The 535,187-nt window shown below is 39.8% G+C and overlaps 6 protein-coding genes across 18 annotated transcripts; 4 read left to right on the forward strand and 2 right to left on the reverse strand.

Moving 5' to 3' along the window:
- Positions 1 to 16,110: 16,110 nt before the first annotated feature.
- On the forward strand, positions 16,111 to 18,806 carry LOC128896235 (CCR4-NOT transcription complex subunit 7). 2 transcript variants are annotated; one of them, XM_054159460.1, is made up of 7 exons: positions 16,111 to 16,248; positions 16,738 to 16,832; positions 17,011 to 17,196; positions 17,268 to 17,427; positions 17,509 to 17,785; positions 17,868 to 18,008; positions 18,089 to 18,806. In XM_054159460.1, exons 2-7 carry the CDS (start codon positions 16,817 to 16,819, stop codon positions 18,215 to 18,217), a joined length of 909 nt encoding a protein of 302 aa, XP_054015435.1. In that variant the 5' UTR covers positions 16,111 to 16,248; positions 16,738 to 16,816; the 3' UTR covers positions 18,218 to 18,806. The 2 variants fall into 2 exon arrangements, with proteins under 2 accessions (XP_054015435.1, XP_054015434.1); XM_054159459.1 differs by having other exon boundaries at positions 16,166 to 16,327.
- A 544-nt stretch (positions 18,807 to 19,350) lies between these two features.
- Positions 19,351 to 22,869, forward strand: LOC128896213 (protein mesh-like). The gene is made up of 7 exons (XM_054159424.1): positions 19,351 to 19,644; positions 19,992 to 20,242; positions 21,177 to 21,364; positions 21,448 to 21,763; positions 21,976 to 22,141; positions 22,211 to 22,471; positions 22,579 to 22,869. The coding sequence occupies exons 1-7, from the start codon at positions 19,467 to 19,469 to the stop codon at positions 22,704 to 22,706; spliced, it is 1,488 nt and encodes a 495-aa protein (XP_054015399.1). The 5' UTR covers positions 19,351 to 19,466; the 3' UTR covers positions 22,707 to 22,869.
- A 647-nt stretch (positions 22,870 to 23,516) lies between these two features.
- LOC128895846 (protein mesh) lies at positions 23,517 to 33,668 on the forward strand. Of its 2 annotated transcripts, XM_054158800.1 has the most exons (16): positions 23,517 to 23,947; positions 25,228 to 25,469; positions 25,710 to 25,897; positions 25,981 to 26,296; positions 26,894 to 27,062; positions 27,132 to 27,392; positions 27,777 to 27,967; positions 28,042 to 28,187; positions 28,259 to 28,540; positions 28,936 to 29,405; positions 29,558 to 29,832; positions 30,462 to 30,736; positions 30,814 to 30,968; positions 31,048 to 31,230; positions 32,948 to 33,098; positions 33,191 to 33,668. In XM_054158800.1, the coding sequence occupies exons 1-16, from the start codon at positions 23,563 to 23,565 to the stop codon at positions 33,279 to 33,281; spliced, it is 3,780 nt and encodes a 1,259-aa protein (XP_054014775.1). In that variant the 5' UTR covers positions 23,517 to 23,562; the 3' UTR covers positions 33,282 to 33,668. The 2 variants fall into 2 exon arrangements, with proteins under 2 accessions (XP_054014775.1, XP_054014766.1); XM_054158791.1 differs by lacking the exons at positions 32,948 to 33,098; positions 33,191 to 33,668 and adding an exon at positions 31,705 to 32,489.
- A 1,901-nt stretch (positions 33,669 to 35,569) lies between these two features.
- LOC128896048 (xylosyl- and glucuronyltransferase LARGE2-like) lies at positions 35,570 to 45,088 on the forward strand. Of its 4 annotated transcripts, XM_054159190.1 has the most exons (12): positions 35,570 to 35,862; positions 36,588 to 36,739; positions 37,067 to 37,200; positions 37,339 to 37,522; positions 39,422 to 39,966; positions 40,178 to 40,327; positions 41,832 to 42,134; positions 43,313 to 43,509; positions 43,707 to 43,848; positions 44,072 to 44,202; positions 44,293 to 44,385; positions 44,854 to 45,087. In XM_054159190.1, exons 2-12 carry the CDS (start codon positions 36,661 to 36,663, stop codon positions 44,978 to 44,980), a joined length of 2,085 nt encoding a protein of 694 aa, XP_054015165.1. In that variant the 5' UTR covers positions 35,570 to 35,862; positions 36,588 to 36,660; the 3' UTR covers positions 44,981 to 45,087. The 4 variants fall into 4 exon arrangements, with proteins under 4 accessions (XP_054015165.1, XP_054015181.1, XP_054015173.1 ...); XM_054159206.1 differs by lacking the exon at positions 41,832 to 42,134 and having other exon boundaries at positions 44,854 to 45,088; XM_054159198.1 differs by lacking the exon at positions 44,854 to 45,087 and having other exon boundaries at positions 44,283 to 44,385.
- A 9,350-nt stretch (positions 45,089 to 54,438) lies between these two features.
- On the reverse strand, positions 54,439 to 365,686 carry LOC128895994 (leucine-rich repeat-containing protein 24-like). 8 transcript variants are annotated; one of them, XM_054159088.1, is made up of 14 exons: positions 331,671 to 333,212; positions 329,687 to 331,342; positions 329,193 to 329,583; positions 328,742 to 329,079; positions 303,331 to 303,370; positions 281,673 to 281,746; positions 253,777 to 253,851; positions 228,669 to 228,708; positions 147,927 to 147,976; positions 131,358 to 131,510; positions 87,153 to 87,217; positions 64,427 to 65,328; positions 62,067 to 62,589; positions 54,439 to 56,922 (listed from the first exon to the last, which is right to left on the reverse strand). In XM_054159088.1, exons 12-14 carry the CDS (start codon positions 65,315 to 65,317, stop codon positions 56,084 to 56,086), a joined length of 2,253 nt encoding a protein of 750 aa, XP_054015063.1. In that variant the 5' UTR covers positions 65,318 to 65,328; positions 87,153 to 87,217; positions 131,358 to 131,510; positions 147,927 to 147,976; positions 228,669 to 228,708; positions 253,777 to 253,851; positions 281,673 to 281,746; positions 303,331 to 303,370; positions 328,742 to 329,079; positions 329,193 to 329,583; positions 329,687 to 331,342; positions 331,671 to 333,212; the 3' UTR covers positions 54,439 to 56,083. The 8 variants fall into 8 exon arrangements, 5 of the variants coding, with proteins under 5 accessions (XP_054015063.1, XP_054015088.1, XP_054015080.1 ...); XM_054159113.1 differs by lacking the exons at positions 147,927 to 147,976; positions 281,673 to 281,746; positions 303,331 to 303,370; ... (2 more) ...; positions 329,687 to 331,342; positions 331,671 to 333,212 and adding exons at positions 253,993 to 254,298; positions 259,075 to 259,382; positions 259,656 to 260,329; XM_054159105.1 differs by lacking the exons at positions 147,927 to 147,976; positions 253,777 to 253,851; positions 281,673 to 281,746; ... (2 more) ...; positions 329,687 to 331,342; positions 331,671 to 333,212 and adding exons at positions 348,196 to 348,228; positions 365,298 to 365,686.
- A 111,710-nt stretch (positions 365,687 to 477,396) lies between these two features.
- On the reverse strand, positions 477,397 to 527,294 carry LOC128896022 (head-specific guanylate cyclase). Its single transcript, XM_054159147.1, has 11 exons — positions 526,126 to 527,294; positions 497,026 to 497,099; positions 495,891 to 495,973; positions 482,164 to 482,509; positions 480,368 to 480,749; positions 479,827 to 480,006; positions 479,033 to 479,171; positions 478,730 to 478,896; positions 478,260 to 478,403; positions 477,974 to 478,128; positions 477,397 to 477,846 (listed from the first exon to the last, which is right to left on the reverse strand). Exons 1-11 carry the CDS (start codon positions 526,363 to 526,365, stop codon positions 477,648 to 477,650), a joined length of 2,109 nt encoding a protein of 702 aa, XP_054015122.1. The 5' UTR covers positions 526,366 to 527,294; the 3' UTR covers positions 477,397 to 477,647.
- Positions 527,295 to 535,187: the final 7,893 nt, after the last annotated feature.

Here is a 535,187-nt window from a genome sequence, read left to right on the forward strand (position 1 = left end):
AGTAAAAATATCAAACAGGAACTAAGAATCCAAACATCTTGAATTTATGGAAATATTAACCCTTTGAGGGCCAGGAGAATTTTTTATACATATCTGATACATATCATTTCGATCAATTTTATTTTATGGTTCATGACATTTGTACAGAATATTAAAAACATGTTAGACATTCTTTATTACTAAAAAAATAAAAATAAAACGTTATAGCTTTAATGAAAAATAAAGTTGTGTAATGAAAATATTTTTACAAAAACTTGAACTTGAATTTTGTTTTTAAATAAACATCATTTATTGTCAGTTAAAATAAATGTTGCCAATTATTTTTTCTTTATTCATAATTGTTACACGTAAACATATGGTATTGAATGAGTTGTAGCATTTACAGCTTCGAGCAAGGATATATCGCTATTGGCCCTTTTTGTAAGTGTACGGAGGAACGATATATCACTCCTTGGGATTTGAAGGGTTAATGTTTGATTTCGAGACTACCATTGATGGCTTCTATACAACTATTTAGGTTTTTATCGCCTCGTAAACGATTCTACTATAGGTTCTATTATATTTATAAATGTAAAAATTCCGAGTGGAAGCCCAGAGAGACGTTCGCTATAAATGTAGAAATTCCGAGTGGAAGCTCAGAGAGACGTTCGTTCAGCGAAGCGGCAGCAGGAAGAACGTGCGCACTGGCGGAGTCCTCGATCTCGTTAGGAGTGAGCCTTCGAACCACCGTTCATTTGCTACGGCAGATCGTCCCTGATAAGTGTGGCGGGCCAGCCAACGTCATATCTCGCGAAAGTTCGATAACGATCTTTTCCTGCAGCATGCACTTCGATACAATGCAAACTTAATTAAATAGAACGCCGTCGCCGCTCTCCCAGCCTCTTCTCTCGATCTCTTCCTCGTCGGCGGCGGCCTCTCCTTCCACAGCCGCTACAGGACACTCTAACAGAGAGCAAATGGGTTTTGCTAAAGGGACACAATGCTGAGTGGCACGCGAAGATAGCCGAGTATCGGGGCGAACACTTCTTCACGGCGACATCGCAGCTAGAATCGCGTTTGAGGTGGTTCCGCGAAGATGCAAGCGCTGTATAGAGGCTCTCTTTGAAACTGGAATTGCCGTGCGCCTCGAGTGGCCACGACAATTCATAAACTGCTGCTGTAAACAGGCTTGGTGACATCTGAACAGCCATTGGGTCTGGTAAATAGCACTCGTGGGAGATCTTGGTTCAGGATTTTTATACGAAAATGCTTCTGACGCCACGTGGCGGGTGACAGTTTCATTCCACGTGGAAACGTGATAGGATTTATAATACAGCTCCTTCACGTACAAATAAAAGAAAAGAAAAGTACATTACAAATAGGATAATTTTATATAATGCAAGAAAACAAAGTTTCGGAAAATACATATTTTGTGCACAAACGAACATGGGAAAGGCACGCAAGAAGATACGCGAAGCAACTACGTATCTACGAATCCGCCTAACTGGAGACCGCGTAACTCGAGGACTGTGCTCGAAATTAGACACTCTCAGCCTCGGTTCGGCACTCGTGTTCGATCCGAATTCTCATCGACGCCCCTATCGCAGCTAACCGCACCGTCTCGAGTTCCTCCCTCGGTTGGAAATCGAGAACTCGCTGAGATTCGCGTCACGGCGCGGTTTCGGATCCCAAAACTTGCCGCCAAAGGCTACAAATTACACCGTGGGGACGGTGTACACGGAACGTCGGGGGGTAGTTCCGTTGAAACAACAGCGTTTCCGTGACAATTAATTGTCGGTTGTGCCTTAGGAGCAGGAGGGCGCAAGAAAAGCCGACGGAGTCCCGGTTCGGGAAGCATCTTGACGCGGTCTCTGGAGCATGTCGCGCGTTGCCACTCGATTCATACGGTGCTTTACGGAGCCTGTTAATTACCGGTGACCAACCAGCAGACACGAAACGGCGTCGAGTGGCTTAACTGGCCCGTTATGCTCCTCCCGTTGGGCTGCGGGGCTCGATGCAAATCACTCGTACGTCGCCTTGCCAGCACGAACTCAGCACAATTCCGTGCACCGAGGCTGGACGCCTGGTGCCGTAGTTACTACACCTGCCATCGTTGGTGCCCGCCACTGCTACCGCTCGACGTTGCTGCAGCAGCAGGATCAATGCGAGAAGAAGCTGTAAATCAACCAGCGCGTCTCTAAAGACTAGACGCTTATGCACGTCGCGGTCCTCGGTCGATCCTGTGACCATCTTCGCACGAAATCTGTTGCGACAGAAACCAGAAGGCCAAAATATTGGCAAAAGCTAGGAAGAATCCTTGGATTTGAGTGTGTTGAATATTTAGCTAAATGAATCATACAATGTTTTAAGTCTTCCTTGGTGTAATATATTTAAAAAATAAAATGAAATTTGGATACAGGCGTTTTACATAAAAAAAAGGTGCGAGAGACGCAGTCCACTCGAATCATTCGATCCCAATGCTGTCGAATTTCTACGACGGCTGAAGATTGCACAGAGTCATACCGTTGTTTCACTGCAGTCTCCCTCTTTGGGAATTCCCCGACATCCATCCTCTGCGCGACGATAGACGAAGTTTTCTGCGTTCACGTATGACCCAGTCATAAAACTTTGGTCCAAATTCAGCTATTTCGGTCACTGTAGGACTCGAACCAGAGAAAATGAAACATTCAAATTATAATCTAACGGTTTCTTCGCAAAAATCTAACAGTGTGGAACTCGACGTGCAAATCACGTTTTGAGACCCTCGGTGTATAAATTTAAGCTGATATTAAGCGCATAGAAGGAAGTATGTCAAAACCTTGTCCGTTTCTGCAAATTAAGCGGTATAAGTAGACAATTAACAACGCAGTTAATGGGCTCCGGTAAGTGGACACTGAAATTGAAAAGCCTGCGAATAAGCCCCCTATAGATGAAGTGTTAATAATTGCATACTGTTGTTCGATCGGTGGTTGAAATGGAACAAGAAGCTCGAAACAAATTTTTCAAAAATATATTAAAACACGTGCATTATATTAAAGACAAATTTTCAAATTCTCAAATTTTCCAACGTAGAATACCTTTGCAGGGGATATCTACTTCTAAACTGCGTTTATTTAACAAATCGTTTGGAAAGGGGTGGTCGATTTCGAGTAAAATATTTATCCCGTCATAAATTTTGATCGGATGACGTTGTTTAAACAAAGCTTATACAAAAACGACACGAAGAACTGTATACAGTTTCATTTGATCTATAGTATCACTGACCGCAATTTTTCAATCGCTTTTATCCAGCGTGTGGATTTTACCGAACAATGCTTTTGTGATTTTCATAAAAAAGTTGTTCTCCCATTTAATCCTCGTAGTAATACGGTAAATCCTGTGTGAATAGTTTGACGAGAGGTACATGTATAAAACATTTAATATAAATGTGATTAAATACACATCCAATATAGAATTTACCAACAATAGTTGTATAGTAATAATTTACGATGTATACTAATTATTCATTGAAGGTAGTAAGTGCCCATATATTTATGAACGAGGATATTCATTGCTTGCAACAATTCATTTTCGATATTTACTCGATCGATAATTAACAATAAGACGACAATTGGTTAAATTAGAATGTAGCCCATATCGAGCATTACCTTTCCGTTCTCAGTGTTCCACTTTCGGTTCGTTGATCCCCGGCGGTAATAGATATCATATTTTGCAAGCTATATAGGTAAACAAACGTAAATTCGAAAGGGTTCTCCGATGTCTGGGGTACGGCCCCTCCATACGACACCGAAACATCTCAGGTTACCAGTTTGATGAGGGATTAAGGAGGATCAGGATCTAACCTTCTGGTATAAACCGAAGATACCCCAACTCCCGTGCAATTAAATCCGCGGATCGATACCAGTTGGTCCGAGGAGGAAAATAATTTCTCACCGGTAAACCGATCTCGCTTGGTGACTGAATCGACAATCTGACGAAGTTAACATTAATACAAAATTCAGTTTGGAATGTCATACAAGTATCCCTAATGCACGTTCCTTCTAGGACCAAATATTAGAGCAATTAGAGCTATAACTGAGTTCCTGAAAGCCAGCAAGCTTAGAATATAACACTGTAGAAGTTATAAATCATAAATTAATCATAAAATAAATAAGTATAAATTAGTCATAAAATACAATTAACATGTAAGACGACATAAGGCTGGAAAGCAATACGATACATTCGATTCAATTCTGGTCCGCATGAGGGCCACAGATTACCGAGTCAAAATCATAATGGAACAGGTGGCCGCCGGTTCACCTTGAACGCAGATATCCCTCTTCAGTCGCTGTGAACTTTCGTTTCCATCCAAGTCACGGGAACAACGAATCCTACTCTGAGGGCAATCTTCGAAATTGCCTGGCGGTATGATTTTCGATGTTATGGTTTCCACGCACCTGCAATCTTCCGCTCGTTCCGTGAGCCCAGACAGTCGAAGCGTGGAATAACACGACTACGTTAATACCCTGAGCGCTGAGGAGTTTTGAGATTCGATCGCACCATTGCTTCGTGCCGGCAACGCAATATCACATTGGGTAATTAGAGAAATCAAGGGTATGCTCAAGAGGCATTTTGAGAAGAAGAGGAAACCAATAAATATTAAACGAAATTTTTCAGTTGACGAACGATAGGGTAGCAAAAATAACCGTGGCGTACTTCACGTTCACGCTACGCTAGGCCTCCTCCTTCCATTCCCCTTGCACCAGGTTCCGAAGATAATCGTCTTACTCAGCGAGAGAACGTGTCCTCAAGATAAGAGGATCTTCTTGCATGCAACTGGATTAGGTGGCTCCGGGAGCGGCAAATCTTGGCATTATGGAAACCCAAGATGCCAGAATTTCCTAGGGCGTTCCTCGCGTAAATCATATTTCGTAAACGCGGTTAACTAGTCGAGCGTCGAATAAGACTCGCGATTAAAATTCCTGCGTGCCATTTCTAATCATAATTAGTATTGAATGGTGAATCGCTAACTGCGAAGCCAAAGATTATTAAGTTCTTAGCTATTTAGTATTTATACTTACTGCGCTTTAACCGTTTGCACTCGGATGTCTCTTTTGAGGGGACATCGCAAGTCTAGGCAAACTTTATTAGTGATTACACACGATAAACTTATGAGAGCGTAGAACTTGTAAAAGTGTTTGATTCCTTGAAGGTATCTATTCAAATATCACGAAGAATCAAATAAAAATATGGTACGTATATTACGATATATACAGAGTGGGGAAAAAGTATGGAAACCCCTAGAAATCTATGCATATCTCTGACTGGTCACACATTATCACGTATCAGAATACTATAAAATGTTGATTTTTGACATAAATGTGTTTCTCAATGTCTACAGACTCATATAAGCTCAAGTGCCATTACAGTAAATTACATGCTTTATAAGTTACATTATGTAATACGACGTGATTCTTGTTTGCACTTTTTGTAGCGAAGTGGCTCCAAGTGCAAAGAGTTAAAATGTCTTGTATAGTTTCTAGTATAGGACAAGCAAAGTGTCGATTTCGCATATAAAACACATACAATGATAACAATAATGATAGCATCTGTTGATCACGATGATAGGAGAGTCTAGGAGAAAATAAAACTGCTCGTTTCAAAGTGGTCCATCGTATTTAAATGACCTATTATTCAGAAACATGTTGTATAATTTAAATGAGAAATATGGAAATATAGCGCATTCAAAATTGCGTTTGAGAGGCAGAGACCGTAAACCTGCAGGCCATATTCCGTGTGTCCTTCAAAGATAAAAGCAGGAAGACTAACGTTGCGACACGAAGAAAGCGATCATCTTTGAAAATATTTTACAAACGAAATGTTCAAGTAAACCGTGAGTAATTTTAATTTCGTCATACTTCCTTCTTAATATTTAAGGAGTATCAGGAAATTAAATAATTTATTACCTTAACGTTTCGGTCCACAATGAAGATCCCATTCAGGATTGAATTAAATTATTTACCTTGCTAATGTTCTCGAAAACTATGAAATATTTATAAGTTATCTAGGTTTTCAAGATTAAATTAACAACGGCACATAGCTTTAATTCACCTTTGTACTATAATGCATATCTAATATATTTATTACTTCGATACATTATTCTCTTGTTTACTCAATGCTTGAGATCTTATACACGACCATGGACATGCACACCTGATTATTATTATCTTTTACTTCTGTATTTGTAAACAATTGCACGTTCTATCGTGTTTGCGATAAAATGTTAGATATATCTTTTCAATCAATCTGATTGATCTCTCTATCGGTAGCATCCGTATTTTAAAGCTTCAATCATTTCTTAATTGATTATAAACATCATTGAACAGGGATTAACTCGGTTTATCTTAATCCTTATTACTCTAATTACAGTTTACATCCAAGTAGCGAACCAAAGCACCGAGTTAAATCCTTGATCACTTTTTAATATATTGTGTTTCAGGATTCATTCAATAAAGAAGTGGTTTATTTAAAATTATTACAGAATGACATGAGGAAATCGTAACATTGTTCATTTATTTGTTATCTCTCTTTGTTTAAGAGTATTGTGTCTAAATCTTCAATTTACTTATGAGAAATTTGATATCACAGTGATATCATTCATTGTTCTACGTGTTTTCAGCGATTAATAACCAAGGCACAAAGCCCCGAACACAATTTCATCACTCTCAACTTTCCTTTCATATCGACCTCTAGAATCCCTCTTTAAAATATTTACCACCAGTAGGCAAATATTCTGTTTGCTTCCTTTACGTCACGGTACCCTTCGGAACAGTTTGTCTCAGCTACCAGCAGTGCACGTGCAGTCAGCGCATTTCCAATGTCGTTTTCTCTATAAAAAAAAAAAAAAACGAAGCTTCCCATGAAAGAAATTAATTTCTCAACTTCGACTCATTCGGTCACGTAGAATGAATCTTTTCGATTCGCGCTCCGTACTTCGAGACACTCTGCACAGTTTCATTATTTCGATTAAAAACCTTTTCCTGCATTGGCTTATTGTTGTCGCAGATGCTTCGGTTGGCGAATACGAACAGAAGAGTACATTAATGTGACCACGAGAATATCCAATCCAATCCAATTTCTTTCCGGTTCCATTAGTTGCCTCCATTAGTTACGAGCATCTTTTCGCGAAGAACTTCTCTTCGAGCGCGTTTCCCGCGCTTCAACCAAAAGAGAATACCATGATAAAGTATTAAGAAAAATAGAATGGTTTTTGTTGGTATTTCGAGCGTCCCATTAGTTGCCACTTATTGTTTCACCTTAAAGTGTTATGAAAAATGTAATCGCCCTCTCTTTCCACAACACCTTCCCGCCTTCTAGAATTTTGAAACTTTTATCCCAAAGTAAAAATGGGTTCTATCGGGAGGAGATTGTCTTGACAATCGTATTCATAAAACATATATCGTAGAAAGCATAAATGCAGTCCACGTCACCAAGTTGCGAGATGACCTGATAACAAGGAAAATAGAACGAGTCCTGTTGATACTTCCGGGCCAGCGTTTCGATGCAAATCAGTTAGTAACTCGCCAACTCTTTAATAGTTGTACTATCGCCACCCACTAATTATGGAAATTCCGACAGGATAGGTATGCCATTTCCCTCTTTCGACGGTACCCGAAACTCGGTTTACAGGCTACCCACTTTAACGCGTTACGGGAACTTTAACCGCCTTCTTTTTCCCTCGCCGACTCCCCAGCGGCGTGTTTCAGGAACTTTTCTACGTGCATTGCTAGCTCGTGCGCGCACGATACCGCGAACGAAACATTTAATAAGGAAAGCTGGCAATAGTTACGGGTGCCTTTTCAACTCCGCGTTAACTCTACACCCGTGGACTCGACGAAACTCGTTAACCGCTATCACGCGATATCTCGTGGAAGATTGGCCGATGATAAACGAAATTTCGCGTAATATTCGTTGCACGTGGCGTAGACTCGAAAACTAGCGGAATTCGATTTTTTTTTAGAGGATGTTGAATTTTAACGCGGTTGGTAATGTTCCTTGGGTAGATTGTGATTTGATAACTTCGTGGTTTCACTGTTTTTAATTCTACTACTGTGAAATTTACTTTCACCAGGATTCAAATCACATCCTCTGGGATTGCCCTAAGTACAAAAACAATAGGACAGTATAACCTCCAAGCTACGGAGGCTAGATTGAACGCCTCCAACGTAAGTTTAGAGTTATAACTGTTCCTGAAAGCCAGCAAGCTAACAAGCAAATACAAACTTGACATCGATTTTTTATGGAGCTTACTACAGAATAAATATCTTTCTTATTTTGTTGCATTTCAGCAATGGAGATATTAATCCGTTGCTTTAATTGTTCAGACGAAGTAACTTCTGCACTGTAGACTCTATCTTTTAAAGTTCCCCATAAATGAAACTGGATCAATCGCAAATATCAGCGTATTCCTCATTTAATGACACTCCAGGCATTTTCACCATGTATTCTTGATCTAACTGGTTGTTAACACTAACAGCAAATCGTATCAAAATAGTAATCATGGCGTGAATAGAAAAATAAGATAAACATGTTCGACCTTTCAATGTTCAGTAAAGTAAAATCCGCCGTCATCAATGCTATCTTTATTTGCTTATAACTTTGTAACAAAGCGTTTCTGAGCAAACTTCAAATAACATTTTTTTCTTATTTCTACTTGTAGGATATGCTTCCCAGGTGTGTCAATTAAAACCCGGGGCACCCTGTATATATTGAACATGGTACAAGGGCTTACGGACCAACAATGGATCAAAACCATTTTTCTGTTACTAATAAAAAAAACAGTTACTTTTACAGACCCTTTAAAATACTAAGGTACGACATTTAACCTCCAGAGTCCTTTTTCCATAGCTTAGAAAAATATTCCATGGGTCCCTCAAATTATTGTGTGTTCGATAAAAACGCTTAATTACAAAAGTACAAAAAGTACCGTGTCACGCGAGGGTTATTCGGTTTGAAGATGGCTGTTTCGCGAAGAAACGTCACGGTCCCCGAAGGGGGCAGATGGAGGAGGCCTATTTTCATCGATTCGAACACAATGCCGTGGCACGGGACCGGTGGAGCAAACTCCGTATAATATTATCGTAAAATACCCGTTACCCGTGCACCACCGGCCCCACGACGTCCATTAAATCATGGAGGTATCGAGCAGTCGATACACAGCCATGTCACTGCATTATCGCTGTACTATTTGTATCCGTTTAGACGACAAAATTGCTTCCATTACACGATTCCCTCACGATTCTCTGGGACTCGAGGGCCCGCGTGCGCGCACGCGGCCACGTGACGCGCGTTTTATCGGTAATAACGCTTCCAGTTTTATAGTGACACGGTGTTTTATACTTTTCGTGACTCGTAAATTTCACGGGGGCAGCTTTATCGTTAATATCGCTTCGTGAATCTTGGAAGAGGACGCGGAACCTTTTCCCGTCCCCTCGACACTCGCGGCGATTTATCAACCGGAGAAGACAACTGCTCGAAACTAAGTTCGATGATTCGTACCATTCGAATCCCTGCGAACGTAAACAGACGAACGTTACAGTTTCTTGTTTGGTAACAGCCTTTCGCTTAGAGACAAGTGTTGATAAATTATATCATTGTCACGGCTATAGGTAGAGGAATTTATTTATTTATTTGTTGCTTTAAACCATACGAGACTTATATAGCATATACATTACAAATTATGCAGTACATACATGGTTATTTGGGAATATGGTTTATATATGGGAAGGAGTTAATACAAAGAGGGAAAGAGTACTTGCTTTTAAGAAGCTTTGTTTCTAGTGCATTACGTTCGTTTTCATAGTCTGGGCACTGCCATATAATATGATTCAGGACTTGGATTAGAGGAATTTATTGAACAATCAATCCATTAACCCTTTTAGACCTGAATTATTGGTTTGTCTGGAAAGTACATGCCGATTTTTGGTAAGTGGTACAGGTCTGAATATATTCGAATGGATGAAAACAAATAAAATGTGTACATCTCTTAAAAGGGGGAAAGGTTGTGGAACAAAATGGTACCTATGTAATTCAATTTATATATATCAGAATTCACATGAGCCTTTTTTCTTAAAAATTGTCACGAACTTTCTGGACAGCTCAATATTTTTTTTCTCTCACTAATGTAATTTGACTTGTACGGTTAACGTGGACTAAAATTAGTATGGAAAAAATATAAAAAAATCCTAGTAGTATAGTTTTCGATGAAAATTGGCCTTTCTTCGTGTGCACAAATAAGAATATTCGTCCTAACCAATAGTGTCGGTAATTTTAAAATTTTGTGTCCTCAATTGCGAACACCAGGTCTGAAAGGTTTAACCCTTTGGACTGCAAAGGGTTAAACATGATAGTATTCACAGAGTTGAAATTCTAGAGGTCGTGTCTACCGTGCCCAAACATTGATCGTTAACGTAGAAATACCCCAAGAAGTTCGCAAGTTGTAACGTGCATCCCGCCTAATGAATAATACAAGTCCAGTAACCGGCCAAATCGCAGTCGTTTTGGCGATCAACGATCCCTCGCGGCGATAACAACGGATCGAAGAGTGAATGAGTGGCAAGGAGATTCTAGGACCGGTCGAATTCGCCCTGGAGCTGGTACCGATAAGTAGTACGAGGCGCTATGCCTGGTGAACGTCGTTCAACAACGAGTCTCTTATGGTCGACGACTATGGAAGCACGAGGCTCGCAAGGGAAAAGGAACGGGTATAGAGGCATGGTCTCTATATGTGGGTGGAAAAATGCGGAGCCCATGCAATTACAGCGTGTTTGCTCGGGGAAGATCGTACGGGTTATCAGCCACGTGTGTGGCAATAGCCGAGGGCTCTATCGTCGTGTCCTACGCTATATTTCTTTTGTGTCAGCGATCTATGGAAACGAGCAGAGATCACAATGGGTACTTGAAAGTAATTCTAATAGGGACCAGCGATAGCCTGGGCCGGTTCGTAACTTAATCTACGGTCGCGGAAAGTTAGTCACGTATGCTAGTCGCGTTGCAACAACGTTCAAACACGGAGTATTATTTTTGTTGTTGTTGCTAGGTGTGGTAATCATGCTGCAAATCCTACCCTTAGGAAGTTTTAATTTATTTTATTTTATTTAATACCTCGATTATGTGAATTCTATCGTGTAATCTTGAAGATCAGCAAATCAAGATATTACATTCCCGTTATAAAATCAACATCCCCGTGTGTCCATACATGTCCAAGATAACTTAACACAAGTCAAGGTTTGTTTTCATCTAAGCTATCAGCTGATGGTTGGTAAGGAAATTGCGCATCCGCAATTCAGACCTAGAGATATTGCGTAGCATGTCAAGAGGTTTTCTGTAATTAAAAAGTTGAGGGCAACGAATACATACATCACCTGCTCACGTGAGTCATGGATTCAAGCTTATTTGCCCAGTAATACATTTCGTTCAAAAAACGTAATTGTTCAAATAAAGTGGCGAGATGTAATCTTTCGCGACGGTCACTTGCAAGAATCCATTAAGACGGTATCTTTCACGTGGCTATGTTTGATGGTCACAAATGGACGTTTGGAACACATGGATTCGCTGATATCACTTGTATACGTGTACCAATGTCTGATATGGGTCTTTCCCGATGTGTGCGCAGTGATAGTCAGCCTTACTCGTAGTATCACTGCATATATATCTTAAAAGTCCGTTATCAGTCAGTGCTGAATCTATATAAATTCACTCAGTAGAGTAACGTAGTCATTTCTGAACGAAGCTTACGTACGTAAAAATGGAGACTAAACTAATCGTGGCCCTCTTGGTCATCGTGAGCTGTACGATTTGCACAGTATCCGCTGGGATAGGTCCACGTATGTAGTTTTAATTATTGTTATAATTATTTTTAGTGTTATTAGTAGTTACTCGACTAGCATGTTTTAATTCTCATGAGATTTAATAATTTCAATATCAGTGCCCTCCTATTTTTTATTTATTCTTCACGTGATAACACTTTTCTAATAGCTACTAATGCTTAACTTGTGGTTGTAATTGTTGCGATAACTTGAATTTGTAATATTGTTTCTTGATCATCTACAGAATGCATTATGCCAATGGACCGTGGACCATGCAGAGCAATGGTGATCAAGTACGCATTTAACCCAGAAACAAACCGATGCGAAGAGTTCCTTTATGGGGGCTGCGAAGGGAACGCAAACAGGTTCAACTCTTTGAGTTCGTGCAAGGAAGTCTGTGCCTGATCTACGTGTTTTGTGTTAGTGCATTCTTGGCAATAATCTTGGCAATAATCTTGGATTTCGGTTAACTGATAACTTAAAATTGCTTGTTATCGGTTATCATGTTTAAATTCGAAAAAGCCACCGATATCGAACAAGATTAAAATGTACAATCGTGTCCATTTGTGTGCATTTTTAACAATTTTCAAATTTAACCAAATAATATCGTCCTTGCCGTTTTTGCAGTTTTGATGTATTCTGAAATTATATTTGCCAATTACTGCACTTCATTTTCCTACCATCCACTCCGGAATATTTAATCAATATGCCATCGAGATTGCGATAGGAAATCGAGATTATAATGAATCAAAAACGTTTGATTTGCCAACATTTTATTTTTGATATATTTTAAACTTTATTCTTTCGATTTCGATTCGCAGCAAACATCGTCGAAGCATGATATCACATTCTTATCACATTCATATTTGTTTAATAAACATTTGCTGAAAAACAGTGTGTCTACTCAATTCAGGATTTATTTAACCTTTGAATTTGTGAATTTTTCTTTTTAATGAATAAAATTTGAAATCAACTGGGAAATAGGTGTAGTTAATGGGAAAAATACAAAAAAAAAAAATAAATATAAATAACTTTAGGATTAGTGAACTTACGTAGAACCAATTTTGCATATTGATGTATTTTTACATCACAAAAAATGCTACATTTTTCTTGTATAAATTTATCAGTATATGCAAAAATATAAATACTATTCGTTACTCTTACCTTGTTTCTATCCGAAAACATTTTTTCCTGAATGTTTTTGTTACTGTTTATATAAATAGTCGTAATTCGTAACACCCGCCGAAATGAAATTGTACTCAGATAACGTGCCAACAATGAAACTTGTCAGAGATAGACAAATAAACTGTCAAAGATTCTAATTGCGTTCAGAAATAATAAAATAGATTTGTAAAATTAAAATTAAAAAAAAAAACACTATGCAAAGGTTGGTATATAAAGAGATATGAAGTTTCAAACATACGATGCAGATCTACATCGCTGGGAAGGGTTAAGAGAAGTCTTTATCAACAGAACGTTCTACATTGTCTAGTTTACTTCACCAACGCCCCTTTCCTTCTTCTCAAGAATATACCTTACACTGAATCCCCTGATCGCTCCAAGGTAATCCATCGATTCCAGATCCAGAAGATACTTACATCTCCAGCCGCACATCGACGTCATTCTTCATTTCCAATAATTGCAGCATCCGCTCGACTTTCAGGAGTGGAATTAAACGACTGGTAACCGTTAGCGTATGTTGTTGTCAACACGGATAGGAACGTCTCGAGATTGCAAAAAAGTTGATACAGTTCCGTTAGCCTGTAGGATAGCGAGACAACGCGACTCTGTGCGTACCCATCGCGCGCAAAAAAGCGACAAACGACGACGCAACGATCACTATTATTCAGTTCTAAGTGGACAGCGACGGTCTAACCGACGCGATCGTTAAAATATTTCCTCCGTGCAAGGTGTGGCCAGTAATAAGCGATCCCGTGCACGCACGTACATACGTAGTGTACCAAACGATAATAGAGAAATTGGATAATTTTAAGCATGAGTGGAACGCGAGATCGCTGGGCGACACGTACGGTTCCAGTTCAACAAACAGAACACGCATAATAGCCAGGGAACGTTACATGCCGTGCACTCGCGACGGTTCTTCGAGCCACGGGTCGAAAACTTTCCAGTCGTTCGATTGCAGGCCGTGGAGGCATGTTGGGAACTGTCAGTCAAAAGTGATTACTAAAAACACCGAGCTCGCGGCCCGTACGTGCGCTCTGACAAGTAGTACACCTTATCCATCGAACGATTCTGGAGATGCATACTTGCAATTCCTGCTTTTCAATTGGGAACTCATTTTCCTCGAGTTTGCACGAGAGAAACTTCCACGGGGTCATAGTAGTACAGGCTTGACTCTTAACCCTTTCAGACCTGAATTATTTTTTCTTTCTTGTACTAATGTAATTTAATTTTTAGGGTTAACTTGGACTAAAACTACTATGGGAAAATATTTAAAAACAATCCTAATAGAATGGTTTTCGAGGAAAACTGATCCTTCTTCATATGCAAAAATAAGGACATTCACCCTAAACGATAGTGTCGGTAATTTTTAAATTTTGTGTCCTTACTTGTAGACGCCAGGTCCGAAATGGTTCACTTTCTTAGTATATTTTAATTTATAAACCGTAACGTTATGAAGCGAAGGGCACTGGTCAATATATCCTTGACATACCCAGAAATCCTTACGCCTATTAAGCACTCCTTCAAAAACAACCCTTCGAAACAGACACACGTATGATACATATGCGCGTTCATACTCATACCCAGCAGATCATTGTACATTGCATTTGGCGACAATTTCCCGTCGTTTCGTTCCCAGTTGCATTTTCCCTATTCGATTAAAGAAACAACTTTTCGATTCTCTATGCAGCGTCGGCGATGCTCAGGCTCCGAGGCATTAGGAATGCCTAGTGAAACCGATGCAGAGGATTCCTCGAATTAGTAACTCAGCGTAGTACCGTCTAACGATTTCGGATCTCGCCAACCCGCGTCCCACATCCTTCAAAGTTACTTGTTCGTGCTCGCGACCGTACACAGAGAAGTCCCACTAACGATTAGATCAAATTAGGTTGAAAGTGAGATCCATTACCGCGCGCGTTGCCTTTTGCTACGATATTCAGGCTCTTTATACAAAGGGAAAATCGATTGTACGTGGGTATTTAGATGGCGGACGACTCACTTGCACATCCTCAAAGCGCACCAACGTGTTCATAAGGGAGCATTAATTCGATCCGTTTGAGGGGAACAAAGTATAACAAGTGCATTTATCTCACTCTTTGCGCGAACCTCTATAGAAATTAACTATATAAAAGAGAAATTTTTTGTTCAACTAATTCTCCCTGTAAAATTTCAATTGCAAGAAATGGTCTCTATTGTAATTGCATAATTTACGCTTATTCTGTAACACTTCCATTTACTCCAAGTTGATGCACCATGTTCTTTCACGTGAAGTTGACTTGGTAAACATCTCGGTCCTCAAAACGTTTTTCCTTCGTCTAGGATACTATTTGTTCCCGTCTGGATTCGGTTAGAACCGTATTTTACTTTCAAATTAATCGTTTCCTTAACGCGCACCCTTAAAACAGACATGCCGCGGCAAATTCGGTCGAACGAAATCTATTTTGAAAGGACGAAGATGGAGGGAACCGTCTCGGACAATCTATCTCCGCCAGGAGCAGTGATTTACATACAACAAGGCACCGCAATGATTACCTTCGGAATACATTAACCAGCATGCTCTAAATACAAGGGAACCAGCAAACAAAGTACAACCAGGACTTCTCTGTACCTCCATCAAAGACATATCGTTGTGATTTGAAATATCCCATAATGTAGTATAAAGACTGCTCGAAAAGGAATGTTTCGCTTAGATTCTATTCACAAATGCAAAAAGTCCAATGAATTTTGGATATCAATGAACACCTGCATTCTAGTAATAACAATTCAAATTCTCTGAAATCGTTTTTTTTTTAATTTAAAAGGATACCTCTTAGATATATTGAAAATTGAGGATGCAGAAATGTTGCTGCAAGGTTTTATAAATCTTTCTTGGAGTATTCCAATTTTGCAACAAACAGTGCGACATTACAAAGTGTTGTAGCAGTATAAAGAATAGAATGATCCTTTTTAAAAGTGCGCCTATATGAATTATGCGATGGCAACGCCACGACAAAATCGTGAACCTTTATGTCGTATCACATCGTCCGACCTCGAATGGTAATCGCATAGGACTTCATCAGCTGCTCCCTCTACGATTCGTTGTAGTTGATTTGCGAACGAACATCTTGGCAACGCCACTGACCACGAAGAAATCCACTCTAGCGATTTTGGCGCCCTAACTTCAGGTACTATGTAGAGGGAATTGCTGCTTTGAGTTTGGAAACTCGTTTAACCTGTTCGTACTGTGACAGAAGATTTAAAGGTGCGATAAGTAGTTTATAAATCTTCGTTTTCTATAGTTAACAATAAATCATCGTGCGGAGAAACGAGCACACAAAGAGGTACATCACGATACTCGCTCCTTTCATATTATCTCAAACAAACTGTTTTTGTTTATCTGAAATACATAACCTATTTGTTAGCTGAACGTTTCTTTAAGAAATTAACGGTCAGCGGGACAACTTTTCATTGTTCGATTTCTTTTTCCTGTTGTGTTTCATGTTAACATTGTATTTTCGATTTTTCGTTCGTCGTATATCCGTCATGTCAAACGATACTTGTTTGCTCGGACACCTAACCTTTAAATTGTAATGTTTATTTGGAAACACTTTAAATTTAAGTTAATCTGTCGTTGTTCTTTGGCTTGGCGTGCGCGTAATTTGTATACACATTGTGTTACCAAACTTTTATGTGCATTATTGCGTAACAAAAATTATTGGATCGGTGATAACATTTATGTATATGCCTACAGTGATATGAAGAAGGTAAAGCTGTGACGGTGGGATTCAAACATAAAAATAGCCCCGGTGACGACAAGAATATCTAACCTTATGCCCTCGGCTACCGGTACGTATTGGAAGTCCTATGAATTTAAAAATTAATTCTCATTTGTAGAGGATACTCTTGCATATAAATGTAGTGTTACATTAAGTTTATCAATTATGTCACTAGGGGTCAGAAAGGTTGTAATAACTTTAATAAACAGTTATATTCTGTTAAATTATAGTTTTCCAAAATTTTTCAGGAGGAAACAACCCTATAGGGCAACAGAAGGGTGGGGCGACTATGCCCAGTAATGAAGAATGCGGAATCAGAGACGTATGGGGTCACAATCTGGAAGAAGAATTTCGGACAATTCGCCAAGTTGTACAACAATATCAGTACATCGCTATGGATACCGAGTTCCCCGGTGTTGTAGCTAGGCCTATTGGTAAGATGCAGTGGTATTAGCTTAATTCTACGGTAATCGTTCGCGATGTGAAATACCCTTCTTTGTCACAGGTGAATTCAGGACTAGTGCAGATTTCCAGTACCAGTTATTACGATGTAATGTAGATCTTTTGCGAATAATTCAACTTGGTCTTACGTTTCTCGATGAATCAGGAAACACGCCTGGTGGTAGTTACACGACGTGGCAATTTAATTTCAAATTTAATTTACAGTAAGTTTTAAGCAATACCTCATTAAGATTATAAAACAGTATGAAATATGATGGTAACGTATCATATACTTTCTTATCTAGAACAGACATGTATGCACAGGATAGTATAGATATGCTGCAAAACAGTGGTATACAATTCAAAAAACATGAAGAAGAGGGTATCGATCCATTAGATTTCGCTGAACTTTTGATGACATCTGGAATTGTTCTTGTTGACGATATAAAATGGTTATCGTTTCATTCCGGCTATGACTTTGGTTATCTACTGAAACTTCTTACAGACCAAAAGTTACCACAAGAAGAAAGTGAATTCTTTGAGCTTCTTAGGATATATTTTCCGACAATATATGATGTAAAAGTAAGTTCGCACAAGCAGTTACTTCGGATCGATATTCATTGCGATGGGAATCGTATTCTAATATATAATTCTTTGTACACAGTACTTAATGAAATCTTGCAAAAATTTGAAAGGAGGCCTACAAGAGGTAGCGGAACAATTGGAAATTCAAAGAGTTGGACCTCAACATCAAGCTGGATCTGATTCGTTACTTACGGGAATGGTTTTCTTTAAAATGCGAGAGGTAAATAAATATTTAATCAGTAATACTCCAGATTAAAAATGTTCACTTTCAAGCTTAACAATGAAAACATATTATTTCAGATGTTTTTCGAGGACAACATTGACGACGCGAAATATTGTGGACATTTGTACGGTTTGGGAACATCATTTGTCGTGAACGGCTCAGGAGGATATCTAGACAGTAATGGAGATAACTCTTCGTCTTCGTAATGTTAAAACTATCGCATCTCAGTCGGAACAGATTATTTCATTACAAATAAAATGTTATAAATAATGTTTCACTTAATGATCAAGCGTATAGTTCATATCCACGATGTCACATTCAATTCACTGCTGTAGATCACAAACATCACTTGATTGAAGAAAATGAAACTAGGAACATTCTTTCATATTCGTGCATTTTTTGTATCCTCGAATTTGAGTCTTTCGTAGGTTTCTTCTGTGATATGTGCAATCGATCGAAAATATTTACAATACCGTGCAACTTAAAGTATGTAATATAGTTTCTTTACAAACGTTTATGACAATATTGGTATATACAAGCTACAATTTCAGTACAAAATGAAAAAAAAAGAGAAGAAAATAAATCTACTTTTAAGATTTTTCAAAAACCTCTAAATATTGGGATGGAAGATCGGTAAAACATTTAAAGTGAAGCAAATGCATGACTGCATTGCTCTGGTACATCTATCAGTGTTCATATGTACATTTATCATACGATGCATTTATAGATCAGTACATTTTAAGCCTGATAAATTTCTTATATTTAGTGTTTTAATAAATATTCGATAAAATCATGCTTTGTGCAATTTTAGACCAAGCGAATGAGACACTATCGCGTAGCATCAAAGAAAAAATCCTATCATTTCTCTATGATTAATCCCTCCCGAATGATTTCGTTATCTCTGTAAAAACTATAGTCGGCGGCAAATCATTCCTTAAAGTTACTTTCCACGTTGTGGTACCTATACATACTACGTATGTTTTATTGTAACCCGCATTATTTGCCAGACTAAAAGCTAAAACTGTCTTCTGCCACGCTCTGAAGGTAATCACGTAAAACACGTTTCTTTTGTAAATATCACGTCGTTCCAGAGGTACAATAAACATCTTACGTAAACAATAATTTTGTCGATTTTTAATATTAATTACAACAACGACACGAACAACATCTCGATGAACAATCCAAGCCGATTAATTTCAAAAAATCAATCATGCCTCATACCGCGGCATTTATTAAATATGGAGATTAAAAAATATGAAACTACTTTAATTAAATAAAAAATGTTTGTCAAGAAAATCAAACATTTAACTTTCTACTAATCATTACGTCATCGTCAGTCGTCCGATATCATAATAGTATAAAACGATAACATTATCAGCGTTCGTTACCTCAAGCCAAGTTCAGTTTTCTGATTCCCGTCAGATAAATCAGTTCATCTACTTTAACTGATTAAAAATGCGGAGCCGAGTAGGTCTCGATCGCGTTTGCGAATTTTCAAAATCAATTCTTCTATGTTGTGTTTTGCTCTTACTGGCGAGTCATGCATCTGCCCTAACCGAGAACGAGACCACGGAAAATCATGAGTCGAAGAAATCATTGGAAGGCATCTCAGAGGTGGAAGACCACATCGACGGTAAAACTCATCGACATAAAATGACTACAGAACAAAAAATGAGAAACAAATATCTCAATTGACACCTTATTCACGTTTCAAAGTTGAAAGATAAATATTGTGGAACTTTACGCTGATTATCGTATATGTAAATACTAAATGAATATCTGTGGAATATATTGATTTCTACTTTCTATTACATTAGTATTATTTAAATGTACACACCCGTCGTATGTCAGTATTACTTGTTACATAGTACAACTATCAAATCGATCTATATCCGTTTTATCAATTATTGATAATCTAACGTGAATGAAAAAAATGAACCAATGAAAAAAATCGTTCTACGTGTAAGTATGTATTTGTAGATTCAGATGCACCTGACGCGACTCGTACGGCTAGATACGCAGCTCGTCCGTCAGATTTAGGTCCAAACTACGTCTTAACGGAAGCGAGGCTGAAAGAAATACGATCCAAGTTAATGTATTGGTTCTTCGACAAGGGCGGTAATAGCGACTTGGGCGATTATCAAAAAGACATTCAAACGTCGATGCCACAGATGCACAAGAATTTAGACTTTCAGTTGCCCTTCTTTGGATCCAGATTCAATTACACCAGAGTATGTTCTTATTACACGCCATGTTACTACATATTATCTAGAGATTACCTAGGCATCGCCTGCAATTTTTATTAAGGGGTTAGTCGCAGTCAGGAAGAGGAGAAACGACATTTCTTTGTTTTTTTTTTTTTTAGTTATTAAATAATAATTTGAATAAGTAACAATTAAGTATATTATAAAGCATGTTTTAAAGAACTAAAAAACATTTTTTGTTTTAAGAAACACTAATTTATATCGTCATAACAGCCGATGATGTAGACGATGATTTAAAAATATAGGTTTGCGGTGAGCAAGATTTCTCAACACTGGTTTACCTGAAAATAAAAACAAAGGTAGATTTCGAAAATAGATTAGTCTAGCGGGTCCCTGATCGAAGGATTTTGTAAAAAATTAATTTAAAACAAAATGGGGTGCATTTGAAGTAGATTTTGAATTTTTTCACTAAAATTAAGCGATTCAATACAGGATAAAAAAAAAGTATACAAGAAAAGTTAGTCTAATATATTTTCTAAATCTACCTTTAGTTTTGTTTTCAAGTGCACCAGTTTGAAGAAATCATGCTCACCGCAAACCAAATGGCTACCCACGCCATCGCCTGTTGTGACGAAATGAATTAACCTTTTTTTAAAACAAAAATTCTTTTATAGTTCTTTAAGACATACTTTGTAATATATTTACATTTCATTAATAAAAATTATTATTTAATACCTCAAAAAACACACACACACAAGAAACTGTCCGTTTTCTTGACTGCGACTAACCCCTTAAGTACTTCGATTAAAGTATGCAATGATAAGCCGTATTAACTGCATAACGAATAAGATAACATGCGAAGTAGTATTTTAAAAATAGCTATGTCTGATCATAACAAATTGCTAAGAAACAAATAAACTCCAACTGAGTAACACTGCAAGACCAATACAACATCTTTTAGGTATCCATGAATGGTTACTTAGAATTCAGCGACCCACCAGAGTACTATACTTACCCCCTCGTCTTCCCTGTGAAAGACTGGCCAAAGAAGAACGATCCCAGCTTCATAGGAATATTCTTCAGCAAGTGTCGCATAGGGGAGGTCAGAAAAGACGACATAGATCAAAGAGCGCCTGGCGTCTACTTCAGGTCTGTAAGCTCTCATCGAATGTATTGTTGAACAACAAACATTACACACGAGCTTAACCACTGCCTGCAAAAATGAACTTCAGACTCGAAGAAGGCTTGCAGAGGAGAACTGATCAATTCGGTGTGGAATTTCGAGAGCGTCTTAAATGGGATATTCGCGAGGCCATCGTTGGTTCCGACTCTTTTGAACCCAAGCACGCTATTGTAACTACGTGGAAGAACGTGTCCTTCGCCGGTGGTATCGATAATTCCCTCTTCAAGACGAACACCTTCCAAATGGTTCTGGCCACGGACGAGGTGTCCACTTATGCCATTTTCAACTACTTAGACATTCAGTGGACCAGTCACACGGAAGCTGGTGGCGATACCGTAAGCGGAGAAGGTGGTGTTCCAGCTTTTGTAAGTTTGAAATCTAGCAGGCGCAGTTTTCATCTTACTAATAACATTTGAATAGTAAATTATTTGAACTTGCCTAGCTCTAATTCAAATATGAACGGCGTAATCCATCAAGAAAAACGAGTGTCATTCGTATATAAATTAAGATATTCAACACAATATGCCCTGCTCTTCGGTTCACTCGACACAATTTTTTCATTATAATTTGCATTTAGATCGGTTTTAATGCTGGAAATGGTACAGAATCTTACGAGTACATACCCTACTCGCAAATGCGCAAGATCCGTGATTTAACGAGAACAGGAGGAGCTAACGGGTTTCCAGGTCGCCATGTGTTTAAGATAGACAGAGATATTACCCTCGGAACTTGCAACAATCTCGGTAGGTCCGAGTAAGAAATAATCTAAAGAATAAAAAGGCTCAGATTTTACGCGATCCTTTACGTTACAGTTGCAGCAAAACTGGCTATGAAGCTCACGCCAGCAGGCGGGAACAAGTTAGGAGGCACGATTGTAAACATCACCGGTCCGTGTTTCAACAGAACTAAGAAAATTCGTTGTAAGTTCGACAACGTGTGGGTGGATGGTACAGTGATCGACAGGAGTCGTGCGATTTGCGTTCAGCCATTCGTAGAAGCGTATGGAAAAATCGATTTCGCGATCAAGATCGGAGAGGAAAAACCCTACACCTTGGAGGGGAAATACTCCATTTGTAAGACGGAACTTTATGATCTTTTGATATGTTTAATGATCAAGGAGACCTTTTTTTGAATAAATATCGTTAACTACGTTCATATTTCGCAAATTATCCAATTACAGGGGAACCAGTTACAACAACTCCAAACACTTGGCCTTCAACTACAAAGAGACCAACACCTCCAAGCGTAGGACCTATTCGGGAGCATGTTGAAATAAAAATCACGTGGGATCGCTACAAGTATACATAAGCTAAATGGAGTCTGATATCTTAGCATATATGTCAAGTAAACTCTGTAATATGTTCAAGTACTATTTAAATAATATAAAAATTTTGTGACTAACTATGGAAGCTGTACTATATATTATTCAAGATTATTCATACGACACATGATACTAAAAAACATTTTTTAAATATTGTAATGTTATATTTTTTAATTTGTAAATTTCATTCTATTGTCTATCTCTCACACAAAAAATACCAATTCCTAAAATATCCTAATTCCTAACTCCAACCTAAGACGCCTGCTCTATCGATTGTTATCTTCTATGATTGATTATCGGAAACAACTTGCGGGAAACGGTTTGCCCTCTATTGGTAAGAACAAGAGGTTCCAAAACAACGTCATTCTTCAATCTAAAATATGTATTTCAATATAAATTGAGAATACTCGTGTTTAATTTTTACGCCAAATACCAAACGTTTTTAACACACTTTCGACTCAATATTGCGCAAACAATGCGTTGCAATATTGCCGGGTCGTTTTCCAAATTCTTTTCAACGCAATATTGGCCATAGATATCACGGTAATATTTCAAACGTAACCGCAATATTGCAACAATGCAGCAATATCCCCGCAAATCGTCTTTGTCCTACGTGCAGTTTAAAGGGCATCCACGCCCTTTCGAAAGTGGGACACCAGCCCTTTGCTTGTTTCATTCGTTTCAGTACGTGCGTTACCTTATCCACCTGTAGTAAGAAGATAAACGCACGTTATCGTCATATAACTGATATCAGTACCGTTATCAGAGTTCGTTACCTGAAACCAAGCTCAGTTTCCTTGCTCACACTAGACAAATCGGTTCATCTACCTTGATTAATTAAAAATGCGGATCGCGGTTCGTCATGACCGCGCTTTCCATTTCGCAAGACCGATCGTGCTCGGTTGCATTCTGATCTCGTTGGTGAGTCGAATATCGGCACAAATCGAGAACCAGGCGTTCGAGAATGCGTATGGTCTGAACGACGAAAATGTGTCTACGAATATCGACGATGCTTTTGAGACGGAAATTAACGAAAGCTCAGCGGTCCCATCGTCAGCGGAAGTCTTCTCAGAAGCGGAGGACCTCGCCAACGTCGAAGATGATCAGGACGAAGAAAAGTCGGACCCACCCTCGCCACTGAAAAACGAGCCGAAGGAAGAAATTGCAGTTTCTAAAGGTATATCTGGGAGAATCGCTGGAGAAAAAAGCGGAAAGTATGTGAGATACGGTGAGTGTTTCGATATCAATGGGCGTGACCATTAATTTTCTAATTTGTCTATAAAGTTAGTCGTTTCGACGTCGGACGTTCCTAAATTGATGTCTGCCGAATATTCCGTTACTCGTCAAAACTTTGATTTTTCGTTTGTGTTAGCATTACTTCAATGTACATGCTCGCGGAATGCTAGCATTATTTGTTATAGAGTCCAACCAACGAATCAGATCTTATCTGCTTTATCAGTTACTCACTCTAACGTGAATCGGAGATGAATCACTAGATTTGTGTCGCCACGACTTTCGTAATGAGTACTATCTTCCTTTTCGTGCCATATATCATCACTGGAAATGTTCCTAAATCAATTCTGTCCACAATGCTTTTAACTGCTAAGCATACGTTTTCGACATTGATATTATGGAGAAGTAAAAGAATTCAATAAAAAATGTGACAATAATGACGCATCGATTTATTATCTAGTAGATAATAAATAGTAGAGTGTACAGTATAGTAAATAGTACACGACATACCTTAGAACATAGGATGAAATGTATAAAGAGTAGCAAGTTTTTTATTTTTGGAACTATAACTTAGAAATACAAAGTCAAATTTGATTTGAAATATAGAGGTTGAAGAATTAAGTATAAAAAAATTGGCAAGTACCATGTATGGTACACCACGCGAAAAGAAGTGAAATGTTCATAAGGGAAGTATGAATACCTCATTTAGAGTCACTAGAACAAGTTTACAATTTTAATGAAATTATCGACCTTCTTTCCTCTAGGTCCTCTTCGCGAGTATTAATAAGAACAAGTTTACAATTTTAATAAAATTATCGATCTTCTTTCTTATAGATCCTCTTCGCGAGTGTTAATTGACTAAGCGATAACTAAAAAAACATAGAACTCTAGGCGTGATCCTACGATCATGTGTCATCATTCTAAAAGTGATTGCGCTTCTGTGCACCCCCATTCCACTAATTGTTTGTTATCGTGCGTAAATCATCTCTCGTTTATAAAATCCATCATTACTCGGAAAAGGTGATACAAGGTCTGGGCTATAGGTTGAATAGTAAATTTCATTATATAATTATACTTTTATTTTTAATAATGACACAAAAGCAGTAAAGCTATTTTTTTCGCACACTAAAAACGAAAGAATCGAACAGTACGAAGCAAACAAATGCAAGACACATTTCCATACACATCACATAAAGTACGTTTCAATCGTATAGGCAAATATGTATCCCATTTTCTTATAAGAACTAAAGTATTGGAATTGATGCGTTCTTGCAGATTCAGATGCACCTGACGCGGACAGGTACGCGCCTCGTTCGTCCGATTCAGTTCCAAACTACGTCATAACAGAAGCGAGGCTGAGAGAAATACGATCCAAGTTTATGTATTGGTTCTTCGACAAGGGCGGTGATAACGACTTGGGCGATTATCAAAAAGACATCCAAACGTCGATGCCACAGATACACAAGAATTTCAACTTTCAATTGCCCTTCTTTGGTTTCAGATTCAATTACACCAGAGTATGTTCCTATTACATGTATGTTACTATTACCTAGAGATTATCTAGGCATCGCCTGCAATTTTTTATTAAGTACTTCGATTAAAGTATGCAATGATAAGTCGTATTACCTGCATAACGAATAAGATAACGTGTGAAGTAGTATTTCAAAAGTGGCCATGTCTGATAATAACAAATTGTTCAGAAACAAATAAACTTCAACTGAGTGTTGACATTAAAAGACCAATATACCATCTTTTAGGTATCCATGAATGGTTACTTAGAATTCAGTGACCCTCCGGTATACTACACTTACCCTGTCGTCTTCCCTGTGAAAGACTGGCCAAAGAAGAACGATCCCAGCTTTATAGGAATATTCTTCAGCAAGTGTCGCATAGGGGAGGTCAGAAAAGACGACATAGATCAAAGAGCGCCTGGCGTCTACTTCAGGTCTGTAAGCTCTCATCGAATGTATTGTTGAACAACAACTATTAGACTCCAGCTTAACGAGTGCCTGTGAAAATAAATTTCAGGCTCGAGAGAGACTTGCAAAGGAGGAATGATCAATTCGGCGTCGAAATGCGGGAGCGTGTTAAGTGGGACGTCCGCGAGGGCATCATCGGTTCCGACTCCTTCGACCCCAAGCACGCTGCTATAATCACGTGGAAGAACATGTCTTTCGCCGGTGGTATCGATAATTCCCTCTACAAGACGAACACCTTCCAAATGGTTCTGGTCACGGACGAGGTGTCCACCTATGTCATATTCAACTACTTAGACATTCAATGGTCCAGTCACACGGAAGCTGGTGGCGATACTACGGGCGGAGAAGGCGGTGTTCCAGCTTTTGTAAGTCGGATATTCGTTGTAGTTAATGCCAGAATTTACCTGAGACACTGTGATCTCGGATAGAATACCCTGGTGTTTGGAATAACTACACCAGTAAGAAAAGTAGCGCTGGTTTTCGAAGAGGATAGAGCAAATGTAAAGCCAAGATGGCTTTCACTATAAGGGACAATATGACTCACAGACAAATAACTTGCAGGAATAGTATAATATATATTACACGAATAAATATGAAGAGTCATGGTATAATATAAGAAAAAGGTAGTTTTCCATGCAGGCTTACGATGCGACCGACGCTTGCAGAACCGTTTGTAAGTCAGTGATAAAGATAAAACTATGGTCACTTTATCTTATCGGTTAAATCAAAAAATAATCGTAGCAGATGGAATGTAATATACGAACGTATTTATACATTTACTCTACAGGGTGGAGATATTCGCTTTCAACGAATTAGTTCGATATCGCTTCTTCGACGTACTTGAAAAGACTATTTAAATGCTCCTCCTTAAGAATTGCTGATTTGTTAACAGCTTATTCGAACAAGGTGCACTATTTATCGCGAGCTTCGTCACGTTTCTTTCATTATGATTTGCAATTCAGGTCGGTTTCAACGCTGGAAACGGTACGCAGTCCTATGAATACAAACCCTACTCTCAAATGTCTACGATTCGCGACTTGACAGGAAGAGGATGGGCGAACCGTTTCCCAGGACGACACATTTTCAGGATAGACGAGAAGATCATGCTCGGGACTTGCAACAAGGATATCGGTAGGTTCGAACGAGAGAGAAGTTGAGGAGCAAGAACGATCCGATTACACGCGATTCTTTTCGTTACAGCTGGGGCAAACTTGCCTCTGGTGTTCGCGCCAGAAAGCGGAAACATGTTAGGCGGGACCATTGTCAACATCACTGGTCCGTGTTTCAACGAGACTCAAAAGATTCGATGCATGTTCGAGACCGTGTGGGTGATCGGTACAGTGATCGATAGGAATCGCGCCATCTGTGTCCAGCCTTTTGTGAAGGCCCAGGGATACATCAGATTCGCCATCAGCATCGGGGATAGCAAATCTTACGACTGGAAGGGAAAATATTTCATTGGTAACATTATTGACGATTATTGTTGACTTTATAATATTTATAAAGGGAATTATTATAAGGGAATATTTATAAAGGGAATTTTAAAAAAATAATGTACATTATTTCATCGCATTTCTCAACTTTTTATTTTTATGGAGTTAATCGATTTGTCCAATGAACGGCTCATATGCCTCTTATAATTTTAGTTTAAGAAGAATTGGTTACACGCCATTCTCCTATGTTAAAGCATTTACCTTTTCAGTAATGAAACAACTAGTTTGAATAAAAATCTATTAAATTATAGTACCTTATCGATTGCAAGTTATTCACTCGTTGAATTTGCTTAGCAATAACAGAGATATATCTTCGTATAAAAATTATTAACCGTGTCCACGGGTTTCGCAGAGACCCCAGCCACAGCTACCGAGAAGATCTACGTTGCTCAATCGGTTCACGAGCGACAACCGGCTGAAATAAAAATCACATGGGATCGATACAACTTGACCAGCAACTTGAACGCTGGCGTGCAGATATCCTTGTGGGGATACCGCGAAACCAAAACTTTACCAGACTTTCAGTACATCACTACTTTGGAGGTGAGTTAAAGAACAATTCAGAAAATGTTCCACAAATAATTCTCTAAGTACATATGACACCGACAAAATTACAGCCTTCGTACACGAATCTCGGCTACTACATCATCCAGCCAGCTAAATACCGCGACGAGTACAATCCCTATCAGCAGGACATGGCCTTTGGATTTATCATGCTGAATTTAACGGATCCGCAGCAAAACACAGGCCACAACATCACGCCGTACGTAACTCGTGAGCAAGATAATACTTTTCCAATTTACATGTGAGCAATAACGCAAGAGATCTTTGCAGGAGCCTGTGGAGCAGGCCAATCCCATTGGGGTGGTACTTTGGTCCGCAATGGGAACGAGTGTACGGGTCGAAGTGGGCCCAACGACTCTGCGATAAGTGGATCATGAACGATAGGTATCTGAAAAACTTCGCTGCGGAAATATCCCTGTGTCCGTGCTCCTTGAAGCACGCGTTGTACGATAAAGGACGTTTCCTTCCGGACTACGACTGCGACAAGGACGCGAATCTGGATTGTATTTACAATCAGCATGCGCATCACTGCGTGAGAACAGGTGCACCTAAGTAAGTATACATAAATATTCAATAGATAATGCTATCATTCTTTCTGTTCCTTAACAGAAAAATAGCGATGTTTATATTGTGCTAGACTGAAGTGTAGAAATATCAAGGAAACATAGATGATGTACGACTAACTTTTGGTATAACTTTGAGACTCTTTCGTTAAATGATAAATATAGTTGACACTAATCTTATCAGTAATCAGCGGTAAAGCTTACACTTATCACAACGAAGGCTACGTTACTTTAATAACACCGACACTCGAGTAACACGGTTATAAATCAAGAATAATAATTATATGCTTCATTTGCTTACGAGATTCTCTAGTATCTATACAGGACTATACAGTTTTTAAGTCATGCAGACAATACATATATTACATTCCATTGTAATTGTAGTATGGACGGTTCCGAGCAACAATGCTGCTACGACAAATACGGTTACCTGATGCTGACGTACGACCAGCAGTGGGGTTCAAGGCCGCATCGATCACACAACCTTGGGTACTACCCCTGGGACGAGGCGAACAAAGTACCCACCCTTTCGCACTGGTACCACGACATATTACCGTTCTACATGTGTTGCATGTGGCAAGAGGAGCACGCGGTCGGTTGCGAGACATTCAGATTCGAGAGACGACCTACCCAAGACTGCGTGGCTTATCAATCTCCTGCGGTGGCGACGGTGTTCGGCGATCCCCACATCATCACGTTCGACAATCTAGAGTACACGTTCAACGGGAAAGGCGAATTCGTTCTAGTACGAGTGAACAACGAGAAGGACAAGTTGGATGTTCAAGCTAGGTTCGAGCAAATGCCGAACAACTTGTACGGCGAAGTCAGAGCTACGCAATTGACGTCCATTGCAGGTACCTCACACGTACTTTTTCACTCAAAAGAAGACATTATTCCTTACTTCAGAGCCAATCATTTTAAGTTACGAAAGCTATTAAAAAATTGACATAAAGTGTTCAAAACACTCTTAGGATCGATAACCTGGAATCCTGAATTCATTTCACAGCTAGGGGAAACAACTCTATCCCCATCGAGGTTCGTCTGAGGCCAAAACACGCCCAGTGGAGATACCGTCTGGATGTTTTCGCGGATAATCGGCGAGTGTACTTCGACAGACCATCAATTAAGTTCCAACACTTCCCTGGAGTGGTCGTTTACACGCCAACGTACATTTTAAACCAGAGCGAAGTGATCATTATGTTCGACACTGGTGCCGGCGTGGAAGTGGTAGAAAACGAGGGATTCATGACGGCCAGGGTCTACTTACCTTGGACCTACTTGGTAAGGCACAGGTCTCAAAAGGGACAAAATAACCTCACAGTACAAGCAAACCTGATTTTTTGCGGTAGATAGGGACCGCGTAAAAAATGCATAAAAGAAATATTTAGAAACTCCATAAATAGCTGTAATAAATAATTTTTCATACCGTATTAAAGTAAACTTTTTTTTATGCGGTGGAAGAAAGGGACCGAATAAAAAATTTTTCGTTTAGAAATATTCATTTTAAGGGAGCACTTATGTCTAAAAATAAAACTCATAAAAAACTATATCTAAATAGAAATAATAGTCAATTTACCTTTAATCTCACTTAAGAATTAATTCTATCTTAAGTAAGTAGCTAATGTCAAGCCATTCACTATCCGCAATGCAATAGACAATAGACGATGCATTCCAACAATACGCGATCGTCGCTTCGCTTTTCTTCCTTTATTAATAATCGATCCCAGTTATATGCTCACGTTAAATTCAAATCAACCGTATCATAATATTTTCATATACCGCATAAAAAAAATCACACAAATCCAATTGCACAAAAAAAAATTGCATAAAACAAAACCGCACAAAAACAGATTCGACTGTAAAGCGTTTAAGAATGAAAGAGAATTGGTAACGCGTTTGGTTTATTTCAGAACAAGACCACAGGACTTTTTGGCAAATGGAACGTCGACATCGCGGACGACCTGTTGACCCCAGATGGTCAACCGGTGACGACAACCAATCTGAACCACTTCGAAGCTGTGCACAGAGACTTCGCGATAAAGTGGATGCTGGAGGACAAGGAGGACGACTTAAAAGGAGGGGCTCTGTTCACCAGAGAATTTGGCAGGACCGCCAGTTACTATGCCAACAGAACGTTTGAACCTGAATATCGGAAGTTCGCTCAGGAAATAATACCGTCTAACAGGTAATTAACGTTTTGCTTAAAATTGATGGACACCGAATTATTTTGAGAAAAATGTGACTTATGTCGATCTGTCGTAGGACGGATGATGTAAAACAAGCTTTAGACCTCTGTGGAGACTCGTATCAATGCCAATACGACTACTCGATGACCCTCAATAGGGATGCAGCCCATTTCACAAGAAATTACTACGACACGTATACTAAGATAAGATATACCAATTTGGAAGATCCAGGTGAGTTACGCGAAGACTTGTGGAAATTGTTTCATTTGAAAACCATGCTTCATCTATGGGTTTATTCGATTGTTTTCAGTAATATCTTGCGGTGTATTGGAGACGCCGCGATTCGGCCGCAAGAGTAACTTCTTCTTTACACCTGGCACGAAAGTGACCTTCGAGTGTAATCAGGATTTCATACTGATTGGCGATCAACGGCGTGTCTGCACGCCACAAGGTCGCTGGGACGTTCCAGAGTATGGATACACGGAGTGTCTACGTAAGTATTTGAACAATGACTTTCTAAAAGCACCACGATGATATACTACTCGAGATATTCAGGGGATCTTTGTGAATAGTTTAGCAAAATTAGTTAGATGCGTGTGCTTGGATCTCATTTTCAAGTGAAAAAGTAATAGCAACAAAATGTATCACAATTCTTCGGTTGAGTTAATTGTTTAAGCAAGCGATCCTCTAATTATTTCGAGCGGTGACTTCGCTTCTGCACGGTATTAACCCACCATACGCTACAACATTATTACATTCACAACGAAGAACACATCGTAATCCTGTACAAATTTTCTCACCCAACTCCCTCAATTTTACGATTTTCTTTTCTCATTTTCCACTTCACTCCCGTTAAAGTCATTTCGAATTCAATAATCGCATTCATGCATAAAAAATGCCAATTCATTTAGGTTTCATGAGCTCACAGATAGAAAAATAAAAAGTGTTTGGTGTTGCATAAATATAGGTAACGTCGAGTATGCGCAGCGTACAGCATGGACGACAATGGGTATTATTTGCGCCGTTTTGATTCCAATAGTAGCAATTATCGGGGGCGCATTTCTTTATATAAGAAAGCAACAATCGAATGGAAGCTCCGTAAAGTCTTGGCGTTACTCTTTGCGCGAATCTAATGCCGACAATGAGTCTACATTGAGACAGACCACACCATTAAAACCATACGTTAGAGCGATTTCACCCACTAGCGACACTAGTACTACACCGAGTACCAGCAAAAAGCGTCATAGCTATGATAAAGTCTATCGTACCAATGAGCCTTTGCCAAATATGCCCGATGTCGATTTCGAGGACAAAGACTGGGACCTCAAAGAACCTAATTCTCCGACAGAATCGGAAAAGAGTATGATAGAGTCCGTTAGAAAAGCTGGAAGTCCCAGCAAAGAAAGCGACGTATAATATTGTTCAGAGGACGTTAAACGTTGAGAATTTAACAAACAATTTCGAATAATTCACATAGCGTACTTGACATTCCAAAACTTCACCATTTACACATGTAATCATTGGAAGCGTTTCTTCTATGACAAATATTTATAAACATGTTACTCTCTCTCTCTTTCATTGATCGTAATAACTCGTGTCTACATTTTCGGAATAATTCCGTGTTACATCGTACAAAACAAGCATACATTAAATATCATTATTATTCTTTTTCACGTGTAAATTACATCTTCTGTTTTTGCTGTGGAATAGAAATGTCCTTCATTTTATAGAATTCTGTTCATCGTGTAGTGTATACAAGTAGTTTTATAAAGTGTAATAAATTTCAAGCGCAGTAAAATGCGGTAACAAAGTTTGTAAATTCAATGATGCAATGTAATGTAGCGCAACTGCTTACAATGCTTGCTAATTAATGTAAAAATACAGTTCAATAAACTTTTTTGTATCCTTCAATATTCTGGAAATTTCTATTCCACATGCATTTACTAAAACTTTTGCAAAACGTTTCAAGCATTGGTCAGAATCATTACAGTGGAATGGAAATTTCCACAAGTAGTACTATTGTCATCGTTTTCTGTTATTTCTTATCCTTTCACCTTTATCCTTTCTTCTATAGGTGTACATGCATGTACGGTACATAGCTATCTTATATCTATTCTGAGATTATTTATCAATACAGCGATTGTTAAACTTTTCATCGGGTTGTTACCCTGAATTAATATTAATAATATAAATTTCATTAAAAATCACAGGTCAACAGGAATACAGTTCTCGCCAAGCAGGAATTACAGCTGGTATAGTACTTGGTTGCCTAATTCCAATTATACTCCTAATAGTTTTTGCGGCGATCAGACTTTTAAAACAACGAAAGAAAGCGCGAGAAGAGGAAGAAGCAGAAACTAGGTATCATAATTTAAACAAATCATAAATGTCGGTGTAACGAACAACCGTAGTTGTTTCTCGATGTGATACTAATACTTGAAATCTTTATACAGCGCAAGAAGCACAGAACTGCAGAATTTAAAGAAAATCGCAGAGGATGAACCACCTGCACCATATTCAAGTAGAGCGACAGAAATTAATTGAATAGTATTAGTTTTTTAATAGTAAAATTTTTTATAATCTGTCTCACGTCATCACTATGATAATATCATTTTTTCATTTCAAGGCACTCTTACGAATAAGGAATGTATTCATAGTATGCTTAGATTAGTTTTAATGTTCACGCTAACGTAAGTAATCGCAATATAGAACGAAACATTTATTTAACAAAACAAACGAAAGACCCTTTCGTTGGGACTTCTTCCTAGGATATAAATTGTATGTATAAAGCAACGAATTAGTTTATTTATTATGTAAGTAATATATACACTGAACTCTTTATTGCAATTTTGTACTATCGTAGAATAGAAAAATAGACTGTGACATATATATTTTATAGAATGATAATAAAAATCGAACTTTGTAGCGAAAGGGTTAAGTAACTGTATCTTAAGTTATCCAAACTTTTATTAATTTAAAAAAGAAACGCAATTTCGTTTCTGTAGCTTCTATTCGTACACAGGTCGATTACAATTCATAGGGAGACTATTTCCTGACATACGACCGCAAAGGGTAATAGTTTTAGTATTAGTGGCGCCATCGGTGAGGAAAGATGCAAGTTTGTCGTGAAAATTGTTATAAACATGATAAGTTGTACATATTAACGCATGCTTTTATCATTTTATCATGTTATATCCTTATTACTTTAGATGAAATGAAGCTACTTTTACTATCAAATATAAAGTCGTATTAATTATGAAAAATTGAATTGAATTGAATTTATTGATAGTGGCCATAGGCTCTACCGAGCCTATAGGCCCGGATATAATATTACAACTCTCGAGTGTGTATGTGTAGTTCATTTACAGTACTTGTGATACAGGAGGATTTTCTATTCATGAAATATTTACATATGGTTGAAAATGTAAAAATGTATCGGTGGCGTCACATTGTAAAAACGATGGGAACTATTTTCCCTGCAAACTTGGGCGTTTTTCCACTGATAGCGCCACTAGTACTAGACCCGCGAAAGTGTACTAATATCGATACATTTTTGAAATGACACAAAATCTTAATTTAGTATTAAAACCTAATCAATTTAAACTATGTTTAGTTGCATTTCCAAGTATATACTAAATTAAATTGGAATAGGCTAGACTACCGTATTAGCTGTAAGTTTATCATAGTATCACAGCAACTCCTATTATCAGACTCTGTGCAGTACATGAACATGAATCACCTGTAATCCCGTACATTATATAAATATAATACTATATACACGCAATTATATGTAATTGTCTAAGGGACACATAGATCTACGAGAGTTTTAGCTGTCGTTAATAAAGAAAAAACTAAATACTAATAGTAATAAGACCATATTATTAAATTAGTAGAATTCAGTGGTCATGCAGGACGTGGCTGCCGAATATACAGCATTTGGTGGGCACTTGATGCGCAACCCATTCTTCTCTAAACGTAAACTGCATGTACTTCAGATCCATATACCATCATTTAAATTACTTCATTTTCAGGAGAGTACAACAAGAAACGACTGCCCACCAATTTGCCCTCTTTCTCGGCAGGCGCGTTTCAGCATTAGTATACAGTGGGTGTAGAAAGTATTCGTACACCGATCAATTTCCAAAAAGACTGTGTAAAATTGTAATTTATTAACTCATTTGTTACAAACAATGACATTCTATATATTCTCGGAAATCTCTAGAATAGATAGATTACAAAAAAAAAATAGCAATTTATGTAAGCTGCGAAATGAACAAGAAAAAAACAATTAATCGATGGAAATGTTGAAGCAATAAGTACTGTTTAGAAGTACTTTACCGGAAATTTGATGTTTTCTAATTCGTACGGAGCAATAAACTGATGTGTTTACGTTACAAACTCTACTGCAAATGATTCGTCATAAGAATCGTACAAATGCTTATTGCTTCTATACTTTTACCCACTTTTCGCATTTTTTCTGTTAATTTCACAAATTATATTAACTAGTAAATGTTGTTTGGACTATATCTATCTTAGAGATTTCCGAGAATATGTAAAATATCATTGATTATAAAAAAGGAAGTTAAGAAACTACAATTTCACACAAAAGTTTTTAGGAAAATTGATCGGTGTACGAATACATTCTACACCCACTAGTTCGCTGGAGTACTTTATGGTTGATGTGCAACACGTGCGGCTACATTCAGACAATAGTGTGTCATGCCCTCTGGTAACGATAGCGAGCAACTAACTACGCGACTGATAACCGACCGTTCGACGTCTCGCGTCGCGACGCTCAGAACCGAGTGGTAATTCTACCACTGCGTTACCCAGTGATTAAACTATTTACGGTTAGACTTCCCGCTACGGGTGTTTAGGATGCATGTCGTTCCGACGTTGTGTTCCTCGGTAACTGTAATTACGCGAATTCGCTTGGTTTACGACGAACGCTGCGAGACACATCACCGATCCATTGAGACGTGAACGTGTACCGGCGCTCGAGCTGAATTATTGTGTAGAAATTGACGCGGAGGATTCTGGATCGCCCTCGAAACCGCACACAAAGTAGTTTCGAGTAATGGATTTAATTGGATGACAGTCGAGGGAAAAAGTCACGTTACCAGAGGTATGTGTTGGCAGAGATTCGGTTACCATACTGTAATTTCAATCGAGCTTCTCGACGCTGTTGCTTCTTCGAAAAAGACCATCATTCGAGCAACAAATAACCTCTTCCCTTTGTAATTTGAGAAGATGCGCAAAAAACTAAAATTTCATTACATTTTCTTTTCATTGTAACCGATAGAAGATAAGATCGAAGTACTTTTTTTTTTGTAGAATTGAATTGTCTCTAATATGTACTTTCAATTATTTTTGCACAATTTTTCTAAAATCTCGATTGTACAATAGAAAAAGAAACATAAATATCAGTTTACCTCATTTACGATGTGAAGGAAAAAATTGATGCATACGCCTATGAAAACCTCGAATATCCTGGTAGTTACGCCAATGAATGTTGCCGAGTTCTTCCAGGAAAAAAAAATGCCAGACGGCTACGTCTAGGGCTACCGTTATTTCTCGGAATCGCGTACGCATTTTCAGGAATTTTTGTGGGGTTCTATATTTATATAGGTCACCTCCTTCCATTCATCTTAGTCAATCGATACGGGAACTTTAAATTGTCGTATCTCGGCGTAGAATCGTCGGATTCGATCCTAACAAAACTAAAATCGAAGGGCAAACTTTCTCTCGTCTGATAAATATTTATTAGTAATAAAGTACTACGTATATTTTGATGTGTATTAACATTGTAGATGTTAAATAATGTGTACAATACCGAATTTTTACTTATAGATCTCGGAATTCGTACGACCAAGTCCACTCGCTAATCATTCTGCGAGTTGGGAAATATGTCCGTCATATTCCAATGGCTCGACCATGGCTAGGGTGTTTATTCGGCATTTTAATACCATCGACGATCTTTTACCTGTATTTGTTATTGAACGGTAACACTCCCCGTTAATTTTACATTGGTTCTTCATCGAAATAAGTTCTCTTGTTTTTCATGGAAATTCTCACAATTTAAAAAGATCAGATATAAATAATTACACTTTTTTAATCATTGAATAAAAAATTTGAGTAAAACGAATAGAGGATTTACAGAAATCAAAAGCACACAGATTTTGAATTTGATATTATTAAATATAGAAGTAGAGTGGCAACATCGAAATAAAGAATTATGCACTCGAAATCTCCACTCATAGAGAGAGAGTAATTATTTACCTCTGACTTTTCTCGAATGTTTCTCGTTACCTGTTGATTTCTTATTGTAGTTCCTTCCGCTGGAATCGGTTCCTTCAAACTCGATGGAAAATCAGGCCCGTTCTCTGTGGATATAGAAAAATCGAGTTTTCACGTGGATGGGCCTATTCTCCACAAGTTGCGCTTAGAGAGTAATCGTGCCGAGGTAAAAACATAGTGGCGAACATTAGTGTCACCTCTAATTTCTCCAATTTTGGTCTTCGATATTGCGAAACTCCGAATGTAACGAACATTCGAACCGTCGAAGATCAGTGATCGATAGTTGTTCTGGATCTCTTTCAAGGTAAAATGCGAGACCATCCACATCGCGATGGTGTGCGCCGGATACAACTCCACGTTCTCTCTGGTGACAGTAGTAAAATCCATTTTATTCTACCGCACTAAACCTTTGCACTTTCACTTGCTCGTCGACGAAATCGCGAAGAGAACTCTGACGACCCTGTTTCGCACATGGGATTTACCGCATGGTTAGTAAAGAGCCGTGATTACTATTCTCGCCCGTTCCTCGGGACGGGATGGATTAGCAGACTAATGCATTAGATCTAGACGCGAGGATGTCTCGTTTTAATCTACGACCAGGTGGGTCTGCGAATTTGAGGTGACATGGAAGGCACGTGGCTATTAAGTATTCGAATTTTACAATTGAAGTGGGTGGGATTTTGTTTGAGAATATTATATTTAAAAATGTAAAGTTTCTAACGTAAAAAGGTTGTACATGCAAAATGTGTATATACCATCAGTCCCATAAGTATTCGTACCCTCTATGCTTTTTGAAGAAATTTGTCTAAACTAAACGATAGATTCGATGTTTCCAACTAAATATTTCATTATAGATACATACACGTAAACATTTATTTGGAAACACCAAAGCTATAATTTAATTTAGACTTTCTTTGATAGGCGTAAGCAGACTGCAGACGTTTAAATGCAAATTGATATTTCTATAGATATAGATAATAGAAATGAAGTTTAAACGAAAGTATCTCTTCTGTTCTAAACAGTGTAACATGTATTTTATTCTTGATATTTTATATATTTTTGTATTTGTGCATATTCTCATAGATTTCTCAGTATCTCCACTTGCCATAAATACAATCGTTAGCCATATGGGTACGAATACTTACGCGACTGATTGTATGTGTCGAAGAAACGTACATTTATCTACAACCTTTTGCAATTAAGTTTATTCTGTATTAGAGAGTAATATGAAGTAGTTTATTATTTTTGTTAACACTTTAATTCATACAACACTTAAAATGTCATCATTCAATTATACCAGTCTTGTTATGCATGTCCTCTGGATGTACAACGAGACACAAAAATGATTAAACACGCGATGACCTAATTGTAACAATTATCGTGCCAAGCACCGGCTGAGCTAAATTTGAGCGACGAATTAACCTTCCGATGGCCGTGTGAATTTTTCTGGCCCGTATAGCATGTGTTCGAGGACATAATCTTCCACTCCACAAGTCCACTAGACTATAACGAGCTTCCAAAGTAGCCCCATATTACTTTATGCAAATACATTCCCACGAAAGATTAATACGAGACTTGAAAAACCAGGAATTGTCACTGGCTTGGACAAAATAGACTCGACAGGAACCAATTGGCCAGTTTACTCCACACGGCCATCGAAGTGTTAACCCTTTGCACTCTGCACCATCTCGTTGTAGAATGTGCGAACAGGAATCGCATTACATTAAATAGTCTAACTTTGAAAATGTGTCTTTTTTGGTATTATTAGACTTGATTATAAATTCTTCTAGCTTTCTTGAAGTATTGACACCACTGCAAATATAAAGGATTTTTCAAATGAAACTTCGGAATTTTGTTTTTTAATATATTCAATATATTCTATGATGTATTATATATATTGTAATATATATTGAATATGTTCAATTGGTATATTTTAAATAAAGTACACATGATTGTAATTAAACATAATTGAAAGTGTCCACTACGCCAAGTTGACAGGTATATTTTATTATTAAAAACAAAACCCTGAAGCCTCTTTTAGGATACCCTTTACTTCACACTCTTTCCACGTAATGCCTGCTCATATATTTTTCTTTAAATCTCCTTATATGTACATATACACCATATTTTGGTTTGATTTCTCGTGCAATTCCAATAAGGAAACTTCAAGAAAACATGAATTTTTAACAAATTTACTCTAGCATAAATTTGTTCTACATAATCATTAACCAAATTTGTTAGACTTACGATGTCTCCTCGTAGAGGGCATCCAGGATCCGCAAAGGGATAATCTCAAATCTCGCGTTGCTCGAGGAACGGATGAGAGTCGATAATGTCGCGAGTATCCGGTGCCGGCGGTTCTTGCTAGTTACGTTCCTTCGTTTTAGTGAACCTGACGTATTACAAGGCCGAACTATGGGTGCCAAAGGTGTCGTGGATCCCAAACAAGCATTACTCGGGTGTTTACGGTTTGCTGAAGTTAATTCTGCCGGATGCGATGCGGGTGGACAAGGTCCTCGTATTCGACACCGACGTGACCGTTTTGAACGACGTCGGTTTGCTTTGGCGATCCTTCGAGAATTTTGAGGACGATCAAGCCCTTGGATTGACGGAGAATCAAAGCCATTGGTACATAAAGGCGCTATCGTACGGTCAGCGACCATGGCCAGCTTTGAGCAGAGGCTTCAACACAGGCGTGATGCTAATGGACTTGCAGCAACTCCGTAACAGAAAATTTACAACCCTCTGGGAAACGGTCACGAAACGGGTGCTGGCACAAATACCGGAAACTAGTTTGGCCGATCAGGATGTGATAAATGCTGTTATCAAAGAGCATCCCTCCATCGTGTACAGAATAGAGTGCACGTGGAATATTCAGCTAAGCGAGCACACGATCAGCGATCTTTGCTACCGCGACTCTGGACGGATAAGCGTACGTAAAGCTCTGGCTTTGGGGATAGGTGGCACCTATTAGGTGCACGATAGAACCTCCGTTATGCGAACATTACGAATAATAAATGATGCAAACGGAATATTCTCTTAATCCAAATGTTTTGTCATCGATTAGTTCACATAACGAAAGTTCTGCTGAATTTACGTTCGAAGACAATTGTTTCAAAAGCTTTCCTCGCGGTTCCTTTTAGATCGTGCATTGGAATTCCCCTCGAAAGCAGGATGTATATAATAAGCACATCAACGAGTTCCGTAAATGGCATAAAGTCTTCCTCGAGATGGACGGGAATCTTTTGCGCAGACGCCTATTCGATTGCGATAAACACGAAGCAGTGTCCCAAGTAAGTCGTGATTTCAAAACCGATTGGCAAACCACAATTGCTCTGTTCAAAGTACTTTATGAGGCAAGCAAAGTAACTGGAGTTTGACTGTAATTCGATTGTACGCTATCGATCTTAATCTTTTGCATTTGAGGAGCGACTTAGAAGTGACAGTCTATGTTTATCTTACATTTCATTCGTTCATAAACGGGTTTCTGAGCTATAAACTGATACACATAGAAGTAGTAGTAAGATATTTTATATCCACGACTCTCCATTCATGATAGAAGAAGAAGAAGGTTTAGTCGTCTAAATTTTTAGCTCTCTGTAATGAAACTGTTGTCGAGTGCAAAGGGTTAAGTTTGAAATTAACTCCCTCTTTTTATTAGGCAACTAAATCCCTTACGAGGTTATTAGCAACATACTCATTACTGAGCATATTAGCAATTAAATTATAATTAAATCAAACAGTACACATTACACTATTACATAGAAGTGAAACTGAGAAACAATTACTAAATAATTACAGTATTACCTGATAGTAGATTAGGAACAATGTATGACTTACGACGATAGACCATGAGATTTTAGAAACTTGAATATAATTAGTAATGGTTGATTCATTGGTTCGCTGAGGAATAGATCTATTGTATGAGGCGGATAAAGTTCGATTTTACAAATGCTACGAGTCATGTTATTCCTATTGCAATTAAGGATTGAGCATTGCTACGTTACATGGTTGAGATTCTGCTCTGAACAACCACACTGGCAGCTCGAGTTGCCGGCAAGTTTAACTTTGAAAAGAGAGGCGAAATCCTTGGAGATTTGAATTCTATTGCGTCAGTAAAATTGAATAATTCGGGGGTAAGATTTCTGATAAAACTCGAGGAATCTTTGGAGAAGATTATTTTATTTTAATATATTCAAGTCATCACCCCACCATACTGGAGGTATTCTTAAACTAATTGTTCAAATATATTATTTGTAGACATTCTTCCTGCATCAGAAACCGTATTCAAGATGTTTGCTCGTATTGTTAAGCAATCCTGAGCAGTTTGTCTACTGTTTCATTACTAATCCATTCACTGCCAGGCAAATTAAAAGCATTTTGCCTTATGCGCCAAGATTTAATACAGATGTGTAATGTAGGTTATTATTTTGATAATAAAAAGTGATATTAAATTTGTTGTTTTAAGAAGAAAATTTACAATCTTCTTTTGCAATAATTCGTGACTCAAAAGGCTATAAACTTATTCTTTGAGTGATTGCAATCAATTTGAAACATCTCGTAGTTGGCAGTGAATGGGCTAATCAGTATAATTACTTACCTTGTAAGTAAAAATCCTCTAAAAAATCTTCCACCTAAAAACATGTAAAGTAAAGCTTCGCCACATGAAAATCACCATATGATTTGATTCAAATAAATAGTTCAAAAAATTCCTACCGCATCCTAATTCCACCCCAGGCGAATGCTTCCAGCTCCCCAGGGTCTACTAGTTCCACACCACAGTTTTCTACCTTTCAGTACAACGAATCAAGTCCCTGTCGGGATTTCATGAGAGGCGCGACCATGTTGTATCGCACGCATCCTTTCCTCCTGGAGTACGAATACAACGTGTACGCTCCGGCGGACGTTGCTCTGGTAACTCAGTGTAGCGTGGAAAGAATACCGTTGCTGGAGGACCTGTCGAAACACTGGCCCGGCACCATAAGCGTCGCGCTATACCTCACCGACGCGGAGGTGCAGAACTTCCTCGAGTTCGTCCGCGGCTCCATCGAGCTGCGCAAGAGAAAGAACATCGCCTATCACGTCGTCTACAAAGACGGGGTGCGTCCTTCTCTCATTCTTGATGTCTGGTTCTGAGGATTTCGGACAACATTCCAATAATAAGATATCGAGGCTGGAAGATACACTCACCTCTCTTAACCCTTTGCACTCGAGGGACGACTTACAGTCTTTGTTTATCTTAGATTTCATTAAATCTTGAACTGTTCTTAGCGACCATAAATAGCTTCCTACGCTGTAAACTGGTACACTCTGAAGTAGTAGTAGGACACTTTGCTTCCATGACTCTTCAATAATGATAGAAGAAAGTTTAGTCGTTTAAAAGGTTAGCTTTCTGTAACAAAACTGTCGTCGAGTGCAAAGGGTTGATAGGTCCTCTCTCAATAGAGTCGTTCTTCTCAATCAGCGCTCGAACGCTTTCTCTACTTTATATCTTGGCCATGCTCATGAGTAGTGAAACTAGCATTTCTCTCAATAAGCCCGCGAACCAAAAGTTACATTTAAACCTTATTTTTTATGTTCCCAAATCATTGAATGTTATTTAAATGTCTTTATAATATATATACATAGAAAAAGTATTGAAATCAAAACATACATCTGGCCTATTCTACTAGAAATTCGTTAACAGTCCTGTTTAATCTAAATTGTAAAGAAGTACATAGAAAAGCTTAGAAGTACATTAAAATATTAAAAATGTGTAATGAAAATGGCAAAGATTATAATTACTATTATTCAATGGCGTCTTTTTTTTAAATAATAGTGAAAATGCAAATATCTAGATTAAATTATTGGTAATAGAAATTTTACAAACTAGATCACAATGATATACAAGTTTTCACCACAATAAACTAGAAATGTGACCACGATTATGTACACACGACTGAGAGCGAATACTAACTTTTAACTGTTAGAATCGCATGATAAATGCCTGAAATGTAACAATTTAACAAACCGAATGTCTTTTAATGACCAGCGCCTTAATTTAAATACTTCATAATGGACCGGCGCTATTGACAGAGTACGCACAGTATCTGCTCGGAGTCGAACATAGGGTATTAGTGAGAAAACCTGACTCCAGGAAAATTATTCTCCTTATGACCCGTGACCAGTCCTATTGAGGGAGGTGACTGTATTTTGATAAACGAGTAGAGGAACGTTAGCGTGGAATATCCAATTACTCCGACACGATTTATGATAATTGTGGTAGTCTCTTTCCCTAGGAACTGTATCCGATCAATTATCTGAGAAACACTGCCATGTCGTATGTGTCGACTCCGTTCATTTTTCAATTGGACGTGGACTTTCTTCCGCAATATGGCCTGCACGAGAGCCTCATGGGCTACATCACCAAGTTGAACGTCAGCGAGTCGGACAGGGTAGCTTTGATCGTCCCTGCGTTTGAGACTGAACGTTATAGGTACTTAACGCCGACGTGTAATAGAAGCAGAGATGGGCTCGACGATGTAGATATCATTCAACATACTGATTTGCATATAACCTACTGTCACTGTCAACTTATTCACCATAACGAATTGATCAATATTTTAACAAAGTATCGGTAAGCCCATCTCTGATTCAAATGAACGAATAGCCTGTTGCACTAACGTTTTACAGGTTCACTTTCCCCGCAAATAAGGACGAGGTGTTAAAGTTCCTGAAGCGTGGCGTTCTGTACACCTTCCGGTACCACGTTTGGACGCAGGGTCACGCAGCCACGAATTACAGTTATTGGCGAAACACAATGGAACCGTATGAAGTACGTGTATACATCGGTCGCCACATATGAGCCGTTCACTGCACAAATCGATTAACTCCACTTTTTGAAAAATCTCAAATTTAAGTGTCAAAGCACTTCGTATAGTCATAAATTTTTATATTTCATCGCATTTCTCAACTTTTTGTTTTATGGAGTTAATCGATTTGTGCCATGAACGGGTCATATGTAAATCGTAAAACAATGAAGTTTAATGTCACCGTAGGTCTCTTGGGAACCAGATTTTGAGCCGTACATAGTGGTCTCGAAATTGGCCCCTCGTTACGACACGAGGTTCATCGGTTTCGGATGGAACAAAGTTTCCTATTTAACCCATCTGACGGTATTAGATTACAAGTAAGAGGCGTTTTATAAATGCACTATCTAATAAAATTACAGAATACGACCACCCTGTAGCGCAATGCCATAAATTGAAGATTTATATAGGTACATTGTCTTGCCGGATACGTTCATTATCCATCGGCCTCACGCCCCTAGTCTCGACATCGGCAAGTTCAGAACCGACTCTATTTATAGGAGGTAATGTATGATTAAATATATTGATCGAGGCAATTAGGCTATTATAGGCTATATAGGCGGTTTAGAGAAGCGAATTAAGCAGCGGGTGGTGAAAGAAGTATATCGTGAGTTCAATATACAGGAAGCCTGTATCGTTCCTGATTTGGAATGGGTGCATTTAAATTTGATAATTGAATTGGCGTAATACTAAGTACAGTTTGAACACCACAGTCTTGACATTATATACAAAACAAAGGATTTTAAAATTGCACAAATTGTGATCTTAAAACAGGGACTCATTCTTTTCTGAAACTTTTCTTTTGTCCCACCATTGAAAACATACCACCCTGTATAATCTGCCACAGCTTTCGAAGTATTGAATACCGTTCCGAGTGAAACAGCAATTTCTGTATTTGATACTCTAATGGCTTTCAATGGCGTATTGAATAAATGAAACGAACGATGCAATTAAACTAATTTGCTTTTCAGATGTCTGAAAAAGTTGAAGGACGACTTCGTCGAAGAACTGGTGACAAAGTATGGCGAGAGTGCCCTGTCAAAGTTGAAGAAAGTAACCAAAGAAGAAAAGATACTAAAACTTGTCGGAACCAAATAATACTATATACACGGACTATATTTATGATATTTTAAGAGACTGTAAAGACGCTGATGTTATGATTATTTTCTCAATAAAAATGCTCTCTGAAAATTCATGGAAACGTTCATTTTCGCAGCAGCGACGCTAGGGAAACGGTTTTTTTTTTATAGAATCCGCCCGAAGACGCACAATTTACGAGCGAACGAATGCGTTACAACAGTTGGGCCTCACCTTAACAGTATCACATGTGGGTGTATCAAGGTACAGCGATGGGGTTGGGAAATATTTATTAAAATTTAACCATCGTAGTGGAGTGTACAGAGTGGTGCTTTCAGTACATTCTCGTAATGTTACAGTCACGCTAAATATTTCATTTATAAAATATGTATAATATTTACAGTGATAGTACATTGACATGGCATGTATAAATTATAGTCGGCCGAAACGTCACGCCGAACGGAACTGAATTCTGTTACAAGGCAAGTTGCAATATTTCATGGTAAAACTTTCGTACAAAAATAATCGTGATTACAACGATCGCAATGATAATAACAGCACAACGCAACGGTATAATTCCAATAATCGATAGGAATATTAAATATAAATAGCCATAATAATAATAGTAATGATAATAATGATGATAATAGTATGATAACACGAATAATAAGATATAGAATAGAAGAAATACAAATAAAAAGACATGATCAACGATCGCAAAGTTTTACGTCGATTATCCATCCTTAACGTTCCTATATCATCTAGAGTCTATGAAAGAAAAAAATCTGAACGCTACGTTCCCTAAGGAGGTTCCTTACGGCTAGATCGTGACACGCAAACATAGTTCCTTTACATTTATAATAATCCCTATTACGATAAAAACACTTCGAAGCGTTCTTATCCTGTACAACGGAACGCTGTACGAGATACGAAAATATGTTAATGAAACGTCGTTTATTCATGACTCGGCCCCATAACGTCTACACACACATTCATCAAGTACGAGAAACTTGGACGCGGCCTGATCCACAGAAACACACGTCCTACACCGTTCGCCTAACACAACACGTCGTCAGGAACACGATTCGCGTTTCTGCACGGTACTATTATATTATATGCGGTTAGTACACACGCGGAAAATGGTGAGAAAGTTTTTCTTTTCTTTTTTTTTAATTTTTTTTTTTACAAATGGAATGAATTAGGCAGTTTCAACGACGATTAGGACACGATTCGAGCCGTCGTTCAAGAAAGCACATTTTTACAGATCTATCCGAGCTACCGTTTTACATCAAATCAACTATCGTATCACCGACAAACGCTTCGCGACAAATTTCCCGTCGCTGAGATACGTACGCATTAACCCTTTGCGGTCGCATGTCGCAGTTGGAAGCGATACAGCTCTGGAAATGGAAGATTGCTTTAGACCATACGCTCCTATACGTGTGTCCAAGGTGTTCCTAAACCAGTGTCATCCAACGTACGTAAGCTCCACAGCTTATGCAGAGCTTCTCCCACTCTGCGTATCGCGTGACAGGTGATAACAAAGAATATGGCGCTCAGAGGGTGTCAACGATTAAAAATTTTCGTATGTCGTTAGTTTTTAAATTTCAAACATACGTTAGTTATATTAGGCTGACGTTCTTTCTTTTAAAAGAAATGGTCATTTTATAAAATTTACTGAAACACTGTTTTGTCATTTAAACATACTCTGAAACATTAGAAAAGAAATTCAGCCTTATCCGAAGTATTCTATACAGTTCTACTCCACTTCTACATCATTTTTTTGTTGCAAGAGGCAAATAGAGAGTATCTGAGAGACAAAGAACGTGTGGTACAGATATTCATAAATAACAGTAGGATGGCAAGGTGAGGATAACTCCTCGATTACCTTCACTGGCCAATAGATTTCGCGACGAGCACTTTCTCAGTTCGAGCAGCCACGAGGCCAGAGATGGACCGTAAAAGGTTAACGCAGTCGTCAGAATCATGTATGGGGCACGGTTATATGCGAAATGATCGCTCGTCTTTGTCACTTGACGCTCAATCGCAATTCGCAGAGATCAATTAGGAAATTCTTCTCTCGCACTAGCATCGGGCGTGGTCTCTCGAAGGTTACTCGCTTAATTCGTCATTGTTTTATTACCAACGCAATTCCTTTGAATCAATAACTCCTCAACCGAAAATTACGTCGTCTCGGTCTCGAAAAAATGTCAGTCTTCGAAGAAGCGGCTACGGTTCGGCGCTATTAACCCCTTGACGCATGAACAATTCGACGAGCCATGTCGGATATTAATTAATAGAATTAGCGTTCATCTATTGGTCGAATAAGTCATTACAAACGCACTTGTAAATACTAAACGGTATATTAAAAATATTACTAAAATTAATCTTGGAGAAGAAAGACAACGAAATATAAAAATATACATTTAAAGTAAATCTTACCATTACTTAAACTAGACAATAGTTTGTTCACCCACTGTTGAATGTCAGTATTATGAACAATTGCGTGGTTCATTCGCAATGATTTACTCTTTCTATTGGTCTCAAAACCCAAAAGAGGAGACGTCAATTGTAACATAAATTATTATACTTCTATAAATAAACAATTCTTATCAAATTCAAGAGGAAAAGTCAATGTTGGTACAATATTTTGATTTGACGTATATCTGCACGAATTTAGTAATCAGATGCTTCAAAGGGTTAAACAACCGTCGAGATTGTACATTAAAGTTTCGCGTGGTACGCAAAGGAACAACGTTCAAACCGATACACGCGTTACGCTTAATTCTATGTAAATAATAAGGTCGTTAGTAGCACAGGTTTAATGTTCGGAAATCAGATTCTTAAATATTCATGGCCTCGGATCGCGAAGCTCAATTATTAGAGACGTTAAATATAAATCGACTTTCCGCTCGCCGCGTTGCGAATTTCGTCTCCTTGCTTCTCATTTCCGAGGATTAATCGGTTAATTATGGATTCCTGTTATTAGGATGTACGACATATGAAAGAACCGGTGAGAATATGATTACGCAAATGCGCTTGCAACGGAAACAACGCGAAGATTGCCATCGTCTTTAGTGGAATGCGATCGACGCGATACGTGTTTATTTTTTGCTCGTCTCTTCACTTCGAGATAGTTTCGATGGACAAAGTGCATAGTGTCCAAGACGGAGGAAATGACTCCTTAATTGTCGTACCGTTGATTATCGCGGAATTCATGCGCTACGATGCGCGATCCCTAGCGTATAAATGCACCGTTGAGAGATCGTGTAGATGATTGGAATCCTCAGGGAACACGTCGTGTTCCGGTTCTTCGTTAAATTCGATTAATTATGCATGCGTAACGTCCAGATGGTTGTGGCCGGATCGGTGTGTTGGACGGTACTTTCATCTGCACGCTGGCAGATGCAGTCGAGAACTTTACGCCAATATCTCGGTGTCAGAGTAAGGAATGTTATCTACGACTGTCATGTCGCTCGTAAACGTAGCTCGAGGTTGAAAGCTCGACGAGAACAGTAATCATCGTGTTACTATGGTGTTCTGAAATTGGAATGGACGAAAGGATAATTCAGCTTTTACGCTTTTAAGCACATCGTTAGTTGACCATTGGCAATGAATTTCATCTGGCAACGGAGTTGTTGGTCATCTTCTGGTCCAATTTTCTAGTTTGAATCTACGTGGTGGTTACTGGAGTGCTTTGGATACATCCATAAATATTTGGATTTTATTAATATTTACTCAACGCTTTTATTGCACTGGGGAACGTAAAAAAATGGATAAAATATGTAACACGTTGGTTATGTCACAGCGATAAGGTAAGGTTAGCCAGTAGCTGTTTGAAATTCGAGTCACCATATAGAACATACATTTATATAAGGCGACCTATATATTTTGCAATCATGCGTCAACGAATTGCCAATGTCTATGTAAATGTAGGTGATGAATATTCAAACGGTTTATACAGTATATCGACTGTATAAACGTGCCATAATTAATAGTTTTTCAATCGGAGTCTTGTACGAATTAATGCATTGTAAACTGCCCCTATTATACACTTTGTAGTTATCAATAATTATCTTCATCCGAGTGCAACAGAGTAGAATACAAGTTAAGCAAGAAATAAATAAAATTGTAAAAACGATTGTTACGTGAATTCGATACAGAATAAATGAAATACAGATCGATCGAATGTCAATTTATGACTTCTGTTACAGATAAAAATGGTTTCCTGTTTAATAACACAAGGGGAACCTTGAGTTCGTTACATGAATACGTAATACTTCCTACGAGCCGTACAATATTCGTCGAAATCAATTTTTGTTAAAATCAATATTTACGGAGTTATCGAAGCGCCTCCAGTTACGTGGCCCACTTTGCATATCTATCGACGTGTTTCGCGTGATCGACGATTTTACAATTGTGCCCGTAGAGAAATCACGTACGAATTTGCCATTTTATTAAAAAAATATGCGCGCGCGTTTTCCGTGCACGGAAAACTGCTTTACCAATTCTGCTCCTATCAGTATTCGCAGTTATTGCGTCAGCGCTTCTACCGAAGACAATTGCTCGAATTTCCAATATCTGTACCACGATCAATTTATTTTTCAATTAAATAACCTCGTTGATTGCGGACCTTCCAGGTAAGCCATACTAACGTGTTCAGATACAGAACAGAAATGTAATACTGGTCTTTGTACCAAAACCATCACTTGTTACTCATAAAAAAGTTTCTTTCAAAACTGTACCGAAGGTTTCTAAAAGGGTGTGCAACCCTTTAACAGACTACTAGCTTGGTCCTTACTCAATCTCTGAAAGAGTGTGATAGTACCTTAAGACTGCCGTAATTGCCGCTAACAGTGCGACACGAGTATTCCGTTCCGTTTCATCGATACCTAATAATTCCACACTTCAATCGTTAACAAGTTCTGTCACAACAACACCATCCTGTCAACAATGTCAGTTGTTAACGTCCTCGTCGACGCCCGTGGTCCTTCCACCACGAATCGCAACCTTTTTCCATTCGATCTACCGTTGCGTTCGAGCGAGAAATCTCGACACAGGAGGTCACGTGTGCCTCATTAAAAATACTAAGCGAGACGTGTCCAATGTGGACGCACCGACACTTGCAATTACACAAGCTTTGCCCGTCCCCAACCCCAAGTGTCCCTTCCAACAGACTGTGATCCCCGTTTGACTTCCGTCGTAACGACTTCAAGCGGATGTACGCCCGACAGGTAGATACGCAGAGTCGTTAAAGAAGAGATGGCTTGATGTTTATTGAACCCAGGTTGTGGCAGAGTGACGAAATATTATTTTTTTTTCTTAGTCACAAAAACAATGGACACTGTGGTACACTAACTCCTGCCCTTTAGAAAAAGTCCTCGACCAAGTCGTCAACCAAGATCCATCTCCCTCGAGCAGGTGTCTCGATTACGCCACTAGTTGACGACCTTCTCTTGCGAGACATGGATTAGCGTCGCCCAGTGTATATCCATGTTATAATTTCGGGCGTAAATGCAGTCATTTGCAAAATACGATGCTGTATCTCGTCAGCTTGCCTAAGCCTAGCCTAAACGGAGAACCTAAGCGCATCGTAGGCTGCGTGTATCGATTACGAACCATCGTCTGATGTCGCAGACGCGTCTTCTGAGCGTGGATGAGCGTAAACTATGTTATTGCTGGCGTTCGGGGATGTCAAAGGGAGAGTCTCATTAAAACGACGAACAGCATATTCGTGCGCACATAAAGTATCTCGCGATAATAATTGCACGCTGACTGGTGGCACGTCGTGCGCATACCTTGATAAATACCGTTCGCCTAATAGTACACGCAACTAGTCCTCCATCCAGTAATAATTGCTGATGTATATTCGTCTATTTAAACAATGTTTATGGCATCGATTTTCTCTACTTTTTATTTCTGAGGTTGATCAGTTGGCTTGTTCGAGGCTCACGTATCGCGATGAATTTTGTTCTATCTCAACCATGTGCTATCTGTCTCAATTTTTCTATACGATGGCGAAATTTATGTTCATCTTTCACATAATCGCGTGCACCTAAACTTCAAGGGAAACAACTTTCATCATCCCTCTTTCTTTTCAAACTTCATCTTTCATTTTAGGCAAGGTCTGAATGGTAACTAAAAGGTGCTTTAAAATCTTTTACACATACTTGTATTGTGCAACCATAATTTCACACGAACATAAGGATATCATTCTAGAAATCTGCCATTCATTGCACAATTCGATTAACGCCATAACAAAAAGTTGAGAAATGCGATGAAATAATGTATATTGTTTTTTTAAAATTTTTTTTATAATATAAATTCAAATAAATATTGTAGAATGCATAAATACACATGTAGCTTTCTAACGGTATATAAAATTAATAAGAATGAATAGCCAAAAAATAATCCTCAGTAATGTTACAATTTTTATGTAACTGGTGGAGTTAATCGATTTGTGCAGTGAACGGCTCAAATAACGCTAATCTAAATAGAATTGCACTTGTACTGTAATGAATTCCATGCTATCTGTGTTTCAGTATTCCTTCACGACAGCAAAATTTACGAACTCTTGCCCATCATAGCCTGTACTAAAACTTTAAGAGGAGAAACGTCCAACATCCACATTTATTTTAAAATTCATCTTCCTCAAAACAAGGTCAGAAAGCCACCGCCCCAAAGCCTTCTGCAAGCACTTGTATTACAACCATAAAGTCACACGAGCACAAGGGTGCCTTTCTACAAATCGTGGTAATCCAGAGCAAAGAACAGTAATGAAACCAATAAACTGCGACGAATCCCGTGCTACCCGTGTCTCAATTTTCCTCCACGACAGCAAAATTTAGTAAGGTCCCTCTCATCATAGTCTGCACCTTAACTTCCAGAGAAGCAACGTACATCATCCATAATTTCCCTCAATTTTGAGCGCACCATAATTCCACGAAGCGTACATCCACGAGTTGTAATGAGAATCGGGGAATCATCGTCGAGGACGTAGCTCGACGAGGCATCCAGTTATGGGGTGATCGCAACAACGACGCGTCGCGTAGTCTTAACGACCGTTCAATTATGTTTACTGCTCGTATCGCGCGGAAACCGTGTGGATTTAGTTAATTCCCCTCCGATGGGGTCGGTGTCGTTGATACCGTGGTACCAGAGATGGGGCAAAATTTTATTCGAATAACGCGTCAAGCAAAAACGGTTTGAACCCCTTGCGGTCCTGTAAAAATGGACCGAAATCAGGAAACTGAACTGCAAAGGGTTAACGTCTACAGTATACAACAACAAGTTTGGTACAAGACTGATTTCTTTGCTGTTGAAATATGTCATTGCGTAAGTCAAATTTTACTTTTCAACAAACAGTAACGGATGCGCAGCTGTTGGTCTATAATTTCGTTTGTAATTTGAAATTGTAACGTAGATAATAATCTTGCCCATCTTTGAGTGGTACGAGGACGAGTCATCTTCCCCTCGCGGCTAGTGGGGCTGGAAGTTGCCGGAGAACCCGTCAAAATACAAAATTACAAAAATATACTCGTGGCGCCGTACCAATCGGTCGTGCCGCGCTGCTCTTTAAACGTGGCCGCAATTTACATATAAACAACGTCGTGAATCAGCGTGCAATTAGGTCCGTGTATTTACAGGGCGCGGCACAACGATTAGATCGGACGAGCCGCGACTCTACTAGGCCGCTTAAAATAAGTCACGACGACAATCAGTCGTGCAGCCTCGATTCCAAACTCTTTTCGATAGGAGCAGCGTTCTTCCTCCCTAGGAGTCCTCTGTCCATTTCAGGAACGAGTGGAAGAAGAAGAAGGCTACCCATTGGCACCTGTTTTTCGTAGACTCAACCGTCCTCCACAAACTGTTTGTTGTACGTCTCCTTTTTCACTCTTTTTATGATTAACACTAGATAATCGAGTGCAAGCTGGGAAACGAAGTTGCACGACTGCGTCGCGATTTCTCCGCATCCCCTCACCAGCACCGCATCATCGTCCTCGAGTTTCATGCGTAATACTGTTAGGTGTGTTACGATGGTCGGGGAAGACAACTCGTCGTTAACGAATCGACCTGTTTCGATGAACTGTTGCTGCTACCGATTGGTATCGCCGTTGCTCGCGAGTTGTTTGGAAAAATGGTATGTTTTCTCTCGAACTGTTTCTCTATTCAGAGTGAGCAACATAGTGGAAGGATTTGTGTCTCCTGTTTAGTCAGTTGCAGGAGAAAGTGTCGTTGCACTAAGAAAAAAAAGTAAGATAAATCTCGACACGTCAGATTTTCATCAACGAAAAAGAAAGCGCAGAAGACCAAACTCAGTGCATCGATTGAATTTTAACCAATGAAGGATGTACATGTAATTTAATAACGCCTGCCTTACCTAAATCTTAAAATGACAGTATTCATTAGACAGTACAATTGGAATAAAATTGTTGATACGCGCAATCCTCCAATAATTTTGCTCAAAATAAAACGAAAGACAGATGTGTATTTGTAATATACGACTGGTCTGATATCGTGTTACGGTACGAGGGTCCCGCTCGCAACAAGTTGTAGACGATCGATCTCAAAATCCCAGCTAAAGGCGGGAATGCAACGTTAAGCTCGGGATAAAACGCAACGAAAGTATAACAAGTTCGTGGCTTACGGACGATAAATTCCGCGGGTGAAGAATGATCCTTCCGTCGTTGCTATCTACTCGGTGAAATTGCGTCGCTCGAACATGTTTGCTTTCCGATCGAAAAATTTCAGCGAGATCGATCACCGAACGACGTTACAAAAATCCCTGCCTGAAAAACCAATAACCGCGCAAAGAATATATAATCGAAACTTCAGAAATTCGTTTGGGGGTACTATGCCACCTGTCGATCGAAGTTTAAACTAAAATAAAAAAAAAAAAAAATGATTCGATTTAAAATTAATCGCTTTAACCAGTGACGCCTCTTGGAACGCGCGGCGTTGATCCGTCGATGGTACGAGTCCGCTCGAACTCGATTCGTCAATTACACATGGATCGCATTACCCGTTAAAATCGCGATGAAATTGTACCTATATGTTACGTATACAATGGCCGTCCTCGATGCTATGAACCAGCCAGCTGTTGGTTCGCATCGTTAGCTACAATCGTCTCTAGCCTTGCTTCGTTGCCATGCTTTCGTGTATCTTTCTCAATATAAAACCACTGACGTGTGGTTACGCGAAAGACCACTCCGATCGAGTTATCAGAAGTCGAACTATACCTTAGATATAATACACAGTATGTACAAGCTGCACGACGTAGGTTTCTTTTTACAATAAACTCGGCAATTCGCACAAACGTTGAGATCCCTTTTCGTCGAAACGAATACGTTGCCCTTGTGTTCCAAGGGACGAGATATTATTCGGTAAAATACATTTGAATGCGGAGTGTAACGTTAATTGTGTGCTAGGCGCGACAAAATGAAACGCCATCGCGATCATCGAAAGCCTCGGAATTCCATGAGCTTTCTCACAAAACTCGTTACCATTAAGAACGAATACAATCGGGAGATATCCTTTACATGCGTACTCTTTAAACTTACTAGAAATAATTACACTAACGTCTCCATCACGGTGAAAGCGGATGGCCAGTGAATGTAAACTAGACCTAGTGAATGTTTACATTCGCATTATATCAAACTCGATTCACTAGCGAATGTAGGCCAATCTTTCGATTCATTCAGCTTGCTCACTACGTGCCTCTGTTCCTCAGCTAATTGATATTTCTATGACCCTTAACCCTCTTTCGCCATTGTACATTCGCTAGCAATAGTTTGTAATCACCGTTCAATTCGCTTTCACCGCGACAAACCATGCATTTTCCACGGTTCATCGATTATTTTCAAATTACAATGTCGTTACAACGATTGTTACAACTTGTTCGACGCGGCGATGTACCAGCGCGATACGCGATTACGTTAAACAAAAAAGACGACCTAACGGTAAAACTATCGGTAAAAAAGGAAAATAAAACGTCGTTGTTCAGAAGGACGCGAGGATAAAAGACCGATAAACTTCAAGCGTCGCGATAAAAATTATTCCCATTTGATAAAGTAGAACCTAAATTGTTGCGGAAAAATGGGACTCAGAATCCTTGCAATGATCTAGATTCAACCAATAATCAGAGTCAAGGTATGTTTCCGCTGTCGTTGACCTCTGAGAAGGATGCTTCTAAACAGCCTGCACAGATGAACTGTGATAATACAGAAGACACTCATCTCAGAGGACGATGACTCCACTTATGGTGATCACGGTTGTTACCAATTTTCCTCTGACCTCTCTCAAATTTTCATTCCCCAAAGCATTGCAACGAACGGAGCTTCCGCGCAATAATCGAGGTTCCGCTGTACGCGCGGGTCGAGTGTAAAAGTTCAAATAAAAACTAAAAGTAGGAAATAAGCTTAGGAGGTACCCGATCACGCCATCGCTTCTTTCCACAGTGTCCAGTTGGCTTCGACGTGATCTTCGTTAGGCATGCGCAAGCACGTCAATAAATAAGACGTCCTTGTCGGGACGCTATCCTTAATACTAGTTCGCGTACTTCGTGCGATCTCTACATCCGTTGTCAAATTTCAAGTTATCAACTATAAAAAAAAAAACAACAACAACAGCACAAGTATACTCGCAACGTTTCACCTGGTCGTCGAGTTTCTCGCGGAAGATCCCCTCGAGTTCGATACCTTCGCGCATGGAGAAGTCACTCGAATAGTTTGATGTCGCGAGCAAGTCACGGCACAGCGCGCAAAGAAATAAATTATAAAAAAATGGGGGAAAGAACGAAAAGAGGGAGAAGAAACGGGAACGAAAGGAACGAACGACCGGCGAAGGCGTCCGAAAAGTTTTCCTCCCGGCGAGTCAGCGGGTTCGAGCCAACTTGCACCGCCGGATGCGGACTCCGTGTCCGCATTGTGGAAGCTTCTTCTCACCCCTCGTTCGTCAGCACTTTCGACAGGGCGAACAAACGCGCTCGAATCATACATCGACCCGCGGTTGGGTTGTCTCTTCTTGAAAGGCACTACCGGTTTATTGTGACTGCGGTCATGCGTCTCTTCTCTTCGACACAGCTACGATCTGGCGGCCTCAAGTGCGTCGAGCGACGCGCGCTGATCATACCTCCGTGCCGTCCTCGCCCTCGTCCTCGTACAATGGCCCGTTCGTGGACTTCTTCTTGGGCTTGGGGGGCGGCCTGGGCGGCACTTTTCTGCCGAGAGTGTTGCTGCCCGATTGCTGCTGCTGGCCGAGGACGTGATTGCTGTCCGTGGACTCGTCGGCGAGCTTGGTGGGCCACTCGGCGGCGCCCTCGGGTGCAGCTCTATCCAAAGGGCTGCTGGTCAAAATGTTGGGGGTACTTCGTTGTATCGTGCCGTAGTGAGAACTAGGCGTTCCCGGCAGGGGTCGACTCCTGATGGAGGACAACGGTTCGGGACTCTTGTTCAGCGAAAGGACCGAACTGCCATCCGCGGTGGTACGCAGACCCAGATTGTCGTAGACTGGCTCCAATCCGTCCGTAGGCGAGGTGGGCGGTCCGCTGCTCCAGCTGGGTGCTCTTGGTCTTCGTGGTATCGTGACGTATCCATGACGAGGCATCACTGGCGCGATCGTGGAGCTCGAGACACTGTACGGCGTGATGCTACGGTTGTGGGGCAGGGTCTTGAATGCGGCTGGAAATTGGTTAGAGGGTGAGCCGTACGCTGCCGTGGTTGGCGTTGCGTGCTGACTCGGAAGACGCGTGTTGTCCGGTGCTGTGGACGCCTGACTAGTCGGCGATGCACCACGACCGCCGGAGAAGGCCAGTAGATCAGGAGGATACTGACGGTAGCTGCCGCCTCCTCCGCGGCACAAGGTGCCGGTACCGCTCTCGAGTTCTGGGGTAGCTCGTTCCTCCCTCTCGTCGTCGCCGACGCCGCCGATCACTCCGCCGCCAACACCGCCACCGATACCGTCAGCTGTCAGAACATAAACAAAAAAAAAAGGACGAACGTTAAAACAGAAAAATGAATGACGCGTGATAGAAAAGAAAGAAAAACTTAAAGCGCGAGTTCAAGAGCGCGGTGAGCTACTCTGTCTGGTATGACATTTTCCTAGCTAAGCGAGGCGATCGAAAAAAATTGTTTCTATGTACTGTGCGTCGATGAGAAGAGACCTGGAACATACGCGAGTTCTTTGGTCGATTTGCTCCTCGCGCCATCTTCTAGGATGTAACTCCGTTAGCAGAGGGCTACGATGGATTACGGCTGACTATCTATTTATGTAATAATAACAGTAGTAAGTTATCTTTTTGTATAAAGACTTATATTGTTATCGTTTATCCCGTATCTACTGTTGTTTAACCTGCCTTGGCCATGATAAAGAGTACATCAACTTATTTTCTTGTTTTGCAGAACTGAATCCAATTTTCAAGTGTTTCCCACGTAATAAATTACACTCTGTATCTCTGGATCTACTTAGGAAGCTTTAGTAATGAGCTCAACTGTTTCTGCAAGAGTATGAAACGCAAGTTCCCTTTCTGTTCCTTTCGTGCACTCCAATATTAATTTCAGACACTTGAAGATCGCTACAGAGGCTTCGAGGTGTCCTTTGGGACTCGGGCTCTATGTTTCCACCAAAAGGCTACGGAACATAGGATATTACTCGATAAAGCCAAAGCGATAGCCAGGACAAAGGGATACTTTCCTAAGAAGTGCGAGGATGGACTGAAGCACTTTAATAAGATCGTACACGAGGTTCTGGTTACCGATTGAACGCCATTCGAAACACACTCCACCTTATTCGACTAACCGGTCAATTAATATTCTGTGGTCCTTGGACAAGCATTTGTGACATGAATATAGTTTTGAGGTCGCAGGAATTATCACAAAAGGATTAGACTTTTGCTAGTGTTTCACAAATTTTGAAAATACCCTATTAAAATAATAATGTCCTTCGATTTTGTTCTCGCGAGCTTCGAGCTTTATATTACGTTGCGATAAACTCTAAGCACTGCTCTAGAAGAGCATTGTGTAATTCTGGAACCTCAAGCTGTATCGCTGGGTCTGCCAATACTATAAATACTTTGAACAATCGAACCGAACTGAATCAGTATCGAATTCCTTCTTCCTAAGCCTGACGTTCGAAGATGACAATGTCCTACATCTCGAAATTCTTTCTTACTGTTAAGTGACATACCAAGCATGATTCCACGTTAGATATCACGCAGTGGTATCAGAAAACGTTACATAATGTACAACACCCGTCGAGGGGGTTTATATCGCGAAGACACGTAAATCGATTGTGTCTGTCGAGATAAAGTCTCATTGGATGAAAAGTAGGTCGACTTTTACGTAGTTTTGCGAGATGCACGCTCGAGTTTATAATTTAAACGACGTTGGCGTGGAGTCATCGTAACGAATCTGTCAAGGAAAGGAAATACAGGCCGAACGTCGATACCCTTGCTCGTTTTTATCGTATCTCGGTCGCCAAGTCTATGAATTCCATGCTGCGAATCCTTCGCGAATACGACCTACCACTTGGAGGATGATGTTATCAGAAGATAAACGAAAAAAAAAGGACGAACGTTAAAACAGAAAAATGAATGACGTGTGATAGGAAAGTAAGACAAACTTAAAGTGCGAGTTCAAGTTCAAGAGCGCGATGAGCTACTTTGTCTAGTACGACATCTTTCTAGCTATGCGAGGCAATCGAACAAAATTGTTTCTATGTACTGTACGTCGATGAAAAGAGGTCTGGAACATACGCGAGTTCTTTGGTCGATTTGCTCCTCGCGCCATCTTTTTAGGTGATTATTCTACATATGATGATTAACATCAGACGACGTAGCAACCATCGACTACGTTAACGTCGAAGAAAGTACTAAGTGGATGTTAATAACATAGAAATGAAAAGACACGAACTGGAAGGCGAGTGGAAAATACAAAAGCCTCTCACGACGAAAACAACGACATTATTTTTTGCATCTGGCATCCAGAGTGAACGTTGCTGCAGAGTAGCAATAAAATAAAAACCAATTTTGACGGAGTGCTGATTCCAGGTTCGCTTTCTACCAGTTCTCAGGTCCTTTACCTTTTTATTTTTCTCTATCGTCCGCGCTTCCGTCTACTATGTGCAAAAAATCTTTAGGAGCGCCGGTGGCAGACGGTACGAGAGCTCGATAATCGTGGAACTTTTATCGTGGCACACGTTCTTTTTTTCCAGTATTCGACTCCTGTTCAACCAGCAGTCAAAAGAGAAAGTAGGACAATGGGGAAAAGGTTGCACGAGTCCAGCCTTCCGCGACAGACACAAAGGGGTACCATAGCGCACAGAGGTAGTCGAGACGCGGAAGGTAGCTGTTCAGATGCGAGATCCTCGACAATTTCAATTATCATCTTCGGAAAGTGCACAGACGAAGACTCGCTGGAGGAAGTTTGCGTGTGCACGTGTACACGGAAGACGCACGAAAGAATTGTCCGTGCTCGATAAAACTCCAACTTGCTAATTCTGAGGGGAGCACGATAATGATTATTACTCTTACCCCCTTTGTTAGTGACTCGGACTCGAACGTCGCGTAACGCGCGCTTCTTCCTCCCTCCTTTGGCTTATCGCTTTAATCGCTATTTTATGCGTACAATCTACAAGTAATTCGAGCTGTTTTTCTTTAATTCATTTTCGTTATTTACACTCGAAAGCAGCTAACGTCCCAATTAACACACTAACTCGCTTTGGAGTCGATCGCCACTCCGAAATCGTTTGATACCTTACCAGGCTGGCGAAGAACATTGCACGCACTCAAAAAATTCCGCAAAGTTTTTGAAACGTTGCGTGCAACGCAGAGTGGATCATTCGTAATGCGAAACCGTTTCTCGTTGATGCCATTATAAGGTTCGAGGGGGGCTAAATAACCCCCTGGAAATAGCACGAACTTTTCTCGTGGAATACCTCCCGAACGGAGGGAGGCCTCGGGAACAAAGTTTAAACAAGAGTTTCGGCTGCTTTTTGTGTGTACAAAATGCATGCTTTTCGATCTGTAAATCTGCATTTGTTTTCAAGGGTTGATTTCATCTCCTCAAATTGCAAAATAGCGGAAATGGGAAATGGTTTCGTATCGAGAATAAACTCTGCTTGCACAGAGCTATAAAAGTTTTGATTTTTTGGATTTGTGTATGTTCCCCACTTGTATTTACGTATCTAACAAAACGATCTTTTACTGAAGCGATGTGGAGCGAGACAATCGAATAGAGATAGCCAACATTTTATTTAAATAATGTATAAAACCAATGTACGATTACGTTTCTATTTGTGCGTTGTGAAATATTTTTATTTAAGTGTTAACACTTTGGGAGCATGTAGGGCACTGATAAACTAAGAAAAAAAGTCCTTTAGAGATTTGCTCGTTTTTGCTCCATTTTTGAGAAAATCATGAATAGAAACACGGATACTTCAAACTCTAACTATAGACTTACTTGTAACTATCAATGTTATTTGTATTGATACAATACAAGAAATCAATTAATAGATGAGTTCTACTTTTGTGCCTCTCTTTATTATATATGTATATATCTTTTAATTAGCCGATGGCCAACGTTTCTCATTACAGAAAACGAGATTGCCCGAAAGAGAAAAAACGCTGTTCGCTGTCAACTAGACACAGACGACAAATGCCTTTCTCCTCTCTATATCATTACGCGTTGCACGCTCTCGTTAATCTTGCAACAGTCTTGGTCGATATTTGTTAACCCCAGGATCGATGGCGCCTCGTTTGTCTGCCTGCGGGATTACCGAGCCGCGCTCGCGATAATACGACTGTCTTAAACTTAAATACATTTGCCGTTTACAATTCAATTAATCTATTCTATCCGTTAGACGACGACGATACCGATCCAACGATCGTCGCGATGAGTCGTTTCTCGTAAGAGATCGGAAGATTGATGGCCGTGGCAAGAACAGTATCCAAAGCGGATCTCGTTTAAGGAGTCGCGTCTAGCGAGAACGATCTTTTTTTAGCGTTCCATTGATTGATCTCTGCGTATCAGGCCGACAACTTTGTCGCGCGAAATGTACATGTACACCGTGCTTAGTGTAGTCTTCAAGTTTGTATTATGCAACCCGTTAGTGTAGCGTTATGAGAGGTCCTTTATTTCTAACACGAATATGTTCTTATTGTTAATCCTACAGCCGTAAAAGTCTAGCTTTGTTCGGAGGTATATTGCGATTCAACATTCAACTGGTAGAACGTGATCGAAACGATAGCCATAGATAGGTGATCGGTGTGATTATACGTTCAATTGCAGGTTTCAAGAGACTGTTACTGAAACGGTGTTCTTTTGAACGCAATTGTTTGCTTGATTTTTAAAAAATGATGTAAATTGATAGATCTTCTTAAGAGATTATCAACTGAGCTCAGATACACTTTTCCTGTTTCATGTTCTTTACCTGCCCTGTATTATTATCATTTCCCGCAACTAAGACATAAAATAAAAACTAGAATTAATAAATAAATGAATCTTACATCGAAGGGTTAAATGAGCCGTTCATTGCACAAATCGATTTACTCCATAAAACAAAAAGTTGAGAAATGCGATTAAAATGGCCTCTGAAATAAATTATTTATTATTCAAGAAAGTTATCATAAATGTAACAAGTTATGACTATATCAATTGCTTTGACACTTAAATTTCAGATTCTTCAAAAAGTGGAGTTAATCGATTTGTGCAGTGAACGGCTCAAATAAAGAATATCGTCTATCCATGCCATCGATCGACATCTGTAGACCGTCGCCCGATCGACTACCTACGCGCCAACAACCCCGTTCCACCAGTTAAAGGTTAAAGCGTCATTTTCAATCACACAGTGATCAGAAGTAACGTCAATATGAAATCATATCGAGCCTCGATTGCTCCCACGAAAAGATAACCCTGGATAACACCGATCGACGATACTTGTTTCCACGAAACGTTTGCGCGCGTATCTCACACGTCACACCATCGAAGCCCTATCAGAGGCGATTGTCCCGCTAGCGTTCCACGTTTCGCAGTAATCGCGCGGCGGAAGTAACAAATAGTTAGTAGCTAGCACCTGGCCACGCACTGTTTAGTAATGTAGGCTGTGTACTGACCAAAGACCGAGTCGTTGTCGAGCAACGTACGATTCAGCTCCGTCATCTCGGTGCCGTGCGACGTCACGGACGGCGCCTCGTAGCGTCTAGGGGGCTTCACCACGGGATTTATGGTAGTGATCAGAGACTTCTCCTGCTCCCCCAGCCCGTGGTGCTCCATCGACGCCGCCTCCAGGCTCTTCTCGTCGTGCCTGACCCGTCGACGTTTGCAGTAACACACGCATAGGGACAAAGTGACTATCAGCAACACCAGTGCAGTCACGCCCAAACCCAGGGCGAGGGGCAGACTGATTATATTGTCCCTGCCGCCTATTGCGTCGCCTGCGATAGCCAGGCTCACGTTTTTCTCGGTATTTCCGCCAGGACTTTTCGCCAGACAGACGTAATCACCCTTGTCAGAGGGCGCGACGTCCGGGATCGTGAGGTTCAGCCAGTCGTGGCTCGACTTCAGGATGTAACCTTTTTCGCCGTTGTGTCGTCGTGTCTGGTTCTCCAGGACCCTCGAACGGTAGATCCAGAACAGCTGAAACCGAGAAACACCGATTCTAACAGCTGTTTCGATTTTTCGGTCTTCGCGACGAGAGAAAACCGAAAGAACTTCGTTATCGCGCGTAAAAGCTGACGCGACTACACCTTCCTTTTGTAGGACGAGTTTGAAAAGACGGGTCTCACGCTCCCGTACACCCAGGTGCCCGTTATTATCCGTGGAATCAAAGAATTTCATTAAATCAAAGGAATCCCGTGCCACGGTTTTAACGAAACTCGTTGCTTTCAAAGATACATACATTATTGGATGTACAGAATGAGTTGAAATGCACGCGAGAAATTTTTTTCGAAGAAAACTGTCAAATGCGATCATTCCTAATTGTTTTCAAGATTATTTTAACTAATAACGCTTCTACTAGCTACCTGCATTCGCAACTAATTTTTTTGACTCACTGTTTACTGTAAATCTACATTTGAAAAGAAGAAAAGCAATTCGTAATTCCTCCCACCACGGGATCTATTCAACAGTTTTCTCCTTAAAGATGTAAAAACGTAGTCAAATATTTCCTCTAAGCAACGCGGAGAAACGAGAACGAGATTTCTTAATGCGACCGCAAAGAGTTTTGCGAAACCGTTACAATGAGAAGAGGAGGGGGAAAAATGGATCCGCAGCCAGCAAAGTTTAAAGAATCTGTTCCATTCCGCGGTTGGAGAACAACGCGTACCCCGACTAAGAACGTTTAGAAGTTTTCAAGCTAAGTTGCCCCAACGTGGATTTAACCGACGCAATCTTTTCAACGGACCTGACCTCCCGACGTTCATCCAGATTGTACACAAAATTGCTCGCAAGTTACTGTGGATTACCGCAGTCAACGTTACCCAGCTTTACAACGCCACCCTTTACAATATGTACTTCACCGTCGCGCGCTCCCTTTTCCACTCTACTTCCCTTCGCTTTTTAACCGTGCTTCTTCCCTCCCGTAAAGTTATACAGCGCTCACCCCCTTGTATGTACCCGAACTCGCATGCTCGCGGATCTACATTCGCGGAAGGTAGCTCTGCTTTTACGGCAGAGTTCTCTGTTTTACAGGAAAACTTACTCTCAAAAGTCATAAGAAAGGAATATTGATTTTTTGATCAGAAATGAAAATACAAAGACGCAGATATTATCGAGTGTATGAACTTTAAGAAAGTGCGGGGCGAGACATTCATTTTTGATTCTAAACTTAGCGCAAGCGGTTAAATGACCGTTTTCAAACTTTTGTATTCAGTTTTTATATGAAACATATGAATTATACACAATTGTTTCATGTATTATCCAATTTAGTTCCACGTAAAATATTGTTGTAGTTAATTGTAAGAAGTGTCTTCAAAACGTGTAGTCGTGTGTCCCATTACAGTAGAAATAGTTATAAATGAACGTCGGTAGGTTTAGTGTTAACCCTCCTCTCCTACGCTGGGTCGGATCTGACCTTGTCACCTAAAAACGCGTTTATCATGTACAAGTAGGAGTATTACGCACTAAAAAAAAACTTCTCTTTTAAAACCAAATTAATTTTTATTTATAATCTTTGGCTGATTTCAGTCTTACTGAATTCAGTCTTCACAGTTACAAAAACCTAATGATGAAACTAATATGTCGGTCTCTTTTGACCCGGCCGTAGGAGAGGAGGGTTGAAATTTGGAATTATGAGAGTATTGAAATGAACTGTCGATTTCTTCGAAGTATCCTGGCAGTTAAAGTGTTAAAATAATATTACAAAAAGTGTACATGGATTAGTACGACTACGCCAATCATTTAATTAAACTATACATACAAACCATGACCTGGTGGAACTCCACACTTGAATATAACGTGGCATTGCGATAGTTACCTGCGGCCGCGGTATACCAGACGCTCTGCACCAGAGAGTGACATTTCCCCTGCCGACCTCGATCTTCACAGACGGCCCGATCGTGAATATCTCGGGTCTACAGGCGAACTCGTCGCTGTTGATCTCGTCCCACATCTTGCCAGCGAGGTGGATCGGCTGCTGGCACGTGGTGGGCTTCGTATACAATTTGCGCGTCATGGTCCAATCGCGAAATCTCTTGAGACGGCAGTTGCAGTTCCAAGGATTATTGTGCAGCTCGAGGCTGCCCAGATTTGGCAGCTTGTCGAAGGTAAGCATCTTCAACGTGCTCAGATTGTTCCCGTCTAAGGTCACCTGCTGTAACTTTGACAGATTTCGAAACGCCTTCTCCTCGATCCTTTCTAGCTCATTCTTGGACAGCGACACCTTCTGCAAGAAGACGAGATCGTGGAACAGCCCGTTCTCTAGCACCTTCAGCTTGTTCTCGTTCAGCAACAGCACCCTCAATCGTGTCGTATCATCGAACGTGCCCGGATAGAGCGTTCTGATGTTGTTCGCCGAAAGATCGAGCTCGATCATGAGCTTCAGCCCGAGGAACGCGTCCGTGTGGATCGACTCGATCTCGCATTTCTGCAGCACCAGTTTATGGAGGTTCACCAGGTGTACCCGGTCGAACGCTTTGTGCATCAGGTGCGTGATGCGATTCCCCTTCAAATCTAAGTTTTGGATCTGCGAGGAAAGTCCGCCCGGTACCTGCGTGAGATTCTGGTTGACACATTCGGCGCTTCTCTTGCCTGAAACCCATCTGCACTTGCACGACGGCGAGCACTGGGCCGTCCAATCCTCCTGGCTCCAGCACACCACCACCACCAGCGTCGAGTACAGCAACAGTTTCGCTGTTATTAGCTCCATCCCGATGATTTCTGTTGACAGAATATGATGGAAGAGATTAGAAGAATGATGGAACGTATCGTGGCTGTGGGTATGAAAAATTAGTTAGTGTTTCTTTGAAAAGAAATCCTCGCACAGCTGAGCCCGGAACCAGATCTCCAAGTAGACTCCGCCGATAGCTATAAGATCGGCAACTGGTATTGTACCTTTAATTTTATTCTTGTTCTAATATATTTATCTATATGTGCATGTAATCCAAAACTCTGTAGTAATTATATATGTTTGTGTGTTAAATCTGAATCAGAGTCATTATAATCTCGACATTCCAATTCAAAATTGCTCCTGATCATATAATAAATACAGACAAGGTGCGTTTTAGCGCCTTAAAGGAAGAGAAAATTTCGAAAAAGTCTCAGATGAGCTGGGACGTACAATCATCAACGAACGATAACGCGTAGTCTGAAACAACAGATCCGTAATAACCAACGTCAATCGAAGTCAGCGAAGGGAGCATAACCCAGAAACCAATAACAACACGTATCGTTAACCCCACAAGAATAGACTCGCATAACAAACCCCCGTGTCCATACGCAAGGTACAAGCTCTATATTACGTTTAGCAGGCATAACTTCGACGCACGGTTTCTCTGTTCTCGGACAGCTATGCAACTAACGTCCATTAGTATTTCTGCGTGATGGCTCGTTACCGAACAAGACTCCCTGTAATCAGTCGGCGGATCGGCGGATTTAATTAAAAAACGTTTTTAACTAGCGAGGCGAGCCCAAAGCCCGCTACTTCCGGGACGCTGGGATAAGGTCGAGCAATACGATCAACAAGAGGAAACTCAACTTTCCGCGTTATCGGGCCAAGTCTGAGCTTCCACGATACTTCCAAGCCGTCGCCATCTTCGTTTCGCGCGATCCACCTCTTCTCGGTTTCCTCCTTTTTCGTGTTTTTACGTCCGCTCCGCCCAGCCCGTTTTCTTTATATTTCTTGGCCTGTTTCGTTAATCTCGAAGCAGGAGACCACCTTAAGCGCGGGACTGTTGGCAATTTAACTTAATATCGTTTCGGTGTCCCAAACCCCAATCCTCTCGACCCACTTGCACTTGCCTAGGCGGTCGTCGGTCGACGGTAGCGTTGCTCAAGTTAAATTAATACAACACGACGCCGTGAGCGCACTTTACCCCTTTTATTATCGTCGGGTTCGCGGAGTCCGAGGTTGTGCATCAAATTACTCTTGCCTGGCTGGAGGGCGGCTGGTACAATTCATTTCGTACCCTCCCGCTGGGATGGAATACGCGGAAGACGATGAGCTCAAGGAAACGTTGGAGCACCGCCGGCGACGACGACGTTTCTTACTATTTGAATTTATTCCAAAACTCTCTGGGAAAGGATAGGACGAAGAGGTAGACAACGCTGGGTCGTACTTCCGGCCGTGACGAATATCGACTTAAAAATGCTGGATGTGGAAGAAGATAGACGAGTAAATCGATTCTTCTGGGAATATCCTTCGACGATATTATAACACTGTTGACGCTGGTAGTTTTGTATTTCGCTTGGCTTAATTTTATTTGGTATAAAGCGAGTAGCAAGGTGGGGTAGATTTACGAACTCTCGTTAAATCAACGTTACCAAAGAAAAGCGGTTGTGTCTCTGTTGACAATTAGATCAGCAATTGCACATTGTGTTTTTAACAGTGACGTGGAACTTAATAAACAAGTGTTGACACTCCATGAGTCTGTTATAGAATTTAATCAACTATGGTGGATCTTTGTAACTTTGCTTTGCAAGATTGCTAATTTCGTTTGTCTTAACATACTTGACTATTTAACCCTCTATGGACCCACATAACTTTTAGGTTATATGCTAATATATCGACATTTTACTAAATAATTTTAGTTTTCTCACAAGATGACGTATATGTCTTAATCGTGAAATATAATCTCTGATGACCATTAACAATATTGATTACGGTTGGTAACACCATCAATTTTAAATATCAAAGTAAATACCTTGCAAGTTGTCTGCAGAAAAAAAAGTTGGCCCATAGACGGTGAAATAAATTTCCTACCGATTAAATAATTGCCACAATTTTTTTCGTCTGACTAAATGCTCCTGGTGGCTGGTCTTGATATTCGAATACATCTCAAAGAAAATATTTCTTGCTATTTAAATTTATTCCAAAACTTCAAGAGGAAGAATGAGAACGCGGAGGAAGCGCCAGTTGTGACTCCATCGAGAGTGAACGATATGAAGAATGGGTAGAGCAGGCAAGATAGGAAAGATGTAGACGGGTAAATCGATTCCACCAGGAGGGCCCTTCAACATTCTAATAATGTCAATTCTCGTGGGATCAATATAACCGACACGTTACACAAATTTGACCGTTGACGCTTGTACACCATCGATAAACTGCGTTTATCAAACTCGATGCGCGTCACTCTGTGTGTAAATCAGTATTGCTACACCGTTATCAAATATTTATAACGAGGATACGTTGATTTGTCGCGCTACGTAGTTTATTTTTGAATTTGAAGGAAAGCGCGACAAGCGCGGTAATATTGCTTATTGTCGATGTACCCCCTCGTCGCGAGCAATCTATTTTATTCTACTGATCCCTACCAGACGAAACGATTCTTCTCAGCGTAACTTCTCTCTTCGATAACGCGACACTTTCAATTTCATTGGCGAACCGATTATTGACTAACACAAATCGCTGTCGATTAAGGGTGTATTTTACAAGTTTTCTCATTCGCAATCGGCCACGTGGATTACGCGGACGCAATAAACAACGCGATTCGAAGATAATGCAAATCTCGTTGCGCAGAGCCGCGACGACGCGCAATTGTCTCCCGTGCAACGATCGCATTCCCTTTGCAATAAAAAACGTGCAAATAAATGCAGTAACGATAATTATAGGAGGATCACATGAAAGATTGCGGTCTTTACAGACATCATTCAATAAATGGAGTACTCTACCTTGGTAAGGGGCATGTCTGGCAACCTTACTCATAGCGAAAATCCAATCAACTGCGAGAACCCAGGCCATGGAACCCTCGAATATCTTAAGCAAACGTCGCCAGTAAATTCAGCCGAAAACGAAAGCGAAAATCCGCCGGAAAATGGAACTGCTCGCGGACACCCCTAAAGGAATAACAGTGAGTCAGCCTGAAAAAGTCAAAGCTCGCACCGTATCTTCGAACCCTCTCCCCACCCTCGTCGGATCGATTAATTTCGTCCCCGTAGAAAAGCAAGCGTCGTCGAAGAAGAAATAAATGGGTTGGGTCGTGGGAATTTATTTCACCAGGAAATCGAGATTCGCCTCCTCTCGGAGCTCGCTCTCTCGCGAACAACTTTTCCCCGCGTGCAAGCGTTCTCCGCGAATCATGGAACTTTTTGAAGTCTCCGCCCGCAACGAGAAACCATGGTCCGCGTCCATAGGCTCTATGGTAGGAAAATTGGAGGAACGATTCTTCTGGCGGATGCTTTGAGCGAAATCAAGACATAATGAGATTTTTTTTTATTAGAGAGATATAAAGTTCTGAAACTCTTTTGGAACACCCCCTTTTTTAAAAAAAAAAAAAGTTGTTTGTTGAAGCCATTTAGTTTATATGAAATTATCCCTAATAAACAAGGGCTTAAAGATTAACAATTCAAACATTAAACCTAATGGTCCAAAATTAAACATTTCCAGGCTAGACAACATCAATCTATTATACATTGTACATAAATGGAACGAATCATGACATTTCCACAGCGACGAGAGGTAAAGAATTGATCTGTCAGGAAAAATAAATAATGTATAAGGTACTATAAAAAGCCTAACTACTTTGGAACACCTCGTTCATACATATAAGGTGAGGCACTTAAAAGAGGCCACTTAAATTGTTTACTTTTAGCAATAGAAGAAAAAAGTGTCGAACAAGAGTTGTATGATTTCGAGGGGCACGCAACGTGGTGCCAATAACTTTTTCTTCTATTGCTAAATGTAAGCGAATTATTCGGGTGGCCGGTATTAAGTGCCTCACCCTGTATACATCTCATCCCTTCTCACTTCTATATTTTTAATTATTTGTATCGAAGAGGGCCTTTAAAAACCGAAACATTCCTAAAGTAAATAAACTGCTCGTTCGAACCACGTATGTTACAATATACGTTCAGATAAAATATCTTAAGGACGGTTTTGGCAACTCTCCCCTACGGTCCTGGGACTTCATTGTACGTTCCATTTTTCCCATCGCATCGCGTTCTCTTACCCATTTCTTCCGCGTTACATTCCAGCCCCTCCCCGCGGCTTTCGTCTCCATTTTCTCCTGCACCTCCACGAGATTCCCGCAGCGAGCTTTTTCCCCCCGTTTTCAAGCCCCGAGCGTCGCGTCGGTTTCACCCGATCGCTCTAACGCGCATCGATCGCTCGCATTTGACTTGTAAATATCCGGCCAACGAGGACATTAGATATGCATAAGGCGAAAGTAAAGAGTTTATATACCTTCTCGCTATATACAGGGTATTTCAGAAGTAGGATGTCAAACTTTAGAACTGTACTTCACTACCTACTAAAATGGAAGTCGTACGAATATAGACACTGAGACGTCTGCTTCCTCAGTTAAAGACTCTCCCTTTGATTTTTAATTTTTTCATATTGAAATTTTTCTAAACCACTGTATAGTAAACTATAACTATTGTGAAAACTGTTATGAACAACTAATATTGTTGTAAACTACTGTACATTATTTTGTATAATTGTATGTACCTAACGTAACGTCCAAACATAATTTTGAAAAGCCATCACTTTTATTTGTCTTATATTTTGAATTCTATATTCTGCGATGTTTTTATTTTGTTACAACACGAATGAACATAATGTGGTTAACGTAAGTGCTGCTCAGCATGGAAATATGAGAAGTAAATTGGTGAAATAAGAGTGTTAAGTAAGCCACTTATATCAAGTGGATACAATTACCCACTCTCTTCAATGGACATTTTCTACGTGGCCATTTAGGTTAACTATCACGCAACAGAGACGCGAGTTAGCGTCTGTAGGGAATTCAAAATGTGATAGCTCGTATCCATAGGTTTACTGATCAGGTAAGAGATCTTCACAATTTATATCGAACACTTTCAAGCAGCTTCGAATGAATCGCAAAAGGTCCCAATAAGCAAATGGGATGCAGAAGAACTAATGAGGCACATAGAGTTCCGAAGGTCTAAGGGCGTTTAAAGTCGTCGGAGTGCCAGCTAATAAGACCCAAGGCTTTAGTGGTAGTAGTTTTTTATAAGCTGGAAATGTCTTTCGAAGGTGAGTGCTGTGGTAACTCGTAAGTCACGTAGGTACCTACTTCCTCTCCCGCATCCAGCCTCGGTGTCGTTACCGAAGTGGGGAAATTTATGGTAATTATTTACCATGTTAACGACCTCGCCGATTTCAATGACCATGAAGTGTGTCGGAGGAGGAAGATCGCTGAGCATCGTGATTAAGGACCCTCGTATCTAATTTTGAAATTACACGTACTAGAAGGCAAGAGGAAAATAATAGATAATTGCAAGTGACATTGGAATTAGTACTTCACTACCTTCGCGATGTAGTCATTCCTGTATCAAATGAAACGGTTCCTCAGATTGGCACTTTTGCGTTTGCTAGTGATTCTAATCAAATTTAAATGTGAGTATACAGTCAAACTTGTTTTTCTGCAGTAGATAGGGACCGCATAAAAAAAGTCACAGTAAAGAATATTCATTATAAGGGAGCACTTATGTCTAAAAATAAAATAGAAGTCATAAGACTATATCTAAATAGGAGAAATAATTAATTTATTTATCATCTCACTTAAAAATTAATTCTATCGTAATGGTCAAAACATCTCCGTGTATGCACGCACTTCGAAGGTCGGTAAGTATGTAACTAATATCGGTTTGCTCTCTTTCCTTCATTGATAATCAATCGCAGTTATATGCTCGCTTTCGTTAAATTCAAATCTACAATATCATATTATTTTCATATACCGCATAAAAAAAGACTTGCACAAAACAAATCACACACAAAAAAATCCCATAAAACAAGACACCACAAAAGGAGGTATGCCTGTATACTGTACTCTGAGTACTAGAATACTTTGTTAACCTTGAAGTACATTCACTTAAAAAGCAGTCCTTATGGTATCTAAGGCAGGATTTGCAATTGTACCCTTGCTTATAAGTTCAACTGGTAGAATCAAGACGGAAATCATCGTTTTTCGTATCAGAAATATTGCTTATCACACAAAGCAGAAGTTTTTTCCCTTCCAGGGCTTCCTAAAGGTTAAGTGAATGGTCTCGAGCACGGGTAGCCGTCTTCACGGCACAGTGGCTTAAAATCAGTGGTATACGCAGCCACAGAGAGGGCGAAGTTTGGAGCAGTGTGGTAAATGGAGAAACGAGAAGAGGCGAACTGGAAACGATGTCCTTTGGAAACACGGTCCGGAAGGGACTTTCTACGTGCCTTGTTCTAGGACGTGCACAGTCGGAAGGAGTTTGACGTGGACATACGTCCTTACGTGCGAGTGTGCGTGCCGTTCCTCGCAGCTGGTCGCTTGCGGTTTGCATAGCTCAGAAAAAGATCAGATAACGGGCCTCGTTTTTCCCATTTGGGCGGAATTTCAAATTCGTGCGTCCTCTATCAATCAAAATCATCCTGCAACGTGTTGCCCGTCGACGTGGTGTTTTCATAAAAACTTCATCGATCATGCCGCGACCCAAGATTGTTATCTCTCGGACTTCCCTACTTTTCTCTTTACTTCGCGGATTTCGCACTAACCGGCCAGCGATTTTAAATAAATCTTTCTGCCAGCCTGGACGTGAATTGGGAAAAGTGGGAACCTCGAATTTTATTTGCGAGGAAGCCCTTCCAATCAAATTTTTGTTCTCTCAAATTCGCTAGAGAAAAGAGGACTACCCGGCGCTTGGCGATTAATACGAATTCGAAAATCGTTATTCTGTTCGCTAAACCGATCTCCCTGTACCGAGATTGACGTTTTTTGCGGTTCCTCTCGTTCGCTCCGTGCCATTTTTTAGCCCCAAAATATTGCCATTTTTCTTGAATTTTAACACGCCTGTCACGGGACATATTGGGTCGCAGCATACGTTTGCGCTGTTTCACTTTGACCAGTCCTTTGTCCCGAGTAGAAGAATTTTTTGTCCGTGTGCTACGTATCTCAGTTCTCTTCAACCCCTCGGATATTGCTTTTTGTTTAATTTGCGAGGTATTTCAGATTCGAGATTATAGAATGTATAAGTTGAAAAATTTAATTAATTCTATCACTCGAAGAATAAGAGTACTTAATTCGTTATTGGCAATCTTTAGTGAACTCTTGCGCTAACAAATTACAAATTCTTCGTCCATGTGCTTCGTATCTCAGTTCTTTTCAACCCTTCGGATATTCCTTTTTGTTTCATTTGCGAGGTATTTCAGATTCAAGATTATAGAATGTCTAGTCTGAAAAATTTAATTCATTCTATAACTCGAAGAATAAGAGTATGTACTTAATTCATTATTAGTAGTCTCTAAAATATTTCTTTGCATAAAACACACTCCAGCGAAAATGTTTCTTTCCTTTTATATCCTTAATTTCCCTTCACTCCGGTAACAGAAAGTTAATTTGTTCGGATTTGCATTCGTGATTGTGATTTAAGTGTCCCTGGCAGGTTCCGGGTTCTATTTCCCCATTCATTCGTGTATCAAACGACGTATCTTTTCATATGGAAAAAGGCACTCCGCCGTTCCCTCGATTAATACCAGCTATTCCACGACCGATCATCGAAAAGCGGGTCAATGAATTATAGGGTGATCGCTGCTTTGATCGGCTATTATAAATCCTATCAGTTACCTCTAATTGCCATGGATACGCTCCAATGATGAACGGCTCCGTTCGTATACGGAATCATTCAACGATCGAAACTGTTTCGATGATATAATTATACCTACGACATGTTAATTAAATCGAAATCTGCTGTTCGTTATGCGCTTATGTGCAGAGATCTACAAGCGACGGAATGGTAAGCCATTGAAATTATAACAACGACTTTATTTTATTCGTGTATAATAGTGGATCCACGAGAATCAGCATTAATTATTTACGGTGATTCCAAACCAACATTGTTTCCCCATTGGCCATTTTTGGATGAAATCATACTGAAACTTTATTTGTTCGCTAACTTTGAAATGTTTTATGATTTTTGCAGCTTTAACAAGAATTTCTAACTGCGTGAGTCGAACTGATCTTCGTAGCGATTCTATCGATTTTAAAAAAGTACACAATACAGCCACAAATGCACAGAGTAACGTCTATAATTAAAAAAGAAGATAATAAACATTTCTGAAATGTATTTTTCCGATGTCTTTTGCGGTTCAGGCTTCGGAAACTTTCCAAAGTTTAATACCCTGTTACAGTAAAGGATCGTATTACGCGCTCACCTAATGCGCCCTCATTTTTTTTCTCTTTGCACATACGTTCCCTGTCACGGGTTATCTAAGGGCTGCTCACGTTTAATCATCCGTGGAAAGCTGTCGTTGCATATGCACCCACACGGTCCACAGAGTTTCGAATGACATGGCAGCGAGTCATGCTCGGTCGATTCCATCGAATCGACCGCATCGGTTGACCGTTGCTACAAACACGCGATTCCAAGATTCTGCAAAGCTTTTCTAATATCCGCGACAATCGGCCGATTTTCGCGGAGGAGGAATCCACTTTTCTCGATGCGCTGGAGAACCATCGAGACGTGTTTCTTTCTTTTCTACTTCGAATTTAAATTTAAATCGCTTCGGAAATTCATGGTTCCTCGAGACTCTCCGCTCCATCTTTTTTAATACACCCTTTCGCGTAGAATGAAACGAAATTGGCCGAGTATAGCTGAATTTAAAGTAATCTGTCGATTTCTGATACGGAGCAAAAAGTTTTCATGAAATGCAAAATTCATTTGCCTTAAAAGATTATTTAGCCGAGAAAGATTTTCTCCAAGGAAGGATGAGTACCTTTTCATTACGTAAAATAACCATTATCTCAAACACCGAAGTTATTTTGGTTACTTTGGCCAACTTCGGCGGAGAACGCAAGATTGAAATAATTCTTTCGGATAAAATTAAACCGGGTTTAATGCACACGGGGGTCCGACGAGGTTAAAGCGTTTTAATTTACGTTTCGCGAAAAGCAATGGAAAAAAAGAATCCAAGTGCTACCCGCTGGAGGGTTTTTGTTCCTTATTAGGTGAAAGTTCCGACGAGGGATATTTTTCCACAGGCCGCCATCAAAGTGACCCGGAGGGATACGCGAGAAGGGAAGTTGGAATAATTATTCGCAGTCCGAGTGTCTTCGAAGTGGAATCGATTTGCTGCCACTGCAGAAGCGAAAGCAGAGATCAGGCATTAGGAATCCGTCCAGAGGCGGTGTTGTCTATATACGGTACATTATATTCCAGTTACCACGGAAACTTCCTCAAGATTCAGTTTCAAAGTAGAACGGTTCGGGCGTAATAACGAAACGGCAGTGGGCGAGGGAGGTGGCAAAAGTTTTCGCTAAATTGGTTGGTCGAAATACAAATCGGCGAGTGGTCGAAGCAAACCGCATAGACATGGAGTTTCTGTTCCCGACATAATTGTATTATCCCTCTGAATTTTGCTGCGCATTCGTTTCTGCCATGTTTCGTTTTTCGACCACGAAACACCGCAAGACGCGAAAGCTAATTGGGATGGAAATACTGGTTATTCAACTATTTATTCCTCGTGGCGAATTATCAATACCCTAAATGGCCATCAAACTGAATTTTAATTATCGAAAATTAATATGCACTCGCGCTATCTTCTGTGACGCTCATGTCTGGAATGCTATTAACGGTTATCGATAATACCGTCGCGTTAAAACGAGGAGTAGATGCAATTTTTATGTGGCATATAATAAACTTTTCATGACAGCCAATTAATAATAGGATGGGATTGATACGCGAGGAGATCAATTTTAGACGAAATGTATTAGTTAACGCTTTGACTACCAGTCTGGTTAAAAATAGTCTTTTCATTGATTTCTGTATGCTGCTGCAAGATATATTAAAAGCTTCGTCTTTTTTATAATTAATGCAAAATTGCAGATACAGGTAACGTAGTAAATGACACGGTGATTAAAATCTCGTAACATATGCGAAGGTTCTATAGCCTGTTGAAATTTTTATTAATTACTTTTTCCTGTAAATACCTACACGAGGTTGAAAGCATCGCAGGGATGTCAGATATTGCATGCTACATTGTCGCGAAGTCACTTGAATATGTATCACAATTTTGCCTTGAGCTAAAAATTATTGATGCCTTGCAGTGCATTTTAAAGGAGTAATAAATGCCCCGTCCATTTTAAATTCAAACCTCGTAAATGAAATAATTCCGCCTTAACGCTGAATTTTGAATATTTATTATATTTGGATATTATATATTGGAAGGATTGGATCATATTTAAAATCGGAAATACTGCTATATAAAATGGCGAAGCTGATTCTTAATCTGAGGTCTGAAGTAAAATAGGTGAGAATCGTTATTTTCATTCAAATGCTAGAAGTGTTTCTACAAGTAGCCATTTCATAATCCACAACCACTCCAGTTCATAGAAAAATATTGGCCAACCTTTGTTTAAATAAAGCAAAATGGGGTTTCGTGACTTTTATAGAAGTCCGAGGGCATCCACGCTGATAAATAGCGCTCATCGGAAGAGGGGTGAGTAGAAAATTTTGTAAAGGTTCCCGCTACATTCTCGCTAACGAAAATTTTCAATTTTCATCGTTTTAATGTTTTCCATTGACCGTTGAATGCGCGTAGCGAACACATACATCATAAATTCGCTTTAAAGGCGTTAAAAATCGAAAAGCTTTCCACGGCAGGCAATTGTATATTTCCAGCAGAAATTAATGGACCGCTGTGAATTAAAGGCAGAGAATGCATTATTTATCCAATAATGGATATTCTGTACGTGGACAGAAAAAAGACTGAAAATGGTTAATGCTCGAGGCTTTGGATTGAGGACAACCGAGAAGATACAGTACATGAAAAAAATTCGTTAACATAAAATATGCAATATTTAAACACAGTCTTCTGAAACGTACATTTAGCAATTCGAGCAATGAGATTAATTGTTGTATAAGATTTCTTTGGAAACTACTTTCATGTGAAATTTCTTGAATAGTTCTACAGATACGTGATGAAAATTATTTAAAAATGCCATGTTATTGCGCACAGTACATGAAACATGTGCGATTAGCAAAGCGTTAATACAAATCGATCATTCAGTTCCTACACATTGTGTTCCACGTGTCTGACGTTTCACGCTCGGGCGTTCAACTCGCTCCTGATTTCTGAGCGCAATGTCGGTCGGTCGCGACTAGCAAAATAAAATAAAATCCGGTTAATCGGCTCCGTCGTGGCGTTCCACGAGGAGCAGTCGGAGTTTTTCGAAGTTATCGATTGCGGATCGTTTTTATTGCGTCTGCACGAGACGCAGCGCGCCAAAGGCGCCGTGGTAATCGACTTTCTAATTATAAATGAGAACCGGAGCTGGAGGGAAGCCTGAACCCTCGACAAAGGTCGCTTCCCCCGCCGATAATCTGTTAATACTTAATTACCAATGAATATCGACACCGTCGCCGGTCTGTACGAATAATAGCATCGCTGATAACACAATTCCGCGCGGATCGTGAACTCTCGCGTCGCTTCCGCGATCGTTTCTGCATCTTCCAATCGCGAACCGCGACAAATTTACATGAAATCAATTACTACACCTCTCCATCCCTCATAAGAAAACAAAATTCTGAGTTCAAACTGGTAAATTTAATTACCAACGAATATCGAGCTCTGGCCCACCTGGATAGTATCTCTGATAACATAACTCCCATCGCATTTTCCAGTCACACGGGCAAATTCTCTCGAAACCAATAACTGACCCCCATGGAAAGTAGAGGCAATCGATTGCGTGATAGGGTTCCCCGTTCTGTTATCTCTAACGCGATTGCGACACGTTCACTTCGATGGAAAAGTACGCTCGGTATAGTTGTTTTGACGACGTAGACAGATGGATTGTGATTTACGGTCGCAGCTCTTCGCGACCGATTTCAACGGGAGATGAAAATCACTGGGAATGAAAGGTTGGCCATTTTTAGATTGATGAACTCAAAGACCTTTTTATCCTGGTAATTACATATTCAATAAAAGATTTACTTCTACCAACTATTTTAGCTATTTTTGCATAACCACTGCCCTCTTTATGCAAATTAAACATTATTTTTCGCTCTTCTAATGTAATTTCTGATTTTCTTCGACTCATTTTTATTTAGCTCTGATATTTGAACAAGATTTCAAACTATACTAATATTGTTGAATCCACTGTGCTGTAGACATCATTTCTAATGTGACACGACAATGTAAACAAAACAAAATCGATTCTATCAAGTGTGGTACGAATACTTTTGTAGGTCGTTATGTGTACTATGTAGATGAAAATGAATATATTTTCGTTATTAATTATTTAATTTAACTGAAACTTTTTCTAAAGACACTTTATACATGTATATTCTTATAATAACAAATTCATTTGGGAACATCGAACCTATCATTTAATTTAGGTAAATTTCTTCAATAGACATAGAGGGTACGAATACTTATAGGACTGAGACCATCAGATTCGTTTTTCCCCTAACCAGGACTTAACAGACTTGATACTGATCAAAGTGGAATTATTTTTCTCATTACAAATCATTTTCGAAAGTGACGAAAGTTCATATTTTCACCCAACTCTCTAGCTCTTTGGACATCCAAAACACTCGTAGACCTTTGAGACTCCTGATACTCCATGGACCTTCTGATACCTTTGAGGATCATCCGTATCTAGTTTCCCGATTTCATAATGGAGAGGTGTGGATTCTATAATCTCCAAGTCATCGATACATTGTGCTCGTATCTCGAACACCATTGCAAACAAAATCTACTCTCCTCTCACGACTACTCTGAACTCGTCGTTACGGTGGAATCTCGATTATAAGAGGAAATCGAGGATGAAAACTTTTGCAATAATCAGGAATCTGCATTAAAGTCCTAATTAACGTAACCAATTTGGTAAACAGTTGCTCTACACGGTCCATCTCCACCACTAACATCATCCTAGCTTATCAGTTCTACCGTATCTAGACTATGGGTTAGACACGACCGTGTTGCATGACTCCTAGGTGAGCCATAACGAACCTAGTGAGTCTCAAGCGAGCAAGAACATGCTGTATGATTTCTGGTTTGTCAACAAGTAGTCTACCCAGTCCTGGGAGGATAACATCGTGCCACATCACTCCTTAGTGGGTGATAACAGGCTTATTGAATCCTAAGAAGACGATCTCCAATTGGATAACCTCGGTGTCGATGGTACTAATCAGTTACATTATTGACATGTTCAGTTCATTTCGACAGGCAGAATATCACTTTCCACACAGTTGCATCAATTCGTGAGCTCCAATCAGTGTACATGAGTTACACATCCCCTAACACTGATCGTGCAAACAAAAACGAGATTCGATCCTCTGTTACATGAATTACATTTTACCTTTCAAGCATGAAATTACATCTTGTTTATATACCTCTCGAAAGTAATTAATACACAAACTAAACAATAAGTGTCTGAACCTGTAAGGCTATTAAACATCTTTATAAGACGCTACGCGCAAATCCCGCGAAATTACCTCTGCAAACTTCCAGGGATTATTTTAATTGGATTTCTCCTGATCGGACACATTATGCAGTAGAGAGTTAAGAGTACGGTTCCTTATAGCACGTATAAATTAACAAAAGTCTTCTAACACGTGAGTCTTCGCACGAACCCTTACGACCCCCGGGTTTAGGTTTCCTCGTGACAAACAATCGTAATAATTATTTATTTAGAATTTGACCAAGATCACGTCAAACATTCAACGAATTTTTTTGTCACATAATTTCAAAATGATTAATCAGACATGATAATGGCGGACAGACCCTTTTAAGCGAAACTGATTTCGAGAACCACAAGTCCATCGAATTGTGTTGGACTTCTGGGAAAAAAAAAACGTTAAATTATAATTTGAAAGTTTGATTTTGTCTAGTTCGAGACCTTCAGATCAATAGTGACCGAAATAGCTAAGTTTGGACCCAAGTTTTATGATTGGGTCATTCCTAAACGCCGAAAACTTTGTCGTCGCGCAAAGGACGAATGTCGGGGAATTCCTAAAAAAGGGGACTGTAGTAAATGGATGACTCTGCGCATTTTTAATCTTCGTAGAAATCTGACAGCGTACGGATCGAACGACTCGCGTAGACCGTATTACTCGCACCTTTATTTCGTAAAACGCTTGCATTTCAATCTCGTTTTAATATAATATACTTAAATATATTACACCAAGGAAGACTTAAAATCTGCGTGTTTTATTTAGCTAAATATTCAATAGAATGGAAACGCAATATTTTTCACATAGAGCATCACAGGCAAATGGCAGAGCGAGCAGAGCCAAGAAATTCGATCGATCGGAACCGAGAAACGCTAATAACGTGCTTGCTAGGTGTACTCGCTTACAGTTACACACCCCGTGTCACAGTAACGTGACAAGGATACGAGGAAACCAAGGCGATGCCCTAGAAGGCTGGAAGCGAGGTATTAATATGGGCGCGTATTCGATATATGTACCTGCTGCCTTCCTCTCGGGACGCCACCCTTTATGTAACTAAACCTCCGCGTCCTGTATCCACCCTGCACGTACGGCCACGCAAGACGCGTCCCTGTGTGCAGGGGTTTCGCGCACGAGCGCCAGGAAACAGGAGAATACTGCTGGTGATTACGAGATACAACTGTCTTCTGGGAGGTCCATAAGGAAGAACGATGTAGCACCAAGGGAAGGACACACGTACGCGGTTACAGAAGGACCATGTGTCCCCTACCGGCGGTCGAGATTCGTATCCCTTTCGTGAGCTGCCCAAATGGCGTTTGCTTGTGTCGTGAAAACCGAGAAAGAGTGTCAAATTTGCTAACAATGGTTGGTTTTTGAGAGAGAACTTGGCAACGGCCTGGAATAACATAAATAGACGATTCTTTGTATGCATTAGAAATTATAACACTTGAGATATCTTGTGTTTCGAGTGTACTCACTGGGATGCTTAGATTATGACTAGAAGCTCTATGATTATGATTTGGTTTCTTTTCATGGAAGAGGTGAAAAATATTTAGAAAATACAATGACAAGTTAGAAATTTGTCCTCAACAGGAAAGGAGGATTAAAAGAGCCAGCAGAAGAATTGTTACTCGAGATTGTAGAGCCATAATTATGCTCCCCAATTAAATTTATTAATTTGTTCCATGGTTCTGAATACCAAATGAAATGGGATAGAAATGCTAATGAATTGCTGGCGGGTTTGCCAGTAAGACTCAGAAAATCTTGCTTTAGAATACTTCTTCGTGTCCTGGACCATGGAGGAAATAAATGAACTATTTTGGAATCATTGTTTGGTTTCCCCTGAGATTATGTTTGATTAAAAAACAAATTTCCAAAGCCTCTTTATCATGGGCTACTGATCCGACATATTATGCAATGATAATTTTCTGAAGTATTATTAGACAAGATGTAGATATACAATGTAAAATATATTCAGAAAGATCGTTGCATAGATTCATAAATATGCATGACACATATTTCACCGTCAAGTCAGAAGGTGTTCATTTCATTCCTCTTCCGTTCTGATCCTCTGTGCATTGACAAGAGAAACCACTTCGCACCAAATTTAGTATTACTTGAGAATGCATTAATAGTTCAAATATACAATTTAAAATTGATACTGGAAAACAAAGTCCCTTGCAAATTGACCTACTGACTTACAATAACCATTGTCTATAAATTTCAAAGTGGGGTGAAAAGGGCATAATAAATAGATAGAACAGTTTTTATTAGGGCAAGCGTTTATTATTTATTCGATGAGGTCGAGCATTAGAATACGCAACCAATAGAACGCAACAACATCTAGGTGAATCTATATACTTAATAAAACTACTTTCTTTCTAAATTGGATCTATCCCCTACAAATATAAAATGTCTCTTTCTCTTTTAATACTAATTTCAACCCCGTTACATGCTACTCATCAACGCTGATAATATCTCTTTCTGAACACGTTCCGTATATCCGTGTGAACTCGCTATACCACATATTGTGCATCGTGCCCCAGTTATCTAATTAACGTCGTACGTAGTACAATAATCACCTCCCCAAGACTCAGGCATTAAAATGAGCTGGCTGAGCATATAAATTCCCCAAATAGACTAGCAAGCGAATATGTCAAGTCTACTAAACGTTTCGTTAACGAAAACTCCTGGCGCAATCATCGGTTCGTTATACATAAAACAACGTGTTAAAATTAATAACAGTTCATATGTCAAGAAAACATTTCACCATTAATTCTTTGCGCTCGAAAGGTGACTCTCGATCATCACTTCGTAACCTCGATAATCAGCATTAATTTGTGTTTAGCTTTAATATTTTTTGAACTCAAAGTGTTAATAAAATGACTGTCGATAAGGTTAAGGTGACCCGATTTTCAAATATCAAATTATAGATCTCATCTTCGAAGTTAATCTAAACTAAGCATTCGTGATAATAGAATACTGAGGAAGATCTCGAGTTGCTGTTAGATAGCAGAAAAAAAGTTGTCGAGTGCAAAGGGTTAATTAATGTTTAACGAAGAAAAGAACAGGCAGAGAGTGAAATTCAGACGCGAGGCGAACTATGTCATATTTACGTTGCACGTTGAGGGCACATCGATACACGTACGAAAGATTTATCCATTTTCAGGATACACTTACACAAGGGAAATTATCCAGTCCTTCTGTGCGATCTCATTTTCAAACACGTCCGTAGAGGAGATATGTGATCGACACGACGGTGCATTTCTCGGCGCTGTAATTGCGTATCACAGGCAACGTCATAACGAAGTTCGAAGCTGCGAAAAATGCAACCGCCACTTTCAAAGAGAATAAATTATTACGCAAGTTTAGCACACTGTATTTTTCTTCCTTCAATTTTGATTCCCTTTTATTTAAATGCACGTTGTCATTGGCCGTTCTGGCCGTTTACCGATACGATTAAAACTGAATAATTTTAGCAACGTTATTTCAACTCCATTAATTCCCGTCGCGAACTAATTCGCGTTAAAGATTCAACTCGCGCCATTTCCTATCGCGGGAAGACTGTTATTATTTCACCGCTCCTCGCCGTAGACGGAAAGCTAAGAATAGTGTCCACGCTTTGTTACTGCCGCGACGTGATTGAACCGCAGAGGCCATAATTTCTGTTTCCCTCTATCTGTAAACACAGCGAGGAGATACAATATAAAGTGCACGGATGTCAAAGTAAACGCAGCTGCGCTCGGTAGAAACCTGGTATTTATCATTGGATTGCTAAGATTACGAGAGCGTTGGGATATTCTTACGAGATCGCCTTGCTCGGTTCGATTGAAACCAGTATGGGTTGAAAATGAGACCATAACTGGGAAAAAAAACATTGCCTGAATAGTAGAATGAGAAATTATATAGACGCGGTTCGATTTATCGCGAAATACTGTGCTGGAAATAATCGGAGTCTTCAATAATTTGTATCGATTTGTACAGTCAGTCCCATAAGTACTCGTACCCTATGTCTATTGAAGAAATTTGTCTAAATTAAATGATAATAGGTTTGATGTTTCCAAATCAATGTTTCATAATATATATATATGAATACACTTTACACGTGTATAATATATTTTCAGTGTACCACTGAAGGATTTTTAGTACCAAAACACTGTTTCCAGAACTTTCCTGGTTGACATTCGAGTCTTGGCCTTGATCAATACACTATCTTTAATTTTCAACCACCCCATACTCATTCTGTTGTTTTCTCGGGTATAGTGATGAATCCACATTTCGTCACAAGTCGTGATATAGTCTAAAGCGATTCACAAGTTTAATTGTACGTGCGCAATCGACTACTGGGGCAGCTAAATTCTATTTTCTATGATGGGATCAGAAAGCTTCCTATCTGATGGAGAAAATGTATTCCTGCTGAAGGAATCTACGTAGAAAAATAAAGCAATCCATTTGGACTTTTATCTATCTTAATAATAAAGCTGTATAAAAAAAAGCCCGGTTTATATTTGAGTAATACTCATATACAATACTTGCTGGTGAGCGATAATGATTGTCGCATCATGTTTTATGTATGACGTATGACGATGTATGATGATGTTGTGCTCACACGGTTGTCATCACATTGTCCTGCATACCAACGTAAGCAAAACAAAGGGTGCATGTCTCCTTTAATACCTTGTACGCGCTGATGACGCGAATGAAAATTGTACGAATTCGATCAAGCCCTCGTCAAACCGAGGCAGAAGGAACTCGCGGACCGCAGTGGGTTCATTTAACTCGACGCTATTAACGGTGAAAAAAAGAAGAAAATTTCGTAGCCGGAGAAAAAATTGTGACCACCAGCGAAAATTACGATGAAACGATAACGAGCGTGTTATGGCAGCCGGACCAGATAATGAGAGAACTGAAATCTTCGGTTGCGAGGTCATTTAACCAAGAGTATACGTGATTTAAATCCCTCCCGCACGGAAGATGGCATGTCCACGCTGATTTTCTTTCAGTAAAACGGCGAAACGTTCGTTCTCGTACTCGAGAGGAATGACGCGGGAGCACGTAGTCGGAAGAGACAAAAAGCACTTCTTCCAGCGTGCAATTATCAGCAATATATCTCTCCAGCGAGTCAGGAAGTTAAACGATAATCGCGGGAACGACAAAATAAAGACAACAAACTGGAATTCATTTTAATCTCGCCGCGAAATCGTCTTCCTTTAATGTCTGATTCCCAGGGCTGGGACGAGTTTCACGGATGATTAACGTACTTTGTGTGTTTCTCCCACGACTTTTGAATGCGAACGGCGAAGAAATCAAGCGTCGAATAACGTCGCGAGTAACAATGTTCTTTGTCGCGAAATTTAATTCCCCCCTACGGATCGTGTAAAGACGGCAGCTCCAAAGATTCGTCTCTGGTGGGCGATCCCTTTCCGCCGAGGTTTGTTCACTGGAATATTTTACGTCCTCTAGCGTTCACGATTAACCCAGTTACAGACGACGTCTGCCCAGAAGGATTTAGAAACTGCCCGGAACAAAGGTCTTTCATATTTGATCGAGTTGCTTGAAGTATCAATCGATTTAATTTATTTTGTTTCTTTATTTATTTATTTAAATTGCCTTATTTTGTTGTTGAAGTAAATTTCAAATACATCTCTTAAAAGCGATGGGAGCTGCTGGTAACGAAATTGAAATATAATTAAGAGTGGAAAGGGTTAAATTATTCGTTATTCAAGTATATTTATCGGGATTTATGATGAAAGTTCGGTAGTATACAAAATAACACATCGTCCTGTGTTCTTTCCGATATCGAAATACATCTAATATAGCACGAGTTCGCCACGATTTCCAGTAAACCGGCAGCCACCTTATCCCAACAAAGTTTCGAGCTCTCTGAATATTTACAGACCGCGTGTCGCGGCTGGGAAATTGCGTAAACTTTTCAAATAAGTCGCACGATCGCGTAAATCATCCGCGAGCACAGACTATAAAGGAGAAACTCGCGTCTCGGGGACGTCGATCGAAAGCTCGTTAAAGATATCGCAGTGCTAGGCTGGGCGAGATTAATTCTCCAAACTGCCGTCTCGACTGCGCCGCCAGGATTTTCTTCCGTGAATTTTTCATTCGCGACAGGGTTATCCTCTGTCGATATTACGGATTGAATTCCCGATGAAATTAACGGGAGGAAATTTGTCGATGACCGAAGTATTGATGCGAATTTAACTTCGTGAGAAATCTTCGAACTTTCGCTGTCGCTGTTGCGGCGATGGACAGAGTTCAAGGGTTGATTTGATTGGTGCTGACGATGATTGAAGTAATCGCTGGTTGTGTATTTATATTTGTAAATGACGAATCGTTATATATTTCTGCTTCGTATATTTTAAAAGATCTTTCTCTAAGTTATTCTTTCAATGTCTGTAAAACCGAAAATAGAAAGCAAACATGAATTTATTAATAAATGTGGCTAGTCCAACACTATTGCCCAGGACTCTGCAGGCAGAGTTTAAATTTATTTCGCGTGTACTTTAATTATTTTTCTCCCCGTAACCGTGCACACGGGTAGGAAACTTTCCGCCGCGACTTAAAGGAACGTTTCTTTCTTTTTTTCATACCGAGCTGCTAGGAGCAAAATTTATTTTTCAAAGCCCCGCGGCACAGGGGTTGGGCGGGGGGTAGGCGCTTTTCTCATCGACACGATCCTTTGATGTTTCCACGTCACGGTTAGAACGTGCCAGTCAATCGAGCACCGAGCGCAAATGAGAAACTTCTGATTTCTTGAAATATTCAGAAATCACCCCTTGTGTGTATCGAGATGTCCATCTTTTCCCAAATCGAAATTTCGGTGGGGAAGAGATTACTTACGGAATTACCTTTCGAAAGACTATAGAGTTATTACAAAGAATTTTAATATAAATAAAACCTTTTTCCATACCAGTTCATTTTATATCAAACGATTATTTATGGAATTACCTTTCGAAAGACTATAGAGTTATTACAAAGAATTTTAATATAAATAAAACATTTTTCCACGCTAGTTTATTTTACACCAAACGAGCCTGGCGGTCGTTTCTTCGACGAGGGTAAATCGAAAGGTGGACCACCTTTTTTACTGCACACGCAGTATTTTCCAAGAAAGTTAAGGCACGACTGGGGCTCGCAATGTTTCCCTAACCATTCACGTTGCAAAATTCACGAGCAACGTCGCCGTCGTTGGATGTTTCACTGGATCCACGGAGCTTCGTCTTTTGATACCCTGTCGCGTGGGCGTGTCCAAGTTTCCACTGATGTTGACGCGCGAATCATTCGTAGCGACTATTAATTTTGTTTCTATTTACCAAAATGTGGTATTTAGGTATAAATAGCGACACGATGCAACGAGGTGCAATAGTTTTCAAATCGTTAGCTTCCGTTACTTTAGAAAGCGGTACTTGAGCCGAATTCTAGGTACCGTGGAATTTATATACAGCACGTCCCACGACGACTACTGCATTTACATACAACTAGAATCTAAATTACTTTGAAATTTCGCGTTCGTTGATCACATTGTTAGGATACATGACAGAGATGTGATTTATCGTTCGCGTTGCAGTGTTTCCGGATATAAAGTTAATGAAATATGATACATCTGATTTGAATTACACAAAAAATATCTATCAAAGTTTGAAGAAACTGTTCGTAACTCGTAACTCGAATACATTTCCGTCTACAGCTTTTTCGTTTGCCCGTAATGGCGTTGTTACCCAACAGTTTCGATTTGCTTGGAGAAGTTCGTCGTGTTTCTTATCCAACGGTTTCCTTAATCCGAAACGATAAAGTCGATAAATTTCGAAGTTTCCTCCTCCACTCCACTCAGTTGTGGTATTAGCATTTTGTTCTACTTCGTCGCGTTTTGCTTGACATTTCTACTGTTCCTTCGACGAAGTTAGTTGTTTCTTCAAACATAAAAGTGGACCCCTGACGTTTCCAATGAAAAACTTGAAATACTGCACTTTTAGAGCGCCATTTGTAAAAGGTGAGGCGAAAACCGCGGTGGGAACGAGAATGGGATAATTTCGCGTTCAAAAATAAACTCAAACCTTAAAGCGACGTTTCTGTATGCGAGGCTTTCCTTGTCGAATAAACAATATTAAAAACTTCTACTGTTTTACTTAATCTGAACGATCTAGGTGGAGACTTACCCTTAACTTAGACAGGAGCGAGAAATCCGTGACCGCCTTGAGCGTCACTTTGCCAAGGGAATGTTCTGAAACACAAAAGAAAAATATAACTTTTTTTACCACTAGGTATTGAGAAGAACCAAAGAAATTTCTATCGGCGTCACTGGCGCAAAATCGTGTTGATAGAGCGTGGAAGATCGACAACCACGATCCAACCGCAACGTTTAGACTAGCTACGTGTAAATAATTCAATGCAACGACTGCATATCACCGATCCCATTTCGTTGGACAAACTGCGACGTAAAAATGCACTGGTGGACAAAGAGGAGCTTTTTCGCTGTCCGGTTATGAGACCGAAGGGACCGGGAAACTGGCGATATGCAGTTTTTTCTATGTGCCACGGTTCGGCAAACAGCGAAACAAAAAACTTTCTATTAAGGGGGAACAAAGGGGTTCCGCTCCCGGAGTCTATTCGCGAGTTACGCATCGCGTAAGCCGCTTTGCGCGCTGGACGGTTTCAATTTACGTCAAATATTTGCAGGAAAACGCGAGACTGGGTGCCTAGGGCCCACCTCCAGAAAACGCCATCGATGGCTGAAGCGATTGTATCGAAATCGCTCAATTTCCAGGAAACACAGTCGAATTCGATCCGTACTTTGATCGTGGTCAAGTGTTCGAATTCGCCACCGTGTGAAGTAGGGATCTCTAAACCTTTTGAAAGTAACACCCTAAAAAATAGCAAGAGAAAAATAGCGCAATAAAACCTTGATTCCACGGATTTTCGATTCAAAGGGCAGACTTCGATGACGTTGAATATCCTATCTATTCTACGATTTATCTTAAGATTAGATAATGATGTAGGCAAGGTAAAACAAGACACTGTATCGATAAGGAAGTGGGTAGTGGTGGCAAGGTAGTGCACTTTGATGGTAAGACAGTGTACTAAGTTGGTAAGGCTCGGTAACGCAGTGCATTCCGTCTGTAAGGCTCCAACGTGTCTACTGTACCAAAAGGTATGATAGTATTTGTAAAAAAGAGAATGATATTTTAGTTTCAAGGGGGAAACAGTTCCATATAGAAAGCGTTTCTTGAGGGTTATCGATAAACGCACTTAACTTTTCCGCGCGCGTGGCTCATGAAATAGAATTAGTGAAACTCTGAGAAGAGTAGAGGGAGTCGTTTGTCTCTCAGGAATTGGAACGCAACCACGACACCGCGAAACTTTGAGCAAACGGAACTTCGAATGTTACTGTCGTGGAATGGGACAGGTGATAAGTAAGTCAAGCGCCGTTGGTCGACAACGGATTCTTTCCGTTCGCGAGAAGAACCAGGGAATGGATTCTTCAGAGTCATCCAATGGACCAATGGAAATCCTCTTTATTCGCTACTGTGGAAGATTAATTACTCGCCCTAATGGCATGTCAGCATTAAGTAATCTTTACAATTGGCAGGTTTATTTTTTTTTATATAACTGTAGATTTTCAAAAATTCTAATTAAATAATTTTCAAAGTTGAATGTTTAAAGCTTTGTTTAATAATGATCAAAATCCGAGCGAAGAGATCTAAGGATTGCTACCATAGGATTTACATCAAATATTCTGTGTATACAGCGGAAACAACTCGCAACCTGGGAAACCCTCAAATTATTTCAACTGGAGTATCTAATCAAATAATCGTAGATACTGCGCCAAGTCGTAAAGCAGCGAGGAGTTTCGCGACTATATTAATCGAATACGGTATCACGAATACGTTCCAAGAATTATTGATCCAGCCTGATTGAACGCGAGGTCGCAAAGGCTCCCCATGCCATTCGAGGATCCTATCCGCGCTAAATTTGCCTGCTCCATCCCCCTTCGTACCTCTCTCTAGATCAGCGAATGATGGACTGTTTTCAGCGAATGCCGAGCATTCATTTATTAAGCAAGCCTACACGCCATAGGAGACAGATTTTACGAGGGCAATCTAGCCGCGTTCCAACGTGGAGACACGCGCGCCCACCGTAGTGTTTAATTATTCCGAAGAGGTACGGTTGCACATGGTTTACGCTACCGTCTCGGACACTGGAATTACTTCTGTCCTATTGCGGCATTCTATCCTGTTTCATTCGCCCCTGAACAGAAACAAGGGAATTTTTTTCGCGTAGGAAACTACAGTGCAAATAAGGTCGATTACTCCTCTTAATTCCTCCTTTGTATTTATTAGGTAGGTATGGTCGAAATTGCAGGGACACCTGAATCGTTTCACGAACTAGTGACACCATTAGCTTTGTATCTTCGACCACTCACGAAAGTCACGAATCCTATCTAGATTTATCTTCTTTAAAATCTCATCTTGAAAATTACTTTATGTAACAATTTAATGAAAAGACCCGTCACTTACGTATGAGTGACGTAACATATTTTTAAATTGTGAAATTATGAATTATATTAGTGTCAAAAGTTATCACATAGCTGCCAAATATAGTATTCTACTTAACAAATGAATGTATTAAAAGGTCTCGATAATTCTCGAGCACAATCGGAGATGGTAACTCTTTAATCTGTGTCTCGAAATGGGACAAGAAACAAAAGCAGGAACGCTAACTTCTTCAACGAGAAAACAGTCAACGCAAAGCACTGCGACCTGCATCTTTCATGGGCAATTCTTCACGCGATAAAAGTTTGTCCGTCGTATAGGTGTGCCGTGGAACGTTGACGTAAATATGGTTTGGCCCGTTTTCTCGGTTATAATCGAATCTGCTGGGGAATTTGCTCGTCATTTTCGATAAATCTTGCACACACCTCTCGTAATTCGATTGCCCCCGTATGTGTGGAAAAGTTGCGCTTGTTCACAGGGGGTCAGTGAATCCAGAGCGGCGAGGAATTGCTTTCGTCGAAATAAGGGCGAACCGTTTCTCTCCAGAGCTCCCGGCGAGTCTCGAGGAAATGTTTCCCCGTTGTTTCGTAAACAGCCAGGATACACGAGTGGATCCAGCAATTTGTGTCTTGGTAATTAAACGAAAGAATATCTTCGTTCAGTAAAACACAGAATCGATAAGAAGCTTTCGTGATATTTCTCTAATCAATTTATGAATATTCTCTAAGAAGAAACGAATATTAATGAACAAACCAGTTTTTTAAACTCTTACTTGTGGTCTCTTTTTAATAAAATAACGTTGGTAAAGATACTTATTGATTTTGTTGAAATTATTAGCACTTTCGACGAGCAAACCAATCCATAATTAATATAGTAGAAATATTACTAAAAGTAGTATGTAGCGAAGTTTCTATGAATTTACCTTCTGCCTTCAAATGTCAAGAAACCTTCTTACAGTATGACTAGTAAATCCATAAATATTTTCTATCCAGGAATAGATCGACTAAACGACTCGATAAAGAAGCCGTTAGAATCTCTGATCGCATGCACGCGTCCATGATTAAACCGGAAAGTAGTATGTAATCTCGGCAGTGTCTACGCTAAGCACACCCGGTTCGTTATAAATGCACCGTTTATAATACAGTACATAAGTACTATCGACTGTACTATATCGTACGCTAGCGAGTGAAGTTTGCACGGATTCATTAATTATTTAAAAGCTTCATCAACTACCGCGGAAGTTCGTTTAATTTTTTACACATTCCCGTTTAACCAGAGATTACTCAGTCAACGAGTACCTACGGGAATATCGTTTTCAGAAATTACTCTACTCAAAATTCCGCAGACGATTGCCTGAGGGATGGGAAGCCAATTTCAAACTAAACTATAACAATTGAGAAAATCGACCGAAGTTAAGGAGGCAAGAAAAAGGAAAAATTGTTTTTAAGTAGTGATATGCGTCTAATAGCATTTCAAACTTTCAAGTGGATATCAATTGAATGGAAATTTTATACTATTATTTTAAGGCTGCGTAAATAATGGTTGCAAGTTTGTATTTCATTTTCACTGATTATTGATTGAATAGAGAAATCCGATATGAACGCGTTATCTCTTTGTGCCATGCGTGTGTTTAATAGGAGCCTGATAATTAATGATCGTGAGTTATTAACGACGAACTCGCAGTGGCTGTCATCGAAGAGAAATGAGACGCTCGGCCAGGATTAGTAACGCAGTTTCGGTAATTTCGTCGATCGTCGTTTAAATTGAGTCAATTTGATGAGAATTCATTACTCACGTCGAGGCGCGACTCTAACCGCTGAGCCCCCATGGAACCTACTCAGATTATATCGCAGAAACGCAGCTTATCGAAAAACAATTTCCTCGTTGATTAATCGACTTCCCTCCCTTTCGTATCCACAATTTTTTTTAATTTCGTGGAAGATAAAAGTGGAATGTAAATTCAATTTGAAAGCAGAACGTTACTCGTTGTCGTGCTGAATTAATTTTACACAATTGTTTTTGTACAACTGTTGCTCATCGAGTTTTTTCTATATTTATGTAATATTTTTCCACTTATTTTCCCACGTGAATCGCCGCCATCTCGCTTGTAGCGTAATGCGGATCGCTCTCTGTAAGAAACGGCGAGTCTTCTATTTTTTTTTCCCCCCGAGCCGCTTCTTTTTCAGCTGCGTGAAAAGAGCCGCCGGGCGAATTCCTCTTTCTTCTCTCGATTTCAAATGCGAAACATCTACACGCCGTGGCGAGGCGAGGGAACGCGGTCCTTCTTGCCTTCGTAACCGGCATAATACGAATTAAATTATTTCTCAGACGAAACGGAGAAAGAGGTCAGGAGGAGCACTCCGGGGAACAAAGAGAAATACCACGGGAAAAGAGTCGAAACGCGGCGGAAGCGAGAGGGAAAACCGCCGGTAGCGGTTTCAGGTGGTGCGGAATACCGCGAACGACCCCCTGGAAGACGGAAAAGAAGAAATGAAAGAAAGATAAAGCGCCGCGTTAAATCGGATACTTTATACGTGTAATAAGCTGCAGCAGCGCATACTTATGCGCCGGCCGGGTGTTTCATGAGGGCCATAACCATCAAGGAGCGAGAAGAAAAGGAGCTTCTTCGCCGTTTGGTTATCCACTGGAAGAAACCGCGCAACCACTGTATTCGAGTGATCACTGGATGCGCTGTGTCGTAACCCTTATAACAATTTTTTTGCAATTTGCGTTTTACGGGGTTGGCCAGGATTTTATTTGAGTAGCGAATAAACGAACTCTCTATGGCGGTTTATTTCTAACGTTTAACTCTTTTCCCGTCTCTAGTCCAGGCTGTAATCCCGTCACTTCATGGAACGACTCGATTTTTTATAATTTTTAACTATGTTAACTCTTTGCACTCGAAGCAATGTAGCTATATGCAGGTAGTCTACTCCAAGACCATTTTTCTTAGATTTCTGAGTTATGGAATGGTCACGAACAACTCTTTGTAGTTTGTTAAATTATACGATTTTTTTTTTAGAATTTTACAGTTTCCACTGTTAAACTTTGCACCTCTTATATTCTTATTAGAGTTTAAACAAATTTATATACTTTTAGTATTTTTTAGTATCTGATGCCATTAGTGAACGATCGCTTATTAAAACTTAATGATAAATTGTGGACAGTGACACTGGCCGTAGGAGTAGAACGCCTTCAGGTTCCTGGACAGTATAGGTGGCCTTAAAAGTGCAAAGGATTAAAAGAAACGGAAGGTATCATTCCATTCCCGTCACCATCCTACGATCGCTTCACGAACCAAATACTTTTACCTCGCGTTCGTTAATTTGATCACGAAAAATGCAAAAGGGGAAAGACAAACGAAACTCAAAAACCGAAAAGAGAGCACCGATACGGGTCGCGTATCGCTCGACGTCTAGGAGAGACCAGAGGACAGCGCCATTAAAACGCGTTGTGTTTCGACTCGGGTAAATATTTGCCTTCACGAAACAGGAAGAGACTGACAGGACGTACACACTGGTGCAGCGCTCGCTGGCACACAATGGAAAAACCACTGACCCCGGCGATACAGGATCGATAGAGTGTCAGTTATTTATACCTAGCTCGTTAATCCATAGCCGGCGGTCACGGGACCTCGATAATGCGTATAATTCGGCTAACGGTGAATCGTTGCCAAGGATCGTCGTACAACCGCGCAAGATGAACGATGTCCACCATTGTGCAGCGGCGAAGCGACGACACCTACATCTGTACCGTGCTTGTATCCGAAACGCTTGTATCAAAAAACCACAACATTCATGTTTGGAAGAGACTAAGAGATAATTAAATATTGACCTCAGTAATATTAAAATCCCAAAGGAAAAAAAATTTATTTAGCAAAATAAAATCTTAGAAACATGGAACCAAAAGTGGTTAATGCCTAAACATACAGATCTTCACGAGTCAAGAGAAAATATTTTGTCTACTAATTCTGGTTTTTCGCTACCAATGCATAATATTATACGAAAATTATAAAACCTACCAACTACACTGAAAATCAGCTTAAATGAGAAGAAATACACATAAAAAATTATATCTTATTTACAAAGGACAAAAATTTCCAAAGAAATATAAACAAGAATTAACGAGACACTACAACCTTTTAAAATTCTTTAATGGTAAATAGTATTTATAATTATTGTTAGATGTAAGAATTAGTTATTCTATATTTATTTTAATTACATTATGGCTCACATATGTATATAAATGTTGAACATGTAACTCACAGTGGTCGCTAATGGCTTACAAACTGACGTGACAATAAATAAATAAATAATCATAATAAACTTTCAGTCGATTAGTTTATTCTTGAATGAAATACTCTTAAAATTTCATTGAATACCGTGTTACGAGAATATCGTCGGATAGAAAGAGGAATAAGGTTGACGAACGAGTGGGGATACAAACAACGAAGAGATGCGTCCGTGAGACCGAAGAATCGTGTTCTATCAGATTTTCAGTAAACACACGAAATTTTTATTGCAAGCATTCGACCGCTTACGGGATTGCAGCAGTCGGAAAATGCGCAACTGGAAGACTCGCTTTCGCATAAAAGCCTCTGATCTTTATTCCTTTTGACTCCATTGGAACACGCGGATGCCCGCTATGACGCGAGATGCGCTGATCACGGGTGCTCCTTTGATTCGGAGCTCTTTTCACTGGCCGTTTATTATCATAAATGCTGGTTTCAACGTTTTCGGGGCAATAATTTTCACGGCACTTTAACCTTTTCAGACCAGAATTTTTTTTCTCGTACTAATGTAATTTAATTCTCAGGGTTAACTTGGAAAAAATAAAAAAAAACCCTAATGGAAAACTGATTCTTCTCCATGTGCACAAATAAGGATATTCGCCCTAGACGATAGTTTGTCATAATAGAAAATTTTGTGCCCTAATTGTAGATGCCAGCTCTGGAAGGGTTAATTTCGCTTTTCCGATTACGGAAATCGTGCCGTTCTTATGAGGAACGTAACTATCGTGTACTCCAAACTGTTAGAGATGCTTTTACCAAACATGTACTGGTTTGGAAAAATATTAAGAAAAAAGTTAAAAAATGACTTGTAAATTATGCCTTCCGAAATGATTGTCTTTATATACATATGTACGTATGATTATAACTACAGATTATGAGAGGAGGATCCATAACGAAAAATTTCATGTACAAAACAGCTACTAAATTTTGTTGAGATGTCTCATAGTTCAAATTGATTGCAATCACTCAAGAAATAAGTTTATATCTTTTTGAGTCACGAATTATTGCAAAAGAAGATCGTAAATTTTCCTTTTAATTCAACAAATGTAATATCACTTTTTATTATCAAGATAATAACCTTGATTACATATCTGTTTGGTCACCTCTGTATGCGTACAAGTACAATGTGTGAGAGAGAGAGGGGGCAGTAGAAGTAATCAGCTACGTGAGCCGATAATCGCGCAGAGAGAGAGAGAGAGTCCTAGCTCTTAATGATTGACACGTGTCACTCTTAAGTGAGATATTTTCATAAATCTGTTTTATTACTTAATAAAAGCTACAGTATCTGTATTAAATCTTGGGGACCAAGCAAAACGCTTTGAATTTGGCTGGCAGTGAATGGGTTAAAAGAAGAGCATAATTTCTTTCAAGTGAAAGGATCAACCGATTACCGTGCATGCACCGTATGTACGACGATTACTATGCGAGTTTACCGAGAACACACAAACCATAGCAGACCAGTAAGAATTCATAGGCAACTCGGTGTTCCAGGGAAGCATTATCGACAGCATACGTGACAAGATTTCTCAGGGTTTCTCTGCGAAACTAGAATTCTATTCTAGGCGGCAACGGCGACGGAAATGGTAAGTTTTCATCTCGTTTGCCCACCCTCGCCACTCCCTGTCAGTCGTAGCTTTTTATTCAGACGGATAGAGGAAAGTCAAGTACCGTCGACACTTTTCGCGTGGTCCAACAGAGTTCTTCTGTTCAAATTTTTGCCCCCCCCCCCCCCCCACACACATACCCAACCGCGTGCCCATATCTTCTTCTAGCAGTGTCTCTCCCTAGAGTTCGCCTCTATCGCCTCGAGCCACCTTAACACCTCACTTGTTCCGTAGAATTGATTTCAGGTGCACAGACGCGGGAAAGTCAGTGTTTATTCAGGAGCACTCGAGGAGTCCCGAGATGGGTGAGATTGAAACCGAACTATTTTCAATCGAGCCACTCTCCACCCGGTTTCTATACTTTGCAAATCGAATTCGATTGCCACGATATCCTCGATTCAACGTCATCTGCTTATCCACCCCTCTCGCGACGCTTCCTTGCTCCATTCAACGAGATTTGACTCGATACGAGTCGTAACTTAGTTTTTTGGCGGTGAATCGGCACATTATCGACGTGCAATCGAAACCCTAACGCAATTTTGTGTTTCAAGGGTTAAATACCGTTGGATACTCTAAAAATCTAAGGGTATGAAGAAATTGATTCATTATTTTTTCAAGCACCCTGTATATTGTATTCACGAGAGTCTTGGCAAAGCTTTCTTGTACACTCGAAAAGGGGAATGTCTGAACCGCATGGGGTTCGATGCTCCAGGATAAATCCCCACTTTTCTTTAGACTAGCAGGCCCTACTCAGGAAGGCCTCTGTCGCTCTATCTTTAATTTATGGCACCCCGGCCTATTCCCATACCCCAAGGCTTCGACTTTCAACGTGTACAATTTCCCACCGATGGTGTACCACTGCCCTGTGCGCTCCTCGAGGAATTCCCACTTTCTTACAACTTTGTCGCTTTATATGTACGATCTGAACACTCCAACATTTTTTTCTAATCCATTAATGTATGAAGAATTATTTTTAAAAGGATGGGAATATTTACAAGCAAATGATAATATTCATTTTTCATACAGAACATTAACGTTTTCGACCATGTACTAGTTACTTTTAGATATGAAAAAAAATGATTTGAATAATCCACGATTAGGTAGCTACGCGTATGTAAATTTTGACTTAAACAAAAAAACGTGTAACGTACATCTTATATTGCCATATATTACTTATACAAATATTTAATATAGCATTATTTTTCTACTACTCTGTTTTTGAAGTATCAAGCATTAATGGACTAAATTTAATCACTTACCCTTCACACGCGTTGCATCACTTTCGCCAAGGCTATACATCCAGAGATACCGCGCAGATAAATTCCGTCAAAGTAGCTGCAATTCACCCTTTACGAACTTCGAACAATATGGCTGACACTTTTATGCGCGCAACACACTTTCAAATAAGACACTTACAAGCCAGATTCTGTGACGTGCACACCATTGAAGCATTCCACCGTGGTACCAGGAGTCACAAAAATGCAATTCACAGTTCCATTTTCGCGACAGATATTCACAAGGATCACGAAGCACGAGGTATGACTGGAAATCTTGACGACACTCGAGCACGAACGCAACACGTGTTCCCGATTCGACCGCTAAAATCAGACTGACAATTTCCCAAGGATACCCGAAGAGTGGGAATTTCCTTCCAGAGAGTCCTTCGACGAGGGTGAGGCACAGGGATGGTTAATTGATTGGTTATTGTTCTTACTTATACCTGCCTGGAGTGGGATTACAGGTAAAAACCTCTAGGTAGGGGGTCGTTTCCCAAAATTTAACTTGTTACCCTCCATTCCAATCGTCTCCGCGAAGTCTTCACGCACGACTGCTTTAGCGAATTAATTTATCAGTCTTGTCGCAATTATCGTGTAGATACGGTGCGTTGACAGTTGTGCGATTACTCATAACTACACGATTCACTCGTGGACTCTTACGTATCAGCAACAGGAATGTATCGAGGTATTTGAAAACCAGAGGCAGAGGTGAGCATTTAATAATATCTATTTAATTTTAAAGCTCGTTTGAAATTTTTATAATTAGAATTCTAATTTTTAAGGAATTTGAAAGAATGATTAAGAATAAGAAATATTAGAGTTTTTGTGATTTTATTGGAAGCTTCGATCATTTATAGGATTAAATATTGTCTACTCGTTTCACGTTTAATCGAGATCTGAATAATTTAATTAATTGCGGGATTATCGATAGCAGTAAACATTGAATTTAATACATTTAATATGGAACTCCACCCACTGATGTACATGATTTAATTTTCTTTATACATTTCACACATAAATGTAGTCTGAATGAATTAATTAAACGCGAGATTATTAGGAGTAGTCAGTATTGGATTCATACATTTAATTTCAAGAATTTATATAGTTTAATTTTCCTTTACTCGATTTTATTGCTAAGATTAGTATGATTTTATAGGTGCACATAATAACAAAAATTGAATTAAATATTTTACCTGGAACTTCAATGGTTTACATAGTACCCACTCTAATTTAAAATACAAGAATCGAATAAACTCAGGATCGCGACAATAACTCATGAAAATACTACCTCGAAAGCATATCGTTTCGCGGTTACACTTTATTCCACCGCATCCTAGGAGCAAGAAAATGCGCATTCCATAATGTCGAGATAATTAGTTCGTTAATTAGAGCAGCGTTTCTATGACAAACGCTCTGCGAATGCAGTAAGAACGAGAAAAGCACTGGGTTTCGTTCTTTTTCGTCCCACCCTTTCGTCTAATGCTTCTTCGCATGCATATTTGTAGACCCGCGCAATGCAGTTGTGGAGTTCCAGGCTTATTTCGTTGGCAGTATTTTTTTTGTCAGAGCAACGTGACTCTGATTATTGTTCAAATACACACACGAAGTGCCTTTTCAAAGTTAAAATATCTCTAGAGGGTCGTCGTCGACGTTACTCTTTATCCACTATAGCAAGGGTGCTTTTATTCCTCGAATTCTGACTTCCGGCCACATTATTCCCATGGTTTATTTGTTTTTCTCCGATCGAAATGGTATTTGGGTCGGTGGAAATAATTGCAGCTAAGAGAATTAAAAGTAAAACCTGAACCGTGCAAGAGAAAAATGTTAGAATTTTATTTCTATGAAGCACATTCTAGGAGTGATTTAAAATTCTTTTAATTGTTCATTTTGTAGTGCTATTTATGTCTTTTGGTGCTTGGAGTAAGTTTTGCTCATTATTTCAATCAATTATGTGGCTTCGTTTTATTCATTTTTATTCATGAGGTTTAGTCAATAATGGGGTTTTAAGAGTGTTCCGATGAATATTGAATTTAACATGATTTTATTTCGGAACTTCAACATTTACATAATTTAATTTGATTTATGCGCTCCCCATTTTAATTGCAATTCGAGTGATTTAATTAAATGTGAAATTATTGAGAGCATATATATTGAATTTAATACAATTGATTGGGCTTTTAAGAATTTTTGTAGTAAATTTAAGTAACATTTACGTTGACAATAACAGCAGAGAATAAACTATGCGTACCCTTGGTTAAAGTTTGTTGTTGTCGTCGTCGCGATTAAATAATCCTGCTCCATTTACGTTTTTCTTTCCGTCATGCCGGCTCCTGTATCCGAGAGACTCGTTGCTACTGAATCCCTCCATGAAAAAAGTTTGCTACGAATAAACATGCAAGAATAAGCCGGCCTGGTGAAATCCTTCCTATCGATCCACGTCGCAAAGTGGAAAACTTCTCGAAGACATTTCTAATAACAAACAAACTACCCCATCAACTCCTACCGCGGGTTTTGAAGCAATAATGTTCCGCGTTGCACGAATCTTTTTGACTCTAGTTCCGGTTTCTATAGTTAGCTTTCGTTTACCCCGACCACACGAACACTAAACAGTTCTGACAGTTGTATACTGATTACGATCAACCATGTTTTTTTCCAAAACTAAAATCAATTGTTTTTATCTCTATCTGGTTCTGAGCGTTGCGTTTACAGCTTGCAACAACAATACGTCGTCGGAATGAGTCATTTGATAATAAAAATGAAAATGAATTGATAAGAAGTCAATTCGATAAAAAGCGAATCATACTTTCTAATCTACTTCTCGATTAACTTTTACGATAATACTATTTATTAACAGATTAAGACAAAATAAAGAAGTATGAATTGAAAAGTTATCAGTGAGTTTAAATATAGACAGTTCAATAAGGCTTGCCCGTAGCATTTTTTAAGACTCTTCCTGTTTTTGCGAATAACTTTTTGCCCGACTCGGGTTAAACGGATTTTGTGTGTAGTTTATGTTCCTGGCGTATAGCGCGAGTTGGTGCCCTGTTTCGAGGACAATCCGCTTTAAAAAGATGGCCTACTTCACCACGCTAATGACATAATTCTTCCAGATAACCGTGTCAGACCTGCTGGAATGGAACAATAGACATTGTAAAAATTGTATTCCCGCGCGCTTTTAATGTCCACAAAATCAATTCATTCAGGATTATTCAAGGAGCACGGTATTAAAGTATTATCATGATCCTCTCAGTAGATTTTTTAAATTTAGTGCATGCAATATATTTTAGTACGCGCTAAAATTTTTTCAATTATTTTATCGCAGTGGATTTAGTTATTGTTTCCATTATTTTATAATTCTTTTTAGACGTGGAATATTCAAATTACTCTCTTTCAATTTTAGATAAAATTTTACATATATAATCAAAGTTTAATAAACGTTACAACCACCGACTAATAAATTTTCATTGTTTTACCTCGAAGAATTATTCCATTATTTCAGTAATATAAGCGTTTCAGTAAATTGTAGATAATAATTCCCATAAGTTTTCGTTTAAACTATTAAGCTGGGGACCCACTAGTGTAATCGCACAGAATGTTTCGCGTTCGTTATTTTACAACTCTAGCTAATATTCCTTTCATTTAAACGATCGATAAACTAACACGTGCGTGCCCCCTCCAACTATTTTACAAAATATTCATATTCGTACATAATTTAGAATTACAACATGTGTGAATTCATAGCGGACTATGGTGTTGAAATTTTCAACAATTAACAAAGTACCTACTGAATTTTTTACACATTTACAAATTAAAAATGCATAAAATATGCTAGATCCGCTTCAAAAATCGTCAGAAACGTCGAGTTACAAATTTCATAGAACAACAACGGTGCCGTTATTACGTTATTACGAAAGCTTATAAATCGTGAAATTTGAATATAAAAATGTTACGTGTTAAATAATTAATGTTTCGGTTTTTCTTGGACTCCTCAAACTGTGCGTATACTTAGTACCTAACGAATTTAAAACGTTGGAAATGTGCCAATATATTATTTAAATAAAACTGAAATGCGGGTGTCGTCAGAAGACACTTCTTAAAATTTATTAGAGCCTCGTAACTCGAATAAATACTTTAGATAAGTAAGATAAACACCTATACTCGTGCAATTGTCAAGGTTAATCCGTAAAATCTTAATTTATTTCGTATTATACGCAATACATGATCATTTTCACGTGCGAACATCATCACTGAAACTTTAATTCGATCAGACGTGCTACTCGTAGCGAAATGTTCTTGTTCGCCAGTCACGAAGCGCCTGCGAGCTTATATTCCTTTCATTTGGGCGAGAGCGCAGCCGTGGCCCCTCGATGCATTCAATTTGACTTCTAATGACGGCCGACATAAAGACCAGGGAAAAGTAATAACCCAACAGCCGTAAAATTGTTCTTTTGTATCGTGTAACGAGCGAGTTGTGTACTCTTGAATTACGATCGATACTATTTCTTGCCCAAGCGGGCGTGTGCTATTTCTTTTTTTCGCGTCGCATTAAAACGAGCAGCGATGTAATTACGGACGCAATCGTTCCATCCGAGACATGACTGGGTAACTGAAAGCGCTAGCCAGTGGCGGACCTATACCCATCGGATCCCGAAGATAATTAATCTGGAACCACTTCCTTTCTGAAATGTTTCACGAATGCCAGAGACTCTGACTCTGAGGCTCTGAGACTCTGAGAAATGATATTTATAGAAAAATATATTTATAGAAATATTTTGTTTTGTATGTATTTTCGCTTTATATAGCCTTGCTTTATCATTTCTTGGTCACGTTACAATAATATTCAGGAAAAATTTCACAAAAATGGAAAGATTTCTAAATTTTTCTTAATAAATATGATACGAGTTTTCAAGCACCTTTGAAAACTACTCCACTTAGTTAAAAAAAGAACTGATAAAAATCGTATATTGACTCCACTGTATCCCATCCATCAGGTTCACGTTGGATTCGCTCCTGGCGTTAGCGAATTGACGGTCGGTTTGTCGATCGTCTTCGGCAAATTCGCCCCGTGGTTTTAAAGCCGTGACGCGTGTCCTGAAGTCGATGCAAATGGAATATCGATTAATACTTTAACGCGAGCATCCTTCCCTGGGCGGCTTCGTCGTTCGTTTGATGTAATTTATGGATGCAACGACGGGGAACACGATGTAAAATACGATATATGGGAAGGTAGTTTGTACAAGAAAAAACGACGAATAAAAAAAAACTGGGACAGTTTGCGCGTTCGGAGGCAAAGGATTAACGTGTCGCAGCATGTGGTATTACGCTGCGATAATTGAAACACGTGGATCGCGTTTGTTATTCCATTATTCTCTTTCGTCAGGCTTGCTACCGCGGGGAACAGCCACGGGGTGTGAATGTGTATAATTCGTCGGCGACGAGGGCAAATACGGGTGGAAAAAGTAGCAATTTGAGATTTCTTTTTGGTTTTTAATTCGAATAATGTGGGTGCATCGATTCTTTGGTAGATTCAAATCGAAGCAAACGATCACAGTGAATGAACAGGACTATTTTTGACTAAATTACTTTTCAATTATCCAATCAGATTTTTCATGTAATTTCGTTAATTATTGTCCACATTATGTAATGCGTGGTTTCATTTTCATCGCAAAAACATCAGAAAACGATTGAAGTTGTTTCCGCAAAGTTTTGATAAAAATTCCGGAGGTTGGTATTTTCATTTCTTAGTGGCTGGTTGTGGCCGTACGATCTGTCGTACGACACGTCGTATCGTGTATGGGACATTTAAAGTATCTGTATCTTTTAACCCTTTCGCTATGACGGTTCGGTCCTCCAGAGCGCTACTCATGAATGGGATCTTCCGCCAAAAGTGTACAAGTGTCAGATATATCGGCGTTCGGAGTGAAAGGGTAAAACGGGTGAATTCTCGAAGTTACAATTTTATAATTGGTGTCCCTCCATACTCTTTATAACATCCTCCAAATTTCATATCAATTGGGTGGCCTTTCGGAACAATATTCGATTATATTATAATTGAGTTGTGCTTATATGTATACCAAAGAATTCACATTGCGATGTAAGAAAGATTAAAAAAAATTAGAAAGTAGAAAACCAAGCTTCGAGCGATGAAGGTAAATGAAACATATGTGTGAATTATACGTAGATTGAACATAAAGTTGAACGTAGAGGGTTGTAAAAACACGTAGAGAATGCGTTAAAGAAAATTAGAAATCAGCTGGGTTTCAGTAACGTGCACGTGTATGTAGTTGTTAATGGAGAACACATTGAACGTTGTAAAGTACTTCTCAAACTAAAATCGGCTGTATCGTAAAAATAAATGGTCTGCAGACCTCGTGTTAATTAAGACTTTGTTTTTCTCAATTTTTAAGGGTGGAATTTGCCTGTAAATTTAACGACACCCCTTTAGACACGCCCCGTATATTTCAAACTATGAGAGGCGGACCCTCGATCGCTATTACGTTTTATTCGGTAAAAAGGTGGTGTCCTATGTTCCGTATGCAAATTGGGATGCATACGAATGAGTATGGGAATGAGAAAGATCACTCCCCGCGACTTAATTAGGGGCAAGTAAAATGGAACGCATAATTTGAAATTTCGTATCAAATTGGGTCAATTTCGTCTATGTAATTTTTCGGATTTCTACCGAATGGCTCGAAATGCCTCGAGAGTGGATGTTAAAATACGATTCTTTTGGGAAATACTTCCCTAACTCTATTTCACTAATTTATACTCAAGAGTGTACAGGGTAAACCACATAACTTCTCCAGCAGTATTGTTTTTAACGCTTTTTTCAGTTACACTTCTTCGTTTTTTAATGGTAACATGACTGCAGTATATCTAAAAATAAATGGTTATGAACATAAATATATTTTAATAAGAGTTAGTCTGATACTTAAAAGGTGAAGTTTGAAAAGTGTTGCTGTAAAAGAACCTTCTGAATCGTGTCATTTATGATACACAATTTGTGTCGATTCACTAACAACAAAAATGATAGGGGTTGGTAAGTTACGCGCCTCGCCCTGTATATGTATAGAATCTTATTCCAGCCCACGTCACGTTTACCCAAGAATTTTATATGGCAAGAAACTTTCTGGGCTCAATCTCGATAAAATAGGACGTGATACTGTCCAACTCGAAATTTTTGGTTACCAGCACCATTCTTGGTTGTTTTGATATGGAATAACCCTCGATTAGAAACCAATGTCGATCAAAGTATCTGAACTGATTCGACGATTATAATCAACTCTTAGACGAGACGGACCTAATTACAATTCCACTGGATAAAATATAACGGTCTTCATCAGGAAGCACTAAAGTAATTTTTTCATTAAAATAAAGGTTCAACAATGCTTTGTAATATGTGGTATTTCAGGAACTTTATGAGAATTGGGCACAATAAAACCAAGAACACCCACTCGAACGATTAGAATCGCTCTCATCCCTGGCTACACCATCGTTCATCCTATCCATGAAAAAAACAACACCATCCGATAAAAATTTACACTGCGAGCGAAGGATCGATTGCGGAAAGAGGAGCGAAAGCTGTTCACCGCGGAACAGCCGGATTAACGGGACCGTGTCGGCGTACTCTGTACGTAAACGTCGCTTTTTAACGACGTTAACATGTAAACGGTGCGACGCGTCAAGGGATTACACCAGGTTCGAGATTGAACAAAAATCAAAAAGAATTTATTTCCATAAATCGATAAACTAAAGACTTTAAAAATAACGTACAGTAGATTACATTTAAACGAATAATATTTCTCTCGAATTCTAAGCATGTTGAATACTAACTAAGCAGGAAAAGAGGATTTTCGTAACAGTGGGATTCAGTTTCCCTAATTAGGTATTATAAGTGAAATATTGTTGACCTAGAAGAGTGAAATCATTACAGGGCTTCGGTTGTATGCTGCCATTCTGGTAATGGTTTTGTAGAGAAATCGTCGGTTCAATCCCGAATAATACAGGGTGTCCCGTAACTAGCGGTAGAAACGTGTAGAGGGTGACTCTACATGAAAAATTGAATCGAAAATGTAAAATAAAATTTCGTCATATGACTCTTTATTTTTGAAAAAAATATGTTTGAAAATTTGTCGAGTATTTGTCGAGATTTCACTCAATTTTTCGCGTAGAATCACCCCCACTCTCTTGTACCACCAGTTAAGGAACACCCTGTATATTCGTGGATAAGAATTTTTTACTCAATTTTAAAATCAGACCTATAGAGGAGTAAGCATTACTCTAGATAATACTTGGAGATAAGTATAAGAGGTTCCATAACACAGTTCTTCTGATTTTTGTAAATGAAATCGTTTTCTTGAATCCGTTACACATGTATCCCACCTTGAAACATCCAATGGCGATTATCGAAGAGGAAGGGACACCTTGTTGTGTTTCGACTGTTGATTGCATCGCGATCCCTGCATCATATATGTAATACGAGTCAATAGGTGTCGAACACGTCGCGCGTCTAGGTAGATACAGTATTGCGCTGGCGTTGCGCACCTAAGCGCACACGCGCGAGTACAAGCCCAGCAGTATCGGTCGAATGGACGGCGTTTGGGCGGAGTGCAAGTCACTCACAGCTGTCCTCCGCATGTGAGCACGCATGCTAAGCATTAATCATATCGGGAACACCCTTGCTTCCCACCCAGCCCGCATCCTCGTCTCCTCTGGCCAGAGCCAACCCTCTCCTTTCCACCGTTTAAGCTCGTTCAGCCCTCGCAGCGTCCACCGATCATGCACATGCACGGACCTGGAGATGCACTGCTCCCACGTACATGTACACAGAGCTCGCCTATGGGCTTCAATGCTATAGCAAGTGCACACTATGCGCTTGAAGTTGAGCTTAATGACGGTGTCAATCACCGTCCGCGGTCGCGCCAGTCTTTCCTGTCTTCGACCGGTTCAGGAATTATCTATTCGATTTTTGGAGAAGGACGCAGCGATATCTTAAAGTATTTGTATTGTAGCAGTTTTACAAATTTTGATCTTTTTGATTCTTTTATGAGGAGGTTCTAAGTAGCCTTTTGATGGTAGAAAGCTTGGAACCTTGGAAGATTGAAAGCTTTAAAGCTTTAAAGCTTGGGAGCTTGGGAGCTTGGGAGCTTTAAAGCTTGGGAGCTTGGGAGCTTTAAAGCTTGAACGCTTGGAAGCTTGAGTGCTTTAAAGCTTTAGAGCTTGGAAGCTTAGAAGCTTAGAAGCTTGGAAGCTTGACTTGTTACCATGGATAAAATGTTGCTTCAAATAGTGAGTAGTGTATTTTAGGGTTTCTCAAATTGTTATTGTACGTCACGTTTCACTCAATTGGCGATGAGTATGATCGTTAAATTGAAACCAGGAATAGTCAGCGCGAAAGTGATTTAGTTCAATAGCTAAAACTTTCCATTCCCGATACTATTGGATATTTTGGGTGCTCTTGAAATCGAGTTTAATGGCGATGTCAATCATCATTTGCGGTCGCTTTTCCCATTTTTGAGTATTCCCGGACCAGTCAACTCGATTTCTGTCCTGCGAGAAACGCGAGGTCCCTTTTAACGTATCCGTATCACGACAGCGTCTCGGTTTCGTGACAGTCATGGCGGATGTGATGATGCACCGCAGATAGTGACGCAGGTCCCCGTCGTGTGCGCGTCTATGATGGATTAAATGATAATAATAATAATAAATAACAACAACATTGAAGGATAACATGAATGCTAGATGAATAATGTAGAATATTATTGTATGACTATATATTTAAATACCTGTTCCGAAAGATTTCTTTGGATTCGTTTATATTAAGTTTGCATGACTTACCTGAAACAAAAAGAAAAAGTCGAGTTAGCGACAAAGAACAACAATTTTGAGATATAGCGACGAATGCAAAGCGCCGAAATTTTAATGAGTTTCAATGCATAAATGATATCGACACAATGGCACCGTGGTAACGCTACGTCGCGAATTAAATAAATGATCGGTCGCTAGCCAAATCGCGACGGATAATCAGTATTAGCTGTGGCGTTTAACGTCTAAATATATCATAATAGCGTAAATCGTTACCAATCAATGTAAATAGTATATTTGTCATACGAATATATTGATGTAACAGCGCGACGTATTTGACGCGCGAACAAAGTGAAGCGGAGTTGAAACGGAAAGCCAATAAATTACTTACCGAGGGTGTATGACGAATTGAAAATTTGATTTCATTGTCTGCAATCCGAACTATTAGAAACGGTTCCGATTGTGGCTAAACAATTTCGACACATGTTTCCCCCTCGCCATTGTGTAACGATATCGTGAAATGCTAGTTGCGGTTGTCCAAGGCATAATGTTAACCGTGGTATCCAATAGAAATTAGTTTAATGCATGTTTAGAGGCCTCTGATCAATTTTAGATTTGATGGATCGCAGTAATTGAATTCCGTGGTTACTGACAATTGTTTACTTTGATTTTAAATGTGCGATTTGACAATGAGTTAATTTCGAATTGATGTATATTCGGTTATGCGTTCGATTAAATAATGTGAATAGTTTATATGTGTGTTTGGAGTCATCAGCTCGTACATTAATTAACTGGAACGAAAACATGATTTTAATTATCTGTTTCATTGTTGTTATGATAACTGGACATGGTATCGATTTGAAATTAGTATATCTTTTATTATGCAAGATAGTAGCTTGCAAAATAGCAACGAGAAATAGAAAAGGAATTGATTAAACATAAATTCAGATAGATAAAAAGACGAAAATAAGATATTTAATAGTTCACCCTAAAACGAATTTCAAATAGCAGCTAGTTCTAGGCTCTCAAGATCGAATAGACCGCTTAAGACTGAAATTTATGTTCCATAAAGAATGGAGATCTCGAGCTAAGGAATTGTTGGATAAACAACGGAGAACGATTACGAAGAAGAGGTCCTTCCGGTCTGAGGAAAGCATCTACGTTGTAAACGGCCGCGTTTCCATCGTTTCTGGCCATTACGCGACACGGACTCGTAACGATGATACACGACGCGCGATAGCTTACGGCCCTATCGTCCGCGTAAAGTGCCTTTATTATGCCTGGCGCGAGATCCAGGCGAAATTGCTACACGAACGTCCATAAGCTCCGTTTCTGGCTGCTTTTCGAAATTGTCACCGCATCGACAAGAGTGCCATTCGATCGAGTCGAATGGCTGAATGCGAATCGCTCGATTCCCATGCTCGCATTAACTGCGTTCGTGGTAATGGCAGAAATTGGCACTGTTACGGAGGGAGGTCGGTGAATTGCGCTAGAGGGGAAAGCATATTCCTTTGTGTCCTTTCACGCGACTCGTCATGGTTGCGGAAATGAATACACGCGTGCTGCGGAAGGATACACTTTGAATCCATTATACTTGAAAAAGAATAATCCAACACTTATTAATAAACCTTTCCAACATTTATTTAACCCTTTGCACTCGAGAAGTGACTCTCGGCCACCACTAGGTTTGACGCAGCAAATCAACTAGCAATAATGCTTGTTTAAGTTTAATTTCTTTGGACCCCGAAGTGTCAATAAAATGATTCTCTGTGAGACAAAGGTGACCTGATTCTCAATTCTCAAATTAGAGATCTCATCTTTGAAGTCAATCTAAGCTTAGCATTCGTGGCAATAGAATGCTAAGAAAGCATCTCGAGTTGCTGGTAAATACCAGAAAAAAATACCTCGAGTGCAAAGAGTTAAAGCAGCAAAGATCTTAGAGTGCCCTATTTCTAGAAGACTACAATGCCATTAATTTCATAATTTGAATGCGTGAGTCCTAGGACTGTATATTGCCATTACAGGTACTTTTTCAACGGCCTTTAAAGGTCAATTTATAATTCAAGTACAGAGGAGTACTTCAGCGCTCAATTATATGTAGATGGTTTATGTTTTAAGCCGGTTAGAAGTTTCTTATCGCGTTTGTTTAGTGTTAATGCACCCCGCGCGCCAGTCGTGGCTTCATTAATTTGCGATAAAAGCTTTCTTAACAGTTAATCTCCACTCGGTGAAGGGTGATCATAAGTTAAACTTTGCTGTTGAGAATATTCTGATCTTTCCTCTATTATTGTTCGCGATTGCGGCAGAAACAATCTGGAGATTCTTACAAGGATAATACCACATGTAGCGAGGAGGAAAGTAATAGCGACTTCAACGCGGAGGACTGCGCAAAATAAATCTCGACGGCACAGGAACAAGTTGATATATTACTTCCTGTTTTCGTACATACACAGATCTTGAAAACACATCTTTTGGAGTGGAAATGCTCTAGATAACAATATTACTGTTTATTAATATTTGCGAATTTGTTTAATCGACAATAATTGCTTCTTATGTTCGAGAATATTACTTTTCCAAAAAAATCTAACATCGTCCCGTAGTTAAAGGGTTAAAATCGACCACGTGGGTTGCGCGGCACGCGAAGGCACGTGCGATGCACGCGACTTTCCTCTCCAAGAGCCTGCGTGGGCGTGAGTCGTGTGCGCGCGCGCGTAAACGTGCTCGGCGATTAAATAAACCGACTCGGAAACGCGCCACTGGCTAGACCAGCCTTTCTCAAAGTAGAATCTTCGACTCACTGGCGATGAGTCATAGTTTCTTTATCATACAAGGTGGCCCATTCAAAATAAGACATTGTAAGGTCTTTGCTATTTAAAAGCTTAATATCTTTGCTGAATTTTCAGTTAGAAAACTGATCATTTGATTGAAACAAAAATCGTTCATCTTCACAATACGTCACCTTTGCAACTCATCTTTGGAAAAATAATTCCTCCTTTCGATACAAAATTAAATAAATTCTATGCACCCCCTTTATTATTCAAAAATAATTTTCATGTTCGTTCGTACTTATATCTTTGCGATGCACAGAATTACATTATATCATTCCTTATTATGCTTTCACAGGGTGTATCATGATCTATGATGCTGAAATATTTTGTATTTTGCAGTATTGTGCTCTATTTTGGTGAAGTATTCAGTATTTTGGAGTATTACGATCTACTTTGCTGGAATAGTCTGTATTGTAATACATGTTGTCTACCATTTTAATTTCTGAAACGCCCAGGAAAGTTTGAGAAACACTGAGGCTGGACGGTGCGACGACCGCGAGAAATATATTGGCACGTTTTAGCCGGACTCTGGAGGGAACGACAGAGTAATCAAATAACGACTCGATTGCGACGAGAGCTCTATTTACGGTTAGTGTATAAATGAAAGATATAGGACGATACAGTCACCGAAGGAAACTTGTTCTCATTTTCGCGCGATGCATGCTGGTTATCTTAATGCGTTCGTTCGTGATCCGTATTCCAACGAGGATCGCACGAGTAACGAGTATTGTTACAACGCGCTCATTTATGCTGTAAGTCCTCGTTTTCATTTGTATAAGCGCCGGGTAGAAACGAGAATTGCGTTGTCGACGAAGGTGCAGATTTTATAGCGGGCGTTTGATTATTCGATACGTTGATCGATCAAATTATCGGAACAGGGGTAATTATTGATTGTATCGCAGGTTACATGCCGTCGAAGCTATTTGTCGAAGATACAATGCGACGTGTTGAACTTGTAATTAATTCAAAGTTCAATTGTAGTATACTAGCAATGTAATTCTATCCTACTGGGTAAAAACATGTACCTACACCTACCTACCTACTCATATTGCATGTAGTAGTATACACTCGGTCCAACAAGTATTTGTACTCTCTATGTTTATTGACGAACTCTGTCTAAATTAAATGATAGGTTATATATTTAAAATAAATGCTTCGTTATGCATATGTACACTGTACACAAATAAACTTGACACGTTTATACACTCACAGTATAAAATTTATTTGGAAACATTAAAACTATAATTTAATTTAGTCACGTTTCGTTAATAAACCTAGATGGTACGAATGTTTATGGGACTCACTGTATTATGTCATAAATAAAACTACTCTAATTGTAGTTGAGACTGTTCGAGTTTTGATTGATAAAAATACTAGTAAAGATATTAACCAGCAGTGCTGACAGAATATTATGTCTATTTAAAGAGAAACATTTACTGACTGAGAGTTTACATTTCTCCGAATGCAATTTTCCTATCTAATGAAACGCTGTAGCAATTGAGCTGGTAAATGCTTGTATACGAGAAGTCCTTAAAATAGAGATCAAAGGATGTTTTGAAGAACTCCTGAGCAAACATACGTACCGTTCAAAGTTTGTAATTAAAGATAGTCTCGTCTGAAGCAGCGTGTACACAGAATTTTTGCAACAATCTTTGAATGATATACTCTTGCATGATGACATAATAATATAAACACGGTATTTGTATTTCTATGGATAATCCGAGTTAACCAACTACTCGTGTAAACTTACTTGAAAGAAAAATGTCACTATGCTGGGGAATAAAAAGACTGGGAATGGAGGTCTGCATTTCATCCAGAGTCTGCTAATGGATTCATTAGTAAGGTTACTTAACAGGTCCGTGGTTTAAGTACGGGGACAAGTATGAAGTTTGCGGGAAACTGGGACTTCGCGACGATGATGAAAACCCTTTAGAGGCCACTGCGGGCAATGCCGTAATATATTTCTAATTATTTTGCTGTAACGTGCATCACGAGGTAGTAGATTAATGTAGACATCCAGTGAGGCTATGGCTTTGAAACGTACAATGAAATCATGAGCAGGAATCGTACAACAAAATGTAATATACAATTGCATATTATACATCATGTTTCGGTAAAGTGCAACGATGCACTAGCAGAGTGCATTAAAAAGAAATGAAGCTATATGTTATTTGTAGATAAATAAATTGTTCTGATCACTCAGTACATAAAATTAAAGAAAGATGTTTCAAGTTTCTTCCAACATCGAATAAAATTTTATGTAGAGTACACTGTATTTACCATTTGAAATATCTCGTAAAATATTCATTTTCCTAGCACTTTTCTCTGCAATTTTTACAACCAGAGTATCGAGAAGAATCGATCAGGTTGAAAGAAAATATATGGTTCAATTTATAGGAAAGTGCAGTTGCACTTTGCAGGTGCATCGTTGCAAACCTGCAAAACTTTGTATCTTCTTTGTTTTTATTTCCTATGGAAAGTATGACTTATCCTAATTGACAAGCCCGCCCTGTACGACGTTAGAAAAGAAAATATTTAATAAAAAGTATTGACAAATTGAACTCCCATGGAATTTTCACGTAAAAATCAATTTAAAAATTAATTTCCATCAGTCAGTTTAAAACAAAATTTAGAAAAAAAGTAATTGGATCGAACACCATACGCTCGTATGTTCAGCATCTGTCAATGTGTAAAACAATTTCAACCCAAAGGCTTCATTTTCGTTGAAGTTATATAAAAAGAAATTTTTTTTCACAAAATACGTTCGTTTAATAAAAAACTATTTGTTGTTTTTGTGACAAGCAATTTTTATACTGTATTTTACCCATGTTTTCGTCGTATTTTCAATTGGTATTATTTAGTCTTTGAAAGAATTCATTATCGTTTTGAAAAATACTCAGGAAAGATTTGCAAGATGCGCATTAATGAATTTCCTCTAGAATAATGTATTTGCATAAACATCTACAGTCTACTAATAACATCATAAACCATCCAAAACTCGTCTGTATCAAAACAGTACGACACGTAACGGATGGGTTAAATTCGCCGTCAAAGCCCCGTCCAAAAGTAACATTTTCCAAACTTCATCTAGAAAGCTACTGGTAGCCAACTTTCACGCGAATGGCCTCCCTCGAACTAGCCAGCCAAAGCTGCCATAAGCTCGCAACCCTCCGAAATAAGACAGGTCCGCATTCGTTCATCGCGTTTCGTCATTTCCATAATGCCGTTGTATCTCAGCAAGGAATTCCATGCGTTGTAGATCGTCCGAATGCAAATTTCATATTTAAACCCATTAATCTTCTTCACCCGTATACACCGTGCTCCTGAAATGCAAGATATCACGCTATTCCTCCGCGAACCGTGTCAAAGCGTGCGATCTCGTTTTCCGTGGAAACTTTGACGAAAAGCATCGCAATCCCGTCGTTCTCGCAAACAAGTGCTTCTTGTTCAACAGAGAATACCGGGGAGGAAAGGAAGCCGAGGAATTGAAACTATTACCTGCTTCGTTATTACGATAGCCGGGAGTGCTCGTAGAAACGAGTACTTCATAAACGCCGGCGTTTCTTTGCGTCTGGCGGATCCACTCCGTTAGCATCTTTACGACCAACGCGGTATGGAAAGCACTAAGCGATTTAACACCGCGACTGACGCGATAAAATCAAGCGTAAGTCCCGCCGGACTATCATTTTCTAGATGGGGGCACTTTTAATTTAATGAAACGATTGATTGCATTCATTCGTACTAACCCCACGAAGGAGATTTTGCAGGGATCAGGAAAATCCAAGATCACTTTGGAGGGACTCCCATTTTGAAGAGGCTCAGTATATTGAAAAAGTCTCATTCACGTGTAAAAAAATTTACTTTATCCAGCTGCAAACTAGACATACCTCTTAGAATATATTACACGAGGCTAGAGTGTTTATACGGTTGAGTCTCCCGAGTCCTTTGAGCGTAATGTTTCAAGAACCTTTAAACGAGTTTATAAAAAGATGTCAATTCTTTTTATGTCCAAACTACAGGGACCCTTAAAAGGATATTTTCACACGAACGTATGATCTGCTTACCTGTTAGTTGAGAGAAAGGTACGCGTGAGTCGAGGTCAACAACAAAGGAACGTAACACTTCCGGGCGCAGGACGTTTTCATACGTTTTTCTCTACCGTAACGTGTCGGAGATAAAATCTCGTCTGCGAAACTCTAAAGGATCTGGGGAATGGAAAGTGTATATAGCGACAGCAACAAAAAAGAAGTTAGGAGTCTCAGGGTTAATATTGGAGAAAATAAGGCACCATTTGACCCGGAGTCGAGTGTAAGGAAGTTCCGTAAAATGCTAAGAACTTTGGGGAAACTTCGATATGGTTCCAGCACAAGCACTGGCGAGCTTATTGAGTAGGAAATAGGGCTTTATAATATCGAAATTCTATTAAGCGTGTTTGGGTTCACGGTGGAACTGGAGCTTATAAAAAACTGAGTGAGACTGTGAAAGAATTGGCAGCTATTAGGATTTCATAGATTAGGAACTGGAACTAAACACGTTTATTATATTTCCTCGCCTTTAAAGTTCGTTGTGTAAGTTGTTGGGCAATCTTAATGAATTCAAGTGGTACAGAACTTGGCAAGGTCTCTGATATTTTCAAAAATCCAAGTTCATTATAAGCATTGCTTCAGTATTGCTGTAGGAAACTCTGAGATCCTAATAAACTCGTCAATAATAGGACTTCGTCACGCTTGGGTCTCAGATCATTAGTTTCTATGAGAATTGTTGAGAAATGTGAGGAGCGATAACAATTTATATTTACACTATTTTTCTCTCTAGTAACATTCATCAGGAAAATATGTATTTTAGATTTTTCCCAGATGGAAAAGGTCGTTGCCCTATCTCGTATAGAAAGCTGAGACTTATTGTGCGCCTCGAACGTCTCGATATTCCCTCGTGCACACGGCCAAAGACAATGAGCAAACAACGATGGAGAAAAAACGTTGTCTTTTGTCTAACAGCCGCGTATCGCGTGAATGCGATCTACAACCGCCATGGATCTCCGCCGCTACTTCGAATTTCCTTTTGTGACGGAAAATCCTTTTCCATTTTTTTTTAAGGGAATATACACCACGCGTATGATCATTCAGAAAAATTCACCTGCGAGCAAGCAGATACGTTTGAAGACACTTCCCCACCGCACTGTGAATGCGTACCAGTGTTTTCTATCTCCCTTGCAATGACGTATTGCGAGGATTCTCGATGTAAGCCATTTCAAAAGCCAAACTGAACAAATTTATTAAATAGTAGTGAAAATTCATGTTACAAATGTTGTCTCAATACCTTTTCAGTGTTGCATCTTAAATCCATTCACTGGCAGGCAAATTTAAAGCGTTTTGCCTTGGGCGCAAAAATGTAAGGGGGAGTCTGATGCAGCTAAGATATTTTTCCAGTGCATTTAATTTTGTTATTGAAACATTTTTTTAAATATGCCAACTTCTGAACGACTTTAATTCATTAATACATTCGCGACTGGCAGATGCTTTACGTTTCTAATACCGAGTACTGACGAACATAATAATATTCTGAAGCTGGACATCGTTAATTTGTGTCGTTAGGGCGACGATAAAAATTACAAAACACGTTCTGAAATATCAATGTTGTAAATATGTAGTATATAAAATAAAAAGGTTTTCAGAATTTTTACATAACCTGGAATAGAATTTGTACTGACGTAAATTTACGTCAACGTCGCGAATGTGTTAAGATTGTCCAACAACTTACATAACGGATCGTGGAGAGTGAACAATGAACAATTGATTAAATATTCACCAGGATCGCAAATATCGTTTAGCAATAAATAACGCGGGCGTTTCTGTAACCGAACCAACCTGGATAAAATCGTAATTTCGAAATTGGCTGGGTACACGTCCGATAATGTACAGTAACGAAGAGTCATGATCGTCATAACGATACGATACAGGTACGATAATTAATAACGCGCTATCGGAATTTTAAAATGTAAGTGGCGAATTCAACAGCTGAAACGGCAGAGTTTCTCGCCCGCGACCGTAGGGGAAGGGTGGGAATTATTGTTATTACGTTTTTGAAGCGCAATAACTCACCATGATTAATTCGTTCGTGCGCATCGGGAAAACGTTGCAGGATTTTATTAGTACCTAGAGCTGACTTGGCTGACCTGGAGTTAACCGTAATGCCGTGTTTAATTCGTCGGTTGACCATTCATTCGAGAGTTAATATCTCACTCGCCCTTCGCAGGGGATCGTTAAACCGGAATAAATAATTAAAGAAATAGAAGCTTCTACTAAAGTGTCGCTGGATAACGGGGATGGGAATATTACTATTTAACTCCGGGCAGACTCTACGCCAATATTGGAACAGCTTGCACCGTGAATCGTCAGTTTTGTTGCACATTTTACGGCGACGAGAGATTTGGTGCATATTCTTTCCAACGGAAGACGTATATTTCCCGTTGTAACGGCCTCTCGCGGGATTAAAAAGCGAGCGAGGAGCGACATGAAAATAAGCTCCGCTTCTTCTACCTACGGAGTAACCGAGCCTGGATCGGGTAGAGCTACAGCGAGGAGCGAATAAATCATAACGGTGATCGAGCATACGATTTTCTTACTCTTTGGAAATGGGGAAATATTTTCAACGCAAGGATGAAACATTTTTTGCATTTGTCAAGTGCAGTTAAAATACCTATGCGCGATTTTAAAAAGCGAGCATTTCGTTATAAAACGTGGTAACGCTAATACCGTGTGCGTGGTAATGATTTTAATACTGAAAAAAAGTTAACTGGCCAGAGGGTACAAGTGCGGTGTATCGTAGGCTTTATTATAAAAGTTTTTTCCAACGCCCATGAATGGAAACGAACGGTACAGTTACACATGTACTTTTTTCGCGTGGAAATAATTTTCATTTCTCCTTCTGTAATTAAATTCGACCGTGGGAATTATATAGACAATTAAACACGAGTCGTTATTAACATTCTTTTGTGAATAAATGAAGGCGCATTGTTGGATCGTGTTGGAAATAAAATTGAAAGAAAAAGGAAGCTTATGATATACTTTGAACCTATATCGCGATACGTCCAGCGAGAGACGAGCAAATAACCGTGATCAACGTGTCCCCATCGGATCGCCTTAACGTATGCGAAGCGATGCCCAAGCCTGAAACGATGTATCGAACGATAAGCCAGCGGATTGCTGAAACGCGCTGACCGCATGGATAGAGGTCAGGAAGTGAAGCAACGCGTGGTGTTGCATGCGAGGCTAGGAATTTAGCTCCGAAGCCTCTTTGCACACCATTCTTCCAATGTCACGAATAAATTCCTACAAGTCCATTTTATTTATTATTAATAAAGAATTGTTAACCCTTTCAGACCTGAATTATTTTTTAAGATTGAAAATCTTTTTATCGTCGAAAAGCCGAAATTCATATCCCGTTATATGGTGAAAAATGCTGTGAGGCGATGAAATGGATGGGTAGAAACAGAATAAATATGTCGTGTTACATATCTACTAAACGATCGTGTCTGTAATTTTTAAATTTTGTGCCCCCAATTGTGGATACCAGGTCTGAAACGGTTAAGAATAACTAGTAAAAGTATGTAAAGATAAAGTAAAAGAACTAAATAGGAGAAAAACCAATCAATATAGCAATCGAAATTCGTCATTACAGATAACTCAAATACAAAACTGAAACATCTGAATAATGTTGCTTTGGTGAGATCAAGAGAATATTGCTTTGAATTTTATTTTTGATATGTAATGTAACACAGAAAAACTGGATAGATTTTTGTAATTACTACCAGAGAGCATTCACCGAGCAAGCATTCACGTCGCACTACGGTTGATTACGAAAAGTATTCTTTAAACCCGAAATTCCTGTGCTCTTAACACGGAGAAAAAATCGATAAATGGGAAACGAGAGAACGCGCCGAGGTATATCTCTGGCGAACTAAGTAATTGTGGTCGTTTAATACCAGGATGGGTATAATACTGTCGCGTGGTAAATCGTTAGCTGTATGTTTTCTACGGATCGATTTATCAGCGTTTTTGCCTTCGCGTTTTACGCCAGGGCCGCGGTCCAACTAATCACCATTGAGGTAATTATGATAGTGTCAGGATAAGGACCTGCTAGCCGGATTGAGAAACGAGGCTGTGAGAAAAAGAGCATCTCTCGGCGATCTTGTTGGTTGGATAGTTTTGATACCTGTTGATAACGCGATAAATACCAACACCTGCTTCATTGAACCTATGCGAGCCCATAATAGGAAAAATAACGATTTTCTTTTGAATGACGGCATAACTTATAGTCCTTTCATTTATAAAAACATATGTTTTAATTTGTAGATAGTTATTTAAAAATTTCGTTTCAATTTGATATCACAGGTTTTTAACCTATATACACTAGTAGTATTACACAGGTTGAGTTCCACTATATTTCATCCATCTAAACTCTAAACGTCGCTACGTTTAATTTTAGTTAACCGATTGAACTTTCTAGACATAGTTTTGTTTCATTTCTGTACCCCACATCGCGTGACTGCGCTTAATTGGTCGATACCGAACCCGTTAGAGCAAAGTGGTACCACATCTAACGGTATTCTCATATACAGAACAGCTCCTTTCGGCTGACATACGCAGAAATTTCCTCTCTACAGCTGATCTTGCAATCTGCGAGCTCATAAAGCCCATACATCTGAGCAACATCCGACTAAAACGTATAAATGTCTGCGTAATTAGCAGTCTCCGTGGCGCTGGCTGTAAACGAAAATTCGAATTTGTAAAGCATGTGTTGTTACATCCGTCAACTTTATGGATCTACAAATCTTTTCGTTCCGAAGAGAATGAAAATCTAGGCTCTTCTGTTTAAGAGATTCAGATGTAGGCTATGCAGCTTAAAGGAGATAGGTAAAATTTAATTACCATTCAATATCCGACGAGTATTCATAATTTTTGGAGATGTAGGAACGCAGGAACGCGAGTTAATTAGACGATAGTGATAACATTTTTCGACGGATCGTAATTCCTCATCCGCGGTATCATTCGACGCTGGCGCGCGTTAATAGTGATCAAGCAGATAGTATAATTCATATTCACGCACGTGCGAGGACCAGTCCTGATAGTAAACGATGCCAATGATTTATCGTCGTGTCGGTATATGGCGAACTACGGACGATTTGTTTGAACGTTACAGTTTCCCGTAGCAATAAACAAAACCGAGTGCGTGAAACGAGTGCGTGGCTACGAGCTCAGTGAAATTATTGCTCTGATTAATTAACGAACGCCTCGGAAATTCCGCGCCGTTTTTCCGCGGTATCTGGGCTTGTTTTATTGGCTCGTGACCCATATTTGTCGAAATTTCGAAAAATGCCGATATAGAGACCCATGAGCTAAAATTGCCGAGATATGATAGTTTATTGACATTTCCTAATACTTAACCTTCTATGGGCCGAATGTTTTTTTTCTGCAAACAACTTGCAAGGGATTAGTTCATGATACTTCGGATTGATGATGCTGTTAACTGTCATCAGTATTGTTATTGGTTATTAGATGCATTATATAATTAAGACGTATACGTCATCTTGCGAAAAACCTAAAAGTATTTAGTAAAATAATATTTTGACCTCGATATTAGCATGTGATCTGAAATTTACACGGGCTCATAGAGAGTTGAATTGTTCGTGTAATTTACTTTGTTCTGTTCATTGATGAAATGCCTCACGAGATCGTCACTTGTCATGTTACACTAAAACTTTGGGGAGCAATTAGCATTTTGCATGCGATATAAAAATAGGTATGTATTAATGTATTTATTGGATTCATATTACAGGATCGTATCGATAAAAATGTACCCTGGATCAATTTCATTGATATCGACACTATCGAAAAATAACAATTCGATGTAATAAAAATAGGAACTTACGAAATTACGAAAAAATTCGTAGTGATATAATTCATGCTATGACATTTCTTGAAAAATGGTAATATTATTATTATCGTAACATCTCTATTATTATCTCTAGTTTCGCGTAATAAAGAGTTACAGGAGAACAAAGGCTGTCTCTAAATCTAATCACAAACTGTTCGTCCATTTTTCCGTAAATGCCTGATACAGCGGGAATTAGGTAGAGAGTGGGAGATTTCGTTTCTGAAACTTCTATCAGCCGAGTCGATCCTATCGTTAACTCCAATAGCTTCAACCTTGATACAATCTAACTTCTCTGTCTCAAACGCCCTTAGGAATCAGATTTAGCGGAAATCTTTTTGGAGTCGAAGTACTCCACGTTCCGTTCTCACCTTTAGTAAGTTGAATTAACAAACCCACGATGCATAAATATTACTGTTTGATAATCTCCAGTCCACGGAAAGAAGCGAAACGTTTCATGGGACTCCAGCAAAGAAAATCTCAAGCTAAGATAAGCAAACTATCGCGACAGTTTCAAACATCGAGCAACCAATTACATCCGTTAATTAACAGTACTCGATAGAAGCGAGGAAGTTTCAAACGAACACTTTCAACTCGTTATTACTTATTACACTTACACCAAAACTCTAGCAAGTATTAATTAACGCCGCATCTCGAACATCAAAGTCTAAAGCACCGCATAACTTTCATACGTTCGTCGACCTCTGTCTCATGTGAAACAAGAGGGTTTGTTCAATTGGCGGTGATCAATTTTCAATACTTGAATACGTATCGAATAACTCGTATCATTCTCCCCAAATTTCCGGCACGAGTTAATAAGGGCTGATGAGTTATTTAAATTCTACGCGAGCGAGCCAAACGCGGGAAAGCAGCGAGGAAGTTAAATTACTTGCAATGGAGTTTCGATTATCCGATTTCCGATTATCAGGAGCTCCGCTTTTATTTGAGGTAGCACGGGGACTCGAGCGATCGGGAACTCCATTACGGATAATCGACGTTCCTCTGTATTGAGAATTTAAGTTTTTTCTTCGGTCCTTTCTGAAGTATTCGTCCTCGACGAGGATGGAAAACGAGATGATTGGCAACGTTAAATTAGGTAAATGATCGCGACTGTTTACCTGCGATTTACTTCTTCCCCGGAAACTCTTACTCTCTAGCTTGCGAGAGTAAATAGAGTTCCCATTCAGGGAGCTGTTTGATATGTATTAAGTGTTTGTAAACTGTTGATGATATGTTATGTCCTCTTGAGAGAGATAAGAATTAGCGCAAGATTAGTGTAAGCGGTAATTTCTAACCGCGGCGGATACATCGATGAATCCCGTATTGAATTTTAGTGTAGTATTGGTAAATTCCACATACGTAATTTTTAATTTAAAACTTTAGATATTTCGTAAGAAACTAATAAAAATCGACTTTGGTTACAACTTTAGGTACTTAAATAATTTTTATGCAATGCTAATACGTATGTATTTCGCAAGTGTCCGGATACTTTTGAGCGGTAGTGTAGATGCAACATTGTAATTCATTTTCACAGCCAAGGACGCGAAAGTGGAACGGTAGCATAATCAGATGTCGCGGTGGCGAGATCTTCAGGGCGTCGTTATGTTTTTGCTCCTTTTAGCCGTGTAGGGGGGTTCAGTGATATCGGCGCCCCAGAGTGCACGCAGGAAGCCACGTTCAGAGTCGCATTACACGGACAGTGGTCGGCGAACTGACGCACCGTAATTACCATGGCAATTACTGCCGACACATTTCACGTGTAGGAACGTTGTGTAGCCGCACATTGTGCCGTTTCGTTTCGTGGCTCAAATTTTCGTGCTCGTCGGCGCTGGATAAACGGATAAAAGCAGCCGAATGCGAGTAGAACGTGCGTTATAGTTTAATAACTGGGAATATTTGAGTAATTCAATATTGCCGATATTATGTGTATCAAATTCGATGATCAAAATTATTGGAAACGTTCGTGTTACCTTTTGATCAAGATCTTGGTATATTTAAGTTAATAATTAACGGCGTTGGAAATGTATTACGTTCAAAATTCCATTTTGAAAGTCGAGGATTATGTAAATACACTTTATTCGGTACTGTAGAGGGTTTAAATAGCCTGCGGTATTTTTATTCGATGGTAATAGGGAAATATATTTAGATGAAATATATTTCTTTCATATGAGGAAGCTTAAAATTTGCGTAAAACCACATTTATTTAAGGAAACGTCGAAAATTGCCACGAACGAAAGCAAGATGAGTGCTCGTCTGATTGGCTGGGTGAGAACTCGAAACGACGAAACACATATCGACCGCGCTTCAACAATAGGGACCGTTTATAATTCTCCATCATTGTCAGCTTTCAATTTGCGCGTTTCGAATTTAATTCCGACTACTTTCACAGGCCGCGCAAACTGGCAGAGGTGCAGCCACGCCAGCCATTATGGAACGAAATAATAATGATGTATTATCTGCAGTTACAATGGATACTGGAGGGTTGAAAATTGCACTGAAACACGCTTTTGTGTTCATAATTAATAAACTCCCTCGAGCTGCACGGTTCATACAAACTTCCATCTTCCGAATGATGGCCGGCCGCGTTACTTAGGTAACTCGCGCGCGTACACCCACGAGCGCACACTTAAAAGGGAATTATTATCGCCTGGCCAGGAATGTGGGCCATGGTTTGAGCTCTGCCAGCTCATTCGACAACCCTGAAATTTCACTGTTATCCCGTCGGTTGTGTGCAGGGCTACGCATCACCGACCAACCTCACCCGTCGACCATATCCATAGAACCCGATTCGGCTTCTGTCAGTCATTTTCGATTTCTCGCGGCCAAATTAACGCGATCGCGGTTGAAAAATCACACCCTTTATATCATAAACGCGACAATAATTTTATTAATAATGGATTGTCTGGAAAATCCATGTCTATTTTTGGAGGTGGTAAATACAGGTTGAAAACAAATAACATGAATACATCCCTTAAAAGGTTTAAAAGTTGTGGAACAAAATGGTAGCTATGTAAGCCAATAAGTACACTGAGGAGAAAATCTGAACCAATTACAACAATTTTTACAAGAAAATATTTATTATTATTGAAATAAATCACAACAACAACTATTTTATAAGATTTAAAATTTGTTCTCCTTTGACTGAAATAATAAAAATTCATCGAATCAGTTTTGCACCCTAATCTTTCATACTAAGATTAACAAATTTTATCGTACCTCAATATTTTGTCCATAATCTTTAGACTTTTATAATAGCTATAATACGTCTTGGCATCCTTTCGTACTTACTTTGTATATATCAAAATTCAAACGTACCTTTGAATTTTTCTTGAAAATTGGCACAAACTTTCTGGACAACCCAATATATTTCATTATTTTCGTGTAGTTTTGCTTTTGTTGACATGCTATTTTGTCAAAATGTATCCTATCACGAAGTCTTGAATCAAACTATTCCTGAACCAAAAACCCATAATTTCAATTGATCTTTGCGGGAGAAACAAGTCCACTGGCGCCACGATTTTTCTGATACCAGAATATGGAGACAGGTTCGAGCAACCCGATACCCCGTCCAAGTAAGTGACACTCGTCGCGTGCGTTCGATGCGCTGTAGTTTACAAAACACGCGAGATAGTTCCATTCCGCGGGAATGAGGGCGAGGAAATAAAGCCGCGTGACGGATTTATACGCATTTGCCAAACGTGCTTTACGACCGTCACGCTTTTCAGTTCGGTCGTCCAGCGAACGGTTTGACAGCGGCGCGTTTAAATCGCTCGTTGTGTGTACACACCAGCGGTGCGCAAAGTTCGGCCCGCGGGCCGATGCAGCTCTCTTTCTACAAGTTTATCTGGCTTGATGAATAAACTTCAAATTGTATTTAACAATTCGTGCGGAATATACAAGGGCAAGTAATTTATAAATCGTAGTGAAAATGGTTTGGTTTATTTTTACACAGAATGTTTTGCTCATTCGGTCTATTCAAATAAAATTAATATCATACTATGTTCTAACAGAGAAATGGAAATAGAGACAATTTTAGACAAAAAAGGTACCGGAGTTAAGTGGATGAAAATAATTCAAGAGGCAATGAAAAAGACCAAAGAGAATAGAAGAAATAAATACAAGAATATATACAGTATACATAATTTGAAGCTATGACCTCACATTAGAAATTTACGATTTGTTGACAAAGACTGTGTGATAGGAATAAGAATACCAATTGTTAAGTAATTAATAAGCGAGGAGAATTTAGGATACAAATTTCCAACTAATAATAGGAGGCGCTGAACTTTTCTATATCGAGATGATAACGAAATAAGAGATTTCTACTACCACCATGTCCTAAAAATGAAACATTTATTTTAAAGCAAGTCAGAGTATAAAATAACCATTCATATTACACATAGATTGGAATTTAATATTATATTTCTATTGTAGGTACTAAAATTTAAAAAAAAATGATGAAATGTTATGAACAAAAATCATAATAACGTAATGTTTTTTGATGTTCCAGTTGTGCTCCACTGGTGCAAACGGTTTCGACAACGCGAAAGAAGCATACGTCTCGAGCGATTAAAATCTGGCGGCGACTCAACGTGCCCACTCGGGCCTTAATAGGCGTTTAAGTGTAACGTCGAGGGAGAAATTTTATTGCGCTAATTGTACCAGAATATCGTCGTGTTTCCACGACTCGGACGCGGACTTCTTGAAACTCAGAAACTCGAATTAAACTTAACGACGCCTACCGCGGAAGGGGACGCGCGGACCTGGACAACAAAGTGGAAAGTTCCATCTTATCGAGTGCTGTGTTTTTCAGGTAACCGTGATTAATGGGAATGCACAAGATATGAACGCGATACACTTTATTATGATGTAAAAAGGAAAGAAAAAATAGAATACACGCATACCATGCTACATAGCATGTCCAGAAACATACATTATCCTTGAGATAAAAGTCGCCGTTTTGCAACTTGCTCGCGGTACGGAAGTACGCGACTTTAATCCAGAGTTACCCATTCATCACTTTTATAAGTTCGTAAGAAACGCTGGGCTAAGTTGTGCAATTGAGAAATTGCACGCCTATAAGAAATTCAGGAAAATATTGTACAAAATGCATGCATTCATAAATTTTACATATCTGAATCCAATGTCGAGCAGAATGCCGTATAACCAACTACAATTACAATTGCAGTGAGTCTGGAATAACGATTACACACAGAAGCTTGCAAAATCTAACTAAGCATCTGTCAATCGTTAATTGAATGTGCACTTACCCCGAAACTGCTTTTCGCTAACGCGTGTTCCATTTGTTGCCACCATAGATTGTAAAATAAACCGTGTCTCTTCCTCCCATTTTTCCCCAAGCGCGTAATCGCGGCGATCGAATACGTATTTCAAGGAGAACTTTTTCCCAAGGATAGGGAAGGAGTTACGAGTTGTTTGCCGAAGCGGCGAGCAAAGAAGTTCACTCGAGTGGACGTGATTACGCGGAGAAAACGAATCAGGAAGGGCTGGGAAATGGGCTGAGGCTGATTGCTAAAAATTACGGCCCGCACGCTTGCCCGCTGTACAGTATGGATAAGCTCGTCGATTTAGCGTGAGATTGCGTCTCCTTGTTAGAATTTGTAACAGCTGCCGTCCTGGGGCATCTGCCACGGCTGCCTGGACCAGTCGAAACCCTCGATGCCGTCGCGTCCCCACCCCGAACAGACTCGAGACACGATCAAACTTCGAGCGACACGCGAGTCAATTCGCCATTAAAAAGTATTCATGCACCAGTGTATCTCAACTTTCACCTCCCTGCGATATTTTTATACACCACTCAATTAAAATTTTCTAAGCATTATTTGTTAAAGCGACACACGAAATCAATGTGAACAAAATTTGCTTAATGAAACGTATCATCATGATACTTGACAAGCTGCATACTTCATACCTGCATGAGAAAATGTACATTCTACTTAAAAGATCTGCGACGACCTTGAAAAGTTCTTGAGCTCTCCACCTAGAAACTCTTCTCTGTAAAATACTACTAACCTACTTTAACTCCTTCAACCACTCATTCAAATTCAACTTGTTCGTTTCGAAGCACTTTTCAAGCTCAATCCATTTGCAGATTAAAATGGGTTACTCCATGTACAGAGTGACTCATTCGTCGCGATTACTCGAATATCACCGTTGAATTTTACATTCGGTACACGAAAATATCTCGAGTAGATTTTCTTTGTTTTAAGGAAAAAAGCTGTTACTTTCTCAGGTTGGGCACTGTTCATCGTCAGGGCTTGTTGATCCTAATACGCGTTTACTCCCTGCGTCACCCTCTTCAATGGATTTCTGTATTGGACGTTTCGCCAGTCATCGAAAGTAACGAAAATATTCAAACTGGCCATAATAAATGGGACACATCCTCCCAGAGTTGTGTAACAGGAAGGGAAAAAATGAAAATGGAAACGGGAAGTAAAGTTAAATTTATTTCAGTGGCAACTAACGTGCGCGTCATAAATGATATACGGTCCGAGTGAGGGGTTCTATTTATTTAACTGAGATTCCCCGGATGTTAAATTCCGCGGATTTCGCGCTGTCTGATTTCGCGTTGTTAAACGGAGTGACGTGATCTCGCTTCACTGACAACTGTTCGACCGACAGTTCGATATCTGAAATAGTCTGCGCGGAGCACGTTAATCGCGCGGTTTATCACGACCATATTTTTAGTTACGATAATGGCGAAATTATCAGTCTGATCGACTTGTTGATTATCTGTCACGTCTTGTCACGTTACGATGCGAACTGTTATACGTACACTCGTTTATGTCGCTGCTAAAGAGTAGACTGATGGGATGTTAATGACATCGACACCGAAGAAGGAGTCGATGAATGTCAACGTCAAAACATTTACACACAAGGTGTTGATTTCAAATCGCGTGTCATCAGCGTCAACAAGTGTACCCACAATATCCATCGTACAGTACGAATATAACAAAATGCGATTTTAACAGCGCAAGTGTATACTACTCTTGGTATATTTTCTACAGTTGCTCACCCTTGTATCTCTGCCTTATTTATCACACAGTCGTATCCCATTCGATGAAGATTCATGCGCAAGATACGTGTACACCTTCGGGAACCGTCGAAGACCGAGATTCATACTTGGAGAGATGGTTGGATCGTCATAAACAAAAGTATCGATGACGTTTCATATTGTCGACTTCCCTGTGGAACCCGTCGACCCAAGACGCGAAGATAAACCATGGAAACGAAGATTTGTCTCGACGCCCTGCTTTATCGTGGATTTCGCCAAAAAATGGCTCCATCCGTTATCGTACCACGGACTTGAGACGTCCTCGGGTAATGCGAACGTTCAATTTTATGTTCACGTGAAATAACTAAGAAAAGGAACGAGACGGAGACGCATCATTGTCGCGTATAAATATTTTATTGTTACACGGGACTCGTACGGCGCCTGTATTGAATTTCGCTTTTACGAGTTTATGTCGGACCGGTTGGCTGTAAAATTGGTCAGAGTTTAGGAGCCTCTTCAGTTCGATGTAGGACGGGACGAGTATCCGCGCGAGAGTAGCCAAAAAGGCGAGTGTATCGGTGGATGTTCGGGGGACAAATTCTGTCTGGCCGTTAAGCGTGGAAAATGTAATTTCGAACAGGGGGACAGTGGAGTGAAAGACAGACGAGATAAGTAGTACCGGTTGCGCTAAGGGTTCGTAAAGAATTTAACGTCTCTTTCGTTGGGGAAAAAAAGTGGAGGGACTTTTCGAAGAGCTTCGCAGGCTGACGTAAAAATAACGTAAATTTTTTAATAACGTTTATGATCCTTCTTTATGAAAAGGTTGGATGATGCGACTGTCCGATGTTCGTCTGAATCGTGACGTCAGCTAGCTGATAACCACCCTCTGCCAGTCATTTTCCAGAAATATTACTTATCGGCGCGAGCTCCTCTTGTTTCGTGATCTAATTTTATATAAAATCTGTTTTCCAGATATTCAATTCATGTAAAGTTTGTCCACTACATATTAACACATTCGCGACCGCTGACGTGAATTCTCGTCACCTCAAATTCTATTCCTGATATATATTCCTAATAATGAAACATTTATTTAGAAACGTCAAACATTCATTTAATTTAGATAAGTTTTTTCAATAGACACTAACGGAACGAATACTTATGCGACTGACTATATTTACAGCATTGATATTTTAAAACATATTTTTAACCGACTTCGAAAAGAAGGAGGTTACTAAGAATATTTTCTCTGCAAATATTTTAAACGTATCCACCTTTCAAATTTGCAGTTTCGTCCTGCAGACTCCAGAACCTCGCGATGTCCTTTTCCACGAAGCTTCATTTCAGCTGTTGGTTGAGGAGAATTGAAATAAATTACGATCGGCAGGGAGCTGTAATCACTTTCAGCTACGGCCGTCAATCAACCATGCTGATGATGGTTGGCCGGTAAAAGCTAATCGAAATTAGCTTAGACCATCAGCCAACTGCAGCATTGCGAAGTAATCGCGATTAGCAGACTCTATCCATCCTATTTCGCAATAGCGATACGTTTTTTCTGTGGACCTATTTACCCACTGACGTATTTCCGCGCGAGGGTATCCCAGTTTCGTTTCAGTTACGTTAGTGCGTATGAAAAGGGAGCGAAACAGGGTCACCGGATGTTCCCTTTCAACCTCTGATACGTTCTCTGCATCGTGATCAACGCGTCTGGCCATTTCTATTCCTATTTTCTTGACTTCAGACCGTCTTTCTCTGCCCCAGACGAATTGGCGCTCGAAAGAAGCGCGGAGCGTGCGATCCGCGAAGGTTTGCGAATAACGTCTGATTGCTGAGAACGTATCCCCCGCTCGACGCGTTCAATTTCCATTGAGGAGTAATTTTATTTCGCATCGATGCACTTGCTATGCATAGACCACGTGTCATTTGCGTATGGAATGGTATCAAAGGAGTACTTGACGTACGATGATGCGCCAAACAATATTGACACTGGCGCGTTCCAACCGGAATTCGCGGAATTCGGGTCGAATAACTTTGCAAATGTCTTGTGCGACTCCATCGAATTCTTTCCAGGATTAAGGACATCCTGGAAAACCACGGAGAAGCACACCATTCTCCATTCTTGTTTGTTTCAGCTGCTTCCAGGACGTGCTTGCGTTGAGACAGGATGCTCTTCAAGCATTTCCTTTAATCTCCTTTGAGTTAGAAATTATGATATACAGGATTATGTAATAATTTTTATTAATTTTAGATATTAGGCATGATACTATAAAGAGTGCTGAGTATTTATCAATTATCCGACTGCCTTCTAGCCATCAGTTGTATATGACACTTGACATGTAACATACTGCAACCTGGGTAACGACGTATACAACTTTGTCGTTCTGAATGTCAGCTGCTTTCGTGTCAACGAGCCGACATAAGATCATCATTAGCCTGATGTAAGGGAGAACACAGAGAATAGCTAATGTATGTGTAAATGTTATAGGACTGTTTTGAACTATGCCAGAAGTGCCATATCAAAGACAGTATATTCAACTAATTATCAACTAATTAATTATTCAACTAATTAATAATAGATTTATCTAAGATCAGCTCTGGACCTATTCGAAGTGGTTGCGTTGTTATTGTGCTTTTCAACCACTTGAGCTATTGTTGCCTAGTTTCGTGGTCGACGAGTACAGTTCCCCAGAGTAGTGTTAAGGAGATTATATGTGGGAAGCAGTATTGCAGAGTTAAACATGATTTCCAAGAAGCCATTTTCTTGCACTAGTTGTTCTTCTTTTTCTATATTACTTGACGATTGTTTATTCTTCTTTTCTCTGTCTTAATGTATTAATGAATAAGTGGCTCACGTACACGTGTGACTTTGCGGACCAGCAGATGCGTATCAGTCATAGATACAGCGATCCATGTTGCTGCGAATCTGAATCAACATAACGACGAAATAAACGCGCACGTGGGCGTTTGGAATTTCGCAAACTGTGAGTGACACGCACGCGTTTGACTCATCTCGCGAATGCGTTGTCACAATGTGCGCGAGATGACGCAGACGTGTACGTGTCATCGTATTCATGATCTTTTGAGTCATAGGTGTGTGGTTAGCCCATACACGAAGCCATCTAATACCATTGCTGTGGTCTCGCCACTGATCAGGATAGGATTGCTAGACTTCGTAATGTGTCAGCGATAAGCTTCTGTTTGGAACATTCGAGTGTCTTCGTGTAGATGATTCGAAAGATTTGTTAAAGAACTCCATAAAAGGAGTTGGAGGACAAATGCGATCGCAATGGCCTCTGATATAAATTATTTATTATTCAATGGCCATCGAAATTTAGTCGTTTAATTGTGTTAATCTTTATTATTCAGGGAAGTTATTATAAATATACAAAGTTATGGCTATACCAAGTGCTTTGACACTTAAATTTAAGATTTTTCAAAAAGTGGAGTTAATCAATTTTTGCAATGAACGGCTCAACTAAGACGTAAGCATACATCATTTTATAAAAAGACTAAAATTATTTGACGAAATATCGATATATTAGCATGTGATCTTAAAGTTTCACGGACCCATAGAGAGCTGTTTACTCTTCTTTTTTCAATAATTAACAGACAGACTACGTCTCGAATTTGAAGATTATCTCAAGCCAAATATACAGTGGTTGTCTGTAAAATTGTTGTGTTTGTTTGTATATGTTTCAAAATGCAAGGTCCCTTTTGGGTTATCCAACTTCGATGATGGTCTAGCCGTTTAGTCAGTACGAATTCTTGAAAAAATCCATTAGGATCCATCGAATCAGACAGTACAAATACAGTTCTTCGAACAAGTTTGATCTTCTTCTCTTCCGTTTGATGAGTCCTGTGTAACAGTTTTCGTTGAAATCGCCGAAGCTGGATACTTGACTCGCGATTCGATTTGGTTAGATAAATATAATGAAATATTGACGATTCGATAAAATCCGTGTAGAATCAGCGAGTTCGCGTAACAAAAGCGTAAGATATAATGGCTCAAAAAAGCTATCGACGACAAAGGTCGCTGATTTATTCAACTATCGCAAAAACCCAGCACGAAGAACGAACGTGAAAGCAACGCAAAAGACAAATGGAACAGGATGTACAAGCAACGTTCGTTATTCATGAACGAATATTTCTATGGTTGTAGAACAAGTTCGATAGTCATCAAAACGCACACTGATCTTGGTAGCAGAGAACAGTACTTGGTAATTCGAGCAGCGAATCAAAGTGGAATAAAATTTTTTACTGCTCGTGATCAATATTCATTCGCAACGCGGGAAGCGCCGAACAGAGCATCTTCCGTTTCTCCTTCGAGTGCAAATAATCTGTGCAACTCCGTTCCTTCCTTGCAAATTTAAATTCACCCTTCCTACCGCGGGGTTACGTATCGATTTGCACTAAAAATACAGGTATCGTTCTCCGTGGACGCCAGGGGATCTCGATAGCACCGGTATAATTTTACTTTCCGATAATTCCGACATTTGATAAGCGCCTCCATTTCGCTGAAACTGGCGGTCGTAGCAGTTATGAATCCGAATGCAAGCGCGAACGAGAATGCACCGCGGTGCACCGCGTCTTGCCCCAGTAATTTGGATCTGTTCGTAGTGGAGCGTGCGCGAGTGTACGTGTATCGTAGGTAATATCATCAGCCCTTAACAGTCCCTTTCCCCACGTGTCCATCGCACCAACAATGGCGATGCAGTCGTACTACTGGAGCGATGTCTCGATACACACGGATCCAAGTTTTCTATTTGTAGTATGAATTTGTATATGAACATTTATATTCTCCAAAACTTCCCATCCAACCGATATTCCTTATCAGTATTTACGAATAGACCCGCGTAGAATTTTTTCCATGAAGAATAATTTTGTATAAGCAGAGGTTGAGGAGAGAATTATCGCGACACTTAGAGAAAATCCACTGTACGGATTCCACGCGAGTCTCGTGGCTCGACCGAGCGATTATTACTCGACGGAGAGATTGGTTTCGACAGGGGGGTTTTTCCGACCTGAGAGTATGTAGATCCATCGTGGCTGAGAATTTCCGCGCACTCGGTGAACAATGAACCGGGAATTCGATTTTGCAGGAGGATGGAGTGGATTTACTCACGTCTAGCGAGATTTCCGTGGCGGCGCGTCGTCGGTGCCTCGTCACTTCCTCCGCGGATCGATCGCCGGTGGTGCATCAATGTGTCGCTCTTGATTGCTGACTCGAAGATTCCACGTTGTAAGTAGCAACGGCAATCCCCAGGTAACGGTGACACTGAAACAGCCAAGATGGATGGTTTGCCATTAAATCACGAGGTGGGACAGGTTTATGGGTGTGATCGATATCGGGGACTCGCGGCTCGTGGCGCGGGTCTGCCTTTTTGCCACGTCCCTGCGGGAGCATTATTAAATTCCTGATACAGGGATAACAGGAGAGCGGAGGGGGAAGGGTGGAGAGGAGAACGCCTATGCCGCCACCGAATGGTAATTAACGCGGGGTATACATTTTTTATGGCTGTTTTAATTGCGTGTCCGCGTGGCGTGTAATGCGCACACTTTAATCAGGTCGAACTAATTTTTGAACTACTGGGGATGGGAAGTGGCACCTTCAGTGGAAACTTGCCACGGACTTTCGAAGTCAGTGCGTTGTCACGATTAAAGTTTTTTCACCTGGTTAGGCGCGGTGATGCACCCTATTTTTATATTGTTAGAGAAATGAGAATTGACAAGGGAAGTTTGAGAACTTGAATATTTGTATAAGACGGATTTATACAAATAAGTCGGACTTACAATATTCACGGACTTCGGTCTGAAAACATTTCATTCATAAAGGCCCGCAATATCAATATCTGTCATTAGTTCAGTCATTAAAAACAAGTATATTTTACTAAAAGGTTGAAGAATTGAATTTGTTACAAATGGGTCCCTCGATACAAGGAAATTAATGAAAGGCTGTCAAAATAACAAGTTCTTTAATACACCTATTCACCATTAGCACGACAGTTTGGCTAATGGGGGTGGTTATAAGGAAAATAAGTACAGGCAACGGTGGAGCTCGTTCCAAGGATTATTTTCCAGTTTACCTCATTAAAATATCCTTATTCGAACCCAAGCTATGAAGGCGAAGGAATTAGTTTTCATTCAACCTCCGTAATTAGTACGTCGAGTAAGTAGAGGGGCATTGTGGGACTTATCTATGCATTGGTTTTTTAAAAACCCTCAATTAACCTCGCTCGCTTTCAGTACGGTTGATTTAGCGTATTAGAAATATTCTTAGAGTTTGCCACGAACTTTGTGTATTGTAAAACTGTTGATTAAAGCCACGAATATATCCAAACGTTAAACTAAAATTGAGCAATAGTTCGTAAAGCGCTGGACGATTACCTAAAGCGTTGCTTTGTCATACTCGAAGTTCGTTATTGGAAGAACAACTAACTACGCGTTATTGGCCATCGCGCGAGCGTGTACAATATCGTCGAACATCGCTGGGACGTAAAAAGAAGGGAAGATAGGAGTAACAAAGCAGAATATGAGGTCAATCGGACGGGGACAGAAGTAAATCAATGCGTAGCAAAATGAACGAAAGTCGATGATAAAGGAAGACAGATTTACGACGGTTTATCGTCCCACCGGAATGAATGGAAAGGCAGTCCGTCGAGTCTATCGCGGGAAAAGTCTGCAAGATTATTCCGTTGCGTGTCGAAGTAACTTTACGAGCATAATTTGCGTGGCCGTGATAAAAATGTCTGATCGGGTCGCGACATGCCGTCCAGTCCTACGAATGGGAATAACAGATTTGCGAGAGAGAGGTTGCACCTCAATTCATAGAGAAGGATTTATGTACTAATGTATTACGTTGTCCCAAAAAAATTTTTTCCTGAGCTACACTCAATGATTTTGTGTGGCAGTGTTTATATAAATAGACAATCTAATTTCTTAGACATTCATATCGTAACAGTAATGGAGCAAAATAAATCGTACACAATTCAGTAATGTAATATAAAACATAAAATATTGTGTATGTATTAGTTATTAATAAAACGAAAGAAACTGTTGAGATAACCTAATATCTCCACTAAGGCTGGGACTATCGAAATAATTTAATTTTCAAATGTTTTAGGGGAATTCGAGTGGCCTTTAAAAAATTTTGTTTACACCCCTATAACATTTTGCAATGTTTTTTTGTTTTAAAGATTTTATTTAAGGTCACATCACATCTAGGTTATTAGCGACAACATTTATGTAAATGTTTATGTAAATGGGATCCTTATACTTAGACCAGTAAATTGTGTCTGTTCAATGTACTATATCTAAAGGTCTTTGAAATACGCAGATTCCTTCCGTCTTCTTTCAGTTCCTCGCATTCCCCAATTAAGTGTTGCACGGTGAATTTTGCAATGTTTGCATCGACGTTTTCTTCATTTTATCTGAAATATAAAATGACGAACGCCAGCAAACTGCCATATTACCCGGAAATGTCTCCATTCAGTCGTGTCCCTCTGATAGTTTGGACGATGAAGGTTCAACCGTACCCCAGAGTCCAGTTGGACATTTAGAGTCCAATCATAAATTACGAGGCGCCACCCGATCACCATAAAACAATGTCCTTCCCTCCAAGCTTCTGTCCGTCCTATTTCTTCATTGTTTCTCACTGTATTTTTCTTTCCTTATATTTTATAACTCGCATCTCTATTATTTCCATGGCCCTTCGCGCGTCTTATACAAATTCTAAAGATCTAAGTCCGATACTAACTGCACCCAATTTTTTCTTTAGCGATACACATATACGAGCCGTTAATTGCACAAATCGATTAACCCCATAAAACAGAAAGTTGAAAAATGCGATGAAATAATGTACATTATTTTTTAAAATTGCCTTTATAGTATAAATTTAAATAAATATTGTAGAATGCATAAATACAGATGTAACTTTTATCTAATGGTATATAAAATCAATTAGAAATAATAGCCAAAAAACAATCGTCAGTAATGTTACAATTTTTACGTGACTGGTAGAATTAATCGATTTGTTCAGTCAATAGCTCATATGCAAAATGATCTAACAGAGTTGAGAATATTTTTACATAATTTTCCTTAAATAAAGGTCAAGTGACACAAAGGTTTTTGTTCGAATAGTATTAATATCACGAAAACGCACTTTAGAAGCGGAAAGCGCAATAGCTCCTAGTTTTAAGTCCAGAGGGAGAGGGAAATAAAGGTGACAATAAGCACGTCGAGCGTTTAGGTAAAGGATAACGACAAAAACGTTTGGTAGCGTCGCCACCTGATAAGCCAGAACCGAGTCTACCCGCAGCCCCTCAAATGGAGTGTGCACAGACATTCAAATACTCGTTTCACGTCCGTCGAAACGTACGCGAAATTGTCTGGCCATACGTGGTGCCCCTCGAGTTTCACAGTCGCCTTCAATTTGCTCGGGATTCCAGCTGCTTAGGGCGAAGGAGCACTACTAGACAGCGTGGAATGGGTCGAGGAACAGGGATGGGCAAAATTCTCATCTACATACAAATTTTGAACGACGAATAAAAGATAAACAGCTCTCGAGTCGTTCGCTGGTGGATGAAAATTACAATTTTAAATGTACAATCCTATTACACCATTCATTGTACAAGCAGGATGTGGTAATTATGAGTAAAGGTAAAACAGGTAACAAAGGGATTCTACATTTATTATTTCTATATATTCTTATTCTATTTTCTTGGTATTACTGATTGAAAAAAATTCTATCCATCTCTGACTGAAGGAGAAGCAGAAAATAGGAAAGGGAATAAAGAGACGATCGTTTGGCTGGTCGAAATTCAAAGTCCTCGATGGCAACGGATTGAGGGTAAAGTTAGATCAGACTGTACTTACGTGTACACCGTACTTACGGCCATCGTGTGCACGCGGTGCGCGGTTGTCGTCTAAACGCATGCCAGGGAAAGAAGGGCGGGCTTAAAAGGGTAGTTCATCGGCGTCGTGAAGGTGACGCTACGTGTACAGCCTTTATATCGGGTGTTCCAAAATAAAGTAATCCCCAAATCATAGATTCGATCACTTGAAACCTTTTATCCAGAAAAATATGAGTTATATATAAATGATCATATTTAAGTAAAGGTATAATATAATGTATCATGGATGTGAATGAACTTTTCGCAGAATGGATGTGAACGACAAGTACTCAGGGATGTGCAGAACAGATCGAGTGGCTGTTGGGGTTGAGGTTCGGTGTCGATTGAAATGTTTTTGAATGGAATCTAGGAATCCAAGCAGAGTTCTGACGGCAGGGAGATGTATGTCACGAACGTGTGTGTGTGTGTGTGTGTGTTTATATAATAGTTTGACGATATAATGCGATCGCAGAGCAAGGCAGTTGCTAAGTCCAAAAATGAGCAAGATACAAGTCGACTGAAAACATCGAAAACTGAGTTCATGTCATATTATATTATAATATTAGTAATTCCCATTAATATTAATAATATTAATATCCAGACGAGATTAATTATAATTCATTAATCAAAATATTCCCATCGATTGCTTATAATCAATTTCATTTTATATGTATATTTGCTTTACATTGCTGTTGTTCGTTCACGTAATACTTCAATAAAATTGCGTCGTACTTGTTTAAGGTTACGGGCGGCAATAATGAAACACGCTGTATAAACGACACGTTAGTCTTCGGGGCACACATCTCCGGTGTGTTTGCAAGTTATGCATCGCGTTCTTTTGAGTACACCCCTATTTCTCCGCGGCGCCACTCTCATCCTACGACACTTTTTACGCGACCCTCACTTCGCCTTCTGGCTCAAGTCATCTTGCTCTTTCCCTGATTGTGTGCGGATGTGTCGCGTGCTTCCAGACTCTTAAATAACCGCGTCGCCCAGATACCATGGAACATTATGGAACAATCGACGATGCATGGCGGGAGACCGTCGAATGAAAGTGTCCTCGTTCCCCGGTAAATTAGTCTGGATTGTGGCAACGCCAATTATCTTTATGGCGCAACGAAGATTCCTTCTCTTGTTCCGTATTATTATTTATTTTATATTCAATCTTAATTTTCTTTCTGCACCAGCTGTTTCACAAACATAACCCCGTATTCCAGCATACCCCATCACCGAAGCCGTTACTGTGCTTACCACTTTTTATTTAAAAATTGTTTAATTGTGCAGTGATACCGAAGACCACCAAGGTTGACCAACTTTTCCTCACGTATGCTTAGCACTACGTAAACGATCCAGCAATAATTTGCAATTTTCCGCCCTGAAAAGTTTAATGCAAACGGTATTAGGGACATTGGAGAACCGAAAAGTTCCAGTCCCAGAGCGGTCGCGTTGTGCGAACCATTATAATCACCGGCTACACCTAGTTAATTTCAAATGAACTTGTTTAAACTTCTCGGAACTTTTCGCTCCAGGCTTTCCCTCATTATTTTTTCCCGCAGTTTTTTCGCCGCTGAAATTCTCCCGATCTTACCTAATAGTTCATTTTATGTTCAGTCTAGGATGAATTTAAAAACAACGCAATTTTGTTTCAAATATTGATCTTGTATACACAAATATCTGAATTCAAAAGAAAATTGAACAAAATTGAATACGCGTATAAAAGGGAAGTACAAAGTTGCTTCATCAGAGTATATTTCATTAAACTAAGGAAAACAAAGTATCGCTCCTAAACTGGTGGATACTTTGAAGTTTCAAGGCAAATCCGCAACTTACAGCATCTCTTATCTCGTTATCATTCCCATATCCGAGGTGCAAACACGGGGCGCCGAAACCAGCGTTCCATTCGAACAATTCAGACAGGAACGATAACTTTTCGGAGAGTAGTACAGCGGCGATAAACGAAGTTCGTTTTGTCTTCGAGCTGGCGTGGCATAAGATACAGCGTGGCGCAACAAGGTTCACGGACATCCGTTATCTGGAGCACCGCTATCGAGCGCCGCGGAACACCGCCATTGAACCGCAGTGTACGACCGCAAGAAGCTTGACGTAGCATTGCAGGACGTAGATTTCCAGAAACGTGGTCAAAATTCAAACTATTAATTCATATCAACATTCACGAATAATGTAGACGAAGCAAGAGCATCGCTTGAATTTAACCTTTTGAGTGGCAAGCAGCGATATATCGCTGCTCAAAGCTGTAAGTGCTATAAGTCATTAAAAAATCAATTTTCAATCAAAGATTCATTGTAACAGACAATAAATTATGTTTACTTATAAACAAAATTCAACAAAGTTCAAGATTTTGGGAAAATATTTTCTTTATACAAATTTATTTGTATTTTTTTAGTAATAAAAGAAGTCTAACATGCTTTCAGTATCGTGTACAAATTTCATGAACCTTAAAATAAAATTGACCGAAATATACATTTTTCATGATTTACAATCATGTATATTTGCTTAAAATTGTCTGACATTTCTCAGATATGTATACAAATTTTCTCTGACACTCAAAGGGTTAATAATTATTGATAGAAGTAGTTTCATTGTTCGCTGATGCTTTCATCCAAGGTGATGGAATTTGTGGTATCTTTACGGTTGAATTTTAGAACAATCGTTGATGCTGATAGAGTACCAACGTTCCTGGTGCATGGAATTTTTTAAAGCGGTATCTGTGACGCATCCCACGCATACAATTCTTTATACTTACATTGATTTTTATCGTAACAACTCCATAATTATACCTTTTCGCCACGTTCCAAGGATTATCGTTCCACCGTGCAGCGATGCAGATTCGGTGTTCGTGCCTAATGCTTATCGGACTACCGAATAGGGGGGAGATCGTGTCTCGAGCGCGTTCAACTTGTCCGCTACGGTTTTAGCAAACTCCGTTAGCTTTAAACCGCAAACTGGAGACTTGTCTGTGCTTTTTACGCGTCTGTCTGCCAGAGCTTAACGAAGGCGAGAGCTTGGCAGCCGTGGAAGCAAAAATTAACGCGACCCATTTGCAAACGGGATTTTGGCGGTCCCGTCGTCGCTGTGAAGAGCATCGGGAAAAACTCTGCCTGAGTTGTTACCTGTTAAACGGTATAGAGACGGGCGTAAAAAATATTTGTAAACTTTACCGTATGTAATTTATTTCCAAAATTTAGACGCGAGTTTTTCTCTAAGGTGCAGAGATGCACGAATCTATTAACGACGAAATCGCGAACTTCGTTTCCTACCGATGTCTTTATAATCGCAAGAGATTCACGGCCGATGGCGGACAAATGAGATTTTTTGCTGAAAATTGAAAGTTGCGGGAAGAGACTGGAAAGATAAAAGCGACGGATATATGTACGTAGACGAGGTGCAAGAAAGTTTCGAATCCCCGATGCAAAAAAGGAGAGGTTCGCGGGCGCGCGGGCAAGAACAATCAACAAAAGAAATCGGCCGAGTGACTGAGTATTAATTCAGCTTCACTGAGTCAGAAAAGTGGTCTTCCTGCGATGCAGACGTCGAAAGTTTTCGACCAATCAGTGATCCACCGACGTCCCACCACGAATCTGCAAACCGTCGATTCCCGTTGACCCGAATAAACTTTCATTTTTCATTTGTTGATTTCGTTTCGAGGGAGATCGTTTAATCGGGGAGTAATTAAGACTTATTCCTTCTCGAATCTCTTTTAAAACCAAAGTCCTTTTGTCCACGACAAGACGTCCCGAGGATTCGCAATTTTCTATTAAAATTTCAAGTGTCTTCTGCCACAATACGTTCGTATCGGAAGAATTTAACAATTTCGCTTGATACGAACTTTTGATTGAAATTAAGAGGATATTTCCTCGATTCCACTTTAATTAGATGATGAATTTTTGGTCGATGATAGAGGAGAATATCGCATAGTTTCTTTAGTTATGAAAGAAATCAGAAATTTCCAATGGCGTAATTTGAGTTCTCTCTGAAGCAGCATGATTCGATCTTCGATTAACGTGGCACGTTTCGCACGTTTCGATCTCGTGTGCTGAGCGTTTCTGCGTTATCGATACGACATAGTCAAACGCGATTTGTCGTGTTTCGAGGTCTCCGCATACTGTGCTGTGGACTGTACCTGCATCACACGAAAAGTGCAACTGCAATCTCATGCACTTGGAAATTTCGCGCGGTCGTGACAACAGGGAGGTCTCCCTCGAGCGCACCTCGAATATCTATGAAAGCACGAGCGAACTGTCAGATCGTTTTCGTTTCGACGTAGCAAACGAGTTTGTTTATAGACGGTATTTCGTGACACTTGAGCATAACTTCGGCGATGATTCAGCACACAGGAATACGAGGAGCGTGTAAACAGTTGATTTTCCTGCTTCGTCAAGATTTATAAGAAACGATAAAGGAAGCCATGATTTTGTTTCTCAAGTAAATTATAGAGCTTGGTTTATGACATGCGAGCACAATTTCAGGGATTATTATTCGATACAAATTACACGTATCAAATTTTGCCCACCGCTGCTCCACGGAATAAACTTGTTCAAAACTCGAGATTACAGGAGCAATAATTCAAAAGCATTTATTTCTCAATAGAGCGGCAATAATCGTCGTAGGTACAATGGTTTCCCATCGAGCCTGGTGGAAAACGGTAACACCTTCGCGCGATTTATCGTCGAACAACGTGCTCGATGGTAATTCATTCTTTCGCCGAATCGATGGACCAGATTTTTCCGGTCAGTCCATGGCTCGTAATTCAAACTCGAACAAACGCACTGGGTAACGTCCATTGGCCGTGGAATCGTCGCCCAACGAGCTTCGTTCAGACCGATATGCACGAAAATCGCGCGCGGAACTCGAATAAATTCCATCCGCGTGCTTAAAAGTGGCAAAGAAACGGAATTTACTGGGGCAAGAAGGGGAGGTGTCGTTATCTGGTCTACCGGCACAGCTAAAACTGCTGCTATGCAAGAAAGAATCCCAAGTGTTTGTATCTAGTTGAACGCGCGAGACGTTCGACCATTCTTACGCTTATCAGTAATTCTTTTCTTTAAACCGTTTCTTTCTTATCCGAACATAACAGTCCAGATATTTCTTGTCGGCTGATAGCAACAACATTGTCCCCGTTCTGGCTTTGCCATCCCCCACCTCTCGACCGTCCCAGATACACGCCCACGCCCATAGATCGGTGGGAAACCCAATTCCTCTTTTTTATCCCTAATAAACGTCCTTGGCAGAGCTTCCATACGCGCCGCGACAGCGAGCAAACCCGCGGAAGCGAGACCCCAAGTAGCCTTATCGCGACCATAACGCCGTGCACGGGGTGTAGACGCTTAGGTCTTTTCCAAATGAGGCGACTTTTCGTTGCTGTGCGTCTAGACGAGGCGGCTTACCCGCGACTCGAGACAGGTAGCATTCAGTCAGTATTTACAATGGAGTTGGACGATATCACGTGATCAAATATTACCCTTCCTCATTGCGGGCGCACGCTATATGAATACTTTGCAATGGAATGATTGAAAAACTCTCGTTTTGGAATAAATATTTAGTAGTAAAAAAAGTTAAAAAACTTGAAAAAATCAGAAATATAGTCTTATGAAAGATTAGAACGCCCGAACAACATCAATGGAGATAGAAGATACCAAATAAACCAAGAATACCACACAGTTCTCCCGGTTTTTTAATCGATCACGAAAGGAAGAAATAGAATTACATTCTCAATTCTTCTCAAATTTTTAAATTTTGATCTACTACTAAATATTTATTCCAAAAGAAGAGTTTACCAATCATTCGATTGCAAAGTGTACATATAACATGCGGCCGCAATGAGAGGGGCTAATATTTGGTCATACGACATCTTCGTCCAACTCCATTTTGAATATTGACTGAATGCTACTTGTCTCGCGTCGCGTTATTGGAGTATCGCATAAGTTGAGTCACCTGGTCGCGGTCTCAGCGTTGCTGCCTGGAACGACTTTTTCATTATTCGTTTTCTAAAAATGCTTGCTGAAACTTGTTGCGCGGAATAAAGTTTCTTTATTTCTACGTTTGGTCAGTTAACGAGGCCGTAAAAGCTCGCGGTTGAAACATAAAAATTTTACGTGGATAGCTACGCGGAATTTTATGAATACGGTAGAACCTCCCTTATGCGAACCCCTGTTAATTGAATGGTCAGCCATTTCGGTGGCTTTGCTATCGAACGTTGCAGTATTTCTCAAACTGGAGCTCTCGGATCTGAAAGAGAGTAAAAAAAACTCAAATTAAATAGAAATTTTATTTTACTGTAATTACAAGCTCGAGTGACTAGATACCTCTATCACACATTCAGTATACACAAACACGAACCATAAATACGACCATGTCCAAAGTAAGCAAGCACTTTTGGACCCCAAAGGCCATCACCTATAGTGCCCAACGAATAATTCGAATTTCGTACGAGTTGCGTAACATTAAATGGCTCGCCCCATGCATCACCAAATTCCGAAACTTCCCCACTTACACTTGGAGTTTCGCCTAAATTGTTCCACAGGCGTACATCCGATGCGTGTGTGTGTGTGGAAGTAAAAGGCACTCGCGCGCAAACGCTATTGGACTCACCGTGGCAAGTTTCCACGGTGTGTCGCGAAGCTCGCGTGCAGGGCTTCCACTTTCTATTGTTAGTCGAGGTCGTTCGAGTATCGAACCGCGATACTGGCCTCTTTCCCAACCGGCCAGGAGGATCGGTATTAAGGTCAGCAGGAAAGGACGAAGGGCAACGCGCGGAGATGTGCCGCAACGATCGCGTTGACCTGCGCCACTGCGGTTGGATATAACTGGAGCCAGCGGAACGAAGGTAGATCGTGTCTGGATAAAGATATCGGATTAAACGCGACTCCTGGAGAGTATAAGGTGAAACAAAAGGGCGAGATTTTATGGGTGGGTACTTGTTGCGCGATGTCGGGGAGCGTCGTAAGTTGCGTGGGCGATAAGTGGTTCCAGGAGTTACTTAGGTGTTACTCACGATCCCGTACAAAGAAATAGGTACGACGAGATAGGGAGTGTCAACTCCTATCGTAATTAGGAAGTCGACTTTCACCGAAGAAACTTGTTATTGAAGGAAACTCTTATGGAAGAGACCTGTTCGATCGTCTTTTAAGGGGCTGTAGATGTTACGTTACTCAGTTTCATTTTTCTAGCTTTTTCTTGCTTCTTTATGTGCTTTTTCAGAGATTCAAAGTCTCTTTCGTTAATTTTCTGTTAAAGATTGTATACGATGGTATTTCTCGCCAGAAAATGTTTAATACCATGCAATGAACATTAACATTCTTTATCTCTTTACATCTGTAACTCAAGCGAGGGAATTGTGGTACATCAAAGCAATCTGTAAATTAAATTAAAAGTAGAATTTTCACATATTCTGCGTTGAACGAATCACCGTACACACGGTGCACGGCGCAGACTATCTAAAGTTTTGCCGTTTGAGGAAAGAAGGGCGATATATCAAAGGGCAAAGATTGACTACGTAACCGCCTCCGCAAAATCTGGCGTCGTTCGAGGAACAAGACGTTATGCAAAAGCGGCCCAGGAAGACAAATAGCATTGCTCGACTGGAACATTAATCTTGATTGACGCGAGGAAAGTTCACTAGACGCTGTTCACGCGGAAACCGGATACGTTTCCGTATAAAACGCTCGAAGACGTGAGATTCCCGGTAGCGGTGATATATGTTTATCATGTCGCGGCTCGTCCCACGCGTTTTCTCGCGTGTCGCATTTAAATCATTCTTTATGATCGCCGTACCGAGACAGAAAATTTGTCAGGATGACGGACTTCGTCTTAAATTTTCACGAAAAGTCGAGTAGAACGAGATACCTATCGAACTCCTCGACTCCCAGAGGACAGAGCGTGCGATTCCTTCAAATGAAATTCTGACTGGTGCCTCGAGTCAGCCGTAAATCGACCAACCGAACGGACAGAACAGGCTATGTCGAAGTAAAGTGATAAGCCGGCAACACGCCACGAATGGTGATTCCTGATCAAATTGTAGTTGGCTCGGGGAGCAACATTCGAGCCATGAACTCGATGCATCGAAAGTTATATAACCAGAATCTGTAAGTAAAGTCGATGCCCATCGCGCGATAGGTTACATTTTATCGACCGTGCTATTCCATGCCAACTCAGAGGTTAATACTATCCAGGTCCTAGGATCTTAGGTGAAGCATGATACTTTCGGATAAGCACGACAATATGAAAGATGAACTTCCTTCTGGAAGAAAGCAGCAAACGGAATCATAGCTTCCAACGAATAGGAATCGATAAACACAGAGGAAAAGTATCGTATTTCTGTCTATTCTAGAGTTTGAATATGCTAGACCACGATTTATTAAAAGTTCAAACGAAAATCACATCGCTGGGCTGGAAGAACTAACGAAAAGGTGTCAAAAACGAGGGCTCTCAAGTGATATGATCGATGTTTGACAGTGAGAATGATTAGTGAAGAAAGCACCAGAAAAAGTGTCACTCGAGATTGTTCGCTCCTAGATGCTGCAACGTGGCATTGCTTCTTATCACGTTGCACTCTCTGTGATCGAGTTTTTGGTCGATCAGGCTCAGTTACTGTGGTTTCATAGTTGTTTTATTTTCTTGACCCGAGCCCATGTGATCTCCTCATCTCAAAAATCAAGCCAAGCGGTTACTATTCGGAAGGTTGTATAGATAAACTAAATCGGTTTTTGATTAGATTTAATTTATATTCGATATTATCAAGCTTGGATTACGTATTCATTAATACGATCGGTGACTTGTAAGTTTATGTACGTATCCAGCTACACGTATATTCTTACAGGTATAGGTGCTGCTTAGACTTGATGCTACGGCTAGAAATGAATACGTACATTGTCAGTTTCATGCTCAACTATAGACACCGATTAAACCTAATTAATTTAAGTCATAGACTCAACTGATCAAAAGGCCCCAAGCGTTCCGTCCTATTCAGCACATGCATAATCGATGCCCACGAAACGCGGTGCATTTTATTATCTGCAATAATAAATGCCACATAAGCTTACGCACGTAGCACTAATAGCGATTTCGATAATTATTGCGCTGAGAGATAGCGGCACCATTTTAGTGGAATTAATCGTAAACCGAGAGGAGCGATTACTGTTATTAAATTACGATCGTCCGCCATTCTAACTACCATTGGTACAACTGATAGCCAGTCAACGGAATTAAACACATGAAAGCAAGGTTTATATTTTACTCTCTATCTATACCCGCGATGTACAGGGTGGATCATGGGAGCTGTTCCAAGCACCGGAGATATTCCTCCAGAAGCAAATTTGATGAGATTTTAAGCTCGTCGATATTTTTTGCGGGGTTACGTATGATACGTAGATTTGAGATGAGCTTGGAAAACAGAAAGTGCTTCGTTTCAGAAGATTGGCAATAAAATGATTGTTGGCGATTTTAAAATCTGAAATTAGAGATCTCATCTTCGAAGTAAATCTAAACTTAGCATTCGTGACAATAGAATGCTAAGGAAGTATCTCGAGTTTCTGGTAGATACCAGAAAAAAGTCCTCGAGTGCAAAAGGTTAACTTAAATACATTCAATCTAATCATAATTCAATCTATTATTTTTCTACAAAAATAAATGTACTGAGAATCTACATATGTACAATATATTGGTCACTGCAGAATAGCGAAAGAAAAAGTTTAGAATATAGCCTGTCCTCTCAAATACCATGGGGGACCCTTCCTATACTCTTCCTATACCTACGTCCTTCCTGCTAGAAATTCTTTTACCTTTTTATTATAACGTTCGTCGGTTAGTCTTAAGAAGCTCCTCGCAAAGAAAAGATCTCAGCTTATTCGTGACATTTTAGTAATAAAATCAAAACTTTTAATTAATAAATTTAGTATTTTATTATTTCGTTATATACCATTTCAAGTGGAAGAGATACTGTTTGCTCACATGTACGCAAAGCTTCCTAGTTTGGAGAAACAAGGAATTTTCAGGGATCCCTATCGTGTTGTCACGGAGTGTAGATTCAGCGTTAATCGTCAAATGCTTTTTACAGGCTCTGTACATGGCACAGCGAACGCGTCGCTCTAACTGCTTCCGAATCCTGGCAAAGCCCGTCCGAATAATAGACTCCCGTTGCATGGAGACTCGTGTCGATGAATATTAAAGCTCGCGGTGGGGGATTTATTTATAATGCCTTAATCTCGTCTCGGCCGCGGGATTAGCGGGTTTGATTCGGGAACGTTCGCATGCTATGCCGCCATATAAAAGCACGGCAGTGCGGGTGAGCACGGGGACGTGTGCACGCTTCGGTAACACAACTACGGGCCAACCCCGTCGATTGTGAAGGAACAACGCTGTCGATTGCCTCGAAACGCGCCCCACGATTGGCTCCGAGTATGGAATGCACGATAATTCGGCCAGAGGCTTAATTGTATACGTCGCGTGTGTTTGCGAACGTGCGCCGCCGCTAGACCTCGGGTCACGAGAAATCGACTCAATCAGAGAGTACACAGCCACGTATAAACCTATTCATTCTACCAGCTCCCCTTGTGTACCTCGCTGCCCGTGAATACCATGCAAGGTTAACCGCGGAACACACTGGCCCGGTGTCAAGGAATCGAATTCTGGTCAGTGAGTTAATCTCGCGTTACCCACACGAAAAACATGACCGCAACTCGCCAGTCTTATTCGAGGAGCCAGATAGACGATCAACAAGTTGTCCACTGTCAGAGTTTATGTTATTTGCCTTTGGCTGGATTCATAGTTCTGGTAATTTGCAGGTTTGGAGGGCAAGTAGGTCTGGTGATCAGGAATATTCCTCATATTTGAAACTGAGATGATAGATAGTTTACGAAGCACTCCCTTCGTGTTTGCTTTTCAGGTTTTGTTTATCTGGTTAATACCAAGCCATGTTTCAATTAGACTACCTTATCAGGTTAGCTTCAAACTAACCCCAGGTTACCTTCAACTACAAAAGACAGTATCGAAGTCGTAATAAATCTTGATTCAACTCGAATCGACGATCAACAAGTAGTCCCCGCCAAAGTTCCCCGTTATTTCTGAATTGCGCTCCCTCTGTTTCCCTCCCTATTGAAAGATTTACGCGCATACGAACATTTATAGCTCGAAGTTCACCCCGCGGTTTGCGGTTTTTCTAACTTTCAGCTTCCGTAAGTTTCGCGAGCTCGCTAACGCTGGTCCATATTTTAAAACTTCTCGTGGGCGAACGGGTGTATAAAAGCACCGTTAAAGGAGTTCCAAGGAAGGGCAAGAACGAGTGGACAGTACTTCCCAACAGGCTTATTCTCCTCTTCCTTGTTAGAATGATGGATGCGAACGTCCGGCAAAATGATGTACTCGGTTCATTTCGTGGCTCGATACGGCCCGGAAAAATAAACGAACGAGGAAGACACTCGAACATCTTCTAAACTATGACAGAGCCTCGACGAGTTCTAAAGTTCGAGGGTGACTCGAGGCTCTTGCGTGGAACTTTGTTGGAGTTGGATACATCGATCACGCTGGATCTTACTTTCCGCAAACGCTGATGCGAAATGACGAAACTTTCGTCGTCCCTGGTTGGGGCTCGGTGCAGGGAGTTGCGGTGACATTATAATGATATCTTCTTGGTGATAGTAAACAAATAAATAAATTCTGGTCGCGTGAAAAGAATAAATATCCAAGTGTTAACATCGGATTTATCACTTTTGCAAATTTCGATGTTACAGTGCTTACTATACGCCGTGTCCTCGGCAAAAACTGATATACTAAATAATTTCACTTTGAAGCTCTCGAATCGACGTTATATTTCCATCCCCTGTTCGTAACCCACTTTGCAGCGATCGTGTTAATTACCTGTAAACGTGCGGCGCGACATCATTATCGATGCTCGCATAGAAACAGGGCTGCATTCTGCGCTGTGTATTTCCCTTTCAATAAAGTTCACTACAATGCGGCCGACAATTGTTCGTGGCACGTTTCAGCGGTGAACGGTGAAAAAAGACGGTCATTAATAAAAGTCGTGTCGCGGACGCGTGATTAGCGGCTCACGTGTTTGCGTAATTAAACGCACGATTTCGAGCGATATCGACGATAAAGATACGTGCTCACGTACATTGTTCGTAAATGCGTAATTCGCGATGGCGTTTGCACAGTACACATGCGAATTTACGTAATGACGGGATGAACAATGATAAATTTTAGCAATCTGGGTGGACGAAAATGTAAAAGGGATGTTTGCGAAAAAGGTAGAAATTCATTTAATTACACCTTTTAATTGGAATGTTTTTTGTTAAATCAAGAAAATGTTCTTCGTCGTAATTAAGTCATTCGAGGTTTAATCGATATTGCTAAATTAATAAATAAACGTTAGTAATCATACCGCAAATTTTCTTTGTTTCTCGAAACTTCTGGACTATTAGACCAAGCTACGCGTATCGAATGATCTCGGAATCATTGGAAAGCGTTGGCCCGAGCTTGCCTTTGTGCCACCCACGCGATGGTTCTATTCAATTAACAAATCCACCCGGCGCAATTATTGCTTGGCTAAATTCGCGTACGCGTGGCACGGGCTTTGTTTGAAATTCTGGTAAACTGCTTGAATTATTCAAATTCCACAGTCGATTTGTTAACTATGCATTCGTGTAAACGCCGCCCCCCAACAATTTATTAGACCGTTCCAGGAGCTTCGTCAAACGACTAGATTTGGGACAGTGGAATATTATGTGGCTCGAATATTTTACTGTCGTGCGTAGTTTTTTATATTGCTTAATAATTAGAACACTCACCCCATGATATTCGGCAAGAATGAACTCTGTGCGCATTGGTGTAAACGTACCTGTAACAGACGTAAGTGGGATGTGATTAAAATCAAATAATATTGTATAAGTCTCTACGAAAAATAAGGCACAGGCGGCCTTCTTGTTTTTAAATATACATATTTGTTAACAATTTTGTACAAAGTATATTTACTTCTATAAATATAAACATATCTTTGTGCTTTTTATTCGTTGTACGTAGTACTTGTCAGTATACATTTCTAGCTTAACCTACTTATATCTAACTTGGAACAATTTATATATACAGGTTGTTCCAAGAATGTTGGAGGTCCTTGAAAGTGGTGGTTGGGGGGAGGAGGAGTTGATTTGAAATAATTTTTTCCTTAGCGAAAATGTTGTCCGAGACTTCGTTAAGGAGATATTAACAGAAAACTCTGACCAATCGGAGCGCGAGTATGTCGCTGGAGCGCCCACAATAGTATAGGCTACACGGGCGTTCCACCGGCATACTCGCGGTACCGTACGAGCGCGGCCGCCTAAGGAGTGGCCTATACTATTGCGAGCGCTCCACCGCCATACTCGCATTCTGATTGGCCGGAGTTTTCTGTTAATCTCTCTTTAACGAAGCCTCGGACAACATTTTCGCTAAGGAAAAAGTTGTTTCAAATCATCCCCCGAACCACCCCTTCCAGGGAATTCAAACATTTCGGGACACTTTGTATGTAAGCTTTGGGTTGGCGAGTCGTGTATGCTCCAGAGGACTGGACCGTCTTTTACATTCAAACTTTATTTATTCCCTAAAACGCCATTGTAAAATTTTTTTGACAATACCATTCAAAAGCTGAGACTTCGAGGAAGTTTTTCCCGAGGAGTATCCGCCAAACAACTATGTATTTGAAACCGAACAACGCATAGAGAAAAAATCAAATTTTAAGAAATTCGTGCTCTTGTTTGACGGTTTATTCTTGGATATGGGAGGCCCGATACTACAATATTACTATTACTTTTAAAGCAGAAAACGTAAGGTAGACTGTAGACAAGCTTTGGTGATGTAGAATACTCGATCGTTAAAGTGACTCCATTGCTTACTTATCCAAGTTTCAAACAAACCCATACACTAGCAGTTGAATAATTGTTTTAGCGAACAAACCCCGTACACTACACAACATCTCAAGTAATAGGAAGTATCTCGCTCGTTAAGCTCTTCCGTTCAAGGTTATTACAAGGTAAATACTTCGTTATCGATGTTGACTGTCATCGTGTCATCCCGTCGGGATGTTTTAATGGTATTTGAGGAAATCTCGATAAGCTACGTTTCCCGTATATTAGATCCGGAATTTCGCTCTGTTTTCTGGCTCAGTCTCATCGTGCGAAAATTGGAAAAGTTCAAAGCGGTCGCCGTCGGTGACTGGAGGTCGCAGAGAAGGAGCCGAAGCGGGGTCAGGAGGACGCGATCGGGCAGACTGAGCTAGGTGAGAACGAGCCAGGATCGAGAGGAAAAAACCTAGGGAGTTAAAGAGGACAGAGCAAAACGAACGCAGAAAAATGAGAGAAAGCTGAAGAGAGCCAGTGGAAAAAGGGAAAGATTCCCTATTGTTCTTGCAGCCGAGGGCACTGTTCGATTTCACGGTGCATAGAGACGCCCCGTGGAAATGAATCAATTGTGCGAAAGTACGCGAACCGCTGCGCCGACGCTTGATATGGCGGTTTTACAATGAATGCTGATACCTCTGATGAGTCTTGTAAAAGCCGTCCCGAGGCGAGGACCTTTGGCGGGTCGGGTAAACAATTTCGAGCAAGTAGTACCTGGGAATCGAATCTTCCGCTTGGTCTATGCGAGCCAGAAGTTGTCACTCCGTGGACATGGTGTAATTAAGCCCCACAGTCCAATGGATGCTTAGACGTCACTGGCCGTGCACCACATTTCGCAGCGTTCCACGAACGCTTTTACATGGCCGATGAATGCTGGCATTGGAGATCGAGAAGCTTAGAAGCTGTTTCATCGACTCAGTGGCTTTATAGCCTTCTTGGTCATTTGTTTTTGACAGAGCCCTCATAGTAAATGGGAAATTCCTCGAAGCTTTGAGTAGGCAGTTTGGGGTCCATGTTAAGGGTTTCTCGATAGGATGTGTGCTGAGAACATTCAAAACAATGGTGGCTTTGAAATATTTTCTTTTGACTGTCTGGGTACGAGACACTTGAGTTTCGAGTTCGAACTATTCTCAATGAATTATAGACTATATAACTTAATTTGTATGTTCTATAAGTGGAATTTACATGCTGGTTCAAGTAGAAGTTCTGAAGCTAGGTAACTGTTCTATCAACCTAGCTGCCTGGTAATTTCTACTTCTCAGGCATGTGTTCTTGGCAAGTAATACGGTGGTAAACAGAACGCACATCAAGCTTTGAGTATGTACTCAATAATGTAAATTAGAAGTCTCTTGATGCTTTGAACGTTATTAATGGTCGAACACTAAAACGATGCTACCTTGCGAGATATTCTCTACATAGTCTAGGTGCACAATTCTCTCGAGTGTTTCTATTAAAAGAATTTGCTGAAGAAGTAATTTTCCACACGACGAGATCAATTCTTACATTTTTTCAACCAAATTCTCCCATCCTAACTGCAAATATTGACATCACCAGCATCAATACCATTTCGGCACCTCCTTGCGTGCCAGTTCCAGCGGCTTTGACATCTCCCGTCTTTCAGCACCCTCGACGCTTCCTTGGAGAACATTTTACAGACTTTAATGGCATTAACATCCCCGAAGAGAGCTGCGGGAGCTGGTACCTTCGCACAGAGCAGAGAATAATCGTGAACCGTATTTCCAGATGGAGGAGAGAGGCAGCTCGATTCTTCACGGAGACGTCGCGAACCACGTTGGCGAAGATTGCGTCGAAGTGTCCCAAGATTCCGAGAAAATAAAAGATACGTGGCGAGGACCGCTTTTCTTCTGTGGCCCGCACGAAAAGCCTCGCCGAGAGAGAAATTACCAGTATTTTGCAGCCGTTTCTCGACGCCCGGAGCACTGGTCTAATGTAACAGCGTTTGAATGATCACGAGCGGAGAATGAAGGGAAAAATTATTCGCAGCGCGGAAAGAACCGCGATTCACGAGACGAGCGTTAACGAGCCGAGGAACCACTGATTCTAATACGAAGGAATCTTTTCAGATCGCAACGATGATACCAATTTCGTTGAACGAGACCTCCCTCCCCCTTCGTCGAAAACGGACTCGAGGGCTGATACTTGCAGTGAAACCTCTCGCGTAATTAGAACACCTCGATGCCAAGGTGTCTTTCACGAATTTTACCTTCCTCGGGATCTGAGATTTGTAAGCATCGTTCGGGAAAGATTGAAGCCAATTTTGTGAAGTTGGCGATGCTGTAGGATTTTCATCTGAATTCTGTGTGGCATAGTGCAGGGATGTGTCGTATGCCAACATAATCTGTATTAATTTTAGTTTAAGATAACACTTTCTTCTCATCCTTCGTCAAACTCCAGCAGCAAACATTCCAAAATCCTTCCTTCGATAGCTGATGATTTCATCTTTGCTAGTCATTCGCGGACCTCGACCTCGTTACCTCACCCCTACTGACCATTGAACCTAAGATAATCCCTACCTTTCCATCTTCCATTTTTCGAATCTATGAAACTCACTATTTTTCCCTTTGAAGACAGAGAATTGTCCGAACCATCTTAGCACGAGGAATTATACACTGTATCGCGCGAATATCTACAACCTTTAATTTCGCTCGACGTTGTAACTTAATAAATACAATAAAATAACGACTCCGGCGGAATACAACAGGTGTAAGTAAAACATTAGTCTATCAGTTTGAATGCCTACAGTGACTGTAAGATTTTTTGTTTGACTAATTTTTATTTGTAAAATGACACTGCATATGATTATCAATCTCGTCACGATCAAGGAATACATATTTGTCACGATGCTCGTGGAAACACGCATAACCATCAAGACATACGAACAAACTGCATTGAGGGATATTTGTCGAGTTCGAGCGCAAAGTCGTGAGTTTAGCGGCGCATTCGAGTTCAACGAGGCGCGTATGCATTCGAAGTAATTAATCGTGGGCAATTAAGCTTAACTGATAGCTTGCGGTCGTTTGGCTTCGGAAATATTAGCTTTCGGCGGGGTCTCCGAATGAAGCCCCACAGGCTAATCTTCTTTCAATGAACGCAGCACGGAGCGGCCGGTTTCACTCCGTGCTGACAACGACTTATCGAGCCTGTCAACGACTCGTTACACACGACACGGCAATTAGTTCCGTGCCGGTGTGCACTTATTAATTAACCACAGCCATTGACGGAACTCGTGTGGCTCGCGTCGACGTTCAGACAACGAAAAATCGATACCTAACGTCACGTGCACGACTCTCCTTAAAGGGGGTCGAAATTGCTCCGAAACAAAGTCCCCTGTGGGAATTAATTCAACGAAATGAATGCAATTACAGGTTTTTCCCTTTACGTAGTAAACTGTTGAAAAACACAGCTCGCTGCAAGTTTATTATGTATGAGATGAATTTACATCTTTATTAACATATGCTCGTTAATAAAAATGTAGAGACTGTTCTAAATTTATAAATCAAAATAAAAATCAACCAAGTGATCAATGGTATCAATGCTTTACACTAATTTAGTTTATAACAAACACTACTAACCAACTAGAAACACTAGATATTGTATAGGAATCCAGGCAAATTATTTTTTATTATTCGTACTTAGCAAATTCAGCTCTGAATAGAGAATTTGACGTAGACGATCTCTTCATACATTCTAACGTTGTGAATATTCCAGAACAGAGTACAAACAAATTTGTTGACCGATGTAGAGTTTATTTGGCTGTTTTTCGAGCAGGGCCGACAGTTTCTTTGAAAAGGGAATAACAAATTCTTCGCAGGACACCGACCTATCGACAAATCGATATTTTTCTGCGCCCTGTGTTTTCCCCACTGTGCTTTCAATTCCATTTCACTGTTACATACTTGGGGGATTTCCAGATTATCCCGAATTCTGGCGACTCCTTTGGCGCTCAAAGGTAAGGATTTCTGTTGAAGTCCTACTGGCGAATAAGGAACCTTCAAACGTAGCAACGAGATTCGTGCAATCTTTCCCAGGTCGGCTTGGTCTATTGTTCGATTCTCGACGGGGCCGAAATAAAGTTCCACGTACCAGGTGACCGGAAAATCAGCGAACGGACAACCTGATCGCGATATCAGGGATATCTTGCCGCAACCAGAGCGCGAAAAATTCATCGCAAATGTCGCTCGCCATTGTTTTGATCATTTATCTGGAATCTATAAAGGGAAACCAAGGATTTACACCAATAGTTTTCAAATGTATTTGAAGGTACACTCAAAAAATAAGAAAAAACAATTGCAGTTGAATAATAACAACGTATGCTTCGGTAACAGATCGAGGAACCTGAGAAACCAATTTCTCTCGACTCGAGGAACACGGGCGTCTCTCTGAGGTTTAAAATTGCTCGCAACCTGAGGAACAAACTTCGTGAGAACTATAGGACAAAGTTCGTAACTCCTTAAGGAACATAATTAGCAACAGTTTGAGAAGCAAACCGAGGATCAAAATCTACAATAATCTGAGAAACAAATCTTGTAGCATCACAAGGGATATCGCCCTGGAGCAGTGACGCCAGGTGTCCTGGAGTCGTTCCATTTCTGCTAATGTGACCAAGAAAGGAAGAAGGAAGCCGGGTACATAATTGATTTCTCCTTCTATGTTTGATGTCCCTTGCCCATAATCGAACGGACAATTATAGAACAAAGGATCCTAGAGCTCGCGGATGCAAGACAATTTTATTCGGGAGTTAAAGAAGAGACGTTTCATCTTTCCGCGTCTAGAAAAATGGAGTTCGCCATTGTTTGCTGTAAAAGTTGCTTGGAACGCGTGGAAAAAGTGAACCGCGTAGCAGAAACAGAAACAGCAAACGGAAGCATATCGTAATGAAACTCCGCGATGGAACATCGGGATTTACTTTGAGCTCATCTTTGTGCGCTCGATTGTCTTTGAAGAAGTAGAAACGGGTTACGTTCCTAGGGAGAGCAGTCTGCGGAAGAATGTTGCAACCATCCTCGGGAAAACGTAACATACTTAACCCTAATAAGAGTAGTTGGTATACTCCCTTTATGAAAAAAGGTAAGATTGATATATTAGGTCACCCCAAGTTCGTGCTACAGACTGTGTCAATATTCGATAAAAAAAGGCTACAGAAATTTGATAGAGATTAATTTTTTTTTATGACACTTAGGGGTATGTTTCGCATATTAATTTGAGTAGCAGAAGTATAAGTGGCATGAATTTTTAGGACGACCTAATAGAAAGTAATGTGACAGTCCAAGCGTGGAGCGCAAAAAAGGAGTCCCTATCCAAAAGCGGACCGCGACCTCACACTTCTCCATACACCCGCGGACTACCTCTGCATAGGTGTCGGGCGAGAAGAGAGCGAGGTGGGGCAAAAAGTTTGCCCCGTTGCAGTAAATAAAAGTAGAAGATAAAGGAAAAGTCCAAATTTTCAACGGTAGGAAGATGTAATCAATTCTTGTTTAGTTTACCAAAGTTCATTTTGATGCGTTAGAGTTCACCACGGCGGTAATAATTCTAAGACAGGGAATACTTTGATAAAGTCATTAATGTACCTATTCACAGAGAAACACGAAACTTGCAACAGCTCGTCTCAACTATGCCACAACATTTGCCTGAACATTAAACGCTCCAAGTGGCATTCCAGTAATTTCTGGCCGGTTCAATCTTCGCTGGGCAGACCTCGTAAAGTGGGGACGTCTTCATCGCAATAAAGCGGAAGTAGTAGTATTAGTAACTCACGAAATGTTCATTGAACTTGGGTAGCAGGTGTTCTGATGCACGCCGAAACGAGTGATTGCGTGTAAGTGCGACACAAGATCGTTAACGTGAACGATAACACCTCCCACTTGTAAATCTTGATCGATGATGCAGTTGTTAGTTGTTCGTACAACTAATTTGTTGTAATGTACAATAGTGGAAATCATTCCTTTAAGAACACTTGATCATTATAGCAAATAGAAAAGATGATAAGTATGTTTGGACAACTGAATTTTATAAAATTTCATTTCGAATTTAATTTTGAAGCTACAACTTAAAATTTAATTGTACTATTCCAACTCGTTATTTTAAATGTGTTAGCTAGATGGGAATTCTTTTCCATCCCTACTATCGATCTTCTTGGCATGGATTCCCGCAGTCAGACTTGTATTCGCTCTACGATTTAATCGGCTTTTGACCCCGACTCTAATCATCAGCCACGTAATGAATAATAATGAGTGTTATCGCGCGATCCCCATCGCATCGACGTCTGATACGCTTTCGATGCGTATCGGTGCTAATTTAAAACATTTTTAATTACTCACGTCCTTTGTCAAAATCGCCTCTACCATAAATTAGTCGAATAAATGTTGGAGAACATAGGGAATGTAATCTACGCGATCGATTAAATATCACGCTGCCACTTTTACACAACTGCCAGGCAATTTACATTTTCATTGCTTAACAGACGCGAAATGGGACTGCATGAAAAACACGCGAGCAACAACATGGTAAAGTGTTACATAAAATTACAGCACATAATTTATGGGACACAAATGAATATTTATCAGCCAATGAGAGGAATAATGAAATTCTATACGAAGAGTAGAATTATACAATAAAATTGTACTAATTGTACAAAATTATACAAATAATTTCAACGTCTGTTTGCGTTCGTCTTTCTCTGTCTCTCTACGGAAAGTGTTTAGGCTTCTCAGTTTATTATGAGACGCAACAGAGGTGACGCATTCGTGACGTTCACCGAGTTTAATTCAATCGCGACAACTAACTACGACGACTTGTGAACCGGTTATCGGAAATTGGTTTCGCGCACTCGTCTTGATTACCGGCGCGTGTCTAAGCGCGAGAACCAGGTAATTAACGTGTGATTACTTCGTCGGAATTGTCGTTGCGAAGACGAAGACATTCACTCGAGTGAATGGATCGGAAGACGCGAACCAGTTGCAGTTCTGAATGATGATTCAAGGCTCGTGGCACTCTCTTAAGTAAGTAAACGCAGCATAGTATTTGTGTTTAGATAGTATGAGACTGGAATTTTCGATTTTAGGTAGACTTGGGCAACATTCATTCGTTTGGGTTGAGCATTATTTGAGCCGTTCACTGCACAAATCGATCAACTCTACCAGTCATATAAAAATTGTAACATTACTGACGATTATTTGTTGGTTATTCTTTCTTATTAATTTTATATACCGTTAGATGCAAGCTGCATATGTATTTATGCATTCTACAATATTTATTTGAATTTACATTATAGAGAGAATTTTAAAAAAGAACCTCCATTATATCGTCGTGCAATGAATGGTTCATTTCATGAATGTATGAATAATCAAGGAATAAATTTTTATTTGTGACGTTCGCTGCTTGGGTTCCTTATTAGGGTTTCCTAATTCGTGGTTTTTTACTCCTCTGCCAAAATATCACAGCACGTGCTGCAGACATATAAGGGTGAGAGGACGAGGGTTGCGTGGGGGTCGTTAGGGCGGAGAGTGCCGTTTGCATGGCCGTTAGGGATGGCCATGAGACTCTTTCTTCCGGCTTTTCCGGTTTCCTCCCCCTTTTTGCCGAATGAACCGACGTGGAGGATCCCGTCCCATGGAACGCGTTCGCGAAAATACGCTGGATAGCCGGATCCGTTCTCCTGGAAGCGAATGCTGGTGACGTGATTGCTTTCATAATACCGCGATCGAACGTAATGGGAACGAGGAGCTGAAAGCAGGACTAGAACGAATTCTATCGAAAGGGCAACAGGAAATCGATTTAAAACGTATAGCGTGCAATAAAATCTGTATCCTTGTGTACTTTCCGCGCTGCGCTGAGACTAGTCCAATAATATAATACTTATTTTTAAGTAAAGAAAATTTGATTTGCCCCGATGGAATTGACAGGGTGAATTGTATATAGATTTGTAATATTGCTCCTTTTAGAGCATAGAATTGTGGACAATGAGAAGAATAAAGGAAGTCTAACGTGTTTTTAGTATTGTGTAAAAATTTCATGAACCTTAAAATAAAATTCACCGAAATATACATTTTTGTTTACAATCACGTATCTTTGCTTAAAATTCTCTGGCATATCTCAGATATGTATGAAAAATTGCTCTGGGACTTAAAGGGTTAAAATAAATTTCTTTTATAGTTAATTTTATCAGTAATTCTAGTAATAAAAAGTCCTAACACTTCCCTCGTTCTTTGTTACACAGATTTCCTTCCATGAAAGTAGTGGCGTGCAATTAAGAATCACCCTGTACATACCGTGAAATTGTCCAGGATTTCTGTGCCACGTTAAGGGAGGTAGAGTGGGAGAAGCTGTTTTGACTGCATTAGATGCATGTCCATCATTTAAACATAGTTAGACCCAACCGTTTTAGCATTTGATCCCTTCGAACGAAGTGGTTGGTAATCCGATGCGAAACGTATTCTACCTTAACGATTATGTACATTAGTAATAAAATATAAAAGATAATACAAATTTCGAACGCGGGTAAACAAATTTACCGATTATAACGCAGAATAGAAAAAGTACAGAATTAAAAAATGTAAAACGCAACAAAAGGGATTCAGTCGTATTGAGGACAATTTAGGATGCAGGAACTCGAGCAAGTGTGACAGAAAAATGGTAACCGAGGGTTCGTAGTCGGTTGGACTGTCAGGAAGAGCTGCCTGCGGTTATTTAAAGCTATATTACGCGCAGCAAAGGGAAGAACTTTCGCGCAAAGACAATATTATCCTCGTGTAATTAAACGCAACTTTGCTTTGCCTTAGAGCGGGGATGGGGTCGAGGGGAGGGTGGCGTTGGTAACGTTGGAGGGATGACTTGCAGCCTCCACTCTGTTGTGTTGAAGTATAACTACTTTGCCCCCGGCGTTAGCCTTTATTGATTCATGCTGGCTAGTTGGGGCAGGGCGGATGCATGGATATTGTCCGAGAAAAGAAAATAGTCAGCATGCTGTCGCATGCAACAACCACGGATATGAAATCCAACTCGCGCTGCCTGTTCCCGATAAAATCAACCGAACACGCCCGAGTATGTGTAAACATTCTGGAACAAAGGGATGAATCACGACTCTCTCATTCGTGCTTATTATGACAATATCAGATGAAGTGCAAACAAATATTTGCACGAAAAACTGTGATTATCATTCTTATTATTCAAGCGAAGTCTCGAAGGTTGAACTTCGCAACTGCTCTACCAGTCGATACCCTGACGCATGACGCGAGCACACGTCGACGAAATTTAATATAACAACCTACACAAGGAAGTGAACGAGAGAATGACACGGTATCGGCGAAATTGAAACGTTTCCCTCGGCTCTGTCGAGGTAACGGGTTAGAGCGTATCGCGCTGTGGAACGCCTCGACGAGTCGTTCATTCGTCTGGCCGCGTGTACAGATGACTGACATCGTTCAGAAAAGATTTCTCGTGCTCCCCAGCAACGGCTGACAGACGGAAGAAATTTGGCCGGAGCCGATTCTCTGTACGCTTTCTTTTACGAAAGTACTCGAAGCAGGAACTCCGGGGGCGAAGAAGTAATAAAGAACCTGTCGGGAATTTGGCGGCCATTCTTCTTCATTGGCGTACTCCATTTCCCGCGGTGCACCACAATCTACCCGCGGTGATATCGTTCTCCACTACCCCCTCGTTCTGCACCCTTCTGGTCCCTCTTTCCGTCGTTTCCACCGTCGTTTTCCTCTCGTCGACCCTATCTCTATCTACTTTCCTCTCGCTTCCTGCCTCTGCCTCGCTATCTCTCGAGCATCACCCCGACTCCTGCTCTTCGGCCGAATAGATCAGGCTCCTTTGAATTCTGAAGCGTCCTTCATATCTGTCCTCGCTCCTACCGTGTTCTCTGTAACGAAAACACGTACACTGGGTTCGATGCGGCGCCCACAGAATTCGTGGTAGGAGAGATTGATCGACCTGTAACGACATCTCGTTAATTTGTTATCTATGGGGGACAGGATCGAGACTTTTACGGAAGGGTAGGGAAGGATACCGAAGGGATTCACCATTTTATAAATGATGAAATATGGGTTGAGTTCAAGAAAATGAGGTACCCTCCGATCCAGCTGAGTTTTTTTATCATAGATAACCCTTGACTTGGCGATTACATTGGTGGTCATCGTGACCCATAACTCCTCACCTTCCCCTAGGGGTCAAAAACTGAAATGGTTCAAAAAGTGGTTTTCTTTTTTGCACCGAGCTCAGTGAGTACGTCATTTCCAATTTTTTTTTTTACCTAGAGGAACATCATAGCACCAGGCCCGAAATCTGCTGTTTGAGTAGGTTTGGAGTAATTTCTGGTGGAGGGGGTAATATTGAATAACGTTAATATACATACTGCGTGAGTAGGTTTAGGGTAATTTTTTGTGGGGGCGGCAATATTGATTATAAATAACCAATGATATTTAGAACTGGTGCAGTTTTAATATTTTTTCGAAGTCGGTTATACTTTTTTTCAAAAATTATTTTATATCGCAAAGTGTCGCAATAATTAACAAAAGGTAGATTCTTTATGCTATTTTAAGGAATTTATTGTCACTTGAAAAATTACTAATGAGAACGTGATCGAAGGATAATTTGAAAGAGTAAGGTCACTCTTAATTAAAAGAACGAGAGTCTATTCGATTTCAAGAAGCTTGAGAGCTAATTTAATATAAGTTCTTCTGGATCATCAAAGTAATTTATTATTACTTGGAAAATTGATATACAAAAAAGAATGATTTAGTCATGAATGAACAGAAGGTTAATCACAAAATGAAGTTTTGAAATCTAGTTAATTGTTATTGCTAAATATCTTCCTGATGTACATGGGTATAGTGTTCATGTATTGTGATACAAGAATAATTTGCATAACGTTAAGGTACAGCGTGGGGCTGTATTTCAACCTAACTTTCATATGCATTAAATATGCATAATATATTTTTCCTATTAATCCGAGGTTAATTAATATTCTTCGTCCCAACGTGAAATATTATGAAGGGAAGAGCTCTGGAAAATATCGATTCCTTCAGAGACAAGAAAATTTGCTGCAGCGCGAAAATAAACTAGAAGTAAATATTTTACAGAGACATGATTCCAATCGAGTTACAAGATTAGTTTTGAATAACCCAATGAACAGAAATCGTTTCGTCAATGAAAATACAGCAACTGCTTTACATTTAGCGTATTAATTATTAAGCGGGATCTCTTTATTTTTTTTATTACCTCTCAGTCAATCATTAATGTCTAGAGTAACAGGAAATCATTTGTATCGCCGCGAAGAATCTTTCTTTCTATTAAATTGCTTTCATATTTAAAGCAAAAATTTTCCTTCGTTAAATTATATTTGACAAGCATTTGACATAAATTCATTTTTCAAATACGAATAAATTGCTCGAATAACCAAAAACAATCTCCCCTTTTCAGATTATTGAAACATGTAGGTTAATTGCTACTGTATTCAATTCTTTACGTGACGTTAATTATGAAAACTAATAGCATCGACGAGGAATGGATAAATTAAATGCGTTCATTTTCGCTTGAAATGGGCTTTTATCGAGGTATATAGCTTACGTCCATACAACGTTCTTTGGAAGTATTTATATCGTTACATGGAAGTGCTTCGTGAACATACAATTAACGTTGTAAAATTTACAACGAATGGTGATATGAAAGCCTTGCTGGAAGAATGATTTATTCGTACACTTTTTCGAATGAAATATTTCTATTAAAGAAAAATTTTATGTTTAAAACAGAGTAATATTTATATAAAATATATAATTCCCAACAACTGTAGCAAGTTTTATTTTTTATTTCGTTGAATTGTCTAATTTTATTTAAATTCTCCAATTGTGAGATCATGCACGGAGTTTAAAAAATTCCCTACTCAACTTTTAATTACTGAAAACTGAAGCTCAAAATCAACACTTTAATTCTGTCTATTTTTAACGAGGCCACGATTTTTTGTCACACAGTTTTCGTGATTTAAAGAGGACGTTGCGCTTTGACTTTTCTAAAACGAATCCTGATTTATGAATTGATAGAAATCCACCATTTTGCAACCGATTATAACCAGCTCGTTTTATTCCATCGCAGAGTGCATTACACTTAGATTACAGCCAGAGTTTACCACTAAGACGGATACATACGTATGTACGTAATCACACGACTCAACGTTCCTCTCTGAACTAAACCAGATTAATACCGCATTAGCAGAATTAAATACACGGGCGGGCAGCCATTAAACGCAAACGATCCCCTATCCATAGCATTTCCTTGCGAGAATTCATCCCCATTACAGCATCCACTTAAACGAAACGAGGGCAAACGTTCAGGACGTAGCTAACTTGCATGGACATTTATTATTTGATCCCCTCCGCAGGGTAACCTGACCACGGCTAGGCCAACTAGTTGCACGCAGCGTCGTGGTGGCCTCTTAACTGCAAAAACAGATTATGCAAATTTTTTTCGGTCGGTCATTCGATTACTTCCAGCGAGACATGCACGGCTGGTCGGCGGTGGCCAACGCAGACCACCGTTTAATAGGTTACGTGCATACTATGCGAGAGTTCAGCTTCGCGGCCGTGCGTTTCGAGAGTGAATTAATCCCCAGTTTATCCGGCAATGGCGGCTAGCTGCACGAATAACATTTCGTGGCTCGTACCGATAGCCGAGGCTGAAATAAAATCGGAGTTGGGACGTCGGGATCGTGGAACGGTGTGCCATCCTGACCGAAGAGTAATGAATGTTAAGCTCTTGAACCATGAATACAAATTAATGCTAATTATGAATACTAACGAACTGCCGGGTGGGGACGGGGCGAGGTGAATGGTCGTCTGAAAGATTTCGCTGAATTCAGCAACGCTAGCCAGCGTTGTGTTTCCAAACGACAGATTGAATTATCTACTTGGGAACCGAGCGGTGGCAATGCTGTATACCGGAGGATTGCTCTCTTGGCTGCTTATAGTGGACTTGGAGGAATTAAATACGAGACAAGCAGGAATTACTAGATGTAAAATGTTAAATTTTCAGGGTGATTCGCGTAGAATCACGCGTAGAATTTTTGGGAAATTATAGTGTTATCTTAATTTTGACGAGAAGTGTATATTTTGAAACTCTATTTCACCTCGAGACCTAAAGTTGATCGAACTCGCAGAAGGTTGACGCAATGACGTATTTAACATAAGGTAATATAATTACTACGATTCTAAATTTTGAACTGGAATATTATTTAAATTATGTGTCGAAGATATTGGCACCTGTCTATAAGCGTGATTGTATCGAAGACTGTAATATTCCGAATATTGAGCTTGCAGATTAAGTAATTACAGTAAGAAGCCAAAAATAGATTGATATGTGATAAAGATCTGGATATTATAACCTGACTGGGAGAATAACTTAAATGTAAGATTCTATCGAAGACCAATAACGATTAATTCTAAGAAACAGATAAACAGTAACAGAGCAGGTGTGCCACTGTTTATTCTCTAGGGAAGAATGGAAGCTTTCTTCCCTATAGCCTATCAGCCTCAGGGATCAATTCTTAATCGCTGTCTGACTTATTCTTAGAGTATTTGTTCATCCACGCTAAAGAAAAGTTTTCGCAATACAGTTGAATCGTTTTCGTATTACGTCCTGTGCCACTCTGTTGTCCCCAAGTCGTCTTCAAAGAGAAAAATTAATTATTGAAAGTGGTATCGATCCGGATGTCAGGAACGAGGTACCCAAGTTCGTTATCCAAATGCTCTTACAGCAAACTGTATACCCGGCTTAATTAATAATGGTATCGATCCACGTATCAGCGACGAAATGCCAACGCACGACAGCCAAATTGAAACCCATATTCTGGAAAGCCCTATGCAGACCAAATCGATTGATAGTCATTGAAAAGCTGGATACTGTTGAATAGTCCCAGGTATATTACGCTGCAACTGAAATCCGTCGCCGTCTATAAACACAATCTTTCACATCAGGACTCACTTCATCTTCTTCATCTTAAAGTTTTGTAAGTCACTTTGAAATAGAAGTAAAAATGAAAAAAACATAAAATGTTCCTCTAATTGTAAATTAAACCATTAACGCTCTGACAATGAATGTCAAGTTTTACGCTCTATCAATTCTCGGGATGAAAAGCAAAATACTCTCTTTGAGACACATGAAATGATTTTCAAATGACCAAGTGCATTAGTATGAACTATACAACTCTTGATCTAGTACGTTTTTCAGAAACTGTACCCTTTAAGAAATAATTAGCCACAAACCTTTTCATCTCCACAGGTTGAGGGGTGTTTTCTATCCCTAAAAAGCGTATTTAGTTGAAACAAAAAAACACGTATTTAGTATTTTTCGATGTTTAATAAGTACGTCAGATTTCATTCAAATCAGTGAGTTACAGTTGGGTAGTGTTACTTGTTAGTGGCATGATTGTCATGAAAAACATTGATTGAAACAAAGATGTGTTCAGGCCAGGATAAGTAATGGTAATATTGTATCAGGTACCACCATCAAAGCATCAAAGGTCAACTACGCAAATGCTATAGCTACTGAGCTATATACACACCAGATTTGCTAATGATGATATCGATCTATATACCAACAAGGAAGTACCAATCATCAACATTCAAGCAACATTCACTGCAAAGCTGCATAGAGCTGCACATACCAACCATCGAAATCCAAACACTGTCTCTATATACGCAAACCAGGTTCCCCAACAGCGATATCGATTCACATACCACCAACGAAGTAGCATAAATCGACATCCAAACTCAGTCACTTCATAGCCCTGCGCAGTCCTGGTCAATTCCACGTAACAATCGGATCGCAAATATCACAGTGCTTCGCAAACAGAACAGAAAACAATCCCAAACGGAACGCTGTTCACGTGATCGGTGACCAAGTTTAGTTTACCGTAATCCCATGGTCGAGCCACTTGAAATCGATCGAGGGTACCCGAAACTAGCGAACGTATTATAGCAACAAATCAAGTTTTATACCGCGGTCGAAGGGCGAGGGACATGTATTATAATATTCCCCATACGAATCGAATATTCACCGCATGTTTTAAAAGAAGACACCGTTCCAATTATAATGTTTGGGTGCTTTTCCTGGTGGAAGCTATGGCAAGCAACACTAGAAAATCTATCGTATTCTAAGGGTGAAACAGCTTGTGTGGATCGTTAGAACTCCAACCTTCATCCCTCTGACGAGTTCAACATTGAATCCACCCGAGAAGTTCCAGATTCGCCCTTACGATCTCGGGACACGCGGTCACGATTGAACTATTCTTCCATGGCCTGGTGGAGGACGTTCCAACGCTGAAACGTGGTAATTGAACGCGCACGCCGTTGCGTTCCGATCTATCCCCCATTGTGCTGCCACCCGGAGAACGAATCCGTTTCCGGATGCTCCCCAGGGTTAATACGCATTCGGACCCGCGGAAGCGTGAGCCTGGGCGGACGCATCACGAAAAACTTATCGTTCTCTCTCTTCCGTTTCGCAGGGCTTCCCGTTGTTTCCGGGAGCAGTTGGGTCTTTTCAATAAAACGCCCTTTATGCCGTTTATCTGCGCTCGCCGTGCTGCCCGCTGTATCTCCAACAACAAAGCTAGGAAGCCTTGGTCCTCGATGTTCAGTGTCGCACGGTGAATATTCCAGCGAGCTGAGAAATCCGCGCTTACGATGCTTTATCGTCGATTAGGAGTATGGGTTCGTTCTTAGACGAAACTAGAGTATTTGTCTATTACTCTACGAGGTGAGTGTGGAAGACATACTGGCATACTGCGGTAAGCTAGGAGTCACAGTCACTTCAGAGGATTAACTGGGAGGAAAGGGGTAATGGCGAAGACTCGGTGTCCCTGAGCTAGGGAGCCAAGTACAATCTGAAGACAAAGACAAGACATTTGTCTGTTAAGTTGACAAGCTTATCAATGTTGTACTCTAGCATCTAAGTTCTCAGCTTTGCAATTTGGAACACAAGTCCACATAATCGTAATCTTCAACGTGAACGTAGGACCCATTGGTTATCCTCTAGCATATAACTTCTCAGCTTTGCAATTTGCAACACAAGTCCACATAATCGTAATCTTCAACGTAAAGGTGTAGGACCCATTGATGCTATCGTAAGCCAACAAACACCTCAAGATAGCTCAAGCTATCGATCTGATGTCCATGTGTTAGTATTGTCGAAACAGTTTTCAAAGAGACCATCAGGAGCCAATGATGGACAGCGTGCAAATACCTCGAAGCAAATCCCATTGAAGGATGTTTCAGTGGACAGTTGTCTGACGGATAGCGCAAATCCGCCTTTAAGCGTGGACTGCATACGAGAGTTGCGAACAGGTGTGTACGTTTTGTCGGGTACCTGTTGATGCAGAGGAAACCGAGTCGGGTCATGGTCGAAGGAATTATTGCTTGACCGATTGAGAAGCATTGCGTTGCTGTATCGTTCTGTGGTCTTTTTTTCCTGAAACGAAGGATGGCTTCCTGCTGTTCGTTATTGGTTCGGCTTCGGGTGGCTTTCTACTTAGGTGGTTAGATCGTAGATTTACGACAAATTATTGGGCACTGACTATCCTCACAAATTCCTGGATTATTCAATTTATTTTACACTGATTTACTCAGGGAGTTAGTGCCCATTAAAGACAAAGAGAAGAAAGATAAATTGATTCTAAGGTTTCACTTAATGATATACTCTTTCCAAGATTCAACAAACTCTTAAAATACAACTTTTAAAACCAATTTCGTTCTACCTTCTGCACGCCATAATCTTGGGCTGAACCATCTGGTAGACGACTAATGAATTTACAGGCTTCAGAAATAAAATGGTTCGCGGGATGACATAAAGTCGCGATTACTTGAATACTTAAATATTATATCTCCGCATCCCGTTTATGAATCGTAAATATAACTTTCCGAATCTGTTACTCAAAGAGTATTGTAAACGTTAAACACTTCCTGTGTCCGAATTACATTTCCAGCAGGAGGTATTAATATTTTACAGTCTTCGTCCGTTTTGTTATACGTAATGATGATGCTATTTCCTTATTCAGGCCACAGGTACATCCCTCTACCGACTATCAGAAACGCCGAAGTGTAAGACGAATGTTACACCGCGCTCATTAGAACGCATCAGTTTAACGACATGACATAATAGCTGGGGTTCGATAGACTATGCCGGGTATGTTTTAATCGCTTCCGGAGTGGGGTTTTTCTTACCGAGCATCTCGTGCTTAGTAAGCTCGTTTAAAACTCGGCTTTAATCTCGTTACTCATTTTCTTTTAGTAAAAAAGCAGACCACCGCGCTTGATAATAATTGCAATAAACGACGACATCCTTAATATCACTGAAATCAGCTCTCAATGCAATTCTTCCAGCGATTAAAATAGTAGGCAAAAACGTTCTTCATTTTGGAAGTTTTGGAATAGATTAATTTGGAATTAAGTACTGGAAAGGACTTGTTAATTTATCAAAATTCAGATCGATACGTATCTAGGTAACGTGGACTAATTATTTTTGTGCAACTTCGTCGACATTGAGGAGTCCATAGTATGAAAACAATCCTTTTAGTGAACTTTCCATTGTTCAATGTTACACAGAAAAAGTTGTTGGGGATCGTATAAAATTCAACCGCTCGTAGAAGTTTCCTGTGTAATGTCTGCTAACGGGCACGAGTGACCACCAGATGTTCAACTAACTTCCGTGTACTGTTATTAAAAAAATTTTCCTACCCGTTCGCTCTTCCCGCGACTCTACAATACCTTTAAACGCTTTTACCAGAAACGAGGAAGCTGAAAGACGGGTACGAAATTAATTTTGAAGGTTGCAGTTCTCACGTATGAAATCATGTTTAATAATCGACTGAAAATATTCGTTGATATGTAGCGCAACTAATGAAAACAAAAATTTTATCTTTCATTTTTAATGCTTCTGTAAACCGATAGTGATACAAATATAAAAATATGGTTTCCGATTTTATCGCACAAATAACTTTTATGCACAGGCTTTTATTGTGTAAAATGACATATTTCTAGCACTATACATTTTTCGTTGGACAGCAGATTTGCTGTTCACGACCTGTACTTTCACCTAAATAAATAATCATGATATTAGTGAATAAACTTGGGAAATTTGTTTACTCGCTCCATAATTGTTTATTGTTACCCAGAGCAACAACATCTCAATTTCCTGTAAAGAAGGTGATCCCTCCTAAGATAGATAATTATCTTCATTCGATCGCATTAAATCTCACGATCCTTCGAGTTCCCAGCGTCGCCATTTTGCAATACCTCGCCGTATCGCTGATAAATCACGAGTAAATCGCCAGTTCATCCTGTAAAGTGACAGACGGATGCGGATCAGGCCGGCGATGCTCTCCGTGTCTCGGTTGGCCACGTTTCCCTCGGCATCCTCCCAGAGACTGGCAAGGGGTGAAACTTAACGCCCCTCGCCCCGCCGCCTAATGGATTCTCGTGAAATTATCTTCGCGGAATACTAAATGAGCGGTAAGGACTGTCGTATAATTCAGCCTCGTCGTGGATATTAGGTGTACCCATTTAACGTCACGTCCCTTCCGTCTAAACGCGGCGTTGTAGCTTCCGGGGGACCCTTGAGGAACGACAACGGAGGCTACGGTCGCCGTGTCGGGAGCGGATAAAACGAGGGTTAGGGTGACGGGGGCGGAGGGGTTAAAGACACGGGCAATCGGCCAAAGCCAGGCCACGGTCTTTTGAGCGTGCTCTATGCCCTTAACTGCGGCTTTTGTCGACCCAACCGACTCTTACTTCCTGAATTAACGTGTAACTCGGCCGGGGGCTGTGATCCCTTCTCCAGTGGTGCACCCTGTCGCACTCTCGATGCCGTTCTGAACAAGAGGGAACATGTTTGATCGCCAACTGTCCTATTAAAGGATGGTGGCAAGTAGATATAACCTTTTCTGGTGCTGACCTTTGGATGACGAAGTTACAGTCTTTTGCTCAGGAGTTGGCAAGACAGGTTAATTGGCTGTCGCGTAACGGCGACACCTTTACTCGCATTCATTTTCGGTATTGGCTGAGACAGTCACATCCACAAAGCTACCGCGTGACGATGGTCGTAAACAAGATAGAGCGAGAGAACAATAGTAACCATGGGCGTAACGATAAGAATAACTAAACAGTTCGAGGCGATCAAAATTTTTCATCAAATTTTTGTTATAGCGTATATTAAAGGATATGCATCGTGAACAATCCAGAAAATAAAAAAGAACCGATTTATTATTCATCATCATTTTTTTTCTCTCATTGTATTAATGCAAAATCTTATTGCAATGAAACAGAGTAAATGCATTCAAAATTAATAAAAATACAGAATTATGTGAAAATTATTTTAATTAAATGTACAATGTTTTATTACAAACATTTTATATAGTTAGAGTTTCATTTGTATAACATTTCATAAGTACGAACCTAATACAGAAAAATTGTTTCTTATGCAGTGAGTAGTAGTTTTGTTACAAAGAGTAGTGATACGGTGAGAATCACCAACCAGATCCTACTTACACAGATCCAGCTGATTAATTTCTTGAATTGTCGCGAAACCCGGTCACGAGAGCAATCCGTTCACCCGCGATGCACCCTGACGCTTTCTATGCATTCCAGACGACAGGGGCGTGCGTCTAATTACAAACTGTTTGATTGCGTGTTCACGGAGAGTATATCCTTCTTCTGCTTCGCGGTGGTTGTTATCTCGGACGAATCTGATTTGAGGACGAACGAAGGGCTCTCCTGGAGGAGAGCTCGCGAATTAATCGGGTCGCTTGTTCGGGAAACAACTTTCCTGCGACACGAAGAAGTCGTTGCTCGGAAAGAAATTTGTGGCGCTTTGTGCAATGGTCACGGGAGAAATAACTGAACCAGGAGTTCGATACGAAAGTTTCTCAAACTTAGAAATTTAGAGCTTTGGTGCATTTGATACAATATTTCTGAATTGGCGTGATTGAGGTAGACGTAAATCATGTTACAATGAAGTGGCACTCTGTTGGAAATGAATTTGATGGGTCGAAGACCCATCAGGACGTTGGAATACTTTAACCATTTTAGCGCCGGACGGCGATATATCGTTGCGTATGCGATGGCGCTTTACTCTTCGTATTGCGAGAAAGCTCTGTCTCAAAATAAATTTATAAAACGTTATAAACAATCTAATTTCACTGCAAAAGAATCTAAAAAATTGTTTCTGGGTTTAACTTTTTGTTATTCAGTCATTTCATTATTTCATTCTTTCAGTCTTTCTTTGGTCTTTCTAAAAAATTGTGTACACTGACGTTATACCAGCTACACGATTCACTTGATCTATAATATAGTAGATCTATCTCACACTTGCCGTGCATCACGGAGTTATCCTTTCGTTCTCAGGACCGATATTGGTTATTTTATTAAAAATTATTGAAAATGTAATATTTATAGCTCATATTACGTGACCTACATAATAAACACGTTTTTATGTTTTTCATCATGTTTTATATTTATGTTATTCGTATGATTTTCAATATATCTTGAAATATAATTGGCATTACACTATTCTCTCTTTCTTCTGTGATACGCTGCATTTTGAATTTTTTAAACATCATTCTTAGTTTGATTTTCATAAGCTTTTTTCTAAACCTTAGTAAATTCGTCAAATTCGTCCAGTTATCTTCCCATAAACACCCGTTTTTCGCTCGGCACTAAAAGAGTTAATACTCAAGTCCACACCCGCGTTTGAAGACACACACGCGGCGCGTCGGTAGGGACGTTAAGCACGCTTTCATCGAAGCGCGATTCCTCGCCCCAGCGACTCCTGGCTTCATCCCTCCGCGGAAAGCGGTCGTCTTTGTAATTAATAATTAAATCGCCGAAACTTCCTGGCCAAAACTCCCCCGACTGTGCGATCGCGACGATCCTCCGGCACAGAGGGTTCTTTCAAGGCGAAGAAGCACGGGGAAGATGACTGACGGCGAACAAAGGCTCCCTGGATGCGAAAGAAAAGCGATAGACGGGAAACGGGACAGGGAAGGCAGGAGGTTGGAGAGGGAGATCGGAGAAGCAGCGTAGGAGACGAAAAGGGAATTGCTCGGGGGAGGTTGAAATAGCTGGAAGACAGAAACATGCCTGGAGAGAGGGCCAGGCAGTCAACGACGATGAGATAAGGGATGGAGAAAGAGACGCGGGGAGAGAAAGAAACGTGGACAAAGAGAAAGGATCCAAGACTCGGAGATAAGACTGTGGAAGTCGGCGGGGAACTTTAGAACCGACAAACGCTCCGGAAAAACATTGAATCGCACAAAGGTTGATGATTTTCGGGCGAGAGTCGGTCCTCGTAGAGGTGGGTAGGCTGTTACCTTCTCCTCTCGAGATGGAGCAGACATATCGGCACGCTCGAATACGTGTTTCATTATAACTTCCTTTTAAGTCCACTTTCCCCGCTACGAAAATTACTTTGTCGCGTTAGGAAATGAGACTCGACCCAGCCTGGGATCACGTGGACCTCTCCGAAACTTTGCTCCGTAGTTTCTGGACCGTTTGGTAGTTACTGTCTTCCGGAGGGGACGGTAGATAAGCGCGCAGACGGTCAGCGGCAAGGATGTTCTCATGCAAATACCTTAGTTGGTATTTGCGAGGAGGTTCTGTGCTTTAATGGCATGTTAGAATCTTTATTTCCCGGCGGATGTTTCGGTTTGAAGACTTTTGAGGCAAGTGACACGAGGATTTTTATATTTTTATCATCACTTTTCCACTCTGTCACAAGATCATATAGAAACATAATTTCATTTTTTACCAGAGATTGCGAACTATAAGCTTTATCTCCACCTAGCACACCACAACGAGGGTTAAATTTGTTTCAAACATTTTAACGTACTAATTTACAGACCGCCAGGAGCAGTGCAACTTTCATTTGAAACAGTTTTGTATCTTTAATAGGTCGTGAAAGAACATTCGTTACGACTCGTTCCACTTTAAAAGGATCATTAATCACTCGGAGCCTGCGTATAACCTTCTTCTGAAAGACAATTAATCCTTTCCGGTACAGTAGTCACGCGATGAGGTCCTTTCAAGATTGCCTCTCGACTTCGAGCAAACAGACGTCGCTAGTTAGTCATCTGTGTGAAACCATTCTTGGCAGTGTTCAACGGAATGAAACTGAAAGTGTAAGGTTGAAGGTTCACCTATATTTTTATAAAATCTTACTATATTTATTAAAATAGATACTTAAGCTTATATATAAAATTGATTCATCGCCTCATTCATTTTCTGCGGCGCGTTTATCATGATTAGGGCGAGGGGTCGCTCACGCATCTCCTCGATGACATTGCTGAAATCCCAGACGTTAGATCGGCGGGGAATTTGGAGAATATCACGAACGACTAGGTCGATTAGTTAATTTACGTTCCATCAGGACGTTACGTCAAGCAGGCTCGCTGATGGTGACGTTAAATCTAATTAATGACTGAGTCTGCAAACGCGGACGACCCTTAGGTGATTTCATCCGTGGCTACTGTTGAAATTGGAAGTTCAAGATACGCATTTATCGTCGCAGTAAACTGTGATCGTCTCGATGGACTTGCAATTATGAAATTTCCGGACTCGTCCTAGTCCTCGTCGCCAATGCAAAATTTCCGAAACATTTATAAATCAACTTTATTTGCTAACTTTGGATGATGTTACCGAACATTGAAATAAATTTCAGTTATAAATATTAAGAAAACGTGATTGATATATGGTTCTTTAGAATTTTACGAATGTGGTGTATTAATTGGCACAATTTTGATAAGTAAATAAGGGTAATGGAAATAAATGTGTATTGTTGTCGACTCGACGCAATTAATTACAATTTTCTCTCTTGCTACCAAATACGTTAAATGCTCGCAAATATTTATACAGTTGCCCATCTAGCCGTCAATTAATTAACCGCGAAAACTGTTGCGTTCAGATTCGAGGTCTCTGCTTACCAGGATTTTATGAGCTGGCTATACGGCAACCGCAGCCGTTCTCGCGGTAATATATCAATGTTTTTCAGAGGACCGTTGCTGGCAGCATTACGAACTAGGAAGAATCTCATCCGTAAAGATAACAAATGCCCGGTGACTTCCGTTCGTTCGCGCACAAACACACGTTGCATTTGCAATCGCGCCCACGGTTAAAAAAACATATTTTTCGACGCAATATTCTACCAAATGGATGGTTATTGCATCAGAACAATTGGAACCGCTGCGTCAGTCGGCTGATACATAATCTAACAATTTTGTTCACCGAATATTCGAAATCTCGCCCACGCGTATTTTTATCCCGTTCGACGACGAAACATGCTTATGGGTTTCAATGGGCTGAAATTCTGGTTTGGATAATCCCGATTCAGTAAATTGAATCCCTGGATTAAGTCCAGCTAAATTACGTCTCTGTTAAAATACTGTGCCCTAAAAGGTTTTTCGAAAATTCTTTATATAATTGACAATATTTTTTTCGAGGTAACCGTTGCTGCATAGTTAGAATTATTAAACACCATCGTATTATGATGTATCGATAAGATTTGTGATAGTATGACAAAGTTTTGGAATATTCAAGAATATTTGAAATTAAGTTGATTGATACTTCCATATAGTCACAATTATGAGTCGACGAAATGTTTAAAAAAAATATCGAGGAATGTACGTGTTTATTTGAGAATATGTAGATTATAAAATAGATCGACCGGTGTCTCCATACGATTACAATTATGATTCCCCATGGGATATTTACCCTTCAACACATATTATGTAAAGAGAATCATCTTTAATCTCAATTTTCTGTTCAACGTAATCGATGAGCGTATTGCATGCTCTCCAGTGCTCGTCAATATTTGCTGAAGCGCTCCGTCAAGAATAGTCGGAAGATGCTTTTCAATTTGAAGACAGCCACCATTTTCAGACATTCAACGCAGGCGGAGAGAACATATCGACGTATAGGTCAATTGGTGCTCAACCAGCAAACAAAGAATCCCAATTCGACTCCCGACCTGGCAATCCGATAGGCACACAATCTTCGGAAATAGAATTTGAAATCGTGCCTTCGCGTTTCGTGTTACGTTGAGTTTTGAGTGTCCTGCATTGTCCAGATTATTACCGTTCGACAAACTGGTCCAACTGTAGACTAAAGCTACACGTAATGTCAGAGTTCAGAAGAAAAATTCTGTGGACGTTTGGTAGATGAAACTTTTAAGATTGAATCTTGGACCAGTAATCAAATCTACGAACTCTTTTCTTCCCTCGAGTTGAAAGCAGATTAGATCTGTAGAATGATATTCTCAAAGTTTCTAGTTCAAGTGAGAGTCAAGACACTAAATTAACCAAGTTAGGAGTCTACCTTTTTAGGAAGAGATGGTTTAACACTCTATAGGCCAAACTTTCTTTCTGCGGACAACTTGCAAAGCATTTAGAGCATAAGTAAGAACATTTGGGTTGTCTGACTTTCGATATGAGGAGCATCTACGATCCATTAAGCAACAGAAAAATTTCAATGGGTGATCAAGGATGTATAGCGCGTAGTTTGACAAAAGACACAAGTCACGAGTCACCAAGTGCTTTCGGAGTGCCAAAATTATGCCGGGAATTAGCGATGCCGTTTGGATTGGAGGTCATTGAACCGTAGGATTTAACTGGTGGTCATTGAACTAAACAGTCGGTATAATATGCGAGGATGTCTGTGCTCTCGTAGCCTAACGCTGAGGTGAATTTATATGGAATGCCATGATTGGAATCAAAGCGGGGCTCGATGTTGACGTAGATTGAGTAGAGGAAGTGGTTATTCTAGATGGTATAGAACCAGACACTATTTCAGTAATAGTCTGGTATTTATGAGACTAGACCTTGGTGCTTAATAAACGATACACGAGCGAAATTTACACTGGCCTCACAGATCTATGACACGAGCACGTAAAACTTGAAAGATCTGCAACGCTGTTAAGGATAAGGGTAAAGGGTAGGGTTGGAATCGATTACCAAGAGAACACGGCTTGTGAAGTAGTTAACCTAGATCTTAAGGTCTGGGTCAGGGAGATCAAGTCTTGATTAACTCCAGATAAAATCTAGTTTAACTTGTCCGCGTACCTATATCACGTCGCCACGTTTACAAATTCGGATTATCCTCCAAAAAGTCGTTCAATCTTCTCGCAATTGGAATCAATTATGAGTGACACGAATGTCATGTGTGTTGCGTTAAATGGGTGATAAAACAAACAGTAAACAAATATAATACCACTTTTGGCTTGGCTGTAGGTCCGCCAACCATCAAATGGTCGTTTATTGATTTTATTGCGCAATGCTGCGACAACGCGATTGCGGTTCCAACGGGATACTCAAATAACGACCATCAGGCCAGGGCATCGATAGCGCTGGCCAAGATCATAATCACGCGTCTAGCTTCACACTTGCGATACCTAGCGATAACGATATACTTCGATCAGTCTGGTATGGAATTCTGCCCTCTAGGAGAACTGCAAGCTCAAAAAGGACAATCGAGACGTTTGCCCGTCAATTCCATGGCATAATTAGCGAGAACGTGGGTGTTAATTGTTTTAATTGGGATCTACCAATTATTTCATGATTATTTATATCCTAATGCAGTAGTCTATGCTCCAGCATTTTGCTCAATGTTCATAAAAGTTTCTCGGGAAATTTCATAGAGATCTCAAGTTGTGATTCTTTGATTAGTAAGCAACTATTCGCTCACCGATACGTGGTACACGAATGCATCCATGGTCAAGATGATGACTACCAACAAGCTTTGTACTCACCTGGAACACGGAAAGACAGTAATGAAGAAAAATAGTTAGCAACATCTATCATAGTTGAACATCGTAAAATAGTTGGTCATCCGACAGCTGTTGTAGTTAAATAAACGATAAGGCTACTGACAAATCCACGAGCGATCGTTCCGCACACACGCCAATCCAAAATCGCTCAGCGAAACGCTAACGACCTTCTTCCGCTAAAAAATTTCCCGCCCCGTGGGAATCGGGTGGGAGGATCGACGATCTAGTTCTTCCCCACGGACGCGTATGAAATAACCATAATGTTGCCGCATAATACCGGCGAACACACCGGCTACAAATGTAACGTCGTCTACATATTGATCAGAGGGTCCCTGGTGCACCCAATATATTCCAAGTCTGGATGGTTTTCCGACGGGCCGTGTAGCGATTTGTTAGCCACCCCGTACGCGGTCTGACTCGACCCGCTAAAAGCGTATTTATCTGTATTCGGCAATCAACTAGAGTACTCCAATTTTTCCCTCTGACTCGCTGACATTCTAATTGATATTAATGAGCCGTTAGCGCCGCACACGTTAGCTTCGGTTTGCAGCCAGGATATTGTGCTTCAATGGTAAGGCGATGGTTCACCGTGTATCAATATATGGAACTTTTAGCGAAACAGGATCGACACGATGGTCCCAGAGGTTATTTATAGTTTGAAAGTTGAAGAGTGAAAGAGTTTTATGGGAATTTAACCCTCTATGGGCCTGTGTAACTTTCACATCACTGTGAACCTAATTATCATAATCTAGGCTCATCTAGGATCTTCTCATCCTACGAAGAGAAAATATGCCGTAAGTGCTTTATTTGTTTCAACGAATTGAGGTCTTGTAGAATTTAAAGGGCACGATTGATATCAGCTTTACTATACAAATGTTACGAGCATTAAAGATGATATTTCCCTTAAAATAAATCTCTATAAACACCCATTTAAACATTATACTTTTCCTGTGAACCTAATTCTCATAATCTAGGCTAATCTGAGGTCTTCTCACCCTAAGAGAAAAAATGCCTTAAGTGAAGGATGATTACGACACTCTGAAGACGAATTCCAGTAGATAGAGAACGCGGAGTTGTACAAAGGAGATGCGGCTCTGTCAAGATCATTCGGTCTCTGGCATGGGCGGAGTAGGAATTTAATCGGTTTGAGGGATCGATTCGGCTTTCGAGACAATTAAGCTGCACCGCTTTTCACTTAAACGTCTAATTTCCGACCGGTCCTTGCAACGATGTTACGGTCGAGCGGTAATTAAAGCGACATGTCGGGATTGTTCGCCCTCCGTACACGTTTCGACATCGACTTCGTGGAACCAGAAAAACGGTCGCCTCGAGGTCCCTGGGTCAAACGGTTTGACCTTATTTTAGGATCAGAGACGCGTTTGATGGAGGAACGATAACGTGGGGCGACGAAATAACGGGGTCACAGAATTTTCGAGCACTCGCTACGCCTCGGAGGATTCAGAACAAAATTATAATATACGTGGATTTACTCTTTTCAGAGTTTTCGTTAATTTCATTAAGAGACTACGCTTCTGAGTGCCTCTTCATCGTTCTGAACCAACCTGTAAAGTACGAAGGTCCAGATTGGAGAAAGATGGTAATTTTTGATAAAGTTGGAGAGAGAAAAGAATATGTAAAGTATTACAATAAAATTGATGATGAAAGTATCGATTTCAAGTTGAATAAAAATAGTGGAGAGCGAACACAGACAAGAACTTCAATAATAAAGCCTAGTGCGTGATAAGGAGCCAGGGAATTTGTCGGAATGAAAGCGAAGGATGCAGAGAAGGGATTCTATTTATGTGCTGAAAGGGTTGATGGCATGAAATTCAGAGTTAAAGTGTATTGCGTTGCGTAGATAGAGGAGTCCGTTGGAGTGGAGGATTTTATTCGCGAGGTAACAGAGGTGGAAGATCCACCTTTGTGTCACGTTGAGCCAGCCGGATTCAACGAGAAGTGGAACGATGTCGCGGGAAAAGAGAACCGAAACATGAATTCTGCACGCGTCGCATGCGAGACGAGATACTTTTGGTCAAGATGAGGCCGTAGATGGTATTCGAGAGGTTGAACGGAGAGGATACGCGTAATTGGGGGAGGATATAGTTTCCTAACCGAGGAAAGGATACTTCTGAGACGATGCAGAAGTCTTAGACGGATTTGATTGCAACTTGGAGTTTGATAATTGTCTGGAACGAGAAGTTCCACGCGGAATCGAAGGTAACGCCAAGTATTTTCAGAGACGATCGAGTTGAAATGTCGATGTGATTTATCTTAACGAAGAGGGGGAGTGACAAATCGTGAAAGTGCAGTGGAATAGACGAAGAGGATAGGATATTCGATAGAATTGAAGGTGTATCTTGTGAGAAACCGACCATTCGTGAATCTTCGACAGATCCGATTCAGCTTCGCATACTCCAGAGGCGATGTGTGCAGGATTAGACGCTCTAAGCAGTTGTGTGACACTAGCATATGTATACGCAACAAAATCTCTAGCGACACGGGGCAGTTTTGCGACATGTGTACAGGTTGAATAACGCCGGACTTGAAAGGTAACTCTGTGAAACTCACGGCATGGTTTTGAGAATTAAAGCGATGTAGGTTTTATGTTCAAATATATATTTTTTTAAGTAGCGTGATGAGAAGGATAAAGAAAGGGTTCACAGATTATACTGTCCAGATTTTCAGGAAGCTATATTTCTTTCCTAGAAGTTAAACAATATAAATTTATGAACTTCATTATTTCTGGTGTTATGTAGTATACGATACAAACTTTCGTGTCTTAGATGGCTTGATCCTCGAGCTGTTTATGGTACATTCTTCAGAAGTTGCTCCATCCCTAAGTTTTTAAAATTACCTTCAGGGTTTTAATCGATACTTTATAACTTCTTTCAGTTATCTCTTAGAAAGTAGAGAGGTGAGCTGGCATCGTGAAATATTCTTTTCATAGTGAGGAATAGAGATACTTTGAAAAATGAATATTATGATGCTGCAGTCTTCTCAGTATTGTTGCCGTAATGGAAGGACTTCGCGTGGACAAATATACTAATACTAATTTAAGAAGTGGTCAATGTATATTCAGGTGCTGCAAAAATCAGTTATAGCTCCGCGTGCTTGAAAGCAAAATGAAGTACAGTTGCTTCGATTGCATGAGAACTTCATTCGCCGCATTGGGCAGGCGAGTGGAAAGGATGGTTACTTAGCAATAAGTGCAGTTGGGGGTAGAAATAACAGTTAGCAGTAGCCAATGATAGCAGAGATATATTGCATAGATGGTACTTCTTCTTACCGAATTGGTTACTTCCACCATTCCACGAATCCCGATGCTCGCACGAATTTCCAGCCCCAATTTCCTATACCTTCCGAGGTTGTAATATATTTTCCTAAGAGGACTCGGCCATTACCATAAATAGAAACTTTACAATTTGGCAACGAAAGCATCGCCTTATCGAGAAGTATAGAGCTCTCCAACTATTCGGTTGTTGCATATGAAATGTCCATTTTTGTAGAGAAGATTCAAACATCTGTATTTGTGTTACAAATTAATTTTATTCGTCAAAATAGGCGTCAACAAATTCAGGGAATTTTGTCAACGATACACGAGTGCATTTATTCCATTTTTTTTTTGTAAAAATGTTCATTTCTAGTCACGAAGGTGTTTTTGATGAATGCTTCATCCTTAATGTCCTTAAACAATTCGCCCCTTAAAAAATTAACTAACTATTTTACGAAACCGTAGTTGGTTGGTGAAGTATCATAAATATTATCTGCCACCACAATGACGTATTACAATGCAGATACCCAAGATCGAATAATCGGACATTTCACATGCAACAACCTAATATTTTTCTGCGAGAAACAGCCATTACTGCTTTGTTGAAATTCAACGCGTAAGTTAGACCTAATCAATTTTCGTCACGTCGTCATAATACAAATATCTCATAAATGTTGAAGTACTTTAATTCGAGGAACATGTGTCGGATAGAAATCGATTCTCTCAATTGAAAATTTCAGCCGTTGATTACACGCGGGAAATTACTTCGATTGAATTGTTGCCGTTTAAAACAAAAATCGTGTCGGATGCGTTACGCTCGATACAGAATGACAGCCGCACACGTTTCACGTTCGCTATTTCTGTCGATCCTTTTTCCAAACGGTTCGAAATTGGATTCGCAGGCTGCGCGATGCCTGTGTCGCTTTTGTGTGCGCCTTTCATGCATCCACCTTCATCTTTCTTTGTTACTGGCGCGGGCGTTACGGCAAACGCTTTTCGACAGCGATTTATAGGAAAACAAAGGAACACTTCCTACGCCTTTTAGAGTGAAACTGAATTCTGAACGGCCCGCGTGAAGCACACATACTCTGTGCTTGGGCTGCCTTTCATCACTGTGAACGACGACGAAGTTGCGAAACTATTTGTTGATATAAAGGCAATCAGAAGTACTCGATAACGATAAAGTAAAACGGATGGATGATTCAGATGACGATCAGATGAAACAACCTTTAACTTGTCAAACATTAATAAATGTTTCGTCTTGGGCGCTAAAATTTAATAAGTGATATTATATTTGTTGTTTTAAGAAGAAAATTTACGATCTTTTTTGTGCAATAATTCGTGACTCAAAATGATATAAACTTGTCCCTTGAGTAATTGCAATCAATTTGAACTACGAGACATCTCGTAGTTGCCAATGAATGGGTTAATGACATGCATCAAACGATTAGACTACACACGTATAAATTAATGGTAATATTGCTTGTTATCTTGATAAATGGTTTTCTTTGCTCAAATGAGTTAACAGATATTGTAGCTTAAAACAGTCTTCTCAGTCCACATTAGTGCAGTTGTATACCAAATTTAAAATACGTTTCAGAAACTTGGTGCACAACAAAAGATACAATCTAGTCCCAAGTGAAAAAAGTCTGTCGTTCAATAAAATTCCAAGAAATCTTGTTTCACGTTCACGTAGCTTAAGACCTACAAGTCGTCTTAACGCGTTCCCAGTACCCAGGCTGTCGACCTCCTCGTCCCTAATCCTAATACTCCAAATGGCTCCCTCCTGCAATCCTTCAGTCTGTCGCGGCCGTTCCTTTCCCAGCCGAAAAAACCTTGGAGGGTCTACGTGGCGCGCGAATCCTCAATTAATACACGTAAACTGAACCCAACCCTTAGCTTCCCGTCACGTTTGTTACGTGCGCTGGGATTAATGCGATTTTTAGTCACAGGCACGTAGCTCGACCGCGGGACAACGCGAAGCGCAGTCGTATCGGAGACCGTACAACAATGGCAGTCAGCAAGAGCTCTTGGTTATTACCTCAGAGTCCGTCGTTCCCATTAATTCTGCTCATTCAACGTCGCATTCCTGCGAGGCCCGTCCCTCGCGTGTACGAAGTTCGCGCGTCATCCTCGGCGCAGACGGCTTTTGGGACCGCGTCGCGAGTATCCATTCCTCACGAAAGATAACAAAGGTTCCCTACAAATAGCCGTCGCGGTTCGAACTGTCACGGGACCACCGACTCAAATCCCGCGGATACGAGGGATTGGCGGTGTCTGGATCGTTTGCCGCCAGAGAGGGATCGGGTTCCTTCGACGCTGATCGTCCAAATTGCGTCGATACCGTCGGAATTGCGGATACTATACGTCGCGACGGGACCCACAGTCTTCGAGCAGCTGATAATTTGACGATAATGTGGAGCACGATGATTCGATCGTTATGTAGAGTATGGTTGGTCAGCCTTGATGCGTTGGCGAGTTAATTCGGTGCCTTGGGGATAGAGATAGCTGGAGGACTCGTCTTCCAGTAGGGATTTATGGATGTTTTGCGTGATAGGCGATCCCACGTGGACTCGGGAACATTTGTCGAAAGATTTGGCCCTGATTTTCGATCGTACATACCCAGTTTCTACAATCAGCAGATTTTAGAAAAATCGTGGGAGCTTCTGAGGCGCACACCCGGTATAGAAATGTTCAGTGATGGTGCATTAAGTTTTCATGGGCCCGACAGAGAACAATGGGAAGCGCGGAAGTGGGGGATTCCGTAAATTTCGGCACATTTGAAAGTTTCCTTTTTGGCGTGTGGACAAATTTATTCCTCGCCTGAAGCATTAATATTAATGCACCTGCATGCGGCTGGCGCGGAATCGTTGAAGATGTAAGCGTCCTAAGTTGGGAAGCGTTGAAGCATTTTCTGAGGTCCTTTACGCGTGATTACGCGTGATTACGCATGGAAGTGGAAACTGAGCAAACACCGGGCAATATTATAGCGCCGGATCGCAGGAATCGAATTTATTATTCAGCGAGAGATTAATTTGAAAGTTGCCTTTCCATTACGGTATCAGACATCATCGAATCTTTTCCTCGTCAAAAGTGTAAACATCTTCTCGGTAAGAGTATATTACTCGAGAAACAAATTACGTTAAGATAAAATTTTGGAAACTTAAAGCAAATATTATGATATGACACTTAAATAGTACTGAAGTTTCCAAATTTGTACTTAACATATGTTGTTGAACATATGAATGTTACTTGTTACGCTCGAAATAAGGATTATAATAAATATAAGCTGAACAAAATTGATTGTTCTTTTCAGGAAAAGAAGTCAGAATCAGTTTCGGTATTTGTTTTAAGTGTTTCAACTATACAGCCGTAGTTATTACACTGATGCTTTCTTCTTAATTATCATTTACCACAGTATTATGTATCGCATTCAGTCTTCTTCTTTTCGTTGCTTCATAGTTTTAATACTGTTTACATATATCTGTTGGGGCCCACTGCCCCCCCCCGCCTTCACCCTATGCCACGGATACCTCGGAATCGCTAAACTCTTACTGTAGCTGCGTATGCGCTTGCTACAGCCCCTTAGGATAAGAAAAAAGTCTAAGAATTCGTCTTTTTTTACAAATGTTAATGTAAACCACATACGAGAATTAATACGATACATTAAATACCTTTAGAAGACCAATGCCACTGTTCGAAATGAAAGAAATTCTCACACTTAACAGTAAAAATATACAGTTTGAACAGAACAGAAAATTTCATGTATATACGCTCCGTTGCATGGGATGTGTTAAGAGCCACTGGCCCAGCCACTATTGTGGAGAGACTGACCACTTTTCGGATTCAAATCGATTCGTCGAGGCAACAGTTTCAATTGCTCCGCTGCAATATCGCAGCGTGTGCTGCTCGCCTGGGAAAACAGTACGCAAAGCAGACGTACGCAACGTTAACGAACGGCGAACGTACGATCAATCTTACTTTTAATTTAACGTTTTCACCTCGGCCTGTGCTTTTCACGTGCCGTGCACATGATATCGATGCCTGGTATCTATCTACATCATTGGTTGGGTATCTTGTGCCATTGCCTGTATGCAACTTCACGAATTCCATCACGTACCAGAGATAAAAGCAGATTGATACGTTTTTTTCTTTGTAATTTTTGAAACGGTCATATGTACTCCGATTCCGAGTCCTTTCATATTGCATGTGAAAATTTGAAAAAAATATAGTACAGCGCAGACAAAAAAACTGTAACAATTTAGCTGCCTCACCTTGTATAATAATAGTTATCATTCGCATAAATATTAATAACAATCACGGTTCAGAATAAGTATTCATTGAACAGATTGATCGTGAGAAATGTTTCTTTATTTTGATATCTATTGGTTGTAATAATTAAAAATTAAGTTCTATTAATAGTTAAATTGATTAATAACAATACTCGTTGAAACAATTGTGGGGAATTTGACTTTGCTGTAATATTAATTCGTGAATTATTTTTTCGTTGGATCCAACGAGTCCTCGAATCAACCACAACGCGGTTATTGTTCACTCCTCCTCTCTATTTAATAGTAATGAGATCTTTAGTTATAAGATTAGTTATAAGATTACAAGAAAGATTATATGAAAAAGATATTGTTCTTTGTATACTATCAGGTCTTAAGTCTTTACTTAAGCTGTTTTACTCTGTATATGTGTATTAAATCCGAACCACGTAATAAATACAGATAAGGTGCGCTTTAGCGCTTTAAACGAAGACAAGATCCCGAAAAAAAGTCCTAGACGAGCTAGGACGTAACAGTCACAGCTTTGGCAGTATGATCTATAATGATGACAGCAATTTCCGTACGATTCTTATAGATTATATTTTTGTATACCGAAGAAGAGCTGAAACAGAAGTCGAAATATTTATTCGACGATGAAATTCGAACCGTTTTTTTTTCAACGAACAAATAACAGGTCGGAAAGCGTTTATCTTCTATTCGTTAATCGAATTTTTTATTTACATAAGAATTTCTCCCATCTCTGGGTTCTCTATTCCCGGTCTACGGGAAATCGATTCACGCCTATGTAGATATACTGTGTAACCGAAATGAAATGAAACAAAAGCGGTGGACCAGAGAATGAATACTCGAATGCTATCGACATTTTCATCGTTAATCTATGAAAAACATTAATTTCATGGTGTTTTGTTTTTCGTTTCACGGATGGTGTGGAGAACCCTTCCCTCTCTGTGGTGTCGTTAAATTTTCCCATCCTCGTAAAGTAATTCGAGCCAGCAGTAATTTCGCTGGAAATAGATGGACGCTGACTGGACACGTCCTATCCATCGGGTATTATCGTGGCGTTGACAATGTCGATTGCAATGCGACCGAATATCTGAAATGCCTGTGCGTCGACTCGCGGACGTCGCTCGTTAGCCTCGAATCATGGGAAGCAGAACGTCCGCGCGGACGAAAATGCTGGCTTCGTTTATTGTTTTACAACCAATCCGCTGCTATGGAGCGCGTACGATCGCTCGACGATTTTAGAACGTAATCCATTGGCATCGTTTTGTCATCGATTAGTAAAATCTTGACTCCGTCCGATAATCCGCGAAATATCATCGATTGCATCTCTATTCGATGGTCTGTGACCTCTTTAATCCAGTAAGAATAGTTAAAATAGTAATAAGAAATGGCGACAAGATCTTTAGATACAAGAATAAACGTAAAACTACTAGAACATTAGACAGATATTATGAGATTATAAAATATTTCTATGTGTGTCCAGACGGTTGCCTGGCGAATTCGCGCCAAAATAATCTCCCATTTCAAAATTGCACGGGCAGAGAAGGGGTTTAGTTGCCTGGTCAACCTATTTCCGTCCCCAGTTCAAATTTCTTTCATCTTTCACGATTGACTAATTCATGAAAACGTGACTATGAAATTAAATTCTGAAATTATATAACTATTTTCGCGGTATGATCGTGATTTATTCATAGTGGAATCGCAATCGAATCTCTTTGAAATTTTGAACGTTATGGAATCAAATGTAATTTTACTCAAACTGCGATTATGCATAATTTCTAAACGCCATTTGTGATCCCTACCAGTAACAATTCCGTTGAAATTTCAAAATCAATTCCCAAAAGAGACAGGAGTTCGACAATCCTCGAAGGCTATTAATTAAAAAAACGTTGCCTTTTTTGATGTTAGCTACGTTCCTGTGCACGCAAAGCAACGCATTCATGTGAAGGGGAGAGTTGGGGGTGGACCTCTGTCATCTATCTTGCAAACGGGAATATGAGTATCAACAGGGCGGTGTTGTTTTCAGACGCGCGCGCGTTTAAATAATTAATTGGCCGACAAAATGGGACCTGTGGATATGAATTCGGGGCCATTCGTTAATTTCATGGTTCATTTCGCACGCTCTTTTCCAACTCGACGGTTTCCCACTGAACCTACGGTTCTCCATTTTTGTTCTTTTTTTTTTCATTACACGACACACGCCGTTTATGAATGTGACGTGCCATTGGGGGTTCGCGTAACTCTCCCGCGTACACAGCCAGCCATTATGGTTTAGCAATTGTCGACGATCATCGGTCGACCTGTAATTTTTCTCCCAATATTTATTGCATTCGCCCTACTGACTCTCGCACTGTCTCCTCTATCGGTGTGCTGCTAACTCTGGGGAAAAATTTGCCTGGACCAGATGACGATTACAACGGGTGAGCAATATATTGTTTATCAATGGAACAACTATTGTATTTTTAACCCATTCACTGCCAGGAATGTTTAAGGCAGTTTGCCTTGAGTACAAAGATTTAATGCAGATGTGTAATCTAAGTTATTATTTTGATAATAAAAAGTGATATTAAATTTGTTGTATTAAAAAGAAAATTTGCGATCTTCTTTTGTAATAATTCGTGACTCAAAATGCTATAAACTTATCCCTCGAGTAATTGTAATCGATTTCAACTATGAGACATCTCGTAGTTGTGTGTGAATGGGTTAAAGTGGTAGTATGCATAATCTCGATTTGAATATAGAATCAAATAACAAATCAACATACAATCAAGCATTTAAAATCTAAATGTTATTCAATAGCATAAACATTTGCTATAAAGTTCAGGGTATTCGGCAAGCAATGAACGACCAGAGGTCCCCATAGGCAATTTCACATGTTTCGAGGATTTGTTCGTTCGTGTCCCGTCACGTGGGGTGGCAATAACGTGTTTCTGCTTTTATTCGCACCTAAACGAGCTCGAAATACGTTCGCCTTTGTCGCGGGCCACCGCGACGGAACTTTCGAACCAAGCTGCCACCTTTTCGTGAAATTCGTCCTTTCTTCTTCTTCTTCTTTTTTTTTTTGTGGCTCGTTGACGTATTTTCCTTTCTGGCCCGTCGCTTTTTGCCGCGCGTTTTCGAGCGAACGTCCCCTGGGGCATCAGCTGCACAGACAGCCGCAGAGGCTAATTTCCATGGCTTAGGAACGTTCGTCGGGTACCAACCATTCAAAGTCTTCCGCCAACTATGTCGGGAAAGCGGAATTAATTAGATTACCTATACCGAATTTGTGTCCAATAAATTGTTGCTGGCACGCCTGCACCTTGTCGATCGGTTTTCGACCTTTTTACTACAAAGCTCGGCAATTTATATTACAGCCTCGAGTGGATCATGCGAAATCGCCGCAGGCACTCTGTTTGCAGCTAATTTTAAAACCGAACGTAGACATTCGATTTTGTGCAATATTTTATTAGCAGTGTTATTTTGGTTTCACTTAATATCTTCAGGCTCCGTATATATTAAGAGCTACCCACGGTCGATCTTTTTTTAAGCTTTTAAACAAATTTCGTGCAGCATGACGAATTGTCAGAGAGGTGCAATAGCATATTGCTGAAAGTGTACACGTAAAAGTATACTGCCAATCTGCTATGTAAATTCATTTTATGGTCGAATCTGGCAGCACGGCGTTTTGAAATACTTAAGAACAAATATGTACCTTCATCTTTTTTATAAGCTGTGTAATGGTTTCTTTATAAAAATGTTCGGATTTAGTGTCAAGATGATCTCGTAAAAGCAGACTCTTAGAAGGCTTTCATTTTCTATAATGTCGGATGCTTCTACGATCTTTCTTGAAAGTTTGATGAAAGACTTAGGAGAACATCTTCAGCTCGCGTTCTACCGGGGCTTTTTTCGTAAAATCTTTGCTAATAGCTTGAAAAGTAAATAAGTGCTTCACGAAGATAATGGAACAAGGTAGTACAAACATTTATCCAGTTTAACTTTCTTACGAAGTTAATACCGACATGACTCATAATTCTTCTAATGTTTAATCAATTACAAATTTTTCTATTGTATTATGGGAGTATTTGTAAACAACAAAATTATGAATTAAATACAAAACTTTTCCTATAAATAACCAACGGAAGTCCATCACGTGACTACGGATTGAAACGAGCGTTGCGGGAACTTTAGAAACAGTCGTAACTTTCGAATTTTTATTGCTCATGTTACTTTTTATTACTTTGACGGTCATAACTAGACAGCAAGGTCAGATAGGGCAAGCGTTCGTAAGTACTTTTTTAATTACTTTTGTGCGCTGAACTCTTTGTTCAGATTATGCTTACGTTTTATGAATCACCTTGTACCCAAAGAGTATCTGAACAGATATTCATCAGGTTCAACAAGATGTCTATTTTTTCTAAAGGTGACTAAAATATCCTATTCAATAAAAATGGTAACGTGTAGGTCACTCTTAGATCTATATAATCGAGGGATTATTATAAGAGGGTGTGCTTGTACTCGTGACGCACAAAGATCGCGGATACAGAGTTGTAAAGTATAAGCTGACTGCTGACTTGAAAACTTGAATACCTCATTTGCCAGTATTCTTCAGGGTTACAAGAGTTCTGGAGTAAAAACGAGGGTGATACGAGAGAGCAAAGTTCAGAGAGTTGCACAAGGGGCTCTAACCTGTTTCTTTACGTTTCAGCAACGTACACTGCCAGCTGTACGTATATAAAAACATAATTATATGTTTTCGATGATTCCAAGAATTAATTTTATTACAAGGTTCTACACCGCCATATAATAATTAGTGATACTAAATCAAATAAAACTAGACAGCAATTATTAAACGTTCTTGGATATTGCAATGTTTATGCTTTAATGCTCAACAAAAACGTTCATTTCATTGGCCATCATTCTACGCTACATCATAGCCGTTATCCCTCTATGGACCCATGTAACTTTCAGGTCATATATTAATCCTTTGAGTGCCAAGGAGCAATATATCGCTTCTTCATGCACTTGCAAAAAGGGTCAAGAGCGATATATCGCTGCCCGAAGCTGTAAGTGCACGAATCGTGTCTGAAAGAGCACAATTGTACGTGAACGCTTATGTCGAAGCCATATGTTTACGAATAACATCTTTTCAGTATTGTGTAAAAATCCCATAACCTTAAAATAAAATTGACCGAAATATACATTTTTGTTCAGAATCATGCGTCTTTGCTTAAAATTATCTGGCATTTTTCGAATATGTATGAAAATTTTCTCTGACCCTCAAACGGTTAATATATCGACATTTTACCAAAAAATTTTAGTTTTTTTATAAGATAACGTATACGTCTTATTTATAGTTAGTCTTATTGTTAGTTATATGATGTCTCTGATACCCAATAACAATATTGATCGTAGAGTAAAGTTAGTCATTATTAATTCATATTCCTGGTGCTCCTAATCCTATTCGAATAATTCGTATAGATGATGCAATTATTCCAGCTCATATAGCAAAAATAAAATAAAGTATACGAATATTTTTATAATTTTAATAGAATAAAATCACTTCGTTAATAAAATTAATTATTTAATATTTAAAATTTATATTGATGATACCGAAAATAATATCTGTTCGTTGCACCATCAACCGAAAATATCAAAATAAATGGCAAGTTGTCTACAGGAAAAAAAATTCGGCTTACAGAGAGTTAATAAATATAAAAAAGCGAGCACATAGCTATGTCGATCGCTATATTCCCCTGTTAGCCTACATCTCGTCAGGTATAGGAATACCATCAAGTTAAGCAATATGGAGTTTTCCATGCTTCTATTTGGAGAACCAGTATGACATTTGGAGAACCAGTGTGACTGCAAGAGAATTCACAGCTCGTGCGTAGCCAATGTTCGTGAACAATACGGAACAAACGAGAACGGGACATTTCTCAGCAACATATTTCACTTCTTTTTCCCCACGCTGCGACAACCGATCGCTTTTATTCCCGCCTGTTGCGCGTTTTTGTTGTTTTTCCTGCTGTTGGCATTTAATTAACTCGAGTGGATCTACACGTATGCAACATTTTCATTTTCACGGCGGAATGGCGGTGGATTAGATAACGACGAGTCGGCTGTATTTAGCCGCCTAAAAAAAAAAGTAACGTTTATAACATTGCTGCCGGCTACTCGTTATTGGGGTATCGGACGGAAAGATCGCTGGAGCAATTCCATTAATTCGGATGGTCGCCGCATATTTTGTCGCATTGGATTCAGAGATACGCGAAACTCTTGCCTAAATAGGAATTTTATGGCGAATAAACGATAACTAACTGTTAACGTTGCTAGTTAAATACGAATTGATATTTTAACGATAGAAATTAAAAAATGTCTGGTTTGATGAGACTGCAGTGCGTTGGCCGTGCTCGTTACCTATTATTCGGAAAATAACGTTGCCCACCCCTGGCTATATGCACTTATTCGCAAAATCTGAAACGTTTCTCGCAAACTGCAAACTCCTTTGTAGTTGATCGAGTTCTAATTGAGTAGCGAAGTCCGAGGAAACCCTGGCGGGTATCTTTGAATGTTCAGGGAAAGGAAGGTGATGAAACGAGAATATTAATCTTTCGCGTCGTGATTTCAGAAAGTATTCAACACCGGACTCCCGCTTCCGGGAACTTTTCAAACGAGACTGAAATAGCAATGCGATCTTATCTCGCGTAGGAAAATGTGAAAGTTGGGGAAATATATTTATTAAGAAATGGAGCGATCTCGATAAAATGTTATATTAGCCATTTCTAATCGCGTTCATCTTCGTCTTACCGTAACTGTAACCTCATTTACTTTGGAAGAAATTTCTGTGTTGAGATAAATGGTTGCGATTTCTTATCACGTTCGCTTTGAAATTTTATTTTAAGAAAGTAGTATTAACTTTACAGAAAAAATCAGGTTTACTTGCTGGGTAAAATGTTTTAAGGAACGTTCTTTCATTTGTTGCCAAGACCTAACAAATTATTTTCATGCTATATCAAGCAATTTCCATGAAATTTTTAATGAATGCCTGAAAGTCGTTACTGTGCGAATTAACACCGGAACGATAATTGAATTCCAGCATTCTATTATTAAAACAAACGGCTCACGCGCTCATTTAAGAAAACGGAAGGAAACACGTTTGCTACAAGATCTGCCCTCAACGCTTTTGCGGTCGATGGTTTCAGCGTGATCCTGAAGCTGCAAACCGCGATGTTGTGTAATTGAAACACGGATAAAACTTAAAACGCACGGAATAAAAATGGAATCGAATGAAATTAAAAATTGTAAAATAGTAATAGATTTATATGGCACTAAAATTTACTGTTTTCATTAAAAAAATACGAATGAAATGTAATTTTTATTCTATTTTCAAACTAGTCGGATCCTTTAAGATTTGTTAACCGATTGTGAGCGATATCAACGCTTTTCAAAGAGCAAGAGGCGGTGCCTTCGAATTGAAATCGGCCGTGAGAGCACCAATGTTTGCAAAAGCATTCCATAGCGCTACATGGGAAAGAGCAGATTAAAATAATCGTGCATACGAGCGACCGCTCTCGTTAGCCTCGGTTTTCCTTTTTACTTTTTTTTCCGACCGTTGTAATTGTTTTACAGCGTATTGTCGATGCAGGCGACCGATACCGCGTACTGGGTCGCGTTTTGCGATTTGACGACGCGAATCCGCCTATTTCCAGCCGATTCCTTCCCTTTCGTGTTTTTACGACTGGTCAACTTAAAAAAAAAAAAAAAAAAAAAAAAAGAGAGAAATGGAAGATGCATATTTGGTTTAAACACGGTTAGGCGCGTCGGCCGCATCAAACGCAGGATATGCCCAGGAATACACACTGCGAAGTAATGGTCGGTTGTCGGCATTAAATTGCTCTTAATTACCATATACGACTAGTAACGATTATCTCGCTGGCCGTTGTCGCGTTTAAAAAAAAAGGACTAATCTGCCGGCGGCGCGACCTCGACCGCAATTTAATAAGGGACGATGATGACGGTAATAACGATTAAAGGGACGAGAAGGTTGTTATTTTGGTGCACGTTGCGCGCTGAAGTGCCGTTATGTTTCAATTTTTAATGCGTCGAGTGTGGTTTTTGTGCAGTTTCAGGTTTTAGTTAAAAGTATTTTCATTTTGAATTTTACTGTGTTGGAATGTTTTTGGTCGAAGAATCGATTTGAACTTTGCTACCGTATCGCAGGCTGCAAATAATTGATTTGGAAATAAATAAAATATAGTACAGAGAACGGTTTTCCGTAACAATGTAAATTGGAAAAAAAAACAACCGACTTCGAAAAACATTAAAAATGCACTGAAAAGTATGAAATTTCCATTTAAACTGCATTATTATTTACCAGCTCTCGATGAATTTGTTTAAATTATTAAATACAATTGAGTAATCTCTTCCTTTTCGAAATCAGTTAAAAATACAGTTTTTCCATCCAGGGATTCGTTTTCGAGAACATAAATTTTAAAAACTCGTGGGCCATACGTGTCATCGAGTACGACTTGGCTGACGCGTCTGACCATTACTCACTATTTCTACTTACGCTGCTGTCTCTTAATACGAACCAGTTAAAAAAGAAATTCCAGACGACCAACACGAGCAAAAATGAGGACTGTATAGACACATTAGTCAAGCTGTAATCAATTCTACCCTACAAATGTTCAAAAGTTGTCTGTTTTTAAACAAGTCCTTCTATTATTACTCAATCTCGCAATAAATTCATTTATTTCTATGTTTTTATGGTACTTTGATTGTTCACTATTCTATAATATTAAACGTGACTTCACAAATTTAAAGACAGAAGAAAGATGTCGCGATCTATTGTAGAAAGACCAGGGATTCTCCAGGAAATGACCGTAATATTAGTAAAACAAGAAGAGCCAAGCAACTGACGCTTCACCTAATTTCAAGAAATTTTGTGTAATATCTAGAATATTGAACGGTCATGCAAGACCATGTTCAAGAATTCGAATTTGACATATCTGGTAGCGACAGCGCAACTTCCGAAAGGAAAATCAATGTGCGAGTAACGAGACAAATAAAAACTTTCTATTCATGCTATTTTAATTGTCATCAGAATCGTTTCGTAACAGGTTTCGATAGAGGAAACATTTTTACATGGAAATGGCAATTCAATTTCAGGCAACGATTACGTGCTTGCAACGAGACTGCATCCAGTCGATTGAACAAACAGTAATTTTGTTCGCGTACGATGCTTTACACTTTGCAAAAAAAAAATCCAATCCCTCTTTCACTGTCCTAACATTTGATTAGATGTATGAGTATTAACACACTGGCGGAAGGCAAACCGGATTATAAATGTTTTTGCCGCGCCAATCAGGAAAAACAATCGAAAATTAAAAAGCTGTTCAAGTTACGAAACAAAACAGGATGCCGATCAAATTTATTGTCGATGAAACACGAGAAATATTTAACATGCTCGTACTCGATTTCTCGTTCATGTACAGTTTTGTCAGTGAATTTCGAAAACATTAATCGTACAGATTGCAAACGAAACGCTATGGTTTACTAACAGTTGGACAACACGAGTGGTTTCAAATGAAAAATCCAAATGGGGAAGTTGAAACTCTCGTTGGACAATTATTTGCCAAAGCACACGCGACTGAATTCTGAAATCAGGACGAGTACCGTTAATTGACGAAAAAACGAGTGGACTAATTTGGCAAAAATGTAAAATGCGTTTGTGCGTGAAACGTAAATGTTTAATAGTCGTTTACAAGCTGATTGATGTTTATGTTTTCCATCCTTTTTTTGTGGGATCTCTCCGAATGAAACTGATGGGCACAGAATTAGGTAGACCAGTAATCGCTATACAGTTGAAAGTGTTTCTATCTCAAACATAAATATAGCTGTGGAAGCTTCTTTAAAAAATGAATAATTTTATGTTGACAAAATTTACAGGTTATAAAATTCTCTTTGTTTCCATAAACATATCAATTTATCAGTGAATAATTCTTTGATTTTAAAATCGTTTGAACAAATTACGCTGGTGCAATAGTGTTTAAAAAATAATTCAATTCATTCAACAAACAGCATTTTTTATCGCAATTATTCCTGGAGTACGAATGCTTCTTCTAAGGGGAAAGTGTGTTACGTTTTAGAATAAAAATTCTCATTATTCCTGCGCTATGGAAGTAATCCTAGCCAACTCAGGAGGCTTAAGCCGTGTTCCGGAAACATATTCTTTACAATGCACACACGCGGAATACGTGTCTGGAGAAGTTTGCTTGCGCGGATGTTTTCTCCTTGCGTTGGTGTTTCCCTTAAGCGCGTCGCAAGAGAAAAATGATGGTCACGATGAAACGACATGTAATTTTTTTCTGGATTTCTCAAACTGTCCAGAGACACGTCGACCATCCATAAACTGGCAAAGCACCGTATTTTGTGTCCCGTTTCTTCTCGGAGTTCAAGTGTAAAATAAACTTGGGTTGAATAGCCATTAAACAATTATTGAAATACGCGGATTACTTTCCATAAAATTCAAACAAATACGATTTCAAAGTGAACTCGTAACACAGAAACATCTGTATGATTCGTGTTCTTTGATCGCGTTTCATTGTATTGCAACTGTGTACATCCGTTTCATTTTATTATGTACATAATTCAGCAATGCACCAAATCTCACCAATTAAGTTTCCCTGTGTATCATGTTTTCGTGTACCCGTATATTTTGTCTTGTCTGCCATCTCGCGACGAGTAAAGTCTTTAAATAAAAAGTGTCATTGAAAAAAAGCTTTTATTCGTGGCTGTTAATTCGATACAAATTAACACGTATTCTTCGCTGAAATAACGGGCGCGTGTTTAATTTTAGTTAATTTCCCCGTTTAAAAATGTTACACCGTTCTCGTCCACGTTTAATCTGTCGTAACGTCCTGCTCTTCCTTCGGCCTTAAAACCGAGGTTTTAATTAAAGTTTATTCTATCCATCATCTGTCTTTTTAAACCATCCAGGACTTAGTTTTATTTCCGCTCAGTGTTCGTCGCTTAATTTCACTCCCCTTTCCTCGTCCTCTGTACCAGCACGATCCTTTCTAGTTTACGTAGCCAGTTCTATCTCTCGTGAAACGGTCTTTCGTCCGGAAGGGAATTTTTTACGACCGTCAGACCGGTGTATCTCGATCGATGAACCGCAGACATTTTATGAATCGCGTACTCTTTTTATCCTCGCGAATCCAATTAACCAGACTCCCGGAGGAACTTGACATCGGGGTCGATTAACCACCGACATTTATAGTAACCGTTCTCTCGTATGTTCGTATCATTTATGAGATTTCATGAACGCTAATTGCACTTGGCGAACTTTCAAGTTCGCTCAATGGAATAATAGACTTTACTGAATTTAGAGGCTGTTGAAATGCTCAGAAACCGAAGGTGTACCGTAATTAAGGAAGAATTTCGGGGATTATGAACTCCATTTGTAAGAATTTTAGTGGTTTCGGAGATGTTGTATGTTGCTAACCTGTAGACGTTGAAAATTCGTGGCTTTGCAAACTGACGCACCGCGCGATCGTTCCTGGAAACTTCATGAAAAGTCAGCACCGTTTGCCCGTTTGCTGCCGACGTATCTGTATGTCTTAGAATGTCGCAATTAGTTGACGTAGAGCAGAAGTACACAGAAGTTCCACAGCAACATGCATTCCCCTTTGTCGTAATTAGTTCACGCGGATACCGTAACGAGTGCGAGAAAGCGTTGTTTTCCAGTTTCGTACCGAGATTTGCGCTGGCCTTTCGCGACAGTATCTCTCGGATAATCGCACGCAGAACTGGATCATGATTTTGTGGATCTATGTGGTCAATTCTGTAATGTTAAACTTAATTTAGCCACCATCGAAATATGCCTTATCGTACATATTGACGAAAGGTGTAGTATATAAATACGTTAATAACTATATAATATAATAGTTTATTGTAATACTATTTTGAATAGTTACTTGGACGGACGCGCTCGTTACGCTGCACAAAATCGTTGCTGACAAACTGATGGCGCGACGAGTAGAAAAAATTCAAAATAAAAATAACATGATTATAATATTTATCATTATATTCAACAGTACATAATATATCCTACATAATTTATCTTAGATCGGACCATAGTAAATTTCCACATTTCTACAATCACGTAAATTAAACAACTAGTTAAACTACTGTAGTTCGTTACAAGCAAACATCCGTGCAGATTCCCAACAGTTTGCATCGAATTGTTTCTTTCTAAACTTGAAACAATCACTTGAAACGTAATCGTATACAATACACCCACGTTCCCATTGTTCGTAGGCGATCATGCGTTGCCAAAGCAAACGGAATTTAAAGACAAAGGTTTCCAGGTGCTGGACGTCGAACGATAGTGAGTGGTTTCCGCGGTAAATCGGTGGTCTGCGTGTCACCTAAAACTACACGTTCCAGGCTAATGAGCAACATTGGGTCGGCGTCGGTTAAACTTGAAACAGAAACATTAATTTAGCAGCCGATAATTCGTGATGGACGTTTCGCAATGGTTAACCACCGGTCCTTTCTACTTCTAACCGAAAGAACCGAAAGAAGAAATTGGCGTTGCCATTAATTGGTGGCTGCTCGCGCTAACGATTCTTCGATGTTTGGTCGACATTGGACGAAAATAGTACACTGTGGTGGATACACTGCGTTGATACTTCAAGCACCGCTACTTTAACCATAGGTAGTTTAAGTACAGACACTTTCAACAGATGAAGAGTTCATTCCTTGACTTTTGCTAATATTTAGCTAAATAAAACACGCCGGTTTTAAGACTTCCTTGGTGTGATATATTTAAGAAACAAAACGAGATTGAAACACAAGCGTTTTACAATAAAAAAAAGGTGCGAGTGACGTGGTCTACCCGAGTTCTTCAATCCGTACGCTGTCGGATTTTTATGAAGACTGAAAATGCACAGAGCAATACCGTTGTTTCACTGCAGTCCCTTTTATTTGGAATTTCCGTGGGTGTATTGTACACGACATTTGTTCTCTGCGCGACGATAGACGAAGTCTTCTGCGTTCAGTTATGATCCAATCATAAAACTTGGGTCTAAACGTAGCTATTTTGGTCACTATTGATCTAAAGGTCTCTAAACAGACAAAATCAAACTTTCAAATTATAATTGAACGTTTTTTTTTTTCGCAGAAATCCAACGAGACTATCCTTTGTTTTTTTCTTCCATTACCAGTGCTTTGTTCCATCATTGAGACACAAAGGAATTGAGTGACTTCGACTACTTTAATGACCACAAAAGATAATGAAACCCTGCGATAGAGATAGGTCGCTCTCAATTCCACAGCACTACTCGCACCACGTCTTCCATCGATGCGATCGGCAGGTATGAAGGGTGTGGGAGGCACGAAGGCGTCAATGCCGCGCAAAACGCGGGATACGTGACATGAATAATTCCAGAAGGGTGCGTTTAAGCGTCGGAATCGTGCCGGGCTCGCGGGCACACGTTCAATCCGAGGAGGTGGCGTGTTCTTGCGCTCTCGACGATCAATTAAATCGCGTAACGGGGCAGATTCGTCGGCGTTGCCGCGAATAAAGGGAAACATTCGCCCGGGTATCGATTAATCCGCGTTAGCTGGAGAAGCGAAAGGAGTGTTCGGGGATGATGGGGGGTGGTAGAAAGGAGGCGCGGCTATTATTCATCCGCGACAGCTTTTCCGTCGCGCGCAGTAGTAAAACGACGCTGCGAACGATCCATTAATATGTTCGCTTGTTGCGCGTACTCCGTCTTCGCGGAGCGAGACGACCGTTTTTCTTTATCCCAGGCGGGCTGGCTGCGAGGGCTGCTTTTCTCGAAAGAAAGGATCTCCGATACGGACACGTCGACGCGCAACGCGAATCGATATTTCAAAAGTAACGAGCCACGCCGAACATTGTGGAAACCGCTGGCCACGATAAGTCCCGCTAGGATTAATATTCAATAACGAAATTCGTCAATGTCGGGAACAACGCTCACCTCCGCGAGAGCCGATTAATAGATACCCCTTTCGTGACGAACTTCGATACCACCTGGGGAGAAACCGTTTTCTGCAGGAGCGTTCATCCTGCTCCGATGGCTCGTTGACGTGTAGTAAATAGCGAGCCTTTAAAACTATTCTGAATTAAGACACCTCTTCGTATAATAATGATCATTTTTCTAGCAAATATACAGGGTGTTTGGTAACTGGTGGTCCAAGCAAAAAGGGACCATAAACGGGATATGAATTTCGACTGTTCGGAAATAAAAATATTTTCAAGCTTAAAAATCTCTCACATGACGACTGAAATGTAACGGTTCATCATTTTGCTGAAAAATTAAATTTTCGCTAGTTCTCAGCGGTACATCTTCTGGGATACCGGTGTATGTACTAATTAGTAGCGGCTGTTGCGTTTCCACCGCACGCACCTAACGAAAGTATCATGTCCATATATTCTCCAGATAGATACTGATAGTGTTTAGCGATAAAAGTCGGATAGTAGGAAATATTTCCGTGCCATTGGAAGTATTCATCGACATAACTTCAGTCGAAACAATGATCTACTATACAGTCAGATCCGTTATAACGGGGCACGATCAAGTGCGCCCGTACCCGGCAAAAATTCAAAGTCGATTTTTTCGAAAACAAATCCTCACATGAGAAATTTTTATTCAATATGTTCGACTTATTTTTTCATGTAGAATCACCCCCTTTTCGCCTGTATCGTCAGTTACCGAACACCCTGTATACAACGATAAGGGTGGAGGACCAAATCTGCTCCAAAGTACGAAGATTCGAAGAGTTTCGAAGATGTTGGGCTCATCAAGGTAGCCAACGAAACGCAATTAATTTGATTCTGGTTTCAATTAATGCATGGACGGAAAATGAGGACGGGAAGCACCGTAATTTGTGGAATTTTAACTCGTTCACCGTGGAGACTTTTTCGATGGATTTTAATATGGGTCAATTGCATTTTGTGCTAAATTTTCATATTTGATTGCAAATATGACGGTCGGCTTTTCAGTAACGCTCCGTACATTTCAATATCGATGGAAATAATATTAACATTATCGAGGTATCGCATCACACGTATTCGTATCGTGACTATTATTGAAAAGAACAAACGAAGCCTACTCTGTCATCGAAGATCCCTCGAACTGGATTCAATACGGTGCTTTAGGTCCCGAATGAAAATGTTTTATCCGCTTGGAAAGGCGACGCGCGTTACGTCGGCAATAAAAATGCAACCAACGCTTGCGGCTTGACCGAGTTAATTTCAAGCTTGTTACGGACAACGGTAAAAATGATTTACGTCGAGAATATCAAACTCCCTGTGGCAAGATTTATCTATTCGCTTTAAACGAATATTCGGGGTAAATTGCGTTTCCGATAGTCACGTCGAGAATAAGCTTGCGTGTAACGCTTCGCAATCCGATGAATTGCATTAAAAGCGAAAAATTAAATAACGTGAAGTCGTGATTTCAATAAAAAGCAATGCAACGATTCATTGTCTAGTTTCATTTACTACAAATTTACTGCGAAGGAAAACAAACGGCGTCACTTCTAAAATCACCGAAAATTTGCTCGAATAGCCCGCAAAATTTCGAGTCCCTCTTTGGAATCCTTTTGTTTCTCGGTATGCTCGAGTCAGCGACTTTCCCCTGTAACTTCCCGTCGTCGCTCGATTGTGCATGCAGCTCGCAAAGTCGCAGACCGCGGGAACACACGCGTGTGCACGCCACCGTGCACCGCTCTTCGCCTAATTCCGCGAATACTGTAATCTTCCAGGACCACGGATACGCGTGCGTGTGCGTTACTGTATCGAAGCATGCATACTCGCGAATGCCTCTAGATCAAAGCGAAACGCGGGGCGTGCGACCCCGCGAGGAGTTACTACGTGAATTTTCCCTTGGGATCCTCGAATGGCATTGGCTTGGCAAAGTTGCCTCTCCAAATCTGCACTTTTTGTATTCTTTGGTGCATACGTGGCTGGATTCGATTTTGGTACGGTTCTGTGTGTTAAAGGAATACGAAACACTTGGAAAAGGGCGGTTTGATTAACCCTTTCAGACCTTGTGCCCACAATTGAGGACACAAAATTACCACACACAAAACCGACACTATCGTTTAGGGTGAATGTCCTTATTTGTGTACACGAAGAAAGACCAGTTTTCCTAGAAAACTACACTATTGGCATTTTTAAAACATTTTATTCATACTAATTTTAGTCCAAGTTAACCCTAAAAATTAAATTACATTAGTAGAGAAAAAAAATATTCTGATTTGAAAGGGTTAATTTATCGCGTATTTGACGATGTGTTGTGAGATGAGTGTGCGTTGAAGATACAGTATGATCAGAATGTAACCGGAATTTTAAAATAAAACACATTGTTGTTCATTTTCAAGTGAATTTATTTTGTCTCCTTCAAAATAACATCCATCTGAAAGGACACACATGTGTGCCAATGCTTAACCCAATACACTTTTCATAAGCCAATGAAGAGATCGTATTCAGTTCCTCCGTCGCATTTTGTTTAATTTGTTTTACAGTCTCAAATCTCTAGAATTAAACATTGTAAAAGTGACAAAGCACAGAAACCTAATTGTTGAAAACAAATGTCAATAAAATACTAGTGATCAGATTCCTCTAACACTTGGGACAGAAGATGTAAGATATTTCTTACACGCATATCAGCAACAGAACAAACAATATGTTAACAGCGATTCCTTTGTATTACAAGTTTCGGGTACTGTCTGAGCATAGTGTAAATGTGATAAATTGTACTCGAGAAATTTGATACGTTTCTCGAAGATGTGGTACTTTACTCACTGGTGCTTCCATTGAAATCACATTGGCAACCCAGTGGCTGCCTTCGCAGCATTCCAAATTCAGGAAGATCTTTCGTTTCACGGCAAACATCGGTGGATCGGACAACGTGCGAGGTATTCCAACGCTGGCGAATAAGGAACGTTTACACCGTTGCGGCTGTAGAATGTGGATTTTCAATTCCTGTCGCTGATAACTCGCTCTAGCCGATATCGTCTTTAGTTTATACTATTTCAATCGCATAGTTTAGCAATATCAATTTTTATATGGCATGAAAACGTTCAATAATACATATTTGCAGCATAAGTAGATATGCTTCTTAACCTTCTATGGGTCGAATTTTGTTTTCTGAAAACAACTTGCAAGGGATTAGTTTGATGTTTCAGGTAAATGGTACTGCCAACCCATCAATATTGTTATTGGTTGTCAGAGACATTATATAATTACGACGTATGTCATCTTGTGAGAAACCTAAAATTATTTGGTAAAATAATACCATTGGAACCTCGATGTCTTAGCATGCGATCTGAAAGTTACACGGTCCCATAGAGGTTAATCATCTTTCGCAAAATGGCATATTTTTTTAATGGATTCTGCAATGACAACTGCACGAAACGTGAAAGGGAGGAGTTGTTTTGCATCCAAAGAACCAATACCATATTGGAGAGGAGCACATTTGCTTTCAAAGCATTGTTTTCCAATCGAACTGCATCGAATGGGAATACTAACATTTGCATAGACAATATTCGTAAGACAAACTAACGAGAACAACGTCTGTATGAAATCGACTATAATCAAAATTTTATTGGATTCCCTTCAATACACTAACGTGAACTAACGATAACTAGACAAGATACTTGGAAAAAGAAACTAAAAATGATCAAAATGGGTCTTGTAATTTTTCCTCCTAGTGCGAACTGAACCATAAATACTCCGTTTTCAAACATCGCAGACACCGAATCGACGAAAAGCAAAGCGCGTTCCTCGTTACTTCTGCTGCTTTAATGCGCCTACGTGCTCGGAGTCGCTCGTTCCGGCCCGCAGACTCAACAAACAGATAAAACGGTTTAACGGGAACCGACAAATAAAATTATAACTTCTGTCGGTGTCGATTTAAATTTACCGCTGAGAATTGAAAATCGATAACAGGTTGCGCGAAAATTTGCCCCCGCAGCAGAGATGCGAGGATAAAAATAATTTGTGCAATTTAAAGCAATTTGTTTTTCGTGTATAATTACCCTTCCTATTTTTATATAGATCATTTTTATGCAGAATAAATCAAACGCTTAGAGTAACGTTTTCAACCCCCCTTTGATCTAGGCATTAAATTATCTAAAATCACCTAGTTATAACTTATATATACAGAGCAAAGATGAATTTTATTTTATTTATTTTAATTAGTTTTATTTTTAAATGAATACCATGAGAAAAAACATTGTTAGGGAACATTTGGGTGTTTTCTTTCACAATGGGGGGTCGAACACTCTCGCGCGTCCCTCCACGTGTTCGAAACCGTTTCTCTTGCGCGTTATGTATGTTCGGTAGTGTTCGCAGTTGTATGGCCGCGAATACGTGTGTTTTTTGTGCAACAAAAATCAGCACCGCTCAGACATTCAGCACTCCGAAAGCTTAAATATTTAATTCAAGTGGGTGCGGAGCATCGCCGCGAGCATGTTCCCGCAGAGTGCTTATAATTTACAAACGTTACCCTCGCGGAAGTTGCAGTACACAGGTATCGCGCGCTTATTACGTCACCGCCGGAACTTCGCGCTGTTGTGGTTTCATGTAAAATTCTTACGGTGGTTGCGCGTTACCTTCGTCATTAACTCTTTCTAATGCATGAAGTTAAGCAGTTTTGTAACCTCTCATGAACCTCCTTTTGTTTTAGAAAGATGAAAGTGGCGAACCACATTCGTTTAGGTTCCTAGGAACAAAGATACGTTCCTTGGGGGTTTCCTTTTATACAATCTTAAAAAAAAAAAGCTCAGAAAAGGTTTGACCATTATGACCAGTTTTGGGTCTTTTCATTTCATAATGATTAACACATTCCTAACCGGCAGATATTTTACGTTTCTAATATTGACTGAGAACTGACGAAAATAATAGCTGGACATATATCGTTAGGGCGAAAATAAAAATTACAAAATATGTTTTCAAATATCAATGTTGTAAATAAAATTTTCATAATTTTTTCATAACCAGAAATAGAATTTGAAGTGACGTGAATTCACGTCAGCGGTTACGAATGTGATAAGAGAAAGCATGAACTACTTGCGACATAAAAGTACACAAATCTACAATTTCAATAAATATCAAATATAAATTAAGGGAGGTTATGCAATGAGACTTCTTCAGTTCGTCCTTACCGAAGAGACTACATTTGACTCCCCTATGAGAAAACGTATTCTGTTTCACCATCTCACAAAAAGTACACTGTTAAAAAACTACGGTTGGCAAACTTTACCTTCTGCATCCTGAAACCTACCCTTCGAGAATCTTCAGTTTTGCTGTCCCCGCAATACGAAACGCACGAACCCCCGACTTGGTCCCTTTCTGCCAAGTTGACTCTCAAACACGGAGCCGTGAAAAAGAGCAACAAGCAACCGGATGGTCGGCAGTCGAGCGTTTCACGACGCCGTCAAGGGATCTTACCAGGGATCAAGGAAGGTCCCTTCGAAAATACGGTAACTTCTACCCGCTTGGTAACGGAGCTCCCATTATCATTCCGGCGACGTCCCGCACTTACAAGTGGCACTTCGCGGGCGTCGTCCGAGTTAATATCGCAATATCGGCGTCGTTCGACGTCCCGGAGATCCCCAGGATTTCACGGGACCGTTACCTGGAACGTCGTCGCGAAGAACGTGGCGGGACTCGGTGGATCTTATTCAAACGTCACGATTTTTCCCTGTCATAATGTCGCAGACTTATTATTGTGGAAGAGTAGAAAGTACGATAAGTTGTAAACCATTGATTTGGACTGTCTTGTCTATGAGCGACGCAGTGTTTGCGTGCACGTACAGACCTGTTAGTTTAAAAATATTTGCAATGATGAGAAATCACAGACACGGATGGTGGGTGTATAACTCTATTAAATGGCAAAAATCCTGTTTGATGTTACTCGCCCTAAGTTACTATGTTCAGCCATCAAAGAGTCGAAATCGCCACAGCTTCAAAATATGCTATTCAATGCCTGTCTCTCAATATTTGCAGCTAGACATTTACCGCATTTCTGAAGTATCAGCGAAATAGACGAAAAAATAGAATGACGATACCCTTGTACTTTCATTGACAACTGTACGACGCCGGTAGGCGCATGTAGCCGTGTCGACGCGGTTTGCGTGACACGTAAACGCGCGGCGTCGTCGTGTCGCTGCAACACGCTGTCGGCGGATGCAACCGACTCGGCTGCGCGCACCCGACACATAACGCGGTCGGTGAATACGCCTTTGTACGGACAGGCCACGTGCATATAATCGCGCACGCCGGCCCGGCAGAATGCAATTTGCAGCCACGGATACGTGCTGAAATCGCCGCCGTCAAATAGACGTGCTCGTAGGTCGTGCCAGATTGCGCGTTAGACACCCCCGTACCCTGCCAGAGGCTGCCACCATTTGAGATGAAGCTTGATTCTCCTCCCAAGCCTCCGAAGAGCTACACCTTTACGAGCGTTGATCGTTATCTTGTATTAGGTTGGTAAGAAATTAATGTCGGTTTTCGAACGTTTGAACTTTAACGCTTGGTTTTGGGATAACAGTTCACTTTATTCTACTTACGTTATAATGTAATCTTAGGCCGAACGCACACGGGCGCAACCGATTTGAAATTAGTGTTGGAAACCGTTTGCGCTCTTTGTTTTACCTACTCCACTATCTGTTTTACCTAGATCCGCGGTCACATGCAACTATGTAGTTTCAGAGTGTTTTGAAACTGATCGGTTGCGCTCGGATGCGATCGGCCTTACAGCGTAGATGTCGCGCTGCATGCTGATAGGTATGCTTTTACTGTTAATTTGTCCTCACTTCGAGTTATTTACTTCGCAATTGATATTAAGTAGTGATGCGCACGAGACGAGATCAATCTCGATCTCGATTTCCTCTCGATCGAAAACAAATTTTGATAAAATATATTTACTTTTGTACTGTTACTTACTATATGACCTTTGTCTAGAATTTTAATATAAAATTGCTAATTGAAAACTTACTGTTCAGATTATTTTAGGAGTTAAATTTATAAAATCGAATTATAAAATGCAAATATGCAAACATATACAGGTTATTACATGTAACATAGGAGAGCTACAAGACATCCAGTAGAATTATCATTAACTTCAGAAGATGCGCGAATAATTGACAATAACCTTTACAACTAATTTTTTGTCGACAGTAGAGACGTCAAATATACTGTTCACCGCACAACTTGAAAACTCCAAAGTTTTTTCTAAACGGAGCGTCGCAGAGAATGGTAGCACTCGTTGCGGAGGACACGTGTTGCGACGTCGCGTCGTGCAGTCGACGATCCATAAATCGCCTGGATTACTCGTGTACTGTAAAAGTAAATCCGGACAAGTGTCTAACGCGACTTGTTTGATTAATAGTAACTGCACGACGGCGACATACAGTGGCGCAGCTAGTTTCATTTTTGTGGTTGGCCTGGAAGTTATTTTAGCGTTACACGATAATGATACGACAAAGATTTTCACGTACTAGTGGTGTGATATGGATCATTGCCTGGCAGGGAAATGAGTTAATAATCAGCAGTTCACGTTACAAAGAATTGTACTTATTAAAACTCGGGTATATATAATGATTTTTTAATTCAATTACGTTTATCGAATACACGATAACCCGGTACATTTAAGGAAAACTTTTTTAATATCGAAAGAAAGGGATTCAATACAGAGGAGGTTAATCCATCATATTTTATTCTCTTTATTACAAATCTTGCAATGTTTGAGGCTGAAAAACGGCGAAACCTCGTATAAAAGAATACATTACCGTCGATTAAATACGAACTGATTACAAGTCAAATAACATTTAGCGCGAGAGTTTCACCTCGTTTAACTTTCTTCTTGGCACATTTTTCCCACAATTGACCACCTTTGTTCACACATTGTATTTCACACTATATAATTTAAAGTTCACGGTTGAAGCAATTTCTTCTCAGAGTTTGCCACGACATAGAGTTCAACGAAGGTTCAAACGACGAGCAGTGTACCCGTCTCTTTCTGCTGGGTATATCTAACACGTATGATAAAGTAGAATTAAAACTGACGCTTCCTCTCGTAGCTCTGACTATTGATCATTCTAGATTTAGTCTTTACGTTTCATTGCAAACATCAGATTAGAGCTTCCTACTACCAACATAAATATTTTCGTCATATTCCAGATATAGTTAAGTAACTATAATAGTGGTTTCGAAAATAGACGTAATTTAGCCCAGTTGTGTTAGAAAAATTCCAATAATACTAATGCTACTTGAAATATAGACAGTCAATCCTATAAATATTCGTACTCTATGTGTATTCAAGAAGTTTGCCTAAATTAAATAATAGTTTGGATATTGCCAAATGAATTTTTCATTATGAATATGTATATGGATACCCTTATACATTTATATATTTATACAAACATACACTTGGAAACATCAAACATCAAAATTCAAATAAATTTCTTCAATAGACATAGAGGGTACAAATATTTATGAGACTGACTGTATTACATTGTACTACGGACCAACAGTGTTCTAAATAGATGCCAATAAAAATGACAAAAATTGTAATTGGGAAGGTTTACTGTGTTATCGAAACGTAGAAGAATAAATTGCAAAATATAAAATAGCAGAACAAAACGAACAGAAACACAGTGTTTCCAAAGATATTTACGTTTTTCCGACGCATAGACAACATGGTGATACCGCAACAGAGCCCATTGTCTTCGAACAGTTTAGAATTGATTACTCTTTGAAACGTTACACTCGGGGGAACGAGCTTGAATCGCGACGGCGACTTCCGGCCCGAGGGAAATCGAACGACACGAACGATACATCCGGCCGAAGATGGCGAAGGGATTATGAGACTTTTAATGCGGACTGGCCATTGTTACGAGCAAGATCGTTAACTTCATAATGACACAATTGATAAGGAGTCTACTTCGCGTCCAGCAAGCGCAGGTCACTGCCCTGGAGAGAAGCACACTCCATTATGGTTCAGTGGTGCTCACATGCTGCTTTCTTTCTTGAGTGCAACAATGGATAACATTTTTATCTAGACAAAAGTTTCAAATAGCAAGATATTTCCATTAGTATTGGGTTGTCTGGAAAGTCCATGTCGATTTTTGGCAAGTGGTACAGGTCTGAATATAACGAAATGGTTGAAAACAGATAACATGTATACATCCCTTAAGAGTTGGAAAGGTAGTGGAACAAAATGGCGCCTATGTAATTCAATAAATATACAGGGTGTCCAGTAAATGGTGGTACAAGCGAGTAAGGGTGATTCTACGTAAAAAATTGAATTGGAAATGTGGAATAAAATTCAACTGAACTGAAGCTAACTCAAGTACACGCGTACTCTACAAATTTTCAAAGTTAATTTTTTCGAATATAAAGCGTCGTATGAAAAAATTTTATTCTATATCCACGTTTGAATTTTTCTTAAAAATTAGCAGGAACTTTCTGGACAATCTAATACTAGTTGTTCTAATAGAAATCTTTATTACTTTGTTCTAATCTACATGCCTTCCTTCGATCTCATTCTCAACTCCACTCAACATCTACCAAGCATTGAGCTCAGGAATTAGTAGTTTCCATACCCTAACAACACCTTGTCCTAACCGTACAGGATATCTAACGAAGGATCAAAGGGCGTCCACCCTAAGAGCAGACAGAATAATCTTCCACAGCAGTTTCGATCGTCGGATACACGAGTCCTTCGACTTCCAAAGGTCGAAAGGAGCCCGAGCAGGTCGATAATTTAATTGCTCGATCCTTCTGAAACGTGGCAAGCCTAGGCTCCTCTAAATTATTGCCAAACGCTCAGCGTGGGCGACAAGGGGTTGCTGTTTGCTCTTACAGGCTGCGCACATGGCGCGAACAAGCACGGAGAGTCACGAGCGACAGTACGGATTCCGTTATCGATGGTACAAATCGAGTTGAAATCGATACGTGGCAGTATCGACTCGGTTCGATGCACACCGCTGCGTTTCACGATTCATGGACCCGAATAGGTCTCTAGTCCGTCCTTCTACTTTCTCTAGATCCAACCCCGCCCTTGCCCCCCAACCGGAGTTCTGGGCGCACACGACGTGTCGCTGTCGATTCCTTTATGGCTCAGGTTGATCTTTCTTCCTTTTTCCATGCCATTCTGAGACCCGGTAGATTTACGCACCCGCGACAATACTTCGTGTAGTGAACTAAACAACTTAAGAGGGGAGTCTGGACTAGCAGGTTTAAAAAAATCGACTTTTTTTGCTTAAAAATCTTCCTATCCATTTTGAGAATGCTTTCACAAAGGTCTACTGTACGCCCCTGAAATCCCAGATTAGCTTTACATAGCCGTACGAATAGAAAAATTTTGGCTTCTTACCACCGAAAACTTTTGACGGCCTGTCTTCCCTCCGCTCGTTCTTCTCTCGTGTGCTCGCTGCCCGTGCGGATGGCCCATGGCGGATGGCCCGACGATTCCGAACCGAGGAAAATGTCAGGACGAAGCCTTGAAAAAAAGTAGCGTCCCTGTTCTACACTTGGGACCATGGTTGAGTTTCGAAGAAGTTACGATGACCATGTTTCTGGCATACCCTTTCCAAAACACGATACTCTTTCGGCCTTTATGCCTAAATGTTTACCACATTCGTAATAAGGTTACCTGTGAAGGACTCCCCGATTAGTTCTTCCATTAGTTTCCTTGGAAGCTGAATCTTTCTTCTTTCGACTACGCCTCTGCAGCGTAGGAGCACTCAAACTTGGGTGAAGGGTCTTACAGGAGACATAAGTCAATCACCAGACAGTCACCAGAAAATCAGACATTCGAAGCTATCGAGAAACAGATCAGTTTCCAACTAATGGGTCCTAATACACTTTAGTCAATTGGAATTCCTTGAGACTTCGGAGAAGTCAGGGCTAATCAGCGAAGAGCAGCGGACTCTGTCGACTGAAGTGCAACGGATGGCACACAAGGAATTATTCAGGAGCGAAGAGTCTCTTAGCTGGAATAGCATGGGGCTTTACCGTATTAATGTGCATCAGCTTTAATTGCTGTCAAACAAAATTATCGTTCGACCAAAGTGTTTAGAGTTCCCAAAATTACCAACAAACTTATCAGAGTCTTGTAAGCATCCTGGAAAGACAGCCATTTTAGATGACACCATTAAGGTTCACCATTCGTCTACCCAGAATTAAAGACAGCGAAGCTACAATTCGACGCCCCCTTTAATTAACCCTTTCAGACCTAGCGATCACAATTGAGGGCACAAAATTTAAAACTTACCGACACTCGTTTAGGCCTTATTTGTGAACATGAAAAAAGACAAGTTTTCCTCGAAAACTACGCTATTAGGATTTTTTAAAAATTTGTTCTATACTAATTTTAGTCAAAATTTACCCTACAAATTAAATTATATTCTAACGAGAAAAAAATTCAGGTCTGAAAGGGTTAACACCTTTCAGTTCTGTTTGGTTCTAATGATAAATAATTAGGTACAGTTTCAGCATTAAAAAATCACGAGGCCAGATTTGAATGTCACGTGATAATTTGTATCCGACATAAGGGCTCGCGAAATGACTCATTTCATCATACAGCAAACAGGAAGTCAGCTTTAAACACAGTTTTACGAATGAGGCGCGAACGGCGAAGATAATACGGTCCGTTCCCCGCGTCGAGTACTCTGTGTTTCAGATCTCTGTACGGATATGAGTCTCGCCAGGAGATAAGTGGCGCTAAGCACCCTGTCCCGCCTCTAGGAGATACGAGATCGCAGTACGGATAAGTTCGACTAACAATTTCTACTTCCTATTTGCAATCATTCAGACCGTGTCGGCGGACGAGGGCGTCGTTATGGAAACTACTACATATGAACCATACTGTGAATATAAAAAGATGACACTCAGGTGTATCGGCTCAATTTTGTCTAAATTGTATTTATACCAGTCAAATAAAAAAATGACTCGTATAGGGAAAAATATTGCCAGTAATGGTGGTAGCTTGCAAGCACGACGATTATGGCACACGTGCTGCGAAATTGTAGATGTCGCGGGTATCATCGGAAGGTGTAAACATTGTGTCAAGAATTATAGCGTGTCATAAATCCATGGGGATGAAGGAGGTGCTATGTCAATGGTCGTCTTCTGACAACAGCAGGATGTCAGGCTTTGTCTGCAGACGGTATATACAGGGATCCAAGTAAGCCCCTGTAATTAATTTTGTGCATATTGGATATAATGATAAATATTATAATCATGATACTTTTTATTTTGAATTTTTCGTACTCGTCGCGCCATCACTTTGTCAGCGACGATTTCGTGCAGCGAGGCGAGTGCAAGTAAGAGTGAGTTCACTGTGCATGTTCATCCGTTTTTGTTTTTTTTTTATAATGTATTATGTTTAAACAGTGTTAGAAAAAGACGTCCTTCCAAGTAGCTATTGCAAACAGTATTATAATAAATTATTATATTATAGAGTTAATAACGTTTTTATATCCACCTTTCTTCAACAATGCAACCTGTGCCAATTTTAAATCCACGTTTAATGGATAGCGTTTTATTAAATAAAAAAATAAATTAATTGAAAGCGCAGCAAAGTCGTTGCATCGATCTATGCGTACGTAAACACCGCGTCGGTTTCGCGTCCGAAGTTGTCTTGAAAAATTTAAATAAAAGCAGTTGCGAGCCTAGTTCAGGAGGATTTCATGCGAAGCTGACAGTGAGTGACATTTATTCGACCTGTCTCTGGAAGTAATGTGTCTGCTGGCTGTTACGGTCGGCTAAAGGCGCACGAAGTAACTTTTGGAGTATCCATAAACGATTTGCTTCCTTTTCGCAGCCACTGAATGCTTTACGGTTATGCGTGCTGGTGAGACCGGTTGCAGCTTTCAACAGAAGCATTACTTTGGAATATTGTGTTAGGACGTTTCAGCGTCTGGATTTATGACACGAAAGGTTCGAAAGTGTTATTTTCAGGAAACATCTGCTGCAGGGAAAGTCACGCTTCGATTAAAAGTAGTATTTCGTCGTCGGAAAGCCTCGTCCAGAAACATCACGCGTTAAGAATAATCGACCGAGTGAGATTCCTGTGTTGTATTCCGAGATGAGGAAGGTGAAGTCTGATTGTAAATTGAGACGTTCATTCGATTAACTCCATAAAACAAAATGTTGAGAAATGCGATGAAATAATGAATGCGATAAATTTTAACTATCCTCAACTTCATCGTTGCATTCGAGCATCGAAATGCCAAAAAACGCCAAAAGAAACCAGTCTCTCTATTCGTTTTTACTTTCGAAGCCATCGTTTTGGTTCAATCATCCTCTGGGCTTCTCCTCGTCAAAGATGAAACGAGGAGACGAGAGGGGAACGATTCAAGCTGAGAAACCGACGTAAAGTGGAGGTAGACGGGGACGATAAATCGAAAAGAAACATGGAACACGGTGAATTTTCTTCCTGTTCGTTTCGTTTAGACCCTGTTGGCTCTATAACTAGCGATGGGATGAAGCAGCAACGCGTGGGTTCAAATTCTGTAAGTATTTCGAGATGCAGATGCTTTTAAATAGAGTTAGATTGACAGAAATTATAAGAAAACTAGATACTTAATCCTTTTAGAACTGAATTTTTTTTCTCGTACTAATGTAATTTAATTCTTAGTGTTAACTTTGACTAAAATTAGTATAGACAAAATAAAAAAAAGATCCTAATATAGTTTAGTTTTCGAGGAAAATTGGTTATTCTTCATGCGCACAAATACTTTCGCCCTACACGATAGTGTCGATTTTGTGTGCTCAATTGTGGACGCCAGGTCTGAAAGGCTTAAAACTTCCATTCCACGCTGGATGTATTCGAATCTGGTATGCAATGTACCCATGTGTAGTCACAGGTGATTGTCAGTTCTAGAAATGAACAGACTGAATTTTTTTGGTGTAGAGGACCCTTCGAGCTTGCACTCCATGCTTAATCTCTTTGAGTCTAATGTATGACGATGTACGTTTCAGTGCAGACTGTTCGTTTCAGAATGAACAGACTTCTTATGAGTAGACTTTGAACCTGAGTGAATGTGGGTGGACCTGGGAATTTTAGTTTGATCCTATTACTACATATGACTGTCTTCTTTTTCCTCGCGACGCACTTCTGTTTCGGATGCACCAGCCTCGCTTCTCTCCGTTTCGTTCCGGTGAATCCTTTGCGCAAACGTAAGCACAATTTTTCGAACACGAGAAGTCGCCTTTGTGCAGTCTCCTCTTTGCTGAAAGCGCGAATCGACGGTGTGTGTGCTTTTTTTCAGCTATGCAACGCGAACAATTGAAGAGTGAAAATAATGATCGACGAAGGTTCGCTACTTCGGAGATCCTCAACGAGGGCGTCGAATGAAGGATGTAAAAAAACGTCAGAAATATTACGAAAACGCTGTACAGAATGAGACACGGGAAACTGAACATTTATTGAACAATGATTTTAATAAATATTTAAAAAATGCTGAAGAAGGCTTTCGTCTGCATCCATCACGAGCGTACAGAAGATTTGTATTAAGAAGAACTTTTAAAAGTACAGCCGCACGTCCGCGAACACATAAGTCACGAAGAATTGCGAGACAGAATGGGAACAATTTGTTGTTAAGCGTGAAAATCTGGCACCTGAACGCCGATAAAACACTCTTTATAGTCTTGTTTAAGTCTTTTTCCCAAAGTCGAACCGTTCCCGATCGTAAAGGGGAGCATTCCATTCTTGGTCAGTTGCCCGCATTTTACAGGAAGACCAAAGAATCCACGAAGCTCAAAGTGGCACTCTTAGAGAAATGGGTTGGCATGCAGCCACCCATAAATAGTTTATGACTCAAAGAGGATATACCTTATAACAAGCCAATTCTCTTTTGGGGCAATTTTTTTCACAACGAATTACGTCATCGAATATTAGTTTGGGACATGTTAACTTTTAGGGGGCAAATCACCCGATCAGCCGCTTACCGCAAATATAGTCAACTGTATCTATTAGATTGGTAAAAAAATAATGTCGGTTTTCAAACTATATATTTAAATCCACAAATTAAAAGTAAAATCAAAAACATATCTATCAATATGCAGCACGACATCTGCACTGTAATTTTACAGATATTGGAACGTAATAGAATAAAGTGAATTGTTATTTCAAAACCAAGCGACAAACTCCGAAAATTCGAAAGCCGACATTAAGTTCTTAACGACCTAACACTAAACGAAGCGTTAATTTTGATCAGTGAAATTTCTTCATCCAGAGATTAACCCTTTGCAGACGAGGCATTTTTCTGATATCTACTAGCAACTTGAGGTATTTTCTTAGCATTCTATTGCCTCGAATGCTAAGCTTAGATTAACTTCGACGATATTTTATTGACACATCTAGTTCCGAAGAAATTAAACCCAAGCAAACATGTGGTGACCGAGAGCAACTCTCGAGTTACTTACTCGAGTCACGTTAAGATGTGACTGAAAGTCATCTCTCGAGCGCAAAAGGTTAAAGGAAGACATATTGGAGTATATCTTTAGTGACACGTGTTGACTCATTTCGACGTTGATGTTTGTTTAAATCCATATAAAACGTTAGATCACACTTTCTTGCGCCTTTATTCTCTAGTCGCACTGTTTTCCTTGCACGTGTGGACGCCAACCAATTTATGGAACTTCGTTCCGGGTAGTATCTATCTTTCATCGACGCGTTACGTTCGAAACTGCAGGGAGTCCATTGAAAAATTCTCCTGTCCATTATTATAACATTACTCACAATTCATTCACTATACTACAGCCGAGCAATTTTGAAGCAGCAAAGAGAACTATGAATACAAATGGTCGAAACGACTTTACAATAAAATGCTTACAGAATTCGACTGTAAAGACAGTCAAATTACATTTCAGAGTTTCCATTCGTGCTCTATTATTCAAATAAAATTTTCCCCGTCTCGGTGAAGCCTGCTCAAGATAATGAGGAGACAATTAGCATCCGTTATGTAGGTACACTTCATTCCAGAAATTTGCTCTCGATCCCGAGTTTATCGATTTACTCGAGCACCAGTAGACGTTCGCAAAGCCTTAAAGGTGCTGCTTAAGAGTTTCAAGACGGTTTCACCGGAAGCGAGCGTTCTCGATAAGTCCTCTTTGAGTATATCCCTCCTAATGACGATACGAAGACGTCGACTGTCGAACGTATCGTTTGTGAGTCTTCGTTGTTAGAATTTATGGAACAGGAACTTTAAGAGAGCATCTTTTATTTGTCTTTAGGTAGTTATGCACGAAGTGCACAACTACAGCTCAACTATTCAGTAGTTTAATATGAGGCCTGAGGGGTGGCTTAATGAGTGGATAAATGGGTGGCGAAGATTAAACTTGGCGATGGCTGTAGCATGAGCCTCTAATCCAGCTGGAAGATGACATTTGATACTGTTTAAAACGAGGAAGGCGGTGGAAGAATGACGAAGACCTCCAACCGAGCCAGGGTTCATGTTTAACTTGCCGGAACAGCTAAAACGTATCTAGGAAACAAGTCTTCGTGAGTAAAAATAAAAAAAGATTCAGTTTCGTCTAAATTTAGGATAAATCTTTCTGTTCTTCGAGAAGTAATCGATTCGACCTATCCATTTCGTTAAATTAGGTGAATGTCTTTATAAAAATATCAATATATATCTTAATAACTTTAATAAGATCCCTAAGGTAATGGTTTCATAAGCGAACGAGTGAGTGGCAGGGATAAAACCATGTAAATGCATTATTACGTAACCCTATAGCTTAGCCAGGCCTCTGACACTGTTTGTAATAAATAAGATTGTGAAAATGTGGTAAGAAAGGACGTCTATCCGAGGCGAAAGATCTTAATTAGCTTGTCCTGTATAGGATGTTATACATTAGTCCCGATTTCCCCGATTATCCGCCATTCAGCATAACCTATGTCATCCTGAATTATCGTCATTGATCCCTATTGAGAAATGGATGTCTAATGTACTCATGCGATAATGTACTACCTTGTCAACAATGAGTAATTATGATAAGTACCTGTGATGAGAAATTTCCTGGATAAGTAGGTGTGTAAGATTTGTGTTCGTGGCTTACCTGAAACAGAAAGAAAAAATTCAGTTAGCGACAAAGATTAAGTTTGGATCCGCTTCTATCAGAGGTGGAGGATAATTTGTTTCAAAGATCTTTATTCGTCTTCCAACGTTTCTACTGTTAAATTAAGTTTAACGGCGACACAATTTGCGCAACTTTGTTTGCCCGTATTAATTAATTACTCAATTAGTAGCAAGCTTTTCGGAGTTTAATCTGAAACGAATTTACTCGATAACGATCAAACGGGGCCGGCTATTCGTCTCGTCCGACGTTCGCGACTGTAACGGAAGGTTTCTCCATTAATTCCCAAGAAAGCGGAAGAGATAAACGAACGCACGGACCGAAACGAAGAGAACCGAGCACGGTGGAAAGGGAGAGGCTGAAAAGTTTATATTCTTTAAAAACGAGATTCATCTCCGAGTTTCGCCCAAGCGATACTTTATCACGCTCAACGGCAATCTCCGAAGAAACTCGAGTTGGGGCTGGACTAAACTCGATTAGACCTGGACTAGTCTTGATTATAGTCAATAATCGCCGAATGCTCGCGTAAATGGAGCTGGTAACAGCTTGGACGATTTATGCGTTCCACTTTCTTTGTAAATAAGAATGCGACATTCTTTCACTAGTTAAAGTAAAGAATTCTTCGATTCGAAAATATGATAAGAAATAAGCTGATGAAGATTGTTGAAATATTTACTATAATTCAACCTTTTATTTTACTACAAAAATAAATGCACAAAATATATGTACAATGTATATATCTGTCACTGCAGAATATGAAAAGAGAAAGTTTAGGATATGACCTGCCCTCTGGTACCACTGAGGACCTTTCCTATAGTTTCTTAGAGCCTGATTAGATGTGTGAAAACTGCAGTGTATACAGCTAGAAATTCTTCCTACCTATAAGGTTTATCAGTTAGTCTTTATCAGCTCTTCATAGAGAAAAGATCTCAGCTTATTCGTGAGATTTAGTAATGAAATTAAAACTTTTAATTAATGAAATTAGTATTTTATTATTTCATTATACCCCATTTCCAATAAAGAATAGCATTTACTCTTTGACATTTTCACTTTAAGCTTGACACTCTCTAAATTCCTTTCTATTTCAATTCTCTATGAACGTCAGTTCAGACGAGCACATGATAAAATATGCTTACACGCCATCTCTCATTTTACACCCTAGTAACTGTCAAAAGACAATCGACACTTGGCGCCAACTGTCTCCCGCGCCGAGCCTTGAAAGAAACCCTATCTCGTCCCAATAACTTCTTCCTAGGCATTCAATCTCGAGCTGGTCCCCGCAAAGACAGAGCGACCGCGATTCTCCTCCCGCTGGCGCTCGTCGAGGGTACAATTTCGGTTTCCCCCGAAAAACCGCAACTCTCCGCCTTGAACAACCCGCAATCGCGGTCTCATCGACGCGCGGAACGCTTCGTAACGCGTGCATGTGATCATTCCAGAAAGCCAATATCCGTCCTCGGATGCGACGTCTCGATTTCGAGCGGGACGCCAGGATAAATGATCCGGATTGAAGGGTCACGGAGCGTCTAAACTTCGCCAGGGTGCGCTCGATCGATGTGAATTAATGGCTCCATCGTTCCTTGGTTTGCACGTGTGGTCTGTGTTCGGCGATAAAGAAGAATTCGTAGATGGAAGGAGACACCCGCGGGAACATTTTTAAATTTATTCCTGGGTACATAAAAAAATATTCAAACAAATGGAAGTCACTTAGTGTATATTGTATACTTTGTACTATATTATTCAATTTTTCAATTCATTTTTAAGTTGATCTTTTTCGTGTGATAAGTAATTACATTTTTTGAAATTATTGAACAATCTTTACATTAAAAGGTAAATAACGGAACGCGGGCACTTGAATAAAGAACACCTGTTACCTTTGAAAGTCCGTCAGTTTTAATGTTTTTGTACAACAGTCTGTTCCTTTACTGTTTACGTACATCGATAACACACACATCACCCATATATGTATTTTCAACAACATTACCTCGTGTCATTTTATAACCGAATGCTTTTAATACAGCAACACTTCTTAATTAAAAATAAAGTTGCCCAACTACTCCCTAACTTCATTAAGTATCCTCTCCCTAACTCGATAATAAAATAGGGTAAATAACGAAACCCTTGCAACGACCATTTCCAAAATCCATCGTTTTCGAAGCTCGCGGCAGAGGACGAAGTCCTTCGAGGACCTGCTACACCTAACTCCCAACACGACATAGTCTGTCCTAGATTTGGCGCCCGGATCAATCGGTTTTCACTGTAAACGAACTATATCGCGATTTCGGATACTCCCGCAGAAACAGGATTCACAGCAAAGCGAAGTACGACAGTATACTTTTACAGCCTCGAGGGCCGGGACGAAGCAGTGGCGGGAAATGCGACAAACTGCTATATATATCTTCGGATTTATGTCTGTCGGACTTGGACCGGATAAAGATCGGCGAAAAATTTGTCGGAGGGAGTGAGAATGCGACGGATATAAGAAAATATAGAACGGCGAGCTGGAAGACGTTTTATCGACGCGTATAAAAGGCGAACGGAAAAGTGTATCACCGGGCCAAGTATAGACGGAAACAAAGGGAATCCGTCGATCTCTTGGGTTGCGAGGAATTTTCCAGGGAATTTCCAGTTAGTTTTCGCGAACGCTGCTAGGGTAGCGTTTTGGGCAGCGTTATTTTTTATTATTGGAGTAGGGATAAGAATAATAAGTACAGTAGTTAACACTTTAAGGACCGATAGCCTATTAATCGTCAAGTACATAATACTTTCTTATTTATTACGAAGATACTACGGTCCCATTGCATGCTTCCATTATTATATGAATTATGAAATATTACATAAACATAATTCATAAAACGATTTATAATGGATAAAATAGATTTTTAATAATATTAATGTTATAAAAATAAGCAATATTATTAAATTTAAGTACATATACAGGGTGTTCTAATTTTTTCCTGTCAAACTGTGCTAACGTGTTCTACACACAAAAGTAAGAAAAAAATGTTATATGAACAAATGCTTTCAAATGTTTTATTAAGGAGTTATAACTAATAATACAAAATGATAATGAACTGGCATTTCGTCGAAACAGCGTAAGAACGTATTATGAATATTAAGAGAGACAGTACAGGCATCTTTCAATAGAATGCAGAATAAATGAACTTGCAAAATTTTGGTTTGGCTTACAATGAATACAAGGGAAGCACAGATACGTACACAAATTTTGATCAGGAACCCAGGTATTTTTTTTTCATTTAGAGGAGCTGTTGTTGGGTATTTTTCAGTGCGTCCAAATAGATTCCACTTGTCAGTCCCGTCACTACTGGCAGGCTATTCTGCGCGTTCATGGGATACGCCGGAGGACGCTGTCGTTCGAACGGGAACAGACATCAGAGAGATGCTCGAAAACGGTGCACGATCTGTGAAATCGTGGCGGCTGCGTTCGAATGCCGCCACGGAAAGCAACGAACGAGTCGGGGTTAGCCGATGCGTGAAATAAGTAACCGCCCCCCGCGAACGGCGGCATTTGGGTGCGCGAAATCGCGAGTCAGAGGAAGGTTTCAGTGGTTATTGGAATCCCCCTAGGACCCCTTTTATCTTCCTCCAACTACCTAACGGCCGCGGGCAACGTTGCGCCGAAACCTGGATACAGTTCCTTGGTAAATAAAAGTGCGATTGTTTTCCGGGGTTGTATGCTGGTGTTGCGCGAAACGTGGCTCTGTTTGTGACTGACAGCTTCAGAAACTTCTCATAACCCATTCTAATGGTGTCCGTGAATAGAAGACGATATAAGTCGAAGGAGTACGTTCATACTGTACGAGTATCGAGGTGGCTAAACAATTTGGTACCTCCTAAGAATGATATCCTTAACTCTTTGAGTGCAAGAGGAAATTTTCATACGTATCCGTGAGATGCCAGACAATTTTAAACAAAGTTAAAACGAATCTTTTCAATTATTTTTTCTTCATTCATAATTGTTATACATAACCAAAATTGATTTTTTAATAAGTTATAGCACTTACAGCTTCAAGCAGCGATATATCGCTCTTAGGTCCTTTTTGCAAGTATATGGAGGAGCAATGTATTTACTCTAAGGGATTCAAAGGGTTGATTAACAAAACAATGTCATCTTCCAGGAGAACAGAGAAGAAACGCAATCTCGATCTTTCTCGAAGTCGCATCGCCTAAGCTTGCCAATAAAACGTTAACGAAACGTTACAAGAACGAAAGGCTTAATTGCTGCTAGTATAAGATTAATGCTGCTCCCCCTCCCGCGAAAAGACGCACGGTTCGCGGCGTAGCCCTCTCTCTTCGTGACCCTTAACGAATCCGACAGCAATCCGCAAACTTCTTCGGTCTCCAATACTCTTATCGCTCGTACCCGGGGGTAGATAACAATTCTTGCAAAAGCGAACCCGTTAGTTCACGCACCGAGACCCAAGATATTCCCTAGCGTAGGAATAAATTAGCGATTCTAAGTGGTCGAGGTTCACCTCCCGTTGCAATATTGATTGCGACACGCACGCAACGCACCGCACGCAATGGAAAATGCAATAAAGAGCGAGAACTTCGATTGTTATGCACAGCCGTTGGATCGAACTAGTAAAGACACACGGGATAAACAGGTTTCCCGAGACCCATTAAACAACGAAATATATCCAAGTAGCACGTGACGACGAATAACTATTCAGTGTATAATTCTACCAGCTATAACATTTGTCTGATACTGATATCGTGGAATGATCTACTCTTACATAAAAACTCTATAAACCCTCCAGACCGAAACCCGTGTGAATCTTTTCTAATTTGTCGAACAATACATTAGTATGTAGTGACAAACTAACACTGGCTACTTTGCCTCACCACTGCCCCCATTTCTCTGTTGCAGAGTGTTCCGCGCCACACCGTTCCACCCACGGATTTACACACGGCGGAGGAATGACTAATGCCTAATTTGCATTTCGCGTGTGACTTTGTCTTCGACGTTACACGGAGTTTATTAATAATGCAGCGGACGCGCGGCGCGAATGCAAGCGGCGTGCAACAGCGACGGCTTTTTTGCGACGTCGGCCGCAAACGAATCGCGGGACACCCGTTGCGACGCTTTTTCCTACGGTCATTTTCACCGAAACGCGGCAATAGGTGGAACGCGCGCTGCAAAGAGTCTTTCTGCATTCCCATTACACGACATTCTTGAAGAATAGCGAGCTATGACATCCAGGAACTGAACAATTGCCCCTAATTCTTTCAATTTTTTAGGGACAACTTATTTTAAGAAAGAATAAAAATTGTAATCGATGTTCATCCTGAATATCTTTTTTTTTTAATGATTTTGTTTTATTAGCGACGATGCGACGATGATTTGTTTTAGTGCGTCCGATCCTTAATCTTGATAATGTGGTTTGAAGATTTCTTGTTGGAGGTAATGAAATGTAGTTTCTAATAACTTTCCAAGTTGAGAATCAATGCCCCAGCAAAGCAATCGTCCAACAGGAAGATCTCCAAAATGTGTCCCTAGATTCTTCTCAGTTTCACTGACGTTTTTACGGAACGCATACAAAGTCGTGTGCAATTATTTTCCCATAAGAGAACTTTCAGCAATAATAAATCCACGCGTACCTCTAGCGAGCAGTATGGTCGGCATAATTTCATGACCCGCGACCCTCGTGAATTTGAAGAGGTCCGAAGGTGCATCTCGTTATTTCGTACCTGATAATTCCTCGAGCAAATTGCTGCAGGAGCACCACGCGGTTATCGAACAAGAATTTTACTTTAGGTAGAAGATTAATGTCTAACAGGCTAAGAAGAATCCAAGGAGTGACCAAGAGTCAGACAGGGTGCGTTGCATGAATAGTAATTTCATAGAAGGGAGGACACACTGTAGCAGTTCTTCAATGGCGATCCAACAATAAAGAAGAAGGATTGAACGATGAGCCCTGCAAAGAAGACTAATTTGAACGTGAAAGTTAAAAGACTCTTTTCAATCTTGCAACAAAACCTGCGGGAACTTCCTCGTGGACCTGAATTAGATCGTTATCGCGCTCACAAATTCCATTTCCGTTTCAAAACACGTAAACACGACCATGCTCTCGAAAACGAAAGGCTCTAGTTAATTAGATTATCAGTCTATCCCATCAAAGCGTAGCAGCGTGCATGACGATCCCGTTTCGCAAACTAGAAAAAGATTGTTGGCGTTCCACGTGGATGTCGTCGATAATAGTGAATGTTTAATTCGCAAAACAGTCGGCCTTTGTCTCGAGAATTTTCTGTTTAGCAAACGACGGGTGACGGACCCGTTTGCGAAAGAAAGAGAAAATGAAATCCTCGCGTCCCAGTTTACATTTCATCTTCCTCTCCAAATTTGGCGCCATTCTATTCCCGCTGACATTTCATTCGCTATTTTATCTTTGTTTCCAGGCTCCAGTGTTTCTCAACCTCGAGCAGCGGAGGTGTTTCAATTCCCAGCTGCGATCCATTAAAATTATGTAAATAGAGCAATGGCGACGCGTATAATGAAATTCGTCAGCGAAACGAAGCGGGGGTGGAGTCCGAGCACTCGAATCTGTCGCTTTTATACGTAGATTAAAAATATTTCCGAGGAAAACGGCGGAGCGTAAGCAGAATTGTGTCGTTAGCGTTCAGAAATTAATTAACGCGTTCTGTGCGAATAATTCGAACAAATGCAGTGCAGGAATCGTACTATGTATTACAAAAAACTTTTGCTATATTATTTTGCATTGAATGAGATGGTTTCATTAATCAAATACATCAATAATTTATATGTATACAATAACCATTTGAAATTTTTTTGAAATAGATGAATTCACTATAACTATAAACACAAAATTTAATTTATAAACAAAATAAGATAAGTGCTTGTGTATAAAGAAACTTCATCCCTGACAGAAGTGCTTCGAAAGTTCCGCGTGTATGTAACGGGCTTTAGGGAACATATTGATTTAAATTTTTATTTATTTCAAGCGGACTCCGCCATTGAATGGAATTAGAGTGAAGTCTTGAAGAATACTGGATTGCACTCCTAACGAACCTGTTGATATTATGACACTCGAAACGATGAAAAAGTTAGTTATAAGTTCGATGCATTTGCGAGTTCAAGTAGTTCGACGAGTTGAATTTAGGGATTCGAAAGGCTCGCGTGTTGGAAAAATTCAGAAAGTCTGAACCGCCGGGAGGATAGCTCGAGAGCTCCCCAGCGCGACCAGCTCCAAGTACAAACGAATCCAACATTCGGCCTCGTAGCTTTTCATCTAATTAAATGATTAATATTCAAACGTCGTCGCTCTTAAAACTGGTGCGCCGCTGTACCCAAGTTGTAATTTCCCCCTTCAAGGTGCTCAAGGAAGTCTGCTGGCGAACAAGGAAGCGCAAGAATGTCGATAAAGATTTTCTAGCTGGGTTCTTGAATTTTGCATGCGACGTGGGAATGTATGCACACGTTCTTAATTTAAGGTACCTAGCACCAAAATCCATAGTTCATAGTTTTAATATACATCGATCGCTATTGGGAACCAAGAGCCCCCAAGTCCTCCAAATTCTTCGAGCACTCAAAGTTCTCTGACTCCTAATTAAAGTTTAGAATTCCATTGAGTAACTTAAGTTGATTGCTTTTATTTATACATGCAGAACGAACCTTTTTAGATAAAAAGAAATTCTGTTGAACTGGGAAAAGAGAGGTAAATTATACAAATATGCAAGAACATTTAAATAACGGAAGTCCAAATGAATAGCGTGATGATATTTTACGAAGAAGGTAGTGCAGTTTTTGATTAACGTCGAATCGAATAATGTGTTCGACCCCTAAAGAACAACTCAGCCACGAGTACCAGTCTCGAGTACCAGCAGAAAGATTGTCCTACTTCGATCAAGGTCGGGACTGCAAACGACGGTACGCCAGCTCCAACGATTCATTTAAAACTTTGCGAGGAGTTTCCGCGAGTTTCCTCGTTATCTAATTTAATCGGTTTTCATTCTTTCTCGCATCGTCGGACGCGACATACGCGCTCCGCCATCGAGTCCGCCTGGAGGATCGCTGACGTTACTATTTAAAGCGCGATCGCTGCTGAGTTAATTCCAAGTTGAGGGATGGAGCATTTTAGAAGGGTGGAAGTTCCTCTAATCGAATGTCTGAGGAACGCTGTTCTGCTTTACTTCGTTTCTGGTTGACCTGAATTCAGCCTAATCTCGGTGCTTTTCGATAGTTTATTCCCGCAGCTGTCCAAAACATTAATCAAAGGGATCGTGGGAGGAACTGTGTTATCAATTAAAATCAGAACTTTGAGATGGTGTAAAAAATGGAAGGTATGAAGCAGGTATTTGAATGCCCCTAGTATTATTTAGTAACAGGGGAGATGGATCAAGTAAAGTGAATAAATAATTGACCAGCAGCAACCAGGTGGATAGATAAATGATACTTAGCAGTGGGCCACGAGCCGAGGAACGTAGAGCAGCTCTGCTCCAGGGTTAATTTACGGTAAAGCGAAATCCCTGGAGGAAAATCAAATCGGAATGGTGTTCCATCACGGAATGTGGCGCAGTCAACGGAGCACGCTGCACAGAGTGACGAATGAACGCTCGCATGTTCAATCCCAAAACTTTTACTTATTCTTTCCTGTTTATATACCAGCCTCCCCCAGTCTCGCGCAAAAATGGAACGCGAAAGTGAAGAGAGGCCCCCCTGCCTCGCACTTTAACGTTGGGAGTCAGAGGCGTCGAAAGCACCCAATAACACACAATCGAGAAGTCGACTGCTCCTGCTCCCGCCACTCGATATTCAGGCAAAATGGAACGCGGACGCGGGTGTGTGTTATCGTTCCAGCCGCGTTACCTATTTTATATCCATCTCTGGAATACTGCGCCACTGGCAGGCTATACTCCGTTCTGTCGCGCTGACAAAATGAACGATAAAAAAGGAACCGAGTTTTGCGATGTGCACCGCTACGGTAACGTGTACCCAGCCTGCGAAATACCGATTTGAAAACCATGATCGCGATCTGCCTCGAACTGTCCTGGCCCCCGTAAAGCTCTTTTTGTCACGGCGCAGCTTCGATCACTCGACACTGTACAACTGAATCGGACAGCACAGTTTCCTGTCTTTCGCGATGGAATTTCCCCAACCGTACGCGAGATCAATATTTCGATACAACGTTCATTAATTATGATCGCGTAACAAACCAGCCAGTGGGTAAAGAGCGTGTTGCACGATAATTGGAGTCATTGGTGTAACATGTAATTATTTGCACGATAGGCGTTGCAAATCGTGAATGCATCAGGCTCGTGGAGAACCATTAGATCCAAAAGTGGATCGAGCCTCTAAAGTTTAGAGTCTAAACCTTAAAAAAATCGTTTCATTAAACCATTACATTTTCCTTCTATCGATTCATTATGTATAGTATTTCAATATATTGACTAACGTATATGTTAGTCAATACAAGCAAGCATACTATTTCATACATTCAGAGACTACATAGACAATATGTAGTAACGCACAAGAAATCTTTATAAAACTTGCACATATACTGTATAATTTTTTTAACAGAAACTATAACTAGTATCTATTGTGTAATTCAACATGATTGAATATTAATTGTAAGAGTTTTTGCTACAGTGGACCATTCTCGTTTCTTCGAAGGGACGAAGTGGCTGGTCAAAAACGTTTCCATCGTGTCGCGTGTCGACGGTCCGTTTGCGGTCAAGATTAATCTTGGTTTCGCAGGAAAAATACGATTCTCACGCGAAACCGCACGCACGAACGAACAGATCCGGTCACCGTACCGTTGCACGGGCCGCTACTCCGCGGCGTAACGCGATGAACTTTCGAACTCGATTCGAACCACCCGTCGACCCTCCAAGTTGGGTGTATCACCGCCTGAACTCGTTTGTCAACGAACGGGATATACGTAAATTCGTTGAGAGACAGGGACCGCGTCTTAGTTCTCTCCGATACGAAAACTTCGACTGTAGCGGCGGTTACGGTGTTCCTTACTTCCATCTTTGCCTCTAATTCAATTTGCTGGTTGGAGTCTGGTTCATCTTTCGAGTGTCTGCGATTAATTAATAAGTATATTCGTCAAACTTGCTTACAAGCAGCTATATTTCAGCGTCGAAGTGCTTTTAAGTCATGAGTTCTGTAGAAACCATAAAATATATATTAGGACAAGACACACTATATTCGTGCGCTATCGTATCCTAACTTCGCGCAATGCAAACACGCCGTTCAGTGCTGCGCAGAGATAAGAAATCGATCCCTCTAAGGAATTGCGAAGTAAGCAAAACTACTACGAAATTGGATATCTACATTCCTCTCACACATAGTACTACAATCCCTTTAACCATAAGATTATCTTTCCAGCTTCTAACTACAGACATTTTCCTAACTCGCATCCGAATTCATGTTTAAACTATTTCTTAAAAAAATTTGTTTTACTCCTGACCACCTAAGTATCGTTCAGGAGCACCAAAAGGACTCCGGGAGTTTCGTTCTGAAAAACCCAGACGATATTCCACAATGAGGAAACTTTAGCTCCAAGCCAAAGACCCGTTAAAACACGAGTCTCCCGCGGAGATAGACATTTTAACCTACTTTTATCTTTCTTGGTCTTGTACAACACACCCCGAGCAAACATAAAGCTACAATCGTACATGTTTCACGTCTGTGTGGAATATCTGGTAATTGGGCAAATGAAGTGAAAAGTTCATACTTCGGAACGCAAGGTAATTGAAAGCACGGAATACAAAACGTGAACCGTATTCACGAAACTGATGTTAATCCGTGGAGTAGCCAACTCTTTCGACATATCCCGAGAGCTCACTCTGTCCCTCGAAACTTTTTAAGCTTTTAACACTACACTGGATTTTCCCTTAATTACCCAGATTCCCTACGAAGAATCGTAACGCTGTGTTCCGTCTGTTTTCAGCCGCCGAAACCTCGCCTTCGAAATTACTCGAATTTCACGAGATATATAATTTACGTACTAAAATAGCAAAGTTCCGATATCCGAGCTTCGAATCAAAGTGCATCACGTTCGAAATCTCGAGTAGTTAACTAATGGAAGAAGTTCTCAATAATTAACCAAGTTTATCTCAATCATGGATCAACGTTCATCGTGAAAATAACATACTCGAAAATCTTCGAAATTAGTCACATAGCAACACTAAAATTTCGAAAATATATCATGGACTCTTTTTATCGAGGGACAAGATGGAATGAAAAAATTCGAATTCTCAACGTAAATGCGCACAACAGTCGTCGATTGAAACGCTACGTTCACGGAGAAATGAAAGCGGAACAAGAGAAAATAAGATGGAATTCGTAGTTTGGCAACGTTTAGGACAACGCGCGATGAAGGGAACGAGGATTGACGGCGATCCAACACGGGCACTTTTATTCTCAATTTGCTGCGGGAGGAAACGACGGCGCGAGGCTCTCCTGGCACGGTAGACACGTCGAAAGGCTTGAGGCTCGGACAACAAGTGGTGCCGTAACGAGCTTTTTATGATGAATGTGTCGGCCCCACGTGCGAAAACGTGACTTACTCGAGCCTAGCCGGTTCGCGGCTCCTTGACCTGTGAAAACGGCTTCGGGCATTGTTTACCGTAGCGCAGCTGTCGAGTTTGGGAGGATAAGAAACGCGGGGGATGTACGAACTTGGAGCTAGTATCGAAAGCCAACGTGACTGAGGATAAGTCCTGTGGATAAGTTTAATTTAAGATTATAATAACTGGGTTATCGCTGGTCGCGACAGTAACTAGGTATAATAATTCAAAAGAAGATTCTGCTGAATACCAGGAAGAAAGAAAACTTTCATAAGTCGATCCAACAATGTCAGAATCGCCGGGACCGTTTCGTCAACTCCCAGAGGGACCACTTTGATGGTGGCTAATAAAATCTCAGGTAAGTCTGTCACTTTTTATAGAGACAGTTCAGAAACTTTTTGATACCTCTACTAGTTCTCACTTCCGACAGAATACTCCCTGCTGCATAGTAGCTGTTAACAATTCAGTATCCAAGCACCTGGTGTGAAGAAAAGACGCGTATTGTTTCCTGTTGATGCTATGATTTGGCATCGAATTGTGTGATTAGCTAAAACAGGTAGCAAATGTCTTCGTGTAAGCAGAGAGCTTGGGAAAGTAGGTGCACTACTTGAAACAGTTACGGAATCAAGTTTCGCGACAGTGATCAAACGTGTCGACGTCTTTCCGTCTGGAAGCAGATGCGAGTGGAATTGAAAGGGAGGAACACTTAACGAACGGGATGGTAATGGACTGTCTTTGACAATACTACTCTAAATCACGGATACACTACCCGGCAAATGCTCCGTTCGAAATAATTACAGGGCCAAGTTTCTGGTGAGTGATTGAACGCGGTACTTAGTAGCCTTCCTTCTGCAAACGGGTGTGATTGAAGACGGGACGCGAGGGTAGTTAATGGAAACGATGGAATGGTTTTTCCTTGACCAAAAGAGGAGGAAGTAGTACAAAATAAATGTTACATAAAACCTAAAAGAAAAGAAAGTATAAAATGTATACAAAAGCGTAAAAGAGAAATATTTTCGTAAACAATGTAGGACAATGTAGACACTAGCTTCGTGAAATAAATTTCATGTATTTGGTTGGTAAGAAATTAATGTCGGTTTTCGAACTTTCGAACTTTGACGCTTGGTTTTGGGATAACACTTCACTTTATTGTATTCACGTTACGATATCATCTTACAGTGAAGATGTCGCGCTGCATGCTTATAGGTATGCTTTTGTTTTTACTGTTAATTTGTCCTCACTTCAAGTTATTTACTTCGCAATGGGTACTAAGCAAGTTCGTGTTAATATTCTTATATGAATATAAACTGGGTCATAAAGTTGCAACTGCGACTGGTAATATCAACGATGCGTTTAGAGAGGATACCGTAAATGAACGCACGGTGCAGCATTGGTTCAAAAAATTTCGAAGTGGCGATGAGAGCCTCGAAAATGAAGAACATTGGTTAAAGCTGATCCACGAACAACGGTTCGACAACTTGCACACGAGTTAGGTATAAGCCATCCAACAGTTATTGATCACCTGAGACAGCTAGGAAAGTCAAAGAAGCTCGAAAAATGGGTGCCGCATGAGTTAAGCGTAGACCGAAAACCGACATTATTTTCACAGAAGGGCTTCGAAATCCTCGTCGACTTAACACCAAAACTCGTTAAAATTATGTCCGTCGCAGCACACATCGATACTCCATCAAAGGACCTACTTTTTCCATCCAACTGCGAAAGCTTGGTCGATTAGAGAGACAAGCTTCCGTATAAAGCTCGGTGACAAAGGGTAGCACAGCGCGAGCGAGCAATCCATCTCGCTTCAGATTCAATTATCTTCTCTGTGCATTTCACTGAACGTTTGCAGAGCGTTTAATTAAATCGAGCAGAAATATACCGATGTAAAAATATACGATCCTTCCATTTCGTGGACGATTTGCGTACCCGACTCCAGGCGTACCCGACCCCTGGAGATAGAACCAGCGACGATGGCTGGCATCGTTAGCCCAACGATACAGACAATTCTTTTCTATTTTGATACGAAAGTTCAATAGGATACGACGCCGGTGGCCTCGTTCTATCTGGCTTCGTCATCGAGCTATCGAGTCAACCCACAAATAATTTTCTTTCTCTATTTCTTTCCCTTCCCCCCGGTCCCTCCATCCACGTTTAATGGATACCGGAGTTGGACACTCCACTAGATATCCGTCGTAGCGGTGATGACGTAGTTGTTGGAAATCCCAAAGAGTCGGGCAAAAATGTTTCTAAAAATTCAACTTCTGGGTTAGTCAAGAGAAATATGAATTAATTTCCTGCTGATCAAGTGTTAGGTATTTTTAGGTATTGTATTCTACTTTCGAGAATATTCGGGTTGCACAGCCGGAAAAATAATATGAAAATAAATAAATATTGCAGTACTACCATTTTGATCAGCTTTATGGAACTTATGATCACTGAGTAGCGAAGTGAAAAGCATTGTTCATCGAGTGATATTTGAACAACCCACGTTGAATGGGATTTTCCAGAAAAACGACACTTTGGCCACAAGTAAATCGCATTTTGGAAAATACCGGAAATATTCCACGGACCAATGAGATTTCACTTGACGTATGGCGCTCCTACCCCTCCATTGATGCGCGATGCCGAAGGGATCGTTGGAAATATCCAATTTTCGCAGCGTCAATTCAATTGTTAACCCACCACCCAGCGGCTCCGATTATTTCTGCATTACGTGTTACCACCCCTTCGATTTATACAGTGTGGTTCATTGGAAATACAGGGTAGTTCAATACCTGTCTCGTTTTAAATTGGTTAATTAAATTCATTGCTAATGTCAAATTTAAAAAATAATATTTCCATTGTATTTTGTCTTCTAGATTTATGAATATTATTTTATTACTTGTAGGTTTAATTATTTGCTGATTAAAGACCACCCTTTATACAGATTCGTACAAAAGAGTTTTAATTCGTTGCAGCAATGCATGGAATAATATATGACATCCCATCCTATGTTATCGAAACGCGGAATAAATCGGTCGGATTCGTACGTTATTCATAACGACTTTCGCTTTGTAAATTATACATTTCACCGTTTTCTATTTCGCGAACTGTGAACGTTCGATTCGTTCTTTTTACGCTGGCGCGATGCCTTTGTCGTGTTCGTGGTTACGCCAAGCTTGCGATGGCAAAAAAATGGACGAGAATATTGGACAAATTTGTTTGTTGCACGAGGGACGTTCGCTGTTTAACCGATCTCGTTAAATGGAAAGCAATTACAAACGGGAACGGTTGAAGCTGTTGAATATTAATTCCTTCTCATCGGTGTAGACTTTCGTACGTTTTTGTCGCGGAATATATTCTGTAAAAATGTAAGTATACATTCTGTATTATGTTTGTATGTATCTGTATTAGTCTGTATTATATAATTATACATTCTGTAGAATGTATAACAATACTCTAATGATATTCGAGACTTGCATGTAGTATTCGAATATCTGTAAAATATTTGAATAGTTTCCACTTTAATTTGTATCTCATTGAACCTCATTACCCGATATCTCCGTTGATAAGGGTCTTCTGAAGTAAAACTTAACGCAAGCGACTTGTAAATGAAAAGTAGATGTACCTACCTGCATGTAGTCGCTGTACGGGTGGATCCTAAGCAGTCACCTGGAACACAGAAAACAAAATGAGACGGTAAATACGCGACCAGAAAAAATAAACGACGCGACGGTGCCCTATTAGATCCACAGACAAAAAACGAGGGAATTGTCTTTTTCAGCTCTCTAACGCACACTCCCATGATTTACATATACAGACACGTCTAACGAACGATAAATATATTAATATATTTATATACGTGAAATCAATTAAAGTGGAGTTGCGTGATGTTGCTGTGATATAATGAACACAGATACTTACGGATAAAACAAAGTTTAATAAGAAAGATAAAAATAATATGATACAACGGAATACTATAGTACGTCTTTATGGTTCAGTTGCTTTGAGCGGTAGTGTATATTATAATTATGAAGGTAAATATCTTTCGATACGTTATTCGTTCGATTAAAAGTCCGATCTCAATTATAAATCTAAATTAAATTTCAGGGGAAATGCGTAAAAGCTTTTCTGAACAGCTAACCAATCGAGTAAACGTAGCAGATAAATCGCAACGGGGTGTTTATATTCGTTAGATTATCGCAATAAAATTTTACCCATTCGTACTGGCAGATTTGAAAATGGCCGTGCCAGGTGCAGTTAGATTAGATTAAACGTTGATTTATACGTTTCGTGATATTTTATAGAAGAGGAAAAAAGTGTACCATATTTGTTAGTTGAAGTGTAAAAACGAAAAATAGGCTATTAAGGGGTTAATTTTCGCGGGTCGCTCGAAAACGCTTAGCAATACAAACGACGGTGGCCGTGGGGGCTATTTAACGAGGAAAACGAGGGGAAGCACAATGTTCCCGTGGTTCTGATACAGCCCCGCGAGGAAGTCGTTAAGTAACGCCACGGAGCTTTAAGGTTTGTCATGTAAATCGTAATCCCGCCATCGCTGGCTGAAAGACGGGGTGACGGAACCGCTTCGCGACGCTCTCTCCCTTCCTTCTGCGCCCTCCCCGCGCGGCCATTATCATCGAAAGCGGATTCGAGTACTTCGGCAACTTTCAGGGAAGAATTTATTATAATCGCATTCAAGAGCGTCTTATGGCAACGACTGCAAAGTAGCTATTCGAGGACGACGGCCAAGAAAAAGAGTGAGGCCGGGGGGGAAAACTGATTGAAACTCTGAAACATTTGCTCTGTTAGGTAACTTAGCAGCGAATCGTCGCAGATAAGTCGGCTTCCCCCCAGTTAACGGTTTCCTTAATTAACCGTCTACCGTCTCGCGGTGCACGTCCGTGTTACGAGACGATGACGACGGATATCGAGAACTTTTCCTGGTTCGAACTCCCTATGCCTCCTCGTCGGCTCTATTAATTCTCCATTATCGCGAAAGTATAGCAACAATCCGAGCCCGTGGCCCGTTTGACCGAGTTAATAGCTTCTCGCCGTTCTTCGCCACAGCTTAATTGCCTGGCTCGGGGTACCACGTGGATTCTGCGCGATTCGCTCACACCTCCCCTCACCCCTCGCCTGCCACCTCCCAAAGATAAATACGAGGTTATGTAATTAAGATCGAAACGGCGAGCGTGTTATTTCAACTCTGCGCCGCAACCATTCACTTTGTGCACCAGAGTTTATTCGCGTTGTCCACGTACGAGAGAAATTTTATTTAAATATTATATGGAGTATTTTAGTAGTTGGAGGTCCGAGCGACAACGTGGTCATTCTGCGTGAAAAAAATGAATGGAAAAGATAGTGTTCAGTTTTGTCATAAGGGGCTTCGTTTTCGAGAGATTGGGCTTTGAACATACATACTTGAGGCACGATTGTGCTTGGGGACGATTTGGCGGGAGTGTCTGACCATAACTCGCTATTTCCACTTGCGTTGGTGTTTCAAGATTTTGTAAGTTCATGTAAAGAAATAAAAAGTTCTAAATACCCATTATTTACAGTTTCAGTCTAGTTTCATCCAAGTTTTCGTCTATGTTGTGGCATTGAGAGACCCACTAATTTTGATCCTAAGTAGTATGTATGTTCCGTGGTAAATTATCGTGATATAAACACTAGTGACTCTATGTGTATGTATAACACGAATAGCGACATTGGCACACTGTCTATCAGACAATCTACCCACTTATCTGACCGCGTATCTAGTCATACTTGTTCTGCTCGAGATACGCGATCATCGAACACGATATTCCTTTCGACATCAATGTCTACACAATATTCAACAAACGATAAAGAAACGTACACATTGATAGGCTTCGTAGAAGGAAAACAATCCTATCGAATTTTATCTACATCGTCATAAAAAGGTACAAGCTAAGTAAGCTGGTGCATCCACGCTGATAGCGACTACAATAATCCTCGATTATTTTCAGCAGTTATAAATATTATCTTTCGCAGTGTCGCTTTCACATAATCATGTCAGAAGGCCCCTTTAACGCCAGTACTCGCGAAAAAGGACTTTCCGGTTGCGTTGCTGATCTTGTTTAAGATGAAACGTTCGCAAAGTATACGTTTCGTGATTGCAATTTAGTATTATGGCTGTACAGTAATATTTCTTTTTATTAATCATTCAATTCGTGCAACGATCTGGACGATTTCCAGGATCTAGGCAATTTCGTGTAACACGCGGCCGAGATCCGTGTAACTTTTATCGACCCGAGTACACAATACAGTGGTTTATGAAACTCTTCGTGCCGACACCTAGTTTCAGTGATTGTATCTTTTTTAATGCACGCCTCCTTGTCTCAAATATAATCAAATTGCACAGGAATATTTTCTGCAAATGTAATTAAATATTCTTAATCACGATTGTTGCACCAGAGAATCATACACACCTCAGATGTAGTATTAAATTAATCAATTCGAGTTCTATACTTCATAGTGAGATTAAAAAAGTTAAGAACTACCGCACAGTGTGATGTTTCAGCGATCTAGCGGGACAAAACTTACGTGAACATTTCGAAAATTACTGTTTGTCCCGCTAGATCGCTGAAATATCACACTGTACACCAGTGTGAAATTCCTACCGATAAGGATGCTGGTCATTTCGTATATGAGATCGCACAGCTGGGGAAAAGCCGCATTTTACACGCGGTATATCAATCCACCGCTACGATTATTAGCGGTGCTATTATGCGGTGAATCAGGTTACGCGATACAGGGAACGCTACGTTTCGCGTTATGTTTGGCCTGTATAATGGGAACGTTAAACGAACAAACAAATAGGGACAGACAATAAAAGCGAGTTTAGTCAGCGTCGCGGCATCAGGAGTTCTTGCTTAATTAATGATTCGTACATTTTACTGTATAATCGTCCAACTCGGGAAGAATAAAATTGAAGCAAAACTTGTATGTCGAGAAAATCGTTGAAGGTTTGCATTCTTAACTTGCAAGCATCAATTGTAATCCTAGAAATAACTTACAGGAAAATCTCCGGACAGAGCTCCTTAACCCTTTGAGTGAAATATCGCTCCTCCATACATTTGCAAAGAAAGGAACAAGAGCGATATCACGCTGCTCGAAGCTGTAAGTCCAATAACTCATTAAACAAAATTGTATTGTACGCTCCAATAAGGATGGAGGCCCAATAAAAAAGGTCCTGTATTATTTGTTCAATATGCAAATAAGGCATCCATCGATTGTGTCTAAAAGAGCACAATTGTATGTGAACGCTTATTTCAAAACCATATGTTTACGTATAAAAATTATGAATAAAGAAAAGATATATGAAAAAATTCATTTTAAAAGACAAAAAATTATGTTTCTTTACAAACAAAATTCAAATTCAAGTTTTTATGAAAATATTTTCTTTATACAAATTTATTCTATGTTAAACCTATACCGTTTAATTTTAATTTTTTTAGTAATAAAGGAAATCTAACATATTATATATTGTGTACAAATTTTATGAATCTTAAAATAAAGTTGACCGAAATATACATTTTTGGTTACAATCATGTATCTTTGCTTAAAATTGTCTGGCATTTTTCGGATATGTATGAAAATTACCTCTCGCACTCAAAGAGTTAAATATCTGAAGAACCTCGTATCCATTAATCCAGTACATCGGAACGATCCATTAACATTTTATTTGTAGAGAAAGGAAAAGGATTCGCGAGGAACTTTGATCCACCGTGTCTCCCGTGCGTGGAGAAAGTCATTAACTGATGAAACGAATATACTTTACTTTTCTTCATAACACGGTATCAGCTGAATATTCAAAGCGCCCGACGTCACCCCGTTTCGCGAATTTGATTAATTGCTCCGACCTACAACGGGCGATTTCTTTCTTCCAGTATCAAGGAATAGCTACGGACGCGCCATGATCAACCAGAAGAACGATATTTGCCAATACACGCTCAGCTAACGAGACCAAGACGCCAACATCCTTGGAAAACGTCTGAAAGAAGCTGAGTGTTTGACAAGAAACGCAGAGTAAAGCAATGCAAATGCCAACAAGGTTAATTAGCACAGTGCAAAAACTTATAAAGAGGAGAACGCTTAAGAATACAATGTTCTGAGCTCGTTTATGCTTAATTAACCGAGGAGAAGAAACTTTTTCATCCAACGATACGGAGTAGACTCAAAAGTAAATTAATGAGAATATTTTCTCTTCGATACGCGTTCATAATTCTCCTATTGCCTAGTTTCATATTCTAGGAATGCATTCCGGTTAAAACAGTTAGGAGGCTTTACGATGAAGGTTACGAGTAGTATGCAGAAATCACTTGGAACGGAACCATAAATTCTCAACCTGTTGGGCTGTTATCAACAGAACGAACTGAAATGATTCATAGAATGCTGTGAGATAGTGTTCAAAGGATACTCGACAAGGCTGTACATGAAATATCGGACGGTGTTCGCGAATGCTCGAATGGAATTAGAATTCTTGGAAACGTTGGTGCGCTATACATCTTTCTATAACTCGTAGACAAGACAGAACCAAACGTACATATGAACTGAGATTCGGACAAAGGCACAAGGGTATATCACCAACCCTTGTTTCATTGTTTCGGTGATAATTCATTTATTTAATTAAATGAATACTTGACAGCTCAGGTAATTCTCCCTTGCAATTTCTTTAATCCTACTCTGTCACCACACGTGAATTATATTATATATATATAATGACGAAATAATGATAGGTTCACTAATGAATGATTATGGCAATAAGATTGATGAGTAAGACTTTAATCAAAAATTTGTAATTGACACAAATTATATTATGTTATTCATTTGAATTATGTATTTTATTAATTGTATTAGAAAGAATAAAAATTAATAAATAAATTTAGAAATACTATATAAAACACATATTTATGTTAACAAATTAAAGCGAATCTATCATTATTTCGTATACTATTGTAGACATTTTTGTTACTTTCTAACCACATTCTAGGAAGAAGCTAGGTCATCAAACTTTACCCACGCGACGACACTGATTTCATTCTACCTTACTTTCGTCCAACCTAACTTCAAGCGAACAACAAACCTTTCTTGACACCGTGTGACGTTAATAAAACAACTCCCGTTCGCAATAAAACTCGCCAGAGTCGAGTTAAAGGAAATATTGTGTCATCTGTAAAGTTTGTGGCGCGTTTTAATGGAAGACAGCCGGAACGTAAGTTGAAACTTATTGTAAGATACTTATTTTACTTATCGTAAGACGAAAACTATGCGTTGGATGAAAAAGTATGAAGTAATTGACTGTTTATCAAGACAGGCGCAGAGCCTCCCTTATCAAAGGATTCAAGCCAAGATGGTTGGTCAAGATGTCTCAACGGATAAACATGAAGGGCCACGGTAGAAACAGCGACTACGTAAACGACTACGTAAGAACAGGGCCAAATGGGGAACGATGGTGCATAATTTAAAGCCACTCGTTACAACGAATCAGCAAGCTTGCATGGCAACCGTGAAGAAATCGCGCGAGCACGAAGCGTTCCTTCAAAGACGCAGGATTATAGCGGCGGAAACTTGGAACGAGCGATAACAATCGACGATTCGGATCCATAATCCGCGTGCCTCGTGCCCGTCCAAACAGTTTAACTTCAGGGGAACTTCGGCCTGGAAACGCGCGTGATAAACGATCGAAGTTTCTCCTTTCATCGGCTGCCATCGGTGGCCCTTCGACGAATACTCGGGATTCCTGCACGTCGTTGACGCTTCACCTTCCTAGGCGCCATTGTCGCCCGTCGCACCTATCTTCCCAACTCTTTGGTAAATTATTACGTCGCGCCTTGAACCGTCTATCCACCCGCATCGATCTGCCGTCAGACGTTTCCTCTCTTCGCGAAGATTCATTTCGCCGCTGTTTTCGTCCCTTGTGGAATGTTTCTTCCATTTCTTTCTCTCTGGTGAGGTATTCTTGGTTCCTCCTAAGTATAACATTGGTTGGATTTTCGTAAGAACGAAGACATAAATTTTTGTCTTCGAGCTTTGCATTAGCGAAAATTCGAAGGTGAGATTCCTATTTGCTGCGGCGTTCTTAAAAATCCTTTTGTGCTCGTTGTTTAAGGGCGCGCATCTAAGCCTCGCAGTCGAAAAGTTAATCGATACTTGAAGAAAGATTCGAGGGGTTCGAAAAGCGGACTTAACTTTCGCTCGGCTGGTAATAAAGCGGCTTACTCACGTCTTGCCGAGCACATCCCTGTGCTCAATCGCACCGCGAAATTGGCAAACTTGCTGGTCCCGATTCTAATGTATTTTTCCTATTCGACGTCCTCGTTGCTCCTCCACAAAGCATGACAATTCATGACGATGCGACGTTTAAAAGCGCTTAGACTCTCGATCGAATACTATTAAGGACTCGTGAATATATAACGCTAAACGATATTGTCATCAAACACGCTTGAAAACTATTAGAAAGAAAAACTACAAAACAATAGTTAACAAAAATTAAACCATCACACCACTCTCTTGATATTAATTGCTTCATTCGCTGATTTGTATGTGGATCCCGAGCCCGTCAGACGTCAAGACTATAACATTGCGTGACTGGTAAGATTTAATCGGCGACGACACGTTAAATTGAGAACGATAAGGCGAAGTTGCAAGTAACTCAATTGTTATCTTTCGAGTTTGTTAAACGTTTCCTCGAAATACTTTCCGTGCAGTTCTTTTATACAGACCGAAAGTAGACGTTTGATGGGGAGTCGTTTCATCTGGCTGAGTTTATATTGAAATACTTTCCTGGGGGAAGTGGTTTCGTCTGGAAGCATAACTAGAAAATGATTATAGTAATATGCGAAGTCTGTAGAAACCTCGAAGGAGGGTGACTCGTTACGCACCCCTCGTAAATCTAACGTAAACCATCGCCATACGCTGATACCTTAGACTTTATGGCCTGGGTCATCGAACTTCCATATTTGTTTATACAAATTTTAGTTATCCATCAATTTTATGAAGCATGTTCTGGTACAAGTACAGCACTAAATTTTAACCAAAAATCTATTTTAAATTAATCCATATTTATCACTTTACTATTTTAAGTACTCGTTAGCTACGTTAATTATAAAATAAGAATAGTATAGATTAGGCAATATTATTGTACATGAGATTGGAAGTGGAAGTGGAGGCTATGCAACCTTTAGGAGAGCAATAGAATAAATACAAACATTTACCACATTCTTAAAATATAATATTCCTAATAAAACAAATTAAATATATTCTAATTAATCATCGTTTTGTATACCCTGCCAGGCAACCCTCTCCTACGTAGTTTAATCAAAACTTTCAATAATAACCAAACTCTACCACAAGAAATACGCACGGAGAACACCTTTTCCATTTTCCAGCGGCAAAGCCGTCTAAAGCAGTGTAGTACGCGGTTCGCCGTCTTACTGGCTGGTAGAAAAAGGTCGACGGGATAAATGTATAGATATCTGCATGAAGCATCCGGTCGGTAGGTTCCTCCCAGTCTGAAAGTTTTATACGTACACGCCTAGGAAGTGGTTATATAGCGAGAGCCTCTGGTCGGGGAAGAACTTCGCTAAAATATCCGTCCACGCAAAGTGCAGAGACGTAAATTGCATCGAGCACTGCATCGGCGAAGATACGAAGAACGAGCCTCGCCGTTGGCTCAGCGAGACCCTGAGCAACAGATCGATTGCTCTATAGCGCGCTGCGTGTAAAAGAAACTTAAACCACCCTCGACCAAGAACAAGTACAGGGTATATCGCTGCTGGGGGTACCGAACTTCGCGGTTACCGAAACTTCGTACCACCAATCGGTGCGAGGAACCACTTTTCATGTCGAGAGCGAAGGGACATTGGGTAATCTTGAAAAGCTCTCAATGTATAGCGCTTGCATCGGTGTTGAGGAATTGAAATGCCATGGGAGGTCCAAGAAATTGATTCGAGCTAATGCAGATTTTGTTTTTATTAAATTTTTAGCCTCTCGATGTATAGCTATCTTCGATAATAATTACACGTGGTTTGTCAGATTAATTTCTGGTAATTATAAAAATGATCGGAAATACGTTGAATCAAAACAAGCTTCCACTGCTTGAAAACATTAAAAATAAAATATTCCACAATCCTGAGGTAACTTCGGTACTTTCCACGAACGGGGAAATTTTTATTTCAATAATATATAGGGTATTTCGGTAGTTGATGGTGCAAGCGGCTAAACGTGGTCATTCTGCGTTAAAAAAATGGATCAAAAATATAGTGTAATGTTTTTTCGTACGAGGCTTTGTTTTCAAGATTGTGCCTGGGAACGACTTGGCAGGAGTGTCTGACCATAACTCGCTATTTCCACTTACGTCGGTGTTTCGAGGTTTTGTTCATCTAAAGAAATAAAAAGTTTTAAATACCCATTATTTCCAGTTTCAGTCTAGTTTCGTCCAAGTTTTTGTCTATGTTGTGGTCCTTTCAATGTAAAACTATCTTTGATATTAATTACACGTGATTTGGTAATATTAATTTCTGATAAATATAAATATTGTCGAAGATATGTTGAAGCAGAATGAGCTTCCACTGCTTGAAAATGTTAAAAAGAAAATATTCCGGAACCCAGACATAACTTCGGAACTTTCCTCGAAGCATAACGTACAAAGTGAGAACGATGACGTAACAAATCCCTTTCTCAGAATTCGAATCCGGATATTTTACAATCCTTCACGCTGACACCTCAGTCATCGCAGGGCTTGGAAACCGTGTAAATTCCAATACAGTTGAGGAAATATAAAATGGCAAGGAACTTTTTACAACAAGTTTACAACCATCGTCGAATATTTTCTATCGTGATCTCGAAGTCCTTTACCCAGAGCTGAAGCGCTCGTGTTAAATCTAGCAAGAGGGATAGGATTGATTTACAATCCTAGAACCATACATTTTGAACAAAGTACAACTGAAAAATATGTTTCTTCAAGCACTTACCTATTCAAGTTATTAGTTTAAAATATATAAATTTCTTTAAGAGGAAGCTGTATCAATTTCAATAAAGAAAAATAATTTCAATAATTTCAACAAACAAAAAAATTAACCATTTTTAAAATTCGTATAATTCCGTCACATTCTTCCATAAAACGCTCCTGGACGAGTGGCGAGAAAATAAACAATCCATCGCTAGTAAGCGCGATGCAGCAATATTCTGTTTAAGAGGGATTTTAAACGCGCCTAACACGATTACGGAAGGAAATTAATGCGTACGCGCTTGGCGAGAGTACTCTGCTTGTCTGTTCCAACTCGGTCAGGGGTAATTTTCGTTATTCAGACAAATGGGTTCTATAAATGGATTATAATATTAAATTGAACGAAACAGTGTTTACCCAAGCTCACTTGATCGCTTCGGTCTTTCGCGTTTCCTCTTATATCTTTATTAACCATTTCAATGTTTTCCGTGCATTTTGTAAAATGCAATTACAATAACAATTAATCACATTACCTAACCCTTAATTAACAATATTTACTCAGAAGTATTCGTTGAAATATAAATCAGAAACGAAGTAAAATCTGCATTACCATTTCCAATTATAAATTCATACATCCTTGTTCGAAGTCGATTTCATGCGACTCCAGATATCGATTCGATACCAACTATCGACAAACAAACGTCGATCACGCGTAGTATCGCGTATATACTCACAACACGCGTATGATTGTGTAACTAATGCAGGAGGCAATATCGATGAACCAGGCTCACGCGAGCATCTCCGGATAGGACGTTGCATTCCATTCTTGTAATTAACTGACATTTTGTCGATGTCGACGTACCGTGACCTTGCGAGAAAAGTGATTAATAACACGAAGAAACGTCAACTTTGAGGAAGTACTAAAAATAAAATTCAGATTACAACCACGGTAATTTGAAATATTGATCCATTCACTGCCAGGAAAAAGAAGCGTTTTGTCTTGGGCGCAAAGATTTAATAATTGAAGAGAAAAAAAATTGTGATTCAAACGAATTCTAGATTCTAGCTGCACATCATGACGTCTCCAACCCAGTTTGAAGTTTTGTTTACTCTACAGAAAATAATTTGTCCCCGAAAGAGGTCGACGGCGCCAAAACTCCCTTTTCACGGGGTTAAAATATGCACGTTTCGCCCCAGTATCTGTCAAAGATTTCGGGAACCGCGATCCAGAAGGTAGGAAGTTCCAGAGTTTCCAGGTGTAACGGCACGGAATGAGGGCTGACTGAAATATCCTCATGCGCCTGTCATAGGCTTGCTTTGGCGCGCTCTTGTTATTTCTAATTCAGGAGTTTGCTCAGGAGCTCGCAGTTCGAGCACGTTGCACGAGGTGCCGGCGTTACACTCCCGACCAGAAATAGAATTTCCTCGGTTTCGTTGGTCGCGAAAACATATCACGCGAGCTCAGAATTTCCCCGTGTACTTTTATGGCAACGTAAACGCCCCGAGAAATTAACGACGCTGTTATTCGGACGTTGAACAAGAACATCGAAAAGTCGGAAGTTAAGCAACGCGAGCGTCGGCGTCGCTTACCTACGACGACGGCGTTCTCCAAAACGATGGGAAAAAATTGAGGCCAAGTTTGATTAACACATTGTATACAAGACGTGTTTGACGTATTTTACAAATTGTGACTCGAGGGTGAAATTACTATCATCCGAGTCAAAAAGTTGATCCTTTTTGTTGATAAAATTTTATAGTGCAACTCTTTTGTAAAATCATTTATATACTACGCGATGTTTGTACCTCTTCCGTAGTTTTAGTCATCGTGTTGTTATTTCAAACTATTTCTCAGCTCTTACACATACGAATAACCGACCATCCTTAGTTGCAATCACAGAATGCTTCTTGTACGAGTGAGTCGAAGTTTCTCTCCAAGTCAATTAGTCTCTTGTCAGATCTAGACAAATCTCTGTGCAAACCCAGATCCTGAGTTAATATCCGGTACTCTGAAATGCGCATACATTTACTATTACAGTTTCACTCGATCACCGTGGACCCTATTAGTGGACCATTCATTCGAATGTCCAACAATAATTCTAAAGCAAAACTTAATACTTAGTTAATCCATTAGCTGCCACGATTCCCATTTGAGGATTTTAGGTTTAGTTCAATTCTATACAGTCAATTCCATAAACATTCCTACTCTCTATGTCTATTAAAGAAGTTTGACTAAATTAAATTGTAGTTTCGATATTATCAAATGAATTCTTCATTATAAATATGTATACGAACAAGCTTGTACATGTATATATTTATATATACATCAACACATTTATACAAACATACACTTAGAAACATCAAACCTACCATTTAATTTCAACAAATTTCTTCAATAGACATGGAGGGTACGAATATTTATAGAACATACTGTATACATCAGTCAATATTGTGTGTAGTAGAAACTGTGTATGTATTCAGTGCTTCGTTTCTTTACAAGTGAACACATTTAAAATTCGTCCATAAGTTGCACGGAACCGGAACGGAAATTTGGCAGTTAATGGATTAATCAATCCCCACTTTCTGTACATTTTGTAACTTCGTTTCAATAATGAAATAGTTAGAGAAGAGTCTCTAAATTTTCTTCCGTGTCTCTTATTCCGAAGGAAATATTCTGGACGGCTTCAGATATTCTCACTGGGGGGTGGAACATCAAGGACGATTTTTCTTGAAGGAGGGCGAGTAGCGGTCGTGAATCTTTGAAATTTATCAAGCTCGGCGCAGCGTATAAGTTACTTATCCGAAAGGGCGACGCTTGGTTCTGAAACTGTGCACATAAACACCGGCGGAGGGCGGGGAAAACAGGAAGGAACGAGCAAGAGTGGAAAAGAGGGTAGGGAACGAGAGACGAGTAAGTACCGCGAAACGCAAAATAACTCCTGTGAAAGCCTGACACATATTTCGCGAGGTAAATGTTTAATGCACGCCGTGAGACGCGAAGAGTCGCCTGGGGAATACGCCCGGACAACGTTATTTCATAAGGGTCTGACGTATATTCGGTTGTAACTTTGACCGCGCGATACGTACGTATTAGCGCGGCCCCCCCCCCCCCCCGGCCCACCATTTAGTACGCGAGGTACGGCAAAAACGACCCTCCGCTTGAACAAACGTTCGATTAACTCACCGGAACACGCTCCGAGCCGGGCATTATTTGAATTAAATGCAAACTGAATTCTATTTGTTTGCGGCGTATCGATGAACCATTCCATTTTCTAATGGAAAATTACTACCGTTTGGAGAACAAAGGGATACTTTTTGTTAGGCTGCTGCCATGGCAACAACGTCTTCGTTGATCGGTGAACGCTTAAGTGGGAAATTTAGTCTAGCCAAGGTCTTTTTTCAATGCATATCATTTTAAGATATAATTAATTTTTTTCTCGAAACTTTTTTACATATAAGGGCAGGTTCAAAGAAGAAAATTTGATATTGAAGATTTAATTTGAATATATTCATACATATATCGATATAAATAGTAGTGGCAAGCGAATCATTCGGTCAAAACTGCGAGATACCTGGAGTCCTTGGAAAACTTCCGAAACATAAAATAATAAAAAAATTGTTCTATAGTATGTATATAAGCGCAGATAAATCTCAGTTTGCAAAAAAAAAATTGTTAATTGGAAAAGTGACTTCAAATGAACCAAAAAAAAAAAATAGAGTTTGTATGTATAATAATTAAGAAGAACAAAAATTCATTGTGAAGTGAAAACGCTCTTTATAAAAATCGTGACAGATTCCAAAATTTAAAGAGGATTTCGCTTCTCCTTGATGTTCGTCTGTGTGATTTTATTTCCAAAGCAAAATTTTTAAACAATTGTTGAACTTGTTTTGCGGGTCTGTCACCTGCAGGTAATCCTCCTATATAAAGAGCATCTTGCGTGGAGCATTGACGAAAACAAAAGTGAACAGAGCCTTTAATTACTTGCGCTTCGAAATAACGTAGCGCGAGGAATTAAAAGTGCTTTGACAAAATACTCGTTTAACGAGAATTGTTTTCACCGACTCAAGAAAAATTTATGGTTCAAGTTCCTCTGTTCCTATTGCATATCTCGGCGATTTAATGCGCTAATTGCATTTTATTTAAATTATGCGCGTTCCCCGTCCCGTTGGTGGCTTCTTTCGCCAGATAGCGTCCGATTCTTTGACAGTGCACGCCCTGGAAGTCCTGTGGCACGAAATAAGGACAGAACCAGGGCGTCCCCCTAGGCGGGAACGGGAACAATTTTTCATTTCAAAGGAAAAAGATTCCATGTACGATATAGAGGTAAATCAATATTTTATCTAGATAAAAGGTTGACCGGAAATTTGGAGAAAATGAAATAGAATAAAATAATCCTATATATTCATAAGTGAAAATGGAAATTTCAAAAATCTCAGCTTTCTTGCTGCGTGAAAAATGATATGATTTAAACGCTTGAGAATTTCAATCATTTTAATTGCATTTTATTATTACAGACTTTCCTTTGAGCATGGTTTTAAAATGTGCGTTGAAATTTTAAATAATATCTCGAGAAAGGAACATGTCAAGAGACTGTATATATCCATACAACCTGTCTTTGATGATAAATTGAGATAAATTAATTTAAATTCGATTGAGTACAAGATTAATTAAGAAAGTGGATTGATTCTGCGCGGAATTGATCAAATACTTTCAAAGTAGTCTGTTTAATTAACACCAAGTACAATAGATTGAAAGGCTTGAATAGTACAATAATAAGCAAATATAATATTCTCAATAATAGTCCTCTAGATCGACATTTTTATTGGGCTGCGACGACGTTTGTTCAAATTTCATTGTTAATAACCTATATAAGAATTTATTTTATTCTGCGGATATTATAACATGAACTTTACTCTCAATTTTTTTTATATTCGTGCATATTGTTTGGATTTTGTGGGTTCTTGCACATTCAAATTTCCTATAAATGCATAAAGATTCGTAGTCTACTAATAGTGAACGAACTCGTTTTCTTCCTTTATTTCGCGTGATCTTGAATTATAAACGCTTCAGCTTAAATCCTATTAAACTTCAAAGCTTTGTTTGATTATTCCTCTTTCACTATTTAATTTGCAATATAACGTGGTGTAAATTAAAAATCAATTCTTTTTTCTAGGAAAACCAAGACAATCGTTCATTCGATATGAAATTCATGGAACTTGATTTGGATTCTTGTTCGGATTAAACAAGACGTATTTAGATAAACGTTTTTCGATTCCAAAGTAACAGGAACTTCCATGATAAACAAAAAGTTAACTACAAACGATAGCGGAGCCGTGTGTTTGCGTAAAAATTGATTACGTTCGTTTCGCTGTTAGTGCGTGTAATCGTTTATCGTATTTTCGTTGGAAAATAAACTAACGCAGCTTTTACGTAAAAAGCTTACGTAAAACGCATTCGACGTTTCATCATATGGTATAATCAATGCGTAAATACGTTGTAAACAAACGTAAAAGAAGTAGCTCTCGATCTACAGTACTGCCTGCAATAGTCTACAAATATATCGTTTAGCGTTATTTTTAATTTACCAGTCTGCGAAGTACCATCATCGGTGAAAAATTCAATCGATTCGCGGTAGGCCGCCCACTTTTATTTGCTCTTGAAACCGAATGCTCGAGAGTACTTGTCGAGATTGGTACTTTGGGACTCAAATAGCTATGAAGAATAATTCAATCACCGATGAAAAATTTAAAGATCTTCCTCGATGTAATTAAGTCACTTTTAGATCGTTGTAGTAGAATGTCGCACAATTCCTTCTATTTATTTATAGAAAAATGTTTATAGAAAAACGATGAAATTGAAATTCAAATGTCAAAGATCATGCAAATGAGCGCGAGTATTGTTTTAAAAATCAGCAGAATAAAATAAAATTGTGGCGTGCACGAGCACTTTTTCAGAAAACTGTTGCGTCAACAGGCTTAATTAAACGTTTCCAACGGCAAAGTAAAATTATTCCGGCGAGCATTAACCGAGAAATTAAATTTACCTTTGTTCCGAGTGCCATGATCGCGAACGTGATTTCTGTACACAAAAATCAATGTCGCACTTAATGAAGATGCAGTAAAGCTCCGCCTGTAGATCGCGCGAAGCCTTTGGAACAGTTTCGTAAACAAACGTATTAACCGTGAACATAATCATCCTTCTGGCGCTTTTCATTAAAAGCTTCCTTTACTAATTATGTAGACGAGGCTCTTGATTGGTAACAGGATTGAAAGATTAGAGAACGAAGATAACAATCGAATCTAGGCAACGATTAACAGTTTAAAGTAACATAAATGGACTTAAATAACATACTCTAACTTGTCTTAAAAGAAGAACGTGGATTCCAAATCTCTTCAAAATTATTTGAACTTCGATACTCTGTAAAACATTACATTTATTACTAACTAAAGCTTATTCCTCAAATATTATTATTTCTATTCAACTAATCAATTTAATTACGGTAATAAATTTAATATAATTACTCCCACATAGATTTACACAAACTAGATTATGAATCTAACCATTCAGTAATCAATTTAATTTGAATAATTAAATTATGGTTAAGCTCAACGTAATATGCATCACATTGTAAATAATTCCAAATAAATAAGATAATGTTACTTATCCCAAGCATCATACAATTTTCAACCCTTAATTCGATCATCTTCTCACCTTTCACCTTCATTTTCTTTGTCAGTCTTCTTTCAATCGACGCCAGGCAAATTTTCCTCGCCCTTTGTAAAGAATTTCATCACACTTCGAGGCGATTCGCACACACAATGAAAGACGAAGTCGTTCCACCTTCGTTCGGATCGACAAGAGGAATGCCAGGTGTTCCAGCGCGCCGCAAACGAATTGATTTCCTATTTGCTTTCCCCGCATTTCACCTTCGCCGTCTCTTTACGAAAATTGTCCTCCAGATGACAAACTCCGGTTAGGGCCTCGATGAAGTTTCTCGCATTCCTCGGTGTCGGGGTACCGTCGATCCATGATCGGATAGTCTTTGTTCTTCCGCGTTCACGGAAGCCAGTAAGTAGACACATTAAGCGGTACAGTGCTCAGCTGTCGACTCAACTAACACCCTCAGACCCATTACCTTCCACTCTGCTAATTGTACGTCGAATGAACGTCGTTGTTCGTTTGGAAACTACCAATGGATTGCATAAGAAAGGATTTACCTTTTATCTATTCGTGCCCCATACACGAATACTATCGAATTCTCCCACGAAAATTTGGCAATTAAAAGGAACAGACAAGGTGAACTTTGTGTAGACCTTCATTTACAGATACTAGTTATATTAGATTACCCTGTAGTTGGCACCAAGAAAGATTTGTGTCAATCATTTCTGGATTGAAAGAGACTTTACATAGTACGGAGCATATTTTGCTTTGTAACGTGGAAGTGTCTAAAGCTTGACGGACTTCTTTCTAAAAAAAATGTAGATATTCTTAACGTTTGTAGCAAAGGTCCGAGCCAACCTTAAGCTTCCAGAGGAAAACGTCTACAGTGATTGCAGGCCTCTGGAAACGCTTAGGTACGTACAGAGGCTGAACTATCTCTCGTTGTCGGCGACCTGCAGCGTGTAACCGCACGGAGCAACACCCGGAAACCGTTCCAATTAACCTAAACGCGGCAGCTGGTATTAAATGCAATAAATATCGATGCCACCTTGGCCGCGGGGTTAGCACTTCCGGCGGTGTTATCTCCTGCTGACCACCGATCCCCCCATCGAATACCTGGCCCTTCTAGCAAAGAATCGACAAGTGGATACAATCTGCTCGATAACGACCGATTCGGAAAGCTAATTGAGAATCGGACGCTGCGGTTTAATTAGTACCGGCGGAAATTGTATCGGACGTATCGAAAATTATTACTCTTGAAGGGTTGCGGAGCACGGGGGTCGATATTGAGGTTGGGTTTTAATAACAGCGATTTAGCTCCACCTCACCTCTTAGATGCTCCCATCCTCTGAAAATGGCAGGCTTTTAAGGAATAATACTATTTTATATTGTAATACAGTAGAGAGTGGTGAAACTTATTAGCTTTAACTGTAATAAAAATTCTTCTCGTACTAGTTTCCTCTGGAATTTAAAAATGATTCGAATTACGACTTGTCTTATTCATTGAGAGAATAAGAAAATAATTTACAATATTTACTGGAACTTGTTTTACTCTAATGTAAGGTATCAACACGAAAGGAATACATCATTACTGTCTAACATTACACTAATTTAATTTACTTATTATTCCGTATGTATGCTTATCAATTTATAAAGATGTTTCTTGAAACGTATAAAAAGACTTCACGCAGTAGAGAGTGGAGGAATCACGAAGATCTCGTTTGGGAGATCAATACCTCTGGTAGAAGCGTTCCACGAGCCGCGTAAGATAAATGTTTCTTTTCATCGACCTCTAAAAGCAGCGTAATTAGGTTGTCGAATAATAGATTCGTTCACGTGCTGGGGGGAACGTTGTTCAGTTTATCGGCGGGCGATCATCGCCTTCGGGGTCGAACGGGCGTATAGTTTCCCTTCTTCAACTTTGCTCTCATCCCCATTCAACTCCTCGCCTCTTTTGCTTTGATTAAGTATTTTAGGAAAGAGTGGAGGATAGATAGAAAGAGTGAGTGAGAGAGGGAGAGAGAGAAGATAGCGGAGTCAAGAATTGGTTTGCGAGCTCGTCGAGAAAGTGAATTCAGAATCAGCATCGGATAGGGTATTCCAGCGAGCGAGTCAGGTAACTATGTGAGTTCAGCTTGCTGGCTTCAATCTGCTTTGTGCTGAGCGAGCGAGCTAGCGTACACAGGAAGATTGGCTACCCTGGTTTTCTTTCTCTAGGCGCATACACCCACTAAATCGGGAATCTTCGTGTCCGTAATTTTGAGTTTCAGGACCTCGGGACTCCTGGGGCTCTTCGTGCGAGATGCGAGCAAAATGAGCGAGAAATACAAAAACTTACAAGAAGATAACAGAATGCTTCGCGTTACGTTTACTTCCATCTTACAGTTGGCTCGATTAAAATTGTGGTTGGTGCATTCCAACTTTCTTTGTCGGTTTTTTCAGGTGTAGACTATTCACACATTCTTTTTCCATGTAACACAAGCTCATATTTGTTATAAACGTATATCTTAATACATGTACCATATTTTATTTGATTTTATGTGATATTTGAATAGAAACTTTCAAGGAATAATACATTTTTACAAATTTTACGCCCTCATAAGTTTATTCTGTGTAATCGCTAATAAAGTTTGCTTAGTCTTACGATGTCCCCTCAGAAGAGACATTCAAGTGCAAAGGGGTAAACATCCGTTCTGTGTCTTCCTCAGTAGAATGGTCGGAAAACATGTCTTGCGGGACAAATGTAGATGCTTGGAGATGCATCTACATTGTCACAGGAAATTCCTATTCATACAGATATATTGCGCTTGTACCGGCTAGATGGCTAAGTGTTTCTAAAAAAAAAGAACGAGGACTCGACGAAAATATAGTGGATCCCGTGCACTCCCAGCCAGACACTTATTACGCCCAGAGAGAAACTACATGCCATACAGGCTCGATAAACGGTTTTAATATTCGTCGAGACACGAACGATAAAACACGCGGCACGGTTTTTTTCTCCTGTTGCCTGCGTGGATCTCCAGGAATCATTCGTGACGCAACCCACTCCACCAGCATCTCCCAGAGAATTTCAATCTATACTAGCTACGCCAGCAGTTATTTGATCTACGCAGCTTTCCACGTTTGAATTTCGGGCAAATAAACAGTCGGCGAAATTGAACCGAAATTCGTTTATTCGTTCAAGTATTTCTAGGCAACCTACCCAAGCACGGGTTTCTCATTTCAGCCAATCGAAAAATCGACTACTACCCGCGTTTTCAAAGCATTCATAGTCCCCGGAATGCCTCGGCGTGGCAGGGAGGGCTCGCAGAATCGTGATAGTATAAGGATAGTGGCAAAGAATAGCGATCGAAGTATAAGGCAAAGATGTTCATTTCAGAAGAAATAAGTAATACAACGATAAAGCAATTAAGAACACGATATAAGTTTCTTCGAACGAGAAACTATTTTCCTTTCACTCCACCGCTACTTTCCATTTAAACGGTCGGTCTAAACACTGCGTCGATGCTCGCTCTACTCGCTATTCTCACTACACCGTGAGCTCACAATGCATTCCCCACCCTTAAGAATGCATTCGCGTCCAACACATCCACGCAACTGTACTCTGCTACTGTCATTCAGTTACCTTGAAACGAGCATATTCCTAGAATTCTTATTGTTCCATCTCAAGTGTTTAGTTTAACAGCTAGACTTTTTCCCTTGGCATCTGAGACACAGGAAAACTTTCTTCCTCGGCAACTCAGACACACCAAGTGCTCGGTAAATGGTTTCGTACACGTGTAAGGAGGCGATTACGGGAAAGTGCTAATGACTTCGAAGCATGTAGGACCGGAAAATTTGGCTAGTAAACACGATACAGCATTCCTGGGTACAAAAATGAATTGATAAGGATTTAGAATCGAATTTATCGATACGATACGATTAAATTTGCTTATCACGTCTGAACATATCTCGTTAATTCTACACGTGTTAAGGCTTGTAAACATTGACGGTGATATTGTGCTACTTATGTTTCGTCTATATCACTGGATTTCACTTAGTTATTGCAAAACCAGTTGCAGCATATCATACAATCATCGTCGTTTACAAACATCGACACAAGTAGGCAATAATCAGGCATGTTAATCAAATAACATTCACTACCACACAAACAGAGATGTCGAAACTCGAACTTCTCCAAAACGAAACATCGTATCGAACAATTCTATTTTAAATTTCATACAAAAATCACTCAAATCTCAGTCACTTTGAACCAACCCTGTAAATGACAAAGAATTATTTCATTTAATTATCTTTAAATTGAATATGTAAACACGCTGTGATTCTCGTATGAGCCGTTCACTGCACAAATCGATTAACTCTACCTTTTGAAAAATCTGAAAATTAAGTGTCAAAGCACTTGGTACAGTCATAACTTTTTATATTTATAATAACTTTCCTGAAAAGAAAACAACTTTTTTTCAATATTAAAGAAAATTTTAAAAAACGATATATATTATTTGATCGCATTGCTCAACTTTTTGTTTTATGAAGTTAACCAATCTGTGCAATTAACGGCTCGTATATACACGTAAAAAGAAATCCATGCTTCCTCCCCTGAATTTTGTTCCACTCTCCTTTGGAAGAGTTTATCACGATTCACCCCCGCGAGAAGGAACCTGCCAAGTCTACTTCGCATTGATTTCCTCTGTTCGTATCGAAAGGTTCCGAACGAATCGATAGCGGAATTAGTTGAACAATCCAGTGGAAGGTAAATGCCACGTAACGAGGCACAGATGAATTCCATTAGCCACTCGACCTACCCTCGCCTCGTCGGTGTGCCCACGTCCGTACGCGGCTATAGCTCAATTATTACACCAAGACCTCTCAGCCAACGGAGCGTTAAACGTATTCAGACGTATAGACAGCGCGGGGCCACGACGATAAGGTGCTACTGTACGATTCCACGGCCGTTATACGACTTTACGAGCTAATCATACTCGAACCAATTGATTGCCTAACGTAGCATGAAACGTGCGAACGCGGCTGCCAGATTCGCGATGGAAACTCACTGACGCCTGATAAATTTGGATTTAACGACGCCAAGATTGGATGAATATTAGAAAAGACGACTTTATCGTTTGGTTTCTTTCTTTTGTCTAGTTTGCAGTACAGTTTAACCATCTATGGGCAGAATTTTGTTTTTACAGACAACTTGCAAGACATTTGCTTTGATATTTTAGGTTGACAGTACTGCCAACAGTTATCAATATTTTTGTTGGTAATCAGAGATATTATATAATTAACCCTTTGCACTCGGATGTCTCTTCTGAGGAGATAGCGCAAGTCCAGACAAACTTTATTAGTGATTACACAGGATAAACTTATTGGAGCGTAAAATTTGTAAAAGTGTATAACCCCGGATATAAAATTTTAGCTTCGGTAATTTATGCATTTAGAAGATACATGTTTAGAATATACAGATTCTCGATTATAAATCCATCATAATAGGTTTTCGAATCGAATCGGACGATTTTACGCCGAGTTACATGGTACAATCAGGGTAATATTTAATAATTATGTATTTAAAAAAAACAATTGCTTAAGAGTATCTAGCAATGATAGTAACTACCTATTACATAGTAGATATTGTGCCCTTCAATTTTGGTAGAATCGAATCGAACAATTCCACGCTGAGCTATGACACCTCAAAGTTTCCTATTTTATAGACAATTATAAATGACTGACAGACGTAGTGACCTACATATATATATAGGCAATGGCGTCGTTGCAAGGCCGTTCCAATTACGAGAAATACTATTAAACATTGTAGTATCTCCTGGAAGGAACATTCCTCGACATTCCTCGACATAATAGTAAACATTGTAGTATTTCTTGATTGGGATACTCCTCAAAGTTGTTTAAAAAAGAAACATTTATATCCACTTTTCCTGACGATCAATTTTGATGAAATTTGGTATACAGGAGTTTTTGAGGTCACTAATTCCAAATCTGAACTCAAAATTTAGATATTCAAAATGGTGGATCCAATATGGCGGACCAAAATAAGAAAATTGATTCGATTTCGATGAAACTTGGTATATGGAGTCCTATGGGTCGAAATTGACCCAGTTATGAATGAAGCCCAGACCTGAATCCAATAGAACGTGGGCTGACCACGTACGGACCTCGATCCGCTTCTGAACGCCGGCTTCGTCCGGCCTTCCTCACGAAGTTTCACCGAAATCGGTTGGAAACTCTCATAATTATGAACATTTAAAAAAGTGTTCCGCTAATTTTGTCCAGTAGTTTATTTGGTGTCCTTTCACGCTCTGCATAACATCCTCCAAATTTTATATCAATTGGCCACGGGCCTTTTGGAATAATATCCAAAATGAATTATAGTTGACAATTCCATCTAAGAAATTCTTCGAATGTATCGTACAATATTTTTGTAAGTAAATGTACGCGTTTCGTGCTGTCGTCAGTTAAATGTCAACGCGGAGCGGCTGAAAAAGATCACGTATTACACGTCGCGACGCTAGGAAGTAGTCTAGCCACGAATTCACCGCCCTAACCTCACCATTCACCCTCCCCTGTCGTTGTCGAAGACAATCAAAGCATGAATTATTAAACGAGCAACTCTGGAGCGCGCACGAAGCGTCGCAAACACGGTCAAAGTGTAACAAGCCCGATTCCCTTTCGAAATTTCGAAAGTTAACCATCGTCAGCTTAATTGGGCACTCGATACATCGCGAACATCCCCCGACTGTTTAACATTTCCTCTCGCAAGCATGGAAACCAGCCCTCGCGCCTCCCCTATGACCCAGTTCCGTCGAAGCGCGACCGACTTTGTCGCGATTCAATTCAATCGCGCGTGCATGAGTAACGCCCAACACGGCGTCGACGCCGACGATGATGACGACGATGACGATGATGACGCGTCGAGGGAACAAGAATTACGCGCCCCCGAGGCTATCGAACAGTGTAACCCAGCGTTTCTCAACCACTTTTCCTCCTTGGCAGATTTCTAGATATTATTCAAGTCTGTAGCTTTGCGGCAATGCTGCCAGGTGAAAATAATAGTGCACCGGTTGTTTGTCTGTAATATGAGGTGGCATGGAGTGAAATATCGTAGTTAGATTTGTTTGCAAGTATACAATTATTGATAAACGCGTAAACTGTTAACATTTTCTTCTTTGGCTGTTCTTGGTCCCAGTATATGGTCACAATATTTATTTTTTTTTTGTTAGCAAGAAATTTACTCGACCTTCCCAAATCTCGAGTCGCGACATGGGAGCCACTGGTGTACTCGATAAAGCGCAGGGAAGACCGAGACAGCCAGAAGCGATAAGAGGGCTCGAGAGTCAAAAATGTTCCATCGCTGGGGGTAGCTTCTCGACGTAGTCGCTGAGAATAACAGACGTCGATCCCAACCGAAGGCTGACGCGAGAGCGCGCACGTATCTCCTGTAATTTCGGTCGAGTGCCGCGATAAAAGTGACTACGATAAATATCGCTTTCCGATCCCGAGACCCAAACGCCACGGCCGCCATTTCCACGTCGACTCTCATTTGTGAGTGACTGGGATCTGTTTACATCCGGTAAGCGGAATCAAACATCGTCGCCAGAAACGTCGAAACTCGGCGGACGCGTTTTGCTCTTCACTTCCTTCGCGCGACATATCGACTTTACAATAATAAGAAAGTGGAGGAATGAAAAGAAACAGATGTGTTGGCGAACTAGTCGGAAGTGAAAAGCGCAAGCTGAAAATATATAGAAAGCTAGCGTGAAACTCATCTGAACTAATGGAATACTATTTCAAAAAGTAGCACCATCATTTTGGAAGTGAATATTTAAAGATAATGTTTCGTTTGAGACGCTGAAAATTGTCAGACTATCTTTTGATATATCTCGTTTGTCTATTTCTCTGTGTGTATACAAATATTATCATTTTATCTGAACTTTCCTCCTTTGCTCGTAGCAAATCCATTATATTGAGACTCAGAATAGGACCTCCATGTTCGAATCGTTAATCGTAGTTTATCGTACGATTCGTTTGCATCTAATACCGTTAAGCCTCTTACACTGATAAATCGTCCACGATTTTTAAAGAGAAAATAAATTCTCTTGAAAGCATACGTTATTCGATTTACCCAGCGCCGTTTACCTATTTCTCTTTCTCCTTCCAGGGTTCGAGTCCGACTGGCACGGCGTTCCCCAAGCAAAAACTGGTAAGTACGCTGCGAGATCTTTTACGTGCGGTCGGATCTAATGATACGTCATTAACATATTATATAGGTACAGCGGTGTGTCAGCGTAATATACATGAGGTTTACGAGCCACAGCGTCGGGCTCGGTACATATTCTAAAACAGTTACTCAAAATTTGCATGACCGTGCACGCTTCTCTAGTGTGAACCGGATGTAAGAGAACTATTATTCAAATCCAACCTATTTTCCCCTGCACGAAACACTCGGGGCAAATTAGACGAGAGACCGTCAATCGTTCCCGAGAAAGACCACCATTTTGGGAATAATTATTCGGTGTTTCGTCCAGACGAGTGAGCGTTTATTCGCAATAGGGGTTGATGGTGCCGCGAAAGTGCACGTAGTAGCGTCAATATGTAATACTTCGTTGGAAATACAAAAGACACACTGGGTAGCAAAACTGTCGGCCGAAAAAAAGTACCGTATATTTAGCCTTAGAGCTTTATTCAAATTTTTTATATCATATTATTACAAAGAGTTTTCTAAAAGAGACTTTCGTATTTTGTTTCTTAATCAAGTTATTCTAGACCACCAAGTGTTTAGAGCGAAAGCTATTAATAAACATTCATGTTCGCGTGAAATGATAAATGAACAAATTGAAAGTTCTTTTCGAATAAAATATTTAAATGGAAGCTAAAAGGTGAAAATTGCTAAAAGGCTAAAAGTTAAAAGTAAAAAATTGCTAAAAGTTTTTCTTTTTAAAAAACTTCAATATTTTAGAATTTTGTACACCGCATTCTTATACAAATAGAAAAGAATATATGAAAACAGCATTCAGTGCAATTGCTTTTACTTATCCATTGATCCAAATTATTACTCTAAAACCACGGGTGGGAAAATAAAAGTCTCCAAGCTACTTACTCTTGAAAGGAAGCTCGACTCTTTGCAACGTTTACCGAGGAAGAAGGTAAAATATTAATTCGGAGAGCTTCTTACCTGAAACAAATAGAATTAAATATTAGAACGCTGTAGATAAAAATTATACTTTGATTACATTTAAGTCCCTTATACTTTAATTTAAACAACCGCGTGTGATGACCTCATAGCATAGATCCTGTTATACACATTTCAACTCACTTGATTCTTCAACGTTGGTGAAAAAATGAACCGTAATTCGAGAGTAATCAAGAGCAGTTGGCTACTCAGCATCGAGTATGCCTTTATGTACGTCAAAGCTGAACTTGGACAGTCGCTTGCGACTCTTAATTTGCCTGAACCCAGTTTGCCCTCAGGCTTATGTAGTTTTTCTTTAATTTAGCGTCCTCCCAGCGATATGCAAATTTCTCTCTTTCCCAGTTCATTAACTTGGGCATACGCTTGTGTCTTTATGTCGTGTTTCGTCCAGGTTGCTGAGCCAAAATTCCAGTTACGTACATCCGACATCTTTGAATACGAGGATCATATTCAAATATATTTCAAATCTTTAAATAAGTGTCATATTCTTGACGAAAAATAAAAATACAAATAGATTGCCTTAATTTTCTACATATGTTCTTTCAACAGAAATACATTTTCTCCATCAGATAGGAAGCTTCCTGATCCCATCGTAAAAAATAGAATTTACCTGGCCCACTAGTCACTCCATTTGTATTTGTATCTATCACAAAAACTGTTGCGTACAAAAATTCCGATTTATATTTGAATGACACTCTTATTCCGAACCCAAATAAAATGTCTCTCGTAAATTTCTTTAGGTACCGAACTGCAGTTTTTGATATCGATACACTCCACAGTTTCCCAAGTTACCGTCTAAGTTTCCGACCATCGACGCTGAACTCATTCTCGATGAATCATCGTGGTTCGAAGTAACACTTCGCAGTGCCAGGGCAAGCAATTGTTCTTTCCCAGCCACGAAGTTCACGATATCGAGCTCGTTACACGAAAGGTCAGGGCGCAGAGAGGTGGCGGTGAGAGGGGGAGGGGGGGGGCGTGCAGGAGGGTAAGAATCAAAGCAAATTAACTGTAGCGTTAGTATCCGCCCCACGATTGACACTTAAGCCGTAAATTGCTAGTCCCCTTCCAATAATGACTACCAGGACTATCGTTTTACTTCGGCTCGTGGAACGACACACGAAACTATTGGTTGATGGCTTCAAAGGAAAGTCTAGCAACTAAATCCCTCGTTTGTTCGTGTTTCGCGTTCGGCTGGAGCTGACACATACATATGTAAACGCGATCAAAACTCGTTTTCGCGAATTCCTAATTACAATCCGCGACGCACAGTGGCACGAATCGCCAAACACGCGACGATAAATCCACACGCTAACGTTTTCAGCGTTTTTTGTTGGGAAAATGAAGGGAGTAGGGATCTTTGGATACCTGGTCGATGATTTTGCTGTACACGTCGATAAAAGCACGCGAACGGCGACTCGCGATACCAGGTTTGCTTCCGTAGGAAACGATAGCTTCGACGCGAACGCGAACATCGTGGACAGGAAGGAAGGGTAACCACTGATACGTGAAAACGCAGATGGATGAACCGCTACAGGGATGTGAGCAATGGAATCCGTATGTAAACCAGGATCCATTAACGCGGCTATTAGCACCGTGTTCGGAGAATTTCGCTCGTTGCTTGCGAAATTAAAGGTTCATTCGATATATCACGCGATCCGTATATTCGATTCCAATTTGAAATGTTGCGCAGGCTTCCCTTCAAATTTTGATATTTCGAAATCATTGGATCGACTTCGTTCTTTTCTCAGATTCGGAGATTTTTAGGGAAGAATGAAAAAGTTTTGCGCGTAGGTCGACTCGATTTAAAGCTACTGAACTGTGTGTATTCGTTTTTAATGTGGATGTTCCGAGTGTCCCTTTCCGTCGACATTGTGAACTGCAGATTAGGTGTGATCGCACGAAACGAAGCGCAAGCTACGAAACGGTATGGAACGGTTTCCTTCCGTGGAATTTTCCTGGAGACAGCCTCGAGAATATACGTTTCCCGCGGATTCTCCATGGCAAGATCTTAAACGCAGCATTTCGCGAATTTAAAGTGACACGCGCAATATGTAACATACCTGCGTAGATACACATTCCACTTGGAATTCTCTCAGTTATTGTTACGCAAACGGAAGTTGTGCAGTATCTGCTGTTATTATAACCGTTAAGGGTGCATAGTTGGGTGTACGCTATGATTGCAAGGAGTACGTCTTTTGAAATTGCCACTCATGCATTTTTAAGAACTAAAGTATGGGTAAATTTAATTCAATGATCACGTACAGAAAAATTGTATTCTATTACTTGAAACGGAGTGTATTTTCTGATAATCCAATTGTGTCCAATTTTAACATGTTTACAGGAGAATCATTATGCTCCTTCATCAGAGCGTTGCAGTAATAGGACCATCGATATGGAAATATCGTTCCTGATTTTCGAACAATGAAACACACTTAGAAAACCAGGCCAAACGTATACACCGGCGAGAGGTAATCACGAATAATAACAGTTAATTACATTTAATGGTGAACTACTTCTTTCGTTCGCATTGCAGATTCAAGATTACTTTTCCGATCACATCGTACGCGAAACTGTGTTCATAAAGAATAGTATTTCGAGGTGTGAATGTGTTATTTGGGTACAAAAACTAGAGTAAAACCGAATTAGAAAAGACGTTAAAAGAAGACGATGAATAAGCAATTGGATTGAGCATCGAAAATAGCAGGATATCTGAAGCTTCCATAAAAAAAAAATCAATAAAGGATGAAAGGATGGTAAATATCGAAATGATTGCGTTCGTGAGAGAATATAATGAACCATTTATATCGTTCCCTATAAATCTCATTCAAATTTACATATACTCTCCCACCGCGATTATTCTGTGTACGATTTATGACATTTTTCAACAAAACAATTTTATATTTCAACCAGCTGGACATCTCCAACCATTCAAGGGGCTGAAAACGTTTCCGCACATTAATTACCGTGTAGTATTTGCTAGACGAGTAAATAAATTTAAAAGTGAATGTATGACATTTAAAGGAACAAAAAACGAATTCTTCTTTGTTGAATAAAAGATCTGACGGTGCATTTGAAACTTTCTGAGCGATCATAAATTTTGGAGTTAAGGGAGTTATAGTAATGAGAAAATAAGTAGGGAAATGAGGCGTGGGATTTAGAAGCATTGCGAAGTGGAGTAATAATAGATAACTATGAACGAATGAGAGAATTAACGAAGTGGTATGAAAGATTGATACGGATGGAATTGGTAAGATAAGATAAAGGCCTTGTAGACGAGGCAGCAAGGATGGAAGATCCGCTTTTACTTCGAGTAGAACTAACCAGACTTTCTAACGTAGAAGTAGATTCAACCTGTTCAGTTACAAAGGGCATTGTTTTAGAGAAATGCATTAAAATGCATTCTTTTGGCTCACAAACAGTACATACTAACATTTTTCTTTCTGTAGTTACAAAGCGATCAGAACATATCTCCCTTAAACAACTTTTCTTAGTCACAATGATTTCCTACCACACTGGTCGAAAAATAAAAGAGATGAAAGAATAAAGCGTCCACGCGTGAAACGACGCGTACGCCCCGAAGCGGCACCGTGACGAATATGTTACAGTAACGAAATTAATGAGACGATTATTGGGAACGACAAATTTAAACCACACGCCCCGAAATAGCAGTGACGCGTCGCGACCAACTATTTTATCGCGGGTAAAGCCGACGGGCCGCGGCGAAACGCCATAATAGTTTCATTAAAACGGTCAGCGTCGATGGGTTTGCGGCCCATTATCGGTTTTTACGACCGGAGGAAAATAGTTGGAAACCTGTGGACAGTCGGTTGGCCCGCTAACTCGGTCGAACTTCCTTGTTTCAAGGTTAAAACGTTTCCGCCGCCTCAATAAAAGCGCGCCCTCAACCCGGAAGCTGCGGGTAGCAGACTTTTAATTCGATTGCTTCCTGCGCGCTCGACATAAATTCCGGAACATCTGGGATCCATGCATGAAACGGACGCGGCCAGTAGACGCAGACGGGCGATTGCACGTTTCACTGGACTTTTGGTTTTCCACGTTTGGAAATGTCTGGATTCCTCTTTTTCCACGTTCGACTGAATTTTTGCTGGAAGTGTTACTATTTACACAGGCATCGATTTGAAAAATGTAGATTCTTGGCATTTTTAGCAACACAGTTGTAGCATATTGTATTGTTTCATCCTTTGGTCTTCTTTATGGAATAATGATCAATGTATCTAGGGTATTCATAAAACTGAAAGAAAAACTGTCTCATTGTAATTAGTATTTAATTTCATAAATGTTTACTATTCTTTCTTAAAGAGATCTTCTAATGTGTATAATAAAAAATAGTGTCAGGTCACATGTCAACAATCCTGTGTTTTAAAGTAGAGATTAAGAATGAAGAAACGAATTAAAAAGTCCACTGGATTGAAAACTCTGTCCGCAACACTATCTGGAAATTGGTATTCACAATCGACGAAAAACAATGCAGTCCGCTGAACGAGTGATCCGTAAAATGATTGCTGAAGCACAGCGACCTGATTTTCTAATGAAATAAACGCGTTTCCATTGTGCTTTAAAAAAAGCGCATCAACGTTGCTCGGTCGTTTAATTAAGCAGTTAAATTCTCAACGAGCCGCAGCGAAATCGGTAACGGGTTTGACCTTTGAATTCCACCTACGTGATTCATGGATATTTATTATACCGGGTCGACGATGTGTGTTTTTATCAACGCTAATGCATAGCCTTCGGAGAAAACATCGTTTCGAGTGATTTGATAGCAATTATTTTGTAACGAGGACATCCCGAAATGGGAAAAATAAATCCAAGTGAAACTAACATATATTTTTCGTTATCTTTTGTGCAGCAGATCTCTGCTGTGGTGTGAAATTTCTATTTATTTTGGTGCGAGAATTAAAATTTTCAAACGTTTCAGTGTTTGAACAACACATGTTTGCCACAAATTTGACTAATACTTGGCCAATTACAACAAACAACCCTCACGTCACTTCAGGCTAAGTTATGACATTGCAATTTAGATGCCCCTTGTTATATTTAAATCCCACAGTTTTGAAGCAATACTTAGTGTTCAGTACTTATAGTTCTGATCAACAACAATGTCTACAACACAAAGATTAGCCTGTCTCATGTATTGAAAGCACGGTGACGCCACAGTGACGGCGATCAAAATTGATTAAATTCTACCTGGAACAGTTCTCATTATCCAGCCATAAAACTTCAAACTCAATTTAGGAGCTAACTTGTTCCACCGACAGTCGAAGGACAAGTCAACACTGTAGGAGCAAGCTTGGTCCGCGCAGAAAGCTCCAGTCCTCGTACGATCGTCAAATTAAACCACTTTAGGTGCATCGGTGGGAAGGGTGAACATCCAACATGATGTAAGAACTTCCGTGTGCTATTGGCAAATTTTCGGTGGTTAGAGGACCCCTAAAATTGCAGTTGGCCATTAGCCAAGAGTAAGCCAGCGTCGATTAACGCCACGGACAACGTCACTGTTAACACACGGTAGTTTAAATATTATGGTGCAGCTATACATACAGAGATACAGGGTGAGGCAGCTAAACTGTTACAGAGTGATAATACCTAAACTATCGTGGATACAAAAAATCTTATAGGAAAAAATTAGAAGATTTGAGAAGCAAAAACGAGAAAATCTCTAAAGGACTATTTTTCTTAGTTTATCGGTGCCCTACATGCTACCAAAGTTTTGACACTTAAATTAGGGACACCCTGTATACCAATTTTAAGACGTAAGAGTAGCTTACAGAAAATTCGATACAACTCCTGCACTCTTCATGGTTGGCGAACACCGCATCAGGGGCGATGCCTCGTAGCCCAGCGTTCCTGTTCGGTCTGCTCGATTCAGCCTCCCTTCGCTCGACCGTGTGCACTCACTATTGCAGGCGGTTGCATGTCGGGATGTGCACTCGAACGAATGAATGATGGATCGAGCCGAGCCGCACCGCGTACGGTAACCAGCAGAAGCTACCGTAGCAATGGCCATTCCATCGTTATCGTTGGAAAGATAACGATACAAGCTCAAACTTCCCTTGGCCTACGTCAGCTGAGATAGAGCATGCCCGCGATCTGACCCTCCCTTCACCCTCCGTGTTCCCTTCGCCATCGAAGTCCACCTCTTTACCGATACTCGCATTCTTCGTCACCTTCGCGACGGGTTCCTCGACGCTGTTGAACGCCATTGTCATGGGGTTGCGACGGGAATGCTCTTCTTTCGTCTCGAGTGAAAATCCATATCGCGGTCGACGTATGCGAAGCTTCGCGGTTTCGTTCCACGACTTATCACCGCATCGCTCGCGTGGTTCGCATGTCTGGTGAAGAGACGGGCGTCCGTTTCCCATCTTATCGCCGCTCCCGGGCGAGTCCTCTTCCGCCGCTCTTCAGGGGTCTGCCTATTTTCGCGACCCCTCCTTAACTCCGATCGAATCGACACCCTTGGCAGACGACGCGTCCTCGGCATCTGCTCTTTGGTTTTAATCCCGTGAAATAGTGGTCGACCGTCTCGCGCTGGAATCTTCATGGGAGGGGACGAAAATGGGATCTTTTTCCTAAGCCTCTTTTCCCTTAAGCCTCTTTAATCTGGAAAATTCATTTCGAATGAAATGTACACTCAGCGGGAAAATTAAGAGATCGGTGCGTGATCGACTTGAAAATACCGAAATTCACAGTTTTGTGGAAGATAGATGGTAACTTCGCTTCATTTTTTGTCTTCGCATTCGAAGATGACAATAGATACAAGCAAGTCAAACAAAGTTGTCATGTATGTAATGTGACATGAATTAGTTATGTAGGAATAAAATAATTACGGGCGATCGTCGCGGTCGATCGGTAATTGAACCCGGTCAGCTTACACGTTTCTGGCTACTCGCGCGTTTTAGTCCGGAACGCATGTTTCCGAATTGTCGGTCACCGGCCAATTCGGAAACGTCAACAAATGTGACAGCTGAACGGCCGCAGGAATGAGTGTGACAGAGACAGAATGATAGCGAGTGAGTGCGATCAAGTGAAAGCGCAACGAATAATAGTATATAAGACGCCAAACTATTTAAATAAAGTATATTTTAACACCGCATACATGCTTTCAACAATAAATCCCACAGTTATTTCTAAAAACAAGGGATCCGACCACAACACCTCTCGAGGTAGCTACGCCAAGCAACCTAACTTTGTAAAGGGTTCCTCCACGTTGCTGTATATATAATTTTCAATATCCGAGGTCCTGAAAGGATATCAAATAAATTGGGAAGTAACTTCAATCTTTCCTCCGTGTTGAGGCTTCATCCACCGCCGCGAGGGAAAAGGTGGGCGATCGCTGGTGCATCGCTCTTGCGCCGGGCTTTACTGACCATCGCGATCCAGCACGATGCCGGGAGCTCTCTCTAGCCGATGGGTGGATAGGTTGGATGGAAGAGCGGTTGGATTTCGCCTAACCCATCCTAGAAGGGCCGCCTCGTTTATCAAGCGCGTGATGAAGCTGTTGGGTTAGGCGAGGGCCTCGACGAGAGCCGCGGCATAAGCAAACCGCCCGTCTTATCTCGAATCGCAACGTCTTGTTAGAACCACCCCCTTCGTTGCCGTTTTCCGAGACCTCGCCTCGTCTTTCAACCCCTTCGTTTGGCTCTACCCTCTGCGTAGTCCTTTCGCCTCCATCGTTTCTCGAATTTCTCGCGGAACGCTCAAAGGCGACCCAGAGAATATTTTTCGGGCCGAAGGTCTCCGCGCCGTGGCATCCTCTTCTGCCTAGCTCCTCTCGTCTGCGCCACCGACAGTGGAAAAAGAAAATAGAACGTGAGTATTCGATAACGAGGCGGCCACCGGCCCAGTTTCCACTCCTTCCAGAGGAAAATTCTCCCGTGTCTACGTAGGCAGAGACGAATTTTTCCGCTGCATTTTCTTGACCCGGTTTCGCCGTATAAAGCGGAAGGGATCAGAAGCGACAAGTTTCGCCGGTTCCGCCCTCGCCGCCCCCTCCTCGGAGTTTTCATATTTCTCTCGCTCGTTTCACGTTTTCTTTCAACCACCCTCTTTTTTTTTTCTCTGATACATGTCAGCCATTACCGTTCGCTAGTAGCCTTATTATTGCGGCGCAGAAAATGAGGGGTGTATTGTACAATGGAACTCGTTTAAATGCTTTGAATAGCGCGATAGATCTTGCACTCTGCTTTCCTGTCTGTGATAAATGCTGGCGAGGCTGTGATTTTGACGAACGATACCAGTTACAATAAAAGATTCTTCGATAATCCATGATCACTTGAGTTGTCCTCTTAACTCTTTGGGACACACGATTATAAAAGACAAATAAAATTCAAGCTGTACAGAAGAACAGTGTCAACTACTTGCTAACACGTTTTGACTAACACGTATACATTTCTAATTCCACTTATTGTACTTTTAGCGTTAGTTCATAGTATTGCTACATGAATGAAACACTTTAAATAAAATGGTAAAGCTAAGCAAAGATGGGATAGATGTAAGCCATCTAACTTCAAAGAATTAAACAGCATTCCAAGATAGACTAACAACCCAATCTCATTTCTGCTCCTCACTCATCCACTTACGAAGTCACTACCTCTGGGATCTTGCTAAACTAGTCCCGCACTTTATGGGATACAAACGAAGAATCGAATGTCCAAAATGTAAATACCCGCGCGCACCGTGCCATGAATTTCCCATCTGTAACCCGCCCCATCGAAAATTCCGTTCGACGTTGAAATTGTACAATTAGATTTCGCTAGGACGTTTCGGTTTCCTCTTCGAGTCCACGGTAGTCGGCAATAACCATTTGCGAGTCGACGACCGTCCGCGACAACGCGTTCAAGTAATTTCGAAGAAGTTTCAGGGAACACCGGTTACCACCACGAGGACGCTCGAGTTTTCGAAAAAATTACGATAAAAACCGTCTCGAGAACACTTTGCGGCGCGCTGTTATGCCACCGTTTCTCCCCCTGTTCCTTTTTCTATTTCAAGCTTTCTCTCTCCCTTTATTCTCGCCGCGGGCTTTGGTATTCGCACGTGCTCCTTACTTTCCTCGAGTTACGGAACCGCGTTCACGCCCACGCTTGTCCACAAACGGTTCAGCGGAATGAATTAAAGCCCAAGGTGGAAGGAAACATCGCAGCCAAGTCGGGCTTTTCTGCCTGCACAAAGGAAAATGGTATTTCGTGGTAGCGAGCTCCGATCCGTTTCGAAAGAATGGAGGCGAAAGGATCGTGGAAACACTGAATTTTGAAACTACCAGGAGAGATCGACCGAGAAGGGGTTCTTTTGCGAAAGAGAGAATTCCAGCCCTTTTAGAAGTTACGAAATCGCTTGCACCTCAACGCTCCGGGCCGGGCGAGACGGGAAACTGCACCCCCAGGATATCTTACGGGGCAGTAATTGTAAGAGGAGTAAATGAAATGCGATGTTTTAAACGAAAACAAACGGAATTTCCATAAACCTTCTGCGGTTATCCGAAACTGCTAAACAGGAGATTGAAGAAGACCTTCGTGTGCTTACGGGTTGCTGCACTGTACATGGGATGCAGCTAAACCCTTTCAAATCTTGTTGGTTGTCGGCTCTCGTTGTCTTCTACGTACCTCATCCTCGTTTGACGATCCGTTTAATTCACCCAAGTTTACCATGCAACCTTTCCACACGACTTTTGGTGTAAGTTTGAGTCTACTCAATGATTTCAACATTGGGCATACAGTGGACTCTCGACTTTCGCAAACAATTGGTTCATGAAAGTGTGTGAGGATGTTGAATGTTAGAAAGTAGATGGATGTACAAAAATATGCACCAAAAACTGTGTTTTAAGGTATTTATTTATCTATACGTATACATAATGAAGTTAAAGAGGCGTGTTTAAATCAATCCTTTGTCGCGAGTAATATCGAGCTAATGGCTACGAAGTTGTAAAATGTAAAGTGAAATTAGATTTAGATTAGCAGAGATAACAACAAGGAGCCGTTTGTCCAACTAGATCGCTGAAATATCACACTGTGGAACGAAGCGAAGACACGAGGGTATCTCGGTGAGTTTTATCGTTTCATTAGCATTGTCTCACCGATCCTCCGAACTCCTCGACCCCTCAAGGAGTATATCCTCCAATGACGTGGATGGTTTCTGTGCATTTATTGTATAGAAATTTGTGCATTTAAGGAGATTTTACTGTAGTAACAAAAAAATGTTCCGATGCAATTGGCTTTTGGTGCGCAACAAACCAATGAAGTCAAACAACGATCAATAGAAGCCTTCTGACAACTTGAAGTTTTCATTATTCGTGGTTCGCGTACAACGCCGCATCAAGAACGAAAACTGCCGCTAGGTTGCGCGCTGAGTAGCAGCAAAACAACCACGTGAAATATTACACGGCAATGCGGCTCCGCTCCGCGATAATAATTAACCCAGAACTTAAACGCAACGCCAAATTTTCAGCGTGAGCTGCAGCCTCGAAGCTGTTCCTCCCCGCTGGGCGTTTTTTGTTGTTGTTGTTGTTATGTATACTTCATAACCAAGAACTTTTCCATCGAAAGGGGTGCGCGCAACGACTGAGTCGAAGCCTTCTAATCTCAAACACCTGCACCCTTCATAACTTTCTCATCCGATCAATTCTCGATAATCCAGGAAAATGAAAACACCGAACGCTGCCGAGCGTCGGCGAAGCAACGATGGGAAAATATTCTCCCGCGCTCCATCCGAGCATGCACGGAATTTATAGACTGCTGCGCCGCCCCCGTAAATCCGGGAAGCCCCGAACGTCCGCGACACGTCGCGCAAACACGCGTTACTTCGACAAAATCAATTATTCACACTCGAACGAATTCTTATGGTTCGACGAGACGGGAACAAATGTACTCGCAAACTTGGAAATTGGTGTGACCGACAGACTTTTCAGAGTCTTGAAATTTATGGGGGTCCAGACAAGGCAAATACTTCAGAGTTTAACATGCGATGTTTGAAAGTTTCAGGATGTTGATAATTTTTTGAGATTTATTGTAAAACTTACTGTAATTCAACTTTTTATTTTGCTGCAAAAGTAAATATAGTATTGAGAATATACAGTCAGTCTCATAAATATTCATAACCTGTACGTGTATTAAAGAAATTTGTCTAAATTAAATAATAGGTTCGATGTTTTCAAATAAATGTTTGATTATAAATATGAATATGGATAAACTTTACACTTAGTTTGTTAATCTTGACGAGCTCCTCGTAGAGTTTTCTCGTGACACTTAGAAATAAAATCCAAATCCTATTTCATCATAGCCCATTTCCAATGGTTTTCTTTTACACCATAAGGAGGTGTAAAAGAAAAGATTTGATTTTTTGTCACATTACATTTCACCCAATATTAAGTTCCTCTGAGATCCAGAGATCTCAGAAATGACAACGTCCCTTACGAACGTAGCGTAAGCCCAGCCATGTGTTTCCCAACGCAAACCTTATCCGCACGTCTTCGACGGGACGGAAACTTTGTTAATAATGAAACAAACTTCTAGAGTAGCCATGTCGAACTCGATGTCCGTGCTGGATGTCTCCAGCTTCTCGGAACGGATACCTCTCCACGGGCTGTTAAAACACACGTGCAAAAGTGAAGCCATCGTGGTAGAGTACTGTATGAGTACGAGGGTTGGCGTAGAAGTTTATTCCCACTCATCATGCATCCCATGACGTCACATTCTCATGATGTTTGCTCTTGGATAAGCCCACGAACAACAACGCCTGTATCTTCACAGACCATCTCGACAAGCCTGTTTCAAAGCCCTACATGCATTCTTGATCTTACTTAACACTTTGTGCGCCGATGCCCTTTAAATTTACCAGCCCATGGGCCGGCCATTTTCTGTGCCACCGCATAAATGGTATAAGCATTCAATAAAATATATGCAAATCCTGAACTATTAGATATGGTAACAATAAATATCACAGGTTAACAAAACTATAATATCGCTTATAAAACACCTTATCCTTTCATCAAAACAATATGTCAAGCTTCTGGACTGAGTGAGTAGGATAAAAAAATAGCTCCCAATTGTTCCAAATAAATCCACCGTGGCGTGAAAAATCGGAGATTATGAACACGTATTAATATGTGAGCGGACCACAAAGTGTTAAAATAACTAAACAATAGGAATGCAAATAATTGCACCGAAAATCGTTGCGTTTGTAACTCTAAGCATATCTAAACTTCTTGTTCTTTTCTTCTATTCGACACTTTCAAAGGGGAAAGAATTTCGAATGCTGGAGGTATGAATAGATCTTTCGAAAAGTTGGCGAGGAGAACCACCGTGTAGATAAGTCGCTGGCCGAGAAGGATGTGCAGAGGATGTAGAAAGGGGGCATTTAACGCTCGCGGAAGGAGAAACGCGCAGAGCTTGCCCGATAATCCTCTCGTTTATATTACTTTACCGGCGTACAGTTCCTCTACGGTTCCCGTAGCGTTGCTTCCTCAGCCCCGTCTTTCCACAGTTCTCTCTTCCAGCATCGTCGTGGAACGACAATAGTCTCCGCGGTCCTTTCATATTCCTCTAGACCCACCCTCTGGCGAAACCCAACGACGAATTCTGCGATGGTGCTAATGAAATTTCTGCCACGGAACGTCGCGCTGTTGGTCGGGCCGTTTCCTCTGCCAGACTGGGGAGTGAGCAAAAAAAAGGAACAGCTAGGAACGTGGCGCGCCATTCTGGAAAAATAGTCGCGCCGACACATGCGGTCTTCGGGGTTGCTGGCGGCCATCTATTTCCGGGTTTCCCCATGTTAACCTGCCCGCTGAGCGGAATACTTAGACCAGAGAGAACTTTGGACTAGGAATGGCTGGTGACAGAGGAACAGGATTCGCTGAGAATCGGAAATGGCGGAGAAAGATTCCCTGAGAATAATGTATGAATGAGAAGATGGAACCTAAGAGAACAGCTAGAGTACGTGTGCCTTGGGTACGCGATGAGATCTCTTGTATATTATCAGATTGTTCATTTATTATAATTACCAATTTCTTTTTACTATGTACAACGTGTACAAGGTTCCCTCTCTCTCTACTCTCTGGAAAATGGCTCAACTCTCTACTCACTTTCCACGTCGAGGTAAATAGTGAAAATTGTTAATTTTCCGAATGCAAATTGCAAATATTCCTTTATAAGGTTTAGCAATTAAATAATCGAAACGCCAATTAATTAAATGACTGTTCGATGAGTGACCAATACTTTATCATTTTCAGTAATATCGAGTAACACCCGCTTTACCGGCAATTGACCAATTTAATAATTACTCAATTATTGAATAATTATTACTACGACACTGCTATAGCTCGGCATTACCAAAAATGGTGACATTTCATTTCCAACATCAAAATAATCTCTCAATAATTGGTCACAATAATTTCAGACTTGTTCCCTCGTTGGCTCGTTGGCTTAGATAAGTAAGATTTTCTAATCCACTCTATATCACATAATCCCGGCAACAAACGCGAAGCATTGTTTCGATATCTTTGAACCACTCTGCCCTCCAACGGACCGCCTTCAATTTCCATTCGCTTTTCATTATCATGCTCAATCTTCGATGAAGTTCCGCCCCGAGCAATAATCGAATTATCGCTCTCTTTTGCTGGCCATTTGCGAGCTCGAATGTTAATCGAATCTCAGCCGAGTTCACTTCAATCGTAGCACCGACCAAAAAAAGAAAATTGACACTAGGTGCACGGAGTTCGACGAGTGGAGCAGATGGACGAAAACGAGAAAAAAGCACGAGAAATGACGCGACTTTTAGGCCGAGGAGTTGGCAAACAACAGTTCGAGAGCCAGAATTCCGAGTCCTTTATGTTCTAATTAAAATCGAACTTTGAGATTCGATTATAACTTTTTAGTTATAAGTATACGTGATCTGTAGCCAAAACTGCTTTCATTTCGCTAAAAAAATGTACAGTATAACGAAGTCTTCAATTAAAATTGAAAACCTTTTATTTTTTCATACATGACTTGAAACTGAATCTAGGTAAAACTAAATGAACTGTCATCTTTCTAAAAAAAAAGTAGGTACAAATAATTGCGTATGCTCCATAAAATACTCTACTCAATCGTATTATGATGTGAGCAGTGAATATTACCCAGAATATTTTGTTATCATTCAAAGAGACGATTGATAACAAATTACTTCTACATACTGTTATTTCTTCCCCTCCGAGTCAACAATTTCTATTATTCGAACCTTGCCGGAAAAAGTTTGCCGACCCATGCTTCAGGCTGAAAGCGCACTTGCCAGAGTTCCACTGTTCGTACAAAATAGGAGCTAGACGAGTTCCGAGATGCGCAGCGACAGTTGATTTCCGGCAATTGGTAGCGCGAATCGGTCCTTTGGCTTCCTGTATTTGTCGAGCTTTCAGTGTCCATTTTCCAGCGCTCGAAAACGCTACTGAACAAAGATTGGATTTACATTCCGACGCGGATGCATCGCAGCGTGGTGCGCGTTAGTTGATTTTGTGGTCCGATATCGCAGATCCATTCGTTAAAGGATGGTCCGATCGAACTTTGTACGTTAAATGAACGCTTATACAAAAGATTCTTATCCACATCAAATTTACGGAGGAAGAATGAAAGTTAAACATCTATTTATCCGTTTCTCGTGGAATACAAATTTGAATTCGAATTGTAGAATGCAATATCGTAATTGTAAATACGACATCGTAGCCTTTCTTTGATCTTAAAATATATATATATGTATATATCAATTCGTACATCCAACATAATCATTTACAACCCATTTACTGCCAGAAAAATTTAAAGCGATTTGCCTTGGGCGCCAAGATTTAATACAGATGTGTAATCTAGGTTATTATTTTGATAATATAAACTGATATTAAATTTGTTGTTTTAAAAAGGAAATTTACGCACTTCTTTTCTAATAATTCGTGACTCAAAGGGCTATAAACTTATCCCTTGAGTAATTGCAATCAATTTGAACTACGAGACATTTCGTAGTGAATGTGTTAAACACGATACTTACTGTACCATCGTCTTTAGTCCATAGATAAATTCACATAGAAGAGCTTAATTTTCAAATTTCCCAAGCTCCTCCACATTCGATACGCTTGTACTGTTCTCATGTGTCGAAATTCGATACCAAATTCCAGTAAAAAAAAAAGGGGGGAGACAGGAAGGTCAATGACTCGGAAATTGCCTAGATATCCCACCCGTTGGGTTTTTTCCTGTGAAACTCTAACTCGATATCCCCTTTCAGCTATTTCAATTACCACGTGTTTAATATCGTCGATTCGATCGCGATACCTCGAATAAATCCATCGATTGGTCTCGAATTGGTCAACGCGAACGTACAGAAAGAGTTGCGTGTGAAATTCTCTGGCAAACCGAAGGACTCAGAAACGTCGAATTCCGCCGTGGCATTCAGAATCGCTCAATTCGCGCGAATTACCCGGTCGCCGGCGAGCGAGCGAGCTGCGTTAACGCGCTACAGTAGTTTTAAACGCGGTAAATTGAGGTGGCGATTGTGGAAGAAAATTCTCACGGTCCTTCTCTCTATTTACGAGCCTGAGTGTACACATTGTTCGGCCCGTTTCGCAGAGAAAGCGACACTTGCCGCTGTTGGACTAAATCTTGAGAAAATGGTGCTTGATCCTCGCCTCTCTGCGCTCCACATGCGTTTATCCGCTTGATCGATACGGGTTTCCCGTTTATTCTGAAATACAGGGTGATTTGAGAAACTGAGACGAGGTGTAAGCTCTTCGCGAAACGAGGTTACCAAAAATTTGTACGGAAAATGATTCTTCGATGGAGGAGGATTTTTTAGGGACAGAAGTCTTTCTTTTTTTAACTTAATGCAACGGTGTGAGTATACTTTGCACTCGTTTTTGTAATGGAACCATGCATTGTTTTTGCACAAATGGCTTCTTTTAATTATTGAGCTTGTACGTGAATTAAATAATCAGCACTAACAATGTAATAATTAGGGAAATATTAATGGATGGTAATTTATAATTCCATCATTATACGCAGACTTTTAATCAGTATTTTATACTGTGCAATTATTCCATTATTCCATACTATATCAACCACTATAAATCCAAAGCGATTACATCGCAACGAGCTAATTGTCAGTATGCAAATCGCCGGTACTGCACAGTAGTAGTAAACAAACATAACGTGCGCTGTTTACTAAAGGAAAAAATCAATGTAAAATACTCCCCTGTGAGCGTTTATCCGCTCAAGTTTTATAAACGACGAGCTCGTAGTCTTGAATGAAATTCTATCTTTTGATCGTAAGCTTCGATTCGACAGTGACCAATGGGTATTTACTAGTAACAGCGATTTTAGTCGCTCGCACTAGATTTCAATGATAAATAGAGAAATTTATTTTACTTTGCAATTTACTATTTCGTTCCCTTTCATGGATTTTTATGTTGGAAATGCATCTAGGATATATTTACTTTAAATGAAATAAATCGTGCAGAAATTATCGTAGAGTCATTTCCTATCGAAATAAGAACTTGCAATCGCAAACAAAAGGTACACAATTCTAAATCTTTCACATGCAACAATTATAATAGTTAAACAAGCAGCCTGAGCGAAAATTATGAAATTTATACGACGTATCCATCCAATAATCCAGAGTTTAGCGACTACCGTCGTAACCCGATCCATAGAAATCCGATGCACGAATTTAATTATGGCTGGACTACGCGAAACTGTGTGCATTAGCCAGAGGGCAAAATCGCATCGCAACACACGTGTGTAATGCATACGGTGCCTGTTCCTATTTTCAAAGCTTCGATAGTGCATCGACATTTTATTCGCTGTAATATATGCCTCGCGAATAGATAAGATTCCAATCTGTCCTCCTCGTTATTGAAACCGTAGGCTATCGAGTTTTCCAGTCGACTTCCGCGCCGCGATGGATTCGTTTCTTTTTTTTTTTTTTAGGTGAGTCCTGCGGGATATGTATCTGAAATTCGTGGCTCGTGGCCGTATGTTTTCGGGAATCTATATTTTTCGGACCATTAGCAGATTGCGGTGATTCGACCATTTTGGCGGACTCCATTGGCTGTATTTCAATTTCCGCGGCGACTGGAATTCCCATTACAGTTTGGGAGATGTGTGACTACTATGCAGACCAAACGGGAAACGCGAGGTGATTAACGCTGGAACTACAACAACGAAAGTGGAGTAAACATATTTATTTGTAAAAAATTAATAGTCAACAGAACAAACAAAAATTGAATCAATTAATATAAGCAAATTTAAATTAGTATATACTTAACACATTCGCGACCGGCAGATATTTTACATTTCTAATGCCGAGTACTGAGGAAAATAATAAAATTCTGAAGCTGGACGTCGAAAATTTGTATCGTTAGGAAAAAGATAAAAGTTACAAAATATGTTTTGAAATATCAATGTTGTAAATATGTTGTGTATAAAATAAAAAGATTTTCATAATTTTTTCATAACCAGGAATAGAATTCGAAGTGACGTGAATTCTCGTCAGCGGGCGTGAATGTGCTAAACTAGGAACAAAAACTAAGAGAAATTCAAAACAATTTCACGACAAATAGTAAATTCAAGGAGAGTTCTCGCAAAAACCCACAGGTAAAATTCTACCCAGTAGGTTCAGTGTTATTGTTCTCAGAAAGACCCGGATCTATCCGTCTACGTATGCACCCTTCCCCGAACAAAATCGTTAAGTGAATGGGAGTAGATCCGATTTGTGTTCAGTCTTGCAGGTGACGCTGATATATAGTTCTCTCACACTCCGCTAATTAAATTCCTCGCTCATCAGTTCTTTCACGGTTAAACTTCACACCTCGTCGCGAGGTTTACCGGTTCTGTAAACATCTTAACGGGATAAAATCCATTCAAAGTTCACCAGCGCACGGTGAGGCTTCTGTTTCTTTCATCTGGATGGCGTTGGCGCGCTTCGTACACCGTTTACGCCTGGCAAGCGCTACGTAGACACTTGAAAATCTGCCAAAACACCGGGAGCGCAGTTTAATCACGCTGGAGGTCTGGCGAACGTTTCGTAACGGATACGTAAGCATGCTCTGAAGAAAGAGAGAGAGAGATTGCAGAGCCAGTAGTGTTTATTCCTTACATAATTTAAGGCAGCCTCGAGGAAAGTCCCCGGAAGTGGGCGTGGGAAGGAAGCATGTAGGGTTGGACTGGGACGAAGGTAACAGGGGTAGGTTTTAACTCTCCTTGGACTTTGAAAATTTTTAACCAGGGGACACTCGGAACGAAGATTTAAAAAGTTTGCGTTTTCCGGGATAATAATTTCTGTCGTTAGCTAGAGTAGAATTGAAAGGGAAGTGAAAAGTATGAATATTTCCTACATACAAGGGTCATTCGAGTATAAACCGGAATTTTTATAAACAACTTTATTAGTGGTAGATATAAATGCAAATGGAATGCCTTATTTTTCTATGTACCTTTCTTTAACAGAAATACATTTTCTTCCACAACTGACTGATTCTCAATGAAATCTACTGTCACCACTTTAATAAGAACATTCAGAACCCAGTGTATAAACACTAAAATAAACATCGCATGCGATGGAAGCAAATAAGTCAATCATGATACTAGCAAACAAAAATGTTTATATCTTAGAAACGGTTGACTTTTCGACCTATGTTTACTAAAGCTTTTTAACTCAGTACTGTGTGTCTTATATACCATATAAACATTTAATGGTTTTTTTTTAACACTCTGTATAAAGAAACATCAGTGTAACGATTAATATAGAAAAAGCGACTAAATACTCGAATTTATTGTTCGAGAGTGGCACTATATAATAATGAAATACAAAAGACGAATTCGTTTCAGCCACTTTTCGCATGTGCGATGGCCGCGGCTGGAAAAGTGTCCGTGGGGCCAACAAGCACCTCGGCCTTTCGCTTGGCCAGTAATTACGAAGCGACAGGGCAAAATTTGTATGCACGCACGCGCGCAACTAGGGCTGCTTCTATTTGGCATTCTGTGCCATCGCGTATTTACGCGAGCCTCGAGCGTTAAAGTGAATTGAAAATTTCACCGGGTCGCGCCACCCTACCTGCACCCCGCCCTGATTCGGAGAGCGCTTTCAGGTTTCCGTCGTTGCGAATTCCGTGCTTCTTTCCTCCGTTGCGGTCTTCTTCTGCACCCGTTGCGTCTTTAACCCTTTGACGATCGTCCCCGCATCTCGCGCGAATCCCAAGTGTCTCGAGCGTGGCTGACGTTAGATTAGGTCAGGCAACGTGCCATTTATTCGTGCGACGAATATTTTTTACTCGAGGAAAGTCATCTTAAACTCAACTCGCTTTTCCTCGCGCTGTATGTTGTACAATGATTCCGCAAACTACGCAAGCACAGTTAACACATTCCCTGCCAAATACGAGATGTCTCGTAATTCAAATTGATTGCAATTATTCAAGGGATGAGTTTATAGGCTTTTGAGTCACGAATTATTGCAAAAGAAGATCGTGAATTTTCTTTTTTAAACAACAAATGTAATATCAGTCTTTACTATCAAAATAAGGCCGAACTGCAGTTTAACCCCTCCAAGCTTTTGACACCTATCATACCTCACTCTACTCGTTTCTTTATTGTAACGTTACTTTATTGTAACGGACGTAACGACATGTCATGTAACTACTACACTTGTCCGTAAGGGTGTATCGAGTTCGGTGATTTAAGGGTTGCGTGGATGCAGGGTTCTGATGGCGTAAGGTTTGGATCACACAGGGACAGGTTCAAATTAGATGAAGCAAACTTATCCTGAAAGAAGAAGTATGTAGGCGAAAGGGTATGGTACATTGCAGTTGCACAGACTCGCGGAAGATGGGAATGCAGTTCCTCGACTCTTACAATTAGCTGCCGACAATTAGACGATTGCGTCATTCGTCCAGCACGCTGGAATCCTAGCTTACGATCAAATTAAACAGGAGTTAACGCGACATTCTTGCGCTACTTTCCCTGATGTTTGATTTAGACATTGTGGAGTTAATGGTCTTGATATCAAGGAAGTATTTCTATCTATTAAAACCAGTTAATTTCTCTTACGTATAAATTCAAGAACGCGAACACGTTCGCTAGAAGAGACTTGGCACCGTAGAAATCAAAGAATACAAAATTTCCACGGTGTTTCACCCTTTGAGCATTGCAAAAGATACAAAAAGCAGAACTGTTGCCGTTTTCCGTGGTCGTAGTTCGAATTTAATGAGTCATCAGCAATAATTCACCCCTCTCGCGCGCTGTAATGTTTGCTTAATCAGCACGTAATTATACGATTACGGAGGGCGGATTAAGAAAGAAGAGGCAAGGGAAGAAAAATGAAAGAAGAAGAAGAGGAAATGAGAACGAAGCAATACGAACACGTTGACGAAATTCGCCTCTCCGTTTTCTGCCCGAGTCCAGGGAGCGGAGTGTGTTGTAGGAATGGGAAACACAAAACAAGAAACGTCAAAACACGATGTAGCCGCGTGGATTCGGGGGGTTGGCAAATCCTTCCTGGGAATACAAAGTGAGACAATCTCGGGGAACAATGAATAGCAAATGGAAATTGAATCGCGATTACTAAGCTAAACGCGTATCGGATTATCTTGTTGAGACTTATGCATTATTAATGCGAGCGGTGTCGTAACGCTATCCCGTGGGGTGTATGAAGAAAATTATTTTATCGACTTCTCACCATTCTGGGGAACGTATCGCGCTATAATTTAATAACGGGACGACGACGAGACACGGGGGATCCTCGCACAACCGGGGGTAGGTGTTATTTATCATGCAATGGCAACGCGCGACGCCGACGCATCTATGGAATCCACTTTAATCTTCATGTATTCGCTTATTTATTTATTTATCTTGCACGAATTAGGAAACGAAATATTCGAAAGAGGTTATTATATGAAGCCTTCACTGCACAAATAGATTAACTCCACTTTTTGAAAAATCTTTAATTAAAGTGTCGAAACACTTGGTATAGTCATAACTGTTTATATTTATAATAACTTTCCTGAAAACGAAAGAACTGTTTTCAATATTTATTTAAATTTATATTATACAAGGAATTTTAAAAAACAATGTACATTATTTCATCGCATTTCTCAACTTTTTGTCTTATGAAGTTAATCGACTTGTGCAATGAACGGCTCATATTTACTTTTTAGAATTGTTAGTGAAAACAATGAAATTGTAATAAGATCTTCAAACAAATTTTGGGCGACATTCAGTAATTAAAAATAACGTTTGCTCGGCAGAAATACCTAAACCTAATTATCACTCATGCATTCAAAGGGTTGGAACTTGGGATTCCGTAGAAAGAAGGTCAAGCATTCGCGATTTGACGGTACTTTCATCTCGTTCGCGAATTAAAAGAATTAAAATGCTCAACTTTCGGTTGGATTTTTACGAAACGCATTGATCTCTTTGCTTCTACGTTCTGTAATAAGAGACTCGAGTGGTTTTTGAGGTCGAAAGTAACTGTAGGCCGAGTGCGCGCGTGCCTTACGAACTTTCAACATTGATTTCTTCGATAACGAACGCCCGTACGAGAAAACTTTATTTTACACTTTCGATTTATTTCCTCATGCGGAATGACTTCTTTCTAAACTTCTACGTAAAATTTGAAATAACGAGGTGGTCAACTTCTCCCGCTCAGGGCATTAGTTATATTCCATTTGTATCCCATTTCGTTCATGTTATATTCCATTTAACATTTCAGTGAACTGTATATTTACTGCAACGGATCTTGGGAATTATTAGGTAATGAATTTTATGCATCTATGGCGTAGGTAATATGAAAAACATATGCAAAACGTATGCATAATATACTTCGTAAAATAACACGATAATATTATTCATAAAATTTCCTGTTTTCCACGCATTAAATATAATACACATTCTCGAAAAATACTTGCACCAGAGCAAAGCAACCTAAGAAATAATCAAGAAACTCTAACAGGTCAGTTTAGAACCCTTCAAAAGGAACAAAATTCGCGTAGGCTCGCAAAGAATCACTTCCGCTCTGTTGCGACGATCGTGGAATCACCGAAAGTGGTAATTATGTTAGTGGAAGAGTACAATCGAGTTACTACTTTCGCTATCGCGTAAAGTTTTCGTTGTTGCCACGTCGATCGACTGGTGAAGCACGTAGCCGGTGCGATCTCATCCCACTAATACACGTTAATAGACACGAGAACTTGAACGAGTTCCAGTTAACAATGTATTCGAATTCTCAGTTGCGATTACTTCGCTGTAAGGTGACGTAAAAGGAAACGTAAAATACGAGCCGGAGGACGACGACCGATCTTGAAACTTTCACGATCCTGGCAGGAAGAAAGGCTGGGTTGGGTAACGTTAATGCGACGTCGTCATTCGTCCCTGTGCGGTGAAAACTTAACGTGTCCCTCCTCGACATCTTGAATAACGCAACGGAGGTAACGCGTTCCTTTGAAAGAGCTCCCATCGATTTTTTTCTCCTCGTCGAAGGAGAAGACCAGAGATACCGTCGACCCGACGAAAAACAATTCGAGGAAAGAAAATCAACTTGACGGAAATGTATAGTCGAGAATAGCGGCGAAAGTGCAGGGGAGCAGTTTCATTCTTTTGCTAAAATATCTATTTTAAGTATCTATTTTTGAACAATTGATATTCTTTTGTATGTTAGCAGTATTAGCATCTCCATCAATTACATTAATAAATGCTTGTTTCTTTCTTTGTGAGTGACGATAATATATTGATTATCTATGCTAATATTATAAAGAGGAAAAGTTTGTAGGAAGTAATCTCCGGAACTATTGAACCGATTTTAAAAATATTCAGTAATAGAAAGCTACACTATCCCTTAGTTACATAGGCTATGTTTTATTTTTATGAAACTACGTTTACAATGTGAAATCTCAAAATTTGTAAAACAAGTCGGAAGAAAAATGTTGCTTGACTACTTTATCGGCGTACGCTGACCAAATGGTTGGATATACGTGAAAAATAATGTAATACCGAATTCGTCAATAATATTTACATTTAAAAATCTATCTCTACCCTACACCGAATTAAATGCGTTCAGCTGTTACGATGTACCTAACTACGTGCTTCCATGAACACTACAATAATCATTGTACCTACGTGAGTAAATAATATAATCACGAATGTGATATAGAATAAGAATAGTAGTGAAATCGCGGGACGCAGCTAGTCTTCAATATTATTACATGGTCCGTAACCAAGGTAGGAGATCCCAGACTTTCGTCCACTAGTAGTAACGATCCGCGATTGTATGCAATTAAAATAACGCGATCACAAGTGTACCTTAATTAATTACTCAGAAGTCCAACTCCGGAAATGATGAAGACCGAAGTAGAAACGCGTGTAACGCTCCGATTGGCTCATAAGTGATGCTCAACATCACCGTTCCACGGAACAACATCGTTCCTGGAAACAAAGGCCTGGAGGAGATGCATCGCGGTATGAAGCATTGTTACACGGATGCAACGTTACGCGAATCATCGGGGTATTTTCTGATATTTCATACCTTCCGTTAACGTATCCGAGGGTTCTTCGTGGAACGTCGGTAATCGTCGATGCGTGGCTCCTTTAACGCAAACACACTGTGCGTGCATCAAAGCTGGTGCTTTTTCCTCGCGTCGATTGCTTTCGAGTTGCGCCACTGGCGTTTATGGAGGATCCTCGCGGCCTTAACTGAGTCGTGCATCGTTCTGAATCGCAATTTTTCAATTAAAAGTTCGTTTGATCGACGCATTTACAAAATATTCGACGCAATATAAAATAAAGACTGGTAAGAGTACAGATGTTCGGGTAGACAGAAAGAGCTGAGTTAAATTCGAACAAAATGTTTAAGTTGACGTCTATGTCTGGAATTTTGAACGTCGAGGTAGACAATGTTAGAAGAAAGGAAATGGGAGAAAAGGAGAATTAGGACGGGTATAAGGAGCGAGGCAAGGAATGCCAGTAGACGAAAGACTAGTTAAGGAATGTTTTAAAGGAAAGGGGAAGGAAGTTATAGAGACAAGAAACTGCGAAGAGAGAAAAGAATACCTTATGAGGCATGGATTCAGTCGAACAGGGTTAGGTAAAATAAGAACAGACACGGTGAGTTAAAGTCTAGGGAGAATACTATCTATAACATACCGAAATTAAATAAAACTACTTATAATGACATATACAGTTGGACAACAGTGATTTTGATATTTTAAAAGGCTAAGCTAAAAGACGCTACATGCATGAAATAGTAATAGTACGAGCACTCGGTGGGACGTGACGTTCAGAAACTTAGGAAATCGTTTGTAAGGTTTCAAAGGTAATCTTCTCTCGTTTAAAAAGGTAATCTACGCATGTTCTGTCGCGTATCGAATTTCGAGATGTCCCAGGCACTACCGCGTGAGCAAAATTCCGGCTTAACTCTCGCTGGTATTCGTACTCCGCGGTTATTCGACCCTGTCGTAGCAAACTGGCTACGGAAATTCCTAACGATAGTCCTCAGGATAATCAAAATCGTGTGCAGTATATCATCAGAGGGATCTCGCTTCCGCGTTCGAAAGCATTGTTGATTGATGAAAGGACTGTGTTCGACGCATGACGATATCGCGCCATACGACGCGCATCGTCATAGTCACGTAATTAGGTTGGTAGGAAAACAATGTCAGTTTTCAAACTATATATTTAAAACTAACTGTTTCAGGTTCAAAATCCCAGGAATATTCAGTGTAATATTAGAGTAAAATATAATATTCAGCATCGTCAAACAGGAGACGTTAGTGACTCTATTAAAAGTAGGACACGTACGCGAGTGAAGAAGTAGTCAGGTGTGGAGAGCTTCTTGATGCGACGTGTTAAACAATCCTCTGGAAAGAGCACAGCGGAATTTTAACTTGGTCCGATAGCCACGGACACCCTCGAGTAAAGTTAAGATTGCTGGAGCGCGGCAGGAGCTCGCGCGTTTTAACGCGGCCGGAGTCTGTGACACAATAAAAACTTCGACACGCCCCGTGCAGCACAGAATTTTCGTCCCCCACCCCTGGCCACGTCTCCGACGACTTACTTTGAATCGAAAAACTCGATGGGAAAGTCCGGATTCTGTCGGAAACTCGAGACGCCCTCAAGCGACCGACTGGCATTCCTTCTCTTGTGGAATGAGCGGAGTCCATCGCAGTGTGAAATATAAATCACGATTAAAATGGATGATTAAGAAGGAAATTTCGATCAAACTATGCGTAGATTTTTTGTGCAATTTAGTACAACTTTCTGTATTTTTATATACAGAATTTTTCAATAGGACCGATATGTATTTAAAACGAAGTGGCAACTCTGTTTAAGGTCATATACATGATGATACTAGCTGCCATTTGTATTCAGCACTCTCTGACAATTCATTATGGTAAGATACATGCTTCAACAACGTTTGGTAATTATCCAAAATGGCTATGAAAGTCAACGTTGTTTTGTAAAATACTCAACGTGTTCTTCGTGAAATTGATGATCCACTATAATACTATGCTTGCTATTCGTCGAATCGTTGCAAAATTCAAGAAGTGGAGAGAATGTTGGTGCTGTAGGAGGTAGTGTTGCGGGTGATGGTAATTTATTGATTCTTCGCAGTTCTCAACAATTAGGCATTTCAACAACGACAACTTGGCATATTTTGAGAAAAGGTTCACACCCTTATAAGATCTTGTTGGACCAAGAGCTAAAGCCATTAGATGAGTTTATGAATATCGAGCACTGTATTCGCGAAGTCACAGACGATATAGTACTAATTATCGGGATAGTTATCCAAGTAACACAAGAAGCTTATCAGTAGCTACTAAGACTTATTTCGAATTACTTTATATGCTCGATATACTGGGTTCAATAATATTTAACAACGTTAACGTTCCGAATATTGACAAATTGATTATGTGAATTCTGACCACGTTTCGGGAAATCTGTCCCTCTATTCCTAGTAGCGAAAATACCGCGCGATACACGTACAGCGAAATCCGCTGCGCGATACAAGTGGCCAGCGGCTTCGAATTAAGGAATTCGACGAGGAAATCCAATTTTCTTCGGATACGCCAGTCGCCGCGAAAACGAAGTTAGAATTCCGTCGAATTGGCGAATAATCCTTCGAGGCATGGGAGGCAAGGGGGTTGACGGCCCAAAATGGCAGAGGGTAAAATCGATATCGTCGAAATTCTAACTGCGTGCATTGTTTCCTGACCACGTCACGAAACTAGCTATGCTCCCTTTGGGTGATATGACAACATACAACACCTATTCTAAGCTTAGAAGTGCTGTATTGCGTAGCATTTATTTATTTAAAGTGAACAGTATTTTTTTGGCATATTAATAACTTACAATAGTATTACTTGTGTAGGGGCCCGCTTGAGAATATATGTATAGTTAATCCCATAAGTATTCGTACCCTCTGTGTCTGCTGAAGAAATTTGGCTAAATTAAATGATAGGTTTGATGTTTCCAAATATTCATTATAAATAAACATGTACATGTGTGAAGTTTACTCATGTTCGTATTTATAATGAAGCATTTATTTGGAAACATTTAACCTATAATTTAATTGAAACAAATTACTTTAATGGACATAGAGGATACAAATACTTATGAGATTGACTGTAAACCCCTACACACAAACAAATAGATAAAGTTTGCTTTATAGGGAGATCAAGAAAGATTAAATGGATGAATTAAAATTTTCTTCCTCTTGATTGTTATAAAACTTAATCCTGAGAGGATTCTTTTCGCTGTGTATTACGCCGTCCGATACCGTCGTAAAGTCTATTCGCGGGAGGAAACTTTCGTTGCAAGAAGAATCCCTGGGTATGGGAAAATTTGTAGCCTAGAAACGGATCACGTTGTTTCTCTCGTTAATTTTACAGAACGCCGTTTGCCATACTGCTTCGATAAATAAACGACGGACGAGGGTCGTTCTCTTGCATCGATCGCGAGAATGAATTTATTCATTTACCAGTTCGCTTATAAACGGGGATTAATCCCCTACGTTGGTAATAAATTGTAGTAGCGTATATCGAAAACTTCGAAACGATATAAAACGCGATACGTAAAAGAAGGAAGCATTGAAAAAGTGTGTAAGCGTGATTGGACTCGTTTTAAAAGGCTCTTTGTTCCAAAGAAAAGATTTTCAGTGTCCAATTTCAGTATCATTGACGTCATACAATGTTCCAATAGCAGAAAAGAATATTTGAAATTCTGTTTTCCACATCGTGGATCCATAAATTCCAACGCGAGCAGAAGGGAAAAAACGATTCATCCAAGTCCACGAATCGGGCTAACGTCCGCTATAAAATTATAGGCCGATTAGGTCGACGGAATTTCGGTCTTAACCACCAAAGTCTCGATTAGTTCGGCTTGATACCGTGTGCCGAGGTGTGGTTACAACTGGGATATCGCGTCTGGCTTACCGCCAGATTAGCGCGGCGATTATCCGCGCCGAAACCCAGTTCTATCGAGCCTCAAAAAAGCGCAGATCGGGTCACGAGCACTGAGGCAAAGCTCTGTGTTTGTTTCGACGAAAAATCGACTTTTTTATCAACTGCATTCTCTAAATTCAAAATAGTCAGGAGTAAATAATTACTCCTTCTTAATAATTAACGCTAATTCCACCAAAATATAAATGTCCTATTTCGATATTCCACATTAATAGAAATCGGGAATTATATGTATATAATTGTTGGAATAGTATCCAAAGTAATTGTTTAATTTGCCAAGTATTTTGAAATTATTGCTTGGAAATCACGATGGAATAAAAAATGTGTCTCCGTGCTTACTTACTCGATGGAGAAAACGTTGACTCTCGGATATTTCCCAAGGAAGAATGTAAAATGGTAATTAGAAGAGCTTCTTACCTGAAACAATCAGAAATAAATATTAGAATGCTGTATTACAATGAACATGTTTAAAATCTTAATTCCTAATGTTTAATTCTTCGAATTTTCAAATAACGACATTTATTCATAAAACTACGAATGGTAAATTCATAAATTCTAATTTCATACAATTCATATATCATTTTTATCAAACAAACGATGGATCGAAGTATTCCATCTTTTATTCTTCATTAAACATTTCCTGTCCAAGTGAGAATGCTGCCTGTTTCTCGTCCAAGCATTAATGAAACGTGACGTCAGATACGACTTTCGTGTTGTAATTTGTTTTGAAGAGACATGTGTCCAAAAATTACACATATCGTTAGCAAACGAAAACCCTGGCTTGACCGACCGACCCCCATAACGTTTGCCTGTCCATCTTCCCATTAATTTCGCGTTTTTCACTCGCCAGGCTTCCCAAGGGGTGTGAGGGATCTCGCTTAATCCAACTAACGAGATTTCGTCGGAGTGCGCAACGCTGTGCAGCGAGAACTCCGGGCGTATCTAATAAATGTTATCTGTTTCGTGGCGGAGTACGGACAGAGTCACGCGACTGGTACCGCGTCGCATTTCTTTTTTCGCTGGACGAAAAAGTTGTGCACCTTGGTCTAATTCTGTACGACCTAGGTGCGATGACGAGGATGTGTAATTCCATTGCTGTTTGTTTGCGGACAGGGGTGCTGAATTTTCTATCTACGAACCGATTCTTATATTTTATTCATCGAACGACATTCTATAAATTGATTTGACCCCTATTTAGAATAGCACCCCTAATTATAGCGTGTATGTTTTCATTGTTAAAAAGTTATTAGTGGTATTTATTCAAGGAATGTTAAATATATTCTTACTTCCTGACAATTATATTTATTACTAATAATTCTGGAGGAAAAAATACTTTGGTAAAGCACTAGGTAAGATGGAAGTGTGAAATTGTTAAATTTATACCGAAACGATTGAATAACGAACAGAAAGAGCTAACAGAGAACGACTTCCTCCGCGTTCGAGACAAGAATGCACGTGCTTCTCTCCCCCGAAGCTGCGAGAGTTCGTCACATGAGATCCACAATTCCATTTTCGTGCCTGCAGTACGTGTACCGGAAACTTTTCGAAACTTCCTTCCAAATACGTGGCTTCTGAGCGCAAAATAAATCCAGCTGACGGCAGGGGCTTCTGTATTAACTGTCAGAAGTTAATTCCAACAATTTGAACTTATCAACAGAATGGAACATACTAGAAATTAAATTCAGTTCATTATTCGATGAAAATAACATCAAAAACAGTTGCCGTTTTAGGCGAAGAATTAAAAGAAATGATTCTGAAGAACAGTTTTAGGTCAACGATAATAGAGAGCCAATTCATTTTTGTACTCCATTAATAATATACTTGTTAAATATCGCAAGTCACCGATTCAAACAAGAACACTAGATTTCTGAAACAGAATCGCAACCCTCTCCTCGATATAACAACACCAACACCAACAGACCCGATTGCCGCCGTTTCATCGAGGTGTTATCGTAGTATCTCCCGTGTTCGAGTTTCAGATACATAGGCACCAATATAGAAGTCTGGTGAACAATTTCTTTCGATCCCTGAAACGACAAAAGCGACGTATAAAACATTCATGAAACCCTGGACGATTCGAAAAAGTCACGCATCAACTGTCACCGTGCAAACAAGTCCCGGTCTATTTACGAATCAGAAGCCGCGAAGTGTCGAAAACCGTGACACCAGCGATAATCGAGCATCGAACTTTCCGGGCCTACTCAAACATGCATCGCTTGCATTTTACCCTCGCGACACGGTGGGGTGTTCTTCGTTAACAGACCATGTTATCCCGATCGATGGCATCGTTAAACACTGCACGCGGGTTAAACATGCAACAGTATGAAATCGGGATTACGCTGCTTTCGCAGAGGATGCGCATACTCGAGAATCGCGTAGTAATACTCTGGCCCGAACGATTAGAGCTTACGAGCTTGCGCCGCTGTCGTTACCCTCTATCTCTCTTCTTCTCCGCGTGACCGGAGCTCTCTTTTACCCGCCCTTTCGTGCTCTCTTGTCGGAATATATCTCGCGAATTCATAAGCACCGAATTTACGACGCGTGTGACAGCGTAACGCGACATTCGTTCGTGACTGCCTTTAGAGCATCGTGCCGGATAATAACTTACGATAATACACCCGTTCTCTTTTCGCGTTTCGCTGATACGCGAAACCAGATCCGCGCATCGTGACAATCCTGGATAAATATTTCCGTTCCAATTCGATCTTTCCTTTTATCATACCATCGCTAGACTTTGCAGTTCTCTGTGTGTGGTTATTTCGTCAAACAGAGCCTAGACTGGTACGTTGGGACGCTCTTTGAATCGACTGAATAATGGGTTATATTCCTTTCTGTGACTATAGTCTTCACTACTTATTTTCAGCGTGGTTTTGATAAATGTGTCATTTACTGCACAAATCAATTAACTCCCCTTCTTGAAAAACCTTGTATTTCATTGTCAAACCACTTGGAATAGTTGTAACTTTTTACATTTATAATAACTGTCCTGAATAATAAAGATTAACACCTTTAAACGGCAAAATGTTATTGACCATTGAATAATAAATAATTTATTTCAGAGGCCATTTAATCACATTTCTCAACTTTTTGTTTTATGAAGTTAATCGATTTGTGCAATGTACGACTCAAATATCAGAATCTATACGTAGTAAATAAAATTATCTCTTTTATTACAATTTGTATCATTAGAGATTCCCCCCTGTCAATCGAATAAGCAGCTTTAAACAAAAATTTATTCTACATGGTACACCCTCGTGTCGCTGCCAATCCTTCGTGCTCCAAACAGAACTTATTATTCAACGATTCGAATAACCAGCTCTCGTCGTTTCGCCGGTGATCTCGTCGATCCTGTGTATCGTTTCGACTCGATAAAAGATACGCTCGTGGAAGGCAACTCTTAACTAAGCTCGTTCGAGACGCGGGAGGTGTGCACGCGCGTCGATTTCACGAATCGCGGCGATATGTTAGGGAAAACGATATCCAGCCACGAGATTATTGGAAAGAAATAGAGCGAAGGCGAATCGTTGCCGCCGCACGACTGGCTATGCCACGAAGAGACGTCGATTGGCCCTGGTAAATCACCTCGCAGACAGTGAATTCAACCCTTTCAAGACTACTGCCGACTATAGTCTTGTATCTTTTATTTTGTTAAAGTGACTAACTATATTGGTATAGATATTGCACTGACAAATCTTCGGACATTTTTTACAAAGAACCATAATACTATGTCTTTAATAATATCCGTATATCTATAACATATTATAAAATATCTTCGATGTGAGGAACATGTATGTTTGTATGTAATGCAATATATCTTACAACTAGGTTTAAATATAGTATGTAAATATAATATTTATCTCAATAGAAAGTAAACTTTACATGTGACTATAGTCGTTTGTCGTAGATTCTGTGACGTTGGTATTTATTAATTTACCTTTGTGTGAACATTTTTAAAAATTGTATTATAAAAAAGTAAAGAAAGACCCTGTATGACATTGTATTCGCGTTTCAAGTATTCTTGCAGCGGAACCATGCCGATATAGTAGAATCGAAAGGGATGTAGAATAAAAATGGGGCAGGTCGTAAAGGTAGCGACGGCTGGATGGAAGCTGTCGTCAGCAGAAGAGAATAAAGAATAAAAGTGGAATAATGTACGTGAAATGATCGTTATTCGTCGACAGACGTTTCCTCGTCGGCCGCAATCCGATGGTTTATTACCGTGTTGATTGTCAAACCAATACTCGTGATTTCTATGAGACCAAAATTTTGATTCCGGAAAATTGAAAGATAAGTAACTTGACGTTTGTAGACACGATACTTATTTCTGTCACGTCGTTGCCTACATGCATTTATTTTAGTAATTTAAAAGAATGACTGAATTTCTTTAGTTTTTCAGTGAAAAGTCCTGTCAATCACGTGTATGTGAGCGACGCGGAGGTCAACGTGTTGCCGTCGAAATGGATTTTTCGTGGCTAGATGACGGAGAGGAGCGATGGCAACCTGCATCTGGAATTACTGCTTTCACATGGCGGAAAATATTGTCTACCGTCGAAAGCGAAGAGATGTGTTTCAGCTTTCCTCTTTAATTCTTCAAATTTCGCGTGCTTTTTTGCTATTGTGACACGTCGATACATATTGCGATTCACCGCGGTGAATTATTACACGGCATGCAGTCACTCGTTGAAGTTTTCGTGCACCCTTTCATTCAGAAACGAGTCAAAAGTTGCGGGGAAAAAATATCTGCCTGTATCTTCTGCAAGATGAATAGTCGATTTATCAATTAATTTATCCTTATGTATTCTTTTTGAATTTTCGACTCATAAATAATATGACCTCGAACAAAATCATTTGAATTACTTCCTGAAACTGTTAAATCCAAATTGTTCGACCTTCCAAATTAAAGTTTTCTTTATTTAAACTTGTGCAACCCATGCTTAGTCGGTTTGATACGTCCTCGACTATCGAGACATGGGATCGAATGGTAGAAAACCGCTCGAGGGTGAGGCAGGCGTGAAAGAAATAGGTATAATAGAGACGCCACAGAGAAACGAAGTGTCAGAAGGAAGGATGATTTGGTACCACTATCGCCTTCGATATTCAGCCAGAGTTTCCCGTGGAGGAGGTGAAATCCACACGTTACGGCTAGGGGCGGAAGGAACACCCACGAATAGCAATAAATAGGGATATCCGACGAATATCGAGATCTGTCCGTTCCAACCAGTCCAGTTCTTTTCCCTCGAGGTGGGCGTTAGAATCGTAATTGCCGCAATGCAACTTCCAACTTAGAAAATCGTTCATAACTATGGTTACAAATTGAAAATGAAGACGAGTTGCACTCGTGTTTCTAGTTAACGATTGTTTATGCAATATCAGTTTTCAATCTCGCTACAGATCCTGATTGACACACTTGTCATTTAAAAATGTCATAAAAATTATCTGAATACAAATCGTTGTACAAATTGTGAATACAAAAAATGAGGTAACGCAATGTGTACGATAATGGAAATAGTAGTATCTGGTTTAATCGATTAAGGAACAGAAGAATTTTGTGACTTACTCGAGCACAAAAATGAGAATGAAAAAATTTGAGACATAAACATGAATTACCAGAGTACGAGAATCTAAAAGGAAGTTCAAAAGTAAGAACAATATAACCAGGGATACATTACCCGAGACCTGCAGGGAAACCAAGAACTCATGAAGATAAATTGTGCAGACAATATGATACTCTAATAAACCCGTCTGTTTGTCTTGTGCTGTCTTCCGCCCAGCAACATTTTTTTACACTACTTTAGAATCTCTGTTCATCCGTAGAATTTATTAAAATATAATACCCATTATCCGCACAATTTATTCTCATGGCTTGGTTTCCTTGCGAGACTCGAGTTGTTCAACCACAATTATTATCTTTCTTCGAGTGTATTTTGTTGTTGTAAAACAATACACATCCCTTTAAAACAACATCATTTGAATAGATAAAGATTACAGTGCGATGACACGGAATATTTATCGTCGTATCTCGTTTCATTTGGCGCAACGTAGCCGCTATTATTCTTTGGTGTTTCCGTTGTTTTTGTCAGGGCTCGAAGAGGAATGTTCTACAGAGACATTTTTCCCCTGCATCCTTTGAAACTAATTCTCGCGCGTTATGAAGCAATTGCCGTAAATTCCTCGAAACGAAGGTTGTTTTAACGAAATAAATTCTCTACCGTGTTCCCAAGCGTGAAGTTCGTTCGCCAGAGAAACGAAAAGTCCTTCCAAATTGTGTTGAACAAAGTTATACTAGGGATGGTCCGAGCCCTCGAGTTCGTTCCTAAGAAATTCAGCCCTGTCTTTGATTATTCACGGAGACGCTGTCTGATCGCGCAATCACGTGACATTGTTCCCAGAAGCGAGAAGGGACAAGATGACGAGTCCCTTAAGAATGTCTGGAGCAGTTGACGACGAAAAGTACGACGTGAAGAATAGAATTCTATTCAAGACGAAGCAGGGACGTCATTACGAAGCAAAATTCTCGATAGGAATCCTTCGGCAATAAAAAGTAGTTTTCTGAATCCATTTTGTTTACCATAGTCGGTACCACTTTTTTTCTCAACTTGAATTCCCTTCTGAACAATACCTTTGACTTCTCAATATGGATGATGCACCGGGTAAAGAAAGATGCTTTAAAATTCATCGGAGAATAGGCGTTATGGGGTTGCGTCTGTGTTCTATAACGCCTCGGTACAGAAGGAGGAGCTTTTGTTTTCCCTTCTGAGATTTATTCTGCTTTATGAGGTACCGTATTTACAGCCACCTAATTCGTCTTCTGAAAAAACAAGTCTGGAACAACGCAAGGATAATTAATTTCTGCGAATCCGAAGTGAAACCATAGAATTCATTTGTCAACAAGATGCCTTTTGCTTGATATACAGTTAATTTTCAAGTAATATCTTGCAGAGGAAAAAGATCTCTAAAAGTAATGTTTCGTTAACAAAAGCAATCAGAGATGAAATCTTTGTACTGTTTTATGAAAATCATAAATGAATTACTTTGTACTAAATATGATTGTGAAAAAGTTCTATTTAAAAAAGCTGAGTGTGGTCAAAAGAAAGACTGAATAGTAAAACGCTTGGTCATTAAAGCAGAACATAGTCGTTTGAATCAAGCCAAGAAGTTGCGCAGTTTTGATAATGGAGAGGAATTAATTGCGACATAAGGATTGAATATTCCTTCTTGGGAATTTGTTTCAACTCTTGAGTATCAAAAGAGGTGTCGAAACAAGCCAAAGTCTGGGAATTTAAAGTTTCGTTCAGAAATCAGTTTCAATAATGCAGGGATCTAAATTGAATTGTTCTGAGTTTCAAATTAACTTCCCCGAATCGACTCCTGCAAGTGTGACTTCAAATTTTCATATTTGTTCAGGTTAATCTCCATCTTACGCGTTAAGACAACCTCAAAAGCAGCAACGCGAGATATCTCAGACGTTCGAACATCCATGCATTATAATATCAATGCATCGAGAGATAGCTTTACGCTCGTAATTCAGCAGCATGCGAGGCGGTGTGAGTTATCCGGATAATGTGGTGGATCTGTTATCCAAGCGCTGGGGACATTTCAGGTATCCGCGTTATTGTTACAGTGCAGAAGTCGAGGTAATGCTAACTGTTACTCCTTACTCCATTCCTCCACTAGAAAATACCTTCGTGACATGGAAATGGTAGATTTATTATACTTACAGTGCAAATGAATACATATACTCATTAGTCAGTGCATATACTTATACCGTGCATACTTAGGGGAAGTGTGCGTCGAAACGTGAAATCGCTATTAGATGTATAAAATCACTAATGAAACTATATTGTACTTTGAAATTAACCGTTTGTACTCGAGGCCTTTTTTACTGCCCTTTCTTTTTTTTGAAAATTAACAAAATGGCGGCCTCTGATTGTTTACTTACGCAGTGTCAAGAAAAGAAAGTTTATTGTTTATAAAAATTGAAGTTTTTATCAAAACAAAAAATCCTTGATTAAAAACAAGTCTTTTACATCTAGAATGAAATGTATGAATTTCATTCAAATCCGTCAAGCGTGTTTTCCACTTGCTTCAGCGCGTTGGTACGAGCACCAAAGATCATTGCTTTTAGTAATTTTAAGATATCTCGAAAGCTATTAATCGGATTAACTTGAAATTTTTCGAGAATATTTTCAAAATATCATATTTTAAGAAGATGCAAACAAAAATCGATCTTTTGAGATCCTGATTAGACCTAACTCCTCAATATGTGAATGAGAGTCACCTTTCGAGCGCAAAGGGTAAAAAGTAATCACCCCGATATGTAGCAACTCAGCCGTATACAATTACTAGCTTCGTGAGTAGATTCTTGCAAAGCAATGAACAATCCATGTAAACTATTTGTCGACGAATTCTCTCGATTTTCTCCTCGAATAATCACACGAAATCGTGGATCAACAGACAAACAAATACAGTTATGGCGCCGACTAACACACAGGTTACATCCCCTGAATACTCGAACGAAGGATTCCGTCGGAAGATGGCACATTAGTTTGACTCCAACTTTGGGATTTCACTCGCTCATGAATTATTCGCGTAATACGCCTACGCTAATACTCCTGCTGCATCAGACACCAAATATAATTTCGTACGTAGAGAAATGAACACGGTTCGCGCGCCGGTTCGCTACAGATTGTTCCGTGGGAGATTGAAGCGTGCCCGGCAACGGGGATTCATCAAGCTTGTCCTGTCGCGAGTCATTTAACGCGTCTACCAGGCCCCGCCGTGCGATCCCTTCAAATTGGATGACCTTTAATCACGTCTCGCTTAAATTGACCGCGCTAGGGTGGCGAGAGTAAAGGATATCAAAGAAGCGGCGCGAGTCGGTCGATCACCCTCAAAGATGGTCGAGAAACGAGAGGAAATCGAGTTGACAAAGAAAATTTGTTGCTTGGAAAACTCAAACCTCCTTGATTGAACGATTCAACCCTTGTCAGTGTTAACCCTTGGCACTCTTAAGCCCACGTGTACTGCTCAGACACTTGAAGGCGTTCTATTCCTACGGCCACTGTCACTGCCAACAATTTATCAGTCAGCTTTAATAAGCGATCGTTTACCAATGGCAACAGATGTTTGTACCGTTATGCGTTTTTTGTACTCTTACCCCAATAGTGAGAATATGTACTTCTGATCGGCAGTGTTTTCCGCAAGGTATCATACGGAAGATGCACGTAAAAAATCACGTTAAATAATATAAACAAATTAACATGCTATAATAATAACTTTTATTTTGGGTATCTAATTTCAATTAGTTATAAGATCGATATCCTTGAGCAATAGCGTTAAAAAATACGTTAGTTTTTCTTTATTTGTTTCAAACAATCTCATATAAATGATCAAATGACGGACAATATTTCCATTAAACTATTATTCTTTGTATATAAGTATGTATGATTAATAAAAATGTAAAATTCTAAGGGAAATCCTATAATTTAACAAACTGCAAAAAGTGTCTCGTGGCCTCATAATTCTGAAATCTAAGAAAAATGGTCTTGGAGTTGACTATCTGCAAATAGCCAAATTGCTTGGAGTGCAAAGGGTTAAGATTCGAGGTCTTGATTTGTACTCTGTGAAAAAATCTGTTGTCACGTATATTAAGTGTATTGATTTGACGCCTCAAGCTTTGTTTCTTCATTCGAGATATCTTAATATGATTTATATTTTCATAACTAGTACCTGCTTCGTTCTGAAAGACAGAGAAAGGGGATCTGAAGCAATTCAATCAACAGTTGTAGCTTCTTTGTCGCGGCAGGTAGTGCCCTGAGTCCTTGAACGCAAACAAGAATCACTGGAAGCACCACGCATGCCAACGACGAGCGTAAACTGACGAGAATTAGGTTGACGAACTTAATGGTGCATCGAGTGCAATAGTGACGACAGTGTTCAAGCACTCGACGTCGATGCTAACGAGGTTTGATTATGTTGCTGCGCTGCCAACCGAAGCCCTGCCTTTCCAATGGCAGACCTGAATATTGGCGTTTGCCTGCGCGACACATCATTATAATAAATTAATGGCGACGGTTATGTTTACAAAACTATTTCTAAATCTTGACAACAAATCTCTTTAAATTTCCGTATTTTCTTATAGTGTGAATAGTGAACTCTAAACAATTATATCACAAGTCTGATTAATAGCCTTTTAAACAAATGTAACTTCACAGAGAAGTGCAGAATTTTGCATTGCAAACATTCTTCGCATCACAGATGTTGAGAATATACGTTATTAAAAGTCTGCGGCGAAAAGTTCTCATTCTAACCGAACTTCTCCGACAGAAATTGTAGCAGTCGACATATGGACAGAATCGCTTCTACGGTTTATTAACTTTACCCAGTTTCTTCACATATTATTATAGTTGAGTTTCGCGTAGGTTACTTCTTCGGCGTACAATATTCCTAGGAAATAACTTCGATGTCAATAATTACTTTTAGTACGAGCATTTCCTTCGGATATTTGATATTTAACCGGTTATAGTTTCTATCGATTTGTCCACAACATTAGTCAGGGCCTTTAGAAGCCAGGAATTCTACCGTTCACGCAAACTCCATCCTGATTCGCATTCAACTGCATCCACCTGGAACCTTTTCTAATCCTACACAGGGCACACAGCACCAATACACATCAATCTTCTTTGACAAGATCGAGTAACCCTTGATACCTGATACCATCTACCTGGACCACTTCCTGGGTCTGGTACGAACCGTACTGTTTACTTAACTCCCCTAACTTAAGCAACTCTGGACATCCAATATCCATCTGATCGTATTCTTTGATCTACTTCAACCAATTAAGAGCGTCATGTAAAATAAAAAAATACCATTGACTAAAAAATCTCGAAATTTCTATAAAATATAATAAGAATATTATTTAGTGGTATGTTTCCTTTATATTGCCAATGTAACTTCTATGTATTTTACATAGAGGGAGCTCGCGGCCCAAAACCAATTACATTCGTAATCCGCGCTTTGGACGGTGAGCGTTGATTTGCGGAAAAACTGGGGGAAAAAAATGGAAAACGTAAGGAGTCAAGATATTGGTGTACGCCTGCGAAGTGGTACTTTGTGTAAAAATATCACACCTAAATAAATTGAAATTTTTTAAATTATTTTCTTTCTTCAATTTTTCTTGTTTATGTATTTTATTATTTTTTTACAAATTTCAAGCTTTCAGCAATAATAACATATTCAAAACGAATTATTAATTTTTTTGTTAAATAAATATGTAATCCTTTCTCTTTTTCCTAAAATTTATAATGGGACCATTTGCCCTGCATTCAACGTGTATACTCGTCATTGCTTGATTTCAACTCGGCACTCTGTGTAGATCTTTTAAAACTGAACTCCGCAGTTAACAGATTAAACAATCCTGTCTTGATACTAAATTTTAAACTCCTTAATTGAGACAGTTGATTACGTCTTCTTCTTTCCTTACGAGACTGGTCACTTCATAGAAGAAATCAAAGACCATCAGCAGAGATCTTCGCCCCTTAATATCCCCGAAAATTCTCGAAGACCATTAAGTATCGCATACCTCAGCGACACGGTGGCCAAACTCCAGCCAGCGAATCAGCGAGCCACCCCAACTTAATTACAGCGTTCCAGAGCGTAGTTCACAAAGCTCGCAGAAATAAGCTCGTCGCGCGTTTAATGAAGATCTATCCTAGGCGAAGAGCGAAGCGCTGTTCGGCGAATTACGAAGTATCTATCCACGGACGAATTATAAAAGGTTTATTATCCGTGGAGCATTAACGCACAGACACAGAGAGGGTTCTCGAACCAAGAGGTTTGTGATAGGTTGGCGAGGTTGGAACGACGGGAGACGAGAGGAAACTCGCTTTGACGTTTGACCGTGGCAGCTGGTAGGTATTTCGAGAATTTCCCAGACATTCGGCGGTGCGGTTCCGTAATACAGCTTCGTGTGTAACTACAAGCGAGAAAGCCAGCAGGCAATCCAACCGGGTGAGCCAACTTCTGAAGTATTTCGTCCACGGGGTCGGTTAGCTCGTGGATAGCGCAGCCGCGTAACGATCGGACCGCACAGCACGTGGTAATTGCCACCTCGTGGTGGCCACCTTGCAAATATCATCGACGCTGAAATCGAGGCTGGGCCCAGCCTTTCACACTGCGCGAGATTAGAGGTTATCCTTAATGAAGGTCACTCGATATCCACCGGAACACGCTCGGTTCCCCTCTTCAACGCTAATACTCGACGGAGTCTGGCTTAAGTTGCGTTTTCAGCGACCAGGAACGTCGAAACCACAGCCAACTCACACCCCCACCGAGACGCTCCCCTGTAAGAATTAATTATTCTCCACCATCATGGCGTGGGAGTAGGGGCGGGCAAAGCGCGAATAATACGTTACTTTTAAACGTAAATTGCGCGCAGCTGCGACTGACGCGTCGATTTCCGGGAAAGAGTTAGGTGGAATTAAATTAGCGTCGCTCGGGGGAAATATTTTAACGCCCACTAACTACGGTGATCCGCGTTCAGGAGGTTTTCCCCTGCCTTGGTGTGGAAAAATCGATTTCTTAACTCTATTTTTGTAACGTTTTCATTTTAACCCCTTGCACTCAGAGAGTGTGCAAATAGGAATCACGTCGTATTACATAATGTAACCTATAAAGCCTGTAATTTACTGTAATGATACTTGAGCTTATATGAATCTTTAGACATTGAGAAACATATTTATGTCAAAAATCAAAATTTTATACTATTCTAATGTGTGATAATGTATGAAACAGTCATAAATATGCATTGATAGTTTGTATCTTTTAAGTTGCAATGTTAGACTTCCTTGTTTATCTTCATAAATTGCACCATGTCATACAAAATATATTCCCACATTTTACTTTCTTCTACAAATGCTCTTTGCCGCTTTTGTAAGGTGTAGATTATTCACTCATTCTTTTTCCAAGTAACACAAACTCATATTTGTTATATATATATATATATATTAATACATATTTAATACCATATTTCCATTTGATTCAAGGTACCATATACTTTTATAAATTTTACGCTTCCATAAGTTTATCCTGTGTATTCACTAATAAAGTTTGGCTGGACTTACGATGTCTCCTCAGAAGAGACATCCGAATGCAAAGGTTTAAAGCACGCTACTAAATAATGCACGTGTTCCTTTCGTACGTATCTGAAATATTTTAACGCCCTCTCACTACACTGATCCGCATTTAGGACGTTTTACCCCTGTCTTGGGCTGGATAAATCAATTTCTTAATTCTATTTTTGTAACCTTTTCGTTTTAAGGCACGCTACAAAGTTCTTTTTGAACGTATCCGTAAAATAACCGTACCCCGCTAAACGATTTCGAAGAATTTTATTCAAAGTTATCCAATTCTTCGTACTATCGATGTTTACAAATATTCTGAACCGAAGCATTCTACACTGATTTTCGCATGGGATTTCATTGCCCGAAATTTCGAAGGCTTCGCGTACACAATGGATATTCAACGCCTCGCTGCAATCTCGACAATTACGAGCGATAGTATTCAAGCGAAATTCACGGTTCGAAACGATATTCATAGACGATATTCATCTCTTACCGCGAGAGCAACATTCGTGCCGGTAACGCTTGGATAAAAAGAAAAACACGTTCAGAAAATTAACAGTCTGCCCGATAGGTAGTTTCTACGTTGGCAAATTACGTTCCACTTGCGGATAACATTATTCAGCGACCAAGCGTTTTCGCTTCGGAGGGGAAACCGTTCCCAAGCATAATGCAGTACATCATTTGCTCGAGTTCGGAGCGCATTTAGCGGCACGCGCGCACATACATCGCGCTCCCGGCTTCCACCCGCGCTCGTCCAACCCCCCGGCGGCGTTTAACGTTAAAAACCATTTGTTTATCCCCAAACGCAATGCATCCATGCTGTTCGAAACACTTTATTTCGATATTCTGCATCCATCACGTGTATTGATGTGTGTTCCTCATCGGTTTCGTAATCGCAGTGTTATGTGGTCTAATCAGCAGTGTATTTATTCTTACATGTACAGTAAGTGTAAGATGTATTCGTACAGGAACCAATTTAAAATAAAATTAATAAGAAAAGAAATAATAAATTAACATTAAATATAATAAACTTTAATTTATACAAATTCTACTCTAAAAATATGTAGAAATGTTGGTTAATTATTTCTTCCCATAAAATTTATTAATAAAATAAATATATGAAGTTTTATTTTGAATTTGTTCCTGTATGAATACTTATTACACTGACTGTGTGTATTATCTTTCACGTTTAATTGCAGGCATGTATATCTTCATTTCTTCACGCATAGTTAAAAAATCGAGTATATTCAAAAACAAATTCCTAAAGCCTTTAAAATAAATACACTGCTGGTTAAACCACATTACACTATTACACTACACGTTACTGTATGAATTTGGGACGAGCAAGCAATTTTTATCTTCTGGAGCAGAAATGTTTACACGAAGATTAGCGAAACGGCTTTTGGCCGCAATTACACAAAGGAATAAGTAGGTGTTTGCCGCATAAACGAAGCAATACGGTGCGGCAAAGATCGGGGAAACGTACGCGTGCGAAAATAGTCTGCCGTAACGATAATTGTATGCAAATGATAGGAAGCCGCAAGGTATAAGACATTTACGGCGCGCACGAAATTGAAACCGCGCGAAGAGTCAACGCGCGCTCTTGTTTGGACAAGGAGCGGAAATTACTGTGTGACTGTTTTCCTAATTTCGGACACGAATGAGATTCTACGACGGCGGACCGATCCACAGACAGTTGTCAACGCCATAAATAATATGTAAGCCCGGCGCGAACACACGACCGAGTCAATTTAACTGGAGTTAATACAGGTCGCGGGCAACCTCGAAAGTTCTACAACAATTCCCGCGAAGCGAATTATTCCGACGGTCTCGCGGCGTTATTAATTTATGAAATTATTACACTCAACCCCCAGAAAGTCCTTGAGTGTTTTTGATGGCGGTAATAATGTGATATGGACGTTCGGATGCTGCGATGATGCTTGAATTTAAATTGCAATGCGGATCGTTTCACTTCGATGCGATCCCTGCTGAAGTGGGTGTTAGAGATTTTGTTCGAATTTAAATTTCTATAGTTTTCGTGAAAATAAGGAGAGTTTAAGTCGTCGTTTTCTTGTTGGAGAAATTATTTCAGAAATATAGATTCTAGAAGGTGGCAGGTCCCAACTGTCTTAAGAGAAAATTTTTTATTTTTGTTAATTGGAATAGGAGACTTTAACATTCTAATAAATAAATTTCCTAGATACTTAATTTGACAAAATTATAAGCTTCTTTAGCAGCGCAACAACACGATTAAACGTACCTATCATGAAAAGTGTTAATTAATTACGTGAACGGAGACATAATTATTATAACAATGCAAATGATGCATCAATGCTAGCCCGTCTATTTTGCTCATATATTGTAACGCGTGTCGGTTATTAACAGATTAATTGTACGGTCGGGAAGTTCAAGCGGAGCGAGGACAATATTTGATTAATTAAAACAGGATTTAATTGCGATTCAAAGCTGTGCTGGAACGGAAGGAAGTTTTTCGAAATATCAATGACATCAGTACATGTAATTGGAATATTTTGGAAAGAGACAGTATAATTACCTGAATGTATGAGACTTCGCAGTTTCAATTATTACTTTACAATATCCCACAAAGACTATTCGCTATACTAGGTTGTTCCATAAGTTTCCGGACACTTAATGATTGAATTTTTGACATTAAAATTCTTTATGACATTTGATCCAAATCGGAATTGAACAACTGCTAGAAAGATGGATGAAAACTATCAGTCGCGATGGCATTTATTTGGAAGAATAATTATAGTTTGATTATAATGTTATTACAAAATGATTTGTTGGTATCAAGTGCCCGGGAACTTATGGGACAACTTAGTATATTCCAGAAATCAAATGTGTTTTACGTACTTCAACAAATCAGTGTGTCACCGTGTACCCAGTAATTGTTGGTACACGTGGTATGAGGCGAACAACGAGAACTTCCGTTCGTCGAACGTCACCTAAAAACCCCGTAAAGAACAGAACTAACGTCGACGTGTAGTCGTCGGGACGTTAACGAGGATAAATCTCTCGCGAGGCGCCTTTCGCTACGTTCGCAGCTCAGAACGGAACGGTGGACTGCGCGGACCCTTGTTTCCGGCCAGCAAAAAAGCCAAGCATTTCAGGGCCGGTTTCCTACATTCCAGCACGCTTGCATTTCACCTTGTCCATGTAAATCTCCGTGAGGCGGAACGTTCTTATCTTCGTGCGGATATAAAGCCGCTCTTCGCCCCCCCACGGTGCTAAGGTGACAAAGGGCAAAAAGGGATGTCGCCTCGCGATACGTGGCAGAATTGCCAGAATTGCGCCATTTAAAATATTTCATTTTATATTTTATATTTGATGGCCCCAGTCTGATGATTTAACACTTTGACGAGTACGAGCGCACCGACGCGTCCTGACTGATGTGTGCCAGGTAGCGTAACGACGCGACGCACCGGTGCGTCCAAAGTTATTCTAGCCAAACAGAGTAAAAATCTCCAGCAGCAAACATTTGTTACGCCATCGGTTATCTTTGTTATTGTAATTAAGATATTATATCTTGATTACTTTTCATCTGTCCACTACGGAAAGCAAATAACATTAATTAGAAGTGTCTGGCAATCTACGCGTACCGTTGTTCCATTGCGCGTATACCCGTGCTTTGACGAATACCACACAACAAATGAATTTTAATACTTTGGTAGGAAATATGTACTCATCTGATACAGTACCTTGTATTTTGCCGCATTAAATATTTCATCAAATAATAACATAACAAATTTTCATATTCCACTTTCACTTAAAAATGAATATGGTATGGAATATATATAATATAATTATTAAATAAATGACATACAATTTCTTACTAGTTTATGTATTAAAGTATGCAGTCAAATAGATGTACAGTCAGTCTCATAAATCTTCGTACCCTCTATGTTTATTGAAGATATTTGTCTAAATTAAATGACAGGTCTGAGGTTCCCAAATAAATTTAAATACTCATTATAAACATATATATGTGAAAAGTGTGTTCGTGGAAATATCTATCATGAAACATTGATTTGGAAACATCAAATTCATCAATTAATTTAGACAAATTTCTGCGATAGACGAATACTTATAAGACTGACTGTATATAAAATATTGTTTATATTATGGAACAAAACACTCATAAACCGTGTGCATTTCGCAAAAATGCTTACTCGTCAAAGGGTTCATATAAAAATGTAAAGCAAATAAAAGAAAAGAAGAAGAAAGAAAGGGACGATCGAATTCATTCTCTCATTCCTTCCACGAGTAACGAGGCAAGTTGTTCTTTTTCGTTCCTAAGAACAATGAATTTTTTAATTCGAAAATTGCCCATCTGAAAGTAGCGAACACGGCAGTCGAGCAACTAAGAATTATTGGTTGCAGCGAGGTAACAGTTGTTCTGACGCGGGAACTTGCACTTGTTGCCGTCAACGCAGCTTTATGAAACTCGCGGAAACTGTTTCATTTAAAATTACATCCGGATTAGTCGGAGGTAAGTGGCAGGCAGAGGGCATTCGGATCGGAGTACACGGGCCAGCCAAACTCCTCTCTCGGAGCAAGTTCATGTCCGTAGATCGGGTACATGTACGCGTCGACGAACTTGAGCGCTCCTATTCGGTTACACGCTCAATTATCCACGGCGAGTTTGCAGCCACTCGCGACTCTATGTTTCTTGAAGAGGATCGTTTCCCAGCTGTGTCACGACGCTGCACTCCCGTTTGACATTTGTGTAGTCACTTTCCAATCGCCTAACCCTTTCCGTAGGTATCTCGTTAACCGAGTTTTGGATTGCAAAATGGAAAAGAACTTTACGACTCGTATCGCCACGAGGAATTGATCTCGAAGAAAGTTCCACGTTTTTATCAATACCCTGCACGAATAGATAAGAAGTTTATCCTCGCGCGTGACAGTGCTCGAATGAGTAGACTTAGGAACTCTCCAATGGAGAAATTCCATCTATCCAAGGAAACCATACCAATACACGTTCTAACTCTCTAGCGCTGAACGTCATGCGTCGTTCTATCAATCGTGCTTCGTCAGTTCGATTATCCTCCGTGTCAATCGATGCGATCTGGGAGCGTTTATGCGTCTGTCGGCCAGGGGATAGGTTTCTCCCTCTGATTGGCTGTAAATAATCGCTCTCCCGTCACACCAAGACTTCGGTCGTACATCATTCCACGGACGTTGAAGATATTACATTGATTCGCGGAGTGTCCACCATTTGGTGCTCTCAACTTTTCAAATAAATTACTTGCTTTGTCTCCCACTGGAAAATAGTGGGTGACAATGATTCGAGAATGTTCGTGTCACTTGTCTCGTTATACTGATTAGTCGTGGACAAATATTTATCCAAGCTTCTCATTTATCACGACCAAAAGTGACGATTAAAATTAAAATTTCACCACAGATATCGAGGCAGAATTAATTAACACGAAGATGATCCATACGTTGCAGAGATTGAGGCATTGGCACAGCGATAGATCGCAGGTATAACTGCGTTGTCGGGTGCAGCCCTGGTTGGACTATTTACGATGCACAGTTTACGTTTCCATACAAGCAACCGTTATGCAAATGTATTGCTTCATCCTGCTGCGTATCGAGGATGCGACAAGTTCAAAGAGAAAAATTTAATATCCGGCATTCGATCGCAAACAATGCAAAATTACTGCCACGGGGTTAATAAACATGTCTTGGAAAAGTGGGAAATACGCGGTCAAGGACAAATTATTCGACGTTGGTAACTCCACCGTAATCCGTATAACTCTCTTATAATACGATTAATTTGTGCAATGTGATACTGAAACCGTGTTACACGATACTCGTTATATGCGTGGTAGAGAGGTAGAGATTTTGTTTCATTAGAGAGAGAATATTATTTTTGGTTCAGGATTATTACTGATATTAAAAGCTTGTGAAATTAAAATTGAATAACACTCTGAGATTAAATATAAATTGTAAGTTTCAAATTCTAGTAAACGATTTTCACTCACGTAATTAAGATCAAATGGTAAATGATAAATTTACATCAGAGGGTTCCTGGTAACAGTGTAAACATGTTGAGCATATATTTACAGAGAATTACAGGAAATTTGTCGCAGTTTTCCCTGTCTTGCTCGCAAAACAGTTACGGAAGAGTGAGGTACGTATTAATTGTACGTGTTCGGCAAGGTTTGCCAACAATTTGTCGAAAGTGCGCGTCTCACCCGAGTTTGTCAAACAAAGTTATACAGAATCCTGATTAGCGAAGATGAACGAGGCTATTTCGTTATGAGATTATAATCACCTCGAATGCCTACATTGTTTCCGCGATACGTCGTGTCGATAAAGCCATTAGGTTCGCGTGACGATCCTCTGCGACACCTATTATTCATGTTGTTAGAGCGACTCCGCTCGTTACCCGTGCGTTAGAAACTACCAATCGACACCGCGAGCTCGTCGAATGAGCCATAAGCTGAATTACTTTCGACCGATTCGACGATATTCTGCATATCGGTCGCGTATGCGAGTTATTATCACAAATTGACCTAACGTGTTATGCAAAACGTGGGAAAAGAGCTCGCCACGTGTTACGGTCTGCGTGACGCTCTCTCCGATACGATCCAAGGTTAATTTCTGAAATTTTATATCATGCAATCAAACTGTTCGGTTCAATGACCCCTTTTCACGAGAAATACCAACGACATAGTATTTTGTAGTGCCCCAGTTGGGTTATTGAATTGCTCATTCTGTAGTGAAGGTATAAATTTTTTATTTTATTTATTTCGTGATGTTATGAATGCAACCATTTTAAACATACAAAATTTCTTCCAAGTCTCATGAATATTTATTTTCTTAATTAGCGATCAATAATTATTTTCATCTGTCTTTCCATTTATTATTAATTATTTCACATTACCGTATAATATGCAGTATAATCTGAAACTCTCGACACTGAAAACAATTTTGTTCGAAAATCGGGAATCAAGAAATATTTTAATATTATTATCTTCCAAGGTGAGAAATTTGTTAGAAATCTCGAGAATTTTCGAGATGAGATTCTCGAATATAATCACTGTTTCGCACTGAAATTGCACTATCACTTTTGGAGTGTTCCGGACGAATCCTGGCCCATTGTGCGACTCTCGGGAATAAAACGGAAAAACCAGCGTTATCAGCACGAAAAACACAGTCTCTAACGTTACACTGCGTGCATTATGGCCGCGAGTACACCTGACTGCGTTAATATCGCTAATTAAAACCGCCGTACGTGTCGTTATTTGCGTGTCAGCGGTGATAACGGAGAAACAACGGAAAATGCGTTGAAATTAGAACCGCGATAGCGGACGAATTTTTAAATAATTCTAATCGCCGTGCAAATCTTGCTTACAATGTTGCCTGAACCAGAGATGAGCAAAATCCTCATCTACAGTCCTTGGCTATCGAGTTAGGACTAGGTACGAAAATTTCACTTTTATGCCTATTTAGGTGGCCTAACAGTATATCACTTTTAATATCATGGACTGATACTGATAGATACAAATTTCGAATAAAGAATCAAAATTATAGTACATATTACGTTTAATGAATGAAAGCACGTTTACTTTGTAATTTTCTAATGCTATAAACGCACATTAATAATTTTTGAAAATACTTGAATAATTACGTGGAAGTTACAGGTACGTAACGTTTTCTGATCGATTATTCACTTTACTATTTACTTCTCAGTGAAATTATTAATATAGGTTCACCCTTATACGTCTTCAACATTGTTTAACTCTTTGCGAACTGACGATAGAGAAGCCAATGTCGCAAAAAAACCAAAAAACTTGAGAAAAAACTAATTAATTAGTTACCAAAGCAGTCCACGATATTTAAGGAGTCAGTGTTGAAGAAGTAGCGTCAGCAAGGGCTGCGAACGAGCTGTGTAGGTTTAGCTAGAGGTAGAGATAGGCGAATAGGGTGAAAGGAAAAATAGAGGCAAAGGTACAGGAAACCAATATCATGCCATCGAAATCGATACCGGTTAAATAAATATTGTTCGAGAGGCTACCAAATTGACAGTGAGTCCCGACGAATGGAATATTTATTCCGTGGAACTGGAAAATGAAAGCTGCACCGAGGGATCTGCTCCTGATGTTACATCTTATAAAGATAAATCGTATGCGTCGTTACTCAAACAGAAATCTTAGATAGAGGTGCGTTTAACGATAACCTTATCCAAAGGTATATGTCATACTCGATCAAATATGTTTGATATATCACACCTCATTTTCAATCTCAGTCCTTAAATAAATTTCATATAACACGCCACTTTTATCTTATATAAACTATTTGATACTTGTAAACCTTTAGATTACAAAAACGAATCGAATCATCACGAAGATTACCCTATATTAAATTTCTCGCAAGCATCTTGAACACTTTTAATTATCAATTTTAGTTTCTCAAATGAAAATCAACTTTTCCTATAATAAAAGTTGCAGTCAAGGTATATTAATACCGAGTTCAAAGAAAAATAATTAGAGCGTTAGATGCATTAAAAGTTCACTAAGTATGGCGTTGAATTCAACTTAACAGCGTTATCGATAAATTGGGACTTGAAAAGTATCATTTGCGATAAATTTATCACCCATGACTACCCAATTGTTCAAGACTACCCAATACGTATTGTGCGGAGGTATGCAATGATGAATCGATTACTCGAGCTTGTTTCAAGAAGTATCGCAAGGTTAATTGCTTCGCCTAAACAGCTTGCTCTAGAAATCGATATTCCCGCCGATATTATCGATGAAACGATATTTCACGCGAAAGCCGTGCATAATCTTAAGGAGCACGTTCAGGAAGTCGACAAGTTTAAGCGCCAAGTTTCACCGTACTCACCTTACGACACGTCTCTCCGAAACGAACACGTTCGAGGAATCTGCAACAGAAAATCAGAGATACGTTAATTTATGCTAATTTATATGTGTTTCTTTGGTGAAATTAAAGCTAGAATACCTTTGATGTGTCTTTATTAATTATTACATAGATGGACGAAGTGGATACGAGAGTATTACGAGTGAGGCAAACTAAAAGAGTGTTGTCAACACGTATGAAGGAATATAGTTACTTCAAGTCAATCGTTATAAGAAAATCAATAAAATAATTCTCCATGTAAACAATTATAAAACTTCCTTTGTATTTAAACACAAGAGAATTAATTCCAGGTTTTCTATTCTAAAAGTCAAACAGCCCCATCATAATGCAAGCGTTCCACAAATATATTTTAAAACAACAAATTTTCCTACTTATCCCAAATAATTTTCATGAAACTTCTCTTCAGATTGAAGACGAAAATTAGGTAATAAGTTTACAGCATACGTTTTACTACAGATCATCCCCCAATACGGAGACAATCTCCCCCAGAAAGACTTGGCGCAAGATGCATTACTAAAATACTTTTTATTTTACCGTACATCGCTTCTGGCGAACAGTTTGAAAGGAAGAGAAAACGGCGAAAACTGCATTGCAACGTAAACTGCTTCCCCATTGGGCGACCTATCGTTTCGCGGTTGCGTCGGATCGCGAGGAACGCCTCGCATACACCGAAAATGTTCTCCAAAGAACTAGCTTGGGAGTATCTCCGTAGACCAGAACAATATTTCTCTCCGCTATAAAACACAACAAAAGCCGTGTCTCATCTTGTCTAGATTATTACGATGTGCGAGCGTGCACTCGCACCACTAAACGTGCCACGAGCAGGATATAGGTGAAACATCTCAAACGACGAACGCTTTCGTAAATTTCAAACACCTCGGTAATTAAATCTAAATCTACGAAACAACATTTTCCATATGAAAGTTTCTGTGGGATTTCCGCAAAAAAGCCGTAAGATTATAATTTGAAAGTTTGACTTTATCTGGTTCGAGACCTTCAGGTTAATCGAAATTAGCCCACGTAACCCCTTTACCACGTGTGAGATATGATCGGATATTCAGGTCAAAACTGATTTTTCACGAGCCCGTCCTGTGGTGTATTGTTCGGACCAAATATAAACATGACATTTTGGCCCCAGGCTGTTGGAGCTTAAATCGTAGCTGAAGGGGTCAACTAATCATCGTCAAGAGTTTTTGGTTTTTCCAGCTTGGAAAAACCCGAGATACTCGCAACAAAATATATTTAGTCTTGGGGCCGCAGGATGCAACGTGGGCATGTATACCTTCGAGCCGCGACATCCCTGTCGTCCTAGGGATCAGTTACTTGTGCCAATAAAGCAATAACTGCTGTTTCGGTTCACGACCTTACAAGATCCCAACCAGCGACTATACATATGCGCTCTTCGCGGTCAAAAGGTTACATGCGTATGTAATACTAGTCGATTCTATGCAGCATATCTGAGAGTTGCTGCGTAGTTCACGCAGATAAATAGGTATGTCGGAAATTTCATAAACTAGAATTGTTAGCATAGCGATAATACATGAATTGTAATATCGAAGCCACAAAATTTATACGTACGAATAGTGAACAGGAGCAACTATTTAGATCAAATGCGCCTTGTGTCTATACAGCATAACTAAGAGTGGAGTCGGTCACGAATGAAAATACATTAGTATTTATATGAATTAGAAGTAACAATGTAACTATAATACATAAATTCGAGTTACACAGTTAACCGCCCGCATTCCGTAATTATACTGCGACACAATGGATCGTTGGATGGGAGAATCTTTCAAATTAGAAATCGTAGGCGGTATACATTAGTTCGGGTTACATAGGGAGTTCATAGCTCACTGGCTGTATTCCGCAATTATATTGTAACACAATGCACTTTGACAGCATCTCCATGTTTCATTAATTCCGAGCAGAGAGAAATGAACATGACGACGTAGAATTGGATTAACCCCTGTCCTTCGGGATCGCCGAATGCGTCACATGTGAGAAATGGTTTCAATGAGGAGTGGTGGCGAAATTATAAATAAGGTTGCCCCATTTTCGCGTTCCAGAGAGCGGAGTTTATAACAAAAGTGGAAAGTTCGCGGAGCACACCTGAGAATGACAACCAGTGATGTGCAAATCCTCTACTGAATGCTATAAATTCTTCGAATGTATTTCTGTTGAATATATTTTTGACTTTCACACTATAGTTCTCACCAGTAAATGTAAAATATATTCTTCCAAACATTAGATTGTTTAAAAACGAACATTTATCTAGTCAACACATCTCAAAGTGTCGTAAATATACAGTCAGTCTCATAAGTATTCGTACCTTCAATATCTAATGAATAACTTTGTCTAAATTAAATTATAGGTTTAATGTTTCCGAATAAATTTTTCATTAGAAGTATATATATGTGTAAAGTTTATTCATATACATATTTATAACGAAAGATTTATTTGGAAAGATCAAACCTATCATTTTATTTAGGCAAATTTCTTCAATAGATATACAGGGTACGAATAGTTATGCGACTGATTGTAAATTTCGCGACCACTTCTGCTATTCTGCAGTGCATTACCATAACTCGTGTATCCATTCGATCGCTATCCTCTTATTTGATCTGAAAAAATGCTCGAACATGCCCCCATCTAAATGTACGCTTGGTTAATCGCAGTGTCGGATCGTCATCGGAAGCATCGCGCATTCAGACGACGAACAATTTATATTCCAATTCAGAGGGAGCTGAAAAATTTCGGAACGAGTTATATTCACAATCACGACGCCCAAAGTCATACATCTTGAACTGGTAGGGGAGGATCCGGAGTTTCCTCCTCGCGCGAGACTTATAGGAGCGCCATGAAGATGGGCAGCTTGCCAAAGGGCTGTAACGTTGATGCGAAACCGAAAGAGAACTATGTATCATCGGTGACTCGATTGTAATACGTAAGTGGCGCTCTTCGACCGAACGATCCCCGACGGGGAATTCCCGTGTATCGATCGAACGTAGAATTCAGAGGTCAACGTTAAAAATGGCCTCGAGATTCGAAACGTTTCGTCGTGTACCAACAAGGGAAGAAAGCATCGTAAATATGAACTACCACTTTAACAGCTTTGGAAGGGTAAAATTTTATTCGAAAGTTGACAAAACCGTTCATTAAAATGGATACGTGTACAAATGAATTTTGATTCACTCGACAGTCACGTTATTTAATTTTACAATATACATTTTATTTTTCTAATGGATGAAAAGTGTGATGTATTTTAATCGTTTTCATCCAGATTAATGTGCTGCCCATCTGTAGATTAAAACTGATGTATATTTCTGCTGTAGCATTGGGTAATTAAATTTTGAATATTTATTCACAACTTTAATAGTTACTTTCGCGTTATAATATTTTAATTAACTCAGAAGCTGAATGCGCACGTACGCGATGACGAGGATTCTATTTATTCGGTAAATTCGCAGAGAGAGTTACGTCTGTTTGATAGAGTTTTGAGAGAGTTTAACGAGTGTAGAGGATATGCGTTGTAAACTAATAATAAATAGTAGAAATAGTATCTCCCGCTTACTGCAAATTTTAATATATTTAATGTAGGTGTCTGATAACTTTTGGTAGTGCCTCAAAAATTGCGGTAAAGCCTTGCGTTAACATTTCAACCCTTTTTAACATTCGACTAAGATTTAAGTATCACAAAAATCTATGTCTCTACCTTTGGAAGGAGCTCTGTGTTCTTCGACATTAGCCCTGCTGCAGAACAGACGTCATGAAAATTATGTTAGCCCAACCACGCCCAGGAACACGAACGATCGTTAAAAAAGACAATAAAAAAACTCACGTTTCTGTTATCGATCGCCGTAAATAGAACTCGAGCAAACATAGAAGCGAAACACATCGAAGAGTTTCTGTAGTTAGGATGGTACAAATTGCACGGTTTAAATCTAGGCGAAGGAACGCCTAACGTGCTGTTCAACTTGTTTTTACTGTTGCGTCTGTCCATTAACCGCTGTTTCTACTTGTATTGATATTTGTAAATGTTAAAGACAGTATAGGATCACATATTTTCTATTGACCTTGCCATCTAATACTTAAAATCAATTAAACCAGATAGTATCGTACCACGGCCAACGTTTAAAGGCAGTGGACCAAGTAGAACTGGCGAGTAATGGTCAGACACAATAGCCAAGTTTCACACGTACCTCAAGAATGTTCAACATCGATTTCCTCGACAACGAAGCCTCGTAGGGAAAAACATTATTAGACATTTCTTATTCAGTTTTATCCAGAGGATAACGCTATTATATCTCCCTCCTCGAAACATGTTCTACTAGCTAAAATATATCAGACTTTCCTTTAAAATTCCTCGTAATAATTAATCCAACGCGGAAGGAGTTGAGCAGCCCTTTATAATTTCTAGTTTTCTATATTTTCTCGAGAAAACTCGTCTCTACTGTGACGGGGGTCATTGGGTGAGTCAGGTGCACGCAATATTGCTACGCAAATCGGGGTCGAAAAGAAAAAGATCGACGAGCAGAATCCTAGAAGCGAAATAAGAGAAGTCGGAAGGTAGGGCGGGGTCGAGATAAAATAAAAGATGAACGGATGTGCAAATTCGAAGGCGATCGGCCGGCGTCAGGTGCTCCATGGAAATATACAATTCTCATGAACGAGGGCGGTAAGCTACGGCAGCGGTTGCAGCCACGACGGCCCAGAGAAGAGATACCGAGCTGCGTCGTTGCAGCTGCGGCTGCTCGAACTGTCGAGTGGATCAACCGTTCTGCCCTAGTGTCATAACGAGCAGAGAGAGAGATGCGAACGGAGAGAAAGATAGAACGAGAGAGAAAACGGGAAACAGGGTCACGATCACCTCGGAAATTAAACGCAACGACCGCTGCGAAGCCAGAAGATACGAATCGTTACTTGCTCGATTTCATCTCTGTTGAGGTCATCTACGTTCTGGTTTATCGCAGAAGTTCTCTTAGACTTCACGTTATTTACAATTACATTTTTTTTATCATGGTAAAACAGTGATTATACGAACGGCGTATACCAATTTAACCCTTTCAGATTAATGTACTAATGTAATTTAATTTTTGAGTTAATTTGGGCTAAAATTAGTATAGGAAAAATAGAAAAAAATCCTAATTCTAATAAAAAAAACCCTACCACGACCAGTCAAATGACCGTTCTTATATACAATATACATATAAATTATATACAATTGTTTCATGCATTATTCGATTTAGTATCACGTGAAATATTTTTGCATACAATTAAAAAAGTGTCTTTAAAACTAGTCATTTGTCTGATTACGATAAAAATAGGTACAAATGGGATAGGTTTAGTGTTAAACATTTAGCCCTTTGCACTCGAAGTCATTTCGTTACAGAGTGTTTAGTTACCACTAGAAAAAGTACCCAAATATTTACCAGTCGAAAAAGAGTTTTTAAGCCCTCCTGTATTCTGAATAGTATCGCTAACCTCCTAAGCAAACGGGCGGTTGAAATTTTCCCACTCGAAACTGGAAATTAGTCCACAGCCGAAAGGGCTTGAATGCTCGAAGTCGCAGATCCTATCAGTAGCAGGTAGCGCGGTTTTAATAGCAGATTGTCCGGGTTCCGCGCGACGAAGCAGGTTTAAAGCGGAACGCAGCGTACAGAGGGTGGCAAAGTTCGTCAGCGGGTCGGCGAAAGGTTGGGAACGCTCTTTCGAGGTGGTAACTTTTAGCCACGCTCGTTGGCCAGCTGCTGTTGTGTCCCCCGTGTCGCCTGTAAAAGCGTTAGACGCTGAGACAAACACGCGAACCCGACTTCAACTCGTGAATCGCGCGCGTTTTGTAACGATAATGCGAAAACTTGGCCGCGAAGAGAATAATTCCCGCGCGAAACCCGTAGTGGGATCCTGTAGTACGTGTTACCCTCGCCTTTGGCTCCCTCTCTCGCCCTCTGCCTCGCTTTGGCCGTAGTTTGCATTTGTTGCTGAATTTATGAGTCTCTGTCGGTGGTTTACGACTCTCCGCCAAGATGGAGGATTGGATATTTCGTTTCGTCGATCGACCGTTGTTACACGAGGATTACGAGTCGTATCGTCCCACCTTGTATCTCCACCCACCCACGGTATCCTTTGTCCTAGCAGTCAGGCGAATGGTCGTACGATGCTCGTTTAATTACTTTCATCTTGCGCCCCACCGCTCTTCCTAATTTCCTTTTCAGTCGTCGGGTCGCCCACCAATGCGAGCACTGGCGCGTTATAACTCCGTGGGTCTCGAGAGGGGATAGAATTTTGCGAACAGCATGCAGAGAAAACTAATGAAAAAGATTTTGACCTTTGAGAGATTCTGACAGGTATTACGGTGATGGCTAATTGCAGTTCACGAGTCGCGAGCAAGTCTAGACTCTAACTATTGGAAATGCGTTAAAATGGAATAATAAAATACTAATTTTATTAATTAAAAGTTTTGATTTTATTTTTAAAATGTCATTAATAATGATTTAGAAAGAAAGAATTTCTAACTGTATACACTGCAGTATTGACACATCTGTTTAGGCTCTAGGAAACTATAGGAAGGGTCCTCAATGGCACTTGAGAGGGCAGGCCATATCCTAAAGTTTCTCTTTTCTTATTCTGCAATGACAGTTATATACATTATACATATATTCTCAGTATATTTATATTTGTAGTAAAATAAAAGGTTGAATTCTAGCAAATGTTCTAACACTAACCGATTTCTTTTTAAAAACAATGGTTAAAGAGAGATTGATCCTATTTTAAAAAATCCGCTAAATACATTTTTCTTTATTCTACGGTAAGGTGAAGTTTGAGGAACATTAACCTGCAAGATAATATGCGCCACTGGGCAAGAGCTTTGCCCCGTCGATACTCGTTCCGCCCCGTAAATTCCGTTGTGCGATGAGGGCGGAGTTTCGTTGTTTCAGAAATCGAGCGTTTTTATGGCCCATTTTCGTCGTGCTTCAGCTCGCAATCCGTTTCGCACGAGCAACGATTGTGATTGTCAGGTGAAAGGAATTCAGGGATTCGTGACTACGAACACTGCAATTAATATACTTTTTCGCGATTTCCTTGTAATTGTAACTTCGGTAATTAATGGGCAATTCAATTTCATGACACGATGAGATCTTAATATGCAAATGCCCTAAAATGTCTGACCCAACACAATTCATTCTACTTTGAATGTCTGACCAGGCGCGATCTCGTACAGTATTATTCTACTTAATGTGTTGTGTACGCCCAAACACGTGAAATACGAAATGAAAGTTTTAGGGCTTGTTCAGAGACTGCGGAATCTGCGCGGATATGCAGGAAAGGGGAAAAGTTCTACCTCGGTGCTAAGATGGAAATCGAAGAAGCAATAAGGTTTGTGGTTGCTCTATCAAAAAAGTAAGAAACACAGAAAAAGGCAGTATGGGTGCATCCAATATTAACTCTCATGTGATATAATGTCAATAGAACCGCGCGGAAATCGTGTCTGAAGTAGGGCTTAGCTATTACATCTACCAACTAGCAATGAAAAATTCGCTCGGTTCGATTTTCATATTTTACGCAAAAAAATCAATTCAACCGTAAAGTGTACCATTTCGCGTGGCGTCACGTTGCATTTATATTCCATCAGTTTCCATTTCACGTCCCGTTTTCCTCTGGATCCGATTTTTAACGTAATACAAATTTCACTGGCGCCGTATACTCGTGAAAATGTTATTACACGGCGAGTCCATTCTCGCAAACTAATGCCTCGGGACGCCAAACAAACTTGACGACGCATCATTGTTACCTAATTCGCATCCAGCAGTCTGTTAAGTCCTCTGTAGTAAACCCGATGCTCTGGAAAATCGCGTTACACTTACAAGACCGTTATACCGTGATGGAGGATCAAGGCGTAATAATAAATGCGCCCGACACCTGTAAACCGTAACGATCAGGGTAAATTAACGAGAGAACGCCGCGGTACGCTGGTCCTAGCTAACACGCAGCAACTATGATGCAGAGAATCTGTCTAGTATTCAAACTGTGAGTCACGAAAGGAGAAATATAAGAGTGGAAAAGTTGCATCATTTTCCTGAATGGAAATTCAAATTTCTTAGTGTACGATTCAATCAATTATGTGATGATTTTGGGGTAGTAAAAAATCTTCTTGCGTCTTAACTAAGCCATCGTATGGATAGAAAGAAAAATTCCCAGAATATTTCACATTTCTCGATTAATTAGTTTTTCAATTAGTGACGTAGCACTGTGATAGAATTAATCGACTATAGTCGTGATATTAATTTTTAAAGTTTTTTTATTTTCAATACCGGAAAGCAGTTAAAATTTCAATCAAAGTCGAAGAACTCGTTATTGGCCCACTGTCGAATTTTTATTTTCGGAATAAACTTCGGAATTTTTCATTTCGAAATTCGTCATTTTACAACTAGGCTATTTGTAGATAGATGCATTGCAAAGGAATAATATAATTTACAAATATTTTTATTCATCAGAAAAACGAATCGAGTGATGTCAGTCATTTATTCATTTATTCATTTATTTATTCTTCCATTTTTTCCATGGTTATCCAGTTAAATATGCATAACTTTTAACAGTCAAATGGTCGACTGTATCTCAATTAATGCCCTTCTTAACAAAATATCATTGTTCTAACACATTTTATAGCTTTAACACAGACTCGGTCTGTAGCAGACTCTATTTAGTCATGCTACGTAGCACTTGTTGTAAAAACTGTAGAAAATGGTGTGAGGGCAAAGACACAGAGGAGCTTCTTAAGGCGGCTCGTAACGTCTCCCCATTAACGTTTACCTCGAAACGATGGTAGAATCCTGAGAAAGGAGACGAAGACCATCGACGTAGAGCGACCCTCGCAGAAGTTGTCGCGGACGAGACCTCGAATGGCGTGCTAAAGCTCTTCTAGCCACACGGTTATTTGTATGGTAAAGTTACTGCGTCGTAGGACGCTTCAATGCGCCTGAATTACATTACTGATCGTCGAGTTACCAATGGTAATAAGGACTGCTTTGCTTTTTGTCTGTCTACGTTCTGCGGTTAAATGTGTCTTCCGCTCCAGGGGCTCGACAAAAATCTATTGCTTTCTCTTTGCATTCTCTGAGAGCATGGGCGTCAACGTCTTCCATAAACTGCTGAACTGAAATTTGAAATCTTGCGGGAACTATCGATTTCCTTCTCTTTCCATTACAACAATGGGCTTAGAAAATATATGATTCTAGACAAATTTGCTATGACTTTTGATGGATAATACATTGCACACACGACTAAAAAAGAAAACGAATGAAGAAGAAAAACTTTACTTCATTGGTAAATAGATGATTAAAAGATGAATGGATAAATAACGGTTAACACACTACTCCATTATTCGAGAAAATTCTCCTTTTTTTCAATCTTTAATGCGTTCGATGAGAATTTCATCGTATCGATTTCATCACCGAGCTCTTTCTCATTACAGAGCACTCGTAATTAGGTTACCTCAATGTTATCACAGAGCAATCCCAGTTCGTCGATTCTGCTCTCGTAATGGCTTCCCTGTGCATTCATCTTTCCTGTTTAATTCGTCCAGAGGAAGTCACGTTACGCCGTCCCTTACAGCGTAAGTTCCGAATACTCCGGTGCATTTATACTCTGCTATTTTCATAAGGAAATTCAGATTCATTGAATAATTGCGAGTATTCGAGAAAATTAAGTTTACGTTCACTTGTACACGTTGGTAAAACTTACGCTGTGATTCGAATGCGAATAACACGGAGCAAATAATTAATTATTTTAAAATAACGAATTTCCATTAGGAACATCTGTGAAGCAATATCACAAATAATTTGACACTAATGGAACACGCTGGAGGATGAATATTTAATGTGAAACGTTTTATGCAAAATGTTTACCTAATTTCAACATATATTACACATGGAATTTATCTTGCTTAGTTAATTGAATAGCTTGCTAAATAATTTAACGGCTTCGTTTACGGGAAAAAAGGAGAACTCTTGAAGTCAAGAAATTTCCTTGAACTACGATGGGATGCGTTTCGGGGATTAGTCCTACTTTGTTTCCCGTTACGACGAAAACTTGGTCGAAACAAAAATTGGACTACTTTCGAGGCTCCCTGGAAATTGGAGGCAAAAGAATTAAAACTGCGGAGAGGAAACCTACGCGAAACATGGAAGCAACAAAATTGTTTTCTTCTTCTTCTCCTATTTATAAAACTTCGAAGCCCGCGAGTAAATTCATTTCAGCGAATAAATTGGTATTGAAATTTCCACAATTACGAAACGATATCGCAAACCTATCGCGGAACACCTTGTTCTTGCCGCGTGAAATAATTTATTTCGCGAGAGTATACCCGTTAAACGTATCTTAATTACCTATCTCGCGAATGTATCTGAATTCCTAAAATTTGAACGACCACGTTAGCATGAGCTGCCTCTGTATTAAGTAAATGAATAAGTAACTTTCACGAGCGGTAACAAGAAACGAATTTTATCAATTCTTTTGTGCTAGTAATTAGCACACCTTTGTGCGGCCGTTTAATTACGAGTGGGTTTCGGAACGACAGTTTCTTGTTTAAAGAAAAATTCCGAATAATTAAGAAGAGTAAGGTTTGTTTATCTGATAGATAAAAAATTTGCTCAACTCTGATCGAACCGTCCTGTTGCCTCAGTGCTCCGTTTCACATGCAATTAACTTTCCATCTCGTCGCCTGCGCGTCGACGCTTTTGTCGCGTTCGGAAACGCGTTTCGAACGAACGGAAGGACACACCGCCGTCGCAATATTGTGCGCAGGCCGCAAATTTTTCATTTCGCCCGATTCTATCACGCGTCAACTAGAACGAGAAATATTCCCGCGACTTTGCGTTATTGCACAAGCAGAATCCAATAGAGGTCGTACATCGCCGCTCGTAAGCGCAGCTTGACAGGCCTGCTCCCGTTCTACGGATGCTAAACGCGCTTTTTCAAGAAGCGTCCCCTCTTCGTGTCCCCGCCAGGAATTTTATTCCAACTAATAAATCACTCGACGACTAGTAGAAATAAAAAATAAAACCATTCTACCAGGGATAAGGAAGACGTAAGACTACTTTGAATTCCCCCTTTTTTCTGACTAGTGACGCATTTTATCAAGGGGTAAAGACAAGTTGGAGATTAGGAGAAAGTGGATTTTTTTTTTAAATAACTTAATGAATGTACGTAGAAAGAAATCGGCTCAATAAAAACACTTTCGCAACTGCCTGCGAATGTATTTTAGCATATTATGGCTAACAGGATAATGCCATAATGCTTGTGTTTCCAGCGCTATAACAAACGTACGCCGCCCCTCGTACGTGTGAAGGGTTGATGGCGCAATTTCAATAAAGCTTAAGAGGGAGAACGGTTTAAATCCCCAGGAAAAGTACTAACGATCGGGAACGATTTCGTCGGAATCGCATTTCCGAGCTGAATCGATGCGATTCTTGACAGTTCCACTTACTTCCGGTTGCGACCGTAGAGACGTGGTAAATGTGATCCACCAGGTGTAACGTCGAACGTAAAATTCACCTAGCGCGTGTCGCTTTTCAAGATAAGGGACCTTAGAAATCGAATCGCTTACCAGGAATATATCTCGCAACTAATAGCCGCTGGAAATGTTCTTACCTTCTTCGACGATTATGTTCCTTCTATTTTCTCTCGAGATATAGGAGATAGTTACCAAAGTCGTACCATTTAACCCATTCACTGCCAACTAAGAGGTGTCTCGTAGTTCAAGCTGATTGCAAATACTCAAAGGCAAGGTTTCGTGCCTCTTGAGTCACGAGTTATTGAAAAAGTAGATCGTAAATTTTCTTTTTAAAACAACAGATTTAATATCACTTCTTATTATCAAAATAATAACCTAAGTTACACATCTGTGTTAAATCTTGGCGCCTAAGGCAAAACGCTTTAAATTTGCCTGGCAGTGAATGGGTTAATCCTTCTCGGACCCAATTCATTTTAGAGCCATTGATATGGAACGCCGAATGACAAAAATAATAATACTTCAATCCCATGAAATCGTTCAGTAATCCCATGAAATAGAGCACAACATACAGAAAACGTACATATACAAAACTAATCTCAAAATGATGTATAAGTTTATACGAACCTTCTTTATTATGTTTCGATTCTTGTTAAAAAGCCCAATCCTGGATATTATTTCCAGACATCAAAACCTGAGACGGTTACCCGACAGTAATAAAGAATAACGATTGGTTTAGACCTCTTCGTATATTTCCCACATTTTCGAGGAAAATATAAAGATTGGTTGGTGCGTTCCAATCGTAAAATCCCAAGCGGAAGGAGAGGAACCATTTATTATTGTGACACTCGCGATAAGAGACCTGCTCCTCGTCCAGGCAATCATTTCAAAAAATATCAAACCGTAATCGACTTTAATACGTGAACTGTAGTCCATTTTTGAACGAAATAAGTGTATCGTGGTGATCGATGTATGAAAATGTCTATAAAATACTTAAAAATGAGAATATAAAATACTTTTCTAGAACTTCGAGTGATTTGGACCATTATCAATCAATACTGTTTCCGCAGAGTGTATTTTTACATCATGTGAAGAAGGGTTGAAAAATACAGAGCAGGATTTTACATAATGTAATTCCAAATGGGAGGATTTGTCAAAAAACCCAATTCTTTCAGGGGGTAGGTTATAATCATCATTTATGACTCCCTGCGTTATAAATTACGATCCCAAACGTTGAATTATGTGTCACTTCCGAAGTCCGGAAACGCTTCGCTTCCACAGGAATTCTTTTCCCAGGACGTCCGCGCAGGCACAGGCGAGTTCAAACTTGAATCAATGGGCTCGATTAAAGAAGGAAATGTAAGAACTTTTTACGCGCCACGGCAATAACTCTTGGAAATAATGGAGTCTGAAACCGGACGAGATATCGCATACGTTTCCGCTCTTTGAACCTAATGGCATTGTTCCACCATGTTTTGTTCCAATATTATCGCTGAATACCTCGCCCCCGAGGGAGAGTTGCCAAAAGCTTAAGGTATTTCGTTCTGTTCTTCCTATTTAGGATTGGCTTTTACGCAAATTAATAGTGGAAATAGACACTAAATTTGAATCGATTCAACAAGAACAAATTAATTCTTTAAATATATTAGCGACTAGCTGCGTCCCGCATATAATATTAATATATTATACCTAATAAGTTCCCTTAAAATTCGCCTTATAATTTTCAATTCATTTTTAACATAAAAAACGTTATTATGGTTTAAACATAAAAGCTGGATATATCGCGTAGCTAACTTAAGGATAGTGTAGCTTTCTATATATGTGGGATTCTATTTTTAGCGAGGATGAGGGGAGGTGAATAAAGTCAGTATTGAACAGAACGAACAAATATTTAATTAAAACAAGGGATAAAAATAACGGTGCTTCCCGGTTGCTCGCGATCGACTGACTGTCGTCTTCCGATTGTTCTTTGACGACCTGTCCGCGCCTCTTATGTTTTATAATCTAAAACATTAGGACATTTCCACATTCTTACATGCTGCAGTCTTTCCATTCACGTCGCATGCCCTACTGAATGAACATGTATTACTGAAAAATTGTTTAAATCAGTTCAGTAGTTTCGGAGATTATCCCCTACATACAAACAAATAAACTTTACCCCTTTATAATATTAGTATAGGTATAGATCTCTTTAGATGTGAGAACGACAATTTAATTTATTAAACAACGTTTACCATTAAAAATCAATTTCTCTGCAATGTTCATTATTCGTACAATTAATTTTCATTGTTGTACCAATTATTTCTGTCGTCAATTATTTGATTTGGAAAGATTTAGCAACGAACACGATTTCACCACTGGATGTTGATTGCATTCGGTAATAGGAATGAAAATGAAGAGATACTATTTAAGTGATCGATACGGTTTGGGCAACTTTATCTTAACTCCACACTATTCGTCTAAGTCTAAAAGCTAGCGCTGACTTGGATCGACGAAGAAAATCCAGGGAATAGGAAGTGGAAGTAATCCTTTTCCGGTATACGCGTTCCCTCGGAGATGCATTACTTATAGTACATTTAACTCGAGGAATAGCTGCGCCTCCATCCTCATTGGACTTTCATGTCGGATAATCGGTGCCCCAGAGAGACCCGTTCTTCCGGGGCGAACTTTGTGTTCGATTTCATTATGCTACCGCGTTGTTACTTCGATAATGCATATTTATGCACCGCAAGGGAACTCATGCATGCGATTATCGTTTCATTTGATTTGAAAAATAAAGAAAGAACATGATATAATACACTCGAGGCATAATTACAAATCAAAGGTAAGCCAATCCACACCAAATCGATCATTTTTTACGATCTACATAGGAGGAATTTTAGTGAAATTGAAATGAAATGTAGTTCACGTGAAAATAGGAGGGTTTTAAGTAATCATTTTGTTGGATTTGAGTTTTCTTTAAAATACTGCGGTAAGAATAATAAACAGTGTATGTAGAATACTGTTGTGTAATAGTCGTCCAGGAATAACCAATACAACAGATTATGAAGTCCTTATGGCTTCGTCATCATCCATATTGTTCATACATGAATCGAAATCCGATGCCATTAAAATTATCAACGATTGCGGACTTCAAGTGCGTGATTCCGTTACTAGCGTTGCCTTCGAAACGTATTCCAACGGCTTTAAAAATCATTACACTTTGCTTCTCCAATTTGCGAACATCGGTTTTCAACAATCCCACTCTGTTATCAATTGGTGCCCTCCAAGAAATATCCAATTGCGATACAAAATCGGAAATACGATAGTATCCGATATCTGTAGAGTGCTGGAGAGGTCGTCGAAGGAACCTTCCACGTTGGAAAGTCCTTACTATTGGAAGTGTTTCTTGTTACTCATCAATAGACTGCGGAAGTTTATGCACAATAAATATTTAACATGCATACGACATTTATGCACGAAAAATATGCAGAATATGTAAAGTATATATGTAGATATATACATATAGAATGTAGTATAATAAGCATGTATTATTATGTTACAGAATATTCACTATATACAGGGTGTCCCAAAACTGTTGGAGGTCCTTTGAAGGGGTGGTTCGGGGGATGATTTGAAACAACCCCAGAATATTGGGATTCTTCTTATTTTCCTTCGTTGGGCCTAGAATCTCAAACGACACCCTCCGTATCGATTTCAAGAACCACATGGTGCTTACTGCATCAATGGGACCGAACCGAGTTTTCTCCTTGAAAATTATCAAACTTTGAAGCGTTATAGCTTGAAATCTAATAAAAATCGGGTAAATATATTAAAGCTTAATGAATTCGCCTTGAAAAGTACTATCGCATGGAATAAAAAATATATATATAGTTCCATTTGAAAAACGAAACTTGACCATCATATCTCGTTAAATAACAAAGTTAACAAAAATTCCTTCTCGCTGAAACATGAGCCCCATTTTACCATGCAATTTCCATATTTGAAATTTTGCATTCGGCCGATAGTTTTGGAGTTAGAGCTCCGTATCACTTAGGCGGGGATACCTTGTATGTCTCTCAGATACCCACACCTCCGATACCAGCCCATTCATATTTCTTTTGCCCGTAGTTTTGTCCGAGTAGCCCCGACCACCGGTGTAATATGATTCTCACCGATTGATACGCTTCTGTCGAGTGTTTTCTTTTTCTCGGACCTCTTTTTCCTTTCACTATCTGTCGTTTTCTTTGCGAAATACGTAATTTGTTGCGAATTACGTCGTGTTTGGTCTCATTTGAATCAAAAAAATGTCAGGAATATGATGATAACAGTTTTACAACAAAAACGGTAATAATAAAAAAAAGTTTGATCGTTGCATTAGCATTGTGTCATCGAGATATCCGATCTCGGATCATGTTACTGTCCACTTATCGTAGAGAAACTTGTGCATTTAAGGAGACTGTTGAATTATATATGTATATCCGCTTCTATCATCGTTATCATGACGAGTCATCAAATATCAATTTAAGTTTGAATTATGTTAGAATAATGTAAAAATGGAATATGTCACTGTTTGAATACAAAATATTATGAACCTTGCAAAGTTCCACAAAAAATTAACGTGTTAAAATTAGATTATGTTCCTTGTTTGAGTCTTTCTCGCCTAGGTGTTTATAATTCCTTGCAACTTCTGCATAGAGTACCTACGTATTGATATCTATGCACGCACACTCGGGTATTCAATACAGCAATTGCACACAGCTGCGCCTTAATGAGCAATTTGCTTCTTAATCGTTACTATCATCGGTTTAGTCGATAATCCATGGCTCCCGGACTATTGTTACTGCAGCGTGGACCATTAAACGTATATCAAGCGGAACGACGCGAACGATTAATATAAATTCCAAACAGATGGGAAATTAAGGTCCTATATGTATAGATTTTCGACTGTAATTATCATAATATAAGGTCGAATTGAGGCGCGTTAACGGTATGATTGGTGGATATTTCGAAATGTCACACTGTACATGAAAACATTTTGAATTTACGAAATTGTATTTTGCATTTGAAATTTCAGTCTTTTAATAGCATGTACTTTTTCCTCCACTTTGTAGGTCCAATAGTTTTATTACTTTCTGGAAACCGTTCCTAAATAAAACGTGTATTTTATCTGAATACATGAACATCGTTCATACGAATGTATAAACTCATATTCTTGTTATTAATGACATCAAAGCGTAAATACTTTAATTCCCCTGCGAGTGATTCTAAAAACTGTCGAATCGATCAAAGCGCGAACAAAAACAAGATGAATTTTCATAATCCAGGCGGAAAGAGCTCTTCCACCAAGATATTAACACACATATTTCGTTTCAGTGGACGGTTTAAAGATAAACAGGATTGAAAATGATTAAAATTCATAATATTTTCTGGCACACGGTATCAACAGACTCGCGAATTCCGGTGCAGTCGAACACTGTGATTTCACAGCTTCAATCATTGATACGGCCCCACAGAATGGCTCTTAAAACAACAATATCGTTATTTTCGAAAAAAATCTAGATTGACCCGACCTCGCGGTCACTGTTTTCCAAAGATAAATCTTCCTTTGTTTTATTAAGAGGCGAACGTTATTCGAGATTTTATCTTCGCGAGCTCGTTGAAATTTTTTTTGCCGTTCCCTTGGTTGTCGCTTTTCTGCGAGATCGTTTTTACTTCATTCATTTCCGACTCCGGGGGATAGAATAAGTTATGGAACGACGAGAGCTTTATTATGCTGGTCAATATCTGTTAATGATTGATCGCGAAGGACTCGGAGTAAAAAGCTTTGTCTTAAAATCGCTGCTGAAAAGCGACACGTGAGAAAAGTAGCTGAAATCGCACTCGAAGAGAAATGTAAACCACGTGAAGCATGTTTGCAAAACTTATATTAAAATAAAGGTGACTTTGATGCAAGTTTGGAAGATTGAATTTGTCTCGCAAACATATAAAAAAACTTGAAAAATGCGAAAAATACAAAAGAATATGGTAAAAAAAGAATCACAAAGAAATATGGACTGATTTTCACTGAAATTAACTGTTTCGGATTTGGAATATTTGAATAGATTATAAAAGTACATTTAAAAATCTTTTCTGGATTGAAGTAATCAGTGATAGAAAAAAGCTTTCTACCTTGAATTAATTTCACATTCCACATTTTCATGATCGCACATATAAATATAATTAGAAAAAAACAGAATTGAGCTACTCTGACGTCCATTGTAGCAGTTTTGCGCTCGGTCTTTAGCAATGTATATACGTGCTTCGTTAATGTCTGGAGCAACGTCAGCAGTATTCAGACCAATAATTATACCCGTCAGGTCCATAATCTGCAGTAGATTGCAGAAGCCTTCATTAAAAGTGCGGGCAGCAATATATGCGGCGTTATGGACGGTTTTTGCCCCATCGAATAAAAACTTAGAAGCTGTCTTTCAAACGACTCTCGATATTATTTTGGCGATATCCTAGGCACTGTCCGAGGAGATCATCCTTACTTCATATACGAGATGAATAGCTTTGGTTCTTGTTCCCTCTTTAAGTGTGCAAACATGTTCGAATATTGCCAGTTATAGTATAACCTCCAGCTTTCATCCTTCTCGTTTATACGACGCCATTTGTGGTCGTACTTAACCAGTCAGCTGTGTTTGACGAGTATACTCGTTGTACATAAAAAGTAGTGACCATTGTCTATTTAAATTGCAATTTTAGTGAAAACTGAAACATATTCTCAAATTTCAAGATGTTTGGAATATTTTGCCAAATATATTTTCCGTGCGCCAGTACCTCGACATGATAACCATACCTGACCCCACTCGAAGATGGTGGGTTTGTAAAACGACAAACGGGCGCCTAATATCTGATCATTAGTATCAGTACCACTGTTAGGGGTTCTTTTTCTGACGAACCCTCTATTAGCCGATCAGGAAAAAGAATGGAAAGACAAGCCCTCTCCATTGTTATATTCATCAAGGCAAGTATACTTAGAGTCCTCGATCTAACTTTAGTTTCAAGCAGTTGTAAGGAGTTTTGCTTTTGGGTCCTTTTCTTTTGATGAAGTCTATTGTCATCAACAACACCAGGAGACGGACCCTCTAATATTTTAACAGCGACATTTACTCTGTGATTGACGAGTGCGCGCTCTCAAAAGAGGGCGCTACAGCTAACTGATTAATTATAAATAAGAAAGTCACGAGAGGGTCTATTAACCAACGGGGGCATTACCATTCTTCCTTCCATTGTTCCACACGTTTCAGCATCAAAAATGTTCGCAACAGGCTACCAGTTCTCGAAGCGCTTATTTAATAACCCCGAGCTCGGTATCGGCACTCGATGAGGCAATATCGGCTTGTTGCTTCGGCGAGCGTAAACACGAAGAGACGTGAAAAAGAGTCGCGGAGGCGGAGATAGTCGTGTTTCCACGCGAAATTCATTTCGCTGAGGGCATTTCGCAACTCGTTCCTTTTTTTTCCACCCTCACTTCCTACGGTGCTCATATCTCGTTAATTCGCTACGAATGATACGCACACGGACGGGAACGCGGACACAGTCGCGCGTACCTCCGTAAAATCCGCAGTTGCCCGAGCGCCACGAAACTATCGAATGGGAGTTCGAAGAGAGAAACGAATCGTTCGTCGCCTCGCGTCGTTCGATCCCCTCGTTTTAGCGGGCTCGATGAAAATTTGGCATGCTCGAATGATCGCGCGAAGCCCTCGATACTTCGTTGCCCGCATCTCCTACGTATTTCCATGGGAGCGAATTTATGGTGCTCGGGGAAAGATTGGAGCAAGTCGAAGCATCGCCTCGATCGTAGGGGATTTTCAGGGCGATTGCTTCGATCTATCGCTAGACTGACCGGAAACGTCGTCACGGTGAATCGTCGAGGGGTATTCAACCTCTCTGACGCCCACGTCGATGGACCGATGTGACTTTTGCGGAGGAGATAGGGAACATTCTTATGTAGATACAAATTTCGAATCTGGAGAGGAGTGATGTATTGTATAAACAGGAGGTAAAAATGTAGAGTAGAATATTGCATCTGTGATAGCATTGCTATCTATGATAAATAGTGTAACATAAATACAATTTTTATGTAAATATATTTATATACAGGAACAATTGGCGGTACAAGCGAGTAGAGGGTGATTTTATATAAAAAGTTGAATCGAAAATGTAGTTCGATATTAAAGTTAAGTGTTCGATTAAACATTAATAATAATTAAGGTTTGGAATAAGTATTCATTCGAGACATTAATCGTGAGAAATTTGTCAATATTATAATATCTACCAAGCAATCTTCTAGTAGCTAACAAGCAATGATTAATAAATTGATTTATTTGCACCCATGATTCATCAAGCTAGAAAACAATTAGCCAGTTCCTTTAGTCGACTACAGCAAAGATAATCCTGTTCGAAACTAAAACGGACATTACTTCTCGCAATGCATGCACTATTCTTCCATCGATCGAGACAAAATCATTAAAATCAATAGCGATGCGGTACGAGGAGCGTTGAAGAGCTGGGTTATTCGTTTAATTTCACACAGGACATGATAAAAATAATCTCTCGAATGACGCGGAGGAACCTGTGGCCAGCCATCGGTCGCGTTTCAGATGGAATCCGAATCCTGACATTTGCATCCGGCGCTTTACGTCTTGTTTTGCATAAAACAGGCGGCAGTATCAGGCTCTCCTCAGTCCGGATAATGGATTCTCCGGCTCTCCACCTTTCTTCCAGCGAATTTAACGCGAGCCTCCATTGTCCCCCCGATGGCGGCGGCTCGTAAAATGCTAATTTGCGGCCGGGGCGCTGCTGGAATGGATCAGATCGGTTAGCACGAGTGGATAAAAATCGTTGGAATACCAATCGAGGAAATCCTTGAAAACGAGCCCGCACGACGATCGATCCTCCTGGCTTCTGTACAAATCACGTTCCCGTGTGGTACACAGGTGCTCTTGTAAAATGCGATCTCTCGTTCATGCATGCGCTATACAGTCGCGTCGATAAGTATGTCGGCCTGGGACACCTTTTCAAGAATTTTCTATGTATCCGCTGTATTTTTCTCATGAAAAATACGTATGCATTTATACATAAAATATGTATTATTATTATGAGATATATTAAATCATGAGTAGAAAGGAAAATTCGAAGGATGAAATGATAACATGTATCATTCGAGCACAGAATATTTTTTACCCGAAGTAATTATTTACAATAATTCATACACAAAATAAAAGTAAATGTAAAAATATTCAATAACGAATAAAGTATTTTAACGACACGTTAACTAACTTACCAGCGCGACTGTACACACGGACACTGCATGTTCCCGGCGCACTCATTGTCTGCCTCGTGTGCTGCACACTCGTGCCAACGACGAGCGTGTCTGCACGATATTCTAAACAACACTCCGGATTGACATTAGATATCAGTGAGGCTAGTCACGCAGGTAAACGTGCCCGCGGTACCGCGACTTGCCGGAAAGTAAATTTTAATTGAGGCACGAACCTCTCGTTCCGCCTTGAAGTTCGTCGCGTTTCGGTTACAAGGGATTCCCCTAGTTGCTTATTCTCCCCGCGGCCTTATTCGGTCACGATATTTCTCGGTTGGCATTAAACGAGGGGACAAGTTTGATGGTACGGAAGCGTTCGGATTTGTTTCGTGGTTTCCACGAACGAGAAGGGAGGATTTTCTTGGGAAAGATTCGTGTAATACTTTCTTAGGGCAAGAATGTAGAAGCTTTTTTCTTATGTTCTAGTGTGTTGATTTCCGAATGTATTCTTTTAAGCAGAGACCGAATGCCGTTATATGTAGAGGTTTCGGTATCATAACGATATCTCTTTTGATGTTATTGTGACATATCCTTTGTAATACCGATTCAAACTCTGCTTTTAAGAACAAGCTTGTCCCACTTTACACTAGTTAATATGTGCTCACCAGACTTATGGTTATTAAAGGATGAAGTCTGAAACTTTGCGTGCTACAATGCTCGGTTAAAAACTAACATTCCACACGGAATAGGGATAGTGGCAGTTTCGAGGCGAGACAATTACTGGATGGTTTTACGGATGTGCGTCGTGGTTGAGGGGGTGGCATCGGAAGCCATTATTTCAGGATTAAAAGAAGCTTTCACGGGTCTATCTAATTATCGAGTTGCTATCTGACTGTATTCCTCAGGGAATAACGAGAAAAGAAGGCAAAGACGAAGGGATATACTATCCCCGCGCACGGTATTACAACGAACCTATTTCTTGTCTCTCCTGGGTCTCGGTTGGCCAATAAAAGAGTTTATCGAGGCATCATTTAGAAGATAAAATTGAAAATCCCCCCTACTCGTCTCCTCTGTCGTCAAAACGTTTCGCCAATATCGTCTGTTTACCTGTCCTCTACTTTGTGAGAGATATGTCAAGCGCAGAGGAACAGCCTGGAAGCTGAAGAGCTGGTGCAACATATTTTATGGCAATCAAAAGTTCTTCGGCAAAATCTTCCCCCTTCTGGTCGTAAATGGTGTAATGGCGGGGCTTCGAAAATTTATTGCAGATTAGTTTGGTACATGCGCGAAACTATACGGTCGTGCGAGGGGTACGACGGCTAAAATCCATTACAGCGGTCACTATGTATAACGCGCGCGACTAACATGCGTCATCCATGCAACAAAACGATCCAAAGCGTTTGATGAAGTATATACGTTACATTAGGATTACTCACAAAATAATATACACCTTTTGAAAAACCTTTAACCTGCTAACTGCGGAATTTAATTTGAAAAGATCACCACAGAGTGAGGAATTAAAATCAAGCAATGTCGAGTATACACGTCGAACGCACTTAACTGGTTATTTTGCCAATAAGGATATAATCTCCTCGTCGGTAAGGAACGATCGATATCAATGGATAGAGAAAGAACGCTTTCGATTCGCAGCGTACAGAATCGAGCGATCAAATGTAGTTAAAGCTGCCTCTAAAGCTGCTACCCAGGAGTAGCAACTCACAGGACATCGTTGTATTCCATTTCTGGCAATTTCTAACCAGGAGGGACTGTCGTGGGCATAAGAAACGCGGGTCTCCGTTCGAGGACGATGCGTAATAACAGGCGTTGCTCGGGAAGTACGAGCTGCTGTTTGCAAGGCAGATTACACGCACGCAGTCGGCTCTGGCTGGCGCTCGCTACGAGGACCTCGTAAATATTCATTTAATCTGATCTAATCTATACGAACATATTCTGCGCCTCGTGTAATTGTCGGCGAAATTGCAAATCGATATCTAAACCGTCCTGCCGTTCCCCTCCTAGATATTGTACTTTGCTGGACAGCCATTGGACGAGCGTGATTCTCCACCTTCACCCTTGTGTCATGGGACGATCAAGATAAGCTAATTCTGTCAATCTTAAGTCATCTGCTTGTTTTAATAAAACTAGTATTTTACATTGATTATGAATTTTGACCTATTTCCGTTACTTATAGTGGTTTTTGAAAAATTCAAATGTAATTCTGGAACATTCTCTTCAGTTCTTCAGTGCTAGCTCAAGCTTTATAACTTCGCTTATTTTTCAGTAATTTTTCCATCAAGTTCTCAAAGTCCGGAAATGATGATAAGAAACTAATTCCTGTAATACTTCAGCGTCCTACTTGAAGGAATTTTGGAGGTATTAAATAGTTTGAAGAATCGGATATAATGGTTTCGTAACTTCAACATTTAATACCTTGAAAACTATTCTCGCAGAAATTAGTTTCTCGACGTCACTTGAAAATACTGTAAATTACTCGATTCCAAATTTTAGCGTGGAGCACGAGGTGCACGCATAAAATCCAGATCTACAATTAAGCAGAGCTAATAAAATCACACAAAAATTTGAATTTCGATTGTCTGCAAAACTATTTCATGCAATTTAAATTCTTCCAATTTTGCAAGCAAAAATTCGACGTCGCAATAAAAGCTCACATCACCAAACATCTAAATAAATTGATGAACCGGTAAAAAAGACCGGCTGTTTTATTTCAACAACGCCGTCATGAATGTGTACAAAATGTAAGCCGAAACAAAGGGCTATAGAAAAATATTTTTGTCAACATAGAGTGGAATGCACGTGCACGCGTACCTAGCGTAACTGATGCACCGCGCATTTTCCAACTTGATGCTCTCGAAAACAACGCATCGCGTGCACAAACTTTATTCGACGCGATTTGTTTATTTTTTTTTTGCGCAAAAATATTTTCATTTCATTTCTACCGGTTACAACTACCTACTCCTCACTTCCACTGCATAATATCCCTTCAAACGTTCCTATCGTTAACGTGCCACGCTTGTAAAAAACTCTCCTCTAATTCATTCGCTTATTTTCCGCGTGCCATGGGTTCCTGCTTTTTTCTGGGATAAAAGCACATTATTTACGGTTTGGCTTGGTCCAACTAGAAGGACCGTAAATATAAAAATAAACACACGGTTGCGCACAGTAAACCCGGACGTTCGATGTCATTCAATATCCACGTCGTCGATGATAAAATGGAAGCAAATCATGCGTGGAGGGGATCGGGAAAAAATGGAGAAATACAGGACGGAACGTCGCGACGATTAATTTCGGCGCTGTTACTTCGAACAAACCAGAAGCATCTATCGGCGAGAGGGAGGGGCGCAAAATCAGTTTCACGTTCGTGTTCCTTGATCGTGAAAAATAATGCCCGCGGCGTAATTCCAACATCACGGTTTAAACCAGTGATGCTCAACCTTTTTCTTTATCTAGCCAAAAATGAAATAAAATAATTTCATATTTAAACTGCCAGCAAGTATTTAAAAAACAAAATGAAATACAGGTATTTGCAATCCACTAATTCTTGGAATTTTTATCGAATATACATTTATTCAATATGGCGTAAACGTACGTCATAGAAGCTAATATTTTTTATAAAATATATAACTGTGAATTATAATTTCTAAGAAAATAACATTCATGAACAACGTTACAATCACTAGGTTTCTAAAATCTCCTCGGTGAAAGAAAATATTTATAACTCTACCAGATGAAACATTTTGCAGGATTTTACAACTATATTATGATTATTTTTTATATTACATGAATACTCTGCAAAAATAATTTAAAAGCGGTATCTGAATATAAATTACAAATTACATTGCCATCGCGTGGATATTTAAATTTGTTTTCAACTTTATTTTCCAAACAGGACAAACTAGCCTGAACTTTGTGCACCACTGATTCGAACAGAGCGACGGTATTAATATTTCTGCGAAACTACGTCCACGGCGATCATCACGGGACCAAACAAATTATTTAGCTGTAATAAATATCGCGTTCGACGATTCATGTGTGACGTTTCGTGGAGTGAACTGGTCCATTGGCAAATATCGAGCATGGACAACCAAGTTTCATGCTGTTACAACGAGAAATAAAATCTTCTGGATTGGATAACAAGTTTTGTAGAACTTTTTTAAATCCCCACCCTCGTGCCCCATGCGCCATTTTCAATACACCACAGCTTCGAGCAATTTGAATTGTTTTCACTATACCAGCTATATATGCTCCTTCCATGGATTTCGAAGGATAGCAGCCTCCCAAAAATCAACTATCTAGTATCTGTTAAGGCAATATTTTGGAAATTTCAACTCCTCTATCATTTTTTATGCTGAATTTGTTAGCGCAGAATTTGGTTTGTAGAAACAATGTTTTTCATGCATTTTAAACGAAAATTTACAGTGAAAATAACTACGCCGATAAATGTATACTCTTGTTTGTGTTACGTAAAAGAGAGTTATACAGAAAAAAAGGAACGTACTCTGTTCATTTTGTGCGATTTAATAGAATTGATCTATTATAGGGCTGTTTGTTAAAACTCTACTTACAGTACCAGCCAGTAACATTGCTTTTAGTTTACCTGCAACAGAAAAGAAGAAAACGTAAATTAATAAATCATGAAGCTTATCGTATTCAGTTCGATAGGAAATAAGCCACGCCATTACCCTTTGTACATCCCTCGATAAAATATGAATTTCTCACTAAAAGTATGTGCTTCGAGTAATTATCAGAAGATCCAAACATTCTCAGCTTCACATTTGCTGAATTTGAGATACATTGGACATAATCTTTTTCATCTTCGCCCCAATCTTCTCTATTTGAAATTTCTGGTTGCGCCGGTAACCTCTGCATGCGGGAACCTTGCACAAAGCTCGGAAGCGTGCACCTACCGCGTGAATATTAACGGAATAAGAGTCAGTTTTCGTTCTTCCTTGTTGTCTCTTTTCTTCCGTCACGGCTGACGGAAAATACGGAGAATTAAAGAGGCGTTGGTCGTACCTGCGGCTAGAATCCAGCGTAGCGAATTTCCCTTCTGGCATTTCGCATGCGTCTGCAACCGACTTTGATGTGGTTTGGATATTATTAGTCGTTTCGTATGGATGTTTATTAACCCTTCGCGATGTTAATCACGTCGCGGGCAGTTACTCCTCTGGGTTCGCTGAATTGAAACAATCAACTGCGCAATTACGGGAATGTTCGAAGCCGATTTTTCAGCGCTGATGTCATACAGCGCAGTGCTTCTCTCAATCCTTTCTGACTTGTGGCATCTTTCCACAGTGATTTCTATTATAAGTGTAAAGTTTATTTGACCGATTTCGAAAAGGAGTAGGTTACTCAATTCGACATGTATATTATTTTTCCACGTACATATTTATAATAAAACATTTCTCTGAAAACATCAATCTTATTATTTAATTTAGACAAACTCATTTAATAGACGTAGAAAGTACGAATACTTATGAGACTGACTGTAGATCGTGCCTCTTTTATACCTTGCACTATGAATCTTCGTGGTCCCCCACGAAGTACAGCCATAGCTTATAAAGTGGCCATTATGGCTCACTATTGAGAATCCCTGGACCAATTTGCGTTAGTTCGACGGTTTCAAAGTTTTCCAGCACGAATTTCGAACAAACGTTGGAATATCATGCCGCGGCAGCTAAATTAACCACGAGGCGTAAATTAATTACGGGACAGGTAACGGTGCGCCAGCTCGCGACACTTTGTCGATTAGTCGTCCCGTGAAATAGAAGGGAACGATCGATGATATGAATTGAGAGAGTTCGATGGCAAACGGGAACGTCATCGATATTCTTCGCACGAAAGCAATACGTTCCTCCGCTGATACTTACTTACTGACTCGTGCAGTAATGGCTGATGCAACCGAAGATGAATTCCTATTGAAACAGTATTTATTTCGCTGTGCATGTTCGTCGCGCATGTCGCGATAAACCGTAACGTTTTCCCGCGCGAGAGGTATAACAACGTCGATGAGGAAACACATCGCCGCGCCTGTGACCGATCAATCGTCCATATTGAGTCCGTAACTAGAAACGAGTGTCTTTGTAAGTCACCTTGGAACGAATTGCAACGAGAATACGCCTTTAGTTGCGTGTAATCCTCGATGACTGGTTGCGAAACGGAGAATGATTAATAAAAGTGAGCTTGGATAACCAAGGTTTGTGGCAACAAGAGTTCAAGTAGAACTCATTCGAGAACTACACATTGGAAAAAGTATAACTCGTCGAGTTGATCTATAAACGCGTGAATGTTACTGTCTTTTCAAATGAATAGCTGTGGAAGTTATAAGGAGCGCGACACTAGCGCCGCCTGTGCGATCTGCGCCATTCTCGTGGCAATCGTCCAGTATTCGTACAGTATTGTAAAATGTTTCAACACAATGCAGCGCTTAACGTGTCGATTCAAATTCATACCATCTCGAGGCTCCTCCCGTTGTCGAAGCAAGAGTGCCTTTGGCGTCGCTCGTAGGCGGATAAGTGAATCCTTCGGTGGCAAAACGTGCATTCATTCCGATGCATCGAGGTCGCGGGTACGTGACTGCAGGCGATGAACATTCCACCTTGTTACAAAGACGGAGGAACGAAATTGGCTCGTATCCACGGGAGCGTGGTAGGTCGAAGTCCCTGACTCCGCTCGCGGGTGATGAGGCGCGGGTGTCGTGACTGTAGCTCTGTTTCCGCGGTGTAAACTCCCAGAATTTCCCGTGGATCCAGCATAGGTTCCTGTGTGTTGGACGAGACAACCTTTCTCGGGGGAATGAATGCGACGGCGCGTCGTGGGGCTTTCGAATATCGCGTAGCAGCCGAAACCAAAGCAACGCCCGCGAACTGTGCAGCGTCAGGACGTTGGGCCAGGCTCGTATAATAATAATAATGCCGACAAGAAACCGACCGTGATATATTTCGGATGCAACCCGTTCATCTCTCTCGTTCCGTGTAATATCGTACACCGTCACTCTTGCACGGGAACACTTGTACTTTTATTACAGAGAGGATATATTCGACGTCGAGACGGCGGGGGCGTCGGTTCCTGGGAGACACGGAGTACTCGAAGTAATTGGAGCAAAGTAAAAAGGGGAATTACGCTTGGGATGTCGGAAAGAGAAAGTTTCTAGGCTTGTTCTTGCTCTGGAATTGATTAAATATCTATAATGTACACAACATTCAGTATTCGCTTAAATATTAATAACAGTTACGGTTCAGAATAAGTATTTGAGGATTAAAGATATCAATTGTGAGAAATTTGTCTATAATTTTCTATCTACTGGTTGTAATATCTAAAAATTAATTTCTGATAATAGATAAATTAATTATTAACTCTTTGCACTCGGATATCCCCAGTGAGGGGTCATCGTAAGTTTAGAAAATTTTGTTAGTTGCAAGATAAATTTATCCTAGGAAAAATTTAAAAAAAATCCATGTTTCTTTGCTTTGATCTCCATAGTTTCGTACTTACTTAGTATTAAACTCGTTGATTGTATAATCTATGTAGGGGGAGATCAAAAAAACTCTGATTCCATCCTCATGGTGAGACCTGGTAATTGGTATTATTCGCGACAAGCAATCCTTTGTCGCGAGTGGTAGCGAGCTAATCGGCTGCGATATAGTAACAAGATCTTTAGATATACGAATAAATGTAACATTTTAAGATTATAAGAAAGATCCTAAAGAAATCAAAGATAAAACTTGAAGTTCGAAGTGAGACAATTATTATTTAAGAATATTTAAACGTATCCTTTTCGTGGAAAGTGTAAAAGAGGCAACAATAGCACTGAATTATAATTCCACTCCGAACTTTTCACTCGCTGAACATCTGCTTTAACTAGCTATCCAAGTTGCTGAAAGATTGTTCCCCTTTAAGCGTAATATTCAAATGACTTCTGCTTCTGGGTTAACTCGACAAATCCAGTAATTCTCGTTCACATATAAAACTCGATATTCGAAATCAGAAACTGGTAACTGGGCACCAATCGTGGAAATGAGAGGAGCCGGTACCTTTTGATTGCCACGTGAATTTTGCTTCGTAAGTTTAATATTCTGAAAGACGTAGTTTGCAACTCTACTAATCTAGAACATGTAGCAATTCTCTCCTATGTACACAATTAAAAATTCGAAGTATTATCTCAGCATGTACTGCTGTCCAAAAATTCTACTTCACGTCATCTTCTTAAAATTTAATAATCAAACTACGTGTTCACACAGGTAACAACATTCATCCTCTTTCCATATAACCGTTCCCCCAAATTTGATTGAATCTTAATGACACGAGTTCCCATTCGTCACACGTTGCACTTTTCATGCTCGGCGAACTTGTCCAAAGTTAAATCTCGATTGTCACCAGAGTTTGCAGGATATATCGCTCACAAAAGTTCAAAACAGAACTGGTCGAACATTTGCACCATTCGTCAATAATACGATTAGATATGGAAACTGTGGCTACGCTTACTTTATCGGGAAAAACCAACAAAAAAAAAAAAAAAAAACAGAAATCGACCGCGTGACAGCTGTTTAAATACGACACGTGCGTAGACTGTCGCTCCAACTGTGTCGATGCGCAAACCAGGAATCTATGTTCTCTTGTTACTATACTGAAATCGCGAGTCTACAATAGGACAACAGCTGCCTGTTATCATTTATGCTATCTTCGCTGCAGTGTTAGTTTGCACTATTAATGTAATCGCAACGTGACACGTTTGTTTCACTTATCGTTTTCCGCGACAAAAGGAAATACAACTGGACACCTCTGTCTCGTTTCTATCTTCTGGGAATCTTATACCTAATATTTTCTAGTTTCATCTTCGAGGATTTCTCTTGTACAGATTGCCATCAAACAGTGATGACAACGGAACCAACGAGATTCGGGGTAAATCATTCGGCATTGATTGGCAGCGCTCCCTGCTCGAGGAGACAGAAAAGCCCCGGCTATATCATCGTCTGTCGAACGCTTAGGCCATGCACAAGCTGCGCATTTTTACGATAATGGATTTGTGAATTATATTTACGATCATGTCCCCGATACATTCGGCGTTGGCTAATACGCGTAACTCATGTCCTTAACCTCGATATGGGATCCTAGAGCGTAAGAGCATAAAATCTGACTTATAGACACACTTAAATTTCAACACCTATGAAACACAACTTCATATTACAGAACAATTTATTCTGAATCTATTTTCTCGCCACATGAAGCAACGATTTGCTATCACAACAAATTGCCCGTTTCGAATTCGCTCCGTATTTATTCTTCCAGTCGCGAACCGCTGGATAAGATCGAGGTACGTTACCGTGGCGCGGCGTACTATCAATATCAATAAACATCTGGTATTATCGCGCTCGTAATGTTGCCGCGGCGGTAGTCGCGAACGCCTCGATCTACCAGCGGCAATAACAACAACATCGACTCACGGCTGGCAGGGAAACGGTGACCCACCTCGTTTCATCGATCCTCCAGCTCTGAAAGTTCGCAACTCTCGGGTTAAACGAAGGCAGTGAAGGTCAAGCGAAACGGAACAGCCCTGAGCCGAGCGCGTCGAGTTTCGTAACCCTTTGTTCCACGCTCGACGCGCCACAAAATTATCCGTACAATTAGCCAGACCAGTTTGGCATGCCTCGATGTGATCGTGAAAGGCTTCATTTGGAAAAGTTGCCCAGCCCCAGGAGACTCGTGAGCACGCTACGCTGACCGCGTAAAGTTCAAACGCAAACGAACCGTTACCGATGAACGACGGACATCGAGCGTTCGTCGATCGTGTTCGACACGAAGGCGGACGCTAATGAGAGATTCGTTTACTGAAGGGGAACCCCGAGTAATTGAATTTTTGGCGAACAATCCTCGTCCAGGCGTAACTCGACCAACGCGTGCCTCTTGCGAATATTTTACGGACAGTTGCTCGCAACGCGACATCCGCTGGGAGGACGAAACAAAGGATCCCTGGTCAGATTCCACTAGAGAGACATTACTCGTTGATTAATTACAGCCTTGGGTGATGCGTTATGTCGTCATTCCTTTGGAGTCTCCTCGGTGCACGAATACTGTTAATAGCTCTGCTTTCTTTTCCACTCCGTGTAGCTCGATGCGTGAACTCTGAGAATGTTGAGCTGACAAGTCTCAGGTAGAATCTATTGTACAAAGCCTTACCAATAAGTCCAACCGAAGCTATCATACCCTAAATAAAATGATAAAAGGAAACATATTCCTGTCTTCTAAAATGAGCTCTCGACAAAATGTGCCTTGTCGGTAGACCAACTGTGCCAGAGGAGTCGAATTCTTAGGTATATTAACTATATCGTTCTACCGAGCAGGCGATAACACGACTAGCATATTAAGCGTTCACCTTGCTGCATGGGACATGAGAGTTTACTGTGTAGGAGGGAAAACTGAGCCGAAGGATCATCTTTACACAAGTTACGGAAATTAATTACTTATGCCACTTTGTAAGCTAAGAACACCTCTATATCTACCAATGACGGAGATGTAAGACGGTATAGGTGCATGTAAACAGAATACAGAATATGTTTGTGGAGACGTGGAAGTTCTTTACTAATAAATGAACTTTTGAAACTCTGGCAGCTTGCTCAACTACTTTATGGGTTCGTAGATCTTTAGATGTTCCTAATGTAGTACCGTTTTGTAGATGTTTATATCTGAAACCTAAGATGAATCCTAGCATTTGGAACATACTAATTACCTCTCGAATATGTCTCGTAGATATTTCAATTATCTTAAGGAGAAGGAAAGTGGAGATCGGGTTCTAGATTCAGACCTAGACGGTTCATTTCGCTCCAACAATCTCAAACACCAGAATCAACTTCGAGAACTTTGACTTCCGGGTTTATCAGTTTACTGGTTCATAAACGCTCCCTACAAATGCTCTTAAAGTAATAACGTTTTCCAGATCAGAAACTTAATCTTCTAATAGTCTCGACACTTGCTTCGACCTGGCTTTCTACTGAATATGATACCTCGCGTATATTTCAAGCAGTTAATGTATATTATTATTGTAATGTATGTAATGTATATTAACTTAAAAATCTTATTATTTGCTGTTGGAATATTAACTATAATTCAACCTTTTATTTTACTACAAAAATAAATGTATCGAGAATATATGTACAATGTATACATGTCACTGCTAAATAAGAAGGGAAAAAGTTCAGGATATGGCCTGCATTCTCAAGTGCCATTGAGGACCTTTCCTATAGTTTCCAAGAGCGTAATCAGATGTGTGAAAACTGCAATGTGTACAATTAGAAATTCTTTCTACCTTTTACTAATAATGTTTGTCTGTTAGTCTTGGCCAGCTCCTCGTAGAGTAAAGATCATAGCTTACTCGTGACATGTAGTAATAAAATTGAAACTTTTGTTTAATGAAATTAGTATTTTATTCTTTCATTATACCCCGTTTCCATTATTTGTTGAAAACGAACCCTGTTTGTAGACATCCCTAGCGTTCCAGACGCCAGCAATTCTTTGTTCGATTAACTGAGATACTCTTCGCTATATCGAATGGAGTATAGCAAAGCCAGGGATCTTCAGGTATGCACCTTGATCCCTCGGATGACCTACGTGGAAATTCCTGGAAGGAATTCGCTCGTGACGAAGAGGATCGACACGCGAGAGCTGGCGAACAGTGCATTTGTGTTCCCAAGATTAACAATCTATGTTTCACGCAGAGATACTCTAGGCGAGCAGGGATTCATCTCGCATGTTTCGAATATCAATTACGGTATCGTTACGCGCGGTGTACCAGAATTATTGGGCACGCCACCTGTTTCACGTGATCCTCCAACAGCTGGTATCGCTTTCCAAGCTGTAATAATCGATTATTTGCAACAGTCTCTATCTCGAAGCAACCCAATTGGTGCGTTCTTCTTGCTCTGTCAGAATTTAATTGATTTTCCCAATGCAACTCGACCAACTGCGCTACAATCATCTCGTTCCATTATCGTGGAACGTGTGGATATCATATTTCCGAAAGCTACATCGCGTGTCAGCGATTTCTCTCGAAACGCTTGCTCAATTTGACCGTATTCAAAATTTATAATCAAATAAGATTCGCCAATAGGCTTTCTCGTTGATAAGTAGGTTTACAGCTCGAGAGGAACATTCTGCAAGCGTTAGACGCCAATTTTGGCGAAACTTCGCAACTTTGTACATTGTGCATCAGTCAAGAATAAGAAAGATCTACGCTTCTCAGCTGACGTAACTCAAGTTTAAGAGACGAAGTTACCAAAGTTTCGCTTCTCCGATGCTACCCTGCGTGTTATTGAAACTACAGACAAATCTCTTGGTATTAATTATTGCTTAAGAAAGATAACGAAGGGCATAGACCTTCGAGAAACTTTGAGCATCTTCTAAATCTCCTTAAATGGATACCTTCCGACAATAAGCCAATTATGACTTAAAATTGAAAATATCAAGCACGGACATGCAGCCGCCAGGTCGAGAAGGATAATGAATGAACCCTGACAAAATTGCATTCGTCCATGAAGACACAAACAGGTATTCGATTAAGCCTGTTAACCTACGCGGTGCAAGCGAGGTAATCGAAGATCCAAAGACAATAAACCAGCCTACCTTATCGCATCGCTGGTACACGCGTAGTCCAACCTGCAAAGATTGTGTCTGTCCAACCCAACGGGAATATCGGACACGCGTAATCGCGTGTACTCGCACGATTACTAGGCGCGTGCGTCTTCGGTCGAACGATGGACAAAATGATCCTATCGCCAAGAACACGCCCTTTCGATACGAATCTAGCGACTCTTTATCACGACGAAACGACGCTGCGAGGATTTATTGCGTCACGGGACTCCCTTTCGGAGAAATAAATCTAATAATCGCGTGTTTCGGCTTAGACAAAACAATGGATCACCACTGAATTGATAGTTAGGTAGCCTTCGCGGTAGTACCCGCTCGCAAGATAGAATTTGGTACCTTGGAATCAAGGCGTAATCGTCACTGTTTCTGTTGTGGGCGTAAAGAACAATGCTATAGATAGAGGTTCAATTTTTAGCACCACGCAGCGCGATCGCACTGTTCGCGCTCTGTGCTGAAATGTACAGCGATGTTTGGTTACGATCGTCAATTCGCAACGCGTTCGGTTCCGAATGTAGCTCGTTGCGAGTCATATCAGAGTTTCCTCTCGTAATAACTATTTTTTTTTTTTTCAAATAATCGTAATCCATCTGCATAAATAACCGGTTTTTATAGACGCATTCGCGTCGATCAGCGTTACTCGCAGCTAAATGAACGAAGCGCTATCCAACACAGATTTTTAAAAATCCCTGGCGCTAAAACTGTTAATGTGGAATTATTTTGAAATTTCGTCTAAGCGACAAATATAGAAATATAGTATTACGTTGTATCTTACTGAATTATGCTATTATACATTGTATTAGTGCATTTAGTATAAGTTATTGCGCACAGTTTAAAGTGCAGAATTTATAGAATAATGTCTCATTAATATTTTAGCTACTGGGCGGGGTATAAATTCGGTACCTTTTTAACATCCTCCTTTGCTTCGGTGTAGTTACTCCAGCAAATCAACCATTGTGTCCTGGAGATAGTTCCAATAAAATTGCCCATCGTCTCCGTGGAAGACAGGCTCGAGACTACGGAATACCAAACTAAAAATAGCCAACCTAAACCGGTGACTTCCGTTGTCTGCTGATGTCTGCTGGTGTCTTCCTAGGGTCGACAACGATCTTTCTCTCATCGTGAATGCACCATTAATCATTCAACCCGCTAATGGTCTGCGAGAGTCGAAGCGCAAACTTAAGAGAGAGGGGGAGGTTTCTGGGGACGAAACACGACGCTTCAGAGGCGCAGGGTCGTATCGTAAAGGGGTTGGATTGCAAAAGGCTCCCTTTCAGGTACCGATTCTTTCATGGGCCACCACGCAAGGGAAGTTCAGCGCGTAGCAACGTTTTCATCGAATTCCATCCGTACGGAAACCTAAGCGATACCCCGTTATCGCGCCGTGGCACCGAGCGGCACGATAAAAGATGATAAAGACAGCTGTAAGCTAATCGCCCCACGAGTAGGGTGTGGATTGCCTCGAGGACATTTTGTCGAAAAAGGGACAATCTGAATTGGTACGAGGGACGAAGGATCGAATCGGAAGGAAGGGGGTAGCGTGGAGTTCGCGCATTGATGTTCACGTTTATCGGTGGTAGATAGGGTGATGCGTCTGATCGTCAGGACTGATTCCTCGTGGCTTAGGTTAACCTACGTGGCGAAAAGCAATCGGAACGTGTTCTCTTCAGTCATCGTTTTTCTGGTTTCGTCATTGTTTAAAAGATTGCAAAGTTGTTTTCACCCAAAATGATCCATACCGTGCCACGTGTACCACCCACGTGTATCACCGGTGGTACATGCAAACATATTTGTTTAATTCGCTGAAAACATATATTTTATGACAAATTCAATTCTGTAAAATATAATTCTACCAAAAGAATGAAGCACAAGTGGTACACGATGTGATCACTCCTCTAAACAAGCTAACTGTTTATACATTGATAATGTAGTGAAATATTGTGTGATAATATATCAATCTTTAGTCAAAACATCAAATGGGCTGATCGACAAGTTGAGCAAAGAGGGCTTGGCACGGAACGTGTTAACAGTTTCAAAGAACTGCAAAGTCCAAGGACTTGTTTTACTATTACAACTCGAGTGTCTCTTTCATTTATAATTTTAATGATATACTTTTTTTAGCACTAAACACATGAATTTATGGAAAATTCTCCCCAAATTTGCTTGTTTTTTTTAGATATTCGAGGGTCACCCCTTAAATAAACGGAAAGTGTGACGGGTGTTATCGTGGCAACGCTGAAGCATAGAAAAGTCTCGGGGGAAGGACAGGGGAGGGTTGACGGAGACGAAGGGTGGAGCCGGGGAAGTTTTTGTCCCGCTGATAGGGGATGAAAAATGGAGAGTCACGGAGAGCTCGATTAGAAACAAGAATATGAATCGGCCGTCTCGATCGTCAATATTCATGGAACGCGACGCGCCGCGGCGTCGTTACTTAGGCACGACGCAGGAAAGAAAGAACCGGAACCGGAGGATACCTCGGAGCTATTTCCCAGCCGTTGATAAAGCGTTTAACGACGCGGAAGTGGAAAGTCTGCAGGATTCGCGAATCGACACGCTGGATAATTAGTAAGGGATAATTACGTAACGGAAAAAAAGTGGTATGATTCGGAAGGCTAGGGACAATGGAAAGCAGGATTCTTTGATAATTAGAGGGAAAAGCTTTTGTCCTCTGTTTGCCAGATTACATTCCAGATGCGGAGTGATTTGCACCGAAGATGGGAGCCATCGAGTCAATGAATAAATTACAGCTTTTTAAAGTAATATTAACTCTTTTTTAATCAAAACAAAGGGTCACCAAAATTTAATTGAAATATTTCTATAATTTTCGTCTATTTCTCATCGAGGAAATGTGATGTTTTTGTTTAAAGAATCTTGCACATGTTTGAGGCAGACTGTTGAATAATAATAATAAAGGCCTCTTGAAATTCAGTTGAATGGCAATTAACACTTTCCAAATTGGCCGTTCGAACAAACATTACGGAGGAACCAACGAATTCGGAGCTCTCCACTTGCTCGCTCATGCAAATAATTCGTTTCGGTTTGTTTGCACTTACAGACTGGTGAACTGAACGATCCTAATTTTCCACGAACATGAGAGTATTTGCGTCATTATTGGCGTGGCTATCTGAGCACTAACGGTACCGAAAATCCCTACCCTGATTCGTTCTACCGAATTTCCCTATCGATTTACAATTATCTGCACTTCATTATTAATACTGAAACGAAGAGACAAAAATTTACGTTTACGTTTACGTTAACGTCCATCCTGAAAAGAGAAGTCGTTTGCTTCCGTTACCTTTGCGAGGCTTCTGTAAACTTATACACAGTGTCAAGTTACTGGAAGAATACTTCTTCGTGTGCAGATAATTGAATTAGTCTGATGACTGCTTTTCGACCCTTTCTTTGGTAAAGTGTCACTGGTGACACCAGGTCTTTAGATCGATCCAGTATGAATAAATCGATTTTTTTACCGGTAATTTTGTATTTCTGTTGCTTATTATGCTGTTCAAGTGGGAACCGTTTATATGTTGTGTTAACTCATCAATATTCATTATAGTTACAAATTAACGTCGGTAGGTTTAGTGTTAAAGTTGCTGTCAACCACCATCAATATTGTTAATGGTTATCAGAGACATTATATTTCACAATTAAGATGTATACGTCATCTTGTGAGAAAACTAAAATTATTTGGTAAAATATCGATCTATTAGCATGTAACGTGAAACTTATGTACGTGAGCTCATAGAGGGTTAAATTCAAGTTTAACTCAAATTTCTCGCATTATAAGAACGTCTATTATTGCTGATGAAGCCTCAAGCAACAATATAGGAAACATACCTTTGGATTAATTAGAATGCGCCAAATTTCAGGCGTCCAGTGACATCCGATTAGCGAACGTCGAGTAAACGGAATCCCGACGAAAGTTGAAATCCGCTTTGCGCGGAAAACAAAAGGACCTGAAAACCCTGAGGAAAATTCCGACGTCCTTATTGTCGGAAAATTCCCGACGGCGACGATAGCGAGCAAAGACGCCCCCGGTTCTCGTTCCAAAGTCGTCCAAAGGTTTTTGTCGTCCAGCGTTTCGCGCGCCGAAATTCACGGAAGTCGTGCAAACAACGACGATGAATTATTATACATTAGGCGGGGGCGTGCTTTGTCTGAAGATACACGGTCACGAAGTTAAAGACCCGGTCGCATCCGCGAATTCCCCGCGCACGAGTCGGAATTATGCGAAAAATAACATGGAGAGATTATGGCTCGGGGCGGAATGAATGTTATAAACTTTCCGCGTCGCGTCATAAATTTATGAAATATTTAAGTCGTTTTCGTGTTGTTCAAAATTCCTCGAAAGCATCTTTACCTTTGGCGAAGCCAGTGAAATTTCAATTCGCAACTTTTTAACGGGGTTCGGTTCCGCTCGCCTAATTTCACTCGAGTTGCAGCTACATTCGGCGCATTCAGCCCGATCGCTCCGTTGGCTCGTAATTACAACAAACATCAGCGAGGTTGTAAAGGTTGAAATTAATTTCATTCGATTTCGACGGGAGCGGAACGAGTGGGCTCGATGGAGCGACGCGGAATGAATATGATTTCTGAATAAAATCCACGCTAATTTTCAACCAGATTTCCTAGAGAGGCTGTACGGTGTAGCGAATGGTTGGCACGCGTTGATTGCATATATCTTACAACCGCAAGAAAGGATACAATGTTCACACGCATATGCACTTATCCCAGGTGAAGTACGAGCACAGTCACAAATAATCAACTATGCCCGGGCAGAGATTTCTCAGCGGGATCTCTTCCCTCCTTTCTTGCCCGAGGAGGCATAAATCGTCGAATATTTTTCGCTTGTTCCTGTGAAAACGCGCAATTCGTTCCTGCACACGCAGCACACGCTTTCGCGAAAAACAATCAATGATTCAGTGCTCTGGAATCGGGGAAATTGAACTAGCTTGCATCGGTGCTCGCGTAAGATTGCTTATGATGCATGGCTGAGTTCGTTCCACGGGGACCGCAGACGTAACGATTTTTCACACAATAATTTGTAAGAGCAAAAACTTGTATACCATTATTTTTACTCGACTCGGAATGACCCTTTGTGGACATGAACAGAGGGTAGAGTCCGCGTGAATCCTGCATGAATTTCTGTGGCTTCCTACTCGACGACGACTACTATTGCAGTTGACACGATCCTCGCACAGCACGCGTTGCAAGTTCAGTGCCGAATAGTTCATTACATTTGTACCATTAAATAAACGTGCAACACAAATAGTGTTTTATTGTTCTTTCAAACCGTTATAGTTTTCCCGCAATGAAAAGTATTTTATACTGTTGTGGATACTTCAGCAACTTTGAAGCGAGTGGTCACTCCGTAATCAGAGAGTTACGGTGACTGTGTAGCTCCACCGTATCCTTGCAGTTTGCAACAACTTTTTCTTTCCATCTAGCTTTCCCAAGTTTCGTTTACTCTGGACTTTCGTACTTATTTATGACTTCCTGCCTATTCTATCTGTATCCTGTCTCTCAAGGATTCCTACAGTCTCGAGTTCTAAATTTACTAAAGTTGCAGACGCTGGTTTACCTCTTTCCCAACCAGACGATTGTAAAAATACTGTCTTATCGCCATTGGAAATAGAAGCATATAACTAGTCTTAGAGACACTCTTTTCAATTAAATGCAAAAATATTTTCCGTGAAACTAAATTTGATATTGCCTGAAACAATTGTATATAATTCATTTATAGTATATAAAAATTATATACAAAATTCTGTAAACGGTCATTTGAAGCCTTTCAATCTTTTAAGAAATGTATACATTCACTGTATAGTCTCCAAGCACATTTTTCTCTTTTTTGTTTTCGAACCTTTGCTGTGTTTTCTTCGTTGCATTTCTTCCTTCATTTCTACCATCCTTTCGTTTCCGTCGTTAAAATCAGCGGCAACCTCGATTTAAGTATCTTCTTCTGTACCTCCAGCGACGCAGCTCGAAAGTTTATCGAACCAAGTTATCGTTTCCTGCTTCTTAATAAATTGAGTTGTGGTTGAATGGATTCACTCTCCGTGCAGCAGCAACCTCCACCTGTCATAAACGAGCCATTTCCGGAACAATTTTAATTCGATCTTTCGTATTGGATTAGTTTTCGGTAAAACGTGTTTAATCTGCCAGCAACACGCCGTCGCGGCGAGGAGTTTTACGAGCCCCGAGGCTGAGTTTCCTACCTTTGTTTCAGGCCAAGTCCGCCTGAACCGAGCACGTGACCCACCTGAAAATGAACTCGGCGCATCCGTCGGTGGAAAAATATCTGTGCACCGTGTACGCTTAGTAAACCTCGGGCGTAGCTTCCTGCTCTCCCTCTGACCCCGTCGATACAATTAAGGAAGCGCAATAGATCCACCGTCGAATCTAAAGAAATAAACCTTTTAACAGTGAATTGGTGGAATCGCGCTTCCTGGAGCGTTTATCGTTTAAGTTCCGGTGCCTTAATCCGCGACTACGATGGCTTTCTTTTAAACGAATCAAAATTCAAACTGACCCTAACCCCGTGGGATTCGCTCACTAGTGTAGTGTTGGCGTAGACTTCACCAGTAATATAGCACCTAAGAGCAACGCTCCATGCAATTGCTCGTGCAGTTTTAAAATTTTGTGTCCTCAATTGTGGACGCCAGGTCTGAAAGGGTTAATAACGCTAACCCAGGACGTCTATCAAACTTACAACGATGTTGTCGTGTTACATCTTTAGGAAATGTACGACGATAGGAGCAGGTAGTCGATCGTTTTACGAAAATACTTACTGTTCAATTCCTCAACTCGTTTCAGAGCACGAACGAGAAAACAGCCATCCCCTAGGTTCGCGAGCTCATGAATATATTTCGAGATGCAGTATCGCGTCGCTGTAGGGCGTCTTAGAAAATTCCTCGTCCGTGACAGTGAAACGCACTTTGGAAGCCAAATCCACTTTCGAACGATCAAGACGCGCACTCTCGTAGTTTTTGAACTATTATCCCGATCAATTCGAAAGGTGTAGAAAAAAACACGTTCGTTTGATTTCACCAAAAAATTCTTGAAAACGTCGTGCGTTTCGAGATTTCAATATAGAACAGGCACTCGAAGAATCCGAAAGGATTCCAGCATTCCATCGAGGAAGCGATAAATCCGTTCCGAACACTCGACGCGGGTTCTTGCCGAGTGGCACGAGATCATGCAAGCGTAACAAAAGTTACCTCACGGAGGAGAGACAGACGCTCGGTCGGTGACACGCTGTCGACGTATTTCGGGACGCTGGAGAAACTCCGGCTTAAAAATGGCAACCGAATACTCGTGTTCCCGGTCATGCATACGGTTAAAAATATTTCCGACGAGTAAAAATACAAGCACCGAGCACGCGACAGGCGGGTTCAAGCCTTATTGACAACGCAACCGTGCTCCAGAAAGCGAACTGCCGCGGCCACGGTGTGCAAATAACCTCTCGAGCGTGAAACCTGTGACTAATTGTGCTCGACTGAGGGGGAAAATGGGGCACAAAAAAAGAGACGAAAAAGAAACAATGGAGTACGAAAGTTTTCGTCCAGAATTGGAGACAGACATTTTGCATCGGTGTCGTGACCAAGGCGATTTGCATCGTAATGCAAGTCAATTATAGCGCGTTTCATAAATCACGAACGCGTTGCACGCTACCCAGACCTGAGAGGGGTGACGGCTTTTGTACGTACACGGTTCCCTACTTCGGGGATTACCAGAAATTCGCGGACCGCGACGCGCGACTTCCGCTCCGCCTGGCGCGCATAACGACGAAATACGCGCGCGGCGTTCAAACCCGCCGAAATTCATTTCCATAAACGTTGCGAGCTGCCTGATCGCTGGTTGACTGAAACTGCGGACTTCCCCCGTTTGGAAACTTGGGGAAAAGTATTTACCTATGAACGAAGGCGGACCGAGTTTCAGCAGTGCGCGACAACTCGCGAAAATTTGGCATTGTCCCTTCTCACCAGGCGACGATTTTTGTTTTCGAGAAAAGTAGGGTTGTTGGAACTGAACCACATTCGACATTTACTCGAATCATGCTCAAGTCATGTTGTATTTGCATAGTGGACCATGCCCGATAGATAGATAACTTTTTGATTTGATAAAATAATATTGAATGTCATTCAATCTTTAAATATTGTTGACCGGTCATGAGTAAACTCGTGTTTGCACTTACATTATCTAGGTGAATTGTTTCCACTTGCAGACACAAGAGTTCTCATTTACATATTATAGCCGTTCATTGCACAAATCGATTAACTCCATAAAATAAAAAATTGAGAATCGTGATGAAATAATGTACATCGTTTTTTACAATTCCCTTTATATTATAAATTCAAATAAATATTGTAGCATGCACAAATGCAGATGTAGCTTTCATCTAACGATATATAAAATTAATAAAAAAGAATAGCCAAAAAATCGTTAGTAATGTTACAATTTTTATGTGACTGGTGGAATTAACCAATTTGTGCAGTGAACGGCATATTTGTTCAAAATTTCTCTAAATTCATACAATTCCTGTAAATTTAAACATCAAGTTTAATCCACAAACCTAATACATAAACTTCGCAATGTTTTTTAACTTCATCAACCTCGTACTCGACATTGCATTCGTTTTTATCACAACAAAACACATCGTGCAAATTGGTAAAAAATAATCCGTTACGCAATACCATCAGCGCAAAAACTCGTCGAAATTTATTTCCATAAACGAGCCGCTGAAGTCGCCTGGATCGCGACTGGCGAATCAGGACTCTTCCCATTCAGAAACTTTGTGAAAGTATTAATCCATGGACGAATGGAGACGAAGTTTCCCGATGCGCAAGAATTCGAGGAAACTTCGCGCCGTCGGCGTCGTTTGTCACGGTGCGCGATTTTACTAGTACCCGTTTTATGCCGATTCAAGGAATCCATTTGTTAACTGTATGCAGAAATTTTATCGATTGATAGAATTAATGCCGCGATAAGGTTCGAACGGTGATTTCCCATCTCAAAAACGATTGCTCGAGTTAGAGTTTGTAGGTCGTCGGTATTGCTTTTCATTTATATCTATAATAATATTAATTTATTGGTAATGCTACTCCGTAGTATAATTTTGTTCAATTTCTCGCAGGACGAGAAAGACACGCGTCATTCGTCTCTTAAAGACGGTAGATTCGAAAAATAAATCCTCCATTTCGAGGCGCTCGAGCAGAGCGCTTAAGGAGATTACTCTCTTCAAAGTAATCCAAATAAAAGGAAAAAACGGTCCGGTCGGGCCAAATAGCGGCGCGATTAAATGCTTCAAGACGTTACATCGCGTTTTTTCCCACCCCTAGAGCTCCAACGGGATGAAATTAACCTTCCCAAGTCAGCGAGAACTTTTTCTTTCGATTCATTAAAACTTCAGGGCCAGAGCGTGTTGTACTCCAGTGCTTCCCAACCTTCTTTACATCAATGCACACTCGAGAGAGGCCTTTCCACTGTATGCTTTCTTTTAATAGCAAAAATTACGTCGATATTACAAGCTAAAACATGTGAGAATAAGAAAGGACTCCTTCCTCGTTGATATTGATTTATCTGAAAAGTTTATGTCGATTTTTCATGCCGAATGGTTGCAAACAAATAACATGTGTACATCCCTTAAACCTTTCGGTACGAGCGCTCAGTCCGTCGTGACACTTCCGCTGTGCGAGGTGCCACGCCGCAAAATGCGCATGTAATTATATAAGTAATACTTATAATGTTATTAGATGGATGCCGGATATATCCGGCGCTCGTGCCGAAAGGATTAGAAGGTGGAAAGGTTGTGGAACAAAATGGTACCTACGTTATTTAGTAAAGTTATATCAAAATTCAAATATCTTTGAATTTTTCTTAAACATTGGCATGAACTTTCTGGATAACTCAATACTTTCGAGCGAGAATAACCTCAAGAAAACCGTACAGGCGATGGGAAATTTCTTGTACCCAATCTGTTGATTGTCACCTACACTTCTCCACATATGTATTTTGCTCAATATGAAGGTTTAAAAATGGCATTCTGGCCAAGAAGTACCTCTTCTCAGGCCAGCGTGGGTGTAGTATGTCGTTGGCACACCTGTTGGGAAGCACTGTTGTACGTCAGCGTTTCGAGGCGACGTTTCAGGCGCATCTTCGTCGAGACGGAGAGAAACGGAGTCGAGGCATCGCGCCACCCCTTTCTCCAACCCTCTTTCAGCGTCCTCGCACGAATTCACGAAACAGGACGCGATAGCCCAGTTTGCCCGCCTCTTCGGGCGCTCTTTCCGCGCCGGGGAAAGGCGATTTAATAAAGGGAGCGGAAACATCGCAGTTCTTGTAAACCGGAACGGATTGAAGCTCAAGTGGCTTATTTCTCCTGCGAGCTAGACAGACAGCTTTATTCGAAATTTCCTCCTTTCGGTGCCGAGTGGCCCGACTCCACAGAAACAAGATACAAACGAGGCAATTAGCGTACACACTTGAGGTACACAATATTTTGACGGATTTTTACATGTTAGCGACGCCGTCGAGTTACCGCAAGAACAGAAATTGAAAACTAAATAGTCATTAGCAGCAATAATAGATCGATCCATGGGGGTTAATTGCTGGTAATTCGAATTTTCCTCGGAAAAATTGGATCGATGTTCCGCAAAGTAAACGAATACGGACGGGAGCCTATATAGTGGAACAGCTCTCTTCAGGCGAATCAGTTCCGCGAAGTTCGACGTAAAAACACGGGTCATTAAGAGGGACTCTTGAACTTTAATTCCATCCTCAGTTTTCCTAAGTTATGCTTTCGTTTCTGAAACAAAACCAAGATCCTGGCAGCTCCCATAATGGAAAAACTTCGAAACAATAACAACCGGGGGCGAGGTCCGTTTTTCGGTTTCAGACTCCCGTCCACGAAAATTAATAATAAATTTAAACGAAACCAGCGGCGGACGCCACGGACAAGGAGCCCAAGCGAGAGTTGGAAGTTCGGTTGGAGAGATTTCTATTTTTACTTTATCGTCGGAACGCGTACGCCAAAATTACCCGCACCGACGTTCTTAATTTCCCGTATTTTCGATCATAATTAGCATCGCTATCCAATGGCTAGCAAAAAATTAATTTCCTTCTGGGCAACAATTACTAGTCACAGTAGATTTCCTCGTTATAACGGGTGTTACGCTCCGCGACGGTTGACGAGCGTGGAAAATCTGACGGGAAACGCGAGCGACACATTATGGAAAAGAAACTCGACAGGGTCAGTATTTGAATACCAACTACGACTATATCTTATCTCTGAATCGAGTCAAAGCGCCCTTCTTTCGAGAACACTGTCATTAGTCTGTGGAAGTGCGTTAGTCTAGATATGGAATCGTTAGCGATCTCTTACCTTCAGAACGTCCAGGTTTGTTTCCCTCGGGACCTAAAAACAAAAAGGACGATGACACCAATTTTCCAAACAAGTAATCGTTTTAAATAAAATTACTAGATATGATTAGTTAATACTACAAGTAATTGTCGTTTTAAGTTCTGTTCTTGTACGTAAGATCAATTTCGAGGAAATCGATTTTCCTCTCCGCAGTTAAATTTCCGCAAATCAAGTCTCCATTTCTACATAGAATCTCATTATAGACCACTACACAATATCTGCATAGGCAACGGCTGTCCAACCTAGTACCTATTTTCCATTGGAAATAAAGATCAAAGTTCTGAATCAAGTTTCAACATAATGACACTCAGTCTTTCTAGAGGAAAGCTTCTCAACCCCTGCTATATAGAGTTCAACTGAGTCGTAAGCTCAACAAATTAAAAAGCTACTGCCACGGCAGATATTACTATCCCAGCCTAATAAATCCATCTATCTATCTATCTATTCCTGTTGCAATTTCTCTCCCTGATTTTCCAACGGTCAGCTCGACCATAACTCCGTCCCCCCAAACGCTCTCGTAAAGAGAAAAAGAAACGCACTGTAAAAGGGGAGCTTAGCGGCCGAATCGCGTGCGGCAGGTTAATTATTGCGAACTCTTGCGTACAGAGTGGTAATCATCCAATCGTGGAGTGGCGCATTTATCACGCTTATGCGAGAGTTTGTTCTCGAAACGAGGCGCAACAACGACGCCCGTCATGGAACTGCTTTCATCGCGACGAGCCCCCGCCGCGTGAGCGCGCTTTTTGTTCGGTCACTGGTTTTATTGCGCTCACGTAGCTAAACTTTGCAATCCGGAAGTTACCTCGAACATGGACGCGCGCTGCCATCCTGAACAAAGACACCGTGGGCCGTAACGAATGGCGAATATCGTGGGCGGCACTAGAGATGGGCAAATTCGTATCTACATAAACATTTCGACCAATGAATAGAGAATAAACCTTTCGTGGATCTTTTCAATAGAGCATAACAATTATTAGGTTGGTGCACATGAAATGTCATTTTTCTAGTGTTTCTGTCACCCAGCTCAATAACATCCATTTTAGTCTACTCTATCTCCAATTGATTGTAATCATAATAAAGAGGAAGAAATATACTGTTAGGTACTCGCAATAAACTACTAAAGATGTTTAGAATAGACTCATTAGAACCTTATTATCAACAATTATGAGTACTTGGAATATTCACGTAATTTTGTCATATGAGTATAAACTTATTCGCCATCATTTTCTACCCTCAGATTTTATAATTAATGAAGAATCTTATTGCAATGAAATAGAAGAAATCCATTCAAAATTAATAAAAATAAAGAATTATGCGAAAATTATTTTTATTAAATGTACAATATTTCATTAAAAATATTTTATGTACATAATTAGAGTTTCATTTGCATAAACGACATTTGAGAAGTTGTGGTAAGTTGATTGTACTTCCTATTCTATGATTAATGTAACACATTTAATTTTTATGTTGTTTCATGACAACTGTAAATTGATTTTTTCTTTTTAAATTAATTTATGAGTGACTATATCTTATTATATATCGTTGTATGCATATCGAAAATCTTGTTTTGTATAATTTTTCAATTAGCATACCATGTTTTTACTTGGCACGTGCTATTTGAAGAAAATTCAACTCAACAAGGGGGGTGTTTAGCTCCTTAGCGTATATTGCTTCAGATGAAGGGACGTGCATAATTTACGTAAAGTTTTTCATAAAGATTCTTTACCTCTTCTCCATGTGTAAGAAATTGAAAAGTTTTTCTTATCTCCTCACTTTATCTTACGTAATTTTTTTCCGTGTCGTAAATTGAATTCATTTAACAGTTTAGTTTTCTTCGCAGCATGATAATCAACAACACGTGCTGAGCTTTCTAAGAGCAAAATGTAGGCTTAACAGGAAGAAATCCGTATGGTTTTAATGTTTTTTGGAAAAAGCTTTACATTTTCTGTAGAGATTTGAATTTTCGTTATGAAAATTGGCAAAAATATTCTTTAAAGTACGCATTTTCGATGCAGGTATAGAATATTTTTATTGAACGTCCAATATCGTCACAAAAAATTCCCAAACTTCAATTCATTCAGTTTTAAAAGTAATATTCTCGTGGGAACCCAAAACTGAGCCTTTGTTTAATTCCACGATTGATCCGCCTCTGGCAGCATCGAATGGTGAATATCGTGGTGAAGTAATGTTAGACACAGCATACGCAAATGGATTGCCCCGACAAACATAGTTAAAATAGGCGTATCTTAATAGCTCCAACGCTGAAGTAAAAACATCGGAGTTGCGACGAACAATTCTATGGAGAATTCTTCAGCGTTTAAATCGATACATTACCAATGCGATAACTAATAAATTATGTTTTCTTCGATCTAGATCGAGCCTTCGATGACCAATAATCATTTTTAAAGTAATATAATTTCTATATTTCCTTTTAACACATTTACGATCGCTGACTTCAATTCGCGTCACTTCAAATTCTATTCCTGGTTATGAAAAATTATGAAAATTTTTTGTTTCATACACTACATATTTACAACATTGATATTTCAAAACATATTTTGTAACTTTTATTTTCATCCTAAAGATACAAATTTGCGATGTCCAGCTTCAGAATTTTATTATTTTCGCCAATACTCGGTATTAAAAACATAAAATATCCGCCGGTCGCGAATGTGTTAATAAAGAATTTTCTATCCTTCTGTGCCTCTCCAAACTGAATTCTACAAAAAGGCTCGATGCAGTCCACCTAGTGTAATCCCTTCGCCAATCTCCTAATCAACACGGCTTAAGAAGTATACAGCTGCTTTCAGCAAATAGATAAACTTTGCCGCCAGTTCCTGACAAAAGTGGCTAAGACTCGCCATCGAAAAATGTTCAAGTACGAAAGTCGTTCCGGCGCGGCACGTGCGAAAAGGCGACTACAGATTGGAGGAGCGGGTAGAAACTTTTCCCAAAACTCCTTTCCATTGGTTCAGCTGTGGATTTTCGCCACTGGGTGTTTCCACCATCTTGTTGTTCACCCTCCCGTGGGTCTTCTTACCAAGCGATGACTTGTTTCTCACGTACACTTCATTAGGTACTCCGCTCCGCGGGGACATTGGAGCTCTTTCGAGCTCGAGATTACTTCTTCTTGAAAACCAATTTTGCACCGACACATCGACGCCACACAACCGCGAAAATCTAGGAGCAACATTGTGGAGGAGCATATCCTCGAGTATCAGGCTCGCGTTATCTTTACGGAACCCTGTTATCGTGTAAGCAACGTCGCGGGGAAGAGATCCGTCGAGTAATGGAATTAGAATCCTATTTCGCGGCCGCTAATTGCATCCATGATCTCGTCTCTCGGTCGAGTCACTCGCTGAGATACAAGTTAATCAATCTTTTCACTTGATGAAAGGTTAACGTTCATTTTTCTTCGTGATTCATGGATTTGAAATACTTGAACATACTGTTTTTCTGTTCAATTTATTTGGAGCTCCATACTATACAAACTGTAATAAAAAAAATTACAGTAAAACATATGCTAAAAGAATGTCCAATGCGTAATATTATACGAGAAATAAGAAACCAACTATCCACCCTGAAGATTAATTCTTAAATGATAAGAAATGCATATCGAAAATTATATCTTATTTACAAGGGACAAAAATTTTCAGAGAAATATAAACAAGAATTAACAAGTCACTACAACCTTCTAAAATATACGTTTAATGCTAAATAGTATTTATAATTATTGTTAAATGTAGAGAATTAGTTATTTTAGCCATAAGTCGTCCGTATTTACTTTCAATTATATTATAACTCACATATGTATATAAATGTTGAACATGTAACTCACAGTGGTCGCTAATGCCTTGTAAACTGACGCGACGATAAATAAATAATAATGATTTGGTTGTTTCGTGTACTATTTTCAACATTCACAAAGCAAAATTACAAGATAACTTTTATAATAGGATATTCTCCCTCTCGCTATACAAATAAGTCGGCAATTTGGCCAGGCGTTTTACAATTTTCGACCCATGTAAACGAGCACAATCCTATAATTTATGCGAACAGAAAATGACTCAAGCGATTCAGGTGAATAGTGGCGCGCGTTGAGGTGCCGCTCGTTGGAATTTTTACAGGTCCCGAGTTAATGAACGCTGGAACAGGTTAAATTCGGGGCGAAAGATTCTTCCGTTATGAAGACGTTAATTACGGCTTGGTTAATTGCTCGCATTATTTCGGCCAAGAGTGCGGCTAACTACGTAAATGCGAAACAATTAACTCGACGGGATACCGTGACGAGATGATGAGCTTAAACAACGGACACTGTCTACACGCTATAACGTCTAAATAATTCCGCGGCCACGGGCTAATTAATGCCCTTTATGAATCGCGGGGGCGAGGAAAAAAAAGGATCGCTGTTTTCCTAGGACCGCAAAGCGTGTAGAAGCACGCGATCGGTGCACAATGTTGCAGAGATGTAAATCCGCGCACCAAAGGAACTTGTTGCGGATTATAATTTTCTTTGAATAACGTATAAAAAGACTGCTAAGATATAGGAATGTAAAAAATGTGTATGTGGAAAAAAAGGGGATTAAGGTTAGTATGAAACATAGTGTTACAGGTGACGGTATGCACGTTACCACTAATATCACGTGCAACCGCGGGCTGTCATGTATAAATTTCTATAAAGAGATTTTTCTGAGAATTAAAATTAGGGGTGAAGGTGAAATTCTCTGACGTATTTTATGATTTATATTTTAGGATATTATCGCATCATTACATGAAAGTAATACTATCGATAAGAGTATTTATAAATACGAGTATTTCCAAGCACGTGTACAGCTTTAAGTATTTAATCAAGTGGATTTCTAGGCCACGACTCTTTTTAGCGTGCCCGAAGTTCTCACACTAAAGGATCATTTTACAGATAACGCTACAACGGCACTTATTATACAGAATCGCTTACAATTATTTTGCTGAAAACATTTCACTGTGCTTTTGCTCGTAAAGACGCCCATTTTACGACTTTATTAAATCGATAGCAGCTGTCGACAAGGACGCCGCTCATTTCGATCCCGAAGGTGAACGTACTTGGTGTTCCATTCATTTTCGTCGTATTTCCTTCGATAAGCGAAGCATAAAAACATTTACAAGTAAATTACTAAATTACTAAATTACTAAATTGAAAAGAAACGAGCATGTAATCTAAATTGGATAATGATTACCAACCGCACAAAATTATCCGATCAATCAATAATCATAATTACCGATTACTCGGTACACAATACACCCTAGTATAGTACTGATTGGTTGGTAATCATAATCAAGGATTACATATTGTCCCAACACAGCGTTTAACGCGACTGTATCGATAGCTGTCGACTCCAATGGGAAACAGAAACAATTCCTCTGCAATCAAATAAAAGAAAAAAATGTCCACTCGTCGATCGTCCACGCGTTGAATTGACTTCATCATTCGTTTCCATTAGGCGTACAGAGCAACGAAACAAAAGAAGAGCGTTTCCATTCAAGTATTTCGCGTATTCGAGTTTAATTGTTTCGCCGTTGTCGCACGCTATCCCCGCGCTATTAACTTTCCCCCGCGTTTTCTTCTCTAGCAAACGACCGTACCCGTCTCGAAATTTGATCTGCCGTGCCCATTAACTCCCTAACGATTGTCCCTAGCGTACGGGCACAAAATTTATGACGCACGGAGTAGGATCGTTCTGGAAACCGGAGTAAAATTGAATCCGTCGGCAATAATTCCACCATCAAATTTCCCCTATGCCGCAGAACAATATTAACTGTCAAGAATTTCTTATAATTCTTGGTACTTAAGGGCGGAAATAAGTTTAGGTTCAAGGAGCCCGTAAAGGGGTCCTAAACCTATTTCCTCCCTTAATTATCAACCAACGATGTGATAAACGTTGCACCAATATTTATTAAGAAACAAATAAGTGTAGCTATTCGATCTTCATTTTTATATCTTTTATTCTGTTCTCGACCCTTTCAGAAAGACTCTTTGTAGGAAGATTCCGCCCATCTCTGGCTAGATACGAAGAAAACTGTGCTCTGCGAATGGAAACTGACGCGAGGGAAGCTACAGCCAACGAAAACAAAACTTTGAAGACGGGAAAATGTTCGTATCGAACGTTTTTACGCGCCAGTTACGGTGTACGCCTTTGTATGAATTTGTCACATTGGCACTGTACGATTTGTCGCGACATGTCACGTGCTTTCTTGTGCTCCAGAACCTGCACGAAAAACACGGGTCACGATATCTCACGTTTCCATCGTTTAGTGCACGCAATCAGTTGCGCCAGCGATGTTTGTAGTTCATTACGTAGTACAGAATATTTTCATAAATTGCGGTTGAAGAGATTGCGATGCGATTTCGTTCTGATGTGGTCACTTAATGTCAGGTTTGCTTATATCGAGGCTTGGAGTATACTTGTAAGTGGCAAAAAGATGAAATAAAGATGACAGCGAGTATACATACGTAAAATATATCCTGTATATAAATTCATGAAGATTATAAATTTGTAATTTGTATATGAATTCATAATGGACTTGTGAATTCGTAACAAATTCATGAATTTATTATGAATTTATAAATATATATATATAAATTTATCTAGCGAAAGCAACTTCATGAATATATGACAAACTGATGAATATATAATGAAATCATAAATTTAGAACAAAGTAATCTCACAGTGCACTCTTTTATCTGGTATACCCTTACAGAAACAGATAAGTATGTGTTACTTCACCTACAGAGACCTGGCTAAGCGCCAGGCGCCACAAAGGCGGCGCTAGTGTCACGACCCCGCATAACTTCTAGGTTGTTCCCTCTACAATTAGAATATTATCCCCCTCCATCGAGACCGTCGATTCCAAATCTAGGATAATTACAAAACCGATACCCGTACTTCCTATATTTTCCTAATTCCCAGTCAATATTAATAGAAATATTTCGTGATCGGTGACATATGCGAAAGGCATACACAAAGCTGTGTTACCGCTCTGTGTTTGCAGATCTGCGAGCGCAGCGCCAATACAGCTGTTTAGATGGATTACTTTGATTGGAAGAGAGTATTTACTCGCTTCGTCAGTGCGCATTTGCCGATGAAACGCATTCACGGTCGATAATCAAACGCGGTCACGAGTCGAACGAAAAAACGCACGATTACCGATCGTCACTGCGTGTTTTCGAGTATATGTGGGACCGAACACTGGATTTCAGTTATGCGACAGAATCCATTTCGTGGAATATTCGGGCAATTTTAACGATGTACACGAAACCCTCTCGTCTCGTCTCCGAGTATTTCTGTCTTCTGCGTTGCATAGTTTCTCTTCATAACGCGGAAATGGGCGTATCGTTTAATACTTTACCTGCCAGGAGATTATTCATACGCACATTTTAATTACAGCTTCTATATACTGAAGCCCATTAACCATATTTTTACCCACCAACTTGTAATATTTAATTTGAGGTAACTGACAAGGTTTTTAACCCTTAACTGTTTAATGTCAGCATACGCAGTTTAAGGACACACATTTTTAGTAGGCATTATTTAGAATAGATCCTATGATTCGGAATATGAGAACGATACAGCAACAATCGACAATTGCAAATGCATGAAAAAATTTAATAAGCTTCGTTGGACCCCGGCGAATCTAATAACGACGACACTGAGATCGTACTTTACCTCGAGTAGAGTTTTCCGTTCGACGTGAGTGTCGCCATTGCTAACACTTAACGAACAATAAGTGTTTCATCGTTGCGTCGCATATTTTGGGTTAATTAATTTGCCACACGATAACTCGTTGCTCGTTCAAAATTTTCCACCGCTTCGAAATTAACATTATTAGATGGCTAGGAGCAACGAGTAAACGATATACGAGAAACAAAGGTGAACCGAGTCGATGGTTCAAAAGGTCGCTTAAAAATAGAAGGAAGTATTTACAGCTTAATTTTGGTGATCAAAGAAGAAGCGACTCTTTGTAGGTGACGGAATCGTCGACTCCGTTTCAATTTGTGCTCCTTTGCAAAAATACAAGCAACGTGTCCTCTCTCAAGGATTCTCAGTCTCGTAAAGGATAATCGACCAGTTAAGATCCTATCTCGTAGACTCGGCGAAACAATATAGAATTAAGTGGTGTGCATTTTCGAAGACAAAGGACTAGACTCTACTACCACCAACAATACTCGAAGCTTCGAAATAATCGTTTAAATAAGCATTGTCTGACACAATTTACCCTTAATGTTCAGGACCTTCGAAGTGGTATAATTCTTTACCAACTGAAGAGAAGATAGATCACAATTATTTTTGGTTACTTTCTACACACTTGACAGGATTATTCTAATTGCCTCTCAAAAGTGATACATTCACCTCGTTCACTCGTTCATGAGCTAATACCTTCTTGGACGCAGTTGAAATCGGTGGACCGATATGCTTGGAATTAGTTGAAAGTGAGTACCGTCAGCGTAACGCATCCTTAGCGAGATTTATTTCACGACGAAATGAAAAACGTTTCATTCAGATTCCCAGACGCGGGGGTGCACGAGTAGACGATAATTCGCACGTGGCGTTAATGGAAACGGATCCAATTAATGGAGGCGGAAACTTTTCAAGGCGTATATTCGGTGGCGTTTTCGCCCTTCGCCGTTAAGTGCGTGTTGAAAATTCGACGCACGTAGCAGCAGAATCGTCCGCGGATCCTTATCGCTAGAAGTACGATAAAAGCGAACCGACTATTGTTCAATTCGCCAGGGAAACCAATTTTTCATTCAACCTGTAAGTTGACCGAGGAATGTAATGTTCTATTCTTATTTCACTCTCGGACACCGGACGCTTGCACAAACGACGGAGTCGGGTCACTATTCAGGTATCAGAATCCAAGTCCATACGCGCTACGAAAAAAAGCATAAAATCAAATTTTTACTGAACTACTTTTGCAAAAACGTATTATTGCAAAATTGTTTAGAAAAAAAATACATTAAATACTGAAGGAAGGTGAGAAAATACTTTTGGGAAGTACACATAAATGATATTTGTTCTGATTCGTGGTTTTCTGAATATTCTTTGTATGTCATATTTTTTTCAGACTGCTTTTTACTAATGTATTGATAACATGTATGCTACTAATCGAGTTACAATGTAAATACATGACTCGAGACTCTCGAGAACAGTTGAGAGGAATGCGACTTCAGAACAAACGTCAAAAAAGTGACTCAGCTCCGGCGTCGGAGAGTTAAAATAAAACGTATTGCATGCACATAAAACAAAGGTAAAGGGGGAATGATACGTATTCATAATTTTAAAGACGTAATTCGGAGTTGGACTATTCAGAAAGCCAAATTAGGACACTTGACGCAACTTGGATACACCCCTCGGCCAGGGATCGCTGTTAGGGTGCTCGGCTAGTCGTTGACTCCATCCATGAGCTCGATGGTTTCGGAGCTCTGGGTAGCCAGGCAGAGCATTTTGCTGTAGAGATGATAATCGCTTGGCCCCAAGTCCAGAGTTTAAGAGGGGTAGACGAAAATCTCGCATGAACTGCTCGAACAAAGCTTTTGTGCAAGCAGCGGGTGCTGGGTCCCGCCGCGCCGCGCCGCGCCGTGGAGAAGAAGGACGCTCTTGGTGAGCATTTCGCATCTTTTGTCTTGGATCGACCTACAGTTGATGCGATTATCACGTCTCTTCAGTAAAATGAAAGGCTGGTTACGGAGCGCTCCGACGAGCTCACGATTGGAGTCAACAACGCGGTACCCTAGCGGGGTCGTTCTTTGACGAGGGATTGCAAAAGCAGACACGTGTGCCTGAATTTGGATGGAAACTTGGGAGGGACATATTATTTTTCTAATTTTCAATGAAAATCACTCCTAATTGAATCAAACGATAAAAATGGTTGGTAAAGCCAGTCACGCAATCTTTGGCTTGTGAATCGTAAACTTGGTTTTGGATACGATAAAAAATGACGACGACTGTCGAGCAGGCGGCTAGCACGAGTAGTAGTCACGAGGAAGGTGCTTAAACCGACTATAAAAACGAGTATCAGGTCGTAGGAAGGATTTACACGAGCGCCCTTACACAGCGAGTAAAGCTTCCCCAATCTGGATGATTGTCCAGACGGAATACAACGTGTAATGGCTCCCCGAAGTACAGTTTGAACAAAATATAATGGCTTGAGGTCACTCAGGTGCTATTTGCTGCTGTATAATCAGGTGACAAGATAACAATTCGTTGTACCGCCCTGTTTCACTTTGCTCGTTCTACTTCCAAGTCAATGGTTTAGTGTCGAAAGGGTGATCGAGGTTGGATAAGAATTTAACTGAAAGAAGAGAATCAAATTGTTACGTGAAGTACTTGAAATGTGATGGAGAACGTCAGGATACTTGATCTTAGCTATAGATTCGAACTGTCGCGAGGTTGGTTAGGAATTTCGCTCAAAGAAGAGAATTAAATTGTTAGTTTGGGAAGAATATAGTTATGTGAAGTACTTGAAATTAGATGGAGAACGTCAGGACACTTGATCTTAACTATACATTCAACTTGTTACGAGCTACTTCTGACCAGAAATCAGCAGCAAGGAGAAAACCACCGAATGACCAATACATTTTGCCGAGACTATAGTTGTCCAACGCGACAACGCGCCCGTCAACCAAGAGGTACCGATATCCATCGTGATCCGCGCAGTTGCTGACGACCCATAAACGCGCGGAATGGTAATCGAAAATCGTGCGGAAAATGAGGGGTGTGTACGATCGATGACTCCGGTTATCGGCGATAACTACGGGTGGACGATATACGCGCAATTATACGGTGCCGCTGTTACGCTCGTTTTCACCGATGAGTGATAAATCGCATACTCTGCCCGTGCCCGACTGTCCCCATCTCCCCCTAGCCACGACTGTTCCCGACCCGAAATTATATCTGATCCAAACATCACCAACTCGCCATTCGTTTAGCGCCATCCGATACTGCATCGAACTCAAGCTCGTCCGACCACGATTAAACCGTGGTGCCTTTCCGTGGCGGAATTTGGAGAACGACGAGACATTCGATAGGAGTCGACTCGATAGGATATCCATGGGTATCCTAGCTCTTACCTTCGATATTGCGTTAGAGATACCTGATGGGAACAGCCGTGTGCTGTGTCTGCATAGATTATTTCCCAGAGAAACAGACTCTAGAAAGTCGTGTGGAGAAAGTGACAGTTCTCGATCAGATCGATGTCTTGGGTGATTGTCGATCATGCATCATACCTAACCACACTCGTAAAGTCTATCCTCCAGCTGACTTGAAATAATAATAATATGAAATATGTAAGCAAATAATAATTCTACGTTATCAAGTAACTTTCCACCAGTACATCTAACATTTTTGAAGAACACCGTAAACTCAATCTACGACACTATATTGGAAAGGAGCCGTAGGAAGAGGCAAGAAGATAAGAAGCGGAAAGGAAGAATGTAAGATGCTGAGTTCAATATTGAAAATACACGTCGAAGAAAAGAGAGTAGGAAGAGTCAAGAACATGCTAGCCAACCCATTCCTTTTTCCTTTTGCTCCTTGATACATTACGTAACTCGGTTTGACCACAAACTTGACGAATAAGATACGTCATAGACTGACTGAAGAACTCCGTGCTCTAAGCATTGATCTTGGAGCAAGAATACGAAAGAGATATCCAATTCTTCGGTATCTCCAATTTACCTATAGATTAAAATAAGGGAGACTATGCTGGAAGACTGTGTTAATTTATATTTTCTTTCATGCTGACAATAAATCAACAAGTATTATGTTGTCCAGAATGTTCGTTCTAATTTTTAAGAAAAATTCAAAGGCACATTTGAATTTTAACATGTATTTATTGAATTACATAGGTCCATTTTATTCGGCAACCTTCCCACCTTTTAAGGGATTTCGATATATTCAAATCTGTACCACCTAACAAAAATCGACATGGATTTTCTAGAAAATCCAATACAATTGCACGATGTCACTAATTTCAAAGAGTATGAATCATATTCATTTAACTATCCGTGGTACATTGTAACTTATTTTTATTTCTTATATCTCGAATAGCTCGAAGCACGCGAATACGTCCTTCGTTCGAAGAAAAAGGTTCAGGACCTGGCAACTGCTGGGAAATTCGGTCAACTTTCTGCATTCTGTCTTCCAGCTGTTTTTGAATATTAAAGAGGAAGAATCCCAGACCCCTGGTTTCCTCGAGCGACGACAGCCGAATTTATAATTCCAACCGTAATCAATTTTAAACCTCCTCTTACGGACGAAATCCTCTCAGTCTTCAAAATTTAAATCCAAGGAGGTAGGAAAAACGCGAGAGAGAAGCGAAATTAGGAGCCTCGGCCCGCAGGCTAAGAGAAGCACAGTTGGCGGCAAAGAGGTCACCGTTTTCACCGGACTGATCCGGAGATTCTGAATCAGAATTGAGAAAGAAGGTACGCTCGGGGATAAGTCCAAGTTTCGCGTTGGAGACACATACATAGAAACACACGTACACCATATACACGTCTGTGGGTAAGAATCACGGTAGAACGCATCAGGCACAATACTTTTTAAGAAAATCATGTTTTTGATTTGGCACGTAAAAGAAAATTCACTGTTTATATCTTTCAATTTCCTCACTTGTATTGTGGCTTCGTGACTTGCATTGCATACCTACATTTTGTATTTCTTTATTACACCAGGATGATATTAAAATTCTCGTACGACAAACGTTTAGTCGAGAAGATATTATTGAACGCTTATAATATTACAGCCTAAACTTTTTTGCTTTGACTTATAAATGTATCAGCAGGTTCTCGTCGATTCAATAATATATATGCGTATATAGTGGAAAGATTCGCCGAGAATCGTCTGAATAAATTAGCGAAAGGTTTCAGTAACGCCGTTGGGCACATTAATATCCGAGGATCTTTGCGTTGGCCCCGAGTGAAGCGCGAAATGAAAGAGTGGCCCTGGGAAACGAGCTTCTCACGGGGCCGACGTCCTCGGTTCTATCGCGTCGCGACGGCTTCGAAGGTATCAAGATAAAAAATAGTCACATAAATCCCAAAGGAAATCGATCCTGGATTCTACTTTTCCTAGTTCCATCCGATGGTCGTCTCGTCCTGACGCGCGCGAGATTTACACGCGGCCAGAAACCAATTTCGCCCCTCCCCCTCCGCCATCACTCATATATCTACTTGATTAGACAATTTGTTGCGCACTTACAAATTCGCGACTTCGAGGTAGCCATGGAAGGAATTCTTATAAAGATCAAAGTTTAAAAAGTAATCGACAAAAGATGCATAACTTTTGTTAAATTTATTCAAGTTAGTTTACTTTATTATGTTATGAATAATTGAAAAAAACGTTTATCTCTTTTATTTAGATGTATCTAGTAGAACGCGGTTGTTCGGATAAATTCCCGCAGATGTTGAGCGCAATTTGCTTCTTATTATGCCAGCGAATTTCACGCTTAATCAAAAGGGTTGAATACTTCTTAGACGCTGTGGAGTGGAGTAGAACCTCATCCGGCGAAGAGCTAGAATATTCTTCTCGTCAAAGTAAATATTTACTCTGCTTTACTATTCCGTAAACGAAATGGAAGAGGTAATTTGAAAAGTAAAGAAAGCAAACCGAAATGGTCAGTTGCAATATCTCGAAGTTGTTATTGTGTTTACTTGTGATAAATTTAACCTAGAACCATGTTTCGCTTTTTGTATCGAACGTGTCAAAAATTTAAACGTGTTGAAAATGAGGTGCGTCTATCATTTCCTACAATACTACTTTGATTAATAATTTGTACGAAATATTACTTCGCATGAAAGCATCAGAACTCTGTGAACCTCTAGCAGATGTCGATAGATTGCACGGTATTGTGCATGATTAATATTCCTGAGCGTTTAATCAATATAATCAGCAGGGTAGCTTTGAAAAAACGACACGGATCGCTTGGACTCCACCCTCTGAGACGGCCAGAAGCTTTATCGCACCGAAGGTAAAGGCGAGTCATCTTTCATGTTGCCTGAAAATTGTTAACGTTGCTTTCACATTGTTTATTTATTGGCTTCTTCGAGCTGACGTGGTGACATCGACGGTATCGATCACGCTGACCTGCACGCAATTTATTATGCACGCTCCAAATTGTTTCTTTATCGCTGGATCGATAACGTTTAATAAAAACAACGATCGGTTTCTCAGGGGCGCACACAGGGTGTGTTCGAGGAATATCGATCGACCAGACAACCGAGAGCATTACCGCGCCATGGTCGCTATAAAATGGTTATAAATGTCAGAAACAATTGATACTACTACGCGAGGATTTGCATGGGGAAGTGGAGAGTGTTTTCAGTCCGCGGCAGAAAATCACGCAAATTACACGGTATCGTGGCTGAGAACTATGGTCGCGTTTAATTTTGAAAATATCAAGGAACTTTGCGCTGTCATCGCCGCGAAAAAATAAATACAGAAACAATACCGGTTGAAAATATTAAAAAATGATAATTTTTCAGTCTGCAACTGAGTACTCACTTGAAACGCTTGAATAAATTTAACGCTTATGGTGATTACAAACTATATATTGAACGCTGCTTACGAAACTTAAATGAAAAAAAAGTGGGACATAAAAAGTAGAAGTTATCAAAGGCCTCTTTCAGGCCAGTAACGCAGACGACGAACAGAAATAATCATTTAGGTCGTCAGATAAAATGTATTCTACGAAGATCATTCTTTAAAGACGAGTGATTTATTAGCGGAACATGAAAGGGCATAGCTGTCAAAGAATTAAAATTAAAAACCTTTTACGAGAGAAATTGAAATGAAATTTCTCGCAAAGTAAATACGCTGAAGCTGTATTTTTTTACGCTTCTTTCGCTTAAAAGATGACAATAATCCACTGCGTTTCTTTAGCAAGGATACTTCCCATTGTTAAATTGGTTATTTATAAAAATAAGATAGTAAATAATCGCGATGAAAACCTGTTAGATATGGCTTAGAGTCAAGCTTCGCAAAATAATTGACTCGAATGAAAGGAGCGTCGGCATCGCTCCGATACAATAGCATACGTTGAGCATTGTTCACATAACGCAAACAGGGAAATAACGCAACACAAAAGAAAGAATATTTTTCATTTTAAATAGCACCGTTATTTCACGAACAACTGCGGTAAATATTGTTATGGACCATACACGGTTTGACACGTAATATTTTTGAAACGTTTCTAGTCAAACAGTCGTTATTAAAACGTCGAGAAACGACGACAAAAAACATAAAGAGAAACGACAAATTACAAAGCAGAATGTCTGCAAACTGAGGAAAAAACGGCGAAACGAAAATTCGTTTACGATGCAACGCGTACCGTCGTACTCGCGAAACTGAACGTGTACTTCGTTAAAACAAAATATCTTAAAAAAGGCGCACTTTTTTCACGTTTAATTATTCATACGTATCAAATTCCTCAATTATTCACAACACGGTGTGTAATTAACAGTGGTCAGAGCTGCGTTGTTTTCGACGGTGAAAAAGTAATGCCAGGTTCGTTACTTTTAATTTTTGTATAACATTTCCAAGAATATAATTAATAACATTTTATTGTAATAAATGCGCATCATGAATTTTTTATAATTAATGGTTTGGCGTAATTATACGGAAACTTGATTTCGTTTTATCCATCGAAATGGAAATATTATAAAATATTGGGAGTAACTTTCATAAATTCATAAATACTTTGATTAGTTCACGAATAATTTTCATGGATATTTGATTGAATTTTTTTAACTGTATAATACTTATTAGAAATACCTGTGACGAGAAATTTCCTTGGAAACTAGCTACCAAATCAGCAATGTTAGATGTTCTTGACTTACCTGAAACAATAAGGAAAAATCTGGTTAGCGAATACGATGTTCAAAAAATGTTCAAATTGAACATTGTTAAGATCTTAAAATCTAATAATATTTCATGCACGTAGATTTATTCCACCCTATTCCCCCTAACCCCTGAATTAAACTCTCCCTGGTACTTCTCGTTCATTCACTTAACGCGACTTCTTTTCCATCACCATTATCTGTAATGATCAATCACAAGTTTCATAATACAGACCTATCACTGACATCATTATTTACGAACCAGAATACATGCATCCATTTACTCGTGTCCTATTTCCGACAAAAATAAAAATAAAGAAAAAAAAATAGAAAATAAAAATAGATTTGTAGAAAGTTTTTCAATTTAGTTGGAATACAGAAATGAATCATGGACCAGCAATGTATTAATTACGCCCGTTCAGTTGCACAGCCGAAACAACATCCAAACAAATATTTCAAACATTTCCTCTGCCATCACGCACCACGCGTATATTCTTCCATTTACTGCGTGCATGCACCGAAACACACTAGTGGTATTGTATAGAGAATAGAAATTTATTACTGAATGACTAACAATGGGACCCCCAAAGATTCTGGGAAATTTGATATTTTAATTAACAAACGGAGAGGGTCTCTGGATTATGTTAAATTCACCCGTGAACCTACTATAACAAAGTCCATCAGGTTGAGACAATTCTCCCATTGTGGAAGCTGTGTACATCCAAATTGGATCAACCACAAAGGTCCATTTAAAGATTTGGGCATTTGTACGAATACAAGCTTGTTTGAATAACCGGTCAATCGAATGAACGTTTCGAATAAATCGATATTCGAAGTTTTTTTTCATCGCCTGTTATTCAAATAAAATTCTTGCCATCTCTGGGCCCAATTCTGCTACGCGACAATGCGCCATCGCGGACGTTTAAATTGATCCAGAAAAAAAAATAAACGAATTGGGGTATCCATTCGCTATCCATCATACTCTCCGGTTTTATATTCTACAAATGATCATTTTTTCAAGCACTTGGGTAGATTTATCGCTCGAAAATTATTCAACAATTCTATCAAAAAGAATTCGATAACTGAATGAAAAATCAGAATTCAAATTTCATTTGGAAATTTGTTAAATCACTTTGTTCAAATGGAAAACTATCATCACACTGATTGTCTTCTTCGAACACTAACTCACCTTAGTGACTTCCATTTGAAACAAAGTCTGTCCAGGTCAGTCCCACGACGCTTAGAGCCGCCATTCGAACTCAGGGTTACTGCATCCTCACGAAATCCCATTCAGTCGACACAATCGGCCGCTTGTCCCAGTGGAAAGAGCATGGAAGCCCCGAGAGGCGTGAATCGAAACGGTCAAAGGGTTATCAACGAATGTTCCCCTATCGTTCTGACCAAGAAAGAGAAGGCTGGGCGCCCTAGCGAGCCTATTTTCGTGACTCCTTGCAAAGGGAGGCCCCAACAGCGGGCGAAGGTAACACAAAGCCATCGAGAGAACCGAAAAAGAGTCAAAGATCAGGAGATTCCAGATCGAGCACACCCAGAGTCGACAGTGGAGTCGATCGCTCGTGTAACTCGCTCGCGGGCCCGCTTAATACATCAGACAACGAACTAGGAGATCTATCTCTTTGCTACGAACCGTATTGTACGCTTACAAAGTTACCAACGTGCACAATAAGCGTGTTTGTGGCAGTTGTGCGCAATCCAAGATCGAGATAACCTTAGCAGGCATTGGGTGAGAGTTAATTGTCGAATACGTCGTTACGTCTGGCGCCATCACGTCATCGATGCAGTTTCTTTATTTTATTATTTTTCCATGAAAGAAATTCCAATTTTCCTCAAGTATTTCTAGAATATTTTTCCAAAGATTTTCTATATGTCCTTTAAAACCTTTACATATCGACTACTCAAAACGGAGCAGCCATTGAGTCCCCTGATTTTTATAATCATCAGGGTGTAATTACATAAAATTTCAAGAAACCTCGACCTCGAATGGCTCCAGTCAGATGAATATTATTTAGAAATGTCGTGTTATTACTCCTTGTAGCGCAGAAGTCACAGATATTTGGGTTAAACCATGTAATGGCGTGCAGTTTGGCGAAACGTGTGTCGACGAAGTGTTAACTGCACGGACGCGTACACGTACGTACTCGCACGATAGGATATCGATCGGTGTAAGTAGAATGTTGGCATGCTGGCAAAGCGGAGTACGAAGGAAACAGACAGAATGAAAAGTAAAGGTGTGTATTTCGTTTCGAGTGTGCCGCCTAAAATCGCCTGGCGAAGCTATCTTGGAGGATTCGTGCTCGAGGCGAGGGAACTACTACTCCTTGGAATATTCAGGGTACGAAGTACACTCCGCGCTGAGTAGCTCCGAGGGGCAATTTGTGAATCGTGAAATTAACCTTAGAGGTATTAGGTATAAAGCGTTGGCAGTTGTGGCATCTTGATAGTAGATTTTGGAACCCTGTTACGCTGTCTTAGGTTCATAACGTGGCTGCGAGTGATACCTGTCTCGTGGTGTGCCAAACTGTGAATGACAAGTTTATGGATATTTTGATACAGCGAAGTTAATAGAAACTAGTCAGTATAAGCATGTTAGCATTTATAATAAACATGCCCACCTCGAAGTTAGATATTGTAATCATTTCAGAGAAATTAAGAAGTATTGAGTATTGAGTATTGGGAAGTATTGAGATCTAAAAGTATTGAGTTCTGAAAATTTAGTTATGCTTTTGCATTTATGAGTAATTTCGTCGTTGGCGAGTAAATAGAGATAAAGCGACGACGAGATTTTATAGAACCGCGTGAAATATAGGAATGTACGTTGGATAGAGAGATAAAAAATTACATAAGACATACTCGAGCCTGCAGCTAAGGTCGACACGGTGAGTCGATAAATCTCTTGCATAATCTTTGCTTTGGATATAAAAAAACTTCCTGCTTCAACATACAACTACTAATACTGCACAGTAAAGTTGCTACGCTCGTTATTATACTATATTTTAGTTGTATTGTAAATTCCATTAACCTTACCTCTTAACTCTCTTGACACACGGTCTTCGTTTACATCCGTAAAAACCATTGTATTATCAAATACATTTAGAATATACGAATAAATGTATAAATATTCTTATTAACTGCAGCTTAACTAAACATTTGAACTGGTCTGAATAAACTGTAGATTAGATGGTTTAATGTGTTGGCAAAACATTTTCTCAGCGAGTTATGACCTACTCCTACCTACATTTTCATTAAGAATAGCCATTAGCGGTATCCCTATTCCATTCTTAATTTAGCCATTATATTCGTACTGCGGGACCCACATTGTCAAAAATAATAATCCAGAATGTTCCACGCAGCATCTTATGAATATTTTATAAATTCATTTCAGTAGTAATGAAGCAATTTAATGAAGTAACGTAAAAAAAGCTGCAGTCTAATCCTCGCAATTTACAAATTTTAAGAAAGAGAGAAGTGATAAACCCTGTAAGTACGAATGCGCTAGAAGTCTCTATCATACGGTAACAAGAAGGTACACGACAACTCAAGCCAACAAGACTGAAGGCAAAGTTTTGACGACGCGATAAATAAGACTTGGTTACAGTGGCACACCGCGAAAATGCTAAGAGGCTCGGCTACTCTCTAACACACCATTACACAACTTGATGAAAAGAATACAGCTTTCCAGACCAACTTTCGTTCACAATTTGAAACACCATTTTACTCTGAATATACAGTATGTAATATATAAAATAGCAATATACAGGATGAATCACGAATCATGATCAGTGGAGATTACTCTGTTATTGGCAGTCCGATCGAAAATGCTTTTATCAGCTTCTGCATGGTTTCATGGTGGCATTTTTTGTTTTTTCAAGATCACCTTGAATTCTTTGCAAATAAACATATTATTTGTTTACGCCAATCTGTTAGAGGATTTCAAAACAAATACAATGAACCCCTTCATATCTTCTCTGGTTGTTGGTATTTTGCTTGTTGTTTTGATTTTTCTCATAAATAAACATCCATGGGTGATAAATGGGGAGACTGTACCGGCCATTTAGTATTCCTTGATCGACCATTCCATTGATCTCGAAATCTCATATTTAACAATTAAGTAATAATTCGAGCAGAACGAGCGAATAAGAAGAGCTTGCATTGCAATTGACCTAAATGAATTTCATCGTGCAGTGTTTTCTACATTAACACGTTATAGAAAGTGCATCCAAGTTCAAGGTCATCATTTTGAACACTTGCTGTAGCAGTAAGTACGCAAATAAGAAAATTAATGAAATACTTGAAGAGTGGGCCATTGTATTCGTCTTAAAATCCTCTAGCAGATAGGCGTCAAAAAATTATGTGTATTGACAAAAAAATCTAGGTGATCTTGAGAAATCAAAAAAAAAAAATAATTGACAAATAATTTTGTATAATTACGTTAAAGGTCTCTTGAAACCGTGCAAAAGCTGGTAAAAACATTTTCGATCGAACTCCTAATAAGAGTAATCTCCACTGATCACAATTCGTGATTTACCTTGTATTATCTCAAAGTTTCATTCTGAACACAAACGTTTGGTCGATAGCATTTCACGCGAATAAGAAACCCCTTCCTCTCGCCAGGGAGATTCCAAGATCCCCCATATCAACAAACCAGTTCTGTTACCAAACAGGCATCCAGTATACCTAACGCAATACCCAGCAGCACTCAGTCAATACGATCACGGGGACTAAAGTCTGTCGATTCGAAGCTGCATCTTGACAATGACACGTGACGGTAGTCAAAACGACGCAAGGGGGTTCGTCCGTGGACAGGCCTGATCTATACGAAGGGATAGACGTTCGGAAGGACCAGGGGGATACGGATTGATGGAAAAGCCCCTCTGGTGGGAAGCTTGGGCGGCGTCGCTGCAAATTCATCATCATTACGCACAATCACCATTATCGTGTCGAGGAAGACGGCCACGAAGCTACCGTCGCGTCGAGCATTAGCGATGCGATCCATTTGAAAGGATCGATGATTGCGCGTTGGAACTTGCAAGGGGTGAATCGTGGATTCTATCGCGACGATGGCAACCCCCTTGTGGCTGATACGACCGTAGTGGGCAACCGCGAACAAAGCATTTGTTAGAATGCAGGATTCGTTTTCTGGCGTTCCCTGTATTTCGGGGTGCGAGCTCAGCTTGGTAATTACCGGTCCGCATCAGTAGGAACTTGCGTCTGTGGCCAGAATCTTCCAATCGAGGCCACGAAGCTCCTGTACAGTCACCTGCTAATCAAATTCCCTCGAACCAATCCCGACAGAGGTGGTGAGCCTGCTCTTGACGAGGAAATTCCTGGTCCTCGAGAATGGGCAGAATTTTATTCGAATACCTGGTATTAGTACCCTCTATGTCTATCAAAGAAATTTGTCTTAATTAAATTATAGGTTAGACGTTTCCAAATAAATGCTTCGTTATAAATATGAACATGAGTAAACGTCACACATTTTCATGTTTATTTATAATGAATATTTGGAAACATCGAACTTATCATTTGATTTAGACAAATTTCTTCAGCAGACATAGAGAGTACGAATGCTTATGGGACTGACTGTATAAATAAAATGACTATAGAGTATATTTCATGAATGGATATCATAAATGAGGTCTAGTGATTTTAGTAGTAGCAGTAGCAGTTTATCAATGGGTATTCGAGATTTAAGTTTATTTGTATTTTTACTGACAACGAATACGACGCAAGGCATTACTACAAAAATTCACAGCTGCCTCGAGCTTTAAAAATAAGAAGATTTTGTTATAGAGCGTTCCAAAGTTCCATCTCAATCGAAATTTGTCGCGAAAATTCTTATCTGGATGAAAATTTCGTAGTCGTCGCCCGAGAGCCAGCAATTTCGAAAATATTTCGGAGAGGTGATATTTTTTGAACGGTCGCTGGCACAACCCAACGGTCGCGCGGTGCAATTTATAACGGCGCCCTTTGAATTTAGCGCCGCGCGTCGAGTCGTGGCGTAGAATTTTAAAACGACGCGCCGACAGTTCGTACAATGCGTCACGTAGCGCACGATTTGTCCTCGCCCGACCGTACGAGATAATCGATACTCGAGGAAGAGAGAAGAAAGGGTCTGGTGATCCCGGATCCTGCCAGTCCTTTGAACAGAAAAATTAAAATAGTCCGTATTCTAGTCACAGAGAGGATGACATTTGGGGTTACGTTAATTCCCACTTTCGAGTGGGGATTTTTATAGTGAGTTTAAGCAACGAAATCATCACCACTGTGGACGGTCATTTTTAAATAAAGTAGTAAAAGTATATTTGAATATTAGATAGCGAATAAAATCAACGCGAAGTACCTTCGAACAAAGTACGAAATATGTATTGACTCCCTCTCCAATTGTACAGATTAATCCTGTCAATTACTGAAACAGTTCACGATACGAAAGACGAAAGCATTAAACGCGAAATAAGCTGTTTCGAAAATAACTTTTGTTTAATTAGCTATCGTGTATCGCAGATAGTTTGCAAAATTGCATTGGGAGGTAGTTTCATCTCTTGAACTTCAACTGTAGCAGTTAAAGGAAATACGTGTTCCTTATTTCTGGCTGTTCTGCAATCTTGCAAAGTTTTATTATAATCACAACGCTTGTCACAATTCTCGTGCACAACACACAGTGATACCGCCCTTCTTCAACTAAATGTAAATAGCTCTTAAAGACTGGTAAGATTCGGAGTGAAGACTCTTCTCTCAAACAGTTTACTACTCGACTGTAATTTCATAAAAAGTTTTGCTCGGGGTAGGAATGTAATAACTCTTTCATACTTGCCAGACATCGAATAAAAGAAAAATGTGCGAATAAAATATTCCTTTTGAGGCCTGACGATAATATGTATGATAATTATTCCGTACAGGGGTGTAAATAATTACCAGGAGTGGCCGACACTGCCATCTCTTTCTGTAGAAACTTTTGGTCAAACAGGTGAAAGTTAGGGTGAAGCATGAATTATGAAAAAAGCTAGAGCATCGCTCAAGGAAATTTTTATGAAACTTTCTTCGTCAGGACGTTAAGCGGAGAATCCTTGATATATTCTCCCCTAAGCATAGCTTAGAACCGCATATGCTGCCTTTGATCAACGTCTACATATGCCTCACCAAGAAAGTGTCCATATTCGCTTTGAAGCTTAGAGCCATCAGCTGTGCTACGGTAATTTTAGTTCGGGTCACACAAATAGACTAACCTGATCGTTGTTGCCAGTACAAATTATCGTGTCCGTAGGACGCCTTCTTTAATGACAATCTTTCTACCATTCTCTTTTATTCTTCAACCCTCCACATACTCGCGTCGCTTCGAGTCTGATTTAATCCCGTTATCAGCATGTGCAGGTTGTAGTTTCAACCCTTTGCACTCGGATGTCCCTTATGAGAGACCATCGTAAGTCTAACAAATTTTGATAATGACACCACCGCAACGATAAAGGATTTAGACAGGGTATCCCGTAACTAGTGGTACAAGCGAGTTAATTGTGGTTCTAAGTGAAAAATTGAATCGAAAATGTAGAATAAAATTGTTTCATGAGTGCGCGCACACTCGATATATTTTCAAACTTATTTTTTCGAAAAAAAAGCGTCATATGGAAAAATGTTATTCTACATTTTCGATTCAATTATCACGTAGAATCACCCCTACTCGCTTGTACCGCCAGTTACGGGACACTGTGTATAAACGATTCAAGAAAGCTATACAAATTTATAAACAAGTATAATAATACCAAAAAAGGCACGTTTCAAATGTTAGACTATTTTCTGCAATGTGATTTCTGTTCGCACATTTTGCAACGGGATGGTGCAGAGTGCAAAGGGTTAAAGTAGTAATATGCCGCTTCTTCAAAAGATATAGAGTGCAGGGAGGGATAGAGGATTACGAAATGACGCGTTTGACGCATTTAAAGGAGAGGATTGATTCTGCGCTCCCGAGAGTGCACAAACGTCGAACCATGATTGGTGCAGGTCAACGAGATATTTGCTCCTGCAGTACAAATTTGTGAATGAAAGCCCCAGTTTCCGCATAACTCCGCGCAATTAACAACGGAACGCTGCACACCGAAATTGTATTAAACAGGTCACGCAAGTAACGGGTCGACATATCGCGCGCGTTATTAATAGGAGGCTATAAAACCCGGCAGTTTCGTTATTTCTCTTTGGAAAATTACCGACAACGTTCTACAGCAGTCAATTCCAACAATCTGGGCGGACAGAATTATGAACGAAATTTTTATGAACTTTTTTGCTACAGTTATGCGAGCTTGGACTTTTTACTGCGAGTAATAAAATGATGACGATTGCGTCGCTTTTGAATGACACAAAATTCGTGTGGTTTTAGATATCAGAACAATAACGAGAAATATTTCTCTGTCTACTTTAAGAATGAAATGATTTTCCACGTCTTCCAGAAATATTTCACCTTCGTCCACCTACATTGTTAGAATCAACAGCGTGCTCGAATAAAGGAAAATCTTATACGATTTTTCCATTTTAACAGTCAAAATTTCCAACTGAAAATTTTAAGACCGCCGAAGCAAAAGGACGAGAATTCATATTTTGCTTTCGAAATTTATGCACACACGAGCGTATTTTTCTATTCGAAAATTCTACTCTAGAATGCATATGGCACCCCGGTTGTCAATATCTGCCCACTCTCCGACTCGGAGGATTTCATCGATGCGCGATTTAGTGGCGGAAAAATAAACGAGATTCCATTTTCCATGAAATTGATGAGACGCCTCGAGTTCTCTTTTCAACGTCGACGCGATATGCAATTAAGCTTAACGACGTCGCGTTACTCTTACCGCTCCGTTCTTCTGTATCCCTTAATTAAGCTCCTAAGCAAAACAATCGTTACCTTTGTTCAACCAGAAACGTTCAACCAGCAGTTTCGCAGCGATTAATCCCCCCCTTTTCTAAAAGTTTCCGTTCCCATTTATTAAACTGTTTTCGTTGTTATTTAGGTTGCGAATCTGGACTTGCACCATAAGTTTCAGGTATCAGGAAACCGTGAATGTCAGCTGCGTTGAATAGAATTTTAAATGAATAAGGTAGTTTGTAGTAGCTTTGTTTCTTTTTCCTTAGATATTTAACGTCGCATCAACCTTTGCTTATTAGCGAATGTCTTTTATGTGGTTAATCTTATTATTAGATGTTGGTCCAAATATGTGCGTCTTTAAATAGTTGGTTTATTTTATATAAGTTTTCTTCTGTTCTCCATGCTTCCTTTAAACTAGTGGATAGTTTGTGTTGTCTGTGGAGTGTATAGTGGTCTTCTCAAGTAGGCGTTCATGCGTGTATTTTGTATGTCCAATTCTAATTCGCGTAATTGGGACTTGTTCTATTCTCTTGAGGTGTCCTGTGGGTGATGGTCCGAAAAAGTCATCTGATATCTTATGGACTTTTGGTATCTTTTCTGTTCTCCAAATAATGTTCCACTTTTTGTTAATGCATTCATGTAAGTGTCTTTTAACATCTTGAAGAAAGATCGGTATTTCGTGATTTGTGATATTATTTGTTGTAGACTTGTTTCGAGTCAGAACTGTCAATTTTGCGAATGAGTTAAATAAGAAGACAAGCTGATGTGGTGCGAAAGTACGAATGTCTAGTTTGACTGGCAGTGGGAGTAACGGCCTTGAGAGGCCAATTAATTTTCTAACCATAAGGGATAAAGCATGTGCAACATCCAGCACAGGAGCACTTGAAACGTTTAAAAAGTGCCGCTTTCAAAAGGCAACACGCGCCAAAAAGGCGTTTTAATCGTGTTCTGCAGCGGACGTGTCCCCGCGGAAACCTTGCCTTAGGCTCACATAGCAAACTCTGTTCTAAACGCAGAGACATTCGTTATAAGATTTATTTGCAAGAATACTGTAGCTGCTCCTGTAGTTCTATTCAACTCTTATTATTTCTACTTAATTTTTAGATTGTTTGGAGGTGTTGTTTTCGAACCAAAACATGTTTCCTTTATCGACAACATTAAATAGAATCAGAGAAGTACTAAAATACCCTTATTCCGAAATTGCTATTCATAAATTCATCCAAACACGCGAAGTGAGAAAATTCGGTCAAGGAGAATGTTCAAACAATCCTCTTCGTTCAGGACAAAATCGATTAGTCGAGACTCGAAACAACGTTCCCTAGAACTTTGAGCTAATGATTCAGGTCTAAGTTCGGAGGCAACACTGCACTATCCAGCAGTGCATCGGTGTTATCGAACGCGAGAATTACTTCCTCGAAACAGGAAAAGGCAATCCTAGTAGTTAACCCTTGGAAGACCGCAGAATGATGGGTCATTCGAGATCCAGTCTTACGTCTGTCTCTAATACAGTCGAGACGATTAGTATTTAAACTCCGCAATTACGTAATATTTGCGAGAAACCCGTTAGAACGAGTACAGGAAAAAAGAGAATAATCACTGCAACTAGGCGTGGACGCGAAGGAGTTATGGAAGAGAGGAGAGGAATCGTCGTGGGAACTTCAAGACGGGGACGTCCAATTACACGGGCGCCATCGAAAAAGGAAGAAGACAGTGGGCAATTATCAGGAAATATCGAAACTGCGAGAAGTCTCCATGACCACGTCCCATGGCGTTATTTACACGCGAGGGCTCTCACGAATGGCTTCGATTCCGCTACGAATTTAATCCAATGTAAATAAAAGACCGTCTAATGAGGTACGTTCGAAAACTAACGACAAATGGAAAAACCGGTCGACGGAGTTTACGGTAGTTCGGTCTGGTCCTTTTTTATTATTTTTCTAGCTCTGCCCGACGTCCCTCGCTTTTACCCCGTGTCCATGGCGTTTGTACTTCTCGAGGCTTTTCCGCTTTATTCGCAGACGTCTAATGACGCTCTCGTTCGGTGGTCTGTTCCCTATGCGCTTTTTCTCTCTTTTCTCATCCACTTTCTCTTCTTTTGTTGTCCTCAGACTTCCTTGTCACCATCCCCCTTCCCACATTTGTTTCTCGTTTTTCCTTATTTCACTGGCCGACATACTCCGTGTTCTTTAACCTTTTGAAGCTGTCCTTCCAATTAATCTCTGTAAGGAGGATAAAACGAGTACGCGTCGAGACTGCGGAAACACGCGAGCAACCCCCGTCGACGCGATTCGCTCGCTGTCGCGCGCGTTTGAGGGCGCTTTCAGCTTTGGAGCCAGAAAAAAAAACAGGATTTTTGAGCAACTTTTCCAGCGAGGAAATTACGAGGACTGCCAGTTTGAAACTTTACGCATGAAACGAATTACGGAGGGTATAGGCTGCGGATTTTATACATTCACAGCGCGGGTTACCGTGGAGAACACTAAAATGAAACATATTCCATAGGCAAAACGTAAGTAGAATATATTTCAGATACAAAAATAATTTCATGAACGTCATGAAAGTCTTTGATGATATTGTTTGTTACGAGAAAGAATGTGTCTCTCGAAGGTTGTGTGTTCAATAATAGTTGATCCAATATCCAGGAAAAGTACACTAAACTTGCAAATAAAAACAAAAACATTATTCCTGGTATCACGTTTGAGTATTGGACGATTACTTCAACAGACCACTTTCAGAGTGCGTTCTCGCGACTTTACACCATCACAGAATCCAAAAAACGATACGTTCACCGTCTTCAAAGGTGTTTTCGTCTTCAGATCTCTCTTAAGATTTGCTCTCGTCTTTTCTTCTCTTCGGTCTGCAAACACCATGCAACGAACATCAAGGAACCCGGAGGAGCGCGGGAGACCGTGATTGCTCGCTTTCCTCGTCGGTTTTAATTTTAAATGTTGTTTCACGCCGCGAAACTCACGTTTCCCTTTCAGTTTTTTATTATAAATTACGTGTTCTATTCATTGAAAGGAAGGAGCTCGCCCTGGAAAGGGGAGAACCAGCAACGAAACTCTCTCGCGATGTCGAACAGCTTAGAAACAGCTAAGTGAAAAGCAGCACGCTAAATGCGTACTCGTTAAACGCGCATCCCAGTCTATTCGTGTTGTTCGCGGCACGAAGTCGCGAGTGAATGCTGCTCGAACCCTTTTTGTTGCTTTTTGAGGAAATTAAAGTTCGAAAACTTGAAGGCATCCCAATAATTGGGAACTTCACTTGGCAACTTCATCCATCAACAGCCTACGGAACGATAACTCTATTCCACCAATCGTAAGTCACCCTCGCTACAAGTAGCCCCTTAATTAGCGCAACCACCAGCAATAAATAATACTCAACGGTTTCCCCGCGAAGAGGATTGAAACTAGTCGCTCGGAAACCCACAGAATTTTTCCATTTGCTCTCCATACCTCGACTGTGTATCGCAAAACTCGTGGCCCGTGCATTACTGCATTACAGCACTTTTGAACAACGAGACGAGCCCTGTTCCTTGCGCTAAGTAATATTTGAGGATTTTCTCGGGGAACGGCCGGGCGAACACATACATACGAACTCTCGAAAAATGCAGGTAACGCTTACGTGGAATTCTATGTAGCGTACATACGTTTTAAACTCCGTACACTTGAACCGTGCAACGTAAACTTTGCGATACGCCGGGCAAGAGCCGGGGAGTTCAACTTTCAGCGGGCGAATCGTCGAAATCGCGGAAATGATCTTTGTTCCGATGGCGTGCCTCGTATTTTTAAAAAATCGCAAATAAGGGACCGGGCACTATTTATTTGAGTTGAGAGTGATAGGTGAAATAATTGGGTATGTGAAATGAATATTGTGTTGATAAGCAGGGTTTAGTCTAAGGGAAGATTCCATTTCTTTATTATGAACGAAAGAATGATTCAAGAATATCATCTGAGGAGAGTCTACAAGAAGAAGAACCAATCATAACAGGGTCAAAACGTTAATTGACAAAAATGAAGAATGCATACTTAATACACCTCCACTTGTATCTTAAAGAGTACTAATCATAACATGGATAAAATATCGATTCTGAAGATATTAAAAATACATATTCAGCGAAGAAGTTTTTCATTTATTGGTTCCAACGTCAAAAGAATATGTACCAAGTCATCGACATACGGAAAAAGTTCGACTTTCAACTAGCGCAGCGTTGGAATTGCGAAAATGGTCTTGTATGGCGACTGATGTGCCTCATATCCCTAAAAGGATCGAAATAAACGACTTTGCTGCTTCGTGTTTCGACGAATATCGAACGAGAAACGAAATCTCTCGCATCAGTTGCCTCACGGAGGCAAAATAAAAACCTCACGTCCGGGAAGCTCGCGAGACAGCTACGAAAATGTCTCTCGGCTGCTATTCGGCCATTTTCAATTTTCTCTTCGCGATGTGTACACCAGGTTTGAAAGAAAAAATGTTCGATCGTGGAGAAGATTAATTATAGAGATGAAACGAGCTCGGTTGAAACAAGTGAAATGTAGTTTGAATTTGCGCGATACAATTTTCATCAGGATTGTAGATTGTTCTGTTATTTATATAATTTTCTATATGTAATCAATTTTTAATCTCTGGATACTTCAAAGTTTAACATCCTCCTTGTTCAATTAATCAGTGGAAGGAAAAACTACTGGACTGAACTAATCTCAAAAATAAAAAATTAATCTCATGTGTTTTTAAATAGAAATACGAATGAGTATATCTGATAATTAAATAAAATAAAAAGTGAAGTTCCATACTTTCACGCGTCATTTTCAATAGACAGACGCGGAAGCATTGGCGAACAAAAGATAATTTCGCCGCAATCTTTTTCGCCTACTCGATCCTTTTCATGAGCGCGACTCGCCATTGTTACACGGCGCGGACGGATAATGTTTCCGTTACCGTTGCAGAATTACAGACAGCAATAACTCTTAACATTGCGTACACCGCGGCGTTGTATATTACAACGCGCGTCATCACGGCGAAGGCGAACGCACAGTGCCCAATATCGAATAACAGTGATAAACAACCGACGCGTCGTTTATCACAGGGCTTTTCACTCACTGCGGCTGCTGAAATCCCGCGGCACGTTAACCTAGAATAGCATTTCTCAATATTTTTTAATCAGGAAACGCTTTTCATCTCCCGGTATATTTATGGCACGCCTACATTCCCCTGGGCCTATTTTATCTTTTACACGTAGTTTACAGTTTGTACTTAAATAACTCATAAATACTTTGAAACTTTTCTCATATTCAAATTTTATTATAAATGTACTGTAAATATACGAAATAAATTGCTCTTGTTTGTTTCATTACTAACTGCAATTTACCGCGAAACACCTGTTCATAGCGAATGAAACGCGAATGCTCCAGAGTTTGGGAAACGTTACTTTAGAAATTGTTCGCGCTCTATTGGTGCGTACGCGACACGTCACGTTAATAGCTTTATTCAGCTCTGAACACGGCGCAAGGCGCGATACCCTTGCGAGAGCAATGGTAACGCGCCAGGTCGGATTTAATAAAGGTTCGATTTGCGTGCTATATAACGAGAACGAGTATGCATGGTAGGGTACAACAGAATGTAGACCAATTGGTCTAACTGTTTGTTGCAAGGAACAGAATTTGGCCTGTCTACTTATACATATAAAACAATGTGAAATAAATGAGATGCATAAATAACCCTTTCAGGCCTGAATTATTTTTTGTTCTCGTATTAATGTAATTTAATTTTCAGAGCCAACTTGGACAAAATTAGTATGGAAAAAATTAAAAAAGATCCTAATAGTATAGTTTCTAAGGAAGACGGTCTTTCTTCACATGATCTTTCTTCATGTGCACAAATAAGGACATTCGCCCTAAACGATAGTGTTGGTAATTTTGAAATATTATGTCCTCAATTGTGGACGCCAGGTATCAAAGGGATAAGCAAACACTGAAATTCCATGTTGGCACAACTTATCTAATTAATGTGTTTCACCCTCATGCTCTTCAGATGACGATCAGTTGAAAAAATGTACAGAATTTCCATAGAACGTTTCTCTGACAAAAATGGCCAGTTTCTGACAATGCTCAGACTCAGGTTTCTCCACTTCCTTCATAAATTCACCGAAAACGAGTTCCTTGAAACCGACGATCTCGCACGCGGCGATCCCTGCGTGCAAGTTTGCACGTTCTCGTTGAATTTTCGGAGATCGTTCTTCTCGAAAGCGAAACCCGGCACGGGCGAAATTCATTCTACGGTTTCGTCTTATTTTTGCAGGAAACGGATCATTCTGCGCTCGGCCGACCCGCGATTTCCAACGTGGCGAGTATATCGATATACCGGGGGACAGAGGACCCTATACATCTTGAAGATGGCTGAGGTCGGACGTGTCTCGGGGGAATAAAAGTGTTGGTAAAGGTGACAGCCAGCGACGTCGAAAGTTGGATCACGGCGTCGTGTGACGGTCGACGTTGCGGGATGAAAGATCGAAAATTCGATTCGGCGATCGTGTACGTTTCCATGCGAGCTAGCAGTCACCTCGTATACGGTTTTTATCCTGAAGAGGCTCGGCTACTTTGCGCGAGTCTGCGAATCTTATTGAAACTTTCCACTCGGTGTAACATTCACCTGCACTCTGATCCACGTCCAGTTAAAAACTTCATCTTCATTCGAAGAGGAAAGACGTTAGACCAAATCGTGCGACATATTCCTCATTCTAATTCATGACTGGAGACTTTCAGGAGAGATCATAGTAGAGTGTTAATTTTATACAGTTGGAGCGCGTACGAATATAAGTAACAACTGTTACATGGATGCAGAGGATAGACAATGCAAAACAGAATATTAACACAATATTAGTCGAACATTTCTATGGGGAATTTTTCAGCGTTTAAATCGATACATTACCAATGTGATAATTAATGAATAATTTTTTGTCAATATAGCTCAAGCCTTCAATGGCCAATAACCATTTTTAAGATGATACAATTTCCATAGGAACTATTGTATCTATACTTCCTTTTAACACATTCGCGACCGCTTGCGTGAATTCACGTCACTTCAAATTTTATTCCTGGTTGTGAAAAAAATTATGAAAATCTTTCTATTTTATACACTACATACACATAGTTATAACATTGATATTTCAAGACATCATTTTTATCTTCGCCCTAACGATACAAATTTGCAATATCCAGCTTCAGAATTTTATTATTTTTGTTAGCATTCGGTATTAAAAACGTAAAATATATGCCGCTGGCGAATATGTTAATATGCAAAGAAACTAAATTTGTACAGAATAAACCCTGCAAATAATTTTACCCAGTCGGTCATGTTAAGGAAATCATGGCGTAAATATTTTGCAAATACTAGCAAGACCTTGAAATGCAATTATAGTCGACGCGATCGACTTTAAGGAACGAATCCCGACAGGAAAATCTTGACTCTTCACGGATACTTTTATTTCAGACGGCGGGGCGCGTGTAAGATTCGCGTAAAAGACGCCGCTGGCAGACTGCGACGGATAATCTGCGACAGGAAGTAATGTATCCGGGTGAAATCTGGCTGGTGTAAAGGGGAAGTACGCCGAGGCACCGCGGAAAGAAAATGTGCGGGTTTATAGATGAGATCAATGGTATTGGAAATTTCAGGAATCCGACGTTCGGTAGAATCTTTACGTACTTCCTGCGTCAGCCGTTCCATAGGAGGAAATACCTCCTTCGCCTCTGCGCGTAACAGATACGTCGTTAGAAGGAAAGATGCGTAATACGATGATACATGCGTCGTGTTCGAATATCGACATGATTTCCGTTTTGCGAATAACGTTCTCGATAACGTAACGAGGATAAATTTTTACTTCAATCCTATACAGTTCGAAGAGAGGAATAACTCGAGTTATCTTCGACGATGCGTAGAATCTCCAGCATACGAGAAATCGAATGTTGCTTATTCATTTTCATATGGTATGAAAGTTATGCTTCTTTTGTAGTAGTTGGACTTTTGTTTATTTGAACTGAGGGGGAGAGTAAACAGGATATATGAAAAGTAGGTAGGCCAACAGGAAGTGAGTCTTGGTATGAGACATACAAAAGCGATCCGAATGAGGTCATGTTTGGAATCATTTTCATCGGGGAAACCTTACCAGTCAGCTGAAAATACTTAGATGGAAATATAATGAAAAATGTACCAGAAATGTACTCTACATCATCAAATTACAATTGTGTAGCTACTGGCTATTCTCTTGATTTTAATAATCCTGGTTCATCGATCATTGTACGTCGTCATTTCGTTAACGTTAATTCTATCAACGCAGCGGGTCTAATGAAAGTAACCATCTCATTAAACGAGGTATTACCGCATGTGTTACTATACAGTATTAAAAAGTATCCCTTTACGTTTACAAAAACGGGTTCATGTGTATGCGCTTTTGAGGGATGAGCGACAGTTGCGAAAAAGCGTAAGCAAAACTGAATCGTAAAAGAGAGATGAGAAGATTGACTTGCAAAACGCAGCCGTGTGAATACTGAAAAAGAGAGATATTTTGTAACGTTTTATACACAAATTTGCCTCGTTATCCACTTTTCATCTTGTCGTGAATTATAGAGTTGTCGACGTATTTAAATGTTTACCAGAAGCTCAGCTGCCTCGCACTGTATTAAAATTATTCATGGAAGGTACTAATGGCGAGACTTTCCAGAACACGCGTAAATGGTATAAATTGATGCCAGATAAAATTATTTAAATAAACTCGACGTTTCGTCCGATATTTTGCACCCGAGTAAAAAATTCATCGAAACGATGGTAATTATTATTGCTATGATTTAACTTTAAACTCAAATGGTTTGTAAATTGATCTATCGAACATGTAGAGATCCAATCTGTATCCATTTAGATCGTTATATACTGTGATCAAAAAATAGTAAGACTTTTTCATTTAAATCGCATTGATTGAAAGATCTTGAATTGATATTGAAAGACAAATTGGATCTCAGACGAGTCAATGCTCGTTTGGTTTCAAAGACACTCAATTTCTTCGAAAAAAGAAGGCGTGTTAACATCTGTGAACAGTGTGATTTCTGAATACCAACCGATCATGCGAAGCATTATTACAGATAATTAGATGTGGATCTACGCTTACGATTTGAAAACAACCGATCAATCGCGCGAATATTGTGCAAAAGGTAAACCAAGATCGAAAAGATCGGTCCATAGAAAATATTCAACGAGAATCGCTGCGTGCCTTGAAAGCTATTCCGGAAATCGAATTTAACCGTTGTTTTGAAGACTGGAAATAACGTTGGGAAACGTGTATCGTCTCCAATGGGTGTATCGACTTTGAAAGGGTTGAAATAAATTTGGAAAATTAGATAAGCCGTTTGTGTTTTATTTGAAGAGTCTTACTTCTTTTTGATTACGGTAGTATAGTCGATGCTGTAATTGGGTTGTAATTCCGTAAAATTAATGAGTAATACCATCATGGCCATTTAGATGGGCGGAGTTATGATCACCATACGTTTCATATATATATAATAACTTAAAGTAATATTAGTTTTACAAATAAAATTCGAACAGTATGGATTGCCACCGAGGTTAAATTCTTAGAATAAGATACAGTCAATCCCATAAATATTCGTATTCTCTATGTGTACTGAAGAAGTTTGACTAAATTAAATAATAGTTTTGATATTACCAAATGAATTTTTCAATATAAATATGTATATCAATAAGCTTATACTATATATGCGTATCATCAAACCATTTAATTTAAAAAAAAATTTCTTCAATAGATGTTGAGAGTACGAATATTTTAGAGACTGATATTTATATCAAATGAAATTAAAATGAACGTATTATTGCTCTTATTCGAATGATTTTCATTTGATTAATTTGAAATCTATGGTATCTGGATCCTATTAGATTAAACAGGCATTAACCTTACCTTGGAGAGAATTTGTAGCAGTAGTAATTAGGAGAGAGAGGGGGGACGAAAGGAGATAAGGGAGGAGGACGTAGAAGATAAAGGATCGGGTACCGAATATTAGTTTCTAACTGCACATGTCAAGATCTAGCTTCTTACGTGGACCCAGCGCGAGGGAACTTTGCGCCAAGGAACTTTGCGCGAACACATGCAGAGCTTACTAAATTTAAGCGTATTACAGATTAAGCGAACTTCCCGTGGCTTAATACCTAATTTCAAACTGGAAAATAACGCTTTGTCGATCATTTTCGAAAGTTCGATACGGAACGCCATTATGGTCCAAGAGGAGAACGAAACTAACCAGAACAATGTCAAAACTGATAGGTTTCTAAAAAGATAAAAATTAAAAAAATCAAGATCAAAACATGGAAGCTTTAAGTAAAATACAAGAAAATTTCTATTAAGTTATTGGTAAACATTTGACGATCAATAGACTGTTTATTGCATTCTTCTATGGTGCTAACTACAAAAAAAAACTCACTAACTGAGTTGCGTCACGTCATAAAAAAAATACACGTGCAATATGTCACGTCACGTATGCTTTTTGAACAGAAATCTTGTAAAGAATTGTGCGCGTCGTTCTACAAATGACACGAAAGAGGAAAGGGCGCGCAACGACGTGAATTCAATTAACATTACATGTAGCAATTGTCGCTCGTAACAAGGATTGTCGTATGCACGCATCAGTCAAACGGAATTTTTGTGTTTCTGTCGCGAACTTCCGTTATCCAAACGCTGACGAAGGTCCCGTGCACTGTTCCCAACAAACTCGAATATCCCTTCATGTTTCGAACACGTTGAAGACTGGAAAAACTGGTGAATCGGGTCGGGTCAGTATCGAAAACGTTCTCGATAAACATTTTCAATCTTTTTGCAAAATTGAACTTGAAATCATTTAATTTAATGGAGCCAATATAATCTATCTTGTATCTATACATTCCTGTCTGCCTCCAAGTACACGCAGTACCGACATTTTAGCACATCGACGCAATAAACAGCTATTACAGACCTACTTGTACTGCAAAAGTACCTCATTCGGCTCAGCAAAGTTACATAAATCTCCCTAGCTGCATAAGCAGAACGCAATCTCCCTCGGAAATCGTGTTTCAAAAGGTCTCCGATATTCCCGCCCTGCACTTGAAGGATTTCCCCTGAAACAAGTTCCACCCCATAAGAAATAAATTTCCACCTTCGTTCTCCTTTAAAGGAACACTTTGGAAGTGGGAGATATATTAGGCCAGACTGCCGAAAAATTATTGGAGTTACGCGCGAAGCCTGCGTACTCGTCTCCTTCCCTGTGAAGTATCGTCCCTTAGAAAATCGAAGTCAAAGCCGAAAATAAGAAAGTATAGTCTCGCTGTGTGATCTTTACAAGAAACACAACGTAGTGAACAAATTTTTCTTGTGTTTAACCTGTTTTTTGGTACGTCCTAGCTTGTTAAAGTGTGGCTAGCATCGACGTGGAAGCTCTGGACTAAATTTATCAAAGTCGATGCGGTTTAAAGAGGAAGTAATCGCACTTAAGAAATTTCTCGCCGATGCTCTCTGAGGCACCGAAATAAATCGAAAACAATAACCAGAACTTGCTCTCATCCATCAAGTACCTTGTTCTGGAATTAGTTGAGGTCACTGCTCGCAGTGTTTCGGCAACGTCTAATTATTGCGCTGGTTAACGATCTGATTTCAAAACTTGGGAAGAGCAAAGGTCTGACCAAACTGTAATTAATAATGGCATTAAATAATGTCCAAAGTGTACAGAGTATATAAAAAATAAAAGTAGTGAAAGAAGGCTGGGTAAAAGTCTTCCTAAAAATGGAAAAAATGTGTCAGGAATTTCCACATGCTAAGAAATACTTTCAGTGATAATTTCCCGAGACAGATAATGCTTTACCAACGGGTTAAGCGATTTAACGCAGGTCGAGAATACTTCAAAGACGATCCACGTCCAAGTCCATCTTCTTCTTAACGAAGGAATGATTGTCTAGGTTCGTGAAAAATATCCTTGCCTGATCACCGCTTAATCATTCGACGGACTGCTGACGAGGTTAATATCTCCTTCGGTTCGTTCTGAGCAATTCTAACGGGAGATCTTGGCATTCACGCTCCCTCCACTCGAGAATAACTTGCGGAAAGAAAATTCCAGCGACACCTCATCTCGCTTATTTCGCAGATCTTGCTCTTTACGACATTTTCCTATTTATAAGAATCAAAGAGAAGCTACGATGGAAAGATTTGACGACCTTGACACAATTACAGCGAACGTGACAGAAGGGCTCAACAGCCTCTCGCCAGGAAGCTTCTAGCGATGTGTTCAGAAGTGGCAGGGAGGTTGGAACAAGTGCACGTTATCAGCAGGGGACTGCCTTGAAGGAGACTACTCAGCGTATGCGTGCTAACGGCTATATTCGAAAACAAAGTTGTTGGCTCATACTAATCTCCACGTATAATTTAAACGTTACTGCAGGCGAGAACCAGTCTCGAATGCTTTCAATACAGGATAAACAAACGCAAGACGCCAAGGTGGCGCAATCAGAAATTAATTAAAGCAAGTCCACGCGACGGAACTAAAAGACAAGAGCACAAAAGAATTTTGTAACCGCGATTTGTCTCGTGCCGCGAGCACGAGCGCACCAGACTTGGCCAACCAACGAATTCCGATCCTCCCCCTGGAAACTTAATTAAAATAAGCTAAAGAAAGGAATTTCTGACAACATTTAATCGCGTGTCTTGAATATACGTGTATGTACACCACATCCTCGCCCGCCTCGCCTCTGCGTCGTGCTCGCCATGGTTGAAATACCTCCAAAAGGTCCAGCATCTCTCCTATTTCACGAAGATTACCGAAAACAGATGGGACACGTGACTAAAAAGAACTGCGGAAACTCTCGAGTAGAGTCGAAAATATGTTAACCGAGGTTACCAGCCACGGGAACATGACGGGAGTTCTTTGAAGTTCCTCCTTTTTCACCACCACCGACGCGCCTCTCCTCTCTACATTTTCTCCCACTCAGGTTCCCTCGCCAGAATCCACCCTTACCGCGGCAGCACGTCGATTGTGCGAAATAATAGGGTGGCGAAGCATTCCGTGTAACAGATCAATGGAAAGGAACGTGACGAGTTTGTTAAAAGGCAGAGACGGACATTTCATTGGTATAAGAACTGCACAAAACGAATAACTTCACTTTTTGAAAAATCTTAAATTTAAATGTCAAAGAACTTGGTATACTCATACCATTTCATATTTGTAATAACTTTCCCGAATAATAAAGATTAACACCATTAAATGACAAACATTATTACATTGCATTTCTCAACTTTTAGTTTCATAGAGTTAATCGATTTATGCAATGTACGGTTATTTTTGGCCAGAAAAGAATTTTTTAGTATGTACTATTTCTGGGTAAAATTTGTTTAACGATAAGACAATTGTTCACCCTTTCAAACTAATGTAATAATGTAATCTAAATTTTTAGGGTTAACTTGGACTAAAATTAGTATGAAAAAATATAACAAAAGAATCCTAACTGTATAGTTTTCGAGGAAAACTGGTCTTTCATTATGTACACAAATAAAGACATTCGCCGTGAACGATAGTGTCGGTAATTTTTAAATTTTGTGTCCTCAAGTGTGGATACCAGGTCTGAATGGGTAAAGTATGAGATACTGATAAGTTGGTAAACGATATAATTTCTAGAAGAAACAAAAACATTCAATTCGAGAGAGCCGCCGAACCCTAAAAATTTATCATTCCACGTTACGGTACGAAGTATCCACCTGGGAGAACCAAACAACGACGTCCTGTTTGCCGACAAAAAAGTCTCCGGTGGACCCTAAAACACGAAAAAGGAATTTTGCAGCTGTCCCTAATAATTCCCGAGGAAACAGCTTCTAACAGGTTACGTGACTCGTCCTGTACACGGATCACGTGAAGCAGGACACCTAAATATCTCTCTCGGATTTGTACATACAAGGAAATGTGTAAGACAAGATTTAGTTCGTTTCAAAAGACGAAAATGCAGTGTCCAACATTTTCTCCCTACAGAAAATGGATATTAATAACATTCACAATGTTGCAACTCTATTTAGTGTTTATTCAGTTTGTACATAATGTGTATACGTAGCCAAAACAAATACGTACATTTGCACAGAGAGCAATAACGCTGGTTGCAATGATCACGGAGCCAGTCACGTCCGCGACGCACGAGAAACGTACTCGGAGCACCGTGCATCGATTCATAATCGTAATGGTTCGGTTTGGTTACGTTCGATCCACCTTCAAAATGAAAGACGACGGCGCATTCGACGCGAAGTGCGCCGACGAACAGCCCCGCCATTCAACGAAATCCACTTGCGCGGTGTCTTGACTCGTCTGGTAAATGCTAGCGGTCCAGCAACTGTTAACATGGCTACGCTTTCAAACTGATTCGCTCGACGACGTAGCGGAAACCATCTCGAAAATGAAATTTTCGACGACGGAGCAGCGCGAAAAGTTCATCTGCTAGCTCGCTGCTACCTCGACGAGTCCCCGACGTTGCCACGATAAAATCTAGATTCATCGCGTTCAACCCTCGTCGCACAATTTCCTATGTTTCTTCATTGGTCTGGCTCGAGACACCAAGCTTACAGGTGCTTAACCCCCTCCACGTTAGGTCTGAAATGTCTCTGTACAGTTTATGCTTCCTGGGTTATCATTTATAGAGGGCACATTTCAAGCATTTACGAGGGATACAAATCGTTTTATTCCAACCACAGGATAGTGAAGTTATTTTTTTTAATCTAGATAAGTTCACTTACGATATTTTATTAACAATCTTCGTTTCTTTGACGAATTTATTATGTAGATCGCGAATCTTACCCTTCGTAACGTTATTTTATTTAGTGTAGTGTAGAGTAGTGTAGTATAGTGTATTTATTTATGTTTCTTACGTAGCACATTGTATGTGTTTCGCATATGAGTGCTGATTCCTTAGCTAGTAGATATGAATGAGAAAACTTGACGTGTCCTATTCTGTTTCGAGTGATGGCAATTTGCGCTCTCCCAGGTAGTCATTGCATTGATTTAGAGGAATGTTTCCTTAAATAGTTCAACGATTACGAAGTGTTGACAATTGAATTTCATATTATAATCCAATCTTTCCCAACTAAACTGATTTTTGTTATTATCCTACAAAACGTCTCTAAATTCTTCGATCCTGTAGCAAGTCACGTGGCTGGCTAACCAGGGCCATTCTTCTCGTTTAATGAAGCGTGGTCGCCGTTCGCTAGCGCGGAATAGACGGAAAACCGGTTGCGAGCAAAATTCGCGGTCAAAACCAAACACGCAGCCGCGGAAAATTGTAGCGAAAAAAGTCAAAGAGTTAGAAGGGACTCGCGTAATTTACTCGCGCCGCACCTGACACCGTCACTCCCGTATCGTTCGTAGCCGGAACACGGGGGATTCGATTTCGCCCAGCGTGGACGTAGACGCGCAAGTAAATTACTCCAGCGTAGTAATAAACTAGAGTGCACGGCAGAGGCGCGCGATGCACGCCGACACCCTTTCGCGCGGCGTTTCCTCGCACGACATTTCCAACAAATATGCCTAGTAAAATCCGCGTCTACGCGCGCGAGGTTCGACGCGTGCATGCTCGATGGGACCGAGTCCTTCCGTACCAGACGCACGTTTCATGGCTAGGACGAAGGATATTTGGAAAGGATAGGCAGGTGGTTGGTGGTGGGAACTTCGACGATGTCTTCGAGGTCACATTTTTTTGAGAGAGGTTTCAAGATCATCGTCAACCGTTTGAGTCCCAGGGGTAAAATATGCTCGAAAAACGCCGAACAGCGCGATAGCGTTTGTCTTTATCGATCGCGAAGAGACCTAAGCGATAGAACAAAAATGTTTAATACAAAATGTTTTACAATTAAAAAATTTTAAAAAGCAGCTATGTGATGTGAATGCGTTAGTAAAGTTGAGCGCGCTACGTTGACAGTCAGCGACTGCACTGTCAGTTGTCCATAGCGTTCGAAATGTACTGGAACTTCTCGACACAAAATCTCAACAGCGCCGCGCCGTGACGCTGCTTGGGACTCAAACGGTTAAGGATCGCTTGAACCTATTAAAGTCTCAAACTTGTCTGCATCCTCGAGTCGCGAAACTTCCCTCGTCAAAGGTGACGTGAAATAGCCCAACCAATAGGATCCAATAAAAAAAAGGACCGACTACTAGGGATGTTCGAGCTCCCATCTGTAAACTCGATTCGCTCTATGAGTCGCCTCCACTTTTTCTCTGACAGGACGTTCCTCCGATCGGAACGCGTACGCTAGAATAGGTAAAACTTATACGCTGCAAAGAGGGAAAAATCCGCAGTGGGAGGGAAAAAGGGGGCAAAAAAAGGTATTTAGGAGTTTCCTTCTTGCAGTAAGCAGCTCGTTGGCTGGAACTTTGACCTCTGAACCGGAAGTAAACACCGAATGGTCCGCGCCCACGGCTAGCGTGGCGCACAGACGCTCAGGTCGCACAGTTCCCCAGTTACTCGACGGAGAGCAGGGATGGTTTAAGCTTGTGTATGTGCGACGAGTGGTGGTCGTATCGCGGAACTCCACGGATAGAGGGAAAATCCTTTGAAAAAGGGGAGAGAAAAATTCATTTCGGCATTTCAAGTTGCAAATGGCACGCCGTATGCGAGAAGGAGTTGCGGCATGCCGCCGGGATATTGGTTCCCTTACGCCCACGCAGAAGGAATATCGCATACCAAGTTGATATTGGTCGTACTGTATGCGGCTTGGTAAACCGCAAACAATTTGCAAACGTTCCAGCGCCGGCCGTCGCGTCGCACGGCGAGACAGAGTCCCTAAAAATGGTAGCCAAAAGAGCCTTTGTTAGGACTTCAAATGGGTTAAAAATAATGAAAAAATCCTATTAAAGCTATGCAAACACCAATATTTAATTTTAAATCCAACAAATATCGTATCAAAATTAAAATGAAATGAAAAAATACATTAAATTCATTTGGATTCCTGTCCATATCGGTATTGTAGGGAACAAAAGGGCAGGATTCACTGGCGAAGGAATTCACATGTTAAGAACCCACACCGGATATAAAAATTTCATACATAGACTGTACAGCTAATTTTAAGTGTCAGGCAAAAATGTCAACAAATACATCGTGCAAACAGCAAGGATTAATTAAAGGTGTAAACTATTTTCGACACTATTATAAAAATGTGTCCAAATCATGGGAAATTGATCGCAAACTTTCTAGAGACTTCATAACATTCATTAATAGGAGCCACTCCAATCACTATAATTTAAACGCCTCTTTAGCCTCTTTAGACTTAAGTTTATCTCAAACAGCGATTGTGATTGCAGAGCAGAGTCAAGATTTGAACCACACTTATTGTCAATGCCCGGAATACAATAACCAGCGTAAACTTTTGTTCCATGTGCTTCTCAGTAACGAATATCGTCCTCCGTATTGCATTAGTTCGTTTTTGAGTGAACCGAATATTAAAGGATTAAAAATTATTCAAATTTTCTCAAAGAGTGTAATATAAGAATTTGATGTAAATAAATTGGAATTATCACAATTATTTTATGCTGTATAAGCTATTTATGGTTTGAAACAGTAAAATAAATAAATAACAAATAAATATTGTAAGAATACAACAGCTACATATTATCAACGTTTACATTTCTTTTTCGTTACTTCTACAATTCGTTAACCTTGAAAAGCTGGATCAGTGATTCTTTGATGGGCTGAAAACTCATAGAAAAGCAAATAAAATAATAGAAAATTTTAGTATCATTTCTTACAGCATCGTGATTCTCAGTTATCTATACAAAGTTCTCCCAAACTCAGACATGTTCGATAATTTGAACAGCAATCCACTGAATATATCTCACGTTAAACAACTAACAACCTACCCTAACAACTGTTCGATCAAAATTGCAAGAGAATTACGCAACGTTCCTACGTGTCCTCTGTTATTCCATTAAAATTCTGCCCATTTACGAGTAACAGCGGTAAGCTCCGCACGGTCCTTATGAGTACGCAAACATTTGCCAGCCTTCAGCCGTGATTTAAATATGAATCTCCGCGGTAACGTGAAAATTCATTACCGCGCTGCGAGCTATGGACTTGTCAACAAATTAACGTCGTCTTTTCACGAGACTTACTCGCACCGTGCACAGCCTGGCCTTGCATGGCGAAACGTCAACGATGATGGCTCGTCGAGGCTGGTTGCCCTGTATCTTACAAAGAGCACTCTGTAGCATTGTGCGCGGAGAAAAGACACACGCTGAAAGAGATATTAAAAGACCACGGGGGAAAGGAGTGATTACGAGACTGGGTATGGAGGATTGTTTGAGCAAACTGACGCGGGTGTTGTGCGAACAGTGGAGTGATCGAGCTACTGGGCCGAAACTCCAAGGCGAATACTTCTACCAGACCACTGTTTCCAACTCTCTGAGGTCTTCACAAATACCTCGCTAAGCCTTACGTTCTAAGCTGATACGCACGTATACTGTGGTATAAGGAATTGCTAGAATCTTCTTGGGTTTTCCTTATGGATGAAGTTTAAAACGACAATATTAGAAGATAAACTGTTTTGTCTTATCTGAGGAAGTTTACATGTAGAGCTAACCTGAACTGTTGCATACCATTTGTAATGAATAAACTACGAGGGAACCCAGAAATTAAATATTTTTTTTATACCAGAGCATTGCCTGCACAGTTGGTTACTCAAGAATTTCAAACAACACATTCGACTGCTAGCCAACCTAAACATTCTACAGACACTCTTAAACGTAAATCTTGTAACAGCTCCACTCGTCAAAGCTGGAGTAATTAATCTTCGCTGAAATCTCATGTAAAACGTGTAACGAAATCTCTGTAGAAACTATTAATCACTCGAACACCTCGGTGCCTCTCATTATATTCCATTAAGCAGTCAGAATTATTTTGCAACCGTAAGTTAAATATTCGACACAGTAATTACTCAGTTTTTCAACAGAGGGAATTTCAATTGCTCTGTTCAAATGGGATAGTTGGGCATGGGTAAGTGGATGATGAATGGAAGATGGCATTTTACCAATTAAACGCTAAGGTTAATGATTAATAGTTCTTGTCTGGCTATAGTAGACTCGTGAAAATTCCAGTATCATTGCAGATGTAGGCACTTCGTGGACTCAGCTGCAATGCAAGGGAAATGTAGGACATTAAATACGGTTTCTGGAAACTGAAGCAGGTAATAGCTAACCTAAATGGCTATTTTCCCAGGAAGCTTAGGGTAAGCCCTTGCGAAACCAATAGGGATCGTAACCAGCGCTTAAACGCCGTCCTATGGCTGCTTCCTCGCAATTTTTTAATCTCTTGACTGACCAGGTTAAGTCTGTGGTTGATAACTGACGAAGAACAGAGTTTAATATTAGGATACTCTCGAGTCACGATGAAGGCGTCAACGTAATAATAATAATAATAATAATAATACTAATAATAATAATAATAATAATAATAATCATCTTTGACATAAAAAAAATAATAAAAATCATAAAAATGGAGGCAATCACAGCATATCATTATGTACCATATTCGGCTAAATTACGCTCACGCAAAATTGCTACAACTGAATTTTTGTATGCCAAAGTTGATTCATGAAAAAGATTAACAGTCATATTAATTGTTAGCCGTTGAGCTAACAAGAGAAATGAAAAGAGAAATTCGAGGTAAAGGTGCACCAAGATCACGTACTTGCTCTCGCACATCTAGCACAGTGTCATTATTGGAGTACGAAAATTTAATAAATTGTTTTTCCATCGGAACGAATGATGGGATATTTAGAGATATTAAACAATAGCATATTATTCTTACTCCATTCACTAATTGTAAGTTTGATTAGATCACTCTAATTAGATCACTAATATTGGAATAATATTTTTAAAAATCACTGATGGTACCTTAATAGTCGAGGCACATATAATATGAAGTACTATGTAATACTTTCACATAATATCCACTTTATATGGCACAATGTATTCCAAAGTATCGGATATTCTACCAAGCGACAAAATGTTACGAGCGATCGTCTAATTATCTCGACCGTTGTATGCACATAATTCGCTCGAATAATCACACGCTGTCGCATACGATACGATCGTGTCCGCTGGGCAATCGAACATGAACAAGAATACCCCTCGTTGTCCGTTCGAATAAGAATCGGGGACTCCAGGATCGGCTCCCACTCTTCCCAAGCTCTGGCAAAGGAAAGCCCTGGTTGTTTTCCCACAGAACTTTTTTTCTTTACTTTTACTGTAAGCGTCAATGTTCATCGTCAGATCCATGATGAAACTCGTTATGTTGGGAAGTACTAGGGGAATCACTCTATAAATATACCGTAGGCGCGAGTGACATCTGTGGGTTACAAATTATACGGATGGATGTGAATGATGAGTGTTTGGAGCTCACCCGAAGGGTCTAAGCAAGTGTTTCGTTTAGGATACCGCAGAAGTGTGATTCAAGACGGATCCTTTAAACACATGTGGAAATTTTGGGAGAAACGTGGTGTAAGTACGTGAATTAAATGAACAGCGTGAGAAGACCATTCAGACTCGGAAGTCTCGAGAGAAGTCTCGACAAAGGATTAAGTTACCTCGAAACGCAACAGTATACCCAAACAACTGGACTTTTCACGAAATCGATAGATTATATTATAAATACGGAGTCGGTGCGGGGGAGTATCGTTTCGATGACGATGACAAATCGTAGTTCGAACAAGTACCTCATCAATTAGTGATTCAAAACGAGCTCACGTCGGACATCGTCAACATCGCTGACGCGGTTATGTTGATTATCCAAGCATGGTCCATTTTCACGAATTACTTTTACTCAATATATCACGCGAAAATCTTGATTTCCGGAGCTTAAGTCGGGGAAAACTAGGAGGCAATAATTCAACGGCGTATCTCGTCTTCGGTTAAAGTCCCTTGTGCAATTTGCTCCATTGGCAGGGAGAATGGAAAACTTAAGGCGGTTCTGGCCAAGGCAGCCAGAGAAACGCGGAGAGAAACGAATTCGCCTAACAATATCGTATCTCTCCGACGTACGTGCCGGGAATATTGTGACTGGTCAGCGGCCACCCCGGATATCCGCGTTCGAGTGATTTTCATCGCTCCCACGACCAAATACCTGATTCATCCACCGAGGATCTATAAACTACAGGCGTGTGCGCGCTAACTTCCACCTCGAACTGCTTCGATCGATTCAATATCGTCGAGAAACGTTTTGGGGGACGAGTCACCGAAACTTGTTTCATCGTGTCGCGACATATCACTCTACTTTATGCTCCTAGGTAAAGGACGGGCATAGGGGTGGGTTCTGGCTCTGTGATTTTTTGGAGAAATTGTTTTCATTTTTGTACCTGTGACGATACATTATATGAATTAAGATAAATTCAGAATGGTAACTTTAATTTCAAACATTTTGCACATACGAACGAAAATATATGTGAAGCAAAATGATCGGTAACGCATTTTCCTCAGAGTAAATTTAATAAAGTTTCATGATAAATTAATTTTTTACTGCGTGATATTAAAGTAATCTCATTTCTAGTTCCAATATAAATCCTATAAAATATTTCAATAACAGCTAATCCGAATAAACAGTTTTTCACAACCGTTTCGAGCATCGGAATCGGGATTATAACAATTTTTGATCTCTGAATAAATATAGATTTCGCGGAAACGATTACCAGCGGGCAGACAATTATCGACGACGTCAAAAACATTTCGCGGAAATAACTGTATTCAGCCTCCCGAAAAGTTCGAAAATGAATAAAATGACGACGCATCGGTGAATGCAAATATCAGCGACCTAATATTTTCGGTGAAATAAATTTTTCGTTATTCTCGCATGACCGGTGTCATAAAAGCGTTAAAACGCGGCCTGTTTACTCTGCTCTGCGCCCGGAATAAACATTTTTATTCCCATTTCCGCCTACGCTACGCCCCCGTGTGACATTTTTACACGAAATAGCAGCGTTCGCGAAACCCGGCGATTCCGGTGTATCGCGGTGCACAGTGCGACATATTTTCGAAACGTGGACGAAATTCAAACAGCACGTTTATTGATGTTTTGAGCATAACCGTACTTAATTGTTAAGAAACGTAACGCAATGCGTAAACGCATGATTCTCTCTAAATGGCGTGGCGTTAAATAACTGTCTTTATAGTAATACATTTTTACTACTCTATGGGGGTACAAATTAACCCTTTGCAATCCTATGGCCACCTGTACTGCCCACAATTTATCATTAAGTTTACGTAAGTGATCGTTCACTAATGCTTCATCGCACGAAACAAGCATATTAAAAATCAAGTTGAATAATTTAGACAAATTGAAATGTTATAATAATAACTTGTGTTGGGTATCCAAATTTAATTAGTTGTAAGATCAATATTTTTAAGCAATAACGTTAAAAAATACGTTAGTTTTCTATTATTTGATTCAAACAACATTATATAAATAATCAAATAAAGGACAATATTCCCATTAAACTATTATTATATGTGTATGATTATGATTGGGTAATAAAAATGTAAAATTCTAAAAAAAGTTGTATATTTTAACAAACTGCAAAGAGTTTTTCGTGGGCATTTTATAACTCAGAAATCTAAGAAAAATGGTCTTGGAGTTGACTGCCTGTATATAGTCATATTACTTTGAGATCAAAGGGTTAATATTTGTACTTTTCTATTACAATTAAAAAAGTCAGGTCTTTAGTAAAGTGGATTCCTCACTCTCAAAAGAAATAAGTACTCCCACATCCACATTGAAAATCTACAAAGAGGGTAAGCCATACTAGCATATTTCTATAATTCCTTATCACACACTTTGGTCACGTTTCGAGGATCTCAGCCCATTCCACGGCATCTGGCGTGAATTATCGACGTTACGTCGACGCAAATGGGACGATTTGCGTTGGTTCGATGGGACGATTTGCGTTGGTTCGATGGGACGAGGTTTTTTGGCACGGACTCAAAAGGCGCGCACAATCGAGGATCAAGTATTCCTGCTCCGTCTGGTCGAGCGCGCGGGACCGACTAGCAAACCCTGACAGATCATTCGTCATGGCTAGGCTCCCGCACGTCACACACCCTTCGTGTAAACGTCTCGCGGAATTGACAGCGTCTTCTCCTCATCGTCAGTCACTATCCTTCCATCCCCATCTCCACCTCCCGCCCCGAACCTCTTTCCGTGTGCACGCCACGTCGCGAACGCACCAAGGCACCCGACTGAACGACTATTAAGCCGTCGTGAATATCCCAATTTAGTATCACGGAAACACACGGTAGCGGGTATTCCGAGCAGCTTTCAACCCTGGGGCGCGTTTATCATTTTTAGTTTTAGGGGCCACAGCACACGAGCGTTTACCTCGGCATTTTACCACCGAGCGTTTCGAGGATGCCTTTGAAGAGTGCTGAAGGGGTCGTATGCAGAAACGGGTCAATTTTAATTATTTTATAGGGATTGAATAATTCAGTTTATTAAGTCAAAGCTCTCTACTCGTTCGTGGGCACATCTCTTGAAAGTAATTTGACGAGTTGCTTGTAAGACAATATTTACAAATGACTCAGATACAGACTCAGATGAGTCTACTGAGTTTATCAGGATCATGTCTATTATTGCAGAGAATCGTGGGGAAAAGTCCTCTTTAGGCTTCTACTCTAGAATAGTTTTGTTTGCTCTTAACCCATTCACTGCCAGGCTTTAAAGCGTTTTGCCTTTGGCGTTAAGGTTTAATACAGGTGTGTAATCTAGGTTACTAGAAACTAACTATAAACTTATTCCTTGAGCAATTGCAATCAATTTCAACTACGAGACATCTCGTAGTTGACAATAAATGGGTTAAACTAGCTAAGATTCCAAACATGCAAAACTAACGCAATGCACACACGGTTTGGTTTGGTATAGACTTATCATTCCAAAGTGATTTTATAGAAAACGCCTGCCACTGTTAATCCGTTCAATGTCAGTAGGAATACGTCAACGCTCGTGTGCCATGACCCTTAATGCTCACGATTCCTAGCAGCTGGATGCAGCGGAACGGGAGCACGCGGTCCTAGCATTCCTCGCGAGAGCAGCGTGTGTTCCTCGCGTGATCGTAGGGGGAGACTAAGCTGCAGCGGTTGTTATCGCAGCAGGCTTATTTTAAGGATGGATCGCTTCGAGAGCATCTCCCTAACATCACCCTTGTACGCGAGAAGAAGAGGGTGAAATTGCAGGGTGACGATTCCTCAACTTCTTTACAGTAGGTTTAGGATTATTATAAATGTGCATCGTACCACGAATTCTTTTGAAGATTAGAAATTTCTTTTTAAATAATACCCAAAGCAATAAACCAACGGGCAACCATTACGAAAATGCACCGTGCCATGAATTGTTTGCTTTTGCTTAAAATTTCATCCGGCACGTCTAGACGAAGCATCGAGTCGTCTAGTAGATTGCATTGTTAACACTAAACCTATCACGACCTGTGAAACGACTGTTTTCAAATATTTATATACAGTTCTTAAATGCTATACAGTCAGTCTCACTAATATTCGTACCCTCTATGTCTATTGAAGAAGTTTGTTTAAAATAAATGGTAGGTTTGATGTTTCCAAGAGTATGTTTGTGTAATGTATAAATATATACATGTACAAGATTATTCATATACATATGTATAATGAAAAATTAATTTGGTAATATCAAAACTATTAATTTACTCAAACTTCATCAATAGACATACAGGGTACGAATATTTATGGGATTGACTGTATATGAGTTGTATGCAATTGTTTCATGTGTTATTCGATTTAGTTACACGTAAAATATTTCTGCATTTTATTGAAAAAAGTGTCTTTAAGGCTACTCATTTGTCCTATCACGATAGAAATACTTACAAATTAACGTAGGTAGATTTAGCGTTAATCGATTCAGAAGTGCTGCACACTCACCCTGAAACAGAGAAAAAAGAAAACATGTAAATAAATTAGAATTCGAATGAAGTCGCGATAGGAATGATCAACCCACGGCCGTTACTTAAGACCGTGGCTCGTTTCCAGCGTACCAAGATGGAAACGGCTCGAGTGTTACCGGAACACGGTTACACGCTGCGAGCACGCGGTTACGTTGTAAGATTGAGCCGCGCACGGAATGCCTAAGTGCTCGCAAATTTTTATGCAATTACCCAAAGGGCAAAATCCCCTGAGCCTGCTCTCCCGAGAATCCCGCTAAAACGTATAATATTCCTCCAAGGCGGGAACTTTATTTGTTCCCCGCACGCTGTGACGTATAAATGCCGAAGCTTTGCTCGATATCGCGCGCTCTGTGCTTAAGGGGTTGCCTCATTCCTCGCAGAAGGTAGACAAATGAGCAATGAGACCTTCCTTTTTTAGAAGAAGGGCACGAAATTATTGAACTTCGTCTTTCATTTACCTTCTCTATCCAAGATACTGCAGTTTCGCCCCCCCCCCCCCCCCAAGGAATCAACCATGAACTCGATTCGTAGAGTTCGGGATTGGTTGGGTAGGAAGAGCAGTCGACTGTGGATACAAAGATCGTGGGTTCGAATTTCTCCGTGCCTTAGTTTTCGTAGAGGCTCCTACAATACGAGGAAAAACTGATGATCGAAGTGTTATTCAAATACCCAAATATTTACAGTTCGTTCATAATAATACAGATGCTTGATAAAGTGATCGAATAGTCTCACCCCTAGTAAAAACTCGTCGATGCAACTGGCCAGTTGGTAGAGCTGGCAAAACGAGCTACAACTGAATGCGAAAACGAGCCACCGTCGTGGTTTCCCGAAGCAAAGCTATCAGCCGCGGTTAAATGTGACTGGGGAGATCATAATTTCACGAAAAGGATTAAGCTCGCGGAACATTACGAACGTGCGGACCGTCAGCGAGAAATTACGGGGCCAGATAATATTGGAAATATAAAGCTTCCCTTGTCGCATCGCGACAGGTGGCGCGGACTTCTTTCTCCCATCCCGGAGACGACAATTAATTACAACTAGAAAAGTAATGGCATCACGCACGTTGCTATCTTCCATCTTCCGTCTTCCTTTTTCCCCCCGTTCCTTCTTTTTCACCTCATTTCGTTCCAGCCTCCTGGTCCGACGTTTCATTACCGGCGACTTCTAATTATCCGGAACAAACGCTAGGCAAATCTCTTTGAACACGTAATGAAATCTACCTGATGGAACATGATGTTACAATGGACACGAGTACACAAGATAGGAAAAATCCTTTTCTGAGCCTCTACAGAGCCATTATAACTTGTAGAGTATTTAGTTGTAACAAGTATAATTTCTCGTGACATCAAACATTTCCACGCGTTTGTAGACGTTGAAAATTGTTGACATAACCATTGTTAGAATTATTTATAAGTTCTCAAACAATGGTATGGAGTATAGCAACAGCTGGTGATGGATTGGAATTGACGATGGGATGAATAAAAAAAATTATGTTTCCAACTACAAAAATTGGATTAACTGGTTTATATTGTTGCATTTATTATGGAATAAAAGTATTTTAAATTCATGGCTATTTGCATCGAAACACAGAAATTATCTGGGTTGGTGCGCATTATCGACGATCCTTGGGTACCTATTGACAATGTGCACGAGTTTACAACACAGGGCGTTCCAATTGAAACAATACCCGATAACGCGAAAATAATGCGTTCTTTGTTAATTTTCGCTATGTCGTCCTTTGAGGATTCGCGTTTGATAATGGACCGATGAATCAAAATGCTGTATCATTTTCGCTACACGTATTAAAGCGAATGGCCATATTACCGACATCATCCCCAAGATCGATCAATTACAGTGGAAAAACTGAATTTCAAGCCACATCATTTATTAATTTATTCAATGCTTGTTTTACCATCGTGTCCATGCATAATTTCAATAAATACAACGTTGCAAAATTCTGAGTCCGCGCAAGAGCATACAGACTTTAATTAAATGAAATAAGAATTTCCGTGAATTATTGAATTTAATAATAAACAATTATCAACTCGTGAATTGAGTTCTCAACGATTTATTTCGGGAATACGAGTAACAATTGAACCGAGAACTTCAATTTTTAGTATTTATAGACAGACTTTGTTGTCTCAAGTAATTGTTTCTTTATTTCCAAATTCTTTATATGTAGAACAGCCATAGATCCATCATTTATACCTCACCCAAACATTTCTTACGTGCTATTAAGCTCCTGTTTTTAAACGATATTCTCCCCCGTCCAGTAAAGGGGCCATTTAGGATACGTAATTTATCATAAAGTGGAAACTCGGCCCGCCTTAAGTGTCCTTCGTATTTTTAACAACATAAGGAACGACTTGTGTAAAACTTCCGCGGGAAACTATTATATCCCAGGGAGCAGTAACGCGCTGAAAATAATTTCGTTGTCGGGAAATGGCACCAGGGAGATATTAAGGTGAAAACTCACCCAATAACATCACACGGGAAAATGGAGCTTGAGTTAAAAAAACGGACACCTTCGGGCATTGGCGAATACAATAGAAATGCGCTTCGAAAATTGTGTTTTCGTTAGCTTAACAGTTAACTTAACTTACAATTACTACAATTTTATAAAGTCGAAACTATTGGCTTGAAAGCTTCTGTCGACATCGATACTTATTTCATTAAATTACATTAATTATTTTGACGTACAAGAATTTTAAAACTACATTTATATTTGCTCGTGGCGATAACGCGGGTGTCGCAGCGAGTGGCAGCATATCGCGACTAAAAATCACTGAAGGCAGCATTACGCTCGAGACAAGAGAGGGATAAAGAGTCGCGCTTCCTCTCCATACGGGGGAGAACTATGCTCGAAGTATTTAAACGTCGAGCACATCGTCGAAAGAGATAAAGGGGAACACGCAGGCTCTGGTGAAAGAATTTCGAGCAAGTTGAATAGAGCGCGAAGAGATAGAAAGAGGGTGAAGGATTAGGGAGCAAGCTGCAGGAGAAAAGGAGCTTACGAGCCCGGTTGAAAGTGCTGATCGTTTGGTGCCCTATTACTGGGAGAATAGAAAATTATCAGCGCCTAGAAAGGGTGACCAAAATATTTCCGACGGAGAATAGTTCGTTTCGAACAATTCGTTCTGCTAAACAGAAACAAATTGCTATTGTTCCTGCGTTCCATTTGCTGTGAAATGATATAGGTATTTAGAAGCTTAAGTCGACTTGAATAGTATACGAAGCTCTGCGGTTATCAGTATTATTAAAGGAAAGTCATTCAAATATACACCTCAAATATAATTTACACAGCTTTATTGAGGGTAGATCAAAATACAAATGGATTGCCTTATTTTTCTACGTAGGTTCTTTCAACAGAAATACTTTTTCTCCGTCAGATACCGGAAGCTTTCTGATTCCATCATAGAAAATAGCCACCTTATAATCCAGATCTGATGTGTCTGTGTTATGCATGTGTCTGTATTATGAGTGGTACACTGAAGGAGATATTAAGAGGGGAATGATTTAAAAAGGACACAGCGCGCTGCAACAGCTCAACTGTACTTGTACAATTGGTTACTGGAGCAGCCAACCGCCTTTTTTCCTAAGGGGACTAGAAAGCTTCCTATGTGACGAAGAAAATGTATTCTGTTGAATAAAAGTACGTAGAAAAATAAAGCTCTCCATTTGTATTTGTATCTATCACCAATAAAGTTATGTACAAAAATTCCGATTTATATTTAAATGACCCTCGTATCAAGTATAGACGAAGTGAATCATTTCTACTCCAAATTCACAGACGACCAGGACTACATTTTCAGAGATATAAAAAATTCCTATCGTGCGTATACTGATGATGCCAATTCTATGGCAATCTATAGGGAAGATATCAATTCCACATCGACGAATTTTCACGTTCGAAAGTGCCCTAGCTAGACTGAACTCATCGAATCGACTGCGTCCGGTGGGTACAGCCAAAGCCCGCGAACTTTTAGAAATATACCGAATGGCAGTACTTTCAAACATTTTCTGATGGTTGGCTGCTAAAATCCGTCCGAGTATGTACTTTGAAGCTTGATGTACTTGAAGCCTTTGGGGAGAAGTGTCCACTTTTCGATGGCTTACATCACTTTCACGGACACGGATCAGCGGGGGAGGGGTCCTGTTCGGCGCTTTTCTTCATCGGGACGCTTTCAACGTTAAAAGCAACTAGTGAATGGCCGCGAGCCCCTCTCATAGATCGAGTGGTCCGTCGACAGTGGTACGGTGAGGCTTCGAACTGTTGAAGTTTTCACGCCATTGACGCCGTGGGGAGATTAAGGCGGGCATAGGAACTAATGTTGCTTTGTCGCCGTTCGCTCAATATAGCTGGATTACTCTCAAAACGTCGATTCAATTGGGATCATCGGGGAGAGTGAAAGAGCACGGTCACACAGGAAGGACAACGGGGCTACGCGACACGAGTCAATGCCTACTAAGCGTACAACATATCGAAAGTGTCCCTATCCCCCACAGTGTTTGCACTTTAAGGCCTAACGCGATGCGGAGACCGGCGCGCCGGGATTCAATCGTTTTGCGGGTTTTGACGCACCCCTGTGGGGATCAGTTAACCTGAATTGAAATACACTGGATATTATGAAAATATTTTTCATTTGGTTGTTTCAAAATTTAATTCTAAACTATTATATTCGTGAGGACATCTGGTGTAATGATTGTGATAGCTTCATCTACAGTTACTTATTTACAAATATGGACTTGTTAATCCTCGATGAAACTTCCGTCATTCATTTCGTAACACTATTTTTAGGATTAACTTTAACTTCGAAATATAAATCTCTCGTCCGTTTCTGTTACAATTTCTTTTCTTTCTTGTCTTGGTACATTGTGTAAAGATCCACGAGATTTGTAATTGTTGACAGTTATCTGTACGGTAGAGTGAGCCCTAAAATACATACATGTCGAATTGAGCAACCTCCTCCTTTTCGAAGTAAATATATAGTATTCCGCACGGGTGAAACCGCGGGGTGCAGCTAGTAGAAAATATATGTATAGCTTCCCATGTTTCTATTCTAAATACTACACAGAAAGTCTAACAAATACTAGATAAACAATAGAGGAATTGGGTATCGTCAACGTAACCATAGGCAACCAACCAACCAACCAATCCAACCTGCCCGACGATCCACAGAAATTAATGTCTATCGCCCATATTCATCTCTATCGTTATTTACACGATCTACTTTGTATAATTACCGGTACCCAAACAATATCAAAGTAAACACATGGGTAGCTTTGATACAGATCATCGTCAGCTAATTCAACGCAACACCGAAACGTTAATACCAGGTAAAACGAAACTACGCGTTCTCGATCATTCGCAAACAAAGGCTATTAATTACGCTAATTAAAAATTCCAGCGACCAGGCGGTCTCAACGTAGAAAAAGGAGACAGGGATCATAAATCGCGATTGAATTTAATCCGCTAAGAGTACACCTAATTACACGGTCGTTCCGATTACCGTATCCATCCGGGGGAATAAAAATTGTGCGCTCGACCAACGGGCGAACGAAACGAGGCGTGTCGTTGCGAGCACGATTACCGCGGCACAGAGACATCGTGATAGCGTGGGTGATGCATGCTGGTGCGTCGACTACAATTTCGTGGGTTTAAAAATTTCAGGACATCCGCAACACGCGAGACAGCGAACCAGAACCGTGTGAAAACTCGCAGAACACGTGGCATGTCCAGGAATGTCTGAAAGTACTCGACTTAATCTGTGACGAACTGAAACTAGCCACAAACAAAATTTGGTTGTACGATATTTTTAAAATGTGGCTTGGATATAAATAGCTAGCTTCAAATTATAAAATGTATAGTTAGTAGAAAACAATCTACTCCAAATTAAAGACTCATCACTCCATAACAAGATTTAAACATGGCTAGATTGAGAACTGGGCACTCAAAAATCACACATGAGCATCTACTATAGAAAACGGACCCTCCCCACTGCGATTCCTGTACGTGTGCAGAAGAACAACTTGAACCCAGAACCTGCGCAAAACGCCATCAACTATCTCAAGGACACTAAACTCTACAAGAGTATATACTACGGTTAATCAAACAAAAATTCAATTAATAGCATCGCTAATTATCAAGCAATAGATGCGACGAAAAATAAAGCCATATAAAAAAGAAGATTTGACCACTTCACATTTTCCACTTCTAACAGTAGCCGCTAATAACCATTTTTAAGATGTTGATGCGATGTTAAATTTATACATAAAAAGCAGAAAAAAATACACGAAACATTTCACAATTAGTTCGACAACTTCTGAATCCTAGACACTATCATACACCGCTTCCACATAACCCCTAACCAACTTGCAGCAGGGTGGTCGAATTACCGCCCGTTGGCTAATAATTGACTTCCAGGCAAGTGTTTGTCGTTGAAAGTCAATGCTTAGTTATTCTATCATGCCTGCGGCACGACCACCGCGGAACACCGTCATAGCTTACCGTTCGGGGCTGGTCGAAACCAGAACCAGGGTGTAGCAAGTTGCGCTATGCACCGTATGCACTGGTATCACTCAATTATTCCTTCGGTATTAGCGGATTATCAATGCGATAGTTGGCAGAGGCGCTCGCCAAAAGCATCGGCTGTGCTTCCACTCGGGACAATCTACATCTACGCAAATCTACTTTGACCCCCCCCCCCCCCCATTCCTACCAGTCGGGCAACGCGCCCAATACGTACATCACTGTTTGGATCTCACTAATTACGACCGTCTACCGAAGATTACCCCCGGCATTAGGCACGCTGCGATTGTTACTTCGCCCTGGTAATGATGATTGCGGACGCTCAAAACCTGTTGGGGTTCCGCGATTACGGATGCTGAAATCTCGTTTTGTGTGACTGTAAGTTTATTCTGTGTTAGATTACGTTGTTTGGAGAGTGTTTTCCAAACTTACGCTCGGTTGGAGCATTAACCCTTTGCACTCCTAAGGGCTACTGCTCAGGCACTTGTAGACGTTCTACTCCTACGGCTAGACTCCTACGGTTACTGTCCACAGTTCATCATTACGTTTCAATTAGCGATCGTTCACCAATGGCATCAGATGTTTATACCGTTATGGGTTTTTTGTATTCTTACTCCAATTGTGAGAATATGTATCTCCGATCGGCAGTGTTTTGCGAAAGGTAATAGCGTGGGCTCTACTTTGAAGAAGGAATAAGTTACTAACCCAGTTTCTGTTTTTTGGTATTATTTTACGGAAAAATAATTTTGTTACCGTAAGTAAAATGTGGAAAAGAACAGTGAAAAAAAGAAGTGGAAAGTTTAATAATACAGAATCTAGCAGTGATGATGAGTTTAAATTGTATAATTTAACAAACTGAAAAGAGTTATAAATAACTCAGAAATCTAAGAAAATGGTCTTGAAGTTGACTACCTGAATATAGCCAAATTGCTTGGAGTTCAAGGGGTTAATATAGCTGCAGACTGTTATACGAACACGACGAGGTTACGAATCACTGTTATAAGACCGCTCGTTCCATTGCAAGTCTGCCAATTGGTTTCGCTAAGTATCGTTATTGAATTTCCGAGCGAAGGGATCCGCAAATTGGGGCGACAGTAATTTATTTACAGGTTATAATAGTCAATTTGTGGATAACGCAATGATGCACACTGTTCCAAGTGATCAAAACGGAGCTACCGTAGAACTTCAACAAACATAAACTTGATATTGTAGACGAAGCTCCTTTACCACGTTGTGTTTACAAGTGGAAACGAGAGTCACTTACCAGCAAGCGGGAGACTCGATTTCCCTTTGATCGAAGAAAACTCTATCGGTTTCTATGCACTTGTGTTAACAATCAACACAAAGTAGCTCAGACGTTAACCGATGGTACTAGTATTGTAGATAAACTTTACAAAGACTGACGAAGAGATTAATCGCAACTGCCTAGTTGCAAAAGTTATCAGGTTCCTAAACTGTAAATTTAAAATGAAACAAAATCCTGAAAAACCTTTTGGAAAGCCCTTCACGTTTAAAAACAACGTTCACGCAAGGCTTCAAGTAATACATGAAATGTATAAATAAATAGTTGAACAAGAAAGGTATAAATAAGACGGATAGCGTTCGACATGCGAAGGCACTGGTGCAAAAGTTTCTGACCCCAGCATTCCGAAGCGATGAATCGCAGAAAGCGCGCTGAACAGGACTGGTACCGGGGAATCGATCTAGAACAGAAGCGTTCGCGCTGAAAATGGAACCGTCGATGACTGTACACTGATAGAGAGCTACGTGCATCGTTTTTTAAACGACATCTGAGGAACGAGCACGGAGCGTGATGAGTATTCGATTCGTTGGGGATGCAGGTGGGCGATCGTTAATTGGCCATGACGTTCATTTCCGCTTAATCGACGAACTCGAGCTACCTTCGGTCGGCACGATCTCTTAACCATTAAATGTTGAGTCATATTCAGTCCAAGAGAAATAAGTTTTTTTGTTTAATCTTTTGCCAACTACCTTATTTTTAGCGTCATATTCAGTTCCTTAATGAGATGAAACAGAACAAACATATGAATATGAGATGGATCTTGATAAAGTTCTCCCTGCTTTAAGGTCAAATACGAATCGGGTCTATATCTAAAGTTACAAATTAGGAATAGCTATAAATATCTAGAAATGAGGTCATCTTCTATCAGGATGAATTACACCCCCGCTCAGAAGTATGGGGATACTTTCTTAATAAAAACAAATCTAATAGAAGTTGCGAGTCTATTAATATCACTTATATCATTTATATTTCGATATGTTTATGTTGCATTATAGCGAATTGACACACGATGATGAACGGATTAGATTATAGATCAGAAGTGTAGACAAATCGGAGTCACACGGGGTTATGGAAGGTTACCCAAAGATCCTTTCGTAATCAAATATGACCCAGTTCCGTGTCTAAACTTTGTCCTCACAAATACCAAAAAGGGAGGAACTCCGATCGTTTGTTCTCGGAGGGAGTCTTCCTTCTTCCGGGTCAAACGTGACTCCAGAGACGGTGGCCGAAAGTTGAACCGGGGAATCACCCTTTTCACGATCTTGACTAGTTACATTGTCGCGAATAGAGTTTGCACGTTCGCGGAACGTTTGAAAATTCAGTGATTTGGTATCGACAGGTCCAGGTACCTTCGATCCCGAAGCCACCGCAGCTGTCGAGCATGCGGGCCATTGTTTCACGTTTCACGATCGAATCAAGTTCAGTTTCCACTCGAATGTTCTGCAATGCCGTGACCACACTCGGTGTTTCCATTTGCGAGTAACCCCCTCCCCCCTCCTCTGCCCTGGCTACTCCCACGGCTTGGACATGCTGGCGAACTTTTGACGTTGCAACGGACCGGCGCAATTTGCTTGAAGGGCTTTCTACTTCAAAGGAAACGCGCATGAAGCCCCCATTACATTTATGGCGACCGTAGTATTTACTTCCACAAAGCCTCGTTCGTCGAATGCGCTAACAAGATATTTATGGTCTCGATGGAACTTGCGTTCAGGATCAGGCGGTGTTACACTGTCGTCAAACTCGATTTGCGATGCGAGTACCTGAAAGGCTGCTGCCACTGCGGTACGTCCTGAAGTGTGCGTCGATATATCAACTTGTGCATGGTGTTTTGCAAATAAAAATAAAAACGGAAGGCTGGTGTAAAAATAAGTTATAACAATTCGAAGCAACGAAAACACTTTCGATGGATAAAGTAGTTGCAGGTACATTTATTGTAGAATTTGTTTTATATTGTTTACTATTGCGAGTATCGAGGATAATTGTTCAACGGGTGTTGTCGGATAATATCGAGCAGGTCGTGAATATTAATAAATGGTTATGAATATTAATCAATGTTTATTAATATTCAGTGTTGCGAATATTTATTAATATTCACAAGTTTCGCGACATAATCGAAGAATACACGCTCTTTACATAGGTATAATTAAATATTTTGGACGACACCTTCAAATTATGTTCTAGATACACGGAAAGCTGGATTCATAGATGTCTATGAATGAAAATTTGCGCGAATGAGAGCGTATAGAAACGAAAATTTACTCGAGTAAGATTACATTCAAATGAAAATTTATTTCCTGATTGACCAGTCGCCGAGCAGAAACACAGAGGTGGATTGGGCGATCGTGGCTGGAAGGCAATACACCACAGTAGTCGAATTCAATCCGCACCAGCGAATAACGATCGCAGTGTCTGATTAGCAATTATAATTCTCGTACGCCACTGTAACTGCCGTGCGGGCCATTTCTACCGCGGACGATTCGCTGAAAATTTCAAAGCGTGTCCTGCAATCCTTTTCCTCCCTTCCCTCCATCTCGTTCATTCTTCGTTTCGCGTTCTCTTTCTCTCCCCGTGGATGGTACGCGCTGGTATTCCGCGCAGTGCGCGAAAAACAACGGCGAATGGCCGATTGCCCGTGCATCGAACCCATCGACATACAGTAAACAGCCTGCTCCGTATCCTCGAACCGCGGCACCGAGTTCAGCCACGAGCCGGGAGAAACGAGAAGCATGTTCCATTCAGTTTCAACAGCGGTTATTTCCACGGCCACTTTGCTTCCGGAGAAAAGGCCGCGGTTAAACGCTCAGGAATCAAAGAAATTGACGGTTGCTAGCGACCGTTTAAGACAACCCGTTCTAAACGCCTTCAATGGCGCAACCCTTATTGCCCTGGAAATTAAAGCGGTATTCTGCTCCAGCACTTTCGGGAAATCGAATCTTTTTTGGCATTTTCTCAGAGCTTGGGGCCCTAAAAATATGACCCTAAGAGATTTTATTTATTAGGTCGTCCCACAAGTTCATGCCACGTATTCTTCTGCTACTCAAATTAATATGTGAAAAAATATTAGATCAAAAAGATGGATCTATTTTATAAAATTAACAATTTTATTACTAATATTTATTTGTTCGCTTGATATAAACATTTATTATATACATAGTTAACAGTGAATAACAAAATAACTGTTCTTTAGGGAGCACGGAAACGGGCTATTACACTACTCGATAGTTAGGTGAATTCAGATTAGCAGCCATCAATGGGCTCAGCGCCTGGTCACCGTCACGCATTTGTCCCGTAGCGGACAATCCTTGAAGGAACCCTATCATAAATCACTCAAGCTTTAGCGCTAGGCTAGCTGCTATTCGACTCTTGCCTTTCCATCTAAAAAACGTTATCATCGCACGGAAATAAATTCGCTATTTGTTCATTTTATTCCGGCCTGGCCTAAAAATATTCAAAATATCTTGAAATTTGAGAATACGTTTTAGTTTTCACTAAAATCACAGTTTAAATAGACAACGGTCATTACTTTTTACGAATGACGAGTATACTCGTCATGACACGAAATACTGCCACTTCTCCATGACGAGTATACTCTTCAAACACACCTGACTGGTTAAAAGTTATAAAATGAGGTAATTTCTTTCGTTTTACAATATTTTCCTACCTTTTTGACATATATATATACCGTCGCTATAAAATTTCTGTAGTTTTTTTTATTAAATAGTTACACAGTCTGCAACACGAACTTATGGGATAACCTAATTATTTCCACAACTAACGGAGCGAGAATGTATTCGGCATTGATCAAGAGTTCGCTAGAATATTAAAAAAAAAATTGAAGAAGTTTTTTCGAAGAGAACGAGTCCAAACACGATTCCTTACAGATTATCCTTCATTGTGCATGATTGCACGATTTCCATTAATGATTTGAAGTTTTTTCGAAGAGAGCGAGTCCAAACACGATTCCTTACAGATTATCCTTCATTGTGCATGATTGCACGATTTCCATTAATGATTTGAATGATCCTTGATCAAAATTCCAACAGACTCGTAATTTTTATAACCGTAGCTATTCGGAGGAAGTCAATGCTCCTAGTCTGTACTTGTTGGGGCGCCTTCTACGTACCACTTGAGCGTGCCTTGAGCACTCTGTACCCTCCACCGGGTAGAGGAATATTAGCTTGTGGCTTGTGTTTCAAGAGGCGAAAGTATCAAAAAGAACACGTGCCACGATGGTTCGCACATGCTACAGATCCAACGAACGTGCGTGGAGAACGTGCTAGGATACGAGGCAATGGAAGACATACAGTGAAAAATAGCGCTGGCCTCTAATGCAACCGCTTATGATTTATGGTTCGAACATGATATCGTTTGTAATGGTTGAACGATAAACCGAGAGTTCACCGAGGAGACTATCAATTCGTGAATCGTCCACGATAATACCAAGACGGTCTCGCGAGACTTGGGAATAAGGTAGTTCCGATTTGGATTCAAACTTCGAAGCAACTGAAGTTATACGGCTCCGTAATTCCTACTAATTTTATGTTCACTCTAACAAAATTATGGTTTCAGTCATTATCTTATTTAACGCTATATGTAGTCAGTACCTTGTACCTTATTTATTTTTCCTGATGAATCAATTCCTTTTCTCTCGTCACTGTAGAAATATAATAATCCATCTCATTTACACATAACACAGTAATATTACCTAGCCTAGAGATGTTCAATTTTTGACCATTAGGATATGCATGTATATTTAAATTATCAATTTTTAGGCTCTTGTTTATTGGGGATAATTCATGTAGAACTAAAAAAAGCTTGAATGGGAAGAGAAAAACTTTCTCCTCGGACATTTTCTGTCATCGTCAAGAGCAGTGAAAATTTTAAAGGTGATAATGTTAGGTGCTTCGCCTTATACACCCTTCAGCAGGGTTAAGCGTATCTTTAGATAGTCCTGATAAATGTCCCGAAGTGTATGTTAAACATAGCGCTAAAAATTCTAAACGCGCCCTTATCTTGATGCTTCTCGATAAGGATAAAATTTCTTCAAGTTTGACTCCCCTACAGACTAAACTACAAACTAAAAATTACATCGATAACTGCGGCAACGCACGATTGTATTTAAATTAAATCTTTAGTGTTAAATTTTCTTCTTTGAAATTATATCGATTGGAAAGAAACATTGGCTGAATCAGACTCCGCCCTTTAAGGGGTTTAAGTATTTGATGCAATACGCCGAGCGTACGCAAACTTCCGCGTCCTATAGAAGAACAGGAAGTTCGCAGGATGATCGTAACTTGTCTTAGCGAACTCTGAATTATTGTCGAGACGTTGCAGGCTATACAGCTGCGTGCAATAAACGTTTATGAGAGGAAGTTGGATAATTGTTCGAGAATGTAGATTGATGTCGAGTGATGCTAGAACGAAATTCCCAAGATTCCTACACGCTATCAATGGTACGACGAAACAACAAATATTTTTAACATTTTTGGAATTATTAGGGGGACCAGAATGTAATGTCGTTTCTGCGAATGTCAATACTAGTTTATTAATTGTCACTGTGTCAGCCAATCGATTTTGATCGATCGAGTGTTGACAATCTGCATACTAGATGGCAAAAGATTGTCGACAACAAGAACGATTACATAATTGATAGATAATAAAAATATATTATAAATTTATTGGTTTGAATCTAATGTAAATGAAATGACATTACTTTCTGGGCCCCTAATAGAATTAAAGTCAACGACTGAAGAACTTTCTGAAATTTTGATTCTGTATTTGGTCACTTTCTCGCAACTCTTTTTTCATTTCAATCTGTTCACTTGATTAATCTTTGCAGACCACTAAACTAATGATACACAATCAAAGTCAGAGGGATGTTGTCGTGCTGTCCTGAACACAGATTCGTAAGGTATGTCAAAGGCTGCACTCGTGCGATTCGAATTTATTAAATTCAGCGATTCTAGAGAAACTAAGTGTCGTACATCGGTCCGTGTTTATTCTTGCAGAGTTGCATCCCTGTACTACAAGGGAATATTACCAGTGTGGACTTTGAAATGTGTGTAACTTGGACTGCGGGTAACCATGAACTATGTTTAAATATGTTTGCAGCGGTAGAAACTGGCTTCTCTACATTTTTTAAGTTATTTTCAAAGCTAGAAATAGTAGCTCTAGTTGAGGAGAAATATAATATTTTGTACACATTTATTCCCTAAAAATTTCGCTACAATTTCCAAACGTATTCCAAATCATGCGTAGTGATGCGCTCGAGACGAGATAAATTTCGATCTCGTCGAATTTTACAGCCAAATAATACGTTAAAAGGCTAACTATATCTCGAGAACAATTGTTAAATTACACGTTAACTGTTACGAAGGTTTAGAAGGCCAATAAAATGAATTTTGACAAAAAACAAAACGTGTAAAAATAAACATGTATATATAGTATACAGTATACATACTTTTCTTTTCATAAAACTTTAACAGATATTGGAATATTGACTTGTATTATCAATCTTGTCAAAATCATGTCAAGACCTCGTCGAGATCGAGATCATATATTCGAAATTGTCGAAAATTCGAGATCGATACGCATGTTACGAGATTTTTCGAGGTCAAGATCGAGATCGTAGAAATCTCGTCTCGCCTCGTCTCGTGCGCATCACTAATCATGCGAAGGTCTCTCGTAGCGTTTGAAACCAGTTTCGTGTTTTCACCTCATCGTCGAGACCCTACGAAACCCGCGAGACGACGGGTTCGCTTCCTTCGACTCAGACCTGGTCAGAAGCAGTCGGGCTTTGAATGGGGTTTCCATTCCGTCTCGATGTAATTTGAATGAATGGGACGTTCGTGCGAAGTGGCACGAAGAGAAAGCGGCGATTAATTGACGAAAATTCACGTTAGAACAATGACTTTCTCGGAAGGGTAGCACGCCGAATGGTCGTCGCAGACAGCGGAGGACTGTAATTCTCATCAGGAATGGCCCATTCTCCGCCAAGATATTCCAAGTTCTTCGAGAGAGGAGGGATGTTCGCAGTAAAGAGCACCCCGGCACTTTCCCACATCGACGCTTATGCGCGACGAAGTTAGTACCCTTTACATATTTTTCACTGCCTTTGAATAAAATCTTAACTTCCGGGAAAGATTGTTCGAGTCAAGTCAAGCAACAATAACGTGAAATAAACCTTGATGTATTTCAAGAAGTGCCTAGCGGTATTTGAGATCATGGACCATAAAGTATTAAACTTCCAATTTGTATCTTCTTTATAATATTAAGCTTTCCTTCAGATTTTACCCATCTCTGGTGCCAGTAAAGTGGAGGGTCGATGAGCGCCAATTATTATGACGTCGCTGAGAATGTAGCCGCGTTTCCGCGGTATTTACAAACTGCCTAATAATACACGCTGTTCCAGCCATTATCCGCGAAACGTGCGACGCCGCGCCGCGCGCCGTCCATTAATTCGGAAAGTAAAACACGTCTGTGTTCGTTCGCGACTCTTCCACGCGGTGGAGGGAAATGGCTGATATTTTAATTCCCGATGTTGGCTGCAAATATTCTCTTAAAACCTTCCTCGCCCCAGACCTCTTAACACGGTCGCAGCAAATTGTTCGTGTTATTATTGCGAGCAGGAAGCGATGAAATCCTTAATAAGAAAATTTATTAGATTTGGAAAAACTGTGCAACGAGAAGTGAGCGGTGGAATTAACAGATATTAACTCGAGCCAACGAAGTAATTTTGGCTAAATTTTGAAATGAAGCAGTCCACCGTGCCAAAACACAACGGAAGGAATATAAAACCGACGTTCACCGATAAAAACTTCGTGTCGGTGAATTTACGGGGAAAATAACCGTGAGGGGCGGTGAGGCGTCTCTTCGAGCGGCAAGTAACAGTAATTACCTTCGCGAGATTTGCCGTGTCACTGCGAATACGGCCGGGGATATGACGCGGATGATGAACGAGCAAAATGATAGCGTGACTTCGTTCGAGCCGACAACAGAGTCACCGAATTCGTAACGGACCGACCATCGCTCTATTTTGCATAAGCGCACCGTTTATTAAATCTCGTTCCTGTCGTTTCTGAGTGTTTAGATCGCGGTGCGGTAACGTCGTCAGCGATTATCGCGAACCTGCGAATTTCACGGGCGTTTTGCGCGACGAGAAACCCAAGGGATCGCATCTCAAGGAAGTAGTTCGTGGAATACGGTATCAGGAAATGCTGAAATAGAATTTTTCATACAGGTGGAGGGGGGAGGGGGTAGGGAGATAAGAATGGGATGGATCGACATTTGCGAACGTCGACGCACAACAGCCGCTGCGTAAAATTAGCATAAAGGAGGCCGTGGCGCACGCGAGGCAGTAAATATTGGAATCCTCGTGAAACTTCGGAGTCATATACGCTCTCGCATAATATTGGGTTGCCACGAGCCGTTACGGGTCCGCCGCAGACCCGTCTGCCAAATAAATCATCGGAAATACCTTCCGACACGTGATGGCGGAAGATTCGGGCTTGATGTGGCTCGCGAGCACCAGATATAAGTAGACCCCGTGTACACTAGCTCGTCGTAAACGTGCCACGTAGCCGCTGTTTATGTCGACATGCTGTAGCTCGGTAATGGGATGAGAACGAAATCCTTAATAGGCACGGGAGACTTCACTTTTCCAGCGATCGCTGGGAAAGAACGATAGATGCGGGGAGTAACAAGTAGCATGAGGCCTTATTTGGTTACCCTGTCGTTGTAATTACAGGGTGAAACGATATTTTTAAAAGAGCTGGTTTCTTGCGAAGAAATATACCGAGGACAGTGAACCCACGTTCAACGAAAAAAAAAGATGACCCAATTGTCGTCATATTTAAGTGCTACTGCGAGTGAAATGAATAATTGAAATGGACAGCGATTACGAGAATATATTCTCTTATATGTATATGGGTCGTTCACTGCACAAATCGATTAACTTTAGTTTTAAAAAAATCTTAAATTGAAGTGTCAAAGCTCTTAGTATAGTCACAACTTTTTATATTTATAATAACTTTCGTGAATAATAAAGAATAACACCATTACAACAGATCATATACAGGATGATCCAACTAAGTCAGACCATCTGTATGTCTCTTTCAATTGTGAGGATACAAAAAATATTTTATATGCAATTGGAATTGAATAAAGGGGCCAATACGCTGCAACAAATTTTGTTTACAACGTTTCTTTTTGGAGGAAATTTTATGGTCATATTGTACTTTATATACAATATATACTGTATTTTATGGTCAAACTGTAGGACCCTTCAATACCGACGTATATAAATATTGTGTATGTATTTACTTTCGAACAAGGGCACTAGATCGCGGACCGATATCGCGCGAGCGAACAGTACGTTGAGAGATACGACGGAACAACCGCGTGAATGTTGTGTTATGTAATCCAATAGAAATAAATTGGTATGAACGAAAAACAATGATTTTTCATAACCTTGAAAACTACACCAAAAAGAAACATTGCAATTAATATCTGTTGCAGCGTATTGGTCCATTTATACCATTCAAATAGCACACCAAATATTTCTTGTATTATCTCAATTGGAAAAGATATTCAGTTGGTTCGATTTATATGGACCACTCTATATACCAAAGGAGAACATTTTGGTCGAAAACGGTAACGTACGAAACTATTCACGATCCCGATGAATGAGCTCGCAAGAACGAACCTTGGTTTAATCATATCAATTTTATAATTATACTCAAAATGCATAACCACATGTAAATTTATGCATAAACCATGGCACGAGCAACGCACACGAACCGCGCACATTCCACTAATTTCAAGCGAAGAGAAGTCAGCTTAACGACGATTAAACATGATCGATCAAATTCTCTCCGCCTTCGACAATTGCATAGAATAATTTCCTCATTCGGATAAATGAGTGATCGACATAGTATAATAGAATAAATGCAGAAAAAGGTCATGAAATTGTACGCAAAATGTAATAAAGCGTTCTTGCAGATGAGAGGCAAAATCGCATTGACAATTTATTAAATTCATTTTACAACTCTTTAGTAATTCTAACAAGAACAATACTTCTAACAGTTTGTACGAAACACAATCGCGAAGCCCTTAAACTTTTAAATGAATAAAATAGAAACCGATTGAACCATTTTTTTCAAGTCTTTGTTACATTTTATAAAAACAAACTACCTCGAAACGCACGTTAATTTGTGCCCGACGAGCTACCAAAAGGCCGTAGAATTTAGTAAACTTTCCTATAGAATATTCTGATAGCGTGGACACACGGAATGCAATTAATTTCATTTTTTTTTTAAATTTCAAAGATTCGTCGTTCCTTCGGTGTTTCCGCCAACAGAAACGCGGATTTTTCACGACACCGATTCGAGTGACCAACTAAAGCATATCAAAGGGAATGGTAGCTCTTAAACGTTTCCAATTTTCTCTAGCTGATGTACAATTTCCTCCGTAAAATTTCCAATAGAAACACGCCGTTTTTCGAGGCGCTGTTGAAGCGCGAGCAAACAAGTTTTCCTAGCGAAACGGCGTCGCCAGGCCAGAGGTGTAGTTCTCGAAGCGAACGATTTCGTTTGTATTTCGCCAGCATTTAATGCATCAAATTCTACCGCCGACAATGACGGCACTACGAAAAAGGGGATCCACGGTGAAAAAGTAAATTGAAACTGGTGGATAACATTCAGTCACCCGCGTTTATGCTCTCTGACAAAATCATTGTCACGGAAATGGGAAAAAGTTCTATATGTACAGTATTCGTCCATTACTCGGGATTGGGGTGTTCCATCATGATAATTCAACGAAGAAACTGTCGATGGATTTGATAACAGTTTATCGTTCGATCGAGGCAACAAATATTATTTATCTTTCCTTGTATTCTTTTAACGTGAAACAACATTTCCAGCATCTACGCGCAACACTTCCAAAAGCCACTGATTTATGGAGAAAAAATGCTACGTCCCACTTTGCAAATAAAACTGCGACTGCACAATGCAGGTGCATCATTACACTCGCAGAAGATGCACAGTCGTGGAAAGTTACACCTCGTTAAACCATTGAACCATTTCCCTCCGCCATTTGTTTCAATCTTCAGTGAAACGAAACGAGCTACGCCCGTCCCAATTGCGTGACTCGCTCCCACGTAACTCGCAGAAATAATTCAGAAACTTTTTCGACGCATCCGAGACGATCTCATTCCCGCGCGCAGCCAGGTTCCGCCAAGTTTCAAGTTTTTCAGACGGAACAACCGCGACCGACCGCGCGTTCAACAGATTTCAACGCCGCTGCAAGATTTCCTTGTTCTTTATGTTTTAGTTGAAAAAAAAAATGAAAAAAAAAACATCGCCCAGTGGATTCCTACGGTTTTAATCACCGCTCTCCCGGTTCCTTTCTCTTTTCCTACTTTGTGCACCGCGTAAGCAACCAAGGGAGCAAGCCCTTTTTATTTCAACCCCGCTACGGAAAATAGGCTCGTTGTGTCCCGTCGGTTGCCCGACCTGAACGGGGACTACTTGTCGAATTTCTCTGTATTCGAGTCTGGCAGTAGGTCGAATATTCAGGGAATATAATTCGACTACTATAATATCACTATTCGAATATTACTACTTCAATATCATTTTGAGAATATCACTATTTCAATATCATTATTAGAATACTATGACTAGAATAATAATAAATAATCATATTCGAACAATAACATTCGAATAGCCTTATTCCAAACGTAATATTCGAATATTAAAATTCGAGCAGCAGTACGAACTCGACCGATAAAGTATGAAATACAAAAGTAGTTAACATTTATTCGTAGCATTTCAAAACAATTCAAATAACACTAAAACAATCGCAAAGTAGGTTGTTCGAAGGGTCCCACAGGCTCTGGTTGTGCCTCAAGGATCGGCGGCACGCGTGCGAGATCATAACTTCGAGGAACGAGCCATCTCTCGGGAGAGACTAGTCGCATCTCGAAGAAAACTCTGAGAATACACTCGATAAACAATAGGAAGACGACCCTCTTCGGAAAGAAAGCACGCTCAGTTATTTACCCTCGTGGACGCGAAATGCATAGCGGAGCGCGAGACACGAGCGTGGAAAGAAAGTCTAGCCACTATAAACAATCGTGAATGTTTCTTTACGTCGCCGAGGTCGCATAAATTCATTCGTGTCGACGTGGAAATATCGCAGCAGGTTCCATCAGTTTCCCGAGCCTCCATAATTTCTGAACGTTGATTTAACGCCGCAATCTTCGGATTTCGTTCGGGCGAAACGTTTAGCAATAAATGCATTCTCGTTGCCCACGGGAGCGCAAATAATAATCTAGCCGACAGAAAAGGTATGGGAGCGGAAGGAAATTATAATAATACACGGTGTATACGTCAGATGAATAGGTAACTTTTTCAACCCGTTTGACGGGTAGGTTTGGGGAAAAATGGTGATCGATATAACCGTTGATTTATTTTCATCCCTTGTCGAATTATGGAAAAAATGAGTCACTGTGCAACTTTATGACGAAAAACAATTTCTAACAACTTTCTGTGAATAAATATGGGAGCCCTCTAACAAAACTCGCAACTAGGGTCTCCAATAATGGAACAAACAATCCACGAAATTTGAAAATTCTGCAACAATTTATTTTACTGGAAAGGTCGTGCAAATACAGAGGCTTAATATTCTATATTAATAATAGACGACAGGAATGTTTACGCAACTTATGCACCGCTTTTCCCAGAGTCCGGAATATCGATACAACCGTTAATGAACAATCAAATATCAATAAAACCGTAAATAAACAATACAGTAATTTCGATAGAGCCACGCACGGCCAAGCGCAATAACTAGAAGAGACGCGCGCCAAATTGCTCGAAAGCTTCCAAAAACTGCGGGCGTGCATTATTCAACGATGCGCCGTTAGAAATCGATCGTGGACGTCGAAAATACCTGCACAAACCGATACGATACTGGGGCAAGCGAAAATCGTATTTTCGGGGATGTAAATATGCAACGGAAAGAAACTGTGCCATTTCTTTGACCGAATAAGAAAGACAATAGTGTGTCAAATATTATTCGACCCTCGTAAGTGTAAGTGTAGATACTAGAAAAATAAACGTCCACAGTAATAACGCAACTCACGTAAATAGCGAGCTGCAAATCGGCATGCTAAACACTTCAATGAACATCTGTAATTATAATTCCATGCGTATGAAACAGCGATACTCGGCTCCTTGGAAATTGATCGGATGGATAGCAATATAGGCGAAACGTCAATTTATCCCTGTCACGTTTTTTTTTCTATAAAATAATTGCTTGCATGTAAAGCACATGCACCAAAGTGACAGGCGAACGCTTTCTTCCTATCGATACAATATCGATATCATTGAATATTTATCAAGTCGAGCGTTTTTCAACGCTCTCCAAAAAAGAGGAGAAATCAAAATCTCAAAATATATTGTTATAGTCTCTCGACTGAAAGGAACAGCGCGGATAAAGTTCTCTTGGTTAAAAATTTGAATAAAATACTATGAATAAAAAATATAATAGCATTAACGGTATCAAATACTAATTGAACGTGAAATCCACGAAAACTACGTTACAAGTTTGTTTGCAGATTGAAGCAAAGCTTTGCGTATTTAATTCGACCCACAGGAATGGAATAAGCGGCACCACATCAGTTTAAAATTTCAATGCAAGGTAAAAGGCAAAATTGAATGGTTTCATTGGATCGAAATATTTTTGTCACTGTTACGCATGTTTGGTTAAACGAAACGTTGCACGCATCACTTAATGCTTCATTTAAAAAGTATTAAAACTTGTTACCACGAGTTATGAATTCCTTCCCTCCAAAAAAATCCTCAACTCCATTACTTAATCTCTAAGGCTGCATACCGAGTTCCTTAATTCAATCGAAAGCAGTTCGCAGTGATTGCGATATAGGCGAGAGATAATTTTTCAATCTATCGGCACGTGTCATAAATTTCGCGAAAGCACCGCTAAAAGTGCCCGTGCAACGAACAAACGAGCTCCGAATGCCTTTCCAGCAGACAATGCTTCTTTCGGCTCCGCCTGCGCGATTCGTTTTCCAATAAAACTGAGTGCTGATTATCTTCGACTATCTTCCCGCTATAGATACGAGGCGACGACGTTCCGACAGTCATGGAATTTTTCAAATTTACACTGGATCGTGACCAGTGGCCCAAATCGAAGAAATAAGGCCATTTAGGTATCCCCGATCCACGGAGATCTGTCTTTTTCCTCGATTATGCTCGAATCTCCGAAAGGACATCCTCCTGGTCGTGATCTAATGAGATGCCGATTGCTCTCGGCACAGTTCGTTCGTTTCTCGGAATATTTTACACCGTAATGTAATCGAATATTAACGTCAACTGTATTTGCATTTTTGAAATCATGGAAATTACACGCCGCATTTCGCTCAGTGGAACCGTGAAACGTTCCGCGATTAGTGTTGTAGCTGGTGGGACGACGCAGTTAGGGAACTTTTTCAATAGGTTGCGTTTAAACGATTCGAATGGTACTCCCGCGATAAAAGTTCTCGTATTATAACTTCCGAGGAAAACAAGTAAGGGCTTTGGCTCGAATAAAATTGAGAAAAAATGGAAATGGAAATTTTTATGTACCACGAACGAATATTACGAGCTTGCGGTAACAAAGGGTGATTCTTTGATTCGTGAATCTTTTTAAACTATTTCTTTCTCTCGTGCTTTTCAAGGAACGGTGATGGCTTCGTTATCTCGGTAATTACGAAACTAACTAGAAGGAAGGGAACGTTTGAAAGGTACTACGTAGTGGGAAATTGTTCAACTCATTCACTGCCAAGCAAATTTAAAGCGTTTTGCTTTGAACGCCAAGATTTAATACAGATGTGTAATCTAGGTTATTATTTTGATAATATAAAATGACATTAAATTTGTTGTTAAAAAGAAAATTTACGATCTTCTTTTGCAAGAACTCGTGACTCAAAAGGTTATAATATAAGAACTGTTCTCTTATTAGGTGAGAGTAGAGGAAAGGGGTTTAAATATTGACAGAAATTGCTTCTAACGGAACATAGTCGATCAGAAGAGAAGATGGGCCGTGTTACCTTGACCTACGGTCAATTACAATCACCTCTCGAGAATCGAATATCATTACACCCACCCCTTGTACGAATCGAACCCCTGCGGCGACCGCGATCTCTCCCTCGAACCTCCACAGTATCCCTTTTTATGATTAACCGCGATTCACGCATTCACCGCGACCCGAAGCACAGCTTTCAAGCGGCGCGTATATATCTCGTGACATGACACCGTCGGCTGAGATGCATGATGGTGGGGTACAATGCCCGTGCAATCGTACGGAATATGTACAAGGGCATATGCGAGAATAGAGGAACCAGCTGCACCATTCAGGAACAATGGCGCGAAACGTTTCGTACAAGCCGCCTGTCCGTCTTTCAGCCGAAGAGACGACGGAGGAAAGAGGAAGGGAAATCGAGCGGTTGCCGAAGCGTTCAAGAGCTATTACGATCGTATTAGCGGACATTAGAGAATCTACAACACTGTAGGGTCGTCTTTAGCCATATGTGATTGAAGTCTTGTCTATGGAATTTATCAGAATGACCTCTAGTGGGTAGATTAACTCTCTACGGGCCCACGTAACTTTCAGGTTTCTCTCAGGTTTCTCTTCTTCCTCCAGGTATTTTTCTATCTAAGCAAACTGCACAATCCTTGTGTTTTTCTTCGGGAGGAACGAAAATGAAATGAGTCTTTCCATCTTAATATGATCGTGTTCATCAATGTTACAGGCCTTTCCTGTTGATTTGAACATGAAAGAATGTAGAGTGGGACTCGACAAAGGAGTTCTTGAGATCAAAACTGATGTCGTGTCACCCTCGACATAGGAGTGCAAAGGGTTAAGAGGTGAAACATCGTTACCATTTATGCTCTGACCGTATCCTAGGTCAACGCAAATCTCGTATTCCATGCTTTGACCAGTCTTTCATGGATATTCCCCTTTCGTAGACGTTTCATTTCTGGATGCATCTACCGAGCATGCAAACAGAAACGGATGGTGAACTGTCCCTCGGAGTCATGGCCAGACACGCGACGCGCGGCGACGTCGAAAATGGACACAGAGAGGTCCGTGGTCGGTGTACTCTTGATCAGGTAAGTTCAACTTGGCTGCAATCGGGCTATTCAATCGACTCGATTGGGGAATTCTCGCGAGACCAGGAAAACTAAATTGAAATCGGCTTGTATAAACGCGGCCGAATGAGGGGCTCAAGGTGAGACAAACTTAACTCCCTCCGAAAGGCTACGTATCTACGGACACCCAGTCGATGATCAATACACCCAGGAAATTGAATTAAATTCGGGCCACGTAATTAAGCGCGAGACGCGGGAAATCGCAGCGGCAATGCCAAGCGTTACGCGCCAACCCCTATTATCAACACCCTTTATCAGCTTCTAATTAGCAGAAGGTACACCCACATGGTTCTTGACTCTGAGCTACCGCCCGTTCCGTATTTAACCGTCCACTTTCTTTGAAAGAAAATGTTTGAAATGTCCACCTATCCAATTAACTAAAAATGTGTTATATGATCTTCTTATGGAGTTACAGGCTTCTCCGTGGTTTGTCATTTGGTTGCTTTCAAAGGAAATGTCTAAAATGAGCACACGGCCTGTTAGCAGGAAATGTGGATATATGACATTGACTTTGAATAGAAGCGTTTCATATGTTTTACATTTTTTAATTATTTGCAAAGAAAACTTTAGTTACTAGCACACGTTTAATTAACGGAGAATATTAGTTATGTGATCTTGATTTTCTCTGAATTTTACTATCCTCTTGCTTCTCAATGAAATATTCGAAATGACCACCTGTCCAACTAACAGAAAATGTGTTATACGATCTGAATTTTGGATTACAGGTTTTTCTGGGTCCTGCCATTCACAAACCGGGTCATACCTGTCGTATGTTAATATGAACTTTCTTGCATGGCTGTTCCTGGATCCATTCTCGCAATACTCTCTATAAGGAACACCCTGTGTAGGTACAGCCTCGTACGACCTCATCTCGATTATTGCTTCCTCGTACTCAATGACGTCGTACAGATACTCGATATTAAACTTCAAAGAGCGCGTAACAGCGAACGAGACTTATTCTTGAATTGACAGAGGATGCATACATTTTCTGAATACAGATTACATCGGAAAATGACTGCTCGCTGAGAATAGAAAACTCGTAATACTCGGTAGTCTTACATACTTGTACGCGATACATGAGATATATCCTGTACGAACACATGAACTTTTCGAAAAAGTTTCATTACCAAATGAAAGCGAACTCGAATAGAATGATTGAAATGTAGCACGCCTCGTATAGTCGTGCATCGACCCTCAAAAATTTCATCAGCCCTTGCTTATTTTTCAAATTTGTTACCAACGGGTACAATTGCTAGCTAGTGCATCGAGTTGTTTTCTCGATACCGTGGGTGATTGTTATCGAAATACTGCGCTAATTGGTGGGACATTGATTTCATTGAAAAATGGTGAGTATGTAAAAAACGGAATTAGTTGGCGACATATTTATGGTTGCGTGGCACTACTCTAAAGATTCAAACCTAAATTTAATTTTTGCTTTAAAAAATAATTTCTTCTCGCTTACGGCAGACTTGAATAGATAAGAACAAACCCTCGTGTACCTTCCAATCAAACTGAATTTGTAACCAATCCCGAAGAGCAGTGAGTTTACCCTGAAACAGAGAAAAAAGGAAACACGTAAGTGAATAACTCGATTTGATACACGATGAAAATTATCAACGCGGATTTGTTACTTAAAGCTACGGCTCGTTTCCACGCACTGAGGTGGAAACGGCTCGAGTGTTACCGAAACACGGTTACACGTTGCGAGCACGCAGTTGCGCTGACTCACCCACGGAATGCTTAAGTGCTCGCAAATTTTTACGCAATTACCCAGGGGCAAATCCCCTTAGCCTGCTCTCTTGAGAATCTCGCTGAAACTCGTAATATCCTGCGGGGCATTTAGCACAACCGCGCCTCGTTATTCTTTATTTGTTCTCAAAATTGCATATTTGGTTAAAATAAACATTTACTATATATACGTATTAAACGAAAAAATAAACTACCTAAATTTTACGGATGACGAGTATATTCGTCCAATACAGCCGACTAATTAAAAACCTCTAAAAATGCAATTTGTAATTTTCTAGAGGGGAGGTTAGGTTCATATAAAAGAAAGACATGCACCTAAAGTAAATTTGAAACTCTATTGGTTTTAGATGCAAACTGTGGCCTTCAGAATGTACACAAACAGTTAGGTCTGATAGTGATTTCCGATGGTTAGCAGCTGATATCGTTAGCCTATCTTTAATAGTTTTTCATAAGTACATTATGTGCAAAGAGAACAGTGACTTTTGTACTCCTTTTTCCAAAGCCACCACGGGCGTAACAGTTAATAAATTTTGGTACAACTACGCTTAAATTAAAGCTTAAAGTATAACAGAAATAATGAGCTTAATTTTGTTAAATTGTGACTAATAGAATCGTAGAAATCACGGTGAGAAGCGAAACGGGCGCATTAGGGGTTCGCGTTAGTCCAATCGTTCAGCCCTCCCTTAAGCAACATAACATCAGGTCATCCGTCATCAATACGACCAATGTCTTCTCATTGTCAAGTCGCTCGTTCTGGTCCCTATCAATCACATTTCCACTCCGAAGCTACTACCTCGACGAACACTGCCCTAGCCACTCATGCCTGTAGATACTGTGTCATTCGTGCCCTACGAGCCGTACGTCATCTTAGTTTCCGTGTCCTCCACGAAACTTCCTAAAGCTTGCCCTATCCTATCACTCACTCTGCTACTCCCAAAGTCCTGCAAAGGTATTATACGTACTTTCTCGAGACCTGACGAAAGGATTCCTATAAGGAACTAATTTCTTATTCTTTACTATTGTCTTTGTTAACGAATACTAATCTCACAATAAAATATAGAATTCTGTCAATGCGTCCGATCGTCATCGACGTTGCCGAAGAAGCGAGCCCACTCTCTTCTTCTAGTCGGGGCTCGTCTTCCAGTGCCCTTTGACCCATGTTTAGGCGACGTTATGGCGTCCCCTTGGTTCTACTTATCGTCACTTTATATAGACAAGTCGATACTCCGCCGACGAAAGTAGGACCATCTCAAAATCAGCCAACAAACGCGACGTACAAAATACATTGTTAACATTTCCAAGTCGATTCTCTTGGTGAGTTAATCATAAATCCTTGACGAGTCTTTGGGTACAAGTTTGAGCAGCGCAATACTAGGTAATCACTATCGCTGTTTTCCTCTTCCTTCACTTTTCCAGGCTCGTGCTACTACCTCCAGCGGTCTTATTAAACTTGTCGAGGACCACCACGAGATTTTCGACCCTCTAACGCGATATACACAGGGCCTAGCGCTAACACATTCTCTGGTCCTACTAATACGCCGGAACGAACATCGGACCGGACCTTGGTCGCCGCGTTCGCGTAAATGGGAGAAAATGACCTGCCACCGGTATCCTGACCGTCCCGGCGACCTCCGCGCGGAATTGCCAATTATTTATCCGGGACCGGTTTCGTGTTTCCGCGGACCAACGCGAAGACAGGATAGTCGGCTAATTGGCAATTTCAGGCTGAGCCTGCGTGCGAAACTAAGGTCGCATTTAAATTCATCAGGTCGCGACGCTGTTCGATTGTCGCGAGATTCGACAGCGGTTGTAGCTTATCGGGTTTTTTTGTTTGGATTACGATAAGCGTAAGTGTGAGATCGCTTTTTATCGGAGGTGTCGTGTCACGCGCAGGATGTGGCGACTTATCCGACTGCTCCGACCTCTGACGCTCGGAGAACTTTTGACGCTTGGTAGATGCGTAATCAGTTTTAACCCTTCGCACTTCGTTGTTCCCTCTCAGGGGACATTGTAGTTCTAGCATATCACTCTGATGTCCCCTCTGAGGGGACATTAAAGTTTATTCATGCTATCGAGGAATTAACTTCTCCCAGCGCATCTTTTTGAGAAGTGCATGTTTCTCTGAAGTTGTCCGTTGACATTGCACAAGATATCAAATCAAAGAATGGTACAATTATTAAGATATACATATAATAAGGCGTCGATGCGTCCGCAAGGGACCGCGTCTGACCTTCGTCAATCAACACACCCTTGGGATTGGGGGGATGAAGCCACGGACAGGTGGCCTTAAGAGTCCAAAGGGTTAATAAATGTGTGCCAGCCCGAGCCGAAAAAGGGTCTCAGTCAGTTTTCCGACATTAGGAGAGCCTTACGAGAATAAAAATATAAGCGAAATACCTAGCGTTCATTTTATTTCTTAAATCTCTTCTAACAATAAAAAAATATCAGCCGATTTTATGTCGGAAAAAGAACACGAGAAGTACGCTCACGACATTTCTACGCCACTTGAAAGGATCGATAAGAATGGTTCGTAGAAGAAAGATTGGTATGGAACAGGGCCCGATTAGGTACAGGTACTGAGTTACTGCAGGAAGTAACACGTTTGAGTTAAATTTTAAGCACTTGGTCATCAACTGGTATTATCGCAATATAATCAATTTCATGAGCTGAGCATGAAATTCAATCTGCCTAAACTTAATACGTACAGATTTAACCTTCAAAATTAATTATTATCAAATAATAATTGGCTCGTTTAAACGAGCGCGTAATCGCCTTTTAAGCGGATTTACGACCTGAAAAGGATTCGCATCTCTTTTAATGGAACACGTATTTGCTACGAACACGTAAATACGTTAGGAAAATAGGTTACCATTTCTTTATATCGTTAACTTTTTGGTAGTAATTTTACTGGAAGTTTCGAACAGAATTTGCCCCCAAAACTGTATTTTATTAGATTCTCAATCTACATACTTTGTCGTAAACCGAGTTAGCGTTTTAAAAGTTTTTTAGTCGCCATTGTAAGGACTCTATCTTGCACTACATAAGCTCAACGCAACAATGCCCGCGGAGCAAAGCCAAACAGAGACCATTCCAGAGACTAAACACCTACGTAACCACAAAACAATTTCCTCGTTGGTACAGAAAACTCCGTAGAAACAATGAGGAGTTAGAGTTGTTTCTTATTTCTTTCAGGAACTAGCAACCATTTGCCAAGTCGTCCTCGTTCGCCTGCGGTACGGTCACCAGGGTGTGATTTACCCTTAACAGTTTCAAATGACAATAACTTCCCTACCTGCACACACTGTGTTTAGTAACTGCATCTAAAAAAGTTGAAAATTATATACCACAATTTTACTTTCAATTTTGTAAGCAGTTCACACATTTATTTACCCTTTGCACTCTTAAGGCCATCTGTACTGCCCAGGCACTTGAAGGCGTTTTACTCCTACGGCCAGTGTCACTGCCCAGAATTTATCATTAAGCTTTAATAAGCGATGGGTGCCTAAATTCAATTAATTAGACGATCAATATTCTGAAGCATTAGCGTTAAAAAATACGTTAGTTTTCCATTATTTGTTTCAAACAACTTTGTATAAATAATAATGTAAAATTCTAAAAAAAAATCTTATAATTTAACAAACTGCAAAGAGTTGTTCGTGACCATTCCATAACTCAGAAATCTAAGAAAAATGGTCTTGGAGTTAACTACCTGCATATAGCAAAATTGCTTGGAGTGCAAAGTGTTAAAAAATGATAAACGTCTTAAAGATTAAGCTACAGTTCCTGTATTACCTTTTGTTCAAATCAGTACCGAACAGAAAATGTAAGAGAAAATATCTTAAGTGGTTCGATTTTGGCATCCTTCCCTATATTGCGATTTCCAGTCCGCAGCGAGCACCGTGATCATTCGGCCATTGCACATACTTTCCATTTCTTCAATTTGCTCACACACACGTCCATCCCAGAGTGCAAGAGGCGAGCCTCGTCTCGCTCGAACGTGCCTCGCGTGTGTCTCGAGCCGTAAAAGGGATTCGAAAGAAAAGAGAAAGAGAACATTGAGGAAGACACGAAGGAAGAAAGAGACGGACGAAGCTGTTTCCCAACCACGAAGCTCCGAAATCACGACTTCCATCGGGTTTCGAACTCCGCCGTGCTCGAAACGTGTACGTGCCTATACGTTCCCAACAGTGACCTTAGCGGTCTTTTGAATCTATACCTCGAGATGATAGCGCCTGTACACCACAAGAGTTGCTCCTCTCGGCGGTCGATGCCTTACACCCAGCAAAAAGGGAATGGATCACGCTGCTCCGATTAGAAGTCTCCATTTCGCCTCACTTTGAATTGTGTATTTTAACATTTCTTATCTTATTCTGTGTAATAATGTATATTTTGATTGAATAACTTTATATTACATACACACACAGTTGTATCCATCAAGGTGTCACTAAGGCTGAGGCTAAATTAAATTTTTTGTTTTAAAAAAATGTCACCTGAGAGCGTAATCTACTATGCATGTGATGTAAAATAATCCGAACGATACCGTGTTTGTGCTCATTTCACTCGTGGAAATCCTGCCAATCCAGCTGCAATACTGCTATGAAAATATAACGAAAAATACAACAAATTTTCAGTCCAATCACAAGAAGAAATTCGAATGTCACCTGCACTTCTTCAAATGAACATGATCAATGGTAAGAATGCTTTCGTGACACTGATCCCGTGCGGGAATTGTCACTCGAAGACTGAAATTACCGGGAAATGATTTTTTAGGCGTAAATGTTCTCGTACCCTTTAAATGTTTAATTTCGAGCGCCACGCACGCTTGTTCACGGCGCGCGCACGCGATGCTCCCGACTGCAAAGGGCCGCGATGGATCAAGATCAAGTGGACGGTAATTCCCTCGCATCTGCAAAATACTGAAATTCAGCACCGATGCATTATTCGCGACACGCGATGCAGTCGGTCAGACGTACCGTAGTTCGTAAAACACGTAGGAAGTTTCATGGAGCTAAGGTCGACGGACTATCGATTTCACGATTTGATATTCGAGTACCGCAAGGCAAAGATGTTCCAAGAGGAACTGTTCCTAGTTGTAGGAGAGCAAGCAACTAAATAAGTGAGAGAGCTTACGATGCACTGACAGCAGCAGACGGGTGAAATCATGAAATTCGCGTTGCAACAGTTCGTGTTGAATGCATCAATTTTATCTAGTACCTACCAGTTTAATCGTAAGAGCGGTCACTTTTAGTTATAATTAGTGAAAACGAAACTTGCCAGTGACTACCACTTTCATCTTTTTACTGTATCCATTTGTAATTATTGATAACTCAACCTATTCACGTCTTGTCAGTGTGAATGAAGTAGTCCTTTCGAAGAAATCACTTTTAATTGACAAGAGTTTAATAAAGACGATACGATTTATTTTTACTGTACACTTTGAAGAAGGATTTGGCGATGCTTCGAGGTGATTTTGAGCAAGCGTAAGTCGACGGGGAATAGCGCGAACTTTGCTAGCAGCGTCTAAACTTCTGATGCCCGAGTCGTGCTGGTGGACCGAGATCTCCGAGTGAACCGATATCATGCGAATAACTGCGGGCGCAAATCACAGACGTCCAAAAGTTTGCCAATAAATCGTTCGAGTTATCACGCGACCGCCAGTTCGCAAGTTTCCCCTAAATTGAGACCAAAAATGGAGAGTGCGTCACGGCTAACTGGGAATAACAACTACGATACAAGGTGTACACGAGGAAACTAGTTTCGAGAGGGCGGCACGATCCTGGGAATAACAACTACGATTCTCCGTCGTCCAGAGATAACTTAAAACTGGTGGCGTGGACTTTTTGCGTTTGGGGAGCTGCTGGCATTCGGAAGGCTGACTTCGAAATCTGTTGGGTATACGTGCAATCGACGGAAGTGCCATGGCGGGTAACGTCAGTGTATATTACTCGAGAACAGCGGCTTTTCAGAGAAATTTAATGCATTTTTATCGTACCGTGGTCGAGAGAAAACCAACCAATCTGGCAGTTTAATTTTGCCTGCGAGACACGTTGAAGCTCAACTTTTGTTACGTATTAACCCTTTGCACTGAAGGCCATTTTTTCCAGTATTTATCAGCAACTCGAGATACTTTGTTAGTATTATATTGTCACGAATGCTAAGCTTAGGTTCATTTCGAAAATATAGCCTGATTTGTAATCGCAAACTAATTTGAGATTTTGTGAATCAGGTCACCTTTACTTCACCAACAATCATTTTATTTATGAAACTTCGAGTTCTAAAGGAATGAAACCTAAATAGACATTAGTGCTGGCTGATTTACTGCGTCACACTTTGTGGTAACCGAGATTCACTTCTCGAGTTACTGCATTACGTTAAGATGTGGCTGCGAGTCACTTCTCGAGTGCAAAGGGTTAAGACGTGGTACAAGAAAAATGTGTGCATAAACCTTGCAAGTTTTATTTTCAAAAGAATAATACTATTACACAATCGTACTGATTACCCAGCCAAAGTTCGCGAACAACGGTGAACCGTATTGATCGTTTAATAGGCGAACAGCGTTCGTACCACGTTCGTGAAACTCAGCCGCAGGATGTGGAGGGAAATGATAGCTTTCAGTTTCAGAGTCGTAACTTCGCGTTTACGAGTACGCACGGTCACGACGACAATACGTTAAAAAGGGAATCGTCTTTAAACAGGGTAGCTTGGCAACTTGAAGCGTAATTTTATACAGGTATTGCACTACGGGATCTTTCTATCTAATCTTCGTCGATAACGTCCCGTCCGCGCGAATGCAAGAGCAGCTATGTAATTTCACCCTACGAGGCTCGCATCGCTCTCAACTGAAATTCCATACGCGCCGCCAATTAGGAATAAGTCGAGAGGTTTTTCTATTACGGCCTATAAAGTGGTCCGAGCGTGCCTACTACTTTGCGGATCGTGTTCGATCCTCGTCTTCCAACATCTTCCTGCCCTGATCCTGACTGGTCAACTCTCTGTTGCGTCAATTTCAGTTTGTCATTCATAAATGGAGTTACATTCTGTAGATACTTCAGATAAAGCACTGTATCGAGAGGAAAAAACGCGAAAGCAATTTTTCTAGAGCATGATTCGATCGAGTCGATCGTGGAAAATCATCCCGATTCTCGAATCCCTTCCGAGCGGCGAAATATTCAAATTACACAGAGACGATGCAACCCTGCTCCCCCGACCCTTGAATTTCGGATATCCTGTGCCAATCTCTCCAAATCCACCCACACCTCCGCGTGACTCTGGTGTGATTATGATACAACGGGGACGCAACAGAGAGGAACTGACGACGCTGAAACGGATCGTGGAATCGTCCGCCATCAATGAGTTTACAGGGCAGCCATCGCAAACGACGGCTGGTTTACAAATCCGATAATACCGAATGCCATCGACGACGACGCTTGTTTATGGATTATTGTCGCAATGGACGTTTGAACTGTCGGGCTTAAACTGTCGTGTCACCCAAATACGTGCATATCGAAAGGGTCGTTACATCGTAATTCTCCGCTTAAAAGTAAAAAATGGGGATGCCAGTTATCATCAATCGAGGGCTGGTAGAGATTTTTCCCTTGCGAGTAGTCGAATTTGATTGGAATACTTGAAGAGAACGTTTAATTTTGTTTGATGTTGAAAAAGTAACTTCCAACCTGTGTCGAAGGTCTACCTGTGCGTGAAAACTATAATATGTTACTAATGCTTATGAAATAGTTTTCTTGACAATGTTTCCTTCGCAGTGACGACTTATGCGTTCATATTGAACGTGACTAATTCGATTTGCATCGTGATTTATCTAACAGCGTCGCCTCGTTGCAATGACGCGGATAAATTACGTCGAATTTCGTTGAACTTCGCGTTCGTGACAATGTTTCTTATACACTATAGAATATACACATATGCCAAAGCCTCTTGGCAGCGTTTTGACACGGACGTCGATGTAATTTCCTCTCTGTCGTAATAAATGTTTCCCTAGGATTGATTTATTACCCTGACTCTTAGTTTTATTGTGTATTCAGCGTTGGCGTATCCTTTTCGTGTGTTGATCTATGATAATAATAAATCGTTAGAGTCATTAGATGCAAGGTGGACGTGCAACAATGTATTTTTGGATGAATGATGTTCTTATTGTTGTCAGTCCAGGGACTCACAGACATGACGATTCATCATATGACGAGTCTATAAATGTAGGTGTCTTGCTGTCTTGACTGCAAGATGCCCTACTTGACTCTTCAGAAGTTAGGAGTCTTTCTTAAAGATTTTTCTTATATCAAAATTCTTTTTCTTATATCAAAAACTTGCACTTGCAGACTTTAATTAGGATGATACAACACGTTCACTGCATATGCAGTTAAGTAGCAATTATTTGTTACCCGATTCTGTTACTGAACTGCTACAACGGCTCTCGAGAATCCTTAAATAGATGTAAATAGCTTACTCGGTCTAAGAACAGTATCTTTATGTAACAATGCTAACAGTGCAATTAGCAACGAAGTGCTAACAGATCCTGAGCTCATTGACTTTCGGAGCTACGGGTTTTAAGCAACAGTTACCGCTGGCGTAACTCTGTAAACTTCCACGAGAGTATAAATACTGTTAATTACTATTTTACATAAATTCAGAGTAAGGAATTAACTGCAAGAACAACCGTGCCGTCGCTTCTCATGCCTGTGATATCGTCATTTATAGTGCTGTCATATGTGACAAAAATGTAACTTTGGTAATCTATGAATAAATATTTGTAATTTCTCAATTACATATTTATGCTATTAAGGCAATGGAGCTGTTTTTCTTAAAACAGTAAAAGGGTCGAGGGACTTGACAGGGACCGAAAGCGACAACCGAAATCAGTCCGAGAAAATTAGACAACCAGTGCAGATCGCAAAGTTTCCAGCATCCTCCTTCTCATTTTATACCTAATTATTGCTACATTGTACTGGTTTGCGGATACACTGCGCGTACAGATTAAAAGAGAATAATCATTAAATAAACAGTGTGTTATACGTGAGTGTTTTATTTTTCTTAACCTTTAAAGAAGAAATTTCTAACATATATACAAAATTTGGATCAGAGCTACTACAGCAATCTAATGCAATAAATGATGTAACACGATAGTTGTACGTGAGCGATCACGTGAGTCACTCTAACCATAAACGACTTTATCTGTAGACAATGCTTGGATAATAACTGGGACAACAAGAGTCGGATAATACTAGTAGCCAGAAATAACAATTCCTGATTAAAATTCGCCAAGATTATGTTTTCATGGGCGTCTAAGATCCCGTTTAAGTATTCTCGAAGCTCACAAGTGAGAAATTATATCAGCGAGCGCGCAAGACATTCTCGCTACGAACACGAACGTCTTGTGTGCAAAAGTAAATTCAAAATGTACGATTCGTCGGATAGGGTCCGCAGGCAGCGCCAGTTTCAAGGGGGATTATGCAAAACCGATTTAGTAAGCGCTATAATAGCGAGGAAACTTACGAGGCGAGAAGATAATGCGAGAAACGAGGGTGGAAGTGCATTGTCTTGTTCCAGCCAAAAGGGTTTCGCCAGTTTAGTTTTCGCGTCATCGTTCTTTCGGATATCTAGGACTGATAGCACGTGCTTACGACCCTCTGGAATTTAAAAGTCTCTTTTGAAGCCGAGTGACGGAAATCCTGACATCTCTCTATGTGATCAGGCGGTGGTATGGACCAGTGATCAGTTTAACCATCCTTGAAATATTCATTAAAATAAAAATTGATTATTCAATTTTTCTAGCTCAAATTGTCATCCAACGAGGACAATTTTTAGAATTTGTATCTCTATAAAATGCAAATAAAAAGTAACGAAACAAATGGATTAAACCAAAGGTCATATTGACTGTTGTATAAACAAAAATGTACAATAGAGTTAAAGAGCACCAGATGGATTAAACTGAGAAAAAAGAGTGTGTAGAATTCAAAAGTTGTATGCATCGTATGCATAATGCATTATCAATTTCGTTTTATCGCGTAAATTGCATACGCGTCTAACCTTCGATGGTATAGATGCCTCAGAGGTTCTGAAGGTTTTCGAATGTCTCAGATACTTAAGGAGTTCCCGGAGGTCCGAAGATACTGGTGGTTACCGGTTACGTCAGGGGTATCGAAGACTCAGCGTGAGCCAAGAGTATCGAAAGTTCTGAATTGTCCCAAAGGTTCAAGAACACAGGTGTCTCAGGGGATCCTGCGTGCACCAGTTCTCCCACCTGGGGTGTCTTAGCGAACCCCAGGCAAGATTAAGGCAACCCCTCCAAGAGCCTTCGAGGCCCTACAATCCTTGGATATACAGAACCACTATGTCATCGAGTGGTGAAGACTCTTGTACCGTTAGGGAATTCACCGAGAAGTGAAACTTGAAGAAAGAAATACGTTTTAATTATTGTAGAATATTAAAATGCCTGAACCCATCTTGTTTCAATGAATGTTCATAACGTGTATGCGATTAAATGAAACACAGTCTATACACTTTCTGCAGGTTTTAGTTTGCCCTTGCACGTTGGTAAAAGGAGATTAAATACCTTCAGAGGTAATGACGTATTTTCTGTGCGGAATTGTACAAATCCAAGATCGCGAGGATTCTAGTCACGAGTTTATGAGGTTGTATACATGTAGTTCTAAGGATTTAGGACCATCTGTATCATAATCCCACGTATCAGGGGTGGTCTATATGTGGCCCAACAAGTTTGGGATCACTTTGTCTTGATGTTAATCTCACGAAAATTCTCTAGAGTATATCTGTGTAAACTCGATTAGTGAAAAATATAGAATTCGTCGTTAAAATAGAATGGAACTAATGATTCTATTACGGTCCCTTACGAAACCAATGAAATTATCATGCCGTATTTTCCATTTCAATAAACGTCATTCATCTCTGGGAATCTTAAAATAAAAATTTCGCTGCGATAAAGCAGATTTATCACTGACAAGCTATAAATCGATCAGATAAGAAGCGTTCAATAGATGAATTCAATTTCAAAGCTACACTTGGCAACGAAAATTGCTTTCTGATGGGACCGTCAAACTTCAGGATGATTAAACTTAACACCCTGCCGTCGGTAGCCAGTGTTATTGGCATGAAGGGAGCAAAGCAACAATGCCACCTCTTTTTTTCTCAGTTCAATTCATCTGGTGCTCTTTGTTCGTCCTATGCCACAGTTCAATCTAAAGCAATCTCGTTTCATTGTTATCTACGCTACAAAGAAACCGCTGTGCTTACGCTCGCATCGGTTCTTTAGTTTTGTTTCGTCTAACTGTAAATGACTGTTACGTTGCACGGTTTAATAGTTTCGAGAAAAACAGCCACCCTCAACATTCGCAAATATACAAACCTTTACAAAAGGAACTCAATTCTTTCCTCTACCAGTTTGACCAACTGTTGATTGATTTCGACAATTTCATCAGTTAATCAAACGACTAAAGGTGCATGGAATGCCGCGCGTTATAATTGTAACTTCGTAGCCACAATGGTGAAATTTTATTAATTCATCTCAGAAATCTGAAAGATGATGCCTTAGTTCAGTTGATCTTGACAATAATATGTACCAAAGTGAGAAATACATTAAACGATGGCATTTTGTACCAGTAATAACACTCTGAAACTTCGAGATGCAATTAAAATGAATATCTCCGAATTAGTCCAACATTGTTTTATAGACTAAGACCTGGTAATCGGTATCACTCACGACAAACAATTCTTCGACGCGAGTAATAGCAACCTCATGGCTGCGAACTTGTAACAAGATCGTTTGATGTAAAAATTGGGTGCGTGTTAAAATCTGGGTGCACAAATGTTAAATCAGTCTTACGTCGTATAAGAAGTTGCACTTCAAAAATATGTGTTGGAAATCGTGACATCGTGGAATCCGATCGGAACAGTGTATCAGACGACAAAACATTCTTTGAGTTAATGAGTTTTTCTTCGGTACAGGGGATGACAACGCGCGAGATCGAAGCGTGGTTATCGATTGCAGCGCAGGAAACCTTATCGGACGAAAAGCTGTCTTATCATCGTTCAGTGTATACACGCACGAGTGTGTAGGTGTGTGACAAGGTGTTCGAAAGGCGCACCAGCGCTTTTATCGCGTCGGGTACATACCAGGTATACGTGAAAAGATAAATGTACACAGGTCACCTACAATGAGTGCAATGAATTGATTCCGCAGGCTTATCGGATTTGGTTCGCGTTCGACTTTCCTTGCTGTTTACTTATCTTACTTTTATAGTCGATACTCACCCGTTTCGCGGTGAAAACTTTGTCGAATGTACGAGTACATTAAAAATTTTACTGGGTAAATGTAAATTCTATTGAAAATAGATACAACCGTGCAAGATTTATGAAACGATATCATTTTGATGCTACGATGAACAAGATATACATTAAATTTGAACAAAGAATTCGTATTATATAGTTGACTGGAATTGTGGTAAAAACAAGACCTAAAAATAAAGCATCTTTCATTTAAATTTTACTTTCGAAGACTCTGTTCACATGATTGTTGTTTTCACGTAGATCATTGAAAGCAACAAAAGGTTTCAATGCTGAGTGAGTCAACCTGCGCATAACTTTACCACAAAGACTTACTAGAGTCTAACAAGCAGACACGAATCTACACAGTTTGAATAAGCCAAACAGGATTCTACATTTACCGCAGACTCTTAGGACCCAACGACTCCAGCCGCAATAAACACGGTTTTGGATCAGACTTTTGACACCAGAGCGTGAGGCTGAAAAGAGAATTTTGACTGGGTAGTCCAAAGAGTGTACTTTTCGCAAATAGGAAGGTTCGTACTTCCGGTTTTATTGAAGACAGTAAAAGACCCTGAGGGACAATATTGAACTGCATAAGCAGAGAGAATGTCGTCTACCTTCTTATAATACTACGCAGAGGTGGATGGAGTTTTAGTGGCGAAATGACGCGCCATACTGTGATAACTTTATAAATGTAAATTCACTTTGTATTTCTGTCACGTTTCCATTAACAAAAATTAGGATAAGTGGAATAAGTGGTCAAACGAGTGCCACTCTAAAACTAACATGTAGTATTGCATTAGCAGTTCGACGTCTATCTAAAGCTGTAGGTCCCTGACTAATGGCTAATAGTAGTCGATATCGACCAGCAGGAGGAAACAACAGCCACAAAATCTATAGGTGATTAATGACGAACCACTCGTAGACCACCGTGAAAAGGGTGCTAGAGCACCACTCGACGTAATGTTAAAGTGCAGTTGCTCGTTGTAACTCACGTCTAAAGAGCACCAATACTTGGCTGAAATTCGATTTAGCAATGTCCATTTTTAATTCAATTTGACATCATGCAATCACGTTCAAAAATTAATACAATACTAAAATAGCGAAAGTAGAGAAAAGTTGGTTGTACTGAAAGCATCCATCGACACAGTGCAAAAATTAATTTATGCATACTATTTTCAGAACATATTCTTATGGATTCATATAAAATTGAGAAATTTGGAAAAACTGGGATGGATTAGTTTGGATTCTGAGACGCTCGTCATATAGGTTAAACTTAATATCGGTTAAACTTGACTTCACCATTACTCCACGGTATACATTACGTAACTCTATATGATGTAATGAAGACCTTATTAAATTAGTTTGTTATTAGAATTCCAAGAACGTGTTTTGGGTTTAATAACGTCTTTATTACATCATATAAAATTACATAATACACAAGGTGGAGCAATGATGAAGGCTCAGCTTGGGTACTAATTGAATTTAATCCGTATGAGCTTCTCGGATTCCAAATTAATCAACTTAACTCTTTGTAGTCTTTTTAGTTCTGGATTAATTTTAAGAAACATGCTGAAACAATTTTTGTAGCATCAATTGTTTTCTACTTTTCATGCGATGAAGTTTCATGCTGTGAAGGAACAACCAAAGTAGATAAATCTTCTAACACATTATTGTAACTAACCATATCGCTAGAATTATTGCCAGCTGCAGCGTTAATTAGAATATATTTGAACCGGACCAGAGAGCATCCCCTAAGGATTGAACAGTAATATTAGTCTAAACTTCGGTATGCCTGTGAGTCAGAGAGTACCGCAAAAGATTAGACCTAAGACGGCAGGAGCTGGGTCAACTTTGAGCGATACTAAAGTTTCTCTACGATAGGATTCCAGCTAAACTTTAGTTGGAAAATTTGGGCTGATAATATTTCCATACAGAAATTCATTACAGAAATTTCCTGTCCGATTACAAGTTTCAATAATATTATATTTACTCGAGTAGTGGTTGTTTTTCCAGTAATAATATATCTAAGATTATTATCTATATTTATTAGCTATCATATGTGTATATGACCAAATAGGGATAAATCTCTTATCTTCGAATAATGAATAAACGATAAATAATTTTTGATCCGTTCGTATCTCATTATCAATATAGTAAAATGGGGAATAATAACATAATAAAAGTCTGATTAGGATTGTATATTTCAAAGCTAGACTGGAACATAATCTTGTACATTTTCCACTGTCGATGATCTATATTCGAGGATGATACAGACACAGAGAAATAATTAATAGCGTCAAAAGTAGGATCTGGCATACAAAGAATTCTTGATGAACTCAGCAACCGCATGCAAGGCGAAACGTTGATGGGATTTGAAACAGTTCATCCTTCCACGAAATGCCTCAAGAGATCGTAAAATTCTTTCTGATTCCAATATGTAGTCAACTTCTTTAAGATGTACACAGAGAATGCTAAATGTCACGTATATTTGCTAGACATTTTTCTTGGATGCTACTACATTTCATTCGATTAAGCATCCAGCGAAACATATTTATTACAGATGTCGTCTGCGATATAAGTTATATTTTTTGTCAGGTACTGTGACATGTACTTCATTGGAATTTATGTGAGCATCGTATATATAACTTCGTCGAATTTTTACTCAACACACGAAGGTTTCCTTATCGTTGTCAGCTCAAACAAATATCGTCACGCGTGTTTGAACTGACTCAAAGCCTACAAACGGTACTTTTGCGATACGTGTATCGTCATCTATAGTCAACATTAATGCTTGGTATTAGCTATAAAAAATCGAAAAAAGTAATTCTCTTTACCTTTAGACAAATGTTTTGCTTTGATTCGTGTTATTTCGTTTTTTCTTGGATATTGATATACTTTTAAATAAAATTCTTCCACGACATTTCTAACAGTTCGTCTTTTATAGATACGATTTCTGAACCTAGAAGCAAATTATGTTGCATCCAAACCTCGGAGATCTGAAATACATATATTCAATTACTCGCCGACATAAAATATTAAGTTCCCAAAACTTAGACTTTACGTGTAGCTCGCCATCCGAGGTACAAACATATGTTACTCGAAATGGACTGTTCTCAATCCATTTAGCGTTTCAACTTGGATCCAGTAGACGAACTCATCGGTAAATCTTTGTATACCAGATCCTCAGACGCCCTTAGAGCGCAGTAGTTGCTCATTTTACCCCAGAATGTAAGAAAAGTGGCTCGACGAGAGCACACATACAGTGATAAATGCGCGCAATCAGAGACGAGGCGGTAACTCTCACGCTAACTTGTTAACCCGAGACATAAATAACACTCGAGCCTTGACGAAGGCACTAGGCGTCAACACCCCCGACAGAGATACAGGCTATCGGTTTTCCCGCGCGTCCCTCGTCTTAAGATTTAGCGACTGCCTAATATAACCTCCGTGGAAGTAACATCCAGATCGCGAGCAAACTAGTTTCGCGAAAGTTTCTCCCGTCGAGATGGAATCGGAGGGTGTAGAAGTGCAGGACACGTCCCAGAGTTCACCGCGCATGCATAGGAGCATAAATACTTTGCCAGCGGCGATGCTTCGATGCGAAATCAGATTACCAGCGGCCCCAGTTATAGAAAATTTCGATTCCATTCTGCGGGGGGCGCGGTGCCCATCGTTACAGTAAATAATTCATGAAAAAGTAGCCAGGCTAATCTGCATGTAAATCTGTTTCGACCGAGTTTCGCGTTAACATGGTGTAAAGTAATCCGCAAAAGTGCGATGGAGAAAGTTGTGGAGTTTAAGAATTCGTCAAAGAATATTGGTGGACGCTGAAAATATTGAGAATATTCAGATGAAATCTTGAGAATTCTAGCTCGATATTATTGGGAAGGAATTTTAGATGGAAAGACGGTTGGCGACGAGACAACGATAGAATATTAACCCTTTGCGCTCTAAAAGTGACTCCAAGCCACATTTTAATGTGATGCTGTAGGCACTAGGTATGACACAGTAAATGAACCAACAATAATGTTTGTCTAGCTTTAATTTGTTTGAAACTCATAATGTCAATAAAATAATTGTGGATGAGGAAAAGGTGACCTGATTTTCAAATCTCAAATTAGAGATTTCATCTTCGTAGTCAATCTAATTGTAAGCTTAGCAGTAGTGGCAGTAGTGGCATGAAAAAAAGGCCTCGAATGCAAAGGCAGGAGCGACTTCATGTCACCGGCTATTATTTAGTAATTTAATGTAATTTAATAAACTTTATTTATATTTTACTAACATAATGAATTGAAATGAAATATTTTACATACATAACACGATGAACAAAGCTTTTGCAAGAGTATCAGAGTATTTATTTATAGTGGCAAACTATTTGGCAATAGTTATTGCATTTAGAATATTTTACAGCCTCCTGAGTTTCATAAATTGAAATAGATAATGCAAGTGTAACCATGAGTATATTCGTGGCCGGTAAACAATGTTTGAACATGAAAACACGAGTTAACTCGTGAACGATCGACAATGTGTTAAGAAACTTAGACATTATTACAATATCGATGCAATATTGTAAACACTTCAGAGTTGTATCCATCATTTTGTGCGATCCAAATCCAATATTCCTCCCTGACAATTCGCCGGGAAAAAAGTATCCAATTTTAGATTGACGAAATCCGTACGAAATCCAGACGAGATTAATTCGCTTCGTTTCCAGCATCTTCTATTCGATCAATTTGCTCGGGAGCGAGGAAAAACCCGATCTTATCGACTTCTCCAAGAAATAGAAAAAAAGTACACACATATACACCCACGGGTAGGAAAATCTGTTCACATACAATTCGCGCAATGGGAAGTTAACCGGATACTTTTTCCCTCGAGATATCCTGTGTCCGGATTCACGTGTCTGATTCGAAAGTTTCCAGGAAGTTTATCCAGGCAGTAAGAGTGGAGGTAGATTCGACATTTCGCTACACAGGATCGCGCGTTTGCTTCCACGCGCACATATACACACACAGGTTCACTGGAATAAGTAACAACTTTCCAAAAGTTTAATGACGTGCATGAAGTATGGAATCAGCAATGCGCTTTTCCCTGAAACACATTTCCTAAACTATGCCTGTTCAAAGGAACGCAAAGATTATGATACCAAGGTTGCGAGACGCGTCAAGTTAATATTGGGTAAACTGCAATTTTCCATCGCTTGAGAGCATAATTTATCATCTAGGGACAATTAAGTTCATCCATTATTACTGTCTGAACAAAGTAACCAAAATTTAGTGTGATACGTGGGTCTTAGGAGCGATAATCGCGTAACTTGCACAAACACTCGCGACGTTTTGACTGTAATTTAGCCCTTGTACCCCTTTAATTATTAGGCTATACATGTATCCTCGTAAATTTTCTTCAATTTCTCCTTTTGCTTTCCCTCTGTAATCACTTTCCTTTCTAATGTTAGAAAAGTTGAACCGATTCATTGCCAATTACGAGATGTCTCGTAGCTCAAATTGATTGCAATCACTCAAGGGATAAGTATATAGCCTTTTGAGTCACGAATTATTGCAAAAGAAGATCGTAAATTTTCTTTTGAAAACAACAAATTTAATATCACTCTTTATTATCAAAATAATAGCCAAAATTACACATATGTATTAAATTTTGGCGCCTAAGGCAAATCGCTTTAAATTTGCCTGACAGTGAATAAGTTAAATGCTGCAATATACTGTCTAACATAATACAGGACCCTTCAAGACTGTCTGGAGTTGTGGTGGAAATTATAACGATTTTAGATCTCTATTCACAACCAGAGAGGTGCTACAACAGTTTGACGAAAAATTAAGTTAATTTTCAGGTCGTGATCCTCTGAAATCGTGGGGGAAGTAAGATACACGAAGAAATAGTTTGCCAGTTATTCTGAGACCATCCCGTAATGTGACATTTAAGGAGATTTCGTGACATTTTATTACGAATAAGCCAAACCTCGTGTCGTCTACGGTCTGGCCATACATTATAATTTCCAGGCAGATGTCATATTTCAGAATTTGAGGGCCCTAATGTCAAGTTATGTTATGCATTACCGATGAGACACCCGACTCGAAACACCCATTGTCGTAGTACAATACTTAAATAGTAATAATTCGTGGTTAATATAATTTCGAGGGCAAAAACAGACCATATTAATATTATTCGTTTAAAATGGCGCTTTCTGATATAAAAACTGTTTCATGAAAACACTTCCAGTGACTAAAATCTTGTGATTAATTCTACATATTCTTCGCCAACTCTTGAACAAGTCCTAACAACCAAAAACAAATAATTCACAAGCCTCTCGAACCTCCTTTACGAGTTTCAGTGTATCCTGCGTAACATACGAGCAGTTTCGACGGGTATACCGAATAATCACCGCTATAAATTTCAGTCCCTTTCGAAGAAGCAACAATTATCGAGTTCGCGAACCACCATCTCGTCGTTTGGAGCCTGGAGCTGTTCGGAGTAGGTTATATTCGTAGATTATCGAAAACTTGGAACTCTCAGTCCTTGATTTACAATCGTTACGCAAGACTCAGTCGCCCATTGTAAACTGCGGCTTCGTTAAATAATGCTAACCGTGATATCGAGTTTTCACCCTACCCCGCGTAATTGCAAAAATAAAATCATAGCACCTCGTAATCGCGTCGAGTGCTTTAAGTGCGCTCGAGTCGCATTGTTATCTCTCTATTTATTGCTTCGATAAATCGCATCGGTACGAATTTCTGCTTGCCCATGCGCAGGAAAGCTTGCTGTATCTAAATATCAACACAGAAATTACGCTTCCGACAACAATGGCGAATGAAGGAAACTTGCTGAACGAGTCTAAGTGCTCTCGAAGTGAGAAGTCGTGTGCTTTGTAAAGTTTGCCATAGTTGAGTTTATAATGGGATGCCACGTTCAACGTGAGGAAACAATTTTTCAGTGCTTCAAGAACATGCGAGTGGGAAGAATAATACGAAATCCAAGAAATTTCTGAATTTATAGGAGTTTTAATACTTTTTGCATTTTCTATACCTGGTATTGTGGTAGATTAACTCTGTTTCACGAAGGATCAATATGTGAGATTGCGGTTAACTGATATGAAACGCAATATAGTAATGTAATCATAATCGGATAAAAACGACAGAGAATTCCTTGAAGAGGAGATGAAACAGATTATTTGCAGATCGATATCCGGGAGATATTGCATGAAATATTTTCCAGAGAGAAAATAAATATCGTTTGTATTTCTTTATGAAGTTCATAGCAAACATTAAACCAAATTTGAAATCCTTTATATCAGTGTAACTTTTAAAGTAATCATCCTGCAAAACTGCAAAATTGTTTGTTAAATGACACCACCGATGCCATATCGTGTTTGAATTTTGTCGTCGAATCCATATGGGATTGGAGCGATCGCTGGTGGATACGTATGTCACGATCACAGCGTCCAAACATCGGAAACCCCAAAGTGTAACTAACAAACGCGCCACAGTTCGAAACATTTGTTGCAACTAGAGTTCCACGCATAATCAGGTATATGACGTAGCAGGCCCTGCACTCGGAAGAGAATCGTAACTACAATATTTAATGTACTGTGTTCCGAACGCATTAATATTACACGCGTCGGCCATCAGCGTGTAGCACCGCATTACGTAAACAAAGAATAACAACGTTGGCCTATTATCCAATAAACAAACAAGATATCTGCCTGAGGCTCCAATCGAGAAGGGGGCCTCTTCAAAACCAATGTTTCAAACACTTGCTGTTACTGCTTTACATCGGAGTTTAACCCTTTGAGTGCTAAGGAGCGATATACTATATAGCTCTTTCATACACTTGCAAAAAGAGCCAAGAGCGATGTATCGCTGGTCAAAGGTGTAAATGCTATGATTCGTTAAAAAATAAATTTTGCTTTACGAAAATAACGTCAATATCTAATGCACATAGATTTATTTATCCACTTCAATTTTATTTCAAGTACCGTAATGTGTGTAATATACAACGGTTGATAAGCTGGTGTCTTCTTTAGTTGCCTGTCCACACCTCGGTAATTACTCAACGGTTGTGGCAATTTCCCAGTATCCATGGAAACATTCCAGGATACATAAGATTCTTGTCGATTGGTTCGTGGTTATACATGTCTAACATGTTTTTAGTATTGTGTAAAAACTTCACAAGCCTTAAAATAAAATTGACCGAAGTATACATGTTTGTTTACAATCATGCATCTTTGCTTAAACTGTCTGAAATTTCTTGGATATGTACGAAAATTTCCTCTGGCACACAAAGGGTTAACGTTCGTACCAACCATTGCTGCATTTCTAAATATCAGCTCAAGAAAATTATAAAAAATGTTTCTACAAAAATCCTCTCCTCTCTTTTAAAGAGGCGCCAACTAAAAGGGTTGAAAGCTACTAGGTGAAACGCATCGAAGGATTCTTCGGAATTAGATATGATCACCGTCGCGTCGTCCCGTAAGCATGCGATAAAACAAGTAGTAACGTTTGAACAAGAGCGAGGGAATTGCAGAAATTTTAACGACTACTAATAGAAGCCGTAGTCTCGCGAAAATTTCGGTTGGAAAAAGTCGACGAAAGAATATTGGTTCCGCGAAACTGGGTGACACGAGCGACGATTAGCACCGCCTATCGGACGGAGGGCGTAATAAAACCGAAGGTATGCATGTTGAATCGAGTAAAAAGAATGGAAACGAGCGTTCTTGCACCGCTCGGTGCTCTACGAGAGGGAATGAAATCAGTTTCGGGGAATCGCGACTGCATGCGGCACGTTTATGCATGCAAAACGACGCGCGAACCTCTAAACTCGAACGAGTATCGACGATAAGAATGGAGTATTCTCCGGGTATTTAAGTTCTTCCTGCGAAATTACCGGAAACTGGTCCAGCAGCGAAATTACGATGGTCGTTTCGTTGCACATTACCCAGTACTTTTCACAACCCAATTATAGCAATCTGTGACGTGAAACAACCCTCTGGTCCATTTAACAATATGTTTATCGCTTTTTAGCGAGATCATGATTTTCAATCTAACCATCGAACAATCTTAATTTGGAAAATTTATTTTCCAACAAAACTTGCGCTCTACTTACTAATTTCCAAATTATTTTTCAAGAATCATTTCTTCCCTTTAATTGTATGCTCAGCAAACAGAGAGTATCGAATACGTTTCTTTCAGCAGCAACATACAATCTTCTCACAACAACAAAATTGTCGGAACGGCTCGATTTCTTGTTTGCCAAGGCGAAACATATAATATGATAAAAATAATTGCAACGTTGGCCGTGTTTACCCGGTTCTGATACCCGATCCGTCTGAAAGCTGAGCAAGAGTTGTACGCTCGGAATGCAATGCGTCTGGAAATTCCAGACGAGTTTCAAATTATACGTGGCCGAGCCTCGAAATTTCATCGTACGTTCGCGATTTTAGATTTAAATGTCGCGTTTCTGTGTCACGTATGGCCAATCAATTACGCTGATTTCAGCGAAATAACCGCTACGTGTGCAATTTTACCTTGCAACTTCATTCGCGAACAACGGCCTCGCGAATTTCCAGAGAATATTTTCTCTGTTGTCCCATCTTCGCGTGTTGTGTAGGCTGTGAAATACCAAAATTTATGTACGCTCAATACAATTTTCCAACAAATGCCTAAAATGGCCACTTCGCGGCACCGTTCCTTGAAAATCCACCTAAAATTACACGCGTCGAGAGCGTATTCCGAGTTCGCTAAACGATTCGAACGGATTAATATTGCAGGAGTCCGAGCGGTGTCTCGCGCGTGCAATAAATTCAGACATACCAGCAATTACAAAATTAAACGAATACCTAACTACATGGTAATGGTGGTACCGAGTGGCGAATAGAAATTCATGCAATAATCCAAGGTTGTGCGCCGTGATAAAGGGAATTCGTGATAAAGGTAACATATTTCGCGAATACTGCGAGCACCAAGTATTGCCGCCAACAGCTGACTACACGGTTCCGTGAATAGATAACCGATACTTTGTTCAAATTTGTCATATTGTGCTTTAGTCACCGAGCAAAATCGAACCCCAGAGAAACGTGACTTCTCGCACTGAATTTCGCCATGGCTGTGCAACTGGGAATGCTTTCGACGAAGCAAAATTTTGGAGAAAACAGTGTTGTATACCTGTAATATGTAATTTGGAAAGATGAACGCGAAATTACTAAATACATTAATTAACGTATCGGCCTTAATAGGTATCAGTATGAAATACATAATTTAGTTCCAAATGAAATACACAATTTGGGTCACGTAGGGATTAAAAGTTTATCGGACGATATATTTCATTCCTACTTCCATTGTCGATGATATCTGTTCGATATTCTCAATAGCTATAAACGTTCGCAGTGTCTTCTCACATATCTATACAGATTTAGTCCAGAACATTTTCCTATACCGCTCTGCATACATTATTTTATACTGCAAATGTTATCTTTTCTCACTGTATAATTTTCATTCCAACTTTGCTCAAATCCAAACACCCCAAACTTATCAGCGCGTAACGTCGAACGTTACTAACCCGTACGATCAACGCGTCGTTACCATTGTTGAGAACACCCCGAAAAAAGGATATTTCAGCCACGCGAATTCGCGGAGCACGAGTAGCAGCGGTCGTTGGCGATATTATTGGCAGTTCCGGTTCCTCGTATCCAACGAAACACACGGAATGGAATAGCTTATGGGAACGTGTTCCTTCTTTTTCCGAATCCCGCGTCAGGTGATTGCACGCCGAGGTAAAATTGCACGGTCGAACATCGCAGGCGGTAGGTTGGCTACATACAGTAAAAGCCCAGGGCTAACGCTCGGATAGGAACACGAATTTCTCGGTCATTCACCGTACGCTACCGCAGAGCTTACCAAGACAGGTCCCAAAAGGCGAGCATTAAGTGAATACCGTGGAACAACAGCATCCAATTCGACGATGCGAAGGCTGTGTGCGTGTATTAACGTTAACCGATGGAGGGGAAGTCCCTATACCGCGTCGATGGGTTCGGGTACGTCTCTGCGACGTGAAAGTGAGAGAGAACGAGCCTCGGGGAAGTCCCGAGGGAAATTCGTCATATTGGCATTCCTGAAATGGCGCGTCCCCGTGCAACATGTAATGAGGGGATCTTGTGAATCTTCGTGTTCCTCCTTGGAACTTTTCACATTTACCAAACCCCTGGACGGTCAACCAATCTACCAACTTTTGGCCAGAAAAATATGCTCGGACCTGAGAAATTTTCTTCTGATCGATACCGAATGATTAATGCAAATGTACCGTACGTAATTGTACGCCTATTCATTTATTCTATACTATCACAGATATTGCGAAAGATGCAAATGATTTGAAATATCCACGACAATTTTGAACTATTCGTTTCGATAATATGTTCCGTATTATCAGCGATATTGTGTAAAAGACAAAGGTTTCGAAATATTTGTTTTAATTTGGAAACCTTTATTTCATCGTTTTAACGCATATATTTCAGACCTCGTCAAAAGAATTATTATCGTTATAATCATCAGAGTACTCAATGGTTCGCCCATGGCTTTTATTTTACAGTAAAAGTGTGTATTTGGGTATCCATCCAATTTTCGTATTTTTAATTTCAATTTACATAGTATAATATTACAGAAAAGGACGATGGAGCGATAGGGAATTTAGTTAGCGCGCTGTAAAGAGGATAAAATGACTAGTGCGAACCAACCTTAGCAGAGATCCCTCGTTTGAAATTCTGATATAACTAATAAAATTTCCTGCACCCTGTGGTTCGTATATTAGCGGTTTTACTTTATCATTCCTCGGCACATTATTACGCTCCGATCGGCTAATGTCATTTATCTCTTGACGATCGGCTGCGAACGAATTATTTTAGCTGAATACGTATTAAAATTAAATTAATCCTTCGTCCAGTCAATCTCCACCGTTAAGCATATTTACGAGCGTATTCAGGGTAAGTGAGCTGGATTTAAATATATGTTTAAACGTATCGCAACACGCCGCGTATTTTGAGCTTCACGTACTCACCCCTACGTGTAACCAAATTACTCAATTAGGTGATAAATTTGCGACCAGACGATGAGGGAACGGTAGACGATGCTGATAAATAGTCTTTCATACAGAAAGTGACATTTCGAACATCTGGTAATTCCAAACAGAAAAAAATGAATAGTTAATTCTGGAATTCTGTGTGCTGAAATTTTATTGAATTTGGCTCGCTTCGTAATTATTCGATACACGTTATAGTGGACATTCCACACGCAAGATTTTTATTGGAATAGAATGGGGTTTGAGTGATCGTATAAAATGGGTTAATCGAGGTATGTTTATATTCGACGGTTTCATACAGAGAAGATAAAATATTCATAAGGGAAGGGAGAATAGCTGAACGAGGAAAATGCCTTCGTAACACGCCATTTTATAGTGATAACTAACTCGATTTAATGTTCATTTGTGAGGAATTCAGTTTACCGTTAAATCTTATTTAAAAAATATCTAAACCAATAGAACGAAAGCTAGAATCACGTGGAAAAGAATTTTTTCCCGTGCCTACTGACTTCAGACGAGACAGAAACTAATTGAGCCGTTCATTGCACAAATCGATTAACTCAATAAAACAAAAAGTTGAGAAATACGATAAAATGGCCAAAAGAAATGTTGTCGTTTAATGATGTTAATCTTTATAATTCCGGAATGTTATTATAAATAAAAAAGTTATGACTATACCAAATGCTTTGACACTCAAATTTAAGATTATTCAAAAAGTGGAATTAATCGATTTGTGCAGTGAACGGATCAATTGTTAAGGCAAATGGAAATTTTACCGTTCTAAAATGAAAACGGCAGGAAACGAAGTACAAGTCTGCGCTATGCAGTGGTGAGTACACTCCGATCAGCCTGGAAACAACCGAACGTTTGAACAACTTGGGCTCTGCGGGGAACTTAGAAGGTTTCCACCTTTTAGTGGTTCGTGCTCGAATTTCCGGAAGGTGGTGTACACAGAATCGTTATCACACCAGGTCCAGGATCCCCTGCGAAACTTGGCGATGCTCGAGATTAACTTCGTCCTCTCGTGAATGTGCAAAGGATGCCCCTCAATATCCTGAATCTTACGTGGATTTCACCGACCACAGACTGAAGTAGCGCTCCACCTCGTTGGACCCTCTTATGAACGATGAATATTTCAGATAGTGCATCTTTAACATCGGCCACGCCCAACAAAGGCGACACCCTTGCAGCTACTTCCATGCACGCTCGTTTGCATCAACTCGTTTTTCTTTCCTTTTGGTACGTATATCGCGATGCTATGTAACGTTTTCGTTTACATGAAAATTTACTTTTTCTTTACGTTCAAAGGAAAGCAGCAGAGGATTTATTTATTTTTCTCGTTTTATTCTACGTTTTCGCTGAGCCGTATAACCATCGCTAAACTTGCTTATTAAGCATGTTGCAGAGGAAATATAGCGAAGGAAGAAGTACAAAGTAAAGAGGTTTTTAAAAGAGGCTTTACGATGTCTGCCTAATCACAATGGACGCTTAAACAACGTCATCTTTCACGTTCAATTGTAATTATGATTGTACTTTCATTTGAAATTAAATGGGGTATATTCCGTGCCTTCTGTGGTCGATTAAAAAATCCTAAAGCTCCCCTTTGGAAAATCCTTTACTTCTAGAAGGGTTCATTTGGACTATAATTCTACACGACTTTGATTTCCTGTGCCCCGGAGCACTTTCAAAAAATGTTACCGTAAATGAGCGTGACACGATTACGTATGAAACAGAGAATTTTCTGTTTCCAGTAAAGGCCCGTTTGTTTTGTCCCAGATCGAAGTGAATTTGTAGAAAGAGAACGCTCTGATACGGGCAACAGTGACGCTTCAATAGCGTTTTCCCGTTTAGTGAGCCGAAACGAATGAATCCAAATGCATACCGCGCTTGCGAGCAAAGCATGAAAAATAAAACGGAAAGAGAATTCGCTGAACTTCCGTCCCTTTGACTCCCCTCGAATTTTGCTGATACCGTTACCCAAACGAAAACTATGAACGCTCAGAGAACCTGGTGCACGCTAATCTACGAAGTATTGTAGTTACTCGCATTCTCCGCACAATCGGTGCGTGCTTTCGCTAAACCGTGTTCAAATATTTTCCAACTCGAATGGAAACGCAACGAAATGTTATGCTTTGACTTCCACCTTCAATGCGTTTTACTTTTTGGGTAACCGGATGTTTTTCTGGGGGAGAAAACAGCACTGTTGGCAGCCCCTTTACCGACCACACGTAATTAAGTTTTTACTTCTACGTACATTTATGTTTCCTCGTTTACCACCATTTATTCTTTTTGTTCTGCACGCGATATACACTGCGCAAAATATGTACGCGAATTTTTTCATTCCTTGTTATCTTCTTCCCATATACGTCTCCTTTTCTTTTTGTTTCAAAACGTAAATAATCCTTTTACTGACATACGCTGTGATTATTCACTCGAATGCTTGTTTTATGTGTACTATTTAATTTAACCGTTGTGTTTGTCTTGTTTCGTAACGCGTGCAGAGATTTCTGTTTAATCTACTCAGTTTTGAATTTCTCTCTGTTGCTTGAAAAAATATATTCATTAACTAATGTACTCGAATTAAAATATTACCATCTGAACGTGAATTCAATTAACTACATCAATATTTACTAAAAATGCGCAACGATATTTACAAACATGATTTTTTTTATATGAAACATATCCTGTTAACAATTATATTTTAAATGGTCTTAGCCCCTAATACTAATTGCTAATTTACTTATTGCTAATAAGTAAATTAATTAACATTCAAAAACTGAAAAATTCACTACAAAAGTAACCAATTTAAATTTAGGATTCTACTTGCTTCAGTTCTCGAGAATGAGGAAGTACAGCAAATGAATTTTATCTCACTTTGAAACATTAATGCTTAAAGAGTGGTATTCAGCACAAGGAACATGGATGTAACTGAATGTTTCCGATTTTTTCATCTCGCGCCGCTTTCATTCTCAAGTGTTCCATTAATTTAAACAGTTCTGAAAGGAACAGCTATGTATATTAAATACAGAGTACGAATACCGATATCTTTCTACTGTAATAAGTAATTGAAACTAGAGCAACTATTTCATCCCTGTTTATTACAATATACTTTCACTATTCACCGAAAAATCGAAGATACAAATTTCAGTCACAATTTTGTGAAAATTCGACTGCATCGCACGGTGACAAAAGATGTTCGTCGCCGGAAGAAGGGTGCGCTCACACATATACTTAGGTACCCTTTTAACCCATTAACCCGTACACTCGCTCGTAAATGGGGTTAAGCTCAAAGGTCTTTCTTGATGCGCGCGCGAAACCCGCGAGCGCACACATCGCCTTGAATTTCAAGCAGATGTGGCGATCCCCCAGACCGCGCAATCCTGCACTTCAGCGTGTTAAATGTTTATCGTTGCCACTTCGTAATTTACCCGCGGTGGACACCAAATGCGATTAATAACTCCGACGTAGCAGCTCGATTTAACCTACTGCGGACGATTTTTACCTTTATTATACACCAGGATAGAAATTTTTAACGAGCTCGTGGCCACAAATGAACGAAAGATCATTTTGAAATAACCACTTTGTGGTCTACGTTTATTCGTTAACAGTGAATAAGATAATTCATTCAGTTAACTGTGGCATGTTGTGAATTTACATGATAAATTCTGGAAAATTTTTGAAAATTCGTAAAATTTGAAGTTAAAAGATTTCAACGGAATCAATTCTCAACACCTAACAAGGCAGAAATTTCGTACAGGTTCACTCTTTTTCGTTGGTTAGAGCAAGTGTCGCGCAGTCCTTGGTTCGAGGGTTAAGCGTACAATTCGCCCCGAGCGACTCTACTCGTCCACGTTCTTTTTTTACGCTCCACAACACGAAGACTCTTCGTTAAGGCGCTCCAGAGACGGTTTCGCGAGGATCAACCACTTACACTCGCCCTCCTACGAGAAACAACCTTGCAGAAACTAGCGTTCAATGAAATTCAGCTCTGAAATTTCGCGCATTCGGCATGTTGTTACGTCAATTCAAACTTTTGAGCGAATAAGTAAGTGGCTGGAAGCAGTCGAGGGAAAGAGGAGACGAAGCGATGAAAGAAGAAAGTTTGTTAGTCGACAAGATTCTCCTACGCTCCTGCGCTCCTACGCTTCCAGCGAAACGATATCGATATAGATCAAAGTATTTAATAAACCGGGCCAGAGATGAAAATTCTAGAGTCGCGAGGAGATCTAATTTTCGAGCAAACACGCGTAACTCTTTCGTTCAATCAAAGTTCAACCGTCCTCGCGTTTGGTCCCTCTTCGTCGTGATCTCTCCTCGACTAAATCGCATCCTTCTCACCTTCTCAACCCTCTGTTCGGCTCGTGCTCGCGTGTGTCTTTCTATGCTTTCGAACTTGTACAAACATCGACACTCAGCTTTAATTCGTTCGTATCAACCCCTAGAGATAGGAAAAATTCTTATCTGAGTGAAAATTTTGAACAGAGAATAGAAGTTGCATCCACAGGAAAAGGGAAGCTCTTATTTATTCAACACCCTTTGCATTTGGGCCAATTCCAGCACTTCCTGCGAATGTAAATAACCGTGCATTGCTGGAGTAGGAATATTTTATAACGTGGAAACAATATCAGATAGGGCATACGTTTATACGAACCTTTTTCATTTCTTTTGTGAATTCAACCTAAATTGATCAGGGAGATCTCAATATGATCGTATAAAATGAAACTGTATTTAACCATTTCAGACCTGGCGTTCACAATTGAGGATACAAAATTTAAAAATTACCGACACTATCGTTTAGGGCGAATGTCCTTATTTGTACACATGAAGAAAGGCCAGTTTTCCTCAAAAACTACACTATTAGGATATTTTTAACAAATTTTTCCATGCTAGTTTTAGTCGAAGTTAACCCTAAAAATTAAATTACATTAGTACGAGAAAAAAATAATTCAAGTCTAACAGATTTAACGTTAAACGAACAAAAGTTTTTTTACTTCTTCAATGTTAAATCGAATAGTGTTTTCATTCGTTAGCTGTTAGTCGAATAAACTTTTGTCCATCTCGGCAGGAAACACGCTGTTTTCCCGTAATGGACATCGCTAAGTGCGTCTAGAAGACTAAGTATCAACGTGTTTCCTCGTCACCCCAAGGACATTCGTCTCAGCAATAGTAATTTCGTTCTCGCACAAAGAACCGAAACATTTTTCTCTGAATTTCGCTGTACTACCAGCACACCCGGAAGAAGAGAACGCAGTAAAAGTTATTATACATTGTTGTCGACAATCTTTCCTAGCCGACAGAACAGGCAAGAAACTTTGATTTCGCGTGAAAATTGCGTCGTCTACTTTCTGTTATTGAATTCTGTCAATGGTGGACTTCGCGGCCTCGATGAAAACTTTGCTCATTTATTTTCAGATATTAACGGATTGGTACCTCCTACAAGAAACATCGTGTAATTGACAATCTTCGATTTTCAAGAAACTTGGCAGCTTGGAAGCATGTAGATGGAGCATTGCAAAATATTACATTGAAAGTAATTAAAATCTTACGCAATTTATTCGGGCAAATCCTGTATCATGTGTCCCAATTATCAAGGGAATCGATCGGTTATCAAATTCACTAATTATAGATGGTAGAGCTACGCAACCTTTACCGCAACAAAACTACCTTTCGACGAAAAGTTTCTAAAGCCGCGGCGCGGGCGCGGCGCTCGGTAAATAAGATTTATAGCGTTCGGCGGTTTAGGAAATCGACGAATAAAGGCACCAATAAACGGAACCGCATTCCCGCGAATGGTTATAAAATTTGTAGCGGGTCGCCGAATAAATTTCTTCAACGAGCGCTATCGCTCTTCGGCAGTCGACAAAACAGCTAAACTCGGTAAAATGCAATTTCTATCGGGTTGTGGGAGACTCTCTGGTCTGAGTTCGATTCATCTTTAATTTAACTTTACTGCAAAGTTTACCATATTTTATTCATTTTCATATTAGCGACTGTCGATGTATCTCCAATATCAATATTATCCGAGGAGGAGCTGAAGAAAAGTTTCACGTTGCTGGTATACCGAGGACGAGGTTACTTCGCACAATCACGATCAGTCAACCTCGACAAAACGCGTGCACCTAACCGTAATGTCTGCTACTCTGCGCAACTCGTGTACGACACACATCGGACGACCGGAAGGGAAAAATGGTTAAAGCGTGGAACGTTCGTCGTACGAGCGGCAATTAAACTTTATCTTTCTTTGGTATCGAAACTTTGTTACACTTCATTTTATTTTATCGCGAGTCGATGGCCAGACCAAGCTTCGATGGCCTTGAAGAAATACTTCGAACGAAGGAGTTGAACAATGAGAGTCAACTTTTAGTGTACAAGTTTTACTACTTCTCAAAGGTGTTCGAATGAATACGTTCAGAACGTAAATGCTTCGCGAGATGTTTCAAATTTTTTAATTCAAATCCTCGCCAGTGTTCGTCGATGATAAAATCTGCCAGTGTCCGCGCCATTAGCGTGAAAGATTTCAAAGAACGAAGGTAAATAAATCGTAAAGGATCTACAAGAGTAGCTAAGAAGGAACGGTCTATGTAATGCTTGTTATCCGATGCAGAGTTGAATAAAGCAGGCGCCTTATTAAGAGATTTAAAATATCTCGTAATGCATTCAATCTTCGCGCACCTTAGTGCTTTTATAAGCGAATATTTGAAAGAATCGATTTGCTTCGAAGAAATGTGCAGTTTCATTAGAAACAGCTGCGTATACTTTTTGTAAACAATAAAAGATAAATTATACTCTGTAGATACATTGTTATGGTGCGCGCGAAAATACTTGAGTCGCAGGAAAATATACGATACAAGATATAAGATGGAATTTTTTCCAATAATTTGATCTCGGACTCAACTTAATATCACGAATGACATGATTTACGTTTAATTGTAATGTAAATTCACCACTCGACTCGACCGTCCGATACGAAAATACTTGGGAATGGACCCAGCTGCTTCAAGATGGAATTAAAAGGTATAAAAAGGCGTTCGAAGGTGACTGTAATCAGATACTATTCTGAACTTGATCGAGAATGCTTGTCGTGAGTAAAACGGGTTACAGATCAGATTACAAAGCAGGCGAGGGATTTCTTTGCGCTACAGAATTGGAGACTAAGCACAACACGGTGTGTCATGCAAATGGAAATGTGCTTACCTTGCGACACCGTCTGCTTTTAACTAATTCCTTCCTGTTCTTACACGGATTCGTAGGAACTGCATTCATCATCGGTTGATACACAATATGCTTATCAAACGTAGCCAACTTTAATCCAGCTTACGTTTCACTGTTATTACATAAACAAGAGCGACAAAACATGATACTAGATAGATGATTCTCTCGACCTGCCACTTGATACCTTGAAAACATTTGAAAATTCGAAACTTGATAAATAGGTGAAACCATGAAATTAAAGAAATGTTTCGGAAATTTAGAAGGAAGTAGTGACTTATTCCCATCTCCGCTGAACCTTTGCGCAACTCGCGATGATTCAGAGCCCAATGTGGTACTCGATACTTTGAAAACACTTGAAAATATAAAACTTGACAATTAGATAGAAACATGAAATTGATGAAATATTTAAAAACTTTAGAAGGGAGTAATGAGTTATTCCTAACCCAGCTGAATTTTTACGCAGCGCGCGGTGATTCGGAGTCCAATGCGCGATATATGTACCATTTATCCCATCCCCAACTCCCACACCTGAATTACCCGGTAACACGATCCCCTAATTGTCCGTGGTACTTTCATACCACTACCACGTTGCGATAACCACGTAACCCCGATCATCGTCATGACGTTGAATATATTATTACGAGCAGTCGTAACTGCCACCCACGTAGCCGCGCATCGGAGTGAAGCAAAAAGAAGGAAACGAACGCCGGGCGCGTCTCGATTGCGCGGATATAAACAGACAGAGCGCACTTGCCTCGAACGCACGTTCAACGGCAAGGCCATCGATATAAAAGGCTGTCGCTGGCACGAAGGCCAGTATTATGTGGGAAAACCTGAGACGAGACCGGTCGACCTACTACGACACGCGCACGCCATCGAGTGGTTTTTACAAAACCACAGCGATATACTGATTAAGAAAGCTCGCGTGTATTATCCGAGATTGCATCGAATTGCGCCAGGGATACCGCCGATCCCTCCTGCCTCCCGTGACAGGAGATACCGCGAACGCGATGCGTTAACTTGACAAATAAGGCGAACCGCACCGTTAACAATGCAAAGGAACCCTCGCAGAGGCAGAAAGAAAAATTAATTTGAATAAATGAACCAAGGTTAAACATATGCGTTACGACCAAGAAATGCGGATAATTATGATGAATTTTGTACACAGAGGTTCATTTTGCAAACTGATATTTCGTTTGCCCTGGGGAGTTCTAAGAATTGTAAGGCTACAATTATAATTACCACGGTCTCGCTGGTCGACTGCTATGTAAAATAAATTTAAGTACGTAACGGATAAAGAGCGAAATACTGAAAATGAAGAACTCGAGCTATCCGAGACATCAAAGGCCGAGCCTATTAGTTAAACGGAGGAAACGTGGTCAAAGCGTAGTGTGAAATTTATTACGACGCTTATTACAGTAAATTTGATTAATTTCCACGATTCAATACACCGCCGTCGTAAACAAAAATAACTAACAGCGACCACCGCGCATGACGTTGCAATCCGAGCTTCATTGCACTCATTATATTCGAATATATTTCATTTAAACGTGTTGTATATCATTAAGCGAGCAAGACTGTTAGCAGCTATTAAATACAGTCCCAAGAGAATGCGAATGCTCGATTATAATCGACGTGAAATGATGAATATTTCAACATCGCGACAATTTGCTATTTTCCAGCACTCCACGATTTTAATTACAGACATTTGTCATAATTTGGACCGATGTCAGGTAATTGGGAAATGCAGAGAGTAATATTACACTGTGTAATAAATTGTACATTTCTCGGCACCGAGGAGACAGAAATTGATGTATAATATTTACGATGACAAACGAATCGCGATTAACGATTGCCTCTGCTCGAACGAATCCACCAAGAATTCGCGAAAGGAAATATCGAATTTTCATGGAGTGCGTGGAAATTATTTTTAAAACGTCTCCGACTCGTTCGACAAAACGCAATTTTGAACGCTGTTTTATGGGAAAGCGAAATCCATAAATTTCCACATTATTTCCACACGGAACCGCGATTTTTTTATTCGACGGGTATCATTTATAATCCATTTGAAAGAAAACCCGAAGTCACCTGCATTTTTATAAGGCCTGGCATTATTATGCGCAGCACGCCGAGTGCTCGTAATTCTTCCTATTACGCATGCACGGGGAAAAGTGTAAATCGTGTTGACAGGGCATAATGATTTGGACGTGACAATATTGAAAATTCATGGTAATCCTATCGGGTCGACATCTTTACGGCCGACGAGGAACGAGGCTTCCTTTTATCCATCCACTTCCCACTCGTCGGTTTTAATAAGACCGCATTCAGACACGTCGCGAATTAACAGAAAACTCGAAAGGAACTTCATTATTAACATCACCATTATAAATGGAACCCTCTGCATATATCAGAGTACAAATAAATAGAGTACAAGTTTATATACATTTAATCCTCTATAGGCCTGTGCAATTTTCAGGTCACATGATAATACGTATATGGAAATTTTACCAAGTAAGTTTAGTTTTTTTACGATATAACGTATACGTCTTACTTACATAATCTCTCTCATAACTAATAACAATATTAAAGACGGTTGGCAGCACCACCATCCTGAAGTATTAAAGTAAATGCCTTGAAAGTTGTTTGCAGAAGAAAAATTCGACCAATAGAGGGTTCACAAATTCTGGCTACAATTGATTTACGTTATAATTCTCAAAACAAAGAATCAAAACGCAATACTTTTTATTTCTACCTAGTTAAATAAAAATTCAATTACTTTCATCCATAAGGTCTCCAACGTGAAGAGAATAATCGAGACGCGTTCTGCGCTTAAATTTCGTAGTTTGGAGTCAGAGAAACAGGAAAGAGAACGAAAGTAGAACGAAAACGTGCAACGTAGCCACGGTTACGACAGAAGAAAACCGGCCTTGGTCTTTATCTCGCGAGAACGTATCGAGCAATTTCTGTAAAAAATAATACATTTTTCGTGTCACGAAAAATTTCTAGTTTCCTTTATCGAGTATGTGGATCGCCGTTGCGTGCCATACTTACATCCCATATCAAGAGTCAACGAACTGCTACACTTAGAGTGGACCTTAAATCAGATTACTGTGTGCATTTTCCTAGCTGGCCGAGTCAGAATGACGGGAATATGCGCGCCGCTCGCAAGAGAACAATGGCACACTCTCGACCGCTTCTTTAAATTGTATCCAACGGCGAGTATTAGGGTTACCCGCGGACGTGGCCGTTTTGTTCGGAGTATACAGGGTGATTCATGAAGGAAACACTCTACGTTGGAGTTTGGACGTAATATTAAACTTGGATGAGGATAACTTGCTTAGTACATCGTGAGTAAAGTAATTTGTATAGAAGACCTCGAGTAAGATGATCTAAAGACTTTTATTCATAAATTCGATAAAAAAGAATTTTAATATACTTTATTTTATTTTAAAAATTTGTGTATATTTATATAGGATACCGTTTATTATAGTTTATACGAGAATTGATGTTATCTCAGTAGTGATTCATGTTCTCCTTCCATTATACAATCGGAAGGGGTCTGATGTGAATGAAAATATTCATAGAAATATGGAAATTGCGTTTTCAATCAAAGCTGCTGCTGCTGGTGCTGCTGCTCATTCACAGAGACTGTAAGCAGAAGCGAACTGACCTCTTATTGAAATAGAGAAACGAGGCCTCTACTATTGAAACCGCAGATGATATGGCAGCGTAAAGATAGTGTTCGTTTTAGAAATAAATAGAGAAATAAATCGATCTTTAATTACAGAGTCATCGAAGAAACATAGCGTCTACGACGAATACACTATGCAGTATGGCAGTCGTTGGTTCAAGTTAAAGTTTAAAAATCTCCAAACACGTTCAACCAGATCTGGAACGTACGTGAAATTAATTTGAATCTCAATTAAATTGTCTCAGGCAGCTCGTTGCGTATTGTTATTAACTTCCGTTAGAAGGACGGAACCAACATTAGATGCTCGGACCATTCTATTCAAGAAGCTATCTATGCCCTCTCGTATTTCATTAGATCTTATCACATGATGCACAGAATTATCGACTTAATAAGCATAAGTGCTCCAAGTACACGGGAATACCGAAAGCTGTATCGTAATTCGTAATTCGCAACTTTCATAAGCTTTTGCTTTTTAATATCGGAGCGGGACATTTAACGTTGCACGATTTATATCAATTAGCATACCAGCTAGTACCGCATTTGATCGACAGATCTATATATGGAGTACAAACTCTTTTGGATAAAGCAGCGTTTTCCAAACTGTTTTAAACACGAAACACTTTTCGTTCCATAATATATTTACGAAACATTTAATCTTTGAATATGTCTGTCGACCAGATCAAGTAACATGGTCTAAGGCTGTAAATTAAGTTCTTTTCCTCGGATCTATCGATTCTGTCAATCTGTTCCGAAGGTAACCAGGAGTAACAGATATCCATGAAACGTATCGAATACTAAAGCAGATAGGAAACGCCTTGAAGCTTGCGATACGGATGATAGCGTATCTTCGCAAGATTTACAATCACGTAACGAAACATCGAATATTACTTCCCTCAAAAGTAATTTAATCTCTTCTTCTTCAATTCTGCATCATTTTTAACTCATTTTGCAGGGAAAAGTGTCCCTTATAAATGAAATAAATGTTTCCGTTGTATACTTGTTGCCTAACTCATTATCCTCTTTTCTAACTCATTATACTTTAGTCCCATGTTATTCGAAATTCATCTTTGTTTTTCCTCTCCAAAGCGGAGCTAGGAAAGCAACTGTGCGGAAACTCTCGCGCGCCACCGTGCATACCACTTATCTCGCATAATAAATGTCCCCATTCCTAAATTCCAGTTCAAGAAAATTATACGAATATGTTATTCGGACTTTAGTTATTTTCTATCTTCTATCACATCACTTTTATCGTAAACTGTGAAAATCTCTTTTATTTAGGAGAAAAGTAAAAAAAAATATGGGTTTTAAAGAGTATTTTTTGATAGTAACACGTCTACGCCTCCAGAATTTCAATTTTGAGAGTACAATTTTGTAATTTATCGGTGACACGATTGCGGTCCCAGAATTAAAATTCTGGAGGCGTGCTCGTGTTATTAGTAAAAAAAAAACTTGTTAAGAACCATTCCCTTAAAATATTAATTTATTCGTTCGAAGAGCAACGAACTTTCAAGTTTACGACATTCATAGAGAATAATGAAAGTGACTGACGGATCCATCTAATTTTAGGAAACAGTTCAAGTTGGACATGGCAAGTAAAAGTGTTGCCAATGACTGTTTCTAAACGTGTCGCAAGATTCAGACGTACTGGCGTAAAACCACTCGAAGTTCCCGAACGCAAAGTTTCCACCGATAAGCATTCAATATCTCTGGCTGGGAGATAACCGGGACGTGAAAGAAATGGAACGTTTCATTGTCACCATATGTACCAATAAAACGAAAGACGGGCCATTAGCCCGCGCACATGTGGCGCGCGGCCAGCCGACTGTAGTGCGTGGCGTGCATGGGCATTCGTCACTTTCTGAATGGATTTCAAAAGCGCGTGAGTCAGCCCCCTTCCTGGAAAGTTGATGCTATTTCAGCGTGTACGGAAAACTTCAAGCGAAATAAAGCATGACTAACGACTCAGCGGCAGATTTACGTGCGTGGCTAGCAACTCCGGGAAGCCAGCCAGGCTATCCGACCTGTTTTTCGTTTACTGTCTTTGTTTTATTTTCATCTTCCTTTCCCCCCTTTTTTTTCCTTTCTTTTTGTTTTGTTTCATTCCCCCGTTACCCCAAAAATGCTCTTCCACGCCGCGCGCGTGGTATGCATATGTACGATATCACCTGCGGCTCTTCTCGGTGTCACTGCTACACGTTTACCGCTGGCGTTGCTCTGCAGCGTAGCTTTCGCCGGAGCTTCTGCATCATGTGTATGCGTGTGTATGTGTATGTGTGTAGATGTGCATTTGTAAGGGGTGGGTATCGTATCTTACGTGATTCGCGTTTCCACGCCACGCTGGTGTGCGTATCTCACCAGAGATAGCCAAGCGGTTCCGAAAACATTGCCAACGCGGGGGATTTTAAAGATCTAAGGGTGCTCCAAATTTTGGAGCAGCAGCGTATGCAACAGCTTATTAAATCAACGCTAAAACTACGAAGCAGGTCAATTCAATTCGCGTATCTGTAATTACTTTTTAGGTTAATTGAATTGTTAAGAATTGTTTTACTGCATTTTGAAGCAAAGTTATTGTAATAGAGAATTGAAATACGCGATAATGTTCTGGCGCGCTGCTTTAAATCTTTCCCATTCTGAATAATGTTTCGGTTTTAAAATATCGAGATGAAGACGATGTAAATTTTAATTAAAAGAAATAAAGAGTCTGAATATTATACAGAGACGGTTTGTAGAGCAGAGGGACAGGAAATTATCGCTTATCTGAAAATTTGATTATGCTACTTGTAAATGTGACTTTAGCTCGATTAACAACTATTGCAGATATTCAAGCTGAATAATCTGAAGTATTCGTACAGCTTTGAAATGAATGTATTTTTTTTCATTGGTGCAAACTGTTGCATAATAATGAGAGGCTGCTATAATTTGCCTACAAACCAGTATCGAAATACAAACAAGCACATGATTGATCGCCAGAGGAAACGTATTCAGCGAAATGGTTAAACTTGGTATGTACTTCCTGTTTCCCTAAGATGGCACAGTTTGATACAATAATATTTTCACAAGATACAGTCAGTGTAAGAAGTATTCGTACAAGAACCAATTTAAAATAAAACTTATAAGAAAAGAAATAAGAGGTTAACATTAAAAGTAATAAACTTCTTCCCCTAAAATTTATTAATAAAATAGGTATATGAAGTTTTATTTTGAATTGGTTCTTGTACGAATACTTATTACACTGGCTGTATCTAATCTTTATACCATTCGAGTAAAATATATTGAACAGTTTGTTTGACTATCCAACATTAAATCCACGCTTAAATTAATCGAACCTTGCTGATTAGATAACGGACTTGAAGTATTTAACTACGCCACTGTTTCTAGTCTGTATCTAATCCTCGTAAATCTTTGGTCGATCATTAAAAAAATCTTTGATTGATTTTAATAGAAAGACTGAAGATATAGATCCTGTTTACAAAAAGAATCGATGAAAAAATTATATTTCAAGGGAAACTGATAAGAAAATATACATTCCGCAACCGCAACACGCAAGTAGATATAGAAGTTGAAGATATTTAAAGTCAATAGTAGATCTATTAGTGTTTATCCGCGTCCATGCCATGGTACAACCTTCGTGAAGGTCATCTTAAGTATATTTTCTTTCTCCTTCTATGACTCTATTTATACTCGCCACCTTTAACCGTATCGATACTCCATTTTTCTTCTCCCATATTTAAGTTAGAAGAACCAACAATCGGATGGTATTTCCTATAATTTTTTATTTCAGCTCAGCGCACAATTTATGACTAGACTTTTCTTTCAATCAATGTTATGTCCTTCAATGATTACTTCTATAATGATTATACAGGCTAAACAGGTGGCTGAACCCACAGAGCTAATACATGTTCCCTCGGCCAGACAATACGAGCAAAGATCATAAAACTTTTCCAGCACACTTCACAGTGCTCACGTTTATTGTGTTCCTAATCGATCGTATAACGCAAAAGGGGTTACGCGACCAGTGCAAACACTGCACACTTTGACGAACGAATGCCTCAGTACAATAACCCTATAAATTCGAGTTTCCAAGGAAAAGATCACGATTTTACGCATCTTCGTATTGAAAACTACGCAAGCTGAAGATCCTAAGCGATCGTGTTTGTAAAGGACCAAGGCACAAAGGGAATACTCGGCTGCGGGACGACCTAGAATCGACACTGATTCAGGTTGGCCGACCTGCCGTCGAATACCTGCGGCCTACAGGTCGTTGCTACAAGCATCGGCGGACGAGGCACGGCTGGAATCATTCAAACTTCGTAGCCAGCAGGTTTTAAGTACCAAGGAGCGACCATTCTGTGTCGATGATGTGGGGAGAGAGGTCAGAGCGTTGGCAACCTTTTCTTGTCGTCGCTCGCCAAAGTTCAGACAACAAGATCCCGGGAGAGATCAACGTTCAAGTTCCTCGTACAAGAGGTTCGTTCCCGAGGCAAGATTCCATTCCGAGTGAGTCCACGTTACTCGAAGAAAGGCCATGTTCGACTGTCCTTTCTGCCTCGTGTGCCATGGAAAAGAAGGGAGGGGGTAAGGTAAGATCGACTCCGTTTATTCGCGTGCATCCCAAGAAGGTCTTGCGAAGACGAGGTACACGAGAGAAAGGACGAGGTGAAGGTAAACAAAAAAATTATTTACTATATTTATGCTTCTTCCTTGCGTAATTTGAATTTGACCAGGGTGAAGCTACCTCAAAATGTTCTTGAGATAACTATTGTATGTGAAGTGTTTTCATACAAAAATTAGATATGATGCTAGGTTGCATTGTTATAAAAATATCGAGGTTCTCAATTTTAGAGTAAATGCATTTATTTCGTCATTCTGAAGTAGGACTGACTAGAATTTACTGAGATATTGATAAACAAAGTTTTAATGTTACAATCACCTCAAGTCATGCTTGAACAGTGTCGTGATCGTCATAGTACGTATGTCAACAAACTCGAGGATACCACTCGTAATAAAGAAAATGGGATTTATAAGCTCGCTACGGACGATAATTTAGTATCGAAAGTACAAAAAAAACTCCTCAAGAATTATTTAAAACATAATATTATACGATAAAGATAACGTAATTTGTATATCGATATGGAGCACACTCAAATCTACTTTCGCCTTAATGTCAAAATAAAAGATGACGAACTAATTTCTACTCCGAATTAGAGACGAGGGTATCTACTCCGAATGAAATAAATACATAGTTTCCTGTTATTATTACCAAATAACAACAAAATATTGATACAGCGACTTATTCACCTCATACACACTAAATTTTTAGTTTTTAATACAGAAACAAATCGCGCTCCAATTTGAAGTACACAATTCGTTATTCAACTCCCGGTTTTACATAGACGTTACTTCGCGGGCATTTGAATATAACTGATATTAAGATCTGCTCCCATTGCAATTAATTCACTAAAATAAGACTTTAACGTACTTCCTGTCAGTTGTACTCGATAGCAGCCGGAAAGTAAAAAGAATATGAAACTCACTCGTTGCCATAGAAGGCGGCCCCCTCTTCGCTTGGACGCTCGTATCCGTCAATCGTACCCGCCGCAGCAACTCTCGATTCTTCTCTCTTTCTTCTTTTCGTCTTCTCAGCTAGGGGAGAACCGAGATGGCTCACACACACAAAGATCCTCGAAACTTTTCAGAACTCCATGCCACTCCCGCTCAAATTCTTTTTCGCTCCGTTTCACCGTAACGCGCGAACATCGTATTTACTCGCGGCAACACGATTCTTGGTGTAGCTCGGGATCACACTACCGAAGATGATCAAACACACACTACGTCGAAAGGTACCAGCGTACCTGACAGAGGAAAAATCACGTGGAAACGCCGTTCGACGACACTCGGCATTTAATCGCGCCTTACGGGTCGCGGGATAGATCGCAGATCGAATTCACGCGTGTATTCCGATGGCTGTCGCGTGACTTCACGTGTTCTCAACGTGTATTCCAATAGAACCGACGATTCACCAGTAATTCACGATCGAAACAAGCACCCGGTACAGACTCGCGTTAACGCGTCGCGCATACGACTTTTGCGCGCTGCAGACTCCGGCTGACTGAGTGCCGAGAAAGTCTTGAGGCTAGCGTACGCGATTGCTGCGCTCCTGGCGGCTGGTACCCGATCCATCGCGTCACGCGTCTTTGGCCCGATGGTCCCTGTTGTGCTCCGATTCTTACAAATTGGAGTAAACCATGTTAAATCAAATCCTGCTTGGTTCAACGACGTGGAAAATGCTGCTTGGAAATAATCATCACGTTTTTGGTAAACGCAATAAGGATACGCGACCTCCACGAGTGCCATGGCACGGTTTAGGCAGTACCAGAACGATGGATTCAAGGAGAGATCGATGAGTGGACTTCATGGGTTTTAATGGAGTATCAAACAGACACTCACCGAATACTATTAATCTTTATTTTATTTAACTGTGAAAACTAAGAAGAACGATCTTTATTTAATTCTGAATGAAAAATATAAACAAGAAAAAACTGGTGAAAATTAACTAGATATAAATAACAGAAACTAGGCTACGATACGATTTCGTGAAAGATACACGCAAGTCTGAATATAGAAAGAGAGCTATTGATTTTTGGAAACACAGCTGAGCCTTTTGTTTAAAACAGAGTGTAATATATTTTTGCATAAGTAATATTATTCCAACAGGATTTCAAGCTTTTATTCATTTCACTTCTTTACAATTAAAAAAACGAAATTTGTAAATACTTTCTTGGCCCCACTATAATTTATTCAATGACTAGAAATAAAGAAACACGTATCTTCCATTCATTACTTGAAATAGTTCGAGTCTAGATAATTTAGTTCATCGCTCTCCCGAAGCTCTGTTTTATTTTTATATTATCTTTCTATATTTATTTGTTTCACTTCTTAACAATTATTGTACACAGGTTTCTATGTAAGAGCATTATGTTAAGACTTTATTTGTAGAAATATTGAAAAGTACCTTGCATTTTGTATGAATATGCCAATTTTGTATTGTTGTCGTTAGGAGATTGTGATTTTGTTACTTGACACCTGTCACAGCTGAATTAACGTTAGCAGCTATTTTGAAGGATCGCGCAGCATTGTGGAGGCATTACATCATGACTTTACTAGTTATTAGAATTGATTTTCGTGAACAGATCAAATCGCTTACGTTTGGAAATTACATCGGAACTATTTTAATATTACACTGTTACCACTAAGTAGTTGTAAGTTTGTTACCTGCTTCGTAACAAGCTTATGGGTAAGTGGCAGCGAATCAAGTTGGTATGGTACATCTCAAAGCATACTTTGAGAGACCGAATTAAGTTTAAGTTCACTTTGTCCTATTATGTCTTATAACATGTAAATTTTGATAAGGTCAAATAATGCACTAAATGAACACTTAAGCTCTTCTTTCTTAAACTAGCTTCTTTGGTTGTAAAAAAATAGGAATACATTCAAATCTGCGTGTAACAGATACCAATTAACTAATTGTTCTCAACAATCGATTGCTGTAATTAATCGCTCTTAACAGCTGATAATTGAATTAAGCATTAATCACTCAGAAACATTTTACCATCGAATTAAATGTAAATCGTTCATGTAGATTGACAATAAAATTAATCGTTACTCGTTTGCGACCATCATTGGAAATTAATGGTTATTCTTCACTGGTGATGAACCAAAGGAAAATTTCTGTTGTACTCCATTTTATAAAATAACAAGATTATGGAATATTTCCTGATACTAAAATATTTATTTCCATCATTTATCTAACCAAGGAAGAGCATCATTAAGCATTCCGACCTTTGCAATTCGAAAAGATATTACTTTCTGAATAGTGGAACTCAAAGGGTGTTTTTATCGTGAACAATGCACATCAATCAAAATTGAATTAGTGAAAGGTGGTGAAGAAAGAAACAAGACCATCGTTAGCGAGGAGGAAAGGAATTGCCTTTCACTACAACACCGCCAAACCGCAGGTTTCTTTAGCGATAATTGCAATTCAGTTGAAGCGTATTAATCGATTTGTTCACAGGTTCTTACACCATCAGGTTTTAATTTATTTCACCTTTTATATCAATCGTTCCATAGAAAGTCGATCAACAGCGTGGGCAACTGAAAAAATGAGGTGTCGGACATTTTATATACATGTTATCGATTTTTATACTCGTACCATGAGCTCGTGTTTTAATCAACATCAGCCGCAATGAAAATAATACAAGAATATTTTATTTTATTTAAACCTTTCGATCAAAATTAAATTGAATTCTATCGTGATACATGTACACAACATTGTTGTTTTATCAGTCATTTTCTATATTTGCTCGTTTAACAATATGTTATTTCCCATTTTATTTAAAACAACTAGCTTGTATTTTACTGGCGAGAACCAAAGCTATTTTTATAATGATTCGTTGATAACGTTTCATAAGAAGAACCAACCTCTTGTACAAAATTCTGTAGATTTACGAGTCGCAATGTTTATTTAGTAATCGCTGTGAGTGGTATGTCTCGTGCATAACCACTCATACTAGCTCAGTTTGTTTATCGTTTTTAGTTCGTTCCTGGGAACAAATTCTCAAATTTTCTCAGTAAATATAGCTAACATTCATGCAGGGCACGGCGGTAAACAATTTCTTTCTAATAGAGAGTACACATACTCACGCATTTGGTGTGCACGTGGCGCGTTATCCTGGAGCCTGTAAAATCCAGCAGCGTCTAGTGGACGCAATCCACTTTATTCCATCTTCGCGTGGCTGTACCAACTTTCCATAACTATAAGTCAGGTCTGATCCTGTTATTAACTTTGGAATTTGTAAATCGTGTCACGGAGGCCCTATCGATTCAATCGTAAGATTTCATTTGATCCATACAATCTGTGCGTACAGTGACAACCAAAACTACAAGCACATACGTTTCACTCGTTGCTTTTATTATTTATTTATTGTAGCTTGTAAGCCATTAGCGATCACTGTGAGTTACATGTTCAACATTTATATACATATGTGTGTCATAATATAATTAAAATACATCTAACAATAATTATAAATACTATTTAGCATTAAACGTATATTTGTTCTCTTCTTGGCACCGAAAAACCAGGATAATTGCTTTTGTCAAGGAAATAGAAATTCTTACATTTTTCATTGGAATAAAAATCGTACTTACACCACTGGAAAGGTACTTTTTTCTTCATTTTATTGCTTTATCATTCGAAATATATTTTTTACAGCCATATTGATACGAGTAAGACTACATATTTGTTCATAATAACAGCAGATATTTTCATTCCAACTACTTCTACGAAACTGTTGGTAACTCCCTTCAATATTGCACTATTCATGCTTTGTTCCACTTTAAAGTTCATGAATACCTCATGGGCAGAGTTTTGTACTTCTTCAGTCCTCCTTGTACAACAGACTACAGATTTTTTCTGCTGGATCCGTCCAAAGTTGGTTAGTTTATTAGAGAATATTAAACTAAGCTCGAGGTCAGCTCTTGATTAATCTCAAAGTATGTTAGGAATCTCTACTTTATCGGAGTAGAATTTCCTTCCTAGCATAGTCAAATTGATGGACCAACTTCCTCGAACGTAAAACATGTTCAACATACGAGAAAGTCACTATCAAACTTTACAGTCTGTTGCACATAGAACCGTTGCTACGATTCATTCGATCTATTTCAACACTATGAGTCGTTGTTCAATTTAAAACAATTTAGAGTAATCGTACTAGATCAGACGTGCAATGGCAAGCAATTAATTCTTTGTATCAAATATTCTCAAGACACTTGGAAGAATTCATATCTGTACAAATATCAAAACCTGAATAATTGCAGCACGTATTCGTATCGATAAGAGTCCCTTGACATTCTTTTGAAAACTATGTCAATCGTTTGGATCAAAGTATTAAGTCGACGCGAATTTTCTGTGTCTCACTGTATGTCCCAGATTTGTTTCGTACCCGACATCGACTGCAAAGTAACACGAATCAATTGTACGGCAGATTGTCCGATAGATTATTTTGCAAGCGAGTCGTATCGTCGTGTCATACAATTTCGTCCACCTTTGTTGTTAAAAATCTGCTAGTTTGGAGTTCTTCGAGCGCTGCTTCGGACAATGACGCGAGAAATTAATAATCGTGACACGAAGCGAATGTAAACGCACGAAAACAATACTTTGTTGAAAATGAATGAGCCATTACGGAATTGAAAAGATTATTCAGGTTCAATTTGCCATCCGTTCGAATGTTAATGTTTCAGTTCTGAAGACACGATTGATTAGCGTTGAATCTGTATTCCTAGCGTCTCGGCGTGGCATTCTCTCGGAACAACAGGGCGCGGCGACGGCAGACGAATTTTTCGTTACGCGCACCTACCCGTGCTTCGTTGTGTACCATTTATTAGAACCAATTGAATAAATTACGTTTCATTCACCGTGACCCCCCTCGTTCGCGTGTTCCCTGCGCCGTTCCTCGACCTCTTCCCATTCAATATAACAATATCTTTTCACGGTAATAATATTTCAAGCTGAATACCGTGGAATAAATATACCTGGCGGTTTCTAGCTTAATGAAACCCGATAATTAATACGCAATTATTACAGTTAAACAATAATATATAATACTTTGTATAGGAAGTACTCTGAGTAGCTACCTTGGAACGAAATGCGAGTTTCACGATATTCATCAGAAGTGAGAAAGTCCACCTTGTTTGTATCAGCAATCCACCGCAGAAGTGGGTTTTACGTGCTGCCATACTTTCTGTATATTTAATGCACAAGGTATCTAAGTATATTGGTCTATACAAAATCTATAAAATAAACACCACCGATGCTTTTAGCCATTGAGCATTCGTTATAAATTTATAATGACTTCAATCTCGCGGTGTGAGCTCTTCTACTACTTCCGATAGGAGACATTATGATAATGGCGTTTCATGTTTCGAAAGTGCGACTGTTGCAGGGGACACCGAAACAGAGGCTCGCGTGAATATGACAAATTTTTGAATTTACAATATCGACAGTTTTAACATATGCACGCGCCATAGCCGCGGGAAATCGGCTGAATACCATCGCATTTGATATTCTTCCGCTTCTCTCATTTCCCTCCATCGTCGTTCCCTTTTTTTTCCACCCGTCGATAGGGGAAAAGCCATTTTGATACGTGCACGATCACACACGCGAGCACGCTCGCACACACGCTGGCATTAAATATTTAATATTCGGCCCGTTTCGAAAAGCTCGGTGTCCGTCATTGGCAGTTTCGTCGAATAAACGGATCGATCAAAGAGACGGTTGAATGCGATGGGCTCGAAGAACGTACGTGTATCGGCACTCCGTGTGCTCTCGTGCTCGTATCGAGGGGATGCATGTGGGGAGAGATGTTAGTCGGAAGTTACATTGTGGGAAATATTCCGGGCGAAGGCATTCGATTAAGATGTTCTAATTGATAGTAAAGGCGCTTCGATTTTACCTTAGTCCTGGTTCGGAGCGTTTACACAACTGCGTGTTACGGGACGGAAAAATATAGAGAACAAGACTTGTTTACCGGGGATATAGGTTTAGGCTCAAAGAGCCTGAAAAGAAGTTTAAAACGAAGGATATGAAGAAGAAAAAGGATTGCTATGTGGTGTTGAAATCGTGAATTAACCAGTAAGTAGTTTGAATCAATTCATTACTGCCTTAAACTTCTTGATTTCCGCATTTTCTAAACGCGTTTATTTCGACTTTTTTTGAATTTGTATACATCCTAACTAAAAAACTTTCTATCTAATCATTTTAAAAATTGATAGATTCTCTATATAATTAGGCTCTATACGAATCTAAATTTAGCGTAATGTCGTTGTTTAAAGTATTTTTTTATTACAAAAGAAGTTACGACAGAAATTACGCTGTTTGGTTAAAAACCTCTAAAAATACAATCTGCAATTTTTTAGAGTTAGAGAAGTTAGATTCATATAGAAGAGTGACACCTACTGGTTAAAAAGATTTCGCTGTGTTGGATTACGATGAGAATCATTTCGATTCAGTTTATTATTTAGGTATTCATCTGTTTTAGAGACTTTTAGAATTAATTAATGGGAACGCTAGAAGCAAAATGTTAATATTCGAATAAATCGAAAAGAACTCCGCGCCGTTGATTGGCCACCTGTGTGCGGTGAACAACCTGCACACCTGCTCGAGGTGTCCCAAGGGAGGAATTGTCTAATGCACACCGGTCGTCTAAATCGTTACTCTTTAGCTTCTTTACTATAAGCGCAATCCAGTGGTGATCGCACGAAATAACAGAATAATGAAAAATACAGATATAAATGTTGAAGTTAATACAAGCAAATAATAATAGGGGAAAATTGGATTACTTACGCGAGCCACTTTTCAAGAACGAAAAGAAACGTTAAATTAAGAAAGCAACAAAATGAGAAGCTCTTACTTAGACGTCCCTTCTAAGTGGAGCCTCAGAACCTGAAGCTTCATTAATTTTATGCTAGACTATTCACTTTCTCCTGGGTCGAGCTGCAATTTTCAATAATAATTTAGGTGTTTCCCAAAACATATGAAATATGAAATAAAATATCTTCTGAGTTTGATGGGGCTTCCAATATTTAATTGAGAAAAAAGACGACGGCAAGTTTCGTGAAAACGAAGAATTATATTTCATGAATATTCCCGAGTGCCTCGTTCCTGAAAGGGGAATCGATAAGCTTCTTTTTCTAGAACTCTTCCCGGGACGGTTGTTTGATCCTGATTACCGCTGTTCGGGTACTGCGAGTACACGATGCAGGTGCGAAAATAAATTACAAAGCGTTTCTTAATTAAACTTTGCAGTAGACGTAGAGCTGCGGTAATTTTTCAGGCTTGTCTCATACTTGTCCTGTTCTCTAACCTAGAACTGAAACGTGAAGAGTGAAAGACATTTATGTTCCGAGGCGGAAACCGTTGTGCAAGATTGAAGCTATCCAACAAGATCTGATTTAATTAAAACAAAGTAAGCGGTCCCATTAAACGATGTATCGTATGCTTCCTAGTTATAGCGGAAACTGCTAGGAACATGCTGTGGTACTATCCTGGTGCAAATAAAAGGATGTAACGTGGCAGCAATACTTCTTCGGTGGACAACTTAGAAATGAAGTTTTAAAATCAAACTATAAATATGACAAGTACTTTAATTTAAAACTAATTTTATAAAATCGTTAAAGAATATTTTAAAAATCGTATAACAACATTCTCGTGATATTGAATGATGCAATTATAGCCTCAGAAAAATAAAACAGAATATACTTTTCTGCAGAACGTTGCAAAAATACCGATGACCATAAGATCCAGAAAGAAATCTCTTTCCGAAGAAAGAATCCTGTCAAAACACGACTTCATTCTTACACATTTTTCTTGCGTTTAAAAGCATCTGAGATATTGAGGTGATCAAGGAAAAGGATACTATCTACATAAATATAAATTTATTATGCTATAAATCAATTTTTTATTCCAGGATTGTACTTCATGAAGGTAATGACATAATTATGTTAGACAATGTCGTGCCTAATTTAGTGTCCATATTTCATTAATTAGTCCTTTAAAGTATGAAAAATGGACAAAGTATCCAACAGACCTTTTTCCCTCGTAGTTGCTGAACTTTCATTACTTCGATTAATTTCACTGTCCACCCAAGTTTTCTCTCATTAACGCACTCGTCTGAGTATAGAACTCTACGACTCACAACTTTTCCTTGCTTTGTTATATTTTGTTCGTATTCTGCTATTTCCTCTCAACAAAAAATTTTCATTCTTTCCAAACATTAATTACTCGGTACTTGTACTTTTTTCATTTTTTGTGGATTTAGAAAATGTCAAATAATAAATAAGTATTTATTCTTATCAACGACCATTCCGGTGATGTTTATTAACCAGTAGGTTTTATGGAGTTCAAGTAAATTACATGACTTTTCGCTTTTGGCAAACCTGAGTGGTAGTTTACTTGGAACTGTTACAAACTATTACGAGAATGTAATTAAGCTGAGAATGTGGATAATGCCATGCATATGAAGCCTCAGGTACTCGGAATATCTACTACAATATTTAACCACCACGTGTCTTCCTAGAACATCATCACACCTAAAAGAAACGAATATTAACAGACTCGTTGGAACAGAAAATGTCGATACCATTAGAAAATAAAATTTTACTCTTCAGTTTGAATTTCTTCCTCTCTCATATTCCCACTGATAGAAATTGTATTTTATGTATGTTGATAAAACATTGTTACGTAAAAATATAAATCTATATATACAGTATATGCATGAAATTGAGTAATTTCAGGAAATTCATATCACTGCAATTACTTCTCATACTGCAACCTACTGAATTTACTATTTGCAGCGAGTGTATTTATATTCCTCCTCAGAATTTTGTGTTGGTTGCATTGCAGCTACATTTCCAATTAAGAGAGATTCAATTTTTAGTATGTCGCAGGCGGGAACGAAGCAGCAATTTTGCCTAATTAATTGTCCGTAATACTGCAGGTTCTATGGTATACGAAATGTACATTGTTGGAAAATATTTACTTTTATTTACAATAGAAATATATAATTACGAGGTGTACGTAACCATAACGCAGACTCCTTATAGCAACCATATTTCACCCTTATAGCAAGTCCCCTTAAACAACACGAAAAAAGTTCCAGCGAATGTTCGTTCAGTCTAGCCTAACCATCGATGCCTGTACCTTTGAATCTGCTATTTCAATGCAATAGTGTATGTCTAGCAATCTATCGCAAGGAGTTGCTGGCTCGCGAACAATGCGTTCATTCAAACGGAATAATGTACATTTCGAGTGTAAAGCAGAGATACTGTAAATTTCATATATTTATCGAATTCGCGTTGTTCTGAATCATGCCCCGGAACAAAGAAATTATCTGTTGATTACGATTCTCGGTCCATTGGATCGAAGCCATCATTCATTCGCGAAAATTGTTTATTGAGTATTCCTCGCGAATATTGAACTAACAACCAACAAATAATCGTCAACCTTACTCTAAATCATTCAACATTCTTCATTTCTCTAATTCGACAAATAATTACATCGCACATTCATCAATCTGGCTAAACGAACAAAGTGAGAGTCTTTCTTCTCGTAATCTCGTCCTTGCTTTGAGCATTAAGACGTCTAGACTGCTTTCCCGAATACTTTCTGGTCAATGCCCTAAATGGGTGTCATCGTACAAAGCCCCGCTGGGGAGATTACCCAAATTGCCGCCTCGATCAGCGTAATCCGAGTAATTTTCCTTTCAGCGGCCACGGCAACTTACTTTTTTACCTTCGGCCTCGCCTCCCATCCTTCGGTAAACGTTCCCCCGATACGGTCATCTTACTTTTCGACCCACCGCCTTCTGTCCACTTTGTGCCATTAGGTGTAATTCTGTTGAGTGCCAGTCATACTCCGAAGTACAGTCCACGATACAAAAGCGAATTCAGGAAAAAGTAGTGGCAAAATCGCACGCCTACATATATAACTGACAAAAATTGTCTCAGCTTCCACTGATTAAAACTCGCGTAAATTTCTACAAAGCTGAAATGTTGTCTCGAGACATTTGGAACTACTTAATCTAATCTGTGTTGTGGTACTTATTTTTGAAAGCTCGCTAAATTCACGTATTCACGTATAATAATAAATTGTCTTAGTTTCTCGGTGAAAATCCGTGTCAGCCGTACACGACGGCCAATGTGTTAATAAGATTCATTTCTATTGTTCGCTGTACGGGCCTCTAAGAACACCCACGCGAGCGGAAGGAGTTCCGTTTCTCCTTTTCTTCGGTTTCTAGTCTCCGCGCGTGTACTTTTCATTGCACGTCACCTAAGTTATTATTCCGCTATGGCTGCGCGGCGTCTCTCTCCTTCCGGCCTGAGCCTGTGTTTCGATACCAGCGAGAGTCTGTCTCTTTCCGCGGCTGCTTCGTTAGTTTCGTCGGGCGTTTGATTACGCGGCGTAGCCGGAAGGCCCAATGTTTAATTTCTTTCTTTCTCTTTGCCCGGCCGCTGGGTCTCGGTGCAGATGAATGGCAGTATAAGAAATAGGCAAGGTAGGTTTGCACAGGCGAACGTAGCGCGAGAAAGCACGCGAGCGCTGACACAACTATGCGCGCACACACAGTGGAGCTCTGGGAAAAGCGGTGTTGGCCTTTTGTGATTCCTTTCGCGTGGCTTTTTAGTTTTACAGCAAGCTCTGCTCCTGTTTCCTTTTTGCCTGGCTGCTAAAATAATGCGAGCATTATGGCGCACGAGAGCCCCCGATGCTGCTTGGAATTCTGGGCCCTCGAACTGGCGGCCATTTTGGCGGATCAAAATTAACCCAAATGTGGCTGAAGCCTCTTTGCTGTTTGTTACGAATGCTTGGATAGTAGTTTGGGTGTAAGAAATATCTGTAGACCTTTGAAATGAACCTTTATTCTAGGAGGATGTCAACTTAATCAAATGTTATATTTAAACCGGTGATTCTACTTTGTATATAATTCAATCAAACTTTCATTGTTCTACGAATGCTTCTTGTCTTCACTCGTAACATTCAGTAACTGAATTTTCTTCGAATAAAACGGAAATTTAATAATCAATTAAGAAAATGTGTACTTCGCTTCAAAGACTAGAGGAAAAGTATTATCGAGGAATGTCGTCACTGAGCAGTGCATTTCATTAATTTATCAAGTCAGGAACGTGAATATTGATGCCAATCAAGTTGGTAATATCAACGATTTTATCTAATTAATATGTACGGGCAAATGTAATGATACCTTGGGAGTTTGCTGAAAGAAAACTTCAGGAAGAAATACTACTCTGTACTTTCGTTATGCCAAGCAATACTTGTGGAGGTAGATTTCCTCGAAATGCAATAGTGATATGAAAACGTATACTTTATTCAACAAAGATAGTTCACCGTTCGATACAACATCTGGAAGTTTTAATAAATATGCTATCGAATTTGAAAACTATTCGCTCCTTCAAGAAGTCGCGACAATCTGGAGCAGCGAGCTCAATGAACAGCTCTTTTCTTTGGTGCGGGTTATGTGAACGAAACGATGTTCTGAACGTCGCCGTTAAACAACAAAAATCAAGGAAAATTGCCAGCGACGGGTGGAAAGTGGAACGGAGGATGTTTTCCGAGGAATGTTACATTCCCTGGTAAATAAGTAACGTCGCAAAGAAAGTGCACCGACGGAGTTTCATCTCAGCCACGGAAAGGAAGAAAAAGCAAGCCGGACAACGCTCGTTGAAGCCGTAGCGATAGTCGAGAGCGCAGTTCGGTAAAGAATACAAATAGTTCTATTATTTCGCGAACAAAGAATCGTTGGGTATGAGATACGTATCTGGAACGAGCCTTATCAAAAATAAAAGCCGCCGGTCGGCTTCAAAGGGGCGTGGGATACTAAGGAAGCGGAGAAAGAACTACGATGCTGTATAGACTCGTGGTAGCCACTTCGGGGATATAAATGGACTCTCTGTTCTGTTCATGGAATCGAATTTTCACTTCTTCGAACCAATTATGTGGAGGGAACTCATGTAATTAAAGTTTCTTGATTGCGTGGAGTGATTCGTGTAATGTGCACTTTGAGGGTGGTGTCAGAGAGAACAATGAAAGATTGCAAAGATTTATCGATCTATTCGACGTGCATAAGTTGACGACACGATTTAGGTTAATTAATATTAAATGCAGAACTGGAACATCAGAATATTATACGTGAGATAGGTACGAAAAGTTGGTGCCATTTTTAGAATCAAAAATTGATAGAGTGAAGAAGACATTAATAAAACATGCATAGACCTATAAATGATGAATTTTTTACCAGGAGATGTCACAGATTGAGAACATCGTATAGATTGAGAATTGCATACTACCAAAATAGTACAAATTTCAGATTCGTTTTCGAACAAGTTTTAAAACTGTCTTTCGCGTGTTCTCGAATTATAACTTAATATTTGACAAAATTTCAAATCTTATTACTCTCGGCGTTCTCCTCTCGCTTATTCATAAAATTTCTGTAAAATATGAATTACAAGAATGCATAAATTATAAAAAAATTTCGAAATATCGATTAATGTTTTTACGTACTCTGTAGAAACAGAGCGGCCATCTATGAAGCGATCCAGGAAACTAAATGTTAGTTAAGCGCGTGCGCAATCTGAGCAATTTCAAAATGACTTTCTGACACATGTTTACGCATTTTACTAGTTCCAATTCTTATTGTGGAGTCTAAATGATGCTCTACAAGAATCGAATTATAAGTAATTGCACATAGAGTTCTCAGTGCGTCAGATTCGCTGAGGAATAAATGAAACCGTCTCGTACTTTATCATACAGATTTATTTGCTCATATGGTCATAAGTATATAATAATTGTAATCTAAAACTCTGCGTATAAATATTATCGGCTCGCGGGTCACCGTTAGGCTGGTAGAATTAGCGTCGCTACACAGTGCCGGTTTTGTGAATTCATAGATGTTGCCGAAGTTATTGTAATTACGGACAGTAGCGATTGGTACAGCGACAATTTTCGAACGACGCGCGCTCGTCGGGATTGCTTCGAATCGAATATATCTACATGCTGACGGCGAGTTCGCATTCCCTGATCGCGTTCTGTATGTGAAGATCGAGAGGGAGGCTGACGTCGACGTCCTTGTGCTTGTAATCGTTGAGAAAATACGAGGGTCCCTCGGTGTTAGCTAAAAATTCCTTAGGTAAGAACTCCTTGCTTCGTGACTCCAGGTCGAATCCTGTTACGGGGTGTTTCAGTAAGCTGCCATAAACAGACAATTATGAACATTGGGAGTAAGAGTGCAGACACGTGGATTATCGAGTAAAATTGTCTGTATTATTCGTTCCAAGTGATGGTAGAGCAATTCCGAATATGTTGGATTACTTACATGTACGTCGTTGGGCTAACGTGGATACGAAGTGGCTCGCTTAAGGATTCGAATTTGTTTGCTAAAGTAACGTTGTGTCCGAAGAGACAGTACCTGGGCATCTTCTTTCCGACAACGCCTGCCAGCACCATCCCAGTGTGAATCCCAATGCGCATCTAATCGAATCATATACATGAGAAATTGAACTAGCAATTCTAAACTTAATGCTTAATCCTTTACTCTCGAGTGGAACTGAAGATGGAGTAGATACTGTTTGTTTATGAATTGAATACAAATATCTTCTTACCCTTATTGGTTTACCCTTGTGAGTCAAATGATTAGAGCATGCTTGTATCATTTTCAAAGCCATCCAAGCTATTTGTTGTGCATGTATATGGGTATCGCGATGAAGGCCGCACGCAACGCAATAGGCATCTCCGATTGTTTCCACCTGCAATTGTCGTTTTCGTTAACAAATGATAATATCAATAGTTATGAATTGCGAAGCAAATTTTGAGGAGGAGGAACATGTTGAATAAAACATCTACAGATGTGTATCCCAACATACGTGTACCAAAGACAAGACTAACGTAAGGCAAAGTAATGTCAAGAAAAATAGAGATAATTGTTTTGTGATATATGGATTCAATGCAATAACTGAAGTGACAGTTATGCACTTAAAAAACCAAGCAAGCAAGCATTTCTCAACTTAATATTTGGTTTGTTTAACCATTCTAACTGTTCAGTCACGTTTATAAGTATATATAAACCTTGTACCTTGTAAACGTCCAACTGGCCACAGAACGAGTCGAACTGCTCGTAAAGATTCTGAAGCATGTTGATGACCATCATCGGGGTCGCGGTGGAACATATTTCCGTGAAACCAACGATGTCACTAAAAAGCATCGTTACCTCGGGGTAGGTTTTCGCCTCGATAGTTTCTCCTGGAAGAACAAATTCCAATTATTTTACGAAATATTCCAAATCACCCACAAATAATCCTAACTTCAGTTGAAAAGTACATTCAGATGCGAAAAGTAAATTGTAGTTTACTCTGGAAATCGAGTTCTAATTGCTTACCCAACCATAACCGTTTCGCAATATCTGGAGGGAATATGAGATGAAGCAAGCTGACGTTCTTTTCCCTTTCTGCGGACACAGCGAGATTTGCTTCCTCTATAGAGCTCTTTAATTTGTCCATTCGTCTCCTTAGACCATCCTGCGAAATATTATCGTAGATAGATTAATATAAAAATATTATATAATTTTTTTATAATTTTAAATAATTTTAGTTTGCCTAATTTAAGTAAATGCCTTGCAAAGTTGTTTGCGGAACAAATATTCGGCTCATAGACCGTTGAAAAAGTATCAAATTTTTAGTCAAAATATTACATAAAAAATAAACAGAAATCAGTCATTGATCTCACGATCAGCGAATTACATTTTATGATATAATGTATAAGGCATATTCATGATTATTACATTTGAAAAGCGAAGTAGGTAACTCGTATCGACGCAGTGTAAGTTCGACCACTGTTTTGCACGATGGCGCCAACTGAAATGCTAGCACTGTAAGCTGGCGCCCCCTTTGCAGCAACAGTATGCATCGAAAACGTAATATGTGTGATCTTCAAAATGTATAATGCTCAACGGGTCGAATTTACCGATAAATATTGCGATACGCTCATTAAAATTATAGCAATGTAATTTTCGCAGTAATATGAAACTGCGCAATTGTATATAGAATCTCTGTCGTATCGATCGCGCGGACAGAATGTATCATCGAACGAGGGCTACACGGATAAGTAGCCCCTATACGAATTTTATAAACATACATGTAACGATATTCTAATGGAATGCAAATTTTATTATACCTGCGCTCTGGCTTGCTCCCCCACCAAAATCACGTCCCTCGTAGCGTCGTGTAATGGAATATCAGATATAAAAAGTCCTCTGCCAGTCAGCCCTTCCAGGCCGTTCAGGAATGGCGAGCTCACGAATAGGATGGAATCCGATTCAGGACAATGGACCATTTGACCTTTCATCTCTAAGCCCTGGAATGATTGAAATCCTATCAATATAAAAATTCAGGAAACGACGTCCTATAAGGATAATGTATACGCTATTCGAGCAAGAAATGCGAACAAGGGCCTCAAAAATACATCCGTCGAAATACGATTTTCATATCAGCGAAGGAAAGTTCATAATAAATTCCAGAAAATTGGCTCGTAAACCGAATGTAACTCGTAATTTACTTTTACGGCGTAATTATGCATTTATCTTAACTAGAGTGCGGATTTTATACATTTCTGACAGGGATACACGTTCACACGCGACGTTATGGGCCGCATTTGCTCGCCATACACGTGGCAGGACAATATTTTCGATCTCCATACGAATAAGTTATTCATTTACCTCTGCGGGGTATTTATCGACGCCCTGCGGTCTCTGTAGGGTCAGCACAAAAGGCGTGTTCGCGCGCTTCAGTATCTCGTGAAAGGTCAGAGTAACCCCGCGCGGCCGTGTGAAAACGAAGTAGGTCGATATCTCTCGCCCCAATCGGTTCAGATGATGCCCGAAAATCCTCATGAATCCGACCCCGAGCTGCACAAGCTCCAATTGTCGATCGACGACGAAGTGCCATGGAAATGCTTTGCAGAAGCTCCCGACCCCCATGCGGAGGTCCGTGGCCTCGGTCGAGAGTGGACGGAAATGAGACGAGACGGTGTCGTGATTGTTGTCGATCTTCGAATCGACGGCCAGGTGCCCGCTGTAACGTTCTGGCGTGATGTGATACCTGCGAAACGGTTCATTAAATATCAGAGATATGTAGATCTGAAGTCTTATGAAAGTAAAGACGTAAAACATTCATGAAAGATGATCAACATATGTTTCACTGCTGCCAAGACCCATATCAAGCAGTGGCGATTCTTATGTAGCAGGAGATGAATGGAATTGGACAGAACAAGTACATACTATAAATATAAAACAATTTACTCAAACTTCGGATATCAATTTATCAGTTTTACAGAGATTGGAATCAAATGAAACGCCTCTGTATCAACCTGATTGAATGTTATATAAAAATTCAAATTTCAAAATAGAATGTACTCTTTCTCAGCTTTCACATTACTGTTCAATTGAGCGAAATTAAATAGTATTTTTTAGATGCATCAAGTTCCGTTTTATTTGTATGTCAATGGGTTAAACCATATCGGTATAAATAAAATTTTAACTGCGTTGTATACTGCCATGGAGCAAAAATAATAATAGTCTCAGAGTGTTCAACTAACGGTGCTTCGACTCCATTTATATCAACCACTTTCTATTCGAGCAACTGGGAGTTCGAGTAGTATTCACTCGTAGAATATAACGCTACGATTCAGTATTCGACTACTGGTTACGGTACCATTTCGCCATTTATTCCCCATGATTCCTTTTCGCTTTAGCGCAATGGGATACTGCAAACAGGTTGCTCGACTTGCTGCTGGCCCCCCTGTACTGTAGAAAGACTCCCTTTCGGGGGAAACTTTTAATTGAATCGGAGCGTGCACCAATTACGAAACTTGCCTCGAAATACTTCGCCGACGATACTTGGCAGACATAAATAAAGGAAAATCTGCACTTGAACGTATACCTTTCCGACGTATAATGAGACGCTGCGAATCGGCAGCGCAGCGTGTGTTCGATGCAAATACCCGTGAGTATCGACGATCAATATTTGTTCACTTTACAGTCCCACGATTCTTGAAACTTTTTCCGTGCCTCGTGTAAATTGAATTCCTCTCATGTAACACGAGGTCCATGCATACGGTATCGATCCCGCGAGCAAACACTAAATATTGTTTTTCTCGGAGTAACATCATAGCGCAGCGACACGCGTTGTACTCGTAGCGAACGAATGATCAATAAATCGTCGTGCAACCAACACAGTGATTTTACAATCGCGAATCACAGTTTATAAAATAATTCGAAACTGTCCTTTGGATCGGATTTTGTTTTTTCTTTGTTTTTTTTTGGTTTCATGTATCTCGAGATTTGCGTAAACAAAAAGGTCGCGTTAAAAGCGTCATTACAAAATTGCACAAAACATGAAAGTAAAATGGAACAAGATATTCCTTTTTTCCTATGTTTAGTATATAGATGACTTAAAACAGATTGGTTTGCTTAGGACTGATTTATATTTTTGAAAAGTGAAGCAGTGTTCTTACCTAAAAAATTTCGTATTGTACGGATCAGGTAAAATGTACACGTTAGCATTGTCGTTATAAAACTGCCTGGCGATGCCTTTCAAGCTACCGACCAGCAAATAAGCGACAGACGGGTGGTCGGTTGTAAAGTGGAGTTCTATCGCTTCTGGCGTAGCGATACACACGAACTCTGCTTCAGCTTCTGATCCGGACTGGTGTTGTACAACGTCGTTTACGCCGTCGAGAGTGGTCAGAAAGGCTGTCAGATCGTTCCCGAGACAACGGAACGCTCGTTCCAGAAGACCAACGCAAGCAGTGTAGATCAGCTCCTGGCCGAGATGATCGAAAAACGTGCTCACGTCTACATCTGAAAAAGTTACGTTGGAATTAGTTTTCCCTCTGATTCGAATTCCGTCGGATTGCATGTCTCCAGGAAGCACATGCACTTAGAGGAATTGATCTTTTCTCACCGAACGAGTTCAAATCATCAGGGTTTAAAGCTAGGTCGCCAGGAATTGACCGAATTCATTTTAGAGGATTACTCTATTGAATTGAAAGGTATTGAAGACTGAGAATTTTTATGTGTTGAATACTGGATGTTAAAAAAAAAGATTCAAGGTTTGGGAAGGTGTAGGGAAGTGTAAGATCTAAATGAGTATAATAAACTGGTGATCTTCTTTCACAAGAGATATTCTATATACTGTGTTCCCATTTCCCATAATAGTACTACTGAGAGCAGCTCTTTATCCGAATGCAACAAGTCGTAAATAAGCAATTTAGTCGTTTGTGATGTTGTAACGAATTATTGGAATTTACTCTGACATTGTTTATTTACTAACCTGTGTTAAATTAAGTGGTTTTCTCTCCTTCTTTCAAACGTGCGCTTTTGTTTCTTCATCTTGTATCTCATCTCACATAATATCAATATTGAGTTGAAACATATAAAATGTTGGTCTTATAATATTCATATCTATAGGTAAACGATTTGTCTGTAGTGTTTCTGTTTACATCGAATTGAGGATCATCTTGTATATCATCGTTGACACACAAAGTGTCCCGCCTTTCTCGATGGTCAATATTCTTAGCCACCCAGTTCACGTTTAACGCCGGAGAAACTGAACGGGGTTAGGTCTATAGACTCATCAGCACTCCCATTCTTACGGAATCTTCTACAGATGAAGATGTGTGTGAAAAATAAGCCTGAGTGTAGGTTAGACTGGACGAGATTTTATCACGCTCGTGTCACTCCTCCGACTTTTTCCACTTCAATACTTTTCTACGTTAGAGAATCCGGAGATCACGTTTCCTAAGAAGCTGCATGAAGCTTCGCTTAAATAGGATTTCCAGAATTCATACTTCAAAATCTCCTGGATACGTTGCTTAACAATTCTCTTCATTTTAATTCTCAATTTTTTAATATAAATTGTTGATGTCAAAGGGCATTTTTATTATCTTAAATTTATATCATAATTGAAGAAGTTTCTTGACATAAAAAGTTGTTTAGATCTCTCTTCCCCTGGGGTGATTATTATTCTTAACTCCTATCGTCTAGCTTTCTCGACTCTAACGCGAAGAACAAGACTAAACGTGTAATCTGGAAGAGACAATGCGATTGTTTTCCGTGAACAAATCTCTGAGTCGCTGTAGTTGCTACCTTTTCTTGGATTTTCCGGAAGCCTGACCTCATAATTGTTTCAGACTCTATACTTCACGTTGTCTGCATTGTCACGTTCCCATTTTCATACGACTTTTCACTGCTCCATGCAATTGTTTGATCCTGGAGGCTACAGTAAATTTAACTTCAAAAATAGGTTCGCTACACACACTAAAATAGTTTCACAAATGCAACATGTATATGGAATTGTTTGTTACTATCACACGATGTGAAGGTAGGTTTGAACAATCTTTCATAGACGAGTGAACGAATCCTTGGGACATGAAAGGAAACGTATCACTGCTTCTTATAGACATCTAGAATGTTATTTTTCTTCGGTGTGTGAAATTACTTTACGAGACATTACGTCCGATACGAGTTGGCCGAAGTTCCCTCGCCTGCAGTCTGGATTTTCCAGTTTACTGTTCGATCGCCCCTGTTCCACGAGCAATGCTTTATTTCGAACATTCAAAAACTGATTCTTCGGAAATAGAAATTGACATGTTCTGACGATTTCATTACGAACGTCATACACGGGTCTACATTTAAAGCGAAAAGTAAAAAAGGAAAAGGGGTTTCAAAGCTTCAAATGTTCTAAAAATGATTGTAAATTATTTTTGCGAAATAGCATTCATATTCCTCACAGTGCCTTTATGATCAGAAATTCTCTTATCTCCATCCTAAGCATTCTAATCTCTAACAATTAAACTCTAAAAATTTCTTCCAAACCTAACATATCTCTTAGTTTCTAACAATTTCTTCCAAAGAAGATCTCAGAAACCTTTCAATTTTTAAAGTCGTTAATTTTCTCCATAACCGAAAGGAGATTTAATATCTTCGAATCAGGATATTCGACTAATATCTCTCGCCGAGAAAAAAAAACAATGAAAGAACGACGAGCATAATACCGTTTCAGTTTCTCGATCGATCGACCAGTTCGTTGCAAAGCGCTGAATGGGAACCGTAATTCCGCTGACGAGGCAACCAACGACGAATTACTCGAATCTCCCTGGCCCGAGAAATGAAACAAAAAAAATCCAAATGCAAATTCCAATCGTTGTACGTGCTAGCGTTTCTAATCTCGCGCGATTCCACTTCCACGAGTTTTAAAAATATGACGCTGTCGGACAAACCCGGGGGAAAAAAGTATAAACGTTTACTCGAACTTGATAATAGAAATGTGTACATCCAAATGTACAGTGTAATAGTGTGTAAACGCCTAACTACGATCAGTACGGTTTCATTCAATTATAGTTATCCGACAACCGACCGTAAACGCGATTTCCATCGTGGTTTCTCGTTCTTGTTCCATCTAACCGCTCCGTGGAGGTTCAACGTTGAAATCACCGGCGCGCACGCCAAACATCCTACGAACCTGCGATAAAAGTTTACGCGGACAACCTCGAGCGTGGTCGATAAACGACCCGATGGATTCCAATCGCGATAAACCAGCGGTTAGCTCTCTTGCAAATCCGGAAATCGACGCGGTCTAACTGGGGTCGTTCTAATACCCGTGCGTACTATTTCCCACCGAATGTCACTGCCAGCACGCGATAATCAATATGCGGTTGCCATTTAGCTTGCACCAAGTATACCTTAACGCCAAGTATACTCCACCCCAGGGGGTTGATTCCATGGAGAACGCAAGAACAATGGAGAAGACTCATGTAAGCGCGTATGTACTTGGCGTCGAGACGCTACCGCGTCTCTAGATAAACACGTGAGATAAGGCGAGGAGAGCGAAACTCGCGTGATCATCTGTCGATCGTGTAACGCAGGAAAAGGTTTGCACGGTTTTGCGCTTCGATTATTCGGTGGAACGATTTCGATGAAGCCGTTCGGTGCAACCGAATCGGGAAGACGTTGATATTCACGCCTGATTAAATTGGGACAATGCGTCGAGATGGAACACTTTGGGAAATCGATTCACCGTGCTTCTGCTGTTACGTGGATCGATGGGCATCCATAGCGACGATTCTCCGCCCTTAACGAAATCAAATCACTGCCAGAAGAGATACACAGGGAGATGCAGTTTCGACATGATACTAATAAGTCACGTTCCTTCAGAATAGATCATTTCTTTTTTACAAATTGAATTATTAAATTTGTCGTGGCAGAATTCAACAGTGTAATGTGTTCTGTGTAAAAAAATAGCGAAGTGTACCTGATCCAAAATTAATACGAGATTTACAACTATCGATTTAACCTTGTTTGACCTTCTTATTTCTTGAGTGAACTTGAATAATACGTGCATGGACATAAATTGATTAAATACTTCGAGCAAGAACGATAACTTTTGTTTCACCGTAATAAAAGTTGGAAGATTTGTATCCCCGCTGGAACGGCGACAATCTGTTTCGATAAATTTCTTTTGCTCGAACGGTACCGTATATCGAACATAGAATCGGAATTGTGTGCGACGCTCTGGGGAGTCAATAGTAGAAATGGTCTGACACGCGCGCCTTTTCGAAGCGAAGTAACTCAAGGCACTCTCAGAGGCTCCATCACCGTCGCACGAAAACTCCTTTTTGCGCTTCACCGACTCTGAAGAACGATCTCGTGCTACTCTTGCGCAACTATCCTTTTTTCCTCCGATCGTTGCCAGTAATGGCGGATGATCACGCTACGGGGGACAAGGCGTATGGCAGACATCCCTTTTTTCGTATCCTCTATATCCACTAACGAAAATGGTTGCATTCAGCCTTCTTACCTTCGAGCAACCCTAGACTCCCTTGAAAGCTTGTGAATATTTAGCACTTCCAATTTGTTGTCGCTCGAAGCTGGATAAAGCTTTTTTCGTGCATTTTTTAATAAAATTGTGAATCCTCTTATAACTTGATCCTACCTTTTTTTTTGTATCCAATTAAATTTAACACGATATAGACGAACTTAATTCAAACAGTATGAATTATCGATGTACCCGTAAAAGTAATTAAAATACTTTTATATTTACCACAATTTAATCATTCAAACAATGTGGTTTTCTATATTATCACGAAAGTTTAATTAAAATTTGAGTTGAACGCGCAATGAGCTGAATTATTACTGCATTCTACTTCCACGCGAAATAATACACTCAAAGTATACATTACCGGAGTTTGAAACAAATATTCTCGAGGATTTATATACGTCGAGATACGTGCGAACTAGTTTAAATATCTCACTGATATATCGTACGGTTGCAATTAAAATTATTCATACGTTCCTTATTCATTACACACGCTTTTATCTGCGGTGAATTAATAATTCATTGCAAATACGGTAATTGTTCTTATTATCAAACGTATCCCCGTAATCGAACGATTGTTTTAATTTGTTTACCAAATGTAATCAGTAAATGAATTTACTAGATGCAACAATAAATGAACTAAGTTAATGATATATTATCCCGTTAATACATTTACCGTTTAATTTATTCTGGAAATCATTTACAATCGCGATCTGTATAAAATTACGAAATTATTCGATAAACCGAGTTACTAATTTTACCGAGAATGGTACGGATTCCAAATTGAATTTTGTACTAAACACGATTATATAAAGCTCTCCAAATGCGTTTATTTATTTTATTCATTTAAAGTTCTTATTACATTATTACAAGAAACGATACAAATAACAAAATTGAAAGAAAGGTACTTTTCAACCCCAACCTCGAAGAGGATTTAACTCTTTGAAGTTAGAAATGAGTTAAAAACTATCCCACCTTTTGCTTAGCTTTACTATTTTATTTAAAGTTTGTCATTCATGCGGCAATACTATGAACTAACGCTAAAAGTGGAATAAAAAATGTTTACAAGTCAAAACGCGTTAGCAAGTTGTTGACACTGTTCTTCTGTGCAGCTTGAATTTTATTTTTATTTTATAATCGTATACCTCAATGAGTTAAGTAGACACCCTTAAATATTGGCAATAAAATGTTTGAACTTGCTCTGGAGGGTCTAAACAGAATTTATATTCGACACGTCGTTCACGAGAGTCTGCAGAGAGCGAATTTAATGATTTCTGTGTTTAAAACGAAGCATCAGTGTCGAGGGAAGCAAGGTTTCCTCGAATTCTACTGATCAGAGAACGGTATATGTCGTCGACAGGATTGGACGCCGGTGACGGAAATCGTTGATAAGTTCCGACGTGGAAGTCGAACCTGAATGCGTTACCGTGCATATTGATTGTCCATGATGATTAATGGGACGTTCGGCGAGCATGCTCCACTGTAACTACAGCACTCGACAACCGAATGCAAATTAGGTTAACATGCCCTCGAAGATGAAGGATCGGCCGGAACCCCACCTGGCTACGTATATCGCATCTCGTCGAACATGGTAACCCAGGAATCTCGTTGGATCATTAAGACCCGTCGTTTGGGATCATAGTGGTGTGTATTATCACGCAGATTCAGGTTTCTGATCGTTGTGGTGACTTTATCGAGGGGAATTTGTGACTTTATTAGAGACATACGTCTAGGAATCACTCAGCTTATGCCATTTCAGAATTGAATGTAACACATGCGTCCTGATAACGAATAAACTTACAATAACTGAATGCATACATCAAACAGATTATTTATACTGTTTAGATTGCCTTGAATTTAAATACGAACACCTGTTATCATTGACATTTGAAACAATCGGTGTCATTGTCTGGTAAACATAGGCCACATACATATATAATTTTAAATCAACGACTTTTGCCAAAGTCTTAACGTATTGTTCTCATGCGAGCAAGAGCGCGTTAAGATAAAGCCAGAACGCCAGCAGTTCACATTGTATTCACACCTCGAGCGAATTATACCGGAAAGTTTCTAATAATTGAATAGAGTCTGTTTAGTCTTTGTTAAAACCACAGTGATCTAGTGTCATATTATATATTACATAATCCCGAAACAGTCCTTGTTCCGGCAACAAATTATTCATATTTGAGTAAATCGATAAACGGAGGTGTCCCTTTGCCTGTAATATTTCCAACCTGGTATTGTCCAAACGAATTTTTCTCACATTTACCTGCGAACGCCGGCATCAACATAATTAACTAAAGTGGAAGGCAAAAAGCATGAATTAGGTCGCTCCATTACAGCGTCGAATTTCATCACCGAGCTGTACACAGTGGCAAGTTTAGATACGTACTGTAAATTATATTGTACTCCGGTCATAGTTCCGTGTTCACAGAGTTAAAGCTTAAAAAGTTCTGTTTGCTCAACTCACAACCACCATCAAGCACAATAAATGTCTATCACGGTTAACTGGGAACGATAATTGCAGTAACTTGTTTCGAAGCACTCTTGAACAATATTGGCTACTTTTACAAACCGTTCCGGCGTTTTAATTAATGCCGCTGTAGATCATCGAGTAATGCGCTACCGTCACTCGATCTTTGTAGAAACGTAAAACGGGGAAATAGGCCGTCGTAAAAGCGTTTAAGTGAACTTTAAATGATGCAATTATTTAAACTCGTGATTACGACATCTTGTAATCGTAATTAAGGTCGTACAACTTCGATGGAAACTGCTTTAAATGGATCAGCTGAAAGTATCGAGATTTCTCGGAGGTTTCCAGTGTGTTAGTATTGCGACTCCATTGTACAGATATCATCTATTAACAGTTGGACACAGTAATTATCGTTTCGAGCAGGAGTGCATCGTGTAATTAAAGAAAGGATTAACTGACTTTCTAGTTAGCCTCAGCAAATCTCGATAGCTGATCACTTGAGTTCTCGCTACGAAGGAAATTCGATTGTGAAATTTTGAACATGCATAGAAGGTATCTTGATACATTATAAGCAAATTTCCTCTATCTGCCCGAATTCACTTCAAAGGGGTGAAATCGACCCTCGCAGATTCAACAGCTTTTTGCTTTTACTGGACTAAAAGCAAGTTCTTCGCTACACGATAGAGGGTATGAACAAATTTATACAGGAAAATTACCTCCTTTGAGCGAAATTATCGTTTCATTAAAGTTGCCACTCATCGATATGAGGAAGAACTGACAAACACAGACGCCAGATATACACGGTGAGGCAGATAAACAGTTACACAGCGAGAATGCCCACACTATTGTGAATACAAAAAATACACCCTGTATAGTAATACTTCGTCGTAAGATTGTGTGGAAAGATTATAAGAAAAAGATATTGTTCTTTGTCTACTATCAGGGTTATTTCGCGAATTTCGCAAATTTTGTGCGAGTATGTTGCAGTCTTTTACTTAAGTCTTTACTTAAGTATCACGCAACGTATCAGCGGGATTCGTATCTCGTATATACATTATCGTTGAAGAGTTAAATCTATCCATGCATAACCTTCAAGTCTATATAAGATTGGCCTCCTCGAACCTTCTCACTTTTTCCTGTAAGATTCTTATGTACCTACGATAGTTCAAGCATTATCGCTCTATAACAGTTTAGCTGCGTCATCCTGTATTTTTGGGGAAATCGAATTGTTACAGCACAAAAATGTACTTTTCATTGCATCCAACTATTATTAACTTATTCTTCCTTATTCTGCGTCAATAATTTTACGACTCACTGCGTAGCGAGCCTTTTACCAAATATATCTCAACTTTCTTGTACCACTATGGCATCCTTCAACATTTATAGGACGCGTTATCGCTATTCTCACGCTTTTCTTCCACAAAGTAGAATTTCAAAAACGATATGATAAACGGAGTGGATGCAATTCACTTCCTGGGCTCTCTTATCTCTTGATGTTTCGTCGATGAAATATTCAGTTTTGTCGGACGCGCGTTCGTCCTACTTTTCGACTAAGGAGAAGGAGGTCTTGGTCGAATTCGTAGTCTCACTTCGTGCACTTCCTTCACGGAGATGACAGTAAGGTCGACGGGAGAAGCTATACTCGAAACAAGACGACTACATGTGTCGAGAACTGACTACTCGCGTGAAACGTTCGAGGTTGGCGGGCAAGCAAGGTTGAAACTTGGCCAGAAAGCCTTGAGATGATACTCCGTATAATTATGTAGCAGTCGCGCTTATTCTTTGTTTTATTTTCATTTTTATCTGTTTCATTAATTTCTACATCGATCTTTATATCATGAAAGAGTACAGAACCAAAGAGTATCGCCAAAAAGATCAGAATATTGATGACATTGTCTGGCAGTGCCTACTAGAGTGGACCTTAGTTATACTTGGTCGAAACTTTGGTTCACGCAGTACTTCTTGAAGAACTGTAATATTAATGTATAATTTCACACACGTCAACATATCCTAGTACCACATATACATATATTGTTAACAACATGTAAAGCAAATAAATCTCTCTTTTGAGATTCGAAAGCTCCAATAAAAAAAATAAAATTAGAACAAGCAATGAATTCCATTAACGAGAATTCATATCGCCTTCCCAGCGCAGTGTGAACCGATAGTGTAAAATATAATAGGCGTTACATGGCCCGACAGGCGATTCTGTAACGTAAACGCGATGTTGTCACGCGAGTTCGTTAATCTGAAACGTTCGAAATTACGTATTGTTTCCCATTACAACGCCGCGGAAACTTTCTTGTGCAATCGTGTGCCACACGTCTCGCTACGAGACGATCTCGTTAGGACTGGATCATCGAGATACCGTCGCGCGTGTCTGGCATAGTTGCCCGGTGTTTTCGCGTTATCGCGAATTTGCATTTCTACGCGTAATTACGAGCCAGGCGGCTACACTTCGAATATCTCGGCACGTGTATCGCGAGAACCGTTTAGGGGAAATCTCGATCCGCGAGAACCGCGCTAATCGTAAGGTCGTGCGCGGTGCAATCGAAGATGAGTAATATTATAACTTATAAAAGATAAAAGATAGTTAATCAACAGCTTAAAATAAGCATAATTTTGATAAGACAACTCACCAGACTATCGGAAGATGCGTAAGTGCATATATTTACACTCACTGTTTAATTAGGTATCGTCACTTTCTAATAATTTATAATTAACCAAAGACGAAAGTGATTGTCAATTCTCCTCTACGTCCCTGGTCAAATTCATCTTCGTTCCGAGCGTATTCGGACTAAGCAACACGTGACTCAGCAAAATTGCTCACGCTGGAACCGGATGTTGACACAGCGCTAAGGACCTCCGAGTAAGCAAGTTCTGCAAAATTGCTGACAAGCGGCCACACTCGACCCTCGGCCTCGAGAGTGTTTCTTGTTAATAAAAACCCCAAAAGAGAGGCTCACTCTTCATTCTCGGATGGCCACCGACGCTCCTCTGTTCGAATTCGTCGCATAAATCGATACGCAAGAAGGATCTTCGCCTGATAAGTCTGGGATCGTAGCAAACAAGAACCTCATCTGTTACGTTCTTGGAATATTAAAACTTCGACTTTTAATAACATCGTAAACTTCGTTATTGTACACTGCCATTAAACCCGTGAAAGATCCTCCCCAATTTTGACGAAACGTTGCGAGTTTATAGAGCGACCTAAAGTGAAGGGTACGTATTCTTTTATGACTACAGTAACTCAAATTTAAGGGGTGAATCTACCCTCCAAAGTTTTAGCCTTCTGATGTTACCAAAATTATTGGATGTACGAAAAAGTGTTTTCAAAAAATTTTCCATGAAAATAACACGTCTTCATTTTATGTTTTATTAAATACCACTCGAATAATTTCTGAAATACTTTGAACTACTCGCTAGTAATTGTTGGAATATCCTAAGCCTAACCGATCCATAGAAAATGTCCACATGGAGATGACAATATTGAATACGAAAGTTTTCATTTTTGATAAAGGATGAAATTTCATTCCGCCTGCGTATCTTATCACTCTCGTTAGGAACCGACGGGTGCACGAATTAACAGTTCGCGGAGCTGAATAAACGTAAACACTGCTTGTGTTTGTTCAGAGCTAGCGACTCGCAGAATACAACGAATTCTTCTTTTAATCCCTTCAGTAATCATTACAAAATTAAAAAATGGAAAAAATTACAGATTTCTTTTTATGAATGAATTTTACTTACTGAACATATATATTAATAGTTAGCTGATTAATTTTGGTAACATTAATCCTAATACAAATATGTGCAAATAAAATTAAAACAATTCGCGTACACTGTACAAAAATGTACACAGGGTTGGCCATCTGTAATCTGCGCTTCTACATACCAGAAATCGTATTTATTGTCACCCGAGTATATTCAGGAGTAGTATTTTCTGTAGGTAAAGTTTGTCCGAGTTATCTCGGGAGTGAGATATTCGGCACATAATAGCCGCCCGTGTATACTTGGGCGTGGTCCTTAAGCGGATGAAATTTCATCCTCTATCATTAATATTAATTTTTTCACACCGAGTTTAAGTAACGAAATCGTCTCTCCAATTAACACTTACTCCCAGATTTAGTCGACAACATTTTCCACAGAGTCCGTTATTAAATGAAAATTGCGTCTCAGGATTCAAGTAATCAAGTCATCCCTCTAATAAAGCAGCGATATCCGTTTTCGATTGACAAACTTTTTACACCGGATTCGAGTGCGCATTCCCCCAATTACACGCTAATTCCAGCTATCAAGTGACAATTTTCATCTCGATCAAATCGACTGCGATAATTACTCGCGCGAAGCGTCAAAATTGTCACTCGAAACGAGGATGAAAACACCGTCGCATAATTTTTATGCGAGACCTTATTATCCGTAAATCAAGCGCTTTTCTTCTTGGCCTCGTCGCAGCTCATCGATCTCTCGACGATGACTGGTGAAAATGAGAGGAACGGATAAAAGAGGATTACACATTGTGCCCCTGTTACCAAGATGGAGCGCCGCTGAATATTTTATATTCGCGAGGGTACGTATCGATTGGTTTTCGCGCTATTCTGCGGTCATTCAATTAAAAACTCGGTCAAGCCTGTATTAACGAATCCCGCGTTATCAACGCCCGTGTGAAAGAGTAAAGCGCTCGAAGACGCTTAAAGGAGAATTGCGGGGAGATAGAGAAGCCCCCGACGAAATTAGCCTCGGTCTCTACGAATGAATAGGGCTCGCTCCATTCGTTGAGCTTCAATTTTTACCTTCCCATTATAGAGATTGAGCGACATTGGAGACGTGTGAGAGATAGTTCCTCGAGAAATGAAATAAATTGTATTCGATTCAGTTTCGAATGAGATGACGAACAATCTGCTAACTGACGTAGTGTTGCTTCGTCTAACGAGAGGGATGAAAATGTCTTTGAGCATGTGGTCGCGGAGTCGCTCTTATAGAGAATGTCGATTTTGTTTTACGACGCCCTTTTCATGTCGTCGCTCGACATCGTTAAATGTTTGCTTCGATAAAATACACAGGCGATGGTTTGCTTTATCAACCTTGTTCAGGTAGGAAATACAAGTAGAAGGGACTAGAAGTGAAAGTACCAAATTTTATTGTGTAATATTAACCTTCTATGGGGCAAATCTTTTTCCTGCAAACAAATTGCAAGGGATTAGTTTGATATTTCAGGTTGATGGTGCGGCCAACCGCCATCAATATTGTTATTGGTTATCAGACACATTATATAATGAACACGTATACGTCAGCTTGTGAAGAAACTAAAATTATTTAGTAAAATAATACTATTTGGAACTCGATATATTAGCATGTAATCTGGAAGTTACACGGGTCCATAGAGGGTTAAATATTGCTAATGGAGAATTATTGTACCATTATTTTTACGAATTAACATAGATAAATACAGCTTGTAAATGGGCCACGATGCAAAAATAGTTGCGAAGCACTTGTGTAAAGCAACAGCGAGTACAACCTATAAGCATTGCTATTTCGCCTTATTGCCTCAGAGCGCGGAACACGAAGCCCGCGAAGTATCGCATAACTGTTCAACTCTAGACAAGAGAAGATTTAACGTGTACGGCTTCGGAAAACGGCGAAACGCCAATAATCATCGTGCGTTCTTGATTTGCCACTGCAACGCTCCAAACAATGGTAAATAAAAATACAATAAACTAGTGTACTTTGTTTCGCTTTCAACGCAAGCTTTATTATTCCAACAATGAATGTTTCCAACGCTTCGAGCAATGTAGATGGGTCAGACGAAGCAACAATACAACCACGAATACATTGGCTCGGATTTATACGAATTCAGCTCCACCGTGTGTCCCCTAGAAATATTTTTGTAACTCGTTCAAATTTTCCTTTCTCGAACTTACTATGTTTCTTAAATTTTTATTGTTGCGCTCATTATTATTAGAAGTAGTCATATTTTGTCACTTTATCTGAAAAGAATTTATGTTAAATAAAATGTGTTTAGTCATAAACTCAAAAAACTGAACACTTTTATAGTTTTAACGAATCTAAAAATTCGATCGTTTCTATTTCAAGTATGTCGGAGGTGTACAAAGTTATATCGTAGTTCAGGCAAATAGAAGGATTAAATTAAATAGGAGCTAACTGAACAAATGGTGGTGATTCTACATGAGGAAACGGTTTGAAATTACCAAATGAAAGTTTTTCGCAGGAAGCTTTGTTTTCGAGAAAAATGACTTTGTAAATTCTTCGAGTAAGCACGCGATTGAACACGACTTGGCTAGCATGTCTGTCCATTACTCGATAGTTCTACTCGGGTTGGTGTTTCTAAACATTGATGGTGATACGGTATTATCTGTTTCGACTAGTTCAAACTAGTTACAAGGTGGGGACATAGTCGAAACCAGATAATGTATTATTGTGATCATTGTTCGGGAAAAAGTAGTAATAACCAGTATTGGTCAGACGCATTAGCCAACTCTTATTCAGATTCGTATTTTAAAAATAGTTATTAACTGTTGAATTGTGTACATTTTTTAGACCATGAGTGTTCATTCTTCACTATCCACTTTCAATTCGAGAAACTTTATCTAACATCTAACGTATACGGATACTTTGTTAACACATTCGCGACCGCTGACGTGAATTCACGTCACTTCAAATTCTCAGAACAAATTATGAAAATCTTTTTATTTGATACACTACATATTTCCAACATTGATACTTCAAAATAAATTTTGTAATTTTTATCTTCGATCTAACGATACAAATTTGCGATGTCCAATTTCAGAATTTTATTATTTTTGTCAGTACTCGGTATCAGAAACGTAAAATATCTGCCGGTCGCGAATGTGTTAAGCAATAACATGTATTCTTACCGGAGTGATAATTTAGAGTCTCGTAAATGTCTTCCAGTAAGTTATAGTTCTCTTCCGCATCGATATTATACAGGAGTTTCTCGCTGAAACATCAACAAAAACAATGCACGATTAAAACATTTGTAAGTATTATCATTGAATTGTTTTGATGGTTATTTGATGATAATTCCAACGTGTAACAAGGAACAGTTTAACCACGAAGGGCGCATAAATGAATTGTTATGAAGATTACGAACGAGACGCGTCCTTTTCGATTTCGATGAAATTCAATTAGCCCAGATATCGGCGAGCTCGTTACCCAACGTCGCATTTAGCGACCGTCTAATTCGCCGCGTCGCTCGTTCAGGGGATTGAAATTTCCCGTCGACAATATTTTACAACGGAGACACGAGCTGCAAAGTCGACGGAATGAAAACGGAGATGGAAGCCATCGTCTCCACTGGTCGATGTTATTACGCTTACATTCTTCATCGATAATATTTCAAAGGGTACGCGAAAATATGAACGGCACGGAGCCAGAGACAGAACGATGGACGATCTGGTCAGATGATTGCAGGTAGATTACTGTGTTGTATCATAATTATTTGCCGTTCCTTTTTAATTTCCAAGAGGAACTGTACTGTTATTTCTTATAATTACATTTTATATTTTTGCTCATGGTATCATTTTTCATTCTTTTCTGTATTATCTTTTTCGTGTGTTCATAATAGGGATAATACAGATTACATACATGAAAAATATGAATTTTTTTAAATTGGTATTCCGAATGGAGTTATTGGTTTTTTAATTAGGAATAAATCTACAAGCTAAGTGGAATCTTCTCTTCGTTAATATTTAAGAGATAAGTTTGAAACACTGTGAATAGCACCGCAGATTCAGTCACTCGCTAATTAAAATAAGTATTAATTAACCCAAAAGCGTATAAATAAACACAAAGTAACGTTCTCAAGGATAAAATAAAATAAACCCAATGGAGGGTGAATTTGTTTGTTATTTAATTTCGTGAATTATTTTTGTTATTGAATTCGATGTTTGAATGGAAATAAAAGACGGTGAAGTAATTGTAACAGAACTGAATATTTTCTAGGGTAACACGCTGCGCGCAATGGACGTTATACGATGCAGGAGTACTTACAGCGACCTCGCGAATGAAAGCTGCTCCTCTCCTTTGCTCAAAAGGGCCCCCAGAGCCACGGAAACCACCTCGTTCTGTAATATAAACGAAAGCAAGGGGTGTATACGTCGGTGTGGAAGAAGCTACCTTAGGTGGGTTAATTCACACTGGACCAGTACGTATATACATTGTGGGGGAGTTGTATTTGGAAATTAAAATGACTCTTCCGAATAAGAAAGGCGGACGAGCGTTTATATGATAGGTCACATAAAAGATGCAGAATATTTTTATCTTGAACAAAATTTCGAATTAGAAGTAAGATATGAACTTTCAATAGATTAACTTTGAATGACAAGGGTATTATGATAAGATTGTCGATTTTTATCTTTAAAATATATTTTTTGGATGCTATTTTTCATTATTAAATAATGGAGCCAAAATTAAATTTCACGTGATAATTCGTTTTCGAAGACCCACGATACTGGCGATAACTCACTTTACCCCTCGACAAACCGCACCACCGTCATAAATTACATTTCTAGCAATTTACATTCACTGGGAATAAAGAAACTTGCTGCAGCGGACATCGTCGCGAAGTTTACGGAGGCACTACGCGAAGCAGATTTTTCGAAATGTATGCATAAACTCCTCCCGTCGGCGTCGGCGTGGAGCGTGAAGCGTGAAACATAAAGAATGCGCCTCCAAATTCTTCTATGGAATTTGCGCATAATCTGAACGTGTCTCTTGAAACTACATCGCGAGGAAAACTTCTTTTCGTCTTTTTTCTTAAGAAAATGTGTTGGACGTTGTTAAATAACTTTTGCGGAACCAGTAGTAACGTAACTAGAGTTTGGTCGAATTTTCACTCAAATCCAGTCACTTTTCGCATTTTGTCTTTCGATATCGGATTCGCCATTTTAAATTTCCAAATTATTAGTTCAAATTTATGATTAGTGCCCTTAAAAAGGTCTGAGTACCAAGTTTCATCGAAATCCAGTCACGTAACACATTTTATCCCGTTATATTAGATTCGCCATTCTGAATTTCTAAATTCTTAGTTCAGATTTAGAATCAGCGACTCCAGAAACTCCTGTATACGAAGTTTCATCAAAGTCGTGCGAAAGGAAAAATATGTAGATACATTTGTATCTTTCCTAAAGAACTTTCCTGTCAGGAAATACTACAATGTCTACCGTTATTTGTCGGAATTTAGAGAGGTATTCCTCCCAGGAAATACTACAATTTTTACTACTATTTCTCGGAATTGCGTATGCAATTCAAGGATGGCTGTAGGCCGCTGCAGCTGTCAGTCGTTTATAATTGTCTATAAAATAGGAAACTTCGAAGTGTTATAACTCAGCGTAGACTCATTCGATATGATTTTAACAAAATTCAAATTGAAGTGCGGAATTTCTTTTACTTAATACATGCGTATTATCATTGTTAAATACTCTTAAACAATTGTTTATTTATAAAGCTGTATATGACTTCAAAGTGTCGTAACTCGGAATGGAATCGTCCGATTTGATTCTAACAAATTCAAATTAAAGAGCAGAATTTCTACTACCTAATAGATGCGTATTATCATTATTAGATATTCTCAAACAATTGTTTTTTTCATATTACATCTTCATAAAAGTGTCGAATATACGATAATTTTAAATATAGCAAAATTTGATATTTGAGCAAAGCATAGGACTTGTGGCTGTTCAATTTTTAAGAGATGGGTAAATATAACTGTGGTGGTTGAAACGCGAATTTAATTAACTCGAATTGCTCCATTGTTCGTTGAAGTAGGTGATTTCCATTTTGGCTTTAAACAGCTGAGAACTACTTTTGCCTTTATGAACGGAACGTTTGCCGGCATCACCACCTACTTCGCCAAACAATAGAGCAATTTGCGTTAATTATCATCGTTCGTCTAAAGAGGACTCAAAACAAAGAGTCGAAACGTAAATTCATGCGGTATTTTATATATATCACCGTTCTATTACCTGAACACTAGACACTACATCTACACACCTGAAATTATTTTTACATTTTTCCAATCACCGTTGTCCTTCTTTTTTATTATATATGTGCACAAATTTAATTAATTCCATAATATGTATTCCAAAGGCTAACCTTCCTTGTGATCAGAAACGTTCAATTCTATAATAAATCAAACAAGCGTGATGCACATGATGATGAAATGCATGAAATGTAATGATTCCCAAATTAATAAATGCAATGTATGCAATGAATGCAATAAAATCAAACAAATGTAAATGGCGAAAGTTATAACGCTGGCCAACATCCTCTAAGCTATTTTCGAGAACAGGCGTTTTTTGGTGTCGTGCAGTAAACCTGATGGACTCTCCGGAGGCTTAACAATTTGATAGAAGCGGCTTGTACCCAATCCGGCTTTTAATCGTAAATTATAACCGCGCGCTTCGCAGGGAGAATTTATCGTTCCACTTGGTGCTCAGCTATGGGCAACTATTCTCGAGGGAATTCCTATCCGAAGCGGTTATGTGGGACATTACTTTGCCTACGCGACCTTCGGTGCTCGCCGGGGTTAAATGTGGAATCATTTTCTGACCAGTTTCTCGCGTCGAGTCAGATTGAATTACGATCTGCATTATCCGTCCACGACTACGCGGAGGAATTCTGCTCCTAATTTCCCCCTGACTTCTCATCCGTTAACAATCAGGTCGTAAACCACGGTCTCGTTAGACGAACCGAAAGCCCTCTGATCAACTAAATCTTGTTCGTTACTATTTACGATGTCTTCATCGAGGTGTCATCCCTTTGCGAAGAAAATCGTTAACCTTGGAGTTGACTAGCTCTTTAGAATATGCATGATCTTAGATTTCCTATCACAGATTCAGTTACAAAGGTGTGGAATGATAGTTCATTTACATTGGATTTGAATGACCAAAGACCTCTTCAGAAAACAGTCTTCATCGTTATCTCTTCTTTTTCTTATTATAACAAGTGAACTATTCTACTTTCACGATCGCACTCGCAATTTAAATTAAAACAGACTACTGTTTATTACTCACTATTCTATATAAAATTTGACCCAGCTCTATGGAACGATCCTCCGATTTCGCAGAATCTTAAACGCAAGATACTCCGTTCCTGAGCTACCGTTTCGAGGGGCGGAGGAATGAATCGTGTCGAAGAAAAGGCGGTAAAGTGAAAATACGCGATCGTGCAAGGCGCCCTGACATTCTGCGAGGGTGGATCGATCGCTTTCCTTTTGTGCCGCGCTCGAAGCAATTGGATAGAATAGTACGAGTTCCTCTGGTTCGAGGACGAAGGACGAGGCACTGGAAGAAATATTCACGATACTATCGATAATATAATCTTCATTGTCGATAGGGAACGATAACTTTTGTTTGACTTTCGAGAAGCTACCGAGTTCCCCCGACAGTCTTGTGCCCGAGGGGAACGCGATTGAGGGACTATTTGCTCTGGCATCGAACTGATTAAATTTCTTTATCACGGTGGAACTTTGAAAAGCAGGGCAAACATCTGAGGAATAAACCAAGTGAGCGAAAATTTTATTTTCCGCTACCATTGGTTTTGGCCTGACGTAATACGGACACGAATTACGTTTTTCTTATAGAAATCGCTGAAATTTTGGTCAACGTGGGATAATTTATAAATTCTTGCGGAAAATCGTAGGTGAATACTCCAAGAACAAAGGGAAAAAAATATAGAGAAGGGAGTCAAGAAATTTCCTATTAAAATTGTATAGGTTCGCAGAGTGAATTTAATTTCTTTCTACGAGTAAATTGTGATTCTGTCGGTGGCTTTAGAAATTTTATTAAAAAAGTATATGGACTTCATTGTTCAATTGTTGTGTTCATTTTTCATTCTTTTTGGCATGGCGAGGCAATCCAGTTTCGAGAGGAAATATTTCTTCGAAGGCGAGGGCCTCTTCATGATACAGAATTTGTTGGCCTGCAAACTGGGCGGGCCGAAGGTCTTCAAGACCTCCTCAGACGACATTTTAGTACCTACGAAGCGTCGTAAACTGGGACCCTCGTTCAGCCAAATATCGCGTACGTCGAGGTCGGATAAGGTTACTTTAGGGGTCTGTATATTTCGAAGAAAAACGAAATTGATTGTTTATTAAAATATTTACGATACTTGTAGTGTCTGTGCTCGTTTCTCCTTTGCACATTTCATTTATAAATAACGTCGTACGTTGCAATAAACGTGTCAGTGGTGTGCAAAGAGTTAAATTACGTCGAAGGCAGCAGTCTAGATTAAGATCGTCTAACATCGAGATTAGATCTTCCAATAGAATTTGCGATTACAAAGACTCCAATAAGCGAAAAATGGCAAGCTATCGCGCGTTGACAAAGGATAACCCCGCCATTGTTGGGAGGAACACCTTCTTCCGCGTTTTGAATTTTATACCTCGCAAGCGATATCCCATTTGCTTGTCCATCAGCCGCAATATATGGGACAGTTATCAAATTTATTATATTCTATGTTCACCGTCATCTCTTACAATAACGCGAACAACGTGACAGTTTTTCTATGCTGTCCATATCGTGTGATTGATGCGGGCCATTTGTATCACTGTGCTGCGTACCGTTTCAGCGCCCAGCGTTTCGGGAACCGATCCAAAAGTTTCCGCAAATATCAGCTGCAACGATGCGCGTTATTAATTGCTCGATGCCAAACGGCTTATAATTAGTTGAGCAGTTAGAACGCCGTGAGATTCAATCGATACGAATTTAGAGACCGTTAGTTTAATCGGTGACTTCGAGTTCAGTGATATTACGGTCGTTAACTCTCGATAAGTCTCTGACGGTTATAACCCATTGGATGAATTTTATCATAACTCTCTAACTTGATTAAAAAGCTCAGTAATAGAAATGTTCTTTTTTTGGAGAATTTTGAAACTAGTCTCTTGTTTCGTATTACTCGAAAGCATTGTCTATCAGTCAGGATATGCCATTGCGAAGCCAGCTACTTAAAAATTACTCGAGTTCCATGGGAATGTAGGATTAGTCTGACATAGCACGTTAAATCGAATTTGGCTGACACAAGGATTGCTGGAGAGCATAGTGTCTGCATACTCGTGTTCCAATTGTAGCCAAAATCGATAGAGGCTCCTTTAGAATTATAGTGGAAGGTCGAACAGACCATTTGTGAAAAACATGCGTCTTCGTGAAACGGTGTGTGTACCATTTGTCTGCCATGCTACGATAAAAGCAGGATAAAATATTTAAAATCTTAATAATTCCTTCTTAGTAATTAATATCGACTTTTCATATAACTTAGGCAATGTGCGCTTACACGTTAGTTTCTTTTTAGTGGTGTAATATAAATTTTGCATTACGCTGCATGCAAACTCGGTCATTCGAGGAACCGCAACAACCGTAATTACAAAAAACGTTGCAAACGGCTTAGAAAGGATAATTTTATCAACAGGAAGAATGTAATTCACCTTTTCCAGGCGCAACGCTTTAATTTAATCTAGTGGATATGGCTTGTAAAGAATGTTGAATTGAAAAAGCTGATCCTAGGGAGATACCAAATGATCGCGGAGGCCAATACAATTTCACAGAGAAATATCAGTAATTGGAGGAGTCAAGGCCATTTAGAAGCGAACTTCATTTCTTTAAACGAGGTGATAAAATTTTATCTCGTAGAAGCTAACATTCTAGTCGCTAAGGCGAAGGTCGAAACTTTGACTATCTACTGTGAAGAATAATTATGTGAGATATACTTCGAAGATCGCTTTTCTTTGAGCACATGATCATGAACGACTATGCCTCATAACCCATTGATCTTGCCTTACGAGCACTCGTTATTCTATATTCTACCTGAAAAGGTCGATACAGAACATGTCGTTTTATCTTATCTTTTGAAAACTCCTTTCAGCTTTCTTGATCTACGGCTATAGTGCATGTTGTGATCTAATATTAATATTAAAAAAGCAGTATTAACCCACATACTTGTAAATTCCTTGCAATTGGTTCTTTCTCGGAACATGTATTAGAGTATGGACTGAAAATACGAAAGTTTCGTAGAAGTGTATTAAAGTTCCAGGAAAGCAGTCATTTTGAAAATATTTTTACTTTCACGTAACTGCTCTAGCAGCATGCTGTAATATTTTATATTCCATTTCCTCTGATAACAAGCTGTGCGTTTGAAAGGAATGTATTGCTTAGAATATTTTGTAATGCTGATGGAATGGATAAGTATCGTATACGATCTCCAGGGTCGAGTTTTCCATGTTTGCTGACTTCATCGATTTCCATGCTTGACTTGAGCATGATTCCTAAACTCACCATCGTTAAACGTACATCGTTTTATCGGGAAGAAATCAATTTCGCAGTTGCTTAATGGAGAAGCTTTTCACCTCGACGCGAAATGCAATTATAACTTGTGTCAATAAATACCGTCAGAAGGTGTCGACACGTAATAACATATTTACAATGACGTAAAAGCTTTGAACATTGACACGTTAGAACGTCGATTTACTAGATATCTCCAGAAAACTGATCCTTTATGGTGGCTGGTGCTATAGAAATTATCCACCATAATTATATGATTTTTTAACGTGCAAGAGACATATAAGAATGTCCTATATATCTTAGTTTAAAGTCTTGGACTAGCGAGAACCGTCGAAAATCGCAAATGATTTGATTCATCGCGTGACTTTCCCAAATTCATGGACAACGTGCAACGCGTTCGAAATGTCCAAACGAGCAGACCAATTGGATTGCTCGTCGTCACCGTTAAAAAATACGTCGACAGCATCATCTCGAATTCCGGAAATGTGTCGAACGGTGACGCGAAACTAATTGTCGTTGCACGAATGACGCGAAGACAGTCGCACACTTTACCCGTCGCGGCACGACGTGTAAATTAACAGGGACTCCGTTCCGTTCCACTCGTCGAATTGGATGGACGGGCTCGAAACTTCGTTACTTAGTCGCATTGGTAGAAATCAAGTTTTCCGCGAGCGTGCACTTACGGGATCGTATTTTCGACGCGTTGCACATGGATAACTAATTTTTGGACGAGCTAACGATTTCTCATGGCGAGCTAATGGATTGTTAGTCGCTCCTTGTAAGCTTACAACTGACGATTAAAGGGTTAATGACTTGTATAAATTGAACTTGTATATTTTTAAATATCTTCCAAAATAATTCTTGGTTCTTTTATAGTTTGTTGTACTTTTATCATTGCGAAATCTTTGTAGCATTGTGCAATGTTTCAATTGTGCAATTTCATGTAATGAAATATTTATTTGAATACATCGAACCTATTATTTAATTTAGACAAACTTCTTTAATAGACATAGAGGGTACGAATACTTATGAGACCGACTCTGGGTACCATTTTGTTCCACAACCTTTTCACCTTTTAAGGGATGTATACATGTTATTTGTTTTCAACCGTTCCGATATATTCAGACCTGCACCATCTACCAAAAATCGACATAGACTTTCCAAAGACCCCAATTTAAAGAAGTTTTATTTCTAAATAAAAATTACACAACATATCAAGTTGAGATGAGAAAACCATCGACCGGAACGTGGAAATACATTAATCAATTCTGAAGAATTAATCGATTGACGTCTAACTCTGCCGAATCGGTGAGCTCACGTTCACCGCGCTAAACGGCATTATGGTCGAGGGTTGGGGAAGCCACTGGATTCCAGTTCTTATCGATGCCGCCTGCGCCACGTAATTCAATGTGGATGGATGTATCGGATTTATTTACCGAGTACATGCGTCTCGCTTGAATAGTAAAATATGGAATGCATGCAGTTTATATTGCTCGAGGCCTCCGGATAGAAGTCGTTCGCTTCTGGAAAAGCGTTCCAATATTTCATCTGCATTACAAGTAACTTTATTTCGAGCTTTACGATGGAGCTCGGATTTTAATAAAACTGTTGAAAAATCTTAATACGAAAACAATGTGTGACATGTGATCTGTGGCTACTTTCGAATTGAAAAATTCTTTTAAATATTCCTCACGTGAAATTTATTTGAAGAATCTTCACCATTAACCTGTCTCGATTTAAGGGAGTATCCTAAATTAGGAGGCCTAAAAAAAGCGTTTTTTTGGGAATTTTTTTAGGATGGAAAAAAATAATTAAATCTATCGAACTTCTTAAAATATTTTCATATATATAGTTGAATAGTCTGTACAAGTTTTTTCATCAAGAAATATTGAAATTGAGCCCCTTAAGGTCAGCATAAAGGCCAACATCGCGACGGATACGTTGATCTATTCCCAAAGGGTCAAGTTAATATTTTCCAGAACGAAACCTTCGCTTTCGCCTGTGCCCCTTGCCCTGAACAGGTGTCGTATACTAACACAGATAGGGTAAATATTTGTACAGTTGCTCCAAGACAGATTTTCCTACACGCAAGAAGAAACTATCGGACGTCGCGTCTCGTTGGCCCGAGCAAACGTGTAATCCAAACATCGCCTGAGCAAAAATTGTCGTTCAAAGGGTAGGTTAATTTTCACACGTCTGCTAGAAGGAGTATCAGCGATGAAAGAACAACCTAGCAACAATTGTTCATGGTAGAAGCATTGTACTACATAGACACTGTTGTTTGCAAGAACTCAACTGAAGCGAAGATTCGTTTTTGAAACTAGAGAGGGTTATGTGACACAGAGTGGCACTTTCTTGGAACACGAATGCACACGAATGGCCGATTTTATCGTTTTGTCTGGGATTCACGAAAGCAACAGGGATATGCATACTGTAATTTTTCACTATAGCCATTCTACGAAAATAACGTCGCGGATTATGGCGCTGGGGCTGAAGAAACCTTTGTAATGGTCAGGTTTGGAAACTGAATCGCTGTGAAAGCAGTGAAACTCAATCGAAATCAGGTCGAGATGATAGAATTACGATGAAAAGGGATCCCTTGCTCGTACGTCGGATAATACATATTTATTCGACCGTTGATTCTTTTCTCCTTTTCCCCTTTCAGTCGAGCACAGAATGGAAGGTACGTCGTAAAGCTTGCACTACTCCTAAGTACATATCACGCTGGTTAGGTAACAAATTCCCTTGGATTTATTTAACAGGGTGCTAAGTCATCTTTGTTTCATGCTCCTGATGGAAACCACGGGAGTAAATAAATAAATGTTATCGCGGATACAATGCATAAAATTTCGTTTAATATAAATAATAATTTAAAAAGAACAAAAGGTATTTGTTCAGGAAAAGTTTTGCACCTTTTTCACGTTCCTCTACTTCTCCAGGCATTTTTTTAATACTTGTTTTAAACCGTATTCTATATACTTTCTGAAAAGAATTCAAAGAGGTTACGCTGCGAACCAGAAAATCGTCGAACTTTGCCCTTTCACTACGTCTGCTCTGTTATGTTTTCATGTAGCGAAACAAATACAATAAAGAATAAGCAAGGAAAGATTGGAACCGCTAATGTTAATTAGTTTGTAACGTTACTGTTAACCGCGCGTGGATTATAAATGAATCTATGTCGTTCGGAAGATGCCTTCGAGCCATTGCACATTGTGGCGGAAATATCGAACGGGCGATAACTGGAAACAGGATTTTAATATGCAAATCAAAGGGCTGAAAACGGATAGCGTTATAGCACAATGGGAATCAGTGTTTAACGCAAGCGTCATTTATTATGTTTCTTGAATGCGTTCCGTTCTCTCCCGTTATTATCTTCGACGAGTTCAATTCCACAACGCCGATAAATAACGACCTTTAAATCAAATCCGATCCGTTCGTTATAAACTGATATTGAAATATATTGAAATCAGCGAATGCCAGTTAATTAATCGTTGCGTTGCGACTGCGCGCTGTGATCGCTGAGAACGTTTTCCCAGAAATTGTAATGGCGTCACATCCCGTATTACAAAGGGAAACAAACCTGCAAATGATTGGTAACTATTTACTATTGTTTCTCATGTTTGTAGCGTTTTGAAATTCTATTATATATATATATATATTTTTTTTTTTTTTACTTTAATAGGACTGTTTTTATGACTTGTCACTCAAACCGAGACTTTTCCGCTGATAATTCGAAACGTTCCATCTTAAAAACTAATACAAATCGAGTAAATACATTGAGGGTCAATGAATTCAACTTGAAAAAGTTGAATCACTATCGCATGATCACCAAAAAAATATATAGTTCCATTCAAAAAACGAAACATCACCATCATATCTTTTAAATTAATAATATAAAAAAAGATTTGTTTACGTCACAATATAGAGCCCATTGTATTTTGTAATTTACATGTAAACAACTTTTTCGTATCATCAATAATTATTGAAACAGCATCTGTCACACTTTAGAATGGACATGTAGTAACAAGCTTTTTATAATAGCTTCTGTAACATAATAATTACGAGAGACTAAGTTGTTTCGTTCTGCAACATGCTCGATCGATCGCACTCTTTCTCGTTGCATAGATATTTCATTTCCAACATGGAAAATTATATTACAAGGTTGTAAAGCTTGACTAAATAAACGGTTTAAACTAGAAATCAGAGGACATTGTGAACTTTTCTTGTTAATTCTGTTAAAACTTGAAGTGGTGGGCGAAAGTTTCAAGACTGGTGTATTTCGAGCTTTGCTTGAGAGAAAACAACGATGATTTACGAACAACGTAGCATTAAAGTACAATGAGGTGAATTGGAAAATCATGAACCAAAATTCGAGTTTCTTCATAAATTCAAATTTTAATGGCGTGGTGTACTAGTATTACAAGGTCTTAGCAAGCAGTTAAACGTTTTTGACAAATTGAAAATGATTCTGTTTGTATATTTTAAACTTGTTTGCTCCCGTTCGTCTTCCAATCTCGTTTTATATTCTCCTTTCGAATGTATTAGTGTCATCCGTATCCTGCGATTCAAATTATTCCATAAATTTTCGATGGGACTCAAGTCTGGTTACTTTGAAGGCGGGAGAAATATTTTCTGTCAATGATAAAGGAAATGGTCTTGCACGATCTGCAAATATAGAACACATTCATGAATACATAAAGAAATGACAAATTTATACATTTCCTGAAGTTTCTATTTGAAACAATGTATTAAATTCAATTTGTATATTCCGTATTAAGTGGGTTCATCATAATTGATGGATTTAACATAGCATTTCCAAACAATAACCTAACTTCATGTAAACATATGTTCTACCTGACCCTGTGCTCAAGTTACGTAGACTTGTGTTTATGTAACCCGAATCTGCTTGTCTTCGCAAAAGGTGCTCAAAATGACCACCTGACATTTCTGTGCAAGCATATAAACGTCTTATCATCGAATCTCCTGTCCCTGCGACACACCCAGATGTTAATCGGATTCGCAGGAAAGCTTGTTCAATTCTACGATGGAGTATTTCAATATTATCATGGGACGTTCTGTAGACAATGGATTTCAGGTGACTTCGCGAGCTCTCAACGCGCATATGTATTCTGTCCAGAGATAATGTTAACAGAACAGTCAACATTGTTGTATCGATCGTTACGTGTAAGCAGACGCAGACAACATTCGTATCCCAATAAACATTTTAATGAAGCAGTACACAATGAGCAAAGAACAATTCAATTGTTTGATATAAAACAAGCCATGAATGCATGCAATATTAACATTTGGCGTGCGGGCACACTTCTCCACGGACTCACGCGTGCAGCGGGCGTTTTTTCGTAAACGTCGCGGGAGTTTGGCCATTCAGTAAAATCACAATAAATCGAAAACTACTTCGTTTTTCTAAACGAAACTCTTTTACCTTATATATAAACATAAATACTCTATGATTATTTTGAAAAAACGACATTTTTACGAAATCACGAAAATTGACGATTTTTAATGTTTTACTATGTGCAACAACAACAAATACAAATAGCACTGATAAGATTTTAATAACTCTTCACAGTATGGGACCGCTCAAAACATTTTCCTTTGTGAGGCGAAACACTGCATACGTTACATACATATAAAACATTTTTCACTCTGTTTTTTTTTTTGATTATATAGTACGTATATAAAGTTTGTTGCTTTTATATTGACCATGGAATGAAACAGAATGTTTTTTTTAACGCCCAGTAACGTTGGGAAAATAGAAAATGTCTGATTATTGCTCTGGATCCGTCGACTGCATGTGCAAGTCATCTCGAGTTTAAATCAAATATTTGGTCCTGCTTCAGATGAATATACGAATGCAGGCTAGTGGAAATTTCCTGGATCTGATTATGCTCTTTTATTAACGTTGGTTCATCCTCTGGAAGTCATACATTCGTGTTAAAAAGTGTCCTACATTTCTCCTCCACCAAAAATGACTATTAAATGATTATATCTGTACAAAACAATTTAGAAAATTGTATACACCACCGTATCATAAAATTAACAGTTAGGTGACCCAGTTACCGGAGTTTTCCTGTATTCGACAACAATTTACGGAGGCAGCCATGAGTATCTTACATGGAACAGCCGTGAAGTGTTCCAACCCGTTTTCGGTTAAACTTTGCGAACTTGCAGAACGTTAGGGAATAAGGGATACGTATTCTTTCAGCTGCGATATCTCAAGTACACGAGAGGTCGAACTACCACCCTAAATTTTCCTCCTCCCTGATATCTTGGGTATGAAAGTTTGAAACATAGTTTCACTCTTCCGATACTATCTCGGGAATTGTTCAAGATACGAGGAATTTGCTAAACAATTTTCCTGGGAAACAACATGGTGTCATTAATAAAAAGAACATAAGTAAGAAAATCAGAGAACCACTTTCATTAGTTCTCGTAAATGTTACATATGTTTTCGGTAATTCTCGTAAATGTTACATATTTGATTAGATTATACTAATGACGATAGGAATGTTTTGAAACTTTTTTACTCGTTTTTATTTCTACCAGTGCGCCATATTCCTTTCTGTCAAAAACCATAAAAGTCTCTTTAGCAAAGTTCCTTGCATCCCTAACAGTTTTAAGATAGCAACCGAGAAGTGAAACTTCGTAGGGTAGTTTCACCCCTTAAACTTGAGTTATCACTGCCGAAAAACGTCTTCGTTATTTTTAGCTGGTCTGCAAACTTGCAAAGTTTCTTCAAAATCGGTTTCGAACTTTGTGGCTTTTCTTTGTTACCATAAGGTTGGGCGAACCGACAGAAATCATTTTCAAGGAAGACTTCCGGTTGTTTAACACCCGTTTCGTTTAGTTGACGACGTTATCCTTTAGAAAAATCAGTGTCTTCGTTGATGCTGAGTAAATGAAATAAAATCTACGAGGGTTGACCCGAATTTTTGAATAGGACGATTAATATATATTATCGCCTTTCTCTACTTTCTATGACCTTCAATGACCTTGTGTAATAGGTCGTTGAACTTTTAAGATCCTCTATCACGATACGGAAGTAAAAACATACCGATCCATTTAAAAAAATGAAGGTGACCGTCAAGTATCCGAAGTATCTCCATCTGCAAGAAACTATTATCGGCACCGGATGGCCCTCTTCGTAATGTGTTATTTTATTTCAGCAAATACTTCTGTAAAACTTATAATTTCGAGGATATCTGAGATGCTAATAGTTATTGACCCACCCTGTATACAAACAAATACAAACCAAAATTGGATAATTTCCTGTTTTTTCCATTCTAGATTTATTTGTTCGAAACAGGTTTCCAATGTTACCGATTATGACAGCTTTTCTCTAATCTGGAAATGTGTGGGGTCATAGGTGGGCTTGAGAATCGATAGTTCCATTGTTAACACATTTGGCCAGGAATGTTGTGCCTTTGTAGTAGCCGTAACCCGCAATGGCGAATCGATCACGAGGTGGTTTCCACAGGTTCGCGGTGGGGCCACAATAGTCGCTCCGGCATCCTGTTCGAAACGCATCACGACCCCGCGATTATTCCGAGACGCGGAAGCACCGTAAAAGCCGTGTATCGATCGAGACTATCGTGTGTTTTCCATTTACACCTAGTCAGACGTTGGCAGCGCGGTGAAACCGCGTGCACATGTAGCCTCAGATGATTTCGGTCCTCGTTTTCCTGTCTCTTTGTAGTGCTCGAGAAACCTATCTCCATTGGTGAACACTTTGGCACAGAATTTCCTCACGTATTAATTTAATTAATCGATTTCAAATTTGTCGTACATGTGTTTGTGTGTACGTAGTTTAAATATTCGTGCAAATTGTTTTCAGTGCCAATGATGTACAGCATCTTAATTTTACGAAATTAACCCTGCTCCCCAATTAAGAAAGATATAATCTTTGAATTTTAATAGCATTTTAAATTCTAATAACTCCATGAATTGGAAATTTTCTTAATTTAGTACCGTTACGTATAAATTAATTTTAATTTCAAGCAACAAGTGGTTACAAGAATAATATTACGAAACAATGTTTTAATTACCATCTCTGTTAGGGTATCCAAAGCCTGCAACATCCACCTATTACCAGCTATAGACTTTCGTGAATCACTCTTGGCTTTAAGGACCAATTCACGCTATACTTCTTTAAATATAATGAATTTAAAAATTCCTTGAATTTAAATCTCATCTTTATAAATTCCGGCGTAAATTTAGTTCAATTTTAAGCAACAAGTGGTTACAAGCATGTCATTACAAAGCAATTTTGTTTAATTTTCATTCTCATCAGGTATAATGCCGAAATCCTGCGGCAACCGACTGTGCGACCAACCACAGACTTCGAATTTTAGGTCACGTGCCAGGAGCCGCCATCTGCGAAAGTGTTAAACCGCCCTTATCGAAATAAGATCGCCGTTTTCGACGATCGGTAGTTTCAGCGAGTACTTCCCAGTCGAAACGGTAACAGCGGAATTGGTATTCGCTTAGAATCTTCGCGTGAAATCGCTACGAGTTTATTTCCACCTAGAAGAAATCGGGACAATCGTCTTCGATAAAGAAGCGACGCCATTGAATTCGCCCCGTGATTAGTAGTTGATCGAATCCGCCTTGAGCCGATGGAGCATTGTTCTTTTATGGGTATCAAATGAATTGTAAAATTCAATTTATCTCGGTTCGAATAATAGGAGATTCTCGTCCATGGTCAACCCGATCCACCTTCGGCGGTTATCTCGTTAATAGTCGGCTCTCATGCCGTCGTTCTATTTATTCGTTCTTCGCTTATTAATTGCACGAGAGCTCGTTTTTCCACTAATCCGCTCAGCAAGTTGCGCGCGCCGTTTCGTATCGTCTACAATGGAAAGATAAATGAAAATGTTGATTTTCGGCAAAATGCAATCCGCTCTTTCTCCTCGGAAAGGTTTGATTTTTCAACAATCCGACTGACATGACAATATCAGTATTTTAATATTTGTTTCTATTTCTTAATTACCTATTTCAGGACTTGGCATTCATTGTAACTACACAAAACCTGAAGGCTTGTTATTTCGCCTATAACGAAGCTGATTTCATTTTGATCTAGGAATTACAAGCGTGTAACCGTTTCAAGATGAAGCGCTGAAGACGCGAAGAACCGTGTTTCTGGGGAACAATGTAAGAATGCTGTAAATTAAATGTTTCTCGGCAAACCTCTTGGGCTTTCCCGTTTGCTTTGGTCTCAAGTTTATATTCATAGGGCAAACACGCGGGAATAACGAGAGTTAGCAATGGACGTTTCGAACTGACTTTGAGTAAAGGAAACGAGGGAAGCAAAGAGAACGAACTTCTGTTATGAATTAGCTCACGTTTGCATTCCGTTGGTCTATCAAGCAATGCTGTGTGAACTTTACAGTCGCTTAATAATACATCTAGGGATTTAATCCTTATATTCGTTGGAAGAAAATGAATAGATTCATAAACTCAATTCGGTATCAAGAAACATACACATGGTAGCGCTTAGCCAGTGTTAACAAGGACAAAAGTAAACTGTTTACAGTATAGAAATACTATAGAGTATAGTAAAGGAAATATGTATCCCTTTATATGCGATAAAAACTGTATTTCCAGTATTTTGAATACTTGTACTTAAAAACATAGTAGTTAACTTAATTCTAAATTAAGTCATGATACTTTCAACTTCTCCAACCAATTAAGATATTCGGGTCGTGGACAGATATTTCCCTCTCTGGTCTAATATTCTCGGCTACTTAGAGAACTCGAAATTCCAGGCAAAAAGAGAAGCAAACGTAGAAGCACAAGGGCAATCCCAGTTCTGGAAGTCGTAGAGAGAAAAAGAATCGATCCATCAGGTTGCTGCTTCAGGATTGGAACTGGGATCTTTCCTTTGCTGAGCTATCTTAATTAATTACGCTATCTAGGTCGTCCTCGGATTCTTTCTAAACGATGTGTCTTTCCTACATCGTGTGTCCAAGAAACATCTAACACCTTTTCCGAATTATATCGTAAATACTTTTCAATTGAAGCAGAGCTTCGCGAGGGCTATTCAATTGTGAAATTAGTCGTATCGGGGAAGCTGTTAACTCTTTGACTGCGGGATGATTTTTGCTGGCAATTCTAAGAGGCGTAGAGGTGTGAATTTAAAACAAAATATTACCTTATAGGGAACAATAGGACGAAAGTTTTTTATATTTACACTTTATTCATAGAACGTTTAATTTCAAAGATAAAAATTGAAAACTTAGAAGATCTTTTCATGAAATTCAATTTTTCCAACGAACTTCTAGGTTTCCACTCTTTATTTTCAAAACTAAGCATCCTATAAATAAACTGTACATATGAAAAAGTTTCGTCTCATCATCACCTATACGCTGATATTTTCTAAATATTGATATAACGAATATAAACATTTCTCTGAGCCCATTTCACGAAGGCGCATATATACGTCCTTCGCAGTTAACGGGTTAAGGAACTGCTAAAAGGTCGTCAGTGCTGCTCATAGCGATATTCAATCAGGCATGTGTATGGTCAATTGTCCATTCCAACAGAGAGGGGCCGTAATGTACCCTTAAGGGACAGTACCACCTGCGGTCTATATCTATTAGCATTTCGTGACTGATTCTATCGATAGCACTAATATTATTTCATATTTACAGTTTATTTATAGGATGCTTAGTTTTGAAAATAAACAGTGGAAACCTAGAAGTTCGTTGGAACGATCAGTTGGCACTTGAGTTAATCTGTGGTGTTAACTTACATAAGAACGCACTCAGAAAGTAATACTTGATACCAAAGAAGGACAATATTCTCATCTGGATAGAAACTTTGAATAAATCACATCTAGTTTCATTCATTGACCTACGGAAATAAGGAATAAGTATTTATATTCCTTTGTGTACAATGTTCAGGCAAACTTTGATTGGAATTTATAATTTACAGGAGAATAGGGATCGATTAATTGCTCTTATTGATTATCGAGTCCACCGATGAAACTGTTAGGAAATGCTCACACCACTTTCTTTTCAAGAATCAAAAGCGAATCGAATCGTTTGAAGTATTGGCACTCGCGAACTAGGAAACATTTGAACTCTTGCCAGAGAACTTCCCGAACTTTGCAACTGTACTACTGAGCCGCTTGAACTCTCGTAAATTCCCAACCTTTGAAACACTCGAGGTTTATCAAAATTCTGAACTTCCCGAATTAACGACCGTGTAATTCCATCCAAATTTCGTGCCACGGTGAAACAGTCACTGCAATGTTGATGTAATCTTTCAGCAAATTCTACATAACTCGAATTAAATTCACTGCTACCGGAACCGCCGCGGTCACGATTACTTTCCCACTTGAGAATTCGATGCCTCTGCGTGTGAGACGTGTGCTGTAAGTTATTAACACAACGTACCATTTGTCATTTAATTTCGTTCCATAACCGTCCATGTGTTTTAATTTAGAGCGATCGGACCGAGAGTCGGAATTCTTGTAAACTCGGCGCACTTATTCGAGGACTCTCGAAATCTTTTTGCCCGTTCTAGGGCGAGTATGAAATTTCGATGGGACATTAACAGAGGCCGAGATTCGAACGTCACTTCCAATTGCATTTGCATCGAGCGGTCATTAGCGAATTGCGCGACGAAACTGGGCGCGCGAACGGCCTCGTAGCCGAGGCACCCAAGTAGGCGATGTAAAAGCTACTCGGTTTAATTTGCCGCGCTTTCAGGATTAGGCGACGTAATCCGTTTAATTCCCGTTTATGAGGCCACTTTTTTCTACCGCACAAAGGAAGTGCTCCCACGTTGAAAAATTAAACGTGACCCACCGACCCCTCCCCTGCGCCACGGAAAGTTATAACCAACTGTGTTATTGACAAGTCAATTTCTCAGCCGCATTTTTCCATCCGACAGTTAACTTTTTGTCATCAACCACAGGGTCTCTGCGGAACCCTTGTTCGTTTTCCGTTAATTTTTGACACGCCTTAATCGCCAGGGAGTAGAGGAACGTATGCTACAAACCAGTGACGCTTGTCTTCCATATTCTTGACTCATACTACTTGAAATGCTGGATAATGGTTTGTATCCCTTTCTGAAGATATTGTGTCCTGATAATCGTGCCTATTTTGAGAAATAGTACGAATTTTGGGCAAATAAGTTAACCCTTTGCACTCCAGGCTTTTTTCGCGTGGACAAACCAGCAAATCGAGACGTCGCGCAGCATTTTTTATGAATTTCTTACCTCTCACTTAAAATGATTACACATACAAAGGGTCTAGCAGGATAAGTATATGTAAACACCCTTAACTTTACTATCTTTTTCTCGGTTACTATTTCAGATATTTAAATTCTGCAAAAACGAAAATATTCGTACTCGTAAACTGCTTGTTATATATTTTATTCAGCATATTTTTTTAATTATTAAGGGTAGAAAATAAATAATTTATTTTTTGCTGGTGGTAATTGCAAACAACCCTAAAGTGTCACCCGGTAGTCTCACCTAAAAAAAGTTTTAGGAGAATGGGATAATGTACTATTAATCTTCTAATAATACATATCATTTATCCAATTTTAGTATAAATACAGTCAGTGTAATGTAGGTGACAGGTGTCCATCGTCAAAAAACGCGTGGCACAAAATTCAGCGAGGAAAGTTTTAATTTCACGGGGCAGTTATACTACTTTACAGCTTACAGGGTGTGCGATAAACCGAGAAAATCCGCCACGTCGCGTCGGTTCAGAGTTTGCTCGTCTAACGCTAGCGGAGCAAAACGTTGCTCAAAGAATGGCGGTCAGAAGTTTTTTCGCCAAGCTGATATTTCATCGGTTTAGGGTCGATGCTGATGCGAGGTTTAGGGCAAAAAGCACCAACGAGAATATGGGGTTACAGTCCTGGGACTCGTAGGATCGTCGCAACCTTTCCCTGGTAAGGACTGATTGAATTAACGCGCCTCGTAAATCCGGCAAATTAAACGGTTAAAAGCGGCGATGGGTACGACGTTTTCTGGCGCGATGAAATTAAGAGTGGAGCATAAAAATAATATCTTGCCACCAACGCCTTTTCATAGGTTAATTGCACTCGACCCTTTTCGGCCGAAGCAGGCTACTTCGCGCTCCTCTTTAAGACCGTTCGATAAGAACACTCTCGTTTCAAAATTTTGGACAAAGGAAATAAATCTATCATGAATTTCTCGTTGGTGATCCAAGAGAAGTCGGTCCTTTCTTGTTTATGTTGCGTTCTACGACGCTTGGGTCATTGGTACAGTTTAACATATAAGAGGACATTGTTGTAAAAGTTTGAAGGGTTGAACAGGGGAGTCTTTGGAAACAAAGGTGTACTGATTTTGTATTTTGCATTGTTCAGAAAGTTGTAGTTTGAATATATGATAATTCTGTAACCTAATGCACGTTATTTTACATTTCAAGGCAAGAGCAACTACATCGAGGGTCAGTTTATTGCGAGAGTAGTGGTATGCCGTTATAGCTGGAGTGGCAACCCGAGAGAACATGCAAGGACTGTTTAGAGCAGGTATATACAGAGTGATTAGTAGCAGAATGCAACTGATGGTGCAGTATTGTAAGGAAGCAAACGTTCTATTCGTGGTTATTTCAGCCATTGTATCACATACCGAGTGTTCAATTAAAGTAATGAGAGTATTTCGCTGCCATGATTCGAAATCATTTACATTAAGGTTACCCAAGAGTATTCGTGTAAATCGCACAACTTTCTCCTAACGATGTAGACCCTCCTCAAAGCAAAAGCTGATTAATCGCATGTTTCAAATTAAGATCCATTGGTTTTTAAGCTTCCCGTTGCGCTGGATATGATGGTAAAACTGGTAGTATCTACAAATTTCATCAAACTGAAAGGCATTAATAATTCCCGTTTTATACAGTGGTTTAACCCACTCACTGTCAGACAAAAAAGCGTTTTGCCTTGGGCGCCAAGATTTAATACAAATGTGTAATCTACGTTATAATTTTGATAAAAAATGTAATATTAAATTTGTTATTTTAAAAAGAAAATTTACGATCTTCTTTTGCAATAATACGTTACTCGAAAGACTATAAACTTATTCCTTGAGTAATTGCAAAAGTGAAAGTTTAAAAATCGCAAGCTTAAACATATATTACATTAAACTACAACTACGAGTCGACCAAGTCGATACTCAACCCTATGCGTACCCCATACATTTTCAAACGCCATTTTTTTCGAAAAGCAAAGCTTCCAATAAAAAAAAAATCTGTTGTTCGTCGTGTTTCGATTTGTTTTGCCATCGGAAGAATCACTTCCGTTTCGATTATTCCACGACTTTTTCTCACTCTGTGCACAACCATTGACCATACATCGACACACCTCATCCGATGTATTTAATCGGTTTGCTTAATTCATGAAACGCGAAAACTGCGGTGTTCTCCTGCGCTATCGGAAACGGGAACGTTATTTGCTTTAACGCACGTAAAACGGCAACGTGTTCTTCACCGTGTACGGTACGCAATGTTTGTATCCGAGCAATTTCGGACGCGGATGCAATCCTGAAATGCAGCTGCGTTACTACGACCTAGAACACGAACACGAAAAGCCGATAAAACTCGAAAAGTTAATAAACCACCGAAGAAAGCTCCGTTAATGAAAACACAACTAGGCGAATTATATTTTCCAAGGAATTTGAAATCTACCCTCGATTGGACGAGTATAGAGAACAACGTTCGAAAATGGTCTGTTTTGATCCACGGTGAAAAATTAACATATTAACGTGCATTTATATATGGTGTGGAGTATGAAAGAGAAATGGGTGGTACAGCAACCTTCCACTAATAAATAGGCGGTCTCGTGGTTTTCATGTTTTGTGTTGGAATTTTTTTCATGACGTTCAGCATCAAAGGAGGTAATTTCGTGCGGAAATTGATCAAATCTTAATTAAAGTGCAGTGCCGTACAATACAAAATTTTGCTTTTTATTTATTTGATGTCATTATTCACCATAGGAAACACAGTGCAAGAAGTAATTTACAAAAAGGCCAACGATAAATTCCAGAAATGAACGCGCGATAACTTGTTTGACGGTTATTAGCTGTCACTGTTGCCACGTTAAAAGTGTCGACGATCGGAATCGACAATGGCGAATTGAAATTCCATCGAAATAGCGAAGTTTTATCGCACCTCTGCCTTCGATATTTCATTCGTTCTCTAGGAATCGTTTCCCCGTGACACGGAAAGGAAAACGAGCCAATATACTAATGGACGACTATGTACGTGATCATTTGGCAATCGCGATACAGCTGAACCTCGATTACTGCAGGCAGTCGACCCTGAAATTCCTGCAATTATCGAGGTGGCTGCAATCACCAAGGTAACCAATCCAATGAATAATAAATCTGCATAGCAACCATCTACTTGTAAACACTATGCAGTGAACGAGGTGCTACTGCACATCTACTAATTCAGTACTTGCCGTTAAAAATTTGGTGTGAACATATTATCAATAACGAAGTACGAGGGTCATTCAAATACAAACCGGAATTTTTTTACAGAGTTTTATTGAGGTTAGATAAAAATACAAACGAATTGGCTTATTTTTCTACGTATGTTCCTTCAACACAAATACATTTTCTCCGTGAAATAGGAAACTTTCCGACCCCTCCATTTGTATTTGTATCTATCCTCAATAAAGTTGTGTACAAAAATTCGGAATTACATAATATTTGAATAACCCTCGTAATTTAAAAGAAAGAAATACATGAGTCGAATTGATGTACTTGGTCGTTTTAATATTAAAAGTACAAGGAAGCAAAGTAACCGTTAACTTAATTTAATTTTCCTTACTTCTATGTACTTGATGTACCGAATATAATACAACATATGGCTTTTCCATCAACTTGAGCATGAGTAAGACTCATCACTCCGTCGGTAATGCTCAGCTAATCCGATCTGAGACACGCTTATTCCCTGGGAAGAGTCTCTTTGAAGGAAGCGTAGACGGGGCCAATAGACTAATGGACGATCGTGCAAAAGATCACTTAGTAATTGTGTGATACATCAATTCGGAGTTACTCGGAGTTAGCTGCGGTTGTTCCGTGTGAAGAGGCTTGGTAACCGCACAGCCCTTGGAAACGGCATTTGCTCAAAGCTGTATTATCCGTTCGATTAAACAACACGGCGTCGAACCACTTCACTTTGAGAGGAAATGAAAGGCTATCTATAACAAGAGCCAAGGATTCCTAGCGACTTCGTCAATAATGCCGCGATTCTATTGAAGTTTATGCCAATGATCGTCGTCGACTCAACAGGTTACACTCGTCAACGACTATCATGCATCGGATAACTATAACAAGTTTACTAGGACAAGTGTTTGCTTAAACATTACTGCGAAAAATAGAAGTATTCAATGTTATAGCGTTTGTCAATCATAGTAAGTGGATTTGAATATTTTATAGTTAGTATTATTCAGTTGAAAAAATAATCTTATGAATAATCTGATTCGTGGATTCGTTAATAACTTCCATTGATTTTTCTTAATTTTCTGTCATTCGCCGTCAGTAGGCAAGCATGAATATGAATCATCCGCGTTGGCCAGAGTTCCGTCGCGAGAAGTTGCGAGTGACGTTCAAATGGAAATAGGGAGGATCGTAAGTTTGGGGTATCAAATGCGAATTAAACGACAGTGGCTGTAACATATCAGGCAATATGCGGAATTTTAGCGAGTGCGGAGCTTCTAATTTGAAATTCATATTACGCGTTAGCCGGTGCTGTTCCGTCCAGGAATAGACGAACAGTCGAAATACGGGGATCGCCATGCGAATGTTAAATGTTTCAGCATTATTCGAGATTTCCGAGCAGTGGGAATCGATAACACCCTCCGGACACGACGGATTGATGCAAAACTAATGGGAGGTTCGCGATGGGGTGAGAAAAGGAAACGCTCGTTCGAACGACAATACCTTTTTCGCTCTTGCCAGCGAATTTTATTCGAGTTTGAACGACGTCCTCGTTAAAAGCTCCGTCGGTTTTAGGGCGAATCTTTCAACGTGACGCCCATTAATTTTCGATCAATCGTGTACGACCATTAGCGTGGATTACGCTCTATATAAATTCGTATACAAACGCTGGGCGAAAGTTTAAAGCCGTCTTATGCGCGTCATACTTACGCTGAAACGTATCCAACAAATTGATGCATTCGCGATCAGTCAGCTAAGTATCGTGAACGTTCGATAGCGAAGCATTTATTTAAAATCCCCAGTCCCCGAAGGACTTATTTAGGATGATATATTCTTACAGAAAAGAGCTGGGGAGGTTGAAACAGTATGGAAAATATTACGAACGTTGTGAAAAAGACTTGTAATCCTACTATATTTAGGGAGTTAATAGGAGTAGTTAATTAGCGATAATTACACTGCGGAATTTTATGCTTTTTATATCATATTTATATCGATTATTATATTCTTCTCTTTTTAAAGGTATTTTCCTTTCATGAACAAAAGGAAAAATAACTTTGAAGTTGCCTATGATTATTTTTCTACTTCTATTGTAAAAGAATGTACGAAGGTTTTTTTTTGTTGTTGATGCATCATTCTCTTGCAAGTTTGTTGGCAATGATTCAAGAGAAGACAATGCATGAATCGCAAAAACAGAAGAGCATACGAAGACGTGGTGGAAAATATATGGCGCTGCGTTCCAGGCAGTGATTCGTATGATTAAAATTCGTTCCTCTTTATTTATACGTTCACAAATTAATGAATATTCGAGTGAACAATGTAACCGAATCTGTACAGATATTAATGATTTCCAATTGAACAAATCATTCGTAAAGGAGAGTGTTAAGAGATGCCCATTTTCGGCATCGCCTGGAAATGAAAAATTCATCCAGGATCTTTTAGAGTGTCTTCCAAGGAGCAAAAAATGTCCGTATCACTTTCCCAAGAAACGATGGGAAAGTTGTCAAAAATACGTTCAAAGTATGAATGTTATGATAACGGAGCTCACGTATATTTTACATTTCGTCGTCTCCTTCTTCTGTAATGGAAACTGGGAAACCATTAACAATTGAACAAGTTAATGAATCGAAATTCATTACAAAATATCAATATACTGTCGAAGTAATCACAAGACGTATAAAAAGTCGTTAAATATTTCGAGGAGAGTTCGATATCCGAAGAAGAGGACGACGAAATGTAAAATATACGTAAGTAACGTTATCATCACATTCATACTTAGAATGTATTTTTGGCAACTTTCCCATCGTTTCTCGCAAAAATTAATAAGGACATTTTTTGTTCCTTGGGACTCTAAAAGATCCTGATTGAATTTTTCATTCCCAGGCGATGCCGAAAATGGGCATTGCTTAATACCCTCCTGTGTAAAATTTTCCAAGTGAACTTTACAAAGGTAAACAATGCAAGGTTTAAATAGTAGACGAAGTAAGGAATTTTCACGGACGATTATTTTAAGACATTTTTTATGCGTTTGTAAGTAACACAGTTAACCATAAGACAAATTGCAGTATGTTAGATTATGTCTACCGCGGTTTGTGTAACATTTGAAATTCAAATATTTGCGCCATTACAATTACAAAGTGGAAGGAAACAATGGATTCTGAGATTATATTACGATCGGGAATGAACCTGAAGCGTTGATAAAATGAAACATTTCATCCGCAAAATCCTATATTGTGCAAAAGATATTTCTGCTTTTAGTACATTATTGAAATATCTATTCACCAACGCCTGATATTATTACAATTTTATAATCAACATCAGTCTAATTAAATATTTATATCACATATTAACATTCACTTTTCGTCTTTATATATTTGCTTCTACCTCTTGTACCTTCTATCCCGTAGTCTCTGAATCTGTTTCCTATAAAACAAAAAATCTTGCGCACTAAAACTCAGACCGTTGCAAATAGAAAATAAAATAAAAACAATAATACCATTCATGCCTCCTGAAAAAAATGTAGCTGAAAAATTCTAGTTTTCCGCGAGCACATCGGAAAGTATTCAAACGTATGCTACAATATTCAGTGAACACGACGGGACAGTTCGCAATTGTTTTTCAAAAATGTTCACAAAGGAAAACCTGGCTTCCGTGTATTTTGTATCGGTTTCGTTGTAAGCCCTGGCGCAGCGAAAACACACAAAACCGTAAAACGCATCGAGCACGAAGCCATTGATCATCCGAGCCCTCGCGAACGCATAAAAGTGTCAAGAAGTTTTCGCCACGTGGTGCAGAAAAGATTTCTTGAAGTATTACTTTCCAACATATGAACTGCGCGTTAGAAACTTGTACGTTCCATAAATATACAGCATCGAGAAGCATCGTTTAGATGGATAATGAAAAAATGTAGATTAAGTTATCGATTCCCTTGGCTGAAAAAATAAAAATTTAATTTATTAAGCAATACGTCGGCCCCCAATCGAAGTCAATATTCTTCCAATTTACCAAATATAACGTCGTTGGTATTGCGTCTCCCCATCAGAATTATATTATGAATACATACGTTCCCAGTCGCACACATCCAGCGCCCTCCTATCTCCTCCAAGCTTGCTTCTCTCCAAAATTAATTCCCTTAATTAGATGCAAAATACCTCCACACCGTCGCTTTAGGAGTACCAACTTAAACTCTGATTCCCCCACCTTCTCTAGCTTCAAATCTAAATGTAAATTCTTGTCCAGCTGGGCTGCCTGGATTTGAAACAACTCAGGAATATTCTGAAAATTCATTTATTTTACGAGAGAGAATTCAGTATTGAACATTCTAAACCTCGTTTATAGTATTGCTAAACATTTCTTGAACTTATTCATTTTCTTAACACTGTTAATACTTTACTTCTTTTTTAATTGGAATATAGGTCTACTGTTTGGTTATATTACAAAACGCCAGCGAGAGAGTATATCAGTGCTATCTTCAGTTTGAATCCTACCATACTAATATTCCTATACCTTATTGCCACAATTATGATATTGTGCAGTCGCAGCACACGCTATCGACTATCAAGCAACGTCATACGACGGCTGACCTGCCTTTGTACATAAACTAATCAATCAGCTGATTACCTGCTCTGATATTCTGCGCGGAATGAATTTTCGCATTCCCTCTAGGAACCCAACCCTCTAACATCGCAGGACTCTGAAGTCATGTACTCGGCAAATGGATTCTTGTAGTATAATTTAATCTTATCATCGACGTTCATCGATTATTATCGTTCTAGAGTAATGACTCGAGTACAGAAATTAACGAGATATATGAATCGAACGAATGAATCAAACAAATTGGCAAAGTTAATGAATCCGAAACAATAAATGGTAGCTAGTAATGACGCCCGTAACGAACATTTTGAGAGTGTTTTCGCAAGCGGTATAAATCGGGCGTACCTACACATTTTCAACTCGCTGGTCACTGCGGAAGAATTTTAATTTGTATTAGACCCAGAATGTCGCTCGTGTTTCTGACGGGGACCGGGCTGACGATCTTATCGCGTTTAATAACGAAACGGCCACAATGTCCGCGAAGCATCGTGGTTATTCTGTCGTATTGCGCGCGAGATGATCCCATGAATACGAAACTTTCCAGAACTCGATTTTCTTTTTTTTGCTTTCACCAGAATGGGTTGTCAACGATAATCGCGTTGTCAGCGCGAGTATTTTTTGGTATTCAGAAATTCCTAGGTACGGTAAAGGGGACGAGTTTGTCCAGAGTTGAATTAAATTCTTATCGAGACACAGATTTCGAGTAACAAATACAGAAAAATACAGGCTTCGGTGAGTTGTTCGTTCAATAAAAAAAATTGCAATTGGAATTATATGGTCAAACCATGTTTCGCGATGAACGAATGAAAGGCTATTCGAGTCAGGTTGTTCAATCGAATAAATGATGCGAATAAACCGCCGTATGGAGTTCCCATTCATCAATTTATTCGAATACAACTCTGCCCAACTCCACTTTTAACAATTTTGCTCGCGATATGGTTTGCGATGAAAATTTGATGAGTGCAATGAATTATTTTAAATGTTTTCACTTTGGTTTCAGATTCCCAAGCTGACCTGTTTAGTAACATTACAATGGACAGGAAAACAATTTTTGTGTAGGCGACCTTAAATGTACTTTTCTTTAAACACGTTTCATTTTTACTTAAAGAAAACTTTTACGGTTGACGAACACAGTTTGCACAGTTTATTCCTTCTATCCCTGTAGAATGTAGTTTACGTAAATACAAATTGCTTACACGTTGCGCATTTGTGAAACTGTTTAGTTCAGGACAGGAGTAGTAAAACTTTTGAAATGCATATCATAAATAATCCGGAATATTTCGTGTTCCGCCATAAAAGATTTCGTGATTCAAAGCCTGCGATCTAAGCCGTAGGCGACCATTGCACGCTTCTCTGTTAATTTAAATAACATTCTGGCTCTCGATAAATAGTAGATATTTAATCAGACATTGATCGATAAGGAACGCACGTAGCCGGATGTGGGTGCTATTCTAAGGGACGACACGCAATATCTCATGATTCTTATTCTCAAGGATCTCTAAGAGGATCGAAGACGAACGGCGACCTCATCATTTATATAGGTTTTACTCTTTAGAAGCGGATCCTCCAGGCAACAATCGCACCGGGACGAAGAGGAAAGCCAGGAAAAATTGAATCGCACAGTTGCATGAAAAATTTCGAGAAATATGACGAGATAGGGACAAGGAAGACGCATAAATTCCCTTTCCGTGTTCTCTAACTCGAAAGTTCGATTCTCTACCAGCGGGTTCCGAGTTTCTCGAGTTCACGTTCTTGTTTTCGCATCGATGAAACCAATCGCAAGATGTTCTCGATTCCTCCGGCGCTAGATAGTCCTATTCTACCATTGAGCATTAGTTAACGATTCTGGCAACGGTACTTTTTCCGATGGAACAATCAAACTTCAAAAATCAACATCGTGATAAGTTATAAACACTTTTTCCAAGAGTGATTTGACTACTCGGTTATCGGGAAATATTTATAAATGGCTAAGATATCGGTGTCCTGTTCCAACACTAAACCTACAGACGTTTATTTGTAACTATGTCTTACTATGTATGTCGTGATAGAATAAATGACCAGTCTTAAAGACAGTTTTTTTTTCAATTAAATACAAAAATATTTTACGTTGAACTAAATTGAATAATGCATGAAACAATAGTATATAATTCATATATGAGCTGTTCATTGCACAAATTGATTAATTCTATAAATCAAAAAGTTGAGTAATCCGATGAAATAATTTACACTGTATTTTAATATTCCTTTTATAATATGAATTCAAATAAATATTGTAGAGTGGATAAATAGAGACGTAACTTTCATCTAACGGTATATAAAACTGATAAGAAAGGATAGCCAACAAATAATCATCAGTATTGATACAATTTTTATGTGACTGATAGAGTTAATCAATTTGTGCAGTGAACGACTCATATAGCATATAAGAACTGCATACAAAAATTTGGAAACGATCATTTGACCGATCGTGGTAAATTTAGTGTTAAGTACGGTTTTGTGATACCAGATGTACAGTCGTGCGATTTATTTGTGGTATTCTGTATCAATACTGCATTCTTCTCGGCTGCCAATGATACTTGAAACTTGGCCGAGCTTGGACAGCTCGCGGCGCTTTAGCTGGACCTCCGTCTCTTTACCAATCTTACGATTGTTGACTTAAAACTTTTCCAGAATTCCGCCGAAGGATCGATTTTTCGTCAACGAAAACAAAAGAAACCTATTTTCGTTACCATCCTAACTACGAATCTCCTTGAAAAGTCCATGCTAAATAGAGAAACTTCGCCATACCGATGGGTTGGTCAGCACGAGTACAGCGGCCCTCAGGTGCTTCAGATTAAGCGTCTGCGTGTCCTCTGGGTCCTCCATCTCCTCCCTCATCAGCAATGACGAGACCTCGAAAGACGATTGCCTGGACCTGCCCCCGTCATCCCGTCCCAATCTAGTGATGGTCTGTCTGCTGTTGCCCTGGGTCTCACTACCCTCGTCGCACCTTGCTTTGAAGCGCTCACGTGAAAAAGGACATGCCATTTTGCTCTCAACCTTTCCTAGCGATCTCTAATTAGCGAGAACGGCTATTCAAACCACCCGGGAAGGTAACGCAAGCAGACTCTACGGTATTAATCGAGAACGGAAGCGTCACACGCGGCGGGCACTTTCATGTTTATCAGCGATCAGCTGTGCACAGAGCTCCTCTGTCCTGTCTCTCTCTCTCTCTCTTTCTCTTTCTCTTTCTCTCTATCGTTTTTCTTTTGTGTACCTGGTTACTTTTTTCAGCCCCTGCGTTGGGGGACCTGGCGATGTGCGCGTGGCCGTTCACTATTCTCTGTCCTGTCTGGTGGATCCTCTCGCATCGTTGGCTCACAGCCCGCGCCGGACCAGACACCTGCCGCTGGTACCATCTGCCCTCGTGCTCCGTATCGCGGCAAACGACGTTATCATTTCACTTATTACTGGCGAACGCTTAACGCAGGTCCCTGCCACCGCAACGCAATCAAGCGTTTACCACCCGGCGTCCACGGCGATCTCCTCCGCACCGGGTCAGCGTGCACGCGGTTGAACGGTTGGCCTCTGACTCGTGCTAGCTGTCTCCGTCGGTCGACGTCTCTCTGTCTGGCCGGTGGTGGACTTCGAAAACAACGTCGGGGATTTCCCTCTCGCTTTCGTTCGTTTACTTTTTACCCGCGCGAAACCATGCCCTCCGCCACTGTGTCCGAACACTCGTCGAGAATCGGTGCGGTGCTTTCAGCTCGGTTAACGTCGTCGGAGGGTGGACAAATATGCCGATTCGCACGCGTTTTCCAGTTTTCACCAGGGGGTTGGCCGAGGTGCACGAGCCCTTAGAACGACGAGCACGCTACGTACGATGCCGTGTCGGAGCGCGTAGCGCCATACTAGTCGCGGATTGACCGAGGCGCAGCGAGCAGCGCCGAGTCGTCGTTTCGTAGACGAGGGATGCTCGGTGCCAGGGACGACGACGCTGATAGGGGCTCGGGATGCGGAGCGTCGCGGGGCGAGCGTCGAGGCGCCACGATGGACGGTGGTGGAAACGCCTGCGCGAATTTTCAACCCCTCTCGACCTACCTCAGGAGAGAGAGACCGGCTTTTTCTCTTAACTCGCAGCTCTTTCAACCGCAAACGAAAACCCGCTATGCCCTACTTGCCCGTTGGATCCCCTCGAGTTGCACCCCGCGTATTTCGGTGTCATCTCTTCGCCTGGTCAGCTAGGAACATTTTTGGGACGCGAACGCGTAGGAGGGAATTAGTAGGATTTCGGAGATGACGTTTGCCTGGAGACAGTATCGCGATGAGACTCAGGAGATCATTCCCGAGGGTTGACGATGATCTTGGCGAACCTTTTTATGAATGTTCTTGAATTTTTAGAAGAATTCATCTATTTTATTATTATTTATTTCGTATTATTTATTTATGTCCGATTTTGTAGAGAAGATTTAAACATCTGTATTTTTGTTACAAATTAACTTTGCCCATCAAAATAAGAACTAGCAAATTCAGTGCACCTTTGCCAATCATTTATTCCATTTGTGTAAAAATGGTCATTTCTAGTCGCGGCAATGTTGTTGGTGAAAGATCCATTGAATAAGAAGCATAGAATGCGATATAAAAACCCATAATAGTATATTTTTATACCGCATTTAGAAAAAGGTGTTAAATCGACGCGTCTTGTGCTTGTCCGTTAACTCATGCGGAACGCATTTATCTTTCTTCTTCATTTTTTAAAATAATCTGCAAACTCGCGTATAGTTTGACGTGAATCAGTTTCGATTAATTTCTTTAAATCATCGTTATCTACCTCTGTGGTTATCGGCCTCTCAGGAAAAAGTTACACTTTAATTAAAGAGAAGTTGCAGCGACGCGCTCAGTTACGTATAGTTTTTGTCAATTTTATAGTTATTTTTTTACATCTGCACACGACCACTAATGTTTTTCGTTTGTCCAACGGGAACAAATGATCCGCAGTTGAGCGCATCGCTGCAACTTCTGTTTCATTGAAGTGTAACAAATGAAAATTGTGGTTGGACAAATGTGGAAAAATCGCGTACAATCAAACTTGATTAAAAAACGTCAAAAAATGTGCATATAGGCTTACTGAATAAAAAAAATTTTTTTTTTAATAATTTTTTTGGATGTTGAACAAATGAAAATTTTTGTTGGACAAACGTGGACAATTCGTGGACAGACGAATGCAATTTGATTTTTATACAAATTTGCATTTGGGCGTGCCAAGTTCACGAAGTTCCATTGTTTTATTCTAAGGACGAATCAATCTGTGCGCATCTTTTGGCATATCTTTCTTTTGTCACGTGAATAGACCCTCTCTTGCGTTGTTATATATCTCTCCAGGTTTCCTTCGCATTTTTCCTCTTTTGTCACCATTACGAACGCTTTCCCAATATTCCAATCGTCAATATCTTCAAACGTTCCAGATCTCAACATCTGCATGCGAGGTTGCTTACAGTCTCACACTTCTTCTTTCCTGCCAACCCAATTTTCACGGTTGGTTAGAGGGTAATTTGAACTGCTCACTACTTCACAGTCGCACCAGCAGAATTTCTGTACCTGGCTCACCTATTTGGTGCCTACGCGAAATGCGTCAAGTGAAAAGCCATTACCAACCACTTTAGATCTCAACCTTTGTATCGTGAGCCTACCTCTCATCTTTAAAGTCATACACAGTTCTTCCTCTGTGCCAGCCCAATTTTCACGCTCGGTTAGAGTTTGATACATTCAGTAATGCTCTAGCGAAGGTGTACATTTGCTAGTAACTGTTCACCTACACTAATTATCCGCTTTCACTGAGAAACACTTACACGAATTAAAACACTTACGATCTGTGATAGCTTGCTTCAAGTGAAAAGTCGTTTGGCCATTTCCAGTCCCTCTCGAGCTATTCGGAGAAAGAGAGAGAGAAAGAGAGTCCGGCTTTTCCTCTTAACTGGCAGCTCCTTCAACCACAAACCAAAACCTATTCAGCCCTGCTTGACCTACTTGTAATATATTTCTCCTTTCTTTGATGTTTATCAAGACATTTACAATCCACCTAATATATGCTATTCGTGAATTTGATAATGACAGAGTTCACAGCTTGTAGACATTCTCGCATCATTTGCAAGGTACTCAAAAAATTCTAATAGTTGTACGAAATGTAAACTAATATGCACACAAAGTTTGAAATTGGTACGTCCAAATTGTTTACTCCATAAAATTTCCCACATTATTACATTTTCAGGACTCGAAACTATGTAGCAGGACCCCTTAGTTCGGAACTTTTTCAACCGCAAACGGAAACCCACTTTGCCCTACTTGTTCGCCATACTAGTATTTTGCGATCATCCCCAACCCCTGGACGTTGTTCCACGTTGTATCCAGCGGACCACCTCCAACCCTTTCCTTTGGGGCACTCATTTCCTGGCTCCGTTCCGAATATGTTCGTCCAACGAAGCGATTGACAGCCTCGAGCTCGCCTGTCGATGAAGTTTGCCAATGGGTAGTTCCTTCGTACGCTCTCGCGAGAACTCGCTGGTTACCCTACTCGACAAAGCTTTGACGTTGGCACAAAATAGTCCGCAGACTGTAGCTACTTTGGCGAAACTACTACCGCGAGACTTATTGATGGGTGATCCGAGTCGTTAACTTGGGGAAAGGGTTTGAGGTGCCTTCTAGCACGGTTTTAATGTTCATTAAATTATTGAGGATATAATTAAATAATGAGACTTACTTTTGAGATATATTCCTAAATAAGCGGTATGTATGTACAGTCAGTCCCATAAATATTCATATCTTCTATGTCTATTACAAAAATCTGTTTAAATTAAATGATAGGTTGGTATTTTCAAATAAATGTTTATGTATTAATAATGAAATACGTATTTGAAAATATTCAACATATCATTAAAACAAAGATGACCAAAATTGGCCGAGCAACGTACGCATACATATGTATATAGACTCAAACGTGCCTTTTCTGTGATAAAATTTAATACAACATCCCCACTTGTAGAATGATTTCTATGAAATATCAGTCTTTTATAATCTCAAATGGTTTAGACACCCTTCTTGACCAGGCATATCTTTTCTGGGATAAGATTTATGAAAACTATCCCGTTTGTTCAATCATTCTTTTTAACAACTATAAATAGGACAGATCTTCAACGATTTCGTTTCTAAAGAAAGCTGAAAAATTACACAGGAACTTTTAATACTTCTACTTGTAAAGCCTGGTTTAAATATATTTTCAATGTGTGCAACAGAATATTTCAATAGCTAAAAGGCATTTCTTGAATATGAAATATTGGAACACAATACTCGATGAATATTAAATTAATTGGAACGATGAACTAGTATGATCTTGGTAATGTAAGCCATCATTCTCGTTACCTTGTAAAGCTTCAGTGCTGGAATATATTGTACATGATCTCACTTAAAAATAATGGTCTCGCGGAATGTTTTTCACGTTTCCAAAGTCCCAGCATCTCTGAACCAATCACGTACGCTATGAAATTGTTTTTTCGAAACCCTTCAAACTTTTATATAAAACACTATAATATCGTAAATAATGTCGTCGTTATTTGTGTGGATCGATTAAAACGCAATATACGGGATAAAATATTCAAATATTTGCAATGTTATTTCGGAATGTTGCGATAAATATACACTGCATAAGTACAGATGGAAAATTTAAAATACAGCTATAAATGGAACGAGTTGATGGAACTCGTCAAAGTAAATAAATGGAGCTCTATGAATGTAAGCCAGAAAAACGATCAATCTGAAGATTCGGTCTTTTAATGTGCAAGTTAATTGTATTTACGCATGACTATACATAATGCAAAATGATGGATATCTCGACAATTCAGCGTGATACAACTAGCAAATGGCCGTGTACGTCTGTCACGACATATGACTCAATATTTCAGGTTGCCTTTCAAGCATTCAGAACTTCCCATGAAAAATGTAGAGTTTGACCTACAATCTGTGAAATATTAACTTTTAAATTACGAAGCTGAATAACTCCGAAACTATTAGCTTCTACGCGTACTTTGCTAATAAAAAGTAAAATAAGCCTATATTTTACTTCACCTGTATGCTTTCTACATACATGTAGTGCCATGCAAAGTAAGAGGAAATCCTTTTAAGCAAAAATTGAAATTTTGAAATGAAGAGGACGTGCTGAAGAGGACATAGACGAGCAGCACTGCTCATTCGCTAGGTCTACCCTCTCAAAATCTTTTTTTCATAAAAAAAACTTTCGCCTTTCTAACGCAGCATAGTGTACAAAAGATGACCAACAGAGCACAACTGCAACGCTTCTTTTTGATTAGAACACATTAAATTGAAATCACTTTGAATAATGTACAAAGATGACTTCGTGGCCAAGTTTTCATCGATAAACTCGTCTTACATCTCAATTCTGTCAAGAAACACTTCTCCTTTTCAAGACTGTTACCGAAGAATATCATGGTTAATCGAAGTTCGTCGAATTGCTGGAAAGTTTGGACTGCAAACGGTCCGTGAGCAATAACACTTTCATTCTCCACCCATTCTTCTGCGGAATCTTGGAATTTCGTTGGATTTCGTCTGTACTTGGGGGGAGCGCACATACTTTCTTCGGATTGTGTACATATTTAACGGGCAGCAAGTCTGCGAACTGCAACCCCATTTCGCTCGAAAGAAACGCCTTAAAAGGACAGCTTCTTTGTAACTCTAATAACTATGACAAGTAGAACAGAGAATAAAGCTTTCTTCTCTGTTTTCTCTTCAGTGTACGCGGATAAGACTGCAAAATGTATCATTTCTAAGTTGTTCTACGTTTCGATCGTTCCAATTCGGTCCTCGTCAAGACTTAAAAATTAAGAAGAAGGAGTATTTTCCACAGACGTATTTTCCTTCGTTGGATACAAGCTCATTCATACATTTCCCTTTCAAAATATATTTTCCTGGATATGTTCTTACTTATTACGGACATATTTTGCTTTTAAAGATGTATTTTTATTCGCCACAAAAATATTACTCTCTTCAAAGGATACCATTTCCTCCATGTATTTTTCTTCTCAAAATATATCTCCATTTATTGCAAAAATATCGTACATCCCGTACAACCTCGTTTATGGAAAATACTTTATTTTATACAGACAATTTTAGAAGCCGAGTGAATAGAATTGAGAGTAAGAGAAAAATTTCAAAATGAACGGTACCGCATTTTGCTCTAATAACTCTGTTCCGTGGCCGCCTTCGGCAACGTGAATCTTTATCTTTCAGGCAGCCGAAAGAGCAAGAAAGAGATGGTAGGAAAAGAGTAAAGCCGCTGTTTTCAGCCCTCCGCTTACTTTCCGCTATTTTTCCCATCGTTCATGGGGCGAAGCTCCCCGCGTTATCAAAACGCACCGCTGCTTTTTCTTCAGGGGAGAGGAACCCACCCGTGGAGGCTCGCAATTTGAGCTAATTTTATGAGAGTGGCTCGAAGCCAGCAATCGACGCGGACATTTCTAAATATCGCCAGGAGGAATTCCCCCTGCTAACGTGAAAATGAAATATCTCGCGAACTGGGTGTACCTAATGCTTCAGACCTGCTAATGGAATCTTTTGACGGTCGGAACATTCTCAGTAGTGCGGAACAAAACGCGCCTCTCACACGTGACCCTCGCTGATCACTTAATTCATTATTATCTAATAACGAGGACGTAGCTGTGTTTACAACCATCGCTGATATTTGTGAGTAATTCTCTTATTTACTCGGCGCTTGCTCGAGCTGCAATACATGGGTTCGATTTAACAATATAAATGGATGGGTCGGGACACGAAATAATATTAGGAATGGATGGAATTGATAACGCGTGGAGGGTAATAGCGGTGACACCAATTAATCTAGTAATTAGAGTTGAATACTAATAGTAGTGTCCATAATAATAGACTCAGCAGTATCATAATTAAAAGTGAATCTTTTTAATAACAACTTCGTATTACTGAATATTTAAAGAAATATGCTGCGATAAATTATTATACGTGCATTCAAAATGAGTTCACGGTATAAGAATATTTACATATCTTCCTATTAATATATTAAGAGTGAAAAAATGCTTTTGTTGCGTCTTATAAATTTAATAAATATTAGAATATATATTCGAAGAAAATACTGTAGATTCTGGTCCGATATTTCGTATAATAATTGAGAAATGGGTTCTTCCATTTCTATATAATCGCATTTGAATATTCTGTAAAAGGCAATATCACATCCTACCCACAGCAAATACGACCGATACGTCGACGAAATGGATCAAAGTGTAATTAAACTGTGTAATAATCCGACATTGACGGGACATTTTCATTCAGCAAAAATCGCAGGAAATGTGCTGACAACGCGTAGATTATACGCTGTATTCATCGTTTTTGTATATCGTACGACAAACAGGGTAAAGTAATTCAATAAGTTTGGGAAATGCATTATCGCAGATATTTTCTATCAATTTCAGCGAGTACTGCTTCCTCTAAGTTTTTAAACGATGCTTCTATAACATTGCTTCCTCAACTTATAATTAGTTTCGCAATTTTTAACTTCTCATAGGCCTATTAATTTTCATGCGAAATTGCCATGTGCTGCACGCTATACTCGTCATGCTGAAATCGATCAACTCACTAATGGTCGTTACTGTTTAATTCTGTGAACTCATTAAACATGGTTTCTAAACGTAGAACAGTTTCTAATCCCTTAAACTTCTACATGAAACTTTAACGTTACTTGTTACAAATACTTCATTGATGCTAGAAAGTGATAGAAAACGCGTTGAAACTTAATTGGATCAATCGTGATGCAAACTGTTCTTGTCTGAGTTTTATTTATGATACACATCAGTAAAATTTATGTTTCTAGAATTTTTAATGTATATATTATTGTAGAGGGGCAGAAACAATTAGTGGTGGAAGCATTTAAATAAAACAATTTCAATTATGATGCTTTACCTGTTTCCATAACGATCTATTTTTCATAATAAAGAGCGATATTTTCCATTAACATGAATGTACGCTGGAATGTCTCCCATAAATTAGACAGCATGAAGCATCTAGCAGAGAGTAATTATAACATCCTCAATTAGGTTAATATGTAACCGTTGGAAGGTGGCCGATGCTTGTACCTATATCTTCTTTAATAAAAATATTAATGGCCAAATAAATTGTCCTGCCATCCACGAACTAATAAAATTTAACGCTTGCTCTAGCCCCTTCCTACTGCTTCCTTATTTACTACCTAGTATAATAGAACTATATGGTCCCTCGAACGTGACTCTGCGACGAGAATCTTTTTCACTGGTAATAGTTTAAGTCGTAACTCAGATTTGTCCTTTGCCACTGCTACTTCTGTATTCCGAAAATTCAACTCTACCTAGATTAGTCATTATTATCTTGGACGCTTGAAATGTATGACATATTAATACTCAAAAATGAGTAGAACACAATAGACTCTCTCTATAACGATTTATTTTCAACATCAGGAAATCTCGTTATAACAAATTGTAATAAAAATAAAATTAGTCGAGTTTAGTCATTATTCATAGTTCCGCATTTTCTAGCAGAGCAAAAACGTTTTAGTGAGTTGTTTCAAGAGAAATGCAGACACTCCGACAGCCTTGACAGTTCTTCGTCGCGTTTTTGTGTCAGGTATTCCTATATATATGTACGTTCGTACTACTTGAACCTTGTCAGACAGAGGAAGATCGATGCAGGCTAATTAGCGGTTACTAATTTTCCCTTCCGCTTTCTTCTCTAAGAAACTACGCAATTAAACGTCCGTGCTTTGTCTCGTGCACTGTTTGTACCGAATAAAGCGCCGAAAGTAG

This window comes from Hylaeus anthracinus, unplaced genomic scaffold (genome assembly GCF_026225885.1).
Source record: "Hylaeus anthracinus isolate JK02 unplaced genomic scaffold, UHH_iyHylAnth1.0_haploid 0, whole genome shotgun sequence".
NCBI lineage: Eukaryota > Metazoa > Arthropoda > Insecta > Hymenoptera > Colletidae > Hylaeus > Hylaeus anthracinus.

What these genes read in the sequence shown, in the direction of transcription:
- LOC128896235 (XM_054159460.1), top strand. An exon ending in TGTTGTAGCTAGGCCTATTG is followed by an intron (nt 17,197 to 17,267) that starts GTAAGATGCAGT and finishes TCTTTGTCACAG; the next exon opens with GTGAATTCAGGACTAGTGCA. An exon ending in CGACAATATATGATGTAAAA is followed by an intron (nt 17,786 to 17,867) that starts GTAAGTTCGCAC and finishes CTTTGTACACAG; the next exon opens with TACTTAATGAAATCTTGCAA.
- LOC128896213 (XM_054159424.1), top strand. Translation starts at nt 19,467, where the DNA reads ATGCGGAGCCGAGTAGGTCTCGATCGCGTTTGCGAATTTTCAAAATCA. An exon ending in GGTGGAAGACCACATCGACG is followed by an intron (nt 19,645 to 19,991) that starts GTAAAACTCATC and finishes ATGTATTTGTAG; the next exon opens with ATTCAGATGCACCTGACGCG. An exon ending in AAGGTGGTGTTCCAGCTTTT is followed by an intron (nt 21,764 to 21,975) that starts GTAAGTTTGAAA and finishes ATTTGCATTTAG; the next exon opens with ATCGGTTTTAATGCTGGAAA.
- LOC128895846 (XM_054158791.1), top strand. Translation starts at nt 23,563, where the DNA reads ATGCGGATCGCGGTTCGTCATGACCGCGCTTTCCATTTCGCAAGACCG. An exon ending in GTGAGAACAGGTGCACCTAA is followed by an intron (nt 28,541 to 28,935) that starts GTAAGTATACAT and finishes TTGTAATTGTAG; the next exon opens with TATGGACGGTTCCGAGCAAC. An exon ending in ACTTACCTTGGACCTACTTG is followed by an intron (nt 29,833 to 30,461) that starts GTAAGGCACAGG and finishes GGTTTATTTCAG; the next exon opens with AACAAGACCACAGGACTTTT.
- LOC128896048 (XM_054159190.1), top strand. Translation starts at nt 36,661, where the DNA reads ATGGCTCGACCATGGCTAGGGTGTTTATTCGGCATTTTAATACCATCG. An exon ending in TAGAGAGTAATCGTGCCGAG is followed by an intron (nt 37,201 to 37,338) that starts GTAAAAACATAG and finishes ATCTCTTTCAAG; the next exon opens with GTAAAATGCGAGACCATCCA. An exon ending in ACCGACTCTATTTATAGGAG is followed by an intron (nt 44,386 to 44,853) that starts GTAATGTATGAT and finishes TTTGCTTTTCAG; the next exon opens with ATGTCTGAAAAAGTTGAAGG.
- LOC128895994 (XM_054159105.1), bottom strand. Translation starts at nt 65,317, where the DNA reads ATGGAGCTAATAACAGCGAAACTGTTGCTGTACTCGACGCTGGTGGTG. An exon ending in CTGGTATACCGCGGCCGCAG is followed by an intron (nt 62,590 to 64,426) that starts GTAACTATCGCA and finishes TCTCGGTTTCAG; the next exon opens with CTGTTCTGGATCTACCGTTC. An exon ending in CGACAACGACTCGGTCTTTG is followed by an intron (nt 56,923 to 62,066) that starts GTCAGTACACAG and finishes ATGTTCTGACAG; the next exon opens with CTGACGGTATCGGTGGCGGT.
- LOC128896022 (XM_054159147.1), bottom strand. Translation starts at nt 526,365, where the DNA reads ATGGCATGTCCTTTTTCACGTGAGCGCTTCAAAGCAAGGTGCGACGAG. An exon ending in TCGTGCTGACCAACCCATCG is followed by an intron (nt 497,100 to 526,125) that starts GTATGGCGAAGT and finishes TTTATATTACAG; the next exon opens with AACGAGGTGGTTTCCGTGGC. An exon ending in CTTTCATTCGCGAGGTCGCT is followed by an intron (nt 495,974 to 497,025) that starts GTAAGTACTCCT and finishes TTGATGTTTCAG; the next exon opens with CGAGAAACTCCTGTATAATA.